The sequence below is a fragment of the Arvicanthis niloticus genome, chromosome 11 (assembly GCF_011762505.2).
Source record: "Arvicanthis niloticus isolate mArvNil1 chromosome 11, mArvNil1.pat.X, whole genome shotgun sequence".
NCBI lineage: Eukaryota > Metazoa > Chordata > Mammalia > Rodentia > Muridae > Arvicanthis > Arvicanthis niloticus.
In genome coordinates this window covers 54,909,200-55,377,839 of record NC_047668.1, presented here as the reverse complement: position 1 = coordinate 55,377,839, position 468,640 = coordinate 54,909,200, and the positions used below count along the sequence as shown (strand labels likewise).

The 468,640-nt window shown below is 46.8% G+C and overlaps 10 protein-coding genes and 4 long non-coding RNA genes across 27 annotated transcripts in view; 8 read left to right on the top strand and 6 right to left on the bottom strand.

The window, feature by feature from the left end:
* Garem2 (GRB2 associated regulator of MAPK1 subtype 2) overlaps positions 1-7,354 on the top strand; it is a 12,789-nt gene extending 5,435 nt beyond the window's left edge. The window contains exons 3-7 of one of the 2 annotated variants that reach the window (XM_076942193.1): positions 2,202-2,332; positions 2,852-3,913; positions 4,604-4,773; positions 5,298-6,174; positions 6,265-7,354. In XM_076942193.1, coding sequence (XP_076798308.1) covers positions 2,202-2,332; positions 2,852-3,913; positions 4,604-4,773; positions 5,298-6,174; positions 6,265-6,318 — 2,294 coding nt within the window. In that variant the 3' untranslated portion in view covers positions 6,319-7,354. Of the gene's footprint in view, positions 1-2,201; positions 2,333-2,851; positions 3,914-4,603; positions 4,774-5,297 lie in introns of both variants that reach the window. The other variant, XM_034514246.2, reaches the window with a different exon arrangement.
* Positions 7,355-8,624: 1,270 nt separating this feature from the next.
* Hadha (hydroxyacyl-CoA dehydrogenase trifunctional multienzyme complex subunit alpha) lies at positions 8,625-42,383 on the bottom strand. The gene is made up of 20 exons (XM_034514119.2): positions 42,163-42,383; positions 35,833-35,874; positions 34,751-34,821; positions 34,506-34,639; positions 33,450-33,588; positions 31,749-31,868; positions 29,764-29,866; positions 23,542-23,664; positions 22,609-22,727; positions 20,821-20,877; positions 18,716-18,825; positions 17,737-17,871; positions 15,574-15,745; positions 12,949-13,035; positions 11,898-12,038; positions 11,440-11,508; positions 10,528-10,723; positions 9,837-9,951; positions 9,239-9,384; positions 8,625-9,155 (listed from the first exon to the last, which is right to left on the bottom strand). The coding sequence occupies exons 1-20, from the start codon at positions 42,227-42,229 to the stop codon at positions 9,010-9,012; spliced, it is 2,292 nt and encodes a 763-aa protein (XP_034370010.1). The 5' UTR covers positions 42,230-42,383; the 3' UTR covers positions 8,625-9,009.
* Positions 42,032-80,703, top strand: Hadhb (hydroxyacyl-CoA dehydrogenase trifunctional multienzyme complex subunit beta). Of its 7 annotated transcripts, none has more exons than XM_076942194.1 (17): positions 42,468-42,625; positions 44,588-44,707; positions 51,085-51,159; positions 51,247-51,291; positions 55,582-55,681; positions 59,635-59,679; positions 62,210-62,309; positions 66,656-66,743; positions 68,693-68,880; positions 69,675-69,855; positions 72,437-72,558; positions 74,195-74,274; positions 74,353-74,400; positions 75,275-75,362; positions 75,877-75,951; positions 76,473-76,637; positions 80,186-80,703. In XM_076942194.1, exons 3-17 carry the CDS (start codon positions 51,093-51,095, stop codon positions 80,219-80,221), a joined length of 1,428 nt encoding a protein of 475 aa, XP_076798309.1. In that variant the 5' UTR covers positions 42,468-42,625; positions 44,588-44,707; positions 51,085-51,092; the 3' UTR covers positions 80,222-80,703. The 7 variants fall into 7 exon arrangements, with proteins under 7 accessions (XP_076798313.1, XP_076798309.1, XP_076798311.1 ...); XM_076942196.1 differs by having other exon boundaries at positions 44,588-44,736; XM_076942195.1 differs by having other exon boundaries at positions 42,534-42,672; positions 44,592-44,707.
* Positions 80,704-87,382: 6,679 nt separating this feature from the next.
* On the bottom strand, positions 87,383-115,422 carry Adgrf3 (adhesion G protein-coupled receptor F3). Its single transcript, XM_076941779.1, has 14 exons — positions 115,330-115,422; positions 115,093-115,223; positions 96,598-96,800; positions 96,099-96,239; positions 95,541-95,717; positions 94,844-95,062; positions 92,982-93,191; positions 91,963-92,106; positions 91,580-91,779; positions 90,776-90,955; positions 88,583-89,959; positions 88,011-88,052; positions 87,862-87,924; positions 87,383-87,442 (listed from the first exon to the last, which is right to left on the bottom strand). Exons 1-14 carry the CDS (start codon positions 115,420-115,422, stop codon positions 87,383-87,385), a joined length of 3,240 nt encoding a protein of 1,079 aa, XP_076797894.1.
* On the top strand, positions 115,261-150,207 carry Selenoi (selenoprotein I). The gene is made up of 10 exons (XM_034514118.2): positions 115,261-115,477; positions 130,409-130,477; positions 131,243-131,351; positions 135,549-135,623; positions 139,184-139,446; positions 140,775-140,883; positions 146,197-146,245; positions 147,253-147,433; positions 148,280-148,465; positions 149,862-150,207. Exons 1-10 carry the CDS (start codon positions 115,421-115,423, stop codon positions 149,958-149,960), a joined length of 1,197 nt encoding a protein of 398 aa, XP_034370009.1. The 5' UTR covers positions 115,261-115,420; the 3' UTR covers positions 149,961-150,207.
* A 16,032-nt stretch (positions 150,208-166,239) lies between these two features.
* Positions 166,240-203,646, top strand: Drc1 (dynein regulatory complex subunit 1). Of its 2 annotated transcripts, none has more exons than XM_034514369.2 (17): positions 166,240-166,452; positions 176,201-176,288; positions 177,155-177,267; positions 179,876-180,059; positions 181,436-181,573; positions 183,289-183,375; positions 184,635-184,757; positions 192,212-192,351; positions 192,591-192,725; positions 193,207-193,439; positions 195,488-195,600; positions 197,231-197,320; positions 197,675-197,761; positions 200,244-200,515; positions 201,177-201,320; positions 201,603-201,705; positions 203,449-203,646. In XM_034514369.2, the coding sequence occupies exons 1-17, from the start codon at positions 166,298-166,300 to the stop codon at positions 203,503-203,505; spliced, it is 2,262 nt and encodes a 753-aa protein (XP_034370260.1). In that variant the 5' UTR covers positions 166,240-166,297; the 3' UTR covers positions 203,506-203,646. The 2 variants fall into 2 exon arrangements, with proteins under 2 accessions (XP_034370260.1, XP_076798307.1); XM_076942192.1 differs by lacking the exon at positions 166,240-166,452 and adding an exon at positions 170,954-171,018.
* A 729-nt stretch (positions 203,647-204,375) lies between these two features.
* On the top strand, positions 204,376-211,585 carry LOC143443893 (uncharacterized). Of its 2 annotated transcripts, none has more exons than XR_013113280.1 (5): positions 204,376-206,553; positions 208,574-209,210; positions 210,202-210,270; positions 211,056-211,242; positions 211,357-211,585. It is a non-coding gene; the product is annotated as an uncharacterized LOC143443893 (long non-coding RNA). The 2 variants fall into 2 exon arrangements; XR_013113279.1 differs by lacking the exon at positions 211,357-211,585 and having other exon boundaries at positions 208,574-208,769; positions 208,859-209,210; positions 211,056-211,198.
* Positions 204,905-301,748, bottom strand: Otof (otoferlin). 5 transcript variants are annotated; one of them, XM_076942189.1, is made up of 47 exons: positions 301,570-301,748; positions 281,623-281,681; positions 265,211-265,299; positions 259,394-259,493; positions 257,679-257,860; positions 245,038-245,111; positions 243,551-243,677; positions 243,060-243,114; positions 237,204-237,335; positions 232,703-232,765; positions 232,184-232,268; positions 227,349-227,508; positions 226,202-226,388; positions 225,853-226,039; positions 223,906-224,129; positions 223,396-223,504; positions 222,772-222,952; positions 222,554-222,674; positions 222,002-222,102; positions 221,812-221,902; positions 221,574-221,690; positions 221,160-221,312; positions 220,687-220,876; positions 220,460-220,584; positions 220,051-220,185; positions 219,420-219,581; positions 219,143-219,262; positions 218,495-218,656; positions 218,215-218,377; positions 217,601-217,731; positions 216,529-216,558; positions 216,088-216,219; positions 215,636-215,702; positions 213,878-214,014; positions 213,648-213,782; positions 213,321-213,458; positions 212,930-213,057; positions 212,656-212,826; positions 211,898-212,058; positions 211,079-211,221; positions 210,689-210,777; positions 209,104-209,202; positions 208,723-208,964; positions 208,090-208,268; positions 207,889-207,989; positions 207,259-207,461; positions 204,967-205,085 (listed from the first exon to the last, which is right to left on the bottom strand). In XM_076942189.1, exons 1-46 carry the CDS (start codon positions 301,646-301,648, stop codon positions 207,281-207,283), a joined length of 5,997 nt encoding a protein of 1,998 aa, XP_076798304.1. In that variant the 5' UTR covers positions 301,649-301,748; the 3' UTR covers positions 204,967-205,085; positions 207,259-207,280. The 5 variants fall into 5 exon arrangements, 4 of the variants coding, with proteins under 4 accessions (XP_034369970.1, XP_034369973.1, XP_076798304.1 ...); XM_076942191.1 differs by having other exon boundaries at positions 217,601-217,671; XM_034514079.2 differs by lacking the exon at positions 207,259-207,461 and having other exon boundaries at positions 204,905-205,085.
* On the top strand, positions 240,279-242,676 carry LOC143443974 (uncharacterized). Its single transcript, XR_013113432.1, has 3 exons — positions 240,279-240,413; positions 241,350-241,411; positions 242,461-242,676. It is a non-coding gene; the product is annotated as an uncharacterized LOC143443974 (long non-coding RNA).
* A 3,710-nt stretch (positions 301,749-305,458) lies between the features above and the next one.
* On the top strand, positions 305,459-329,179 carry Cimip2c (ciliary microtubule inner protein 2C). The gene is made up of 4 exons (XM_034514624.2): positions 305,459-306,426; positions 325,599-325,869; positions 327,291-327,403; positions 328,959-329,179. Exons 1-4 carry the CDS (start codon positions 306,353-306,355, stop codon positions 329,101-329,103), a joined length of 603 nt encoding a protein of 200 aa, XP_034370515.1. The 5' UTR covers positions 305,459-306,352; the 3' UTR covers positions 329,104-329,179.
* Positions 308,354-309,951, bottom strand: LOC143443892 (uncharacterized). Its single transcript, XR_013113277.1, has 3 exons — positions 309,885-309,951; positions 309,350-309,695; positions 308,354-308,692 (listed from the first exon to the last, which is right to left on the bottom strand). It is a non-coding gene; the product is annotated as an uncharacterized LOC143443892 (long non-coding RNA).
* A 1,800-nt stretch (positions 329,180-330,979) lies between the features above and the next one.
* On the bottom strand, positions 330,980-388,364 carry Cib4 (calcium and integrin binding family member 4). The gene is made up of 8 exons (XM_076941778.1): positions 387,932-388,364; positions 387,430-387,464; positions 377,170-377,266; positions 343,026-343,167; positions 333,570-333,679; positions 332,731-332,819; positions 332,107-332,111; positions 330,980-331,086 (listed from the first exon to the last, which is right to left on the bottom strand). Exons 1-8 carry the CDS (start codon positions 387,983-387,985, stop codon positions 330,980-330,982), a joined length of 639 nt encoding a protein of 212 aa, XP_076797893.1. The 5' UTR covers positions 387,986-388,364.
* Positions 388,365-431,324: 42,960 nt separating this feature from the next.
* On the top strand, positions 431,325-467,531 carry Kcnk3 (potassium two pore domain channel subfamily K member 3). Its single transcript, XM_034514622.2, has 2 exons — positions 431,325-431,730; positions 464,175-467,531. Exons 1-2 carry the CDS (start codon positions 431,448-431,450, stop codon positions 465,119-465,121), a joined length of 1,230 nt encoding a protein of 409 aa, XP_034370513.1. The 5' UTR covers positions 431,325-431,447; the 3' UTR covers positions 465,122-467,531.
* On the bottom strand, positions 431,738-464,167 carry LOC143443891 (uncharacterized). Its single transcript, XR_013113276.1, has 3 exons — positions 457,293-464,167; positions 452,845-452,905; positions 431,738-432,461 (listed from the first exon to the last, which is right to left on the bottom strand). It is a non-coding gene; the product is annotated as an uncharacterized LOC143443891 (long non-coding RNA).
* Positions 467,532-468,640: the final 1,109 nt, after the last annotated feature.

Sequence of the window (468,640 nt, the reverse complement as noted above, 5' to 3'; positions counted from 1 at the left end):
ACACTATGAATGGAGGAGGGGATGCCTCCTTAGTGAGCCTGAGAGGTGGGGACAGGACAGTGGGGTGGCAGCTGGCCGGTAGAGCCTGCGGCCCCTGCTCCCTCTTCCGCTGGGGGCCTCAATTCGTGGGAGTGGAGAGGGGGGCTGGGCCTCCGAAGAGGCTCAGAGTGCAGGCTCCACGCTGAGCCCTCCCAATGAATTAATAATGGCACTGGCCCGGCCGGCTGTGGCCAGCGGGGGAGGGGTGGGACTGGGGGCGCTGCCACTGCTGCTGCCTGCGGTCTCTAGGCTGCGGGAGTCAGGGTGACTTGGTGTCTTGAGAAATCTGGGCCAGTGCTGCCTGAGGGTGCAAACACCTTCCCCAAACACTGGATATTTCCAGAGCCTTGGCCTTGGGCCCTGCAGAGTCCTAGTCAGGTGCGCCCCTCCGCTCAATTCCAATGTGAGCCACGTAGTATAGATCCATTTTACATACGGGAATTCACAAAGTCCAGATAGAAAAAGAGTTCACGTGCTGCTTGGTGGCAGAACTGAGATTCAGCCACATCCAAGTCTGAAGCCTATGATCCTTCCCACCTAACCGCTGCGATGCAGAACGGACGGACGGACAGGGCTTTGTGCAAACTAAACAGTAGCAGCTGAGTCGCTACCGCTGTTCTTTACTGAGAGCTCGCCCGCCCGAGAGAGGTCAAGTTCTGAGAGGCCGCTGCAGGGTAGGGTGCTTCGGGCTGGAAAGGATGATCAGCACAGTGCAAATGTGCGACAGTCCCCCAGATCCTGTAGTAGACCTTGCCACTAACACTGACGTTGGGGGACGCAGGAGAGGAAGCTGCAGGGCAGAGAAGGCTTCTAGAGGGCAACGCACGACTCCCGGGAGGTCTCCCTTCCTTCCTCCCCGAAGAAATGACCCGGCTGGGCGGCTGAGGGGGCGGTGCTGGATACCATGGTTACATCGATCTTCCCTGCCACATCCTCCCAGGATCCAACCCTGACTGGGCTCCAAATCTCGCCACAGGGGGCAGCAGGCATTTCTCCACGTCTGGCAGCTCGTGGTTAAGGGGGTAGGGGTTCACGTGTGGATGTGGGGAAGGAGGAGACTGAAGTGGGTTAGCGAGTCCTCGAGACTCCGCCTTGACCCTGGCCCCTCCTTTTCTTCCCGCTGCCTTGGGCTGTGGCGCTTCTTCCCTCTGGCGCCTGGGAGGTTTGGGCTGGACCAGGACCCTCACTCCGGTTTGCTCCAGGGCACCTCCGCTGTCCTCTCTTCTCTTTCTTAGTTCCATCTTCTCCTTGGTGCTGGATGTTGGTGGTTCAGGCCCTGCCTTTGGCCAGGGGCTCTTCAGGTCAGGCACCAGGGGTCTCTTAGTTTCCCTCTGCCTCTGGTTGGACATTGGGAGGGGCAGGAACCCTCTTCACTGTGTGTTTATACTATGAGCAGTGTGGGCTTTTTAGGGGGTCATAGGTCCCCAAAGGGTTAAGACTCTCTTTTCTACTTTCATAAAGTACCTGCCCCACAGTCTCAGTGGTGCTTCAGTCTGTTGTTCTTTCATTCCCACACATTGTGCCAGGCAGGTCTCTTCTTTTGGAGCTGTTTTCTCATAGGTGTGCCTCAGGGCTTGTCACTTGCTGCTCAGACACACCAGAAGAGGGCTTCAGATCCCATTACAGATGGTTGTGAGCCACCAAGTGATTGCGGGAATTGAACTCAGGACCTCCGGAAGAGCATCTTTGTGCTCTTAACTGCTCAGCCATCTCTCCAGCTGGCCTAAATTTATGGGAAGCAGACTGTTTACAGAACTGTCTGATCTGAAGGGAATTTGGTAGTGACTGACAGAACAGTGGGGTGGGAACGCCTTGAATGTGAGCGAACTATGGAAAGGGACTGCAGCAGAGCTATGGGAACTGCCTTCTCTCCATCACCCTCTGTTGGTCCTCACTAATTCCCGGCTTTCCCATCTGTGTGAAGGCAGAGTGGCTCTTAGCCTATCTTTAAATTCATCACAAAAGCGGATATGGTTGGCGAGGTGAGACAATTTATATGATGTTTACATTATAACTTAGTATACCTGCCTTGTGCCCACCTGAATTCCAGAGGGACTGTATAAGTTTGGGATAGCAATTAGTAAGGAACCTGATATGCCTAGAATTCAGACCTGGCCCCTAGCAGGCAGGCCTTCCTCCAGCAGCCTGTGTCCCCTGTGCAGGCAAATTCAAGCTCCTGGAGCAGGCTCGGGATGTGCGGGAGCCGGTGAGATACTTCAGCAGCGTGGAGGAGGTGGCCAGTGTCTTCCCTGACCGAATCTTTGTGATGGAAGCTATCACCTTCAGTGTCAAGGTTAGTCCTTCTGGCACGGGGTAGGACCTTCCCAAGCTTCCCTTTCTCTAGGTTAGAGTGTTGCTCATGGGATCCAGGATGGAGATGGCTTCTGAGCACCCTTTGGTATAGTCAGGCGATGCCAAAAAAGCCCACTTACGAACTCAGTGGAAGTGGACAGAAGCATTTCCTAGGAAATGTGGTGAAGCAGGAATAGTGTGTGGAGGAGTCACGACCTGATACAGTCTTGGGTGGGTGAGGTATTGTTATCACGCAAATGATCAAGACGGCTTGGCTTAATAAAATCTGCCGTGATTGAGCACTTTCAAAGTACATCTCTATACTCATAGTATCATATGAGGTAACTAAGGACCTAAGGAAAACGTTAAAGTCGAAGATACCCTCCAGTCTCAGTCCAGTGCTCTTGCTCTGATGTCAGCGACAGCTGAAGAGGAAGGAGAGCTCGAGGAGCTTGGAGCTGGTGTCTGACTTTCCTTGAGACCTTAGCTAGGGTCTCACCTTGTCTATGGGATTCCCCAGGTGGTGTCAGGCGAGTTCAGCGAGGACAGCGAGGTGTACAACTTCACACTGCACGCAGGCGACGAGCTCACTCTCATGGGCCAGGCAGAGATTCTGTGCGCCAAGACGACCAAGGAGCGCTCGCGCTTCACCACGCTCCTACGCAAGCTGGGCCGTGCAGGGGCCTTGGCCGGAATCGGCGGCCCGGGGAGCATGGGGGCCACAGGGGGTGGCGGCGGGGCCTCCAAGCCCGTCAAAGGCAAGATGCCCTGTCTCATCTGCATGAACCACCGCACCAACGAGAGCCTGAGCCTGCCCTTCCAGTGCCAGGGCCGCTTCAGCACGCGCAGCCCGCTGGAGCTGCAGATGCAGGAGGGCGAGCACACGGTGCGCGCCATCATCGAGCGCGTGCGGCTGCCGGTGAACGTGCTGGTGCCCAGCCGGCCGCCGCGCAACCCCTACGACCTCCACCCGGTGCGGGAGGGCCACTGCTACAAGCTGGTCAGCATCATCTCCAAGACCGTGGTGCTGGGGCTGGCGTTGCGCCGCGAGGGCCCCGCGCCGCTGCACTTCCTGCTGCTCACGGACACGCCGCGCTTCACTCTGCCGCAGGGTCTGCTGGCCGGGGACCCGCGCGTCGAGCGCCTGGTGCGCGACAGCGCCTCCTACTGCCGCGAACGCTTCGATCCGGACGAGTACTCCACTGCTGTGCGCGAGGCGCCAGCCGAGCTCGCCGAAGACTGCGCCAGCCCGCGCCGTGCGCGCCTCTGCCTGCCCGCGCCGCGCGCCCCGGGGCCGGTCCGCGCGCCTGGACCGCCGGGTCGCCTGGGTCCCGCCCTGCCTGCTGCCGGCGACGGCGACCAGGAGTACGTGAGCCCCGATTGGGCGGGTGCGCCCGAGCCCGCGGCCGCGTGCGCTGAGATCCCCTACGAGGAGCTGTGGGTGCACCAAGTCTCCGAGAGCCTCGCCGACGCCCGTGCACGGCCACTGGCGGGGCCGGACCTCATCTCCTTCGGGACTGTGGGGCCCCCACGGCATGAACCAGAGGCACCACCGCCTCCTGTACCCCCCAAATCCGAAGCGGTGAGTGAGCTCTGCCTAGTCCTTGAAGGAATTTTGGCTGCTTTTAGAGGGGCACGGAGGTTCCGTGCTCCTGGGGAGTGACAGGATGACCAGAGCCAAGGGGGAAGGAGAGGGGAAAAGACCAGGGCACACACACGCAAGGCATAGAGAATTGAGGGTGAGCTGGAAACAGAGCTACCCACAAGCTCCACAAAGTCCTCCATGATGGAAAAGTTCTGAGGTGCAATAAATGTAGGAAATGTGAGTGATCTCCATCAACTCCTGGACTCCTGAGTTAGAACCTCATTACAGGCTCGGACTTGCTCTGCGCTGATATTTAACAGTTCCCCACCTATTTGTCCACAGGATATTTCCCTTATCAATCACACCTTTTAACACACTCTTTGGGGAACTTAATTTGTAAGGACAGGTAGCAGGTCCCCTTTCTTTTCCCTGAAGAAGGAATATTCTCTATCGCCCTCACTCCCACCCCGGTTCCCGAACCTATCAACCTTCACAATAAATTTACGATGGAATAGGGGACTGTTGTGGACCGAGGGACAAAATAGGCTGGGAATAGACTAGGGGTGTCTAGACAGAGCAGCTTCCATTCTGCGTGGGACAAAGTCTTAGGCCCAAGCCCACCTGCTTGGGAGGTGAGGTAAGGAGGACCAGCTGCCCAGTGAGGCAGTCATGGTCTTCTGTCTGCAGGTGAAGGAAGAGTGCCGCCTGCTTCACGCCCCTCCTGTGCCCCCTAGGGGTGGCAGCAGCTGCAGCCGACTCACAGGTAGCCCTCCAGTGCCGCCCCGTTTTCCCAAGCTGCAGCCTGTCCACTCACCCAGCTCCAGTCTTTCCTACTATTCCTCTGGCCTGCAGGATGGGTGAGTTACTACCTTGGTCCCTGGCTTTGCTCCACTGCATGGGGTAGTGGTGGGTGGTCACTCCCTGCCCTGGTCACTCTGCTGCAGGGAGCACCTATCTTTCATTTTCTTTTTTAAGATTTACTGATTTTATTTAATGTGTATGAATGTTTTGTCTGCATGTAGGTATGGAGGTCAGAAGAGGTCTTCGAGATCTCCCGGAACTGGAGTTATGAGTGGTTATGAGCTACCATTTGGGTGTTGGGAACCTAACTAGGGTCCTCAGGAAAAGCAACTGTGCTGTTCACCACAAAGTCCTATCTTTAGCCTTGAGATTCTCGTTTTTTTTTTTTTTTTTCAATTTGTACTTTCTCAGTTTAATTTCTCCTGCGTGTTCTGACATGACTTGGGGACTTAGGGGATCCAAGAGGGTCTCAGGCTATACAGTAGAGGGATAGTTTCCTGCTGACAGCTCTGGGGTCCTGTGACTGTCACTTTCCACTCTGCCTTATGTGTGCATCCTGTGTGTCTGTCTCTGCTTATAGGGCAGGATCCCGCAGTGGCAGTGGTTCCCCATCACCGGATGCATACTCTCTCTATTGCTACCCTTGCACTTGGGGAGATTGTAAAGCCAGCGAGTCCTCTAGTCGCCCGCCACCAGGACCCCTACCTTCTACCACCACTCAGCCCAGCCAGGCCTCGAGAGCCCTAGCAGAGCCCCTGAGTGGTCGAACCACCTCCCTCTTGGGGGTTGACACCCCAGTGGTTAAGAACTACCATAGCTGCCCGCCTCTGTTCAAGCCCTCTCGTCCCCAGAAGTCCTTGGCTCCCTTTGGTGCACTCAACCCTTTCTCTGGGCCCGCCCACCCTTCAGGTGCTCCAGCGGCCTCTTCCTCTGGGTCCACATCCACCTCGGGTGCCCTGGCTACCTCCAGCCCCATACACTCCCCGGGCCCAGGCCCACAGGGCCAAGGTTACTCAGCTGCTCTCTCCTCCTCCTTGTCGTCCTCTGAGTGGCAGGAGCCAGCGCTGGAGCCCCTGGACCCATTTGAGCTGGGGCAGGCCAGTCCTCCTGAGCTGGAGCTGCTGCGCTGTCAGGAGCCCAGAGCTGCGGGGGCACCTGCGTCTGGACCTTGCCTTTCACCACTTGGTCCGCCCAAGGCCTTTGAGCCCGAAGGTTTGGTGCTGAGGCAAGTCCCTGCCTCATTGTCACCAGCTGCCTTGCAGGGGCCTGAGGCAGGAGGAACCCTACTCTTTCTCACCCAAGGTTGCCTGGAAGGGCCTCCTGGCAGCCCCCGGGAGGGAGCCACGAGCGCTGGAGTCCGGGATGCTTCCTCATGGCAGCCACCAGCAGACTTGTCTGCACTCTCCCTGGAAGAGGTCTCACGTAGTCTGCGCTTCATTGGGCTCTCAGAGGACGTGGTGAGCTTCTTTGCCCGAGAACGCATTGATGGAAGCATCTTTGTGCAGCTCAGTGAAGACATCTTGGCTGATGACTTTCATCTCACCAAGCTTCAGGTCAAGAAGATTATGCAGTTCATCAAAGGTTGGAGACCCAAGATCTGAACTGTTCAGTCAGCTGCCGCACAGCCTGAACTTTGGGAGCAGAGGTCCTGGGTATTAACTTGGTTCTGCCAGAAACAGCACTCCCAGAGGCAGGTTCTTCCTGCAGAGAAAATCTGGGCCAAGATGGAGGCTGCTCTGAAACACCCGAGTGTCCCAGGGGAGGTACATTGGGAACGGTGGCCCTTTGGGGCCAGACCCTGCAGGGGCATGCTACTGCTCTGTAGCTGCCTGGTGAGGGTTTTAGTGCCATCCCCACAGCAGGGTAAAGGTGGTGTGTATGTCATCGGGCAACTTTGTGCTGGTAGAATGCCTTTCTTAGCCCTGTATGTTCAGGTTAGAGACGAGGGAAGATGGCTCATCTTTTTAAGCACAGTGTCCCCAAAGTGCCCTCTCTTTCATACTCTGGGCTTTGGCTTGCAGCTCTTCCAGAGTTAGGGATGTGATTTCTGTCTGTGAGGTGCCCCTTGCCCTGGTGAATCAGTTACAGGCCTATGTCCAGCACCAGAGTCTCTGTTCTGATGTCATCACAAATAGCCTGTTGTTTTCCACAGGGCAGTCTGAGGACCTAGTACCTGAGGGAGAGGAGCCAGGTATAGGCCAGCTACCTCTACCCCACCAGTCTCCTGCCATCAGCTTTGGCTCTACTGGACTCTTGCTGTCCTCCTCGGTGTGTCACTGATAAGAGGACAGTGTAGCTGGTAAAGGGTGGCAAGTGGCTCAGGAAGGCAGCTTGCTCCTGAGCTCGGCCATGACCTTATTCTCATGGTTTGGATCTTTGTGCCCTTCAGTCTTATGTATGGTGATCTGTGACAGTAGAGGCCTGGCTAATATACACCCCTCGCTGTCATTCTCCAGCACCTCTAATAAGAACCACATGCGTGGCCTCTGGTGTCAGGGTCCCAGAGGTAGCAGTTTTCTTGTCTTCGTTCCCTGGCCTACCTAGATATTTATTTCCTGTGTTTTATGAATAGATAAGCCCCGTCCATCTGTGCCTTTCAGACGGAAACAAGGAACCTTGTGCTGTGCTGTTTGTCTTCTCACAGTTGTTTAATGAAACCTCAAGGAATGAAGAAATAAAAGGCTAGACCCCAGAGTAGTGAAAGAGTAGGACCTTGGGTGTTGGCTGATTCTTTTTGTGGAAGGCCATGAGGACCAAGGGCAGGGAAGGACTCTGGAAATGGTATGTGTAGCCTACTCTTATATACCCTGGATTCACATGGCAGCAGTCCCCACAGATTTCCACTGAAATCTGTGGCCTGTGAAACGCTATCGTCCTGCAACAATCTTTTTCTTTTTTGAGACAGTTTCTTGAACTCACAGAGATCCACCTGCCACCACTAGGCTACTCAAGTCATTTTTATCAGAGCCCACACCCTTGTGCTTGCAGGGAAGACCCAGAAGTCAAAGCTCAGTGACCAGGTCTGGTGTTACTGCCACTCTGCCAGCTCCAGAGACACCCTCAGTCACACAGCAGACACCTGGGCTTGGCCTTTGTGCAAGTGGTCAGTTCTTTGCCTTCTGGCTATCTGAAAATGCATTTAAGATGACCAACTTTAGGGTTGGTCTTCCTAGCAATGAACTGCAAGCCTCGGGTGGAGCCAGAGGTAAGCTCCCTGTCTGCCAGTCCCTGTGGGAATACATGAAGCACTTACAAGTGGGACAGCAGGAGTCAGCAGTGTTAGAAGGCAAAGTGATCCAGATGGGACCTGAATTAGGTTCCATACCCACTTAGTGACTCAGTGGGACCCAGTTAGGGGCCCAGTACTGTTTATACAGCTAGGCCCTGCTTCTCCCAGAGTGAGAACTCTGCCACTGAGGGACAGAGGTGGGACAAACTGAGGCCACAGAAAAGAGGTAGGTTGATCTGTGGGCATCCGTCTTCCTCAGTTTTGCAGGATTCCAAAACAGCAGGCCAGTGTTCCATCCTTTGCATAACTTTTCCCACAAGCATCCTCAGAAGCCAGGGATGAGGCATGCCAAGGACGTTACAATGGCACAGTGAGGAAATGGTTTGTGGAAAGGAGTATCTTTCGCATCCTGGTACACCATGCCCCCACTGTTCCCACTCTCGGCGACCAGGGCTGCAACTGTGCCATAGGCAGCCCAGCCAAGGCACTAGGTGGTCAAGCTTAAGGCATGGCACAGAGAGTCTGTTTTCTGACATTACAATCCCCGCCTAAAGCAGCTGCCTCAGCATCTTCCCAGCACATCTGTGATCCACAGCACAGGGCTTTTTTTTTTTTTTTTTTTTATGAAGGGGGTGCTCAAACACAAGGGCAGGCAGAAGAAAACAGACCAGGCTGGCAGAGGCTGACAGTCTGGATTTTATTGTTATCCTATGTTTGGCGTGGTGCAAAAATGCCCTCACCACTACCTGGCCTCACTGGCCCACTGGAAGGCACAGGCAGCAGGTGTTCTGGGTTATTCCTAGCTGCTGATTTGGGTCTCAGGCAGGGCTTGCAAAAGAAGCACAGTGGGGCTCACCCTCCAACATGAAGTGCAAACACTTAATTCACAGTCAGACTTCACCAGGAGGAAGAGCGGGCCAGGACTGAAGGCACTATGATGGAGGAACAATTCCAAGGCTAGCCTTGGTCTTTCTCCTGCTTCCTGATAATTTGGACAGCACAGCTGAGAAGCGGCACTGCCGGGTCTGGGTTAGTGCATGGAGGGGCAGGGCGGGAGGGCCTGTCACTGGTAGAACTTCTTGCTGGAGCTGTTAGCATGGTCGAGGAGCAGCTGGCACGGGGTAAACTGTGTTCCATAGGCAGACTCGTACTTCCGGAGCCGGTCCACTACCCTCTGAGCACCATACAGATCCACAAAGCGGAAGGGCCCTGAGCAGAAACAAGACTTTAGTGAAAGAGACAGTAACCTGCACAAGGATAAAGGAAGGCAACTTCTCAGTCTGCACACTGACCTCCGAGACAAGGGGGAAAGCCAAGCCCAAAGACGGCTCCGATGTCCCCCTCTGCAGGTGTGGCTAGGACCCCTTCCTGTAGGCACAGGACTGCCTCATTCACAAACCTTGTTATCACACGGTATTGGATGTCTTCATCAGAGGAGCTGAGGAAGAGAGGGGAGCAGGAAAGAGAATTTAGCTAGAGAAAGAAAGCTCTGAAGCGCAGTATATGAGGTGGGGGTTCTAGGGAGGCCAGTGGCCAGGGCAGACCACACCATCCTGAAAGATGAAAGTCCTTTCTCTTGGGTAAGGGGGTGCTATTACAGGGAGCACAGGAGAGATGATTGCCACGTCTGAAGGGTCAGGTAACACATCGAGGAGGGTGCAGGTGCCTCCACAACCACCTCCCACCTTGACAGGCCAGGCTGGAGCGGGCAGGGTGTGCGAGGCTTGGCCCACTCTCACCTGGATACTGCAACTGGGCTTATGTGCAAGGAGTTCAGCTGTGCAGTGTTTTGCCAACTTTGGGTCATAAATAGGATAGAAAAGGGACCCGAGGAGCTTTGAGCTACCAAGAGAAACGTTTTGGGGCAAATAGTCACTCAAATCAACTTACACCTCAGGCTTGGCAGGCAGCCTCAGGTTTGCCAAGATATTATCCATTTCAGAATTCAAACTCTTATTCTTTGAGCCCTCCTGATAGATGTAAAAGCCCTTCCCAGACTTGCGACCTGAGAGAAAGGAGACTGCGTTAGTCATTGCCCTTCACCTCAGCTGAAGACTCTGTTTCTGCCGATGCTGTGAGCTCCTAGCACTCTGCTGAACGCTAAGCTCCTGCAGGCAGCCAATCAAGCCAATCGAGCCATTTGACTCTTGTCAGATGGTTGGCAGAGGAGAGAAGCAGCTCTGCTGCATGGAACTGAGTCTGCATAAGAAAGGGCACCTCCACGGCCACCCCTGAATTTTAAATACAAACAGAAGGCCCAGGTCCTAAAGGTGATTTCACTGCAGCCCCAATTGTATGTTCTGAATGAAAGGTTGAACTTTTCTCCAAGGGCAGCCAGACCACAGGGTCTAGTGGATATAGGACTCGCTCCTGAAGTCTCAGACCTTGGCAGGAGGAATATGCTGGGCTATCTGGAAGACATGACAGTCTTATAAGCCTTGACTCTGCCTTTTCCCAGCCTATGAGATTCCATATGTCCAGGTATCTTTGTTTGGGGAACGTTCTCCTCTACCCTGTATCCCCAGACACCCACTTGGAGCTCTGTAAGTAGCAGCTAACTCCTGCATCCTGGGGTACTCACCCAGGAAGCCCTTGGCGACCATCTGTTTCAGCAGTTCTACGCTGCCACCTCCAAATCGCTCCCCAAAGGCTTTGCCTAGATCTTCTGCTACGTGCTGTGCTACATCCACACCTACTTCATCTGCCAGGGTGGCAGCACCCACAGGGAAGCCGAAGCCTGTGGTCAAGGCGTCCAGCTTCTTAGGGTCAACTCCTTCCTGAACAAGAGGTAAAATAAAGTAAGGGCCTCAGCACAGTCATCCCAGGTCCCCCACAGAAGGGCTGCCTGTCATAACCCACAGGACAGCCTTGTGCAGCCCACTTCTTTTCTTAGGCATCACCTGGCCAGGCCCAGAACCAGCCCTTCATCCGGTAAAGGACAAGTGGAAGCCCTGCAGCTAGCCCACAGGAATTCAGATCACTCAGCTCCTTGTCACTTGTGACTCTGAATGTCAGGATGCTACCAGGACACCAGGACTGAGAGCGCGGGCACTGTGAGTCTAGGGAAGGGCCCAGTGAGGAGGCTCCTCTTTGCCATGGAATGATCTGAGAGTGTGTGTGTGTGTGTGTGTGTGTGTGTGTGTGTGTGTGTGTGTGTGTGCGCGTGTGTGTAGCAGATACAATGGTAGTCAGGCCAAGTAGGCTCTGGTCTGGAAGGTCCTCACCCCAGAGATGCAGAAGCAGTGTGTCTGTCTGAGCATTCTGGGAGACTTTGGCTCCTGCAATGCTGGGGAGTGACCAGCAGAGTTAACACTGCCTATTGGGCATAGTCTCAGTCCCAGGACTTCCTGTTTCAGTGTGAGAGGGAGACACACTCTAGGGAAAAGCAGTAGTACATTCTGAGGGAGCTTGTCCTTCATCTGGACATCTTTAGCTTGGAGGACAGAGAAAAAGATCTGACAAGGCCTCAGACATTCCATAGAACAAAACCCACCTGGAGGATTCGCATGACTTCAGACATCATGGGAGCAAGACACCTGGTGGTGTAGAAGCCAGGTCCGTCCTGCCAAGGGAAAGGAAAAAAGCTCACAGCCTTGCTTTGCTGCCCACCACATCATCTAGTCTCCCTTTCCCAGAAATCATTCACAGCTTCAGCTGGCTTAAGCTCTCTCAGAATGCTCAATGTTATGATGGAGAGGAAGCCACCTTTAACAGTCTGGGTTTCATGTCATCTCTGAAGTCTGTAGTCACCAGAGAGGACCTGCCAGCGCCCAGACATCCTGCACCTACCCCACCTCAGCGAGACAGTCACTACTACTGTGCATTTTGGAGATAACCTAGTGGACAGTGTTTTAGAGGCTGCTATTTCCCCTACAGAAGAGTTATAACAAACCTGGAGGCTCAAGAAATCTTGTTAGAACTTCCATAACCTGCCACTAATTCTGGACTCACTTTGACCACAATGATGACCTTCCCCTGCTTGAGACCCACGGCTACGGCAGAGGCCGTTGTGTCCTTGGAGGTTTTGTCAGTTGTGATGATTTCTAGAAGCTGCATCTTGTCCACAGGAGAGAAGTAGTGCATGCCGATCACCTGGTGAGGGAGCCATAGCCAACAAATTACCAGTCCTGCGGAGAGCCTGACCACTCCCTGGTTCTCTAGGGAAACACTGGAGAGAAAGGTCTGTGGGCAGAACACTGCTGATCTAGGCCGAGGTTTGGGTCCGTGGTCTCCTGCCATCTCTTGGCTCGCTTCCCTCAGGCCCCACATCACATCCCTGGACCCAGTGTGTTAGGAAAGGTAGCCTGTTCTGCAGTCACACACTGTGTGAGGAGGAAGAATCAGGCTTGTATGGTTTGGAGACACAGACTTAGTATTAGCAACTTTAGCTGTTCAGAATTTTTTGTTTGTTATTTCCAGTCTCTCTGGCTGCTCAGTTGAAGCAACTGGTATCCTCTGGAGAAGTGAGGCTGTTTTTTTTTTTTTTTCCTCTTTGAATGACTGCATTCTTCCTGGATCTGCTTAAGCAAAGATAACCTTCTAGGCAGCATTTCAAATACTCAGTGAAGGTACTTCTAAATTTAGTACTTTCATATCATGGGTGGAAAGGTTCAGAGTGAGGCTGTAGGTCCCCCAGCCCCAATCCTCCAGGTCTGGAGCTGGAGTCTTACCCAGCTTAGGCAGCTACCACACTGTACGATAGCTGAACAGCACTTTGCTTCTTGGTTTAGGGCCTAGCCTTTAATACCTGATTCTAATGTAAGTAATTTTAATATTCTACACTTGAAAAATAGCTGCCATGGGATACACACCAAAGTGTTTTTAGCTATAATCTACCTATTCCTACACCTGCAGAGCATGGAGTTCAGTTTTCTGTTCCATTTTGGGGGAAGCACCGCATCCATTTCATAATCTACACTGGTCTCTTCTCGGTTCACATTCTAAAATTTCAGCTAGTGAGTCTGCAGCAGTCTGCCGTTTGAGGGTTTTCTGTCTGGTTTACCTTCTCAGGCCTTTTGCTGACAGCAGCAATTTGATTGATTGGGAGAGCAGATGTGTTGCTGGCAAAGATACAGTGTTCTGGAGTCACCTGCAGGGGAAACGCATGTAAGAATCTGTCAGGTGGGCCTAGAGATGACCGTCACAGCACAGCTGAGTGATGCTGGGGCCCAGCCTACTTTCTAATCCATACTGTTCACACTACAGACAGAACTTACCCAGGCATTGTGAGTCACCTAAAAGCTTTTATGTTGACCTTGTTCTCTTCAGCTCTTAACTGACCTGGCCTCTACTGATGGCCTGTCCTGCCCTGGAGACCACATCTCAGCACTTGGGTAAACATGCTGCCTTATATAAATGCCAGAAGGATGAGTTGAATTAGGTTTCAGTCAAGGTGGGGCATGGGTGTTGACCCCTCTTGGTATCTGGATGTGCTCAAGTCTGGACACTCACACCATTCCCTACCCATGCTCACCTTGTCTAAGCCACAAAGTGTATACTTCTTTCATCCTAACAGAGGCACTGAAGGGCAGTGTGCACTGTAAGTATGCGTGCAGCACACAAACACTACCAACTTTTAGCTTTGGTCGCCTGTTTCTGCACTGTCCCTAACACAGCCTTCTAGCTCTGATCTCAAAGTTTTCTGACACTTGGGTGAAAAATATGGAAGGTGTCTGTTAAAATTTGTCCAAATCTGGCATAAACAGAATGCAAACACTAGATCAGAATCAAGGTTGAAGACACATTTAACACGCTGAAGAGTACAAAATGTCAATGATGACAGACAAAAGTGAACCATTAAGATTAAAAAAGAAGAAGAAAGCAAAGAACTGTATAGGCATTTGAGGAAAAGGCCTGGCCTGTGACGAGGATGCTATAATTTAACCAACCCGGGCGGACTGTGAGCTGTTGGCGTGGCTATGAGAGTGAGCATGCTCTCTTAGCTGTTAGTATGCTATCAGGGGTGAGAGAAAGGTCCTCTTGGAGCTACAGATGTAGTTCAATAGGTGCAGTGCCTGCCTCACATGCATGAGGCCCTGTGCTGGATCTGGACACAGTGCTGTGTGTTAGTAATCCTAGCACTTGGGAAGAGGCAGCAGGATCTGAAATTCAAGGTCATCCTTGGCTACATAGTGAGTTCAAGGCCAGCCTGGGAGGTATATATATCTTCTACTCTAGGAAGAGCAAATCCTTATCTCCCAAGATGACTGTCAACATCCTAGCTACTCCTTGGTCATGCATGCCTTTCTTCCCATGTAGAAGGAGTCTATATTCCATGCTCTAAATCAGGGCTGGCCATGACTTGGTTTTACCAACAGAAGCGTGGCTGTTGGTCTCCGGCCTTGCTGCAGTTCTGACTTTTGCTCTTGGAGAACCTTGCTATGGAGGCGTTCTGGCCATGGGAGGAGGGAGGCCCTGAAAGCATTGGTGTTTAGGGTGCTGTCTGAAGAACTGTGAACAGGGAGCTGCTCAAGAGATACTTCTCGACAATGTGTACACTGAGACAGGACAGGGAAGCATCTAGAAACTGTCCTGTGAAGACTGTCAGAAGCCATTTGTTTTGTTCCAGAGCGGGTAAGAGATGACTAATTTACACTGAACCATTAGTAGATTCAGCTTGGAAATTTTCTTATAACCTAGCCAAAGGCCAGGTGAGAGGACAGGCATGATGCTGTACTAAAGGTCTTCCTCTTCGCGCTTTGGGCTTTCGCTCCTTCGCTCCTTCCTTTGCTCCTTTGCTCCTTCCCTCCTTCCTTCCTTCCTTCCTTCCTTCCTTCCTTCCTTCCTTCCTTCCTTCCTCCCTCCCTCCCTCCCTCCCTCCCTTATGATGTATTTTTTTGAGTGTTCAGTCTGCAGGTACACCTGCTCACCACAAGAGGGCATCAGACCCCACTGTGGATGGCTGTGAAACACCACTTAGATGGCCTCAGTAGTCCTGCCTGCTCCACAGCCACAGCCACCAGCGCTGCCAGCTCAGAACCATTTCACTAGTCTAGTCTAGCTGTGGTCTTTCTCACACTTGGATTATAGCCATTTCTCCTTTTCTACACCTTTCTATCTACCACCCACATTTGTTCATGTCATCTTAAGAATGGGCTTTTAGGACACTTGGGCAGGACCAAAGGAGCACCACCATAGATAAGCATCTGACAGAGCCTGGAGAAAATTCTCTTTGCTACCTAGACATGAAGACACCCGATTATGGCTCACAGCCAGCAACAACAACACATTCCCGAGACAGCTGGCTGTACTCCATGAGGCTATTTGGACGTCTGGTAACCTCCCCAATCGATTTCCACTTCAGTATGGCTACTGAGCTCTGTGCTTCGGAGCACAAGGTACTTAATTTCCTTTCCTTAGGATTCAGACTTGAGCTTTCTGATTTCCACAGCATGTGTGGACTCACATACAAACTTACATTTGAGATCACAAGATGGCTCAGTGGGTAAAAGGTGCCAAGCCTGACAACCTGAATTTGATCCTTGGGATTGACAGGGTGGGAGGAGAGAACTGAGTCCTGCAAGTTACCCTCTAACTGCCACATGTGCTCTATGGTGTATATCTACCCTCCAGTAAGACCCCGAGCTCAGTGTCCTCCGGGATTCAAGTGCAACAAGCCCGTACTCACGCCTTCCACTTCCTTTAACACTTTGTGCTTCACACTGAGGTCCTCAAAAACAGCCTCAATCACCATGTCCACCTTCTCAAAGCCCTTGTAATCGAGCTGCCCAATCAAGTTGCTGAAGATGGAATCCCTTTCAAACGACGTGAGAGCTTTCTTCTTCACTTTGTCATTCAGCCTGGAAAGAACACAGTCTTAGAGCAGAACGGCAGAAGACTAGAGGCCAGACAGTTGCTGTGTGGCTTCACCTACCCTCTGAGGGTGTGTTGTCACCCCCATTTTGAAGAGGTTGAGTTCAGAGGCACTTGGGGTTAAGCTGCTAGTGAGGGAGGTGATTAGTATTTGCAGTCAAGCTGGACCCCAGGCACGCAGGCTTTCTCCACATCTTTACTCATCAGACAGCTGGGAGTGTCAGCAAGAGGAGGGTGAATAAACAAGTCAAGGATGAGACTGGCAAAGAAGGGTGGCCCTTGCCACTGTGTCCCAGACCAGAGGGTGTTAACACTTACCTCTACCCTCTATGCCGCACTATAACACTGTCCCCTTCTCCCCACTGCCCCACATCCCCAGTGCAGGGGATCGAACCCAGGACCTTCGTGTGCACTCTCACACTGAGCTACATCTCCAGACCAGGGTTGTTTTCAGGCTGTCAATCCTCTTCCTCTCAGTACACAAGTACACTGAATTTTGTCTTTTCCCAAGGACACCCACAAAGGATTCTTGTTACGCAGTTACTGAATCTTTTTTATTGCCAAGGAATAAGAGACTTGTTTTAGGTTCATCTTAACCATACTTTTCAGAATAAATAAGAGAATTTTCCTCTGAATTGAAAACCCATTCACTAACTCCCTTAAGTAGAAGAAAAACTAAAGTCACAGCTAAGTTCATAGAAGTGTCCATTAAGGGGCTGGAGAGATGGCTGAGCAATTAAGAGACCTAGGTTCAAGTCCCAGCACCCACATGGCAGCTCACAACTGTCTGTAACTCCAGTTCTAGAGAATCCAACCCTCTCACACAGACAGACATACAGGAGAAATACCAATGCACACAAAAATTTATTTTTTTGTCCAATAAAGGCCTTAGAAGCATGGCTGCCTTCCTACATTTAGCCACAGCAGGCTGTCTCAGTGCCAACAGCAGGGACTGACTCAATGCAGAGTGAGACTGTTGCTGGGAATGGAAAGAAAACATGTCCCAAGTCAGCAGTATGGCAAGTGGCACTCCCCAGGCCTGAGAGGAGAAAGGAAGCATCTAGAAGAGGCTATCCTGTGGCAACAGCTCCTCACTCTAATGACTGTGGAGACAGTGTTGCTGTATCCACTGCTGCCCTTCCTTTTTTTTTTGTTTGTTTGTTTGTTTGTTTGTTTGTTTGTTTTTTTTACATTGTAATCTGGCAACATCAGCAACCTACCAGGTCCTGGCCAGCACTGTGGTCTCCTCCACAGTGTGCTGGAGCTACACAATCCACTTAGGAAACACATGCCCTCACTCAGCAAAAAATCCCAAGCAGGATGGTCTGATGCAGCCAGCTAATCCATCATGTCTGCAGAACACTGGGCTCAAACAGCCTCAGTGTGGCTGAGCTTCCTCTCAGCAAAACTGACAGCATCCGTGTGAGGCGGGACTGTGAGTCATCCTTTGTTTTCATTTTAAAACGTTTGTTTCACCTTTATTTATACTTCTTGTATATGGGTGTTTTGCTGCAGATATGGAGATAGTCTGCAGGCCTCAGCATCTGGCTCACTGGCAAGGGCCCTGCTGTGTCACTCCGGTCAGGAAAGCGGGCTCAGCACATGTTCACACACCCTCCCTCAGCCCTGCCTGAAAAGCTGTGCAGGTTCCATAATCCATTCCACTGGGGCAACTACATGCAAACCTTAGCCACACCCAACAATTACTAGTTTCATACCAAAGGATAAAATAAATGGCATTTAAAATATCTACTAATAAGGAAACATTCAAAGGTCAATGACCTGTGATGTTAACAAGAGTTGAAAGAATAATCAATATTTCTAAAAGAAAAAAATCAATGGAAACTTTGGCATAACTATAGACTATGTAGCTCATTATATTCAGGCAAAAGGACCCTGTGATGAAAACAAGACAAAACCAAACCCATCGTCCCTCCCCTAGAAACAGCCCACCTCCTGGCACAAACAGGCCACTTACCCTTTGAACACTTGCTGCTGTCCCCGACCCAGCCCAGTCACTGTAGTGTCTTTAAGAAGAGTTTTCAGTCCTTTATCCACAGAGACCTGGGCAATGCCAGCCCCCATCAGCCCTGCGCCAAGGATGGCTAGCTGCCTGGAGGGACAGGATCAAACAGTTCAGGTGAACATCTCAGGAATTTATTAGCTGGGATACACTTCCTAAGCTGTGAGCCAATAAACCAACCACACCAGCCACAAGTATAAGAGCTTCTTATCATTTCTATCTATAATAAATTTTTGATTTTTAAAATAAATGGAAAACTCACTGGGTCCAAAAACTTTCCATGAAGTCAGAACTAAACCAACTCTCAGTTGCCCAAAGCATGGAAAACCAAGTCTAATCTAAACCAAGGTATGTCTGAAGACTAGTATGTTTGATAACCCTCACAGTGATTTTAGCACTTTTCTGTCATTCTCTTTTCTCCCAAGATTTACTGTCCTGGCCAGGGTATTTCAGTCTCCTTACTAGTAGCTTCTGGGTTTTCTGTTTTTCTTTCAAGACAGGTCTTATGTAGCTGGCCTCGAACTCACCATGAAGAGGATGACTTTGAACTTCTCACCCTCATGAGTGCAGGGCTAAGAGTCTGGCATCGTCATACCTGGTTTGTGTGGTATTGGCAACTGAACTCAGAGCTCTTGTATGCCAGGCAGGTACATAGCAATGGAGCTGAGTTACAGCTGCAGCTGGCTGTGTCTTTGGTCTGAGATGTGACACCTAAACCAGACTGCCAGGGAATCATCCTGAGATGAGAAAGCTCTATAAAGCTGCTTGAAGGGTCTAGAGAAAACTCAGAGGATCTGAAAACAAGAATGTACTTGGAATAAAGGCTCAGCTGTCCAGGGCAGAAGAGGCTGAGGGCTAATCTGGTTCTGTGGGTCCTCACCACCTACACTCTTGCTGCAAAGCTTTCTCGGGCTTTCTCGGCTGGGCAGCTTACTGAACACTCTTCTGTGGCGCTCCAAATTTATTTTTCTTGCACAGGACCTGGCCATTATAGAGCCCCATCAAGGCCTTCGATTCTTTGGTCAATGCCAGCTCTCCAAATTTCTGAAAGGTAAAAAGAAAAAAAAAGGAAAGGTGGAACTCTGGGGTCCTGATGGGCGTCCTTCGCAACTTCCTCTGCATAGCAGAGGGAGCAACCAGGGCCTTAGTTCACAGGTGCTGCGGCTTGGGGTCCCACCTGCAGCTGGCGTCTTCTTCACTGGCCGCCTCTGAAGGATGGCTTGCCACTGCTTTGAGAGAGGTTTGGGTTTTTTGTTTTGTTTTAATTAATTTAAAAAAATTAATTAGGAATAAAAAACAGGGTTTCTCTGTGTAGCCCTGGCTGTCCTAGAACTCACTTTATGGACCAGGCTGGCCTTGAATTCAGAGATCTACCTGCCTTTGCTATCACACCTGGCCTTGAAGGAGGTTTTAATGTGATAGCTCTCAGACTCTTACAGCTGAGGGCTCTTACACATGCACACACACAATATCAAGTACGGTCACTCTTTGGAATCCATGCAAACACTGGTTTTAGGACCTTAGGAGAGACATAATGCACAAATTCTCAACCTTTGCAGTGGGTGAGAGTCTCAGGCCCAGATGGATTTTCACTATGTATATATAATATTTGCCTTGTATTAGGTGTTATTCCTATAATACCTATTCCTCCAATAACCCACTCCAGTGGAAGACTGTGAAGTGGCCCAGATGTTAGGCCCATACCGTCTAAGGCAGAACTTGAGCAGAGTCTTAGAGTTTTCTTTCCACTGTAGCAGGTGGTCCAGCACCACTACTTTAAAAAAAAAGCACTGCTACTTTAAAAGTGTCTCAGCATTAAGGACAAGTCCCAGCTTACTGGTTCCCAAAATAAAAGCTGGAATCTCAGTTTGACACAGTTGGGTTTGTACCCTACCTAGTATTGTCCTTCCCGACTGTCAAGATTTCCTCACTATTTAAATGGGAAAATAGATGCCTAGTTCATAGTGCTGTTACGAGGATTAATACGAACACTAGGCAAAAGACTGGGCTCTCCATGCTAGCTATTATTAACACTGCTGGCACACACTGGCATAATTATGGGACTACAAAGAGCATTACAAAGAAAGACTCTCTGATGACATTGCTTATACACACTAGCACATGAAATAATGGCCCACAGAGTTAATGCTATACTTAATCCGGAAACAGCATGTTCTGTTTGGATATCCTGTGGATTTCAATTATGGGTAAAGAATAATCAGATCATAAATTCAATGGGTTTTGATAGATGGCTTTATATAAAAGGTACATATATGCATATATGTAAAAAGTATAGATATATATGTATATACACACACACACACACACACACACACACACACACAATATCAAGTATGGCCACTCTTTGGAATCCATGCAAACACTGGTTTTAGGACTTTAGGAGAGACATAATGTAAAAATTCTCAAGTTCTTCACATAAAATAATACAGAAATACACATCCTCTGTATTTCAAGTTGACTCTAGATTAACTATAATACCTAATACAAGGCAAATATTATATATACACAGTTGATAACAAAAGTCTATATATTCAGGACAACACAATTTAAGACTTTATATGTATATAATACATCAATCGTATGTACCCCATTGCCCTCCCAATCTCTCTCGACCCCTTTCTATCCAACATATCTTCCTTCCCGAATGTGTTTGTTCAGTAGTTGGATACAGGACTGTAGGGAGGGCCAACTGCATGCAGTGAGGACATTCTGACCTATATCCCCAGCTCTCAATATATGCATTTTGTCACAACAAAATCAGCCCAGTGCAGACTAAAGGCATTCCCACGATTAGGTCAGAAAGGAGCGGCTGCTCCCCTGTTCTCATTACACCCTCATTACTGAGCGGTCTCAAGCACTGCACCCAGTCACAGACCATCCAAAGAATGACCACTGGAAGTAAAAACTGTACTAGGTTTCATATACAGTATGTTTTCATACAGTGTAAACATCTTCAGCTTTAAATGCAGCTTAGAGGCTTTAGTGTTCTACAATTAAATTGGATAAAAATCGTTTTACCTGTGATTCAGCGAGATAACCAGCGTCATTTCCTTGCTCAAGTCCAGCCTTCACAGCCTAAAAACCACAAAGGTGCTTGTTCAGTGTTGCAACAGAATGGCTAGAGTAACATAACCAGTCTTATTAGGCTGTGTGTCACTCTCCCCGTAGGTCACACAGCCAGCTTTGCAAGGGCAGCCCCTGAATCAACTGTGTCTCAGCTGCTGTTGAACCCAGCAGGAAAGGACACCTTAAGCTAGCTGTTCTTCCAGCTTCTCTCTAAGGCCAGCTTTTTCTGCTTGCTTTTCTGTGCTCCTGATGTGTGTGTGATCTTGTTAGTCACACTAACTAGGAACTCCATGCAACTCAACTTCACATCTGGGGTAGGCGCTATCCCACATATGGTGGCAAACAGAAAAGACAAAGGAATGACTCCAAGCCCGACCACCATAATTTAAACATATGACAGGAAACAAAACAAACCCCAAATTCATTCCTCACCCTGACTTCCTGTAATATCTACACTCATCCTCTCTGCTTGGCAGGCTTCTTATGGCAAACTTCTTATACAGTACTTCTTACATAAATGTATTTCAGAGTCTTATTCAAACTTCAATCCTCCATTATCAAGGCAGCTGGCTGATAGCTTTATTTTGTCTCTCCTAATCCTCTTTGACCCACTACCATGAAATAACTAAAGTACAGGACAAAGTGAAATTGGCTAGTTCATTACTGTTAACCTTTTAAAACTAATTTTAGCCTGTCTTGCTATAGACTGATACCTCACTGTTCACTTTTAGAAGCGTGTCTCAGCAAATGCTCCCAGAATACCCTCACGCCTCCAGTTTCCATGACCTCGCCCATCCTGAGGGTCTGAGTCCCCTTTCAGGTCAGATCCCATGAGCCCCCACCTCATCTCACTGATTGCCTCCTCTGAGTGCTGATAACCTGGAATTAGTTTTGTTGCTGTTTTATATCTTGTATGATAGCTGTCTTACTGTAATTATTTATTTTTTTCCAGCCCAGACTGTTAAGTATGAACGCAGATGTGTCATGTTTCATACATTTTTTTTTTTTTTTTACAATGCTTGGGACTGAATCTAGAGGTTTATACAAGCCAGACAAAGGTTCTACCAGAGCTACATCCCCAGCTGATGTTTCATATTAAGTAATCTCATGTCTTCTACTCAAAATGTACTTTGTAATGGATCCATTCCCCAGTCTTTTGGTTGCTTGAGACACAGTCTCTCTACATAGCTCTGGCTGTCCTATAATTCTCTATGTAGCGCAGGCTTGTCTAGAACTCAGAGATCTGCCTCCATCTGCCTCCCAGAGTATGAGGAGGACCACACCTGGCTTCTTTTTTTTTTTTTTTTAAAGACAGGGTCTCTATGAGCCCCTGCCTCCTCCAGTTTTGATTATATGTTCTTGAATCTCCCAGTCTGAAAAGTTCTATGTTTTAAAGTATTTTAAATTATCTCCCTTTGTCTTTTCATACTGCCTTTACATCATTAGGTCTTCTTAAGAATTATAGCAAGGGGAATGTCTTTTTAAAAAATTATTATCAACTGGCTCAGGTCTTTAATTTCAGCACCCAGGATGCAGAGGCAGGCAGAGCACTGTGAGTTCTAGGTCAGCCTGGTCTACAGAGCAGATTGAAGGCCAGGACTACACAGTGAGACTCTTTTTTTCAAAAGCAAGCAAGTGAGCGAAAACACAGAGCTGACACACTGTTCACATCACAAGAAAGAACACTGTTTCTAGTAAGGGGAAGAACTCGGGAAAAGGTGGGTGCCCAGGGCAACTCACATCAATTATTTTCAAAGGTGCAGGGTAAAGGCCTTTGGTCTGCTTCTTCACTTTTTCTTCCACTGTTTTGTAAACCTGTTGTCTGACAAATGGGATAGTCATAGCGTACGATGTCAGCTCTGTAAGGTAAAACGTGGTGAGATATTTACTGAGACAATCCAGGGCCCCCTGTCCATGCGTCCTGCAGACTTCACAGCACTACAGTAATTGTAGCCATCTGAAGGAACACAACGGAGCCGTCATCTCTGCGCCGCACTGCCTTAACATGCTCTAATGACCTCGTATGTGTTAAGGTTTAGTCTGGGGACTTGCAGCTTATTACACTATTATAGTTTACTCTTGTATTAATGTTTAAAAATTTCCAAAATAACAGGTCTTTAAACAATGGCTTTAGCTGGGGGCTGGAGAGATGGCTCAGTGGCTAAGAGCACTGACCGCTCTTCTAGAGGTCCTGAGTTCAATTCCCAGCAACCACACAGGGTGGCTCACAACCATCTGTAATGGAATCCAATGCCCAATTCTGGTGTGTCTGAAGATAGCTACAGTGTATTCATATACATAAAATAAATAAATATATCTTTAAAAAATGGCTTTAGCTGTTAGTATAAAGTTTAGTTGTCCTTGGGGGTCAGAATTATACCTTTTAAAGGTTACTCCTAAATATGCTTCCCTCCCTGTCAACCTCCCTGTCAACCAACCAACCTTCCTCCCTCCCTCCCTCCCTCCTGGTTTTCAGAGACAGAATTTGTCTGTGTAGTTTTGGCTGTTCTGGACCTTGCTTTATAAACCAGGCTGGCCTCAAATCTCCCAAGTGCTGGGATTAGAGGCTTGTGCCAACACACCCAGCACTTTTCTCTTTCTTTTGAGGCAGGGTCTCAGGCAGCTCAGGGGCAGGCAGAAGCCCCGCTGTGTGCTGTTAACACAGCCACTTACTTTCCATCAGACCTTTGCTCTGCTTTGCAGAGACCTTCCGGTCAGCCAGGCCTTTGGCAAAATTAACTGCAACTTCTTCTAGGTATTCAATTGTCCTTTCTTCTGGAGATTTTATTCCTGGTCCTGTAAAAACAAAATACAACACCAACAACAAAATGATTGCAAGGACTAGAATGTAAATCAAGCTTGGGCAGACAAAACCTGTGGCAGGAAGGCTCCCACCCTTCCTTCAGTGATGTGGAAGCATAAGCCTTTCCTCCCCAAGTTGCTTTGGTCACAGTGTTTCATCACAGTGATAGTAACCCTAACTAAAATAGCAACTCATTTCCCATTTTTGGCTTCTGCCAGCTTGTGAGCCTGCTGGAAGCAGGAATTAGATTATGTGTGTAGCTCAGTGGAGTGTATGATCAGCATGTATGAGACTTGGTTCTTCCTTAGTCTACATGAACTGCACTGGGAGAAGGCACTGGAGTACAGAAAGGAGTATACATACTTGAAGCACTTTAGAAACAAAGTTTCCAGAGGGAGGAGCTTACTACAAACATATAACTCCAGTAAGACATCTGCATTGTTTTGAACCAGAGTGGAGAAGAAGAATCAGAATTAAACCTTTAAACCAAAGCTCAGAGAGTTCATGAAAGTCAATCGCCTCATTATCCTGCCGGCAGCCGAGGCCACAGGACTCTGTAAGCAGAATGTGCTGAGCATGTGCTCCACAACAGGCTTACCCAGAGGGCTTTGGCTAGCTCTGCTCAGCACAGTCACGAAAGAGCACTACCTAAAGCCAGGGAAAACCACTAGAGAAGCAGGAAGAGAATACCAGCACAGGATGCGAGTGGCCTAGACCTTGTAGGATGAAGGTCATCCTACTAGGCAAAGAACCATGGTACTCCCCGAGGGCTACAGACATGACACTGGGAATACGGCATGGGAAATACTGCCTTCCTTATACCACACTTGGAGTGTGGCCAGTCCTCCCTCCACACCACAGTCCTCAGGGGAGGGACAGGCAAGGGCACAGGTCACAGGCTGTGTTCTCCCTCATATTGCCACTCTGAGCCCAGATACCTTCTCTCCAAGGCCCCTTTACCTCAGAGCACCAGCTGACACCTTCTTCCTGAGAAAATGAGAATCTTAAAGATACTTTGCCCTACTACCAAGCCACCTTTTCTGCCATGCTCCATAAAGCCTGTTTGTTCAAGGCTTCCTTAGCAGGGAGATGCCTCCCAACCCCTTGTAACTCTGGCTTCATGGGAGTCAAAGCCCTCTTCTGGCCTCCAAAGACATATGCACATACATATGAGTACACTCATACTAAGATACACATGTGAACATAAATAAAATCTTAAAAAAACAAAAATAAACTAAAATAAACCCTAAAACCATTTAAGCCAGAAAGAAAAACATAACAAAACTAAAGAAAAACGAGAACCCCCCAACTCTATATATAACTTTGTGGTTAATTCTGTTAAGTATTTAATAAGAAGAAATATCAATTCTACATAAAATTTTCCAAAGGACAAGAGAAAGGAAAACTTTACAACTCACTTTATGAGGTCAGCACTGCCTGACACTAAGACCATGCAAATACTGTAAGAAATCATAATTATCCACAAGACCATTCATTTTCTTTCTTTCTCTCGTTCTTTCTTTTCTTTTCTTTCTTTTTTTTTTTTTTTTTTTTTTTTTTTTTTTTTTTTTTTTGGTTTTTTTCGAGACAGGGTTTCTCTGTGTAGCCCGGGCTGTCCTGGAACTCACTCTGTAGACCAGGCTGGCCTCGAACTCAGAAATCCGCCTGCCTCTGCCTCCCAAGTGCTGGGATTAAAGGCATGTGCCACCACTGCCTGGCGCATATTGGCCTAAAACTATGCAATAACTAGGAATAAATTGAAATGTTCACTGATAAGTCGAGAAATATAAAACCCTGCTGAGAAATTAAGCTCTTCAATGGAGAGATATGACTCTGATGGCATAATATTGTGGTGGTTTGAATGAGCCTGGCCCATGGGAAATGGCACTGTTAGGTATGCACAGCCTTGTTGGAACAGGTGTGGACTTGGTGGTGAAAGGGTGTCACTGGGTAGCAGGCTTTGAGGTCCTATGCTCAGGCTCTTCCTAGCTGCCAGCAGGAGAGAGTCTCTTTCTACAGGCTCAAGATATAGTACTCTAGGCTCCTCTAACACCATGTCTGTGGGCATGTTGCCATGCTTTCCGACATGATGATAATAGACTGAACCTCTGAAACTGTAAGCCAGCTCCCAGTTAAATGTTTGCTCTTACAAGAGTTGCCTTGGTCCTGGTGTCTCTTCATAGCAATGGGAACCCTAAGTCAATATTCTAACCAAAATTCTAGCAAGTATTCTTATTGTCTATAATCTTTGTAGGTATGATGATCTTGATTACAGAATCTATAATCAAATGCAAAGCAACTATTATAGAAAAAATAATTTTGAATGAATAGATCATAGTTGGAGGAATATAATATCTGATAAATCAATAGTCAAGACCACATTGTGTTGATTCAACAAAAGGCTGGTTAACTGGAAATAGAATATATAGTTGACTTTTGACCAAGATGTCACTGTAGTTCACTGGAGAAAAAATAATTTTCCTTTTTTTTTCTTTAAAATTGAGCCAGGCTCTCTCAAAGTAATTCTGTCTGTCCTGGAATATGTTATGTAGAACAAAGTGGCCTTGAACGCACAGAGATCTACTTGCCTATGCTCTGATTAATGGACTATACCACTATGCCCAGCTAGAATAATTTTCTTAAAAAATGGTGCAGAACATTGGTATTTGTATGCAAAAGAATAAAGACACTCATGTAAAAGTTAACCTAGAATGGATCACAGACCAATGTTCAAGAGACAAAACAAGAATAGTTTCAGAAGAAAACACAGAAGAAAAATATTGGTGCTTCTTAAATCAGAAAGTTTTTAGACACCAAGTCAATAGCATGATCTACAAAAATCCCCCAAATACCAAAATGGGAAACAAACAAACAAACAAACAACAAAAAACCCCCCTCAAGGTAGAGAAAGAGATGGCCCAGATAGTAAAGACGTTTGCCACACAAGCCTGGTGACTTAAATTTGACCCCCCAGAAACCATGTAAAGGTTAAAGGAGAGAATGAAATGTATAAAATTGTCCTTTGACCTCCACATGTGTGTAATGTCATGTATGTACACGTGTGTACATGAGTACACACACACACACAAAGTAATGATGATGATAATAATAATAATGGACAACTTGATACATTGGATTTCACAAAATTAAAAATATTTAACCTTAGAAAGTGAAAAGAGAAGCTGCTGACTGGGAGAAAATATCCTCAAGTTACATTTGTATCCAGATATAGTAAGAACTCTGAAAACACAAATAAAATGATTTGAACATATATAGGAAGCTGTTGGGGTAATCTTTCTTCAAACTGTGTGAGGGCATGTCTCTGTTTTTCAGTTAATTCTGTACCAGCAGAGAGCTAAGTGTGGGCAGGATTTTGGTATTGTCATTTCTATTGTCCATCACCAGGTTTTGGTGAAGGACTTTTAGTGAAGGACTAATGTCCTTCCTCACCTGTTTAAAGACAACTGAGAAATGTATCAGATGTCTTACCGCTGATTAGTGGTAATAAAGAGCTGCTGGTCAATACCTCGGACAGAAAGAAGGTGGAATGTCCAGGCACAGGAGTGACACAGGGAGAAGAAAGAATCAAGAGTTAGAGGCTGGAGAGATGGCTCAGCAGTTAAGAGCATTGACTGCCCTTCCAGAGGTCCCAAGTTCAATTCCCAGCAACCACATGGTGGCTCACAACCATCTGTAATGGAATCCAATGTCCTCTTCTGGCATGTCTAAGAGAGGAGGAGTGTACTCATATACATAAAATAAATACATTAATTTAAAAAAAGAATCAAGAGTGGACATGGAACAGACACAGACTGCAGCACAGAGAAGGACAGAGAGCTAGCCATGATGAGTTGCAGGCTAGACAGTCAGATTAAGTTAGATGAGCTGGGGGGAGATTGCCCCGGCAAAAGGCCTAAGCTCTAAACTGTAATAGAAGTCTTGTGTTAGGCTGAAGAATGGCACTGCTCTTCCAGAGTTCTTGATTTTCAATTCCCAGCAACCACAAGGTAGCTCACAACTATCTATCCTGGAATCTGTTGCCCTTTTTTTGGCATGCAGGTATACATACAGATAGAGTACTCGCATAAAATAAATAAATAAATCTTAAAAGACAAAGAAATCTTGTGTCATTATATAAACTGCTGGCAGGTCTGTGGAGGCCAACTACAAGAAGCAAATTAATGCAAAGGATAACCAAGTCTGAGACTAAAACCATACAACATGGTTGGAAACCTGAAGTCTTATGCTGATAGATAAAAACCGGTAATTACTTTGGGTAATAGATGGACAGTTTTTTAGGAGATGAACACATACATAGCACATAGGCTATCCATCCCCTCTTCAGGGTTACTCAACAGACAGAACAACTAAGTCCACAGAAAGGCTTCTGGATCAGTGCTCACAGCAGCTTTCTTCAGAACAGTCTCAAGAACAGTCTCAAGTTAGAAACAGCACTTTTGGTGAATGGATAAACACTGTGGCATATATATACACACACATATATACATATATATATATATATAAATATATATATAAATATATATATATACACATATATATATATATAAAACAGCTCTCAACAGGAAGGATCAAACTGGGCAGGCGGGTGACTCAGCAGATCAATACACATTGCCACCGAGTCTGAGGCTTGAATTTAATCCCAGAACCCATAAGGTGCAGGAAGAGAACCAACTCCAACATGCTGTCCTCTGATATGTATGCTGTGTTATGCGTGTAGGTATATATATGTATACATATATACATATATACACATAACACATGTAATAAGTAAATGTAATAATTTTTAGAAGAAACAAATTATAGATACATGCAATGATAATGTATTTCAAAAGCATGCTAAATAAAAGAAGTAACAAAAAGCTACATATTAGACATGTTTTAACTGACTGTTGTAGTGCTTACATAACTACGTACATTTATTAAAACTCAAATTGTTCATTGAAAACTGGAAAATTACGTAAGTATCTTAAAAACAAACCCACCTTGAGATCAGATGTACAAACCTTTTTGTCTGCATGTGTGTGCATGCAAGCGTATACATGCATGCCATAGTGAGTGTGCAGAGGCCACAGGATAACTAGCAGGAGTCAGTTCTTTTCTTCCACTGTGTGGATCCTGGAGAACAAACTCAGGTCTCTGGGCTTGGTGGCAGGTGCCTTAACCCAGAGTCATCTCAATAGCTCCTGCTTGTTCTTCTGACGCGGGGTATCACTATGTAGCCCTGGAACTCTCTACACTATGTAGCTCAAGGTAGCTCAAATTCATAGTCCATTTGTCTCAGTGTTCCAAGTGATTACAGGCATAGGCGACCACACTGAGCCTTCAGTAATAGCTTAATGCTGATATTTAAGAAGCACCAGGAGGTGATGAGTGTACATTTTAGAGGTCCCTATTGCCACCAGAAACTGCATGAAAGTAGCACATAAGTAGATATCTTTTGCTAATATTCTGAGGTTGGCTGTTTCATGTGTTTATTGTATTACTAAAACACATAGGGAGGGATGCAACTCAGTGATAGAATACTGACCCAGTGTGCAGAAGATCCTGATTTAATCCCACACAATCCAAACAAAAACAACAAAACAAAGAACCTCCACCAGAGACTGAAGGAGGCTTACACATGGATAGGAACACAGGTGACTTACAACAGCAATAATGACTGAACTGATTCTTGTATTGTTGGTATCCAAATAATCAATAAATAGAAACCAGTGTAGGGGTGAAAATGAGTATTAGCTCTTAGAAAACATCACTTCTTGTTAGTTGGTGATAGCACACGCCTTTAACCCCAGCACTTGGGAGGCAGAGGCAGGTGGATCACTGAGTTCTGAGTTTGAGGCCAACCTGGTTTGCAGAGCAAATTCCAGGATGGCCAGGGATACACAGAGAAACCCTATCTAACCCTGTCCCCTCACCCCCACCCACAAAAGGAAAAAAGAAAATGTTACTCCTCAAAAATTGTTACTTCTTTCTTAAGAGTTTTGAGTTTCATCCTAATATTCAAGGGATCAAATCCTCCAGAAAATAATTAAGTCTATATGACAAAAATTTTGACTCATGTCAACACTTACCCAGCGGTTCCACCAACTGGTCAACCAGTCCCATTTTCTTTGCTCTGTCTGCACGAATGTTTCTACCAGTCAGCATCATGTCAAATGCAGCAGGTACACCCACCTAAAATGCAAGCAAGAGACAGAGCACAGATGGAATGAAGGTGGAAGTCAGTTACAAACCATCAAGTGAACAGACTTTAGAAGGAAAGTAGGGCTGGTGAGGCGCTCAGTGGGTAACGGTGCTTCCATCAGGCCTGACAGCCTGAGCTTAATAGCTAGGACTCTCATGGCAGAAGGTGACAACTGACTCCTGAAAGATGCCCTCTGCCCTTCACATGCACACCCAGGTACACTTGTGCATGTACACACAAAATAAACAAATAAATGTAATAATATTTTCTAAAAAAGAAGAAAAGTCAAACCAGTTTTATGCTTATTGGTAAATTAAAATTTGCATACTGATTAGATACCCAGCTGAAAAAGAAAATGTCTTTATGGTGTCTTTTAAATTCAGTAACATAAGGAATTAATAAGGTGGAAAATTCATTTTACATGAACTAAAACTGTAGATCATGCCATTCTCAATTTGTTTTCCATCACTTATACAGTATTCAGAACTCTAGTGCTGAGGATGTAGCTCGGTGCTGGAGTGTTTGCTTGACATGCATAAAACTATGGGTTTAATTCTCAGCATCCTTACTTCCCAAAATTCCAATATTGGAACTATAGTGCAGACTGAGATGAAAAACTTGTTATTTTTTACAAAGACTTCAGGAAGAAGCCTTTGAGTTTAACAAAAATGCAGCTCAATTGATATTCTAGAATTGATGCACTAGAAAACTTGACTTTTAGCCAGGTGTCTGATTTGTTTGATAATCCTAGATTTTGAAAGGCTGAGACAGGAGAATCATGGACTCAAGGCCTGTCTAAGTTGCAGAGAAGACCCTCATTCAAAACAAAATAACAACAACAACAAACCCAAAACAAACCCAACAAAACAGCTGGGTATGAAGGCTTATATCTTTAATCCCAGCACTCAGGAGGTAAAAGGCTCTCTTTTGAGTTTTAGCCCAACCTGGTCTACACAGTGAGCTCCAGGACAGTCAGAACCATATAGAAAGACCTTGGCTTAAAAACAAACAAAGAAAACCAAAAAAAAAAAAAAAAAAAAAAAAAAAAAAGAACTTCTAGCAAATAAAGAAATACAACAAAACTTTTTATGTCAAGACATCTTCTAGACATTTTTCATAAAGAGATGTGTAAGACTTTGATTACTAGTTTGGTATGTGTTAATCCAGCACTCTGGCGGTGAGGTGGGGGGATAGACACAAGAGAGTGAGGCCAGTCTAGGCTACAGAATGAGACTTGTAAAACCAAACCAAAACCAACCAAATGAAATAAAACCCTCCTTTCCTACTCTAACTTGTATGAACTTCTTGCACAGTCTCTCTTCTCAGTGAGCCCTTGTCACTGAGAAGTGACAAGTGTCTACAGTGTTAGAAGCTCTGAGACTCAGTGCCTTCTGGTTTGATATGAAATTTCTCTGTAGGTTCTAGGGATGACTCACATTAGAAATTCAAAAGCTTATTGTGTCTTTTTTGGGGCCTCTGAATACAGCAAGGAGATGGTCCAAATCAGAGAAAGGATGGGAAAGTTCTGTCTCTTACTTATCATGAACTATGACCCATGGCTTTGAAAATCTATTAAGAGATACTGTGTAGAAGAGGAACAAATTAATGTTCTAGAAAAGTTAGACAGTAACTTATCTTTACGCTTCATAAGGGAAAGAAGACTGACCAACAATTCTGTAGGACTGAAAAAAATAAGTATAGGGAGTAAAAAAAAAAAACTCTCAATGATCCTCTACATTCCTAACTTATGTGGTTTCTGAATCTACACTGAGTGTCTGTATCATGTATTTTGTACAAGATGGAACAGATCTAGTGGGGTATTTCTGTACAGCAGTCTCAAGCTCTCGTGGTATTGGGGGATATTAAACTCACCATTTTGGGCAGTCTCTGGGTGCCTCCGGCTCCTGGTAAGATCCCCAGCAACACTTCAGGGACACCTAACACTGTTTTTCTGTCTTTCGTTGCTATTCTGTATTGGCATGCTATTGCGAGCTTCAAACAAATCAAAGAAAATTATAATGTTAGAAAATTTAACTGGATCGTTTTGGCACCTAGGTTGGCATGTCTAAAGATTATTTACAAAGCAGAAATGTACCACAAAATAAACCATGATTTCTTAGACTGACGTTGGCACTCTACAATTTACTTTTTCTAACAGTTTTTGTAATTTATTAGCCCCTTTTTAGGTTGCTATTCTCCTTAAAAATATTCTGATGGCAATGGAATTTACCAATTAAAAAACTCACGCCAGAAGTGGATTTCCATATTCTGGCCACACAAGAGTCTGAGGCAGGAGGATTGTCTGAGCCTATGAGTTTGAGACCAGCCTTGGCAACATACAAGACCCTTGTCTTAAAATTAAAAGCAATAATAACTAACAATTCTTCTCAAGTCTTAGTAACAATGATCCATGCTGGTAGACCCAGCTGCCCGAGGCCAAGGCAAGAGTAATGGAGAGTCCTTCCAATCAATCAGGTATATTTGCAGTTTCCTGACAGGCCTTGTTTACTGTTGCTTTTGAGTACAACTACACTGTATATGGAATACTTCTGAAACCATTTTCTTGTTAATCAAATTCTTTTGGGTATCAGGCCCAGGTTTCTTTCATTACTGTAGGTAAAAACCCAGCATACAGCCCAGTATGTGACAAATGTTCAATAAATATTTTCTTTTTCTCTTTTTAAAACACAGCACAATCTAGTAAGAATCTCTTCTCTCAGCTGGTCATGGTGTACACCTTTAGCCTCAACACTTGGGAGGCAGAGGCAGGCAGGTCTCTGTGAGTTTGAGGCCAGGTTGGTCTACAGAGTGAGATCCTGTCTCAAAAACAAAACTCTAACTTTATTTTGAAGAGTTTTGCAGATTGAAAACTCTTCAATCTTATCATATTTACTACTCACAAGAAATTGTATGCGTCTGTCTCTCACATACACAGTATACCCTGTAAGTAAGACTCAGCCAACTTAACATGAATTTGGTTCACATGTCTGGATCTCTGCCCTGTGAACCTGAAGCAGGCACTCAGATATGAGAAAGCCTTCACAGGTGTGGTTTACATCCCAGCTGTAAACAGAAACAATATTCCTCGGCTCAACGTTTGCAGTCACTTGTCTTTTCTCACGAATTAAGAATTAAACCCCCTTAGGCTAGGACAGGGAAGTAGGCTCAGATATTTTGGTTATCCTGATAAGCCCTTAGAAACAGTGATCACAGGAGTGACCACGGGACTTTGTTTATTGCCTTTCTTGTTCTTTGACTATTTGTGTTTATTGTCTTGCTTGTTCCTTGACTATTTGCATCTATTGTATTACTAGTTCCTCAACCTAGAACTGACCTTAATACTTGCATATAATTAAGATAGTATAAAGCAGATTGAAAAAAAAGGTGTACTTTTGAGTGGTTGATTAAAAAAAAATTAAACCCATTCAGGCATTTGACAGCAGAAAATAAAATGGCTTCTACTCAGAAAACTGTTCTTTTACTTTTTTAGGTGAAACAGTAGCCTAAAGGGCTACGGTGGCACATCCCACCAGTGGGTCGGAGAGTCTGTACATCTCTGGAACACTTCTGTACCTCAAGTCCTCCTCCCAAGCAGGATCCACTGATGGCAGCCACAACAGGCTTTGGGGACTTTTCAAGTTTCTCAAACATTCTCTGTCCTTCCTGTGATATTCTTGTTGCTTCTTGGGGGGTTGTACAAGAGGCTAGCATACTGAAATATCGACAGAAAAGAGCAACACAAAAGAGGAGATGAAACTGTGACCTATTTTGCATAATGCTTTACCCATTATATACTTATCTCAGGGTATATCAATATTTGGCAGTGAGTCCTCAAACATAGAATGGAACAGGTTACACAATTTATTTTGCTCTATAACAAACTATTGACCACAAAGTTCTAACAGAAACATCAACTGGTGAATATTTTCACTATCAGATGAGACAGTTCTAAGGTTGTATTCTTTAAGCTGTTTTGTAGTCTTTACTTGCCAGCCATGCCTGTTTTCCTACTGATTTGTAGCTTGCTACATATGCTTCGTTATCTGCATGCACACAGGCCTGATTACTCTTCTAGACTGGTCCTTATGAATAGAGTAGGATTTCTTTAGTATATACATGTGGATGAGAGGGTGTGGCTGGAACATATGAACTGCTCCCACATCTTGTGTGTTTGTATCACACATGTGCTCACCGATGTAGGCACATGTGGAAGCCAATGTCACGTGGCTTCTTCATGCCTTTCTTTTTGAGACAAAGCAACCCACAGACTCACCATGCCCAGCTTTTCCCTTGGATTCTGGAATTCAAGTTCAGACCCTTGGCTGAACAGCAGGGTTTTACCCACTGAACCATCTCCCCAGCCCCCGTACTTTCAATTTTGCCAAGTACTGCCGAATTGCATTCTAAATGGTTGCTGATCTGATGAATGAAAACTAGGCATTCATTAGTTAACTTTAAAACAAGCTGTATTTAGTCATCTATGATTTAAGCAACAAATCCCTCTGTTTCATGAGCTTTTTTATGCCCTGGAAAATAACTTAAAAAACCAACCTTTTGGAGAATTTACTTTTATCTTATTTTAGAGAAGGTATTATTTAAAAAATGCATAATCAAGCAAGATAAACTTACTTGATGTCAGCACCTGCAACAAAGCAGCCGGGCTTTGACGAGATAAGGACAGCACTCCTGATTTGGTCGTTGGCCCAGATTTCGTTCATGACTTCTACAAACTCGGATTGTACTTCTTTATTCAATGTATTTACCTACACGAGAAAGAGCTACATCTAAGGGTTTCAACTGGAAATTTCACACCCAGACTACCACTGTCAAATCTCTTTAAGCAGCAGACATATAACTAAAGAAAGTTCAGGTACCTTTGAATTGGGTGAATTAATCCGAATAACTGCCACATCCCCTTTGACTCCATAATTAATATGGGTTCTGGCTAAAAAAGAGAAGACAGTTTTGTTTCTAAACATGCCTTTTATAAAATACATCTACAAAGTAATGTTAAAATCATATACATACAAGTATCATTATATGTACTGGACAATTATATTTAGGGCTGCACACATACATATTTAGGGATGAACACATACACACATATTTAGGGCTACACGCCACACACATATCTCCCATTTACTTTCCTCCAACCTCTCCCATACACTCCCCTTGTTCTCTGAAATTCATGACCTCTTTTTCTTTGTTGTTATATATACATATATTACATACACATGTAAAATATACATATATTTAGGGATACATACATATCAGAATGTACATATGCATACATATATACACATGTATACATTTAGGGATATACACACAAATATATACATATTTAAGGATATGTAAATATGTACACACACATATATACATATGCATATGTATAATGTTAGCATTCTGTCTAAACTCCACTCCCACAGTTACCTGGCAACATCCAGGTAGGTCTGGCCCACTATAAAAGGGGCTGCTTGTCCCCTCTTTCCTCTTTTGCCCTTTTCTCCTCTTTCCTCCCCATCTCCCCTTCCCCATTCCCTCTCTCCATGTGCTCATGGCCGGACTCTACTTCTCTACTCTCTCCCTCTCTCTGTTTTGTAATGCTGCTACTACCCTCTTAACTCCCCTTCCTGTGCCCCAAATAAACTCTATTCTATACTATACCATCGCATGGCTGGTCCCTCCAGGAAGGGATGCCTCTGCATGGGCCCACTGAGACATCCCCTTCCCGCATACCTCACCACTTCCCCGTAGAACATATTCTCTTTATCTTTTTATAAACACATCTTTTAACAACAAAGAAAAAGAGGCCATGAATTTGAGGAACTAGGGGAGTGTATGGGAAGGGTTTGGAGGGAAGAAAGAGAATGGGAAATATAATGGAATTATATTATTTAAAAGAACAAAAGGATTATAAAAAGCAACGTTAAGTACATAAACAAGAAAGTAAACTTACTCAGTAAAGCAGAAGAGGTTGTAAAGCTGCGGCAAATGCAGCCTGCAAGAAAAGTGTTTCAAAATTACTTCCTGAAATACAATTTCTTTAATATTTGTCAAATTAGAAAAACTGGAATTTATATTAATAAACCCCCAAATCAGAACAATGTATTCTAGGCCATTATTGTGGCTAATTCAATATCTTTCTCATTTTAATTATCAGGTCAAATGATTATCCACACAATAAGACAGGGAGAAGATGCCCTCCCCCAGAAAAAAAGGGAGGGTGCATCTCTACAATGTGAGTTGTCAAAGATGGGCTTGGACTGCATATGGAATTAAGACTGACCTTAATATGGGGACAGTATCATGGATTATCTAAATGGACTTAGTGTAATCACAAAAAAATCAGAGACATGTGACCGTGACCTGGCTCCAGGTTGCTAAAGGAATAAGAAGCACACAAGCAGGGACCACAGTTGTCTCCAGAACTAGATAATGCAAGGCGACGGGTTTCCCTCAGGGGCTTCAGAAAGAACAGAGCCCTGGCAACACTATGTGAGCCTACATTTTGATCATGCCCTTGTTAGCTCTCCGCTTCCCCTGGGGATTAAACCCAGACTACTGTATGCTGGGCACACACTGTACCACTGAACTATGTATCCTCAGCCCAAGTCTCACTAAGGACGTCTGTCCTCTATAACTGTACTGGGGAGGCAGAGGCAAGTGGATCAAAGCATGTTCCCAGCACCCACACTGGCAGAAAGGCTCATAATGGCCCAGCTACAGAGGATCTGATGCCCTCTTCTGGCCTCCATGGGCACCCACACATGTGGCATACAATGATATGCACACTGACACATAAATAGAAATAAACTTTACAAACAAACAAAAGAAGTTGCCAGGTATGGTAGTGCATACATTGAATCCCAGCACTACGGAGGCAGAAGCAGGAGGACGTCTGTGAGTCTGATGCCAGCCTATGTTACACAGTGAGTTCCAGGTCATCTACTGCTATGTAATGAGACCTTGTCTCAAACCAAACAGAACAGAACAAAACAAAACAAAACAAAACGTGAAATCAAGGGGCAAGCACTGGCTACAAAGGAAACACTCCATGTCACACTTTTCTGGTTTAAGCATACCTAACTGAAAAAATCTCGGTACTGTCTTCCACCAGTAACGTTCCCAATCTTTGGATAACAGACTCCACTCTGTCCTCTGTTGCTTACCAGTTGACGCTCATCAGCTAACTTGTTTAGGTTCTTCAGTGGGACCACAAAGAGATCCCATCCATCATGTGGCCTCAGCCATTTTGGTTCTAATTATCTCTGTTCACTGGATGCCTTTGGCAAGCAGCCACTGAGATAGTAGCCCACTCCCGTAGGCCACATGCTACCATTTCCTAGCATGGGAGGCAAGAAGACTTAGACCATGAGTTCACAGCCCAGGCAATCTGTTTTTTGTTACTGTTGTTTTCTTCTATTTTATTTGAGATGGGGTTTCACTGTGTAGCCCAAGCTAGGTTGGAACTTGCCATATATATCCCAGTATGACCTTGAATCCTTGAATTCATGATCTTCCTACCTTAACCTCCCAAGTGCTAAGAGTTTTGTTTTGTTCTGTTTGGTTTGGCCACTATAAAGTCTTAGCTGGCCTAGAAGAACTTGTTATGTAGATGAGACGGCCTTGAACCCACAGATATTCATCTATCTGCTGAGATGAAGGGTGTGCCTCAACATGCTTAGAGCTGAGGATTACTGAACCCAGAGATCCATGTTAGAGAAGTACTCTACCTCTGAGTTACAGCTAGTCCCCAAGACTCTCTCTTAACTGACACTAGAAATCTCAAAATAGTTTCGAGGAAGGCCAGCTGTATTCTGGCTGGCTGTGAGCAACTCTGTCTGGCTTAGTATACAATTCCCATCCTCCTGCTTTGGAGTATAGGAAGTCCACTTGTCTAGCTGCTAAAGATTATCCTGTCCAGAATTCTTATTAAATTGCACTTTGGGGAATCTTTGATCTGTCTTTCTCAGGTCAGTCACATCATCTCATGACCCCTCCCACCTGTAGCAGTCACTTTTCCTAATTCAGGACTAGGCTGTTCTCTAACAGTGATGATGACTGGATCTTCTGCGTGCAAGCACACAAGAGTGGCCCAGTAGAGGGTCTTTCAAGCTAGATTCTAGGTGGAAGATAGGGAATCTAGGGGAAATTTTGGACAAACATTACATTTGTTTGAGGGATTGTTCTATGGGCCCGCCATCATAAAGGCTTGCTTCTACCCTGCTCTAAGCAAGCTTTCCGTGGTAAGCAGGTTGTCCTGGAGTAGCAGAGACAACTTCCCCTAAATGCAGCTTTTACGGTCTTCAGAACAGCCTCCTTTTCTCTATCTTTACTCATGCTCACCTCAAGCCATCTCTTCTATGGTCCTCTCTAATTCTTCACTCCCTTCTCCTGACCAGAGTCCCAAACTTGCCTAACTTAGGAAAGTTCTCCCTTTCCTTAGTTCAAAAAAGTAAAGACAAACTGTCACTGTCTTGACTAGGTGTTAACACATGCAAACATCTGCACTCAGCAAATGGAAGAGGTCTTAAAGCATTGGTTCTCAACCTGTGGGTCTCAACTCTCTTTGGGGTCACATCAGATACGCTGTAAGCGTATGTCAGGTATTTACATGATGATTCCTAACACTATCAAAATTAGTTATGAAGTAGCAACAAAATAATTTTATGGTTGTGGTCACCACAACATGAAAAACTGTGTTAAAGGGTTGCAGCATCGGGAAGGTTGAGAACCACTGCCTTTAGAAATTATTATCCACTACTAGTTACTTATTTCTTGATATTAAAACTTCAGTTCTGATCATCAACAAAATGTACATGGCTCTAACTTTCCCCTAGAACTTCACTTTCAGATTTTAACTACAATGCTCCTCTTCCTTGCCTGCATTTTGGTCTTTACTTAATGTATTTTCTGTTTTGTGTTTATTCTTGCATTTACAAACAGAGTTATAATTAATCTCTTCCAATATAATTTTAGTCATTTCTCAACAAACTTTTTTTACAGCAACCTGATGGGTTGTGTGACCTTCTAGGACATTGGGGGAACAAGTAAAAGCAAAAAGTCTCTTTCTTGGTGGAGCTTGCACTCCAGGGCAGCTGAGGATATGGTACCGAATCAGTTCCGATTTGGGGGACACGGATGAAGATTTGAAAATAGCTCAGTGTTAAGACTGTCTGCCAAGCATGCAGATGGACCTAGGTTCAATACCCAGCTCTGAATAACTGGGTAAAGTACAAATTCTAGTGGGAAGGAGGCATGGGATAGGTAATCTTGCTAGAAAAGAGCAAAGCATCCTGGAATAGGAATGGACTGACTGGGAGTACAAGTAGGGAGAGATGAGATACAGACAGAAACCTAGAAAAGTAAGTATGTGATAGAATATAAATAAAAAACTAACAAACTTTCAAAAAACCAAAACCAACCAAACAAACAAACCCACCTAATCAAACAAAAAACCAACTCTCAAAGGCAGCATGGTTACAACTTGATTTCCAGGTGAGGTACTTCTAGGTAGCCCAGGCTAACTAGAACCAGTAATCCTTCTGTCTCAGTGGAATGCCAGGATCACAAGAGTTTGTACCACTCAGGGCAGAGTTACTACCTTAAAAATCAAATATTTGTTCTTTAAAGGTTGAAGATGCAAAGCAGCGGGGTGTGGGAGCACACCTCAGAGGGCAGAGGGAGGCAGACCAGATCTATTCCAGGCTAGCCAGCTCTATTTAGTGAGATCTTGTCTCTATAAGCAAGCAAACAAACAAATAATAATAATAAAAAGAGTTGGTGCTCGTTAGCCTATGGTTAAGCCATTTTAATTCCTGCCAACTAACCTCCTTGAGGTAAACACACTCCCATACACTTACAAAAAACCTCCACTAAACCAACAGAGACAAAAAAGCAAAGAGAAAGAGCAGTAAATGCACAAACATTTAAAAAAAAAAAAATCTTAACCACAGTCAATTTAATCAAGCCAAAGTACAAGGTAACTTTGCTTCTGGAATCCAGCCTTACCCTGCGCCTAACAGTGAAGCATACTATACAGACACTGTGTGAACTTTAGCCTACATTTTCAGTGCCAGCAAAAGCAAAACCTTTGCCCTACTTTTTAATCATCTTCATGTGTAACTCAAGAAAATATCTACAAGGTTATAAGACTATAGTCAGTGGGAAGAGCTGGATTGTGCTGCACAACTTTGAAAACTGAAAATGTTAGTTTATAGCAATTTACTGCCTTTTCAAAATCCAACCCTGGGACAAGAGATAGGATTAAAGAAGTTAGAGTCAGGTTTAAACACACCATGATACCTACTAACTGCTGTTCATTTCCTGTAACATTTTTTTTTTACACACTACACACTTAGGAATTAGGAAAAGTAGGAATTGAACAGATATTAAGGTCAATTTGTGATTTTTTATTTGATATTCATGTTAGAATGATGGCATTGTACAGGAGTTCTTTTCCTAGTGAATGCCACAGTTCATTAAGCATTTGCCTGCACACACTCTCAGGGTGAAGGACTGAGCTGTTGAGTCTAGACTCTAAATGGTAAACTAGGTGTGCAGCTAATTTTAAACAGACTTTCCTGTATATTTTTTCAAAGTGCATAAGCTGTTATTAAAATAAGCTGTAGCTAAACTACATTTTCTTAATGAAAACATAACATATATTTACATATGTTTCTATGTAGAAGTATAGGAAAATTTAGCTGTTAGCTTTTTTTTTATTATCTATGTAAAATAGATTACTTAAAAAGTTCTCAGCTATATAGAGTCATTGCTTCTAAGGTCTAAAAAGTTTTATACTTAATATAACTTCTTTAGACTTAACATATGATTGACTCAATTTTACCAATGAGAAAGATATTGAAATTAATTCCCAAGGTCACTAGAAGGTAACCGGCAGACTCAAGCCAGAAGGCATGGTTTGTATTTAATGCATTTAATTGCTCCACCATACCACTTCACTCTCATTCATTTCACAGATGAGAAAAGAAAGCCCATTTAGATTAAAGAGCTTGGGCAAAGTCAACAGCTAGTGATGAGAGAACATGTGACACGATTACTACCACTCCAGTGCATAGCCAGTGCTATACTTGCTGCCAGCCAATCTATAAAAGTACCTTACAGCAAACACAGGACCATATGTGATTTTTTTTCCCCTCTAAAACTGTTACTCAGAAAAGGAAAAAGATAAATTGCATGAAAACACAACCAAGTGCAAATAGAAGACATAAAGATGTTAAAGATATTTTTTTTTTTTGACAGGGTCTCACTGTGTAGCCCTGGTTGGCCTGGAACTCACTATGTAGAATAGACAGGCCATGAACACAAAGACCCACCTAATATTAAAGGAGAGCAATACCACACCCAGCCCATTTCACTTTTTTTTGCTAATACGGTGGTAATTTTGGCTGTTTACACATAATGGATCTGTGGAAATTCTACATGTGTATTTTTCTGTGAGGAAAATTAAGTGAATTCATATTACAAACTAAAGTCTCAAAGTAACTAGTATCAAGTATGATACACAATGAAGTTGCATTTGCCCGTAGAGATTTGGAATGTCTGGGAAAAGGCTCTTTTCTACCAACACCCCTTTAACCCTTTCACTGCTTTTCACTGTTTGAAGAAGAATGCAGCTCGTGAGGCCTGACAGAAATCGGCAGAAAGGAGATTAGAAATAGTTTTTAAATAATCAAACATTTTATTCCTCATCAAAATTTCTTTGCCTAAGTTGGAGAACCTCCGGTTTCAACCTTCTATACATTCACACCAAGATTATTGGAAGTGGGAGCTGAGTTCTCTGAAGAAAAAAAAAATGGTTTTGACCGTCAAGATCAAGGAGTGGCAGTGAGCTGTAAGGCTAGTAGTCAAAGTCTCCGAGAAGACTGATAGACATCTCTTATGGAGACTAACATGTGGTAGAGCCTTAAAAATGTGACAGGTCTTAGTCCTCCGGCCCTAGCAATGTCAGGGCCAAGACAAACATTCAGGGAGACAAGAGGGGCGTGAGCGCAGGGCTACAGCAGAGACCTGCGCAAACTGCCAGACTAAGTGGAAACGACTCCGGAAAGTTAGGGGAGAGCCTGACACCGCCAGAGCAGGGAGACAGGGAGTGACAGTTCCTTCGCAAGGACACAGGAAATAGGGTCTCGGAACAGTAACCCCGTTTCTACAGGTGCCGGGAAAGGGGTGGGCAGGAGACAGTGAGGGGCAAACGCTGCTCCTCGCCGCACCAGTTTCTGCAGGCACTCCGAGATTCTCCCGAGCCCTCATCCAGGCTCACCTCTGGAGCGTAGGATCCTGAAGGCAGAGAAGCGACTGAGACTGCCAATTGCCCGGGACGCCACCATCTTGAGCAGAAGAGGACGAAAGCAGAAAGCTCTTCTAGTTGGGGGGCAATGGAGCCGAGGGCTTTTCTTTTCTGAGCCTGTCCGGCAGGGTGCCCTATGTACCGCCTTACTAAAACGCAGACTCTGAATTGTCGCCGGTCCTTTCACCCTCCCTCTTGCTCTCAACTAAGCAAGCCGAAAGGATGATTTCTCTGAAGGGGGACTAAGGACCTCCGAGGAGGGGGCGGAGTGTCTGACTTTCTGGTCAGGCGCTCAGCGGGCAGCCCTCAAGTTCCGCGGTGGCCGCGGGCGGGGCGAGAAGGGTCCTTGCAGAGCCCGAGCCGCCCTCGGCGTGGGCGGGCGTTTGTCAGTCTGGGCTTGACCTTGTTGGCAGCGGCAGCTTTCGCGGACTCTGAGGTGCGGCAGCGCGCTTTTCGGTTTTCTTCTGCTTTCCCCGCAGGCAGGTGCCACTTTGCTCCCGACTCTTCTCGTCGGTGCCCGCGGCCGCTTCCCTTTCCTATGAGGGTCGAAGTCCCGAGAGCGGGACAGGCTGATGCAGGCCTCCAGTGCGACCCGCCTCAGGACGGGCGCTGGTCCCGTTCACGCGTAGCTCTCTCTGCAGCCGTGTCTTCTGTCTGCATTTATCACTTCAGGTTTACGAACGGTTTGAGTGTGTGTGAAACGCTGGGCTGTGTCAGAGCGATGTCGTTTTCCCTGGTTACCTCTCTAGGCAGTGCGGCGGCTATAGAGCTTGAGAACGCGTCATTAAGTGTGGGCCTCGGAGGTGGAGCAGCCAAGAGAGTCCTCCAACCTGCGTGGCTATCCAGGTTCACGGGCTTCTTCTAACCCGCAAGGTTCCCCCTTCCCCCCCCCCCCCCCCCCCCCGCAAGCATCTGGGCAAACCCATCACTCCTCACTCTTATCTGTGAAGTAGCCGTAGCTGGTGGATGGGAGGAATGGGAGTGCATTAACTGGTAGCCACAGGTGGGAGAACTAGTCTATCTACTTTTGAGAGCTCAGCTCTTCCCGGTACTAGGGTATGAGTTGTTTGTTTTGGTGCTGGAAAGATGAGTCCTGAAATAAACTGATGGTTTTCAAAAGAAAGTAAAGCCAGCTAATGGTGCATGCACCATTTTGTTTAATACCCACAAGCCCCACGTTTCGGTCATTTGCACTTTCGGTGACTGGACAGGCTCAGAAAGATTACATAAATTTCCTTCTTTGTGGCAAGGCCAGGATTCAAACAGAAGTGGCTCTTGCTAGTTAACAGATTATTCTTTCTGCCAGACAGGAAAGAAGAAATGGCTGAAATGATTCTTAGAAACCCAGGAGCGTTCTGTTTTAAAGCTCGAGTCAAACTAAGTCTTCCACCAAGAACACTTTAAGCTGAACCTAGACGACCACTTCGGAGTAAATTGAAAAAACAAACAAACCCTTTTCCCATACAACGCCCTCCACTGTCCCTATTTCATATACTTTTTTTTTTGTAAAGGGCCACACAAAGTATTTTGTTTTGTGAGCACACTTTGTGCTCTGATATTTGTTTTGTGTTGCTTGCAGCTCTTTATAATTTTTCCTAAACTAGAGGTGGGACCCACAAAAACTGAACTATTCACACACACACACACACACTTTTTGCAATTCTTTGAAGTGTAAAAACCGGAGCTGGTAGAGAGCTTGCTCAGTATAGGTCCGGGCTTCACTGTTAGCACTTCAAAAGGGAAAAGTAGAAGAAATCATGTAAAAGAAAAACCCTTTTATTGAGGGTTTGGGGTTATATTTTGCTAATACTTGATTTAAAGTGCCTTTTTTGGTTCTCTGTAGTCTCAGTGAAATTATAAGTTCTATCAAGTACAAAGTTTTTTACTCATTTTTTGATCATTAGTACTTTGGTGCAAAGGCTTAGAGGAGAACTAAGTATATTTATATCATCACCTACTAATAATAGCAAACACATAAATAAGCCTTACTAGATATCAGGCAACATGTACCTGTATCTAGGTGTGTATTTAATTATCTCAACAACTCTAAAATTGTGTACATTTTACTGAAGGACCAGAAACAGAAAAGTTAAGCAGCTTGCTACAGGTCCTACAGCTGGGGTGAAGCTAGGATTTGCACGTGGAGTCTGTTCTTTGATGTTGTAGTAACTGTTAAGTCACCCCATCTTGCTTTTATATTCTTTACCTACCTTTCTCTTTTGTCTTCCCAAGTGCCTCTCTGCTACCTAAGCCTAAACTACCTAAGGATTGACATGTTTTGAATACTTTTTTGTTAAAATTTCTGTATTTCTGAGGCTTTATAAATGACAACAAAGGCCAGCCTTCAATACAATAGTATAGTTCTTAGTTTGTTTTGTTTTTGTTTTGGCTTTTTTAGACAGGGTCTCTCTATTATGTTGCTCTGGTTGTCCTGGAACTGGCTAATTCAGGGTGGCCCCACACTTACAGAGACCTGCCTGCCTCTGCAGTGCTTAAAGACTTATACCGTCATGGTATGGTATGTATCACCTGGTGCATAGTCTTGTAGTAAGTATTTAGTTTTTGCGTTTTTATTTAATATGTATTATGGGTGTCAGTGTAAACATGTATATCTTGTTTCATTTTCTCCCAAGCTGCTGAATATTCAGGAAATATTTATGATACAGTTCAACTATTTGTATCGATCTGCATTTATATTAGTTTCAACTATAAATAGTTTTATAGTGAGCATTTCAAGTATTCCTAAAGAAACCAGAGGAATTATTAGACTCAGAATTCACAATCTGGAGCCAGGTCTGTAACCCTAGCACGCGGGATGATGGGCCATAGGTACAAGGCCATCCTGGGTTAAATAGTAAGTACCAGCCTAACTAAGGCTGTAACACTTAAGCCCCGTCTAAAAATAAGAAACAAAATTGACTGCTTGTTGTTTGATGGGTAGCACTGATTAATTCTGGAAGATTATGAGTTTTAGGCCAGCTTAGGATTCAGAATCAGACCTTGACTCAAAATAACATGTAAATGAAAGTATTTAAAGATTCTTTTGTTAGTGTGAATATTTTAGTTTGATTGAGCTGGGGATCAAACACAGACACAGGTACATGATAGGAAGATGCTCTGCCATTGAGCTGTACTTCTAAGCCCTGGCATATTAATTTCTTATGTAAACTGATTATTTGCTCATTTTTGCTTTTGATCTGCATATCAGGCAGGAACCTGTTCAGTTGCAAATAATAGAAAATTCAAGTAAATTTGGGATTCATTAACTTCTGGATCATCAGTGGGTGGGTTTCAAGTAGAATCTGACCAGGGCTGTTTTTATCTTTTCATAAAAATTTCAGTACTGTCTTCTTTTAGTGTCAGCTTTGTTCTTAAGTAATATTGTTAATGTTTGTGAAGCTACAGCCATAACAGAAGGAAAGATTCATGTTTTAGAACTACACAACTCTAAACCTTGCGTATTGGACTTGGCTACATCATCCCTACATCCGTACCTGTGGTCAAGGCAAGGTTGTTGTAGGCCTTGGTCACCTGAACCTTTAATCTCTGCAGCAATTAAGATTACTCTGATTGGTTAAATGCTGAAATTAGGCCTGGACTCAATTCATGTAAACCTCACTGACAATTGCCTAGTGGAGAAATGCATGCTAGAGCAAAATAAGAGATTCCATTACAGATTTCCCCTTTTAACTTGAAACAAGCTCTTTGTGGATTATATTAATTCCTTTTTGCTTTATATGTTACAGGTATTTTTCTCTAAGTGTATTTTTGTTTGTTTTTCTTTTTTAAAGATTTATTTATTTAATATATGCGAGTACATTGTCACTGTCTTCAGACGCACCAGAAAAAGGCATCAGATCCCATTACAGATGGCTGTGAGCCACCATGTGGTTGCTGGGACTTGAACTCAGGACCACTGGAAGAGTAGTTAGGGCTCTTAACTGCTGAACCATCTCTCCAGCCCTTGTTTGTTTTTCAAAACAGGGTTTCTCTGTGTATCCCTGGCTGTCCTAGAATTCACTCTGTAGACATAGGCTGGCCTTGAACTCACAGAGATCCACCTGCCTCTGCCTCCTGAGTGCTGGTGTGTGCCACCACTGCCAGGTACCTCTAAATGAATTCTTTGCTTTTGAACTCAATTTTAGTATTTTTTGTTGTCTATATGCTTAAAATATTTTAGTAATCAGTTTTGTTAACTCTTAATTTATGACTTCTAGATCTTCCTCATCTAACTAAGCTCATAAAGAGATAATCTCAGCCGGGCAGTGGTGGCTCACGCCTTTAATCCCAGCACTTGGGAGGCAGAGGCAGGCAGATTTCTGAGTTTGAGGCCAGCCTGGTCTACAGAGTGAGTTCCAGGACAGCCAGAGCTATACAGAGAAACCCTATCTCAGAGAGAGAGAGAGAGAGAGAGAGAGAGAGAGAGAGAGAGAGAGAGAGAGAGAGAGAGAGAGAGAGAGAATGAGAATATATCTCTGGGGTTGGGGTAGTGGTTCTGTAGGTAAAGTGTTCACTATGCAAGCGTGAAAACTGAGTCCCCAGAAGCTGGGTCTTAAAAAAACGTTGGATGTGTAGCTTTTTGGGATTGTATCCAAGCAGTAGAAGAGAAGAGAATCAAGTATCCGAGAGAGAAGAGAATCAAGGCATTTCTATTCAGCCAGACTAGCCAATTTATTGACAGATTTCAGGCTTAATAAGAGACCTTATATCAAAAAATAAGGTGAAGAAGTGATTGACCCTTAACCTCCACTTTCTTGTACACATATACACATACACAGAGACACACAAAGATGGTTTCTGATCTTTTTGTTTGTTTTGGGACAAAGTCTCATTCTAGCTCTGGCTGTCTTATTTAGAACTTACTGTGTAGATCAGGCTGACCTCAAAATCGTAGAAGTCTGTTTGGCTCTGCCTCCCAGTACTGGGATTAAAGGCATGTGCCATCTTGGTCCACTCTGTTATTTTTATATTTTTAACATTTTAAGATTTTTATTTAAACTTATGGTATGAACTATGAACCTTATTTTTCCAAGTGACTAGTCATTTCCCAGCAAATTTATTGATCAAGCCATCTTTCTTCCATTTACTTTCAATTCTATATTTACATATATTATAAATTCTAATATCTTTAGATGTGCTTGTCCTAAGATGTCATACACAGAAATTTCTGAGGGTCAAGAATCTGGAGCTACTTGGCTGGGTTGTTCTGACTGGAGTTTCTTAGGGAGTTGTCATCAGCATGTTGGGCAGGCTTTGATCATCTGAAGGGTTTCCTATGCCAGAGGATCAGTTTCCAAGCTCACTCACATGGCCATTGGCAGGAAGCATCAGTATACAGACCTATCCAGAAAGGCATCTCTGCTTGCCAGCTGCCTTTCTTTGCAGTGATCTGAGAGACTAAGATAGAAGCTGCAATATTATTTCTCATAGTTTGATTTCTGAAGCAGTGTTATCACTTCTGACATAGAGCAGTACAGTGTGGGAAGCAACCACACCAGAGTACAAAAACCAAGAGAGAGATACTGAGGTCAGCTTGGAGGCTGGCCGTTACAGCCATTATTCGTAAATCATAAGTTTTTCTTACTTTTTAAGTAAAAATTGGTTTTAAAAAATTAAGAAATTGGTTCAGTGAGGTGCCTGCATTGGTAAAAACGCCTACCACCAAGCCAGAGGACCTGACTTTGATCTTGGAAGCCCTTGGTAGAAGGAAAGCTCTAACTTCCAAAGATTGTCCAGTGACCTCCACGTGTGAGCATTGGTACATGCTCACTACCCCCTAGCTAACAATTTTATTAACATTTATTTGGGAGAAAGGCCCATGTCACTCATGTAGAGATAAGAATATTTCTTATAGGAGTTGGCTGTGGTCCTGGGACCTATTTTCAGCTTGTGACTTAGAACCCTGTCTAGGAGCAGTAAGGGAATGAAGAAGGGACAAATGACACTGAATAAATGACAGATGTGTACAGAAAAGCTAGCGTCAGGTTGTGGGTGCATACTCTGAAGTGACATCTGCTGCCACTAGAACTTGGAACCTCATTGTGTCTATTATGTAGAGCTCTGGGTGGGAGTGGTTAGCTTGTCTGAATGGGAGGTATCTATCTGTAGGTAAACAGTCTTAGGCTGCTAGTTTTGTATACACTGGTTACTCTGTTACACTTGGACTCCTTCCCCACCCCTGCTCCAAGAAAAACTTGGTCAATCTTCTGAGCTTTCCACTCTTAGGGGCTGAGGCATTGGAGTCCTTAGCATGGCTGTGTCCATGTCTAAAATATACATTCATTGTAGGACTTTACTCATTCAGAGCTTCCTCTGCTCCCTGTAGGAGTTGGTTCTCTCCTTCCACTACCAGTCCTGAGTCTCAAACTTAGGTCCTCATGCTTGATGGCAAGCACCTTGAAGCATTGAGCCATCTCATTAGCCCTTAATATTTTTTAAAAAACTTTATTTTTATTTGTGTTTTGCCTGCATATATGTAAGTGTTCCACATGTGTGCCTGATGCTCATGGAGGTCAGAAGAGGGAGAAAGATCTCCTAGAACTGGAGTTATGGATAGTTGTGAGCCACCATGTAGGTTTTGGTAAACAAAGGTTCTCTGCAAGAGCAACAAGTTCTCCCAACAGATGAGCCATCCTTCCAGCTCTACCCTAACAACCAACCAACCAACCAACCAACCAACCAGCCTTCCCTCCCTGCCTGCCTGCATGCCTTGCTTTACTTTACTTTACTTTTGCTTTGCTTTCTTGGTACAAGATTTGGCTTGGTACAAGACTGGCTGATTTGGAACTCGCTTTGTGGACCACAGTGCCCTTGAACTTATAAAACTCTCTCTGCCTCTTGAGTGTTAGGATTAAAGACATGTGCTACCATGCCCCTGCCTAACAGTTTTTAACATTGTACTCCTAGGGATATTTTATTATGATTCAAGGAAATATACACATTTTTCCTCCTTTAATGAACGATAGCATGCAATACACACACACACACACACAACACACACCCTTATTTTTATGCATATGGATGTTTTACCTGCATGTTTGTCTATGCAACACTGTGTGCCTGGTCCCTGCAGAAGACAGGGGAGAGTTAGGTGTCCTGGAACTGGAAGTACAGACTGTGGTAAGCTGCCATGTAAGTGTTGGGAATCAAATCTAAGTTCTCTGGAAAAGCAGCAAGTGTTCTTAACCTTTGAGCCATCTCTCCAGCTCCTATTTTCTTATCTTTTATGGCTATACAATACAGCATTTCACTGATTGTTATACAAGACTTAACCTACTTAACCAATTCCCTGCTTGCATTCTTCTAATCTTTTTCTGTTTCAGTGACAATAAAGATCATGTGCATAATGCTTGACATCTAGGTTCTTAGAAGTGGAATTGTTAGATCAGAAGTTAGGTGACACATAGTGCTGAAAGATAATTCCAAATTACCAAGCATAGAGTTTGCACCAATTCACACGCTTGTTGCAATGAGTATTTATATATGACTGCCCACTCAGTATAGATCAAACTTTTGGGCTTTTGCTAATTTAACAGATAATTACGTCTCTATGGTTTCAATCTGAATCCTCTTATGATTGGAGTTGAAGAAAGCCCCCTCACTCTGTGTGTGTGTTGGGGGTGCTCTGTGGTGTGGCATTGTATACATGTGTACATGCAGGATAACACCGGGGGTCTTTCCTCTATCTCTTTCCACTTTGACTTTTGGAGACAGGGTCTCTGACCATGAACTTTATCCATCAGGCCGTCAAACTTCAGGGAGCCTCTGGTCTCTGCCTTGCTTCAAGGGTTAGGGTTATAGGGGTTGGCCACTTTTTGTGGCTTTTGGGTTCTGGGGATCTGAACTAAATTCCTTAGTGTGGTGGGCACTTTACTGACTAAGCCATCCCCCCAGCCTCCTTTTCTTATATGTCTAAGAGCCCTTTGTATTTCCTTTCCTGTAAGCCATCTGTTCATACTTGTGCCCATTTATTTGCTGTTTTCCTCATACTCATTTGTAAGAACTCACTGTCAGGACTTTAATCTTTTTTCCCTAAGTTTCTGTTATTAATTTGAAATATTACAAATTTCTAATTTAAAAGGTAATTTTGATAGAATATTATGCTTAGAAAAAGTTGGAAGTATAGTACTATGGAAAGTTTTCTAGGGGACCAAGAGAAATGGCTGAGTGTTAAGAGCATTGCCTATTCTTCAAAAAGTTCCAGGTTCAATTCCCCACACCTTCATGGTGATTAACAACCTGCTATAAACACAGTTCCAGAGGACCTGACTCCTTCTTCTGGTCTCTGGGCAGTGTACACAGGTAGGGTACAGACAAACAGGGAAAACACTCATACATATAAAAAAACGAAAAATGTTTATAGAAGCAGTTGAAAATAAATAGCTGACTTGATTCTATTTCAGTGTCACTGAATATTTTAGTGTGTATCTCATTCAAATACCAGCATTCCATAAGGTCTTCTACATATTCAGGACACAACCTTCAAAATCAGAAGGATAACAATGGCGATTTCATGGGCATGCTATGTGGTATTTCTGTTGCTTTGTGTTGAATGAGAAGGGCACAACCCAGAGCTCTTCTGCCTGGGTTCAGGTTTGAGCTCTGCCACTTACTGGTTGTGGGTTTTTAGACAAGTCACTCAATTTCTCTGTCTTATTTTCCTGATCACTTGGAAAGGATATACTATTCATTGAGAGGAATAGATGGTTAAGGCTTAGAATAGTTCTTTGCATGATGGGAAAGCTATATCAATATAGTTATTATAATATTACTAGAAAAGAATAGTTGATAATGGTATTTTATAGTATCTGTGGATGAATTCACCAGAGGTCATACACTGTGTACACTACAGATTGCTGAAATAACACAAGACATACTTTGTTCTGCTCTTTATAGATTTCAGAATGACTTCCATCTTGACTTCCACTTTTAGAAACCTTTCAACTACATCAAAATGGGCCCTCAGATTTTGTAAGTTCAACTTTTTCTTTCTTTAAGATTAGATTTATAAGCATTGTGTATGGGTATTAAATGATATACTCTTTATTTGTTTTCTAGCTATCAGACCTCTGAGCTGTTCTTCCCAACTACAGTCTGCCCCAGGTATAGTAACTTTAAAATAAATATTTCTACATTAAATGTTCGAATTCTGTATTTGTAAATTCTCAGTAAGACCCAACCTAATTTGTTAATTCTTCCCCTTTTATGGTCAACATGAGTATCATCATTACCTTAAAATAAAAAATATGTGTAATCAATCAGTAATATTACTTTGAGCTTAAGATGTTAAGAGATAGCTTCTTCCTGGGTTTTAGGACTTACAGAGTCATAAAAGTCCCATAAACTTTGCTGAGTCAGTTTATGTAGCCCTGGCTGTCAGTCTTGCAAAAATTAGCTTATAGACTATCTTGAAACTATTGTGGAGCCCAAGTCAACTTTTACAATATGTAATTAGTGGTTCACTGTTAAATGTCTTATCATATCATATACATGAGGACCTGTTTCTGAAATAGAGGTGAATGGTGAACTAGTAAATAAAGGAAGATTTTAACCATCATGAAATAAAAGAATAGGGAAATTCATTTGATGGGGTTATGTGAGGCCTCAGTAATCCAATGAATTAGGCTTCTTCACTGTTAAAAACATGTTTTTTACATATGTATCTTCACTGGTGTAAAACTCCCTGACAGGTTGTCAGGTTTGGTTGGGGTTTGTTTGTTTGTTTGTTTGTTTCTTCCATCTTGCCTGGGCTTTATAGTGAGTGACCTGTTTCTGATTTGGGATTTAGTGTATATGTTCTTATGTGTAATATATAGATATTTAATTATATGATATATAACTTGTACAATGGCTTCATAGAAAAAGTGCCATTTAGATTCAGGACTTGCATTCTGTTTGAGCTCTGCCTGTTTTGGCTGTAGGGCCTTGAAATGACTTCTCTATGTTTTATTTTCCTTCTCTAAAAAGAATAAATATGATTGCCAGCCTTAATAGGTGTGACCATATCTCTAAGTTCTTTAAGCACTGGGAATATATAGTTTAGTGGTAGAGCTCCTATCTAGCATATTCAAGGCTCTGGGCCACACCCTGTACTAGGAAAAAGAAGAACAAAAATCACAACCAATTTGGGGCTGAAAATACAGGTCAGTCATACATAGAGTACTTGCCTGGCACAATATGTTCAACCTACCCTCACCACAGCAGCAACAACAGTAGCAACCAAAAAAGCTCTTAGTAAGCTAAAGTCAGTATGTTCATGGTGGTATTGTTTTCTTATAGTATTCTTAGAGATCTGTTGCCTAATCTCAACTAGAGAAATAGATTTCTAAATTCTAACCAGAATATAAATTTCTATTGATTCTAGAAAGAACTATTCTGTAAAGAATAATTCCTTTCTGACTTCCATCACCTTTCCCCTAATTTAAATGTTCACTCTGCCTTTTGCTTTGCACAGTCAGACACGTAGACCTGACCCTTGCCAAGTAGTAGAAGGTCATTATGATGGTAACAGAGAGACATTTTTAGGCATTTAGACTAATCTCTGTTGTCCATAGCCATTTTTTTTGGCTATTTTTCTCTCTAACTATGTTGTAAGCTCTGAAAGTCATGAGACTTAAGCCTTTTTTGTGTCCCCAATGTCAAACAGTATTATATAAGCAGTTTATGTTAATGTTGCTGATGATAATGGCACTAAAAGACACCTGATAAGCAGAGAATGTGACCAGCAGATTTAGGGTAGGGAAGGCACATGTGCCTGTGCTAAGCAGGTTTCAGGGTGTAATAGTGTTATAACTATGTAATTCCTCTTAACTCGTTTGAGTATTGCTGCTTGACATGGCAGTTTGAAGAAATGTGGGCAAATGATTATAGGATTTATTGGGGTTTTCTGTCTTCTCATGAACTGTGTCTAGTAGAAAATTTGATTTGATGATTGTATTTTTGTTTGTCCACATACCTCTCTTTGTCCCACACAAATAGCAGTTGTGTAAAGTATAGCATATCTTTTAATTTTAGAACTGTATATAGAGTATAGAGTACATATTGGTTAATATTTGAATTCTAGATTTTCAAGTTATATAGTCTAGCTTGCACATTTGCAAATAAATTTTTACAGTTCAGGAATGTTAACTATAATATTTTATTTTTAGTTGAGATTCTGAGACTTTTTTTTTTTTTGCCATAGTTTACCCTTAACCCTCGTATATATTTGGAATATGAATATGAGCTGTATTATTTGTATTTGAGAAGTCTTTGATGTGGCTAGGAGCCAGTGTGCACATGAGACAATGGGAGTCCTTTCAGTGACTGTTACACAATGCAGCAACAGTGCTGTTTTCAAAATGGGATTTATACAATTAATTTAATTGCTTTTGCTTTTTTTGCTAAATTGTTTGGAATGACTGAATTTTACCCTAGAAGTTACTATAGAAGTTCAAAGGTGGCACTGGAGGTAACTGTAATTATTAGAGAAAGCTTTGTTAGGATAGAATGTGAGGTAAGCCCCAGACACATGGAAGAACAGAATGAAATGGGACTGTGCAAATGAGAGAAAACCTGAATTAAGACAAGATGGTTGAAGTGAGTAAGGGACTGGGGCCTTGTTCAACAGTAGTAGATAATCCTTTCAGATAACTGAAGGGTAACCAAGAGAGCAGAACAGCAGTTCTCAACCTGTGGGTCGTGACCCCTTAGGGCTTGAATGACTCTTTCACAGGGGTTACCTAAGACCATTGGAAAGTACAGATATTTACCTTACAGCTTATAACGGTAGCAGAATTACTGTAGCAGCAACAATAACTTTATGGTTGGGAGTCACCACAACATGAGGCACTGTATTAAAGGGTTGCAGCATTAGGAAGGTTGAGAACCACAGAAGGAGAGCAAGAAATTAGAGAAATAAGAATTTTAACATTTTTGGAGATACATAAAAGAAACATGCTCGTTAAAAAAATCACCATAACATAGTAATGTGTTATCCAACTTTTCCTCAAAATACGTTTTTCTTTCTAAGGTCAGTCACAAGTAATCCACAGATTTGGTAGGCTGTTTTTATTTCTCATTTTTCTTGAAGATGGAACATCTTCCTATAATCACTCTGGCCTGTCTCCTACCCTCCTGCCCCATCATATTCTTTGTTTCTTCTACTGACTCATAAGCTTAGTTTTTGTACCAGCCTTCTTTGCTCTCCCTATGTAGGAAGTTAAAAGACTGTCTGGTTATTGTGGGTAATGAATCCTCAGGTCTGAGAGGGTTTGTGTATACTAAAGATAAGAAGGTGCTAGGAAGCACACACGCAGCTCATGGCTAGGTGCTCCTCTCTCACAAACTCTGTAATGTGCCCCCTCCCTGGTCTTTCATCTCGTTTCTATTTGTCTTTTTTTGCCCCTTTGTTCTTTTCTGTGCTCTCAGGATTTATGCTATCCTGTAACTAGCAGTGGGTGACTTCAGTTTACTGTTGCCCTGGTTCTTTTTATGGCATCTTTTCAGCCTCTGCTAATGGGTAGCTTTTACCATGTTTCTTTTCTTGGATTCCTACCAAAAGGATCTGGCCTGACACAGTTTATCACTTGTTTGAGATAGCATAAATAACTGATCACTATGGTTTGTGGAGTCTGAGTGTATACCCCAAAGGTTATGAGCTGGGAATTTGTTTCTTGTGGTAATACTGCGAGGTGGAAGAGCCTTTAACAGATGGTACCTAAGCTAGATGTGGTGGCACATACCTGTAACCTCAGCTCTGGGGAGGATTGAGTAGTAGTAATATTGAGAGTTTGAAGCCAACCTGAGACACATTGTGAATTTGATATATAGTAGTACCCTCTTCTTAAAAAGAAGGAAGAAGAGGAGGAGGAGGAGGAAGAGAAAGAGGAGAAAGAAGAGGAAGAGGAGGAGAAGTAATTAGGTCGTTGATGTGGGGCAACAACTCTTGAGAGTGGTTGTTTTAAAATGAGACTACCTTATATACTTATCCTCTTCTGCACTTAGCTATTTTTTCTGCTTTTTTGTTGTTGTTTAGCTTTGTTATAACATAGCCAGGTGGACCTTTACTAGGACCTCAGTTTGTACCATGTAGTTAGTTTAGATTCCTTAGAGTGTTCAGCTTCCTGTATTTTGTTGTAGGAAAAAACAGTACTAATATACACAGGTCAACTACTTTGTTGATTTGTTGGTGGGCCTAGCACACCCCCTCTGAATCTGATCAATTTGTGCCTTGGATTTAGACCATATTTGACTGCCTCATTGGCAGGGACTATAAACAGGGCAACTCTTTAGAGGAGACATGAGAGCAAGTATAGAAAAATGTATTTATGCAACTGCACCATTCTTTGAGCTGCCTCCCTATCCCTGATTTTATATATTTTAATTAATAGTTCTTTGAACTTTATCTTAAAGCTATCCAGACCAAGTCAAAGAAGACTTTAGCAAAACCCAATATAAAGAATATTGTGGTGGTGGAAGGTGTCCGAATTCCATTTCTGCTGTCTGGCACTTCGTAAGTATCAAATGATCATGTTAGTTGTTTGTTTGTCTTCTGGTACTGTTTGAAGTAGTCTTTGTAGGAAATAATACAATTGGTGGGAGATCATATGGAGAGCACCTGTATAAAACCAGTATAGAATTGAGTCAAATCAGTGGTGGTATATTATGACAAGATGTTCTGTTCCTTTTATAAACTAGCTTGCCATGGCATTAGCCTCAAGTAGCCCTAGTTGAGAGTCCAGTATAGATCCAGATACCATCTTCCCAATAGGTCTTGTCCTTTCCTTTCCTTTCCTTTCCTTTCCTTTCCTTTCCTTTTCTTTTCTTGATCATGGTTTCTGTAGGCACAGTTTGAATGCTGAGGATGGGCTTATTCTGAAGTGCTGAAAATGATGAGACTTGGAGTTGACACAGATGGTCCAAATGCCTGTTATAGCTCAACCCCAAGTATTTTGGACTACCCTGAAAATTCCTCAGAATCAAACAGCTGTTTTTTTTAGGCTTTTCTATCCTCTAAGTGAGATTCAGTCTGCACAAAAACTGGTAATGCTCTGTTAAGGAAGTGATTAGTTCTGTTCTGTTGATATTGTTAGTTTTTAAATATTTGTATTTTGGACAGGCAGCCACTAATATTAAAAACTTACTGGGGAACATTAGGCTTCAGTTTGAAAAAAAAATGAGGGCTGGGCGGTGGTGGCACATGCCTTTAATCCCAGCACTTGGGAGGCAGAGGCAGGCGGATTTCTGAGTTTGAGGCCAGCCTGGTCTACAGAGTGAGTTCCAGGACAGCCAGGACTACACAGAGAAACCCTGTCTTGAAAAACCAAAAAAAGAAAAAAGAAAAAAGAAAAAAGAAAAAAGAAAAGAAAAAAATGAGGCCTTTATGTCTTCCTATGGAAGACTTGAGATCTTGAAGCTATATTACCTTTAAAAGGCAAGGCATAGGGACAGGAGAGATGATGGTTCAGCAGTACTCAGCAGCACTGCATGCTCTTTCAGGGGAGCCTGGGTTCAGTTCCGAACACCGCATGACAGCTCACAGCTGTCTGTAACAGCAGTTCCAGGGAATCTAACACCCTCATGTAGATATCCATGCAGGCAAAACATCAATGCACATAAGATAAAAATAAATGAATTTTAAAAATGCAAGGCATGAAAGAGGTAGTGAGACAGCTCAGTGGGTAAAGGTGCTTGCTTCCAGACTTCTTGACATAAGTACAGTCCCTGGAAAGCAGGACTTGTACAGGTTGTCCTATGACTTTCCCAAGTATACAAGTACACACAACACTAAATGATTTAAAAAAAAAAAAGACTTAAAAGCAAGGTGTAGAACATTGTATATAATATGGAGGAGGAGGGAGGGAAGAGCAGGAAGGCTGGACTTAGTGACTCTTCTCTAACAGACTCTGTAGGAAGGGAAAGCAGTAGCTTTAGAGTGGAGGAAACTGACAGGCACCATGTGAATCACCAGTGATGTCATTTAAACGCCATGCACCCTAATAGGAAGCAGTGAGAATGGTTAGCCTGTGAGTTAAGGGCCTATAGCAAATTCATGGCTCTAAGTTTATTATTAGGGTGTTTTCTATATTTTATTTAGCTGAGAGGAGTTAACAAACAATAGTCCAGATTGCCTTACATGGATAGTTGGTTTTCAAAACGTCAGAAGTCCACAGAATTGATGTTACAAACATTTCTGTATTAATGTCCATTTTGATTAGAGACCTGTCTGCTCCTGACAGCTTCCTGTCTTGGATTCTAAGAAGAAATTGAGCATCTTTGGAGTTACTCCAGTTGTGGTGAGACAGCCACTAGGCAAGAATTGCCTCTTTTCATCTACAGACAAATCACTGTCCAGAAAAGGATATACTTGCAGAATAGTCGACTGATTATATCTGCCAAGACAGAGTAATCAGCCCTTAATAATTCTGCATCAGTAGGTCTGTCAGATGATTCTGGGCCAGAAGGCTGAAGATTGAATGCTCCAACGTTTTGTAGTATAGGGACTGTCCAGGTACATAGCGGTCTCTATAATTTGGCTAAGTTTTAGAAGCTATGCTTTGTGCTTCTCATAATTTCAGTTAACTCAGTCATTCTGGATTTGTGACAGGTTGAAGACTTATAGTTTCATAGCCAATTCCGGCCATTTACTTTGAGAGAAAAGGTTTGAGAGGATGGTTTCCAGCTGACATTCATTCTAAAGCCAAGAAAAAAAGCCAGGTTCAGAATTAAGTCTTTTAGTTTGGAGGGACGATAGAGGTTCTGTTTAGTCAACAAAATACAAGTCTATCTTGTATCTTACTGGCACAAATTGGTATACTTATGCTCTAATTGTATTCTAAGAGAAAAGTTTTATTTTAACAGGAAGGGTGATATGTAGGAGGAGCTAAGGTGGGAGGAGTAAGGAGAGGAGGAGCTAGGTGACAAGGTGGGGGGCATGGAGGTGGATGTTTGCATGTCCCCGCCAGTCAAAGATAGTTAATATATCTAGGTTGGGTATTGGGTTACACTTCTGATTGATATTGAGCATTACCAAATTTATAAAGCCTTTGATTAACATTAAAAAATAGTATAAAAGCAAAAAGGAGAAGTGGGGATGGGATAGGGGTTTTCTAGAGAGAGGAAATGGGGAAAGGGGATGGCATCTGAAATGTAAATAAAATATCCAATAAAGATTTTCACAAAAAAAAATTTAAAAAAGAAGACAACTAATAAATAAATAAATAAATAAAAGGAAGCAGTGAGAAGAGTGCCTTGTATCCAGTCTCAGGTGTCAAGTGTCAGAAGTCATCCCATCAAGGAGAGATTGGGAAACTGCAGTTTAGAGAGGCTAAGCCAGCATAACTAGATGCCAGGAAGTACTATGGGTTAGGCTCTGGAGCAGCAAAAGGATGTTCATAGAAAACTGGTGAAAGCCATAAAGTTGGTGACTTAATGAGTAGTACCTTGAAGAAGCTGGAATAGAGGACAGAGGATGTCAGGATCTCCACTCTGTTTTCTGCTCTTTGGTAAATCTCTGATTAGTTCAAAGGTAAAACTTTCTGAAATTAGACATGCCCCTTTGGGGCATTACAAAACATGTACTTTAAAAATGTATTATGCAACAGGCCTTTGATCCCAGCATTCAGAAGGCAGAGGCAGGTGGATCTTTGTGAGTTCAAAGCCAGCCTGGTGCACAGAGGGAGTTCACGGACAGCTGGAGCTACATAGAGGAAACCATGTCTTGAAAAAACTTTGAAAAAAAAAAAGTACCCCATCCCCTTAAAAGCTACCAAGAGGAGGTTAGCTTTCTCTTTTCTTTTCTTTCTTTTTTCTTTTCTTTTCTGTTCTTTTTGTTTTGTTTTTGTTTTTTGTTTTTTGTTTCAAGACAGGGTTTCCCTTTGTAGCCCCAGTTGTCCTTGAGCTAGCTTTATAAACCAGGCTGATCTGTCCTGGCCTCTGTAGACCAGGCTGGCCTCAGACTCACAGATATCCACCTGTCCGCCTCCTGAGAGCTGCACCACCACTGCTCTGTAAGAGAAGGTTGGTTTAAAAGAATATTTGACATATGCATGGCAAGTAGTAACCTATAGCTGGTATTATTTATGTTTTGGGATCAGTGTTTGTTTGTTTGTTTGGTGTTTTTGAGACAGGGTCTCCTGCTGTAGCTGGACTGTCCTAGAATTCAGGGGCATTCCTCCAGCCTCGGCCTCCCCAGGTGACAGGATTATAGGCCTGAGCACCATGTTCAGCTGGAACATCTATTTTGTCAGACAATCAGCAAGTTCTGTAGGGGTTTAGGACTTGTCAGATTTTTTAAGGTAACAGATAGCAAAGTCACTGTTTCTTCATATGAACTGATGGACTGACTTGGGTAGTAAGATTAGCTGCATTGTCAGCCTATGTTAGACAATCTGTATGCATTAAAAATTTCAAAAATTCTATTGAAACTCTAGGCTTTTGGTTAAATTATTTGTTTTCTTTTCCCAGATATAAAGACCTAATGCCACATGACTTGGCTAGAGCTGCACTTACGTAAGTAAATGAAGTTTCCTGTTCTTTCACTTAAAATACTTTTTATAGTTTTTGCACTTGAAGTAGTATGTTGTATAGAGTTTTCATATCTAGGATGTTAAACTTTATATGGAAAGAAGCAATATTAACTAGCTCTTAGCAAGGTTGTTTGAGACAGGGTTTCACCATATAATTCTGATTGACCTGAAACTGACTATAGATCAGGCTAGCCTTGAACTTGAATTCACCTATCTCTGCCTCCCAATTGCTAGGATTAAAGGTATATGTCATGGTAAGATTAAATTTTATTTTAACTGTACATGTTAAATTTTAACAGCTTTGAATTAAAAGCATCTTTGTTTTGCAAGCTTAGCACATAGCATCTTGACATGATTATATTTTTTGATAGTGGTGTAGATGCTGTTTATTATGGTATTCTCAGGCTGGCCTGGAACTCACTATATAGGCCAAAATGGCTTCTGATTCACTGCAATCTGCCTGCTTCGTCTATACGTACATAGTGGCAAATACTCATACAAATAAGATAAAAATTAAGAAAACAAACCTTGAAGGTTCCTATGCAAACCAAATAAATTTAAATGAGATGAGATGTGGCTGAGATGGATGAATGATTGGTGTGGTCGTGACCGCACAGCGGTGTTTGTGGAGGACATTCTCTCTGCGTTTTCAAAGCTGTCTTGCTTTAGTGTCTTCAAGCAGCCAAAGTCTCTTCCTAGTTGGAAAACACTTTTATTTTCCTTTCTGCTCACAGTTAGTCACTCATTTTTTTGTCTTCCTGGCAGACTTTAAGAGCAAATGACAGTAGCATTGTTTCTCTGTATTTAACGTTTACCCTCCCTAATTACATAATAATCATTTCCATTCCCAAATCTCTATGTAGTTATATTTTGGAAATGTCTCTTTAGGGACTTTGTGATCATAAATACAACATTGTTTCCTCGGGCCTCTCTTTGTGCTCTACGTTTGACACTGCAAACTGTGCTTGGACCTGTCTTCCTTTGAGTTATTGCATAGCAGCTTTCTGATTTTCTTCCATCTTTGCTTCTTTATTCTGCTTCCTTCTCCCTTTCTCTTCTTTCCTTTCCTCCTCCTCATTCTCTTTATTTCAGTGTTGTGGGTGTTAACCCAAGGCCTTGAGTATAGGATGCAAATGTTCCACCCGTGAACTACATCTTTAACTCCATACAGATATGTATAATTTACTTTTGAGTTTTCACAAATGTGTACTCTTATCCTATTTTTGATGTGACTTTTATAGAGATAGAGATAAGAAACTCTTATCTCTATAATGGGAAATGGTAGTTATTTTATTGTTTGTATGTTTTGGGATGGAGTTTTGCTATACATTACCACCTATCCTCATACTTATGGCAGTTCTTTTTGCCTCAGCATCATGAGTGCTGGGATCATGGGCATGTGTCAGTATTACCTATTCCAAGGCACAGACAAATACCAAGTTAGCACCTATGATATGCTCATTCCTACTTGAGAGTTTACTGCTCTTTACTTATATAGTGGTCTGAACTAAAATATATGTGTATTATTTAAATTATGCTTTTATATTAATATTTAAAATTTAGCATTTCCACAATTATACTTGTTTTTTTGGGAAGGGGGTACGGCTTTGAGACAGGGTTTCTCTGTGTAGCCTTGGCTGTCCTGGAACTCACTCTGTAGACCAGGCTGGTCTTGAACTCAGAAATCCACCTGCCTCTGCCTCTGCCTCTCAAGTGCTGGGATTAAAGGTGTGCGCCACCACTGCCTGGCTGATTTTTTTTTTTTAATCTATCTTTGTACTGATTTCTGGTGATATTAGCTAATATTATTGTATTAAATATATTTTTAATTTTTAGTTTACTATTTGTGAATGTTTTTGCTTGCTCAGGCAGGCATATGCCACAGTGTGCATGTAGAAGTCAGGACAGGATCTGTTTTACCCACTGAGCCTTCTGAGTGGCCCCAAGTTTTTATTTGTTTATTTGTTTATTAAGACTAGACCTTGATACATATCTGACCTGGATAGAATGGCCTTGGACTCACGGAGATCTGCCTTCTTCTGCTTCCCAAGTTCTGGGATTGAAGACATTCACTACCATGCCTGGCTTCCTAAATTATCCCACCACTACTCCCAACCCCAGCCATAGCTGAGGACAGAACCCAGGGTTTTTGCTTCCTATGCAAGTGTTCTATCACTGAGCTAACTCCACCTGCCCAAGTTACTTTCAGTTATTTCTTTCTAATGTCTCATTACCAAGTGACCATCAAATATTGACTCTTTATTCTCTTCACTCATTTCCTTGTTGATAAGCTGTTAAATGTTTGTGTCTGGCCTTTTAAAAGACTTGTCTTTGTGTTTTTGAGGAGCTTAGAATTGAACCAAGGGCCTTATATGTACTAAGTGAACACTCTCCCTCTGACCTACACCTCCAGTGCATTGTTCCCTGTTGAAAACATGCAGTGTTTAATGTGATGTTTTCTGGCATACCTTCATGTATGAAATGTTTCTTTTTTTTTGGATTTCTGCTTTTAGGGGTTTGTTGTATCGGACCAATATTCCAAAGGATGTTGTTGATTATATCATCTTTGGTACAGTTATTCAGGAAGTAAAAACAAGCAATGTTGCTAGAGAGGTAAGTAAAGCAAAAATTTATATTGTTTAGAGAGATTGATAAAGCTGGATATAGTGGCTGTTGCTTGTAACGTCTTCTTGGGCCGGGCGGTGGTGGCGCACGCCTTTAACACTCCCAGCACTTGGGAGGCAAAGGCAGGCGGATTTCTGAGTTCGAGGCCAGCCTGGTCTACAGAGTGAGTTCCAGGACAGCCAGGACTATACAGAGAAACCCTGTCTCGAAAAACCAAAAAAAAAAAAAATGTCTTCTTGGGAGGCTGAGGCAGGAGGATTGTCATGGGGTCCAAGCCCTATCTGGGCTATGTTTAATACTAGCAGTCAGAAGGCAGAGGCAAGCAGATCAGTAAGGTCCAGATCATCCAGGGCTACATAGTGAGGCCTGTCTCCCCCTAATGTCTCACCCTTCCCCCAAATTAGCAAAAAGTTTATTTGAATTTGAATTAATATTTAATTATTTCTTTTGTATGTGCATGTGTTGCTAGAGATGAGACCCAAGACCTTGCATATGTCAGACAAGGCAAGTGTTCTACCACTAAGATACATGCCCAGCCTAGAATCTACCATTTTAAAGTCAACTCTTAAGGTCCATTAGATAAACATGTATGTCACTTAAAATCAGATGATGTATATTATTATCACGTATTCACGTTTTGCTATAAGTCAGGTAAACTGTTTAATTGGGTTTAAGAAATGCTAGTGTATTTGTCTCGTGTATCAGAGAAACAGTGAAGCAATGTGGCTGAGGCTGCTCCTTTAATGTTAGCTATCATGGCTTCTAATTAACCTTGAACAGTGCAGCCAGTTCATAACGTGGCTTTTGTGGTAGGAGGAAGCCTTGCCATTGACTTGTTACCTTTGACTAGATGACACGTAGACAGGGTTGGTTTTTTTTTTAAATGAAGCTATTTCCTAGGAGTTTACCTTTAGCCTAGTTGGCACACATCTAGTGTTTATTGGGCAATGGAGATAATGGCAGCCTTGGAACTAGTATGAATATCACACAGGCATTTGACAGTGACTAATTCAAACCTGTCTTCTGGGCTTTGTTTCAATTATTTGGATAAAGTAGGCTTTCATATATTTATCGTATTTCTCGTCTGCGCTTCTGTGTTCATATTTGTGAGGATAATTACTTCCATTGTCAGCCAAGATAGAAGGGCACATGTGCAGATGGAAGCCATTTGTTCTCTCACACTGTTCCCACACAGTGAATGTTAAAGCAGCTAAAGTTCCAGCACTGCCCAAGGTCACAGTGAGCAGCCAGTGCTGTTGAGGGCAGGGGAGGGCAGAGAGAGGAGAGAGGAGAGCAGGGGGAGAGCAGGGAGAGGTCTGCCTCTGCTCTCCTGGAGCATTGGCTTTCCCTCTGCTTCTTCACATTTTGAACACACCTAATAAGAGTTCTAGTGGCTTATAAAAAAACAAGACAAAAAGTTTGTAGGATAAAAATAGACACGTGAATCTCAGAAGAACGACTTACCTTGTTCAACTATAGACTGGTTGGATAAATTATAATTCAACAGAATAGTAGAATATTATTAGTCCATTAAAAACCATGTTATGAAATTTATGTTATGAAGTTTCATGGGCCATCAAGTTTCTTACAGTGTTTGCAACTTCTGGATCATGGATATGAAGTGACTTTCATAAACTGAAAAAGTAGATGTTAAATCTGTTTCAGTTTTCTCTACATTCTTCTTTTTTCTCAAACCCAAACCATGATGTTTTTTTTTCTGTGAATTTTTTTCTGAAAAGTTTTACATCTCTATGCACATTCCTGTTGATTGGCATAAGTTTCTTCCCTGAACCTCATACTAATAGCAGCCATGCTGTACGCCACATAATTTCTTGTTTTTGAGACAGGGTCTCACTTATGAAGTGAGATAGCCTGGAACTTACTGTGTAGATGAGCTTACAGAGATGCCCCTGCCTCTGCCTCCAAAGTACTGAGATTAAAGACATAAGTCACCACACCTAACTCTTCAGGTCATTTTAGTAGCTAAGGAGAAAGGTAGAGGTGATGGGACAGTTAGGAAAATAAGTAGTAGAACTTACAATCTAACTAAACCCAGCTGAAGAATTTTATTAGGATCTGTGCTAATATATTATTTTTAAAGATCTATTTATTTATCATATATACAATAGTCTGCCTGCATGTATGGGTGCATGCCAGAAGAGGGCACCAGATCCCATTATAGAATGTTATGAGCCACCATGCTTACTGGGAATTGAACTCAGGACCTCTGGAAGTACAACCAGTACTCTTTCTTTCCTCTTCTTCCTCCTTTTCTTCCTCTTCTTTTTCCTCCTCCTCCTTCTCCTCCTCTTTCTTCTTAATTAGTTTATTCGCTTTACATCCCAATATCAGCCCCCCGCCCCCAGCTCTTCCAGCAGCCAGTGCTCTTCACCTCTGAGCCATCTCTCCAGCCCACAAGGACCTGTCCTAGTATTAATATGAAATCCTAAAAAGTTTTGTGCCCTGTCAAGCCTCACTTTGCTGAAAGAGCTCAACATATTTGTCCTTCAATTCAATTTCTTCCTTTCTGCTTGGTGTCTTGAAGGTGATTCAATCTTTAAATAGAAGAATGTGGACAAGGGTCACCAGCTACCAGTTCTATTTAAAGCTTTGTTAGTCCTGTGTGTCAGCTGAGTCCAGGGTAACATGCTGCAGTGGCCTCGTGAGGATCAAGCTGTTATGACCTGAGTGCCCTTACCCTTGTCCCACTGTGGAGTCTTTTCTTTTGCCCCCAACACCTGCTTCTGATTTCCTTTCCAACTGGTTCAGGTTGAGAAGTTGACGTGCAGATGCCAGGAAGTAGTTTTTAGCACAGTTAGGCACTTAGTATAGTAAAAGTATAGTGGCAAAGATCAGCCAAAAGACATGGACCTTTTAAATCTGGAATTTGCTACGTTCATTTCACTAGACTGTAGGACAGTTCTGATGCTGATTAAGTAGTTTCAAAAAGGACTATTAAAAGTGGTTCCTTGAAAAGGGTTTCCATGTTTCATAGCAAGGGTGGGAGGCATCAGGAACTTTTTTCCCCACTAAAGTAAAGCTTTGTATTAAACAGATTTTCTCCTAAGTGTACCTAAATTCTTTACATTAGCAAAAATGGAATGTTTTGCAACATATATTTTCCCAACAAATCATATAAAATAAATGTAGATGTTTTAGTTTCATGTTTGACTTTGACTGTGTGTCGTGAAATTAGAGGCCACTTTCATTAGATTAATTAGGAGGTACTTAAGTTTTCTCAGAGCTCCTATAGCCACATTGATTTCTCTGTCATTGTTCTGGACAGTTTCTCTGATAGTCATAAACTGGCCTGACCCTTACTTATCAGAGGTTCTCTTGTGAGTCAGCCAGTTCTCCAAAGTTTCTTTTATTGAGTTGAATGTCTCTGTAAATTTTCAAATTTTACTTTGCCTTTAGGTCAATAGTGGGGTTGTTTTAGAGAGCTGAGTGTAAAGCAGGCTAAATGGATAGGGCTTTCTTGTGGTTTTAATGGTCATTGTGGAAACATTTCATGGTTTTGCTCTGCTGCTATGCTTTATAGCTTAATGAATCCATAAAAACCCCACCCCATGATGCAGTTTCATCACTCTTTCAATTGCATATTCGTTTTAAAGTAAGATAAATTGTATGATATCTTTGAAGGCTTGAAGTAAAGCATTGTTAATAATTGGATGAGGTTAAAAAATACTGTGGCCTTTATATCACACTTGAGACCGGCTACCAAGCCGTTACTAAGTCCAGTGACTTAGTAATCCCCAGACTGCATACCTGAGTACTGGGGAGACCGAGGCAGGAGGAATGCAAGTTCATGGCCTGCCTGGGCTACAGAATGAATTCAAAGCCACTCTGAAATCCTGTTTCAAAATAAAAAGTAAAAAGTGGTAATCTCAGTGGTAAGAGGGCTTGTTGAGCATGTGAGGCTTAAGGTTTAATCCCCAGCACTACAGAAAGATAAAAAGAAAAAGAAAACAGAGTGAGCTGATAAGATGACTTAGCTGTAAGGGTGTGCTGATAAGTCTAATGGCAGGAGTCTAAGCCCTTAACCCAATTCCATGGTGACCTCTGACTTCCACACGGGTGTCCTGATATGCATGTGCCTTACATGTACACACAAAGAACAATTTTAAAAGGAAAAAGAAACTTGTTACCAGGAATTTGACAGTACCTTTCAGTGTCTAGAAGAAAAGCTAAAAAGCCATTTTATGATGGACTTAATCTTCTTGTAAGCATTGCTTTGTAAGATATTGAAATAAACCCTTTCCTAATTCACCAGACAGATTAGTGCTCAGACCTGACTCACATGTGTGCTTTCTCTCCCTCACTATTCCTTGAAGGCTGCCCTGGGAGCTGGCTTCTCTGACAGGACTCCGGCTCACACTGTCACCATGGCTTGTATCTCTTCAAACCAAGCCATGACCACAGGTATGTGTAAATGGAGTCCAAAGGTGCTTGTGATGTTACTCCTTTTAATCAGTCTTAAGGGAAGTAAGTGTTCAGCACAGCACAGAGCTCCTAATTTGTGTTTTCATAAAGATCCAATTACATAAAAGTTAGAATTTTCCAGAGTAGTTTTTATGCCCTGTGGGGACAGTTGATTTGTCTTTAGTCCTAGGCTGGCTGCTACTGGGACTGTCAGTGGAAGGAGTTGCATAGTTTATCGTGCTTAGATAACTCTGATAGGACATTTTCCCATGAGGATAGAGACCTGCAGCCTCAAGCATCACCATAGTTGTCAAGCCTAGATAGTCTTAAGTCTTGGGGTGGGAAGATAATTAGTTGCAAATCATTTGTTGAGTAAACATGAGGACCAGAGTATAGATGGATCCCTAGCACCTCCTACTAAATGTCAGGTAGGTGTGACAGCTTGTTTGTAATCCCAGAATTCAGAAGTCAGAGACAGGATCCCCAAAGCAAGCTGGCTGACTGGCTGGCTAGATGATACAAATGGGTGAGATGTGTTCAAGTGAGAGAACTTGTCTCAATGTACAAGATTGGGCACAATTAAAGACAGATATCAAATTCTGGCCTGTGCATGAACGCACGTGCACACACACTTTTGCCCATGTGTTCCCCTAATACATGACAGCACACATTCATACTTGCAAAAATGCTTTTATCTTTAATTCACTGTCTACCCATATCTTTGGCAATCTATATGGCATTTTACCTAAAATTGTGGGACATTAAATAGTCATTGCTATTTAATGAAAAGACAGGAAGCTTGACAGGCTTTGTGCTTAATGTATTATAATAATATCAAGGCCAGATTGGACATTTGAGTTCATGAGTGGCAGGATTGTAGCCAGAGGCAGTAGTTGGGGACTTCTCTACTGAGCAGCATGTGACTGACTCCCAGTTAAAGCAATAGAATTGCATGCCAGTTGCCATAAAGGGAAACTCACATCCGAGAAGACATGTAGCAGAAATTAGTATTCTCAATGTGAGGGGTAAAGAGGAAACCTTTCTGAAAACTTAATATTAGAGCATATAAAATATGGAAGATGTTTAGGTTTTGAGTATTATTTGAGTTGGGCTGGAGAAATGGCTCAGCACTGGCTGATCTTCCAAAGGACCTGGGTGTGATTTCCAGCACCCACATGATAATTCATAATTACTGACTCCATTTCCAGGAGATCTGATGCCCTCTTGGCCTCTGTATGCACTAGGCACAGATGTGTTGTACATACATATATGCAGGCGAAACACTAATATACAGAAAATAAAATAAATAAGTTTAAAAGATATCACTTGAGTTGATTTAGAAGTTGATGTCCTTGTGTCTTGGATGAAACTTTTCTCAGGTGTGTTGAATGTGGTTTTTAGACATTTAAAATATTTCCTTGTACTTGCCTATTTATGTGCCAAACCTTGGGTTCAGTGTCCAGAAGTGCAAAAATTATAAGGTAATAGTCCCATTGAAAAGTTAAAAACTAGCTGGGTGTAGCACATTTTTAATCCCAGCACTCAGGAGGAAGAGGCAGGTGGATCTCTGTGAGTTTGATGCCAGCCTGCTCTACACAGCTAGTTCTAGGACAGCCAGAGCTATACAGTGAGACCCTGTAGTTAGAAACTGATTGCTGTTATACAAAACTGATAACTGTTTCAAGGATTTTTTTTCATGTACTTATTTTATATGAAGCATGTTACAATGCATGTGTGTAGGTTGAAGGATAACTTGTGGAAATTGGTTTGCTCTTTCTACCATATATGCTCTAGGGATGGAGCTGAGGACTCTGGCTTGACTTCAAGTACCTTCACCTGTTGAGCCATCTCGCTGGCCCTTTTTTATATAGCTTTTAAACCAAGTTTACATTTCAGTGGTTTATTATTCCTACAAAGTTGTTCATGCACACATACTTTGTACCCTGTAGCTGTTGGTCTGATAGCTTCTGGCCAGTGTGATATCGTCGTTGCTGGTGGTGTTGAGTTAATGTCGGACGTTCCTATTCGTCATTCAAGAAATATGAGGAAAATGATGCTTGATCTCAACAAAGCCAAGACTCTGGGCCAGCGCCTGTCCTTGCTCACTAAATTCAGATTGAATTTCCTGTCCCCTGAGGTAAGACTTGTGAATTTAATATAAATAAAGATCCAGAGCATCCTGAGGCTAGATTACAGTTATATATAACATGTATTCTAGTAATTATATATTCTCTTGATTATAGGGTAGGGTATTTGGTCAAGATTGGGAGTAGGAGTAGTTATAACAATTGAATTTGTAATCTGGACATGGTAGCACATGCCTTTAATCCCAGCACTCTAGAGGCAGAAACAAGTGAATCTGTGAGTCCAAGGCCAAGATGATTTACATAATGAGACCCTGTCTCTAAAAATGTATTTTTTAGCCCTCTTTAGAAATATGTTTTCTCCAGCTGGGCAGTGGTGGTGCACACCTTTAATCTTAGAACTCAAGAAGCAGAGGCAGAGGCAGGTGGATCTCTGAGTTTAGAGCCAGCCTGGTCTACAGAGAAAGTTCCAGGACAACCAGGGCTACACAGAGAAACCTTGTCTCAAAAACAAAGGGAGGGAGGGAGGGATAGAGGGAGGGGGAAAGAGAGAGAAAAAGAGAGAGAGAGAAAGAGAGAGAGAGAGAGAACGAGAGAGAACACAAATGTTTGCTTACAAAGAGCTTCTGTGTTTTCTTTATCCCTTCTTTAGTGTTTTGTTTTTTTGAGCCAAGTTCTTGTTAGGCTGTCTTCAAATTTAAAATCCCCCTGCCTCAACCTCCTGAGTGCTAGGGTTATAGGCTTGTGTCTATATACAGCCAATAAATAGATTTCTAGCACTGAGCAATCCTGTGCATCATCTCACACCTCTGAAGAATAGAGCTGTTCTTTGTGTTTCCTTTGCTAGCTCCCTGCAGTGGCTGAGTTCTCCACTAATGAGACCATGGGCCACTCTGCAGACCGACTGGCTGCTGCCTTTGCTGTTTCTCGAATGGAACAGGATGAATATGCACTGCGTTCTCATAGTCTGGCCAAGAAAGCACAGGATGAAGGACATCTTTCTGATATTGTACCTTTCAAAGTACCAGGTAAGTGGTGGTACTTACTGGGGTGTTCTGAATTACTTCAGTTGCTCCAAAAACTTAAAAATTTGTTTTTAAAAAGGATTCATTTATTGTTGTTATGTTTTTTTGTGTGTGCCTTAGTGTACATATGTGCACTGTGTGCATGCAGGTGGACAGGACTTTGGAGTCCCTGGAACAGAGGTTACAAGTGGTTGTGAGTCAGCTGATATAGGTGCTGAGAACCAAATCTGGATCCTCTGAAAGAGCAGCAAGTGCTCTTAATGATTAAGCCACCTCTTCAACCCTAAAATTAAAAACATTAAGTGATAATTTTTTAAGAATGGGGTTCTACCCTTTGATTCTGGCTGGCCCTGAGCTGACAAAGAGAACTGCCTTTGCCTCTCTATTGCTATGATTGTTTCCAAAGTAATCAGCTTTTATTCTTTTGTTTTCCTTGGTTTTTGTTTGTTTGTTTGGTTTTGGTTTGGTTTTTGGTTTTTCTAGCCAGGATTTCTCTGTGTAGCCCTGGCTGTCCTGGAACTCTCTCTGTAGATCCACCTGCTTCTGCCTCCTTAATGCTGGGATTAAAGGTATTTACCAACACCACTTCATTCAGCTTTTATTCTTAAACATGGATTCAAGTTTAGATTTATGTTTTAACACTGGTAAACTTTAAAAAAGGGTTTTGTTGTTTTTCAAAACAAGGTCTCATGTAGACCTGGTTGGCCTCACACTATGCAGCTGAGGCTGGCCTGGCACTCCTAACCCTCTACCGCTGCCTCCCAAGTAGGGTTTCATGTGTGTGCTACCATGCCAACTTTCTGAAGGTTTTCTTTTTTTTTTATTATTTATTTATTTATTTATTTATTTATTTATTTATTTGGTTTTTCGAGACAGAGTTTCTCTGTGTAGTCCTGGCTGTCCTGGAACTCACTCTATAGACCAGGCTGGCCTCGAACTCAGAAATCTGTCTGCCTCTGCCTCCCAAGTGCTGGGAGTGTTAAAGGCGTGCGCCACCACCGCCCGGCTTTTTAAAATTTTTTTATTGGATATTTTATTTACATTTCAGATGTAATCCCCTTTCCCCATTCCCGCCCCCCAAGGTTTTCTTTCATTAATTATTTATTTACTTTACATCCCAATTACAGCCCTCCCCCCTTCCCTCCTCCCAGTCTCCCCCTCACCTTTACCCTCCTGAGCCCCGAGTGTGTTTATAGTTCGTCAGTGGAGGTTAGAGTATAATTTAATAGGAATCTGTTTTCTCCTTCATGTGGGTCTTGGAGATCAAACTCAGGTCACCAGTTTCCATGGAAAGTTCCTTCACATGCTGAGGCACCTCACTGGCCCTGTTTGGTTTTGTAGGATGTTGGTTTGTAGCTTTAACTGGCCTCTTACTTGTAGCTGTCCTTTTGCCTTAACCTCCCAAGTGCTTGGATTACAGGTATGAGTCACAATGCCTGGGTCCAGCGATTTAAAATTCCTGATTCGCCTGGCGGTGGCGCAGGCCTTTAATCCCAGCATTTGGGAGGCAGAGGCAGGCGGATTTCTGAGTTCGAAGCCAGCCTGGTCTACCGAGTGAGTTCCAGGACAGCCAAAGGCTATACAGAGAAACCCAGTCTCAAAAAAAAAAAAAAAAAAAAAAATCCTGATTCATGTGACTTGTATATAAAATAGCTAAATTTGAGTGAGTGTTTTAAGAAAATAAGATGTTGGGGTGTTGTTTCTTGTTTTGTTTTTTGGGAGGGGGTTCCTTTTTTTTTTTTTTTTTTTTCTTTCTTTCTTTCTTTTCTTTTATTTTTTGGAGACAGGATTTTACTATATAATCCTGGCTGGCCTCATACATGGTCTGTAGGGTACCTTCAAACTCACAACGGTCTACCTGCCTCAGTCTCCAAAGTACTAGATATGCCTGGCGTGATGTCTTTTCGCACTTGTGTATACATCTATAAATAAATAAATGAATAAAATTTGATTGTCTTAACTGTAAAAGGCTCTCTTTTAGAGATGAGGTTATGTACAGCTCAGTGGTTGAGTGCTTGCTCAGGATAGCCAAGGACCTTCAGCAGTGGCAGCAGTGCGGGTGGGATGTTGATCACCAGCCCTGGAAAGAATAAAAAGGCTTTCTTTATAGTTGACAGCTTAAGTGTCTGTGTCTGTGTATGGATGTATGTACATGAACGTAGGTTCTTTAGAGACCAGAAGAGGGCATTGGTTCTCCTGGAGCTGGAGTTACAAGCAGCTGTGAGTTGTCCAGTGTGGGTGCTGGGCACTGAACTTGGGTCCCCAGAAAAAACAGCAGTTGTTAAACTCTGAGCCATCTTTCCAGCCCTTGTTATTAGAATTTTTAAAGCATATTGCTATAGAGAAGATATATAATGTTTACAGTTTTTTAGAGTTAAAAATTCATGTTCTGGGCTGGAGAGATGACTCAGTGGTTAAAAGCACTGGCTCTTCTTCCAGAGGTCCTGAGTTCAGTTCCCAGCAACCACGAGGCGTCTCACAACCATCTGTAATGGGATCCAATGCTCTCCTCTGGTGGAGGAGGACCACAATATACTGACATACATAAAATAAATAAATCTTTAAAAAATGCATGTTCTTACAGGAAAGGACACAGTTACCAAAGATAATGGGATCCGTCCTTCCTCACTGGAGCAAATGGCCAAACTAAAACCTGCATTCATCAAACCCTATGGCACAGTGACAGCTGCAAATTCTTCTTTCCTGGTAATTGTTATTGCTATTTGTGTTTGAATAGTGACTTTCCTATAGACTCAATAGAAGAGCCTGCAGCAAATTTGCTTGTGTGTGGTTAGAGGCTTAAAACAAAACTTTCACTTTAGAGAAAATGTTAAAGGAAAATAATTTAAAAAACAAACACAAACTGGGTGTGATAATACATCCCTGTAAGCCCAGCATTCAGGATGTAGAGGTTGGGGAATCAAGAGTTTGCAGGCAGCCTACCTGTCTCAGAAATCCAATACATAAGTTTTATTCTAAGTTAGATTACCCTCTGAAGCCTAGGCTGGCTTCAAAGTTATAATCCTTCTGCCTCAGCCTTTCTAGTGCTGGAATCACAGGCATGTACCATGTTTAAACACCAAGTTTGAGATAATAGTTTTAGGGTCTTAGATGCCTCACCATACTAATACAAAAGCTGTTCTTTTTATGAACTTGGCCATTCATCAAACTTGTAGTGCTTATGGTAAGTAAGCACTGGAAGTGGGAAGGACAATTGTGATACACTATGGTGGCTGTAGATTAGCTGCTGACAGTATCAGAGAGACTTCTCAAAAGAAGTAGCAAGTGAATATTTTATTTGTGTTTTTAAATTTTCATTTGATGTGTATGAGTCTTTTGTCTTAATGTGTTTCTATGTATCCTGTATGTGGAGTGCCCATAGAGGCCAGAAGAGACATTGGCTCTTCTGGATCTAGAGTTACAGATTCTTCTTAGCTACCATGTGGGTGCTGGGAACTGAACCTGGGTCTCTGGAAGAACAAGTGCTCTAAACCACTGAGCCATCTCTCCTGCTTTCAATGTTTCTTTACAGTATAACTGATCAGTTTCTATCACTATACCTAGCAGTGCACATACTATTAATGTAGTATCCAAAAACCATTTTTATGTTTAGTCACCTGTGTTCCCAGACTTTCTGGCCACATTATTCATGGCTACATGCTTTTTTTTTTATATTGCTGAGTTTTAAAAAGAAGATGTGTAATAAAATGTGACAGAATTTGTTTCAATTTTTGCATACTGTATGGAGTGGTTTAATTTTCTTTGGATTGTAGAGGACATTCTTTCATTTTTGAAGTAATGGTAAAGGGCCTTTTAAAAACAAACAAAACACCAGAGTTACCTCTTTGTCCTGAAATTTCTTGATTATATATGAGATAAAAACATATGAGATGTGTTTAAAGTGTTCTAAAACCATGATTTTGATAGTCTCATTTGCCCACCTGTGTCTTCTCTCAATGTATTGCCTTTAGAATAAAATCTTAAAGCTATGGATAGGAGGCTACTAAGAAATAACACAGAAAGTGTAAAAATAAATAACTTAAGTAAATATTGTTTTAATTCACGAAAAAAATTTTCATTTTCTACGCCAGAAACAAAAACCTGTGGGTCTTTATTTCTGAAGCTGCATCTCCCAGTGTATTTTGATAAATTATAATACCTTATGAACAGTCCCTGATAACTTTGTCCTCCCAAAGTGGCTCAGTGTGTATGCTTGATTGTGATTTAATAGTGGATACAGTACATTCGTTACATAGACTCTATATAGATAGTGGACTCACCAACAGGCTTTGGAGGCAGATGCTGGGAGACCTTCAGATGACATCATATTGTGCCATTTCAGACTGATGGCGCCTCTGCGATGCTAATCATGTCAGAGGACAGAGCTCTGGCCATGGGTTACAAGCCAAAGGCATATTTGAGGTAAAGTAAATATTCTGGTGAATTGCTTATGACTTCTTTATTTTATTACTAGAGGTAACCTTTCTGTTTTTTGCCTAGGGATTTTATATATGTGTCTCAAGATCCAAAAGATCAGCTTTTACTTGGGTGAGTAGCAGTATATATTTCTAAATTTCAATGAAAAATATTTGAATTTTTTATTATAGTTATTTACAGCATTTACAGCATTTGATTTTCTCTTTCCATCATGTGGGTCCCAGGATCAATTGTTCACATTTTTACACAGGTTTGAGAGTATGTTAAGCCCCAAGTTAGCTGGGCAGTGGTGGCTCTCGCCTTTAATCCCAGCACTTGGGAGGCAGGGGCAGGCGGATTTCTGAGTTCGAGGCCAGCCTGGTCTACAGAGTGAGTTCCAGGACAGCCAGGGCTACATAGAGAAACCCTGTCTCGAAAAAACAAAAACAAATAAACAAACAAAAAGCTCTAAGTTGGCATTTTATTTTATTTTCATATTGCTACCAATTGTATATAATCAATCAGTCAATCACCCACACATACACACTCCCCTGCACTCCTGTGTGTGTGTGTGTGTGTGTGTGTGTGTGTGTGTGTGTTATGGGGTTTTGAACCCAGAGCCTCTTTTATGCTAGACAAGCACTCTCAACACTGAGCTTCACCCCAACCCACAGGACCTTTCATAAAGCCGCATTGTCTGTCCTTCCTGCACTGGCTTTCATCATAACCTTGAGACTAGCCAAGCCCTTCTCCTGCCTTGCCTTTTTAAATTCTGTTTCTTTTTAGTTTCAACTTACCCTTTACTGCTTGCCTGTTTATTATCTGTTTTTCCAGTTCTATAATATAGTGAGAATGAAGGGTATGTTTTTTTTTGTATCCCCAACACTAAGTATTTATTTAGTAGAACCAATGAATAAGTATAAAACTCAATTTGGAGTATACTAAGAAATGCTTAAGTTAAAATGGGAAGTTTTAGACTACTATTTTTGTTTGTTTTCTTTTTCAGACCAACATATGCTACTCCAAAAGTTCTAGAAAAAGCAGGATTAACCATGAATGATATTGATGCTTTTGAATTTCATGAAGCCTTCTCAGTAAGTTGTTTATAAGACACATCTGGAATGAGTATGGGCCATTAAAAGTGAAGTGAATGCTTGTAGGGAGTGGGGTTTTGTATTTCAAACTGAATTTCTTTGTAGGGAAGGCTAGGTCAGAGAATTGGGGTCGTACTTGTGCTGTTGAAAACATACCCTTGGAAGCTGTAAAAAAATATTTATTTATAATTATTTATATGAGTACACTAGCTGTCTTCAGACAAACCAGAAGAGGGCATCAGACCCCATTACAGATGGTTGTGAGCTACCATGTGGTTGCTGGGAATTGAACTCAGGACCTCTGGAAGAGCCGTCAGTGCTCTTAACCTCTGAGCCATCTCTCCAGCCCTGGAGGCTGTTTTTTAAAGGCCTGTTAAGAAGTGTTAAATTATTTCCTTATGACATTTTCACTGAGAACTGATGTAAAAGTTTGCTTAAAGTTACACAGTCTGTGTCTTACATAAAACCCAGAAGAGCAAGTAGTAACAAAGTCTTGAATTATTTTCCCTCCTAGGGTCAGATTTTGGCTAACTTTAAAGCCATGGATTCTGATTGGTTTGCACAAAACTACATGGGTAGGAAAACCAAGGTAAGTTTCTGGTAAATATGCTTGAATTTCCCAGCATATTAATATTTTGAGTTTAGTTACTAGCTAATAATATCAAGGGAAGATGGCCATGGTGGTGCATGCCTTTAATCCCAGTACTTGGGAGGCAGAAGCAGGCAGATCTCTGTGCCTTGAGTCCAGCCTGGTCTACAAGGGCAGTTCTAGAATAACCAGGGCTCCACAGAGAAACCCTGTTTCTGAATGAATAAGTAAACAAGAGAGGGAAAAGCTTATTCTCTCTTTTGTCAGTACTGGGGGTTGAACATGCATGCAGGCCAAGTCCTCTTCCACTGAGCTGTAGTCCCAGCTAATTTCCTAATTTAAAAACAAGTCATGGAAATTGATCAGTAAAAACAGTAAGCCTTCATGTTGTCTTCTCGTATTGTTAGGTAGTCAGCATTAGTTACTCCCCTCTGTGTGCTTGCTTCCTCTTAGGAAGAGCCTGATTTGATTGGTCTTAAGTAAAATCACCTTCAAACTGGTCTTTGTTTTTGTGGGGCCAGGTTGGATCACCTCCTCTGGAGAAGTTTAATATCTGGGGTGGATCACTGTCTCTGGGACACCCCTTTGGAGCCACTGGCTGTCGGTTGGTCATGGCAGCCGCCAACAGACTGAGGAAGGATGGAGGCCAGTATGCTCTGGTGGCTGCCTGTGCAGCTGGAGGACAGGTATGTCACAGCGGTACCATCAGGACTCCCATGTCCTCAGAATGTTTGTTTGAAGCATTCATGAAGTGCTGTTTCTGATGACAGACAACAGAAAACAGCAGTTTTCTTTTGCGGCATGAGAAGACTATTAATTTTAATTTAGATATTTCATTGAAAGGAAGATGCTCTTTAAATCTAAGCTGTTTTTCTTTTTTAAATATTTATACTTCTTGTTTACAATATGTTTAATATATGGTCATTATGTTTATAGTATGTTTAGTATAAGCTCATTATGGAAGCTATATAAAATGTAAAAATACATATTGAAAAATTATTTTTTTAAAGATCTATTTATTTTACATATGTGAGTACCCTGTTGCTATCTTCAGACACACCAGAAGAGGGCATCAGACCCCATTACAGATGGTTGTGAGCTACCATGTGGTTGCTGGGAATTGAACTCAGGACCTCTGGAAGAGCAGTCAGTGCTCTTAACGGATGAGCCATCTCTCCAGCCCGAAAAAATCATTTATAACTTTGTGAGGCACTAGCATTAGAAGTATCTAAATATTTTCTTCCTTAATGATAAACTTTGATTCATTTACCTAGTAATCATGACACCTTATCTATAAAGTCTAAGGTAAACAGTCTTTGTGGCTCTTAACTCAGTGATCAAGTAAGTACCTGTCTTGCATGTTTGAAGTCCTGGTCCCTTAGCACTGCCACTAAAGTGTCTCCCAAGAGCTGACTTACTCTGTAGGCAAGTTAACCTCTCTGTGATATGTGTCTGCTTTTCGGCCAGGAATTCATTAATCTGATAGCCATTTTCCTGTCTACCTCACTTACATTATAGACTCAGCATGCTCCGTACTGTAAACGTCACTGAGAGTAAAATCCTAAAAGATTAGCTGTAGGCTTTTATGGTTTTTGTTTGTTTGTTTGTTTTTGTTTTTTTAAGACAGAGTTTTTCTGTGTAGCCCTGGCTGTCTTAGAACTTGCTTTGTTGACCATGTTGGCCTTTAGAGATCTCCGTTCTTCTGCTTCCTGAGTGCTGGAAGTAAAGGCTCCCATATCCACCTACACAGTCTTTTTTTTTTTTTTTTACTTCTGATCTAGACAGATTTCTTTGTTTTCCTGCATATTATAGACACTGTTGCTAAGCAAGACAACTAAGCTATGTAAAGGCATAAAATCCTCTGTATAACCATACCACCCTGAATCTAACTGATGGTTTGAAGTATAGACCCATGTAAAAGATGATGTAGACAGCTTTTCTTTAGAAAGTTTAAAGAAAGATAATTTATAAGTTGAAACATTGTTGCTTCATGGTCTGAAACTGTGATTATACTAGAATTAAACGCAGGGCTCCACCCAGCCCCAAGGATACAGTCCCCTAACTCAGAATTGTCGTATCCTTTGTGTGACTCCCCTGTTGAAATCTTGCATATTTAGGTGAGAGCCTACTTGTTATCTCTGCCTGCTCCCTCGAGGGAGATGACTGGGTGTAGCATGTAGTCTACACAGATTCCTTTCCCTTCAGGTGCAATTGTTATCTCTGTTGTACAGAGTGTACATAACATTTGATGATGTTGTGGATGAATGGAGAATATTCAGTCTTTCTTCTAGAAGGTTTTTTTTTTTGTTTTGTTTTGTTTTTTTTTGTTTTTCGAGACAGGGTTTCTCTGTATAGCCCTGGCTGTCCTGGAACTCACTCTGTAGACCAGGCTGGCCTCGAACTCTGAAATCCGCCTGCCTCTGCCTCCCAAGTGCTGGGCTTAAAGGCGTGCACCACCACCGCCCGGCCTTCTAGAAGTTTTAAGCTTGTCACTTGTCTGTTTAATTAAGCCATTTGAGTGATACTACCAACATGATAAGAAAATTAGAGCACAAATTCATTATGGTAGATCTAGAGCAGTGGTTTTTTTTATAGTTTATTTTTATTTTATGTGCATTGATGTTTTGCCTGTATATATGTCTATATGAGGGTGTCAGAAACCCTGGGACTGAAGTTACAGACAAATAAGAGCTGCCGTGTGGGGCCTGGAAATTGAATCCTTGTCCTCTGGAAAAGCATCCAGTGCTCTTAGCTGCTGAGCCATTTCTCTAGCCCAAGAGAAGTGTATTTCATCTTTGGCATTGTTAATATTTTGGACCAATTAGTTCTTTGAGATGTGTACTGTACGATGTTCTAGCACAGACTCCACCCATGCAATTCCAATAGCAACAAATTCTTTCCCAGCCCTGCCCTTGCCCATATATATATGCACATAGTTGAAACTAGCAGAAATACCTGCCAAATGTCTTCTGAAGAGAGTCGGAAACACGTCCCCAAGTTGAGAACCAGCTGATCCTGTTGAAACATGAAAATAGTGCATTATAAGTAAAGTTGGAGGTGTGTTCTGCCTCCTGTGGATCAGCCATACCTTCTCATCCCTGCTTTGTCTGTCTGTCTGTCTGTTTGCATTATCAAAGTAAATGATTATTTCGAGCTAATATATGTGCTAAATTCCAGATGAAAATCTTGTATATGAACGTTAAACTTACATAGTATTGAACTTGGTACTTTATAAATAATAGTTTCTTAATACATATTTGTTGTAATTGAATTGAGCCTAGAAGCTGAGTATTTTATTAGGTTGTCTACAGGTTTGATAGCAGTCCAGCAGTTAGAATGACTGTGTTTATCAGATAGGATTTAGACCCAGAAAATCCTAAATGTTAATGTAAGGCTTAAACTTGTGTCATAACAAGTACCCAGATCTGTGTTGAGTGTTGCAGAAAGGACATTGTTCATTCTTCTACTGTTAGGTATGCTCAGGTCACCTTTTTTTTTTTTTTTTTTCAATTGTAGCTTTAGATTTTTCTTTTGTTCTTCTCATATATTACATCTGGACTGCAGTTTCCCTTCCCTTCCTCCATCTCTCCCCGGCCCTACCTGGTCTTCCCTAGATCCACCCTCCTTCCCCCTCCCCTCAGAAAAGCACAGTATTTCCAGGGACATCAACCAAACATAGCATAACAAGCTACAACAAGAACGGGCACATGCCATCATGTTCAGTTCATCTTAAACAGAGAATAGTGAAGCCAAGCTTGGGCTTTAGAGTCAGAATCCTTATATCTATTTCCAAATTTTTACACAATAGCTTTGTGATTTGACTGAGTTACTTAATCTTTCAAATCCTGTTTGGGTGGCCCAGTGGTAGAGTGCTTGCCTTGCATGCCTGCAGCCCTGAGTTCATTCCCCAGCATCACAGGAACTAAAACAAAAGCAACCATTTACTGCGTTTACTAGGACTCTCACTCTACATTAGACTGAGTCTGGTGTATGCGTGTGTGGGGGTGTGTGCATAGCCAGTTGTATGTATATAAGTACATGTATGTCTATATAATGTGTTCTGATTTAATTTTTATAAAATCTTTCTAAACTAGGCACCATGAACCCCATTTTATAGAGGAAGTTGGGGCTCCAAGTGATCATGTTCCTATGATCACACAGTAGTGGTTTTGCTGTTGGCCTGCCCACGCACTTTCATTGCTTCCTTGGTCTGACTGAACTCTCTTCTTCACAGGGTCATGCTATGATTGTGGAAGCGTACCCCAAATGACTGCTCTAGAAGGAGGCGACTGATCTCTGCATCACTCACACTGGGCAATGCCATTTCAATGCACTACCAAGTGATACCTGCGGTTCCTAGCTCTTCTTAGGAAACAACATTTGTGGCCTTGTCTTAAATATTTTGCGAACAAGCCTTGCCAGTGTTCGAGCTTTCGAAAATCACAGCTTCTGCTCTCTAAGTTCCAGACTATCACAGATGTGTACGCAGTTCTTGTTATCTCTTGTCACAAAGACTAATGGCTGCTAGCCTATTGGAGAGAGGTTAGCTGAGGTTTAGAATCATCTTTGTAACATTTGCATTCTCCTTGTTCCTGTCTGTGTCATAGAGATAATTATTTTTTTCTAAAATACAAACCGATGTGCCTAAATTAACTTACTGTGGAAAAAAATAATCTAAACAGCTCTTAAAACTGAAATGCTTAGAGACATAGATACCATGTTGGTTGACCTTAATAAAATATTAGACATGTATTAGAGGACTGTTCGTAGTCTTGTTATTAGTGGGAAAGGGCAGCTTTTATAATTATTACGGTCAGTTGTGAATCTGTCAGGAACGTAAGTAATGTCCCACTTATAATAGTGTGTTTCCCCCATTTCTTTATTGAAGCAAATTTATTTTATTGGAGATGCTCCTGTTTTTCAGGGTTGATGTAATATATGAGAGCATATTTTATTTTGGCTATTATAAACCCTCTCAAATTCTTGACAACTCTGCTACATAATCACATCTATGCTATTCTGAAAAAGTTGTAGCTTTAGTTACAGACATTTGTTTGAATGTTGCTCAGATATATGGAAGTTGCTGTCAGAATCACCCTGGGTGGTTCGAGCACTTTTAAGCACAGTGTTGACCTCTAAAGAAGACTTGAGAGTCCCACTGTTGTTTCCCCATAGTTTTTCTGGTAAATTAAGACATAGTATGTATGTATGTGATATTTGCGTGGTGCTGGGAATTAAAATCAGGGCCTAATGAATACTAGGCAAGTGTTCTAATATAAAGATGAACTTTGTCTCCAGCCCATAATGTGAGGGATGTGTTTGTTTTTTAAGGTTCTTCTGAGTCTAAACTTACCTTTAGATGTCTGATCTAAATTTTCTCACATTTTGTGTTTTAATATTTAGTGAACTTTTCCCCAAAAGGCAATGTTGTAAATTCATTTGCAAAAATGACAGAATCATTTAGCCCCTGGTCGGTAAGGAACAAAGAAATCTAGCTGAGTGATGGTGGTGCACGACTTAAATCCCAGGACTCACTTGGGAGGAAGAGGTAGACGGATCTGTGAGTTCTCTGCCAGCTTGGCCTACAGAGAAAGTCCAGGACAACCAGGACTGCACAGAGCAATTCTGTCTTGAAACCTTGCTGGAAATAACAGTAAGTAATTTTCACAAGAGGCTAGCTGATGTGATACTGCTCTCATCTATTTTGTTTGTATTTATCACACATTATACGGTAGAAACAGGCTTTGAGGATAATGAGCCTGTCAGAGGGAAAAGGTGCCAACACTACCCAGTAGTGCTTTGGAATCCAGGAATACTTTGGGGAATCCTGGAATCAAGGAAGCAATGGCAGTTCCACTAACCAAAATTCAGAAACACTTTAAGTTTCTCAGAGTTGGGGAAAATGGCATTAATCAAAAGCACTCCCTTGGGCTGTCCACTGGCTCAGCAGGTAAAGGTGCTTGCCACCAAACCTGACAACCTGAGCTTGATCTCTGGGATCCACAAAATATAACGAGAACAAGAAAATATGTTGTCCTTTGACCTCTACACATGAGTCATGAAAGTATGCATATATGTGCACACCCTCACACAGAACAAATAAGTAAATTAATAAGTCAGCCGTCTTAATCAAAAACCTGTCAATAGAAATAAAACAAGGCATTTTTACAGGTGTGCCATGTATAAAAAGGCTAATTACATAATACATTTCCTAATAGCTAGGCTAATAAATGAGCTAAGTTTTACAGTAATTAAATATATAAGCACTAGTCTTATGCTTCCACTTTTTCTGTTTTAAAATACAAGGTATTTGTTTTAGTTACTGTTGTACTACTGTGAGGAAACACCATGATTAGGGCAGGGTATAGAAAGAGCAGTTCATATGCTTGTTTAGTTCCAGAGGGTTAGTCCATGATCACCAAGGCAAGGCATGTGTCAGCAGGCAAGCATGGGGCTACAGCAGTAGCCTAGAGCTTACATAGGCAGGAGGCAGAAAAAGAGACTGAGTGGGACTTGGGCTTTTGAAACCTCAGAGCCCACCCCCCTATGACACATCTCCAACAAGGCCACACCTCCTAACCCTTCCCAAACAGTGCCACTAAGGGGTACCAGGTATTCACACATGTGAGCCTGTGGGGTCCATTCTTATAAAAACCACCACAGCAATGCATACATCTAAAAGCTATACACTTTGTTGAGTTTTTGAGACCAGGTCTTACAATATAGCATGAGCTGGGCTCAAACTCAGATCCTTTTCCCTCAGACTCCCCAGCACTGGGATTAAAGGCATTTTCTTGGCACATGTGTACCGCTCAACCTGTTATATACACACAACACCAAAAAAAAAAAAAAAAAATTAGCTCCAAATTAAGTTAAATATATGGGGTAATTTTTTTCCTGAAAATTTAGGAAAATGTCACTGTGATCTTAGGTTGAAGGGAGAGGGGAATTTATTGGAGAAGACATTTAAAATACCATTATAGTTCTATAAATTTGCCAACTTTGGGCTGGCAAGATAGCTCACTGGGTAAAGGTACCTACCTACCAATGAGCTGGCTGACCTGGAATTCTATCCTTAGAACCCACATGGTAGACAGAGACCCAACCCTCACAATACTGTCCTCTATAACCTCCATGTGTGCACCATAACACATGCACCCATCCACCCACACAGAATCTAATTAAGAATTAAATTTTGCCTATGCTGAAGTAAGAATTTTGTTTCCCATGTGCTTAAAATGTTTAAAGAAATATAGTAGACACATTTTTCAAAGATTCTAAGCCAAATTTATAATTGCTGCAGAGCCAGAAGATGGAAAATAGTTTTAAAAAATGACAAAAGAGTCATAGACTTTTTTTCAAATGATATACAGATAGTAAATAAATATGAAACTAGGATTCAGAAAAAAACAAACAAACAAAAACCCCAAGATCATGAGATTTTACTTTATACCTACCAGGTTGGCAAAAATCAACCAGACTGAGAATACCAAATATTTGTAAAGATGTAAAACAACTTTGTTATTGTTTGGTTGTTTGTTTTGTTTTTTGTTTGTTTGTTTGTTTGTTTGAGGCGGTGTCTCACTATGTAGGTCTGGCTGTCCTGGAAGTCACCACATAGATCAGGCTGGCCTTGAACTCAAAGAGATCCAACTGCCTCCACCTTCTGAACTCTGAGATTAAAGGTGTATGATACCAAACCCAGCAAGTGCTTTTTTTTTTTAAAGATTAATTTTTAATTGTATGTATATGTGTGTTTTGACCTATGGGTATGTGCATGTGTGAAGAGGCAAGGGGAATCTCGGAGAATTCAAGAATTCGAGGCTAGCCTGGTCTATAAAATGGATTCTAGATCACTCAAGGCTACATTGACCCAGGAAAAGAAGATGAGGAGGAGGGGGGAGAAGAAAGAGGAGAAGACCACCTAAATATCACTGGAAGTACAAATCAAAACCACAGTAACACACACACACACACACACACACACACACACACACACACACGAGGCAGAGACAGGCACATCTCTGAGTTCAAGGACAGCCAGAGCTCCACAGAGAAACCTTGTCTTGAAAAATCCCCAAAAATGTAAAGAAAGGGAAAAAAAATGTCTCAAATAAATAAATAAACTAGTGACAGATTACAATATGAGTTCCAGGTCAGCCAAAGCTACATAATGAGTTACTGTTTCAAAACAACAACAATAAAAACCTTGGAGCCATCGTTAACACTTTAATCCCTCTCCTTTTTAGAACATATTTGTACAATCCAAAATCACACAGTGGGATGTAGCCTGCAAGCTCTGTTGGCTTAGCTCTGTAGCTCAACGGAAGTTCCCCTTGTTACTGGTCATATGGCAGCCCCACATATGATGTATTCTAACTGCTCTTTCCATATGCTTGAGTTTTGTGTACTGGACACTGGGTTGTGCAAGGCCTTTGGACATTTACCTACTCACCCACTTACCTTTTAAGCCAACTTTGAAATGTTTTATTTATCTCTGAGGACTTCTTTTATCTTCTGAGGGTTTTTTTTTTAATGGTGAGAGCCAAGTGAAGGCTTAATGTTGTTTCATGCACTGGTTCTAATGTGTGGTTGTTACCAGCACAGTATGCATTGGTTATGTGTTATTGCTTGGGAAGGAAAAGGAAATCCCCCGTCTGCCAAAGCACACTCAAGAAGGGAAGAAGGAAGCCTCCTCAGCATCTGTAGAGAACATATATTAATTTATGTCTATTTTTTGTTAAGTTTATGTATTTGTGTGGGAGTGGGCATGTGCATACCATGACACTCAGGCAGAGGTCAGAGGGCAACTCTGGGGAGTCAGTTTTCTCCTACCATTTGTGGGTTCTGATGTTCAAACTCGGTATGACAGGCTCACAAGCTGCTGAGCCATCTCACTGGCTCTCCAGTTGTTTCTTAACAGCAAATGTTTCCATACCATTTTATAAAAATACCTATAGATCTTGTAAATTAGAAATACTGACTTACCAGAAACTTTTCACTGATTTTATGTAACATTTTCTCAAAAGCCTGCCACTCCCTGTGAGTTTTATTACTTGTCTGATTGTCCTGTCTTCTTACTCTTCTGTCTGTCTTGCCTTAGCTTAATCCTATCACTTTCAAGTGTCAGTCAAATGTGCCTCTTTGTTTCCATACACATTTCTCTGATATGTATATTCTATATTGATTTTTTTAAGTTAGAAGAAAAAGGACTTCACCTTTTCCCAAACCTTAAAACGATGCAAACAAGGGGCTGAAGTAGATGCTCAGTGATCTAGAGCTCTGGCTGCTCCTCCAGGGAGCTGGGTTTGATTCCCAGCCCTTTGATGGTGGCTCAAACTATTGATAACTCCAGTTCAGGTGATCTGACTCCCTCTTCTGGCCTCTTAGGTACTGCACATATGTGATACACAGACGTGCATGCAGAAAAACATCTATAAACACAGAAAATGGAAAAAAAAAAAAAAAAAAAAAAAGAACAAGGCTGGCCTCAGGTCTGTTTCTGGGATTAAAAACTCGCACCATCATGCCTGGCTATTATAGAACACTGTATATGTTGTAAAAGCATCATATAAAGATTGGTATAAACTTATAGCTGCTTCAGAGACATTTTGGCCACTCGCAAATCTTGGATAAGATCACAGACCGTTGGATAAGAAAACAGACCATTCATATTCTCTAAGTGGAAGTTCTAAAGTCGCGATTGATTTTACTGTTCTGCTATGAAACACACAGGCTCATGTGTGATCAACTTTTTATTGTAGCTATATAAGTAAATATAAACTTGGAAGTATATTGTAAAGTACATCCCAAAGTCTGACATTACTTTTTTACAATTGTACTTTTTATAGTCAGTAATACAAAATGACTGGGTTCCTCCCTTGTTAGCCTGAGCAAATGTATTTTTATTTCCTACCTGTTTAAGAGTATTGTCAGAAGTTTCACTGTTGTTGAATTTCCAGTCATCTTTTGAATAGTTGAATTCACTGTGGATTTTTTTCTATGCTGTATATGTACCTCTTCATAGATGAGTAAATGACCTCTTTTACTATATTTTAGAGGCAGTTTATACTACTAAGAGCTTTGTAACTAAATTCTGTCCCCTAAAGAAACAGAGTTGTCTTTCATCTTCATTGTCTGGGAGATCACAGGTTCCTGTCAATCAGCCATCCTTTCTTCATAACTATCAAAAATAAACAGCAAAGAAATCACTCAGGAGTGACGTTAAAAACATTTTCCTTGCATCTGTCACATGCACTGTTGGGTACAAAATACATTGCTGATTACAGCTGGTTTTCTTGTAGTTCTTTGGAACATTGCGCCCCCCCCCCCTTTTTCCCTTTTGTTTTGTTGTTTTGTTTTTTCCAGTCAAGGTAGACTTTTTCATCAGGTTACTAAGTAGCTGTAGCTACCTTTTCCCTGCATCTCACTTAGATACTTCCAGGGTGGTGGACTGCTGGGCTGCAGGGAAATGAAAACCTGCCTTTCTTGAGCAGGAGCCCTAGGAGGGAAGAGTGTCTTATTGCCTAGAATGCATCTGCTGGATTCCTGCACACACACTCTTACCAGGAGCATGAATTCATGTGTGGTCCTTCTCAGAGTGTCTGTCTTTCCTCTTAGACAAGGTCACCCTGAAGCTTGGAGCTAGGGGACAGGGTACTTTGCCTCACCTGCATAAACAGCTCTCCTTTCGGGATTTCAGACCCCAAAGGGCAAGTCATTTAAGGCAGGATTGGTTGGTTGATTTAACACACACACACACACACACACACACACACACACACACACTATGATATATAATGTTGTTTGGTCGGTCTCTCACTTTGTAGCCTCCTAGATTGGGCTTGAACTTTTGATCCTCCTGCCTGGGATTCCCAAGACCTGGGCTTATGACCATATACACCACACCTGAGGTGAGGGTCTTTCTAGATAATTTAAAAGTTGGTATTGTGGGAAGGAAATCTGGAGTGAACTGGATCTGGTCTGTTGATGCTTTGGCTCTGCACCGCTGCTCACCTAGGGATAGACACACCCGGGGGAAGGCTTGACTGGGGAGCTGCTTGGCAAAGAGTCGGCCAGAGCTAGGTATGATGTTGCATGCCTGTAATCCAAGCACTTGGGAAGCAGAGGTAAGGAGATCACAAGTTCATGGCATGTTAATTAGGGTGAGTTCAAAGCCAGCCCTGGTAATTTAGCAAGAGACCCTCTCTCAAAATGACAACTAAGATCTTGGTAACTTAGCAAGAGATTCTTTCTCAAAAGGGAAACTTAGCATCAGGATGCTAAGACCTTGAGCATCAGGATGTAACTTAGGTGTGCAGGTGTGGATTTAACCCACAGCGTTGCTAGCCAGGGGAAGACTTGGTTTGGAGGCCCTTGCTCCAGCCTCTTCTGCCTCCATTACTCACTCTGCTTCTGAGAAAGCTCCTTCTTACCTGGCATGCTCACTTCCTTCTTTGCTGTGTTCTGAGGGGTAGGTTTCATTTGTGACCTAGGGAGGAGTGGAAAGGCCCAGTTGGGGTGATCATTACTATAGCCCGCCCACCTGTGAAGAGGGTGTGTTCATTTTGACATTCTCATTTGCCTTTCCAGGAACTCTGGTATCAGCTAAATAGGTCTCACAGGACCCCCACTCTCTCTTTTCCCACCAAATGTTAACATAGATGCAGAAGACCATAGAGAAGAGTGTCACCAGCATCCAGGTGGTCATCAGGAACCCCAAATCCCATTCTGAATATGCAGGCTGGTACCCCTACCCACTCACCCCACCTTGGCTGGAGAAACTGAGCCTGCAAGCTGCTTGCTGTAAAAAGAACCTCTAGTTCTCTCCTAGCCAGGTCCATCTCTCCCAGGGAGGCTGGAGAACATCTGGCCAAATCTCTCAGACAGTGGAGGTGTGGAGCGACTCACCATGGAGATAGCAGAGTTGGAGAACTGACTGCCTTGCAGTCGTTTGCGCAAGGCCTCCAGGACCTGAAGGAAAGGTAAATATCTGCTCCTGTTGATTGCATTTAGGCCTCTAGGTCAGGTGTGAGGGGAGGAGCTAGCTGGACACTCACCTTCTTGTCTGTGAGGCAGCCGAACACTAAGATGAAGACACCCTGAGGAGAGGGGGTGGGGAGTAGGTTAGGGGATGGGGGGCTCTTTTCTTGCTCCCTCTCCTCATCTTCTATTCTCAGACCTTTTCTTTACTCCACATCCTAGGTTACCTCCTCAGTTTCTACGCACATTGGCACCATTTGGCATTGTGTGTGCACATGCCTATGTACATGTTACACTGTATATGTGGAGGTCAGAGGGCAGTATGAGGGGAGCCGGTTCTTTCCTTCCACCATATGGGGTCCCTGGATCAGACTTGGCAGCAGGCACCTTTACCTGCTGAACCATCTTGTTGACTCTCAAGGGCCTTTCTTAGATTGGGTTAAGACTGGATACTGATTTCTAGATTCAAGGTAAACCTAAGAAAACCAAGCTCAGAGGGGTTATGGAATTTGCCCAAAGTTATCCAGTGAGGCAGTGAAGGAACTGGGATCTATATTTAATCCTTCTAAGATTTGTGAGCCTGGTGATTGGCAGTGACTTGGACATGTAAAAGACCAACCAGCATAGCCACCCCACCGTTGCCACCTACCTGGAGGCTGTTGAGAATGGTAAAGAAGTAGTGAGAGACTATGGAGCCATTAAACAGAGTGGCCACGCCCAGTCCCCAAGTGAGACCAAAGATGGGCGTGAGAATAAGCAGGGCTTTAAGCACCCCCACAAGGGCTTGGCGTTTCTCCACTGTGGGCCCCTCTGACAGCGAAGGTCTCAGCAGCTTCAGCACAGCAATGACAAGGACCAGCCCGTTGACACCAATGATGGCCAGCACTGGCTCGCTGAAGGTGTACAGCACGACTCCATCTCTGTTCAGCCAGCATTTCTCCTCCCACAGGTATTTCCTTTGAGGCAAGTAGATGCCTAGAGTGACACCTGCAAACCCCAGTGGGCACAGGTAGCCCAGTATCACCATCAGTGAGAGAACTAAGTGCTTGGACAGATGGTGGAAGACAAAAAGCAGCTGGTGGGCCAGCACCAGGGCCTGTGCCAGCATCCAGAAAAAGGTGGCCAGGTAGAAAAAGTGACTCAGGAAAGTGGTGACCACGCAGATCAGGCTGTGGTACCCTGAAGGAAGGAATGGGTTTCCCAGGAAGCATGTGTCTGCAACCAGCAAGCAGATCACCATGTTAAATAGGGCAGTGTGGCGGAAGAAGGCGACTTTGTTCCGGACCACCATTCTCCACACTAGCCTGTAAATAACCAGGCAGACAAGCAGAGCCAGGATGGAAGCTCCAACACCCACCTGGCTCAGCAGGTCCAGGATGGGACATTCTGGGACAGTGTGTTGGGACATGAGGATGGAAAAGGCTGTGAGATGCTGGCAAATACACTGAGTGATGCTGGAGTTGGCTGCATGTACCTCACACCCTTCATCTGACCAACCTCCCTGACCCTGGAAGACATTGTGGTCCCAGAAGACACAGTGCAGGGTTCCATTCATGTCTTCAAAGTTCATGATAACCTCTGCCTGCGTGAAGGCCTGGCCATCTGCCGTGATGGAGACCACAAGGATCAGCCCAGGAGTGGTATATGGGGTGTTCCACAGCCCTTGTGTATAGTTTGAGGGTAGCCGGTAGTCCAGCTTTTGCAGTACTAGGCTAGTAATGCTGACATTAGTTCCATTATGGACCAATGGGGCCAGTGAATGCCATGAAATCTGTGCCTGCAGGAGGGGCCAGGTGGAGAAGGACATTTGGTAGCCAGGAGGAGAGGAGTGTCTGAGGAGCTGGCTCTGCAGTAACACGTTAGGTGAGCTGAAGGAGAAAGGATGCCGTTGTGGGTTCAAGCTGTGGACCAGGGTCTCCACAGCCTTCAGGAAATCTGACCCCATCGAGGGCTCCTGGGCCTGGGCCAGAGTCCACAGAGAGCTGATGTTCACATCTAGAATCTTGTCTGTGGTTGTCAGGAGGTCCTGCAGTGACCAACAGTAGGAGGGGTGTGACTTGCCAGAGTCTACAGGGGCATATTAGGACCACAGAGCCTACCCTTCCTTCCATGGCAAGACCCAGAGAGGCAAAAAGAAGTGACAGGACAGGTCTGTGGGGACCTTCTAGATTGAGGAATAAGCCCTGCTCAGCAGCTATGGAGGCCTCTTGGGTTGATGGTCTCCCAATCTACACCCAGACCCTCTGCCTGACACCTCTTCTCCCACTTGTATCCCTCGGGACCTCCCAGGTTCTACAGAGGTCCTTCAATTCTGTAACTTGTCCAGTTCTACAAAGCTAGAAGTGGTGGCTAGTGGCAGGAAGCACACTGCACTCAAGTTGAGAGCCACATGAGGTCTGAGTGGCCATCTTTGCAGTTTAGAGGCTGACAGGAAAGATGTGTGGTATTGCTGCCTCTTGTTTTTTTTGATTTGTGTGGGTACAGCAGCATCAAGTGTGGCTGAGTGTCTCTGGGTACTGGGTTACCGTGTGTGTGTGTGTGTGTGTGTGTGTGTGTGTGTGTGTGTGTGTGTGTGTGTGTGTGTGTGATGTTTCCATGTGTACCCATGTGTGTCTCTGAACCCCGTGCCTCCCCACCCCTTCAGGCCTCTCGACATCAGGCTTTCTTTATTCTCCATGGCTTTGGAGACTAATGTTTATAAGAACAGAGAAAACAGGAACCCAGGCTCTAAAATGGTTCCTGTTGGACTGCCCACATGATTCTAGAGGGTGGAAGTGTTCATAATGAAAGATCTTTCACTGTGACCACCTGGTGGGCGCCCACTATGGCTCCATGACCTTACCTTCAGAGCACTGTCTGTAAGCTCTGTGCTTCTCTCTGCTACCACCTTGGCCAGTAAGGTCACAGTGTGCAGCATTTCCCATAAGTCAGAGGGGGTGCTGGCCACCCCCACCTGCCCTTGCAGCTCTTTCAAGATCTTTGGCACCTCCTCATCAGGCTTTCCCTGGCCTTCCAGCAGCAGCTGACAGAAAGGGCAGTGGGAAAAGGATGACATGAAAATCCTCTCCTGGAAGGGGCCATGTCTTCCCCTGATGCAGCTCCTTGTCCCTCTGCTCTGCACCCTTCAGAGGAGCAGGAAGAAGAGAGAGAGAGTATGTGGGCAGGCAGAAGGAATGGATACTGAAGCTAAGAGGGCAGATATTACTCGGTGGGACTGTGGTTTGAGACAAATGCCCCATTTGTCCATTGAGACAATGGACTCTCATTGTCCCTGGAGGACTCACTCTTCCTTTCTAGGTCTGCAAGGGGTCCAGGTGAGAGAGGCTGAATAACATGTAAGCTGGCATCAGAATCTGAATTCTGAGGGAAGGAGACAGAGAGGCATGGAGTGAGGGAGGAGATGCAGGCAGGAAGGCAGACAGGCAGAAAGGCAGGTATAAATATATACATACATATATACATACATACAGACAGACAGACATACAGACAGACAGACAAGTAGGCAGGCAGGAAGGCAGACAGGCAGAAAGGCAGGTAGGCATACATACATACATACATACATACATACATACATACATACATGCAGACAGATGGGCAGACAGGCAGGTGTAACTTGCGGGGAGAGTCATGGAGTTAGCAGCTTTACCTTGGCTTTAAGACACAAGTTTAGGATCTTTGCTTCTGTGCAGCTGTTCTGGACTGGTCCCCAGATGCCATCAGTCCCACAGAGCCTCTTTACCACCCCTGTCTTATTCACAGGACATGGGGCCTGTGCCACGAAGCCAGCCTTGGTGACATTCCAGGTAACCATGGAGGAGTTACCTTCAGGGCAGGTAGTGTCTCCGTCTGAGGAAGGGTCAGTGAAGGAGGCTCAGCAGCACGATAGCCAGAGCACGTGCTTTAGCCAGAACCCATGCAAGCCTTGATACCTGACTTAGTGGCTCAAGGCAGAGAGACAATAAAGAGGACCCCCATGTTTCAAGGACAAGCCACTTAGAGGTCAGCCTACTGGGCCCAAGGCCCACCTACCCTGGATGACTGTGACAGAGACAGGAGCCACGAGAGGAGCCAGGTTCTGACTCTGCAGGGTACAGGTATATGTGGTATTGGCTGCTGGGCAGCGCTGGACAGCTAGCACAAAGCACTGGGAATCCAACTGTTTTTGCAAGGAGGCTGAGAGCAGGAGAGAGGAGAAAAGTAAGCCATCCCTGGCTGAAGCAGGTGAGAGCTAAACAGGTCCTAAAACACCACTTCAGAGTGGTCTTCAAGGGTGAAGCGATGAGGGTATGTCAGCACCCAACTGCTGGCTCAGCATCTGAATTTTGCTGAAGTGCATCCTATTGGGCCTCTAGCCCTTGGACTCAGTTTCAACATATTTTAAAATTTTGTTCTTGCTATTCATATGGCATTTAAAAAAGATTCACTCTCATTTTTAATTATGTACATGTTTATGTATCCCTGGGTAGGTATGTACATGTGAGTACAGGTGAACTCAGAAGTGAGCTTCAGATCCCCTGGGCTGGGGTTCCCAGTGGTGAGCCACAGGTGCTGGGGATTGATCTCAGGTCTTCTGGAAGAGCAGCAAGTGCTTTCAACTGCTAAGCCATAGCTCTAGCCCCAATTTCCTCTCCCCAACCTTAAAAAAAAGATTTGTTTATTTGTGCATTTTATGTATATGAGTGCTCTGTCTTCACATACACCAGAAGAGTGAATCAGATCACATTACAGGTGGTTGTGAGCCACCAAGTGACTGCTGAGAATTGAACTCAGAACCTCTAGAAGAGCAGCCAGTGCGCTTGCCCACTAAGCCACCTCTCCAGAGCCTCACCCCTCACCCTATCCTGGTCTCCTCCTTTTTAAAAACAGGATATTATTAAATTAACCTCATGGAGTTTACTGCAGGAGTCAAGTGGAGTGTGTGATGGAAAGGTTCTATCAACAGAGAAGGGATTGCTCTGACGGACATGACTTCCCATCGCCCATCCAGAACTGTGGCCAGTGCTGCCTGGAGGGACCAGCCTCATCACTCATCTCTGATAGTCTCCTACCTTGGCCGTCCTCCCCAGGACTCCAGGTAGCAGTGTAGGTTAAGTTGGTAAGCGGGATGCAGCAGCTCAGCTGGAAGCCAGTGGAGGCAGCGCAGGAGATGGACAGCGCATCTGGAAGTCGAACCACTTCTTCCTCCTCCAAGGGCACCCTCACCACCTTCCGAAGCCTCCACCTGAATCCCTGGGCCTCGAAGATGCTCTCGTACTCACCTGCAGAGATATGCCCACTGCACCTGGCAGCTCACCCACGTCTGCCTATAGGCCAGCTCTCCACCACTTTCTGTCACACCCCAGGCCTACCAGTTTCCCATCCCGTTCCCTGTGCCAGGACTTTACTCCCAGCCGGAAGGTACCAGGGCAGCCCTTTCGGAAAACACTCCCCTACCCCAAGGAGAAAGAGATCTATAGAAGAGGCTCCTGCCTGTCCATCTTAGCCAGTGCTGATGATATCTAAAGTGAGCCCCTTCTCTGACAATGCTACCCAGCCACTCAGTATCTGGACCAATGTTTCTCAGCCTGTGAGTTGTGACCTTTCTGTGGTCAAACAACCCTTTTACAGGGGTGGTGAACCATTGGAAAACACAGATATTTGCATTATGGTTCATAACAGTAGCAACATTACAGTTATGAAGTAACAATGAAAATAATTTGGGGGGGGGCGTCACCACAACAGGAACTGAATTAAAGTGTCGCAGCGTCGGGAAGGTTGAGATCACTGCTCTAGACAAGCACCAGTCTCTTCTCAGTAGGAACTAAGTAGTCTCAGTTTTTAACATCCTCCATATGATGAACCTTTTTAGCAGGAATATTTTGTTCTAAAGAGTAGTAGCAATCAGAAGATTGACATTTTTGTGGTTGTGTTTGCATGTCTGTGTGTATGTATGTGCACACACATGCACAGGCGTGTGGGCATGTCCACAGCATGTGTGGGGGTCAATCTCAGGTATGGATGTTCATCTTGCACCTCGTCTGAGGCAAGATCTCTGTTTGATGCTGTATCTTCTAGCTCTTTTTCTTTCATTTTCTGGTTGGTGGGAGGGTTCACGTGGCTGCTCCTCGGGAGCATGACCGGCAGCGCCTCATCCTTCTGCCTTCACCTCCCAAACGCTGAGATTATAGGTGTGCACCACCTACCTGATGTATGAGGTGTTGGGAATTGAACCCATTGCCTCGTTCCTGCTGGGCAAGCACTTTACCAACCAGAGTTTTAGAGCTGCCAACCAGTGTAGCCTAGAACACGGTCATTTTAACATAAGAAAGTCAGCTGTTCTGCATATGCTCCCTGTAGTGTTGAAGGCAGCACTAGACACCCATTCCTAAGAGAGAGAGAAAGTGCTAAGTGACATTACCCTCCTCTCTCTCTCTCTCTCTCTCTCTCTCTCTCTCTCTCTCTCTCTGTGTGTGTGTGTGTGTGTGTGTGTGTGTGTGTGTGTGTGTGTGATTTTATATTGTCACATATCAGGACAACATTGAGTTTTTGTGAAGCTCTGAAAGGGTTTTAGGAACCCAGATTACAATGCAAACAGTTGTCTGTTGTACAGGACTTTCCATACTATAACGAGTCTCTTTGCCTTTGCTGACCCAGCAAATGGAAAGATGGAAAAGTCTAGAAAGGGGTGAATGGAGGAAAAAAGGAAGAAAGGGGAAGGGAAATGAGAGGGAGAGGTGATGAGAAGCAGAGAAACAGGTGGGTAGTTCATACTTGTAACCTCAGCACTTAGCAGGCCGAGGCAGGAGGATTGCTGTGAGGTTGAGGCCAGCCTGAGATAAAGACCGAGGTCAGCCTGGGCTACACAGAGAGATGAGGCTTTCTCAGGAAACCCATGGGAGAGGAGGAGAGAGAAGGAACAGTGGAGGGTTACCTGCCCAGTGACGGGACATGCGGGCAACACGAAGGCCAGCCTGGCTCTCATTGGACATCTGCAACACATTGGTCCCCGGCAATAGGAAGATGGGTCTGGAGTTCTTATCACGTCTCAAGAACCACCTCAGGTTTGTAGCCTCCTCTTTCTTGAGGAGAATGAAGTTCAGGGTGTCCCCATGTGTTTGTAGCTGGGAATCCAGTGTCAGGTTCGCAGGAACTACAGAAGGGGAAAGGCCTTAGCTAGTAATCTCTCTTCCCCACCCTCTGAGGCCTAGCTCTCCACATGCCTTCTGAAACAACTTCCTTCTTGGCCATACTCGGGTATCTGACTGTGGCTACTGTACCCCAGCCTGGTAGACCCTCCCACTGAGAACTGAAGGGCAAGCCCTCTGGCTTATGACTTCCACTTTCTAGGGACTTGGGGTGGCTGAAGCGGCTTCAGGGAAGATCCCCTTGCCCAGGTGTCTCTAGAGCTGCTTTCATTAGTCTCATTTTTCGAGTCCCAAGCTCAGGTCCAGGGTCTTGCTGAATAGTTGGTTTTTTTCCCCCCAGCCAGAAGAGCAGCTGGGTTTGGGCCAGTTGTCAGAAACAAGGGTCCAAAGTAAAGGCAAAAACTTAACAAACACCTCCAACAATCCAGAAAGTATTTCTTTTCACTTGGGGACACTAGTGTTCAAGTTCCTAACCCTTCTTACCAGGTGGCAGCAACTGGCAGTAACCAGGAACAGGCCCGTGGAAGCTGCGACATATACAGGGATCTCTTTCTGACCTGTGGCTCCGGCAGGTTGGGTAAAGGGAGCAAAGCGTGGCGTTCCATTGGTAGCCAGGGTGGCAAATGCAGAAGCTAGTCCCATTGTGGTTAGCATGACATTCTGTGACGGAGAGAGGCAAGCAGGTTGAGAAAATGAGGTCTCAGGGCTGGATGACACTAATCTTGAAGTCCCAGGAGATCGGGCCCACCCACCCAAGGGGACTTCCTTTGCAACCTGGACTGAGTAAAGCAGGCCATGCCTAGCAAGGACACCCTAGTGAAGTTTCTCACACTCTGCCTGCCCCCTGTATTCTCTGTTCAAATTAGAACATGGGGACATGAACAGGAAGGGAGGGGTTGGTCGGGTAAGGAGATAAGGAAGGTCATGGGCCAGAGATGATGAAGTAGGGAAATGGAGAGCCCACGGCATCTTGGGCAAGCTGTCTAGCTAGAGAGTTGGGAAGCTGTGTGCCATTTGCAAGGAACCCCATGCAACCGCTACTTGTTGTAAGGCCGAGGCCAGTAAGCATTCCTGGGGGAAGGAATGCCAAGGCAGTAGAAAGAGTAAATTTCTCAAAGAGCTTCTGTGGCCAGGCTCTGCTTGAAAATTCCAGATGTACATAGCTGGAGACCAGCACTGATTCTGTAGAAGCAAAGGGGACATCAGAAGAGAGGCAGTGAGTCCCCAAGCTAGTCCCCTTTGGCCTTAACGTACTCAGGAAGCCATTTACTGGGACACAAGCAGATGTCATCTCCCATAACCTGCCTAGGTACACAGAGGATGCAGGATGGTAACAACTCCCACCCTAGTTGGGGAAGCACTCTGGTTTATGGTTCTAAAGTTGTCATTGTAAAGTGCATGTCTCTTTCTAGGCCTCACAGCTAAAGAGCTGGAGAGGCCCTCCCAGAGCCTGTCTTCTCTCTGCCCCCTCACTGTGCCCCTGCCTGTTTCTTCCTTTCCCCTTCCCTGATATCCTTGCCCCACCAGTCCCTCTGCTCACCCCCTACTCCATTGTACTGGTTCAGTTGCTGCCCAGATTTCCCTCCAGATGGACTGAGCTCCTGGAAAGAGACAGAGAAGAGACTCTGAGGAGAGAGGCTGGTCCCAAGTTCCTTCCAGGATACCTCAGGGGCAGCCTGGCTACTCTGGTGTGACTTGGTCTCTTGGAAATTCTTCTTTAGGCCAGAGGTCAAGTGTAAGTATCTGGAGGGGGACAGGGGCACAGCTCCAGGGACCCTGCCAGGGCCAGCAGCCTCACCCAAAACCAGGAACCAGGCACACCCTGGGAGTCAACATGCTTTGCTTAGCTCCTTCCTGAATTTACCTGTCCCTGGGCCTCTAGGCTAATTGAAATGGTTGGGTCAGAGCTCCAACGAGGAAGCAAGGATCCTGCAAATTAACCCACTCTTTCCTTTCAAAATCCCATGTGTGTGTGCATCTAAAACCAGGTGGCAACCCACACTTGCAATCCCAGCACCCAGGAGACCGAAGCAGGTAGACTGCAGCAAGTTCAAGGTCAGCTTGGGCTACAGAGTGAACCTTTATTAAAAAAACAAAAACTAACAACAATCACCCCAAAATATAAATAATAAAGCCAGAAGGCAGCCAGGCACGGTGGTTCAAGCCTGTAACCCCAGTGCTTAAGATAATGGGGCAGGAGAATCACTTACTTAAGAGCAAGAGTTCAAGAGCGGCCTGGGCAACACAGCAGATACACACAGAATATATAAACAAGAAAGTACATAAGAACTAGGAGGGCCCCTAGATATGGATGTCACATAAACAGGTGTAGACAAGAATAGGCTATAGATAAGACACAGAGAAAGCTACAGATATGGATTTAAATCTGGGGATTACAATAGATTTGAAGATGTAGATAAATAAATAATGATATTGCTACTTCCTGGAAGAAAACAGATTATAACATGCAAGCCTAGGCTCGACTGTTTCTCCTCGGACTCTTTCCCATCCTCTATGCCAATAAGCTTCCACTGCAAAGGTTTTCTTTTCATTTCATTTTAAGTTGCTAGCATGACCAGAAGAGCCCTTATCCAAAGAACAGCAGGTGCCATAGGGTGTTGGGGACTCAGGTAAAGCCATAAAAGTGTCCTCTCACCCTGGGCAGGAAGACTGCCTTCTTGGGGGTCTTACAAGCTGGTCCCTTCCTTCCACCTATCCTTTAATCCCACACCTTATGGTCCCTCACAACCTGAGGCTCTGACTATGGTCTCTGCAGGTCTTCCCAGGGTCCTCACCCAGTACTTACTGACTGGGCTGTTGACTCCAACTCCAGCAGGGGAAGAGTCATGGCCAGGAGCAGCTGGGAGAGAGCTAGAGAGGACATGGCTTGATACAACAGTCCCTAAAAGCCCTCCAGCTGTTCCATGATGCAAATCTCTTCCCCCAGAGCTGGCAGGGCTAGCACTGAAGGAAGAGAGAAAAGCCTACAGGGAGCCAGGCTGAATTTATACAGCAAGTGCCACAGCCCATGACTCAGCCAGATATGCTTCCAGGTCACGGGGCCACCTATACCCTCCATGATTCTGTGAGAGAAGTGTGCTTTGGTTTCCCAGGGCTCTAGATCAAGGAGGAGAGGACATGGGTGCCAAGTCACAGAGCCAGGTTCAGGCATGGTCTTCAGGGTCTAGAAACTTGGATCATTTTGGAATGCCTTCAGAAAGCTAAACCTTCTAAACTAAAGCCAAGGTTAGAAAAATGGCTCAGAGGATAAAGGAGCTCTGTAGACCAGGCTGGCCTCAAACTCAGAGATCCACCTGCCTCTGCCTCCCCAGTGCTGGAATCAAAGGTGTGTGCCACCACAGCTGGCAGGCTGGTTTTGTAACCAATAGAAATTTATTTGGCTCACTGTTTTGGATGGGGGGGGGGGGGCGTTGTATCTTTTGAGGGTCTTCACACACGGCAGGAGCATGGTATGATCACTATATGATTATACCCAGGCTGGCCTTGAACTTACAGACCATGCTGGCTTTTGACTCACAGAGATCTGCCTGCCTCTGTCTCCAGTTGCTGCGATTAAAAGCTGTTGACAAAAACCATTTTGACTCTGTGGTCAGAGGCTCCAGGGACCCACATGGCAGCTCACAGCATCTGTAATTCCAGTCCCAGAGGATCTGATGCCCTCTTCTGGCTTCTTCGAGAACTACATGCATGTGGTGCATAGACAAATACATGCAGGCAACACTCAAATACACACACACACACACACACACACACACACACACACACACACACAAATAAAGGAAAAAAAAACTTAGAAAACGAAAACATTTGAGAAACTTGTAATTTATAAACGGAAGGTTCCTGCTAGTTAGAGTATGCACCAAAGTCTGTCCTCAGTTACTTACTGAAGCAGTGTGCTCAGACACCTAAAAACTATGAAATGCCTACCCATCGACTCATTAGTAACTTCACAATGGAGATCACCTCTGGGGGTAAAAGAGGGAGAGATGGCGAGGAGCTGTGATGAACAAGCTAAAAGCTCTAAACTACGTATGTCAGACCTCAGACACCATTAACTCCTGGCGCTGGATATATGGAGACTAAGTATCTCTGACTGCATGTTACAGTTAACATGGAGGATGATAAATGGAGGGGGGGGAGGAGCCTTTCTAGTAATAGTTTGGATTCACAGAGAAATCTGAAAATTGTATTGATTTTCTCCCGAGAGGTAAGTTTGGTTTTATGTGTGTGTGTGTGTGTGTGTGTGTGTGTGTGTGTGTGTATGTGCCCGCGCACATATGTGTGATAGATATGGGCACAGAGACATGGGTTTTATCATGGTATTTTCATACATATTTATTCTGATATTTTGTTTCTATTCCTCCTTATCCTCCACTGCCACACCCCTCAGGTTCTTGCTGCTCACCTTCTTCCTCACAAATAGCCCTCTTCTGATTTCATGTCTTATCTATTGATTTTTTTTTTTTTTTGAGACAGGGTCTCACTGGCTAGCCTAGAACTCCCTATATAGATCAGGGTAGCCTTGACCTCATGGAGATTGTCTGCCTCTGGTGCCTGAGTAAAGAAAGGAATACACCACACCCAGCATGATGCATGCCGCTCCGCCATCCTCTCCTCCTGCCCTTCCTCTCGAAGTCTCATCTTCCTCTTTCATAGCCTCTTTTTAACACCCCCCCCCCCCCACACACACTCATGGTGCAAGAGAGAAAACATTCAGCCTTTGTCACTGCAAGTCGAATCTGGTTTATTTTGCCATGAGCTCTGATTCTACCTACTTTTCTGTAAATGTCATGACTTCATTCTGTCAGTGCACCATAGTTTACTTATCCTAGATGGTCAGGTAAGCTGCTTCCACTTTTCTATCTAAAGTGAATACTGCAACAGTAGACAAGGGCATGCAGTTTCCCTGTGGTATATTGACACAGAATCCTTCAGGTATATGTATCCAAGAGTGTGACAGCCAGGTCTATGGTAGCTCCATTTTTTGCTTTTTTGGACATCTCCATACTGATATCCATAGTAGCTGTACCAATGACAGACAGTGTCATGGCTGTCAACATGCTAATGCTGTGGCCCTTTAATACAGTTCCTCATGGTGTGGTGACGCTTCACCATAAAATAATTTCATTGCTTCTTTATAATTGTAATGTTGCTATTGTTATGAATCAAACTGTAAATTTTTCGATGGTCTTAGGAGACTCCTATGAAAGGGTCATTTGACTCCCAAAGGGTTTGAGACACACAAGTTGCAAACCTTGAAAGCTTCTGCACTGAAAAACAACCAGAGTGAAGAGACAGCCCAGAGGGTGGAAGGAAATGTTTGCCAGTTGCATACTAGACTTGGGGGCTAGAGAGATGGCTCAGCAGTTAAGATCACTAGCTGCTCTTCCAGAGGACCTGAGTTCAATTCCCAGCAACCACATAGTGGCTCACTAGACTGGAGACTGATATTTAGAATCTGTAAAGAATCCTTGCTGGGCTCAGTGGTGTGTGCTTATAATCCTAGCACCGGGGAAGCAGAGACTAGAGGATGGCCATGCGGTTGAGACCAGCTTGGTTTACCAGTGAGTTCCGTCTAGCCCAGGCTACCCAGCAAGATCGAAAAAAGAACTCTAAAAATTGAGCACCAAAGGAAGCCACCTGATCCATTAATGGGCTAATGAAGTCAACAGTTCTCAATATGTGTGTATTTCTTCTCATGTGTGTGCATGTGTATGTGCACGTTTACACATGTGTGGGCACATGTGGGGAAGCATGTTTGTATGGATGCATGTGGAAGCCCAAAATTGACATTGGAAATCTTCCCTGATCATTCTTCCATTTCCTTCTTTTGAGGCAGGGTTTCTAATCAGAACCAGAATTTGCTGATAAGGCCAGCCTAACTAGTCAGCTTGCTCTGAGGATCCTATCTCTTTGTCTTTCAGGGCTGGAATTACAGACAAGTTACCATGCTGACCCGGCATTTACAAGGGTCCTAGGAATCGGAACCCTAGTCTCCGTTTCCCCTCAGCCCGTGATGTACATAGATCCTTAAAGATGTAGCTGTGGGATCCTTTTGTTTCAATTGGTAAAATATTTCTTTAAAAATTTAAAGAATATTTAGCATTATTCTGGGCATGTGTGTAGATCAGGGGAGAGCTTTGTAGAGTCAGTTCTTTACTTCCTTCTCATGTGGGTTCTGGAGATGGAATTCAGGCCGTCACTCATACTGACAAGCAACAAGCACCTTTACCCACTGGGCCATATTGCTGTCTCATGTTACTAGTTTAAAACAACATGTTAGGGTGGGAGAGATGGCCCCATGGATAAAGCAGTTGCTGCAGAACATGAGGACCTTAGTTCAAGTCCTCAGCATCCTTGTAAAGAGCCAGGCAAGGCAGCACGCATCTGTGATTCTGATATGGGCAGACAGAGATAGGAGGATCCTGGGGGCTCACTGGCCAGTTAGTCTAGCCAGGCAGTGGAGGGGTTTATTTATGCGTTTCTATTGCTGTGATAAACACCATGACCAGAAACAAATTGGGGAGGAAAGGGTTTATTAGCTAACTCCCAATCACAGTCCATCACTGAGGGAAACCAAGGACAGGAACCTGGAGTCAGGAACTGAAGCAGAGGCCACAGAGGAATGCTGCTCACCTACCGTCCTGACCCTCATGGCTTGTTCAGCTTCCTTTAATACAGCCTGTAGCCGCCTGCGGCCACAAGTCAAGTGGGTTCACCTGAAAGGGGGGCTGGGAATGAAAGGGGACGGAGGGCGAGAAGAGACGAAGCCAAGACAAAGTTCTCTGATCAAGGCTTGAAATTTAATAATTGGCTTTCACATATAAAGGGAAAGCCCCACCCCCAGATTCTCTTCTCGGTTCAGCCCAGGGGCTGGGCAAGGAGATAGCAGTCCAGAAGGTGTCAAGGCTAGCTCAGCAGGCAGTCCATTCTTCTTAGATCAGGTAGCAGGCTCCAAGGCGCCAAGGCTGGTAATGCAATGCCTCTCCTAGGTCTTACAATTGCTTGATCTATTGTGGTAAAAGACTTGCAGGCCTTCTCAGGCCTGGGGGAAGGGCACTACAACCTACCTATGGGTGGCACCACCACACTAGGCTAGGCCTCCATGTTAAAAAAAAAAAAAGTCCCAGGCTGGAGAGATAGGTCAGAGGTAAAGATCGATTGCTGCTCTTCCAGAGGTCCTGAGTTCAATTCTCACATGGTGGCTCATAACTATCTACAATGAGATCTGGTGCCCTCTTCTGGCCTGCAGTTATACATGCAGGCAGAATGCTGTATACATAATAAATAAATACATCTTAAAAAAAAAAAAAGTCCCATAAACTTGTCTTCAGGCCAGTGTGATAAGGGCATTTTCTCAACTGAGGGTTTTTTTTTTCCAGATGAGTGTAGCTTATGTCAAGTAGACAAAAAACTATGTAGTTGTGATGACCAAAACCATACAGATCTTGTCTCAAAAAATGAGACTAAAGGAACATGCCCCTGTGCCAACTTCTGGCCTCCACAAGTGTGTGTGCAGGCATGTGTACTGGCACACACAAACGCATACACCACAAACATACACACGCCACACTGAATTTAATCCCCATCTGCTTTACACCATCGCTAATGTGTGCATGCCGTTCCCATGTATCTGATCCTAGGAGACCTGGCCTGGTTTCCACTGGTTGGAGAAGAGTCCCTCACATGGCTTCACTGCCTACCCTTCAGTGGGATGTTAATGGAGATGTTGGGAGAGGGACGTTGAGGGAAGGGCAGAGTGGCCAGAGCTGGAGCAACCCTTCGTATTGTTTACTCTGGCATGAGGATGAGGTAGAAAGCCAGGCCTGGTGGATCACATCTGACATCCCAGAGGACTGGGGATGACAGAGGGATCAGAAGTTCAAGGCCAGCCTTGACTGTGGAAGGCCCAGACAGACAGACAAAACACAGAGCAAGAGATCGGAAGGACAGAAGGTGGAAGACTTGAGACAGCATGGATGGCCTAGCTTTAGTTGAGAGACAAATAAAAGGGAGAATTTGCCTCATAAAATTTAGCTAAATCAAACATAAAACAAACAAAACTCCTTGTGGTAGTTTGAATATGCTTGGCCCAGGGAGTGGCACTATTTGGAGATATGGCCTTGTTGGAGGAATCCTGTGGGTATGGGCTTCCCTTGTTTTAGCTATCTGAAAGCCAGTCTTCTGTTTGCCTTGGAACAAGCAGCTCTTCTTGTGTTATGCCTGCCTGGGTGCTGCCATGTTCCTGCCTTGATGATAATGGACTGAACCTGTGAACCTGTACTAGCCCCAATTAAATGTTTTCATTTTAAAAATGTTTTCATTTTGCCTTGGTCATGGTGTCTGTTCACAGCAGTAAAACCCTAAGACACACCCCCATAGTCCACACAATCAGCAGTTCAAACAATCCTGAATTCTCTCCAACATAGCATTAATAAGCTACTTTTCCCATCATTCCCAAGAACCCTGTCAGGTTCTAGAAGCATTTGCTGTTGTTCCATTTATAAACTTTCAGTCTCAGAACTGGGTCCACAAAAGAAGCTGACTTTAAGGCTGCTTTTCTACCCTCTACCACTAGTTGTCTACCCAGCCTGAGCCCCAGGAGGAAAGCTAAAAAGTGCTTTTGACAGATGCAACAGCATACACCTATGTCAGCCACTTGAAAAGTCTGAGGCAGGAGACTCCCAAGTTTGAGATGAGCTTGGGTTATAAAGCAAGATTGTATCTCAAAACAAACTACAAAAATGAGGTCTTTCCATGGGTGACACCCACCCTGGGAGTATTCTTGAGGAACACCACAGGCAGGTGGAAGACAGGCACAGCACAAGGCATGTGAAAATGGGCTTGTTTAATGCCTTCTTTGGACATGCACTCTAACACAGAAGCATTCTGGATTTCTTAGCTTTGGGATGGAGACTTCACATCTGCATGATTGACTATTATTTTCTGAATCCCCAGCTCTTCTCTGTTCTGGTTGTTGTTGTTGGTGGCAGTGGGGAGCAGGGTTGACATTTCCAAGCTTCTAATTGCAGAGCTGGTTTCCTTGGTAACCAGCTGGTCACACTGAGGCTACCCAGGAGCTAGCTCTACCTGTCCTCTCAACAGCATAGAAAAGGACATGCACCACTATGGGGATTCCTAGGGTTTTAGGAGCTATGTGCCAGGAAGCTAGGTAGATACTTACAAAACAAAGTGTGTGTGTGTGTGTGTGTGTGTGTGTGTGTGTACTCAAGGTATGTATTGAGTAACTGCAATTGCCTCACTACAGGAGGCCTCGGTTCGAATGTCCCATGTCCCCCTCCTCCACCAAACCTGAATATTATTCCTAACACATTTCCAGGCCTGACTTTCTAAAGGAAAAGTCTTTACTGCCAGGCCACAAAATTTAAAGGCAGTGCCTGTATAGGGAAGATGGTATACAGATAGTGCCTATTTGGACTTGATTTTTCCTGTGGCTTTTTGTTGTTGTTTATTCCTCTGCTTTCTGTTTTCTTTGTTTATGGGACAGGAGCTCACTCTGTATCCCAGGCTGACCTTGTGACCAATCTTCTGTTTCAGCTTCCCAAATACTGGGATTACAGGAATGCACCACCATGTCTTCCTTCCCTCTAACTTTTGAAGGCTCCCCCGGATAAACTGACAAAGATTATACAGGAGACAAGGCATTAAGATTTATAATCCACCTGGGGCATGGCAGCACACACCTTTTATCCAAGACTCTGGAAGCTGAATCCAATCTAGATTACAGTCAATCAATCGAGTCATAGCTTCCATGGTTAAGGAGTATTTGTTGCGACCAGTAGAAACCTTGGTAAAAGAGGTTTGGCCAGCAAAATGGCTCAGAAAAAAAAGGTGCTTGTATACCAAGCCTGAAGATCTGAATTCAATCCCTTGGCCCTCATGTTGGAAGGAAAGAAGTCTCACAAGTTGCTCTCTAACAATCACGTGTGTATGTTGTTCCAGGCATGTGAACACACACAAGCATACACACACAAGCTCGCGCGCACGTGCACACACACACACACACACACTAAATAAGTGTGATAACAATAATAACAAAGGAACAAGAGCAGAGTGGACACAAACATACATTTCTTAGTTTGTTCTAAGTCTGAGCTTGCAGACACATTGGCTGCTCTAACACTAGGTGGCGCTCAAAGCCCAGGTTTAACAAATTTTGCTCTTGGCTTAGAAACTCAAAAAATAGAAATTCAGTGGGCGGGAGGTGTGGACTCCCAGTGAACCGGTAGTCGTCTGCCACTCTGTAGGCAACCCTTAATAATCTCACTCTTCTCATCACACTGGACTTACATATGTATTCTTTGGGTTGTGGGCATTATCCCAATTTGGAGGCAGACATTTCCCCAGGAAGTACACAGGACTGTTCATTACCTGTCCCTGCCCCTAATTTATTTACCCTTTTTAAAGGGAACGGTGTACTTTATTACATCAGTTCACTATAGTTTAGGTTTTCATTTAACTGGGCATTTGATTGCTTCTGTCTTCTGCATTTGTAAAAAATGACTCACTGTCATGCTATGGAGACAACAGAATCACTTTTCCTACACTCTTAATAATCCACACTTCTGACATCAGATGGGCAAATGCCCACTCCTCATGCCAATCTCAGGCCCTAGGGTGTTTGCTCGTGCTTTTGACCAACTGGCTATGCAAGACTGCTATGACATCTTCCTTGGACTCAATTAACTTGCCAGAGATATTCGTACAACTCGGAGACTCGCTTGTGTTCCTTTTATCCGTTTATTAGTGGTTTGTATCATGAAGAGACACAGGAGGCAAGTACTGTGGTAAGACAGGTGCTCCTCTCTTCTGTTTGGGTAAACCAACTTTAAGCCTTTGGAAGCTTCCCAAAGCCAGCCCTTCTGGAATTTAAAGGAAGCTTCATTATGTTGACATGACTGACTGAGGCACTGGCTATCAGGGGTGAACCTGTGCTTCCTCCCCTCCATGGAGGTTGAGAGCTGGAGCTGAAAGCCTCACCTCTCTACCATGTCTTCATCCTTCAGGTGACCAGCTCATCTCCTGATTCTATCTGGGGCTCTTCGGTTACTTGTCTTCCCAACAGTGTATCAGGATACATTTCACGCTGTCACAGGTTCCCTTTCATTTTTGTAATGAGGTTCCCCCCCCCCCCCCGCCACCCGCCCCTGCTTGGGTTATTTCATAATGTTATATCATTCCAAAGTGACTATGAGTATGAATCCTGCTTTAGCACTTGCTGATGTCAGCAACATGTCTTTCTTTATTCCCTTGTGATTCATCTTACCTCAGCGAAAGCTTACTAAGGGCCTCTTAACTACTAGGCACTGTGCAGAGTACAGGTGTGTTTGATGTGGCTTTTCCCACATATGAGAAAGGCAAAACGGCATTCAAGAGATACCAAGGAGGAAAAATGGACAAGTCTAGGTGATATGGGGTGAGAAATGAGACACACCCAGTTTTCTTGGAGTTCTTGAGGGTGGCTGTGAGTTTGAGGTTAGCCAGGGCTATACAGTGAAACCATGCCTGTTTGGTTAAGTTTGGGCCTAGTGCGGTGGAGCACATCATTAATCCCCAGCACTCAGCTGATGGAGGCAGGTGGTTCTCCAAAATTTGAGGGCAACTTGATTTACAGAGAGAGTACAAAGTTCCAGGACAGTCAGAGCTACACAGAGAAACCCTGTCTTGAGAAACAGCAACAATAGTTTTGTGGAAGAAAATGGACAAGATGAATCTTGAAGGCTTAGACACAGCTAATCAGCCATAAATGAATGAATCCATTGTACACAGAATCTGAGTTGCTGGGGACTAGTGAATAATCCAGTATTCCAGGGAGGTTGGGAGCATGTGCCTGTGTGTGCATATGTTTGCGTGTGTGCAGTGTGAGTGTGCAGTGAGTGCACAGTGTATATATGTCCAGTATGTGGTATGTGTGTGTGTTGGAAGGGAAGGCTCGTAAGAACAAGAGCTATGACTGGCAGATAAAAATGTGTATGTTTGAGATGTAGAACATGATGCATCCTTGTGTAATGACTATGCTTTATCAAACCGTACCAGAAGTTACCAGAACTGCTCCACTAAGTTCATCTCAAATGGCTGACCCATGGGCTTATGTTAGGTTATTAAGTTTTGAGTAATTTGTTCGTTTGTTTTTGAGTGTCATACTGTAGCCTTGGTCTTTACTTAGGGTGATCCTCCTGCCTTAGCCTTCTTAGTGCAGGAATGAGCCACCATGCTCTGCTGTCATTTGTCTATTTTTTAAAGTGAGGGTCTTGTTGTTTTTGTGTTTTTGAGACAAGGTCACTCTATGAAGCCCCAACTGACCCTAAACTTGTAACCTTTCTGCCTCAGTTCACTGACTGTTAGAATTAGTTATGTACCACTGCAGCAGGCTTATAGTGTGTTTTCTTGTAGTTTGTATCTATTGATATGACAATATGAAGGGGTAAGGATCATTAATAAATTTATTAAAAATTTCAAGATTTTATTTGTAATTGAATATGTGTGTGTGTGTGTGTGTGTGTGTGAGAGAGAGAGAGAGAGAGAGAGAGAGAGAGAGAGAGAGAGAGAGAGAGAGTGAATATGTGTGTGGGCCCCTGCAGGGGCTAAAAGAATCAGAGCCCCTGGAACTGGGGTTACAGGAGGTTGTGAGTCATCTGAAGTGGATTCTGATCACTGAACTGAGGCTCTCTGGGAGAGAAGTATATGTTCTTGACCGCCGAGCCATCTCTCCAGCACTCATTTATAATTTAAAGTTATCTCTGTATCTCAGATTCTAGATTCATAAAAATATTAAAGTTAACACCTGGAGGATCTCAGTTGATTCAAAATCTTTTCAAATTATAGTCCCAATTCCTATCTTTAAGGTAAGTCTCTGTCCAACAATGTGTATCTCACACTTTCTCAGGAGTGTGGGGGGGGAAAGAGGATGGAGAAGAGAATCTGCGATGCAAGATGCTATTGGCTCTTCACAGGATACAGCAGTAACTCATTGCTGGGAACCATGTATCACTTTAGTTTGTATCTCTTTACATTTGTAGCTAGCACATGGTTACTCTTCAAGGAAGATACATGAAGGAATCATGAAGTCCTTACTTTTACACATTGTTTTGTATTCCTACATCTTATTTCCTTATAAGCCAGTCTGTGTTGGTTTGAACTGCTTGGCCTAGAGAGTGGCACTATTAGGAGGTGAGGCCTTGTTGGAGGTAGTGTGTCACTGTGGGGGTGGGTTTGGAGACCTTCGTCCTAGCTGTCTGGGAACTGTCAGTCTGCTCCTGGCTTCCTTTGGATGAAGATGTAGAACTCTCAGCTCCTTAGCACCATGCCTGCCTGGATGCTGCCATGCTTCCCACTATGATGATAATGAACTGAATCTCAGAAGCTATAAGCCAGCCCCAATTCAATGCAGTCCTCTGTAAGAGTTGCCTTGGTCATGGTGCCTCTTCACAGCAGTAGAAACCCTAACTAAGACAAGAGTCCAAACTTGCCTTCTGGTTAAACAAGCTCCACAGCCTTGGGCCCCAACAGAGCTATTTCAGAGCTTTACTTAGTAGCTATTTGTGTTGGCAATCTTCTGGCTTCAGTTATTGCCCTGGCCTTTTCAGGAATCCTAGAGTAAAGTAGTCCATGGCAAAACTCCCTTAAACCCCCCTGCTCTCCTGCTACACTTAAGTTCTGTCTTTTCTTGTGCCCTTAACTTCCCCTAAACCAAAGGACTGCTGAGCCAATTGTCCCAAGGCTCAGGAGGATAAAAATGAACACAGAAAAGTAACTGAATGATAGTGGTGACACTTGACTCCATCTGCAGGGCTGCTATTAGATGGGAGGAAGGTCTGGGATCAGAAACAAAGGGAAGGCACCCAGGGCTGATGGCACGCATGCACGGCTCCTCATCTGGAACGTCTGCATTTTGACTCCATTTGGGTGCAGCTAAAATGGGGAGGGAGGTGTGGGAGCAGGGGGCACACAGGTATCAGTTACTTCTTTGTTCATAACACGCAGCTGCTTGGTTACCTGAGCATTTCTAAAAAGCTGGAAACCGAACTGTCCTGTATACAACTTCCTCTGAGATCGATTGTTAAAATTCCATTTGTTGTTATTGTGTATATGTATGATATGTGTTTGAACATAGGAGTGTGTGTGTATGGTGACAGGATAACTTTTGAGAGTCAATTCTCTCCTTCTACCATGTGTTCAGGTCAATTTGCATGGCAAATGCTTTTACGAGCTGAGCCATTTCCCTGACAGAGATCATGGCCGTCCTCATGAGTAATGACTGCAAGAAACAACTGTTCATCTTTCTAACAAGAATTGGTAAGTATAAATAAATATCTATGGCTTTCATAGATATTTCATTTTCATTTCATAGATATTTCATTTTCATTTCAATATCAGTGGTGATAGCTGAGACTAATTTGGGGGACCTCCCCTCCTGGGGCCCTGGGAAAGTTAAGCACTGTTGGAAACTATAAAGAATCACCATTGATGTTAAGGCACCCTTATTATTACAAATGTCCCTGGTGTTTAATTTTCCTGTAAAGAAGCAAGAATTTTAGAGATAGGCAGTTGGACCTCCTAACCGAGCTATAGGCCTTGTACCCTAGCTGCTTCAGGGAAGGGTGGCCAGCCAAGCAGTCAACTGACTGCCCTCAGACTAGCACTTGAGGAAGCCAAACGGCAACCTAGCTGCTTGCTGTAAAGTAAAGCTTTGCCTCCTGCAGGTGGAATCCCAGGCACAACTGTTTAAAACAGCTTGTGTTATATTTTTCTGTCCTCACAAGTCTTGGTGAAATCTAGATGATTTTGCAACTACCATCCAGGTCAAAGGAGAGCATCTCCCCTTGGGGCAGAACAGAGGAACTTCTGTGACTGGTGCCAGGACAATGACATGGTTCACATGCACACAGGTGTCCAGGCAAGCTGATTGATTTGCCCTGGGAGCTGGCTGGGTGCTGTCTTCCTGTGCTACAGCTCTGTTGTCACAACAGGAGGCCCGGTAACAGGTGTTTCCCAAGCTGCCTTTTCTGGCCTACTTCTGATCTTTGTCTTCAGTAGAGTGGCTGGACATGGAGACAGCAGTGGTGATAGCTGAGGTAGTGGTGATGGAGACAGTGGCAATGCCAGTGCAGAGATGGTGGTAGAAGTGACAGGCAGTGACAATGGCTATGAGAGGGCGTTGAACAGCTCCTGAGAACAGTCAGGTTAGAAACATCGGGCAACAACTGAAGTAAAAAAGCTTGAGAGCTGAGGGGATGGGAAGCATAGCGGGGCAGAGCGGGGCACACTTACAGTCCCAGCACCCTGGAGTCTGCACAGGATTGTGACTTTGAGGCCACATAACAAGACCTAGGCTAGCCTGAACTATACAGTAGTCTCTCTTCCCCTAGACTAGCCTGAGCTACATGGTGAGGCCCCCCACCCCAGGCTACCCGCTAGCTAGTGAGACCATGACTCAATGCCTTAAAGCTATTAAAAAGGTCACCATTAATAGCTAGGAGTCCCCGAAAACTTTTTAGACCTGCACCAAAACTTAACATTGGCCATTGTAGGCTAAAGGTCACAGTACCTAAGGTTCTCTGCACAAAAGCCAGGAACAAGAACGATTACCTGCTGCTGCTTGTGGCTATCTCCTGCAGCTCACTGCTGCTTCAAGTTAGGAAAGGTGCTAAGAAGGAACTGTACAGGCGTCTGTCTCCATCTGCTTCTATGTGGGCAAAGGACCATCAGCTAGTTGACAGCTGACAAATATCAACCTGGGCCTCTGCCTTCCTTTGAACTGTCACATTGCCTGTCTTTGATTTGAATGGTTACTCACAATACTGCTTGAGTGTTCAATGTCTGGGGAAACAAAGCTGGCCCTGATATCACTGGGAAACTGGTGGGTATGGTGGGTCACAGAACAGCAGTTATGGCCCTCCACTACCAACCTGCAAAGTAGCAGGTGCCGACTGTCAGTACAGTTCCCACACCATGGGGTTACAAATGACCCTCCCTCGGGATTTCCTGTACATTCTTATGTAGGAAGATTATTGAAAACTAAAGTAAAGGAGGAAAAAAAAAAAAAAACCAAGCAGGCAAAATCCTACTTGAGAAGGTTTATTACAGCTGAAACAACAAAGAAAATGTCTGTTCAACCCTTTCCTGGTCCCCTCCCTGGCACGCCTTGGCCTTGATGAGAAGCTGGTTTCCAGGTTTGCTAATGGTACAGAGTGCTTGCCTGATGTGTGTGAGGCCTGGGTCTGACAACCAGCACTGCGAGATGCATCGTGTGTCTAACACCTTAGCAAGGCAACTTGTGTGATCCAGTGGAAATGTTTTCCAACTTAAAGCACAAGTTTTAGTACAGACAAATTGAGAGTGACTTAGAGACAAACTAAATACATGACTTCTCGATTGTTCTGGTTTGTATGACTGGGACAGCTGTCTGCCCCATGGTTCAGCATTGTTGTGTGGTCTAGTGATCTCCCAATTGCTCTGAGAATTGGTGAATGCTGCTCGTGTGTGTTAGGGTACTGGGGATTGAACACAGAGCCCCTTGCATTTGGGGCTAAATGCTGTACTTCAGGCAAGGACTGTTAAACTTATGAGACATTATTTTTATTATTATATTGTTATTTTGTCACTGGATTAATATTAAAACCAGAGTTTCATGCCTATGAAACACTTACACTGTACCACCACTGACTTATACCTCAGGCTTATATCACTTCATTTATTTAATTCTTTAAAAAAAAACAAGGTCTCACATTGTAACTCAAACTTATAACAATTCTGTATTTAGTTTCCCAGATGCTGGGGTTGCAGGCATGAGCCACCATATCTGGCCTTATTTTTATTGAAAAATGGGAATAAAGCCATTATATATTTTACAAACTTCATGGAAAGATTGTATTTACTTTTATGACTTCAATAACTTTTATTGGTGTTGTTAACTATACTAGTTCTTTAACTTAGTAGCTATTCTCACATACCTGACACAATCTTCCTCTTGACTAAACAGAAACTACAAGAATTAAGTTCTTTTCAAGTTACATTACAAAGATAACATTTTTTAGCATGAATTGATATTCTCTATGACGATCATTCTTGAGGGTAATCTGTTTGATTTTCAAGGGTATGAGCTGCACATGTTTGCCCCTTAGGTTCAGTCTCCATGCTAGTAGAAGGAATGGGAAAAAAGAGGGAGACACAGATAGGCAGGCAGAAGGGGCCAAGCTCAGCGGATGAGGAAACAAGACAAGAAACCACACTCACAGCTACAGTTCACTGGGGAGAGATGCAGGGAGTGGAACACTCAGGCCAACATGGTTGCTCTGGGCTGCTTTGAGCATAAAAGCCCCTTGAATGGGATTCAGAAGAGGAGACAGGATAATTGTTCAATTCCAAAGGCAATTGTGTTACACCCTCTTCTCTTTCTAGGCATTTTCTAAGTATATGGGAAGCTGACCCAATCCTATGATTCACAGGATTCTGGAAAGTCATTTCTTAAGCTTGCCTGGTTTTAATTTAACCTCGTAAGGCCACCTCAATCCACACCATCTGTGTAGTAACTGAAGGTTAGGAAGTGATATAGTTTCATTGGATTTCAGAGGTGAATTAAGATTTTTAGTGGAAGTTTAACACCTTTTTTTTTTTTTTTAAACAGAGACCCTAAGGTCCAGCAAGATGGCTCAAAGGGTTAAGGCAGTTGGTGCCAAGCCTGATGACCTAAGTTAGATCCCCAGGATTCACAAGTTGGGAAGAGAAAATCAACTGTGGAAAGTTGTCTTCTGACCTACCCATGCTCACCCCTTCCCCAAATACATGTTATTAATAAAGTGAAATAAAATAGAAAACTGGGGCAAAGTAAAATCAAATTGTTGAAGATCCCTCAGATAACAAGTATAAGATGACAACGTGCAGACCATGTTCTATATTATTTCTGTTTAATATCTTCTCAGGATTTATAATTGATTCTACGTTGTAACAACCATCCACAAAGGAGAGGCAGCAAGCCAGTTGCAACTACTTGCCTTCATGAGATTCCAGCTGCGGGGCTGGAGAGATGGCTTTGGAGTTAAGAGCGCTTACGGCTATGTAGAGAAGACCAGGGCTTCTTCTCAGCACTAATGTCCTGAAGCTCACAACCGCCTGTAACTCCGCTCCAGGGACTGGATGGCGCCGGTCTCCTCAGGCACCTATCTATACTCGAGTGCACATACCCACACACATAATTAAAGGTAGCAAGAATCCTTAAAAAAATATTTCCTAATTGCCTTTGAGGCAGGAGGATCCCGAGTTTAAGGTCAACATTGGCTATAGTGATTCTCATGCCTCAGCTTTCCAGAGAGCTGGGATTGTTGGGGTGCACCACCACACTCAGCTCTTGAGGGGAAGGGAGTCACAATGAGTTTGCTTCCTTATGAAGTGATTAACAGTTCAGTTTCCTGGGACTAGATGCTCCAGGGTAGGGTGACAATGGGAAAGGGATTTGTAAGGGTGTGACTGAGAAGAGAGGAGAGAGGGGAGGCTATGATCCGGATGTAAAGTGAATACAAAATTAAAATTAAAAAAAATCACAGCTCATGTACTATTATTAGTTTGCACTCATGTAAATGTTTTAAAAATTAATTTTAATTTTACATGTATAGGTGGGTGTTTGCCTGCATGTCCGCGCATCAGGTGCATGCAGTGCCCTTGAAGGCCAGAAGAGGGCATCAGATCCGCTGGAACTGGAGTTACAGATGGTTATGAACCACCATGCCAGTGCTGGGAACTGAACTCAGGATCTCCAGAAGAGCAGTCATTGCTCTTAATGGCTAAACCATCTCTCCAGCCCTATCATGTCACTTTTAATGGTTTTCCACAAGTAGTTAAAATATGTTAAGTATGGTTTGTATTTCAAGGTTTATATTTTTAAAAAATTTGATGACAAGATCCTTTTCTTTTTGTCATATTTATATTGACTAGAATATATAACAAAGATTTTATCTTGGTCTAACAGATACTTTATATGCATCAACTCATTAAGACTTGTACATTTTAGAGATGGGTCTTAGCACACTTAACAGTCTTAGCACTTGATATTGATAATATTGTCATGAATCTGAGGTTAGTCTGGACTGTATACTAGTGTATTAGTTCCAGCTGGGAACTAGTATGAGATCCTGTTTCAAAAATGACAACCCTGCCCACACACCCCATACAGCCAGAAACAGTGCTTGGCATATCTTAGGTCCTGATAACTTAAGTGGAGATTTCAAATTAATTGCTCTTATTCCAGGGAACTAGGGAGACTGGTGGAATCACGGATGCAGTGATTTTAATAGGACTACATTTCTAATTGGGTTAACCATTTCCAATCAAATACGTGCTTCTGGAGAGGTAATGTAATCTGAATTTCTTCTTGCGGGTACTAGAGAATACACAACTCCGGGCATTGTGCTAAGGAAAGTGAGGCAAATACCTCTCATCTCAATAATGTTAATGGGTTAGCGATGATGTATGCAAAGTACCCTCACGTAAGGTACTCAATAAAAAGTAGCAACTATTATTAAACTATTATTAGATACATATTAACCACTGGTGACGTGTTCTTTCTACAACGCACTGGGCCCTGGTTGTAAAATCACTCCTTGTAAACACAGGGCCCCGTCGAGATTGAGAGATCAATGGTTTTATGGGGGAATCGAGGAGACTTAAGCAATTGGAATTCGCACCGATTGAACCAGCGGAATGTGACGAGGCAGTCCAAGGTTCACAAGCATCATGGATCAGAAGGAACATATTTTCAAGTCCCTTTATTGGACCACTCCCAGTCTCCCGTTCGGCATCATCATTTCAGGATCCCGAAGCTCCAGGCGCTCACAGCCCGCTGTGGCACGCACCTGGCTCCGCCCTTCCTCCCGAATTCCACTGTACTCACTCACCCGGGCCACAAGATTGAGAGCATCCCACACAGTCACTCAGGACTCCTGTAACAGAGACAAGAGCAAAGGCTGCTGGGAAGTTGACCTTTCACCTCTCCTCTTACTTCAGTTCACCTATTTTGACTCTGGCAAATGAAGCGACGAAGACAGTGGGGGGGCGGTACTTGGCGATGGCCAGCTCGTGCCGATTGGGTGGAGGTGGTGCCGGGGGCGGGCCGAGTGAGGGGCGGTGTCCCTACCCGCGGGAGCCGCGGGGGCTGCGCTTGCGCACTGGGCTGGCTACGCGTGCGCGGTGGGTGGAGCGCTCCTCTACCTTCTTTACCAGCCCAGGCTTTCCTAACCCTGCACAGCGCTGTGTGCTGCTCCTGTTTCATTGCCCTGTCGCGCAGTGTCGCTGCCGCTGCGGAGTGGGCGTTCAGTTTTCGGTTCGTCATGGCTGGCTACGAATACGTGAGCCCAGAGCAGCTGGCGGGCTTTGACAAGTATAAGGTAGGAGAAGGCGAGCTGGCGGTCGCCCCTCTCCCCCGCGCCCCGGCCGCGCCCTGGCGACTGAGGGGCCGGCGCGGTCCGTGTCACCTTGTGTCTGCCGCGTGGCGCGCCGGCGGGCGTTGTTGAAGGGGATCCTGGGGGGGGGGGCACGCGGTCGGGGAGCATGGGAGCATCCTAGGCCCGCCTCTCGGACTCGGCACCCCGCGGGAGACTGCCTTTTCCTTAGAGAGTGGGGTGAAGAAATTCCTTTCTTTCCTTTTCCTTATTACTTGTCACTGCGGCGCGTTTTTAGCCTTTCCCAGAGAGGGTGTCGTTCCCTTCTTTTGGTCTTCGTTTGAATGAACTTCCCACATGCTTCTCGGTGCTTACAACTTCAGAGATCTAGATGGTCTTTTAGCGGATGCTAAGGGAAGGAAGTGACTCCTAGCCTTAGTGCAGATGCACCCCACCCTACCCCTGGAAAAAGGCTTTCACTGAGGCTCCTATCTCTGGCGCTGCAGGTTAAGACGTTGTGCACTAGAAGGAACTGTATAGTGCAAAGAGCGCGCGGGCTTTCGAGAACATAGAAACCCGATGCCAAAGTCAAGTTTCTCTTTTTGGCTTTGGATGAGTCGTTGAAACCCCACTCAGCCTCTCTTTTAGGCTCTTTAGCCTAAGTGTGAGTTTCTGTCGTGCTTAGTATATTAAAAGGGGTTGAAAGGCGTCCGACACGGTGTGAGCTCCCAGGAAATGCTGGTGATTTTCATCCAGATTTAGTAGTCCTACCAGGGGACTACTGGCCACCCAGGCATCTTAACGTGAAATAATGAGATTTAGTGTCTCATCTTTGCTAAGCCTTTCCTGAGGGCAACCTATTCCTTTATGAAAGTAGTGTGCGTGTCGAATAGAATATCCAAATGACGAGACTGGTCCTATGGGTAGTAGTCATCCAGCAAACATTTGTGCAATGAATTAATATCTGGGGGAAAAAGTCTTCATTTTGTTTAACTGGAATAAAAAAAAAGCCCCAGGGGTTTTAGAAGGCCCTAGGATATACTTCTTTGAAGCAGTGTTGGACCATACCATTCTGAATTAAGGTGGTGACTTGTCTTAAAACTATAACTGGGAAGAAATTGCAGCGCTCTCCTAGTAACTTGGGTCAGAAGGCTGTTAACCCAGATACCTCCTGTGTGTGTCCGCCCTCTTGGTTATCTGTGCTGCACTGCAATAACCTCTTGGTTATTTGGCTGCAAAGATTGGCAGCCAAAATATTTTCTTCGAACTCGAGTCTTGAATTTTAGAGTAAACTTTTATAAAATAGCAGTTTTATTTAGTGAACCTTGTTTTCCTTACAGTCTTCTCTGGGTTTATAGTTTCAGCTAGATAGGAGTCCTATTTTATCAGACATCTCAGTGTTGTTTTCTGTGACTATCCCTTATCTGACTCAGCTGTGTTTGACATCGGGTTTCCTATCATCCTGGAAAACAAAGGTCAACTTAGCAATCGCCCCAGTGTTCACCAAAGTAGTTTGTTGATGTTATTCTAGTTACAGTGAGGTTTTTTTTTGGGAGGAGGAATCCAAAATCAAATACAAATGTATAGTGTTAACATTCTAGTAGAAGGCTCTCTGCTGGATGCCATATCACATCTATATTAAAAGAGTGAATCAGGCATCCAAAGGGAAAAATCTGTATGGTCAGTTTTGTTGGCATGCGAATTGCACACAGAGATCTTTTCTTTCTCATTGTTTTCTCATTGTGTGGTCTTCAGAGAGTACGCTTTATGACGAATTAAGACACCACCCCTAAGCATGCAATCAAAATACTTAAAGAGGCTTTTATTCTCGGATGTGACCTTTTATAACAGAGGAAAAAAATGACGCTCCTATAACAGCTGGTGGAAAAAATTACTTTTGAACCAGTTTAATTTCTCTGTCTTCCCTAGAGGTACATTTGAGAGCTACATGTGGGAACCTGGTGCTTTTATAGAGTAGCTGCTGAGAGGGGTACACACAGAGAGGTAATGAGGTTTCTGTAGTAAAAAAAGGGGTGATTTCCAGTATAGAAGATAGCCTGGGGTGGATTCAGTTTTATAAACTCTCTTAATACTTATGTCTTCTGGTGAAGTGCCTAACACAGTCCTGTTCAGTAGTTAGTTTAATAATTACTTGTGTGATAGGACAGCAGCACTAAGAGGGCAGGGCTGACAGCCATCTCGTTCAACACGATTAGTGTCTCCACAGCATCCTGAGCTGAAGAGATGCCCAGTAAATACTGAAGGAATGAAAATGGAAAGGAATAGAAGGCATTTTAATTAAGTCTGGTAAAAGGAGCTCTCCTCAGGGTGCTGGAACGCTTCTTTTGAATTTTTCACTTCGAATATGGCGAGCTAATTTAGAAGTACAGTTGTTCTGCTCCATTGCCTAATAAGCAGCTCAGACAGTTGTGTTGACATATTCCACCTTCACGAGGTTCATCGATTCTCCTTGCTGCTTTTCCATTTTCCTCCTGTTCATAATGGACAGATACTTACTGCTGAAGGACTCCATGTTTTAATGGGTTAAACTGTTGTGGTTTGCTTAGTCAGACTGAGGGAAGGCACAGTTTTAATTTACAGTGTTGCAGCTAGTGTCACATTGTATCCTTTTGCTTTAGAGGGGAGTTAAGTACTTTGTTGAGTTTCAAGAGTTGCATTTCAGGAACTGGTTTCTGCTGTTGGGTAGTTAGTGAATGTAGTTGATGACAGCCTGACACAGGAATTGTAGCTATTGTGAATTTATTACTGCTAGAGTTGAGCTTTAAAGAAAGATTGTATTTGCATCTTGTTAGCAATGCCAGAGAACCAGAATCCAAACTGGCCTTCTGTCTCACTGGGTCATACTGTGTAATTTTATTTATTTATTTAGCAAGCATTTATGGAAGATCTGCTTATCAGGCACAGCACTGGGGTTGCAAAATTAAGCTAAGGTGAAATTTCTGACTTCAAAGAGCCTAGTTTGTTGGCAGATAGGGATGAGTAAATAAATTTTTATAATTAGTGAGTATGAATTGAAGTTCTAGGTGCTGTGGAAAAGGCCAGGAGGCAGCATCTGATGGGGTGAGAGTGCATGTTATACCTGAGAAAGACTTCCAAGGTGATAGAAGTAAAGGCAAGGCCAGGCTGGAAAGATGAAGACTGAGTAGAGAGAATGAAGAAGGGAAAAGGATCCTGTCATAAGATGCAGAGACAGGCCTGAGAGGGTTTCTAAGACTCATAAAATAAGGTGTTTGAGTATACTGGTGGCATGGCAGGTGAGACTGGAAAGGAAGACAGGCTCCTAGCAGAGTGGGAATAATCTTGTTCTGTAGGTTAATGTCTGTGGCCCACATTTATTGACATCAGAATCATTTGAGGGGTTTGTTGGGGGTGGTTACTCCCTACCAAGTGATTCTGACGCCAGTCAATCAATCTATCAATTAATCAATCTCTGCCTAGGAAATGTTGAAGACCTGAATATTATGGCAGTGGGGACAGAAAAGAGAGAATAGAGATTCTGTGTCTGTGTTTCTGTGTTTGTCTCACTGTGCCTGAAGTTCACAGATCTCTTGCTTTTGTATCCAGAGTGTTGAGGTGACAGGCCTGGCACCACCATGTCCCCCAAGGGAGCAGAGATCCTCTTTCCTTCCCTCCCTCTTGTTTTCTCTTTGACAGTCTTGATCTGTAGCCCAGCTAACCTCCAACTTCTGATCTTCCTGCCTCAGTCTGCCTTGTTCTAGGATTATAGACATGAGCTGTAACACCTAACAAGGGAGAGGAGATTCTGAAAATGGAGGTCATAACTGGAAAACTCATACGGAATGAATGTATCCAGCAAATACATTTGAATTTGACTCTTTGTTTAGAAATTAATCTTTCCCATAAAAGTCCATATTTCTGGATACTCTTTCAGAAAGTTGTGCAACACTGCCCTTGAGCTTCCTCTTACAGTTCAGAGTGAGTGGTGCTTAACTTCTTTTAAAAAGGTATATGGTTGCACACATCTGTAATTCGGGCACTAGAGAGGCCAGCCTGATCTACAGAGTGAGTTCCAGGATAATCAAGAATACATAGTTTAACTCTTTTTTTTTTTTTTTTTTTTTTTTTTTTTTTTTAATTCATGGGTACAGAGGAGGCAGATGCTTCTGTGACTCTGACATTTTTGCGGTGATGACGAGAAGATCAAGGGCAGCAAGTTTCAGACCATCCTCGGCACTGTGAGACTTAAGTCTCAAACAACAAGAACACAATGGAAAAACCTCCAAATATCATAAATAAATAAATAAATACAGTACTTTCCAGTTTGTCATTTTCCTCCTGTCCATGTATCTCATATTCATCTTCTTTGTTCATTTGATCTTCTCCATTCCCTCATTTAAGACTGACAGAATTTGGTGACTGGTGGTATTGGGGGCAGGGTAGAGCACAAAAGGTGTGGAGAAGCCCAGGGATGATTTGGTTTTTCGAGACAGGGTTTCTCTGTATAGCCCTGGCTGTCCTGGAACTCACTCTGTAAACCAGGCTGGCCTCGAACTCAGAAATCCGCCTGCCTCTGCCTCCCAAGTGCTGGGATTAAAGGTGTGCACCACCACCGCCCGGCGCCCAGGGATGATTTGAGATCCGGTAAGTAGGTAGACTAGGTAGAGGGAGCTAGCTGTCATGTGAGGCAGGGTTTGTGAAGTACCATACTGTAATGCTTTAAAGTTCTTTTTAAAATTTCCCCTTTTTATGTCTCTGTGTGTTCTTTCTCTCTCTCTTTCCCTCTCTCTCTTTCCCTCTCTCTCTTTCCCTTTCTCTCTCTCTCTCTCTCTCTCTCTCTCTCTCTCTCTCTCTCTCTCTCTGTGTGTGTGTGTGGTGTAATTGGGTCTCTTGGAGACCAATCTAGTTTCACAGTCTTAGGTAGCTGACAGGCCATATAACTTTATAGTAACTTTTGGGTAGGGCATTTCTTGTTGGATGAGGACATGTGAAAGTATATTTCGTGGTTTAGGATTAAAACAAAACTTCTTGTTCTAAAGACCTCTCAAGCTGGCATTGTAATACATACCTAAAATCTCAGCACTTCAAAGGCAAAGGCAGGATCAGCAAGAATTTAAGGCCAGTGTAGGCTACATAGCAAGACTTTGTCTTAAAAAAAAAACAAAAACAAACATAAAAACAAAAAACAAAACCAAGGAAACAAAACACCAACTCTGGTTTGTGAATGCGTTGTCCTCTGATAGAGGCAGTTTCTGTAATTTCAAAGACTGGGATGCTTCCTGAGCCTCAGTAGAAATATTATGAGAAGTTACTGACTTTGAGTTCCGTTTATTGGGACTGCGGACTGGCTGCAGTGTAATTGTATGTGTAAATACAGCGAGACCTAGCTCTCAGCTGTTACTCCAGAATAACCCATCATCAGTGCCTTGATGAAATTACTCCTGGTGAGTACATTCGTAAGCCTTGGGAATGCTCTGGGGATTTTAGGTAAAGATAGGCAGTTGCCAAGTGTGACGAGGCGTCCGTGTGACTGCAACACTGGGGAGGCTGAGGCTGGAATTTAAAGCCACCAGGGCAACATAGCAAGACCATGTCTCAAGTTCACTCATTGCTTTTTTCCTTCCTTCTTCTTTCCCTCCTTCCTCCTTTCCCTTTCAAATATCTCTTGAATTATATCCTGAAGTTAGAAGAGAAAGGAGTCCTTCTGAAGAGACAAAAGGAGGGTGGACGGGGAAGTTTTGTCTGGTGCAGGGGAGAGAAACTCAGTAGGAGAGGGAGAAAAGTTGCTTGTATTTGGGTGCTGTGTGGAGGAAACACCCAAGGCTATACCACAGTGCAATGGGCTGAGGTTTGACACCAGACACTTGGATTTGGGGTTTGTGTTCTTCATGCTATGCCATCTCTTAAACCTAGGAACGAAGTGTAAGCTGTTCTGCGTTGGTACTGGCTGTTATGCACAAGATCTGTAAGACTGGAGTAATAACCTTTAATCATGTGCTTAACTGGATATGTATGTAATGGTTTGCAGATGAGAAAATGGACAGTGGGAACCAGAGCTGGCACGGGTGGGCTTATATTGCTAGTGTATTCAGTTGAGTCTTGTAGTCCCTTATCTGCAGGGGATATATTCCAGAACACTTAGTGGATACCTGAACCTTGAGGTAACACAGAATTTTATATGTCATGTAATTTTGCTACAGATACAAGCAAGCCTATGATAAAGTTTAATTTGTAACTTAGGCACAGCAAGAGATTAATAACAGTAACAGTATATTCTAATAAAGTTCTATTAACATGGTCTCTCTTGATCTTTGTCAAAATACTCACCATAGTCTTCTCGTGACCACATGACCACAGTGGCTAGTGGTGAGCTGAGTGAGGCGAATGACATAGGCTTTGGGGAATGAGATTTGAACGGAAACAGTGTAATTCCTTGGCTCCTATTGAATGTCTAATGGGTGGTGGTCTGTATGGTGTGGGTGTACGGGATAATGGGACACATCTCTGCCTCTCTGGGCAGGGACAGGATTTCATTGATACTCTGAATAGCATTAAATTTTAAAACTTATGAACTGTTTATTTCTTGGGTTTTTCATTTAATATTTCCTACAGTTGACTGAAGACACAGAAAGTGAAGCTGGATAAAAGGGACAGTTTGGGGGTTATATTTAAGTAAAAAGTGCATACATCCTGTTGTGTGTGGCCATTATCAGGCAGTCTGATCTCTAGCTTTTCTCACCTGTGAGTTTGATAGGTCTTACTTCACAGGATCATTTTCAAAGTTGAATGAGTTAATATTTGCCAGTGTATAGTGCTTAGTGTTAGGTAAATGAAAAAAAAAAAAAAAAACCTGCTGTTCATGTGTCCTGTATGTAACATGGATGTAACACACAAAGACACCCTCTCATCCCACCCTGAGGTTACACCAAATAACATTTGTGTTTTCTTATGCATAGCTTTCTTTCTTATATGGGTGTTGGGAGTCTAAGTCAAGTCTTTGTGCACTTTATAAACTGAAGTATGTTTCCAATTCCAGGACAAATATATTGAAGCATGGTAGCACATTCCTTTAATTTCAGCACTTGGTAGGTAGGCAGAGGCAGGAGGATTTCAGGAGCCCAGCTTCGGGTACATGATATCTGTTTAAAAAAACCAGAGTCTCAGGGTCCCAAGCTACACACAAACCTCTTTGTGCTGGTTAGTTTTTGTCAGCTTGACACAAAACTAGAGTCATTAAGGAAGAGGTAGCCTCAATTGGGGAAATGTTTCATCCGATTGGCCTGTAAGCAAAGATCTCTAGGGCATTTCTGTGATTAATTATGGATGTGGAAGGGTCAGTCCATTTCCCAAGTGCTGAGACTATCAGCATGTGTCAAAGCATTCCTTGGTTTAACAGTCTTTCTCAAGCTTCCTCCTGGTTTTATACGCATAATACAACAGGCAGTAGTATTAAGTATTTTTTTCCTCAAATATGACTCTCCAATGTAAGAATCTTCATGGGGCTTTATGTATTTATCAAGTGCTTCATATCCAGATTCTTCAACAAGTAGTTCTGTTCCCTTACTGAGGTGGACCCACTTGTCATCATGGCTGTGATTCTCCAGTCTGCTCAGGCTTGTTAGCAGATATAAAATGGCTGTACTCGCTGAAATGAAGTCTTTGAGTCATATCTGTGGGTGTGGTTCTTAAAGCCTCATAGTCATAAAGAGAATATAAGAAACTTTGTTTCTGTTTGGGGTTAATAACCTTCCCTTTCTCTTAAAAGGAGTTTGAAGTCTAGAGTCGGTGGTTTTGGATCTTAGTTGTGGCACAGTGCTTTGTTTCTTGCACTAATGGATACTTAATGATTTATTTCTAGAAACCTTATTATACTTTGCCTTTTGCTTAAAATGTAATGTTTGGAGTTACCCCTAGGAAGTGTCTGTGTGGCCACTGAATTCCTGATGGTGGCTTATTCACCTCAGGAAACCCTGCAGAAGGGTTTGCTGACAGGCAGGTTCCGGCCTGTTTGGATCTGATTGGCACTAGTAATTTAAGTCCAGTTTGAGACCCGCATTTTGAGAACTGCCCTGTATCAAAGAAATACAAATTATATTACAAGAAATGGATGTGAAAGAGAAGTTATCTTACTCTAATATACATAGCTTTCAGATATCAAATAGCTGTATTTTTTCTTTTTCCTTTGTGGTGCTGAAGGTCAGATCCAGAGACTGGTCGACATAGCCAAGTGTTCGGCTGCTGAGATACATCCCTAGCGCTGGTTTTGTTTGTTTGGTTGTTTTTGGTTTTGGTTTTGTTTTTTTAAGGTTGCCAGGCTAGCCTCTTATTAGAAATCTTTCTGCTTCTGCCTCCCAGGTACTGAGAATATGCCATCAGGTTTCAGCATATCTGTTCTCAAGCTGGGAAGATAGTTAAGGAAATTCATGAAGACGTAAGTTTAGATTCCCAGAATTCAATTAAGAAAGCTGGGCATGGCCGTCCATGATTGTAACCCTGGTATTGAGGAGGCAGAGATAGATGGGTTCCTGGGACTCACTAGCCATCCTTCTTAGCCTCCTCAGTGAGCCAGCCAGGTTGCTGTAGAGACTATCTCAAAACAACAAAGGAGGATGGCTCTGGAGGCATAGCACCAGAGGTTGACCTCTGGCCTCCATACTTGTGCTCTATGATACATCTTAGAAAAAACAGTGAGATCCATCATCTTTGCTGTGTTCTGTTGGTTTTACCCTCGGGGAAGCAGAATGAACCATCAAGGACATAGAAGTGGGTAACTCACTTGGAGTCACTCTGGGATGCATGTTCCCCATATTGGGAAAGAAAAATCTATCCCAGGAGAGCTTGCAGTTTTAGTGCACTGAGTCTAGAACAGTGGTTCTCAGCTTCCTAATGCTGTAACCCTTTAATATAGTTTGTCACGTCGTGCTGACTCCAACCATAACATTAAATTATTTTCATTGCTACTTCATAACTATAATTTTGTTACTGTTATGAATTGTAATATAAATGTCTGGTATGCAGGATATCTGTCAAGGAGTCATTCACTCCCAAAGGAGTTGCAGCTCTCGGAGTTAGTGGTTCTATCATGACAGGATAGTCTGGCTTAAAGCAAAGTGATGAGTGTCACTGGAGTGTTCGAAGATGGCGTAGTCTTACTGGACTCGTGATTTATATAACTTAGACCTTCCCCTTTGTTAGCTTTGCTGATTGAATTTATAGCCTCCTTATCTCTAAGATTGGGACAGATAATCCTTACTTTTCCTGTTGCTAGGATAAAATACTCTTGACAAAGCAACTTAAAGGAGAAAGAATTTGTTTTTCCTCACAGTCCATGGCGGGGCAGTCAAGGCAGCAGGGGTGGGAAGCAGTTGCTCACTTCAGATCCGTACCCAGGAAAAGGAGAGACGAGTGCTCTCAAGGCTATCTTCCTCCACTCTGCGTAGAGTCCAGGATTCCCTGCCCAGGAAAGGCCCACAGTTAGATGGCTTTCCCACCTTACATAATGTAATCCCCACATGTTCAGAGAGAGGCCCAGGTGATTCTATTTCTGTCAAATGGCAATTCCACTATTGTATCTACTTTGTAATATTTGCTGACAGGCTAATGTGTTGATCTTCCAGTGACTACACAGAGTACTTGATGCATTTACTTGTTCATATGTACAGACTTCATATGTGTTTATTGAATGCATACTGTGTGCTGGAAGTATAAAGGATCAAAATTTACATGCTGTCTACCTCTTTCTTTCTGTTCAGGCCCTGAGTTCCAAATTTGTATATGGAAGGCAGCTGTTTGAATTTTTTTTAGACTAGTTTTTAACAATTGGGACTTTTGTATTATATGCTGTGCTTAAGTGATGGAATAATTTTAATTTATACTGAAATCTCATTATGAACTATCTTGCTTTTTACCCCTTGGGCATGATGGGGAACATCTTTAATTTCAGCACTCAGGAGGCAGAGGCAGACGGATCTTCAAACAAACAAACAGCAGCCACTGGCAATTGAAAGTGATTTTGAGTTTGCTTATATTTGAAATGGTAGCAGCAGTAAATGCAGTTCATGAACCACCACTAATTTATATGTAAGTCACATTTTATGGATTCCCACAATTAGCTAGTACGTATTTTGTTTTGTTTTTAAGGAAGGGTCTCTCACTGTGTAGCCCAGACTGGTCTGGGCTTGTGATCCCAGGCCTTGGCCTCCCAAGCATTGGGATTACAGGTGTTAGTCACTATACCCGGTTTTAAATGTGCTTTACAATATGACATTTATATATCAGCTAGGTAAGTCTGGGCCTTTTGTTAAATGTGATTCGTAGTAAGATAATGTACAAGAAAAGGTCAGAGGGCATCTTGGAGATGTTGGACATCTGTGTTCTCTCTTTTCCCTCCTCTCTCTCTCTCTTTCTCTGTCTCTGTCTCTTCTGTCTCTCTCTGTCTCTCTCTTTCTCTCTTTCTCTGTCTCTCTCTGTCTCTCTCTCTCTCTCTCTCTCTCTCTCTCTCTCTCACACACACACACACACACACACACACACACTCAACCACCATGGGGGTTCCAGGGATCAAGCCTGTAGTCAGGCTTGGTGGCAGGTTCGTAACCCTGCTGAGCCATCTCCCAGGACCTCTTTTTCCCTCCTAGGGTGTGAATAGTGTGTAAGTTCATGAGTCTTAAACAGGGAATTATCCAGAATAATCTCCAGAACTTCAGTTCCTTTCACCAAACTAGTATTATGACTTCTTTAAAAAGTATTTATTTTTAATTATTTGTGTATGCCTGTGCCTATGTGTGAATGAGCACAAGAGCCCACAGAGACCACAGGCACTGGAGGCCCTGGAGCTTGAGTTGCAGGTGGTCATGGGACCCAAACTCATGTCCTCTGTAAGAACAGTATATGATTTTAACCATGGAGCTAGCTCTCTAGCCCGTGACTTCTTTTTTTGAGCTTCTTCTACATGGTGGACCCTGTAGAAACATACTGTCTTTCAGGCCTGGCTTCTTTTCCTTGATCCTGTGTCCCATACACTGACTACCTTCTAGGGCACAGTTAGGCTGACCGCTCTGACTAGGTAGTGGGATATAGTCACATAGACATTGGTTTCCTAGAGGTGTTTTAAGAATTGTGGTGTAGTAGGTGACCTTAAACAACAGAAATTTATTTTCTCAGTTAGAAAGTATTGAATACCAAGGTCCTAGCAGGGCAACACTGTCTAAAAAACGCTAGGGGGATGTCCCTGTGCCTCAGTGTCTGGTGACTCCTGGTATTTCTTACAGGCAGCATTTCCAGGCTTGGCTTTTCTCCCCATAGTGCTCCATTTCTTTCTGCTCGGCCTGCCCTCTTCTCCCACGACATGATTTTTGTTGTTCATGGTTTCTCTTATGTTACCTCATGATGTGTACTTATGTTTTTCCTTGTGGCCTGTCTCATGTTAGACCGTATACCGGGTGAGCTCAGGAAACTGAGTTTTACTTCTCTCCTGCCAGTGGTATAGCACAGCCTCTGTCAGAAAGCACGGGTATCATAAATATTGTAGCCTATGGATGAGGGGAGGGTGAATTCTACTTTGTTTCCTGACTTGGATTGAAATTTTAAAAAGGCATTTGATTTAGCTATTTGGCAAAACATTCCTTCAAGTAATTGTGGATTTCACTGGGACTATGAAAGTCTCTTACTGTGAGATAGGTTTAGTAATTTTAGATGACAGTACAGAAATGATGAGCTGTAGCAATTGATGACGCATAGCTGTCCTGAGGGAGTGGCCTGCATGTTCTACCTCAGCTGTCATTCTAATGAGACCTAAGGAATGGTGTTATTAGCAAGGCTAGATGTACATGCTGAGGGTTTGGGAGGCACATGTACTTTCTTGGGCAGTTTAATGTAGATTAAAAGAAAATCCTATCTGGGAAGTATGGAAAATGAATTGGCTTTAGCAAGAAAAAAAAAGGGGGGGCCAGTGTAGTCCCCTGCTTAGCTTTTAACAGCTAGCTTCATATTACAGAGCAGTGTGGCCCAGTGGCCCATATGGGGCAGTCCTGAAGGGCCAGGTGACTGTGAAGGTATCTGAAGCCTGTGGTGTGAGTTTGTTAGCAGATGACCCAAACTGTCTTGAGGAGCCTACCATGTTAAGAACTGGAGGTTTCGGGTCATGTTTCCCTCCCACTCGGCACTGCTTCAATTTCCTTTTGTCCTCGGTGAAGCTCTGTGTTGGAGTAACAGCAGATTGGGTTGTCTGTTGTGGCCTTCCTGAGTCTCTTAGCCCCTCGATTGTGAGTGAAGTTTTATTAGAACAAGGCCATGCTTATTTGTTCATGTTTTTGAGTGACTGCTTCTCTTTAAATGGCAATGTGGCATATTTGTTGCAGACCTAAATAAGGGTTGATTATCTGACCGTTAACTGGAGCCCTCCAACCCTTGGTTTAGTGAGCACACTGAAAGTGTTTGGGGAGGAGTCACAATAGGTGTGTGACTTGCTTGCTGTGACAGGGTGCACTATTGCCAGTTATTTAAAAGCCTGTGTTTTAGGCCCTTCTCTGCTTAATTTTGTAGAGTAAAATGAAACACAGGATTGAGAGGCTGGGGTTGAAGAGGATTATTTGTGTATGGAAAGCTGGTTAGCCTCAGACCATTTTCTTTCTGGAAGTGGTAAGTTTGTTTTGCTTTTGATAGCAGGAAGTACTAAAGAGCTGTATAACCAAGACTGCAGTAGCTGTGGTCGGACGTGCTGTGAGTGTGTTGGGTTGGGCCACCTCTGGACAGTGTGCTGGAAAGTGACTCTCACCCTGAGGCTGTGCTCTTGAGCACTTTTTCAGCCTTATCAACTGTGGAGTCAAAGTAAGCCTTGCTAGCTATTCCCCAGGTTAGTTGCCAGGTTCACATTCTCTGGAGTGTACCAAAGCATCCCAGTGCAAAGTCAAAGTGTACTTAACAAACATGAGCAAACACCTATGTCTAGTTTAGCTCCTTTAATAGTTTATATTGATTTTCCCCTCATGGTGAGTGAGGTTTTGCCATTCTTCCTCCTTTTGACTCAGAGGAGTCACTGTAAGAATGTTTAAATGATATGTGGCCTTAAGAAGCACTGTGTAAGTTGAGAACACTGAGTATTGTGTAGGGTTACTGTTTGCTGCCTTGGAATCTCACACGGATCTTCTTGCTATAATTTACTTGAACTCATTGGTCACTATTGAATGTCAAATTAGAATTCTGTAGAGTAAAATGCCCCTTTCTGTGTTTATATTCTGGGCTTCTAGAGTAGAGGTTTAAAGTAGCAGATAATAAAAAGAGCTTTTTTACACTGAAATATCATCAACTAAAGACTTTGTTTTGGATCTAATGAAAAATGATGAAGAGTCAGTGCATGAGGCTGTTTGCACAGACAGTTTTGGACGTTGTGCCCATTGGATGCTCATGCCGCACCTCACGCTGTTCCCTTCTCAGTTGGAGTTCTTCCAGAGATTGGGCTTCCCTGCAGGGGTCGGCTGCAAATGGGTGCTCTTCCAGTTTTTCAGGTCGCCTGCCTCTACCACATGGTATGGGTACAGGACTGTAAAGTGGAGGCCAGGACACTCCCTTTGAGTTATCTGTGTAGAGTTCCAGGGGTGCTTAGTTAGGTCTGGAGGCCCAGGGGAGCTATCAGGGCAGGTGCCTTCTTCCTGTGACACTTTCTGTGTGGTGATGTCTGTTGTGCACTATGCAAATGTAAGAGAAAGCCTGTCACAGTGCAGCTTACTGAAAGTTCCAGTAAGACAATTTAAGTAGGCCTGCTGAGAGTCTGGTGATAGCCCTGAAGTATAGTTCTGGCCAGTACAAGCAAACCACATCTCCATCATCATCTTCTTGCCCATGCCAGGTCTTTTGTCCCAGAGAGTTACTCCATTTTAATTGTAATTGTTAGAGAAGTGAAAGAAAACCATACAGAATCTATTGAGTAGACATTTGAGTTACTGATAGGTGCATGTATGGTCAGCTTGTCAAATCCTTGTGGTAGCCTCTGAGATCAGGGTTGTCACATGCCATCCACAGGTGAATAAGGCAGAAAGGTCACTCAGAGTTGTCCAGAACAACTAGACCACTGTAGGTTAAGGGGGCTGTAGGAAAGCCATGAGATAGTGGCACATGCCTTTAATCCCAGCACTTGGGAGGCAGAGGCAGGTAGATTTTTGAGTTCAAGGCCAGCCTGGTCTACAGATTGAGTTGTAGGACACCCAGGGCTACACAGAGAAACCCTGTCTCAAAAAGCGAAAAATAACAAATCATGGATGTAGGAGACTGAAAAAGTGTCCTGTTTTTATTTGACAGTATGCATATTACCTCTCCAGTATAATAACTGAAATATGACACGTTTCTTTTTCTTTTCTCTTAAAAGTTTCTCCCTGTGCCAATCCCTAAACTCAGTGCTCTACCAGGCAACTGTATCCCCGGTCCATGGTGTAATGCCTTTACTGAAACACTGCAACATTATAAAGTTGATTGAGAGGGCAGGGGCAAGGATGAGCCAGTGATGAACCTGGCAGGTTTTTTGTTTTGTTTTGTTTTTTTGGTTTTTCGAGGCAGGGTTTCTCTGTGTAGCCCTGGCTGTCCTGGAACTCACTCTGTAGACCAGGCTGGCCTCGAACTCAGAAATCCGCCTGCCTCTGCCTCCCAAGTGCTGGGATTAAAGGCGTGTGCCACCACCGCTGAACCTGGCAGTTTGCACTCTGAGTGTATTACTGAAGCAGTCATGTTCAGATCAACTCCATGCTTCTGTGTGATCTGACTACTTGCCCTGTGGCTCTTTCCTCTTGCCATAAAATAATGGCTGACTGCTCAGCAGTCTTGCTACTCTAGTCTTGTTATCCAGAAGGGCATAGCATATAAATAGATGTGCTCTCCAGGGTTATTTTACACTTGTTTTTCTTAAGAAATACTATTATATTTATTAGTAATTATGGTTAATTCTAGAATGTTTTTGTTTCTTAACAGTACAGCGCTTTGGATACCAACCCACTCTCTCTGTATATCATGCATCCATTTTGGAACACTATAGTGAAGGTAAGATTATTAACGGTGTGCGTTTTTGTTTAAACAAATTTTTAGTTATTTTAACCCATCTTACAGAGTCTTACTGCTGCCACTAAGTTTAATTTTTTACTGTGCTAGTTACTGAACCTGGGGCCTCATGCATGCCGCCAGGTCATCCACAAGGAACTGTGTCCTCAGCCTTCCTTTTACCTTTTGGAAAATGTGGTTGTAGACTTATTATTTTATGTGTATGAGTGTTTAGCCTGTGTGCACATCTGTACCATGTCTGTGCTTAATGCCCTTGCAGGTCAGCAGAGGACATCAGATGCACTGGAACTGGAGTTAGAGATGGTTGTGAGCCACACTATGTGGTGCTGAGAATTGGACTTGGGTCCTTTGGAAGAACAAATGTGCTTTTCATAAGCTATGTTAGAGGTGCCAGCTTTCTCACCCCGCCTCAGTCAACTCTCTTTTTTTTGGTGTATCTGCCTGTTGAAATCTAAATGTATATATTATAATGAATCATTGTTATAAAAAAGCTTTCGTAACCTTCCAAAATTAACTCAATGCTATCACTACAAAGGTTTGTGTATTAAAAGAATCATTTAAAGACAGGAGACAGGAAGAAGAAAGATACTCATCTAACAACTGGAGTTACTGTTTACATTTTAATACATATAACTCCTGCCTATAATCTTTCAAACTGATAGCTTCTTATGACCTAAATTTCTATGTTGTAATGTTTATTGAACAGAGCTTTCTTTAATTTACAACTATTTTGGGAAAAAAAAACAGGTGTTTCCTACTTGGCTGGCTCCCAATCTTATAACCTTCTCTGGCTTTCTGCTGGTTGTGTTCAATTTCCTCCTCCTGACATACTTCGACCCTGACTTTTATGCTTCAGGTAAGAGTCTTATTATCTTATATCTTAATACAGAATTTAAAACATTTTGAGTAACAAAAGTAAGGTGTGCTTAGTTAATTTCTGACTCTAATATGCTTATGTTTCCTGAAAGCTTTGGGTGGTAAAATGTTATATAGGATGTTGGAATTGTATATAAAACTAAGTTGTGTTTTTATAATGTTACATATGTTTCTATTACGTTTTAGAAATACAGTAGCAGCTTACCTATTAAATTCAGATATGCTTTCTAAAAAGCTGTGAGGCTTTGGCAAATAACGAATAATTAGAAGCTAGGTATGGTGATGCATGTTTGTAATCCCTGCACTTTGCATGTGCAAGGCAGGAGAGTCAGGATTTCAGGGCCATCCTTAGCATATAGCGGAAGTTCACAAGAATAGCAAAAAAGAAAAAAAAAAAGTTTTACGTGTAGATAGAAATTTAGGATTTGAAACTATGTAAAAATTAGTACTAAGTAGGGCCCACTATGCAAATAAATGCCAGGAGTGAGCCTTTCCCATCTCCAGTCATAGAAAAGAAAAGCTGCCTCTATTCTAAAGGGAATGCAGTATCTTCTTCCTTCTGTTCATTTCTTCCCTTTAGATGACTCCTGGCTTTCTCTCAAATGGTTCTTAGTTGGGCTTTGTTTGTTTGTTTTATAGTGAGTCTAGTGATTAAACTCAGGATTTTACACGTTAGGCATGCACTGTACCACTGAGCTAGAAACTCAGCCCATTCTTTATTTACATTTTACTTGGGTTGGGGTTTTACTAAGTTTCCCAGGTTGGCCTCAAATGTAGAGCCCTTCTGAGTAGCTGAAACTACAGGCCTGAGTGCTAAGTCTTACACCTGGCCTTTTCTAAAATATTTTTGATATCTGTCTAGAACATGTCTTATTAAAACTGAGTTGGGACCCCATATGGGGTCACATTCCTGAGTGTAAGGGAGTCACAGAAAATTTGTCATCAGTAAAACATTTGTGAGCACTCAACCACTAAAAACAAATTCAAAATCAGACAAGTAATGAGTCTGAGCTGTTTGGCTGCAGTCACTGGTGGTGTGCCATGACTTCACTATAGCCTTGCTTAAGAACACTGCCCCAAACTCAGCTCTGCTTCCAGACTGCTTTATGTTATGAAATGTAATCATTTTACTGAATGTAAAATGAAATGTTCTGCTCTTAAATGTAGTGGCTTTTTAAATGGAAAACAGAGATGTAACATTTTCCTATGTATCCTCATCATGTAAGTATTAAATTGGTATGTCTTTGGATTGAATTATGTTAGCATTTTTTATTTAAAATTGATGTTTAGGACTGGACATGGTGGTATGGGCCTTTCATCCTAATGCTTGGGAGGCAGAGGCAGGTGGACCTCTGAGTTCAAGACCAGTTAGAACACATGAGACCCTCCTTTTCTTAAAAGCTGTTAGGATCTGGGGATATAGCTATTTAGAGGCATGCCTGGCATGCACAAAGCCCTAGTTCCATCCCCAGCACAGTACAGCATAAAGTGGTTGTGGTGGTGTATGCCCGTAACCCCAGTTCTCACAAGGTGAAAACAGGAGGGTCAGAAGTCCACAGTCTGCCCTTGCAACATACTGAGTTCAAGGCCAGTACGGGCCACACAAGACCCTTCATCAAGAAAAAAACTGACACGTTCTAAGCTGGGGAGATGGCTTTGTGGCTAAGAGTGTATGGTTCCCGCTGAGTACTTGGGTTCGGTTTTAGCACCCAAGTTAGGCAATCTCAGTGATCTGTATGTCCAGCTCTAGGGAAATCAGACCCCTCTGTTCTTCATGTGCATACATACACACACACACACACACAGAGAGAGAGAGAGAGAGAGAGAGAGAGAGAGAGAGAGAGAGAGAGAGACAGAGAGACAGAGAGAGAGAGACAGAGAGAGAGAGACAGAGAGACAGAGAGAGACAGAGAGAGAGAGACAGAGAAAGAGAGACAGAGAGAGAGACAGAGAGAGAGAGAGAGAGATACTTAAAATAAATCGTTAAAAGCTGCTGTTTGAATTGCTAGCTTGAGTCTTATTTAAAAAAAAAATGAATTTTGCCTTGGGATTAGGACAGAATTCCAGCAATTTCTGAAATGGTTGTACCAGATTTCTGGTATTCTGTGTTATGCATTTATGTAAAATAATGTTCTCAGCATTGACACTTATAAAATTAGAATTCAGATCAACCATGAAAAATGTTGAAGGTGCTCTGTACCCTATATAATGTCAAATATTTGGCCATTATCAATTCTTTATATAAAAATAAACAAACACCCATCTCATTAGTATGAAATTTTACTTTAGTCTTTAATATTATTTATTTTTTTATTTTATATGCATTGATGTTTTGCATGCATGTATGTCTGTAAGGGTGTTGGATACCCTGAAATGAGAGTTATATTTTTGAGCTGCCATGTGGGTGCTATTCTTGAACCCAGGTCCTTTGGAAGAACAGCCAAATGCTCTTAACCACAGGCATTTCTCCAACTCTACTTTAGTCTTTAATAAAAGGTAAAATCCTTTCTATACTAAATTTATTTTAAAATAAATTTCTTTATGATTTGTCAGTAAATCTTTGGCTTGTATACCTATTTTATATGCACCTATATGTCCAAGTTTATAAATATGTTTTTTGCATTTTGTATTTTAATGCTAAGGATACCCCAAATATGTATTTTTATTTTTTAATTTTATGAGTTTTAAAAACAACTTCCAAATAAATAAAAACATCACACGCCTAAATTAAACAGACCCAAAGTCTATATAACTCAAAGAATAGGCATTAGAGCAAAAGCTGTGGAGTATTGCATTCAGTTTTGCACTTTCAGTGTCAGATATATTTATGTACCCATCTACCACCCAAACCAAAACAATCCATAACAGAACTAGAACAACAATTAGATTTATATCCTCTTTCATAACTCATGTCTCATTGCCCAATAGTTAGCCTTTCCCCTTTATGAATATTGTACTCACATGTACATTTGTTTACATATATACATGTATATTACTGGTTAGAGTCTGTATGTGAGAGAGAACATTTGGTTTTTTTTTTCTTTTTGAGAATGTGTGACTTCACTTAAATATTATACATTCTAAATCTATTCATTGCCTGCAAATTTGTGAACATTCATTTTTACAGCTGAGTAATACTATATATAAATTGCATATTTATAATATACATACCTCAAATTTTCATTATATATTAATTATTTTGTAACTAAGAATATTTCTTCTCTGATTATTCTTAAGATCATTTAAGATGAGATCTTGCTATGTAGCCCAGGCTGGCCTGGAACTCTGTAGTCTATCCTCTAACTCACCACCTTCTTCATCAGCCTCCCAACAGATCACAGGTGCGTACCACCACATCTGTGAATTCAGTTTTTAAGTCTCTTATATATTATTTTTTATTTTGATTCCATAAGTAAATTTTTGTTTTGTTTGAGACAGGATCTTTCTAGCTTTGGCTGTCCTGAACTTGATATATAGGCCAAGCTGGCCTTGAACTCAGAGAGAACAACCTGCCCCTGCTTCTGGAGTGTTGGGATTAAAGGCATGCACACCCAGCTTTTAAATAATTTTGCAGTGAAGGTGAACAGTCAGTCTTGCACCTATATAATGAAAATACAATATGGATGCTGTCTTACTCAGGGTGACCAAGGCAACTCTTATAAAGGCAAACATTTAGTTGGGGCTGGCTTACATTTTCAGAGATTGGGTCCCTTGTCCTCATGGCGAGAAGCATGGCATCATGCAGGCAGACTTGGTGCTGAAGGAGCAGGAAGAGACTGTCTTCCACAGGTAGCCAGGAAGAGGGTCTGGATCACACTGGCCAGACTTAAGGATATGTATGAGACCTCTAAGCCCCATCTTCACAGTGATAACTTCCCCAAATAAGGCTACACCTCTTCCAATAAGGCCACACCTGATAATAGTGCCACTTTCCATGGGCCAAGCATATTCAAACCACCACAGATACTTACTGTTAGTGAGTTGCCAGAGAGTTACTTTGGTTTGGGTGGAGTTTACTGCTAAATTTTAAAATTTTAGTTCTGCAGTCAGAATACATCTTCAAGTAACTTAACCTCAAGTAAATTAAAAGGCAGCAACATTTCTTGCTGGTAGCAGGTAGGGTGGTAAGGCTATTGTAGTTAGACTGTATTAAAGTCTTGGTTACTTTTCTTTGCAGCACCAGGTCATAAGCATGTACCTGATTGGGTCTGGATTGTCGTGGGCATCCTCAACTTTGTTGCCTACACTCTAGGTAAGAAACTAGCAAATACCCATTTAATCAGTGACTGGCATATCAGCAAGACTAAACACGAATTAAATTAACATTTTCTCCTATGCTTAATTCATTTTTAACTAGAGTCTATTAATGTTGGGTTCCAGTTGGTAGATTTATATTTCTGAATCTGGAAAGTGATGACACTCGCTGCTAGGGCTCCAGGATAAAGCACGGGTTGGCAGGTGACTGCTTGTAACCAAATTTAGGTAACTGTCTGTTGTTGGAAGTAAGGTTTTCATTGATGGTTTTTGGGGCGTGTGTGAAATTTCATACACATATATTATATGTTTAAATTGTACCCCCCCACACACACACACACATACACTCCTCAACTTTTTTGGTCCCCCTTCCATGTCCTCTTCCCCACTTGAGGCCTCTTTTCTTTTTCTTCTTAACCCACTGAGCCCAGTCAGCACTGCCGCATGTGCATGGGTGTAAATAGGGCCTCCATCGCCATGGAAAGCCAGTAGGAAGGCCATGCCTGAAGACTGCTGACCCTCCAGAAGCACAGCTTCACTGGAGCACAGTGATGCTCATTTCTCTGTGTGCTGTCTGTGGCTGCCTTCCTGCAGTAAACATCCAGTAGAGAAGGGAACAGAGTCTCGTAAAGGACATGCCCCCAGAGAGCCTAAAGCATCTATTGTTTGGCCCTTACTGCAGTATTTACCAGCTCTTGGAGTAAGACATTATTTTTGCTTTAAGTTGGACAAGGAATCCTGACATAGAAAATGATTGAGTGCTGAGAAGTTAGTGATGGAGGACAGTGGGGAACAGATAAGGAGGGGCTGTTCTCACTCGGGAACGGGTCAGGGCCATCCGAGTGAGGCCCACACTGCCTGCAAGAACATCTTCTGCAGCAGGAGCATCTGTGTGTCTCATCCTGTCTACTTCGTCCTTCTTTCCCCTCTGCTGGGCTAACTTAAATATTAAATCTTTAAGAGTGAGTATTCTTGTCTACTGTTGCACCCTAAGTTTCTAGAACATGGCCTGGCAGATAGTAGCAGTTCAGTATTTGGTTTTCAAATATATGTAAAATAGCAAACCTGAATTTCAAGTTGTTTAAGTATTTTCATATAAAAATGATTTGTTCTTACAGAGCCAGTGGTTCACTAGTGCATAAGCAGTTCGTTGCAGAGCTTGTCATGAAGTAACATGAAACAGTTTATATTAATTAGGTGTGACTATGCTAGCATTACAAAATATTAACTTACTTGGCACTATAGTAACTTCTGTAGGGTTGAGAGTGTGTTTCATAATAATGGAATATCCTATAAGTCACCATTCTGAGAAAAAAAATACATTCTGAAATATACTCAGACCCAACATAGGGAACTGGAATAAAGTCACTGAAAGAATGCACAAAATCTAATTAATATGTATTTTGTGAATTTGATGGTTTAACCATATAAGAATTGCACAGAAAATAGAACATTGTTAAGCCAGTGAATAGGAGAAAGGTTTTACTTGTTTTTGGTTTTTGTTTTTTACTTTTTCTTCTGTTTTGTTTTTTGTTTCTTGTTTTTGGAAATATTTCAGCTACATAGAAGCAGGAAAAATCTGAGCACTGTATACCTACCACTCCTGCTGGTCAGCTGACTTCCCTCTTTGTAGGAACAGTCTGCTTCCTGTTCCCAGGTTGGAAACTTGGGCAGTTGTCTTCTTGGGTCTTGCTTTTTTACATATTCTCTCATTTTTCCGTGTTTGGTTTTCTTTGCGACTTTCACTTGTGGCTCAGTGTGGCCACCAGCTTGAGCTCCTCCTGCCTCTATCTCCTGCGTGGAAGTCTGGACTACCACACCGGCTTTTGGTCCTTCTTTGTTAGTGTTCCACTTGCCACCAGTGTTTCATTCCCGTTATCCTCTGTTTGTCTAGGCTGACTGACTGGGGTTCCTGTCTCCAGCCTGCTGTTCACACTGCTGTAGCAAACCTGAAACCATGCATGCATCTTGTCGTAGCCCCCTCCAGTCACCAAACTTTTGAGGTGGCTTGAATCTCTAATTTTAGAGGTTTTTTTTGTTTTTAATAGAGAGCCAACTGTGGTGTTTCACTTTCCTTTTAAATGTATGAGTGTTTTACTTGCATGTATATATGTGCACTGTGTGCATGTCAAATGTCCCAGGAGGCCAGATAAAGGTGTCATGAACTGCCATGTGGATACTACAAACTGAACCTGGGTCCTCTGCAAGAGCAGTGAATGCTAAACCATCTTCCCAGCCCCTCTTTTTGATATTGTCTTCACATACTGGCTTGTAATCAACCCCTAACTTGCATTTTATGAGCATGACTTGCTGCTCTTTGATATCTCGAGGCTTCTAATGTGCACTGTGGTTTTCCATCTCAGTGAATGCTGCTAATAGCACATCTCTCCTTGAAATGCCACACTCCTGTATCTCTTACCTGCTGAAATCCAACTCAGTCCTTAAGTTCCCACTCACGTTTCACTTTGTTCTAAAGGCCAGTTCACCCTTGCCTTTTAGACTCTTTCATGGTTTGTGACACAACCATGCTTTTAATGATTGTCATATGTCCCTTTCTCACTTGTAAACACTCCAAGGGCACAAACTCAGTTAATTATAAGATTCTCTTAATTTTTATTTATTTATTTTAATTTTACATATTTGGGATATTTTGTCTACATATGTATCTGTATACCATGTGTGTGCTCGATGACTGCAGAGCTGGTCAGATCCCCTGGAACTAGAGTTACAGATGGTTCAAAGTCACCACACGAGTGTTGGAAATCAAACTGGAGTCCTCTGGAAGAGCAGCCAATGTTCTTAACTGCTAAGCTGTCTCTCCTGACCTTGCCATTTTTATAGCACCTGGAATAGCAAGTGCAACTGTAAAAGCTCAGCAGATTTATCATGATATTGTCTGACTACTAGACTGTGTGCTTATTCTGAGTGCATTTAAAACAAGGGGAAGACCAGACATGTGAAGAAGGGGGCCCTGCCTGTGTCACAGAGGAGGAAATGAGTGTGGTCACTAAAGTCCTTTGGCTCTTAGTTGGTTACATAATTGTAATGAGCAGCTCTGAGAGCGTGAGAGTTCGTGCCCAGCTTGGAGGAGTTTGGAGTCAGCTAGACTGCTTCTTTCTTAGATCTAAAATGAGACTATCAATGTAGTATGTCAGGGGTTTTTAGATTCAACTTGAAGAACTTGTAGGGCTGGAGGAGAGAAGGCTCGGTGGTGAAGAAGCTGTCAGTCTTCCAACACCATAGCAGGTGGCTCCCGGCTGCTTGTTATCCCAGCTCCGAGGAATTCAGTGCCTTCTTCTGGCCTTCATGGCCTTCTGCACATAGATGGCAGATATACTCACACACACACACAGTATCAATGAATCAATGTAAAATACATATTTAAAACAAGACATTACATATTTTATTTCTGAAGTGTTTGAATTAGAAGATTATAGAGTCCTGACTGGTAGTAACAGGATATTGCTGTTACTGGTTTTGCTTTTTCCACCGGTTTCCTGAAGTTGATTTTCTCCATGCTGGTCAGATGGTGACTCTTTGGTGTATGTTTTGTTGCAGATGGAGTAGATGGAAAACAAGCACGGAGAACCAATTCCAGCACCCCATTAGGGGAGCTGTTTGACCATGGCCTGGACAGTTGGTCGTGTGTTTATTTTGTTGTGACTGTGTACTCCATCTTTGGACGAGGACCCACTGGCGTCAGTGTTTTTGTCCTTTATTTCCTGCTATGGGTAGTTTTGTTTTCTTTTATCCTGTCTCACTGGGAGAAGTATAACACAGGCGTTCTTTTCCTTCCATGGGGATACGACATTAGCCAAGTGGTAAGTATATATTTGCCCTACCTTGTCCACATGTCTTAAAGTTTATATTAACCCTTTTCACTGCTGCTAGGCATTTTTAGTTAGAACTGATGTGTGGGCCTGGAGAGGTGGCTCAGTAGTTAAGCACGGCTTCTTTTGTTTTCAGAGTTGTGAGCTTCAATTCTGAGCAACTACCTGGCAGCTTACAACTGTCTATAACTTCAGTTCTAGGGAATCCAATACCTTCTTCTGGCCTCCTGGGCACCAAGCTCTTAGTGGTGCACATACATCTGAGTTGCAATGGCACATGCCTTTAATCCCAATGCTCAGGAGGCAGAGGCAGGTGGATCTCTTGAGTTTGAGGCCACCCTGGTCTAAAGAGCGAGTTCTAGGACAGTCAGGGTTACACAGAGAAACCCTGTCTCTAAAAACCAAACCAACCAAACAAAAGAACTACAAACATTAAAAAAAAAAAATTAATAAAAATTAAAAAAAGGAGAATTGCTGTGTGCTTTACTGTTTTCTTTTCCTGGGAGGAGGGCAGGGTTGGAGATGTAATGCAGTGCTGAGCACCTGCCTAACATGTACAGGTCCATAGGTTCTGCTCCCAGCATCACTGACTCCAAAATACACAAAACTAAAACATGACAACAAACCCGCGGTGTACCTAGCACTTGGCTTTACCAATTCCCAGCACATGGCCTCTAGCTTCATATGTGTTGTCTGTGTTTTCATAAGTCTTTTACAGGAAATGTGGTTAAGTGCTTTGTCATGTATCTCTAAGTGATAAAAGCTTTAAAAAAAAACATAATTACAATGTCATTATTGCATTAAAATTTAATAACTTGGTGCTATTAAATATGGTTTACTTGGAAGAAGGTGCACACATTTGATGAACTGTTGGCTTTCATCTCCCTTGCCAACCTCAGTGAGGAGAGAGAACTGTCTCTCTGTCCAGCTCGGGGTTACTCTCCCTGCCTTTGAGTCTCAGCTTCTGGTGTAGTCATCTCACCATTTGCCATGAGATTCCATTGAAGAACTCAGAGGCTGAAGTATGTTTGCTAATGGAGTTTGGTTAGGTGAGCAAATCAAGTCATCCTCTGACTTACTCGGTTTGTGGAGCCTTTGAAAGGCTCCAGGTGTTGACTAGTTGCCTGCATTGCCTATGTAGTTGCTACTTGATGGCAATCTTGGAGGGGAAAAGTCTCTTATAGGCAGGAAGATTTGCCATATAGCAAATGTCAGCTTATTTTTAGCACTCACTTTGATGAGTCTTAGTGGTGCATAGATCATCACTGGCTCCCTGGATCTCAGCTGTTAATGCCTCTGTTCTGTCTGTTTCCTTCCAGACTATTTCTTTTGTCTACATAGTGACTGCGGTTGTGGGAGTTGAGGCCTGGTATGAACCTTTCCTGTTTAATTTCTTATATAGAGACCTATTCACTGCAATGATTATTGGTAAGAAGCTCCATGTCGAAGCCTGTTTTAACATCACTTTGTTATAAAAGCCAGTGTCTGACAGTAGCGAGTGGTAACACTCTTCCTTGTTCTCCAGCAGGCAGAGTAACCCCACCACCCTGTACGGTGTCTGCCAGAATGTCAACAAAAACAGGGGGCTTTTGTTGTTGAGCACCACGCCTTTTCTAACCAGAGAGGAGTCCCAGAGTCGCTCACACATGAGCTTTGTAGAACTGTTACCCGGTAGTCACGCCTGTATTAGAGAATTTACATTTAGTGGACAATTCATACCTACTTCAAGTTGAAAACAATTGATTTGAAAGAGTATGATTGATGAAATATGGAGAGTTTATGACCTGTCTGCCTAAAAGATTAAGCCTCTTTTTTTCTTGGATTCCCTCCTTCTTATGTCACTGAGCACTGGTTGTGGTAACCATCTTTTTGCCTTGTCTGTTGCTCTCTCAGAAGTGACCTGTCTCCAGCGTTGTGTCAGCCCTCCTGTCACAGCGCCCCTTCCCACCAGTCACCTAGGCCCCTGGATTTGTTTTCCTTTTTTTTTTTTTTTTTGAGGCAGGATTTTATGTAATCAAGGCTGGCCTTCAATTCCTGATCCTCCTGCCCCCACTCCCAAGTGTTAGGATTAGAGATGTGTTGTCTCCATGACTAGCTTAAATATCATTAAAGCACATGATTTACATTTTTTAAAAATTCCCATACAGTAGATGTTTATATATTGCTTCTGTAAACTCCGTAGGACAAGCTGCCTGGTTGAGAGACTCACTAGTGGTAGGAGAGAAAAGGTAACTTTTCCAAGGTTTAAAAAAAAGAACATTAAGCAAAACCACTCCATACTAAAACAGAGTGATTCCTAAGTGTGTGGCCCAGAACCACAGAAAGGTCTGCACTGACTACAGTAGCCATCAGTTTCTAAGCCTTTTTCTAGTCTACTCTTTAACAAGGTGCACCAGCAGGAGGAGGGAGAGTTGCACTTAGATGAAGGAACAGATCAATAGCCTGCAAGTACGTCTTTTATTCTACACAAATCTTTAGTACTTTTTCTAGGACCCTAAAATAATAACCTAGAATCTTTTGCATTTTACTGCTTTCCAGACTACTGGTGCTTTCCTGTACTGGTCAGCTGTCCTACAGACACCTTCTTTGGCTAAATCAAAAATTAGCATGGCTGCAATAGGAAGCACACACCGTCTAGCTGTCTCGATATAAATAGATGAGAGGGTTCACTCGTTGTATGTTAATTCCAACTTAGTATGTGTTCTTCACCTGGTAGGACTGTAATCGTTGATGGTCTTTGTTTAGCTCTTCATTTGGCAGACAGGTAGGGGACTAAAGTTAGTCTCATGATAAAAATAACACATAAATTCAAAATGATGGTTCCAAATGGAATCTGATAATAAAGGTACCACTTTGTGTTGTGAGATCATTTTCAGATATATACATATGTATTTTACTTCAACTTACAAGCATTGGCTTTTCTTTTAAAATTTTTTCTTATAGAAAGTATTCATGATTACAAACTGAAATCTATAAAGCAATATATTCAAAGATGTATAGTTAGCCATTTTTTGCTTGTTATTTATTTATTTGTGTGTGTGTGTGTGTGTGTGTGTGTGTGTGTGTGTTTAGGTCAGTGGCCTACTCTTCATGGGATCAGGATGGGGCTCTGAGGCTTGGCTGATGATAAAGTAACTTTATTCACTAAGCTGTCTCTCCTCTCTCCAACCCTATTTTTAGCTTATAATTTATGGCTTAGGTTTTCATTATTTCCTTATTGTAAGTAAATGCATGCTTTATTTTCAAACCTTCTTTGTAGTTCCTCCCTCCCCCCCCCCCCCGGCCCCCCAACATACACTTGATGGTGTATCCATGATAGTATATAAGGTTTTCCATGTCTCTTCTTCCACCATCCCAATACTTTCCTGTGTGGATGTGCCATAGTGATTCAGCCAATGTTTTGATTGTCTCCATGCTTTTGCTGTTGGCACATGCTGTTGTAGTGTAGTCTGTGTATGTCTTTTTATATTGGGGGGGGGGGGGGCGCACTAGTGTGGAAGAGATTCCTAGAAGTCGAATAGTTAGTGAAGGACAGATCATGTGGTGGTGTGTTGTGTTGAACACTTCCATACTGTGATTGTGACTGTAAAAGTGCTTGTTTATTTACAGTTTTTCCATCATGGTATATTGTCACATTAGTTACCCTGATGGGGAAGAAATGATAGACTTGTAAAGTTTCAGTCTGCCTTCTCATGAATGACCTCACCCTGGCTTAACAGCCGTTGTGTTTGTTTTTCTGTGTGGCTTATATTCTCTGGCCGGTTTTCCCCAGTAGAATTATGATCACCTTTATTCTTAGAGGCACTTGTGTTTGGGGTGCATTAATCCTTTGGATTGACTAATTTTCTCACTTGTCTTTTAAACTTCTAGATACTTTTTAATTTGGTGGGGCTTTTTATTTTTTGTTTATTTGTTTTTATTGGTGTTTTGTTTCATATGTCTGTGTACCATGTATGTGCCTGCCATTGGAGGACAAAAGAGGTCATTGGATCCCTGGATCTGAGGTTCTAGGTAGTTGTGAGCCACCATGTGGGTGCTGGGAACTGACCTGGGTTCCCTGCAAGAGTAGCTAGTTCTCTTAACTTGAGTCATCTTTCAGCCACGTGTTGATAGCTTATTTTGTGTCTTTTAATTCTATGCATATAAATATTTTGCTTGCACATATATCTGTGTACCACAGAGGCCAAAAGATGATGTCAGGTCCCCTGGAACTGGAGTTACAGATGGTTATTAGCCACCATATAGGTGCTGGGAACTGAACCCAGGAAGAGCAGACAGTGCTCCCAAGAGCCAAGCCATCTCTCCAGCCCCCCATCTTGGTGATTTTCATTACTTTAAATGTTCCTGTATGATAAATTAGAAATATGAGAAATCAGGGTTTTGGTTTTTTGTTTTTTGGTTTTTTTGGGTGTTTTTTGTAGCCATATTATTCTTAGGTTATATTTCATTTCACTTAATTTTTTTTAAAAATAAGTTCTTTGATTTTTCTTTAGCTATTTTACTCTCTGTATTTTAAAGTCTGGCCTTAAGTTATAGCTGTGAAAAGCAGGTCTGCATATGTGGGTTCCATCACTACTGTATACTTGACAGAGTTATATAGGTAAATCTTTAACAGTTAAGTGTTCTTTCCAGAACATAGGATATATTCCACCTGGAGAAGAAATAGACAGTTCTTCCTTTGATAACTTAAACAGAACACAGAGTGCCTACGTGCTTACTGTGCTTAGAACTGTTTTTCTCTCTCCACCAAGATAATGTCTCATTGTGCTTGATAGCAGATTTGTTTCAGCTTTATTCTGGTGACTTGGAGCTACAGTGAGTTAGTTTAGCATTTGCTCTCCTGTGAGCCCCAGCTTAGTGTGGAATGACTGAACACTAAGAGCTCTGAGAAATACAGCCCACCCTCCTCCTCCTGACAGCTCCCTGCCCTCTCAAATAGTCTCATTTAGAAAACTTGATTTTAGTTGGGTTTGGAAGTAGAATAATTAATGTAAAATTATTTATGTATTTATTTTTGAGACAATTTGCTTTTTAGCCCAGCCTGATCTGGAACTTTCTATGTAGTGTAGGCTGGCCAAAAACTCATATTCTCCTTTGTCTCAGCCTAAGTTTTATAGTTTTGTGTACACTCATGCCTAACACATTTCTTTTGACATATACTGGCCAGGTTTATCTTTTAGTATTATTATTATTATTATTATTAATTGTATTTTTTTATTTTTCTCCTTCCCTTGTCCCTCTTGCTCTGGCCCCACTTGCTGTGGCCTTTTTTATTTATTTTATTATTATATGTAAGTACACTGTAGCTGTCTTCAGACACCCCATAAGAGAGTATCAGATCTCATTACGGATGGTTGTGAGCCACCATGTGGTTGCTGGGATTTGAACTCATGACCTCTGGAAGAACAGTCAGTACTCTTAACCACTGAGTCGTCTCACCGGTCCCTTTTAGTGTCTTTTTAGCCAACATTTTAGAACCAGGTTTTTGTTTGTTTATTCATCCATTCATTTATCTGGAGTTATTTCACAAGGATGTTTAATAATTTTGATCCCTTATAAGATCGTAAGTCTATGTAGGATACCAGAAAACTGCAAGGTATTTGGCTTAGAGATTGAAAGAGAGGATCCGGGATTTATACCTCTGGGGGTCGTAAAGCATTCTGGAGGGCCAAAGTGGGGGAACAGATGGAGGAGCACTTGCTAGTATGGGTGCTGGGTTTTCCCTCCCCCAAGGACTGCAATATAAGAAGATAAAGACACTAGGAAAATCATCCAAGCCGTCCCCATTCAGCTGGGCTCTGCAGCTTGGAACTGCTGATTTGTTCAGGAGCATGTGTCTGCTTGCCTTCCAGAAGCTGTGGTTGGTGTTGAGAGAAAGCTCCTTAGCTGGGTGTGGTAGAGCACCTTGTAATTCTAGTAGATCCCAGCCACCACCACCATGGCTAGCAGAGCAAGTTATGAGACTGAGATGCGCAGCAGGAGTCACAGTCACACAGGAGTGAACCAAGTCACCTTCAAAGTCAGAAATGACACAGAACTTACCAGTGGGAATCTCATTGGGTTTCACGAGTATAGTTTGGGGATAGGATAAGTGGATGAATGTTAAGAACTGAAAGCACTGGAACATAGTAAATGCTGGAATGTGATGGGGTAAGCTGGGCCTCAGTGCCCTGCAACAGGGGTAGGGGTTCTTAGAATGGCCACGCATCACTTAGGCCTGTGGGAAAATAAACATGGCATGGATAGGGAGGGGAGGAGAGAAACTGGAGATTCTAGGAAGATTAAAGACAAATAGGAAACAACAGATCCCCAGTGGTCTGCCCTGCATGCTCTGGAGTTCCCATAGATTCCCCAGTTACTCTGCCGGGTGCTGTTGCAGCATCTTCACATGCAATGATCCATGCAGTTCTCAGACCCTGTACTGCTATTTTACTATTGTTCCGCTACAAAAATGAGGAGAATGAGGCACGGAAAGGTTGGGTTTTCTGGGGTTGTGGTTCTTTGACTGGTTGATGATGAACCAAGGTCAATGTCCAGGCAGGTTCTGGTCTGTGCGGATTCACGCAGCCATGGATCGCTCTTTACTTACAAATGCTGTGTACAAAAGTAGTTTTGCTATAGAGATAAGCTTGAATCTAAAGACCACTGGCTCTAAAACACCTGGGCATTTTGCATGGATGCACTAACTTAAAATAGGCACTCTAGAATAATTCATAACAATTTAAATATTTTTTCTTTTAGGATGTGCAGTATGTGCGACTCTTCCAATGAGTTTATTAAACTTTTTTAGGTAAGTTTTTTGTTTTTTTTTTTTTGTTTTTTTGTTTTTTTGTTTTTTTTTTTTTGAGTTGTGGAGAAACAAAAAAAGAGAAAATCTTTAACAGTTGTATAGTTAGCAAAATTTAAAGAACTGTTTACTTTTTGTAATATGGACATTTTGAAGTGGTTTAAAAACCTATATTTCAGATCTAGAGTGATAATTGATATAATTGATAATGATATATATTTATATATATCATATTATATTTATATATCATATATATATAATAAATTAAATAAATTAAATTGACATTATATGCCTTTGTGGGGATGGTTTCTACAGTAGGGTAGAGGTGGAGTTCCTGTTCTGACTTGCAAATCCCATCTTTGCTGGCTACCCTCACTTGCTTTGTTTTGTCAAAATATATTTTGTTCTTTTTCACGTCTCAATCATGTGAACTCAGGATTGATCAGGGTCTGAACTTCAGTTTTAATCCTGGCCCTGGTAGCAATTATAAATTTAGAGCATTTCATCGTAACTTAACCATCCTTTAAAGTGGGGTTAATGGTACTGGTTCTCTGTGCAGTAGACAGGATTGTAAATATGAATAAGAATACATGTGGACCTAGCCTGGAGACGATAAGTGTTAGGAATATGTTGACCAAGCCAGCTCAGTCAGTCAGCAGGTTCTTCAAGGGGGGAGGGAGGATTAAAAAGAAAAAAGACAATTAGACAACACTGTAGCATGACCCCAGCCAGTTCTGAGGCTGAAGCAGGTTTATTTTTTCCCAGTCTGCTTTTATACTGTTTTAAGTACATGCAAATAATATAGTCAGTTCTAGGTTAAGGAACAAACAAGGCAATAAACAAAGTCCCCTTAATGATCACTGTTTCTAGGGGCTTATCAGGATGACCAAGATATCTGAGACTACTTCCGTGTGCTGGCCCAATATCACGTTACTGTCAAGTTTATAGAAGTGGCCCCAAAAGCTTTCCACAATATGTCTTATATGTAATGTTCTGTATTGACTTTTCAGAAGCTATAAAAGCAACACTCTGAAGCACAATTCCATCTACGAAGCCATGGTCCCCTTCTTCTCTCCATGTTTGCTCTTCACTTTGTCTACAGTGTGGATCCTCTGGTCACCTTCAAATATTTTAGAAATACACCCTAGAATATTCTACTTCATGGTTGGAACAGCTTTTGCCAACATCACAGTAAGACCTTATTTTTTTAAAAGTCATATAAGCCAGATATAATAGCTTCATCTATAATTCAGGACTAGCTTGGGCTACATGAGCCCCTCTCTCAGAAAACCAAAATAGCAAAACAAAAAAGAATCAAACCAGCTTTGGAAGGTGTTTGTTGCTGGCTGGAGGTCAGAGGTTGGAGGTTGTGATTCTTCTTCATTAACATGAAGAAACCTAGTTATGCCGAGACTTAGGAGGCTGTTTTGAAATTGTTCTTGACATAGCATAGAATTTTAAAGATAGGAGATGCTTTTTTCTCAGCTGTTTCTGTACAGTGAAGAAACAGCTCCTATAGCATCTGTATTAATACTTTTCTCATCTTAATGGCAAAGTACCTACAGAAGCAGATTAAGGAAGAGTTCATTTTTGGCTTCTGCTTTAAGAAAGGAGACAGTAGCGCACAGCAGGTGGCACCAGGTCACATGGCATCTCCAGTGAGGAAGCAGCGAGGGAGGGAACTGCTTCGCTCACTTCTTTCTCTTGTTCAGTCCAGGACTCCAGCGCGTGGTAGTGCGGCCCTCCTATAGAGTGGGTCTTCCCTCCTCATTTAAAACTCTGGAAGCTTCTCCACAGATACGCCCAGAGTGTGTTCCCAAGATGATTCTAAGTCTAATCAAGTGGAGATTAACCAGCAAACATCCTCACTACATTGTCTTGCTTTAAGGGTGGGGCTGAGGCCCAGTTAGGGCCCTGAGTAGTTGAGAACTATTGAAAATCGATACATTCTTGAAAGCTCTTTAAATGTGGAGGTGGCTAGCTTTAAATGTGTTTGTTAATTAATACCCCCTCTTCTCCTCTTCTTGCTTCCCCAAGTGTCAGCTAATTGTTTGCCAAATGAGCAGCACAAGGTGCCCGACTTTGAACTGGTTGCTGCTTCCTCTCTTCTTGGTCGTGGCAACAGTGATTGTAGGTGCAGCAACCTCCCGCCTTGAAAGTGTTCTCCTTTGCACACTTACGGCTGCCTTCACTCTGGCTCACATCCATTATGGAGTACAAGTGGTGAGTGATGGAGAGCAGAGAGAACTGCCTCTGGGGAATACAGCAGGATGCAGGTGGTGATGGGGAACTGCAAGAGGGTTGCTTAGTGCAACCCTGGAAACTCGGAGGGTATGCTCAAGTTATAGGTGGTGGTGGTTATTATAGCAACCACAAATGGTTTTTGAGTGAGTGATTATGGGGAGTTAGTTCTTATTCTAATCATTATATAAGTGATTTTTTTTTTAATTGAGAAAACACTGTTCTGTTTTTTTCTTTCTGTGGAACCAGATAATCCCATTTGTTTTTGTTTCTCTGCTTCTTTGATCCTAGGACATTTTTATTGCTTACTAAGTTAATTTGGGGAAAACAAATAACATTGGTTTATAGTACTCCTCTGGCTATTCCTAATCTGTAAGAAATTGATCCCTGAAACCACGTGGAGAGAACTAACCTCACAGACTTGTCCTCTGATCTCCACATGTCCACATGTCTGACATAACATACACATGCACAACAATAATACATAAAAATAAAGTTCTCACGGAGCCAGTGATGTAGCTACTTGCTCCCATTTGTGACTACCCAAGTTCAATCTCAGCACCTCCCAATGGAAGGAAAGAACCAGTTCCTGCACTTTGCCCTCTGGCCTCCACATCCCTGTCATGGCAAACATGTGCCCCTCCCCCAAATAAATAAATGTAAAAAGAAAATGGGGAGCAGGGGAGATGGCCCAGTGGTTAAGAGCACTGGCCGCTCTTCATTGGGTTTGGTTTGGTTGCGAGAAGGCTCACAACCATCTGTAGCTCCAGTTCCAGGGGATCGGGTGCCCTCTTGTGGCCTCCACGGCCACTGCACACATGTGAACAGGCATATATGCAGGTAATGCCCATAGACATAGTTAACCTTAAAAAATAAACTGGAAAATAAACGTGCTAACAGAAAGAACATCTTTTTTGTCTGTCTTTGTACCATTTGCTACTTCTAACCAGAAACCACACAAAACTTTGACTTGAACTACTAACATATAAGTGAAAAGTACCAAACAGTTGTCTCCTGCAGGGGATATAGTAGCCAGTGTGGCCCTCAGATCCACAGGTTTCATCCAGGCTAGGAAGCATTGCCCAGCAGAGTTTTATAAGAGGCTAAATAGGACTCTTAAGTTACCAAGGTAATCACTTTCTATATCAGCTGGTGTAGGTCAGGCAGTCCTGTAGTTTTCAGTAGTTTTGAGTGTAGTGTTTATTTGTCTGCTCTAGAAGACTCACAGAAAGACTAGAATTTGGTCCCGAAAAACCGTTCTTGTTTGTGGCAGTTTTTACTGTGTCAGTAAGTTACTGTCTGCAGAGGTGAGTTCTGGGCATGTTCCCAGAAGAATTGGTCCATGTGTGTCACTGTCTTGTGTTCTGGTTTTCCGTAGGTGAAGCAGCTGAGCCAACATTTTCAGATTTATCCTTTCTCATTGAGGAAACCAAACTCAGATTGACTAGGAATGGAAGAAAAGAATATCGGCCTATAATCTTGAGAAAATACTGTAAATAGATGCCTGTAAATACTTCATCCACCACCAGTGAACTAAATGGATCTGCTTGACAGACATGGGCTCTCAGTGTGTGCTATATGGACAGCAAGAACAAAACACGATCTCGGCCTGTGGAATTGTGGACTTTCTAACTCCCAGCTTACTTTATTTTATTTTGTTTTTTTATAGAACCATGAGATATTTGTTTAAACACAGTGTACATTAAACCAGCTAAATGTTCCTAGCTTTATGAGTCCATGACGTTTTGACTCATACAGAGTTGAAGATGATTTACTTTTATGTTTAAGGTCCCCAGATTGATTCCGGAACACTAACAACATTCAGATAGCCACAGCATGTCTTAGTATTTGATACTTTATGGTAGGTCTTTAGCTGTGGGAATGATAGACATAGAAAAGCGTCAAAAAAGTCTCTTCAGCCAGAGATGCCAGTGACTCCAGAACAGTGTACAGGTTGCCAAATCCTGGTTGCTCTCCAGTGAACTGCCTTTCCCACCTGCTGTGGAGGTTGTCTAGTATCCTGGCTCTTACTATAGCTAAATCCCCATAAATGGGTTAATTTTCTTTTAGAGTGAAATGTTCTGCTGTTACTTAGTAGGGAAGGGGTTGCAATTACAGCTGTCCATTGTGGCATAGTTCATTGTCTAATTGTGGCTGTTCCTCTCAGCAGTGCATTGCTAGGATTGGGTGCCTGTGAGCTGTGATTTTTAAGAATACATGTGACAGTCCCAATCTTGTGGTACTTACTTGTGAGGATATAGATAAGGTACCTTGTGAGAGGACATTTAAAATGGAGTTAGGGGTCTCAGAGCTCCACACTGGCCACAGTTAGCACCCTGGCACCGCCTGTCCAGTCTTTCCTTGCTTTTCTACTTTCCTGGGGGTGAGCTGCTGTGGTTTTTATTCTCACACAGGATAAAGCAGAGAGGTAGTATCTCTCCCCTGACTTGCCCACCTCCCTATTTGAAGAAAGTGTTTGATATATATGCCTTACTGAGTATTAACTTCCCTTAATATGACTCAAAATAATTTTTGAGGTTTACTGACAACATGAAAAAAATCCCTTTTACTAGATTGTGGTTATTTTATAAATCATACCTTTTTATGAATGTGGAGATTTTTTTCTTTGGACTTTGTCTTTATTTTGTTTGTTGGTGGTGAAATTTACTTGCTGATTTTATTTCCCACTGAGTAAGGTTTGTGCTTAAATGAAGAGTGTGTCTTAAACCCTTTTGTTGGACAGGTTGCACTTGGATATGATAGGCACCACTGTGTTGATGTGTAATTAAATTCATAACTTATTTATCTATGAATGTGACCATCCTCAAGTATTGTAGCTCATTCCCTTGTTGAATATCTGTCTGCTGCTTTGTTAAAAACAAAACAAAACAAAACAAAAACAAAACCATTGATACTTAACAAAAACATTTTAAAATTCTAATCACTGTCATCCAGGCTGTTGAGTGAGTCCAGGAGCTAATTTACAGTTCTGTGCTCAGGTTTAATTTTTGTAAAGCTTACATGTATTTGGGGACATTTTCTGAGACAAAAAAAAAAAAAAAAAAAAAAAAAATAAAGCAAAAATTGGTGAGAAGTTGATGTGAAAATGGATAGTGATTCTGTGTTCATTAATAAATTGCCATCATGGAGGCCAGAAGGTAGCCGGTCTGCGCCCCATGCTCTGCCTGACTTTGTTAGAAGGAGTCTGGCTAATCATTCTACTGTTTTCTTGACCTTGTACACAAGAATATTCATTTGTATAAAGGAAAATGACTGATAAATATTTATAAAGTAATGAGTTTGGACTCCAGGCTTTCTTCACCTTGTACAGTAGACTGAAGAATCATGTCCTATAATTTTGGGGCTCTTTTTTTTTTTCTTTTTTCTTTTTTAAAATGTATGTTCTCTTTATTGCATCAAGTGGATTTGAAAAAAAAATGTTCTGTGCCTTTTGTTTTTTTAAACATGCCTCTGTGATAGTAAAGAATTCTGTTTCTGGTTAGTTTTGTTGACACTATTGAATGGAAGAGGACACTGCTGGCAAGACAGTGTTTTGGAGTCCTGTGCACTCATGAATCCCTCCTAGCCTACTCACATCCTCCGTCCTTGGCGATGCATCTTGAGATGTCCATATGTTGTAGCAGTACAGCAGCGGATGTGGGGTTTGATTGTCAGGAGCTCTGTGTGTCTCTGTCACACCCCTTCCTGTACACTTTCCCAAATGTAAAAGGTACTGTTAGCTCATGCGCACTATTTGGGTGAGTTTATCCCAGAGCTTTTCCCAGGCGACACAGAGCTACCCTTTGGGGAGCAGCATCGTGGTTGGGAGCATACACGCATGGTTTCTGTACTTGAGGAATAGAGGGCCTCACCTGGCTAGCCATTTGCATTGCTATGCTGTTGGACCTAGCCACATTACAGACACCATCAGAAGTTTCTTTTCAGGTTGTGAAAAAGCCCAGTCAAGCTTGTCAGAAAATAATCTCCCTATATTTGAGAGAGTAATGGATACAAAACATTAACAGTACTTGGATAGAGGCTGCCATCAGATTGCTGATCTTTCAATGATATTTATGATTTTATTGCAGTTCACTGTTTGAAATTGCCATAATCACCGTCTTTCCTTCAAAAATACTAATAGTGTTTATAGGTTTTAGAGCAATAGAGTAACTTTGAAGTAAAAATAGAACCATTCTTCTTTGGCATTTCAATTATTATGATTGAAATACTTCTAATTCCAGTTTTGAAAAGAAAACGTTGAGCATGGTTTAGGGTGTTGCAGTAGCACTGCTGATATGCCATCTGCTCGCTCCTGAGGCCTTGGAAGAGAGGTGTACATCTGGGGTTAGCATACGCCAAATTACATTAAGGGAATATGTTGTTGTCAGAAGGGTATAGAAAGCACCTTGCTTCCTGAAGCCAACTTCAACTCCAAGACTGCTAGAGAATAAACAGGTCATTTGGAGGTGTTTAAGTCCAGGACCACTTTCTCCCTTTAAAATGTCACTTGCAGCCTACTTGTAACTCTTCCTGTCAACGAACCAGCACCTAGGACAGAAACAGCTCGCTGCATCCTGGCTTGGTTGCAGCCAGATGTTGCCACATTCGTATGGTGAATGCCTTTAAATCTCTTGGCTGGTGAAGGAACTGGGACAATGCTAGAGAAAGTTAAACCTGAGGTCTGCAGCTTTGATTCTGGGTCTCCAAACTAGGCAGAAGCAGACGCAGCAATTGAATTGGTTGTGGAGATGCCTGTGTGGGGGAGGGATGCTCTCATCATGACTTACTTCTGGATTTGATCAAGTCCTCTTTAGGAACTCTGTGACGTCAGACCAGAATTTTCTATGTCCAATGAAATGTCATTTTAAGGCAACATGCCCTATCTTGACCACTCATTGTGGGTGAGTGATCTTATTATAGTTCGCTGCCCCGTGCCAGCCTTCCAGAAAGATTGTTAACCTAGCATCTGCATTGAAGCACTTTGCATTTAAAGCAGCAGCCCTAACAGTAATGTGGTGTTAATTAGTCACTGCGAAACGTGAATGTGTGATGCTCTAGGAATTTTAAAAAGCTAGCATAAATTTCTGCTTTTCCTTTATTAATTATGTAACCCAGCAGCTTGTTCATATTAGATGGTTTGTTTTTGTTTCTAAATCGTCTTTGACAGTGGGACAAATGGCTGACATCACAGCAGGCAGTGACCTCAGGGTTTGTGGCGAGTCATGGTGGTCTAACTTTTTAGAGAGAGGGATATGTCTGTGATGAGCCGTGGGAATTGGACTTGCTCAAGCTGACGTATTTCCAGTGTTTTACAAACCAAGTGTAACTTACTTTCTAACCTGCATGTTAGTGTGCTTTGCTCGAGAGATGGTACGCCAGCAGGGTACCGTTTGACTCTTAAGCAGGGATGTGTTCTTTTTATAGATATCTGTTGAGCTCACGTTTAGGGTAGCACAAGGAATTTTGACATTTGCAGCTCTCCCACAGACAGCCCAAGCAAGGAGGTTTGTTCATTCAGTGAGGAAGGCTGGGTTCCCAGCATGGGAAGCACTACCCGGAAGGGTTTTAGAGTATTTGACAGGGGCTTGTCTCTAGGAAAATACCTTTGGGTGGAACAGAAAGGTTGTTCTGGGCTTTTAGAGTATTGTCTTCCCTTTCAGAAAATCATTCTTTCTTAGAGAGCTGGTTAGAGTCAGAGTCCAGCTGCTTTTATGGCAGTTGGACCATGGCCATTGAGAGTCTAAAATAGGACAAGAAACTAGTGTCCTTTCAGCAGCACTAAAACGGAAATCGGAAATCAGAGATAGTGGTAAGGCCAGAGAATGACCAAGTACTGTGGGTGCTTTCTGTCACATTGGCTAAGATCTTTTAAGCAGTTTCTTTGGGTAACAAAGTAATACTTGGATTTTTTTTTTTCTTTTGTAAACAGAAGTAGTCCTCCATGAATTCTTGATTGTGATATTGCTGGTGAGCACGCAGGTTATAGAAGTGGCCTGTTTACTCTTGGCTACATCACTAACCTGTTGAGATTACCGTTGCTCAACATCAGTGAGCCTCAGAGCTGCCAAGTCTGCTGTCTGTGTTATCATTTGAATATCCTCATCAGAGCAGCCATTTCAAAGATACTCCGTTGTGTATAATGGTTAGCTCGTTTTAAAATGTCCCAAGAAAGCAGAATTCAGCATCGAACTCCGAATTTCAGTTAAAAAAACAAAATCCACCCCCCCTTCCCCCCGCCTTTTTGGGCAGAATGGAAGACAATAAGGACCAAGGGATGCAGGAAGCCATGTGCTCTTTCCCTTCCTGCCTAACAACTTTGGATGGCAACTGAAGAAAAGTAAAAGTACTTGCTTTTGTGAGTCAGGTTTCATGTTCTACGCTAAGAACAGGCAGCAGGGCCTGTGTAGCCGGGGTTTAATTTGGTGCCTTTATGGATAGACTTTCTGTAGTCTTCTGAAGCAAGAGAATAATTTCTTCCTGGAGAAACCACCACTAGAGTGGGTGGGGTGTGTTTGCCGCAAAGGATGAAAAAGTATACCAGAGATGAAGAAAAAGATAAAATGTCTCCCCTTTGAAGTACTTTTAGTTGTAGCTGGCCTGAGTAGGACTTACAGTGTTGTGTGGCATTTACTCTGGTTCCGTGCGCTCCGTATATTTACACGTTTACTATGTACACCGTTCTCTATGTATATATGATATGTGGTATCTAATGGAGTTTACTCTTGATTACCGGCCAGGTGGCAACCCTCCTTAGCTGTTGCTTTGTGTGGATAGTGTGCCCATGGCCCACATGTAAAGCCACTTCCCCACCTGGAGTCAGCCTTTCCCCTCCAGGTCATCTCAGCCCTGAGAAAGCCCTGAAAGTATATCACGTTCCACTTCCCTTTCACCGGGGAACTTGTGAGCCAGAAAGACTGGTTTCAAGAATGCTGGCTGCTCTCTTCGGGGTTGAGGTTTCTGGGTCAGCCAGGCCCTCTTTTGGCCAGGAGGCAGCTTTGGGAGCAGTGTGCCTGTGGACACCATCTAGGAGACAAGCTGATCTGGCTGAAGCAGAGCTTCGCGCTTGCTTCACTTTACTGGAATGTTCCAAGTCTTGTGACTCAGTGTACAGTAGAACACTCTGGGATATTTGAATGTGGGCTTTGCATTATCTGTGTTACTGTTCCCCCTCATCCCCCCCTCTTAGTCTGTATAATCAAGACATGACTGTTTCTTGTCACCGGATTCTGGAAACCTCGACCTTTGAACTGGATTTATGTTTGTGTTTGCTGCTTTGGACTCCAACAGTTAAAGCAGTAGGTTTTAGTTTTCAGTTGTTTAATTCTTTATTGATAAATATTTATTGTAATAAAAAATAATTTTTAAATCCTTTTAATTGTTTTCAAGCTGTCTTCCCCCCCCACCCCCCCACCCCCGGTCATGCAAAGGAGGAGGTGCTGGAGCCGGGAGCAGAAGCTGCCAGAAGGGCAGTCATGCTTTATAAACCACAGTAACACAGGTTTGGTTTGGTTTGGTTTTGTGATTTGTTTTTTTTTTTTTTTTTTTAGATAAGAGTGTTACTTAAATCTTTGGATCTGGAGATGACCTTTGATTTCTGGTCTCCTTGTTCCTCCTGGCATTCCATCGGCCTGGTTTAGGATGTGCAGGGGGATACAGCTGAACTACATTGCCAGCCCTAAAAAGGGGGTCGTTGCTGTGGTTACTGCTTGCTTTCAGAGACCATCCTGGGTGTGACTTTCTCTGGACCAGACAGTTGATGGCAACACTTGATTCCTCAGGGAAAGTGGAAATAATCACCACAAACTTGCTTTTTTCTAATCATTTTGCAATCTTTGTTAACTTTTTAAAGACAGGGTCACATGTAGCCCAGGCTGGCCTCAAATACTTTGTAGCTGAAGATGACTGAACTTTGGTCCTCTTGCTTTGCCTTCTGGGTGCTGAGATCATAGGCATGTGCCACATAGCCAGTTTACCTCTGTGCTGGGTCTTGAACCTAGGATTTCGTGTATGCTAGGTGAGCTCTCTACCAGCTCATCCAACTGCTTAGTGCAAGCTTTAAAAACAAACCTTTCAGCTCTTGTCCAAGCTCTGAGAGGGCCCCAGCTCCTCAGTTCCTCTCCTCACACTTAATTTTATTTTTTTAGGACATACAAAGGCTTTAAAAAAAAAAATTTTGTTTATTTACATGAGTACACTGTTGCTGTCTTCAGACACACCAGAAGAGGGCATCAGATCCCACTACAGATGGTTGTGAGCCACCATGTGGTTGCTGGGAGTTGAACTCAAGACCTCTGGAAGAGCAGTCAGTGCTCCTAACCACTGAGCCATCTCTTCAGCCCCTCACACTTAATTTTTAAAGGTCCGTTTGTTGGCAGCAGGGTTGTGACACTGCCCACAGGTTGGTGGCAGGACAACCTGTGGGCTTTGTTTCTTTTCTGCTATGGGAGTCCCATGGATAGAACTCAAGTAACCAGGCTTGGTGGCAAGCAAGCACCTTTCCCTCTGAGCTGTCTGCTGGCTCCTCCCTTCATACTTTAAAGATGATACTAAAGAAGTTTTTAAAATTGTGTTAAAATTGGATAAAGATTCCCTTCTGGAAATCTAATTGGTAAAATTTATACAAATTGCACATCTGCTACGTATAAGCAGGGAGGCCTAGGTCCAGCCTCAGTGGGAGAGGAAGCACCTAGCTTTGCAGAAACTGGAAGTCTCTTGGATACCAAGGGTCCTCCCACTACTCAGAGGAGGAGATGGATGGGGGAAAAATTATGGGGGGGGGGTGTGACCAGAAAAAGGGCAGTGAGCAGAAGTAAGTAAAAATTTAAAAAACAAAACAGATTTTAAAGAATTACACAAATTGGGATATACAAATAAACCAAGATGTTTATAAGGGTGTGGTGCGTTTTCTGACATCCCTAAACTCCAGGTAAGGTAATTTGGTATGCTCATATAGATGCAGAATTGTGATTTGTAAAATATGGCCAATGTATAGTCCCCATGCCCCACCCCTGAAAATAAGCAGCTGGGTGTGGTGCTGCATACCTATAATCCTAGAGCTGGGGGACAGAGACAGGAGACTTGCCTGGAGTTCAAGGCCCACCTTTACCTACAGTATGAGTGAGCGCCAGGCTAGCCAGACCCTGAAAGACCTGCTGGTCTTTCAGGCTGGTCAGTTGGCAGGGCAAAGACCTCTTTATCCCTATATCAACAAACAAAACTATTCTCCGTGTGGTTGGGTCTGCAGCTGGGGATGTAGGGGTTCCGATACTTGTTTTAATCCGGTGCCCACTGCATGGCCAACTGCCCATCCAGGTTAAGACATGGCCCATGTGCAGGTGTCCTTACAGGCAGGTCCCTACACCACACAGGTTTTCAGGATATCCACTGATGTGTTGTCCTTGAGAGTGTGGTGGAAGCCTAGGCAGGCACAGTGCCCTTCATGGAGACTATGTCCTGAGCTGAGATCTAAGAGCCCAAGTATTGGACCGTACCCTTGCCAGTGAGTGTGTGGGGCTGGCAAGGGTGCCAACATCATGGTTCCTACTGTTTCACATGTAGCCTGTGACAACTGGGGAGCAAAACCTTTCTCCTGGCTGTTAACAGATTTAATTGATATAAGGGATGATCATTTGGACATCTAGGTCTTTCTTGAATTAATCTCTGAATGTCAATCTGTTGTAGCAAGTTGCCCCCATGGTGGGACACTAGTCTTAGTTAAAGGGCTCCCAGTTATCCAGTCATCTTTATGGCTGACTAACAGATGAGCTGTCCTGAACCATGTGTGGACTGCCCTGTGTGATGGCCACAGATTCTTGTTAAACTTTAAAGTTTCCTGAGTATTTCCTCCTGTGAATTTATTGTTCAAAGGCATTTCTCAGAACAGGCCTGCCTTTGGAGCAGATACTGGAGGCTGGTCAGTTGGCAGGGCAAAGACCTCTTTATCCCTTTTCTAAAGCCCCTTGTGGGTAGAGCTGTACTCTTGCCTGGCACAATCTCTGTAGGCCCTTCTGTCATCTGCAAATAAAACCCAAAACCATAAGGAGTGAGTTCATACTTAGTCTTACTACAGAGCCCAAGCTGGCCCTGAAATCACCCCTACCTTAGCCTCCTCAGTGTAGAAGGTACAGGCATATATGACCTCCAGCTTTTATTCTGTATTAAACAAAGGTGATTTACGTAAGAGGTGTGTGTACCCTGATAATTAGGGTCAAAGTCTAGCATCATCTGGATAGCCTTCTGGGGCTCAGCACAGTATGGAGGACTCCCTTCATTGGCTGGGCTTCCCCTTTGACCTTGTTTGGGGAGTTCAACACTCCTCCCCAGCCTACCCCACATTTCTACCTGCAGAATGTCATTCAGCCTTAGATTACAGGTTCACCTTCCTTTCTCTGATATGAAACTGTTCAGCTAGCACCTAAGATTCCTGAAATGCCTCCTCATGCTGTAAGCCTTCAGCCAATGACCTTTGTCCACCTCCACCATCCACCAAAACTATATAAGCCTTGAATCATCCCGAGTAAAGTTGATCTGCCTCCCTGCAGCTGGTCTTGCTGTCTTCATTCACCACAGGTACTTACGGGCCTTCCAAACACCCCCGTTTATCCTTGGGGACCAATATGGCCAACGATACCTGAGGGCAGGGACTGTCACAACACAGAATCTACAAGGAAGACCTGTGGATCTGGGATTACATGCAGTTGTGAGCCACTCAGTGTGGATACTGGGAACTGAACCCAGGTCCTCGGGAAGAGTTCTTCATAGCTGAGCCATCTCTCCTGCTGCATCCTGTTGGTTTTTGCTTGTTTGTTTGGAATTCTGAGGGTTGAATCCAGAGCCTCGCACATACTAGGCAAGTGCAATATTACTAAACTGTACCTCCAACCTCCTTTTTAAACAGCTGTCCCAGATACGGAGAAGAATGAGATCTAAAAGTTGTCAGTGGACAAACAGCAAAAACTAGGAGTTAGTCAGGGTTCTCTAGAGCCACAGGACTCAGGGAGTGAATCAGTCTCTCTCTCTCTCTCTCTCTCTCTCTCTCTCTCTCGCTCTCTCTCTCTCGCTCTCCCTCTCTTTCTCTCTCTCTCCATATATATGTATATATGCACATGTACACACTATGGAATGAATCATGAATCTATTTTCTCTATATACACTGTATATAGAGATATAGATATTTTTCTCTCTGTATATAAATATATATAAACATGCACATATATAGAATTTATTGGAATGACTTACAGGCTGCAGTCCAACTAATCCAACAATAGCTGACTGTGACTGGAAAATCCAAGAACCTCGCTGTTGCTCAGCCCACAAGGCTGGGTGTCTTAGCTGCTCTGCTGTGTAAGCTGGAATCCTGAAGGAGCAGGCTCCAGTGCCAGTGAAGAGATGGATGTGCTAGCAAGGCAAGGGCAAGCAGGCAAAGAACAAAAGCTTCCTTCTTCATGTCCTTATATAGGCTTCCAGCAGAAAGTATGGTGCAGATTAAAGGTGTGTCTTAAGATCTGGATCAAAAGCTTGAGTCTTCCAGCCTCAAGATTTGGGTCACAGGCGTGCCCTCCATTTCTTGATCAAAAAGTTTATTCAATCCACTCCTTGTCAACATGACACAAATTATATCTCATATACAAATGAAAGCAACCAGGTCATAATAATGCCTAATATAACTATCTATTCCTCAAATAAACACACACACATTGTAAATTTAGAGTAGGTGACAATGTCCCTTGGGGACATCATTTTAGTGTCTCAAACTTAAATATGATAACCATTGACATTCTCTTAATTGATGTTAAAGAAATTGAAAAAATCTGTTTAAATGCATTTTTTGACAAAATCCAAACAGAAGCACACATGTCAATTATAATCTTTGTAATAATCTGTAACTGGTCACGTGGCCTTAGATGGTATTTATAACTTCCCTTCTCTACTACCCACTCTGTATTTCCTCCACCCTGTGCAAGCACTTCAGAGGGTCTTGGCTGTATTCTTGGAGAAGTGACCAGTATCTTCATTCCTAATGGGCCTGTACCCTTTGTCATCCTGCCTGGATTAAGCTGTTGTACTTTCTCATGGACTTTAATCACAGGACAGTGTAGTACCAAGAGACACCCTAAAGGGTCTCTTACACTTCAGACATAATCCTTCTAACCTCAATTGTGGACCGGCAATGCAGTTTCCCAATGGCAATTTGGATCTATCACCTCCCCAAACACTGTTATTTCTTTCTTAGCTTGTTGGTTTAAGAGCATAAAAAACCCAAAGTGAGCAGGGGGAAGTCCCAGCTTCCAGTTCAATAGAATGTTTGTTGTGACTCCTGGCAGGAACTCTACCTTCTGAGACCAAAACTTCTAGGCCAGCAGAACTTAGGGGTATGGGGGGAAAAGCAAAAAATTTCCTAGTGTGTCACTAAGGGTGATTGTGGAAGTATTCTCTTTTCTACCCTTTGATTCCTGAACCTGTGGGTCCTGGCTATGGGAGAATCCGTACCATACATCAGACACTGAGTCAGAGCATATACTGCCTTCTGAAGAACCCTGCCTCAGCCCTCCATGGGCTGCCACCTAATTGGAGTTATAACTGTGTCTTCAAAAGGCCATTCCATCTTTCTATCAGACCAGTTGCTTCAGGATGATGGGAAACAAGGTAAGACCAGTGGATTCCATGACTGTGGACCCACTGTCAAGCTTCTCTGGCTGTGGAATGAGTTTCTTGGTCAGAAGCAATACTGTGTGGAATACCATGGGGATGGATAAGGCATTCTGTGAGTCCATTTGTGGTGGATTTAGCAGGAAAGGCAAATCCATAACCAGAATAAGGATCTACTCCAGTAAGGACAAAGTATCCTTACCACAGGGGAAGTGCTCAAGTGTTGTCAACCTGCCACTAGTTTGCTGTCTGGCCATCCTGGGGACTGGTGCTGTTGATCTCTGCTGTTGGCAGATGTGGCACCCAGCAGCAGCGGTAACCAGGTCAGCCTTGGTGAGTGGAAGTCCATGTTGCTGAGTTCATGCGTATTGCCCATCTTTGTCACTATGGTCCCTTTGTGCACCCACTGGACAGTGACGGGAATGGCTGGGAAGAGGCTGACCAATGTCTTGACTGAAGTCACCTTTTGATGAGCATTTACATGGGGCACAAATATCTTCATTTTCCTTGCCCATTTGGAGAGCTCTGTCCACATACTTCTTCCCCAGAGTCGTTCTCACCAATTTTCCAATTGTGATTTTTTTCAAGACCCTGACCATCCAGCCAATCTATTGGCTACAGCCCACGAGTCAGTGAACAGTTGTACATCTGGCCATTTCTTCTTCCAAACAAATTGTAATCCATGTGCACTGCCTTAGGTTCTGCCCGCCATGAAGATCCCCCTTTACCAGTATCTTTCAGGATTGTCCCAGAAAGGGGTTATGTTGTGAGAAGTATTTAAAAACAAACAAACAAACAAAAAAAAAAAAAAAAAAAAACAAGTACCTCAGGCTTCCTGTACTGCTGTCAGCCACTCTCATGCCTCCACGGCTAGCCCCAAAGCAGGGACCAATCACTGTGTTCCCAGCTCCGGTTCGCTTGTCCCTGGAGTGGCTAGTTCTCTCAGCCATAAACCCCTGTCGTCGGCAGTCCCACATTCCAGTAACCAAATAGAACTGCCAAGTTCCCACGCTACAACCAGCAACCAGCAGGCCACCTGGCTCCAGTGGGGTATTCTCATCTTGGCAGACCCTCTGACCCACCCCTGCCCCATGTTGGTGTGGTCACTGCCTCCACCGGTCAACTCCACTGCCTCCGCTCCTCTAGGCCTACGCGGTTAGATATCACAATACCCAGTAACCCAGTAAAATCAAAACTCTTAGAGCTTATAGTTAACCAGTCAGATTTACATATCAATAAATTCTCAATACATCTTGTGTATTGAGAATTTAGACACAATTTAGACAAGTTATTTCAACTATTCTGTCCTTTATGATATCATATTTATCTACTTGTGGCTATTTAAAGCCACGCTGGTTCAGGATCTCTCTCTCTCTCTCTCTCTCTCTCTCTCTCTCTCTCTCTCTCTCTCTCTCTATACAATTCTTAGCTCCACTTCCCTTTTCCCTGTCCAATCAGAAGCCTCCTGCTACACTAACATTTAAATAGATTGGACAGGGAAATTCCTGCCACAGGGTTATAATGTTGCAGTTGTCCAGCTCTGGCTGGTGCCTGCATAATGTACCAAACCAGCAGTAAACCAGGTCCTAGTCTTTTCCTCAATCAACCAATCATAGGAAACACTCTGTGAGGCTATAGGTGCATGCTTGGCAGCAGATGGCATTGGAACAAGAGTGGAACCATAGGCATTTGGGCAACTTCTTCGTGTAACTTGCTTGTGCCTTCAGGACCTGCTCGGGTCCAAGTGAGTATATACCGCTTCCATGTGACAATAGGCTGCTGCTGTGCATGTCCTACTTTATGACTTGGAGGGTCTGATAACACCCAGCTCGTGATGGGCAGTTCAGGTCTCATGGTAACTTGGTGTCCTATTGTCACATGTTCAGTTCTCACTAAGTCCCAATAGCACAGCAAGAGCTGTCTTTCAAAGGGAGACTAGTTCTCTGCAGAGGGTGGTAGAGCCTTGCTGCAAAATCCCAAAGGTCTCTTCTGTGATTCATCTATAGAGGCCTGCCAGAGGCTCCAAATGGCATCTCCATCTGCCACCGACACCTCAAGTACCATCGGGTCTGCTGCATCATATGGTCCAAGTGGTAGAGCAGCCTGCACAGCAGCCTGGACATGTCGAAGGGACTTCTCCTGTTCCAGGCCCCACACAAAGCTAGCAGCTTTCTTAGTTACTTGGTACATGGGTCAAAGTAACACACCCAAGTGTGAATGTGCTGTCTCCAGAATTCAAATAGGCCCACGAAACGTGCTTCTTATCTCTCCATGCCCCCATGCCATTGGACTCCTAAGAATTTCACTGGGGTAAAAGGTCTTTGAAAATTTGGGTTGGATTTATTTACCATCTTCTGATATGCTTATGGAACCAGCATAATGTCATCAGTGTAGTGCACCAGTGTGATAATCAAGATCCCTTCTAACTAAGTTATGACACAGGGCTGGAGAGTTAAAGTATCCCTGAGACAAAACTGTAAATGTATACTGCTGGCCTTGCCAACCAGAACCAAATTGGCGGTCTTTATGGACGGGTACTGAGAAAAAGGAATTTGCTAGATCAATAGCTGCATACCATATACTATCAGATATGTTAATTTGCTCAAGTAAGGACACTATATCTGGTACGAAGCTGCAATCAGAGTGACTACCTGAGTTTTTGATATTCAGCTGTCATTCTCCATGATCCATCTGTCTTCTGCACTGGCTGGAGAGAGTTGAAGGGAGATGCTCTGGGAACCACCACCCCTGCATCTTTCAAGTCCTTGATGGTGGCAGTAATTTCTGCAGTTCCTCCAGGGATACAATACTGTTTTTGATTCACTATTTTCCTTGTCAGAGGCAACTCTAAGGGCCTCCATTTAGCCTTCCAACCATAATAATAGCCTCACTCCACAGGTCGGGGAAACAATGTGAGCATTCTGCCAACTTCTAAGTATATCTAACCCAGTTATACATCCTGGAACTGGGGCAATGACCACAGGATGTGTCCAGCGGCATGAGGGACCTACTATGAGTCAGACGTCAGCCCAGACTCCATCCATCACCTGACCTCCACAAGTCCCTATTTTAACTGGCAGGCCACAATGTTTCTCAAGAAAAAGCACCAATTAAGAACCAGTATTTAATAGCCCCTGGAAAGTCTGATTATTTTCTTTCCCCCAGTGTACAGTTACCCTTGTAAAAGGCTGTAAGTACCTCTGGGGGAAGAACTGGAGAAAGACTAACAGCAAAATTTCTAGGGGTCTTATCAAGGTCCTTTCTCAGGGGAACCTGGCCACCCCTTCATTCAAGGGGTTCTGGGTCTGCAAACTGGCTCAAGTCTGGAAATAGATTCACTGGCTGAGACTGCTTTTTGCCAGAATCCAGTATAGCCTTTCCTTCATTTGTTTTGAGATTTTTTTTCTGATACAGCTCAAACAAATGCAGTAGGCTTCTTATCTATTTCATGCCTGGAAACCCTATGATCAGCCAGTTCCAAAGGTCTGTATGAGTCATGCTCTTATAAAATTCATCTTGCCTGTGCTCACCATTACGAGTTACGTCATTATGTACATTGTTTGGTCTACGCTGCCCATATAACTGCAGTCACCTTGCTTCTGGTGACTCAGTGCTACTACTGGCTCCTACCACCTCAGTGCCCATTTAAACCCATTGCCTTTAATTCATTCAGTTGAGCAGTAGCATCTCCAACCCTAAGATGTGGCATAAGACACCAAAGTTCTTCAAATGTGCTGGTGTCCCCTCACCATTTTGCATCTTACAGGGTTAGTGAAGGGCGTGTCTTCTGGGCCGTCCCATTGTGGAGGATCAGGTTTTACACAGCAAACCCATTCTTGCATTGCAACTTCCCTGAGCCATAAAACCACTTCATCAACACAAAGCCAAGGAATATCTAGCATGTGTGAATTCCTAGGTTCAGTCTCCAATGTTACAAAATAAAAGTCTTGAGTGGTTTGCATTTGGGATAGTGTCTTGAAATGTAGCCCAGGCTGACCTAGAACTTTATAGCCTCCCAGAGGGCTGACTGTGAACGACCATGTCTGCATGTCTGGGTAAAAGGGTTTTTATTATTATTATTATTATTATTATTATTATTATTATTATTATTATTATTTAGGACTTTACATTTCTTATTTTAATTAAGTTTAGAGACAGAGTCTCATTCTGTAGCCCAGGATGACCTGTGACACATTCCTGAGTGCTGGGATTACAGGCGTGGTGCTTTCGTTTTGTTTTGTGTGTCCTGTCCATGGTGCTCCCATAAATCGACCTCCTTGCTGGTGAAGGCAAACCCTTTACCATTGAGCCGTACCACAAGCCCACAGACATGGTTTTAATTCTTAATGAGAACATTAAAAAAAACAACAACTTTTTACACCTATGTTTTTGTGTGTTCGTGTGCCACTGCAGCATGTGAAGGTCAGATGACAACTTGTCAGAACTGGTTCTTTTTCTATAGTGTGGGCCTAAAGGACTGAACTCAGGTGGTCACTCTTTTTTGGCCAGAAACAGTAACTGCTGAGCCATCTCTCTGGCCCAACATTATTTTTGTTGGCAAAGGGACACAGGGATAAGGAATAATGTCCTTTTTTCTTCTTCTGCAGACTGATGCTTTGAGAGAGCGGTGGTGTCCAGGGTTCCTCCTCCTCCCCCCCAAACCATTCTCCTGCACCCTCCTCTTTTTCATTAAGTAGCAGCTACAGACGATGAGCGTACTTGGGTTCACACTTCAAAAACCGCATGGGCTTTGGTGGTCTCCCACTCTGCTTGAGGAAAGGACGCCACTGTCTCTAGCTATAGTACAATGCTTTTCAGATAGCAGGTACTCAGTTATTTTGGATGAAAGTGCCTTTTAGGAATATTCATTTGGTAAGTGGATGATGAACTGGGCTTTCCAGTCAGAAAGAGGTGCGCTTTGTTCCAGCTGCCTTCGTGGGGTCAGGTCAACCCTTCCAAACCAACTTCAGGCAAGGGGAATAAAGTCCACATCTGGGGTACAAATATACAAACAACTCATAGCGCCGACAGAGAAGCTGAGCTGGAGCGTCCCGCGACAGCTAGCCCGCGATGAGTCAGGTGACTGCTTTCCCTTGGCAACGGTTTGTTCCTAGCAACCGGGCTGCTGGTCCAGGCGGAGCTGCCAGTGGATGGGAGATCGCCGCCATGAATCCGTCAGGAACCATTGGGGTCTTAGAGCAGAATGGGGAAGAACACTTAGCCACGCCGATTCTCGGGCCCTCGGTGCACTCGGATAACCCGCAGGAGCGGATCCAGGCCCGGCGCCTGCGCATCGCTGCCCGCCAGGAAGCCCGTAGGCGGTGAGCTGGGTGGCAGGGTGGTGCGATGGGGAGCCCAGAGTGCTGTGCAGGGAGTTGGGACCAGGCTGGGTGGGAGCCCTGCGGTGAGGGTGAGGTGTGTGTGTGCCTGTGCGCGTGCGAAAAAGTTTTTCTGGTTTAAGCAGGAAAACTTTTCTTCTAGAACATTCAAGCAGTGTGAGTTTTGGGACAGCTAGGGCTACATAGCGGGACCTTGTCCCAATATTTAAAAATAAAAATAAAAGGTTCTAGGTCAGATTTAATCCAGAGGCTATAATTTGTTGACCTGATGTAATGGACTGTGATCTGTGAAAGAGTCAGTTATCTCCAAGCTACTAAGAATACCTTATAGCAAAGACCAGGACAAATTACCACAGCCAGTGAGCATGTGTGATTGTGTGTTCCACGCAGAGGTAAACACCTTGATCCATTTTTTAAATTAAAAAATAAAATAAAGCCAGGGTTAGTAGCTTATGCCTTTAATCTCAGTACTGGAGAGGCAGAGGCAGGCAGCTCTCTTTGAGATCAAGGCTTGCCGCGTCTGTAGAGGAAAAGCTTGACACCTCAAAATGAAATAAAATAGTAAAAGCTTTCATTCCTCTTAGTGGCCACACTCACTGGGCCCAAGACCATGTCCATCGATCTGCTGAAGCAAAGATGGGGCAGCTGCTTGTTTGTGCAGAAAGTGATGCCCATTGTCTAGAATCCATCCAGGTATTGCAAGTGCCAGAGTTAAGTGACTTAAGTGAGTTAAGAGGGGTGTGATGGGGGCCACCACTCTTGCATCCCACCATGCTCCCTAGGTTTTTGTGTCTTTGTGGCTTAGGTACAGTTTAAGGGACATCCATTTGGCTTCCGCACGATGAGAGCTCTTGTTCGCTGGTCATCGGACTTCATGTGACAGTTCTTCAACTTCTAAGTCGTTCACCCCATTTTTACTTTTGGTGGTCTACAGACCCAGCAGAAGCATAAGACAGATAGTCTGTGTGTCTCCATCCTAGTAGGGTATGGTTAGCATTTCTAGGTACTGTGGTAACTCAGATCTGCTTTTAATTGTCCTAACTCTGTCTGGGTGTCTCCTTCCCTAACAGTTCCCTGATGACCACCAGTCCCCTTGGGGAAGGGCTGGGAGCATCATCACACTGTGCATTTGCATTTGCCATTGTGTTCCATGTTCTTCCTCCTAGGGTCCCTGCCACCTCTTTAGTTAGGAGGTTCTGGGATAAGAACTGGGGTTGTTTCGGGAACCGAGCAAGGCAGAAGCATCCTTGGTATGTCAGTCTGTTGCTGCTATCTTTGGCTAACAGATAACTGGCCTCTGTCTGTCCTTCTACTTGGCTCCAAATGATGCCACATTTATCCATCTCCAGTTGTCTATGGATCATGGTCGTGGTTGTCGCTGTGGCCTTTAACAAGGAGACTGGGAATTCAGTGATGTTCAGGAAGTTTATATTCTAATGAGGAAGAGAGGACACATTAAAGTGAACAAAGTGTCACTATAACTATGAGCTATGACAAGGACATCAAGGGGAGAGGAGACTAGTGGATGTGGGCCCTAAAGCCAGGCAGCTAGAAAGGATGGCCTGAAGATTGAGAAAGAACCAGCTTCATAAGGAGGCTCTGAGCTAGGTTATATTAAGACATTTATTGTCAGGTGTGATGGCACACACCTTTAATCCCAGCACTTGGGAGGCAGAGGCAGGTGGATTTCTGAGTTCGAAGCCAGACTGGTCTACAGAGAGAGTTCCAAGACAGCCAGGGCTACACAGAGAAACCCAGTCTTGTAGGGGTTGGGGTGGGGGGACATTTATTGATTGTGATAACAGTATATGATAATGTCTAAACAAAATTAAGGCTACTCTCCTGATGGGCAGGGTGTCACTTTCACCTTCAAATTACTCAGCTCAATGTTTGGGGAACGGTGTGAAGGGGCTGACCTGGGCAGAAGGAGACAGTTACTCTGGTTCTGATGAGGCACAGGATTGGCCTGGACTCTGTGGCAATTATTTAGAGAGAAGCAGATAGACTCAGGACAAATTTTGAAGTTGAATTTGATGGATGCTTCTGATCAGCTGTTTGAGCAGCAGACAGTATGACCTCTATGTGTATGCCATGGTTTGAGCGCACACACACACACACACACACACACACACACACACACACACCCAAATGAATAGATAAATAATATTTTTTAAAAAGATAGGTGTCATCAGGTATGGTGGCATATTCCTATAACCCTGCTCTTGGGAGGCAGAGGAAGGCAGGCATCTCTGAATTTGAGGCTAGCTGGGCAAAATAGGGAGTTTCAAGCCAGCCAGGGCAGCAGCATAATGAAACCCTGTATCAAAAATAAGACAAAACAAAACATGAAAGAGGCGTGGAGAAATGGCTTAGCAGTTAAGAGCAGTGACTGTTCTTTTAGAGAAACTAGGTTTGATTTTTAATGCCCCATACCAGTTTACAACTGTCTCTAACTCCAGTTCCAGGGGATCCAATGCCCTCTTCTAGCTTCTGTGGGCACTAGGCAGGCACATGGTACTCAGACTTACATGCAGGCAAAACACCTGTTCACACAAAATACAACAACAACAACAACAACAAACTGTTCAGCACAATGGAGGGAGTGGCCCTACTCCAGGCGTTGGGGAGGTGTGTGTTTCAGTAATCTTTCATTTCATTTTATGCCAATTCCCAGCACAAGAGGAAAGAGGGGAGTGGAGGGGAAAGCAGAGGGGGGGGGGGAAGAAAAAGGAGGAAGAAAGAAAGGAAGGAAGGAAAAAAAGGAAGAGTGGGTGAAGTGTAGAGCAATTTTAATCCTGCAACATGACTGTTCTGGCAAGGGATCACACCCAAAGACCTAGGTCTGTGTGATCCAGCTGGAATGCAGACAGGCCACACATCTTTAATCCCTTTGGCTGGAATACAGACACAACCTTAGTACACATCTTTAAGGTAAAATTAGTTTTGTAGAAGGAAACAGCCATGTTTGAAAGTGATGTCTAAAGTGGTGAATCAGAGAAAGATTTGACAGAATGAATCAGAGGTAGGATACGCCCAACTCAGCACAGGAAAGAGAAACTACTAAAAAGCAGTGCGGGGGGGGGGGGGGCAGCTGGGAGTCAGTGCAGTGAGTGCAGTGCAGTGGAGTTGGGTTTGTTGTGAGTTCATGCCATTCAGTGCAGGTCAGCAGAGGCAGCTGAAGCCAGAAAATAAGAAGTCAGAAGATTAGAACGAATTGCCAGAGTTAATTTGAGGCCAAGCAGAGTAATTCAGTGAGAAGCTGAGAGAAGCCAGATGGAATCAGTCAGCCTGGAGAGGAGTCTGAGACAGAAGAGCCAAGTTGAACCAGCCATCCAGAGTTCAGAAAGAGCTAAAAGGGGTGAGTTTATTCTGCAGCAAGCCTCCACGTGGTGACAGTTACATCAAGTGAATAAAAGTTACCTTTACAGGGAAGAAGGGAGGGTCCATCTCAAAGTACATCACTGCAAAAGTTCAGAATACCAAGAGCAAAGAGATTTGCCTACAAACTGAGTGAAGAAAACGAGTCAGGTGCTGTGGTCCAGGACAGTACCACTGATGCTTAGGGAGCTGAAGCAGATGGGTCAAGAGTTCCAGACCACCCTGTCACAAGGAAACCAAGAAGAGTAAAACAGGGTAACCGAGTGCCACCCTGTCCGGGTGTGGGTGCTGGAGGCTGGGGTTCAAACACAAGTCCTTACATTTCTGTTTGCCCAGCCCCTAGTGGGTGCTTTTTGTTTCGTTTTTAGATTTATTTTATCTTACATGTAGGCTGACTTTGCCTGAATGAATGCATGTGCACCACACACATGCCTTGTGCCTGAGGTGATCAGAAGAGGGCATCAGATCCCTGGAACTAGAGTCCTGAATGGTTGGAAGGCATGTGGGCAGGGAGACCTGAACCCAGGTCCTCTACAAGAACAAGTGTTCTCAGCTACTGAGCCATCTCTCCAGCCCTGAGTGTGTGCTTTAAACTCATAGCTCATGTTAGTCTGGTCATACCTCATTTCAAGGGCCTATTAGATATGTGTGGTCTAAGGCCACCATATTGGCTAGCACAGTACCCAGGTGGGGGTGGGGTGGGGAGAAGATGAATGAAAGCAGCAAAAGAATTGAAATAGAATTTGTAGCAGATCTGGACCAAAGTCACTTTCCTTCTGGAACCCCTATCTCTGTTCCACGGAATAGCCTGGAGTATTTGGACAGACTTGGTTATTAATTAACTGTCTGACAGCCAAGGCAGGAAGTCTGAGGTGGGGGTGAGAATACAGCTACCTTAGCCTGGCAGTGTCTTAGTAGAAGGGGGCAACAGTGTTCTTTCCAGAGGAGCGAAGGGTAAGTTCAGATCAAGAAATTGAGTGAGAAGACACAACAGAGGGTGTTTAGGTGAGGGTGGCAGTCCAGAGAGGCTGTCTGCTCTCTTATCTCCGAAACTGGGCTGCTGTGGACTTTGAGCACAGTGGGTGGGGCCGAGGCCAGTGAAGGGTCTCCTTGTTTCCTGATGAATGCTGGAATCCTGGCAGCTTCTTTCCTAAAGCTGCTTAGGAGCCGGTATGACCACTTAGGCCTTGGGAGGAAGGCGGGCCTCTTAGAAGTTAGCAGTGTGGGGGTGGTAAGCTCATTGCCTGCTGCTTCCTTAGAGAATTCCAGAACTTTCTCTCTCCTCTCCTCTCCTCTCCTCTCCTCTCCTCTCCTCTCCTCTCCTCTCCTCTCCTCTCCTCTCCTCTCCTCTCCTCTCCTCTCCTCTCCTCTCCTTTACTTTCTTCTCCTCCTTCCCTTCCTCCCTCCCTTTACCATGAAGCCTAGGAGGCAGGTGGCCTGGCACTTTCTGTTAACCCACACTGCCTCTGAACCAATGCCTCTCTGTCTTACTTTCTCATCAAAATATGGATTATCGTTACTGCAGCTTTGGGGCACAGACCTGTCGCTAGGAGCCCCAGCATGCTAGATTCTGGCCACCAGGCTCAGTATACCAGTTAAAGAGAGAGCAATTAATGGTAAGAGACAGAGAAAAGAGGTTTAACCAGTATGACCACATTGGGAAGTCCTTTGACCCCAAGTTTAGTATCAGTTTTGGTTCTGAAGGCTGAAACCCCATCAGAGGCTGCCACGTGTGCCACTGTTCTCGAAGATAAAAATAAGAGTGAGAACAAATGCTTGCTTAGGCAAAAGTAGTTGGTCTGTTAGTTTCCATCGTTGTTGACACAGTGTCACACGCTGTAGCCCAGGCTGGCCTGGAACTCACAGTAATCCTTCTGGTTCAGCCTCCCAAGTGCTGGGATAACAAAGCTTGGCTGAAGCAGTTTTACTCAGAAAGAAAAGTCATGGAGGAGTCAGGCCCAGCACTGACTTGGGTGGAAAGGTTCAGGTTGCTGCCAGTAGGAAGAGTAGGGTGGCAGAAGGGTCTGACATGTTAGTGATGAGGATAGCTTAAAGAAACCTCTTTTTCCTGGTTTAAGGGAATTTCCCCATGTGACACATGACTCAATGGCCAGTTTGTCCTTGGAGACATTATCTGGCATTATCTGGGACTGTTGGGTGCTTCTCTGATGATGATCGGATAAGGGGTGGAGCTTCCACAGGTTGCTAATAAATAAGCAGAGATGCCAAGTAGCTAACAGCTCCAGTGGACTAAGGGTATGGTGGCTTACGCCTCCTGTCCCCAGCAGGGTCCTATTGTCATTTAGTTGGAAAAGTCGTATCTTCCTAGCAGATAACCCCTTCTCTGAGGCCAGGCCTGCCATTGATGATGGTCCTCCTCACTGCTGCCTGGCTTGGTTTTAGTTCCTTGTCTTAAGGATGTTTATCTACGAGTCTTCCCCAAAGCCAGGGTCACAGCAGGTTTGGGTGGCCTTTGAAGGTCTGGAACAGGACACTGTCAAAATGGACAATAACTGCAGAACTCAGGACTTGCCTGTTTAATGCCATTTAAAATACTATGCAGCAACAAAGTAAAGCAAACAAAGAAGTCCTCGGAAATGGAATCACTTTTCTTAGGCCACCTCTTCCGTGTGTCTGTTACACTGACAGCTTCGGCAGGCACGCAGGCACAGCCCCACTCTGGCTCAGAGGCAGCCGAGAACAGAGTCTCTCTTTTTTCTTTCAGAGACCGGCACTCAGGTAAAACCAGAGGCAGGAGGGAATTACCAGTATGAGTTGGAACTGACATTTCAAAAGATCTTAGGGTTGGTGAGACGGCTCACTGGGTAAAGGTACTTTTGATCATGCCTGCCCACCTGAGCTTAGTCCCCCGGATGAGGTAGGAGAAGAGGCCTGACTCTTCCAGACTGTGACTTCACATGCACACTGAAGCATGCCTTCCTGTCAATGGAGAAACAAAAAGTAATTTAATTACTTTATGAGTGTTTTGGCTTCTTATGTGTATATACACCACGCGTATATCTGGTGCTCTTGGGCTCATCGAATCCTCTGGAACTGGAATGGATGAGGTGGTTGTGAGCTGCCATGGACGCTGGGACTCTAACCCAGGTCCTCTGGAAGACCAACGAGGACTCTTGACTTCAATTCTCAGCACCTATGGGTGGCTCACGACGAGCTATGACTGTACTTGGGAGATTTGACACCTCTTCCCTTCCTGAGTTCATATGTACACACCCATGCCCACACAGAGGCACATACACTGAAAACAATAGATCTTTTAAAAGATTTTAAGATTACATTTTAATCACAAGGGTTGAGAGGAATCGAGATCTTTGCGAAGAAGGTAAGACCGTCCAGGTGAGAGCTGATTGTGGGTGTCTCAAGGAGCGCTTCCCTCAAGCGGTGGCATATTTGCCACTTTGGTGCCTCTCAGATTAAGCCTCGGGCAGCTAGGGTCCCTCCCCCCTCTCTTTTTGACAAGTGAGACAACAAAGTACCTCATGAGACGCCTTGGGTGGGTTGTAACCTGAAGTAAAACCAGGGGTCACTAGGGTTGCACCAGACTTCAGGATGGGTCTTGGCACTGTAAGTGGGGTTCAGATGCAGTTCTCAGGAAACTGTAGGTTCGTATCTGGTAAAGGAGAAAGGCCTTAAACAAATGCTGTTCATTATTGGGGGCTGTTCTTCGTTCTCAGCAGGCGAGAGTTTCAACCAGACTCCTGGGTGAGGCATTCCTTTTCCCTTTCAGGGTTGTAAATTCTCCTGTCTTTTGGCCTGTCTCAATATGGCCTTCCAGAATTTGTTGTTTTGCTGTGTGTGTGTGTGTTTTTTTTTTTTTTCGTTGTTGTTGTTTTGTTTTGAGATACAGTCTCAACAGCCCAGGCTGGCCCCAAACATACTATATAGCTCAGGTTGGCCTTAAACTACTGATCCTTCTGCCCCTACCTTCCAAATACTGGGATTACAGCTGTGCACTAACCTGCATCCCAGCACATTTTACTGAGACTAAGACCTGCAAAGGGGACTCTCTCTGCCTCTGCTGACAGCACACCCCAAAGCCCTTCCCTTCCCTCTTCCTTTGTCCACACCCTCCCTCCCTCTGTCTCTTCCCAAGTAGCAGGGAATATAGGTGCAGGTTAGGGTACCTATCTCAACTGGCCTCAGTATGCAGCTCAGGCTGACTGGCCTTAAACTGGAGGTCCTCCTGCCGTGGTCTGCAGAGTGCCAGAATTACAGGCCCGAGCCTCCATGCTCGGCTCTCCACATTGCTTGAGGTTACATCCTTCCTTTTCTGAGCAACTAAGCAGCACATTCTATTGATGTTGTATAAGTCACTTAAGTCAGCTGCTAGGGCTGGAGAGACAGCTCAGTGGCTAAGAATGCATGCATACTGTGCTTGCAAAGGACCACAGTTTGGCTGCTAGCATCCACACAGGGCATCTCTGTCTAATGATTACCTGTAACTCCAGCTCCAGGGGATTCATAACCTCTTCTGGACTTCATTGGCACTTACACTTACACCTGTTCTTATAGATGCACATACCCCCCCCCCCCCCAATACACACATATACACACATATGCGCGTTAAAAATAAAAATTAATCCTAAAAAAATTAAGTTGCTGTGGCCCTGAGTTCAATTCCCAGCAACCCCATGGTGGCTCACAACCATCTGTAATGGGATCTCTTCTGGAGTGTCTGAAAACAGCAAATATATATGTATGTATCTTTCAAAAAAAATCAGTTGCTGCTATGCCCAGGAATATTTCATATTCCTGTTGGTACAGGAACTGCAGGCATTTGTGCTTCTGGATTTGTGCGCTCAAGAGAACTTTAGAAAACTCATGAAGGTGAAAGCTGACAAGAGAGTAAACGAGTTTCAAGTTTTTATCAGTTTTACCAAACTGTCCTTTATTCGGATTGTTACACGCTGTGTAAACAGTGCCTGATAATTCCTACATTAAAATCTTTTCTAGTCTGATGGAAAATAGTGGTGTGTGCTGGAGGATTTTATGTCAACTTGACACAAGCTAAAGTCATCTGAGAGGAGGGACAACCTCAATTAAGAAAATGCCTCCTTAACATTGGGCTGCAGGGCATTTTCTTAATTAATGACTGATGGGAGAGAGCCCAGCCCATTGTGGGTGGTTTCACCCCTGGGCTGGTGGTCCTGGGCTCTATAAGAAAGCAGGCTGAGCAGGCTGTGAGGAGCAAGCCAGTAAGCAGCACCCCCCACCCCCGGCTTCTGTATCAGCTCCTGCCTCCAGGTTCCTGCACTTGTTTGAGTCTCTGTCCTGACTTCCTTTGAAGATGAAGACTTAGAATCTTAAACCAATTAAACCATTTTCTCCTCCTAGTTTGCTTTATGGCCATAGTGCTTCCTCACAGCAATAGAAACCCTAAGACTGGTTGCACCCAGATTCCCAGGGGTCTATGCTGAGGGGTCATGAAGGCTCCGGCCCAGCCACGCATTGGGAAAGTCAGTTGACTGACAGACAGTGATGGTAAAGCAGGACATCCGTTCTGAGCCCCAGAGTTTTGAGCTTGCGTAGCTGGCAGCTCTCAGACTGCAACTGTTGATTGTTATCTCAGAGCCAGTCAGTAAGGCAGGACCTGCCAACGATAAGGAAGGCCGAGCTGCCCTGGGCTGACTTTAGTGTCTGCCCATTTACCAGCACACCTGTTCCCTTCTGGAACCCAACATGAGGCCTGAGGGCAGGATTCGAGAAAAGTAAGGCCATAGAGGTGGCATCAGCTGGTGTCCACACTCGCTGGTCTTGGTGTAGACAAATACCACACAGAGGAGGTGCCAGCTACCAGGTGTCATCTTGGTTATGTTTCCTGCTCTTGCAACAAAGGCAACTTGAGAGAGAATTCATTTCAGCTCACAGCTCATAGCAGGGGGTCAAGGCACTTGGACCGCAGCCAGGGAAGGTGTTTTCGACCTCGGACACTGGGTCTTCACATCTCAGCCACACCCTCAAGATAAACCCCATATACAGCCCAGATACCTGTCCCATGGGATTCTAGATTCTGTCAAATTGGTGGCTCCAACTTCCAAGGGGACTTGGTAGCGTCCAGTCCTCTGCACCTGACTAGATTTATTCAGAGATGGGTTTTGTATGCTAAGGTTCTTTATCCTCCTTCATTTGCTTCTAGTGTGAGGTCTTGTTGTTTGGTTCTAGATGTAGCCCTGGCTGTCCTAGAACTGGCTTTGGAGACCAGGCTAGCCTGGAACTCACAGAGATCCACTTTCCTCTGCCTCCGGAGTGCTAGGCTTAAAGTTCTGGGTTTAAATACAGAGCACAAACGCTCATAACCGCACTGTCCTGCTTTGGTTTCTTTCTGCTGCAGGGAAGCCCTGGGAGAGTATTTGGATGGGAAGAAGGAGAGTGAGGAGGAGCAAAGCAGGAGCTACAAACAGAAAGAAGAGAGCCGACTGGTAGGAGCCAGTGGCTGCCGAGTCTCTTAGCCTGGTCTTCATAGGCAGGACGTATACCTTCTGCAATGCTGACTCTAGACGGGGCGCGTTCCCTAGGAGTGAGCTTTCAGATTGTAGGCTCCTGTCAGAAAAGGTGGAACATAAGTGCCCAAGAGATGGGGGCCGGAGTGCTCTGCCTGAAGACGGGCCTAGGATACAGTATGAGCTGGTCTCAAAAACAAACAAATGAGAAATTGGGGCTGGCTGGGGGTGACTCAGGGATGAAAGTGCTTGTGTCAAAAGCACAAGTACTAGAGTTTGGATCCCAAGCCCATGTAAATGCAGAGTGGGCAGGGTGGCAGAGACGTGGAGCCCAGAGCAAGGTGGCTTAGAATTCACTGTGTAAGGCTGGCACACACCTTTAATTAATCCAGTACTTGGGAGGCAGAGACAGGCAATCTCTGTGAATTTGAGGCCAGCCTGGTCTACAAAGGGAGTTTAGGACAGCCAAGGCTACACAGAGAAACCCTGTCTGAAAACAAAACAAAACAAAACAAAACAAAACAAAACAAAACACTGTGTAGACCAGGCTGGCCTTAAAACCAGAGATCCACTTGCCTCTACCTCCTGAGGTGTCATATTAAAGGCGTAAACCACCATGCCCAGCCTTTTTTTTTTTTTTTCCTTACATTTAACTACTTTATGTGCCCCAGGTTGTATGTGCCATGCTGCATGTGGCAGTCAGAGGACAGACAATTAGTGGGAGTTGATTCCTACAGTGTGGGTTCCGGGGCTTGAACTGAAGTCTTCAGGCAGCAAGGACACTTACCCAGTGAGCCATCCCAGAATGTTCTGGCTTCACAGCTTGCCACCTGTCTGTTTTCCAGAAACTGACTAAACTACTGCTCTGCGGGACGGAGTTGGTGACAAATATTCAGGTGGCTACAGACATCAGAGAGATCCACAGGAGAGTTGAAGAGGAGGAGACCAAACGGCAGAGGTAAGGGATAGGCCGCATTTGTGTGACCGCCGATGTGACCGTCCTCCAGCCCTCCAAGTCCTTGGAGTGAAAATTTATCTCAACTTTGTCTCATGGAATCCCTTCCTGCTCTTAATGAACCCATCGCCCTCCCTTCCCCACCTCCTCCCTCCTCCCTCCCTTCTTCAAGTGTGTGGGTATTAATGGAGGGCCAGTCCCTTGCCTCTGACAACACGAAACACTCAACCGTGGTCTGTTCTAAAGATGAGATTACTGTCAAGGATTGTAGGAAGTCACAGGAGGAGGCTGTTGGCATGTCTGCAGAGGTTGGAGAAAACTCAGCAGGAATTCTGGGTTGTGCTGGGAAGGCCAAGTAGGGCTTAGGCTGTTGTGTAGGCATTTTAGGCCAAGGTGTGCAATCATGGAACATGCCTGGGAGTGACAGGTGCGGCTCAGATGGTGCCAACAGCCCTGGGAATGACTCTTGCAGGTGAAACCTGTTGAGTAGGAGTTGGTGGCCGAGCGTGTGATGACTAGGGGTGGTAGTGGGCTGTGCACATGCGCCTGAAGTCAAAGCTTGCCTCTGCCAGCAAACTTTTCTGTGGCTCTAAAGCTGCAGCAAAATTGATGGAAACCTGGGTTTGGCGCGCCCTCTAGTGTTTAATCTGCAGAGGTCACTCCAACCTCAGATAAGGCAAAGATAAAACCCGAATTTAGTGACAAAGTGACTCTTTGTGAGGAAAACACTGGGTTTTCTTCCTCTTATCTGGAATCATGGAATCTCTGGTCTTGGTAAACACACTGGGAAACACTGGGGCTTGTTTTCTTCTGTTTGGCATACAGGTCTGTTACCTGAAGTCATGCTGTAAGACGATGTTACTGTGGCTGAGATTTAGAGGTGTTGTTTAAAGGCCACATGATAGTGAAGATTTGGAGGTGAATGGGGAGGCCAAAAAAAATCAACCAAGAAGCTCTATATTTGAGTCAATTAAATGACCAGACCCACAGATAGCTCAGGGCTAGGCACATATGTAGCAGCATAGCTTAGAAAAGAGACACTGTAAGAGGTCCTGTGCTCTCGACTGGACAGCCGAGGGACAGGGTGTGATCCTATTCATAGTGTGCCTCCTGCATTAAAGAAGTTTGTAGCCAGGCGGTGGTGGAGCATCTCTTTACTCCCAGCACTTGGGTGGCAGAGGCAGGAGGAGTCCAGCCTGGTCTGCAGAGTTCGTTCCAAGACAGCCAGGGATACACAGTGAAACCCTGTCTCGAAAGAATAAAACAAAAGAAGTTGTGGTCTTGTTTGGTGACAGTTGTATAGAGTTGGTAGCATTTGGTTGCTGGTGTGGTCCTCGCCACCATTTTCAGAAGAGCTCCTGTCTCAGCTCTGATGCCTTCTTCTCTGACGCATCCTCAGGGGCACAGGGCCTCTTTGGAATTTCTAAAAGGCATTCCTGATTTCCTTCTCATTAGTCTCGATGGGGAAGAACAATCAGACACCCAAGCCTACGCTGTTAATAAAAAACATTCATAAGAATTTAAGAGTAGCTTATACTCAGTACTTGGAAAGTTGAGATAGGATAGTAGCCTCAATATTGAAGCCACTCAGGGTTGCCTGTGGACTCTCAACAGAATGAATGTAGGTGCCACTTATGATGGGACTGCCAGGTCCTGAAACACCCCCCCCCCCAACTCCCTGCAACAGTTCATCATTTTATTAACCCTAGCAACAGGTGTACAAAGGTCGCCAAGGTAGATGCTTCATCCTCTCCACTGTACAGAAGAGGAAAGTAAGACTTGCAGGGGTCAAGTGTTGAGTCCACCCACAGTAAGGCCAGCATTGAATCTAAGCTGTTTATAATAACTGCTGTGTGTCACCATCCCACTCAGCCCAGCTGGCTTGATGTGGACGCATGGATGTGTTTTTAATGCTGACATGTTCTTAAATTGAGGTTGGAGTTTATGAAGAGGAGGCTTTGTGTGAGTCACTTGTCTTGATGCTTTGACAAAACACCCTACAAGATCAGCTTAGGGAAGGAAGACTTTATTTTGGCTCACAGTTTGGGGTTATAGTCCATGGTGGCATGGAAATCATGTCTTAATCTTGACACATAGCTTAATCTTGACACAACCTCACAGCCTGCCCAAAGGCTCGCTTCTGTTGTGATCGAACTGTTGAACAATGTTGACCATTGCAGATTTCAATGTAGATTTGAGCAGGGCATGAAGAGCTGGGGGGTGGGGGTGGGAGGATGGCAATCTGTGCTTTAGTGTGTCTGTTTGTCAGGGGACAAACTTGCTGTTGGTCTTCCTTGGCAGGTGTTTCACTTGGTGTGAAGCACTGGGACCCAAATGTAGAAGCAGAGAACTGACTGCAAGTTGTCCTCTACACATGTGTGCCTGCACATGTGTGTGCATGCACACGTACATGGCCAGACACACCAAATAAATAAATAAATAACAGGCAATACAAAGTTAAGCTAAAAAACAGTTTCCCGCCAGAGTTTGGCTTTGCTCTGGGTAAGTGTCTGAGGGAAGAGCCTGGACCATGGAACCTGGACCGTGCTGCTGGGAGAAGCTGCCTCTGGAAGGCAGGACCCCCAAGAATGCAGCATGTTTCTGCCTGCAGACTGGAGAAGCTGGAGAATGAAGTTAAGACCAGCCAGGACAAATTTGATGAAATCACGGCGAAGTGGGAGGAGGGCAGACGAAAGCGAATTCCCCAGGAATTGTGGGAGATGCTCAACAGCCAGCAGGTGCACTGTGCTGGGCTCATAGAAGACAAGAACAAGCTCATCAGCGAGCTGCAGCAGGCAAGGGGCGACGGCGGGCGCGGGGCGACGGCGGGCAAGGGGCCACGGAGGGCGAGGGACCATGGCGGGCGCGGGGCCAGCCTCCATCCAGGCTGAAAGGGGGGTGGTGTGGCAGTCCTTGGCTCTTCCTGCCTTACTCTATCACCTAGCCTGTGACATAATTCGAGCCAGGAATGGAGATACACACCTGTAATCCCAGCACTCGGAGGCTGATGCAGGAGGATAGCAAGTTCAAGGCTAGGTGGGCGATAGTAGTGAGGTGGCGTTGGAAAAGAACGAGAAATCCACTGGACTTTTTTTTAATGCTGAGTTGAAGCTCCTTGTGGACCATGCATGCCAATCTCTCAGGTGGATGGTTCCCAGTTCTGCTGACTCATTCCGAGAGCTCCCCTTACTCCGCTGGCTGTTTCTCTAACCTCTCAGAAGGGTTTGAGTTTGGCACAGTCCCACTCGTCTGTTTTTGACGTTGTTCCCATTGCAAGTCTACTGTCTCAAGGCTCTTCCTGTTTTCTTCCGGGAACTTGCTATTTTAGGCTTTGCGTTTAAGTTTTCATTCCATCTGAGTTAATTTTTTATTTTTATGACATAAGGAGCGAGCGCTATTTCATATTTTATGTGTGAACTGTCTGGCTAGTTCAATAATTCTTATTCTCCTCCTCCTCCTCCTCCTCCTCCTCCTCCTCCTCCTCCTCCTCCTCCTCCTCCTCCTCCTCCTTCTCCTCTTCCTCCTCCTTTTTGTCTTTTAGGTTTTCAGTTTCTGGCCACAGACTCATAAAGTCCAGGTTAGCCTTGAACTGTACTTGTAATTGAGGATGGTCTTGAATTTCTAATCCTCCTGCCTCTGCCTCCTAAATACCGAGATCACAAGCACATTGCACTGTACTGGGTTTCTGTGGTGCTACAGATCAACCCTAGGGTCATCTGCATTCGAAGTGAGCACTCTACCAACTGAGCTGCGTTAACATCAAAAAGACTTTCCCCACAGTGCAGACTTGTTGAAGACTATTGGGCTGAGACTAGGGATGGAACCCAGTGGTAGGGTGCTTGTCTAGCATGCCAAGACTCTACTATGCACAGCCTACCTCTGTCTCTCAGGTGTTGGGATTTAAAGGTGTACACCACCACACTTGGATTTTTCTTTTTAACCAAGTCTTGCTATATAGGCTAGGCTGGCCTTGCGCTCACTATGAACCCTAGAGAGGCCTCAAACTCAGTAACCAAGGCTGACACTCACATTCACAAGCCCCTCATATCTAGAGCCGCATCATTGTGCCTGGCTTAATTCCTAGTGTTTACGGCTTCAGACAGAGATGATTGTGTGTGCTTGGGATCTCTGGCTTCTGTTTCTGACCGACTCTGCCTGTTCTCTTCTCAAGGAGTTAAAAATAAAAGATGACCAGTATGTGAAAGACTTGAAAAAACAATCGGAAGACATCACCCTGCTTCTGGAGAGGATGGAGGAGCAGGTGAAGAATGTGATGAAGAACTTCCGCCAGGAGCTCATTCGCATCGAGGTGAGGGTTCCCGGGGACACCGGTCCTGAGAGTCCAGGTGGGGCCCGATAGCGCCATCCTCTGATTTCTGTCTCTGATTTTAGGGTTTGTTTGCTCATTCATTCATCTATTCAACAGTAGCCCAGTGTGTACTGTATGCAGGGCACTGTTCCAGGGGCAGCAGAGACAGCCATAAACAAAATAGAGCCTGCATTCTCAAGGGAGGCAACTAGAACAAAACATGTAAGCCCCTAGGTATCGGGTTTGGCTTGTACAAATAAGTATTGTGTAAGTGTAGTCAGTTCCCTGTCACTGGGAGAAAACAGCTTAAGGGGAAAGCCTCACTGTGGCTGATGGGTTCAGAGGACTCAGCCCATCATGATGGAGAGGGCATGGGGCTGAGCAGTTCCCGCTGTGAAGGCAGGAAGCAGGGAGGAGTATGCCTAGCTAACGGGTGTCCCTCTCCCCCTTATCTCCCCAGACCCCCAGCCTGTTCTAGTCAGGCTCCTAATCTAACGTACCGCCCACACTCAGGACAGCTCTTTTCCTTAGTCTCGGACTGTCCAGGAGGTGTGCCCAAAGCAATTTCTCTGGAGCCTCTCAGTTCAACCAGGTTGCCAGTATAGGCGAACCACGGGGGAGAAGTGAGGGGCATTAGCATTCCAGAACCATAGTCAAATGCAGTGGGTTGTTGCTGGTACATGGCCGGTGACATGAAGGGGCAGGGGACAGGAAATGACAGCTGGGAATCAAGGATCAGTGCCTTGAACGTGAATGACACGTTCAAGATTAAGATTGGGTTACTGGTCTTCCAAAAATGGAAGAGACACAGGACAGCTGGGCCCTCTTCTGATTGTCACTTCATCCCTGCAGTGGGAGGCCTTTTCTCTTCCTCTTCTTCTTCTTCTTCTTCTTCTTCTTCTTCTTCTTCTTCTTCTTCTTCTTCTTCTTCTTCTTCTTCTTCTTCTCTCTCTCTCTCTCTCTCTCTCTCTCTCTCTCTCTCTCTCTCTCATTTTTCAAGACAGAGTTTCTCTGTATAACCCTGGCTGTCCTGGAGCTTACTCCGCAGACCAGGCTGGCCTCGAACTCAGAAATCCGCCTGCCTCTGCCTCCCAAGTGCTGGGATTAAAGACGTGTGCCACCACTGCCCGGCAACAGGAGGCCTTCTCAATCTTCATGTTGTCTTTGTTTCATGGGGGCCCAGCCATGGGCATGCTATTCAAGGTTGAAGTACTTGCCAAGCTTGTCCTGTGGCTGCCAGCTAAGACTCTGTCACTGGTACCAGGCCTCTGATAGACAGAGCCAGTGGTTCTCAACCTGTAGGTCTCGACACCCTTTCACAAGGGTCACATATCAGACATCCTGCATATCAGATATTTACATTACGATTCATAACAGTAGCAAAACTGCAGTTATGAAGTAGCAAAGAAATAATGTTATTGTTGGAGGTCACCGTATGAAAGGGTCGCAGCATTAGGAAGGCTGAGAAGCACTGCACTAAGCTATGGGACTCTGGGAAAGCTTCCTCTCAGAGTTTATGGGAAGTACACATCTGTCCGTGCAATTCTTCCATCAGCCATTTGGCCACATGGAATTTGGGGCGTTCCTGTTTGTGTGTGACTTCACTCATCTGTGTGACTAGGCTCTTGTGTTGTTACCTAAAAGTTCTTGGTACTGGTGGGGCCCCCTCCCCACAACGGGTGCAGACACGAGGGTTGTTTCCTGTTTGGTTGTAGAAAGCCTTTGAGACAGAACGACAAGAACTGCTATCCACTAATAAGAAGAAATGGGAACGAGCCCTGCAGGCTCACAATGCCAAGGAGGTAAGAGGGGGGCGAGCGGGAGGGGGCCGTCCGGGGGGACCCGTGAACCTGTGGGTAGTGATGGATACCGCTAAGCCTTGAGCTTCAAGTGCCCCGAGTAGGACCTGTGTGCCTCATGCCCCTTTCTGAGCTTCATTGTTATCGGTGTGGTTTTGGAGGATGCACCTGTCTGATGGGTAGGTAACAATTTTGCAGCCTGTTGAGACTGTCCCCTCAGTATCCACCAAAGTCATAGTATTTGTGGTCCAATAAAGTGTCTTGATTTTTCCTTCTTTCTCTGAGAGAGGGTCTCATGTAGCTTCGCATGGCCACATGTAGCTCAGGATGGCCACATGTAGCTCAGGATGGCCACATGTAGCTCAGGATGGCCACATGTAGCTCAGGATGGCCTCAAAATTTCTATATGTTCAAGATGACTTCGATCATTTTGCCCTTCTGCCTGCATTCCCCCGAAGGCTAGAGCTCTGCAACATTAAGTCCAGTGTGTGAAGGACAAGGGCCCGACCCAGGGTTCCCTTTGTGCTAAGTGAGTGCTCTTCCAGACGAGCTGCCTCACCAGCTCAGGACACTTTTAAAACAGACCTTACTTACTTGTTGTTGTTGTTGAGATGGTCTCACTGTGTAGTTGTATCTTGCCTGAAACTCCCTGTATAGAAAAGCCTGGTCTCGAATTTGTGAACATGCTTCTGCCTCTCGATTGTTGGAGTTGCAGGTGTGTACAAACCAATTTTAAGACATATTTAAAAAATAGCATGGGGATATTGCATTCCTTTATTTCATATGTACAAAGAACAAAGAAATGACATAAGATACACCATCACCACCACCACCACCATCGTTGTTTTGCAGGGTAAAGGCTAGGTGATAAAGTGTGTTTGATTTCTTTTAAGATCTGTTTTGTGTGTGTGTGTGTGTGTGTTTTAATGTGTAGGTATGTGAGCATATGTGAATGTGTGTAGGAGCCCACACAAACAGAAGAGGGCATTAGATTTCTTGGAGTTGCAGTCATGTGGATGCTGGGAACCAAACTTGGGGTCTACTAGAGCATCACTCTCTTGACAGCTGAGCCGTCATGCCAGCCCCAGTTTAACTTTTCGACAGAGCATCTCTCCGCAGTTTCTGCAGTAAGAACCTAGCTAAGGCTCCCAGAATTCAAAGCCTTGGAGTGTGGTCCTTTGACTGCTGTCCAGGAGAGCACGGGGCTCTAGGGGACTGAGCTGGTCTGGAGGCCCGCTCATCCTGTTGTCTGCCATCCTTAGCTGGAGTACCTCATCAACCGCATGAAGAAGGTGGAAGACTACGAGAAGCAGCTCAACAAGCAGCGGGTCTGGGACTGCGAGGAGTACAACACAATCAAGATCAAGCTCGAGCAGGACGTGCAGGTGACGGGCTGCTCCCCTCACCTGGGATCAGAGGGCAGACGTCTGTGGGTCTCAACCTAGCTACTACCCCCAGTGTCTCAGAGGCAGCCATTCACTGCCAAGTGTTTATCTGCTTTCTTTTACTTATTCATTTTTATTTTTTTCTGGGCAGGGGTAGTGTCTAATGTAGCCTAGGTTGGTCTTGACCCTGAACTCCTGAACTTTCTGCTTCTTGCCTTCAAGTGCTGGGAGTTGTAGATGGTTGTGAGCCACCAAGGGAGTGTTAGGAACAGGACACACACACACAAGTTCTCTGCAAGAACAGACAGTGCTCTAACCACTGGACCATCTCTCTCCAACTCATAGTTTAACTCTTTTAAAAAATTATTTGTTTATTTATAAACCTTGAATAGACTTTTGTTTTGTGTTTTGGAGATAAGTGTTTCTCAGTGTAGCCCTGGCTGTCTTTGAACTTGCTCTGTAGACCAGGCTGGCCTCAAACTTATAGAAATTTGCCTGCTTCTGCCTCCCTAGTGCTGAGACTAACGGTGTGTGCCACCATGCCTGGCTTAGTTTAACTCTTAATGAATGAAAAAAATGCTTTTATTTTAGGCACTCATGCTCTATCTATCTATCTATCTATCTATCTATCTATCTATCTATCTATCATCTATCTTTCACCTATCTATCTAGTCTACTGTTTTGGGGAATTATGGCCTCATGCACATTAAGTGAATACTGTACCACTGAGCTATGTCCACAGCCTTCTTTTTACTTTTCATGATAGTCTCAAGTTACCTATGCTGGCCATGAAGTCACCTGTAGCCCAGGCTGGTTTTGTGACACACCTGCCTTAGCCTCTGAAGTGGCTGAGGTTGTAGCCTGTGTCATTAGGCCCAGCTGGTCTGTGTTCACTTAAAATTGTAAGTCCAGTTCTCACTAAGAGCAGCTGCTGTTAATACTAGGATGCTAACCACACAGCACTGAGTATGTGCCAGGCACAGTGGCTGGGGAATGGAATCAAGGATGGGTGCATGCCTGTATCCCAGACTTTACAGTCAAGGATGGGTGCATGCCTGTATCCCAGACTTTACAGTCAAGGATGGGTGCATGCCTGTATCCCAGACTTTACAGTCAAGGATGGATGCATGCCTGTATCCCAGACTTTACAGTCAAGGATGGATGCATGCCTGTATCCCAGACTTTACAGTCAAGGATGGATGCATGCCTGTATCCCAGACTTTACAGTCAAGGATGGATGCATGCCTGTATCCCAGACTTTACAGTCAAGGATGGGTGCATGCCTATATCCCAGACTTTACAGTCAAGGATGGATGCATGCCTATATCCCAGACTTTACAGTCAAGGATGGATGCATGCCTGTATCCCAGACTTTACAGTCAAGGATGGGTGCATGCCTATATCCCAGACTTTACAGTCAAGGATGGATGCATGCCTGTATCCCAGACTTTACAGCCAAGGATGGGTGCATGCCTGTATCCCAGACTTTACAGTCAAGGATGGATACATGCCTGTATCCCAGACTTTACAGTCAAGGATGGGTGCATGCCTGTATCCCAGACTTTACAGTCAAGGATGGATGCATGCCTGTATCCCAGACTTTACAGTCAAGGATGGGTGCATGCCTGTATCCCAGACTTTACAGTCAAGGATGGATGCATGCCTGTATCCCAGACTTTACAGTCAAGGATGGGTGCATGCCTGTATCCCAGACTTTACAGTCAAGGATGGGTGCATGCCTGTATCCCAGACTTTACAGTCAAGGATGGGTGCATGCCTGTATCCCAGACTTTACAGTCAAGGATGGGTGCATGCCTGTATCCCAGACTTTACAGTCAAGGATGGATGCATGCCTGTATCCCAGACTTTACAGTCAAGGATGGGTGCATGCCTGTATCCCAGACTTTACAGTCAAGGGTGTGATACATGCCTGTATCCCAGACTTTATAGTCAAGGATGGATGCATGCCTGTATCCCAGACTTTACAGTCAAGGATGGATGCATGCCTGTATCCCAGACTTTACAGTCAAGGATGGATGCATGCCTGTATCCCAGACTTTACAGTCAAGGATGGGTGCATGCCTGTATCCCAGACTTTACAGTCAAGGATGGATGCATGCCTGTATCCCAGACTTTACAAGGTGGAAGCAAAAGGAGTAACAGTTCTAGGCCATCTTTGGTTACATAGGGAGTTGAAGGCCAGCCTAGGCTACATGGTTCCTCCTCAGAAAACAAGCAGATAAACAACAATAATCTATGCTTGATACATATCAGTCAAGGATGGTTGTGTTGAGACTAAAACCTGAGCTGACTGACAGTCGTACACTGGTGTTAAAAGTTTGTTAAACATAAAGAGAAAACTAACAACCAGCTGTGTAACCCACGTCACTGTGCTCTGCAGATGTGGACTGTGGGAGACAGAGGCTTCTGTAAGTTGTGTAGGGTCTTGGGCTACACTGCCAACAACCCCCATATGCAGTTGCCCCGGGACCCCAGTGGGAGCTGCCTTGCATCTAAGATCTGGTGAAGCCCAAAGGGCTCAGGGCTGGTGTTGCACACTCAGGACACTGGCTTGGCCAAGGCATCTGTCACTGACGTTGCCAACAGTAGTCAAACATGTGCGGAAGCAGAGATGCAAATCAAAATAATCAGACAACAGGCTGCTGAATATCTGGTTGCTTGGGGGCTTTGCTTATAGAATCAGCATTGAATTCTTTCAGATTTCAAAGGAAAAACCTGACCCAAGGCCTTCAGCTCCAAGGTTTCTACACTGTATTCAGTGAAGTGAAAGACTGCAAATGGTTCACGATGCTAGCAGTGTGGTACCAGGGGCTGTAGAGATGGCTCAGGGGTTGAGAGCACTCACTGCTTGGTTCCCAGCATCCCATGTGGTGGCTCACAGTTTCCTGGAACTCAGGTTCTGGCCTTCACCTGCACGTGGTACACATACATACATGCAGCCACTCACACATACACATCGAAAAGGTGGTGCTGTAAATGTTCCTCTATGTGTGTGTACACACACACACACACACACACACATGCCAGTGCATCATGGTATAGGCATAGATACCAGAGGACATGTAGGACCAGAAATGACTTCCAGAAGTTATTTCTCTCTTTCTTTCCATTACCCTTTAAATATAGCTTAAAGGATGCCCTAGTATGTACAAGATCCTGGATTTTTTAAAAAGGAAGGTGACTTAGGATTTTAGACAGCATGACAGGACAACTCTTATAAGGACAACATTTAATTGGGGCTGGCTTACAGGTCCAGAGGTTCAGTCCATTATCATCAAGGCAGGAACATGGTAGCATCCAGGCAGGCATGGTGCTGGAGGAGCTGATAGTTTAATATCTTGTTCGGAAGGCAAACAGGAGAAGACTGGCTTCCAGGCACTTGGGGAGAGGGTCTTAAGTCCACCCCAACAGTGACACACTTTTTCTAACGAGGCCACACCTACTCCAACAAGGCCACCTCCTAATAGTGCCACTCCCTGGGCCAACCATATTCAAACCATCACAGAAGGCAAAATATATTTTTAAATGTACATAGTAAAATACATTTTTTGATACAGTCTTCCTTTAAGAGTGTTATTTGCATTGAGCTCATGTGATGATTTGAATGTGAAGACCACATGCTCATTGTAGCATGGATATCAATACACACTGTGACTGGAGGGGTCTGGAGAGTGCTGTCCTGTTGATCGGGGCTCACTGCAGAGTTGTGGGGAACATGGTGGCCTCTGGACATCACCACTCAGACAGTCTGCACTTGTCCCAGAGAGGACCAGAAGAGCCATGGCTGTCACCTCTAGTTCCAAGTGGCTCTAGAGGCCTTCCGCCCTGTGTGGTCATGCCTTTCCACATCCCATGTGAAACTTTTCTTTTGGACTTCTGTGGTGAGCTAGTCTCACTAGTCCCTGGCCAGCCCCTGAGCACATATGGCTTGGATTCTGATCCAGACTCCTGGACTATGCCCCCAAAGTCATGTTTGGAACATGGCTGGTTTCCATCAGAGAAAAAAGGATTGTTCACTGGAACCACACTGGATTACCCTTAGGAACAGACTCAAGGTCATCACACCTGAACTGATCCTGCCCTGAGCATCTTCCACGGGCCCTTTGGGTTCTTGTTCATATTAGAAATCTCAACATCAAATGTTAGATGTGGTTGGAAGAGGAGATGTAGCCCCTGGCAGCTCCCGGCCTGTCACTCCAGTCTTCTCTGAGGCTGTTCCGAAAGGTGCTAAGTGCTGACAGGGCGAGGTGGGTGGGGACAGGACACCCCGCCTGTGGAGCACCGACCACACATTGCTCTTGGCAAAGCCATTTTCTGAGAATAATCATTTCACTTCTAAGAAACAAAGAGGTGCTGGGCGGTGGTGGCGCACACCTTTAATCCTAGCACTCGGGAGGCAGAGGCAGGTGAAACTCTGAGTTTAAAGCCAGCCTGATCTACAGAGCAAGTTCCAGGACAACCAGAACTACACAGAGAGACCCTGTCTCAAAAAAGGAAAGGAAAGGAAGGCAAGCGAAGCAGGGTGTTGGGATGTTTGGCAAGTGAGTGCTTGCCTAGCATGTAGTAGGTCTGTGGTTCAATTTTTGAGGTGTATTTGTAGAGATTATGTTTGACATGGTGACTCGTGCCCATAATCACAGCACTTGGGAGGCTGAGGCAGGTGAATTCCTGTGAATTTGAGGCCAGCCTGGTCTATGCAGTTAATTTTAGGTTGTCATAGGCTGCAGAACAAGGCCCTGCTCAAAAAGTAAATATAAACGACCCCATGTTGTATGTATAATTTATACTAGCATTATTTTATTGAGAATGATCAGACAGCATACACAGCTATAGGGAAGTGGTAAGCACTGTTATATGGTGAACAGCTATTTACTATGTGATAAAAGAATATGTAAGATGATTATTATTATTATTATTATTATTATTATTATTATTATTTTGGTTTTTCAAGACAGGGTTTCTCTGTGTAGTCCTGGCTGTCCTGGAACTCACTCTGTAGACCAGGCTGGCCTCGAACTCAGAAATCCTCCTGCGTCTGCCTCCCAAGTGCTGGGATTAAAGGCATGCGCCACCACTGCCCTGCATGTAAGATTATTTTATAATGTTAATAATAATGTTTTTGGGGAAAATTTTTTTTATCAATATGGAAATTCCTCATATTACTTAAAATATTTGTATTGTATTTTCAGTTGTGCATGTGTGTGTATGCCTGTGTGTGTGCGCGCGCGTGCGTGAAGGCCAGAGGCATTAGACTGCTGTAGAGCCGGAGCCACAGGCTGTTGCAGGCCACTGGACTTAGATGCTGGGAACTGAGCTCTGGCCCTCTGTTCTCTCCCACAAGCCTCACTGAGCAGAAGAGACTGGTTGCAAACATGCCGTATCCTCTTGGCTTTCCCTCCCTGTTACCCCCTCCCAGTTAGCTCTCCTTGAGGATGACTGGAGGGAGGCTTTGTAATGACCACCAGGCATCATGTCCTCCAAGTTCCTTGAAAGGAATTGCAGTCTGGTGGAGAGAGACAGGAAGGAGGCTGAGGAGATCACATGGTAAATCGCCCCTTCTACTCAGAAGTGCGCTAGCATGTGCATTTGCCATTTCTTCAGCCCCTCCCCCCTCCTTAAAAAATAATTAGCTGGGCCAGGGAAATGGCTCAGTCAGTATAAGTGCTTGCTACTAGCATAAGGCCCCAAGTTTGGATCCCTGACACCTAAATAAAAAGCTGGACATGATAACCCGTCCCTATAATTCCAGTGTCAGGGTAGTGGAGGCAGGGGGATCCCTGTAGCTCACTGGCCAGCCAGCCTCACTTAGTCAGTGAGCTCCAAGTTCAGTGTTTCAAAAACTAAGACAGTGACTGAGGAAAAAAAAAAAACAACTCATGTCACCCTCCACACATGGAACCCACATGCATGCAGTCCTGCTCACGCGTGTGAGCACATAATACACACCACATGCTTGCAAGCAAATTAACAAATTCGTTGAGGATTTCACCAGGTAGACCAGGCTGGCCTGGAACTCACAGCCCCTCTCCCTGAGCCTCTGGAAGGCTCTGATTGGAGGTGTACCCAGCCTCTCTGATGATTTCCCCACAAATTTGCAGAGTGACCTTTCTGCAGGGTCGGGACTCCTCTGCTGAGCAACAGTAGGGGCACTCCCTTGACTTCTGAATGATGTTTTAAGTCCTCTGCTTGGTGAGGCTTAGCTGCTCGGGCCGCCTCATCCCTAGCCATCCTTGCATGATATCCTGCATTGCCAACCACCTGTGGCTCCTCTCCACGCCTCCCTCCTCATCTCTGCTTCTCGGGTATCACTTCCTCTTCCCGGAGCTCGGAGCTCGGAGCTCGGAGCTCTGTGTCAGCTAAGTCCTGCTCATCCAGGTTTCAGCTGAGATGAGGGTGCCACCTCCTCTGTCGCGGGGCTGTTTCCTGGGTGAAGGGCTTCTGATTGAAGGAGAGTGTTCCTCTCCATGTCCTCCCCGTCCCCATGCTCACCGTGAACTTAACATGGGTGTGTACTCGTCTGTTAGGCCTAGACGGGGTCTACACTTTTCAATAGTGGTTTCCCAGAAACATCTAGAAAGATGTCTGACATCGGTCATTTGGTATATATGGACCCATAAGATGCCTGTCCCTTCTCCATTTCCTGCTCATGGGCGCAATGTGAACAGGCTGGCCTATATTACCACCGATTTGGAGCTACCCATCAACATACCTTCCACCACAAAGGACTGAATCCTTTCTCTCAAACAAACAACAATGATGTCCGTCCTTTTAAATGAACATGGGCTGGTTGCTTCCCGATAATAATATTGCTACTCTGGAGAGCAAAATTGAGGACATTTTAAGCTTTTGCAGTACTATTATTTTATGGCATTTTTTAAAGACAGTTTTTCATTCCCATTAATGGGTTTGGAGCCAGGGTTCATTGTACTCGACCGTTCTGGATGTACTCCTGCTCTTTGAATATGCAGGGGTAGCTGCCACAGGACTGGTCTGTAGTTTATTCATTATTTTGCCTTTACTGACAGTTTCCTCTTCTAAGATTCATTATGTTTTCATTTGTGTGTGTGTTTGTGTCTGTGTGTATGCACATGTGTGTGCAGGTTTCTGCAGAGACCAGAAGAACACATTGGATCCCCTTTCCAACATATGTGCTGGAAACCTAGTGATGGCCACGAGCGCCCTTAACCACTGAGCCACATTGCTCCAGTCCTATGGTGATAGAATTGATAATTCAGGTTGAGGTACCTGTCCCCGAGATCCCTTTGGAACATGATTTGAACAAACCATTAAGGTTCTCAGGGACAGTATGTTATACTAGGGTCAAGTAGCTATGCAAGCATAGATGTGTGTATTCATGCATGTATACATACATGTACATATGTGTGTAGGCATGCATGCATGTACTGTGTATTTACTTTTAAAACTTACACCAGATTCTTGAGCAACAGCTTCAGCAGATGAAAGCAACTTACCAGCTAAACCAAGAGAAGCTCGAGTACAACTTCCAGGTACTGAAGAAGCGAGATGAAGAGAGCACCGTGATCAAGTCCCAGCAGAAGAGGAAACTCAACCGGTGAGTGGGCGGGCGGACGGCGAGTGGGCGAGTGGGCGAGTGGGCGGGTGGGCAGCAAGTGGGCGGGCAGGTAGAGCATCTTGCTTTACGGACCTTTTGTGGTGGCCCCCAGGCAAGGGTAAATGCTTTTTTCTTCTGAAGGGGGAGAAAAAGTCAGGCGGTGGGAGGGGACAAGGGAGAGGGACCACCTTCGTCCAGTGCGCTTAGCTGCCCCACTTTGCTTTCCTCCTCTCAATCAGCCTGCACGATGTCCTCAACAACCTGAGAACAAAATACGCCAAGCAGATAAGGCAGTTTCAGGACGACAACCAGTCCATGACCTCAGACTACAAACGGCTCGTGACGCAGTTCAAAGACCTACAGAAAGCCTTGAGGTGTCAGGTGTCCTTAGGACCTGTCTTGGAATGCGGGGGACGGTTGCGAGGGCGACTTGGCAAGAGGTTCAGTAGCAGTGATTTCATTAGATTTGACCTCTGCAGGTCTTTTGGAACCAGCCCAGGGGGCTGGGGTATCACTCAACCATCTTTATTCCTTGTTGGAACAGCTGCATTTTATCCCAGGCAGGGTGTTGGGGATTTGAGATTCTTCCTCATGTTCTCGTCCTATGGACAATCGGGGGCACTGGGGCTAAGACACCACTGTTTGAGTCTCCAGCATGTGACAAAGTGACACTCATAAGGGATGACATCAAAACTAAAGTCATAGGAAGGTCCCTCTGCTAGAGAGCTAGCCAGAACAGGGTGGGAAAGTTGGCAGGAAACAATCCAGCAGGACACCTACAGCTCACCGGATGTGGTCTGAGAAGGCAGGGAATTGTTGAGGTCAGCGGCTGTGCTCGGTGCCTTTCCTTCACAGACATTTCATCATCATTGATGAGGAGAAGTTTCGGGAGATCTGGCTGATGAATGAAGCCGAGGCAAAGGTGCTGGCGCAAAGAGCCTTTGATGTGGACAAGATCATCCATTCCCAGCACCTGGGCTTGCCCTGGAAGATGCCTAACCTCGGCTTCCTGAACAATGTGGGGCCGATTTCCCTGCAGCAGCAGAAGTCAGTCACACAAATACTGGAAGAACTGCTGCTGCAGACAGGTGACTAGAAACGGTGTCATCGAGACGTAGCATGGAGGGGCCTCTGAGAGCATAAGTCACTGCACCCATGCTACATGGGAACAGGGGAGGTGCTCAGTACTCAGCTAGCGAGAGGGTTCAACCAGTAAAGGAGCTTGCTGCCAAGCTTGACTCTCTTGTGTTCAAAGCTGAGAACCTACATGATGGAAGGAGAGAACTGACTCATGCAAGATGACCTCTGACCTCCACACTTGTGTGCTCCCCACATACCATAAATACAAACATACTCTATCCCCACCTCCAATTTTTTTGTTTGTGGGACCCAGCACCTCACACAAGTTAGGCACGCACGGAAGTCACTGTGGTACAGCTGAGCCCTCACTGGATTTCCAGTCCACTGACCACTTATCTTACTGTAGTAAAAACTGGCTTCCTTTTCCCACGGGGCTGGGTTGACTCTACCTGAGCTCACTCAGGCAACCCTCCCTGATCACCCCTGGACTGTTTGCAGTTGTGTGTTTACTTTGGTGATTATGTGTGTTGCTTGAATGAATAGACTTGCTCTATTTACCTTTTCATTTTCTTTGTTGGAAAATTGTTGGGACAGATCGCCCCGAGTAGGTTTGTTGCATTAAAGACCTTTGTTGGAAATTACTACACAGAGAGAGACGTGGTCGTTTCCATATTCTCAGCAGTGTGTGCTATCTTAGACACTCAGAGTCTCTCATGTGGCCCAAGCTGGCCTCTCAAACTCCGAGTAGCCAAGTCTGGCCTTGAACTCCTGATGCTCCAAGTTCTAGGATTATAGGCATATGACAGTTCATAGATATCATCATGTTCTTTGAATCACTGTCTCCACACGGTAGGCTTTCTTCAACACTCAGACATGGGTGGCCGTAGAGAGGCAGCAAGAGGCCCGTTTGTTCAGTCTTGGGTAATACATGACTTTTAAAGGATTTATTTATTTGTGTGTGTGTGTGTGTGTGTATGTGTGTGTGTGTGTGTGTGTACGCACACACACTCGCCAACGTCACAGCACATATATGGATCAGAGGACAATTTGCAGGAATTGGTTCTTGCCATCTACCACGTGGGGCTCAGGGATCTAGGTTAGGTTGTCAGGCTTGGTGGCAAGCATCTTTAGTTACTGAGATATCTTACCAGCCATTACAGGATGATTTGGACTTCCATTTTCTGATTAAGAATTAAAGGAGTAAAACATTTTTAATTTTTAAAATTTTAGTTTCTCTCTATTTTTTTGGTATGTTTTTTCTTTTTGTATTTTTTCCTTCCTTTAATTACAAAAAAATTATGTGTGAGTATACGCTGCACACGTGAGCCTGAGGAGGCCAGAGGGTGGTGTTGGGTCTCCTAGAGCTGGAGATACAGGTGGTTATGGGCTGACAGATGTAGGTGCTGAGAACTGAACTCAAGTCCTGTGCAAGAGCAGTAAGTGCTCTTAACTTCAGAGCCATCTCTCCATCCCTTTTAATTTTAAAAGATGTTGTGGTTCATTTGCTGTCAGTGTTCCCCTCGGAGGCAGCCTTTTTGTCCTTTTATTTGGCTGCTTCTAAACCCTGTGGGTTTCAAAATCTTGTAACCTTCCTCCAAAACTATCTCCAAAATGCAAATAAATACATTCCCTTCTCACTTCATGGCTCATGGTAGGATGCTAAGCATGGAGCCTCCAGGTAGATGAAGTCTGGGGAATCCATCATCCGGGCTGAAAAGGACTCTCCAGTCAGTCTTTGATCCATCCCTGCAGTCTGGTCCCCACACAGCAGGTTTTGTTCATCACTCGGACATGGGTGGCCACAGGGAGGCAGCAAGAAGCCTGTCTGCTCAGAAAAAGCCAATGGCTGTTTCTCAGAGTCCACAAGGACAGGAAGTCATCCTGTTAACACCTACCTACCTACCTACCTTCCTTCCTTCCTTCCTTCCTTCCTTCCTTCCTTCCTTCCTTCCTTCCTCCCTTCCTCCCTTCCTCCCTTCCTCCCTTCCTCCCTTCCTCCCTCCCTCCCTCCCTCCCTCCCTCCCTCCTTCCCTTTCTTTCCTTGACCCACTTGTAGAAGATGAAACGACAGAGGCAGCCATGTCAGAAGATGAGTCTTACATGGACCTGCCCAATCAAGTTTCAGCAAAAACCACCAAAAAGATCCTGATGCTCCTGTGTGATGAGTCGGTAAGGCCTCTGAGGCCGTGTGGCCTGGAGCCAGGCCTGCCCAGAGAGGGGGCTGGGGAGTGAGCTTGCAAGGCAGTGCTTGCAGAGGCCCGGTCAGCAATGGACTGATGAGGTTCATTCTGGAAAAATCTCCAGCTGGTTGACAGTAGTGCCTTGCCTGCCACTAATTCATCTGCTGGATTTGCCACTTGTGTGGCCTTTCTCCAGCTGCATCAGGTCTAGGATACTTCCATGGTCTTGGCAACTAGAATCGGGCTTCAAGCAAGGGTGTGTTGGAGCTGGCTCAGCTGGAGCTGGGTTACTGCAACATCTTGTATGTCTGTCTGTCTTTCTTTCTTTCCTATTGGATATTTTATTTACATTCCAGATGTTATCCCCTTACCCTATTCCCCCCCCCAACCAGGAACTCCCTATCCCATTCCCCCTTCTCCTGCTTCTATGAGGATGTGCCCCCACCTATCCCCTATTCCCATTTCCCTATCCTCAAATTCCCCCCCCCCACTCGGCATCCAGCCTTCATGGGACCAAGGATCTCCTCTCCCACCTATGCCCAACAAGGCCATCCTCCCCTACATGTACAGCTGGAGTCATGGGTCCCTCCCTATGTGCTCCCAGGCTGGTGGTTTAGACCCTGAGGAGCTCTGGTTGGTTGGTATTGTTGCTCTCCTCATGGGCCACAAACCCTTTCAGCTCCTTCAGTCTTCTCTCTAACTCCTCCATTGGGAAACCCTTGATCAGGTCAGTGGTTAGCTGTGAGCATCTGCATCTGCATCTGAATATGTCAGACTCTGGCAGACCTCTAAGGAGACAGCTATATCAGGCTCCTGTCAGCATGCACCTCCTGCCATCTACATCAGTGTCTACCTTTAGTGACTGCACATGGGATGGATACCCAGGTGGAATGGTCTCCAGACAGCCCCTTCAGTTTCTGTCCCACACTTTGTCTCCATATTTGCTCCTTGTGGGTGTTTCTAAGACGCCAGCATTCCGAGGTGGTAGAAGGAGCTAAAACAGCTCATCCCCAATGGTCCCGGGACAGTCAAGGCAGTTTTCTTTGTTATTTCTGGAGCCAGTCCTGCTGAAGGAATCAGCTGGCAGGTCCTCTGTGTCATATGCAGCCAGACAGCATGACCAACGGTCCTTGGAGCCCTTCCTGAATTCCTCAGCTCAATGTGGGGCTTGGCTTTTCCTTACCCCACCCCCATCTGTGTCACACACATGCATTCTGATGTGGCTCAGGTCTCCATCACTTTCTCTCCCCTCTTCAGTGCTTGCTCCTGGGCTCTGTAACTATTCGGGGGGTGGAATATGGGTGCATCGGGCACTGAGGCCCAGTCTGGTTTAAAGTAATGTGAAGACTCAGTTGTTTGCCCAGTGGCTTGTGAGTGATGTAGAGGGCAGTCTAAACCCAAAATGGGATCTAACTCTGTCTTTGGTCTTGTTTCCTGAGACTGGCTTAGGTATCTCAAGATGGCCTTCACTGAGGACCCCACCACCCAAAGGTTCACTGTTAGAGATTGTGTTCTGTGGCAGTGTCCCTGGAGAGTCATATTATGGATGGTTGCAGACCCCATACCTTGTTCCTGAAACCTGGCTCTTACTGGGGACACCATCTTTCTTTTCTCCTCAGGGTTTCCTCATAGAGAGCAAACTTCTGAGTCTGCTCCTCCCCCTGGAGAAGAGCGAATGCTATCTGCTGAGGTTGGACGCTATCTTCTCTGTGAGTCCCACTGGGCAGAGAAGCCATGGGGTAGGGGTGGGGCAGAACCTGTTTTCTCAACATTACCTTAACCCTAAGACTATAGCAGTCTCCCAGGCCTCCCTGGGCTCACTATCGATGCCTGCCTTCAACTTCAGATTGGCTCTGGTGTCATGCTCTGTGTGGGGCGCTCCTGACTCTGGGCGTTGTTCATGTTCTGATGGTTCCAGTTCACTGCAGCTTCCTAGACTCTTTATTCAGCAACCAGGGATGCTAAGGGGGAGCATCTGAATGTCTGGTTCAGAGGAGCCCGAGTTCAGGGCCTGTTTGATGGTTTGATGAGGCGTCTGAGTGGCCATCTTGTTTTCTCCTCAGGCCCTGGCAATTGAAAGCGAGGATGACTTGTACAAGCTGGTGAACTTCTTCCTTCGATACCGAGCCCACCGTTTATCCTCTGCCCAGGTGAGACAGGCAGCTGGGGAGAGCATTAGATGGGCAGGGCAGCTGGGGAGAGCATTTCCTTTCGTTTTATTTCTCTACAAGTTTTGCTTCCCCATGGGATCTTGTCTCTCTTTCCCCTCTGTCTATGACACAGGCCCTGTGTTCTGATGTGGCTGGCACCTCGCTCTACCATATCTTCTTCTCTTGTAGCTGTTTGAGCGATGTGCTGGAGTTAAGCACTGACCCTGGACCTGGGGGGGGGGGGTTGATGGTGTCTATGCCAGGAATGGCTAATAGCATCAGCTTAGTTATTATTTTTTTTTCTATTTGCAAAGGGCAGAATGACTGTACAAGGGATGGAATGCTTCTATATTGAGGTCCAAGGGCTCTTTTCCTGGGCTTTCCTCAAAACCAGGCTTTAACCATCATGAAACATAAATGCACTGCATTCTGCATATTCCAATCCATCACACTTTCCTATGAAGCAGGACTCATTTGCAACACCGTGAATATTATGTTGTAAATGACTTCAGAAGGAGATACAAAGAGCAACTTTGTGGAGAGTCACAAAGTCTTAAGTTTTTAATTTAAAAATCAAGAATAAAAATGGTTTTAGTACTGTTAGCCCAGGGTGAGTTTCCTGAAAGCCTTCTTGGGGGTGGGGGAGGGGGAGTAGGACGAGCGCTGGGATATAGCTTATCTGGAAGGTACTTGTTTAGCATGTGTGAGGTCCTGGGTTTGAGTCACAGCACTACATAAACAGTGTGTGGTGATATAGGCCTAGATTCACAGCACCTGGGAGGAGGTGGCAAGAAGATCTTAAAGCATACATGATGTCTGAGGGAGAGTATTTTCAATTCATATCAGTTTAAGAATATATTAGTTTCCTTAGTATATAAAGAGCCCACATAAGCCAATAAGAAAACAAGACTGTTAGTGCAAAGGAAAGAGTGGGGTAGTCCTCAAACTCTTACAGTCTTTCTCCCTCACCATCCTAAGTCAGGGGATTACAAGTGTGCATCACCATACTTGGACTAGGACAGGCAGCCTCTCCCTCCCCCACATCCCCTGAGACAGGGTTACTCTGTGCAGTTCTAGCTGTTCTGGAACTCCATCTGTAGACCAGAATGGCCTCCAGCCCAGAGATCTGCCTGCCACTGCTTCTGAGTGCTGGGATTAAAGGTGTGCATCACCACCCACTGGCTATGCGTGTCAGCCTTCCCTGTAGAGAGCGGAGCACAAGTGAGGCCTGCACTGCAGCTGTCTGTCTGTCCGGTTGGCAGTAGAGGATGTCCACTCAGTGTCCACTCACACAGAACTGATGCTCACACACTCCAGGGCATACTCATACCCTGGTGGGAGTGTGACGGCCGTCCCTTCAGTGAGGACAGTTTGACAGCATCACTTTACGACGCTCCTAGGATTTTGTTCTATAGATAGAACACAGTTGACTTCCTTCGTTTCTCTTCCTTTTTTCCTCTCCCTCTCCCTCTGTCACTCTGTCTCTGTCTCTTTATCTCTCTTGGATTCTTGAGATAGGCTCTTATGTAGCTCAGGCTAGTCTCAAACTCTATGTAGCTCAAGGATGGCCTTGAGCTTCTAAATCTCCTACCTTCCCAAGTGGTGGGATTAAGGCATACCCCTGAATACTCTGCTTAATGCATTTGAAACTATATGTTTATTATAGTTTGTTTTTAAAATTGTAGCATTATTTGAAATAGAAGACTGGAAACTGCAGATTTCCAGGAATGTATTTAATAATTCATGATGTCCTCTCATAATGGGACAGGAGGAAGATGATTTAAATTTGAAAATGTTACCAGGATTGATTCTCTATTTTGTATGAGCCAAACGGGTATTTACAGCTTTGGAGCATGTGACTAGCAGAACAGTGAACACCTGTGAACTGGATTTAGAGACGGAACACAAGTCTCATTTCAGAGCCCTCCCCGTCCTTACTCACCTGCCTTCTGTCATTATGTAAATGTGTCTGACTTAGTTAGGGTTTCTAGTGCTATGATGAAACACCATGACCAAAAGGCAAGTTGGAGAGAAAAAGAGTTGATTCATCTTACATTTCCCCACTGTAGTCTATCAGTGAAGGAAGTCAGGACAGGAACTCAAAGAGGGCAGGAACCTGGAGGCAGGAGCCGATGCAGAGACCATGGAGGGTGCTGCTTATTGGCTTGTTCCTCATGGCTTGTTCAGTCTGCTTTCTTATAGAACCCAGGACCACCAGCCCAGGGATGGCACCACCCACAGTAGGCAGGCCCCTCCCTCATTGATCACTGAGAAATTGTCCTATAACTGGATCTCATGAAAGCAATTCCTCACCTTAGGCTCCTTCATCTCTGATGACTCTAGTTTTCGTCAAGTTGACACACAACCAGTGAGCACAGCGTCCACCTACAGGATTTTTAGGAACTTTGCTGGTTCCTTCTCTTGTTTCTCACTGTGTGTTTGGGCATATCTAGACCACAGTCAACCCTGTACCTCTCTCCAGGCCAGTACCTCCATTCAGAGCAACGTGGAGCGTACAAGCCTGATGTCGGCGCTGGAGCGTTTGAGCATGATGTCCCAGGTGGACAGGAGAAGCACTGTGTCCAAATCAGAGCAGGAGTCCACAGAGCAGGAGGACCTGCAGGGAGGGGACTACGAAAACCTCGAGGGCAGGGAGTTGGGAGAGCAGGAGGACCTGTCTTCACCCAAGTTCATCCACCCCAATGATGTCCTCAAGATACTGGAGGCCTTTGTCATGGGGCTAAAGAAGCCTAAGTATGCAGTGGTACAAGGGTGATGGAGGACTTGCTGGGGACGTGGGTGCTGGGAGGCTGGGACACAATGTTGAGGTAGAGGAGAAATGGCTGTACACATACACACACATACATACACACATACACACATGCATATACATATACACATGTGCACACACATGTACATACACACATACATACACATACACACATACATAAACACATACATGCACATACACACATATATACACATACACACATACACATGCACATACACATACATACACGCATACATTTGCACACATGCATATGAACACATATGGACACATACATACATACACATGCACACATGCACACACATATGTACACATGCACACATGCATACACATACATATATACACACATACATACACACATGCACACATACATGCATACATACATAAACACATACATATACATGTACATGTGCATATACACATGCATACACATATACATAACACACATATCTATACACATACACGCAAATACACATAGACACATAGATTCATACATACATACATATACATACCACACACACACACAGACACAGACACATACACAGATACACACATACATACACACAAATGTGACTGGCATTGCCTGGGTGGCACGTAGAAACAGGCACCACTGCTTTTAACTTCCAGGGATGCTCGGCCAGTACAGAAATTGAAGAAAGAGACTCGAGATAACTCGAAGGACACAGAGTACTGGGAATCCCTGGCTACGGTTATCCCTTTCTCCAAGCAGAACCTCTGGGATGCGCTGTACAAGGCCTTGGAGAAATACTAGTCAGCATCAGGGCTTGGAAGGACGGAGCTGGGTGGTCTGTAGGGGCAATCCTGTCCAGGGGCGTAGTTGTGTCTCCTGTGCTCACACAGTCTGAGGGGGTGGGTGGTGGCAGATGGTGTTCCCACTCTCCTTGTCTGTCCCTGTTAGCCTGGGAGGAAGGGAGGTGTCTCAGGTCTTCCCTTGAAGCCAGAGCAGAAACACCAAGCGTCTGGCTTCTATCAGTAGAGGATGGAAGACCAAGCCAGTCTTTACCTAACCTGCTTCCTGTGTCCCACCCCTAGCCTTGTGCTGACCGAGAGGGCCAAGCTGCTCATGGAGAATGACTCTCTGGAGCAGCAGAATGCAGAGATGCAGTCCCTGCTACAGCAGTATCTCCAGGCCAAGGTGGGTGCTGGGGCATGGGCCCAACTAAGATCAGAAACCACACCTCAGGAGGCGGCACCTGCTGGCAAGGCCGTGGTACTGCTGGCAGTCCTGCCAAGGCCCACAGGACTGTGACTGTCCCACTGGGGTCATGGCCTTGGGGTCACTCTGCTCTGACCGCTCTGTTGTTTTTTAACTTTAATTCTTTGAGCTAATGTGTCAGGTAGCCTAGGCTGGCCTCAAACTCTATACGTAGCCAAGGATGACCCTGCACTTCTGATATTCTGCCTTCCCCTGGGACAGTTGGGATTACAGGCATGAGCCACCACGACCTGTGTGTGTGCTGCTGGGGAGCAAACCTTGGGCTTTGGTACATGTTGGGCAGGAGCTCTACACACTGAGTCACATCTGTGTCTCCCTCTTCCCCTCTCATGAGAGCCTGGCACGTTGCAGTGCAAGCTGGCCTCGAACTCATGGACATTCTTTTTAGTCTCCCAAGTACTGGAGTGACAAGCATGCGCATCGGTGCCCAGCTGTGGACTCATTCTTAATTTTTCTTAAGCATGCATGCACAAGTGTGTGTGTGTGTGTGTGTGTGTGTGTGTGTGTGTGTGTTCTCCCATGCCATAGCACACATAAAGACAGCTTTTGGGAGATAATCTTCTCCTTCCACCATGTGGATACCAGAGACAGAACCAGATGTCAAGCTTTTTGGCAAACACATTTCCTGCAGAGCAACCTCACTGGCTCACAACCAACTTTTTTTTGCTGGTTTGTTTCTCTCTCTTCTTTTTTCTTTTCTTTCTTCCTTTTTTCTTTTCTTTTTCTTAAAAAAATGAGACAGTATGTCTTTACATAGCCCTGGCTATCCCGGAACTCGCCTTGTAGACCAGGCTAGCCTCAAACTCATAAGAGATTCATCTACCTGTGCCTCCTGAGTGCTGGGATCTTCTTCTGTGGTGAACATATTCTTCACCACACTTGGCCAGAATTATTCTTTTAAAAAACAATACCAAGTCCAGAAGTAGCATCTAGGCCCCAGGCCCCTCCCCACCTCTGACAACCTGCTAGGGGGCTGGGCAGAAACTCTCCCCGCTGGTTCACAGAGAGAAGCAGGCTCGGAGACTTGGTGAGGCTCCTATAGCATCGAGCTCCCCCGTCCTGCCAGACCAGCTTCCCAGAATATGACTGAAGGTCCCCGTCAGTGGGGAGCAGATCCTGTGCTGTCCGAGGTGTCCCCTCCAGTGATGACTGTAACTGTTCCCACGGAGTGGCCAGAGGAGGAAGGAAAAGTCCCTGTGCCCTGGTTGCACACTGGTGGGATGCTTCAGGGTCAGGCTGAGGTGAAGATGGTCGTGACAGTCTCTAGTCCCTTGTCCAGCCACAGAGGACATAGGGCTCCAGGCTGGTCTCACGTCCCAGGCCACACCTGGAAGGTGGACGGGTTCTTGGCCTGTGACAGGACTCAGACGTTTGGGGACATATGGCCCCTGTCTGTGCACAAGAGGATGGAGATGAGGGCTGGAGGCAAGACTAGACTGAGAAAGCAAGGGGGGAGGGGATTTAAGGGGAATGAGTGGGGAGCCTAAAGAACGCTCCTGGGAGCAGTAGCTGGAGCCAGACAGGAAGCCCTGGCATCCTCCAGGGACCCTGACGCCCCTCTGCTATGGAGAAGCAGTGCTTGCAGGGAGTGGGACTCTAGGAAAGTCAGCATGTGAGCCCTCACAGAGGGCAAGAAAATGACCGTCACCCTTTAATTTCCAGGTAAATTCGGAACTGCAGATCCCTCCGACTCAGGGCTTCCGGATGCCCTCAAAATAGAGACGGATCTGCAAAACCTAGTGTCATTGAGTCTGTACCTGTCGCCTGAGAGACAGGCCCACCCTGGGTTTTTCTGAGCTGTATCTCCCAAAATGGGGCAGTGATGCTCCCCAAAGTTCTAATAAAGTCTTTGAAAGCTTAGGCTGAATGCTGTGAAAGAGGCCAACTACACGGGCAGGGGTCCCCCTGCTCTAAGTGGTATTACATAGCTTTGTCCCTGGGCTCAGACGTGGTGAGACCAGCACCAGGGTCTCTTCCTGTCCTTGAGAAAATGCTAGTCATTACGGGTGGAGGCTGGGGCTTTGGAGTTGTATAACTTCCCATCATCCCCAAACTGAAGGAAGTTCTCCATGCTTTGGGGCCTTTGGGTCCACCATGGTGTGCCCTCTGGGCTGTGGAGGTAGGCGGTTCGGTTTGCCGCTGAGGCCGGCAGCCCTGTGCCTGAGGCCCACCTTAAATGTTGCTTCATAAGAGGTTATCCACAAGAGTTTTACCATTTCCCCCCCCCCCCCCGCTCCACACACGCAAACCTATCCTTCCCTGCTCCACTTGTGTCTCTGAGTTTGATTTATTTTATTGAGAGAGAGACAAAAAAAAAAAATCACACCCAAGAAAGGAAAAGCAGCCAGCAGACTCGCAGAGGCAGAAGGGCAGCACTCTTAAGTGTACACTCGGGTGTGGCTGCCGGCAGGCAGGACGGAGCAGTCTTCAAGGCAGCTAGTACACCCCATTTACTCTTGGAGCTTGCTTATTAGCTGGCACACACTGGCCTAGGCAGAGGCAGCCCTGGGAAGTGATGGGAAGCCCAGGGATAAGCAGCCAAGAGGCGGGGGTGGTGGGGTGGGTGGGGTGGTGGTGGTGGTGGGGTGGTGGGTAGGGTGGGGGAGGGGCGGAGCCAAGAGGAGAGCATGCGCAGGAGCAGCTGGCCACTGCTGAGCCGCCTCTGTCAGGATGCTCTGCACAGAAGTGTGTCGCCTCAGCTGGCATTTCTGGTGCTTTCCACGTGTTCCTACTCATCAGAGCCTTGGACACTGCCCCGTGTTCCTAGGTTCACTTTTCTGGAGCCGTAACATAAGATTTAGAAAGCACAAGGGAGGGTCGGGCCACTACCACTCTCAGGGCTGGGCAGAGGAACCTGGTACCTTAGAAGGTGGGACAAGAGGGTATCTGGTTTTGGAGGCCAACTGTGCCCCAAACCCCAGGCAGGCCTGAGACAAGATCAGGCAAGCAGCAGTTTGGGTGTGGGGTGGGGATGCAAGCCCAGCAAGCAGGTGTCTTGCTCAAGGCTGGCAGGCCTGGTAGGGCTCCTCAGGGAGTTGGGAGAAAGTCCGGGTGAGGGAAGGCAAAAAGGCAGCAGCCCCTGGAGGGGATGCTGGGGCGGGCTGGGCGGGGGCACGCTTCATGCCCCTAGGAGCTTCTTGACCATGTAGCCTGGGAGGCTGTAGAGGAAGAGGGCCAGCATGAGCAGCCCGAGCAGCGCCAGCACAATCTTGATGATAAGCCACTTGTACCGGGTGCAAATGAGGTACTTGATAGATTTGAGTGGGTTCAGGAACCAGACGAACGCCGTGTCAGGCCGGCTAGAGTGGGGAGAAGATGGGAGGGGCTGGTTAGATAGCCAGCATGAGCCACCCACACAGGGCTCCCAACTTTCTGTCCTTTCATAGTGAGCACTAGAGCCGAGGTGGAGTCCTTAACTAGTATCAGATGGACAGCTTCTAGACCCTGTCTTCTCTGGGAGACCACTGCTGCCCCAGCTCCACCCTGTGCCTAGGTGGCAGTTTTGTCAGGTACTCAGCCGGATCGCTTGCAGTGATAAACTGAGGCAGACTTTGGTATTACAGACCACACACGTCCTTCCTGAGATCCCGTACGTAGTACATCATGCAGGCTCTGTCTCCCCGTATTCTCAGGAAATCAGAATTGCTCAACTTACTCACTCACTCTCTTCCTTCCTTTCTTCCTTCCTTCCCTCCTTTTTTGAGACATGGTCTCAATTAGCCTAGGCTGGCCTTTTATTCACCATGTAGCCAAGGATGACTTTTGATTTATCTGCCTGCTTCTACCTTCTGATGGCTGGGATTCCAGACATGCATCACTACCCCTGGTTTATGTAGCCCTGGCCACTGAACCTAAGGCTTCATGAATGCTGGGGAGGCATTCCACCCATTGAGCTACGTTCCTGACCCTCAGACCCTCCCTTTATGATAAACCCACAGATAATGTCTACAGCATCCAAACAGCCTGAGTGCCGTGCCTCACTCTCCACGACTTGCCGGCCATCAGGGTGCTAACCTGCCCTGCCTTTTGCAGAATTCCTTGGTAAGGTCTCCTTGTCAGCCTCTACTGTCTGCAGTTCTGTGTCACAAGATCATCAGGTTCCATAACATGTCACAATATAAAATTAAAAGTGTTGGATATACTCTGGTGTGTGTGCATGCCAGTGGGCACGCCTGTGTACACACATGGAGACCAGAGGACGTCAGAGGAGGTACTGCTGTGGAATTCTACTTAAGCTAGGGTCTCTCACTGACCCGGTGCTAATCTGGCAGCCAGGAAGCCCCAGAAATCCTCCCATATTTACCTCCAACGGTGCTGGGGTCCCAGGATGAGATACAGCCATGCCCTACCTTTTTTGTGAGTGCTAGGGACTTGAACTCGGGTCCTCATGCTTGCTTTGCAAGCATTTTTGACTGAGCCATATTCCCAGCCTCTGGATATTTTCCAACAACTGGCCCATCATCTTTCAGAGGATGGGGGCCATACCCCCATTGTAAGAGGGGTATCAGGGCAGGGATGTGGGTCTAGATTGCCTGAATTTCTATCCCCAGATATTGTGGGCAGGTTAGACTCCCTTGAATCTCAGTTTCTTCATTTGTTAAGATGCTTTAACAGGAATTCCTACTTCCTGGACCTAGGGAACCGGTGAACTGAGAACATGCTGGCCAATCTCAAAGCCTGCAGGGACATGGTCCTCAGCTGATGTCAGCTTGACTGTCTTCCCTGGTGGAACGACTTGTCCTCGGGGTAGGAACCAGCTGTGCCCAGGTAGGTCTCTTACTCAAGGAGGAACTGTTTCAGAAGAATCTGCTCACCCTAGACAAACCCGCCCTCTGCCCCGCCCCGCCCCCTGTACCGCCCCACTCCTGTACCGCCCCACTCCTGTACCGCCCCACTCCTGTACTGCCCCGCCCCTGTACCGCTCCGCCCCTGCACCGCCCCGCCCTGCACCGCGCCCCGCCCCCTGTACCGCCCCACTCCTGTACTGCCCCGCCCCTGTACCGCTCCGCCCTATACCGCCCCGCCCCTGCACCGCGCCCCGCCCCTCTGTACCACTCTAACCATGTCTCAGCTTCCTCCTGCCTGTGGAACTGGAGTGGAGTCTGAGAATAACGTTGCTGTAGCTGTTGGATACTAGAGTGGCACTTTGGCACCTAGGCTGGAGACCCAGTGCCACCTAGCTAGGTGACCTTGAATAAGCTATGTCACCTTTCTGGCCTAATAATATAAAAATATAAAATAGCCATTTCTGGCTCTGATGAGAGTATGATTACATTTAAAGTTTAAAAGTTTGCAATGCATGTTTATGTGGATGCACGTATGTGTTGGGTTTGTCTGTGTATGCTTATGTGCATGTGTGTGCTTCTGTGTGTGTATGCACTGTGCGTACACATATGAACTTGTACATGTGTCTCTGTTGAGTATGCCCCATGTGCTGGCCAGCCCTTGTCCAGAGGCAGAAGGAAGAAGTACCAGGCCCAGGAGGCTGCAGGGTTCAGGCCCCGAGGATCTTCTTGGCCAGGTAGCCAGGCAGAGAGTAGAGAAACAGGGCGAGCAGCAGCAGCAGGAGGAGGAGCAGGAGGAGTTTGAAGAGCAGCCAGCGGTAGGTATGCCACAGGAAGTAGCGGGCAGACTTGAGAGGGTTCAAGAACCAGATGAAGCTTGTATCGGGCCGACTGGAGCATTGGGAAGAGCAGACAAGCACAGGGAAACGACAGGAGGGTAGGAAGGGGTTTGGTGAGAGACCTTCACTCAAAGGAAAGCCCACCTGCACCAAGCAGTCTCTGGCACCAGATCTGGCCACCTTTGGAGTGCTTGCATTGCCCTTGTCAAAAACTAGGGCAAACCCATATCACTATTGGACTTGGGGGCTGAGCTTCCTGGGAAAGGAACAGCTTTCTTTGCAGATGGGCTTTCTTTGGTTCAGAGGAAAGAGGTAGCTTCAGAGTTGAAGGAAGGGGCTCCCCCATGGGGCTGTGTGCCAGGAGGGAACAAAGTAGTTGCCTGTGGAGTAAGGGCAAGACCAGAAGGGTCTGGGCCCTCTTCTTTTTTCTGCTCCCATGGTGTGGTGTGATTGGGGGGTCTAGGCAGGCGGGAACTCACTTGGGTTTTTCTAGAGGGTCAGGTTCATTGCGAGCTAGGCCCACCGGATTCTTCTCCGCTTCCTCTGCTGTGAGTAGATGTAGCTCCGCCTCCACTTTGCCCTGAAGGAAAGAAAGGAGAGTTCCAGTGTCTGAACCAGTGGGCTAGGTATCCCAGCCCTGGCCCATGTAGGTCATACCCCAAGTAGGAAGTGGTACCCACCGTGAGTTCAAACTCATCATTCTCATTTCGGGCCAGGAGGGGCCACCAGCCTTTGACACGCTTCTGTTTAAAGATGGAAACCAGGGGTACATCCACCTCCCCAGTGGCCATCTCCATGGTGCACTGCTTGGCTGTTTTAGCGCCCCTTGGGAACCGGTTCAGGTCCAGCTCGATGGCCCCTGTGGTAACATTGGAGTTAGTTTTGAGTAGACATGGCAGGGGGGTGGGGATTGCCCTGTTTCCTTCTTTTCCTTTCCCACTCTTGGTTTTGCTAAGGCCTTTCTTAGCTTAGAGTGTCTCTTGGCATCTTTATTCTGGATATAGTGCATCTGCTGATGTCTCATTAAACCCAGGCTTGCAGACGCAGATAGAGTTTGGTGCGATCTGAGACTCAGGGAAGTCTGCATCCCTAGAGAGTCTTGCTGGTTTCCCACCAGCATTTACCTCGACTACCTGATGTGCCCACTACACCTTGTTGTTCCAGTTATGACCCTGACAAGCAACTGGGAAGATTCTTGGAGCGGCAAGATCCCCATTTGCTATCTCTGGCTCTGAGAACTATGTGTACCCTTCCCATGGACTCAGCCTGCCCACCCCGCCCCTCAGCTCTGGGCCCTAGGCCTTTCTCTGCACCCAGGAAGTCGTCAGCAGAGAAGTGGTCAGCGTCCCAGATCTGCAGGGTGAGCCGTGCAGGGATCTTGTACTCCGTCTCATCCCAGGAGAACATAGACTCCTTCTTGGACATAACGATCTTTTCTTCGGCCGCCAGGTAGTCGAAGGGGAACAGGTATCTCCAGTTGAAGTTGCCCTCACCCGTGAGGGAGTGATAATGTACGTCTGTGTCCTGTTTGTCCTCCTGCTGGCCCTTCAACCACCTGTTGAGAGGAGTCACCTGCTCCGGCTCTATGGTCACGCCGCAAGGGCCTCTTCCCAATCCAGGACCCCCTTATCCATTCTCCCAGGAAAGCAGGCATGCTCAGCTCAGCCTCTCCCAGGGCAGTGACTGTCACCCACCCCCTCACAAAAATATCACTGGACTTCTCTCCCGTGAAGAAATCGTCGTCTTCCAGGACCACCTCATCTGTGTTCCACACGATGACCCGCAGCTCGTACCTGGACAGGTGTGGGGAGGCTCATCAGAAGCCTGGGGTAGGGCCTGACCCAGGTTCTGGGGACAGGTCAGGGCTGGGTCTCTAGTGTACTAACAAGAGAAGCCCTGGGAGACTTGAGTAGGTTGGGAGAGTTGGGGAGGAGACTAGAGGGAGTTCTGTCTAGTCAAAAACGAGGTGCCTCAGTTAGGGGAAAACCAGCCAGTCTGGAGCAGACACCCACGAACACTCATGGGCTGTCAGGCTAAGATGGGGAGGAAGGAGAGAGGAGCGTGGCCATGCCCAGCCATCCCCATGCAGGGGGCGGCTACCATGAGGCAGGGAGCATTGTTCTATTTCTAAGAAATTCCGAGTTAAGCCCAGTGGCCTGAAGTGGAAGCCCACGAACTCTGGATTCCTTTATGTCCTTGTCCTCAAAAAGGATGTCCCCTTTGAGTTTTAGTTGAGATTACAAATGAGGGGGTTACATTTCAACCATTATGTATGAGGTTCATGGGTGGGAATTCGGGTCTCTGGAACAGAGTTGGGTTACTCCTTCGTGGTCAAGCCTGGACCAGAAGGCTGATAATAGCCTCAGGCTGGCGGCTGTTACAGCCAGAGCTGGCGGCACCATTTGCTTGTGGCCAGAGTAAAATGGATACACTGGCCCCAATCCCTGGTTAAAAATCCTCAAGAAACAAGGGGTAGGGCCATAGCTCAGGGGTAGAGTATTTGCCTACTGTGCATGAGGCTCTAGGTTCAATCCCCAGTATTGTCAGAAAAGAAAACCATTAAGAAATTGAGGATGGCAACATCAGGGCTGGAAAACAAGAACACAGGCAGCTTTGTACGTCCAGAGGGTTAGCCCGAACCCAGGGACTGATGATATGCAATGGGCAGTGACTATCCTGACCCCTTATTCAGGGTGACACTCAGCTTCAGGAGCCAAGACCCCCTAGGTGAGACAGATGGCTTAGCTCCAGACTGGAGCTCCCTCCTCCCCACCCCCTCTGCTCTTTTTCAGGCATTTGGTCTCCTATGATGTGGCAGCCACCCGGAAGAAAGGCTGGTAGAATGTGACACTGTGACACTGGTACAGAACAGGCTCCGATGGGTTCTTCTGTGTGCCTCTAGGATTTTGTGTGTGTGTGTGTGTGTGTGTGTGTGTGTGTGTGTGTGTGTGAGAGAGAGAGAGAGAGAGAGAGAGAGAGAGAGAGAGAGCTATGTGAATGCAGGTGGTTGTGAGGGGTGGCTATGTCTTTGTGAGGGGTGATACCATGTGTAAGAGGGTGCTGGGATGTGGGTCATCTCATTCAGGGCAGAGCAGGTGGTGCCCCACTTAGAGCAGGCCCTAGAGCTCATGGGTTGGTCTGTTTCTCCCCTAGAAGGGCCCGGCCACACCTGAGGCCCCGGGAATAGTGACTAATCCAGGCTGCCTTCTACTGGAAGGAAGATCTGGGCTGTGGTGGGAAGTGGAGTGAGGGGACAGTGCTGGTGGCCAGGCAGCTCACTTCTTGGGTTTCCTGGGGGAGATATCCAGAGGTGTCCCAGGGGCTGGCATGTCCATGGGGAACATATCCACCCACAGCTCCAGGCGGCCCTGAGGAAGAGAGGGGTATGGCAGATGTCTGAGTGACCCTTTCCCCTCTGTTCAAGCAGCTCCATTCTCCTGGCCTATCTAAAGCTGCACATTTCTAGCTCTGGATGCTAGGATGTCTTATGATGTCACCAATAGCTGGTAACAGCTTCTGGGGCGGGGAGCCAACAGTCTGATGTGGCTCTCAGAACCACGGCATTGAAGCTGGCCTCAGGGGGGCGGTATGTGGGAATACGGGGGGGGGACACAGGAAATATTGTGAACCCCATTTCTACCCTTAGGATCGCAGCCAAGTGCACATCACCTGCTCAATGCCTGGCTTGTCAGGGTTGAGCAGCGGCCTGGTCTCCACGTGTTCCGGTACAAGGCGGCAGCCCACCCGGGGGATGTCCTCCCAGTGTCTCAGAGCAGACAGTGCCACGTGCTCATCTGTGGGCTTCCTCTGACCTGTGAAGGCCAGCACATCAGGTGCATACACCTGGTCTCTTCAGAACCAGGGGGCCTCTATGGGGCCATGGGCTTAGGAGCACAAAGCCCCGCTGACCTGCCTACCTTACCTTTGTTTTATTGCTGGGGAGACAGATACGGAGGAAGGTCAAGTCTCAGCTATACTTCAGACTCCAGAGAGACCCATGACCCTGGCTTACCAGGCTTAGAGAAGTTGAATAGAGAACCCTAATGGGTTGTGAAAGGGACAAAGGAGGCGAGACCACTTCTGTGGAGGTGTAAGTTCTCCAGCACAGACCCTTCTCTAGCCTCTGGGAAGTGCCTCATGGACAGAGAGGAACAGGGTGGGTGTGTAGGGTGGGTGGGGCTTGGGGCCAGAGACCTGGGCCCACACCATTGCTTTGTCTCTGTAGAGATACATGAACTCGGGCAAATCAACAAGCTGGAACTTGTTGGGTCTCAGTTTGCTCTTCTGTAAAATGGGGTTATTTTCCTGGCCCATGGGGATGAATGAGATAGAAAGAGGGGAGAGACAGTGTGTGAGATACAGGAGAAGGTGTCAGGAATGTGGCTGGGCAGACTGGAGGGGGCTCTGGGGTATGGAGCACAGGCTCACTAAAGGACATCTAGAAGTCCCCCAGAGTGGGGCCAGTCAGATTCTTTCAATGTCCCTTACCATTCTCATCCTCTATCTCTGAAGGCCCCGTGAAGACACGGTTAGCGACCTTCACTCTCCCATGCGGGCCAAAGTGGGGGCCGTCCACTTTGCCCTCTTTGCAGAGGCGGGTCAGGATCTGGCTGGGCTTCATGGGGTCCCTCCAGATATTGTAGCCATGACTGTGGGTGGGAGGAGACACACAGGCATGAAGCGGTTCAGGTCATCCCAGGTGGCAGATCCTTCTGGCCAGTTCTCCACAACTGGCCGTTGCCTACATCAGCAATGGGCCTCCTAGGGCTGCTGGGGTCTGGTCCTTCTACTTTGTCTTTGTCTCTGACATCCAGTACTTCCCAACCAACCATCACCCCATCATCCTACAGCAGCTCTTATGAGGCATCAGGTAACCAGAGAAGATGGGGACCTGACCAGGGTCACTCAGCCTGTAAGAGGCAGAGAGACCTTTCCAGATCCTCTCAGAGCTTTATCTACTGCCTGGCACCATTTCTTTCTTCTTTATCCATTCTGCCTCCTTTGTGTTGGAATCCATTCCCTACCCTATCTTGGAGTCTTCAGGCCTGACCCCTGCAGTTGCACTCAGAGTGTGTAGGATGGAGGCACACCCCAGGTCCGAAATCCTAGCATGTTTACTTTTCCAAATTACCACTGGAGCCTTGTCTAAGATATGCAGCCATGCAACAGCCATCCAGTGCCTTCCCAATCCCTGCCCCAGCCTGTCCCCAGCCCCTCCCCCCATTGGTCCCTCCCTGTCCTCGCACATGGAATAGGTCTGCGCGATGCCGCAGGTGGCGCGGTGCTTGCTGTAGAAGCGGTTTTCCAGGTCGATCTTGGTTTCTCCGATGAGGTCATCAGTGCCCACCAGATCCCAGTCGTACACTGCCACTGTCAGCATGGACTCCATGGGGAAGGAGGCCTCGACGTCAAAGGACCTGTTGGAGTGGGTATTAGCAAGGGGATACAGGTTGAGATGGGCAAGAGGTGAGGACTGGACTGAGAGCCAAGGTGGGCAGAGAGGGCAGCTCGAGGTCTTACTTTCCAAAGACAGGGTTGAGCTGCTTGGAGATATAGTTCTCCTTGTCTCGGATGTCAGTCTTGCCTAACTTGATGGCGATGTAGGGGTCGGCTTTGCCATTGATGTCGGCCGGGTGCAGGTCTGTGGCCTAGGCAGGGTAAATGGTGCCTAAGCAGACTCTTAGGTGCTCTCACCCTGTTCCTGAGGGCCCCACAATGTTGAGAGGCATTAGGTTAGAGACAGAAGTCTCTCTGTGTGGCACTAGGGAAGTTGCTGCCTCTTGTCACCAGGGCTAGACTTGTTCTCTAGAAATATGGGGACTAGACCAGTGGATCCTTCTAATGTCTTGAAGCAGTCCCTCCAGCAGGAGGCCCGGGGGACTGCAGGGAGGGGATGCAAACGGAGTCTTACCCGGACCACATAGATTCGGACCAGCACATTAATGGGGTCATTGCTTGGGATGCCCTGGAACATTCCATAGGTGGCGTCATAGCCAGCTTCTCGAGATACATCCTCCGGGAGTGGCACTTTGTACACACAGAGGGAACCCTGGAGCAAGGCATGAGGTGGGGTTGTAAGCCTGAAGGTTCACTTGGACATGGCCAACTAGTGGAAGTACATGCTGTGACAAGGCCTTAACACTTCAGTTGCTGGACCATGGAAGGTACAAGGAGTGGTGAGGGACGTAGGGAGTGAGACTGTGGGAGATCAACGGCTGGGCCATGCTCCTTGCCTGACCTTGAATCGCCCTACTATGCGTTCCTCCTCTGTGGAGCCGTCCTCATCATCCCCCGTCTTGCCCCGCAACAGGTTGAAGGTGTGCAGCCAGTCCTCAAAGTTGTCAAACTCCGACTCTAGCTCCTTGGGGTACACCTGGACAGGACAGGCTGTCAGGCCTCATGCCAGCATCCTGCCCATCCGCCGCCTCCCACCCTACATCTGGACAAGGTCTACTCCCAGACCCTCACCTTAAGCTCATCAATCTTGGCTTTCTTCTTCTCAGGAGTCTCTGATCCCTGGCCAGGGCCAAGGCTCTGGTTTTTCTTCTTTTTCTCCTCCTTTGCAGCTCTGGTCTTCTCCTTGCTCTTCATTGGCCCCTTCAGGCCTGGACCAAAGTAGAAAAGGAGGCCCTAGTCAGTCTAAGGCACCGTGGGGACAGAAAGCCAGAGCAGGAAGGCCTGAGACCCAGACCCAGCTCCACCACTTTTTCCCCATTTAACTTTGGAATCTCAATGCATTCCATGAGATTCCTGCAGACAGCAGGTCATGTCTGAGACCTCTCTCTGCCAAGAGCAGACTATTGTCTGCTCTTGGCAGAGAGAGTAGGGGAGGAGTTGGGTCTGGAGTCAGGAGCTTGTCACCGAATGGTCCTTTGGTTCTTTTTCTTTTTCTTTTTTTCTTTTTTTCTTTTTTTCTTTTTTTCTTTTTTTTGGTTTTTCGAGGCAGGGTTTCTCTGTGTAGTCCTGGCTGTCCTGGAACTCACTCTGTAGACCAGGCTGGCCTCGAACTCAGAAATCCGCCTGCCTCTGCCTCCCAAGTGCTGGGATTAAAGGCGTGCGCCACCACCGCCCAGCATGGTCCTTTGGTTCTCTAGGTATATGTTAACAAGGTCATTTCCTATTGCATTTCCCAAGCTGAAGCCTGTGGGATCCTAGGGCTGAGTGCCACTGGCATGCTTGGACCAAAGGAGGAATCATTTATATAGTATCTTTCTTTGAAAAATTGATAACACCAGTGCTCGGGGGGTGAAAAAGCTAGCTATGTAAGTGTGAGGACTTAAGTTTGAACCCCCGGAATTCATATAAGAGTTGAATGGTAGCATCAGTGTGTATAATCCTAGAGCTCCTATGGGGAGATGGGAGGGAGAGACGAGAATCCTTGGAAGCTCCCAGGCCAGCTAGCCTGGTGCACACAGAGGCACCAAGAGTCTGTTTTAAACACGGTGGAGGATGAGTAACATGTGAAGTTATCTTCTGAGCTCTGTGTGCATGGTGTGGTACATAGGTACTCACGTTCACACACAATATGCACACATACACACATACAGACTCACACACACACATACACACACAGATACGTAGATACACAGTCAACACACTCAGACATACACACAGACACACACACACACAGATATTCACTCATATGTACACTGACACACACCCAGATACACATGGATACAGAGGCACAGAGACATACACATTCATATACACACACAGAGACACACAAACCATACACACACACACACACACACACACACACATAGATACAGAGGCACAGAGACACACATACTCATACACACAGACAGATACACATGCACACACATACACATGAACACACCCAGAGACACACAGAGATACACACAGAGACACACAATCACAGTGCAATACTTATATAAAGGCTCTGAGAAGTTGTGCACTGAAGGAACCTGCTTAAACCAGCATTTCCTAGATGGATCTGTTGTCCCCAGAATCCTCTGTCCCTTCCAGAATAGTATTAATGTAGTTCCATGGAAAAGGTTGTGGAAAATGTGGAACAAGCTAGGAGGTCCCCTCCAGCTCAGATGTTCTATTGTTCTCCATGTCTACGATTGCTGAATGGATCAGAGTGGAATCTACTGTAGCGGTCCTTAGCTTGATCCTTGGAGCCCAGACCAGGGCTGAAGAAGCAGTTATTGTTATGAGTGCAGGGATCTAGGGATCCGGATGCTGGGGGGGTCCAGGGCTCACCCTCAGTGCTATCCACTTCTTCCTTCTCTTCCAAGTCAATTCCAGAGGTCTCATGTTGTCGAAGTTGCTGCCAAAACATGAAGGGGTTTTCCTGACTTCCCAGGTATTGATGTCTCCATAGCCCGTGGTGTCTTCAGCTTCTAGTCACAAGACTGGAGCTGCTCAGGGCCTTTGTGGCACCTATCTTTGGACTCACACTGCATCTAGTATGGCACCTGCCTCATCATGAAAATGTCAGAGATCTTTGTGGAACACACAGCTGACAAGAGAGGGACTAAGCCAGGAGGTGAACTACCCATCATCCCGAGGAGGAGGGCTCTGAAGGGAGAGCTCAGGGAACTGACGCTGAGGATTAGGGTAGGAGCTGGAGAGGAAGGTGTAACGTATAGCTGGTTCAGCAACAGCCCACCCTCTCCATTCCTCTTTATCCCCAGACCCTGCCCAGGCCTCACCTCCTTCATTGTGTCAATGGAGGCGAAGTACTTGGACCACCAATCCAGCATGCTCTCATCAGGCTCCTCTTCCTCTGGCTCCTCTGAAGGGCCTTTCTTTTTCTTCTTCTTCCTTTCCTTCTCATCTTCAGCCTGGGGGTTGGCCAGGTTGACCATCCCATCGTCTCTCCTAGTCTCCATCCCTTCCCAGGACCCCAAATGATTCCTACCTACTACAGCCATCTGATCCCAGAAAGCACCGCCCCCCACCCCAGTACTGTGAGTCCATCAATGGCAAGTCCTTGTGGGAGGAGCTACAGCCTGCCACTGTGAGCCACAGTCCAAGGCAGGACTGGCACTCAGGGAAGGATGGCTGGGTCCATGAAAGGTCCTTCTGGCCTGGCACTGGTGTCACTGAATGGTTCTCTTACCCCAAGGCCCTTGCACTGTTCCCACACTTACCACATCCACCTTGACCACAGCGTCAGAAGTCTGCAGAGGGAAAGAGCCGAGGAGAAAGGGCAGGATTAGCCACTGAGAACTAACTTGGAAGGGGCAGGCAGTGGGCCAGACCAAAGGACAGGAGCCACGAAGGTGCACACAGCTGTGAGCCCCTTGCTTCTGACGACAAAGCAGCTTCAGAAGAGCAGGCTACCTGCTAATGTGACTAAGGGCCTACTCGAGGCTCCTTCTGCTGTTCCCACTGGCTTACTAGATCCATGGCTGCTGGACCTTAGAGTCACTTTTATGGACAGCCAATGAATCTGTACTGGGGAGGTGATGGGGAGCTGGGTAGCAGAATATTCAAAGCCAAGCATCTGGGCAGTGAGCCTTCTAGGCAGCGCCACCAGGAGCTGCAGGACCCAGTGTCTCATGCTGTCCTTTGTAGAGACCACTGGCAGCCCCAGGTCTACTCATGGGCCAGGTCAAGGGAAGATCATTTTAGCCCAGGCCTCAGAAGCTAGGAAATGCCCCAGGCTGTGTGAAGCAAGTGAGGTAGTGAACAGGAGGCTGGACATGTGGGAGGGAGGAAACCCCTTCAGGGCTCTGGGCAAAGACTAGACCTCAGAAAGGCCAGCTTGAGGCTGATCTATCCTGCCCTCTCCTACAGGGCTTTTTCTATGAGGCCTTTCCTACAGGCCTTCTTCTTGATCCTGAAGCCAGAGGAATAAATCCTTCCCCATGGAAATCCCCAGCCCAGGCTCACGGGACAGCACTTGGCATCAAAAATGGCCCTGTACAAAAGACACCTGTCCCATAAGCGGTCCATCACCTAGGAGGTCATTTCTGAAGTGAAATGCCACAGGTTATCGCCTCTAACCATTACTATTCCATGTCTTACCTATACACACCATTTGCTCCCCAACCCTCTAATAACCTGTTCCAGACAGTGCTATGTGATCAAGGTTGGCTTTTGACAACTACACAGAGTGGCAAGTCAGGGCTGCACTCTCAGGACAGGTCTACCTGGCTCTCCAGGGTGCTATGTGTGCTGTGTGTGCCCGGCCAGCATTGAGCTGGCCCCTCGCCTTACCGCATCCAACTTCACCATGGTCTCCAGCTTCTTAACTGGTACCTCAGGCTCCATGCTCACTACCACCTCCCCTGTGGGGCGAGAAGAGGGGCCCCCATTGCGCAGCCTGTGGCAGCCCCGGAGAAACCTGACTGGACAGAGAGACAGACAGAGAGAAAGAGAGAGGAGGAACAGAGTCACAGTGAGAGGCATGAAGTAAGGCGAGAAGAACATGATCTGCAGTGGATTCTGGGACTTTCTCAGGGCGGAAGAGGGACAGGACATATATAAATAAGAACAAGACGGTCATGAGGAAGGAATGAGCTAGAGAGAAGGGTGGGCCATTGTGCATCCAGACAGCAGAACTGAGGCTAGACCTGGAGGTGAGGTCTGGAGGCCATGCCCAGGGGAGGGACCAGGTCTCCTCCAGCACCTGATAGAAGAGGTCATCTTCCTTCAGCCTACTGAGAGCCTGTCCCTCAGTACTGAGAGTACTGGCTCTGGGCTGTAGTCCCATGCAGCCTTCTCTGTTCCCAAGGAAGTTCACCCTCCTTCCCCCCTCCAACAGTGTCATGCTGCCCGGTAGACAGATGCTCTAGACAAAAGAGCCAGGCCTTGGCTTTAGGTGGCCATACCTGTGGTGTTCCAGTTGGAGGCTGAGCGGTCTGGGGGTCGGTAGATGAAGCGCCTCAGCGAGCTGACAGCATGGGAACCCACCAGGGTGTATCGTCCAAAGGCCCGGCAGTCTACCACTCGGATGTTCAAGGGTGGGTGTAGGAGCTCATTCTCTGGGAGGTCCTGATGGTGACATTTTACAGTCTACATCTCAGAGAAAGGAGCTGAGGAGGCTCCGGCTAAGGCAATCCGCACTGGTCACACCTAGCCCTGCCCGGATCTGTTAGCTCCTACACTCACCACTTCAAACCACTTGACCAGGGTGTTGAAGTTGGGGTTCTTCTTATAATTGTGGATCAGGGATGATTGTACCCCCTTTCCGGCACACTCGATGTCCACCCGTGGTCGGTCCACCTGGGCCAGGTTCACCCTCTTTAAGTCCCTCAGGCCCCAGAACAGCACCTGGTAGCAGGGGAAGGGTGGTTCTGTAAAGGGAGCCAGTGGTGGCTGGGGAGGGTCACCTGGGAGAATCTGGGTGGGAGTAGAAGTGACACTGTAGTGGGCAGGCACAGTGTGACAGTGCCAGGAGACTGCATGAGACAAGTGTCCTCAGAAGACTGAGGTAGGGTCTTTGGGGGTAATGATCACTATGGAAGGCAGAGGGCTTAGAATGGTTCTGGGCACAGTGATGTGACTCTGTCAGAGAGGTCAGCACTAGCCTGGGCTGGGGCCTGTGTCAGTGCTGCTGACCTAAGGAGTGATCTTGGACAAGCCCCCTCAACTCCGGGCCCTCCCTATCTTTTTCTGAAAGTAAGAAGTGTCATGAAACTAGGAGTTTGGTGGCTCACTCAGAATGTGCACTCATGGTGCTTCATGGAGCAAAAGGGAGAGGAACAGGTGACTTGGGTGAAGGTCACAGGCAGGGAGGTGCACAGAGCCCTCACACACCTCCACACGATACTTGCTGAGCACTGGCCGGATTCCCACAGGCACAGGCATGATGGGCCCTCTGTCCATGTCCACTGGGCCATTGATGGGTGGCAGGTCAGCCTTCCCTGATGGCCCAATCTAAGGAATGAGGTCATAAATCTCAGTGGCCAGCCCGAGGAGTGGAGCCCTTTCCCCAGTGAGTTGGTGTCAGAACAGAAGGGACAGGCAGGCCACAGAGCCTAAGGCCCCCTGAGATCTGACTCTTAGCCCTGCTCCCTTTGCCTGCCCCCCAAACCTGCAGCAGCTCGAAAGCAGCCAGTAGGTCTCCGGCTGTGGCGTTGCCTCGGTAGATCTGGTAGTACTCAAGCTGGGGCGGGAAGCGAGGTAGGCAGTAGGCCTCATCTGTCATCTTCACCACGGGCTTGGCGAAGGTCCGGCCCATGAAGTCAGCTTTGCCCTACCACAACAAAACTCTAGGGTTCCCTTGGGCATCCCAACAGTTGGGTTGGCTTCTAGGCAGCCTTGGCCCCTCCTGATCTTTCCTCCCTACTCCAGAACGTCCATGGAAAGCAGCGAGATTGCTACCGATTGTGATCGTACATAGGGAGGGATCAGAGCCCTGGGGTGTGGGTGGGGCTGTGACAACTGGGCTTCCTGGTACATCTCTGGAAGACTTGGCCTCAGTGTGTTTATCCAGGAGATGGGAAACACTATGGTTTGCACCTGGCCCCCAAGAGGCTCATGGTACTGGAAAAGGATCAGGCTGTGATGGCTGGGCAGGAGGCACCTGGAAAGCATGGTGAGCAGCCCATTTCTCAACAAACCCAGTAGCTACAGAGGCAGCCAACATAAAGCTTTAGGGGGAGCGTGGGGAACCTGCAAGGGGAGGGTCTGCTAGAGGTCGCTGGTGCCAGTGCCCACCATACCATGCTGTCCTGGTCGTAGATTTCAATGACAATGATGGGGGGGTCATCTCGTAACTCATGAGCTTCACCATACAGCTCCAGGTTGTCAAATACCAGCATCTGGTCCCAAGTGGGACACAGTGTCTCGTTCAGGACCTGATCACAGAGTGAGGGACAGGGAAGAAGTGTCAGATATTACTGTTCAAGGGAACCCTGCAGGCAGGAATGGTTGACCCCCCTGCTATTCCAGAAATCCCCAAATCAAAGCTTCTATGAAGTCTATTCTCAGGGCCCTTGCCTTGTGGGTGTAGTCCAAGCTGGTGGCCTCTACTAGCCTAGCCAGTTACCTGAAGGGCTTCCCTCTGAAGATCTGGGAACTAGCAGGCCTCCCAGTGCTCCCAAAGCCAGAGCCCTCTCCTCAGGTCCTTACCTCCGTGCACTGGCTCTGATTGATGAAGAAGACACGGGCGAAGGGATCAGAGAGCCCACTGCTGTCAGCGGCAAAGAGGCTTCGGGCCTGATACATGTGGGCTCGGAGCTGGAAGGCTTGCTTCTCTGTGGGGAAGAGTGGGCTAAGCCATGCCATGTAGCCCCTGTGGCCCTCTTGGGGTACAAGCTGGGAGAGTAACCCACCCAGGATAAGGAGGCTTCACTCACTGGTGTAGACCAGGCTGATGGGTGGAAAGGAATGTAGGCCCAGGCCTTGGGCTGCCTTGACCTCCTCAAAGCCACAGGGCAGGCCACACAGGAAGTCCTTTCGCTGCTTGCTGAGGCCCAGCCACAGGTAGAGCTCCAGCTTGGCCTGTACTGTCCAGCCTGCCGAGCCGAAGCCCCTTTTCCCTGGGAGCTACGGGCAGGCTCAAGGTCACCAAGAGCCTGAGAACCTCCAGGACCCACAGGGTAAGGAAGGCTCAGGGTGGTGCTGACGCTTTAGGCAGAGTTAAGAGTTTTGCCTACCCCCTCACTGGACAGAGCTGGGTGTGAAAGACTAAACGGGGAAGGCCGGTGAGGACAGGTGGGCTTCAGACCTGCTCGTTAAGGGCTCCACCTCCTCCTCTTGGGCTTGTCAGCCTCAGTGGAGTCTCTAAGGGAACCCGCCCCACCCAACCTTGGCTCATCCCCTGCAGCACCTTCAGGAAGAGGGTCTTGACCTTGGCACAGTCCTTGCCCAATTCCTCCTCCACAATGGAGAACAGTAGGTCTTTGGAAGGCACGCGGGCATAGGCAATACGCTTGTTGTTGCTCACCATCCAAATGAACACATCAGGAATGCTGTGCTGGGGCTGCAGCGGAGGGTCGAGGGCATCAGTCATGTGACCTCACTAGAGTGGTACCCTGAGCCTGCTGAACCCCACTCCTGGGAGCTGGGCCTGGGTAAGAAAAAGCTGGGGGCGTGAAAGGGAAGGGCCCTCATCTTGGGTCTTCCTTTCTCTCCCACTGGGCTTGCTCAACCTTATCAACAATGGCTATCGGCGTGCTAGAGGCTGCCCAGGGGACCTGGACAGCCTTTCTGTGCTGCCCTGCCCTCTTATCAGGCCACATACCTCATCTGCCAGGAAGCGTAGCTTCTGCAGAAAGTTCTGGCATAACCTCAGCTTGTCCCGTACAGTGTGTCGCTTCACCTGAGCCCTCAGGCTCTTGGCCTGCTGACCCATGCTCTCCTGTTGGGAAAAGTGTGGGAGGAGCATTCAGCTTTTGGGTGTCAGCTTGAACCATGACCTTGAGGACAGGTGTCCCCTGTTCATTGGCTTCCTTGATCCCAGGGTCCAGCTGCGGCCTCACCAGCTCCCTCATACAGGACTTGAGGCGTTCCCGATCCAGCCTGGTGCGGGATGAGTGGCCCTGGTCCTTGTCCGAGAGGGAGAGGAAGCGGCTGCAGAGAGGTAGGGGTAGGAAAGCCAGGTCTTAGCTGCCTCTGACCTGACCTGGCTAGAGTGTCCCTGTCCCACCCTGCCCTCTCCATCGGTCTCACTGGCAGCCACAGCTGAGCTCCTCCAGCACACCCCGCAGACGGCGCTCGGGGTAGGACTTCTCCGTTTTGATCATCTCCTGAACATCATTCAGACCTTCTTCCTGGGAAGCAGGTTTCAAGCATTCTGGGCCTCAGTCCCCTCCTACCAGCTATTTCTCATTCACCCCAGGAAAGAAGAATCTAGTAACGTAGCCCATTCTATAGAGATTATGAAGGAGCCACCAGTTCCCCAGGGCCTGTTGTAGTCACTGGGGACTCTTGGTTATGCATGAGTCCTCAGCTCCTTCAGGAAGAAGCACTCTGAGCTATGACCATGGTGGACAGAGCAGCACCCAGGACTGGAGAGAGGTCTAGTGTAGACCTGAAATAGCTGGCTTGCCCAGCTGTCTCTGAGAGCCCAGACCTAGAGGGGTAGACCCTTAGGCTCTGTTCCAGAGCTCTGGGACCCCGTGAGTATCCCCATTCTGCATTTCAAGACAAGCCTCCGGAGAAACAGCCTGTGTTTTACATGCGCCCTCTCCCCCAGATCCCATCACCCGTAGCCTGGCTGACCAGCTTGTCAGCAATATGATCCATGATGTTCGCATTGTAGAGGCGGCGCCGCTGGTCAGGCCACCAGCTCTTGATATAGATGCAGGGCTTGCGCTCCAGGTAGGGCAGGTGGAAATAGTTCCTAGGGTGGGAGGCAGAAGGAGGTTGAGGGGTATTGAGGGCAAGAGCCCTGGGAGGTAAAGCTCAAGACCACTCGATGGGCACGTGGCAGGGCTCACCTGTCTGTGATCTGGGGCCGCATAGGTGGGGTGGAGGACACCGAAGCCAGGTCCCCGGCTTCGTCACCTTCATCATCACTGGAGTTCTGAATCAGGTCTACCTCTTCTTCATCCCCCGGCTCCTTCTGGGGCCGAGGCCGAGGGGGCCGGGACACACCATCGACTTCATTGCCATAATTTCCTGGACAAAGAGCGGCTTGTAAGAGGCCTGCAGTCTTTTCCTCACTCACAACACCCTCCATGTATTTCTCTTGGAGAGGCAAAGTCAGAGAACAGGGCTGAGATAACACCACCCAGGGAAGGGTCCCATGTCACCCTTAAGGGAGAGCTCTGACGATGGCTGTGCCCAACCCAGAGCATAGCCTGGATGTCTCCTCTCTCTTCTCCACCACAGGGTATTGGGGGAGGTCCCCCTACTTTCTCTGATGTTCTAGTCCTAGTCTACCCCTTTGGTAGAGTGATGGTTGACCTCTCTTAAAGTCAAGTATACTCTCAAGGACGGGGGCTGCTTTGTGGGTATTTGAGGACAGTCATGGGAAACACATCAATGTTGCCCGCTCTTTGTAGCCTGGGGCATGGTGACAACCAGAAGCCTGAAACCTTCCCCATGGTCTCTGCACTCACCTATGGTCACCTCAAAGGTTATTGGCTTGTCCCCATTTTTCCGGTCAATCATTGAGGCTTCCAGGAAGGCTCCAAACAGAAAAAATTCTTCCATTCTCCCTGTGCAGCTCTGAGGGGGAGGCAGTTAAACCCAGTGCTGAGCTTTTGTGGGGCAACAGGCCTGGGTCAGGTTCCTAATGTCATAGCTAGGCTCTTGGCTGACAGTTGGGGTATGGTCTATCCAGCTTTGAGGCTAGGCAGTCTGAACTCCAGCCATAGTTGTTCCTGAGAGAATGGCTAGGACAGTCACGGCTGAGAGGAGGGGCAGAGGTGGGTACCACTGGTCGCTGGTGGCTATAATGGGATCTCTAGGTAGGGCATAGGTCAGCAGTAGATGAGGACTGAGGTCTTGAAAAGGTCAAATGAGGGCCTCCGAGTAGCAGGGCAGCAATGGGGAAAGACCAGAACTCAGTTGCATGCTGAGGAGAGAATCGTGCAAGGGATCTGGACATAGCACAGCCTTGCTCTCACCTCCGACACAGGTGTGGCCTGCTCCACTTGCACCTCCGTGGAGCTGGTGAGCTCTGGGTTAGAGGTGTCCAGGATCTCCACAGCCAGTCCCAACATGAGGCGGGCACGGAAGGACACACCCTCCCCCAGGCCCTCATTCAGGTCCTGGTGCTCGTCCAGCAGTGTGTAGTTGCGTGTGGAGCCGTACATGTTTACCCAGGCTGGACCGAGGGTAGGCAGGAAGCCTGCAGCAGTGAGGAGAGGCAGAAAGGCTGTCATAAGCAAGGCTCACTCAGGATGCAGGGATCTTTGTGACCTCTGGGTGCTGAGGTCAAGGCTGTTTGTCTGCTGGGTGCCAGGCAGGTGTGGATAGCTTTCTCACCCATGTCTACACAGAGTGCCTTCTGGCTTCTCCTTAGTCCCTGTGGGAGCCTTGGCAGGGTGTGTAGGAGGGAGAGCCAGGCTCCTGCTTCCCCTGCTGTAGGCCCCTCCTTGGACAGGTGCCAGTTCTTCCTGAACCCCACAGCATGGATCTACTCTTTTTGTTCTGTTTTGGGATGTAGGATGTCCCTCTACCACTCCTCTCCTGCTTAGGGGACCTTCCCTCCTCTCTATGTTTCCTTGGTTATTTGTGGGTCTTCAGCTCCTTGAGGCAGAAGCACCCTGGGCTGTGACTATGGTGGGCTGAGACTGGAGAGGAGCCTTGTTCCCTTTCTCTGACGAGTCTCTTCTTTCATGCTTAGGCTTCATGGGGCCTCAGTCAACAAATCTTGCCTTACGTGAATCTAATTCTTCTTTATGTATTTTCTTTTAAACAATTATTTTTGTCAGAATCTGGATATGGGCACACACCTTTAATTCTAGTAGGAAGATCTCTGTGAGTTCAAGGCCAGCCTGGTCTATATGGTAAGACATGAACAAACAAACAAAACTATTTATTATATGTGTGTGCATATTTACAATGTGAGTGTATGGGTGCCCTGTATGCATAGGGAGGCCAATCTCAGATGTCTTTTTTGTTTTGTTTTGTGTTGTGTTGTTTTGTTTTTGTTTTTGAGTCAGAATTTCTCAATGGCCTAGAATTTGGCAAGCTGGCTAATCTGGCTGGGCTTCAAGGAGCTCCAGAGATCCTGTTTCTGCCTCTCTAGTGCTAGGCTTACAAGTGCCATCATTCCCTGCTTTTTTGGGGGAGGGGAAGGGGAAACATAGGTTCTGGCATTTAAACTCAGATCCTCATGAACCATCTCCCCAGCTCCTATATTTAAAATTTTTTGTTAGTTTTGTAAACACAGCATTAGAACAGTTCACATATAGAATTTGGGTGGCTATACTATGTATGTTCAGTATGTTGCACACCCATCATACCCCATCATACTTCTGGCCACCCTAAAGAAGCCCCACTCCCCGAGCAGGTGCTTCCGACCACCCTCTGTCTGTTCCTGGAAGCACAAGCTTATTTTCTGTCTGGATTCACTTCTGGGTATCTCCTATATCTCCCAGGAACTGGGCTTTTGTTTCTTCTGCCTGCTGTTCTGGTCACTTGGTATCATGTCTGTCCGGGAGTATCAGGAGGTATGGGAGTGGCGTTTGTCTCACTGAGTTCCTGGATCCTGGGTTACAGTCAGTCCCCACAGGCCTGTAGACAGGTGTTACTGTTCTCATCAGTTACTAGTGAAGACATGGAGATTACATATACAGAGCATGAGCATTGTACTGTGTGACAGCTCTTATTTGCAGTCAGTCAATGGGAAAACAGGTGCAAAGGCAACAGAGCTAATCACTAAATCCAGTCAGCTCCCAGGGATCTCGAATTATTACATCCCCTGTTTCCTTGAGGCAGGGGTTACAATGAGACCCTGAAGAGCCCTGTCTGGCTGAGGTCAGAGGTGGTGTAAAGGAAAGGGGCCTCATTCATTCTTCCCATCATGCCCCACTCTCCCCTTGATATGTCTGTGCTGTGCTGCTGACCTTTGTCTCCATCGTTGGAAATCTTGCGCAGGTCAATGAAGTGGGTGCCGATGGCCACGTCATTGACCTTGTCGGAGTCTCGGATCTGCACCTTCATACGTTTGCAGAGTGGGGGGAACAGGTCTGTGAAGACAACCTGCTCGTTCCATAGCGGCTCGTAGCTGCTCTTCTGCACTGACGTTTTGCCCTGGTGGGATGAAGTCACAGCATGTGTGTCAGTGCGTGCGTGCGTGCGTTCGTGAGTGTTCCCTGCTGGAGTTTACAGACTCCTCCTGGTCTGCCCTCCCCCCATCCATCACCTTTACTCCAAGCCTGCCATCCCAGCCTTCAGCACCTCCATCCCCAGTACCTTCTGTCCAGCAAAGAAGACTTGCACATAGGGGTCGACCAGGTCCTTGTTCTCTCCGATGAACGCCTTCTTCACGTTGGCCATGAGGCTTGTGTTCATCCGGGGCAGTCCCTCTGCTCGGTAAATTTTCACATAGAACCGGGCCCACTGACGTTCCGGAGGCACACCCTCGGGGAGCAGCAAGTTCCTGTGAGCACAGGCAGCATGTCATCTCCACTATGGACAGGCTTAGACCGAGAGTCATGCAAGGATTATGATGGGAGGAGAGGCAGAGAGGATGGTGGTCAGGGAGGAGATGAGACAAAGCAAGTGCATGCTTGCATATGTGTTCTCTCTGTGTCTGTCTGTCTGTCTGTCTGTCTGTCTCTGTCTCTCTGCCTCTCTCTCATATACACACACACCATCTTAGCAGCTGCATCCCTCTGGGGCCTGGCATAATCTGTGAGGGACAGCTTGAGAGGGCCCAGACTTTGATTAAAGATACTGCTTCATGACGCTTATCCATTTTTAGAATCTGGGAAAGGCTTCCATCTCACCAAGCTCCAGTTTCTTCCTCGTTAAGGTGGCAGTAATATTAGCAGCCACATCTCAGGAAAGCAGTACATAGGCTCCAGTGCTTTGTAGACTGTAGTGCCAGATGCTAGTCATGGCATCAACTTTCACAGTTCTGTGCCACCTTCTTCCCTGAGACAAGAACTTCTCAGGAGCTGGTCTCCTCTCCCAGCCCATCGGGGACCAGGCCCACTGGATCCAGGCACATTCTGAGAGTCCAGACAGTGTCCTGGAGTGTTTCTTAGCAGTCATTATCTGTGGCCCAAGACTGGCGCCCTGAGTGACATCTCTTTGCTGTCCTGAGTGCCTGGCACTGGAGCCTGTGATCCCTGGCAGTGAGAGGACTCCCAGTTGCCAGCATCTCTTCTGCCCACCAGCTTTCTCAGTTGGAAGTCTGGATGTCAAAGTACTACCTTCTATTAACTCTAGTGACTACAGTGCCCTGGGCCCCAGAGGAGAGACTGGCAGGGTGAAATGTGGAAGTAAGGAGTCTGGTGGTTCAATTCTGAACAATTCTGGGTTCAGACCACTCAAGGAGCTTCCTTTGGGGGAAGAAAGGGTTGTGTTCAGGTCTCTGGGGGAGATGGAGACTCACCCTTCAATGTCATCCTCATCTGTCTCATTGGCCTTGTGGGGTGTCTTGATGTTGTCTCCCTTGCCCACCACAGCGACATCACACTTTACATAACCCTTCAGCCCAGCAGAGATGTCATCAGGGTCTGACAGGATGGCCCATTTGTGATGGAACTGGTGTTCTGCAGTGGTGAGGAGGGGCACTGCATTTATCATCTCTATCCCAGGACTCCACAGGGCATCCAAGCTGAGTACTTGCTAAGCCTTGCAAGCTCAAGGTTGCATGCCCTGAGACTCAAGGCCACAGCTCTGGATGCCCCACCCAGTGAAGACAGAGGACCTCTGCAGGCAGAGGGCTGGTCGAGACCCTGCCCAGGAGCATGTGTCAGGACTCTGAATTGCTTCCAAGTGAGTTTCTCAGCTTGCAGTCTCTCCTACCTGCTACAGCTGGTCCCACATAGCTGCTAGATAGGACCTGCTACAATAGAGGCTTCTTCTCTTACCATGTTCTCCCTTTCAGTCCTGAGTCTCCCTGTGTCTTGAGGTGAAGCCCAAACATCTGGCAAGGGGATCCTGCTACTCTCTTCCCTGCTTGGTTCCTAAGCTTGCACAGAGCCAAACTCGAGGCCACTGTGTCTGCTCCAAATGTCCTCACCTTCTTTCTCCTCCTTGGTTAGCTGGAAAACTGATCACTTTATCTAAGAGTCTCCTCTTCCATGCAGCTTCCCTTGACCCCTTCAGAAGAATAGGCCCTGACCACTTGGTGCTCACAGGGCCCCGTGTACACACCTCCCATATCAGAAATCATCTATGTAATGCCTGTCCCCATGTTTAGACTGAAGCAGAGATTAGCAGTGTGCCTCCCAGTGTCCCCAGGACATGGGACAGTGTGGAGAAAGGTACAAGTGTCAGCAAAGGAGGTGTTTTGGGAAGATCAGCTCCCCACTAGGCTGATTTTAAAGTTAATGGTAAGGTACGGGGTGAGAAGACCTTCCTTAGTTGCCTACAGGTATTGAAGTCTCCAGGGCTCAGAACTCACCCAGCTTCCCCACCTTCCCACCTGTGTCTTCCAAGGTTCTGAGCCCAGTGGCCCCCTTGAGTTGAGGTTGGGGCAGGGAGCAGAATACAGCCTGTGTGTGGGGTCCAGCTGGCCCAGGTGTCAAGACAGTCAAGGCCACAGCTGTGTCAATGAGAGCCAAGAGTGACGAGGGGCCAGGAGACCTTAGTGTTTGGAGTCACTGGAGCCCCTCTGCTAAGCTGGTGGCCTTAGGAGGAGGGTGCCACAGATGCCCAGGACCTCACGGCTCTAAGCAGATACAGGTAAGAAGGAGCTGGTGAGATGGACAAGGGCTGAATGTGGCTGCCCGCTGGCCTTGGGGACGTATGGGTAGATAGCAGGGTCTCTTATGCTGCAGACAAAGGAGTGGGTATTTGTGTGAGTGTGTAGATTGACAGGCATATACAAGGTGAGTTTGGCAAGGAAAGATCAAGATTAGGGCAACACAAAATTTACCTTTAAACACAAAAGCGATTGAAAGATAAACCTGAAAATGTGGCTGAAGATTATAAGTGACAAAAACTACAGGCAGCAGATTTGGGTCTGACATAAATATGGGAGCTGTCTAAAATATGGGTGTGGGTGTCCCACTTCTGGCTGGGTGTCAGGGATGCAGCTGAGGGGCACTTGTATGGGGTGCACACCAGGTTTATGGCCTCTGAGGTCTCAAGTCTGGATGCTGTGATCTCCAGCTGGAGAAGCAAAAAACAACTGGAGAGCCAGCTCCACAGCAGTCACCTCTGCAGGCTCTGACACCTGTGACAGAGGAGGGCTAGCCAAGGAAAGGTTAGCTGCTCTGGCCTCTGCAACTACAACTCATTTCCAGCAGAGGGCAACAGTGAGCAATTTCCTGCACCTGCAGTCAGGCTAAACTTGGCCATGCCTCTGTGAGGTTACCAGGGTCAGAGGCAGACTTAAGAAGAACAGTAAGTCTGGGAGTGGGTTACTCTAGTGGGGAGACTGTATCTGAGGACCGCAAAGGCCTGAGCTCAAGGTCTATCTGCCCATGACTCCACTGTAGTGTTGGACCCGGAGAGTCTCGGTTTCCTTTCTGCCAGATGGGAACAAGCATGCCTACATGGATTGGGAAGTTTGACCCCCTGGGATGTGTCCAGTGTCTGACCTCCTCCATAACAGCAGCGTTTTCTCTGTAGACCAGGCTGGCCATGAACTCAGAGATCGCCTATCTCTGCTTCCCGAGTGCTGGGATTTAGGAGGTACTCCACCACTGCCCTCAGCATCGTTTTCTCAACCAGAACTCAATCACCCTGGGTACTTACTAAGCTCTCCACTGGCTTCAACCCCTACACTATCTTGGATGAAGGTCTGCTGACGCTCAGCCTAGGGAGGAGGCCATCGCCAGAGACCCTGGCAGCATTCAAACCTATGGAGCATGGCTGGGCATGTCTCCTGGGAAGCAAAGTAGCAGATGTCCAGCTCAGTTCTTCCCTTGAAGCATCCATCCTGTGCAGGGCAGTAGGAAGGTCTGGGTACCAGAACAGGCTCTCCTTCTTACTTTAGGTAAGTCTCCTTATCACCCCAGACCTGGCCATCTTTCTTTTCATGAATCACAGTTACAGAACTTCTGATTCTCCAGCATCTACCTCCCAAGTGTTAGGATTATCATTGTGTGCCACCACACCTGGATTACAGAGTGTTGAGGATCTAACTCAGCACTTTGGGTATGCCAGGAAAGTACCTCACTAACTGGGATACACCCCCGGCCCAGCTGTCTATATCAACAGATACCTGACAGATGTTTTGAGGCCTCACACATCTGGAATATCTTGACCTGTGCATAGACCTAGACTCCTATTTCCTATACAAGCCATGGTTACCGTGGGCACCAGCTGAGTGCTATTACAGCCATGAGAAAGTGCCAACTGTTTCATCTACTTCTTAGTGGCTCCTCCAAGCCCCTCCCCATACCTCTCTGTTTACTGGCTCCCCTGTAAATCAGGAAGGGATGCTACTGTGTCTTTAGTTACTTTATGAGGATTAAATATGACAATTTGGGATGAAATTGCATTGTCATCAACAAAGAGCCTTGTAGGGTAATTACTGACTTCTGAGCAGTTTTACTTCAAATTCATGGATATCCCCAAGTTGGCCATGTAGTGACAAGCCCTCTAGACCAGTGGTTCTCAACCTTCCTAATGCTGTGGCCTTTTAACATGGCACCTCATGCTGTGGTGACCCCCAACTATAAAATTATTTTCATTGCTACTTTATAACTGTAATTTTGCTACTGTTGCAAATCATAATGTTTGTGTTTTCTGATGGTCTCAGGTGATCCCTTCGAAAGGGTCATTCAACTCCAAAGGGGTCACAACCAACAGGTTGATAACTGCTGCTCTAAACCGTTACTTGGGGCACTAATGCCATCTCTATACAGTGTTGGCCATAGGTACCTGTGGAATTATAATCAGACACAGCCTCTCTTGCCATGGCTGCTCCTAGGAGGACTGAGGACTCTTGTGAAAAATGATATTAGAGACCAGAGTCCCCCAAAGTTTCACACTACACTTGCCATTGGCTGTCACCATACTTAGATTGGGTGGTGTCACTTGATGGGTATCCCTGGTATCCCCCTGACTAGCTGATTGGCTGGGCTAAACTCTGGCACATCTGTGAGTCTCAGGCCTCTTAACTGCCAGAGGGGGTGACAGGAGTATTGTAAGGACAGCAGGGTCTTTTCTGCTCAGCAGGTGCCAGCCAGAGGCAGTGGGTAGGCATAGCCCCTCTCAGGCCTCTCCTTGCTCTCCATATAACTGTTCTCCTATGACGCAGGAGAGGTGATGTTCTCCTGTGCTACGAGCACTTAAGCTACCTCTCTGTGCTGTTATTCCCAGATTCCGTCCCCCATAATGAGCAAACACCTATCAGACATGGCACACATGGCTCCTACATACATCTGTGTGTGGTGTGTACACTACTTCACTGCCTACTCATGGCCAGTGGGTTGTGCCTTGGTTGGGGATTGGGCCTGGTGCTGTTTGTATTATAATGCTAATTCTGCTCTCTCATGGGATGGGCTGTCTGGAACAAGGAATGAGTCAGTACTCAGGACTTCTTGTGAGCCATCCCCTAATGAATAAAGGAGCCAATCACCGGGCAAGTAGGAGGTGAGACTTCTGGGTTGGACAGAGGAAGAGAAGGAGCAGGAGAGAGGTAGGAGGAGGTTCAGACAGGATAGCAGTAGGGCAAGATGTAGCTACAAGTGTCTCCTGGTTTATGGTGAATCCACTAGGATTTGCCATCAGAGGATTTAGATTTAATATGGTTCACAAGATTAGCATTCTAGTTGTTGCATCCAGAGATTGAGTTACCATTGTCTTTGAACTAAGTTTGTGTGGTGTTTTTCTTCTCGAGGTGACCCGACTGAGTTCAAGAGAGAAAGGTATAGTGGTAAAGTGTGGGTTTGCCTGATGTGCCCCACAAAGGACAAGGGGGTTTTGAAGCATGGAGCTGGCGTGGTAGTGACCCAACAGAGGGAACTTAGTGAGCTGGGTGGAGAGATTTTGGAGCTCTGGTGCCATGTGGCCCACTGGTACCATGTGGCCTGCCTGTACTGGGCATAGCATGACCAGCCTCTGTGGGGGCTAGCAAGGGACAAAGTCAGGGGACCACTCCGGGCCAGAGTTGGAGGCAATGAGGCAGGAACTGCCGTTCATTTTTAATACTTCCTGCAACATGTCTACGCTTCTTGATGGATGAACCAGGAACCAATATAGCAGGAATGACCTGATATGTTGCTTCTGGAGCTGCATGCACCAGCCCATTCTTAAGGGGTTACTCACCAGGCTGGGAATACACGGTCCCCACATCCATTTTGAAGGATCCCACCAGGGTGCCGCTTCGAAGCAGGTTCTTAGAATGGATAACCTTCCAGAGCAGAATCACAAACAGCCAGTTAGGCTGGGCAGGGAGAAGCCTTTGGGGATGGGAGTGGGAGTGGCAAAGGCAGGGCAGGGCCCATTGATGATACTGCTACCTCCATCTTTCTTAGTAAAGTGGAAAGGTATTTGGCAGGCAACAGGGCTGGTTTTCAGAGGTTCAGCGTCAGCCCCTCCTGCCCAACACCATGTCCCCTCCCTCCACTGTTGTTATATGGGTGAGTAGGTTTTATGTTCTACAGAGGATTCCAGCTGAAGGGGCAAAGTGGGGGGGGGGAATATCTATTTTCTGCTACCCTTTGGCCAGCCAAGGATCCAGGCACAGGGCTGCTGTGTTATGAGCAGCATATTGCAGGGCTGTGCCGAGGTCCTGCATAGGTCAGTGTGGGCCCTGTCTGCCAGCTGCAGCTGCTCTCCACTCACCGAGATCTTGATGATCTTGTCAAACATGACATCAGGAGAGACGTGGAAGTCGAAGACGAAATACTGGAGGGGAGAAAGACCAGAGTGCTGTCGCTGGCGGCCCCTCCTTCAGAGCAGTGCCTGCTTTGTGTCTCTCATTTCCCCATGAGTCTCAAAGCTCACATGGGCACTACTGGTGACCCACTGGGTACTGAGAGTCAGAATGGGTAAGGAGTAGGGCCCCATCTCCTACCAGGGGAGGGAACAGTCTACTTACTACCTATGTTTATGCTGCAGGAGACTCACCATGTTTGTAGATGATGTCATGCTACAATGTCAAGAGCTGAGTAGTCCTTGTTTATAGTCTGTGTCTAGAAGAGCCCTGACCAAGAAGCCAGCAAATCTGGGCTCTCAGCCAGTTCTGTCCTTTTTGTAGTATAGACTCAGACATGTGTACTTTGACACAACCCCCCAGAGAACTGTAAAATAGGGGTGTGGACATCAACTACCACATTACAGAATCAAGCAAGCTATTGACTGTGAGGTACACCATGGGGTGAAATGGCATACCGATAACCACCAAACCACACTTACCTGGGAAATACACCCTAATCCAAGAAGTGTTAAAAGAGAAAACACAAGGGGTCTCAGAAAGATGCACTCAGGGCGAGACCGCACTTCCTTAGCCACAAAGAGAAACTCGGCTCTGTGGACTGTTCTCATCTGCTGTGAGCCCCCATGCTCACTCAGAGTCCCCATCCTTGTCCTGGGTACACCAGGATGGGGAAAGATGTGGGCAGTGAGCACAGTTACTGCTGTTTTGATGAACTTGTGGGCAGGGGAAAGAATCTAATGTTACCGCAGGGCTTTGGTTAGAGTAAATATCCCAAGAGCAGGTATTTCTGGCTATAGTCAATAGTCATTGTCAATAGCCTGCTTAAATCTATGACATAGTAATCTGTCTATCTATCTATCTATCTATCTATCTATCTATCTATCTATCTATCTATCTATCTATCTATCTAATGTATACCATCTTCTGTCTGCATACCAGAAGAGGGCATCGGATCCCATTATAGATGGCTGTGAAACACCATGTGGTTGCTGGGAATTGAACTCTGGACCTCTAGAAGAGCAGCCAGTGCTCTTAACAGCTGAGCCATCTCTCCATTCCCCATATCCCTATTTTACAGCTAACACTCAAGCCCTGTGAAATGATGTGCTGTCTATAGAGCCGGTGACATCTAGTTGTTAGCTGCTGGATCATCACTTCCTTTCCCGAGTCTCAGTTTACCCTTTTGTTATGGGGATAGTGACATTAGGCTGCCACGCTGTCCTACTCCAGGGCCATGACCACACAAAAGCAGGGAGGCATGGGTGTAAAATGACAGGACTCAGTTGTGCACTTGGTAGGACACAGTAAACGTTCACTGTACATGGCTGATAAGTCCCAGGGGTGCTGGCTGGGCCAAAGGTCTGCAGCTCTGGGGTCTGGATCTGGGAGTGAACCACCAGCATGAGGATGGTGGCAGAAACTCTGAGATGGAGGAGACACCGAGAAGAGTACCAGAGGAGAAGCCTGCTCCAGACAGGGCTCTAGGAAGCAGCAGACTTTCTTGATGGATCGAGGAAGCCATGGCAAGTTAGGAAGCTTGGGGAAAGGTTCTGGAGAGACCATGAGGCAGGAGAGTGTCATGGGAGCTCCTGGGAAGGAGGGGCAACAAGATGAAGGATGTGACAGGGATGTGACAGAGACTGAGAGGATGGGGACAGCTCATGTGTCTACTGTGAATGGAGGAGCTAAGGGAGCTCTCTGGAGACCCGGCTGGAAGTGAAGGAAAGCCATGCTTGGGTGATGGGTGACAGACTCTGGTCCTGTCCTTGGGTGTCCATAGGGTGTGTCCTGGTTGCGCTTAGGATATTCTGCAGTAAAGTGCCACATGGACAATGAAGAAGGAAAGAGTCAGAAAAAAGGGCAAAGGCAGAAAGAGTGTCATAGGTCATAGCACAAGGCTGGATCCTTTAGGATGAAGAAACAGAAGAGTCCATGGCAAAGGTGATAGGTGGACATTGGTTGGGAGGAGAAGCATGGTCACCGGCTGGCCAGGTAGACCACATGTGCGCATAGAGAAGGAAGCTTGTGTTGGTCCTCATGGGGCCAGGTTATTATGGACAGACAGACAGACATCAAAGGCCTCTTATTCCCAGGCAGGCTTAAAGTCATGCTGATGAGCCACCAGGCTAGGCGCTTGGGAACTGGACCAGCCCATGGAAGAAACTGGCTAATTGGGGCCAGAACCCTGTGTGCTCTGAGCTGGCTGGAGTCAAAATCCTCGTATTTCCTGAGCATGATTCATTCTTAGGATTTCTTATCGATTTGCTAAGTCAGTTGATGGTTCCCACCAGCCTTTGCTGTTCTGGTGGAGCCAAAGGAAGAGTCCTACTTCCTAGAGAACTTTCCAAGAGCAATACATATTCATATTCATGGAGGCGTGTTTGTGGTGGTTTGAATGAAAACGCCCCCCCCCCCACAGGCTCATAGGGAGTGGCTTTATTTGAAAGAATCAGGACATGTAACCTTGGAGTAGGTGTGACCTTGTTGGAGTAGGCATGGTCTTGGAGGAAGTGTGTCACTGGGGGCAGGCTTTAAGGTTTCAAATGCTCAAGCCAGGCCCAATGTCACTCTTTCTTCCGGCTGGCTAGGAGGTGACATGTGAGGCTGGGGGCGTGCTTTGGTCAGCTCTGCAGCTCCCACGCTGCCCCATGCACCATGGCCTCGCACCCCGCAAATGCTCCCTCGTTTTAGTAAGAGTCCACTCAAGTGTTTTTGAGCTTTCCATGTATCTGCAGGCTCTGAGCTGGGAGACTGGTGGGGGAGACCTGCAGCCCCTCATCCTCCAGGGAACAGAAACATGAAAGACCAAGCACAGTTGAACACCCCAGCTGGAAACCATTCCCTCCCCTCTCTGACTGTCTTCCGGCTCATCCTGGTAACGGGTATGCTCTTTTGCACAAAGCCAAGTAGCCCTGATTCTGTTTCTGTCTCTTTCCTCTAAACTAGGGTTTCTTAACCTTTGCCCACAGAGGATGCTGACCTCTAACTTGGGGTGGGCTACTCAGCGGCAAGGTCATTTGAGCTGGGTTCCTGCAGAGAGAATAGGAGTTTGCTAGGTGCCCTCAGAGCTGGGAAGTTACATTGAAAGGCGTAAGAAAGTTGACTGAAACATGAGGTACACAGATCTGATGCAAGCTGAACCCCCAAGTCAGCCAAGTGTGGCTTCACCATTATCAAATAACCACAGAGAGCCACTGGGATTTGTCACCATAGTCATCAGAGGAAGGCAGACCCTTATTTAGAACAGAGGCTTTTCAGTCAGGAATGTGCCTGATATAAAATCAGAGATGTCTAGGTTGAATAATCTGATTGCATCTAGGGTCAGAGGGCCCTTGGGCAGTTATGTTCTGTCCCGGGGGCTAGTGGGACACATGGTAAGCTGTGGCTATACAGAAGTTTGTTCAGCTTAGGCAGAACTGTTCTGGGTCCTGCAGGTGCACAGTAGGAGTCTGCACAGCTGCCCAAGGATACCCTCAGCTCTCCCTACACTGAAAGGCCCAGGAAATGGATGCAGCATTTAGGCTAGCCTGGTCCTCATTGCTAACTGAAGTCGTTGGGGTAGATAGACTGGGTACTCCCTCTAGGACAGGAAGCTCAGGACATGCAAGTTTTTAGACAGTTGAAATGTGCTCAGGCATCAGGGAAGGCCTAGCTACCTTCTTCAGAGCCAATCATGATGGGGTTCCATCTGGAGCCCAGTAGTCAATATGGGCCTTATCCCATCAACAGCTCCCTGGGGGCAGTGTGAAGGTTCTTTCTGACCTGAAGCCTCAGTTATCTCCTCTGTAAGATGGGGAGGTCAAACTATTTAGTCTCTGAGGTCCCTCACCCCTCATCCCTCACCCCTCACTCCTCACCCCTCACCCCTGTGCAGTCATTTTATTTCTCACAGCTGAAGTCAAGGTTGTGTTCTGGAGAGAAGCCTTTTGGGGCTCAAGAGACCAAGAAAGGAGCATAGTAGAGGGGAAGATACCCCCTGACATGACCAGCAAGGTCCTGGAGTCTCAGTGTACCTGCAAGTGCAGTGGGCGACCATATCCACCTATGATGGGTATTGATGTATCTACAGGTGTAGGAGCGATTTGGTGTCTGGAAGGACTCATATACCAGTGGCACCTGGGCTGGGCTGGGGTGAGCTGCACTACCCTCAGGTTCAGACCTGGACAGCAGCAGTGACTGCTACCAGGGATTCACAGGCATTGCTGGCAGTTCATGGTTGCCTTGTAGCCATAATAGATCCAGACAGGGGTCCATACTGGGGATGCAGAGGTTGTGATATGCAGTGTGCTGGGTTGTAGGAGGTTGGGTCAAGACCTTGGGGCTGGTGGCTCTGTCCTCCCAACTGCCAGTTGCTCCTGTTCCATGTCAGGAGGCCCCTTTCCTACCTTAAGTCATGGGGGCACTGACCTCATTGTAGTATGGGCAGTTTGTAGACTCCTTCATAGACGTGTACTTCTTGTCATCGCCCACCTCCACACACACCACAGGGTCCATGTTCAAACCCACCAGCTGCCGAGCCTCAATCACTGTGATGCTGACCTGCAGGAGGAGAAGGGATACATGGGGCACTGCAGCCATCCTAGAGTCTAGTCTTACTGGAACATGGCGACAGGCAGCAGGGCTAGGAACTGCAGGACCCAGTCCAGCTTGGAGTGAGACCCCAGGCTCCATGTTGACTATAGCCCCGGATATCCCGGGTGGTCTTGGGATATCTGCACTGAGAGAGGTGTGGGGGCTGGTGACCCCTAGGCCAGTGTTGCTGAATCACCCAAGGGAGAAGCATTACCAGATCCTGGTGCTCAGGCCATGTCCCTGATCTCAGCCATGTGGAAGACAGGTCCGGCAGCAGTTTTCCTAAACTGGCTGGTCAGGCAGGCCCAGCCTACCATAGGCAGCCTGGGACAGCCATGGATGAGGCATACTGCCATAGAAAACTAATACTAAAACATTATAATTTTTTTTTGTAACCTGATTGAGTGATTCTTTATGAACTTAAAAGATGACAACATACCCCTAAAAACTCCGGTTGATTCTTGGGTTTCAAGTTCTCCTCAGTGCCATGGCTCTGCTAGGGGGGGGGGGGGGCACCACGCCTGCCTCACCCATTCCCCACCCCCTGAAACAGGCCAAGCTGCTCCAGTCTCCCTGAACTTGCTCTGGGTCCTGTCCAGGGTTTCTTGTTTATGTTGCTAATGTCTAAGATGTCCTTGACTTTCTGGAAGCTGGGCGCTTTCCCATGTTTCAGTCCCCTCTCCCTCTGTAGAAATTCTTTGAGTTGCCAGAGCCTAACCTTTTGGTCTGCGTAGGGAATGTTGTGTGAGTTCTACTGTGGCATTTTTCAGCCTTTAGCTGGGATCTTCTACCCTGGGAAGCCCTGTTTCAGCTGTTTATTCTGTCAATAAATATTTAGGGACACCTGCTGTGGACAGGCACAGAGGAGGTCAGAATAAACCTCCTGCTCCTCAGGCATCTTACTATAAATGATTACTGGCTTATAGATTTTAAACTAGTATATACATATTTTAGCTTATAATATGCATAAGCAATACATTATATGTTTATATGCACATCCATAGCTAAAGGATGTATAAAGACACATATATGTAAAAATGTATTTGTTTATATGTACATATATAAAACTGAAAATACAAGACTATATATAGAGAAAGTGAGAATGGGGGGAGGACAGGAAAGGGAGGGGAGGAGGGGAAAGGAAAAAGAGGGGGAAAGGAAAGAAGGAGTGTGAGTTTTGAGGCAACTGTTATACTTCCTGAGTCTTCATTTCAAGTCATTAGTTCTTGCCTTGGATTTGGGGGGGGATCAGTCCCCATTAGAGTGGCCACAGCAAAACACAGGCAAGTACAGATTTGGGTTGCTGGTCTTGGAACTGAGCCTCAGCTTGACATATGGGCAGGAATGGACATGGAGGATCCTGTGGGTTCACTGAGCTGCACATCCTCAGCTCCAAGCTGTATCTAGTGAGGGCTAAACAAGACGATGCATGTCTAAAAGCACAGCTCGGGAGAAAACGCCAGGAAATGAGAGCATATGTGGCCTCTTAGAAGCGGCTGGTGGGATGTCTCAGGGAGCTTGTCCACAGGATGCTTGAGCCTGCATTTCCCACCCAGTGCCTCTTGCGGCTATCAGCACTTCCAGCTAGCGAACCAGGCTGTAAGAGCAGCTGTCGGTGCTCAGCTGGGTCTCTGGCACTTCAGTTGTTACGCTTCAATGCAACTTCCAAATATGATTTTACTCAGGAGAATTATATTCCCCTTTTAGATAGAAATAATCCTTACTAAAATTACCATCTACTGTGTTCCTCAAGGTCTTATAAATAGCTTGAAGACCAAGAAAAATCCACGCATCAGAAATGATGCTAGGAAAATAGAAACCCTAACACCAATAAGACCACTGCCAAGAAAGCACAGAGACGCAGAAGCGATTGCGCTGAAGGGACACGTGAACTCAGTGCGCAGCCACTTCTATTCTGGGGTGTGAGAGGCCAAAGGGGCCGATGAATGCTTAGAGTCCACGCTTGAAAGAGTCTCAATAGTCACCACTTCTTCAGGGAGCCAACAAGGAAACAGGGCTAATTAATTTAGCACTGAGAGGTTTGCTGTGAAGAGACACTAGGAGTCCTTCTGGAATACTCTTTGCACAGTAGTGCACAGGGTTTTAACTTCCAGAAACATTTTAAAAAACATTTATTATTTTTATTGTATATGCATTGGTGTTTTGCCTGCATTGTGTCTTGTGAGGGTATCAGATCACTTGGAAATGGGTTACAGAGAGTTGTGAGCTGCCATGTGGTTACTGGGAATTGAACTTGGGTCCTCTGGAAGAGCAGCCAGTGCTCTTATCAGTGAGTGACCTCTCTAGCCCCATAAACCTTTTTATGCAAATGGTTTAAAAGTTCATTTACTGTTTTCCTACAACCAGCATCTCTATCCCACCCACCCTCAAAAAGAAGAGATTTGCTGTAACTCAGGCCTGGGAAACAGACAAGCGTGGTTTTGGCCAGATGTGCCAGCTGAGAGTAAATTCCCCAGCCAAGGTGGCTGGTTTTCACGTGTGCACATTCCATATTCCACAGTCTGTCTTCTGTCCCCTCCTCTGTTCAGGATTCACTCTCCCATCTTCTGCAGCGCTAGCAGCAATGACCCAGTCAGGAGCTGACAGTAGACATGGGAGGTGAACTGAGGAGGAGAGGGAGGGTGGGAAGGAAAGAAGAGATGGGAGAGCAACTATCAGAGGGGGATGTGCTTTGCTGGATGATGATGGTCCCAGGGCAAGCCTGGGAGTGTGAGGTAGAGGTGAGGAGCATGGTACTGGGGCCGAAGGGAAGCCCACTCCCATGGCATTCCCAGCTACTGCTTCGTGTGTGTGTGTGTGTGTGTGTGTGTGTGTGTGTGTGTGTGTGTGTCTGTCTGTCTGTCTAACACTTGAAATTAAAACAATGTGGTCATCTTCTATACTTGGCAGGAGGCCATCCAGTCATCAGAATGTTGAGAAAACAGAAGCTACAAAGCCAACGAAAAATTTCAGGAAAGCAAAGAAACTTCCATCTCGTGCACAGCGTTTCCAGGATGAAAACTCAGAGAGCAAAGGGAGCTACAGGTAGGACCCTGGGACCAGCTGGCGCCTCCGGCTAACCCACCATCTCTCCTGTTGAGGCAAGGACTAGTATTCCCAAAAGCTTTCTCCAGAACAAGGAATGATGCTGAGGGGTGGAGGGAAAAACTACTCAAACATCCTGAACGACTTCACAAATAATGGTGCCCTGTGACCTGCTTTGGGGGCCTCTGTTCATGTGTGCATCAGAATGCCAGGGGAAGGTAGAGGGGAGAGGAACGGGGATGCTTGCTCACACTCATGGAACTGCTGTTCTACAGCGTTCTTCATCGTCCTTTGCCTCCAGCGCCAGACGTATGACATGACCAGATCACTCTGGTGGTGACATGCAGGGTAGAGTGGGGGGGTGAATATGAAGACATGGAGGCCAAGGGGAGGGAATGCAGGAACACAGCAGAGGTGAGGGTGGGGCTTGGGTCTGGCCTGGGAGACCCAATGATGCTGGAACCTGGAGATCTGATTGCAGGTGACATGTTAAGACTTAGTATCAGGAAGAGAGATCAGGGGACAGATTCTAGACTCATGAGTATTCCCCAAGGACAGCTGCCCACTCTGCTGGGTAAAGCACATAGTCCCAGGCAGGTAACAGTGGTTTGTCCCCTTGAAAACGCCAATAATCAGGAAAGAAGCATGTAATGTTCCATCTGTTATAAATTGACCCCAGTATGCTGCACACTGGGGTCTCTCTCACAGGCCTCCTTCCACTGGTATGTGCTTCACAATCAGCCTGGCTCTCAGGCTCTCATCAGGACCTGGGTTCTGCTAGGTTGTCTACTCCCCTCTTCAGTGCCATGAGGTCTTTCTGATTAATTAAAGCCAAGTTCCTCAAAGGAGAAAAGCTGCCGTTGGCTTTATTGGTTTGTACTTCTTATTTATCAGAAGTGAAATATTTTGCATTTCTATCCCCTTTGCTCCCTCTAGCACTGTGGATAAATGGGCACACGCGAGCTGTGGATGGCCCTGTCAGGAGACAGTGCTGCCAGGTGAGCTGGGTTAACTAGCTGGTGCAAGTCAGAAGGTTTAAATGACTTTGGAGAGAGAAATATCTGACCTGGCACACAACAGTCCCTGGCAGGAAGCGGTTTGGGAGGAAGATGTAAATACTGAGCTAAGTAACCAAGGGGTCAGGAGGGAGTGACTGCTACAGAGAACAAGCAGCTCTGACTGCTGTGGCTTTGAACCCCGCCCTCCGGCCTTGATTTAACCTTGATCGCTGGCCCTGTAACTCTTGGTTCATGTCTTACTGTAAAAGTGGAGTAACCATTATGTTTGGATGGTCGTAAGGATGACAAAATCTCAAAGGAAACACATATAAAGCTCCTAGCACAGTGCCTGCTTTATAATCAGCCTTTAAAAAAAATAAATTACATGAACAACAGTTTTGTGTGCTTCTGCACAGCAGGCCAGTGGAATGGGATCAGAGTGGGGTCTCTGGGATTTCCCTGGTCTCAGCACATAGGAACACCCCACACCCAGGTTTCAGTCTCCTGGAAACATCTCCTAATGCCTCAGGACGTTGTGTTTGGGTTGTGATAGGGTAGAGGGCAACACTCCCAAACCTTCATGGGGCTCCAAGGCTTGAGGTTATCCTAAAGTTCCAGGGTAGCACATGTGACATGGCTTGGGGCTACTTTTTAAATACCACAGAAAATAGTTACTAGAGGGAAACAAGTCAAAGCAAGCATTAAGGGAGGCAAGGTGGATCTGTGGGAAACATGACCAAGAGTATTTTTCAGTGGGGGTCATCTAGACTTTATATTATCTCCTGAGGGAGGTGAGGTGCGGTTGTTCATGCATAAGGGTAGTTAGTGTGCATGGGGCCTGGGAAATGGACATCGAAAATAAAGCTGTACTCACAACAGTTTCTGACCTATAACTGGGTCCTGTTAACTGTTAGGGGAGAGTCTGGAGACATGGTGGCTCACTGGGCCTGTCTTGAGAGATGCCTTTTCTCAGTTTTCTTCTCACTTTGTACATAAGGACTAGGTATTTTCTGTTTGGACACCTGTTTACTGTGAGCCCTTCTCCACAGCTCTGATCTCAGGCTGGGATAAAAGCCAAGACCAAGGATCCGGACCTGCAAAGTGGAAGCCAACCACAGCCTGTGTCAGCAGCCACCGGGGGCACCAAGCCCCTGTTCTGTCTGTACTATGGCTACATCCACAACCCTCCTGGTCAGAGCCTTTTTAAATTTAGTTTCAGAAACAAAGAACTACTAATCTAAGAAGATATAGAGATGAAAAGAAGAAAAACGGGACTGATGTTACTTCCAGTTTAAAATAAGCTGGAACAATTTAAAAACACACCCAACATTCTTCAAAACTTGTGTGTGTGTGTGTGTGTGTGTGTGTTATTGTTTTTCTGGGTTCCCTTTCCTTAGGATTTTCAACAATGGACACAGAATCTTTAAGGAGCTTTAGCTGTGCAAACAGAGATCTCACATTCTTTTGGTTTGCATTGCCTTAATGCTTCTAGGAATGCATCTCAGACAGAAGCCTTCTTTGAGACTCTATACTCAGATGTGACTCTATGATGCCCTGGCTCTTGTCTCTGAGTCTCTCACACACATCTGGCTGGGACACCACACTCCAGCAGAATCTGTAAGTCCCAGACATCCAGGTGCCCACCTACCTGGTAATCCATGGGCCTCCCAGCACTTGGCTCCATCTTAATGTCTGGCTTAGACCTGAGGAGAAGAATGTACTGTCAGGTTGATGTGAGAGATGGAAAGGCCAGAGGGACAAAATTGTGGCCTTCGAATACTCAATTCTGCCAACAGAACTGGGGGTGTATGGGATGAGGGGTAGGATGTCTTCAGTGGCACCAACAGAGAAGACTAAGCAAAGACAAAAGTAACAGAGAGATGGCCATTGGGTGAACAGAGTCAAGTGTAGACTGGTCAGCTCTGTGATGTCCCTTCACCCACAGAAGCTCAAGGGCCTGATCCACTCTTGCCTCTACAGGGAGACAGCTCAGAGGACATCCAAGAACAGTAAGAAAGGGCGAAGCTGGGGAGAAGCTACTCATAGCCCTGATTTCTCTGCCCCCAGTTTCAAGCCTGGCAAGCAGGTCCTGCTCAGGAGGGCGGTGGCAGATGGGATGTAGGCCTCTGGCCCACTCACCGTTTGTTGGAGACATTGCTGGTGAGCGCGGTGATCGAGGCTAGAGACACTGAGTCAGGATCCAGCCCATCCCCCAGCCGGATGGCTAGGTGGTCCAGGTCCTCCATTTCTAGCACTGCTGGCTCATCTGGGGAAGAAGGGAAGGGTGGGTGGATGGATGAAGGGCTAGGGACTGTCTCCTAGGAAGGAGAGTTAAATTTCTTGTTTATTTGATGGCACTTGCTTAGAATACTGCCACCCATATGTCTCATGTCCTCTTAATTACAACAGGGTCCCAGGCTAGCTTGGATCTCTCTATGTAGACCAGGCTAGCTTCAAACTCAGCTGCCTCTGCCTCTCCAGTCTTGGAATTAAAGATGCACACGGTCATGCCAGGGTCTAATCTTAGTCCTTAAAACGTTTTAATTGCCATTATGTCTAGTCTTATTTTCTTCTGTAATCTTAGCCGATTTTTTTTTCCTTAACTCTATTCTCTAAAGCCCTGAATAGCCTTTGTGAAAGAAAGAAAACATCCTGAGCTTACTACATGCAGCTCAGCACAATGGCTACTTTTAAATGGAGTGGCTACTGGATGCAGGTCACAACACACACACACACACACACACACACACACACACACAGGCACACACACACGCGCACACACACGCGCGCGCGCATGCACAGACACACACACAGACACACACACAGACACACACACACACAGGTCCTATAGCTAAGACCCGTCAACGTGGGCATTATCGCACACAGATACTTCTTACCCCGAGGTGTAAGAAGTAGCTTATCACTGTGAGAGCCACAGTGGAACGCAGAGCTCAGGCCTGCACCCCTGAGTATGAATCCAGTGGGATGAAATCGTGATTTGGAAAAGTCATCCAGAGATGGTAGGTTTGGGTTTCAGCAGGAAGCTGTTCCCTCCATCTAAGAGGAGTGCAGCCAAAACTGGCTGGGGAAGAGAAAGTTCTAGGGCCAATGGGCCACGAAGGAGAGCCCCGATGGTGGGTGAACATACCTCCTCACTCCACCCCATGAACTCCTTTATTTTTCATCTGTCCTTCTTGCCTCCTTCAAACGGCTGTCAGATGCCCTTCTAGCCTCCTCTCTTAGGGGAGACTCCGGAGTGTCGCCAGGCCCAGTGACCTTTTCCTGAGGTGGGTGTGCTGCAGCCGTCAGGCACAGCATGGCATGCTTTCTTGCTACTATCTTTTTTTTTTTTTTAATTAAATTAAATCTTTGGGCTCATGTGAAATTAAATACTCAATGTAGGGAGAAGAAGCCCATCCACCTGGCAGAGGCTCAATGTCCTATGCCTCCCGCCCCTAACCTTCAGACTAGCCAATGGGAGTCCAAGCCTTGCCCGAGTGGCTGTGGGAATGTCCAATGGGGAAGGAGGGTTATTTGCGCCTAGTCCGGGGCAGGCTTAAATGATGGTGATAGTTCAAAGTGGGTGCTGCAGCTGTGTGGATGGTGGAGAGGACCACGTTCCCTACCTTGTCTTTGGGGCTCCTCTTTGTGGGACCGAGTCTTGCCGAGTTTCATGGCCGAGAATACACTTCTTCCCGCTCTGTAAAAGGGAGACCCTGAGTGAGGTGGGGGCGGGGACAGATACACGCAGGAAATGCACAAACACACAAGAGGCAGTCCCTGAGGGACTCAGAGAAAAAGGAGATGGGGCCCTCTTCCCTCGTTTACTTTTCCCAAGATACAATACAAATTAGGGACCATGAGCCCCAAAGGACATAGGCTACTTCCTCCCAGGTTAATGAAGAGCAGGTGGGAGTCCCAGCTCAACAGGGAAGTGGCCTGTGGTGGGGCTGGGCCTTGAGCGTCTCACCTAAGCCCTGTCTTCTCAGAGTTCTGAGATATGCAAGGTCCCTCAGCTTCCTTCTTGTCCATGCACCCCCATTAGAGCTAACAGGAAAAGAGGCCAGATGCCCAGAGACAACATCAGAACAGATACAAAGGTCCGGGGGACTCAGAAGGACAGACTGAGGCTGAGGCTGAGGTAGGAGCCATAGATGCCAGCTATTCAGATCTCAGGTGGCTTTGGTACACAGAGCCTGGCCTGTCTTACTCTAATCTCTGTGCCAGGAGAGTTTCCCGAGTCCCCAGTGAAAAGGGTCTTTCTCTTATCCTGGTTGCCCCTCTGCCTACGTCTTCCTATGGCAGACCACCATCTCTTACCTAGCCCCTACCTCTTCCTCTGGTGTGGTGTGGCCGTGTGCTCAGGCAAAGGGTCTTGCAGTCAGTGGGGATGAGGGAAGGGGCAGGGGTCCCCACAGCCCTTCAGAGATGTTCCTGCAGCCGAGCCTGAGGTCCCCAGAGCCAGGAAAGACCAGGAGTAGGATCCGTGGGGGGAAGTACAGTATTCCATTACCCCATTCATATTGTATAAGAGGGACATCTGACTCCCTGGCTTCCCATTCTCCTCCTCCTGGGTGTGGCTGCCACACCACAGGCTCCTGTGGGGGTGGGTACAGGCCCATTCCTCACCTGCTTCTAGACGTGGGTCAGCCTCTTTGCAGAGGCTTGGGCATGGCATCAAAGACACCCAGATCCTTGCTCTGCAAGCTGTTCAGTGTGAGGTTGGAGAGAACCTTTCTGTCCTTGTGATAGCCAGGAAACCTCAAGCCCTTCTACTTGGGATTGGGGGATCAGTGTCATTCCCCAAACCTGGTTCTATCTTAAACCCAGATATGGAATGAGCCATGTCTGTATCCTGTGCTGGATGGGTGGACAGGGACCACTTCTGCCATGTCGTGTCAACTCACGGATATGTTCACTGATCCTCGACACAGGTCAAAGAGGCCAATGGCCCTGATTTGTCTGCTTCCCTTGTATTATGGGTTTAGAATGAAGAGAGGGAGGGAAGGGACTCTGTAAGGGAAAGCTGGTGTCCTTGGAGTTATTATTATTTGGCTCAAGTGTCTTCTCTGTTGTTCTCTAGTCTCTCAATGGGTAACCTTGCTTTATTTTTTGGATTGTGTGGTGTGTATGTGTGTATGCATGTCCACATTCATGTCGATACTCAGGTGTGCACCCACATGTGGAGGCCAAAGGCTGACAATGGATGTTCTTCTCAATTGCTCTCCACTTTGTTTACTGAGACAGTGTCTCCCGTTGAACCTAGAGCTCAATGACCAGACTAATCTAGTTAGCCAGCGTGCTCAGTAGATCCCCTCTCCTCTTCTGGAGTCCTGGGATTACAGGTGGGTTGCCATACATGACAAGCATATTATCCAGTGGGCTGTAGTCCTAAGCCCTCAACTGCAAATCCCATTTCTGTGGTTCTAACTATTAACTCAAAGCACAAAATGGCTCTGAGCTGTCTCAGCCTCCCAATGCTGGAATTAAAGGTATATGCCACCAAATTACACTGGCAGGCATTAAACCTGGGTGCACGCAAATGAATACACACACACACACACACACACACACACACCCCTTTATTCAGCCAGGGAAGAATTAAAGCTCAGAGAGATAGATGACAATCATTTTAGTATCCTATAGGAAGTGGAAGAACGGAGGCTGAAGGCTGAAGTTCATGTCTGTAGGCCTGCAGGAGTTCCGCTGTCCTGGCCACATTGCCTCCAAGGTGTCAGGCCCTCTCTGAGCATGAATTCATTGTGACCAAAAGGAAGACTCAGGAAAAGGGAACAGGGAAATTGCGGCTATGGCAGTGGCTCCGGTGTCATTTACAGACTGGGATGCCACTTACACAGAGTCCCTCATGCATTAGAATGGGCTGTGTGGAGGCAGGAAAGGGGTCATTCTGCCTGGCTTTGCCTGAAGTATCTTGGGGGGCTTTCTCGCCAACAAGTGGCTTAAAGGGCAGGGTGCCAGCTGTACTCAGACTCCTGCTGTAGTCCCAGCCTCAGGCTCACGTGAGCGCTCACACTGGCTCCAAACTGTGCCACCACCGAGTCACAGCCTCGGGATTTTTTTCTGCCCAGGCTCACTGTTCTGTGGCTTCTGTTATGGATGACAAAAGACTCTCAATGTTTGCCTTTGTACAAGCTGCTCTTGGCTATTTCTAGATCCTAGTCATGTGTATGTGTGACTTATACAATGGTATAGCCATGGCTGCCTGCTGCAGCCAGAACCTCCTCAACCCTGGTGGAAGGGTTCTGAGGCAGCAGATCTGAGTGCTATGTGGATCAGAAGAAGTCCTGCCTGGAGAAGTCAGCTGTTTCTGAGGCTGGAATCTGGGCTGTTTCCAGAAGCCCAGAAGGACTGTGTGGCTTTCTAAAGCTGGTTCAACACCTGGGGTGCTCTTGGACAGTTATGGGCTTTTAATTAAAATACCACTTTATTCTTTGGTACGAACATTTTATAGAGTGAATATTGGAACTTTTAATGACCATACTTAAACCCAACTACTTCTACAGTACCTTGAAAAAAAATTCCAAGAAGAAAACCTTTCTCCTAAGACTGGGTCATGTGACCACTATAGTCAACAGACTTGCAGGCAGCACCACATGCCTGGGGATGTCTCAAAATGGTGTTTGTTTGGTGAATAGTGCAGATGTGTGTAGTGATGGACACCGTCTGTCTCCATGGTCCTTATAGTCCAGGCTCCACACCTGTGGTACCTTCTACACTGGGGGTGGCAGAGCAGGATGCCAATGCTACCGCTGCCCTTCGTGATCTCTCAGTCAACACATGGGGGACTCACTATTGAAAAGGCCCTTTCGCCGGCGATGGTGGCGCATGCCTTTAATCCCAGCACTTGGGAGGCAGAGGCAGGAGGATTTCTGAGTTCGAGGCCAGCCTGGTCTTCAGAGTGAGTTCCAGGACAGCCAGGGATACACAGAGAAACCCTGTCTTGAAAAATAAACAAACAAACAAATAAACAAACAAAAGAAAAGGCCCTTTCTACTGTGCTTGTCCCTGGAAAGCAGTGCACTGTAGGCAAAGGGCAAAGGGCAAAGGGCAAAGGGCAAAGGACAATTTTAAAAATAACGTTAGTTTAATCAGGGCACTTTAAAGATTGTCAACTTATATTGGAGACTTTTTTTTAAATTAGCTTGTGATTTCAGTTTTTATTCTAAGATTTTTAATTCTGCATTTCTTCTAATGGGGTTTTATAACCACAGAAGGTAGGATGGAGTGAGAAGCAGGCACAGAAACAAGGCAGTAGTCAACTCTGTGAAGAGAAACCTTCAGTCAAGTGTGTCTGTACTCATAGGCACAGAATGCTTGAGAGATAAGAGATTGAGCATTTTCTCCAAGGGATTCTTTCTAAGTGACACTCGATTCTACAGTTGACCCTGGCGCTTGGGCCATAGCTACGCCCGAAATTGCTGGAGTTGACTGACACATACTCTATAGAAAACAACAGCAACAAAGGGCTGCTGAGCTGGCACAGTGGGTAAAGGGGCTTGCAGCCAAGCCTGATGACCCGAGTTTAACCCTTGGGATCCACACAGTGGAAGGGGAGAACTGAGGACCATAAATTGCCCCCTGATTTCCATAAGAATGCTACACACACACACACACACACACACACACACACACACTCACACCTCCCCAAACGAACAAAATTAATGAAACAAAAACCAAAATAATCAACAACAAAAACCATGCACACATAAAAACACAAACAAACAAACAAACCTGACAGTTAGGCGTGTAGGGGCAGTAAAGATAGAAACTCACATTTACTTCCAGTGGCTGGATTACGATGGCCAGAATAATAGATCTAGACTGACAGTTCTCTAGACAAAAGACTTTTAAATCAGTGTGTTCACTGTAATGTCTTCCTTTATGTACCTAACAGTTCCCTCACTCATTCCGAGGCTCACTTTAGAAGCTCTGTCTCGGTAGCACACAGGGCTCGAGGGTGGAGCTGCATATTCCTTATGACCTAGGGCATGCACTGAGGGAAATCCAGCAGCCTGACGGCTTCACTGGTTTGCTCTATGAATTTTTCTGGAAGCGGTGGCTTAGAATGCATGGTTGCAAATGAACTGTAGACAGAGCCACTCACTGTCCAGCCAGGGCTTCTCCTCCACAAGCACTTTAGACCGGAAATGTCCAGGCTCACCGCTCAGGCCTCAGGTAATCAGGATACATGAACTCTGCACGAGAGGCAGGGTCTACATTGCTTCTTTGTATTGTTTACACTGCCAGGTTTTCCAATCTGAGGGTGTAGTTTTCAGCTGCCTCAGATGGGCTCATCTCTTTTGTTTTCCATGCCCCAGCTACGTTATTTTTTTTCCTTCCTTCCCCTTTCTCTGTCCTTCCCTTTTTTTTGTGTGCACTCACGGGAGTCAGAGGACAACATTGAGGAGTTGGCTTTCTCTCTCTACTATGTGGGGTCCAGGGATCGAGCTCAGGTCATCAGTCTTGACTCCAACTTGCTTGTTGTGCTGTCTCACAGGCCTTTTTTTATTGAACTTTTAAAACAGGTTCTCAACTCAACCAGGTTGGCCTCTAACTCAATATGAAGCTGAGGCTTGCCTTGAACTCCTGACCTTTCTGCTTCTATCTTCTGACTGCTTGGGTATGTATAGATGCTACCTGTCCCTGTGGTTACAGGCAATTGTGTAATTTTAAATGTATTTGAAACTGTGTTCAATTTTAGTTTGTTTTGAATAGCTTTCTGCATGGGTGAAGGGCAGGCATGTGTGTGTGTATGTGTGTGTGTGTGTGCATTTATTAATTTATTCTTTATTATTTAAAAAATTAATTTTATATGGATTTGTGTTTTGCCTGTGTGCATGTCTGTATGGGGATGCTGGATCTCCTGGAACTGGAGTTGCAACAGTTTCAAGTTGCATGTGGTTGCTGGGAATTGAACCTGGGTACTCAAGAAGAGCAGGAAGAGCAGCACGTGCTCTTGACCCCTGAGCCATGTCCCTAGCTCCTGATTTTTAGAGCTGAAGAATTAATCCTGGGGCCTCGCACATGGTAGGTTCTACTTCTAAGTTACATCCCTGGACCAGACTGTCCCTTTATAGAGGGACTACACCATCTCCATCTGGCCTGTTTGTATATGTGTCCCTCTTGTACCAGAGAGACTGTGAGACCCTCAAATGTTCCTCCAGACCTATGCGTGCCTGGGAATCTGGCCCCTCCTTTCTTCCTGGTTGCCAATTCTTTTGCAAAGCTTCATCAAACACTAACTTGAGAATCGATTTCCCATCTCCCCATGGGGGAACACTTGTTATTTCTTAGGTTAAACCTATTTCTTCTGATCTCCCTGCAGCCCAAGTATAAACCAACCATCTTGGCCACATGGTTGTCATGATCTGCAAACTCTTCTCACAGTGTTCTTTTCTCAGGCTGAAGAGGTTTCAATCTGCTTAATCACATCTTAGAGATTCCATCCCCAGTTTCTGGACACATTAAAATAATATTAAATCCTAGCTGACTTAATCTCATTTGGTAATGGGACAGCAAGAAACAAGATGAAGTAGGGCCAGGGAGGTCACACATCTTGGGGACCTGCCATGGGCCTGCATTGTGTGGCCAGTCTATACCAGCTTCAGTCACAGAGGTCAGGCCAGTCTGACAGACTGGGTGCTGGATGGGCCTTGAGGCCTGGTAATCTCAGAAAGAACCTGGGGGAGAGAAGACATGTAGCTGTGCCTCGCAGGTAAGCCTTTGACATCTCAGTGGCCATAGAGAAACCTAGGGCCGTGAGCCTTCTCACTAAGAAAGGTCCCCAGATCAATGTCCCTACCACCTCTTACCCACACTGGGACTCAGATCCCCAGATCAATGTCCCTACCACCTCTTACCCACACTGGGACTCAGATTCCAGATCTCTCTCTCTCTCTCTCTCTCTCTCTCTCTCTCTCTCTCTCTCTCTCTCTCTCTGCCCTACCACACACTCTACTCTTCTCAGGAGCTGGCAAATTGTTCTATCTCTCCATGTGACACTCTCCACAAGCAGTGCGTTGCTTCTGTTGACCTGTGGTCATGGTTATAACTGGTGCAATTATTACAAGCATGAGCAGAACTCAGTATGATTTGGGCAACACAAGTTCCCCAGGATCTTATGCAGACACACTCATCAGGATCAGCTCAGACTACTACAGACACAACTGTAAATTGTTTTTTAAGGTATTGGGACCACAGTGTTAAGCAAGTCTTTTGATATTTCTGGAGTTCAATTTCTAAAGATAGAACATAGACTACATCTCTGGGTTTTCAGCATTTGGATATTAATTGTCTTTGAGTCCAGTTACGTAGTTTTAACTTCCTGGGTCCATCCTGAACTTTGAGTAGGAAGTTAGAGTTCTTGTTTTCACCCAGCTAGTCCCTGCTCTCTGGAGCTGACAAAGGTCAGAGTTCCTTTGAACTGTGATCAGCCCTGGAGACCTAACTACTGTAATTTCTGTGACACTTGAGACTCCAGATGACAGTGTGGCTTTGGGGAGCCTACAAGGCCATCACCTCAGACCTATCTGTCTGGGTCCTTATGACCAGTTCACCAGATAGCCCTGTGCCTCCCTACCCTAGAGTGTACTTTGGGGAATGGAGCTTGTAAGAGTCCCAGAGAGTGGTAATCTCTACTCAGCTCTTTGTACTTCAGATTTTGGCTACACCATGCAACCACATGCCCAAAGACTGTCTTCTTTGGACCTCCAAGTCTGTATGTTCAGCTGCACAGTGCTGCCTAGACTGAAGGGTGGCCACTGGCTTATTTTGTTCCCCACTCCTTAGCTATATCCACCCTCATGGGAAGCTTAAGGGCCTGACCTATAGGTACAGAGGTCAGTGAAGTAAAGAAGGAACAAGAGTAAAAGAAGGGAGCATCACCCCCAAGAACCCACAGGGGAAAGAAGAGGTCCGGCCACTTCCCCGGCCTGGGGCACCTACTTGTGCTCGTCATCTCTGCCTCCCTTGGTCTTCTCTCTGCCTTTGCTGAGGAGCGGGAGAAATGAGGAGACAAGGGGTGCAAGTGAGAGTGGGGCCAGAGACCCTCACGACCTCAGCCCCTGGCCCTGCTGACCCCCATTGTCCTCCCCAGGGGCTTCCCTATCCCACAGATTCCTCATGTCTCAAGACTAAACCTTTGGCGTAGGATTATTGTGACCCCAGCCCCCCCCCATCTCCTCTTATCCCAGGAGAAGGCCCAGTGATTCCAGAGTTGTAGGGACCCCAAATTTCTTCCTCTCTCGGTCCCCTCCAAGGAATGTGTCCTGCCCATGCCATGAGGTCCTGCAGGGACACAGTGGGTTGAGCCTATTTGAGAGATGGGGACCAGACTGCTAAAAGATGGGGCAGCAGGCGGTGGTGGCGCACGCCTTTAATCCCAGCACTTGGGAGGCAGAGGCAGGCAGGTTTCTGAGTTCAAGGGCAGCCTGGTCTACAGAGTGAGTTCCAGGACAGCCAGGGCTACACAGAGAAACCCTGTCTCGAAGAACAAACAAACAAACAAACAAAGAAGATGGGGCAGCATTCAGGCACTAGAAGAAAGATGGCGAAGGGGTGGAGGTGTGCTGTACCCAAGCCACCATTAAAGGGCTCAGAGGTACAGGAGAGGTACAGGAGAGCTGTACTCCCATCTTCCCTTAGAGAGGCTTCCAGAAACTGGAATGTTCTTCCAAAGCCTCGGCAGGGCTGAGTCAATGGGCATGAAGAAAAGAAAACAAATAACCTTCATAACTTCTCCTCTGCTCACACACTCCCCTGGCTCAGACCTGGCCCAGGGGAGGCCGTGGAGAGCTCAGGCCTGGAAGCCTCTGTACAGTTACAGTGCATGTCTAGATTTGGTTGGCTAGCCTTTGTGTTAGGCAAGTGAGTTAGTCTGTAATTCAAAGAGCCCCACAATTGCCCCATTTCTGGCTACCCATATCAGCCAAGACCATTGAGCAGAGAGGGAAGAGGAAACTTAGTTATTCTGTTCCAGCCCAGCCCAGCCCAATTAACCTTAGGGCCACTGTTAGGGACCCCCAGGGCTGTTGGGGTTTGTATGAATAGAGCTGGGGTTCCTGGGAGCTATCAGAGAACTAAAACTGCTCTCAAGATTTCTGGTCTCCACCCTCACATTTGTCAACTTAGGAGAGTTCCCTTTCTTTCTCACTAGAGTATCCAGCTCTGAGGGGTTGTTTCTGCTTTTGTTTTTTTTTTTTTTTTTTAAAGACTTTTGTGACCCTGGAAACTATGTCAGCCTCTGCAATGGACTACAAAAGAGACGTGTGTGGCCTGGGGTTGGCAAGGGTCAGCAGGCACCTCTCTCTCTCTCTCTCTCTCTCTCTCTCTCTCTCTCTCCCTCTCCCTCTCCCTTCCCTTCCCCCTCCCTCTCCTTTTCTCTCTCTAAGCTTTGCTCTGAACTCAGGTGTCACGTCTATCGATGTGTGTGTTCTCTCTCCTGTCTCCATACTCCAGGCCTCAAGGCATGAAAGGTTGAAATGGAACAGGGCAAGCGCTGTAATTTTACCACATCCACTCTTGCTGCTGCCACCCTCCTTAAAGAGGAGAGACGCAAAGCTGGGGCTCAGACCTTCAGCAGGCACCACCATGGTCCAGCTATCATCCCATGAATCGGCCATCTTTATCATCACCTGCTTCTTAAAGACGGTTGTGGAGGCTCGGCTGCCCTCTATCACTGGGCTGGCAAGCAGTGACCTCACCTTCTGCCTGCATTGCCACAGAACATCCTGGGAAGCCCCAGATAGGCCTGGGTTTCTTCCTAGTGCTCACATTGCTCTTCTGGCGCCTCCTGCCTGTTGGGTAACTCCTGCTCCTCAGCCGCATCCTCTTCTGAGAAGCACTTTCAGCCTCATCGAACAATTCCTCTTCCTTAGCTTCATCCCCATCACTTCCTGAACTGATAAAAGCATCCACAGACAGGAGGAAAAGTGGACTGCTTTCCTGGGAACACTAAGGCCCACCGAGACCCAGGCATGTCTCAGCACTTGGCCTCACTTGGGTTACTCAGCCTTGGGCTGAGGGTGGGAGCCCCAACCTCAGATAGGAGAGAGGTATCCTGAGAACTGTTTTACTCCTAAACTCCCACATGGCTCTGACTCTGTTTCCCCTGGTTCCTTGGCAGCCATTGCAGCACTGGATCCCATCCTGGTGAAGGGAGGCAGGTACATATACTGCAGCAGGTACACACACACATATGCAGACCTTTTAATGCATACATGCACCTCTCCCAGAGCCACTGCTATGCATACATGGCCAGCTGCTCTCTGCTTGAGACACCAGAAGGGACTTCCTGATTCTTCCAGGTTTCCACTGGAGTAGAAGGATACCCAGGGAAGGACAAGAAGAAAGGCCCTGGTCACAAACTACCCCTAAGAAAATGATATAGTAATTACCTAGACATCCCCAGGGACACCAGAGGGGCCAGGGAAGCTGAAGGTGTTGGGGGCTGTGGAAGCTTGTAAGGCTAGGGAGGCAGAGAAGATGAGATGGAAAGAAAGCCTCAGAGGACAAAGGGTCTTGGGGAAAACAAAAGGCTGTGTTGATTAGCTGCACAATTGAAGCTGAGCTCCATTGTACGATGTGACTCCTGCTGCAAAGGCTGACATCCAGGGACAGGGAACTCCCTAGCATCAAACAGAGGATGGGTGTGTAGGCAAATGTACACAAACATACAAGTGCATGTGTCTGTTTTCAGAATCTCCCTGTGTCCTGAGACCAAGACACAGTTCCTGAGAGTGGAAATGCTCATGAGATTAATAATTCATTTCTTTCTTACAGCAAGGACATTGGTGTGTGTGTGTGTGTGTGTGTGTGTGTGTGTGTGTGTGTATGTGTGTGTGTGAGAGAGAGAGAGAGACAGAGACAGAGACAGACAGAGAGGGACAGAGAGACAGAGAGACAGACAGAGAGAGAGACAGAGAGACAGGAAATCCTGTTCTTGCCCAGGACAGCTGAACCTCTGGTGCGCATCACTGGAAAAGCCCTTAACATAGGTTGGGATGAGAATCAGATTGGTAATATGCCTAGACCAGAAGGTCAGGTAGTGCTCAGAGCAGAACCAGGTGGGGCCAAGGTAACATGGAGTCCGCCGAGACAACGCTGGATGAGAGCCTATGTTCCATGTACAACGGGTATCACGTATAGTAAGTATCTCATGTCTTCACTAATTCTCTCTTATGAACACGGGTGAGCCATCTTACAGTTGGGGAGATGTGTCTCCAAACATCAGAGCAGACACTTGGGTGCTACTCTCTCCACTCAGCCGTGCTGTCTCTTGACGGCACTTCCCCTACTCGGGGTTATCTTATAAAGAGTGGGCAGAGACAAGGGGCTCGTGGATCAGCGCGGAGACTTGAGAAGTGGGCAGAGGAAGTCACACGGCACGTGATGGACTAGGGGAGATTAAACCACATGAACAAAGGGAGTCCTGCTGGCTACAAGGCTAGGTCCAGAGGAAAGAAGGAGGAGGTAACATCCATCTGCAAGATGGCGTCAGCCTAGACTGGCAGCTCCAAGAGGCAGCTGTGGAATAGTGTGTCCTCATACGCTGCTTTACCCGGATGGTGGCAACTGCTGAAATCTAGGTGCTCTGGCTCTTACTCAACCCCCAGCCCCTATGATGAAACCTTTCTCCTACTCTTTCTTCTGGCCTGGGAGAGGTCCAGGGAGGTGGAGAGAGGAGAGAACACCAGGATACTGTGAATAAGTATCTCTTAGCTCTACCTTCCTGGACCAGAACTCTCTGGGGGGTCTAAGAAGTAACCTTTGTATCTTGTTTTATCTGAACTACACCATGCTATCCAGCCTCCACTGCCTCTTTGCTGAGGGCAGCCTCCGGGGGAAGCTGTTTTCATGGCTGTCTCTAGTATCCTGCACTCTGCTGGGGTCACAGTGGAGGAGAGCCAGCATGTCTACTTTCTAAATTCACTTATTCCTGTTATTGACCCACGAGGGTTGGTGATATGCCGGAGTCACTCAGCTGATGAGGGCAGAGTTGGGGTGGACCAGATGGAGCTAGCTTTCCTGATTCCTTTCTCTACAGTGGAGGGGGTGCTGCTTCTCAGAACTTACTTTGAATCAGCCCCACACAACTCTTCCTCGCCTGTGCGGGCAGACGGTGACAGGTGGCGACCATTGTGTTACATATTACCTAGCTGCTGTCCTTCCTCCGGATTCCCCATCCGGGAGGAAGAATGTTTTCATCAACCCTTTCGTGTGCAACACTTGGCTCTCCCTTTATAACCTCCAATAGCCCCTTGGGTCATCAACAGGTTGGTGGTTGGAGCAGGGCTTGAGGTGATAGCTCCCATTTAGGTAGGCCGAGAGGAGTTATGCAACCTTCTGGCACTCGGGCTTGGGTCTACACTAAGGGACCTGGTATTTGTGTGGCAGGGTACACGGTTGGCCTGAAGCGCATATTCCTGGCTGTTAAACTTGTGTTTGGGAGGTAGGTTGGTGATGCAGAGGTGTCTATTTGACAGAATCATTGCGATTCCAGTTCACTAACTGGGAGCCTGTGTGAACATCGCAGGGGCTGAGTAAACACCAGACTTTCAGGCGTGGGTTTAAATAAAGCGTCTTTCGTGGTGTTCTCAGCATCCTAGGTATCTAGGGAGATTTCTCTGGCTTCAGTTCTGCCCCCTGAGCTTCAAGTAAAGCAACTGCATTTTCTCTTTGGTAAAAGTACTGTGTGTGGGGAGGTGAGGCCTAAGCTCTCTGTCATCGGTAAGGGGCAGAGCTCTTATAAGATGTGAATCTTAGACACAGGAGAGCCTGGACAAATTTTCCACAACAGAGCAGTGGCCAGGTCTTGCCCAGGACTGAGCTTCACTAGCCACAGCAGGCTTCTGGCTTAGTGATCTTCTCGCTGGGCCAAGGCTGAAGGCAGGCTGCCTGGGCCTGGCTGACACTGTTGGGTCTTAGACAGAGAAACCAAGGCCTCCCCTGTTTCCTTTTCCCATGTCTCTGATGAGGGCAGGAAATCCAGTTTCCCCTTATATTAGAACTCTCTCTTTCAGACCTGTGCTTCCCTCAGGCCTGGCCTTTCATTCTGACTAGAACCGCAGGGTTGGGAGCCAGGTGAGAGATGGTGTGAACATATTTCAACTCTTAAATATTTCTACCACAGCTCAGCCCTGCACTCTGAGCACAGCCGGGCCTGGAGGGCTTCCCATGGCATGGGCTCCAGGTACGAACTTCCCAGGCCTTTTGAGGGTAGTGGGCAGGAAGAGGGGGCCAGTCTTACCTGCGAAAGCTCTTCTCTCCAGGTGTTCTGGTGCTGGGTCGGGAGCCAGGTAGCAGCCCATCTGTCTCCTGGCTGTCCTTTTCCTCCTCCTGAAAGGATTCATCTCCCAGGAAGTCTCCATCATCCCAGGGACCCATGCTTCCATCTGTGGCCTGATACCGGACCTCCATGCTTAGGCTGGTCTGAAGAGAGAGGAACAGTGAGCAGCTGGCAACAGTTCTCCCCTGGTGTCTGTGGCATCTGGGAGACACTTTTGCTCCCTATGAAGAGTAGGTGAGGACTTCCCACCTCAGTTTGCAGATGAGAAAAAAAGGCTGAGTAAGATGGATGACAAGGGGTCAGCCAGTTCAGTAAGACCCAGATTCTGTTGTACCTGACTCTCCTCTCCCCAGGTACCCAAAGTCAAGGGGCTACCCCTGATCTCTAGACTCAAGCCTAGCTGTGAGGTCTCTGGATCCTCAGTATATATAATTAATAGAGTCATTTGGTGTCCCCAAAGATTAGGTCGTCTCCCCATCCTTAGACTCTGGGCTGTGTACAGGCACATGGGGGCTTCTCTGACAAAGTGACACAGTTAGCTGAGCATGTCTCCTCAGAGAAGACCCAGCCCTGGGCTTCCTACAACCTTGTATAGTTACCACGTCTCCAACTCTTCTGACGATTTAGCTGATAGCCTAGAGGGGGTAGTTTTAGGGAGTTGCCTTGGCTCCCTATGGAGAAAGTAGAATGCCACATCTGGGTGCAGATATTAAAAGAACCCAGGTAGAGGGACCATGTCTAGAAGGTATAGCCATAATTTGCATGTGGTAAAACTAAGGTAGGAGATAAAAGCTCTTTGTACATCATCCAACATCCTAAGCACTTTCTTTGTATGTCCTTTGACCCCTGAGAACAAGCCTGAGGACAGGCCGATATACTTTTGCTCACTTTGCAGATGCTATACAGATTTAACCAAGAATCATATCCATGGGTCAGGCTCCTCACCACCATGCCAGCTGCCTGTGAGTGGCCACAGATGACCTGGAGGGCAACTACGAGACATGTATGCCCATGCTGATTTGAGCAGAAATGGACAAATGGAGCAAAAACATTTTCTGATCCTGATTCTGAATAGAGGTCCCTGCCCTAGAAGGGCTGGCAAGGGTGAGTCTAGCCACTGGATGATAAGCGGCACCTCTAACCCACTCCAGAGCTGGATCCAAATGGAGACACACATCAGTGGAGGGGAGACAGCACCCTCCTAACCTCACCTGGCACTATCACTGTGGGAAAAGCTGAGTATGCACTTGAGACAGATCTCACACTGCAGGGTCAAAACACCAGCCTTCATACTGAACAGCTCTGGCAGAGCCTCCCTGGTGCCCTCCTGCTGCCTCCCTTGTTAGTCATGGAGCAATCTCTAGACCAGTGGTTCTCAACCTGTGGAGGATGAACCCTGGGGATGTCAAAGACCCTTTTACAGGAGTTGCCTAAGACCATAGGAAAACACAGATACTTACATTACAGTTCATAAAAGTAGCAAAATTACAGTTATGAAGTAGCCATGGAGATAATTTTATGACTGGAGATCACCACCACATGAGGAGGAACTGTACTGAAGAGTGACAGCATTAAGAAGGCTGAGAACCGCTGCTCTAGACCCTTCTCTGTGGAGGATGCAGCAGGCTTCTGTGTGACTGGGTGATGAGGTGTCCGGGACTATCTGACACACTTACCTTGATGATAGCATTGTTGTCGTCGATCAGCGTGTCGGTCACCTCTACCCGATTTTCTTCCACCACTTTTTGCAGCACCATGCGGAAGGTCCCGATCAGCCTGTGAGTGGCAGAGGGGACGTTGCCAGAGTGAGAGAAAGGCTGGTACCAGTGTCTGGCTGGCATGGAGGTAAACGTGAAAAACCCCAGCCTGGTACTGGAGACAGTAGCCCAGGAACCTGAGGTTATGAGAGTACCTGACCCCTTGCAAGTGTGGATGGTCTGTTTCCCTGGGAAACTCTGAAGAAGAAAGAATTCTAAATGGTGTTCACAGACAGAGACAGGGAACTTAGCACTGTGACTGCAGCTGGTCCCCTGCAGTATGGAAACTTCCAGATGCCATGATGGAAGGTGGTGAGAAGGCAGTGAGACTTATGATGATGATGGTGGTGGTGGTGGCAGCAGTGACAGTGTGTGTGTGTGTGTGTGTGTGTGTGTGTGTGTGTGTGTGTGTGTGTGTTGGAAACTGAATTCTGGATCATTCTGGGCTTTGCCATTGAGCTAGAGCCCAGCCTAGACCTCTGGCTACATAAGCACTCCTTTCTTCTACTTCCTCTACCATCACCACCACCAACACCACACCTCCACATTTGCTGTGTATAAGCTCCTGTGACCACAGAATCCCCCTAATTCACTTGCATAGCCGGGACAAGCACAAAGAATTGCACCTGAGGCAGTCTCCACACCAGAAACCAAGCTCTGACCTTTCATGGGTGGTATCTGCCCAAGGAAACTCACATAAGCTTTCCTCTGTCTTAGTTTTCTTCTAAGCTAAGCTAATGGTTTCATTTTTATTTCATGGATGACACACTTGTCCCCAGCACACATGCCCTCCGCCTGATACTCCCATTGTTACTTGTGGCCCTTCACAGAGCAGCCTGTGTATTCCATCAGTGAGCCTCTGGTTCAGTGAGAAAACCGGTCTCAAGAAATCAGTAGACAGAAATAGAGGAAGATACCCAATGTTGACGTCTTGCCTACACACATGCAACATGTGCACACATGAGGGGTGGGGAGAAAGAGGAGACACACCTTCACATACACATGTGCACATATACACATGAACATGTATGTCCCCACCTCCACAGTCCCCCTCTTGACAGCTGTGTCAAGAGCACTTGGTGGGAGTAGCTGTAAGAGATGACTATGAAGTGCCTGCCCCTCAAGCTCACGGCCTCATTGGGTCATACCTCCCTGAGGGCTATCCGTCCACTGTGCTAAATCTTAATTGGGACTTTTAGATTCTTCCCAGAGAAGCTCTGTAGAAGCTCCCAGTCCCATCTTGGCTTCTCTTCACCTTGCAGATGCAAATGGTGGGTGGGGGACATTGAGTACTGCGCTGGGATCTAGTAGATCCCAGGCTACTGCTGGGGAGTTTCTGTTCTATCTTTATAAAGAGAAGGAGTGGGACACTGAGTTGGTGACATCACAACAGTCAGCAGTGGGCATGAGGGAACGCACTGGTGTTGTAAAGGCCTCGAGTGCTTGGTTCATCAGTGGCATCAGTGGACTCTTGGTGACACCCCAACTCCTCATCGACCTGCTGTCACTGCTGATTTGCAGCATTTACCAGTTCCACAATACAAACACTCATAGCACACCACATTTCAATATTCTAATAGTGTATTCCCTAGAGGAATCTGCCCAGTCTGCAGGCTGCACCTTCAGGCTAGAGGTGGTAGTGAGTAGGCCCTGGGTTGTGTACTTCCTAGCACCAGTGGCTGGCGCTGCTACTGCCACATGGGGCACACATGGAGAATCGGTCCTACCCTGAGCCTTTACTGACAGGCTCTTCCAGCTACTGTCACCCCAGTAAGCCCCACCAGGCGACTGCTGAGTGCTGGAACTCAAGCACATTTGTTCTCAATCTGAGATGCCCAACAATAGCAGAAGGAGATGCTTAGGATCTAACAAGGTGCTGCAATGTTACAGAACACCCCCCAGGGGGCAGGAGGGAGCCATTCCCCTGCAGTTGCTCAGAGAGCCTCTGGTATCTTCTACATTTCTTTCCTCTTACAATCTGAGATCCTAGACTAGGGAGGAGCTTGGGAGGAGAGCTTGGCGTGTGTGAATCCCTGAAATGACCCCTCTACCAGGCTGTCAAGCCTCTTCCAGACATGAGGGGGATGGCAACACCAATATTAATACTGCAATCTGTTTCTGCTGCTAGTCTACACGCCACTGCCTGCAACACGCAGCAAACCGCCCTCCTGGCCAATCCCCCATTCCTTACTCCCTGGGCCAAGTTCTGTGGATATGTGATCTGTCATTCCTTAAGGGAGGAGGCATAGAGAGTGGAAGAGTTCTGCTCTGGAGTCAGATGTGGCTTCACCTAGTAGTCCCTCAGGGGTCCTTTACCCCCTGGTAGCTATGTGATGGTAGCTAGTTCTGCAACCTCTGCAAGTCTTGTGTTTTTTTCTTCTCTCAAAGATTGTGATGCCGCCCCCCAACCCCGCTCCCAAATGCTGGTGCGAAGATCCAGCTTAGTATTGCTGCAGGCTCTCTGCCCCACTGTCTCTTCTCCTTGCTATTATGTGTGGCCTGCCTTTAGAGGCCTCAGCCAGGGCTGGTCCTCTCTGTAGGCTGGGTGCTAGCAACAGATCCAGGCTGTCCCTGACCCTTAAAGCTCTTAAAGTGGCAGTGGCCTTGTGTGCCTAACAGCTCCCCTATCATCAAGTAATACAAACAAACAAACAAATATGTAAATAAATAAACAATAGTAACTCATAAAACAATAACTTTTGAAATGGACAACTGATATCTCAGTAAAGAATGTTATGAATCTACTATCTAGCTGGGCTTTGGTTTCCCAGGCTGACCACACATCCCTTATGTGGCCCTAGAAGCACACCCATTAGAATTGGGTACCCCTCATGGAGGCCCCACAGAGGAGCCTGGGAGAAGCCAGAATTATCAGGTAGGTGGGGAGTGGGGAGGAGGCCTCAGGTGCAGATGGGCTCACAGACTGGCCACAGCAGAGAGGCCACTGGGCACCAGAATCCTGTCAATAATTTATCATCTTCCCCTGGGAGCTGGTGTCAAGTGCCCCAAGCCCAGTCCGGCTGCCACTGTGCTCCTGGCTTCTGAATTATTCAGGGCATCTGGCATTCTTGGTGGAAGGAGCCATTGCTCCTTAAAGTCTTAGTGAGGTTACATGAGATACATAAAACCTCATTCTAATATACTTTCATAGAAATTCCAGGTTCCTTGGAGAAAGCCCTGGTTCTAGGTGGCCAAGCACACTTGGGGACCTTATGGTCCCTGGCCAGGAGCTTTCCTCCCTTGTACCATGTCTCTACCTCCTGGTAGCCCCTAACCCCACTGGACAGAACCAGGTAGGCCTCTTCTTTAACTCCAAGGTAGGAAGCCCTGAGTCAAAGCACCTTACTCCAAGGTTGACCTGTGTCTCTTCTTTACATCCTAGATCTTGGTCAATAGTGGCTTGAATGATCATCCTTCACCAGGCCTGGTCCCATGTGACTTTCCTGCTTTCCCTTGGGCAGGGGAAGGGAGGGCACAGTTAGGAGACAGGTTATATACACTTCCTCTATCTTCCCTCTGTTTTGCATGTAGGAAAACCTAAAATGAACTTTAATGCTTGGACCACTGTGTGGTCATCCATTGCCCCTGAAAATGTCTAAATCTTTCGGTTTATCTGTAGCAGGGACCCTAATGGGTCCAGGCTCTCTGCACTTCAGCGTCTGCTCTGGCAGCCTCCACTGTGGCAAATCAGCAACTTCTTCTTCTGTTTCTTCTGGAGCATTCATGTGCTCTGGGTACTGGGAGTTATGGAAGATTAGAAGAGGAGGCAGAGGACATGTGTCCTATCCCAGCTCTCCTGGGGTCTTCTCACATGACCTCTATGTGCCTCTGAGCCTCAGTTTCCCTTTCTTCACAGTAAGGGTTTTACTGATGAGCTTCTGGGAGCTCTGGCATCTGTAGACAGGTAGAGTTCTTTGGTACCCTCTCTGGCTTCTGATTCTGCTGTCCTCCAAATCTACTCAGCCTGCACTGGGCCCTTCTCTTCTCCCTGTTTCTCCTGCCTTATTAACCACAGGGTGACTCACACAAGATAAGAAAGCCATGTTTTATCTTGGGGTTGGTTTTCCCTTTTTTTTTTTTTTTTTTTTTTTTTTTTGTAACACCAGAGGAAGCTGACTGAGTGCTGCAATCCTTTGGGGACAAAGAGAAAGCTTCTGTGTCTTAACCATACTTTCTGTGGTCCTGCCCCAGGCCTGCTCTATAAGGTTTACCTATTTGGCTCACCTCCCCCAGTGGTAGGCAGTCAGCACTTCCTGAGATAACACAGATGTTTGAGAGTTCTGGCTCTTCCAGATGTCTGCTCAGCAAGTAACACAGCCTGGTCCTCATGTGCCTCTCCTCTTCCCATGACAAACAACTTCTGAAGGACAGAGACTCGCCTTCATCCTCTTTATAGCAACAGTCATGACTAACACAGAGGGGTAGGTGAATACATGAATGAGTAGAAGAGTGAATGGATGGAATTGATGGATGGGTTGAATGGATGAATGGATGAATGGATGGGTAGGATCCATGAATAGGCAGAATTTATGAATAGGTAGGATGCATGAATGGGATGGGACAGATAGATGAGTGAAGAATAATGGATGAACAGATGAATGGACAGGAGGGTAAGTAGCTAAATGACCCTAGGATTTCCTCTGGAGGCTTACATTTACTTGTCATAGGAAAGCATTAGAGTGTCCACTCCAGACAGCCACAGCTACAGGAGTTCTTTATGACTGATCCCAGAAGAGGAGACCCTTTGCCTCCCCTGTTGAGATTGCACTACCTCTAACGTGACCCAGGGTTAGGTCAGCTTTCCAGGTCTACACTCCCTTCCCACTGCTGAGTCCCACGGAGCCTTCAGTGAACTAACACAGTCACATCCTTTGGCAGCCTTCATTGAATAGGGCTGTCACATTTTGGGGGACATCTTGCTGTTCAGCCATGATCTTCATGTTACATAAGAGCAATGAATGTTTGACTCCAAGGCAGCATATCTCATTTCACTTAATGCTTAGCACCTTCTAACGTATGTGTGTCACCCACAGAGAACGGGGCTACTTTGATCGATCAGCTTGTAGGAGAACACTCATGTGGCAGGTGACTTCATTTACAGAAGAGAAGCTCCATGAGGGTAGGTAGGCATCTCTCTCTTTAGTACCTAGTTCAGTTCATGACATACAGTTTGCATACCATAACTGTTTGTTGAGTGAATGAATGAACAGATCTATCTCATTTAAATCCCAAAGCTGTTTTGAGACAAATTCTTATCTTTTCCACATAGAATACAGTGAACTCAGAGAGTTATGTAAGCTGTTCAGGCTCACACCTTAAATCAGCAGACCAAATGTGTAATTAAGACCATGTCTGCCTCCTAAACCACAGCACCGAACAGCCTCCGCAAGACAACTTCATCCTCGGGGCCACAGATATAACAGACATTTGGCTTTTAATGTCTCTGGTGGGCTACCATCTTCCACTATGGATAAGGGAGAGCCAAAAGGAGGGGCATGGGGTTTTAATGGGGAGAATTGAGGGGTGCACAGGAGGGTGAGGTGCTCTTGGTTGACAATGATTGGAAGGGCTAGGGTAGTTTGAGGACCCCACAAAGGAGCAAAATGGGTAGTCAAGACCAGCCTAAGACCTCTTAGGCCTTTAAAGATGGCTTCAGAGTACAGGGTTTCTGTTTAAAGCCTAAAAAGAGGAGGCATCCAAGAATCAGGCCAGGCTCCCAGTAGAGCCCGCACTTACTTGTTGCTGAAGACTTTGCTGTAGTTGAAAATCTGAATCTCCAACACTTCATTCCTGTCAATGCTGCTGGCCACTGGCCACCGGAACGTCTGGGGAGAGAAGGACAGCTGTGGCCTCGGGGGCAAATAGCAGGGAGTTGGTATCTCCTAACAGATCCCTCCCATGGGATCCCCAGGGACAAAGCATCCGCATCCTTACTCAGTTGCCATAGCTGTGTATTCTTACCCACTTGTCTTCCAAAGATGGTGCTAGAGAGGTTTGTCAGGCTGCCAAGGCCACAGGGTAAGTGGAGGACCCTAGGCCTAAGAAGGGCTTCTGACTCCCAACTGTGTGCTCCTTCCCCTGTCTCCCAGATCTGTGAGAGCTGAGGAAAGTGGTGTGGCCAGGGGTTGGTTGGGCTGCAGTAAACACAGACCACCCGTGGGATGGGAGCCATTCAGGATAAGCTGACTGGAGTCCTGGTTTGCAGCGCTCATAAGTCATTTGGATCATCAGTGCAGGCTCTCCCTAGCCATCCTCCATCTTGGCGGTGTGAACAATGGAGACACCTTCTGCAGCTCTCTCGTGTTATAAGGGTCAGACCTACAGGCTGTGCCCAACTAACTGTTTTTTCGTTCACTCCCCCAGAGACGTCTCTAAGTCAATAGTAAAAATGGATTAGAAATTTAGAAATTCAGTGAATCTTTTCCTAACGCCTGAAGAGTGACAGCTAGAAGCCAATGCAGACCATAAAAGAAGTCATTCTCTAGGGAAAGCCAGTGATGGGCAGAGCCAGGCACCTTCCTAGGGATTCCTCAAGGCCCCGTCGTTCCAGTCCTTGCCTAGCCTCTCTCCCTTTCGGAACAACAAAAACAACTGGGGAAGAAGAAAAGAAGATAGAAAGAATTTCATCTTGTGTGTAACATTTGTTGTTCTCCCTATGACAACTAGTGGTCAACTTCAAGAACATGCAAGTTCCTAAGGGATCTCTGCCTGCCAGTAAGTGAATGGCCTGCTTTGCTCCCCGGTCCTCACTCCTGACCCCAGAGACCCTGCCTTCTGAGCAGGGAGAGGCCTGACATGGCTCTGTTGGTAAATATGGAATTTATTCTCGGTGAGCCAAGCTGGGCAAAGCCACCAAAAGGAAGCTCACTCGAAAGGCTGCCGGCCAGGGCAGCTGTAGAGCTGACCCTCCAGTAACAGGAGACAGTGAGATTAGAGCCAGGGCTCCAGGTTGGGATGCATACCATGACATAGGCCACTCAGGTCCCTCGCAGATCTCACTACACAGCATAATCAAGGAAGCCCGCGTTTGTAGACTCCCCACGCCCACCCCCTGCATGCTGATGGCACAGCAGGTCAGAACTTTAAGAAAAGCCATGTCACCACAAGGATGAGCCACATCCATTGTAGAGACCTCACCCCTATGTCCCGTTAAAGCTGGAGGAAGATAAGAGGACCTGAATGGGACCCACGTTCATTTCAGGCCTGGAGCATCAAGCATGAGGATACACGGGGCAGGGAGCAGGCCTGGAGTAAGAGTAGGGTTGAGGCGTGTACAACCCTGGAAATCGCTACCAAAGATCATCAGGAGTCTGTGTCCACATCTCCCCTCCTCTCCCGCTTCCCTGCATGTCCTGGCTTACACAGACCGTGTGCCTCCACCTTGGCCTCACCAGAGGAGGTCACAGGTAGCCAGGTTAAATTTTCTTTCCCCTTACAAGGTCTTGTCCAGCAGCTCCCAGAATTCCTCCTTATGCAAATGAGGCGTCCCAGAACCCTGGCCCAGCCCAATGATGTGCACTCACCCCGAAAGCCTCTACCCACTCTCCAAAGGTTTAAATAGCCTTTGTTCTTCCCAATTAAATGAGATGCTCAGTGAAGCCTGCCTCCCTAGACGTCTGTTTCTCTTTGTGCTAACCCCTTTGTGCCCTGCGGTCTCCATCACCTCCTTCGGCCACGCCCCACATTCCCTCTCAAGGCCATCTGTCTGATCACGGGTGATCCGGCTGCTAAAGGAGAGGGAACAGAGTGGGAAGAACCAGGATAGAGGAATAGGGCAGAAAAAAACTGATGTGGGCTGAAATCTATATCCTTCTGGGCTTTGCTTTGTTTGCTTTGTATCCCAGGCTGACCTAGAACTTGAACATCCCCCACTGTCCCATCTGCTGGGGATTGAACTCACTCGTGCATACTAGGTGAGCACCCTACCCACTGAGCCACACCTCCAGTGCGGCTGGACTTTGGGTTAGCAGAGTGACCAGCATCAAGAGCTGCTAGGAGCTATTGAGCGATGGTACCGGGGGTTTTGACAGACTAGATAGAGCACAGTGACTTCAGTTTTAAATGTTTCCTATGTTCTCTACCCAGTTCAGACCAGTCAACAGTTCAGGGATAATGGCGATAATAATGACTGTTGTGTACAGAAAACTTTACATTTCGCAGGAGGCTGAAGTCTTTATGCACATTAATTTATTTAGCTTTTTCAACAGCCCAGGAAGCTGGTTTCATGGCTAGAGGAGCCACGGCTCTGAGAAGTAGGGATGAGGCAGAGTTCTGCTGATGACTGAGTGGGCACTGCTGAACAGAAGCTTCTGAGAGCTGGCCCTGTAAGCCTGCCATTCCACAGCTGGACTTCCTTCTCCCAGACTGGGGACTTTAAGGGATGGGGCTTACAGGGCCATCCTGGCTGCTCAGTGTTACCTCCTTTCATGTCATCTCTCAGGATGGGCCAGGTCCCAGGGAAACTGTGAGGGCGAGTTAGCTTTAGGTCAACTTGATCCAAGCTAGAGTCTCAAAGAGGAGGGAACCTCGATTAAGAAAATGCCTCTAGGGGCTGGAGAGATGGCTCAGTGGTTAAGAGCACTGACTGCTCTTCCAGAGGTCCTGAGTTCAATTCCCAGCAACCACATGGTGGCTCACAACCATCTGCAATTAGATCTGACGCCCTCTTCTGGCTTGCCTGAAGACAACTACAGTGTACTCATATATGTAAAATAAATAAATAAAATCTTAAAAAAAAAATGCCTCTATAAGATGGGGCTGTAGGTAGGCCTGTGGGGCATTTTCTTAATTTGTGATCAATGGTGGGGGGGGGTTGCAGCCCATTGTGGGTGGTTCCTGGGTTCTATAAGAAAGCAGGCTGAGCAAGCCATGAGAAACAAGCCAGTAACCAGCACCCCTCCATGGCCTCTGCATCAACTTCTACCTCCATATTCCTGCCCTGCTTGCCTTCCTGTTCTGACTTCCTTCAATGATGAACAGTGATGTAGAAGCATAAGCCGAGTAAACCCTTTCCTCCCCAAGTTGCATTGGCCACAGTGTTTCATCACAGCAACAGTAACCTGATGTGAGCATGAGTCGGAGAGAGGCTGGGGGTGGGGTGGGGGGCTCCTGGAAGCCTTAGGACCTGTTTCAGCACAGCTCTGGCTCCTGCTGTCTGAGGCCTGCAGTGCTCAGTTCAACTCGGCTCCATAGAGCATGTTATTTTCTTAATGAAGTTGCTTAGACAAGACTATAAGGAGGTAAAGGCCTGACTCACTAGCCGTGGGCTCAGGGAGGGTCTGGAGGGCCCGCTGAGGCTGTGGTTAGGGGGTGAGGCAGGCAGGGCATTTCTTCCACTTGGGGACAATGGGTGGCTCCTGGCACTGGTAAGAAAGAAGGAGTGGGGGAAACTGGTGGTGACCCTAAAAATGGCACCTCAGAGAAGGGTGTTTTAGACACATTGGCAACAGTGGGGTTGATGGAGGAAGTGATGACCTGATACAGGAGACTCACAGAGAGACACTGCGGGCTTCTGCTTGTCCCCCACTGGGGTGTAGTTCAGTGGGTCACAGAGTGATAGGACATAACAGCTTGCCTCTCTGCCTGTGTCTCTGCCTCTGCCTCTGTCTGTCTCTGTCTCTCCTCTGTCTCTCCTCTGTCCCTGCCTCTGTCTGTCTCTGTCTCTCCTCTGTCTCTCCTCTGTCCCTGCTTCTGTCTCTGCCTCTGTATTTTATTGGTTCTCTTATATTTTTTGTTGTGAGCCATCTCTCCAGCCCCTCTCATTAGTCCTCACTCCTGGTTGCTCATTAGCCTGATTTCTGATTAATGATTTTTTGAGGCTCCTGGTCCACAGCTTTGATCCTGATGGACCTAGAATCTGTATGTGGGATCCAGGCCCTATGTGGTGCGTGCGCTCCACCTCACTGTGTGATGTCAGACGACATAGTATGATGCATTAAGGAGACCCTCACCAGATGCTGAACAGATGTTGGTGCCACGCTCTTGGACTTCCAACCTTGAGAACAGCAAGCCAAATAAACTTCTATGCTTTAGAAATGACCCTGTCTCAGCTATTCTGTTATAGACACAGACGACAGACTAAGACAAATATACATCTCACAGAGCTGCTGCAAAAACCAAATGAAGTCGCACCAGCAACAGGATTTATATGGAAAGAGAACATTGCACGGCAGAAATGAAAGGCACTATTCTGTCAGGCTTGTCCCCCTCCCCCACCTCCTGACCCCCACGGGGCTCTGTGCACTTTGTAGCTAATATGTCTCCCTGTCCCTCCTCTGCCCTGCTCTACCTGCCTCACACTCTATCTGCCTTGGCCTTTCCATGTCTTCCTCCTTTCTTTGGCTTGTTCTCATCCTGATTTCACTTCTCGATGTCTCCCTTTGGCTGACATTTCCTTCCTTGTACCCATTACAGAGATGCACACATATGTTGAGGACACAGTCAGATACGATGGGAGAGTTTAGGGGTTTGGGGGCTCCCAGGAGCCATCGCTCACCATATCCCCCATGACCAGACAATGCTACTCAACTCCTGAAGTGTCTGGCTGAAGGGAAGGGGTTCTGAGGAGAGGTTTCTGTCTCGCTAATAAACCTCTGGCCACTATTCTCTAGCAACATGGCAAAGATGCCCTTCTGCTGAGAGGACTTGAGAGAGAAGCATCCAAGGGCACACAGCTGATTGGTGACAGAGGCAGCACTAAACTCCAGTCTCCAAGCTTAGCTCAGGTCTTCCTCCCTGACACTGGACTGTCCCCTGAGCCAGGTAGATTAGAGAAGGGCTGATTGCCCTTCTAGATTGCCAGCTGCGAAATCATTCGTTTATTGAGTGCTGACCACCTACCGGGCACCTGCTGACCACTTGACACATAGTGTACTAACAATTTAACCCCACTTCACAGATAAGGACATTGAGATTCAGGATTTGCCCAGTAATGTAGCTTATTAATTGATTTTTATTAATTAGATCAATCAAGTGTTATTAATTAAGAGGCAGAATGTGCAGATTCAAATCCTGGTGCTGGTATTTAGCAACTATGAGAAATTGGACGAGTTAGCACACTTCCCAGTACCCTTATTTGTAGTATGGATGGTACACCACCTTACCTTAGCTCAAGCACAAGGTAAACACTGGGGAAGCATGGCCCTGCTGTTATCTGGGGGTGCCTGCTCCCAGTGGAAGTGGGGTTAAATTGTTAGCACACTATGTGTCAAGTGGTAGCAGGTGCCCGGTAGGTGGTCAGCACTCAAACAAATGATTTTGCAGCTGGCAATCTAGAAGGGCAATCAGAGCCTCTGTCCTTTTTCTCTGTGACATTTCTTCTCACAAGATGGGGTCTCTGCTGCTGCTCCTTGGGTCTAGGCTGGCCTTATGGCTACCTTTCACGAGCAGAAGGTGGCAAACATGAGGCTGTGTGGCACCTAGAACTGGAAGCTTCTGTTCTTCATTGTCTTAGAAGTCAGTGGTACATGAAGAAGTCCAGGACATCCTGCTGGAAGAGAGGCTGTGGAGAAGGATGTCCTGAAGGAAACAGAAAGGACCCAGATGGATGTCGGGACACTATCACTACCACCCAGCAAACAGCCAGTGCCAGCCTCAGAATCAGAAGCTACAGTGAAGTGCAGAGGTTGTCAGTCACTGAGGGCTTGTTACCCAGCAGTAGATAGCTGTGACATTATTCCATTCTGCCTGTGACTCGCTTTGTCAGGTCTGGGTCAAGATCACTTCTCACCAGCAGCAGAGCTGGGCTCCATGCTCCTGCCTTGGTCTCCTGCTCTCCCTCCTTCCCATTGGCTCCCAGAATGTCATGATGGTCACTGTGAGGGTCGTCAGAGCAGGAGCAGAGGTGAAGCACAGGTGACTGCCTGGTTCACCTGGGCTTCCCCACACTCTTTTACAGGGTCTGGTACACAGTCAGCAAACAAGTCTCAAGTAATAGAAGGGACTTTAGCATAGATACCATCAGGTGATAGCAGGAGTGTGCTCTTTTGGGGCTAACCATGAGGCTGGCTGGGCTTTTGACAGACAGCCAGAACACAGGAAGTGTTCAGTTAATGGGGCCATTTATTATAATTGTTATTACTGTGCTGTTTGTTCCAGGATTTGGGCAAGACTTGGCTTCTTGATGACAGACACTTGAGGGCTGCAGAGACTTCTGGGGACATAGGGCACCTCTCCAGCTTGGCAGCATTAGCATAAGTCTCTTTCTGTAGCTATTGCAGGTGAGGGTAGTGGATTTTATTTCTAGAAGTGCCCAGAAAAGTGGTTGCCAATGAAAGCCAACTCACTGTCTAATATCCTGCTTCATTCAACCCCTAAGTCTGGGACCCTGGCCCTGCTAAGCCAAACATTCCTGTCCCAGATGTCATGGGCCACCACATCCCATTCAGGGGTACATGTTTGCTCAGCATTCTTTGTGTATCAGACCTGTGAGTGGCTTGGTGTGGGATATAGTGTTGTAGGGATGCAGGGATGCAGGGATGTAGGGATGAGGGGATGAAGAAATGCAGGAATGCAAGAATGCAGGAGTGAGGGGTTGCAGGGATGAAGGGATGCAGGGATGAGGGGATGCAAGGATGCAGCGATGCAGAGATGACAGGATGCAGGGATGTAGGGGTGCAGGGATGCAGGGATTCAGGGATGAAGGAATGCAGGGATGCAGGGATGAAGGGATGAAGGGATGAAGGGAAGTAGGGATGCAGAGATGAAGCAGGGATGCAGGGATGCAGGGATGCAGGGATGCAGGGATGCAGGGATGCAGGGATGCAGAGATATGAGGATGCAGGATGTTTTCAGTTATGGAGAAGTACCTAGATGGCTCTGAAGACAAACTGAACTGAAGCAGCATGCAATGGGTCTGTTTATAGGAGCTGGGGGATGGGTACGAGTGGTGGAGGAAGAAAAGGTTATCTCTGTTTAGAACAGTCTTAGGAGCACTTGAGTGTCCAGTTGTGACCCAGTTCACCAGCTGCAGACTTGGGCTAACCTGGCTGGTAGTGACAAGAGCACAGTGTTCTGTATCCTATCAGCCTCAGGGATCTGGGACTCCACAGTGTTCCCTGATATCTGTGGGAGGATGAACTGAATTATCCCTGGCTTGCTCACTGACTAGGTGTGGAATGTCCTGTCAGAAGGCTAGCATCTTCAAAAGGCACAGACCCTCCCTCATGCTTTGTGTGTGTGTTAGGGGGGACTGGAGAGTTGAGATTGGTCTGTAAAGATTTGGGGTATAATAGGAACAGTCCTGGGTGCTGAAATACCTGGTTTCTAGTTTTATGTTTGTGTTCATCTGGAAGTCTCAGGAAGCCCCTTCCCACCTCCCCATAGACCCACTTCTACTGTTGTAAAATAGTGAAGTTACACTAAGTGACCTCTCAGGTGCCTTTAAGTAATCTGTGCCTTGCCTACTGCTTATCCTAAAGGCCTGTGCACAGCACTTGCTCCGTTGAGCACTTCAGATCTGGATACAGGCCTGCCTGCCATTACAGGTGCCAGACTAGCAGGCATCTGTTTTCCTCCATGTTGTCAGCGCTTTGTGTTAAACCAACGATAAGGAGACAGACACATTCCTGTCTCCTCAGAACTTAGCCTATGACTTCCAGGTGTAGGCAGATGTGGGAAGACAGGCTCAGGTCCCTTGGTAAACCATCCCCAGGCTGAATATGGTTCCTTATTAGAACTCAGGAGGCATAGTCTACTTTGGCAGGTACTGAGCACAGGAGTGAATCACTATTCACCTTACAAGTCACCCTTGGCCCTGGAATCAGATAGACTAGCATGCAAATTCTGACATGGCTCCTTGTGACCTGGGGACATTGTTCTTCAAGCCAGTTGCTCAGGCAAAGCTCTCTCCCCTTACACTAAGCGCCCAAGTCTTAGCATTGAGCAGTTGGGAAACCTGGTTCACTTGAACAAGCCAGCCAGAATCTTGAAGGCCTTGGGCCTACTCAGGGATGGGGGATGGGTGGGAGGTGGGGGTGAAGGAATGGAGGTGGGGTTGGAGGTGTGAGATAGGACAGGGATTAGAGTAGGGGGTGGGGATCCAAACAGTGCCTGTGTTAAAGCCAAACCAGGCTGGGCTTAGACAGATTTGGCATGCTCCCTCAGTGCCCCCAGCATTGCCTCCTGCCTCAGCTTCTCCAGAGCTACCAGCTCAATGAGGGATCTCAGGTTCCAGCCTCTAGGAAAGGGGACACCTCCTGGCTCTGTTTCCATTACTGTAGGAGGGGCATTGGTTTTCTTCCCAGCTACCTCCTGCCCACTCAGGTTGCTCAATCCAAAGTGGCTCTCCTACCCATGTCTGAATCAAGCAGGCGCCCCTCCCTTGATTAGAAGAAGCGCATTTACCTTCCTGGCTTTACTTCATTTGCGAGGAGAACGCCCCTCCTCATTTCATAGAAGAGGCCAAGACCCTGAACATTGTCTCCTGAGAGAATGAGAGCCCACGTCTCCTGACTTCCAGGCTCCACCCCCCCCCACCCCCCCATCTATCTCTGCCAGTTCTCAAAGGCCCTAAGCAGAATACAGGGACAGAGAGACCCTTGGAGGGTTCATAAAAGATTTCTTTCCCAGACTTGTTCTGGAACGTCTGATGGGTAGGTCTTATTAGGGATAGCCAAAGGGATGTGGGGCTTGTCTACCTGAGGCAGGGTTATATCTCCATGATCTCTTTAGGGGTTGAGGAGTTGTCCTGCCTGCCTTATAGGATATGGCTAGTGGTAGCCAGGCTACCAGACCCTTTATAGAGGAAGGAGGAAAGCCTGGTTCCCTTGAACAAGCCGGCCTGAATCATGAAGGCCTGGGGCAGGTTTTACTGGTGTACCCAGAGAGGTCCTTAGATCTAGTCTTAGTGTTCACTCAGAATTCTGGCTTGGCTACTTCTATTCTGTCACTTTGTAAGAGATACTTACTCTCTGGGACTAAGTGTCATCATCTATCGGTTATCATAGGGAATAGATGGAAGAGGACATCTCAAATATTATATCACCACTGGCCCCATCTCCACACACACCAGTGGGTCTCCATTACATAATAACCAGGAACTTCCTGGTCACCACCCTCACTCCTAAAGGCCAGGTAGCAATGTGAGCAAGCTTCTCCCCATCTGGTGGTGGCTCTTGATCCTGTCAGTGTCTGCCATAGCTCCCTGGCTTCTGTCTCTTCTCTGTGGTCACTGAGCACTGTCCCAGAGGCAGCCCTATGTAAAGTTCCTATATGGACCATCCCTGTTGACCCACTAGCTCATGGGCCCTTCCTTCTGACACTCAGAATATGCCCCATGCAGATGTCTGATGGCATCAAGGACATCCTCTACCTGATCCGTGTTGGGCTTCTCTGGAAAGAGGAAAGACACGGTGATTAACTTTGAATGTCGTGTATTATCTGTGGCTCAAATGTCCTGGGTGCAGGGCATGGAAAGGGGTGGCATTGTCCTTCAAAGGGGCATCAGGTTGCTCACAGCCTGGGACTTGGGCTGATAGGGCCCCTAGGAATCTTGAAAGGGGGTGGTTAGGTGCTTGCTCTATAGGAAGGCAAGCCTGTGAGAAACTGATCCAGCACCCCTGACTGAGACAAGGAGGTAAGGATAGAGGCCAACAGGTGTGCAGTGGGGCTGTGGCCTCATGATAGCTTTCTATGCAGCGGGGAATCTTTATCTCAGCTGCCCTCAGAGAGAATGTGTATCTGTCCCCAGTATGATTTGACAAATGTGGCAACCAAAGGTAAGCTGAAGTTGAAAGCTACACAGAAAGGAGACAGCGAAAACAAGGACAGACCACCCACAGTATTGGTGAGGAGTCCAGCTGTTCCAGGATGGAGGGACACGCTTAGTGGGGAGGCAGTGGCCTTGTGGCTGTGGTGAGGTAGCACAAGACAAGACCTTGCTTTTCCTCTCTGCAGCCCTGGGTCTGAACTCCCAGTTCTCCCACGTGGTATTGGCCCAGGAGGAGGAAAAATAACTGGGTTGGGTGACCCCTCAGCCCAATGGAGCAATTGGACCTCAAATCTACCATGAGGTCCTTCTCAGCACAAACAAAACTAGGCACGAGAGGCAAATACCAAGAAGGGCAGGCTGCTCTGGGGGCCACACCAAGCTTTTGGCTTAGGCCAGGATGGTGACTTAGGACTGTTCTCATTCCCAAAGTCAACCATGGAGAAACTACAGTAGCAGGAGGGACAGACAGATTCCAAGCAGACAGAAGAAAGGACAGAGACACCTGAAGTGTCCTAGACTGTTTGAGCTGATGGCTATTGGAGCTCGGGGGCTCCCAATGTGAGGTGAGAGGTAAGGGAGGAACCGGGCAAGGATGAGACCGAAGGCTGTGGAAAAGTTTGCTATGTTGCCATCTTATTTTTGATAAAACTGTGGCAAGAGCCTTCTGGGATGGGAAATCTTACAAGTAGGTGTTGCTAGATAGGCCAGCAGCTCATGTCTCTTGAATCCCAGAGTAATGGCCAATGGTGTTTCTCTTCAAAGGTTCCAAGAGGAAACCCTGACTCTGATGAGGGGTTGAAACCCTCTGTGGTGACTTGGTGTAATGACTATTCCTGGTTGTCAACTTGACTATATCTGGAATAAACTATAATCCAGAATCAGAGGGCTCACCTGTGATCTAGATCTTGAGGCTGGAAGACACAAGTTTCTGACCTGAATCTTGGCATGGAGATCTTGAGGCATAGTGACTATAAAAAGCTTAGGCCCAGGCAAGGTAGTATACACTTTTAATCCCAGGAGACTGAGGCAAGGAGATCTCTGAGTTCAAGGTCAGCCTGGGACAAAACAAGTCCCAGATCCAGGCGTGGCGGTACACACCTTTAATCTGGGCCACACCAGAAGTGTTGAAGACCTACATAAGGCCATCGCTCTTCTTCACTGCTTGCACTTACTTGCCAGCACATCTGTTGGAATCCACTTCTACAGAAGACCACCTGAAACAGCTAGTCTTGTGGGATTGAGCAACTACTAGATTCTTGGACTTCCCATTCACAGCTGCCCATCGTTTGGGAGTTGGACTAGACTGTAAGTCATCACAATAAATTCCCTTACTATACAGAAACTATCCATAAGTTCTGTGACTCTAGAGAACCCTGACTAATACGCTTGGGTCCACTCCTTTCAAACCAAAGTGTCTCTGTCTCAACTGGCCTGTCACCAGACACTGTGGCCCATACAGGGACCCTGCAGAGAGGGAAGCAAAGCACTTGAACAGTACATCTTTTGTGAGAAAAAGAGCACACTGAGAGCTGTTGCCACCACAGCAAAGTTAGCACAATACACGGACCATCCAGCGGTGTATCAGCAGTAAAGAACATGGACAAGGAAGCATTGCAGAGAACAAATCGTGCTCTGAAGGACCAACTGCAAGCATCTCCTCAGGAGACAGCACGAAGGGATCAAGACAGACAATGGGAAAGCCCACAATTCAAGTCTCAGGAGAGAGAACAAAGGCTAAAACCCCATAGATTTGCAAAGACCCACAAAATCCCGCAAAACAGAAGCAAAAGAGAAAATCCACAACTAGCTCCAGCATAATAGAACATCCAGGGGATGGGGCTTGTGAGACACTCAGTGGATAAAGGCACTTTATCCAAGAATAAAGGAAAGTCCAAGAATCTAGTGGTGAAAGACTGGTGACTTGAGTTTAAATCCCCAAACACACCCACCTGGTAGAGGAAAAGAACTGTCTCTTACAAGTCTTTCTTAGACTTCCATATATGTTGGTGTGAGAACTCCCAACTAACTAACTAACTAACTAACTAACTAACTGTAAAAAATAAACAAAGAATATCTAGGACAGGCTGAGATGTAGCTTAGTGACAGGAAACTTGACTAATGTGTGCAGGGCTCTAGGTTCAATTCTAAGGAGACACCCACACACGCACACCCACACATGTGTATTTATAAATTAAATATATATTTATATATCAAATATACTTGATATATATATATATATACCTCAAATGCAAAAGAACATGACATATATATGAGATATGAGATTCATGGTTTTTTTTTTTTTTTCTTGTTTTCAAGAGGGAAAAGAAGATTGTCCACAGAGCTTTAAGAATCTGACCGCCACTGGGGTTTTTAACCATAGCATAGAATTCTACTTTTTCAGTTATGAAAAAAAAATCTTAAAGTTAGAATTCTTGATCTAGTAGAACTCCCAAATTTGAGTAAGTAAGAAAGATATTCTCAGATGTACAGAGCTTGGAAAGGTGTACTGCAAAAAGACCAAAGGACTCCTTTGGATGAAACACCCAAAGAAGAAGAGGACAAAAAAGAAAATCCAAGGGATTCTTCAAGATATCCAAGAAATAAAGATATCAGATATTTATATTTTAATTTTATGAATATGGGTATTTTGCCTGCTTGGATGTCTATGCACCACCTACATACAATGCCCACAGAGGCCTGAAGAGGGTGTTAGGTCCTCTAGAACTGGAGCTACAGATAGTTGTGAGCTGCCATGTTGGTACTGTTAATTTAACGTGGGTCGTTTGAATAAGCAGCCAGTTCTCTTTACCATTGATCCATCTCTCCAGCCCAATCAGAGACTTTTCTTTTTTTTTTTGTTTTATAAGGACGAATCATCTTTTAAAATTAAAAGAAGGCCCAGGCAAAGAAAGGTCAAAGAAACTGTGCATCCTCAAGTCTAGACTCCAGAATCTAACCAAACTGGCAAAGCTGAGGTTGGGCCCCTACATGGGAGTCACACAGCTTATGCTGGGAATGGACAACATTGTCAACAGTCAAGGTTTCTGAACATGCTGTGACCAAAGCCAGTTCAAAACCAAACATGTAGCAGATGTGAGGTGTATCTGGAATCGCTCATCTGTATTGCAAGCTACGACTTCCCTGAAGCTTTGGTGCTGAACACACAACACATGTGCTCATGAACACTGTCCGAAACACTGCTTTAGACTGAGACCCTCTACAGTATAGATTACAATGTTTCTACTGTATATACAAAGTTTTCTGCTCTCAGAGAAACAATGCTTTAATCATGGAAGCAAAGACTTAGTATTTTTCCTCATGGTATTCCTCAGAACGTACCAAATCAGCATATTTTTGGATAGTGTTGTGTTAGACCAACAAACACATCCATCTCATTAACATGTTAATTAGCTTTTTCTGTAATAAATAGTAAAATTATATGGATAAAAGAGACTTATCTTAATAATTTTTATTTTATGTGCATTGTGTTTTGTCTGCATATATGTCTCTGTGAGGGTGTCAGATACCCTGTATCTGGAGTTAATGACAGGAGTGAGCTGTCCTGTGGGTGCTGGGAATTGAACCCCGGGTCCTCTGGAAGAGCAGCTAGTGCTCTTAACCACTGAACCATCTCTCCAGCCCCCCACAAAGTCTTACTTCAAAATAAAGGTTTTGTTTTCATTAATTATCATCAGTGAGTGTTTTATTGTACAACTACCCTATTTAATATAAATATGTGCGTGAGGCAGCATAAAAATTTCTTGGGTAAAAAGAGATCTGGAATGGACAAGATTAAAGGATGCCTGATGGAGACAATACTGCCAGCTCAAAGGGTGGGGTGAAGCAGAGGAGCCAGAGAGGCGCCAGGAACCCCTAAAAATCTGATACGAATGAGAAACTAATGATTTCTGCAAATTATTGATGGGGACATTTGATTTTATAAGGGAACTGCATACAAGGCTATAACCTTTCAACTAAACCTCATCAGGCCGTGGTGAGCTGATAAGGAGTGGACAAAAAGGATGGAAATGGGAATATAAAGCAAGATGCTGTTGGATGCAAACCTGGTGGATGGTGGGTGTAGCCATGAAAATAAATGGCAGTGGGAAACATTGTCACTCATGACACAGAAAACCACCAGGGCCGGAGAGATGGCTCAGAGATGAAAAACATTTGATGCACTTGCAGAGAACCCAGGTTCGATTCCCAGCAACCACATGGTGGCTCTCAACATCTGTAACTACATTTCCAGGAGATCCAACGCCCTCTTCTGGCCTCTGTGGGCACTGCATGATGTGGTACACATCAGGTGTGGTACACATCATGTCAACACTCATACACGTTAAAAAAGAAAAAATCCAGAAACACTCAGATGGGTAAAGAGATCTAAAAATCTTAAGAAGATCCATCTGAACTTAAACAAATTGACATAATGAAAATAAAAATTAAAAAGATAGTTTAGAAAAATAAGCTGAAATTTGCTGTGTGTGTGTGTGTAAAAAGGAAGTTCACATTGGTTTCATGTTTGTAGTCCTCCTGCCTCAGTCTCTCAAATACTTGGTTACAGCCATGTGCCACAAATACCTAGGTATCAATCTTAGTATCTAATAAGATAGAAATTAATGCAAAAATATCATGGGGACAAGAAGGGAAATCTTATGTTACCCAGTGCGAAAAGGAACCAGCAGAGAAAGCCGTTATGAAATATAGCAACTAATACCACAGTTTCACAAATAGTACCCACAGCTCAGAGCACCAGGGAGAAATCCACAAAGCAACAGTTGGACCTTGGACCTAGTTCATAGACAGTTGATAGACTTGAAAAAGGTCTCTCTCTCTCTCTCTCTCTCTCTCTCTCTCTCTCTCTCTCTCTCTCTCTCATTCTACACAGGATCTTATCTAGCTGAGACTGACCTTGAACTTGATATGTAGTTAAGGATGATCTGAACTTCTCGATCCTCCTGCCTTCACTTTATAGTGCTGGGGGTGGACTCCAGGGCTTTGTGCATACCGGGCAAGCACTCCTACCAACTAAGCTATATCTGAGGCAGACATTTTTAGCATCTAAAATCAACAGAGATTGTTACCCAGAATATACTAACAAGATCTGTAAGTCAGAAAAAAAAACCAAACAAGCAAACTGGTAAAATGGCTAGGAAGGTGACAGTTTGCAAAAGAGGAAAGAGACCAAAGACATCCTCAAGAGATGCTCACACCCCCTAGCAGTCAGAAGAGATCTCTGTTGGACTGGTGAAAACCAGTGGCCTGGGAGGGAAACCCCAACTGTAGGCGAGGATGTGGGTGGAGGAAGTGTCACTCTGCTGACAGAAGCGCAGGCCGTGGCTGCACTGGGTCACCTTAGGTGTACGCCACCCTGTGAGTCAGATTCCTGATTCTATCGCTCACCTTGGGGGGGACAAGCACACAGGTTCAGGTGAGGCCTGGAGATCATTTTCTGTATTTCTAGTGGCATGAGCTAGGAACCTACCCTGGTAGAGGGCACATGACCAACTAACTCATCCTGGCTTGCTCAGGACCTGTCTGTTTTAGTCCTGAAAGTCTGTTTTTCTAGACTCTTCTCCATCTTGGGCAGACCAGAATGGTTGGTCACCCACTGTTGGCTGTGTCCCAAGCAGCACTTTCCAACACAGATGGAACTTAGAAAGAGTATATAGTGGAAAATAGAACAGAGAATGTTTAACACATTGTCATTTAAGTAAACAAACATACATAAGCTTACAGCAGTCCAAATCTTGCCAGAATGTATAGAACACCAAGAGGCGTTTGTTGACTACATTAGAGGTGTGGTAGAGGGGAAAGAATGAGAATCAGGGAGAAAACACACATATATAGGTTCATACTGAAAGACGGGGCGGGGCCTTCTGGGGGCCAATGAGATGACGCACCATAAACAGAAGTAAGCAGTTTGTATACTCAGTGGTCTATAGTTCAAAACAAAAACCTCAGGACGACCACTGTGCCTGTTGTTCCCACCCAGGAAGTGTCTGAGAACGTGGGCAGGAAAGGTACCTTGATGCTCTTAGAAAGAGAGAATCTTGTGTGAGATGGGCACCCTTGAAGCTCTGGTGGCCTGGTTACTCCAACGATACCATGAGACCCTGGGGAAGGGCCCTAATGGCAACCCCGCTGACCCCCTAGACAGACTCACCCCAAGGTTTAGAAATCTGGTGGGTATTTTCTTTACAGGGGTCAGAGGGGCTCAGACCTGGCGGTAAGCCATTGCTCAGCTCTGTTACACACGTCATGGGTTTCTGCCGAACGGAAGCTCCTCCACAACCACCCACTACCTCCTCCCAGGAAGCCACTCAGAGATGAGGCATGCTGCACACGAGACACGCGGGGTTTAGGACCAGCACGCTGGGGGGCAGAGAGGGGTGTTTGCTGGAGAGGCGTGAGGACAGGGACTCAGACATCCTACCTCATCAAAGTCGGCCACATCCTCACAGTTCTCCAGGACACGGGAGTAGAAGGACTGCCCTGTGGAAGAGGAGATCCTAGGGTCAGACTTATCTAGATAATGAGCTGGGGACACTCTCATCTTGAGAGTGTCAGAACAGCACTTGATCCTATGGCTATGCAGCTCTTTCCAGACTGAGTGGAGTCCCCACATACAACCTCTTATCTGACCTTCTAGCAGTGAAAGGTCATTAACTCAATTTTATAAACGGGACACTAAAATTTAGGAAATCCCGGGCTAGTCAGGGCACAAGGGTGGACCTGGGCTCTGTTCTCACCTTGCCACTTACCTGAAGGCTCCCTTGGTCTCCTTCTACAGCCCTCAGCCCCGCTGCCCCAGTGGAAACCTGGTCCATAGGGTAATGAGGCTCTGTGTACTGGCTAGGCTTTGGGGAGTCTAGCCCACTTCTGTGACCACATCCACAGCCACCCCAGGATCTGCTGGGGCAAGAATAGGTCCCAATTTCCCCTAAGTCTGAGGGCCTAAGAGATGACTGAGGACTGCTCTGGGAGAATTTGCTAAAGTGCCTTGTGTGGTTCCAAGTGACTCATGGCACAGCCTCTCGGGTAACCAGCTCCTTTAATATCCTCATTTGGGTTCTCAGGCAGCCCAGCTTCTACTCCTGACAGCCCAGCCAGAACAGGCAGACCCATTATGTCTGGGCAGACTGGCATGACTCTGTAGATGTCTGCAGTTACAGCAGAATGCTGAGCATGCGTCTGTGAGCCCTTCCTTTTTGTGTAAGCAGCACTGACTGCCTCTGCCTCCTGACTAAAACTGCATGCCACCATACTTGGCCTAATGGCTTCTCTCTCTGTCTGTTTTACTTTGTGTGTTGGTGATTTCTGCTAACACATTGAGCCTGCTCATTGCACCATTGGCTGGTTACACCAAAGATGGCTGGTACTGAAAGTGGCCAGGAACCAGGGCTGGTAACTCTGAGAGCAGCTGGAAGTCGGAACCAAAGCATGGTGTTGAGCCATGGAGAGCTTCTAGGAGTTGCAAGCTTTGCAAACTGAAGAGACTCTCCAAACCAGCTGGTAGTTGTAGGGGGAGGGGTAGACCAGTTGGAGCTTCAGACACTAGGGGAGCTGTTGCTTTGTCTACTCAAGATTACTGTCTGAACTGAGCAGAACCTTCTGCCAACTGGTAACACAACCACAAGTCCTAGGTTGTAGTTCTCTGCTGGACCCATGGCCATGGTCTTTCCTTCTCCCGATTGGTCTCCATTCCCATTTCTGTGTCCCCGTCCCCTCGCAGAGAAGACAGACTCAGGTAGCTTCTTGCTTGTGCCCTGCACATGGACCCTACCTTCCTGCTGGCTCATGTAATAGATGACTTGAAATGGACATGGGTGTCTCAGACTACCCTCCCTACCCCACGCTGCCTCCTTGGATGGGGATTGTTGAGTGGAAAGGCTGAAATCACCTTCTTTTCAGACCTATCCAGTCTGGGCCAAGCTGCTGGAAGAATCAAATTAAGAGAGCAGGGGCAGGCGGAGGGGCATGGGCTGGCAATGACTGAAGACACTACTAGTCCAAACCACACTGAGAAAGTGTCACTGGAATTGTTGATGTGCAGAACTATAGAGACTCAAGGTAAGAGGATGGACAACATCCACAGGACCCCACCCTCAGGGGACTGTAAAGGGGAAGCCACAGGCTTGGAGCAGACCTCAGTCAATATATAAAACATGTCCAAGATAGAGCGCATATGACATATAAAAATGATACAGACAAAGGGTGGTGCTTTCTGTTCTGGAATGGGATGGGATCCTATGAAAAGGGTTGTAACTCTATCAGGAAGACACCAAGCAGAAGACGTTAAAGTTATTACAATTAACTTACTATTCAAAAATGGTAGCATTATGATAGAATACTGTTTCTTAAGCATAAGCAACTCTACAGTATATATACACATATTTTATACAACCATATGGAAAAACCATATCGCTAAACGACCATCTCTGTGGAGCAAGGGGTAGATACTGCAAAATGTATACATGCTTCAGGCTTTTACTGTAATATATATACATATGTATATATATAATACGTATATATATACATACATATGTATATATATATAATTTTTTTATTGTTTAGTTTTCTGCTTGTTTGCTTGTTTTGCTGTTTCTTGGAGATAGACTCTATCTGTGGCTCAGGCTAACCTTTACCTCTCAAGACTTGACATAGTCTTCTAAACACTGGGATGTCAGGCTTGTGCCATCTCGTCTGGCTGTGTGTGTGTGTCTAACAATCAAACAAGGCCCTTGTATATACCAGACAAACACTGTCTCTGATTTGTATCCCTGGCTATATGTATGACTTTTTTCTTAAAGATTATACTTTACTTTTGTAATCAAAAGGGAAATACATTTAAATCCTCACCAACTTCAACCAGCAGTCTATCTTATGGAAGCCTTTTCCTAACTTGAACATAATTCTGTCTTGGAGTTAGCATCGGCTGTCATTGGTGGCCATAGCTGGGTGGCCAAGTGACTTGGTATTAGGGAAACATTCTGTGCCCTCCTCTCCCAGAAGATTTGAAGACCCTTCTTGACAAGCACTGGGCCAAGGAAAGGTGGGATAAGCCCCTGGCCCTCGCCATGACACAGATGAGGGAGATGAGCAAAGAGGCTTGGCCAGGCTTGTTCCCTTTAGGAACGAACTCTGATTCTCTGGCCTCAGTGGCCTTATCCTGTAGGTTTTGAACAGTGTGGCACTATAGCCTTGCTTTGAACACTCAACTGTCCTCTAGGTGTGAGCCACCATGCTCAGGACAGAATGGCTCAGCCATTATATTCTGTTTAATAAGAGACTTCCAAGAGCTGAATAGCTTTTATGACACAGGAGGGAGGGCTGGCCCCTGACCAGGAAGCCAGGGGTTTTGAGGTTGGGTTCACATAAACATCTCTCTCTCTCTCTCTCTCTCTCTCTCTCTCTCTCTCTCTCTGTGTGTGTGTGTGTGTGTGTGTGTGTGTGTGTGTAAGACATGTACTAAGTGAGTGTGTATTGTGATGTGTGTGTTTATGTGTATGTGTGATGTGGAGGGGGCCGGGACATGTAGAAATGGTTGCCTGGTTGCATCTGAGATAAAGACAACACGCTGAAACTCAGAGAAGTTGTATACACAGAAAATAGATAAATAGACAAGACAGGAAAGAGTCTTTAGCACTATCCAGGGACAAAACAGAAGGGAAAAAAAATCGAAAAGAAGAAGCTCCACCAAGCCTTTGAAGGCAGGCAACGGAGGGGAGGGACACGTGAGTGATCACACCTGAGCTTTGCGCCTGTGTTAATTTCTCCCTCAGGCCACACACTCACAATACAACTGCAGAATCAGGTGAGTACTGGTGTGCATTGGGCTTCCCCAAGGACCCACTGCTCTGAATAATCAAAGACCTTTTCATCCAATAAGGCCTTACGAGCCTCAGATATGGCTGTTCTCTGGGGTCTCCAGGAATGAAGAGCTGGGGAACTCGGCCATGGGAGGGCCGTGAGGTCTGAGAGGTGCTTTTGGGTTTGAATGTGCATGAAGCATTCCTCTGTTGTTTCTTGTGGCCCTGTGGAGGGGACGTGAAACACAGTGAAATTAGTCACTGTGGAGTGTACGCATCATAGCTCAGTTCCACCTGGAGATGCACTAAAAACCTCATTGTCTTGGGCTCTGGGGATGCAACTGTGAGGAATAGTCTCCGGCAGGAGAGCTGAACTCTCTCTCCCTCCATATACCTGTAATACGTTCATGGGAAGATAAATAAATATTTGCTTAAACAAATCGTGCGGAAACAGTGCAGAGAGAGATGCACCGAGAAAACAAAACACACTTTGGAAGAGCTATGTTTCGGAAGGATTAGCAAGCAGTCTTGTCTTCGCTGGGGGAAGCCAGGGGCCCTCCGAGGTATCACAGGAGACTGTGAACCTCATCACTCTCAAGTTCATTCCCACTCACCACCCACTTCATCACCGCCAGTCTTAGAAACTGACATTTCAGCTTCATTTTAAATGGTCTCAGACAAAACCATTAAAAATTCCTAATGCCTGATCCCCGTTCTTGCCACAGAAAAGATGGAAAATAAATCTTGAAAGAAAATGGCCTTTTCCTTGAGTGGAGAGGGGTCAGGTGAGAAGGAGGTTAGATGGAAAATTGAACAGCACCCCCACTTCCTCCTATTTGGTTTGAAACAGTCTCTCCCCAGCCACTCAGCGTAGAGCTGAGCTCAGAATGTCATTAAGGACCATACCATCGGATATTCCCATCACGACTTGAGGGTTCAGGATCTTGATACAATAAAACTTTATTTCATTTGCTATTTAAAAATCCCCACCCCCAAGCTACCCTCCTATATGCAGATGAGCTGAGTGTTCAGGGTGGCTGATGTCCTAGCTTCTCATGGGATGTGATTTTACCGCCCAGAATATGCCACCTGCACAGACTGAGTTCTCTGTTTCAGTTGGCCCTGCTAGAGGCAGACCTTTGAGACAAGACAGGCACGAAGGGCTGCTCCTTCTTTCCCACAGGTGACAAGAGGTCTTCCCCTCCCGGTCTGTGTCAGCCCTGCCATTCAGCCCTCACCGAATGAAGGTGAACTGAGATAATTAGAATCATTAGAAGCTTATTGCAAGCCACAGGGAGAGACACGCCAGCCTCAGAGAAGCTTTTATGTAAGGTAGAATTAGGCTGCTGGCATGAACTGTGAGCACAGAAGCGGGGGAGATGAAGTCTGTCTAGCAGGTCAGGACGGCAGTTACCCAGGCTTGAATACAAATAACAGAAGAATAACAGGTTCTAGATCTCCGAGCGCTTGGCCAGTGAGCTGGGAATTCCAGGAAAGAATGTATATACATTTTCAAAGAATGTAGAACTAAGGAAGGGGTCCTGATGTAGCTGGGAGTCCCGATGGTGACGGGAGAAATATAGTCCCGAGGACGTAACCATTGAAGGAAGAACTAAGTAGGGTCCAGAGGAGTAGGGGTTCAAAGCCACCCTTGAGCCACTGTATTAGTTTGGTTCTTCATTTCTGTGACTAAAACACTGGACAAAAGAAGCCTGTGGAGGAAAGATTTTGTCTGGTGTACAGACTGCAGTCTGTCACTGAGGGAAGCCAAGGCAGGACCTCGCTTGAGGCAAGAATCTGGAGGCCATGGAGGAACACTGCTTACTGGTTTGCTCTACATGGCTTGCAGAGCCTGCCTTCTAATACATCCCAGGACTACCTGCCCAGGGCGGCAGCATCCACAGTGGGCTGGACCCTCGCACATCAATCACCAGTCAAGAGAACACCTACAGACATGTCCACAGGCCAATCTAGTGGAAGCAGTTGCTCAACTGAGGGTCCCCTTTTCAAGGGACTCTAGTTTGTGTCACGTTTACAAGAACTAGCTGGCACAGATACATAGAGAGTTCAAGGCTAGCCTGGGCTACATAAGACCTTGCATTAAGAAAGACAAAGAAAAAGGAGGAGAAGGAAGAGGAAGAGGAGGAGGAGGAAGAGGAGAAAGAGAAGAGGAGGAGGAAGAGAAGAGGAGGAAGAAGAGGAGAGGAGGAGGAGGAGAGGAGGAGGAAGAAGGGGAGGAGGAGGAAGGGGAGGAGGAGGAAGGGGAGGAGGAAGGGGAGGAGGAGGAAGGGGAGGAGGAGGAGGAGGAAGAGGAGGAAGAAGAAGAAGAATAGGAGGAGGAAGAAGAAGAGGAGGAGGAGGAAGAAGAAGAATAGGAGGAGGAAGAAGAAGAAGAGGAGGAGGAGGGGGAAGAAGAGGAGGAAGAGGAGGAGGAAGTCTAGTGCTGAGAGTCCAGGTTGGGTTGGTCACCATCTACAGTGCAAGATAGTCTCAAGACAAATTCCAGCTTCAACCTGATCTTGCTAGGAGCTAGCCCTCGGGTCACTTCCTCCATATGGCCCAAGAGACTGAACAGAATACTCTTTCTCACACAGTCCCTTCTTAATTCTTTTCTTGCATGCTTTAAAAGCAACACCGCTTCACTGTGCATTTCCTGAAATGGGCCCAGTGGGGTTCTCCAACCCCCTCTCCCCTCCGCTGATGCTGTGTGCTTCCTGTTACTCCACAGCAGCCCTCTGAGCAGTCTCTGCTGCATCCTCAGTCTCTCCACACCATGTCAGCTTGCATCCTTGGAGGGATAGCTGCCTTCACAAGCTGCGGGAAGCAGGGCATGACAGCTCTGAACGCAATGGAGAGGACAAGACTTTGGCAGGGGTGGGTGGGCCTGGCTAGAGCCCTGGAGCAGGGGTCCCATTCACAGGGTCTCAGGCCATGGAGGAACACTTCCTCCACCATCGTCTGTAACCTGGGAATAACCATGCTGAACCAGTCCAACGCCTTGGAACCTTGGGGCAGTCAGGAAGAAGATTCTCTGAAGCATGTCTAAGCATAAAGCCAAGTCTCCATGAGTACAGGGCCGTTATGCAGATATTGAAAAGGTTTTATTTAGTATTACTGCGTACGAATGCATGATGGTTGTGGGGGTGCAGCCCATGAGTATATGTGGAGGTCAGAAGACATCTGGAGTTTGTTCTCTCCTTCCACCTCAAGAAGGATTCGAGGACCTGAATTCATATCCCCAGGCTGGCGACAGAAGTACCTTCACGGGCTGAGCCATCTTTCTGTCCTGAGTGGTGTAGACAGATGTTATGGCTCTGGCAACAGCCTTGCCACTCGATAGACACATGCCTCCACACACAGTTACTTCTCTTTGGCTTAGTCTTTTCATTCACGAAACGGGGAGAGGGCAGCGTTCAGAGCAACGTTTGTGTATCTTTTATTACTAGGCGCAAAACTGCCACCTTTCTACGGAACAATTCTGGCGTTGCTTTAGGCCTTTAAGTCACGTGCTAAATATAAACGTTGTCTCCTCTACTATGAATCACATTTATGGTGTAATTTTAGCAGCATATAATTAGAAACAATTTTTCACTCACCTGTAATATTATTCAAGTTTTAGGTATTTTAAGTGTGATTATGATTTTTTTTTTTAACTAGGTAAAATTTACATCCACAGATCTTAAGGGTATATTTTAATGAGTCTTAATAAATGCTCATACATGTTTTAATTACCACACAGCCAAGATACAGAACATTTTCAGTTCTCCAAAAATATTCCCAGCCCTCTTCCCAGTTAATGTCTACCTGGCACTGTCAGCTTTAACCTGACAACACTGGAGCTGCTCCGATTTCTATCATCAAAGGTTGTTTTTATTTCATCTTAATTTTTAAAAATTTACTTTTATTTCACATATAAGGGTTTGATCTGCATGCCCAATGCCCCTGGAGGTCAGGGAATGACATCACATCGCCTGGAATTGGAGTTATAAATAGGTGTGAGCCACCATGTGGGTGCTGGGAACGAACTCTAGACCTCTGCAAGAGCAACAAGTGCTTTTAACCACAGAGCCATCTCTCCTGCCCCGGTGTTTTTCCCATCTTAAACATCATTTATATAGTCTCCTATAGAAGGTGCTTTTGTGTATGTGTGTGTGTGCCTGTGTGCATGTTCATGTGTGTGCATGTTCATGTGTGTGCATGTTCATGTGTGTGCATGTTCATGTGTGTGCATGTTCATGTGTGTGCATGTTCATGTGTGTGCATGTTCATGTGTGTGCATGTTCATGTGTGTGCATGTTCATGTGTGTGCAAGTACTTGTGTACACGTAGTCAGGAGAAACAGCCTTGGCAGTTGTTCCTCCAGTGTTGTTCACCGTGTCCTTTGAGACAGGGTCTCTCATCATCCTGGGACGTGACAAGTGGGCTCCAGTGGCTGACCTAGGAGCCTCCTCAGCACTGGAACTTTAAGTACTTGCCACTGTGTGGTGGGTTCTAGGCATTAAACCCAGGCCCTTGTGCTTACCGAGCAAGCACTTTACCAACTGAGCTCTTCCTCCAGCCCCTAGGTGTGCTTTCTGTGTGTCTGGCTTCTTGGTCAATGTTTTTCTGACTCATTCATGTTGATGCATACATCGGTATAGCTGTTCTCAGGGTCTGAGGGCTCTGGGAACCAGTGCCCTATGGATATTAAAATCTATGGATGCTGGAGTCCATACACAGGGACTTGTAACATTTGGATTTAATTCACACATATCTCTCCATGTACTTCCCTTTGCTAGACCACATATAACACATATAATGTAAATGCTTATAAATGTAAGTAGAGTATATTACATAGGAAGTTCTGACCGGAGGCAAGGACATGTTCAATATAGATGCATTTTCCCTTTAGTCCTCTCAACCCTCTCGTATAGATCTCATCCATAGGGTGGGGCAATCTATTTTCACTGTTGGGCAATATTCTGTTGTATTGATAAACCTCTGTTTGCTGGGCTGTTCTGCTGATAGATGGGTCACTTCTGTGTTCTGTTCATTTGTTTTGTCAACGTAAGTCGTCACACTAGAGTTTCCTGGGAAAAGAGGACCTCAGTTGAAGAATTACCTCCATCAGCTTGGCCTGTGGTAATGCCCGTGGGCAGTATTTTCTTGGTGAACAATAGTTACAGGAGAGTCCTGCCCACTGTGGACGGTGCCACCTCGGCAAAGGTGGTCTTGGTATGTATAAGAAAGCAGACTGGGCAAGCCACGAAGAGCAAGCCAATGAGCCGCATGCCTGTCTTGGCTTCTCTCAGTGATGGACTGTAACCTGTAAGCCAAGCAAGCCCTTTCTCTCACATGCTGTCTTCGTTCCATGTCTCATCACAGCAATGGAGAGCAAACTGGAGCAGCTGATATCAGTAAATCTGCTGTGAATAAAACAACAACAAACAACTCTTCTTGTAGATATGTAATTTCACCTTTCTTGGGGGAAAGCCCAGGAGCAGAATTGTAGGTGCAATAGATAGCTATCTGTTTAAGTTTATCAGAAACTGCTAAGGAGTTTTCCAAAGTGATGGCTGTATTTCACAAACTTATCAGTAATATAGTTAAAAAAAAAAATCCAGCTATGTCACAGTCCATAACCATTTGGTCAGTGTGAGACTTTTGCTTTTCTGGTTGTTTGTAGTGCCTGTGAGACAAGCAGCTTCTGTAACTTTGATGCTTGGTCTTTAGTGATGTTTATTACCATTTTGGGGTTTGGGGCTTAGTCTATGAGAATCTGCTCAAGTCTTTGGCACACTTTAAAAAGTTTGCCCATTTGACTTTTGATTGATTTGCATTTGGTGTGTCTTGTTTTCATCCAGTGTGTGCCTTGACTTCTTGTATTCTTAACTGCATTTTGTGTTGAATAGGAGTTTTTAATTATTAGAAAATCTCATTTATTGGGTTTGTATTTTACAATGTGTGGCTTTTGTATTTTCTTTAGGAAAATTTTGTGTAATCTAAGAATATAACAAATGCATTTTAAAATTTCTTCTAGAAGCTTATAGTCTTTTTGTTGTTTAGCTTTATTTTAAATTTTATTTTAATTTGTATGTGTATGTGTGTGGTGTGTGCACATGCCTGTGTTCATGTTGCATGCCTGCGTGCATGTGCAGAGGCCAGAGAAGAGCACACTGTGCCCCCTCCAACACCTCCCACGTTACTCCTTTGAAGCAGGATCTCTCAATGAACTTAGAGTTCATGGCTTTGTCTTTGTTTTTTTTTAAATTTGTTTTCACTAGATCGACAGCCAGCAAACTCCACCCATCTTCCTGTCTGCTCCTCTCTGTCTTGGCTTTCCTTGCAGGTGCCTGTGAGACCACATCCATCCTTGTCACACAGGTGGGGGGATCTGAGCTCTGCTCCTCATGTTTACCCAGCAAACATTCTACGTCTGAGCCATCTCCCCAGTTACCCTGCCCCGATTTTTACAAGGAACTCTCCACGTAGCCTTAGCTGTCCCAGTGCTCACTACAAAGATCAGGCTGACCTCAAACTCACAAAGATTCAGCTGCCTCTGCCTCCCGAGTGCCGGGATGAAGGTGTGCACCACTCTGCCCAGCTCTGTAGCCCCCTTTAATGTTTAGCTTTAGCGATCGATCCGTCTTAGATTCATACGTGTGGGTGGATGATGTAGGAGCATAAATTTATTTTTCCCATGTAGGTCTCTAGCCCTTTGAAAAACCTATTACCTTACTTCGAATCATTCACATGCTCATGAGACCCACCTCTGGGTACCGTGTTCTGCCCCATTGACTGCAATCTAGTCTTGGGCCAACGCTACACTGACTTAGTTCCTGTGACGTCATAGACTTTTAATCAAATAGTGAGACTCCCAGCCGTGTCTGTTTTCAGGGTTGTTTGTGCTATCCTAGATCATCTGAATCCCCACAGGAGTTTAAAATAGTTTCCGGTGTCTACAAACCAGCCCGCTGTAGATTTTGTTGGGACTGAGCTCATTCTAGAGATCAGTTAATGGCGATCTGGTGCCTTTACCATAAGAACTTTCCTCTCACTGACTAATACGTCTGCTCTGTGTTTGATGTCCTTTCGTTTCTCTCAGTGTTTTGTTTATTTTTTTTTTTTATGCCAATGTCCTTGGCAAACTGATTTCCAAATATTTTATACTTCATGCAATTGTAAATGCAATTACTTTTTTATTTCTTTTTTTGTTTTGTTTTGTTTTGTTTTTCGAGACAGGGTTTCTCTGTGTAGCCCTGGCTGTCCTGGAACTAACTCTGTAGACCAGGCTGGCCTCAAACTCAGAAATCTGCCTGCCTCTGCCTCCCAAGTGCTGGGATTAAAGGCGTGTGCCACCACCGCCCGGCTACTTTTTTATTTCTTCACCACAGCTGGTTCTTTCTATAGAAATATTTGTACGTCTCCATCCCATGTCCTAAAAAGTTGCTAAATTCCGCTCATTGAGACCGTCTTCACACAGGTTTCTTGGGCTTTTCCACCCAAGCCAGTAAGGTTTTCATGAAAAAAGGCAATTTCCTTTCTTCCTTCCCAAGCTGTGTGAGTTTTGTTTTTCCTGTCTTGTTGCACTGGCTAGAGCGCCGCTTAGTAATGGACAGATAGATAAGCGGAAGACAACTTTGTTTCACCTGTGATCTTAAGGTTCGGGGTTTGTGGAGTAAGCATGATGTTTACTGGATATAGTTTTGGGGTAGTCCCTTATCTGATTAAGAAGTTTCTCCATTTCTACTTTGCTGAGTGGGTATTGAATTTTGTCTAATGATTTTTATGTATCTGTGGGTAGAACCATGTAGTGTTTCTTATTTATTTTGTTTACATGGTAAAATGCTTTGATTTTATAATTTTAAATACAACTTTGCTTTTCTGGGATAAAACTTGTGTGTCATGATACACTGTCTTTATTACTTGTCTGTTGGCTGATATTTTGTTAAGTGATTTTTATATTTGTGCTTATGAGAGCCATTGGACACACAAGTGTGTGTGTGTGTGTGTATGCATGTGAGTGTGTATAAGCATGTGAGTGTGATTATGTGTGTGTATTTATGCGTGAGTGTCTGTGTGTGTACATGTGAGTGTGTATGTGAGTGTATCTAAGTCTATGTGTGCGTGTATGTGTGTGTGTACATGTGAATATGTATGTGTGAGTGTGTGCATGTATGTGTATGTGTGTAAGTGTGTATGTGTGTGTATATGTGAGTGTGTGTATGTGTGACTGTGTATATGTGTGTATAACTGTATGTCTGAGTGTGTGTGTGTATGTGTGACTGTGTGTGTGACTGTGTATGTGAGTGTATATGTGTGTGTGTATGTGTGAGTGTATGTGTGAGTGTGTATGTGTGTGTGAGTGTGTGTGTATGTGTAACTGTGTGTGTGTGTGTGTATGACTGTGTATGTGTGCGTGTGTGTGTGTATGTATGACTGTGTGTGTGTATGTGTATGTGTGACTGTGTGTGTATGTGTGACTGTGTATGTGAGTGTATATGTGTGTGTGTATGTGTGAGTGTATGTGTGAGTGTGTATGTGTGTGTGAGTGTGTGTGTATGTGTAACTGTGTGTGTGTGTGTGTATGACTGTGTATGTGTGCGTGTGTGTGTGTATGTATGACTGTGTGTGTGTATGTGTATGTGTGACTGTGTGTGTATGTGTGACTGTGTATGTGAGTGTATATGTGTGTGTGTATGTGTGAGTGTATGTGTGAGTGTGTATGTGTGACTGTGTGTGTGAGGGTTTGTGTGTGTGTGTATGTGTGACTGTGTGTGTGTGAGGGTTTGTGTGTGTAGGCCGGAGGTTGGTCCTTCCTCAGTTGCTCTCCCTTTTATGTGAGGATTCAGGGTCTATCCTGGAACCTGAGCTTGCTGATCCCATTCAGCTGCTCTGCTCGACAGCTTTCCCAGGGATTGTGTCTCCACTTCCCGAGCGCTGAGATTAGAGGTGGCCTCCATGGCCGCCCGGCTTTTGTGTGGGTGTGGGGTGTGGGTCCTCATGCTTGTGTAGCACACACTTTTCCAGCACTTCTCTCTGCTTTTGCAAAATTAGAGCTTGTGAGGAGGAGGCAAGGGTCAAAGCCAGAGCTGCACGCCATGCGCCAGGCACGCCCGGTGTTACTGCCCCAGCCACGGATGGTTCCTAATGTCTCATTGGTGCTATTTGTCCACAAGTTAGGAGACGATTATTTAATTCTCAAATATTCTGAGCTTTAAAAGATATCATAATGCTACTGATTTTATCATGAATTTCATTATAGCCAAAGACCATACCGTGTGCAGAATGTGCCCAACCTGAGACCCGTGGGCCGTCTGTGCTCCACAGTAGCTATGAATACACCACACATTTGTAGATGACAATATCCCATTTTTAAAAGGTTGGACCTCCCTGTGAGTGTACAGGATGTCAGTCTATTTTTTCTTAATTATCTATGTGTATGATATGCATATGTGGTTGCACATGCCACGCACACATGTGGAGGTCAGAAGACAACATTATGGAGTTGGTTTTCTCCTTCAACCTCTGTGTGGGTTCTGTGGCTCAAACTCTGGTTACCAAGCTTGTTGAACCATCTCCCAGGCCTGGGTGTCAGTCTTTTGAAATGTAGTGGCACTTGAGTCCTGCCACATACTGCCTGTCACAATGACAATAACTTAGATATTTAAGACAAGTGTTCATTCTTCAGTTCAGAAGTGTAATACCTCAAAAAACCCTGTTAGAGTGATGTTGGAGGAGGGATGTGTCAGGTCACCCATCTCCCTAATGACTCTCTTGTCTGCTTGTTGGCAATTTCCTTTGGAAATAACCCATCATTTGCTGATACAGAGTGCTCTTCTCTTTCTTTTTGACAGGTGATGGCACAGTACAACAAAGAAATTCAACTCAAAATAAGTTGCCCCGCCTCCAAAAAAAAAAAAAAAAAAAAAAAAAAGCGTAGTCCTCAAACTCCTTAAACCATATCCTAAAATCCAGCTGCTCACAGAGCTGGGCTTGGGAGACTGGAGACTTCCTGGGGCTCCAACTCCCGGCTAAGCGAAGGCCCCTCAGCCACTATTCTTTATTTCCTGTTAGTCAAGGGTCATTTCCCTTTCCCCTTCCTCACCCTGCTGACACCCAGAAAGTCAGACTCAGACAGAGCTCATCTGAGTGGTGGGATAGGGCAAGGATCTTAGGCCATATTTGAACTTACTGAACTGCATTTTTCTGATGCAGCTCTAACCTTCTTTCATGCGTTGATGTCACTGGGTCCCATTTTTTAGACAGGATCATGGAGGCAGACAAGGAAGAAGGACCACAAGCTGTGCAGAGAGCTCTCTGTGCCAGGTACTTAAGGCACGAAGGGAGAATGACTGTGTTCACATTTTCGAACGGAGCAAAAGCATCATTACAAGCAAAATGCTGATTTCATCCTAAACTTTCGAATTAAAAAAATATGCAGGGGCTGGAGAGACAGCTCAGTGGTTAAGATTACCAGCTGCTCTTCCAGAGGACCTGGGTTCAATTCCCAGCAACCACATGGTGGTTCACAACCCTCTGTGCTGTAACTCCAGTTCTACTGCATCTGAAACCCTCTTCTGGCCTCAGTAGGTATGAAGTATGCAGATGGTACCTAGAGTTACGCCCAAACAAAACATCCATACACACAAAAATAATAAAAAATAATAATAACTAAGATGGAACCATTAATGGGTGAGAGTATCACAGGATATTCTATTGAAGGGGATTTTGCTAGAACTGTCAATCATGGATCTGTGTGAGATCTGCATGCCTGTGCAGCAATATGACTACCTCTGCCTGTGTGGTATGGGGTGGTCTACCTTCTTGCTATAGTGTTGTTTGCTGCTCCCTGAGGTGGGTGACTAAACATTCAACTAAGGCTGCGCCATCTCATGGAGCAGTTTTGGAGGATGTGCTGGCTGGTCTGTGTCAACACGACACAAACTAGAGTTATTTGAATGAAGGGAAACCTTAATTGAGATAATGCCTCTGTAAGATCTGGGCGTAAGTCATTTTCTTAATTGTGGGTGGTGTTACCCCTTGGCTGATAGTCCTGGGTTCTATAAGAAAGCAAGCCAGGGGAAGCAAGCCAGTAAGCAGCACCTTCCATAGCCTCTGCATCAGCTCCTGCCTCCAGGTTCCTGCCCTGTGTGAGTTCTTATCCTGACTTCCTTTGGTGATGAACAGCAATATGGAAGTGCAAGCCAGATAAACCCTTTCCTCCCCAACGCTATGCTTTTTGGTCATGGTGCTTCATTATAGTAATAGAAACCCTAAGACAGGGGGAATCCAGGGCATCTATCTTTCTCTGTGGTAGGGAGTGGTTTACCTTCCTGAAGAGTGGTGCATAGGGATACCTTGTTAACACTTAAAGAGCTAGGAAGGCATGAGGGTCTCTCAGGGTGGGATCATCACCACCCTCAGGCTGCACAGAGACCACCCCCAAGATCTAGAGCAGTGTTTGGCACATGGATGGTTCTCAAATACTATTTGTGGATGAATGAAAGACTGGGTGAGTGGATGATTAACTACTTGATTCACAAGACACAGTAAAAGAAGCTTTCCCTGAGCTGGAAAACAATTTAGATCATGGAGGAGACAAAAGAAACTGACATGGACTGAGTGCTTGGAAATTGCTCATTTTTAAGGAACAGTAAAATATATGTTTTTTAAAAATATCTATAACTTGAATATTTCTAGATAAAATAATAGATGGTTTTTTTTTTTCAGGATAATTGGCATGAGGGAATTAGAAGGGGGATCTTGAACAGAATGGGCCATGAGCTGAGGGTGTCAAAACTGCAAGGGATTATGTTCCCTCCTCTTGCATATATTTGAAGCTTTTTGTTATAATTTTTTGTCTGACCAAGGAGTGGGTGTAGGTAGGAGAAGGTAGCTTTTTTGTTGCCAGTAGAGATGGACGTGATAAGTGAGCCTTCACGCTCTGGGGAATCATTTGCAGGTCGGCTCTCTCTCTGTACATTTCCAGCAGCGTTCACTGCATGCCTTTATAGCAGAAGATGATTTTACAGTCATTTTCATAGCATGAAAATACCTTCTTCTATCAAAGCAGGAGGGCCTAGGGAATGTTCTGGGTGGAATATCTGCTCCCTACCAGGTCTGCATCTGCTTGGGCTTACTCAGGGGAAGGGGGGAAGGGGGGGGAGGAGGAGGAAGAAGAGGAGGAAGAGGAAGAGGATGAGGAAGGGAGGAGAGAGGAAGAGGGGAGGAGGAGGATAAGGAAGAAGAGAAGGAAGAAGAGGAGGAAGAGGAGGAGGGGAGGGGGAAGAAGAAGAAGAGGAAGAGGAGGAAGCAGAAGGAGGAGAAGAGGAAGGGGAGGAGGATGGAAGGAGGAGGAAGAAAAGGAGGCGCTCTTGACACCCTGGGGTTTAACCCCGTGTGTTAGAGGAGTGAGAGGATGCTGGAAATATTTTCCTTGTAGCTATGTCAAAAGCCCAGCACTGTGCCCACACTGCAATAGTTGCAGCTGCTGTTCCTGGGGAGCCCCTCTGTCTTCTGCCTTCAGAAAGAGAAACACCTGCCCATTCTTCAAAAGCCGAGGTGCTAGGATGGCATAGGCATTCGGGGAAATACAGAGGATGGGGGCCTTGGATAGTCTGACTCCCTTGCTGGGGATGGCAAAGACGGTTCCAGAAAGAAGTCATATTCACAAAACATACAAACCCTCAAGGGTAAATCTTGTCCACAGTGCACACTTACGCCCGTCTCCCTGCCTCTGACCACGGGGCTGGCTTCCCAGCTGTTCTTCTGGCTGGGAGTCCACTTTGCTCCCCCATCTAGAGAAGTTTTGTCTCCAACAGCCCATCCTCATGTCTCCTGTATCTACTTATGCAGAGATGCCATTCAAGACCCAGCTAGAAGCTGCTTTTCCAGGCCATTTTCTCCTCCCTTACAGGCAGCACTCCCTGACTGCTGGGGCTCTGAGTGGCATGGTTACTGGGTTGGACCACCCCAACATTTCATGAAGGATAAAGTCAGCCTTCCTCCTGGACCCTGAAGCTTCTCTGAGCTAGAGGCTGATAGAAAGAAAGTGAGCCAGTGTTCTTGGCTCTTGGCCCCTGAGACCTCTTTTCATCTGGGTATATCCTATAGCATATAGATCTGCTGACATTTACAGCTGAGCTAAGCCAGGGGGTGACAGGGCCACAGTGGAAGAAAAGTATGAAAAGTGTGGTACATGGTACTGTGTGTTTGTAATCCTGTCATCCTCAACTACAGAGAGTTCAAGGTCAGCCTGGGCTACATGAGATCCTGTCTCAAAACACCAACAAATAAACAAAAATCTAGAGATCTCAGAGAAGGAGGTCATTTCTGCTATTATGCTGGCTGCTAGCGGCTCAGCTGAGTTCTGCTCTCTGCCTTGAGGGTCCTCAGGAGGTAGCATAGCTCACAGAGTGTGACCTGTGCCCACTATGGCAGAGCTTCAGGAGGATGTACAAATATGGAAGGGAGAGGGAAGGCTTCCTGGGGGAGGTGGACCTTGAAGTGTGCACAAGATGGAGATTTGTAAGGCGGAGGATGGGGGTCATTCTACAACAAAGAAGTACACAGTCTCAGGCAAGAAACCCTTGGTATCTCGGGAATCAGCATTCAGTGTAGTGGGGGCAGAAGCTGGGGTGTGGGTGTAAAGATGAACCCCCACATCTGATGAACCTCTGCCTCACTACAGAGGACCTCCGTACCAGCAGGCAGTCCAGGTGAACAAGTGGACGACTGGAAGGTTCTCAACCTTGTGTTTTGGCAAGAAGGCTCAGGAGAGGAGTGTAGAGAAGACAAGCTACCAGTGGGATCTGGCGGGGGGGGGGGTGAGGGGGAGGCGGGATCACAGGGGCTGAGCACAAGGCAGAAAAGCAGACAGACAGGCAGACAGGCAGGCAGACAGCTCCCGCCCTGCATTCTGTGGCTCTGGTGAGTTCTAGAACAGAGAAACTGGAAGCCAACAAGCGTCCTGCACCCGACCTGTGCCTGAGCGGGCTCCTGCAGGCTGGAGGCCCCTCCATGCAACGGGGGCTACTGGATCCCAGCTACACTGCTGCTGGGAAGCCCAGGGTGGCCATGCCTGGTGAGGCAGGGTGGAGCCCATGCCTCTTTGTTTCCTTGCAACTTTTCAGGGCAGGACCTTCCTTTCCTTCACCCCTAGGTCCCACACTGGCCCCTCACCCCATCTGTTGCCGACTTTATTTGAGTTTTGAAGCAATGAGGGTGGCACAGTAAGTTCTATTTCCTATTTTTTCCCCAGTACAGTGTGGTTTGAACATGGGTGGTAGATGTCAGAAAAGCATGTGATACTGGTCAGTTCCCTCAGAAATGGCAGTGTTAGCTGGTGCTTTGGGGGTGCCCGTAGTTACCACCTGCTGTGTATCTGGTGAATGTCTGAGCGTGCTCCTTTTGGAAGTCTGACTGCAGTCTTTCTTGTTCCTGCTGCCCATTCCTCACCTCTTGCTCCAGGAGTTCCGCCTCTGACTATGAGGAGAGCGTGTGTTACAGACAGCCTGATTCCTGGGGGTTTGGCTTGGCAGCTCAAAGGAAGAGGTGAAAAGCTGGCCCTGATGGGCAGGCCTGTAGTCTCAGCTATCCGAGAGGCTGAGGCAGGAGGAGTGTAGCTCAAGGCCTGCCTGGGCTATAGAGTGAACTGAAGGCTAGAAAGGGGAGGTACACGTATGGTTCAGCAGTGGAGAGCTTATCTAGTGTGCGGGAGACCCTGGATTCAGCTTCCTAACACTGCCCCCTGCAAAGAGAAAAAGAAAAAAAAAAAAAAACCCACAAGTCTCTGATGGACAGGATGCCCACTCCTTGTGGGCTCTGGAAGAGACAGACAAGAGTATAGGACTGGGGAGCCAGGATGAAGACATGACAGTTGGGCCGCTGTACCTATCCCTCACTAACTCACTGGCCGTCTCTCTGGACACTGGTTTCTCTTTCTGGGAAGGAGACAGGCCCTGCTCAGCCCGGTCTGTGGTATTACAACTGTAACCCCCGAGTATCCTAGGCCAAGAATCAGGCCCAGGGCTATGTGTGGAGCATAGGATGTACTTGTTCTTCTAAAGCCAGCACAAGCCAGCACAAGCCAGCACAAGCCAGCACAAGCCAGCACAAGCCAGCACAAGCCAGCACAAGCCAGCACAAGCCAGCACAAGCCAGCACAAGCCAGCACAAGCCAGCACAAGCCAGCACAAGCCAGTAGGTGGCTCACGGAGAGCTAGGCTTCTGCAGAGAAAGCAACCACTGGGGTGGCCAGCAATGCAGTAGGTGGTCCAGTCCACTCTCTGGTCCCTTCTGCTGGCCTTGCTCTCACCAGTAGACATAGTTGGAATTTCCTCCTGCTCTGCAAACAGCAGGCTGCAGGTGGAGAGCCCAGGGTCTGAGTGGGTAACACAGGATCCCTGAAGACACCTATTGGAATGTCTAGTGACTTGCCCTTCTCATATCTCCCTCCTGGCCGACCTGTAGGGACAGTGTACATCCTGGGCCATAGTTCCTTTCCTGTGACCCCTGTTGGGGAGATGACGCCCCACTGGAGAAGGGCACATTGACCCTGGTCAAAGAGGCTAGGCAGGCTGAATTTTTACAGAGGTGGGTGGGCACAGAGATAAGCTCGATCTTGTATTTCCCAGGGACTGCCAGATGCCCTGGATAAAGCCCAGCTTCAGCTACTCACCTCTTTGGAACCAAACTGCTACACCCTCTCTGAGCTCCGGCTCACATAGCCTCTGCCTTTCCTTTCTCCAACTCTGCTCCCAGCCGTGGGGGACACTGTTCCCAATGCCTCACATGCCATCCTTCCCTTTGCTTGCTCCCTCTGCTGATCTCTCTCAGCCAGCAATGGAACATTGCTTCCTCCTGGAAGCCTTCTCTGACTGCTAGCTCCCAGTCTTGGTTAGCGTAATCAGGTCCCCTTGTGCTCTGCATCATGCTCTTGTGCCTGCTTGCTAACTGCTTCCCCTACCTCATCAGATGTGACTCTTTAGGATAGGGCCTGTCTCACACTCATCTTCACATTTCTGGCCCCCAGATTGAGTACACAATAGGTCATAATACACGAGCTGAAGGAGGAGGCTAGGAGGAGTCCACGGAGGAGCAGCCGGAGTAATGTCTCTGTCTAGAAATGTAGAAGGTCTAGAAAAGCCAACAATATCCTAATCACACTGGAAGGCAAAGTACCACTGGCTGCCATGGCTTCTACCAGCCACTCTGGTCTTTTCAGGCACAGACTCCTATTTAGCAGACAGAAGCCAGTCTGTGGGTAGTGGTAGAAAAGGGGTCCCAAGAAGGTGCTGGGCTGGGACTGTTAGTCCTGGGTCTGTGTGACCACAGGGATGGAGCCCTCACTGAGCCAAGAATCTGCACTCTGCCAGGACCCTGGCATGCTGGCCCAGGGGGATCATATGGAACCTAAAGGCTGGCCAGGCCATGGGCAGGTGGCCACTCTTAAGAAGCCGTGTAGCCACGGTTCCTGCTAGAACTTTGCCATCCCTCCTCCCAGTCCTCTCTCATCCCTAACAGCTCACAGAATATGGGCTGAGCCAGCTTGCAGAACTGGTATCCTCCTGAGACAGGGGCTTCCTTACCTCGGAAAGTGACTTTGGCGATCCGGTCACCTCTGCCTCGAAGCTCTGAGACAGTCTTGAGGTGGACGATCAGGGCCATGCTGCTGGGGAGAGCCTGGGCAGTGCCAGAGTAGCGGAAAGAAGCTCTCGCTGGTGGAGTATGGCTCACACGCCTCTCTCTTCTCTGGCTGCTGCCGCCTCCTCCTGCTGCTGCCCACAGAGACCAAGGCAACCAAAGCAAGCTGCTCCTTCAGCTCATCAGAGCCGCGCAGCCCTGCCAGCCCCGCCCCTTTGAGTTGTCAGCCCAGCGTGTGTGTAGTGTGCATGTGTGTGTGTGTTGTTGTTGTTGTTGTTCACCCAGCTAGTAGCCCAGGAGTGCACAATAAATTCATTAATCAGCAGCACCAGCCCCTAGATAAAGCCCTGTCCAGCTTCAGGTGTCTTCTCCCAGGTCCTTGAATGGAAGCCCCTGCCACTTGGCAGGGCTGAGAAAGCTATGCCACTCAGAGCCAAGAGACTGCAGAGGGCATGAAGATGAGGAGCGGGGTCAGGGCACTGCTCATGGGGATCTGGACATTCATGATCTGAGCGTGGATGGGGCATTGGTCTCTTGGGCAGTATCCATGGCATCTCCTGTTCTGTCTAGCTAACCACAGGGCTGCGGATGCACAGAAGGCACCCCGGTGTTGGAGAACATGGACAGGCCAGGCCAGACTTCTCTGGATAAATCATGCTGTGTCTCAACCAGGGGCAAGGGAGATGCCTCAGTCGGTAAAGTGTCTGCCACACATGAGGATCTGAGTTCGGATTCCAGAGCCTATGTTAAAGGTGGGTGCAGGGGCAAGGGCTTCTAATCTAGCTCTGGCGTGACAGAAGGGTGAAGACAGGAGAATCCCTGGAGTTTAATGGCCAGCCAAGCTATCTGAATCGATAAGCTCCAGGTTCAGCAAAGAGACCTGCCTTTAAATAAATAAGTTGAATCAGTAAATAAATAAATAAATAAGGAAGACAGCTGAGGTTGACCTCAGGTTTCCACACATAAACACAAACACATCCGTATGCCTACTCACTACACACACACAGAGAGAGAGAGAGAGAGAGAGAGAGAGAGAGAGAGAGAGAGAGAGAGAGAGAGAGAGAGAGACAGAGACAGAGAGACAGAGAAAGAGACACACACACACAGACAGAGACAGACAGAGAGACAGAGGGAGACAGAGAGAGGCAGACAGACAAAGACAGAGACAGTGAGAATCACTTAGAGTCTGGACACACACACACACACACATGGGGTGGGGGGGGAATCATCTAGAGCCTGGATACACACATCCTCTCTCTCTCTCTCTCTCTCTCTCTCTCTCTCTCTCTCTCTCTGTCTCTCTCTCTCCCCTAGAGTCTGGGAGTCTGAAAGGCAGCTTGTATTAGGCAGCGTAGAGGAGGTTCCCAAGGGCTGGCCCCTGTTAAGTCCAAGCATTAGAAATAACAATGCACTGGCGGCCTGGCCCTGCACCCCTGCACTGTTTGTGGCCCTGGGATGCTAGATGCTAGGTTCTGGTGCTCTGTCCTGGGGCCATAGTTTTGCATTTCAGGCAGCTGGTCCTGAAATGAGGGATCATGACTAGAGATGCTCTAATGAGGGGTCACGGGGGCTTCTTCTGTGCTAGCTAGGAAGTGTATAAGAGTCAGGACACTAGCCTACCCATCCCAGTCTGGGGACAAAGAACTGGAGGAGGTGACAGTTGATGGGTGGTTTCCAGTGGGAGGAGAGCCATCTTGTTTCCTGCTCTAATCAGCTTCTAGAGGTTGCAGAGGGATATCTGTAGAGGAATATCCAAGGGACAACAGAAGACTGCCTATCTGCTCTTTCAGGAAGGGCTTGTAGGAAAAGGGGCACTTGGGGCTGGGTTCCCTGACCCTGGGGACTACATACCTTTGCTCTTGTGGCTCACTCTTGGTAAGGTGTCCCCTGTCTTGCCCCTGCCTCCTGGCTGGCTCATTGGGGGTTCATTCCCAGGGGTGACTCTGCATCTGCACTCCGGAGTGTCTCCTGATCCAGGTATCACTGGCCTGGGGGTGCTGCACATGGATCTCCCCTGATGACTCCTTTCACCCAAGATCTTCACAGGGCATCTTGTGTTCAAGACGTGGCAAGATGTCCAACTAATACCGACAGGGCTTGGAAGCTCAGAGGCCTGTCTAAAAGTCTACAGGCTTTGGGCTGATAGGATGGCCCAGCAGGTTCCTGCTGCTAGCCTGATGACTAGAGTTTGATCCTGGGGACACACTTGGTAGGAAAAGATAAACTGCTCTTCTGTGAGCTATAGTACACACACACACACACACACACACACACACACACACAGACAGAGAGAGAGAGAGACAGAGAGAGACAGAGACACAAAGAGATACACAGAGAGAGAGAGAACATGTGCCCTCTCCGCACAAATGATAAGTAGGTAGGTAGGTAGGTAGGTAGGTAGATAGATAGGTAGATAGATAGATAGATAGATAGATAGGATGGATAGATAACTATAATGAATGGGTTTGAAAGTTTTAAGAGAGAAGGTGCTAAACTTTCACACCATGGCGTCACTCCTCAGAATCCCTCAGTGGAGTAACTCTCAGACATTCAAGATCCTTCCCTGTCTCCTAATTGTTCCATGTTTTTAGCCTTAGTTTTTTTCCTGTACTTATTTTCTTTCTCCTCTCTCTCCTCAGTTTCTGCTCACCTTTCTGACATATACTTATAACTATATTGAGTTAGAAAATTCTTCAAAAATGCATATATTGAATGCAAGAAGTATCTTAAAAAATTTAAAACTAAGGTTAATGTTCCTTTAAAATGACACAAATTCCTCTTCATCTGTAAGGCTCGTTGGTACTTAGCAGACCCCCTTCCTGGGGGGTCCCCTGGTTGTTCTCTGCTGTAAAAGGTGAATTTTATGGCGCCTCTTACAGCCGCAGGGAAATCCTACAAGGCAGCCCTAAAAGCTTTGCCAAACCTCAGTTTCCCCATCTCAAAGTTGACGGCAATTCCAATTAGCATAGCACAAGTCCACCAGCTGACCTTTCCTCAAAACCACACCAGACACCAGAGTCCATGCAGAAAAGGCAGAGGGCGTGTGGTTCAGAGCAGTACAGGAGGCCAATGTGTCCACAAACTGGGCCAACTGGGAGGCTGTGAATGGAGAGGAAGCTTCATCTTGTAGAGTGGGGTCATTCAAAGTCTTCCTGGAGTCTGCCACATTAGAGCCATGGTCACCCTTTAAAAACAACATTGCCATTTTCTTAGTAAAGCAAACGAGGCCCCCAGGTGACTTGGGAAATGGTCTGCATATTTCCTTCATTGATTTATAACCACTACCACACCTGTGGCTTCTTGGCCCCGCTAAGCTTCAGTCGTTCTGATTGTGTGTGTGTGTGTGTGTGTGTGTGTGTGTGTGTGTGTGTGTGCACCAGCCTGTTGCAAGCATGTGCTCCCCACAGCCCAGAATGGCTGGCATCTGTTAGAGGACATCCCTGGAGAGCTCTGATTCAGCGGCATTCTGTGAGTTCATTAGCGACTGTGGTCTCCATCGGCTGCCATTTACAGGGTCCAGCTGTGAGGGTGGTGCTTCTCCCTGCAGGATGGCTGAGGAGAGATCTGCCACATGATGGTTAATATCGACTGGCTGCTTGACAGGACCTAGATTTGCCTAGGAGTGGAAAAGCTTTGTGGAGGGAGGCAGTTTATGTAAAGCAAACCTTAAGCGGACTTTGGGGCTTTGGTGACTGAAGGGAAACCCTACACTACAGATCCTTGGGCAGAATGAACTGCAGTACCTGAGGCAAATGTAAACCACACACTGTTTACATTAGTTACTTCTAAGCCACTTTGGCAAAATAGTGCACTCAACAACTTATGGGAGACAATCTTTATTTAAGATAAAGGTTTCAATCCATCCTCCTGGGGGGTGGGGCATGGAAAAACAACTTCGTCCATATTTCAATGATCAGAAAACATTGAAGCCAGAGCCAAGACATAACTTTCCAAGGGTGGCCCCTAGTAACCTGCTGGCACCAGCCAGGGCTATCTCCTATAAGACTCTTTGTCTTAAAGGTGACACCCACCAGGGAACAAGGCTCATAATAGGAGTATATGAGGGATATTCTAGACTCGAAGTGCAACAGGCACACCTCCCTTCTCCTTCTGTCCCCCCTCTGCCCCAGAAAGTGTCTCACCAAGTTGCCCAGGCTATCCTCAAACTAGCAATCCCCCTGCCTCAGTCCCTGAAGATGGGATTACAGGCAAGAGTCATCCAACACAGCTCCCCACCCCCACCCCCATTTGAGGAACGTGGGAAAAGGAAGTTCAAGGGGAGAAAGGAGAGACTAATGGGAAAATTCGTGAACATTGAAATGACAGGGGCAGGAACCCCACACATGAAGTGAGGTCCACCATACAGCCACTTCCCGGAGCTCCGTGGGTGGAGCGAGCCTTAGTGATCCAAAAGAGATCACCGTGAGCCTCTTCAGGATCGAGCCAGCCTTTCCATCTCTGCACCATATCTGAGCACGGAGGATATGGACATCTAAGCTGGATGCCAGGGACACTTAGGGGAGCCACACAGTAACCTTGTGAGGATGGGGCAGCATCCTTTCCGGGCTGCGAGACAGAGAAGGTCTAGGGAACACACAGCAAAGAGGAGTCACTGTCCCAGAACGAACTCGGGTTGCCAGGCATGTGGTTGCCGGGTGACCAGCTGGCTGTTTACCGCAGGGCTGAGCCGAGCCACCGCGCCGGGGCTCGGGGCTCGCATCACCAACCATGGCTTTCCGTAGCGCGGGCACACTAATGACCGAATTCAATGCCGCCTTCGTGCCCCCAGCCCTCATGCCCGGGTAAGCCACCAGGCCCCCTGACACACCTGAGCTTGTGGTCAGAGCCCTCCTCCTCTCTTCTGCACACACCTGCCAGAACGCCGAGGCTCCGCCCTCCAGATCTGGGGACTTCAAGGAACCTCACCTGCCCAATGTTTCTTTCTTGGCTTTCAAGGCCTTTCTGCTGTAACAACAGTCTGGCAGGTGGTGGGGCTGGAGAAGTGGAAGGCTGAGAATTAGCCCACCTGCTATGGGTGAGGCCAGACTGAGGGAGAAAGAGACTATGAAAATGTGTGTGTTTGGAGCAAGCAGCTTGGTTAAAAGCTGCTTGGAAGAAGTAATCTGAGGGGGAGCTGGGAGTGCTTGGCTTTCCAGGAAGGAGGAATTGACGCTGGGTGGGCGTGCCTAGCAGAATCTGGCAGGGCAGTATGTGACAGTTGGTAGTGTACACTATCCACCTGATTTTTATATATACTTCTGCAAACTCAGCAGGCTGCAAGATGAAAGCCACCAGCATCGACAGAACACAGTTTATCTTACATAAAATTCTAGTTGTTTTCCTGCAGAAGAAGCAGGGCATGGAGGGGCTCTCGTGTTACCATCGTTTTCAGGAACAGTGAATGTGGAAGTAGCTGCCCCCAGAGTCTGGGGCTCTAGTTTCCATCTGGCCTGTCTGCAGATGGGACCCATCAGACAAAGCTGGTTTACAAAGCATAGTAGTTTCCCAAAGGCAAGCCAGGCATTGTTGGATTAGCTGGCCATGGGGCTTGGCTATTCACTCCTTCACTTGGAAAAGATGTTGAATGCTCACGGGCATGTGCCAAGTGTTATAGGAACCCCGGGAAAGAAAGACAAAATTGGGGGGTTACCCTAGAGGGATCCCAGCCTTGCATTTAGATTTTCCTTACATTTGGGAGACAGTCTCATGGAGTTACCTGGGCTGACCTTGAGCTCAGGCTAGAGGCTAGGCTGTCCTTGAACTTTTGATGCTCCTGCCTCGGCCTCCCATCAGGCCTGGCTCCAGTTTAGTTCTAAGATTTAGGTCAAATTCATCTTTGGGGACAAGGCCAGCAGTGGTTTTTCCACTTTCTAGCTGTCTGTCATGAGGTATGGTTTTATACATTGATCTTTTTTTTTCTTACCCCTCCACAGCAGTGGGTCTCAACTTGTAGGTCTCAATCCCTTTGGGAGGTGTCAAATGACTCTTTCATAGGGGTCATATGTCAGACACTGCAAATCAGATATTTACATTATGATTTGTGACAGTAGCAAAATTATAGTTAGAAAATAGCAACAAAATATTTTTATGGTGTGGGGGGTCACCACAACATGAGGGGCTGCATTGAAGGGTTGCAGAGTTAGGAAGTTGAGAACCAGAACTCCACAGGCTTTCATTGGAAGAGCTTCTTCTGCCAAACCCGTTGATTCTTTGCTGTCTCCCAGCCAAGCCCTGGTGTGCCAGCAGCTCTATCCCACCATTCTTTCACACTAGAAGCTTTGGAGGCTGTAATTTCAGGGTAACCCTCATGGTGCTCTCTAAACACACTGATTGTCTATGGTTCCCATGATGCCTTTAGAAATAGTAAAGACAATGAATGGGCCATAAAGGAGGCTTCAAGCCTGGCCTCGGCTAGGCAGTGCCGCTGAGCCATGTCTGCTGCTTGCTGTCAAGACCTTGCTGGTAGAGATATGCTTTCCTTAAAGGTCTCCTCAGCCAGGAATGAATCAGGACATCTGGTGTTTCTACTTCCTCAGTGGCAATCCCGTGAACATAATGAAAGACTCCAGGATCCCCTACCTGACTTAGATAATTATTATTTTTTTTCTGTTCTTTCTCAAACATTAATCACAGATTTGAAAGAACAGCCAGTCTCTTCTGACACTTAAATCATCCCCATTGTGGATTTATCTCCAGGCAGAGAGTATTTGGGTTGCTTGGGACCACCCAGAACTGACAGCCCACCTCCCTGCTGTTTCAGATGTGGGCACGGAGGTCATGGGGGTCTATGCATGATGTCCTGCTGGTGACTGCAGAGAGCTGGGCTGCAGTCAGGTCTCTGTGCCCAGCAGTAACACCAGGACCCTCCGGCCAAGCGTGTGCTGAGCCCTCCCTGCCCTTTATGAGCTCCTCTGTAGAAAGGTTTCTGTAGGCTCACTGGAGAAAGGAACTTGATGATCTGAGTTCAATCCCTGGGACCCACGTGGTGGAAGGAGAAGAGAACCCACTCCTCTGGAAAGTTGTCCTCTGACCTCCACACACAGGTCACAGCCCATACAGCAATGTCCCCTAAAAAAATAATAAATAAAAAGCTCTTCATAGCAACCAAGAGGAGGATCGAGTATCTTGCCCAGAGCCACTCAACAAGACCTCTTGGCTTTAATATTCTGCTTTATCCCAGTCTCTACGCTGAGCCCTCGTGAAGCACAGCGCGGTTCCCCCTACTCAGCAGGGCGGGGGCAGAGAGACAGCCACCAGAGTCAGCCTGCCTGGGTTTGAGTTCCAGTCTTGTCATTGCTTTACCTTTGACAAGCTCTTTCTCCCCGCCCTGCTCTACTTAGCTGTTTAGTACACGAAAACAATGGTGTGCAGCTTAAAGAAAGGAAATCATCCAGTGTGTGCAAAGCCCTATGCTTAGTAACTGTTATCTGTTATTGTTAGTTAGGCCACTACTGTGTTTCAAGCCTGAAGCTCTGGGGGCTTGGGAGGCAGCACTAGATGAAAATGATGGTGGTGGTGATGATGATGATGGTGGTGATGATGATGGTGGTGGTGGTGATGGTGGTGGTGGTGGTGGTGGTGGTGATGACCACTGTGTTCAGGTAGCCATCAAGATGGCCTGTTTTGTTTCTTGCTGTTCCTAAGTAACACATTGTCTAGAAACCTTTTGTAGATAATATCTGTATATACATAGCCCACTATCTGTATATACCCTGTCACACTTACCAGGCAAAAAACTCTTGAGTCCAAGGCCCTGGAACCATAAGCCTTTTGAAGGTACAAGACCGGTCCCTGTGAGAGTCTGCCCCCTGCCTGGAGGTCAGCCCGGGTGACACCTTTCCTGGGTCTCTACCTCCATCCACACTTTGTGCATATTCACGCATGCCCAGCCTGCTTCTTGAAGCTCACACAGGAGGATTTGTACTGTTTATCTGGATCTGTGGCAGAAACTCTCCCTGGTTGTTCGTTTCCAGATGTCAGTGTAGCAGCTGTGAAGCTAGGTATGTGATGGCACACCACGACACAGGACGTGGACATCCAGCAAGTTCAGTTAACAAAGTCCAACCACAGTCTGAAATTAAGAATGGAAAATTCCAGAGCTAAATAATTCATAAGCTTTAAATAACTTTAATTATAGTGTGTTGTTGTAATTGTCCCATTATCCCATTAGTTATGGTTAATCTTTTGAACACAGTTCGAAGTTAAACTTCATCATGAGTTCGTAGGTGCAGAAAGAAAGTGAAGAGCAGGAGATAAATACCTGGAGGTCTCTTGGCAAATAAATCCTCCTTGAAGAGGGAGCCGTCTGGGTCCTCCCTGTAAAATCTAACAGAAGCAAAAGAGCATAGACAATATGGTCAGAGAGTGATGGTTTTCGCACACTTACTTAGTTCATTTTTCATATGATTTATTTAATTGCAACCTTAAGTAACTCAATTATTTATACTAGCTATTTATTCATTTATCTTTGAATACTAGCTTTAAAATAACAGACATTTTGGAAATTTTAGCAACCGTTCTTCTGAGGCCAGCCTGAGCAGCAACCCATTCCCTGCACCTGCCAGCTCTCTGGGGCCTGTGGCTTCATGGGCGAGGTTCAGGAGGTGGGAAAGAGCAGACAATAGGGTTGGGCAGAGCTTGGGGGATGCTGCCTCCGAGGTGGGTCACTCCTTCTGGAGTATAAAGCAAGGGCCATCTCAGCTGCATGTGCGCGCGTCACTGCTAGATTCTCTGAGAGCTTTGGTTTGTGTTTTTCTGTGGGCCACGCATAGAGGTTCCAATGACATTGGTCAGGCTAAATACAAGGATGAAGTTTTTCAACCTTCCCAGGTGATTCCAGTGTGGAGGACCTCTGCAAAGGGGCAAGAGGTAGCCTAATCATTTTGAAAGAGGCATCTCCTGGTGTGGGACCTTCCTTTTGGTGTTTGGTGCCCTTCCTGTGTGTTTGACTTCTGATAGCTCCTGCCTTGGGCTGCAGGTTCTGACTGAGGCTCACAGGCAGCCATCTTCTGTCAATCTCAGCCCAGCTGCATGAGCAGGTGGCACCACAGCTGCACGAGCAGGTGGCACCACAGCTGCACGAGCAGGTGGCACAAGGCATTCAAACACCAGACTGTAAGGTCCCACTCTCCTCCTGCTCTAGATTCTGCCCCTTAAGGAAGTCCCACCTCAGCATTCGCTTCCATGATGGAAATCTGTTCTATTGCAAGGACCTTCTTCCAGGGTGGTCCTTCACTTCGCTCAGCACCTCTGCTCCAAAGCTATTTCCTCATCCTCCCTGGCTGCTCAGAGAGCTGGGGTAATTCTTAAGTGGCCAATAACTCTCGCACAAGGCTGAGCATTAAGGAACTCCTGAGAACAGTGTGTCAGGAGCCTGGAAACCTGGGCTTCCTATCAGGTTCTCCTCCCTTCCTGGAGAAAGATGGGCTCTTCAAAATTTGACCCCCCAAAATATTTACAGATCACCTACTGGGCGGGAATGGCAGGACCACAAACAGAAGTAGAAAGACTATTCCAAGGGTTCAGACCCTTTCAAATACAATAGAATGTGCACAGGTCAGTCACCCTAAGCATGAGACTAGGTGAGCACGGCCTAGAGATAAATCACCAGAGGCTTCTTGGAAGTGAAGGTTGGGAATACAGCTAACGACAGAGCACTTCCTAGCATGCATGGAGCCCTGTGTTCATTCATAGCATTGTTTAAGAAAAAGAGTATACTTGACACAGCCGAGAAAGGCATTCCATACACAGGCTCACACCTTGGGAACTTGCCCCCCCTCCCCGCCCCCCAGAAGCTGGCCTGCTTTGTTCTTAATTCCACAGGCAGTGGGGAGCCTCACAGGTCTGCCAGGGCGTGGGATGGGGTGGGAGGACGCCATCAATATTGTCCTCAGTGGAAGGTATAGAACAAGAGGCTGCATGTCGAATGGGAACACGCCAAATGTAGCAAGTTAATTAGTTAATAAGGCTGCTCGAGGGATCCCTGATGCTCATGGTAATTAATTTTAATGTCAGCTATGGGGCCAGCCAGTGCTCTTAAGAGGCAGGAATAGGATTGCTCCCTGCACACAGTGATCCGCAATGGGCCTTAGAATCCATCTGTGGTCCTGGCCCAAAAGCTCTGCTCAGCATTTCCTAGCTAGTGTGTCAGGTAGATGGAGAAACACAGGTCTAGATGAGAGACCGGGACAGAAGAAGGGGGGTCAGTAGGAGATGAGCATGTGCCATAGTTCGATGCCCTGTATAAAACCTCTTATTCCCCTCAGTCACAGGGCAACAGAAGGCTCTATTGTGGCATCCTGTGGGGTCTGCTGAAAGCCCACACATCCAGGTGCAGCCAAGGGACACAAGCCTAGCTTCTTGATGTGTCCATTGGGCACTAAATAATGAGACTGTGTGCACAGGCATACACCTGGCAGAGCTGAGAACTCAGAAGGGAAGCCAGGCAGAGCTTGGGAGAGTTGCGGAGGAGGGGCTTCTATTCTATTGAGATGCAAATATCTTGGCATTCAGAGAGGGTGGGAAGGCAGGGAGCAGAAGAGGAGGAGCATGCAGGGAGCTTGGGGGTGTCAAGAGAAGTCATAAGAACAAGTCTCATTTCCACTGTTCTTTTCTTCTGAAGAGCCCGGTGTCCTGTGGGTGGGATGCTTCATGTGCTCCAAAAATCTGAACTTCTTTTAAAACAGGCTGGGGACATTGTGCCCCCAGTGATCTGGACTTCTGGTCCTCCCGTGTGCATGTATTGATGCTGGGGCTGGGGCTTGGGAAGAACACGGAGGTAGACATTTGCTGTCTTAGTTTGCTTTCTCTTGCTGTGATAAAACACTGACCAGAACCGGCTTGGGAAGGAAAAGGTTTGTTTGCCTTACAGGTCCAGTCACAGTCCATCACTGAGGGAAGCCAAGACAGGAACTCAAGCAGGGGCAGGAGCCTGGAGGCAGGAAGTGAAGCAAAGACCATGGAGAAACTCCGCTTATTGGCTTTCTCCCTATAGCTTGCTCAGTCTGCTTTCCTTTATGACCCAGGATGGCCTGTCCTGGGCGGCATATCCCTCATCAATCACTCATTAAAAAAATACTCCCACAGGCAAGCTGATGGAGGCATTCTCTCAGTTGGAGTTCCCTCTTCCCAGATGACTAGCTGTGTCAACCAGGATGTGTGTGGACTTGAGTCTGAGTGTAAGGATGATAAGGCCAATGGCAAACATTCACACCCGGTACAGGGTGAGGTCAGGGGCCTCTTCCCAATGGAGTACAAGTGCTGGCTCTTCCCAATGGAGTACAAGGCAAATGCCCTGGTGGGCGGAAGATCAGCCCTGCAGAGGGAGGAGCTACTGATAGCCTCAGAAGCTGTGTGCACCTCTGCTAGGCCTGGGTGTCTAGAGGGCAGTGAGTAATGGTGGAGAAGATTGCTCTGACCTGGACACGGGCTACAGCAAGGCTGTGGGGGGAGGATGGGTGGGGAGGGGAGGGAAGTTGGGGCAGGACTTGATTGAAGAGAGACTCTAGGAGAATTGATATTGTCCTGGTGTGAGCATAGCTGTGCTAGAGAGGAAGGCAGAGTGAAAGATTTGGGGAGTATATGAACAGGATTGAGGGAGATCTGTGTGCAAGTGATAGAGAAGAAACAGCAACCGCTGTTTTCTGTGTGGGGTGGTGTTAACAAGGGCAGGATTCTCTAACACCGGGCAGAAGGGGTGGAGTAGTTGGGGCTGGAGATGGATCCAGGCATCATCAGTAAATGAGAGATGGAAGTCTTTCATGGTGAGGTTTCCCCAAAGGAGTCAGCCTTTGAAAATAGAACCATGGGTGATACCAAGATAAGTCGTGACCAGAGCTGATCCAACCCCCTGCTTTGTGGTTCTCCTAAAGCCAAGCCCTTCTCCCAACTCCCACAGGAAACTCCTCCACAGAGATCTGCCACTGCCCACCCACTGGAGTGGGCCTTCCTTCCCGGCCTTTCATAAGAATCCTGACCATAATCCAACTTGAGTTGGAGCTGGTCTTTGTTAATTACCAACACGGCACAGCAGGCAGGACGCAACCTCATGATGCCATGACTTCTGCCTGAGAGTTGGAGCTTATGGTCCCCATCCATGGCCTAGCATTGTGTCACCACACAGTGGGTACACAGATAAATGACTTTTAACTCTCTCTGTCTCTCCTGCTCTGCCTCTCTCTTAGATGCATCTACAAAGAAGAAATCAGGGAATCTTCTCAAATCCAACACCCAAGTTACCATTTGGTGAACTCTACCTTAGGTCCGAAAAAAGAGACAGAAAAAGGAGACAGATGTGAAGTCATATAAAATCAATTTTATAAAAAAATACAATCAGACCCTATTTGCTATTTCAAAATGAAAGTGTGAAATTTAATCTCACTAGAATGTAAGGGAAGGAAACTGAAATAAAAGGCAGGAACTTTAGACTAGGCAGACTTTAGATAAATGTCATCTCATCAGAAAAAGATATTAATCCCTCAGAGATCCTTGGGTGTGGGGGCAGGTCAGGGAGAAAGCACCCAGCAAAGGCTGAGAGAGTCATGGTGCCATGTGCTTTCAATGGCATTTCCATCTTCAGTGTCACGAGTTGACTGCTAAGAGACATTCTTAGTGCGCCCCCACCTCCCCTCCACCCACCTTTCGATTTTTTGGTTGCTCAAGTTATTTTTACCTTGACAGGTTTTATAACATTAGCTTCTTCTCCGCACGCAGCGCTCACCTGGCTGCTATTCCTAGCTGTGCTCTTAAGTAGGTTGGAGAGCAGCCGCCCTCGATCTCACAGAAGCTCTCCTCAACTGAGTTCTGTTTTCCCTTTGAACCACCTTTTGGTTGGCAGAGTTTTGTCACTGAACACTTCTTTTAGGGAGAGCCTGTGAGTATTTTCTACATTTTTCAGGCAGGGAAGGAATGGCTGGCCACTTGGCTGGGGTGACAGTCTCAGGTCATGCTCCCTATAGAGTGTGCCCTACAATCCACGCTTCCTCCACTTGTTCCTTTAGTGGTGTGGTGTGGTGTCTTAGGGTTTCTATAGCTACGAAGAGACACCATGGCTACAACAACTCTTATTTTAAAAAAATTCAGTTGGTTCTGGTTTATTGTTCAGAGGTTCAGTCCATTGTCATCACGTTAGGAAGCATGGCGGGGGTGTGCAGGCAGACATGGTGCTGGAGAATAGATGAGACTTCTACATCTGGACCAGAGGCAGCAGGAAGATAGGATAAAGCAGTGGGGGTACCTTTGGCAGGTCTGGCAGATGTGCTGGTAAGATATCATGCCAGGTCTGATGCAGAAGGTTTATTGGAGGTGGGGGTGGGGGCAAAAGGCTGTCTTGGAATGGTGACAAGAGGGAGGGAGCAGGAGACAGAGAGAAAGAAGAAGACAGCAGAACTATCTGCGGTGGCTAGGACCTTTTAAGGGTGGCGCACATTTCTACGAAACTGGTAGGACAGTGGAAATGTGCTGCACCTGGGAAGGGCAATGACACACGAGCTGAGTTGCTGGAAGGCAGCTTGGTTTAGCTCACCTGATTTACAACACAGAGAATGAGCCACTGGGCCTGGCTTGAGCTTCTGAAACCTCAAAGCCCACTCCCAGTGACACACTTCTTCCAACAAGGCCACTCCCCATGAGCCTATGGAGACCATTTTCATTCAAACTACCACATGTGATGTGTGTGTGTGGAGGGCTTTAAACATTTTTATTACATGTATTTATTTAATGTATCCGCATGTCCATGCACACATATGTAAGTGCTGCTGCATATATGTGGGGGACCAGTGGAAGTTTGTCCTCTCCCTCAGTTGTGTGGGTTCTGAGCGTTAAACTCAGGTTGTCAGGCTTGGTGGCATGTGCCTTTGCTGAGCCATCTCACTGGCTCTCCACAGTATTTTTTGGGGCGGAGTCTCATTGAACCTGGAGCTCTCCAGTTGTCTGGACTCTCATACCCAGTGTCTAACTTTGCAGCTTATTGAATCTGTACTTTAGGAGGTTTCCTGTACAGCATGAAACTCTGCTTCTGCTTCTCAGAGTTGCTTCTTCCCAAACACGGATCATCATTGGTCCAAATGTAGCAGAGGGGCCATGTGAGTCAAAGACACCGGGTCGCCCTGGATGGCCTTGATCAAAGCAGTAGCGATTTAGGATTCAGAGGTGGGATAGAGGGGGCACTGAGAGAGGTCAGGGAAAGCAAGAGTTGGAAAAATAAAGACAGAAGCTCTGAGACATTTCTCAGAGACAGAAATGAAAGAAGAGAAAGGGTAGGATGCAAGAGGCAACAAAGTCTCCTGTCGACCAGGGCACATCTCTCCACACAGAGAAGAAGTGAGGAGAGGAGGAGACACTGAAGATGGCATGGAGGAAGGTCAACTGTGCACATCATCCCTGTTGAAGACACAGAAGACACTGCTGAGAGAAACAGATGAGACAAGAAAGGTGGACTCCAGCTCAAGGAGGGGCAAGCCATGGTACAGAGGACTCTGTCTTCTGAAAATGACAAAGTGGGCCACCCATGCTCCCATGAGAGGGCAACAAAGACTCCTGAGCTCTCAGTCTCTATATCAGAGGGGACATGGTGGTCAGCAGGATGTCCAGGAGGATCCAGAAGAAAGGGCTCTGAAGGGAAGAGAAAAGTATCAGGAGCCCATGAAGTTAAGGAACAGAGCAAAGGGGCTGGAGAGAGACCTGTGAATCCAGTGATGGGGTCCCTACCTCAGCCTCCTCTGTGGCTACTTTACTTCCTCTGACCCAGGCAGCATTCTTGCTACCAGATCCCAAGCTCACTGGTGGGAGGGACAACACGAGGAGCCAGAGGGGCTTGAGATATTTCACGACAACAGAAATCAACCAACAGCTCTGTCACCCAACATGATTTTCTTGCCTTTTCTTTCCCTGAAGCCATGGGGATGGAAATAATTTGTTACTACCTAATTCTAGGCCTGCACCTGTTGGTAAGCAGGCAGAGGTTCAAGGGAGCCTCTGGAGACACAGGACCCTTGGGGCAAGATGAGTGTCCAAAACGTAGGAACAGACAAACTATAATTCCTTGTGCTGTCAGGGCTTCTCTGGGATTGTCCTGGTGTGTGGGAGGACACCAACTCTCATGGAGGGTAGCTGTCTTAAGGCATATATACGAGTCCCTGAAACACGGACACTGACATTCTGGTGCTTGTTAATGTACGGCCAACTGTGCCCATCACCACCGCTGCTGTACACTCTCTGCTCATCTTTTTTATCTGTTTAATAAACAGTTTATTTTCTCCTCGTGCATGCTGTGCCAGGCTGCTTATTGAAGAACCAATAACTCAGATAGGTAAAAACCCAACCCCATTCTGCATCTGAGAAGCTTGCCATCTGGTGGAGGGTGCAGAGAGTTGCAGTGATCTGAACAGCACAGAGAGAGATGCAGGTGATGGGGAGAATGTCAGGGTGCAAAGGCAACAGACAGCAATTCAGAGCTAGGAGAGGGAGAAGCGCTTAGGTGTAGGATTTGACAAGTCTCAAGGGACCATTTAACATTGTGAGGCAGAGCGTGGTAACAGGCATTTGGCAGTCAGGAGGTAGAAGAAGGAAGAGCTCTGAGTTTGAGGCCAGTTTGATCTATATAGTAAGTTCCAATCCAGCAGAGTTTACACAGTGAGACCCTTCCGCAAAATGAAATGGGGGAGGGACAGAGGGAGTGAAATGGACAGATTGACATCCTGATTGCAGGAGATACAGGATAAGAACCCAGGAAAAGGAGGAAGCAAAGGAGAGAGAACCCAGAGTGGGAGGGGACATGGCACTTATAGAACCACAGTGGCTCCATAGGCCTGGGACATCAGGTGGCCTTGAGGATGCAGGTGGACAGGGCTTTAACTGCCTTGCTAAGGATCTGATGCTGGGCAGTGCCATGCCTGGCCTGTGGGAGTGAATTCAAGGAAGAGAAGTTGGAGCACAGTGAGGAGAACAAGAAAGATGTTGTGACCTTAAGTCTCAGTGAAGAAGACAGAACCAAGCCTAATGGAGCAGATGGAGTGATGGGACCTAAGGGCTGGCTGGATATGAGGGATGGAGATGTCTGGTTTTTACCTGGGCAGGAAGAGAGAACTCTTTCAGCAGCTAAGGCAAGACTGTTGGGACAAGTAGGAGTGACAGGTCATACTCTGGAGAGACCCAAGGGAGATGTGTAGTGTGCAGCTTCATGCAGCACTCTGTGTTTGAAGAGAACTCCTAGGCTAGATTATGGTGAAGGCCATGGCCTGTGTGTCAGAACAGACCCCAAAAGAGCCCCAGCCTTTAAAAGATTGTGAAAGGGAATTGAAAGAAAGCTTAAGCAGTAAAGAAAACCATTAACAACAGAAAGCTTAAGCAGTAAAGGAATCCATCAACAACAGAAAGCTGATGTACACGTGATTAGACAAAGGGCAGCAAGCTCCAGCCATTGCAAGCTGAAGAACTCGTCAGCTTCGGCTACACGGTTCTGGCTTTATCAAAGGATAGATATACAGGAAAAGGGTTGTGGCATTTCCTTCTGCAGCTAAGGAAAGTCACTGAGGCCAGGTGTGTGTCATGGGTATCCCTGCACGGAAGTCCAGAGAGCCCATTGTGTGAAGCTATGAAAGTATAGCCTGGATTTTGTTGGAGACCCCGAGAAGTTAGAGATGCCAGAGCTTGGGATACCTACCAAGGAGAGCTGCTAACAGGGAGCAGAACCAGCCCAAGAGAAAAAAGTGTGAGCCATCAACAAAGCCAACATGGAGATACAGAATTTGGAGTTTGCCCTGCTGGTTTTAGGTCTTGCTTTGATCCAATATTTCCTCACTGTGCTCCTTTCCTTGATTTTGGAATGGTGATGTGTATTCTGTACCATTGTATGTTGAAAGTATGTGACTTTCTTTTTGCTTCTGATTTTACAGGGGGTTATTGTTAAGAGATTGCTTTAGTCTCAGTCTCAGGGACTTGAACTTTGTGCTTTTAAACACTGTTGAGACCGTGAAAGATTATGGGGACTTTTGAAGTTGGACTAAATGCATTTTGCATTGTGATATGGCTATGGTGAACAGAGTGGAATGTGGGAGCTTGAGTAAGAATGGCTCCCAAAGGCTCATAGATTTGAATTCTTAGTCATCCAGAGTGGAACTGTTTGAAAGGATTAGAAGAATTATTCCTTCTGGCCTGGGCCTAAGCACTGAGCAGATCCCAGGCAGCAGCTCTGTACCTAATCTCACAAAACCCAGAGGAAGCAGGTCTCCCAGGAGCTCTGACCCAGGAAGTATCTTAGGTAAGGAGACAGCAACACCCACCCCAAACAGGAAGTAACTGGGACCCACAGGGCAAGTAGCACTAAGGAGATACAGATGGCGAAAGGCAAGTGTATCAGCAGCCCAGGGTATTTGGCATCATTAGAACCTAGTTCTCCCACACTAGAAAGTCCTGAATTCCCCATATCACCAGGAAAGCAAGATTCATATTTAAAATCACTTCTAATGATGATGATAGAGGACTTTAAGAAGGACATAAATAACAGTCTCAAAGAAATTGAGGAGAACACAGGTAAACAGGTAGAAACCCTTAAAGAGGAAACACAGAAATCCCTTAAAGAATTACAAGAGAACACAACCAAACAGATGAAAGAATTGAACAAAACCATCCAGGACATAAAAATGGAAGTAGAAACAATCAAGAAATCACAAAGGGAGACTACCCTGGAGATTGAAAACCTAGGAAAGAAATCAGGAGTCATAGATGCAAGCATCACCAACAGAATACAAGAGATAGAAGAGAGAATCTCAGGCACAAAAGATACCATAGAAAATATTGACATAGCTGTCAAAGAAAACGCAAAATGCAAAAAGTTCTTAACACAAAACATCCAGGAAATCCAGGACACAATGAAAAGACCAAACCTAAGGATAATAGGTATAGAAGAGAGTGAAGATTCCCAATTTAAAGGGCCAGTAAATATCTTCAACAAAATTATAGAATGATTAACCTAAAGAATGAGATACCCATAAATGAGATGCCTACAGAAAACCAAATAGACTAGACCAGAAAAGAAATACCTCCCGTCACATAATAATCAAAACACCAAATGCACAAAACAAAGAATATTAAATGCAGTAAGGGAAAAAGGCCAAGTAACATATAAAGGCAGACCTATCAGAATGACACCATACTTCTCACCAGATACTATAAAAGTGAGAAGATCCTGGACAGATGTTATACAGATCCTAAGAGAACACAAATGCCAACCCAGGCTACTATACCTAGCAAAACTCTCAATTACCATAGATGGAGAAACCAAGATATTCCACAACAAAACCAAATTTACACAATATCTTTCCACAAAGCCAGCACTACAAAGGATAATAGCTGGAAAACTCCAATACAAGAAGGAAAATTATACCCTAGAAAGAGCAAGAAATCCTCTTCCAACAAATCCAAAAGAAGATAGCCACACAAACAATACCACCGCTTATAACAAAAATAACAGGAAGCAAAAATCTCCTCTCCTTAATATCTCTTAACATCAATGGACTCAATTCCCCAATAAAAAGACATAGGCTAATGGACTGGATACATAAACAGGACCCAGCATTTTGCTGCATACAGGAAACCCACCTCAGTGACAAAGACAGACTCTACCTTAGAAAAAAAGGCTGGAAAACAATTTTTCAAGCAAATGGTCCTAAGAAACAAGCTGGAGTAGCCATTCTAAAACCGCCAGCCTAAGAACACAAAGGGAGGGACTCATGGCTCCACCAGTATAGGTAGTTGAGGGTGGCCTTGTCAGGCATCAGTGGAAGTGGAGGGCCTTGGTGCCTGAAGGTTTGGATTCCCTAGAGTTGGGGAATTTGAGAGCTGGGAGGCGGGAATGGGAGGATGGTGGGAGCACACCCTAATAAAAATAGGAGGAGGAGGGATGGGATAAGGGGTTTTGGGGGGAATGGAAGGGGAGATAACATTGAAAGGTAAATAAATAAATTATCCAATTTAAAAAAAAACAGATAATGGGTCTGGCAATTGTAGTTGAGCAGTTGAGACTTTTTGCCAACAATTTATTATGGGGATTTCACATAATCCTCAAGGACAAGGTATTGTGGAAAAGGCCTATGGAACTTTAAAAAGATTGGTGAGACATACTGTTGCTGAGACAAAGAATGATGCCGACCTGTGAGCTTGCTGAGTGCCCTGACAAGGGTGACTGGGGAGCTGTATTGGACATATGTTCCTGACCCACCTTTGCTTGACTATATCCCAGATGGGACAAGCTACCTTGCCTCAAGTTTTTAGACCTTGTGGGATAGAGAATAGAAAAGAGAAATTATGTCTCTTGTATTCTTCTTAAAGGTGCCCAGCTTTTAGGACTCAATCAGGTACTGGTCTAGAAATCAATCCAATATTGGAAATAACAGTCTACTTTTGGAAGACTGTTTTGGGCTTTGTCAGAAACATTTAGAGGCTAGCTGTAGCTTGCTATGATGTTAGGATAGCAAGAGCTAATGTTGAGACAGGATCTGGATTTCAAACAAGGGTTATTGCATGTTTTAAGGCTCTTTTAAAGAGCTAAAATTGGTTTTGTCTCTTCTACAGCACTTATTGTAAGTTGCATTGACTGTATAATTTACAATTATGTTAGTGTGCTGAAACCTGGCATGTCTGTTATGGGGGTCTATCAACCAGCTTTTGTCTCACTGCCTTGAGTATTAGAAAACCTGGATTCAATGAAAAAAAGCTTGAAAGTGCTGGAAGAAGAGAGTTAGGCTTTATGTAGAAGCAAGAAGGTAGCAGGCTTGATTATTGCTGGTATAACAGCTTTAATTCCATTAATTGCTAGCACCACTGCTTCTGCAATAGCATTGACACAAGGGGTTAAAACAACTATTTTTGTTAACCATCTAGCAAAAAAATGTTACTAATGTATTGAGTATACACAAGGATTTATATAGGTATCTAGAACAATGAATGATGCTCTATAACCCATTCAAATTATCTGAAGGAGGTTCAGGGTTCAAGAGTTAGGAGCCATCCCCAGTGTCATGACAAATATCATTGGAGTAGTATTACTTTTGAAATTTACAATGATTGTCATTATAATTAGAAAAAAGTTTAAAGATACCTGTAGGATATTTGGCATAATCCTAACACCTCTCTGGGTGTATTGACTTTATATAGTGAGATTATGAATTTATTTATTTTTTTCCTTTTTTATTTTATATTTTATTTACATTTAAGATGCCATCCCCTTTCCACATTTCCCCTCCCTAGAACACCCCTGTCCCATGCCCCCCTTTCCTTTTTGCTTTTATACTATTTTTTAAAAATGTTAATCAAAGGATTTATAAGTTTGGTAATGCTCAATCAGAAGCGTAACCCAATACCCAACCTAGATATAAAAACTATCTTTGACTGGTGGAGACATGTGAACATCTGCCTCCATGCCCCCTCTCTCTTTCTCTCTCTCATCACCTAGCTTCTCCTCTTCTTCATCTTCTCTCCTTGTTCCATCTCTTCCTCTCAGTACTCCTTCCCACTTAGCTCCTCCTACATATCACTCTTCCTGTTAAAGTAGAACTTTTCTCTCAAAATACAATTAGAGCATACTTATTCCTAATTGTACCAGTGAGGTACAAGATAGTCCTAATACCCAGTCCATCATTCTGTTGACTAACCAGAACCTCTGTCATCTCTTCTAACTAAAACACTTACTTTTGATCCTGGCTTTTTGGCTTTAGAATGAATGTCAGCTGAAAACCATGAGATTATGAATTTAAAGAATGCTGCTCTGTTGACCTTTGATGCTGCAGATAATGCTGATAAAATTATCCATTGCCTAAGCTCAGTATTTCCATTATGGGCAAACCTCAGGAATGGCATATATAGCTTGATCAGGCTAGCCCTTCTTGTCTTGGAAATACTTTTATTCCTGCACATTGTGTTAAATCTTATCTTTAACAACATCAACATTTTGGCAGCCAAAGTACATGGCTTAAACCTGAAAATGGACCCCCAGACAGAGTTATTAAATTAACAGGCTGGCAAGCCAAGGATGAGTAATATTCTGCACAGAGCTTTGACAACCTAAGACAGAAATGCATTGCCTTTGATAATGCATATTCCATGATGGATAAGGAAGGCATTCTTGTCAGAACAACCTAAGACAGGCTCAGTCTTGTTAATGAAACAAAAAAGGGGGTGGGGTGGAGAGCCTTTGGGGCTGCTTAGCAAGAATCTGACATGGGCCAAGGACAAGGAAAAGGGCTGCTTGGCAGGAATATGACATTGGCCAAGGATAAGGAAGTAGGCTTCAAGCAGGAATCTAACATTAGACTAGAACAAAGAAGTAATTTCAGGTAGGAGTCTAAATCGTAGGCTACAACAAGGAAGTAATCTCAGGCAGGAATCTAAATATTAGGCCAGAACAAAGAAGTAATTTCAGGCAGGAGTCTAAATTTTAGACTAGAACAAGGAAGTAGGCTTCAGACATGAAAATGACCTTGGGCTAGGATAGGGAAGTAGGCTCAGATACTTTGGTCATGCTGATAAGCCTTTAGAAACAGTGATTATTGGAGTGTTCACGTAACTGGGTTTACTGCTTTTTCTTTGACTATTTGTGTTTATTGTATTTCTTGTTCCTTGACTATTTGCATTTATTGTATTGCTAGACCCTCAACCTAGAACTGACCTTAATAATGCATGTAATAAAAATGGTATAAAAGCATAAAGAAGAGGGAGTATAGGATAGGGGGTTCTAGGGAGGGAAAATGAGGAAAGGGCATGGTATCTGTATTGTAAATAAATAAAATATCCAATAAAAAAGGATTAGAAAGATTAGAAGGTGTGGCCTTGTTGGAGTAAGTGTGTCACTGGGTGTGGGCATTGGGTTTTAAAAGCCCACAGAGGAAGAGTGTTTCTTCCTTTGTCTATATATATAGACAAAGATATATATATATATATATATATATATATATATATATATATATATATATCTACATGCCATGCCACGATCCCTGCCATGAAGATAATGGGCTAACCTTCTGAAACTCTAAACAAGCCCCTAATTAAATGCTTCCTTTAATAAGAGGTGCCTTGGTCGTGGTGTCTCTTCACAGCCTTAGAACAGTGAGTGACTTAGACAGAGGTGGGCTGAGGGTCTGAGTTCAGTTGCCTAGCACCCACATAAAGTTTCCAATCCAAGTGTGGCAGGACACACCAGCAATGTGAGTACCTGGAGTCTGGATGGTACACAGTGCTCACTAGACAGCAAGTTTAACCATGTAAGCTCCAGATTCACTGAGAGACCCTGTCTCAAAAAGTCAAGTGGAGAGCAGTGGAAGAGCCCAAGAGCCACCTCTAGCCTCCACACATGTCTGCCTTCTATCTGTCTGTCATCTCTCTCCCTCTCTCCCCCACCCCCCTTGAATCGAGAAGGATGAAGAGACTCAAATGAATGGTCAGGGAAGTGGGTACAATCACAGAATAATCAAAAGTGCCATTTCCAGGATGGAGGGGAGAGATCCTCGGCGCTAACAGCAGGGAGGAGAATCAGACGCTGGAAGGCAAGGACTGGAGAGGAATAGTTTCTGTGCTGGCTGGAAAGCTTTGGTCTGTGTCTGACACTGCTGGGCATCCTTCCTCTGTTAGCTTCATGTAGCCAAGGCTCTCCCAACTCAGAAGGGGCTCAGAGTCTTCACTTTCACATCTTCTGTCCCTCTTACTGGGCCTCCTTGGCATCTAAAGAGTTGTTCAAGGGTGTTAGCATCACAGGGTCAAGGCCCCTGAGGCATGCGAATTAGCACCCTGTGAGGCCACGGTAATGTCAACCAGGAAACTAAAAGGAGTGAGAGGGCTCTGGGAGGAGTTGGAAGGTGGAGGGATAAAACTGACATAAATTCAGTACTCCTGCATGAAATTTCAAAAAGAATTTTTCATTAAAAAGCAAAACCAAAAATCCACCAACAACACAATTTTCACCTCAAAGGAGAGAAGAGAATTTATTGTAGAGCCAAATATGTGTGTCTATGGGCCTGGAATGCAGAGTTAAATTACCCCAAATTCTGTGTTCCAACGTGGTAACTGTTGGACGAAGCTTTTATAGTAACAGAACAAAGTCATAAATCAAGACACTTTAAAAATACTTTGGGGGAACATTGAGTAGGTGCTGGAAGCAAAGTTTCCTCTGTTATAGGCCCCACATACTATCTGACGACATTCTTACTTAGCCTTTTGGTTAGTAGAAAATAGGGTTTTAAGTTAATGCATTCAAAAGGGTTTTACCTATTAGTTACTGAATATTAGGTTAGACACAGAGTCGGACAAGATATAGCTGTTTAGGGGGATAGAGACAGTCTAAGACCGAATGCAATTAGGCTCAGGACTTGCAACATTCCAACTTTTCAGTCCTTGAGGTTTAATCAATGACTCGGCCTTGAAAACAGTTTAGTCGAAAGTGCAGTTTCTTTAGGGAACTTTTGTTCACAGGAACAAGACCTAGGCCCGTACTGCAGAAAACCGAGCTTTTTCACGGTGTTCACTAGTAAGCTCCATCAACTAACTCTCTCTCTCTCTCTCTCTCTCTCTCTCTCTCTCTCTCTCTCTCTCACACACACACACACACACACACACACACACACACACACACACACACACACACATCCACACACACGCACACACACATAATGAGATGACCACAGAAGACCATGGTCAGACAGAGCACCAGAATCTTCTGGCTGGACCCCGAAGAGCTCGAGGAGACACATACCTCTGATTTTCCTGTATCTGCTCACTGAGAGATGCATGGGTATTCTGATGTTTATAGGGGCCCAGAGGCCTGTTCGCGTGACCTTCCCCCAAGATGTAAGCATTCTGGTGCTCTTTAGGACTCCTTTCTCAGCCAGAGAGACATAGAGACCCTCAGTCGTCAAAGGCCTACCTGGGAACTAGCCATGGATGTCATGAGGTTGTATCTTCCTGCACACCCTCCCCGCTGTCCCTGCAGGTATAAAGGCCATGTCCCCGGTGTGGCTACCTCCTTTGGCTCCTCTTATGGCAACACCACCTACAAGTACTTCCAGGACCTCCGCCATGCAGGCTTGGAGAAGAGCTACGCACTCCTCAGTGGAGGCCGCTTTCCCACCATCTTCTCCCCTAACTCCTCCCTGGTGCTGTCTGATAACTCACAGAACTGGGATCGCTGGCTGCACCTGCCCACCTACAGCCGATTCAACCTAGACAACGGGCGCACCACTGAGCTCACTAACTTTTACAAGGTGAGCTGCCTGCGTAGTCCCTGCCTGGGAAGGCCTGTGTGGCTGGAGATGGGGTTTCCTTCTCAGAGTCTCAGGGGCAGAGGAGACTTTCCGTATTCCAGGATTTCTGCAGCTCTGTCTTGCTCACTCACAGCCAGCATAGCTGGGGGAACCTTCAGGGATGTCCCCTACCCCTTCCTTCTGCTCCCCGAAGTCTTTTGACTATATAGCTCCGTGGTAGAGTTTTTATTTCTCCGATAAAACACCACAACCAAAAGCAACTTGGGGCAGAAAGGATTTCTTCGGCTTACACTTCCACATCAAGGTCCACCACAGAAGGAAGTCAGGACAGGAGCGTAAGACAGGAACCTGGAGCCAGGAATCGGATCAGAAGCTGTGGGGAGATACTGCTTACTATCCTGTTCCCCATGGCAGCTCAGTCTCCTTTCTTACAACATCCAGGACCACCTACCAAAGGCAGTAACACCCACAATGGCCTAGGCTCTCAAATCAATCAGCAACCAAGAAAATGCCCCACAAGGGGACACTCTCTCAATGGAGGTTCCCCTTTCCCAAATGACTCTAGCATGTGTCAAGCTGACATAAAGCTAGCCAGCACGGGATACTTGCTTACATCTTACATGAAGAAAAGGCCAAAAACAAACCCCAGGAGAAATCATACACAAAGGGCTCCCTGAAGTTCCCCGGTACCCACTAACCCTCCACAGCCCCCATCCCTCTAAAAGCATGCCCCACTATATCAGACTGTCCACGATGGAGAGATGAAGATGGGGGAACCCAGGCATACACTCCCAGTGCTTTTGCTTCTCTGATTTAGCATGGTCATGCCCATCTGCTGTCCCCCTGAGGGAATGAGGGATTGTGCTCCCCCACCCCCACCCCCATGCTCCAGGAGCCCTAGTATCTTCTCAGCATCGTGTCTCACAAATACCCTTTCATTTAGGTAGGAAGGCCATAGACACTGCCTGGTGTCAGTGCAGGGGACTTGTCCTGAGTGAGGGAAGTTCCCCCAGGGCAGGAAGGGTAGATGGTCTCAGGCTCTGAGAAGCCATGGGGCTATGTCAGTGTGTCAGTGGCAGGCTTTCCTTCCATGTTGACTCACTGACACACCTGCTCCAGGAGTAAAGGAGAAGCAGAGCTTAGAGCATGCCTGTGTGGACATGGGTGTGCTTAGAGCATGCTTGTGTGAACAGTGTTTAGGCGTGCAGATGTTAAGCTGGGATTTCAGATTTCTTAGCAGCTTGGTCTCATTTACTCTCTGCATCAAAACTGCTGTGTGATCTCAATATCCCCGGTAGATGGGAGGAATGGACTCTACCAGGAACACTGGGGTCGGGGTGGGGCTGCTCCACCCTGGCCAGCTGTATCTGGGAACAGGTGGTACAGCGACAACCTGCTATGTGTTCTTTGTCGAGCTGTAGACAGTCCAACAGCAGCGGAAGTATTACCAAGACAAGACTGGAACGGTGTCCCGTGTTCCTTACTTTGTACTGCCTGTGAAGGAGCCGGACCGGTACCCTCTACCCACAGACCTGTGAGTGTCTCTCTCTTTCTCTCTGCTGTCAACAAACATACAGCCACAGGGCACCTATTTCTCCTCCAGCCCTGGAGCCATGACCCTGAGAAACAGTTAACCTAGCCAGTGGTGTCTGCCATTGCAGAGGATCCCAGGTCCAGCAGCGTTGGGGGTGGCGGGGAGGACACCCGAAACCTGAAAAACCTGCCCACTGCTTCCTCTCTGCCAAGGCCTTTCTCAAAGCTGCACCAGTCCTAACCTGGAGCCGCTGCTGCCCTCTGGTGGATGAATAGGACACTACAAGGACTAGGGATGGGTCACTGGCTTGCCGCTCATACCTCTCCTCCTCCTAGGGAACCCGGTCTGGGATGTGCAGGGAACCTATTCCCGCACCAGGGACTTAGAACTATCTTAAAAGTCTAACTAGCCAGGTTTCAGAAAGTAAGAAGAAGCCTTACAGCCCAGATCTGGCGTCTGCTTTGGGAGAGTCCTTCTGCCCACCCTCAGGAAAGATCTTTGCTCCCTCCAGCCACCAAAGCACAGGTTTCACATGTTTGTTCCCAGGGGCCTTATGGCTAGGGTAGGGAGGTGACCTGTGCCTGGGGTAGAGCCCAAAACTCGAAGCTTGTTTCTCACTGTCTCTTGAAACCCACCTGTCTCTGTCTGGGAGGGGCATGGACAGGTTTGGGTTTCTAACTTTGAACCCCTGCTTGCCTCAAAAGCCCCAGCCTCAGCATCCAGATGTAGATACAGCAGCTGTTCCCACACAGTGTGATACACTTTGCCGACATTGTCTCAGTGCCTCTAGAAGCACATCTCTGTAAGACAGATGGGTCTGGTGCGTAAGAAAGTAAACCAAGTTCAGTGCGGACCTCAGGAGCTTCTGCTAGGTTGCCTGGTGTTTGGAGACCCCGTCTGGGAAGAGACCTATGATTGCTGTGGTCAGCTCAGCCTTTGGGTTGACTGTCTCTCTCTCTCTTGAGGCAGTTCCAAGTCAGTGAGTCCCTTGAAACTGAGCTTTTCCTGGGGACAGGTCTCCTGACATCTTGTTATATGTGTCCCCTCTTGAATCTTCAGGTCCTTGTATCTCTTTATTCTCCAAATTACCCAGAAGTCTGCACTGCTGGCCGTGCCATGACTGATACGGATAGTTAATTTTAAGTGGCTGGGGAAGGTCAGTGGTTAGCTCTCTAGCCTTTCAGAGTTACAGCACCACCATCACAACCAACCACCACATGCACCATCCACCACCACCACCATCTCTACTACATCAGCAGCCAGCATCTCCTGTAATGGCTGAGTTACTCCTCGACTTGCACTAAGTGCCTTACACGCACAGCTTCATTTACTTCTCAGAACAAAGCAGCACTTCACTGTCCCGTGGGTTTGTTTCCAGCAGGAGACAGGACCAGAATCCAAGTCGCTTTTCTCCGAAGCCCTTGTTCACTCAGCAGACATCACTCTGCTGATGGCTGCAGGACCAAAAAGCTATAGTGGGCACATGGGGTTATGGGAAACATTCCTCCCCCTCCCCTGGGCACACTGCCTGACGACAGCTCATCCTTACCCTCAGGCCTCCTCTGAGCGAGAAGAGTAAGTGGAACCTTTTAAGAGTATCCCCTGACTACGTGAGGACCTACCAGACCTTCCCATCAGGGAAGAGAGTGTCCTCTCAAGAGCGGCAAAGGCGGGACTTTTACTTTGAGTTCAGAGCCTGAAACCAGGTGGCTGACACTAGGGAGCCTTGGCCTGACCAGGCTGGCTTGCTTGTAATAAAATCTTTAGCCACAGCCATGCAATGTGCCTCTCGGTTGGATCCTGTCACCATTTGTGAAGATGTCCTGAGTGTCTGGGGAGAGCTAAGCCCAAGGGATTCGAACCAAGAAGCAGCGACCAACTACTGTGGGCCACCCAGCTGTGCCCACGTTGAGGCAGGTGGGGCTGGTGGGGCTGACAACGGCCAGGCTCATAAGGCTATCCAGGCAGTGGGCTGCTCGGGGACAGAGACTTCCTGTCTGCTTTCACGAGTATAATCGAGAACATGCAGCTGTGTCTGGGGTGGGTGGCATGACCCCAGTTTCCCTCTGTATTGCTGTTCAGCTGACTTTTCCTGTTTCTCTTTACCAAGTCTGGGACCTCAGCTGCAAAGGTGTATGTTACCAATTCCCAAGGTGTTTCTTAGTCCAATCTGATTGATAATCAAAACAACCCAGGATTCTCCCTGGGGCCTTGGCATCATTTAATTGATCCTTAGGATAACTTGTGAGGAAAACATCATCTGCCCTCATCACTGATAAAGTTGGGGGACTTCCGGGATGCTGAGAACATTGCCCAAGCACACACACACACAATAAGGAAATAGCATGGACAAGATCTGAACTATGTCTTTTTGAGCTCCCCAGTCCTGGTTTCTCAAATATCACACCCTCATCTGAAGACAGAGGGAGTGTTTGTGATCTCAAGGGGCCTGGCAGCAAGATGAGGGTGGGTGGGTGGTTCTTGAGAGAGGAAGTCATTTGAAGCAGGCAAGTCTTGAACTCAGCACCGACTGGGCAGAGCTGGCTGGTTAGGTTTCTACACATTTCTTGAGCTTATTTCTTGAAGAGTTAGAGGCGTGAGCTGGGACTAAACTACTCTTAGCAACATGGCCTCAGGGAGTAGCTGCCAGAGTCGCAACAAGATTAGACAACTTTTGAGGGTCAAAGTTTGCTCTCCCAACATGGCTGCTTCAGACATCCTGGGAAACTTTTGATAGGGCAGAGGGTAGAGCACAAAGTCCAGTAGATCATTCTGGGAGGAGATCTCAGCTCAGGAGTGTACTACACCATTGGGCTCCCCCAACATTTCACCCATCCTGGATTAGATCAAGGGGACTCTGTCAAGCATTGGGTTCCTATTGCCATTGAACAGGGGAATCAAGACCTAAAGACAGGATTCAAGTACACACTGTGGCAAAATAACTTTTCCTGTGTAATTGGTGCTACCCACCTCCCTCAGGCCCACATAGATAAGAAAAGCCATATGTCCAGCAGATAGCCATCTGGCAGCTCCCACAAGTTCCCATGATGAACTTTTTCTGTGTTCCAGAGTCTCTAGACAGCTGGACCCTAAAGTGTCCCCGGAGTGGCCAAACTCATTACAGGGCTTGGCTGAATGGCAAAGCAAATAAGCCCTAAATGCTGGTCACACATGGTCTCATCCCCAGGGTCCAAGGGTGGCAAGCAGGGCCAAGATGTCTTCTCCCTGGGAGGAAGCCAGGGAAGCTAGGCGCCAACTGGAATGACAGCTATGTGCACATCCTGATCACGGGTGGGTTCCCGAGGAGGGAAAGACGAATGTCTCCCTTCTGAACTTTGTTCCATTTGGCTTAGTCTTCTCCTCTGACATAGGTCGAGGTTTGAACTCTGTCCTCAAAAAGGTTGCCATCCCAGCTCGCCAGGAGTTGTTGTCAAACCTGAGCCCTAGAAGAAGCACCAGTTCCCGATGTAGGACCCTGCTTTCAGAAAGCATTGGGTATAGATGAGAAAACATGTATTTGTTTAGCAAACAATATTCTAGAGGTGAAGGAGGGACAGAGTTGAGTCAGACTTCAGATCAAATGCCACAGTGCCTGGATGCAGGGGTCCAGTAGTCTTCCTTGAAGCTGCTGAACCAGGTGGCAGCTTCCATATCAGCATCCCCAGAAGTGAATTCGAAAGGAGCTGAAAGAGAGACCCAGAATCATCTGAGGTCCCCATTTGTCCTATTATGCTCCTTTCTGTAGGCAATGGTCCCAGCCCATTTAAACCACCACCCGTGTGTGTGTGTGTGTGTGTGTGTGTGTGTGTGTACATGTGTGTGTGAGTGTTACTGAGGGTGCATGTACACATATGTACACGTGTGGAGACCAGATTGCAGCCCAGGTATGGTTCCTTAGGACATCTACCTTGTTTTTGTCTGTTTTCAGACAAAGTCTCTTGCTGGGACCAGGGACCCCAGGGACCCTCCTGTCTCAGCCTCCCTAGCCTTGGTATTGCAAGTATACACCATCACACTCAGCTTCTAATATGGACACTAGGGATCAAACTCGGGTCTTCATGACTGCGTAGCAAGGAGTTTGAGTTATTTCCCCCAATTCCTAAACTTTCTTTAAGCTTCTTCTAACATCACCAGGACACAAAGGGTTTCTGAATTTTATGGTGGCCAACGGAAAGAAACAGGAGTGATTCAGGCACAGTTGCAGGGCAGATATGTGGGGCCGTTGTGGAGGGAGAGGGATCTCTTTGATGGGGGTGATTCAAGCATGGCATCTCTAGGTTCTGCCCTAGCCACAGCCCTGCAACCTAGAGATGTCATGTCCATCCAGGCAGTTGGAAGAAGCATGACACCTGACCCAGCTGGGCCAATCAGAATTCCTCTGTTTGGGAATTCAGAATTGAGCTAAGACACTACTTAAAAGTCACTGAAGTTAAATCAGAAGCAAACAGACACCAACTGTTGGGAGCCCATGACACCAGACAGGCCATGTCTGACAAACCAGAGGTTGCTGGTGTGCAGTGGAAGGTAAGTGTGGAGGAAAAGAGGGAGCAGAGGGAGAGATGGGTCAGGAAGAGGGAGAGAGGAGATGGATGTATAGCTATCTTGGTTCCTGCCACGGTTCCTGATAGACCCAGCTCTGTTTGCTTTTGAGTTGGTTTGTTAAATTTTCAAAAGCCATCATCCTTCTTCACCATCAAACTCACCTTGCCTGTGAGGCAAGGGGCAGCTTTAGGGGCAAGCATGAAAGGCACGTGTCACCAGATGCCAACTTAGCATACGTAAAAAAGGCCACTCTTATAGGATTCTTCAGTCATGGCATGGACCATCTCTAGAGAGGATACATTTTCCCTGAATTAGAAGGAACTGGAAGACTGGTAAATGTGACATTGGAAGTGCAGAGACAGAGTCATCTGAGGGAATCTGGAGCACAGATTGCTGAGGGCCCTTCTGTTCTCCAGTGGGACGATTTGCTTCTCTTGTCATCTCCCAGTATATCTGGGTACTAGTGGGCTATGCTCAGGTCAGATCTGAATGCTGGCATGGGAGATATACATAGATGTCTGCAATCAGGGGCAATGGCTCTCAGGTTACACCAACCTCACACATGGTTTGCAAGCCCTGAGATCCTGTCAGCCCCTGTCTCAGTTCTCCAAGGTTAGCTGATTTCTCAGAAGCTTCAGTTTTACTATTTCAGAAAGAATCATCGAAGTACTAGAAACCCATGACTTCCACGGGAAGACAGAGATAGCCTGTAGTTCAAGGGAGACTAGAGGGCCTTTGCTGCCTCCAACCTTACTAGAAAACCCCAGCCCTCAAGAATGACTTACTTCATAAAATCTGGAGATTTGGCCATTGCATGTTCGAACTCGGAGAAGGAAAGCATGTTGTCATTGTCCAGATCTGACTCGCTTAGGACCTGGTGGAAGGAAGGAGTCTGGGTGGAGCCTTGGGGCTGACAGGAGATAGGTCTCAAGAGGAGGGAGACAATGATCTGTCAGAGGAACTGCCTACCACATGCCAGGGTGTCTCAGGGAATCTGTCCCACAGAAAGGTGAAGGTGTATGAGCTGAGGTAGGGGTGGAGGAGGATTCATGAGCTTTCTCCTGGAAGAGCTCTCCTCATGCCCCCCACCCCAGCACCAATGTGGAAGTGAGGACAGCAGACCCCATTCACCCTATCAGCCAGACATTAACATGGGCCCTGCATTGTAAGAAGCCTGAGTCAGGCAGGAGGTGGTACCATCCAGATCTAAGATACTCAGGGGGTTCTCACAGCCTAAGAGCACATGGGTCTGTGCCTCGTGTTAGGTTTTCAGGGCTCTCTCTATGCCTCGTCACTAGGACATCTGGGCATTCTGCTCCTAATGAATGACAAGGGAGAGGACATTGTGATCCTTGGTGCCCCGTGTGGATGGGGAGCTCTCAGGATGGAAGGCAGGATACACTGTTCTGGGGAAGATAGATGATTCTCATTGGAAGGATAGACAGTTAAGGTAGAGTTCTCTCCACTGTGTGCCTGCTTCTCAGGGCACCATGTGCCGCTCATCCCCATGGCAACTGCAGTGGACTTTGGACCAATTCCTTCCAAAGAAGATGGTCTGATATCCTGGGGCTTTGGGTGACCACCCTGAGCCCCAGGTCCCACCCTTCAGCCTCTGGATACACACATGGTGCGTGATGTCCATCAGCAGGTCCTCGGACACGTCATCACTTTTCAATAGCCTCAACACTATCTTCTGGAGGTCTTCCTCATCAATGAAGCCATTCTCATTAAAATCTGCAGAGGAGATGGAGGCTGAGTCCTTGGTCCATGGACCGACTCCCATAAGTCTCTGAACGCTCAAGTAGGGCCCATTTGCCCCCCAAGTGAGTCTAGAATCTAGAACATGAGGGCCTAGCTGGCTTGTAGGGGTGGGACATGCTGCAGGATAGCTGTAGACAATACCAAGTAAGGCAACAACGATTGCAATAATTATAAGCATTGACTGCATGCCTCCTGTGTGTTCAGATGCATCCTACTGTTATTGAATCCTCACCATCTACTTCTTTATTATTTTGCCAAGAGGAGATCGAGGTTCAGGTTTGATATAGCTTGTCCATGTTGGGGAGAGGGGACGGAAGAGAAAAGTTCAAACCCACCTAGGCTGACCTGGCCCCATGTCAAAGTCCATGCTATAGAGATCTCCATTTCAGAACCCAGGTTGTGGTTTGGTGGCCAGGAGCCAGGCAGAATAGAGGAGCAGAAGGTGGCCTGGGTTTGGAACCCAAATCCTTGGGCATCTTCCCACGCTTCTGTCCCTGAGTCGTAGCTGCCTGGGTGACCTGGACATGTGTTCCAGCTTCTCAGGGAAGTGGGACGGTAGTTCTGTGCCTTGTACCACTAATGGGTTGATTTCAAGAACTCCGACTGTACCGTCAAAGGGCCAGGGGCTGGAGTAATACTCCATATAGCTTGACATCCTAATTCTGAGGACAGTGACCAGCACAGAGCAGAGTCTCAAGAATAAATGGATTAACCAGTGCCCACTTACCCATGGTAGTTGATGGGGTCATGACTAAATCCTCCCATTCAGACTCTACAAGAAACCTGTGCTCTTTACCACACACAAGTGCCTTCATTACAGAAAGCCCCCTATCCAAACTGAACACTGTGTTTCCCAGCCTCTCTTGCTGCAAGAGGTGGCCAAATGGCTACGATCTGAAGAATGACATATAAGCATGAGGGCAAATAACTTCTGGGAAGATTTTTTGAGACCATAAGGTAACCATGGGTATGGAAAACAAAGGAACAAGTAGGAGCAGCCTGAATCCCTAGTGAAACAGAGCCTTAGAACCACTGTGAACAGGCACTTTCGGCTTTTCCACATCGTGTGTGTGTGTGTGTGTGTGTGTGGATGTGGGTGTGTGTGTGTGTAACATCTCAGGTCATTACTTGGACATCAGTTTCCCTGTCTATAACACGAGAAGAATAGTTGTATCTCTACAATGTAAAGGTTAATTAGGGAATCCTTAGTCATCCCTTGTCATGAGTCTGGAACAAAGAAGATTCCTGTTAGCTGGAGCCAGGGCTTAATTCTCCATCACTTGCTTATTGATAAGGAGTCAAAATGAACACCCAAGAGACTCTAATATCAAACTTTGAAGAATGGCAGCTAGAGTTAGTAGGCTATTAGGGAAACTGAGGCCGAGAGTCTGCTAGTACCAGAGTCTGTCTGTGGCAGAGTCAAGAAATGTCTGTTCCTAAAGGCAAGGCATGAATATGGAAGGTACACTACTTCCCTGATTGGATTCTTGGCCCAATGGCTGGAGCCCTAGTCCAAGCTGCTTCTGGGTGCTCTCCCTACTCAGCTCTCCCTTATAACTCCCACACACCATAGAAAGTGAGTCAGAGGGGCAGGTGATGGGGGTGGGGGCACAGGAAGCATTGAGCAGCCACAGTGACACCACACTGCCAGTAAGAAACTCTGCAGCCTCTCCGCAAGCCCCTGCAGTGTCCCCAGGCATCCTGCTGGCTTGGCTCCCACATGCGGAGACAACAGAAAATGACATGGCTTTGGTCCCAAGCCATCTGAAAACAGAATAATTTGCTAGAGTAAATGTAGTCCTGGATGGTTCCTGTCCTTTGGGGGTGCAAGGGCAGAGCAGTCTGGGAGAGGGCTAGGGCCAGGAGTCTGTCAGTTGGCTGGATCTCTGTCTATGCTGACCCAGCAGTCTTGGGACTCACAGCTTGTGATTGGCCACTACGGTGGGTGTGGGGGCTCTCTCCCACTTGTTTCTCGACACCATACGAGCTTACAAAATTGGCTCAGCCCACCAATTCATTCCGAAACATGCTCCCTCAAAGAACTGCTATAAGCAAAACCCACTCATTGCTTGCAGATCAGGGGCAAGATTTCAATATATTTCCTCTAGGCTCCTTCCACTGCCGCAGCTAGCCACCGGCATCTCTGTGGTTGGGTCAGGTCTCAGGAAGGTGGGGTCCAGATTTTGGTCTCTGACAGGTGGTAAATCTCCCTGGAGATATGAAGAGATGTGGCATTGGTCACCTGGAGGCCAGAATGTCCCTCAAAGCAGAACTGGTCCCCGGGAGGTAAGTTCCAGGCCTCAAGGTGCTCTAGTCCCTCTGCAGCCTCAACCAGTAGCCATTCTCCAGACAGCTCTTGTTCAAGATGACACCGGCTTCAGATGAAAATTTATGGCTTTCCTGCCTCTGCCGCAGCCATGGGTGGCCATATGACATCATCTGGCCCATGAAATATAAACTGAAGGGTCTTGGTGGAGTTCCAAGAAAGCTTGTGAGGAGAGGAGTTGACTTATTTGTGTCTTTGGATGTAAATTCCATCTTTCTTCCTTCTCCCACCCCTCCCCACCCCCACACACCGCTTTCCCTGCCTAGAATAAAGATGAGAAGTCTGTGGGCACAAACGCCATTTTGTGCTCATGAGGACAACAGGAAAACAGTGTCATACCAAGACTTTACAGACAAGGAAACCTAAAAGACTCTGGGTCCTCGCTTATTTTCTGGAGCCACCATTCCGGCTCTGGACTGCCTGACTGCAGACCTTCGTTTTTAACCAGGGACACTTCTACATGAGATGGATGCAATCCTGACTGCTGCGGTGAGCTGCAGCAGGAGCTTCCAGATCTGTTGCACATTAGAAATACGCAGGGGGCTTTGTAAAAGCCCAATGACCAGGATCTACCATTACATCAAGTTGTTTCATGTTTTGTTTTTACTCCCAGGTGATTCTAGTATGCAGTCAGGTTTGGGAGTCAGGAGGCTAAAGCATGGCTTTCTAGACATTTTAGGGGCAAAGACTGGTGTGTGTGTGTGTGGGGGGGGTCTTGCTAAGATGTAGATTTGATTCAGAGGTGTAAGGGGAAGGCAGAGAGTACACATGTTTGGTATGCTCTCTAGAAGCCCTGGTGGGCCTGGTCCCTGAATCTCCCTCAGAGTTATCAGGTCAGGAGCATTGAGAAGTTTTTGAATTCTTTCGAGGATTGCTGCCATGACCATTACCAACACATTCTTCTCCTCTGTGTCTCTCTTTGTCCTTTTTCATTCGTCTTCTTCCTTCCTCATGGGCCTTCATTTTGGACTTGGTGAGCAGCCTCTATGTACCAGGCTTTAAACACAAGGCTGCTGGAGTTCTGGCTCACACTGAGCAGCCAGCCATGTGTACTTACAAATCTTCAGACAAAGAGAACTTTGACTTGTCTGGGTGTACTGGATGCGGCCCGGGCCATGAGTCCCAGACCCCTATTCACACCAATGTTTTCCATGGAGAAGTTGAGCTTTTGGTCTCTGCTTGGGGATCCTTGGGGAAGGGGAGTGACTGTGTGCTTTGGGGCCTTGGCGAGGAATGGAGGAAGATTCAAGGACACTGGTGGTGGTAGGGTGTGTATTTGGTCTCCAGCTTGGCCTCAAGCACTCAGTCTGAACTCTGAGGACTGAACATTCTCATTTCTAAAGCCAAACAAAGTTGGCCCTGTGTCTAGAAGATGCTTGTGAGCATCTACTCCCTGACAGGTTTGGGGATTTTGTTTATTAGGCTCTGGAAACCATAGATGGAAGCAGCAGCTTTCCTTCCTTCCTTCCTTCCTTCCTTCCTTCCTTCCTTCCTTCCTTCCTTCTTCCTTCCATTTTCCTTCTTTCTGTTCCCCCTTCTTTTTGTCAAGACAAAGTCTCACAAATCTCAGGCTGGCCTTGAACTCACTATGCATAGGAGGATGACCTTGAACTCCTGTTTCACGAAGTGTTCCTGCTTTAGTGCTGAGATTACATCCTACTAAAGCAGGATGTTGCTTGAGCCACAACATCCGATTTCTCCGGTCCCTGAGAAGTGTCTTCATCTCTGCTTATTCATGTGACTCTGCTTTTCCTTTGGCTGTAGGTAACTGGGCAAGGCTGATACCAACCCAAAGTATCAGATCGTTGGCTTGGCTGAGTCATTCAACACTTCTGAAAGAAGGGAGAAGCAGTGTCTGTGGCTAGTTACTCAGAGTGTGGACAACAGCCCTTGTAGGCATGAGGGTAGTCATCTCTAGTTCATGAGCACAGATGAAGCAGCTCAGGTCTGAGAAAACAAAGGTTTACTTAGCAACCATGCAGAGAAACTACCTAGCTTTCTGACAGCTTCCTAGCTGTATCCCAGATCTTCATTTCTCTCCTGGGGTCCACAGTGGACATACTCCATACTTGTGAGTAAAGAAACCTTTCAGAGACAGATATCTGGAGCTGGGCTTGGTGGTACTTGCCTATAATACCAGAACTCTGGAGGTAGAGGCAGGAAGATCAGGAGTTCAAGTGAATTTGAGGCTAGCCCAGGATACATAAGCACTTGTTGCATGCCCTGCCCCTCCACGCCCTATAAGTCACTCTTCTTGGTGCTGTTTGGTTTGGATGGAGACTGTAACCTTCTTCCAACCAATAGAGTTTGGCAGGTGTGATGGGATGAATGGCACTTTCATGGTCAGATTGTACCACGGAAGACTTCTAACTGTAGATGAGTTAAGGGCCATTCTCTCATTATCTTTGAAGATAAGTTGTCACATTGGCAAGGCCGTGTGGCAAGGGTCCAAGGGTAGCCTGCAGAAGGTGAGGGCAGACTCTAGTTTCTAGGCAGCAAGAAGCCAAGGCCAAAGGTCCATGAATGCACGAACTATGCTGTGCCAGAGGCTGGAAGGGGCTTCCCCAGCCAGCGTTTCCAGATGAGAAGCAGCTTACCTAGAACTTTGACTGAAGTTTTGTTTTAAGAGACTTTAAGAGAGGGGATCCTGCTGGAAGTGGTAGTGTACACTTTCATTCCTGCACTGGGGAGACAGAGGCAGGTAGATCTCTGTGAATTCCCAACCAGTGAGGACTATATAATGAGACCCTATCACAAAGAGAATAAAAATAAGAGGAGGAGGAGGAGGGAGGAAAGGAGAAAAGAAAGAGGAGGAGGGAGCAAAAGGAGGGAAGAGGAGGGAGAGGGAGGAGGAGGGAGGAAAGGGGAAGGGGAAGAAGAGGAGGGAGGAGGAGGGGGAGGGATGAGGAGGGAGGAAAGGGGAGGAGGGAAGAGGCAAGAAGGACCCAACTAAACCAAGCCTGGACTCTTAACTGGCAGGCTCCCTGAAACCATGCAGCATCGCACCTGAAGCCATGAGCTTTGGGTGGTTTTTTTTAACCCACACCCGACAGACTAAGATCCACTGTCTGTTCTTTATCTGTTGCTTCACAAGCTAAGTTTCTGTGGCTTGCAATCCATGAACTCTTGGCTGAGGTAAGAAGGTTGAGCTGGGTCACTGTTCTGCTACAGGAGCTGTCTTGTCCTAGAGAGTGTGACCAGGACTTCAGTCAGTACAGCTGCCACATCTGACAGAACCGTGGTGGTGACTAGCAAGCTAGGACTCCTGGGACCCAGGGAATACTCCCTAGGGGTGCTTGGAATTGTTCAGGATGAGGAAGGGGGAGGCTGTAGAGGAACACACACACAGAGAGATGTAGACACACTCAGATACACACATACACACAAACAGATGTAGACACACACAGATACAGACACACACAGACAGACACAGACACACATAGACAAATGCAGACACACACAGACAGATGCAGACACACACAGACAGACATACACAGAGACACATAGACACACAAAGACACAGACATACTCTGAGACATAGACCCAGACACACAAGAGACACAGACACAGAGACATACACACAGACACACACAGACAGACACACATAGAGATAAACAGACATACACAAAGGCATAGATGCAGACACAAACACAGACACATACAGACACAGACAGACACATAGACACAACACATACACGATGAGACTGCTGAGCTAATATATAGGTGTGTGATTTCATTTGGCTCATTCACTATGAATTTGTGTCTTGTACCAAATTTAAGACATCTGGGGTGACTAGGTCTTCAAATATCTTTCCTTTGCATTTGAGACTCCAATTGGATCAACTGTATGTACGTTTCAACCTTTCTAACTCAGCATGTCCCAGAGGCCCGTTCTTTAATTCTCTAGTGTTTGCTCTTTCTGTTATTCAGATTTTTTCTTTGTGTGTTTTCAGATTTACCCTTTCCTCTGTTACCTGAATTCTCCTGTTGGCCCTGCCCACTGACTTTTTATTTCATGTGTGGTTTTGTGTTTGCTGGGCTTTATTTGGCAGTGGGATATGAACCTAAAGGCTATTGCAGGCCAGGCGGGTGCTCTGCCACTGAGCTACATCCCAGCACTTTACTTTTTAAAATTTTGTAATATAGACTTGCTAAGTTCCCCAGGCGAGCCTTGAACTCCCTCCGTAGCCCACCTTGAACATGTGATCCTCCTGCCTCAGTTTTCCTATGCTGAAGCTACCAGGTTCCACCCATTTAATTCCTTTTCATAGCTGCAATTTTTTTCTGCTGAGATTTCATATCTTTTCTTTTTTCTTTTTCTTTCTTTCTTTTTTTGTGAGTAGATTCTCTTTTACTCTATTGGAAATGGTTATTGTGACAGTCAATCTCATGTGTCAATTTGACTTGGCTAAGGAATGCCCGGATAAAGGCAGACAAAAATTTATTTCCTGGTGTGTCTGTGAGAGAATTTCTGGAACAGATTAGCATTTAAAACAGTCAACTGAATAAAGAAGGTCACATTCAGATCTGCAGGAGACAGTCCCTTTGTGGTTGGGGGAGGGCGGTCTCCCAAGGCCTCGCCCCTGAGTCAGGAGCTGTTGATAGTTAAAAGTTGTGGGGGACAGGGAGTAGTTTTCTTCAGTGGTGTAGACGCTGGTAAATTGCCATGCTTCAGTAAATAATCATTCAGCACGATCATGTAAGTAACCCCACTTAACCACAGTGGATCTCTCTCTGTCTCTGTCTCTCTCTGTCTCTCTCTGTCTCTCTGTCTCTCTGTCTCTCTGTCTCTCTCTCTCTCTCTCTCATGCACGTGTGGGAGGGACTTCTTTTTGGTTAGGAAGGGTACAGCTTTCTTAGAAGAATGAAAGTACTAGGAGTTGAAAATAAATAAATAAATACATTACATACTTGTATGAGGTCATCAAAGATTTTTTTTTTTTTAAAAAGGGTCTGGAGAGGCAGCTCATCTGTTTAGTGCATTCTGTTTGCAGAGGACCTGAGTTTGCTTCCCGGCAACCATGTTGGGATGCTCACAACTGGCAACTCCAGATAATCCAATACCCCAATACCTTTTTCTGGCCTACTTGGGTACTGCACACACACACACACACACACACACACACACACAAATATAAATTTAAAAAAAAAAAAAAAAACAAGATCACATTTGTCAGTGTGGGTAGGTGTCATCCAGAGGAGGGAGGGGCTTCTCTCTTTCTGCTCTGTCCTTGGTCAGCAGCACTCTGAGGTTTTGTGCCTTTGGACTGAATTAAATCACATCCTTCCTGGGTGTCTCACTCACAGCAGATTGTGGAGTGCCAGCCACCCTAATTATCTAAGTCAATCCTTAGAGTTCATCCTCCTCCTTCTCCCTCTCTCCCTCTCTCTATTCCTGCATCCTTTCCTTCTCTTTCTCCAAAGAACCAAAAACTATTGTGATGGCTCTTTTAAAACTTTTTATCAGTGAATTTCAGTATCTGGGTCATGTCAGAGTCACTCTCCATTCTGGAGGCTGCAGCAAGATTTAGAAGAATGTTCTTGCATTTCAGGTCATTTTTAGGTTTCATTTGGAGTGTTGTGTTTGTTGTAGGGACTCTGAGTTCTGCTATGTTTCTCCAAAACAGGCTGACATTTTTGGTTTGATTTAGACTGCAAGCCTGTCATTCGGGTTCTTTGGATTATAGAGAATTTGGGGCTGTTTGTTTAGCTTGAGAATTAAATCCAGAGGCTTGTCTATCCTGGGCAAGTATTCTACCACTGAGCTGTAGCACTAACCCATGGCTTCAAGACAAGGACTCACTATGTAGCCCAGTTTGTGTTCAGAGTTGTTATCCTTCTGTCCCAGCCTCTTGGGTGTTAGGATTATAGAGATGTGCCACCGGTAATCCTAGCAAGGTTAGGTTTTCCTCAGCCTGCCTGAGTCTGCTCGCTGATCTCTGAGGACAGGAGAAGCTGGATGGCCTACTTAAACAGAAAAGGCAATCTGCCTCTGCAAGCATAGGCATTACCACGATATACTTAAAGACAGATGTGGCGGGCGTTTCAAGGTTCCCTTGATTCTTGTTTTGGTTGCTTTATAGAGGTCCGAGTGTCTTACTGTGCTAAGGGGACATTACAAGACGAAGGGCAGATCCCAAAGACTTCAGAGATGATCGCTCTCAAGTTCCTTCCCCTTCAAGATAAGAAAAGTGATTCTCAGCCATGGAAATGACTTGGTCGAGTCTACGAAGTCATTGTGTGCAGTGATACTTCTAGTGCTCGAGTCTCGCAGGTCCCATCCAACCTTCCTGTCAGACAAGCCCAAGCCCTTCGCACCCACGTGGGACTTCTTCTCTCTGGCCTGCTCAGAGAGAAATCATTAAATAGCCACACCGGCAACCCCAAGTACCCTTGGATGGACTTATGGTTTGAATCTGGAATAACCCTTCCAGGTTCATGTGTTTGAACAATTGGTCCCCAGCTGCTTGTGCTGTTTTGGGAGACTGTGGAACTTTTGGGAGGAGGAACCCGAGCCAGGAGGAAATAGATTTCTTAAGTGGTAGGACTTATGTTGGGTGGGAGGCTTATGGTCCCACCCAACATCCTGTGTCATCTCTGATTCCCTTTCTACCAACACGTAAGGAGTGAGGCATCCCAGCTGCACATTCCTGTGGGCTGCTTGTCAGCCACCATGGTATCCCTGCCACAATGGACTATATGCCTTCAAACTGAAGCCAAATACATTCTTCCTCCCCTCAGCTGCTTCTTGTCAGCTGTGTTGGACACAACAGTAATAAAGGCCACTTACACCAATGAAATGGAGGGAAGGGCCTCTGCCGATAGATTCTCAATCGGTTTTGTTATTTCATAGCACTCAAGACACATGACATATACTCATAAAGAGCCAATAAATCCCAGTCACACAACCCTATCAGTGGTTAGATTTCAGACATGGCAGGTCCTCTTTGGCCCCTTTCTCCTCAGCACCACCACTCCAACCCAGATACCCACCATAGATGCGAAAGGCGTACTCAATCTTCAGGCTGGGGCAGGCCTGCTCACTGAATACAGATGCCATGCCCAGCACATCTTCAAAGGAGAACACATTGTTGTGGGAGAATACCCTGCAGATGCGGTCTCTGAAAGGGTTGACCTGTGATGGGGGTGGGGGAGACAAGGTCTATCAGGGTTGGTTTGTCACCTCCTTGAGCCTCTCCCACCTGTCTCCAGCTCCATGTCCTGGGCGTGAGATAAAAAGAGCAAACTGAAGAATGAAGTAAGAACCTGGGTGTGAGGGAGGCACCCAGGACCCAGGGCCCTGCTTGATCTCTCTCTCTGCTCACATATACCTCCTTCTGCACACACATCCCAATGGCCTATGCTTTGGTTGTGTAACTGAGTTCTTTTTATGGTGATTAAATTTCCCTCCATCTTACATTTAAAACTTTGAAAATTTTAAAAATGAATAAAAAAATATAAAATCTATAATCGACTCCTTGGAGTTAACCACTATCGGCATACTGATGTAACAGTCGGTAGGTCTAAGATCAACGCTGTGTCATTAGTTAGGGATCAACTGTCATATAGATACATTCATTACCTGTCCCTCAGAGTTAAAGGTTTCTATGCAGTAGAAGGATTATAATTATGTTTACCTTGTAGGATTGCCTTGAGGAACATGAAGAAAAATTACCCAGTGTCTGATAAATAATAACTCAACCGATGAGAGCTGTTAGCTGCTACTTAACTACCACAGACTCAGCAGAGACATTTTCAAATTAGGTTCTCAGGCTGGAAATGAAGCGCAGCAGGAGAGTATTTGCCTAGCATCTGTGATACCCTGGGCTAGACCTCCACCCCACTCCCCCACCACTTCCCAAACACACACACACACACACACACACACACACACAGAGAGAGAGAGAGAGAGAGAGAGAGAGACAGAGAGACAGAGAGACAGAGAGACAGAGAGACAGAGAGACAGAGAGACAGAGAGACAGAGAGACAGAGAGAGAACACAGTACACACACACATGCACGAACACATGCACAACAAATTAGATTCCCAAATTACCAAGGGCCACACAATTTTAGCATCTCTGGTTTTCTCAAACTGGCTCTGGCCTTGGCACACAAGCTTCCTCCAATGCTGACTGTCCTCCACATAGGTTTGTGATGTCCCAGCAGCCATTTGCCAGCTCAGACACACGTAGCTATTTCAGCTTGCAACTCTTCCTCCAGGCCCTGGGAATGGGCAGGTGCTGAGGGCTTTGGAGTGAGGGGGCAGGTCTTGGAATTTGCTATCACTTGGATATAATTGTCTCCCCAAAGCCTCTGTGTTAAAGGTCTGATTTCCAGGAGGTAGTAGAAGCTTTAAAAGGTGGGGCATAGTGAGAGGTGGTAGGATATTGGGAAGATGTCTGTTGCCTCACCATAGGCCCCAGAGCAATGGGACCAGTAGACCAAAGACTGAAACTATAAAGGTGCAATCAGTTTCTAACATGGCCTCTGCAGGTATTGTACTACAGTAACAGCCAATTACTACAGATTTCAGTGGGGAACCACATGGAGACGTGCTTGGCAGTCTTCAAAAGTAGCAAGTTCTGCTTTGACCACGGCCTCTGCTTACTCTCTAGACTCCCAATCCATTCCCAGCTCCCAGGATACCTTTCTCCAGTTGCTCAGTGCCCCCACCCTTGCCTGTTCTCAAGTTGCCTGACAACAAACCTTATCAAACTCCCAACTCTCTCTTGTACTTCAAAACAAACCCTAATACCTAATACCTCCCTCAAATCTCTGTTCTTAAATGTACCCTGACTAAGCCGCCTGACCCTGTAAACCTGCAGAACAGATCTGAGTGTCCAGTAGAACCCCAGCCTTCAAAATTTTAATCAGATGAAGTGGTTCTCTGGTTTGTTTCTAGTTCTCTTTTCTATGATAAGGTAGCTCTTCAGAGCTCCATGTTTTATGCAAAGGGGTTTAGCCCCGCGTCTCTGCTTCAGCTGTGCAATGGACTATCATCTATATTGGGCACCAGTGAAGAATCAGCAGAGAAATTTTCAAATTAGGTTCCCAGGCTGGAAATGAAACACAGCAATTGAGCATTTGCCTCAAATGTGTGACATCTTGGGTTAGGTCCCCACCCCATCTTTACCCCTTCTCAAACACACACACACACACACACACACACACACAGCTGCTAAGGGTTTATACCAGTGGTTATCAACCTGTAGGTCACCGAGACCATTGGAAAACACAGATATTTATAGTGATTCATAACAGAAGCAAAATTACAGTTATGAAGTAGCAATAAAAATAATTTTATAGTTGGGGGTCACCACAACATAAGGAGGGTCACAGCACTAGGAAGGTTGAAAGCCTCTTGCTCTGTATGGTCTCACGCTCTCTAACACTGCTCTGGGTTAGCCAAGGCTTAGCTCTATGGCTTCATTTTTTCCAGTTTTGACATTTGAGATTATTTTTTCTTTTATTCTTCCTAGAACTCAGCCATATATTTAAATGTATGGTTCTCTTTTGTTCATCAATGTATCTGAGATGAGACATTGTGTGTCACTTCGGGTGGCTCTGTGGTTCTCAAATTTTACTAAGCCAAATTTTACTAAGTATGTCACCTGGGGTCATTCTTTAAAATCATTCTATTCATGTTTGAAAAATGTAGTGTTTCATGCATGCAAGATGGAGAATCAGCTATGTAACACCGTGCTCACAGGTCCAAGCTCAGTACCATGTGCTGTACATCTCTGTTAAGTGTTCTAAAAATTGGAGCCCAACATGGTGGCACACATCTGTAATCTGAGCACTCAGGAGGCAGAAGGAGAATTTGGGAGTCAGGCTACATAGAGAATACCAGGCGAGACAGGGCCATATAACAAGACCTTGTCTCAAAAACAAAACAAAATTCAGTGTTCTGAGAATTGGGACGAGTGACTGTCACATTCATGGTACACGCTCCATGAATATCACACAAGCACACAAGCTCTTGCCCTCCAAAGTCCTGTGTCAGGAGGTTTGAATGGAGGCCAACATTATAGAAGAATTGTGTCCCCACCCCCAGTATTCCTGTGTCAAGGTAGTAAATCACTGTACCTCAATCATGACGTCACTTGGAGGCAGAGTTGTAGGCATGACTCTCTAATTTAAAGTGACTTCATGAGTTGGGACTCTCATGACATACAATGTTGTCCTCACACAAAGGGAAACTGGACCCAGAAACATTCTCAGAGAACACCATGTGGGGATGGAGACAAACATCAGGGTGAAGCTTCTATAATTCACGGAGCACCAGAGATCGCCAGCAACCCCGAAGAAGGTAGGGAGAGGCTGGGACTGACCTTCCTCCCAGTCTTCAGAAGGAACCAACCCTGTGTACACCCTAATCTTGGACTTTAGATTATGGGGGGGTTCCATTGTATATACATACACACATACATATGCATATGAATACAATACACACATATACAAGTGCACATACATATACACACATATATAATGTATTATAAAGATATGTATTTATATATCATATACATGTTCCAGAAATGGCCATGATGCAAGGGAATCCAGGCTGACCTACTCGAAAAGTTAAGCTCACTTCAGGCTGGCACATCCAATTCTTTAGCATACCCAGAAATACCTGGTTTCCCTCTCTCTAATTGATGCTGATAGCTTGAACTCCTATGATATGTTCCAAGTGCCTAGCTAAGTGGCTTTATCAATTATGTGACCAAATTTTAACTGCATTAACTCCTCTCACAAATGGATATACGGCTTAACAAGATTCCTGCAAGGAAACTACAATTGAAGATAATGTTTGTAACGCAGATAAAAGGGAACGGCAAGAAAATGCCAGCACTGAGGCTCTTTCCTACTTGAAATTCAGTTTTATGCCACATGGAGAAGGCTTGAGAATCCGGGCAGACAAGCCGAGATGTCCTTGCTTCAATTCTCTGTGCCTGTGCTCAGTCAGACACAAGGCAGGTCAGTGAGCTCTCCACCACCACATATTCCCAGCTAGGGAGGGAGATGAAGTAAGTCTTTCTTCCTCTGGGGCTTCCTCCATTGCCACCTTGGCTGGAACTGAGGGGTTTGATGGTGGGGATGGTGTTAGGGCTTGAGGAGGCTGTTACTGGAAGATCAGTTCACTCTCCCTTTGATCCATCTCACTTGCCTCTACACACACACACACACACACACACACACACACACACACAAGGTTGAGGGTTGTAGTGTGCTATCCTCCAAGCAAAACAGTTACTATCTTCCTTAGACCATCGGTGCCTGGTTTCAAGCAGCCATCATGATAGGGCCTGCTGGCTACAGATGGTTCCTCAGAGAAGGAGCGATTGGGTAGGTCATGAACCCTCCCCCTGAGACTCCAGCCACTCTTCCCAGCCTTTGCATGCAATTCTGTCCTAACTGCAAATAACCTAGGGGTCTTGAGATATGCTAGGGTGTAAAGGCCGGAGGACGTTAATGGAAGTCTATCTGGTAATGGGAAGCCATCATCCAGGGTGGGTCAAGGCTTAAGGCTTTCTAGTATGGAAGGGGTCACTCATGGTCCTATAAGTGACCCCTCACCTGTTCCCGGTCAGGCCTCTAAGCTCATTGGTTCCTTAGGCTGGACTTTGGAGGGAAGGTACTTTGCTTTGTCAGTGGGACCTTCTAAGGAGAGCACATATGTTTGTATCTTCTCCCAGGGAAGGAATCCTTGTAATTAATACACACACACACACACACACACACACACACACACACACACACACACACCCTTAGACTGGAAACCCAGAAGTTGACAGTCGATGACAGCAAGAATAACAGCACATACAGCACAACTTTGGAAAAAGCAAAGAAAGTATTTCCGATGATGAAGAGGAGGGCCAGGCCTCATGCTGCCAAGGCTTTGCTACGTACTTACAAGTACAGATGGTTCTAATTTGGATTTCCTAGATTTCCCTTTAATAATGAACTACATGAACAGCCACGTGTCTCTGATCCACTGAACAAGGAAGATGCTACAGAATGAATAGTAAAGTATGTTTTTAATAAAAATATAATTTCTACTCGTATTTTGTGGTACAGGCCTGTAAACCCAGCACTTAGGAGGCTGAGGCACGAGAACTGTGAGTCTAAGGCTGACCTTATGTAGCAAAAACAATCTTTAAAAAAAAAAAGAAACAGCATGGTCTAACTCCCACTGGCTAACCCCTTAAAGTAAACTGAGTCCTCCCCTCCCAGAAGCCATCAGCCGTGAAGAGCTCCGTTTCCCGCTCAGCGTCTTTAGCACACTTTTAAAGGACTCGCCCCAATGCTTCCTATCTGGACTGTTTCTTTTTTGAGTGTAGGATGTTTGTCACAGAAGTTTCCAATGTCTCTCGCTTTTCTCAGTAATGGGTAACACAAATTGGCCTTGGTGGGTGGTTGTTGTTGTTTTGGTTTGGTTTGGTTTGGTTTGGTTTTGGTTGTTGCTGTTTTTGTTTGGATGGGGAGGGAGCAAGGGTGGACCTGGAAAGAATAAGAAGTGAATGTGATCAGGATACACTGTGTGAAATCCCCAAATAATTAATAAAAACATTATGGGCTCAGCCATTAAAGGCTAGGCTCACAGCCAAGAATAAAAATATTATGTTGAGGGGGGAAATGCAAAACAAGACAAGACAAACTCCCAAAAGCAGTATGGAGGTGGCTCAGTTAGCAACCTGAGTTTGGGTGTCACACAAGGATTCAGGTGTAGCAGAGCACACTTGTAATCCTAGCACTGGAGAGCTGAGGACAGGAGGGTCCCTCTAGGGGGCTCACTAGCCAAATTGATGGGCTCCGAGTTCAATGAGAAACCCTGTCTCAAAAACAAAAACGAACAAACAAAAACGGAGTAATTGAGGAAAACTCCTGACATTGACCTCTGACCTACCCACACTCACATATGCAAACATGTACATGAACATGCACACACATATACCCCACACACAGACACACACACACACACACACACACACACACACCGCACCGCTACTTATGGTGAATTGAATGTGATTGTTGATGCAAGTCTGTCTATGACCAGTGGGGGGAAAAAACAACAAGCTGACTTGGTGTTAATCTCCTTGGAGATTTTTCTCCAGGCTACTGTGACCAGGACAGTCAGTCCAGACGCCCGGAAACGGCAGCAGGAGTCATTGACATGCTCAGGATTATTTTTCTCTCTAGTTTTCTAGCAACTCATATATGAGGATCTGTGATCAGAGAGGAGTGACTGAGCATCTTCCTAACCACAGAAAGGCCTGCTCGGCTGTCTTGAGATGGTGCTCTCGAATGAGCCAGTCACCTGTAGATGGGTTACATATTTTTCCTGCACAAACAAGTGTTTCGCATCCGCTGACCTATTATGATGTCAAGCGGTGGCTGACATTTTCCACCTATGATTTTGCCAGTGATATGTTATACTGTTTGTGACATATACGCAGCTGTTGCTCACCAAGTGGAACTGCAACTTCATTTGCCTACTCAAGAGAAATTAGGTGACTCATGGTAACATGGATGCTTTTCCATTGTAAGACTGTATCTCAGGGAGACTTTTGAAGTGGAATTTTTTTTTCACTGTTGTTGCCAAGACTGTGGTATCACCCTATAAAAAAGTGTTTACATGAACATACCTAGAAATATTAGAAACAGATTTTTTTCTAACCTGTTTGAAATTTGCCCAAATAATGTAGGCGGATGTTGAGCCTGTTTGTTTAAAAATATAAAAAGGTAAAGCTTTCCAATTAGCTTGTAAAAATCAGTGGCTGACATAAGGGAAGACGCATGATTCCTAGCTCAGTTCAATAAAAAGCCTTTAATTGGTAGATGGGGATGAAAACAGAGAGCCGTGATTTAATACATGCACCCCATGATACACCTCTCCTGTGTGAATCAGTTATGACAGCTATTAAAAATAAAACAAACTAGCTGTACCCCATAAATATGCACAATATGTGTCAATTAGGAAAAAAAAGCAACAATCAAGCTAGACCCAGCAACCTACATAGCTCTGTTTCCAAGCATTACAGTAAGATTTTAAAGAACAAGCTGGCAGGGGTGAGGGGTGGTGGGGTGGTGTAATATGGCTCAGTGGATAAGAGTGCTCACTGCTAAGCCTCATGACCTGAATTTGATTCCCAGGACCCACATGTGGAGGGAGAGAACTACAAATTGCCTTTTGATCTCCACATGTATACTATAGCACACACACATGGGATATCCACATGCATACTATAGCATGCACACACATAAACACAAACAAGATATCCACATACATACTATAGCATGCACACACACACAGAATAATGTTTTTTAATTACATTTTATGTGTGAAAGTCTTGCCTGTATGTATGTGTGCCACACATGTGCATGCATTGCCCTCAGAAGAGGGCCGTGGATCACCCTCTTGTGGACTATTGTTAGCTGCCATGTAGGGAATGGGAACCGAACCCACGTCCTCTGCAAGAGCTGCAAGAGTTCTTAACCACTGAGCCACATTTCCAGCCCCCAAACTTCTTACCTTCAATAAAATCATTTTCTCAACAAGGTGTAAAAACTGGAAGCCAGACTGGAATGGAGTGAACCCTTGGGGGCTAGCCCAGTAACTCTTGAAGTAACTCGGTGAAGGTGAGAGCTAGGGGAGGGTGGAGAAGCTAGGAGAGAGGGGCGGGGCCACCAGACTGGTGTGGGAGGAACCAGAGCACAGAGCAAGGGACAGCTGCTCTCTAGAGATAGCAAGGCCAAGGTGTCACCAGAGCAGCCTCTAAGAGTCAGGGCCTGTCAACCCAGTCATCGCTGAGGCCTGATATTCTAAAGAGACACGTGTGCCCTTCCTTTAGACTATCGGATTGATAGCAATGGCCCCAAGATACTGGAATTTTCTCAAGAATCCCATGGCAAGAGAAGTGAAGGTGGGGTCAGCAGAGGAGGAGGCTGTCTCCCAGGTTAGGATTTCCGGTTCTGACAACTTGTCAACCCATATTTAAGGAGAGCCTGGAGCCAAGATAAATGGTCAGTAGTAGACAGGAACACACACTGGCCAGGACTGCTTAGTTTCACATACACACCTCTTGCTATTCAAACCTGAACCCTATGTTCAGGAGCCAGAAGATAGATTAGCTGGGGCTGAGGAGGTGCTGGACATCTTTATTGCTCTTCTCAACGTGACCACATTGAATAAATAAATATCCTTTTTCTCCTGTTCACTGTTACATGTCTCTTTAACTGGCCTCCTGGGCACAGGTGGTGGAGCCTAGCTCATTGGGGCTGCCAGGACCCATGCTCTCCAGTAGCGCAAGCAGAGTGTCCCATGCCTGCTGCTAATCCAAATAAAGGCAGCTTCCTTCTCTCCCAGGTTCCCTGCCTTTGTGTTTACCAGAGGGATGGTCAGACACTGAGATCCTGTGATGAGGTATCACTTAGAATCTGCACAGTTCCAGGTGGAGTCTGATGCAGATGCCTTGCAGAGAGATTTCTAAGTGCTTGGGGGATGCAGATGGCTCTCTACCTTGAGCTAATAACAGAAGGTTAGGGACCCTTCTGTCCAACCCCTCTGGCAGATAGAAGATCAACCAGGAAGGCCTTACAGAGGGGTGCTTAAGCGGCCCAGGCCCCACCCTTAACCAGCCCAGGTCCTCTGTAGTTTACCATGTTCCAGATTTTTTTTAATGCTATTAACATTAACAATCTGAAACCCAAACCCATAAATTTTAGGATGCACCCAGAGAGTTATCATCTGCATTAAATTTCACACTCGTTTAAAAGTCCTCAATCCTCCAAGGGAGGAAGGAAGTGACAATTGACAAAGTAATACTTCCATTCCAAGAATAACGTGTACCGGAGCTCCTTGATGTTCCGAACACCGGGAATGTAAACACGTCAGCACAGACATTTACACAGGTAACTCACAGTGCAATCTCCCTTTTTGCATGGGGAGACCAAGGAAGATGAAAATAAACCCCAGACGATGGCAGATTTTTTTGAAACAGACTACAGTTTGTTGATAAAAACACTGCAGTTCCTTCCCACTCCCCTCAGCCCCCCAAAATTAACCTTTTTTTTAAGTCCCCTTAAAGTTATTGAACAAGAGATTTGATTTGAAGATGAAAGCCAGAGGGAAATATTTGGACTTAGAAATATTCCCTTGCCATTTCTCTAGCTAATGCTTAGTCAAAAAGAGCTTTTTACAGTTACTGGAAAAAAATACTCATAAAAATATGTCTCTGACTCAATGATGACTTCACAGAGGCACTGGGAGTTTTAAGACCTTGTGGGTTTTTTTTTTTTTTTTTTTTTAAACTCAATGTTATTTCACTTAAAGTTTCTCATTGCTATTTAAATCTTAATTGCTGATGGCTACTTTTAAACATCCTTTGTTTCATTTTTGCTTTGGCCTAATTTTGTGTGGTGCACGCACATAGTCATGTGGGTGTATGCACATGTGTGCACACGCATGTGAAGGTCAGAGGTCAACAGTGCATATTTTCTCTTTAAAAGAACGGAAGCTATAGGCAGTTGTGATGTACCGTGTGAGTGCTGGGAACCAAACCTGGGTCCTCCGCAAGAGCACTCCCTGAACCTGGAGCTCACTCCCTGAGTAGGCTGAGTCACCACTGAGCTCCAGGCATCTGCCTCACCCTGCACCAACTGGAGTTACAGATGAGTCCCTGATGAGGAGCTGATTACATCTCCTTGGGATCCAAATCCAGGTCCACATGCTTTCATAGTAAGCATGTTACTTACGGAGTCACCTCCCTACTCCTACTTTTGAATATTATTTTATTTTTGCTCATGGTACATGTTGTCAACTCTTATTAAAATGATTTGGCTGTGTGACAGTTCATCAGGTAAAGGAACATCTAGGCCCGACTACATGAGATCACTCCTGAGACCCGGATGGTACAAGGAAAAGAACCCTCAAAAGTTGTCCTCTAAGCTCTATTGATGATCTGTGGTGTGCGCGCACACACACACACACCCAATAAATGTTAAAAAACAAAACAAAACAAAAGTATTATTAATATATAAGCATTTTTTCATAGTTGTAAAGGTTAAGTCTAGGGTTTGATGAAAGTACCCAACCCCTGAGGGTATATCCCAAGCCTTTTTTTTTTAAATATTAAAATCTTTTATTTTGAGACATGGCCTCAATAAATGGCTCAGGTTGGCCTTGAACTCACTGTAGCCCAGGCATCCTCCTGTTTCAGTCTTCAGGTAGCTGTGATCATGGGCCTATACTCCCAGGTCCAGATAACATATTTTTAAACGTTTGAAACATGTAAAAGCACCTGTTGAGGACTGGATAGAGTAATTGTCAGGAGGGGCAGGGAGCAGTACCCCTCAGTTTTGAATAGAGGCCTCAGTTTGGCTGGAACAGACTGTCCCTGGAGGAAGCTCCCACTTGGCCCAACACATTTGGGTGGACAGATCCTCGGGTCTTGAAAGAAGGGTGTACCTGAACCTCTTGTTTCGGTGTCTTTAACATTTTCCCTCATATATATCATAGTCATGAATTGAAAAGCTCAATAATAAGACACTTACTCTCCCCATGTTGATCCATAATGTTACTGCAATCCTAGTTAAAGTCTTCCAGCTGCTGTTTCTGTGAAAACCAACAAGCTGATTCTCTCTGTGGAAATACAGAGTTTAGATCAGCAAAGGCGAGCCTACAAGCCTTGAAGACCAGAACTAGAGCACTGGAAACTGAGACGGTGTGAGATTAATGTAAGGACAGATGAACCAGGCTGGAACAGAGACCCAGTACCAGATGTGCCCCCATCTATGGTGGAAAGACATTATTATGCATCCAAGAGAAAAGGGGTATCAACCCCTGGAGCTGGGTTGGTGGACAGTGACATTGGGGAATGATGGATCTTGGTCCCTACCTCACACAAAACACAAAAGCAATCCCAGGTTGAGCCATAATCTAATATAGGGCTAGCAGTCTAACTTCAGAAACATTTTATTTAAAAAAAAAAAAAAAAAAAAAAAAAAAAAACAGAATATCTTGTTAACCTTGAGGCAAAGATTGTTTAACAATATACAAAAGCACTAACCATAGGGGGACCGCCATACATTTGAGTATCCCAAAATTGAAAAATTACATTGTTCAAAAGGCATCATTACGAGAATAAAAAGGCAAGCTACAACAATCAATATGCACTTCAAGAGATGAATGGATAAACAAGCCTAGACGCAGCTAGGAGATGGAATGCGACTGGGAGAAAGGAGAAGCCATTGATGAACGCCACACTGCCAGAGATCCTTCAATGGATTCTGCTGAGCGAGGGAAATCGGGCTAAAAGGGCTACATATTGAGCCTGGCACAGCGCCTGTAACTCCAGCTCTCAGGAGGCAGAAGCTGGAAGATTAAGAGTTCAACCGGGCCAGTCTGAGCTACTGAGACCCAGTCTCCAAAAAAATAACCATTAAAGAAAGGAAGAGATGAAAGTGGGTGAGCAAGGTAGAAGGAAGAGGGAAGAGAGCGGCTACACATTGTAGGAATCTGTTCTGGAAAATGCAGAATTATAGGCATGGAAAACAGATGAGCGTGCGGTAGCCATCGCTTGGGGAAGGAGAAGCTAACGTGAAGGGGGGCTCACAAGGAATGGTTTACAGTGAAGGGACCGGAAGGGGCAGATCTAGCCTTTTTGCATTTTTTAATGTGTGTGTGTGTGTGTGTGTGTGTGTGTGTGTGTGTGTGTGTTTTGTTTTTAATTGTGCTTGTTTGTCAGTGTCTGTCTGTCTGTCTGTGGGTACGTGTACATGCCACAGGCTGGAAGTGTTGGATCAGTTACAAGTAGCTGTTAGCTGCCTAAGATCGGCTTTGGGTCCTCTGTAAGAGCAGTGCCCCGCTCCCAACCGCTGAGCCTTTTCTCCATCCCAGTCTTTGCATTTTTCCAGAGCCTCGGCGCCATACACCACAGGAGTGAGCTCTTGCTGGGTGCAAATTAAAAGCAGTTAGCAACAGGATGGCAGTGAGCTCCAGAGAGGAGAGATGCCAGGCCCACAACAGATGAAAACATTGCAAACATGTGGCCAACAACTCGTAGAAAGAGAGGACTAACAGAACACTGATCGAGTTGGGTTCTAGAGAGGCAAAGAGAGTAAAAATCCTCACTGTACTCTGAGATCCTGGGGAGTTTGCTTCTCACAGGGATTCTGAGACCACGCTGGAGTTCATAACATAAACCACAGGTGGATGAGTTACCGTACAGAGTAAGGAAGGGGGCGAGGTGTACTAGCCAGGCATCAGCATGAACTCCGTGGCATCTACCATTTGTAAGTAGAGAGCTACAAAAGCTAACTACTGATGGGTGACATCAGAGTGTGTGTGTGTGTGTGTGTGTGTGTGTGTGTGTGTGTGTGTGTGTACGCTCATGTGTTTGCGAGTGCCTATCCGTGAAGGGCAGAGGGCAGCCTCAGCTGTTGCTCCTGTGTACTACCAACCTCATCTACCTGAGATAGGGTCCCTCACTGGCCTATCAGCCTTGTCTGTCTGAGACAAGGGTCTCTCATTGGCCCATCCACCTTGTCTGTCTGAGACAGGTTCCCTCATTGGCTTATGAGCCTTGTCTGTTTGAGAGAGGGTCTCTCACTAGCCTGATCTATGCCAAGACAAGCAGTGTGACTTTAGGTTAGACTCCAGGAATCTGCCTGTCTCTGCCTCTTCAGCCCTGGGATTACAAGGTAATAGGTCCCGTTTCGCATATCTCTGTGTTTCTGTTTGCCTAGGGGCCATATGCTGATTTCTGTATCATTCCAATTTTAGTATATGCGTTGCCCAGGTGAGAGCCTGGCTCTGTGTGTGTGTGCGTGTGCGTGTGCGTGTGTGTGTGTGTGTGTGTGTGTGTGTGTGTGTGTGCGCGCGCGCGCGCGCGCGCGTGCGCACATGCTCTGGGCATTGAACTCAGGTTCCAGCAGCAAACACTGCTGACTAAACTATCTCTCAAGCTCCAAATTTCTGTTTTTGATAGGAATACCATGATTGTGTAAGATACTGACATCAGGGAAGGTTGAGCCAAAGGAGAACAGAGCCTGCCTTCTAAATCCCATGAGCGACTGTTGCAGTAACAAACCACACTTGGAAATCAAACTCAAGAATGTATGAACAGCTTCAGCGTTAGGTGCTCACCACACTTAGATTTTTAATAAAACCATGTAAAAATTGCCATTAGATGGGAGCCACACTAGCAGAAAAATAATGTAACAGAAACAGGGGTCACAATGACTCAAATGACAGGGCAGGCACAGATAGTAAAATAACAGCTGTAGTCACACTACCTATGTTCTAGAAGGTAGAGGAAGCTGGGCTCAGAGGTACATACTATAAACCCATCTACTCGGGAGGTTAAAGCAGGAGATTGATTGCTTGAACCCAGGAGTTTCACACCAGCCTGGCAACAAAGTGAGTCCCTATCTCAAAGCAAGCAAACAAACGTTAGAAAAGAAATGATTTGTAAACTGTAATCACACATATCAAAACAAACCAAAACCAAAATCAAACAAAACAAAAGAACCTTTTTCCAGAGATAAAAGGAGGACCTAGACAGGAACAAAAATAAAACGACACCAGATTTCCTGTCTAAGCAGATCAGATTACAAGAAAACCATTGTTTAATTCTCTGGTGGAAAAAAATTAAAGTTCTTATCCTGCTATATTCTATACCTAGCAAAGATGTCCTCCAGACACAAAGGCACAAGAGTTGTTTTTTTTCCCAACAAACAAAGCTGAGAGAACGAGGTAGCCACAGACCAGAGCTAGAAAAAGCATCCCAGGAAGTAACCTAGAATAAGCACAAGGAAAATACCAGAAAAGAACTTAGATTTACACAAAGGAGTAAAAGAGACCAGAAATGTGTGAACAGAAAACTCCTTTGAAAAGAGACAATCCATAATTACAGTTGGAATGTCAACATTTCTCTGCCAATAGCAGAACAGGTGGGCCATCCCCAAAGTCATGCAGAATGTAAGACTATCAACCAACAGGATGTAATTGCTATTTTCTAGAGAGTTCTACATATCACAGCAAATATACATTTTTTTCCCAGTACACTTGGAACATTGAGCAAAATAGACCAGATTCTGGTCAAAAAGCAAGTCACCAAATTTAAGAGGACATAAATCATACAAACTATGTTCTTTTATCATAACTAAATAATTAGAATTCAACAGTGAAGAAAACAACTCGGAAACCCACAACAAATGAGGACATATTTTGAGCTAAATGAAAATAAAAGCATATCAAAAGTTGCGGGTTTTTTTTTTTTTTGGGGGGGGGGAACAGTACATACGTGGAAGTTAGCACTCCTAGAAAAAAGAAAAATGATAACCAAAATAAGTCTTTACAAGATCCTCCACCTGTTGAGGAGAGAGGGCTACTGGGGGGAGGGGTGCAAGTCTGTCAGCCAATGAATGCTGGAACCCATCCCCATGCAGCTTCTGAGCTATCTGCTTTCTGGGAAGTAGCTGTCCCAGGGGAATGGAAGAGCTTGATAGCATGTGTAGTGGTGAGGGGGCCACAGGCCAATCGAGCTCTGTGCTCCCTGAAAGCAGAAGAGCTGCGTGGACCCTTCTGTGTGAGGTTCCTCTACTGTCAACCTCTGCCCAGGAGGAATCCCTGCTTCCTGATCCGAACCCTGAACAGCCCTTCGGCACCAGAGCAGTTCCACCAGAAGGTGGCAGTGTTAGGTCAGAACCACATCGTCAGTTCCCAAACCCAACACAAGTGAGCGCCTGCTGTATGCACACAGTGCCAGGGCAGACATTAGCACTCTGCATGATGGTAAGAAAGCAGGGCTCGCAGGAAGAACTGGCCCCTGGCTGTCTGTCGAGGCCTTCTTGCGGGTGTTTTTTGTATGGAGTTTCTAAGCCCTTTGGATTTTAAGTACACCCATGAAAATTTCTCAAAAATCATGGTCATAAACATAAAACTGGGGTTTGGGGCGCCAAGGCATTACCCAGAATCCCATGCTAGGACTGTCAGCTGTCAGGGGCTCAGATTTATCTGTGGAAATGAAGTTGCAAAGCTCATAATCTGAATTTATCTCCTTGTAGCAAGTGGGTGTGAGTCCCTGAACTAGATCCTGGGGGTCCCATCATGACAGGAAAGCTACATCTGCCTTTTTCATGAGGCCCCCTGCACTTGAAAAATAAATAAATAAACAAACAAACAAACAGGAACTATTTCTTTCCAGATCACAGAAATACCACCCTTGGTAGGGCACAGTCGGATGTGGGTAACTGAAACTGCAAAGGGCAATGGCGGATGAACCAGGACTACTGCACACAGTAAAGCATAATGTTTCAAGCCAGGACAGCGTAGTGTGTGCTGAGAGGGAGGACAAGTAGCCTGAATGGGAGGACCAGGAAGAAACAGATCAGAAAAGGACTGAGGCCAGTAAAGGGAGGAGGGGAAGCAGTCAGATCCCTGGAGAGAAGACGACAAAGTGAGGCCGAGGGCTTTCTCCTGCTTCAGGCTTCTCCCAGTCCCCCGGCCATCACAGGACAAGCAAAGCTACAGAGAAGAGAACAGTAACAGGGCTGAACGTGAACCCTGAAGCCCCTCAGAGGCCCTGACTATTCTGCATGACCCTGTATGCCCATTTCAGGGGATGGGAGTGGGAACATGAGGGTGAAGAGGGGTGGAGGGTGGGAACGGAGGATGGAGGAGGGTAGGGTGAGAACTCCTAGGTTGAAGCTTAGGCAGGTGGACACTCTTCTTCTATGGCCAGGCCCTGGGGGTGATCCCCACTAGTCCCTGACTCAAAAGTTCACCCTTCCTAAAGGTACTGTGGAAGCTGTCTTCTGGTGACAGATGGGCTGGCAGGGACATGCTGGGGATGTGTCCTGCCGGCAGCTGGAGGCAGATCACTGATGGAACAAACAGGCTAGGCAGTAAAAACATTAAATATTATTAAACAACTGTGGGCTCACCAGGCCTGTGCCTGGCTCAGTTCCAGCAGTCTCTGCCTAGATTTCAGGCTTATAGCTATCTAATGCTTCCCTTTGGAACCTTCCAGAAGATCTTCCTGCCCTAGTCCTTCCCTGAAGGAGAGCTCAAGGGATGTAAGTCTTCAGAGGCCATCCAGGACTTGGGCCTTATGCTGTAGAAGGCTTGGGACACAGTAAACCAAGCAGAGGTTCTGTAAGCAGACTGTCTCTAAAGTGTTCACATTTTTTAAAGAAAAGGTCTTATGTGGTTAGAGAGATGAGCCAGTGGTTAAGAGCACTGACTGCTCTTCCAGAGGACCAGGGTTCAGTCCTCAGCACCTACATGGCACCTCACAACTGTCTGTAACTCCAGTTTCAGGGGGATCTAATGCCCTTACTCAGACATGCAGGCAGGCAATACAAATGCACATAAAATTAAAAATAAATAAGCCATTTTTTAAAAGACAGTATCTCATGTAGCACAGGCTGGCCTTGAACTTGCTGTGTAGCCAAGGCTGACTTCAAATTTATGATCCTCTTTCCTCTATCTCCCAAGTGTTCCTATGGTATACGACCATGACCAGCATAGTATAACTTTTATTATATTCATTTTATACACACATGCATGTGCGCAGACACACACACACACACACACACACATACACACACACACACACGTAGCATGTGAAGAACAAAGAACAATTCCTCTCCTTCTAATATGTGAGTCCCAGAAATCAGACTCAAGTCATCAGGCTTGGAAGCAAGCAGCCCACTCCCCACTGGGCCATCTCACCAGCTTCATAATAACTTTTAATTTGATTTCTATGAGATTTTGTTATGTTGCAGCTTTTGACCAGCTTATGCAGTTTCAGTGTTCTGTTTGTACAACCTGAACAGGCTGATGATGATGATAATGATGATGATGATGATGATGATAATAATAATAATAGTCAGCTAGCCAGTGTCCCCTTGCCTAATTATTAACAAGCCGTCCACATACTGTAGCTAGTGTCTGGTTGCATACTACCTTGCTTTGAGACCAGATCTCCCTGTGTAGTCCAGGCTAACCTGGAACTTGCAACTTTCCGGCCTTGGCCTCCTGAGGCTTCCATTAGCCTTTTTAGTGAGTCAACCCCACAGTGTCACACAACATATTAAACAATATTCAAGAGTCTGTATAATAAAAACAGCAAAAACAAGCTATGTGACTTTGGGTAAACCACCTCTCCATTTCCTGGTCTACAAAAGGGGCAGGCTGAGAACTTTGCTCATGGGTTTTTATGCCGTTTGAGTAACACCATATTTGTTTCTGGTACCGGCATGCTGCTGATAAATGAGCTATAGTATTATCAGCCCAGCCCACTTGGCCAGCTTCCCATCGGTATCATGTTCGCCCTGCCAGTCAGAACTATGCTAACTAAGCCTGTTACCCGAGCCAGCATACCAGGATGCAGCTCCTGGGTTTCAAACCTGCCTGTGCATTGCTTCATTCTGCAGTGGGAGCTGAGGTATGCACTTGTGGCAGGCAGGTCTGAGCCTAACGGGAACTTTAATGGGAATCCCAGTTCCTTAACCACAGTGGTCCTTCTGAGTCAGTCTTCATCAGGTAGTCTTCACATGGCCAACGATCGGACAACACAGAAGGCCCCAGTAACCATTGCAACACCAGGAAATGACAGGCAAGATTTAGGATGTCCTTGGGTTGTCGCCACTGGTGGCTCCTGCCTCACCAGGGCAAAGCCTTTCATCCAGAAAAGAGGGACAGAGCTACAGGCAGGGGATAGTCACCCTGCACAGAACAGACATCCATCTGAAAACCCGGCTTCAGCCCAGACTCCACCAAACCCCCCTTTCTCCCCTCTATGGGGCTACAGTCAGTCCTTACAAAGGCAGTGTCTATCACACAGGTACCCCGCCTCCATGGCTTCTTCCACCTCTGACAAACTGTCTGTCCTCCAAACAGACCCTATAACTGCCATTCCTCTTCCTCCTCTTCTTCCTCCTCCTCCTCCTCCTCCTCTTCCTCCTCCTTTCTTTCCAATGTTTGCCACATCTAGTAAATAAATAGATTTCTGTTGGCTGCCTCCTGACAAAGACACTCTTGCCTGGAACCCCAGTGAAGTGCTGGGTTTGTGGGAATGACTGTCAAGTTCAATGCTGTAGCTTTGCCATTTCATCTCATTATGGGGACAGCGGGGGAAACAATTACCACCGACATCCTGAAGATGCTGGTCCTAGGAGGTCAGCTCTGTGGGTGAGGTAACCTGCTCGGAGGAGGACTTGCCTGGGGACTTGCCTAAGAGGAGGGTGTGAGGCCTAAAGGTTCTGTAGGAGACAAAGCTGGGGAGGCCAGATGGAGGCGAGAGGGGATGGGAGGGTCGGATAGATACAAGCCTGCTCTGAGGCCACTCAATCTCTTCCCAGCTTTCTGGGTTAGTGGTTACTACAGGGCTTGGCCAAAGCAATGTTTGTGAATCTCTGCTAAGAGGCCAAGGGTTTGTTTGGAATAATGTGAAGTGGGGGCAGAAAGAACAGAAGGAGAAGCAAGAGCCCCTGATCCCTGTTCCTTATGCCCCCTCTCCCAGGAAGACTCAGGAAAGGTGGGCCACGTACCGCACAAGGCACAAGGCGAGGAATTGGTGGGAGAGTGGTGCATAGCCCCTGCAACTCCATGCCTCTACCATTCTTGTTTGGAGCAGGCTGTGACTCTGGGTGCAGGGATGGCTTCTCTGTGTTAGCACTGCTGCATGGTGAGGTGAACGAGGACAGTTCCTATGGCACGGACTGAGAGCTTAATGACAGTTCCTACGGATTTCTGGAGAAAATACAAACAAAGCCCAGGGTGGCCAATATAAAAGCCATTTACGATGCACTCTGCACCTGCAGTTTGTAAGCAGTGTGTTCAAAGCTGGAGACTAAATACTAGGAGGAAGCCAGCTGCCTGAGGCAGGCTAGACATAGGACACTTAGGGAGTTTCCAGAACAAGCCTTTTGCTGCCTGGGGAGTTGTTGGTCTGCTACCAGTGGCAGAGCTAGTCTAGGCACCCTCTCAGAGCATCTGGATGGAGGCAGCATTGCTTTGCAGCTGTTTGGGGTCACCTGACCCAGGGCATCGTGGGAAACTTGTCATGGCCAACTCTGTAAGATGTAGGTGTCTGTATCACAATATCGATTTTGTCCTCACTGTGAATCGACAGATAAAAATGGAAGTGTGCTAGCCCAGGTGGTGCATGCCGATAATTCCCAACCCTGGAAAGATGGACGCAGGAGAATTTTCACAAGTTGGAGGTTAGCCTGGCCTGCAGAGTGAGCCTTGCCCTAAAATAAACAAAACTCAAATTGCTCCCTAGTCCTCAATGGAAAATAGCCCTGCAGATGCTTGTATTTATTTGTGTTTGATTTTGATTGTGTGTGTGTGTGTGTGTGTGTGTGTGTGTGTGTGTGTGTGTATTTTGGAAACAAAGTCTCATGAACCCTGCAGGTCTTGAGCCTAGGAATGTAGCTGCCGATGTTCCTGAGATCCTCATGAACTTGCCTGCACCTCCCAAGTGCTAGGGTCACAGGTGTTTGGTACCACACAGTCCTCTCTCCACCTTGCCTCATGTTCCCTGGTTCTCTCTCTCTCTCTCTCTCTCTCTCTCTCTCTCTATATATATATATATATATATATATATATATATATATAGTGTGTGTGTGTGTGTGTGTGTGTGTGTGTGTGTGTGTGTGTGTATTTTGGAAACAAAGTCTCATGAACCCTGCAGGTCTTGAGCCTATACTTAGGTATAAGTATACTATACTATACTATATATAAACTATACTATAAGGTATGAACCTAAGAGAGGATTTTTGGTACAACGTTTGAAGTCCCAATGTTTTTATCCTTTTTCTCCATAGCCTGGGGACCCTACCCCTCTCCCACCAAGCTGTTCTTGATCACTGGTGTCTTAGTTTTCTACTGCTGTGATTAAAATACCATGACCAAAAGCAACTTGGGGGGCGAGGAGAGTTTATCTTCATTATACAGCATCAGTCATCCAGGGAAGTCAGAAACCTGGATGAAGGAGCTGATGCAGAGGCCATGGAGGAGTGCTGCTTACCAGCTTGCTCCTCATGGCTTGCTCTGTTTGGTTTTTCATACACTCTAGGGCCACCTGCCCAGGGGGTGGTCCTACCACGTCAACCACTGATTAATAAAATGTTCCACAAGCTTGTATACAGGCCAAGCTTTCAGAGGCATTTTTCTCAAGTGAGAGCCCTCCTTCTCAGATAACTCTAGCTTATGTTGAGTTAACAGAAAACTGGTCTGCCCACTTAGGGCCCAGCCAGCCATGAGGCATCGCTATCCAGGTATTTAACAGCACCTGCTGTTGACTCATACCTTTGGGCATCTTGCCATCTCCATTTTCCCATTGACTCAAGAAAGACAACAAAGAAAAGAAGAAAGTCTACCTCTTTACAGGTTTATGTCCCAGGCCCTGCAATCCCACCATGACTTCACTGCAACCCTGACAGTACTTATGGGAAAGTAGGTTGAACATGAAAATCTCTGACCCGTGCTTTCCCAACATGGTCTCGAAGGTGTGTGGAGGTGTCAAGCTGAGCCTCAAAACAAGTCCTGGCACCATCTCAGGGAGAAACAGGTAGGAAGTGGCAAGAGTCCCCTGGGTGCCAGTGTTGGGTACAGTGGGCAGTTGAGCTAATCTGTCATATACAGATTCCTGAATCTTTTCCTCTAGGTCAGGACTAGCTAGACAGTGGTGTAGCATGCTTCAGCAGGGACCACTACACTGTAAGAGATGTTGAAGTTGCGGCTCCAGCCCGGCGCTGGGGTCCTGCTAGCACAGCACATCTGAGGATGTTCATGTTCATTGTGTCCTCACAAAAACATGGAGAAAATGGATCAGAGACAGCAGATACAGAGCTAGGGACTGACAGCCCACGTGCAGAGTGACCTGCAGTGATGGCCGCTTGAAAGAGAAGTCTATGGTCGTGCACTGCAGGGTTCTATCTTTTCATGTTGATTTGAGTTGAGACTATTTAAACACCCCAGTTTTTCATCTCGTGCTATCCCCTGCAAGGCACAAATGTTTTCCCATGTCGCTACACGGTCCATGCAATTTTCATTTTAATGGCTACTTTGTTCTAATCTCTGGAGTGGACTGCCCTGGCTATTCACTGCCTCCAAGGAGAAACGGGATGTCTAGACTCAGAAAATAATTCCCCCCCCCCACAAAATGAAGAAAATAATACATAAGGATGTTTACTGTGGTGTTATTTATAGTAGCAGTAAAATAACTAACCCCTGGAAAGAGTGTTACTGTTCGGCCATGAAAGGGAGGTTTGTTCGGTCAATTAGAACCCAATGCAATTACGCAGCCATCAGACCACAATCACGTCGGCTATTCAACAACATGAAAAAAGCATTTATGCCTAATGGGGAGGAAAAAAAACACAAAATAAAATTGCATCTAGGTACATCTACCATGTTGTAAAATAAAGCTTGGCCGGGGAAGAGACGGCAAGAGAAAATAAAAAATGAAATCTTAGGTTGTGGGAATGGATACCAAGAAATGACTTAAAAAAAAAAAAAAAAAAAAAAAAAAAAAAAAAAAAAAAAAAAAAAACCCTGTTTTTTATTGACACTCAACAATAAATAAAAAGCAAACCAGAAAACAAGTGTGCTGGGAAGGAGGTGAGCTGGATGTTTATGTGGTTGTTTATGTGGTTGTTAGCTCATAAGCTCAGGCAAGGTTGGACTCTAGACCCAGGAAGAGGTTGATGGCCCCTTCTGTTGAAACCATCCTGGCAGGAACAAAGATACTTTGAAGAGATAGTTGGCCTCTTCCCTTTGGTTATCAGACTATTGAAAGAATAGAACCTAAGAAATTAGAATTGCCCCCAGAGTCCTCATGCTAGGGTGGGGATCCAAGTCCTGGTGCCAGATAGAGGGTAGCTTGTTATTTAGAAGGAGATGTTACAGTTTTGACAACTTATCTGATCATCTTGAGAAGAGAAGGAGCTGAACCAAGCATGGTCAGGACCATGCTTTGACCAGCCTGCCTAGTCATTCGTGCCTCTTGCTCTGTTTAAGCTTGAGTCTTAAGAGTCTGTTCCACTTCCTAATGTGGCTGTGTTAACTAAGTCTCCTTTCTCTGTTTTTCACTATTATTTGTGTCTTTAATCTGTATATCGGAGCAGGGTATACAAGCCTGGCTTGTTAAGAGAGGCTAGGGCCAAAGTCTTTGACCCTAAACATTCTGGTAGCTTTGTAAGGGTGGCAGCCAGAACTGGAGTCCTGCTGAGAAGGGAGTTTGGTGACAAGGGAAGGTCATCGGAACATGAACCATTTCTGTCATTTGCATCTCGGGGCATCTGGGTGTTACCTTTCCAGGGACATTCCAAAATAAAAGGCAGAGAGGACCAGTTAGCAGTTCTGATATGGTTTTCCACAGTGTTCTGGAAGCCTTACTGGGGCCTTTGCTGATCACAATGCCCACCCAGGGAAACACAGTCTTCCCTCGTTTTCCCATGGCTCCCTGGTACTCAGGGAGGGGCCTTTGGAAAGACAGGCAACTCAAGAGAGGAGGATGGACTATATCATCTGCTGGCCTGAACCTGGGCTGTTTTTTCTGTCCCGTTTGCCTGGGAAGAGGCAAGGGCAGCTTGTAGGGCTGGGCTCTGCTTTCTAGAGAGGAAGCCAGTCCGTACCCCAAAGCTGCTTGCCAGCTGTTTCTCTGGCTTCTCCCTGTAGGTATTGGTTCATGGGAGGTTTGGGACAGGACAAATACGGGCTCTGGGTAGACAGCAGTTGGGGACAGTGTGAAACAGAACCCTTTAGCCACCTCCAGAGAGAAGTCATTTCTGATGGGGAAGTTTTCTGCCACCTGAGGATTTGTGTCATAATCACAGGTACTTTATTCGATCCTCGACTCTAGATGAGCCACCACCTACCTCTGGCACTTGCCCTCAGGCGGAGTGAGGAAAAGGTTGGCTTCCCTCCCAGAACCTAGCTGAACTCAGGGTGCGGGACTATCAGAGATCATCTTTTCTCCATGTCTCAGCTCTAACTGCCAAGGCAAGTTTAAGGCCTGGAGCCTGGTGCTCTGCAGGATATCCGACAGGTCATGTGGTTATGGTCCCAAGTCTTTCTTCCGGCAGAATACTGTAATTTTGTGTCCTTCCTTGTGACTTTTGGGGGACAGCTACTTCTTTCCCGTTGTTTGAGATGTGAGATGGGCCCCTCCCCTGTGGTCATACCTTCCCTCTCTGGCTATTCCTCTAAGACCACTGACTCCCCAAGTCTCATTCATTTCCCTGGAACACCCATCATCCAGTCAGGGAAAATCCCTCTGAGGTGAGATGCGATGTTACCATTTGGTCCGTTTCTCAGACCGAGCAAACTGAGGTGTGACACGGGCTGCCAGTTAAAGGGTTGGGATGCAAAATGGCAAGCCTGAGTTCTTGGCAAATCTAGCCAGCACCAGTATTTAACAGAGGGCTATGGGCCTTCTGAAAGGGGCTAAGGCCAGAGCCAAAAATGGGAGAAATCTCCAGAAGGTCCCTTCATAGCTGAGCTCATCCCCCACACCTGGGAGATGTCCCCACCTCCGTCTGTGTAGGGCCGATGTGACCGATGTGACTGAGAACAAGGCAGGTGGTATGGTCCCTTCCTCTTTACATCATGCTCAGACCACCAGGAAGCCCTTCCACGATGCAGGGTGTCTAGTCCCCATGGAGGTGGCAGCAGGCAGAGGGTCAAAAACCCTGGGAACAGGGCCCTGGCAGGCCCAGCCAGCACCTCGTTAGGAAGCCTGAAGGGAAAGGGGGATGCATGAGGAACAATGTTGTTTATTTTTTCTATTTTTAAACCAGTCTGAGGTCTCTGGGGGCACAAATGAAGTTATCAGCAAAGACATGAGGGGAATAGCCTCCAGCCAGCAGTTTGAGAAGGCCCTGGGGACCAGCACTCTTGAAAAGCTGAGGGGGCTTATTTATCTTGTGGTCTGAGGGCAGGACAAGGCCTGGAGTGCTGGACAAACCCATGGGCTCCCTCCTTAGGCCCTTAGCTGCTTTTTTCCCTCAGTACTGCTGGGAAGTCTTACAGTGGGCCCAAGTCTTACAGTAAAGAGAGTTTCAACTATATGTCATCTTCACACAAGAAGGAGGGTTTGCATACACAGTATATAAACTCAGGCAACACATACATACACACACACATATACACACATAAACACACATACACGCACACATACATACACACATGCACATACACACACAAATATATATACATACATACACATACACACACATACACACATAAACACACACACATGCACACACATACACACATACATACACACACAAATACACATACACACACATACACATATACACACACAGATGCAGTACACATATACAGGCAACACACACACACATACACACACACACACACACACACACACACACACACACGAACAATACCTGTCTTAGCCTGGTCACAGGATGCCCCAGTCACCTCAGATACCTGGGATGACCCTTCCTCCACATAGCCTCCTGTTCCTTCAGCCTTCCCAGTAGTGTTTATCCCAACCTAACTCCAGAACCTCTCAGGGGGCAGCAAGCACAGCGATACATGCAGTGTGACAGGGTTTTTCACGAACCTAGAGAGGATGCATCGCTCCCATCGTAAAGGCAAGAAGCTCCCATCATAAAGGCAAGAACACTGGGAAGTTCAGTGTTTGCCCGGGAGCTTTTTTTCTGTAACACCGATTGCCTCTTAGGCGACAGCACGGGAGAATCTGTTCTGCCCTTGGGAACTGAGGAATCATGAATCATGATGGAATTAGTTAAGGGCCTGACTGGGAAAAACCTTCAGGAAGTGCTAGGCTGGGGGGTGGCGGGGGAAGGCAAGGATGGTTAGACCCTGACCACACATTCTGATTTGAATTCCGGTCTTTGCTGGATTCTAGCTGGGTAACTTTGGACAGATTCCTTAGTGACTCCATGCCCCAAATTAACCCTCTCTGGAGACAGCAGCAGCGGCGGCGGCGGCTAATTCCCCGGGTGAATGAGAGTAAAATGTAACATTCAAGACCAGGAAATGGCCCAGCCGGTGCAATTGAAGACATTTGCCTCTCCACTCCAGTCCCAAGATGGGGGAAAGACTGAACAACTGCACCAGATGGTTTGTGGGAACTTCTATTACTCTCTTCTTGGGGCCACTTGCTGGCTATAGGACACAAAACTCCCCCGGGGGAATGAGGGAAAAGTGTCCTTTGGTACCTCTGTGAGATCCCCATCACCAATGGAGGAAAATCTCTGAGAAAAGCTGACATAGAACCCAGCCCTTTCTTTCACCTTCCCCACGCTTTCTTAGCTGTCTGGTAGGAGGTGAGAGTGGATCCATTTGAAAGATAAAGAAACTGGAGCCTGGGGACCCGTGATGTACCCAAGACTGCAGAATGCCCATGACAAAGCCAAGCCGGGCGTCAGACCCAATTCCTCTGCGGCTGCTCAGCCCAGAACAGAGATGGCCTCCCACAGCACTGAGCTTTTTCTGAAACAAACCCCTTAATTCTTTGGCTGAATGTCTAAATAAGGATTTTTGCCAATTCCAAGCCCTGCTAACTGATGAAGTTGTCAGAAAAAAGATCTAATGATGCTTGAAAATTCAGGGAGTGAGCCAGCTGCCAAATTGCCCTCCCAGCTCCGACTCGACATCAGGGAGCCGGGACCCTCCCACTGGGGCCGGGGCGGGGCCTTAGGGAGCGAGACTCGGAGGCTGGGACTGCTGACTCCAGTCTCCTTCCGACTGATGAGCTGCTCAAACCCTTTGATCTTCCCAGCTGCAAATGGGGGGTACTTCCATCTCAAAGTTACCTTGTAGATGAAATGAGGTGATGTATGTGCTAGACCCTGCTGGGCACAGCTCAGGGTTCTGAACTGTTGAGGGCCAGGCTAGAGCAGCCAGCTGACCTGAGCACTGCCTAGTGGACCAGTGCCTTGCAGCCCTTGAGGGAACAGAGAACTGAGCTTGCAGGTTCCATCTGGAGAGGCAATGGGTCTCTGGGCAACCTCTAGTATTTATTTATTTCTACGATCCAGCTGCTTGTCTTGGATGCGTGAAAAGCTCCAAGTGACCTCAGGCCCCTGGAGGTGGGGCTTTAGGGGGAGCCTGGGAGCCAGCGGGCTTTGTTCTCTCTTTTTTTCTCAGTGGAACATTTGTCCCACTCAGGAGTCTGGGTACCAGGGGTGGAGCTCAGTCTGGGGATTTGAGAATCAGACAATTCCCAGGCCTGACCCAGGAACCAGAGAGACTAGATTCTAAGACAAGGAGGGGCCCTGCCATCATACAGAGCTCTACATAGAAGCCCCGCTAACACAGAGACACACCAGTGTGACCTTCCGCACAAGACTGCATCCTACAGAGTCTATCATCTACTGCCCGGGTTAATAACTTTCCCATCCTGCTCTCTGCTCTTGACATACATAGGTACACACTCATTGTGGTGCCGGCTTCTGAAGGAGATGGAGAAAAGCAAATGGGATTCTTGTGTTTAAGTGTATTGGTGGATGGGCGGAGTTTGAGAGGGCTTTTGACAGTTCAGTTTCCTTGTCTATAGCATAGGGAGACACCCAAGTGCTGTGAGATTCAAACAAGGCAGACTGTGAAATCACCTCAAGCCATGTGACTCAGGGCAGTGGGCAGGGCTCTATGGCTGGGCATTAGGATTGCTGCACCCAGAAAATCCTTTGCTGTTTTAAATTTATTTTTTTATAGCATGCCAGGAAAAATAGCTGAGGATGACGGGGGCTCAGGACCGTGGCCTAAATACAGTCTGAGGATTATTCCAGGACCCAGCTGTCCCCTCCTGCTGCCGCTGAGTTCACTCAATGGCACTCAGTGGGCTGTCCTGGGTGTTAGGGAGTTCAGTCAGCTCTTCACTTAAGGACCCTCTAATAATGTGTTTCCTTGGGCTGTGGGGGAGTTCTGAGGCCACAGCCTCAGCTTGGGAAGGGAGAGGGGAGCTGTCATCCTGTGTGTCCCTTCTCATCTGCCAACCTCTTCATTTGTGCAAACGCAGGGGCAGCCAGAAGATGGTTGTGAGCAAGTCAGTTGCTAAATGGTCAGCGAGGTCCTTGGTGTCTATCCAGGCACAAGCTCCCTCTCACCCAAGTATCCCCAGAGGAAAGCACTGAAGAAGCCACTCATACCTGTGCCATCACGCATGGAAAAGGAACCCACGGACCCAAAGGCCCCTTCTGGCTTGGGACTCAGCAGGATGGAGTGAGGCTTCCACTTAGAGTCTTTTCCCTAGGCTGGGGATCCTAGCTTGTCTCGGGGTAGACATCCAGCTGAGCAGGGTGCACTAGGAAAGTCTATGTGCAGGTTCCCTGGGTACCTAGCTAATGCCCCAGCCTAGTCCTAGGACATATTAAGACACTCCCTTGGCCTTCTGGTGGGCAGGGTATGTTGCCCTGAGACATGTCCAGCCCCCAGAAAAATCTTTCCCTTAGCCTCCCAAGGAGTATGAAAGAACACTGTTGGAGAATGTCTATCTGAGGTGTGTCTAGCTAGAGTTATCTATGAGGAGCCACGCCCACAAGAGTTATAAGACAACTGGGGCACCAGGTTTGGGCACTAAGATCTAGAGTCTGAGCTTTGCAAAGATGGGGATGGCTTATGACCCCCTGTTCTCTGCCCAGAGCTCTCTAACAAAAGGCTCTGTAAAGCTGGAGATTTCACATGGTGCACAACCAGCCACTGGTGGTGATATCCGGCTTTTAGAGGGTGAGAAGGGTACATGCGTATCCCTCTGTACCAGGCATTCTATGCGCGCGCGCACACACACACACACACACACACACACACACACACACATCCATGGTTCCCCTTCTCTGATAATGAAAGCAGATGAGAGGACAGCAACATTCTGTAGGCACCTTGGGTAGCGCCCTCCTGGGGATGAGGGAGGATCCCAGTAGCCTGCAGGGTATCTGGTGTGAGCATGGGAATGAGAACCATACAGGCACCAGGCTCTGAGGACACCAAAGTGGGGCATTCAGCAGGTTCGGAAAGGGGAGGAGAAGACAGAAGTCGGTGAGACAGCTGCCATGTGTGGGAGATGCTGGGGTGACAGTAGGGTTGGTGTTTGTGATGTTTTATTTTACCCAGAAGCAATGAACACTTGCACCTAGCCTCATGCCCTGTGGCACTCACTGCTGTGGAAATAAAGGGATTTCTTGGAGATACAAGTAAACACAGCACACCAGCAGGGAACAGCAGTCAACAGGCACACCTGCAGGGAAGAGGATGGATGAGTTGTGAGTGAACGAACGCTAGAGAGACAAGAAATCAGGACTGAGGCCACAATCAGAAAGGTAACAACGGGCCACTCTCTATGGGCTCTGGGCGTGCACACCCTGGTAGTGCTGGGAACAGGGGCAACTTACATGGTGGGCTCCTGGCAAGAGTTTCAGAGTGTCTAGAATTCCGAAGCCTTTTACACTGCATGCCCTGGGACTGCCTTGTTTGTCTTCAGCCTTACCAAAGACAGGGAAGCTTTTCTCTTGTGAGAGCCAATTAGCGCCTTTCTGGGGGACACCAAACACCACTAAGGACTGAGAATTGAGCAAATAAGTGGTTGTTAAACTCAGACTCATGCAGCCTGTTTCTCAACTTGGCTCTGGCTCACAGAACACTCTAGTGTTTCTAGGGAATTCTCCAAAAAAAAAAAAAAAAAAAAAAAAAAATGGCCCCTTCAGCTCACTCACCATTGGCACTCCAGTTGACAGACACCACCCACAGGCTCAAACTTTGAAACAGGGTTTTTGGGGTTTTTTTTTTGTTTTTGTTTTTTATTTTTTTTGTTTTTTGGCAACCATTCACACTCATCATTATGAGCAAAGGATTACCAGATATCCAAAGAAGGCCTCTGGCATGAAAAGCAAGGACTCCAGGCAGCAAACTGCAAAAAGTTCTTCAAAGGAAGATCAGAGAAGATACCACATGAGCACGCAGGAGAAGGGGGGGGGTTGACTCAAGAAAGAGAGAAGTAGAAATCCTGGAAGTCAAATGCTTAAGAGAAAGAGTGGCAAGCTCATTGTAGTAGAAAGACAAAAGTCGAAGAAGCCCAGAAAGAAGAGAGATAAGGGCTAGAGAGACAGCAGAGTCGGCAAGTGTCTGCAGAGAAAGCATGAAGACTTGAGTTTGTGTCTCAGAAGCCATGTCAAAAAGCCAGACATGGTGGTCTGTGTGTGTAATCTCAGCTCTGGGGAGATGGAAACAGACAGACCCCTGGAGCTTGCTGGACAGTCAGCCCAGACCTATGGATAAGCCCCAGATCAATGAAAGACTATCACAGACCAGGTAAGGGCTCAGAGATGGTTTACTGGATAAGGGTTCTTTGTTCTGCAAGCTTGTCTGCCTAAAATTGAAGCCCCCAGCTCCTGTGTTCAAAGCCAGGCATGGTTGTGTGTTCCTGTAACCCCAACACCAGGATGCCAATGAATGAGAGAGGCACGTTTTCTTTAGAAAGAAAGTGGGCGTGATCAAAGAAACAACAGCAAAAGGACACACACACACACCACAATGAGGAAACAGAAAGGTTTTAGATTTCTCATTAACAACAGTACAAGCTAAAAATGCAGTCAAGGGATACTTTTCAAATCCTGAAGATAAATGGCTTCCAATCTATAATCCAATCTCATCTAAATGCTCAATCGAGTGTGAAGGGAAGAGGAGGATGTTTTCAGACTCGTGAGGGGTCGAAACACTTACCTCCCAGTATTCTTTATCAGAAAGCCACTGCAGGATATGCCCCTACTAAAGCAAGGGGAATCAAGGGAGAAGTACACAATCCTAGTGAGATGTGGGAAGACTCTGGAAGGATCGGGACGCAATGTTACCTGGGATACTGACACGTTCTGGGTTCAAAGTGCAACCTTGTCCTGACTACAGCAACTGTAAGGGCCAAGAAGAGCGTGCCTAAGAAAATGAAGTCTACAGAAAACTCGCCCTTCTAAACACTCGCCGAGACTTAGACGATTGGTGGAGCCCTGGCGGTGAGTTAATGATATGTACAAAGAAAACTAAATGAAAGCAATTATTATATCCAGAAAAGCAGTAACAAGGAAACTGCAGAGAGGAAAACTCCACATCTTATTTCACAGCTCAGCTTGGAGTAGGACATACAACCACCCTGCAGAAACTCTTCCTAATGGTCTGGGTACAGTTGTCCCTCATCTCTGCTCACTGAAGGAGTGTTTAATCCCCCCCCCCCAAAGCCTTATGTTAATGGGTTAGAAACCCCATTTTACTGCACTGCCCAGAAGTGAGGCTGTGGGGAAGTGAATGGGTCAGATACTAGCTGGGTATCTGGTGGGGCTCTTATGAGTGAATTCTAGTGGCTTTAAAAGAGGAGAGAGAAAAAAGAGAGAGAGGGAAAGAATTATCCTTGTGACCCTGCTATGATGTGCACAGCCCTGGGGAGGCCCCTCATTGAAGCCTACAGCTTCCAAGATTGAACTAAATACAGTTCATTTCTCAGTAAAGTTGCCCGCTGCAAGTATCTTTATTAAAAAATAACCAAAACCTGACTATATAAGACTACATTTTCCTTTACCCAAAACTATTCCATCATTACACTGGGAAGTCATGAGAAGAGGGACGGAAGGGGGATGTCATGGGGGAGGGCAGAGAGCTAAACACCTCTGAGAGGAAGTCTAGGGCTGAGATTTCAGCAGAGCAATCTAAGTGTCTCTTTGTAGTTGAGGGTGGGGGTGGGGCCGAAAGAGGGTGGAGATGGCCTGACTTTAAGGGGCAAGCCTTTGTCCTACCCTTTTCCTTAAGACCATTCTATTTTCTCTCAGGCTTTGCCAGCGTCATCCCAGGTGGACACAAAGACATGGGGCCAGGAAGCCAGAAACCCGAGTCACCCCATGCCACACTCATAGTGTTTACAGAAAGCGGGATGGTTATTTACAGGAAGGGAAACATTGAGCTAATTGACTTTTAAAGACATCAAATACAGCAGACAAACAGAGCACCAAACCCCACATGGAAAAGGGGCACAGTGTCCCAACCAGTAGGCGCCTTTGTCCACAGGCTTTTCCGGTTATCCCTGCTACCCGGAACCTTCTCTTGCCCTGCTCTCTAAAGCACAAGCCTGCTTTTTCCATGATGAAAGTAAGAAAACAAAACTTCATTCATCTCAGACCATCCAAGTCCTAACCAAGCCATCCCTATCCCTAAAGTTCTCTGGGGCCCCCTCTCCAAGCCTGTCTCAGAAAGGTCTGGGTAGTGAGTCACAGGCTCCCATTCCTGGGCTGCAAGGTTCTGCTTGACTAAGATTAGGTAGAAGCTAGAAAGGACACGAGTGTAGCCTGAGGCCAGGAACAGGACTGCTGACAACTGATAATAAGGAGAGAGGAGAAAAAGAAAAAGTGTGTGTGTGTGTGTGTGTGTGTGTGTGTGTGTGACAAAGTGTGTGTGTTTCTGTGTGTCTGTGTGTGTGTATGTGTGCGTGTGTGTCTGTCTCTGTGTGTATGTGAATGTGAAAGTATGTGTGTCTCTCTATGTCTGTGTGTATGTGTGTGTCTGTCTGTATGTGTGTGTGTTTCTGTGTATGTGTTTGTGTGTGCCTCTGTGTCTGTGTATGAGTCTCTGTATGTGTGTGTCTCTGTCTGTATCTGTGTGTGTGTGTATGTGTGTATGTATGAGTGTATGTATGTGTGTGTTTTAATTAATTATTTTTGGTGTATTGTTGTTTTGAGACAGGATTTCATGTAAGCCCAGCCTGGCCTTGAACCCCTGCATCCCCCTGCTTCCAGCTTCCAAATGCTGGGATCAGAGTATGCATTATCAGGACTGGCTAAAATTAACAATGTTTAAAGTGAATTGATGGTGATTATGGATGACATATTTTTTTTAAATGTCCTTACTTGGAAAAATTGAAGGTCGGTATCTCTAGTCCCTGCTCAAAATAAACTTCAGTTTTGGAGTAAAGAGTCTGGGACACACTGTGGCGTGTGATCCCAAAGAGAACAAGACCCACCCCAGGGCCAGAATTACAGATTCAAGGGAGCATCGAGTCCAGTCTCCCTTTGGTACCAAGTATATGCCAGTATGTCCCAGCCAAGGGCCTCCTGGCATGCCCTGCTTGGCCCTTTTCAGTGGAGAGGAGCTTATTCCCTGTGCAGAAAGTATCTTTGTGTACTGTTGAAAATCTACACAGTCCTTGGATAGCTCTACATCTGCCCACGTTTTCTCATTCTTTGACCTTCTCCTTTCTTATATTTCAACATGCACCCCCCACCACCACCACCATTGGTTTCCCACCCCGCTCTCTACCTGAGGGCCCGGACTGCCACTTAGGATAGACCATGTAGCATTGGCTGAATGATTTAAAAAAAAAAAAAACAAAACTTCACTCAGTAGCCAGTTTCTCCTGACAGTCCCTGGGCCTCATCTCCAGCCTGACCCTCACCCTCAGAGCCCATCCTGTCCCAGACAGAAGGGAAGGTGTGCCCTCGCTGTATAATGACAACTCAGATCACTATTCCACCAAGATCCAAATGACGCATAAGGAAGTCAGGGCTGTGATTGACCGCCCAACACTGCCTCTCACAAACCATGAACAAGTTTTAATTAAAACCTCAGAGTACAGGAGAGTACTTTTCTTGTGTACCTCTGGGCCTCGCCAGCCTGCCCTGGGGTAGAGCAGGGTCTTTTCATAACTAAGATAGCCTCAAGCCACTGTTCCAAAGGGACAGAGAGGCATGGGATAGTGATGAGAGTTGCTGGCTGCTGGAATTCAGGAGCCTCCAAGTCACCCCACTGCTCTCCCATTTTACATAGGAAGAAACTGAGGTCTTACCACAAGAGCAGAGTGTGTGTATGTACATGCACACACCTGCCTGTCTGTCTGTCCTGGGAACATGGAGTGTACGGTAAAGTAGAGAAAGTCAAAGGGAAATGTGCATGTTACTCCTGCAATTGTGTCTGGCCTTTGATATTGTGAAATGACACTGTCATCTACAAACCTCATTCTCAAGAGCCACACGTGTCCCAAAACATCAAAGCCAAAATTAAAACAAAAAGGAAAACTCATACTGGTTCAGGAAAAGGTTTTTGTGACCCTTTAGGGTTTTGTGAGGAATTTCACTCAAAGCTATAGATGGCCACTCATGGCCCATCAGGCTTCAGGTTGGATATGTCGGAGAGAACCCCTGGCTTGGGGAGATGGGCAACACTGATGGAAGGATGGGTGGACAGATGAACAGATGGATGGATGGATGGATGGATGGATGGATGGATGGATAGATGGATGGATGGATGAGTGGACAGATGAATGGACAGACAGATGATGGATGGATGGATGAATGGATAAATGGATGGATGAATGGATAGATGAGTGGACAGATCAATGGACAGACAGATGATGGATGGATGGATGGATGGATGGATGGATGAGGAATTACTGGAAGAGCTGAAATCAGGATGCTTTTCTTCCTTTTAAACACTTGGAAACACAGGCCTACAGGAATGGACAAAGGCAGGCTAGGGGATAGTCTTCAGGATCCACACCTTTCTTCTCCTAGAAGAACCCGAGAAAACTCTCAGTTCCTCCATAAGAGCCCTAGTCTCCTGAAGTGGCATGAGCAAAAGACAGGGTGGGCCAAAGGCTGAGCAGATGGCCTGAAAGATGGCTCCTGGTGGCCCTTTGTGGGTCTCCACACATTTCTACTCACCCCAGTTGGGATACAAAGAGCAGCAGAAGGAATGAGATGGGGCAAGGGTCTCTGGAGTCAGGTGAAAAGTGGAGTATGGTGAGCCCCAAAGGTCGGATCATGAAATGAGGCTCAGAAGTTACTGGCAGGTGTGGGATCTGGAGGCCCATGAACAGGGCCAGTGAGAGATTCCAGCTGGGGTGACTCTCATAGCCCTGGCTGGGTTGTCCTCACCTGAGAGAGGGCAATGGTCAGTATACCTGTCTTCACAGTTCTCATAGGAGGCAGATAGACATGTGTGAGAAGTATTTGAGGTCCATGTCCTGATGAGCCAGCCCTCTGCCTGTAAACACCAGAGCCCCTGGGATTAAGGGCATCAGCTGGTATTCTTTAACACTCAACAGGGAGGGGCCACTTTGCTCTGCCACTGCTACAACTTCAGCCTCTCCTCATCCTGGACTCACCCTCAGAGCAGGAAGGGAGCTGACCTGGTCCATGGTCAGTGTGGCCTCCTTATAGTGCTTGCCCGAGGGGCAGAGCTTCAGGAAGGTGTCATGGATGCTGAAGAAAAAGAGAGAGATGGTTGTCACATGGGAATGAAAGGGGGCTATGAAGCCCCATGCTCGTGTGCGGGGGTGGGGTGGGGGTGTCATTAAGAGAACCGACTAAAGATGGACTGACATGGAACAGGAAACATCCCTCCATCTTCCCATGGTCAATGTGGGATTCTAGAACTGGTCTGGGAATGGGAAAGGTGAGTGACTATATTACGGTATGTCACGTGGCCCACACTCCACAGTGTTTATCCTGGAATGTTAGAGCTGCCAGGAACTGTCATGGCTCCTTCCAGCCCCTTGGGTACAGATGGAGACATCTACAGATACTCCCATCCTCAGCATGGAGAAAAGAGGTCACTTGGTGAACACAGGAGCCAGGTTCCAAATCCTTGTGCTGACAGCTGGTAAACCTGACAGCCAAGCCAGACAGCTGGCAGCAAATGGTCCCTGCATACTGAAGCCCTGAACGATCTACCTCTTGCCCTTACCATGCCCCCTCTCCATCTGTAGGCAGCCTGGGAACTTTGTAAATGACAGACACGGGGCTGCATGGCTGTGTGATCACCGAGCAAACAATAGGAAGGAACCCTGCCCCAGGCCAACAGAAGCTCGCCCTGTAGCCTCTATTCTCACATTATCCTGGACAGCAGGCTCTGTTCACCTGCTGCTCTTAGGACTCCAAGGCTAGTGTCTGTGTCAGCCAGTGGAGGTGAGGGCAGACAGCAGACCCAGCAAGGCTGTGTGGACTTGGGCAACTTGGTTAATGCTTTTGAGCCTGACTTCATCATTTGGATAAAGAGCCATCAATGCCTCTCTTGTGATGCAGGCTCAATAAAAAGTGAAATGAAGTGTATAGATGTGTGTGTGCATGCATGCTTGTGTGTGTGTGTGTGTGTGTGTTATTGTATAACTATAATATGTTTAAAAACACACTCTTTATATCTAGATAGACCTAAGTCCCTGTGTCCTCTCTGGACTCTTCTCCTGTGCATTGGGCACATGGCACTTTCTGCTGCTGCACGACTTCAAGCTAGATGATACTGGAGGGGACCCACTCACCTCACCCAGGCCTTCTTTCCAGCCTTCTTATTATTATCATTGCATTTTTATTTAGTGTGTGTGTGCATGTGCATATGTGTGTGTGCACTCTGTATGTGTGTGTGTGAATGTGAGGATGCATGTGCACGTACACCCTGCCCCAACACAAGCACATGCTTTTGCGTGTTCGTGGAGGTCAAAGACAACTTTCAGGAGCTTATTCTTCCTACCACATGAGTCCGATTTTCTAACTCAGGCTTCCAGGCTTGGTAGCAGATGCCTTGCTTGCTAAGTCATCTCATCGCCCTCCAGCCTCTTTTATCATCCTCTTTATGCTTCACATTTATCCTTCTTTCCTCCACTCCCTCTCTGTTTTGCCTTCTCCAGCATCAAACCTCTAATCTCAGCCGAGTGCCAGGAGCAAGCAATTTCATTCACGTTCTGGAGTGAATAACTCACAACCCTCCATTGACATCCCCAGATAAACTCAGATGGATTTTAGAAGTCAGTGGGATTCTAGGGTCGTGTGACCAAGAGAAGAATTCAGGAGTGATTCTCTGACTAGAGTCCGGAGAGGGAGGAGGAGCCCATGCCAAGTATCCAATGACAGACAATGCAGAGCCATCTTCTGCTCCCTGTTCAGACAGTCATCTTGTCACAGCTCACTGATGAGGACAGCTTCCTGTGAGTCTCAGCCGTGGACAAGTGGAGGAAAACCAAGCTAAGGCTCTGCTTGCCCGCAGTGTCCCAGCTTTGTACTCTGGGAGGCTGAACTCCAGCAACTGCCACCAGCTTGTTTGCTTCCAACCTTCCAAATGGGCTTGAGCCCAGAAGAAGCCCCAGCAGAATTTGGAGGCCATGAGAGAACAGTCAGGGTTCGTCTCCCCTATGCTCACAACCTCAGCACAGCTCTTAGCTGAGTTTGTCCTTCCAGGGGGCCAGCAGCAGCAGCTCCAACCTGCACCTGGACACCTCGGGCCGTGGGTGGGGATGGTTGGTGTTTAGACACTTCCACAGCCTCTGAGGTGTCTTTCCATCCTCCATCTCTCAGTACTGCAGCTGAGGATGCTGCCTTTGTCCTCCTGGGATGCTGATAAATGAGGCAGACAAACCTATGTGAATCCTTTTCCTCCCCTACGAAAAGTGTGAGCAGAAACCATAGACATAGGTTCCACTCCTGGCTGTCTCTTTCTGATCGCTCTGTGCAGACTCGGGAGGGCCTGGAAAAAGGGAGGGGGACCAGGGCTTGGAGATGCATGGGGAGAGCCATGACCCTGTCAATCTAGTAAGAGACCCTAACTGTCCCCAGAGGCTCCATGTAAATATTAAGAGGAAACCAAAAAGCAGGTGTGGGGAGGTTAAGAGAGAATTCTAGAAGATGTTGGGATGGGAAGAGTCATCTCAGACCAACAGGAAGAAAGGCCATTTCTGTTAGGGGTTCCATCCCTACTGACCACTAAGGGGCAAGGGCAGGCAGTCACAGGCAACAGGAGCATTTTGACATTATCATTGTTAGAATTGCTGCAGTCTCTCTCTCTCTCTCTCTCTCTCTCTCTCTCTCTCTCTCTCTCTCTCTCTCTCTCTCTTTCTATTTTTCAGACAGTGTCTCACTGTGTAGCCCTGGTTATCCTGAAACTATGTAGACCAAGCTTGCTTTGAACTCACAGAGATCTGCCTGCTTCTGCCCCCAAAGTGCTAGAATTAAGAATCCTGCCCAGCCAAAAAGCAATCTAACTTTGGCTATGTGTGGGGAGCAGGGTAAGAACACATGTACATGTGCCTGTGGGGTCCCCTATCTTACTCTACCACTTTCCATCTTATTGAGGGAGTGGGGGCAGGATCCCTCGCTGAACCCAGATCTCACCAATTCAGCTAGACTGTTCGGCCAGGGAGCTATAAGGATTCTGTCTTCCTACCTCTGAGTCAGAGGTGGCGCTCACCATTTTCACACAGGTTCTAAGGACTGGACTCCTGTCTCCTGCTTGTTCCGAAAGCACTTTATCAACAGAGCCATCTCTTCAGCTCTCTGTTAGGTTTAAGCGTCCCCTGGCCATACATGCTTGCGATGTGTACCTAGGATGACCACTCCTCTGCACATACCGTAACAAGGACCAACCAAGGCAGGGGCTGTTCCTTTACAAAAGAGAAAACAGGAGGTAGATGACCTGCCCAAAATCACATGGGTGTGGACATTAAAGTGTGAGCCACAGACACCAGCACTCTCTCCCAGAAGCCCAGAGAAGGGAGGCTGAGAAGACCTGCAGTTCTCACCAGGCCTGACCACACATTGTGTGCTGGGCATATTCAGACACGTTCATCCTAGCATCTTCCCAATAGCTCCTGTGGGAAAGGTACCAAGTAGATGGGTAAACTGAGGCTTGGCAAGTTTACCTAGTGTGCCCAAGGTCATACAACTGGGAAGACACAAGAAAAGATGACTGAACCCTAAAATGGGTAATTTGAGTTGTGCTATCTCCCCTTGAAGGGTCCACTATATCCCCCAGGAGAGAGCCCCTGTGTACCCATCCCCAGGCTGGGCAAGAGTGCTGGACGGGGCCCTGCCCAGACTCCATGCTTTCCCAGACAGCCACAGGGACCAGCTGTCCACAGATGAATCATGGCTGCATCTCGGCTGCCACAGAATGTTCTCCTCCTCCAAATATGGATCAGCTCGAAATGGAGCTCTGAATTAATCACTAATGGACTCAAAAGTCAAAGCCATTTGAGAAACTCACACGTTGGGCTTGCCAACAGCCAGGCAGCCTGGGTGTGGCTTGCTTCTACATTTGACTCCGAAATGAAAGACCAGCTCCCATCCACCTCGATGATTGCTACCTCTCCATGTGACCTTGGACCTGCCATGACACACCCCACAGACTCAGTTTCCCTTATGAAATGAGAGTCTTGGTGACTCCCCTGCCTGGATCCAGTCAGAGACCTGTGACTCTGAAAGCCTGTACCTTTCTCTGCCATCCTATTGCCCACTGCTGCTGAAACCTTTTAGTTTAGTGGATCTCAAATGGACTCTTTATTAAAACCCTGCAGGGAATTTGTAAATGGGTCTGTACCCCCACTAGGCCTCGGGGTTCTTATTCAAGCCCAAGAAAACGGCACAGATTCTACAAGCTTCCAGATGATTCTCCTGCAAGAATAAGATCAGAGATTTAGTATAAGCCCCTGGTCCCTGCCTGGGCTCAGCTATCTGGGCTGGGCTTCTCCAGCACATAAGTCAAAAGCTTGTTGTTTTATGGTATAGCCTACAGGTATTTATAAATAGCTCTTCTTTAGCCCAAACATGCAGATTTTTACTTCCAAGCTGTGTGACTCTGGGAAAATCACTGTCTTTCTCTGAGCCAGTTTCCTCATTTGCAGACAGGAAATAATAGCCCGGTGGAAATGAGCTGTGCTCATCCCTGAGCTGGGTACATATTGCTCACACAATGACATGTCATCTCCTTGGCCTAATGACGGGTTTGTGAGAGTGGGTGCTGAATCCTCTCACACTGTTTTAATAGCGTAGAAACCGAGGCCCAGTCACACAACCAGAAAGCAGCAGAGCTGAGCCTGAAACCCAGGCTCTTGGCTCCCAGGAAGAAAACTTGTCATACTGTGCGTGCTGGAGAACAGGGATGGAGACTACATAGTCTGGGGAGTCTCCAGAATGCTAAGAAGAAAAAGAAGCCTCATAAGGGGCTTGGTAGAGCATTTGCCTACCTGTGTGATACCCTATGGTCAGACCCCATACACACACAACATGAAGGAAGGAAGGAAGGAAGGAAGGAAGGGAGGGAGGGAGGGAGGGAGGGAGGGAGGGAGGGAGGAAGGGAAGAACAGAGGAATGGAGGAATGGAGGAAGGGAGGGAGGGAGGGAGGGAGGAAGGGAGGACCAACCTGAGCAGGGTCTGGGAACAGCATGTCAACAGACACATCCTTAACCCAGAGATTCCAGAGTATCATGGAATACTGTGACTGACCCAGGCTCCAGTCACAGTATAGGAGGATTTGGTGACCTGGCCTCTATGTGCTTATTCGTGTGGAGAAGAGGGTGAGACACCTTACACGGACTCATTGTCTCCTTCCCCCAACCCTGCTATTGACTTCTTCATGGTTTTTATTAGTGGACAACCACCATTCAACTGGGCCATCATTGAGGCCCCTAAGAAAAACTGTTCAAAAATGATGGGGGCTTGGTCTGGTCCAGCTTGACATTAGCAGTTCACGAAGGCCCCGCCTCCCCTAAACATTGTGAGCTAGGTACTTTCCGAGCCCACACCATGAATCAATGTCTAAGCAGTTTTCTTCCTTGACCCATGATGCATCCCTAAAATAGGCATGTCCAAGACTCTGGTTGCCCCTGAGGAGCTGGTCTCTTGGCAGCGTGCGTTGTACCTTTGCAGGCATTGTACTTGTGTATCAGTGTGTATAACTATCCTTACTTCAGAAACCAGTAGCATCTTCTACTCTCAGTCTAGTTTTCAAAAGCAATACACTGCAACAGGCTAAAAACATAAGCACTCTAAAGCCTACAGTCAGGATGACTTATATCCTGCACTCCACACTTATCCACTCTGTTCTCCAGAGGCATTTTACAAACAGCTTATTGTTTCTCTTGGTTTTTTTCCTTAATATTTATATAACACTTCTAAGTACTGTGCTAATGCTACCAACTTGTCAGTGCCGTTTCATTATAGACATTATCTTGTGACATGCCCCTATTAAGAGGAGGATTTATTTCTCTCTATATGTCTCCTTTCCCAATGTCCCAATTTAAAACAATTTGCCCGAATCGATATTCTGTATTTACCGTATTACTGTTATATTTTATTTATTATTCAAGCATTGCTCACAGCTGGTTTCCCTTGTGTAACTTGATTACATTCTTTCTTGTAAGCCTTTTGTTTTTCCCAGAGTTAACCATTGCCTTGTTTTCTTTTTCTTGGATTACAGTATGTCTGTCATTAGTTCAGCCACCAAACTTTCTACAGCGCGGTCAAGAGCCGATTGTTCTCCAGGCCTGTTTCCATTGTCTTGCTTGAGCTTTTCCTCATTATCATCCTTGTAGTTAACTTTTCTATCCATTTGGTAGGATCCTTTTCTCTCTGGATCCTGGGTCTTTGAGTTTGATTACTAATTTTAGCTAAGCAAATCCTCAAAAAGCTGTCTCAGATATGGTTATACCCTTTATTTAATCACATGTAAAAATATTGTTATCCCACCTCCATTCATGATTGATAAACTAGCTAGAAACTTTGTTCCAGATTGGAAATGTCTTTCCTAAGAATTTTGAAAGGATTATGTCTTCTCATGCAAGCCCAAAGCTGTTCTGATTCCATACCCACTCTGTATCATGTGTCCTTTCCTCCCTCCTTGGAAGATCTTCCTATTGTCTCGGCATTCTGAAATGTCATGATGGTGCAGGATCTTTGTTCCCTGTTGACATATAGAGAGGTCCTCCTGGTCAGACTTACAGAAAGGCTTTGAAGGTTCAATGTAAGATCCCTTTGCTCTTCATTGTGCTTGGCTATGACTCTTATCCAGACTGTAAGCTTCTCTCACACTGGAGCAGGTGAGAGGCCAAGAGGTAGACTCTTCTGAGACCCTCAGTTTCCCTTTGTGTTCTCCTGATTCTGTGCCGTGGCATTCTAAGCTCCCTGGGCCTTTCTGGGTTTCGAGTCTATCACTCTGAGCCCTGCAGATTGGATTCTTTCAGCTTTCTACTCAGCTGAGTCCATTTTAGGATCCTATCGACTTGGTCCTTCTCATGTATCTGTGAGCTTTCCCATTCTATGGCTTTCTTTTTGTGCTTACAGGTTTCTTTCTTCTTAAAAACAAAACAAAACAGAAAACATGCCTTTGCCCTCCCTTTGGTAGTGGGGACAGACATGAGTGAAATTCTTGTTCCTCGTGTTGACTGAATGTTCCATGCACTTTACTTTCCTGATTTAATCTTGTAATCTTGAACATCATACTTCTAAGGTCCCCCATGGAGTCCCCAGCCACTGAAGACAGCATCCTGCTGGTGGGTGAATCAGCACCCATGTTTCCTGAGCCATCATGATGCAAGTAGAATGACCAAGTGACTTCTTCCTTTTGAACCCCAGCCGTTGAGCACCTTGGTTATCTGAAGTCCTCATCCATATCTTCAGCTGCTCCTCAGGCTATGATCTCCACCAGCAGGGGTGTCACCTTTACTGAAGAAGTAAGACCTTCTCCTGTATCACCCTTCCATGTCAGAGTTTCTGTGCCCCCCTCCACTCCTGTCCATCTTATCTGAGGGTGTCTAGAGACAGATGTAGAGTGGAAGCTGAGCCACCCCATCCTCCACTGTCTTCATTAGACAGGGTACCCAACACTCACTACCTAATCTATTCCTCTTCTCCATGGCCCCAAAGGTAGAAGAAGCCTTTTGGCAGGAGCTACCCAAAGTGAGGCATGGCTCCTTGCACTCAGGAATGGAGCCATCAGTCCCGGTAGGTCAGAAAGAGCTTCAAGAGAAGCTTGTGAGACAGGTTTGATCTGATGCACGGCTTTCCCCTAGCAACATTTGGACAATTGTAGTTGCACCTTTACCATGGAGAAGCGTTATCAAACTTAGGGGTCATGCACTGTGCTCCAAAAGCTGGATTTGGCCACCCACCACCCTTTGTAAGCCAATTAAAGGAATCAAATTAATAGTGGAAAGCAGAAAAAGATTTATTCAACATGACCACACAGGGAAGAGGGACAATGGGATCCAGCAACTCTCCATTTTCAGCAAGGCTAAATAAAGTCCAGATAGAGAGCTGAGGATGTGCACATATGTATGCCTAAGCCATTCTGGTCAGGATGGGGTCCCACCTATCTCTGACCTATCATTATCTGGGGTTCAGTCTCATCCTATAAGGTGGTTTGACAAGCAGTTAGAACTGTGTGAAACCTCTTTCAGGGAGACAAGTTCCCCTAATGGTACCTTTTCCTTCTCTAAGCATGAGACTCCTGGAGAAATTCCCATTCTTTGGGATCCATTGTTTGAACAGTCTGATAGATTGAGACATGCGGTGTCTCATTAGAATATCTTCATTTCTGCCTGGCCAGTTACATAAAGACATTGTATTAGTTGCTCCGACAGAATGCCGAACAGAAATAACTTATGAGAGGAAGGGTTTGTTTGGGTCATGTTTCAAAGGGGTAAGGCCTTCGTGGTGAAGAGAAGCTGGGGCAGCTGGGATGCTGGGTCTGTAGTCCTGGGTACTTATGGGATGGCCTATTAAATCCTAGTGGATCAGGAAGCAAAGAAGTCTGGAAACAGAAGTTTCCATAACCCTACAGCCCTCTATTTGCCAGTGAGGCCCCACCCCCTAAAGGTTCCACAACCTCCTGAAATAGCATCAGTGTCAGCAGCGGGAGAGCGAGTGTTCAAACACACGATCCTGCTGCTGGCACATTTACATTCAAACCATAATGCACACCTCTAATGGGGATGGAAGCAGGCTGGGAAGAGGATGTGAACAGTGGCCACCCTAAGACCTAGTGGTTAGTTCTTGTAGGAGGGGAGTCCTAAGGATAGCTTGCTTCCAAGAACCTTGTTCTCCGGAGGCTAACCCAGAGAAAAGGAAAATAGGGGGAAGAACACTCAAGGGGGAAACATGTGCCATCCATATTCTCTCTCCCTGAGTTCTCACCACCACCATCACAACCACTCAACAGGCTAAGTATCCACAACAGGGTCTAGTATTAAATTCATTAGTTCATGAAAGCAAGGGAAAGATCCAGAGTGGATAGGTGGCTTTCTATATGCTTCATATAAAACTGGCAAAGAGGACAACTTTTTAAAAAGACAAAAGGTACAGAACAAAATGAACAGGATACAGGCTCAGGAAGCAACGAGTGATGTAAGTGGGTGAGCGATTGATGAAGGTAATGTGTGGACCATGCTCTCGGGAGTCTGGATGATGAACTGACAGTGAGCAGGAGCTGAGTCAGGAGGAGGGGCCCCTGGAGAGAATGGGGGCATTTGCTTTGCATTTAGAACTTGCATCCTGTTTGAATTTTCTAGTCATATTTCAATGTTGCTTCTTTTCCTCTTGTTTTATGTTTTATGAATACATTACTTCTTAGGAAATATCAGTAGGGATTAGGTAAGTCGTAGCATACAGCTCACTGGGAATTTTGTCATTTTTTTCCCTCTATGTAAAAAAGTGAGTTTAGAGTGTGACTCAGTGCTAGAGTCCTTGACTAGCACGTATGAAACCCTAGCTTTGATTCACAGTATAGAAAAAGAAAAAAAAGTAAATAAGTAGTACTTTTAAAAAGAAAGGTAGCAAAGCCTCAAGATTGTTCCTGGTCTCCATGGCTCTTTGTCATGTAGCTACCCCTATTGTGCCTGGAGAGTCTAATGCTTGTGATGTCTGGGGATGGTCAGTTCAAGAAGAGCCAATGAGGACAAGGGGTGGTTGGTGTGTGTGTGTGTGTGTGTGTGTGTGTGTGTGTGTCCAGGATAGTGTCTAAATGGTCTGCTCATTCCCATCTTCACTCTCTTCCTCCAGAATTTTCCTGGAACACTCATTTATACACCACACAACTTTGTTGAGCACCTGGCTACAAGAACATCTACCCTGGTCATCCCATTCCATGCCCTACAAAGCCATTTGTCACAGCTCCATTCTGGATGAATAGGACTTTGGCCAAGAGGTTTCCCACAAGGCAAAGTCCTACTTGAGAACACACTCTCTGCTCTCATTGTGTCTGGCAGAGAATGAGCCCTGGAAGGAGGCTTTGGGGGTGGGGGCAGGAAGGAAAGGAGACAGGTAGCCAAATGAGTGTACATGATGCTTCCAGCTTCACTGGACCAGTGAATGGTCCTGATAGGCTCACCCTACACTTTCTAAGCCTTTCCTCATTTTCTTCACTGCCCTAAGGCGTCCCAACAGCTACAAAGAACCTCTGCCTCAGGTGGTAGTAACAGCACTGCAGCCTGAGTCTGATGTCTCCTTCTGCTCCAGTGGACTCTCACGCCTTCCTGTCCATCCCAGATGCTTCTTTGGGGCTGTGTGGTTCTAAGAGGGATCACACCCCAGGGGCAGAGTAAAACCATAGCAGGAAAGAACCCAGCTCGGGGAAAGAGAAGGGAGGGCCAGGGTCTTTACTCACCACAGAATCTCATTTCTCGTCAGGAAGGTCAGAGCCTGCAACAAATCAGAGAGGAGACCAACACTCAATCCAGTCCCGCTCCCACCCCCAATCCCAGCCCCTAGAAGAACATGAAGCTTCAAAGAAGGGAGGGGTGTGGTCTCCCATTATACTGTTGAAGAAGTGATGACACCAAAGCCCACAGGACCAGGTCCATGGGAGGGAGGAAAGGGCAGGATGATGCCGTTACTCTACTGGCCACGTTATGGGGAAAAGGCAAAGTGGCCCAGACTGGCAGAGTTGTTCTGAGCCAAAGCCAAAACCATGGGCTCTGGGGCAGGAGATATGGGGTGAGGAGGTTTAAGCGTTGGTCTGAATCATGTGGATACAAGTATAGCAAAGGCAAGAGACATCACTGCCAGCCTGGCAGACTCCAAACTTTAGGCAAGAGTTCTCCCCTCTGTCCCTCCTGCTCTGGGAAACTCCTAGTTCTGTCCTGAGAATCTGTGACCTGACTACCCACCTGGTACTCTTCCAGGTCCTCCCACTGCATCTGATACCTCAAACACTGCCCCATGCCAACCCAGCCTCCTCCTGCCAGCAGTAGAACTGCCCCCAAGGGCTCAGCAGCTGGTGCAGTCCGTTGATTCTGTTACTATGGTGACCAGCATTCCACCTTCTGCCCCTGAGTTGGCAAACAGGTTCTTTTGATGCTCTGGCTAAGAAACATCACCTCCAAAACAACAAACAGAAAAGCAAGCCAAAAGCACCCTTGAGACGTTGACTCAGGGAGTCACGATGCCTGGGACGGAATCCCAGATCTGCCACGTGCTTGTTGTGTGACCTGGAGCAAGCTACACAACCTCTGTGATGTTTTTTGCTCTTACCTCTTCAAGGGGATAAAGAGTCTCAGGATCATTGTGGGGATTCATGGAGATGATGCAGGTGATAATTATTGACACAGAAAGTACTCACTAAGTGTTAGGGCCAGATCCGGAGTACTGCGCGGGTGTGGTCTACAGAGATGGAGTGTTAAACATAGACCTTGACTTCAGTAGATGGCCTACAGGGTACAGAAGGATACTTTATACCATCAGTCTGAGTCCCTGTAGGAATAGAGGGTGCATTCAAATTTGGATGATAAGAAGGGACTCTGCACAAAGATGAGCTCAAAGGTAGAAAACTACCAAGAGGCAGAAGTCAGAGCTCCTAACCACAGAGCTGCTCTGATTCTGGCTAAGGGCACATGGACCAAGTACCCCTGCATCACACTCTTAACTTTCTGGGGCACAGAAAACAAGGTAAAATGGGAGAGACTTTGGATCAGGAAACAGACACCAGCAGCACTGCCATTGGCACTGACGTTCTGAGGATCCTCCTAAAGTCCTCTCTCTGCTCCTCTCCAGGGTGTTCTTCATACCAGCCCTCATGGTACACATGAGTGTCTTCTCAGCCTATAGCATATCTGGTCACAGACTGTCCTGGGAGGATGCTGGAACTCCGAGGTGGTAAATTCTCTAGGAATGTAGCTGCCCTGTTTCCTGTCTTTCTTGCACAGAAATTGAGGCAGGCAGAAAAAAAGATGGACTTTCATCTCTTCAATTACTGAACCAGGCATCAGTGCTAGGCATTTCACCTGACCCTGGTGAGACACAACTCTTAAGAGTCAGAACATGTACACACACCATGCACACACATCCCTGGGGTTGGAAGCTGATGTTACCAGAGGTAACAGTGTGGAGATATGCAAATGTTTCTGCTAAGCAAGAAGACAGGCACATCAACCCCTAGATACTTTAACACCTATGAAGTTTAGGCTTGAAAACTGAAATCAGGTTTTGGGGGGTGGACCCTTAATGTTTTAAGTAATTCCACATTCATATTTACCTTAGAATACATGTAGCCTTTGAACTGTAGGCCACATTTGCCTGATTATATACAGTGACACTTAATAGCCACTACATGTGGTGGTCAGGCACCTAGACTTTGATGTTAAACGTTGGATTTCATCACTTTAAGCAAATCATAAAATTACTGTAAGCCTCCGTTCCCATCTCTAAAATGGTACTGAGAATTCCCTACTTTGCAAAATTGCAAGGAGAAAAAAGAACGACAAGGGTGTAGCTTTTGTTGTTGTTATTTTTTTTTAATTAAGATGCCTGGTATAAAACTAGTTCTTGAGAGAGAGAGGGGACAACACTGGTTTAAAAGTTGAGCCTGCAAGTGAAGGCCTTCAACAAATAGGCAGTCACTGAATCCCATCCAATCATGACCCCTTCTCTGCATCTGTCATAAGCCGGGTTGGTTCTTGCTCATAGCAGCCCATGAGATTCTTTCTCCCTTACTCTGGGGACGGCAGAAGGGTGAGTTTAAAGGATGCTCTGGGACCAGGCAAGTTGTAGGTCTAGAACGCCCAGGGGAGCCAGGGACTTCTGAGATTGTACCCTGGCAGGGTATATCCTTCTACAGCCGTTTTTTTTGTTTTGTTTTGTTTTGTTTTGTTTTGTTTTGTTTTGTTTTGTTTTGTTTTCAGACATCCTGATTATACAAGGTAAGGAGATTTGGCACCAGCCTGTTGTGTCTTTACACTCCGCTGACCCTTGCTAAAAGAGAGCAACAAAAGAGAGAACTGCCCAGCTGCCCAAAGCTCTCAGCTCCTCATGCAGCACTTACAGAGCTAGGCAGGGAGAAGACCAGACATGACTCCTTGCCCTTGACCCCCTACCCAGACACATGCCAGGAATGGGAACCTACAGCCCTCGGGAAGCTACAGTGCAAAAGAGTCAGATAACAAGGACCAGGCTGGAGGCCAACACTGGAGCTGCTGGACACCATAAGGCCTCCAAAGAAGGGCCATTGGAACAGACGCCCCAGTGACAGTGCTGAGCCAGGCTGAGAAGATGGGACAGCACTCCAGGCCCAGGAGGCAATGGAACCTAGCCAGGACTGTAGAATGCTGCACGCGTTTTCATGGTCGCATTTTATAGGGTACCTTCCCTTCTGAAAATGATGCATGTTTGTCATTTATGACTGGGATATAAAGATGACTTTATAAACATAGCTCTTTAATGAAAAGAAATAGGAGCCCTTTTAAAGAAAAATATTAAGTGAATAATTTTACAGGTGGTAGAGGAATGCAACAGAAATTACAAGGTGCTTTGTGTGCTCATGTTCTCTCTCTCTCTCTCTCTCTCTCTCTCTCTCTCTCTCTCTCTCTCACACACACACACACACACACACACACACACACACACACACGCCAGGGTATGCCAGCCCCGCTACCCTCCTGTCTCCTTCAGCTTTCACCCTCTTCCCCATCTGTCCCTAGCCCACACCCCTCCCTGTCCCCAAGCCCTGTGACTCCTTCCTAGACAGACCTTTTATTGGTTCTCACCAATAACAATAGTAGCAATAAGAATGTCACCTTGCATTTGCATATCCCTTTACAGTTCCAAATGCTTTTATATGTACCATCTCATTTGCCTGAGGAATAAAAGACCATGCTTTAAAAAAAAAAAAAAAAGGCAAAGAAAAGAATGAAGAACGAAAAAGAAAAACTCCCCACATGAGGTTCTGCTCCAGTGTATTGGGCGATCTCTGCACCTCCCCCAGCCCCCTGTGCTGCTGGGTGCCTGTGGTGCCACAGTGATTTCAAAGAGGTGTAGCTGAGCAGTGAGGAGACTCCAGGAAGGACAGTCCCACATCCTGCCTCTCTGAGGTCTGCATGACATAGGTTTCTGTCACCTTTCAGGGAACTGAACAGATTCTTCCAGCCCCTGCGTCAACTTGATTTACTTTTACATGTCTTGTCAAATTCAGAGTCTCTGAAAAATGACTGGTATCCAGGCTGTGTAAAGGAATCTCACAACATAACAATACAAAGAAATAAGCCAACTAAAGGGGGGGAGGGGCAAGGGTTAAACAGGGTTGAGAGATGGCTCGGTGATTACGAGCACTTGAGTAAGTACTGCGCTCAAAAAGAAACTTAGTTCAATTCCCAGCACCCACATTAGGTGGTTCACAACTCTATATAACCTAGCTTTAAGGATTTGATGCCCTCTTCTAGATTCCATGGGCACCTGCATTTATGCACGCACACACACACACTTTAAAATAAAATAAACCTTTAAAACATAAATCAAACTGAAAATGGGCCAAAGATATTTTGATGGTTTGAATATGCTCGGCCCAGGGAGTGGCACTCCTGGGTCAAGTGTGGTCCTGTTGCAGTAGGTGTGACCTTGTTGGAGTAGGTGTGTCACTGTGGGTGTGGGCTTTAAGACCCTCATCCTAGCTGCCTGGAAGTCAGTATTCTGCTAGTGGCCTTCAGATGAAGATGTAGAACTCTCAGCTCTGCCTGCACCATGCCTTCCTGGATGTTGCCATGTTCCTGCCTTGATGATAATGGACTGAACTCTGAATCTGTAAGCCAGCCCCAATTAAATGTTGTCCTTTATAAGACATGCCTTGGTCATGGTGTCTGCTCACAGCAGTAAAACCCTGAGACAGATATGAATAGGCATTTCTCCAAGAAGATAAGGGAGTGGCCTAAGAGTCCATGAAAAGCATCTCAACATCATTAGCCATCAGGGAGCTACATGCAAATCAAACCCACACTAAGATGCCTCTTCACACCCACCAGGATGGCTGCTTTGAACAGAAAAATAAGTGAGCTCACAGCGGCATCATCCATAATCGCCGGAAGTGGAAACACTCCCAAAGCCCATTAACTGGTGCATACCTATAAAGCAGAATAGTACTTGGCACTACGATGGGTGAAGTTTGGTCTCAGGAAACAGCATGACTTAAAAACAGTCACAAAGGCCATGCAGTGTATGACTCCCCCTGTTTAAGATGTCTGGAGTGGACAAAGCCATGTAGATAAAAAGTAGGTTGGTAGTTTTCAGAGGCTAAGGGGCAGGAAACTGAGTGAATGACTGCAAATGAGAACCAAGCCTCTTTATGGGTAGATGAGTGTGTTCTAAAATTAAATGGTGGTACAACTCTGAATAGCTTAGAAACCGTGAAGTTACATACTTTGCAGGAGTGAATTGTATGGTGTGTCAATTATACCTTAAAGCTGTTATTTTAAAAATGACAAGATATGTTTAAGTGCTAACTCAATGCTTGTAAAGCACCATAAATATTATTAAAGAATGTGTAAATGAGTGAATTCAGGTCTATGCCCCCCAGCTCAGTCTAACCCAAGCAAGTGACTCCACCCACAGCCACCCCTCCCTCCTGGGCCAGCTGGCTCCCTGAGTGCCTCTAGCAGTCAGTCAGGCTACACTTGGTCAGCTTTGTCCACAGGCAAGAGTTAGTGATTTTCTTGTGGCAAGTAGCAGGCTTTCGGGAACCCACCCTGGTTTCTCTAAGGCTATGCAGAGTAAGAATGAGGGTGGCAGAGCTGCCTTGGAGGAGGTCCAGTCTTGGGACAAATGTACCCAAAGATGGAGATCGGGGAAGATGGAGATCAGAGTGCTTGGAAACATCCCCAGAGCCCTGGAAATCTGGAAGCTGGAGCCCCTGCTTTCCCACAACAGAGATATCTAGATTCTCATCCTAACATTGGCTTAATCACTGGTCCAGCACAGTGCGGAGCAAGTGTGCTCAACTCACGCACTAGTGTGCAAGGCAGGACTCTCGACTTCTACGGTTTGATGGCATGGTTCAGGAATCTAGAAGTTTCCTGAAGCCCCCAAGACAGGGTGTAGAGGTACGGGGGATCATTACCCTAGCCCCTAGTGCAGAGTGCACCACAGTGCTTTCCCAGCGCTAGAGGGAAGCTGGGGCCTCAGCAAACTGCACATATTACCCAGAAGGCTAAGCGTAGACGATGTAGACAGAGGATACCCTGATTTAGACTTTAGCAGGTTTTTTTTTCCCCTCACCTTCCTCTAGGACACTATGTTTCCTTTAGTCTTTCCTGGTCACATTGCGTGGGAGGAAGATAGAATTGTTGGAGGGTGGGGAACTGAGATGCGTGGTCCGTAATCATCCTCCTTTTTTAAAAAGTAAATCAGACATTTGACAAATCAGAAGGGAAGACTAAAGGAGGCAGAGACTCGAGATCATGAAAAGGCAAGCAAAGAGCTGGTGAGATGGCCGAGCAGTGCGGCGTTTGCTGTGTAAGCCAATCCTCAGAACCAGCTTCACAAAGTTGTCTTCTGACCTCCACACTCCCACAGTAGCCTACGTCTTCCAACACATCATACATGCGCGTGTACACACACACACACACACACACACACACACACATGCACACACAGAGAAACACAAACAAGTAGACTTAAATTTTTTGAGGCAAACGAAGAAGACCTGAGGAGATGGCTCAGTCAGCAGAGTGTCAGCCGAGAAAGCACAAGGGCCAGAGTTCTAACCCCAGTATCTACAGTTTAAAAAAAAAAATGAAGACATAGTTTTTTTCTGAGCTGCTGGTTAGATAGTCTAGTTAATCCGATCAGTGACTAGTGGGCTCAGTGGGGATATCTCTGACTAGTGGGCTCAGTGGGGGTATCTCTGACTAGTGGGCTCAGTGGGGGTATCTCTGACTAGTGGGCTCAGTGGGGGGTATCTCTGACTCTAAAGGAAAAAATACTAGCAATAGAGAAGAGACCTCGCAACCTCTAGCCCCTCCTCATGGGATGCGAAGACAGAGGAGTTCGACATGCCACCAAAGGGCTGACAAGGGGCCCACACAGAGGCTTCCCCTGCTTTGCCTGGTGCGGTGCACTCCATTCTAGTGTCCAGCCGTCTGTCACTCAGGGACTGCACAAAGAACCACAGCTGTTTGCTTCCTGTGCTTTTCTTACCCTGGATAACAGACACCCCTGTTTTCAATGGCCCTGGATGCTGAAAAACCTCAGAAAAAAAGTAAGTATCCTTGGCATTCAAAGAACATAAAAGGCTGGGGACAGAGGACAGAGGAAATGTGCTTGGGCCCTGGACAAGGGTGACCTTGCCCTTTTCCAACTTTCATCAGATGCCCCAGTGCCCCACGTCACACCCTGGATTCAGGCACTGTCACATGAATCAGTCCACGTGAGATTAAGCCATCTCCCAGGGACTTGGCATTTCCTCACAAACTCTTCAGCCTTCAATTTCTGCCCTGGAATCTTCTATTAAAAAAGAAATCTTGAGGAACCAGAGGGAAGGCTCAGCTGTTAACAGCACCAGCTGTTCTTGCAAAGGACCCAGGTCCACTCCTGGAACCCACATGGCGGTCCACAACTGTCTGTAATTCCAGGGGATCAGACAGCACTGCACACACATGGAGCACAGATTTACATGCAGGCGAACCACTCATATAATTATTTAGTTAACTAATCTTATTGATCTATATGTAGACAACAGCTAGTTCAGTGTGATGATCCTGGGTGACCTTCAACCAAGTGGAGGTGGGAGCTTGAAGTCCTTCAGGAGACGGATCTATGGTTTCAGTGTGTCTAGATGGGGGTTCAAGCTCTTGGGGGCATGGTGGGGGGCACCAGACATACCTGGATAGTCATACAGTGGTGTCCTCTCTCCTGCCTGTTTCTTAGCCCTGGGATCAGCTCTCAAAAGACCTACAAAAAAAAAGGCCTATATCAGGGTTTGCTTTTGTTGACAGCATGCTACAAGGTCCTGAGAAAGTGGAGAGCAGCTTCTTAACCAGAAAGGGGACTCCAGAAACTTGCTCTCTCAGTGGAACAGTTTTTTAATTTGGAAATGTCATAGACAGACCTTAGCAGTCAGCCTTTGAGAACTGATGCTTTATAAAGCATCAGGCTGAGGTCCAAGGTTCAACTTGCCTAAGACACAGGGGGAAACAGGGCAACTGGTCCTAGAAGTCACTATCTCCTTTTCCATAGACCTGGAAAAGCAGCTTGCTGAACATCACAGAATCAGTCTCACAAGCAGGATCCTATCTGTGGTAATACCTCTCGAACCACTCAGCATAATGCAGCTTGTGTGATATGTAACCAAGCCTGGGGCTGGAACTCAGTTGAGGGCTCCTGTCCTGTGCTTCACACTCAACAGTAAGACTGGCTTAACTAGAGAGTTCCCTGCCTCTCTCCCTCCTCCACTCTGCACCCCATCCCTGTGTGTGTGGATCTGTGTAAGCCAGAGGACAACCTCAGAAATCTTTCCTCAGGTACCACAGGTAAGCGTTTCTCACTGGCCTGAAGCTCTCGGAGGAGGCTAAGCTGGCTGACCAGCACTGGAGAGCTGCGAGTCTCTGTCTTCCCTGCATGAAAACCGTAGCCCTGCTGCCATGCCTGGCTTCTTCTACATTCTAGGGTCTCAGGTCTCTACCATTATAAGGCAAGTATTTTACCAATTGTCTTAGTTAAGGTTTTACTGCTGTGAGCAGACACCATGACCAAGGCATCTCTTATAAGAACAACATTTAATTGGGGCTGGTTTGCAGGTTCAAAGGTTCAGTCCATTATCATCAAGGTGGGAACATGGCAGCATCCAGGCAGGCATGGCACAGGAGGAGCTGAGAGTTCTACATTTTCATCTGAAGGCTGCTAGCAGAATATTGACTTCCAGGCAGCTAGGATGAGGGTTTTAAAGCTCACACCCACAGTGACACACCTACTCCAACAGGGCCACACCTTCTAATAGTGACACTCCCTAAGCTGAGCATATACAAACCATCACACCAATCGAGCTAGCTCCCTGGTGTCCTCACACTCTCTGACACTCCTTAGCTTAAATCCTCTCCATGTGACCCTTTCTGTTGACTGCTGGTCACCCTGCTTCTGCTAGGTGGTCAGGCCTTGGGCGTAGTAGCTACTTGTCTTTGCCTAACATTGATTTACTTATAAGGCTATTGTTGACCCTTTGAAGGTGTTCCAGGCATTTTACTGGTGTTAGAGATGGAGTGGTGACCAACACAGACTCAGTTGTTGGCCCTGAGATATTCGACTCTGGTAAGGAAACACTGCGCCAGTGGTCATTCAGTTGCCTACAGAGCCACACCAGTGCTATGGCCAAAGAGCAGGAAGAATGTCAGTGATAGGACAGTTGTCTCATCCAAGGCTCAGGGAGGCTTCTCTGAGGAGGGGACACTGAGCTAGACCTGAGAGAATAGTAACAGAGGCAGCCATGAGGGAAAGTGATTTCTGGTAATGAAGATAATGCAGGAGTGCGCGGAGAGGCTCCCGCAAAAGAAACTCGGGGTGTTGGAAGAACAGAGAGGGCTACAGAGTCGATGGGTCAAGGGCAAGACCCCAGAAACAGGGGCAGAAGATGGCTTGGGGCACATCTTGGGGCAGATCTGTACTCTCTGTGAAAAGCAATGGGAAGTCATTGTAGGGCATCATGCTGAGAAATGACATAATCTGATGTCTGTTTTCAAGGGGTCACTTCCTTGTAGGATGGCTGGCGACTGTGCTGGAAGAAGGCCACGAGGCTGGGGACACGTGTGAGGAGACTACGGAGTAAGCCACAGGATGGCTGGGACAAGGTTGTGGATGTCTGAGAGAACTTAATGACATCATATGGCGTCTCTCGACTATGAGAGGGGAGAGAGTGTGAACTACGAGTGACCCTTGGGACTCCGACCGTGACAGCGGCAAGGAGGAAGTGCTGGAGAGTTGGGTGGAAAGGGAAGATTTTAAATGTGTAGTTTTAGATGTCTATGTGGCAGACAAGTAGCAATGACAAGAGATTGGGATTTAGGTCACCACAGAGCTCCAGGCTATAGACAGACATTAGGGAATGTCTGGGCATAGGTATAGCATTGAAAGCTGTAGGTGAGATCAGTGAGGAATCCCAGGGAGGAAAAGACAAGCACCCCACTTTCCAGAATGGCAGAACAGCCCATTAGAGGCCAGCCTTCTCACTGGAAGCCATATCCAAAGCCATCTACTCAAAGGTGACCTAGAGGGGTCAATCCCCAAAGGGGAAGCATTCTGATGTGACACTCAGTCTTGATCATTCTTGAGCAGCTACAGACCAAGGAGTTAGAAAGCTACAGAGCAAGCAGAAAGTGGAGGGTGAGTGAGAGGGTTCTTCCATTCCCCCAAGGTATGGAAGAAAATAAGCAAGATTAACATACTAGTTACGGAGGTCTGAGGGCCAGGGTCTCTGGGGGAAAGCAAAGCACAGAGTCAGTGCTCAGAGTAGCCTCCTAGTGCATGTAGTGGCGTGGGACTGAGAGCCAGCCAGGGAGCCCAGAATTGTTAGCAGCTTCGTGAGGCTTGGAAGATAATCTTGAACTTGATAGCCCACCAAAGAGGAAGAGCCTTAACAAACAGGCAGGCTTGCACCTACAACCCCAGAGAAGTTAGGCAGCAGGAGGAAGGGTGAGCCAGAAATAGAACAGCCCCCACAGTCTGACCGCCAGCATCATAGCGGCCCAATCCCAGGCTGGATTAGGGTGACCTTCCGCTTTCCTGACTGCCTTCAGGAAGGCAAAAATAAATCCTCTGAGATGAGAGACATCAGTCAGAGCCCAGAGCATCTCCATAATAGAAACGCCCCACAGGGGAGCCAGACCTTGGGCTTTTCTGATCCAGACTTTAAAATAGCTGTGATTAATACAGTTAAGAAAAATAGATGACGAGGTGCAGAATTTCACAGGGAACCGGGATCAAAAGAAGCAGGTGGAAATGCTGATATAACACACAGTTTGGAAATGGGTATCTTTTAAAAATGGCTAACAAGGGCTGAGGATGTAGCTCCATGACAGAGGATTTGCCTAGCATGCATGAGGTCCTGGGTTCGATACCAAGCACCCAATCTCCTTCCACAAAAGCTAACAGTTTTTCTCTGTAGTTAGAAGAAAGGGCTCCAGAGGCAAAGTAAGTAGCTGTGAGGCCCTATGGGTCCACCTTACCAACAGGACAGATGACAGATAGGGAGGCAGGGCCAGCTACAGGATCCTGTATCCTGTATGGAAAACTTCAGGCAGATCCTCTCCCATTCTGGAACTTAGATGTTAGGTGAAGAAATCAGAATTTTATTTCTCAGACTAAGAGTAGACGGTAGAGACATTTGTCTGTTTGGTTTTAGTTTGTTTCAAGGTCAACTTAAACAAGTTTTTAAAATGATAGTTTTTGTTTTAAAAAAAAAAATCAAAATTGTTTTAAAATAATAGGAGGTGTGGTAGCCACTCAAGAGAATCAGTCACTTTCCTTTTTTAGAAAGAGTTTTAGGATTTATTTTTTTTCTTCTTTAAGTGTGTATATGTATACGCACGTGTGAGTGTGCCAACACGTATGCATATGCATACATACATGCACATGGACATGAATGAAGGTGTCCATGGAGATCTGAAGAGAGCACTGGGTCCCCTGAAGCTGGAACTAACAGGTGGTTTTTGTTGTTGTTGTTGTTTTGGTTTGGTTTGGGTTTTTTTTTTTGTTGTTGTTGTTGTTGTTGTTGTTGTTTTGGTTTGTTTTGTTTTTTTTCTGGTACCCAAACTTGATTCCTCTGCAAGAGCAGCAAGCCCTCTTAACCACTGTGCCATCTCTTTGGCCCTCATGCCTGTCACCTCCAACGGTGCCTCCATCCTTCACAAAGGCTTGTCTTTTGGGGGTCTTGTGCTGTTGTTGTAAACCAAACTACACAAAGAGCCCATGTTACAGTTTGAGACCATAACATTGAACTTTTAAACAGATTTTTTTTCTTCTTGAGCAAGACCTTTCAGCTGGTTTATTTTCCCCTTCCTTGTCTGACCTTGTAAACTACTTTAATTGTGAAATGTGGTTTGTCTCAGAGTGCCTCTTAACACTGTATTCTTTAAAATAGGAGATTTTTCCATTACATGGGAGACCCACAGTAACGTCTTCAACTGAGCACGCTCCTTGTCACTTACTCGGGACATATGGTTTTCATCAGCTACCTCTCTCATCTTGGCAGCCACCAGAACAAGGGTTTACATTTCATTTAGCAAATGTCCCCCAAGCCCCTTGCACTGAGTTCTTATTTGTTACTCTCTGTCTCTCATGACCCCATCTCTGCCTCAGTTTCCAAAGAATGTCAGTCATTAGCCAGGCAAACCTAACTAAAGGAGGTGCCTATCTGCTAGACTTGGCCAGGAGAGCCTGGAAGTAGGCAGTTGGCCCAAAGGCCTCTGGGAGTTTGAGCATCAAGAGTGAGTGGGAAACATTTCTAGAAGGATCTTGAAACTATTGGTGGATGAATAAGAAGCTTTTCTCGGCCATGAAAGCCTCCCCATGATTTCCAAAGCACTTAAAATAAATATTGACCCTTTGACATGGTCTTTGAGGGGTCTCCCCACATCTCTTCAGCCTCAGCCTGAGTGATTCGTTTCCACTTACTGCACCTTGTCTTTAATAGTCTCTCCAGCTCCTCACACTCCTCCATCTGAAGCTCCTGAGACAACAGCAGATCCTTACATGATACAAAGATGGGGAGGAAGGAGGCTCAGAATAGCCTGTCTTCATAGGATACCTGGCTCTGGGCACCTTGTAAATTCCTGTTAAAGATCAGATCATCTCCTCCTGTGACTAGAATTAGTTCTGGGCCTCATTTAGTTCAATATTTTGTTTTACAGGTAAGAAACAGAGACCTACATTGGGAAAGGGTTGTTCACCACTTAAAATGGACTCCTGGTCCCTTGGGCATTGGTCAGGAACCTTTCTAAGAAGCAGGGGAACCAAGTCTTCCATCTCTACACCACCAATCCAAACTGCAGTCTGACTCCTTCTCTGGACATAACAGAGCTCTGGGTAAACCAAGTGAGTATTTCTCCAGACTGGCCCAATAGTTTGGTGTTCTATCAGATGCTGGAGACCTGCTAAGGTTAATGACCATGCATCTGAACTGCTAAGTGTGAGACCCTTGGCCACACAGAGTAGTCTGAGATACTGACTCAGGTGAGCCGAGGGCTCTGAGATCTGGAGGAGGCAGGAAAGCAGCTGCCCTTTGGCTCAAGGACATGGCTGCTCCTTCAGCTTGGGAGACAGCAAGAACTGAGAGATGAGGGTAAAGCTGTTCCAGGGGACTCTTGAACTGGAGAGGCAGAGTGGGACTAGGAATGTTCTCACAAGCAACAGAATGGTCCAGGTGGGGGGTGTGACACATGGCCAGGGGATGGGGGGTAGTGTGACACCTGGGGGCAGGGGGTATGACACATGGGGGAGGGGTGTGGCATATGGAGAAGGGGGTGTGACACTTGGTGGGAGAAGAGGGGAGGGTGGAACACATGGCCAGGGATGGGGTGGAGGTGAGGAGGAAGTATCTCCAGGCTAAGGTCAACCTTGAGCAGCAAGAAAGAAAACAGGTACTATTTAAGCAACCAGCAGCACTGTTCTAGCTAATTCTGCACTCCAAGGAGCCCGGACTGACTGCACTCCAAGTTCATTTTAAATGATGGGCAGGCCTTCCCTAACCTGGGCCTCGTGTGAAAATAGTTTATACCAAAGAAACAACAGACCTCTCTACATTCCTACTGAGAGTGGTATGGGAGGAGTTGGGTCTAATAATCATGACGATTGCATTAAAGGAAAAGTCATTTCAAAGCTGCTCCTATGTGGATTTCTGAACATGGCCTAGAGGTAGGCTGGGGCTGAAGTACTCCATAGGGAACTCAGAGAGAGTTGAAGGAGTGGGGTAGACAGAAGTGAGGAGACAGGCATGGGGCTCAAAGAAATGAGACAGCTAAGGAGGAGATGGAGATATGTTGTGCATGTGAGAGATCTCTAGTGTTTAGTGGTTTTCTGCTAAGATGCAACACAATTTTCCCAGTTATGTGTGGAGAAAATCAGTTCCATATGCCTTCTACTACTACGTTGAAGGAAATCAATGAGACAGATCTAGACTTTACATTTGTCTTGATTCAAAAAGGAGGAGAAGAAGATGGAGACAAAGATGAAGAAGGAGGAGAAGGAAAATGGGAAGGGGAAGAGGAAGAAGAAAAGAAGAGGAAGAGGAGGAAGAGGATGAGGAAGAAAGAAAGAAAGAGAGAGAGGGAGAAAGAAAGAAAGAAAGAAAGAAAGAAAGAAAGAGAGAAAGAGAGAAAGAAAGAAAGAAAGAAAGAAAGAAAGAAAGAAAGAAGTAAGGAGAAATAGTTCTAGGAAGGAGGGAGCAAAGGGAAGAAAGAGAAAGGAAAGGAGATAGGGAAGAAGGCAAGGAGGGATGGAGGGACGGAGAGAGGGGAGAAGATAGAGTGAAACATCACATCAGAGAAGATGAGATTGGAATCAAATCCCAGAGGTACTGCAGGCAGTTCTAGATTTTCTGTGGGTTGAGGCTTAATCTACTTTCTCTCAGACACAGAAAGGCATGGTGGCCCCCACTATGCATTTAGGCTTTAATTTGTGTGTAACTCACTGACTGACTAAGAAGAAGACAGACAAAGCAGGGCTCTCAAAGTCCACTGCAGGCATCATGGGGCCTTGAGGAGGTTCATCCCCTAGGGGTCTAAATCTAGGTCTGCTGGGAGGTAACATGCTTCAGTCATGTTACCCAAGATAGAGAGGGAAGTGGAATTGCCATTCTTTGTTAGACACACACACACATACACACACACACACACACTCACAGACACACATGAACACACATGCATCTTCCTTTATGATATAAATAGGCCTGGCTCCATGTTTTCCCACTTCCCCTCCTCTTTCTTAAAACTTTTCTTAAATTATTAATTGGCTCATTAACTGCCAGTTAAGATGACAGAGTGGCTTCATCTGTAGTTCAGGGAAGTCCTAAGATCTTTTTGCCTATAAAGGAGAACACATTTCTTTCTTTCCCACCTAGAAACTGAGATTGGCCCAAGTGCTGACCTTAGTACTCCCTGGAGCCATATCAAAGTGCTTTATTCTGTATGGAATTGTGAATACTTTAACCCATACAGAAACCATGATGGCAGTCCTTCAACAGATAAGCCAGTGTTAGATGGACTGCCCCGACATCAATCTTCTGCACCGTGTGCTTCATTGCACAGCATGCTGGGGAATGTTTCCCCAGGAAGCTGGTATGGGCATCTCCAGCCAGAGAAGGATGTCCTGGGTGGAGAAGCTCCAGAAATCATTTACATGTAAGAAGAATCAGAATATCGAGTCTGGAGAGGGGAAGAGGATGCTGAGTCCACAACTGTTAGTGAGGACTTTCGTTTACACAGGAGAAAAACGGAACAATATAGATTAGGCAAGAAGAATGTTATTGGCTTGTGTTACAGGGAGGCTTGAAACAGCCTCAAGAATGGCTGGATCCAGTATTTTACCAACATCTTTGGAGTTCTTTTCTCCAGTGGCCTGTCTCTACTTATGTGATCCATAGCTGTACCCCAAACTACACCCTCAGGGCTCTGACTCATACCATCTCTCAAATATTTTCTCCTCACGTGGCAGGAAGCCTTCTTAGTCATATTCTATTTTAGAGACCCCATCAGAAAAAGATGGTCTCACCTAACGAGTCTGTTGGAAGAGTTTTAGGTTCAATCAGTTGACTCGAACTTGAAACCCAGTCCTGTCCCTGAAGCAGCTCACATGGCCAGGTCAGGTGCCCCTACTATCCTGGGCTGGACATGAGCACACTTCCTAGTTTGCAGAATATTGTAGTCAGATCCACCTAAAGCACATTAAATAGATGTCTTCTGGAACGTTCTATCAATGCAGGGAGGGCAGAAGAAGTGCCAGGCAGACAAAACCCACAGAAGCCCCCCACAGTCAACAGATCTTGAGAGAACCTGTTCTTTCTCGACAGTGCAAGTTTAAGCATACTGCTTTCCTGCTAGCCTTCCATATCTGGCCAAGGCCCAAGAGATGAGAGCTCATGCCATATATGAACTCTGTGCTCCGGCCTGCTCCAAGCTCAGCTTCACCCACTATTCCTGCTCATTCGTTCTCTCCTGGGACCTTTCCACCAGAACTGGCCAGTCCTCACTTCCTCCTTCCAAAGCAGGGCCAGGTGTTTCTCTAATCCTCAATAATGTGGCCAGAAACAACACAGCTCCCTGAAAGCCCACGGAAACAGAGGAAATATCCACCCCAGCACAGCTAATCGCTGCTCCCAGAGGTGGCCACTGTGGCCCTGGCTTTCAAGTCCTTCCCAAGCCCTATCCTGCCTCCTACCACTGGGCCTCCTATCCCTAGACAGAGTTCAGGGGCTAAGTAATTCCACTCTCATGACAGCCTCAGGAACTGTTGTTCCCTCTCAGACTCAAGACCTGCCCCAGAATTAGCCCCTTCCCTGCATTACAGATAATGGAAGTATCAAAAAAAAAAAAAAAAGATGCCCACGGGGAATTCCCCTGAAGCTCAGGAGTCATCTAACAGTGTCAGCTTAGGTGAGAGCCCCACTCCTGGGTCTAGGATGTGTGACCCTGGGCAGCATCCACTTCATCTGAAAATGTGAACATTTCTTCCCACACTCTTCTCCACCCCAGCCCCCAATCTTGTGCAAACAACTGGTCCCGGAATATTATCTGTAACTTTGCAGGAACACACCAACCTCAGGCATAGGATAGTGTGACTCCAAATTAGGACATGGTGGTGCTCTAAGTAAACAGTCCCTGGAGGCATAATTTAAGTAATTCCAAATGTCTTTTGCTAAAGGGTATTCACATCTCAGAGTCAGAAATCTCTTTAGGGTTTCCTTGGTGCTTTCCCATACTCACCAAGACTGGCACCAGGGTGGGGCTGGGGGTTGTTTCCTATTGATAGAATGCAAGGGTCAAGCAGTGAATTCCGAGACAAAAGAGTATCTTCTGCAAGGAAATTTTAGTTTCTACCAGGAGGGCAGTGCCATTTCTTCTCCCAGTTAAAAAAAGAACAACTTATTATAATGCTATAATTCCGGGATAACAGGCAGGGAGAAAGGGTGAAGGGTGACGTCAAGGTTTTGTTGTGGGAGACCTATTAAGATGTCTAATCAAAACCCAAATCAAACCAGACATGGGAATTTCTCAGACTGTTCCAAAGAGGAAAATGTTATATAATGCAAGCTCAAAAACAAGAAATAGAAAATTTCCAGGTAGCAAAAATGAAGCAAAAGTAGTAACCGTAGAAGGTCAGAAAGCCAGTTCCTCCAGAGTCAAAGCAGGCAGCAGTGAAGTTACCTAAAGAGGCCTTGATAACTTACTGGCTCCCAAGGAAAAATGTCTTGTGCTGTTGATGAGCTCATGGAAAACAGGGAAATCCAATGTCAAGACAGACATCCTACAGCTCACATCAGAGAAACTGGAGACTAAAAACTAGTCTTAAAGAAACTTTGGTTCATTAAGCACTTAGAGAAGCTAATGAACAATCTCACATAATAAGAACAGAACAGGACAAGATGATTTGAAGTCTTAACTCTTACTACCAGTTTGTCTAGTTCTTTTTGTATTTCATGTGACTGGAAGCCTCCTTAGACAAATATGCCTTGGGTGCCACTCTGTCCTCTTGATGAACTAATTCTGGGAAATGAACTTCTTTATTTTTAAAAATACTACTTGCTTGAAATCTTCTTTACACGATGTTAATAGAGCCACTCACAATAATATAATTAAAATTAAATGTGAATGATTTAAACACCCCCAATAAAAGACATGGATGGTCAGGATGGATTTTTTTTTTATTTAAACCATGGTCTAACTAAACACTTCCTACAAGAAATCCATTTTAAGTGTAGTTATGATTCGTCTAAAACCACACCTTGTTTCTCCAAACAGCTTTGTTCTTCTGGATTATCTCTCTCCTACTGGTTTGCAGGTATGATTTCTCACTAACAGCTTTTGGTCTACAGTGGCTGTGTAAGTCCTTATCTATTACACTTTTGAGAGTGACAGGTGCTAGTGGCCGGAACACTGGGAAAATAACCGCTATCTGGAAGTATTCGGAGAAAGCTAGAAAGTCACACCACTCCTGACTGATATTTGCTTCCAAATTTTCTTCAAATATATTAATTACTTTAAATGTCCTTAGATACCCAGGCATGACAGCACACACCTTCAATCCCAACACTTTGGAGACAAAAACAAGCAGATCACTGTGAGTTTGATCCTGGTCTACAGGGTGAGTTCTGATACAGCCAGTGATACACAGAGAAACCTTGTCTAAAAGCAAACAAACACACAACAAACAAAATCTTTGATCTTAAATAAAAGATTAGAATAGATGGCGTGTGAAAAGTTGCAGAAGAAAGTGCAGTTTCCCTGTATTCTCTGAGCCCCTAGCCCTGCACACCTAGTTTCTCTCCTACATGAATATCTTGTTTATTATGATACACTTATTACAAGTGGTCAATCAGTATTGAAACATCATTATTAAGTGAAATCCATATTGTACATGAGGGTTTTGTCTCTGGATTGTACAATTCCATGGCTGCCAAGAAACATAGTGCTATTTATCCACCACTTGTAATGCCAGGCAGAATCATTTTGTCACCTTAAAAATGCCCTTATGTGTTTACTCCCCTCCCCCATTCTACCCTGAAGCACTATCCATAAATTATTTTACCATATCTGTAATTTTGTCCTTTCCACAACATCATATGCTCAGAATGTAGACACTCAGACTGGCTTCCTTCTCTGAACAATCTCCAGGTGAATTCCCACCATGGCTTCTTGAAGTTCACTAGCTCTTTCCTTTCACTGACGAGCAGTATCCCGTTAGAGCAGTTTGCTGTTCACCTACTGAAGAATGTCTTGGCTGCTTCTAGTTGCTAGCAATTATGAACAAAGCTGCTATAAACATTTGCATCCAGGTTTTTGTGTGGACAAAGTTTTCAGCTCATTTTGGCAAATACCTAAGAGCGTAATTGTTGGAGCATATGGTGGGATTGTGTTTAGGTTTGTAAGAAAGTACCAAACTGCCTTAGAAAGAGGCTGTACCGTTTATGTTCCCTCAGCTACAGATGAGAGCTCTTGTTCCACTTCTCGCCAGCACTGGATGATGTCAGTGCTTAGGGTTTCAGCCATGTCAGAGTGTGTGGCATCCCATACACGCACTTACCACCGGGGTAGTTCCTTTACTCACATGTTTGCTCAGACGGCTCAGGTGTGTATTTTGGATAGAAGGGTTTCATTTCTAAAATCGGGCATGAACTCCACCTTTCTCCTCCCCAAGCCTTGTGTTTTCATTTTTACAACAATGTCTTTCACAAGGTAGAAGACATTTTTGATTTTGGTGAAGTCCATTATAGCAACTTTCCCTTTTCTGGATCATGCTTTTTAAAGTTTTAAAGTGTTTAAAGAATGTCATTGTCAAACTCAGGATCACCTGGATTCTCTTTTAGATATGACTAAGCTTTGGAATGACTTGAGACCAGTGACTGAGCATGCAGAGGGGCCTAAAGCTTGGCCACTCTTTCCCGCTGTGAAGATCTCTTGAGCAGCCTTTGCAATGACCTAGACTCTCTTCACAACAGAACCAGCCTGGCGTTTTATACTGGCAGCTTCTCCTCCTTTCCTTTCTGCAGGGTCAGAACTTGATCAACCCAGAAAGCGTCCCCCCACTGTTTCCACTACCTCCCTTGTGTCTTTATTTTTTTACAAGCTCTCTCTCTCTCTCTCTCTCTCTCTCTCTCTCTCTCTGTGTGTGTGTGTCTCTTTCTCTCTGTCTGTCTCTGTCTCTCTCTCTGTCTGTCTCTGTCTCTCTCTCTTTTTCTCTGTCTCTCTCTGTCTCTCTCTCTGTGTGTCTCTCTCTCTGTCTCTTCTCTTCTCTCTCTCTGCTTCCTTCAGTGCTCAGCAGATGCATCACATGAGGTTTTGAGTTATGTACAGATGGAAGCAACAACACACTCGTTTGCCTAGCTCTGATGCTCACAGAAGTAGCCATGACAAAAGCTTGCTACTTTGTAGCAGTTTGCAGAGCATGGCAGAGACGTCTTCTGCAGAGGCTTGGTTCTCTCCTGTGGCTATGGAACTTGTTCTGTACACTCAACCTAAATGCTTTCTAGTCAATGCTCTCTGCAATCCTTGGGTATATCTTCATTTCCTGTTGCTATAACAGAATACTTGCACTGGCCGTTTATACTAAATGATTTCTTTAGCTTGTGGTTCTGGAGACTGGGAAGCCCTAGATCATGGTGCCAGCACCCACAGGGGACCTCCACCCACCCACTTATCACAGGGGAGCAGGTATGTGTGGAGGAGGGAGATCCCACAGGGCAGCCTCTCTTTGTAACAGCCCTCACTCTTGGTAGCTGAAACAGACCCTGGAGAGTGAGAACTCACTCCCCTGAGGAAGACATTAATCTCTCCTAAAGACCTCATTGTCTTTCAAACACTTCACCTCCAACCTCTGCCACAATGGCAGTTATATTTCAATACGACTTTCAAAAGGGACAAACGATATTCAAACCACAGCACATACCTCCCCCAGACCGTTTGCTGGTTGAAATAGCTAGAGTAAATTTTCTTTTTAGAAGGTAAAGACACCACCAATATCATAACCTGATTTTTCCCTGAGTTGGAACTCTATTGTCCCCACATGTTTCTTGAACAGTATTTTCATACTGATCTAGGCCAGATGTGGTGGTGCACATGGATAATCACAATGTTCCAGAGGCTGAGGCAGGAGGATCCTCAACTAGATCAACGTTATTTTGGTCTACATAGAAAGACTCTGCCTCAAAAACAACAAGTTAAATTTTTTAAAAAAATGTCTTTTTGGCATACACTAGATTTCCATGGATCTGTCTCTTACTCAGTCCCATTGATTAGATCAGCTGTTCATAAACAAAGATCAATCTGTATTAATCACTCTATAATCAATGTTTTAAAACAGCCATTTCATCCTTATTGTTCTGTGTCCAATCTTGCTCGGATATTCTTGCCCATTTTTTTCTCCTCTAGATGACTTTTAGTATTAGCTTATAAAATTACATTTTTAGAACTCTTGTTAAGTTTTTTATTGCGATTTTTATTGAATTTATAGATAAATTTTGGAAAAATTTATGTCTCTAAAGTATTGGATCTTTACCAGGGCCCATTTTTGTTGGGAGCAAGCTAAGTGACTTGGGAGCAAGCCTGAAGCTTGGAGGAATGCAGGCCCACATGTAGGCAACGCCAGCAGTGTGTCACCCCCCATAACCAGTCCAGGGGCTTTGGAAGAGAGGATGTCCTGGGAGGAGCCCAGACCCCAGAGATGATGCTCCAGCACTGAGAAGAGATTTGAATGATTAGAAGGTTTTCAGAGAAAACAGTGAAAAGGATCTTTTTAAAAGGGGTGGTGTGGACAAGGGTCCCCAAGCAGGAGAGGACATGAGTGCCAGGGGGTGGGGGAGAGTGGTGCAGAAATGGTAATAGATTTGGCTAGAAAGGAATTCATTTGACACAATTCAGTGTGTGGGTCCTGGGACTAGTCTAAGGAAGGACTCTACTAACTTATTCAATCTTTACAACATCCTAATCAAAAAAAAAAAAATCACATAAATACACTCACCTACCAAGACCTGGCAAGGTACCTGGTTGGCTGCTAGGTGCCAAGGCATGTCTTGCTCTTGACCAAGAACATGGTTAAAGGGGCAGCCACCTAATAAAAGCTCCCCAGTACCAGCATGTGACAACAAGACCACCCCTGCTGCCTTCAGCAACATCCCTCCCCTCCCATGCTCTATCCGCACATAAGGGCTCACCCTCTCTGTCGCCCAGTACAGAATGTCTTCTCTCTTCTCTTCCTTTACTTCCCTTCTCCACCCTCCTCTCCTCCCTATCTTTAGTCAACCAACATTTTTCAATGTTTGGCTTCTTCCAAGCCCAACCTAGGTGCTAGGGAAACTAAGTTACCAAGAACATTCCATCTCTGAAGGATGTTAAAGAAACAAAACAAAACAAACAAACAATGACAACAACAACAAAATGTTGAAAAAGACCCACCAGGAAACTGTCTAGAACTAAAGGGTGCTGCTGTGCTCAGCTCCAGGTGGCAGGATGGCAGTTTTCCATCACAAAAGAAGCCACCAAGGGGACTGGGGGGTTGAGGGTGGAATGTTCTGAGAATTGCAAACATGGCATAAGGTTGTAAAGCCTGGTTTGCAGACACAGGGATGCTGGTAAATGCAGTATGTGTCACCCTGGACATGTCGTTAAACTCCTTTGAAAATGTTTCTGTCGTAAATACTTTCCTGTGACTGAAACTAACTCCTCTGACCAAAGCAACGTAAGGAACGAGGGGTTTATTTTGGCTCAGAGTGGAAGGTACAGTCTACCATGGTGGTGAAGTCAAGTCAGCAAGAGTTCAAGGTAGCTGGACACATTGCATCTGCAGTCAGGAGGAAGTAAACCACAAATGCCTGTCCTCAGCCTACACACACACAGGAGGATGGCATGCACAGCGGATGGGTCTTCCCACCTCAGTCATGATAGCCCTCCACAGGCAACCCAGAAGCCTGCTCCAGCTAATTCTAAATCTCACCAAGTTGACAATTGAGATTAACCATCCTTGTATATGAAATAGGGGTGACCATTTTCCCTTGCAGCATCATTGTGAGAGAGAATTGAGGAAGTCCCTTCAACCAAATACCTTTAGAGTATCTACTAGGGGTCAGACACCTGACAGGGGACATGGGAGAACAGGGTCAAGTCAAACAGATAAAGGTCCTGCTTTGTGAGCTTGTATCCTAGTGGAGGCACACAGAAAATAGAGACATTGCTACCATTTTGGTGATGGTAACAGGCTGAAAAATAGCTCCCTAGGAGCAGCCCCAGAAATGAGGACCTGTAAAGGAAGTGCTCCCCAGAAGTCATGGAGGGGGCCCCAAAAGTAGGACAGGTTGAGCATGCGGCTTAAGTAAGGCCTCTTTCATAAACCCATAGATGAAAGCTCCAGCTCAGTCCTGGAGATGGTCCAGCTTTCCATATGTCCCCATGTGTCCAAAGCCCCTGTTGCTGGCTAAGGAACAGCCACAGGTGGAAATGCCCAGGTGTTTCAAGGGGAAGCCTGGAAAAGTACAGAGAGGGAAAAGGAAAGAAAGGAGAAAAAGAAGGATCAGGACCATAGGAACCTGGGTCCAGCCCTGGTCCATTAACTCACTACTCTATTACACACAGAGGCCCAAGGATCTGCCTAGGAGGCTGGGGTCCTCAGTGTCTACTACCTGACATGATGCCAGCGTCTTGAGTGTGTAAAGGCTTCAGTGTAGACAAAGATAGTTTCATGTAACTTGGTGATGTAGGCATGTGGGTCACATTATCTCATATACTTTCTTCTGGGAAAAAAAAAAAAAACACGTGGTGGTCTCTCTTATAGACATCCCCTCCCCTACACCCCGGGGAGGAAGCAGTGTCAGGATTGGACAGCTTACCCCAGTCTGAGAGCTAAAAGGCAGTCTAGACCATTGGAGACAGATGCTCATGTGGAACACAGAGATCAGGAATCTGAGTCTAGCTTGGCCACTACTGGCTGAGTGACCTTGAGTCACAAATGTCCCTTACCCTTGTCACAGTCTCCTCACTGAGATGGAAAAACTCAAATGGCTGCCAGGTGGTCTCTAAGGTTCTCCATGGTTCCGCAGATTCGTGAGACTCTAAGGCAGTAGACAGAGTACGAAGGGAGCAAGGATTCTGACTCCTACTGACCATCTCCGTGTTCAGTCCCACAGCCCCTCAGGACCTGGACATTTACAGCCGTGGGATGGAAGAAAGCAAGTCTAGCCCCAGTAACTTTCCTGAGTGAATAAAGAGGTGGTACATGATAGGGCTTCATGATAATCACGTATGGGCTTCTGCTACAGTCTAGCCATGTGGTAAGACCTTTATTTATTTTGCCTTAGTACTCAGTACTGGGGAGTGAAAACCGTGCCTAGGACCATGCTGGTAAACACTTAGCGACTGGCCCGATGGGAAGGAAAGTCTTGTTTGTAGGGTTTGCCCATTTTTCCAAGATCTGTCATTCTGCCACAGCTCTTTTGGAGCTAGCCACCTCCTGTGACCGAAGAGTTGGATTTTAGAAGTCAGAACAGCCAGCCCCAGAATGTCACTGACTGTGTCCATTCTATTTATGAGAATACTGAGATTCACCCAGTTAATATCAGCAGTGGCAGGACCTGGAACAAAGCCTGTTTGCGTCCGGGCTCTGTGCCCTCCTCCCTTGAAACACACAGTGCTGCCTGTGTCCTGGGGAGACAAAAGTTTGGCCAGAAGAAATGGGTCTTAAACCTGATTCCACCACTTTCCAGCTCTAAGACCCGTGGGTGTAGACCTTGGTGTGTACCATTTGTCTGTTCAGTGAGAGAGTATGAGTGACCAGCACATGTACGTGTGTGTGTGTGTGTGTGTGTGTGTGTGTGTGTGTGTGTGTGTGTATGTGTCTGATTCTGACAAACATGGCTGAACTTTGTGACAAAAACCAGGACTCCCATCCCACCCACCAAGGATCTGTAGCCAAAGATAGATGGAAGCATCCTCTGTCTCTCTCTCTCTCTCTCTCTCTCTCTCTCTCTCTCTCTCTCTCTCCCCCCCCCCCCACTGACTCCCAACATTCCAGTACAGTCCCTTGCTTCTGCCTTTTCCCATAAGTTCCAGTGCTGAAAAAAAAAAAAAAAAAACAGAACCCTTCTCAAAGCTGCTGGATTCTTGGGCCCTATAAATCAGGGTATGTCCTGAGCCGTGAGACCAAAGGAACACCCTGGAAAAGTCAATAATTAGATGGTTGTTTTTAAATGTCATTCCACCAAGTCCAGACCTATCTGTGAGATTAAGCTCCCTTCCAACTCTGCCTTCAGAAAAGACACTCAGGGCTCAGTCCCCTTTTTTTTCTCTATCCTTGGAGACAGTGGTTCTCGACCTTCCTAATGCTGTAGCCCTTTAATACAGTTCCTCATGTTGTAGTGACCCCACCACCAACAACAACAACCATACATCTGGTTGCTACTTCATAGCTCTAATTTTGCTGCTGCTATGAATCATAATGTAAATATCCAATATGCAGGATATCTGATATGTGAGCCCTCTGAAAGGGTCATTCAACCCCCAGAGGGATTATGAACCACAGATTGGGAACTGCTGCTTTAGTGCTTTTTAGAGACCTGGTTTCATGTAGCCCAGGCTGCCCTTAAACTTGCTATGTAGCCAAGGCTGGGCTTGAGTGTCTGATTCTTCTGCCTCTACCACCCAAGTGCTATGATTATCAACACCTCTTTCTTAATATTCTAGCAGTCAGGGGGAGAAGGGCCATGCCACACAGTCCAGGGTTCAGGGAAGCTATTTCCTAAGTGCTGATATGACTCGGGACCCTCACCCACTCAGTCTGGGTAGCTTTGCCAGATAACAGGGGATCTTTAAGGACTTCTGCAAAAATACCACATTAGTCACTTCTTGCTGTAAGGAAGAGAGATTTTCTTTTGGCTTACAGTCTGAGTGTACAGTATATCACCTAGGGGAGGTGCTGTTGGAAGAGCAAGTGACTCTAGCTGGGGCAGCAGGGTTGGGAAGCTGATGGTCACATGGCATTCACAGTCAGGAAGCAGAAAGAAATAAATTCTGGTGCTTGACTGGCTCCTTACTTGTTTCCTTCTTCATTCAGCTTAAACCCAGCCAATGGAATGATGCCATCATCCTTAGGGTGAGTTATCCTGCCTTTGCTAACACTCCATGGAAATATTCTTACAGATAAAACCAGAAGATTTTATCTGTAAAATTTTAAGATTTTATCCCAGGTGACTCCAGATCCTGTCAAGTGGATGATGAAGATGAAGCATCACAGAGACACAGGGCTTTCTTAGGAGGATGTGCCTGTACCTAAAATCACAGATCTATCTATCTATCTATCTATCTATCTATCTATCTATCTATCTATCTACCTACCTATCATCTATCATCTATCTTTCTATCTATTATCTATCTACCTACCTATCATCTATCTATCTATCTATCTATCTATCTATCTATCTATCTACCTATCTATCTATCTCACACACACACACACACACACACACACACACACACACACACACAAAATCTCACAATTGTGTTTCCACTTCTGCCTTTTTCATTCTGGGGTACCCTGAGATCTCAAAGATACATGGTATGATATGGACTGCTTTTGCAGGAGAGGTAAGAAAGTTGTCAAGGTGTCCCGACTCCCGGAGGATCCTGTAGGCATGGGGAACTGAGAAAAGCACAGGTGCAAAGAAGGTAAAGAGAAGAGATGGATTGTGTTGGCCTCAGGAGGAAAGTTTACCTGGAGTTCATTCACTGGACATCTGTGGCTCTCCAGAGTGTGTTTGACCTGGAGCTAGGAAGTACAGACTGGGATTTGACAGGGGACCATTCCTTCAGAATAACTGGAAGAATGTGAGAAAGATCTCTGACCATAGAAGGAGGAAGGCTTGGGAGGCCAAGAGGGGGTCTGGAAATTCCTATGAAATGGGCTCGTACCAGGTCCAACAAGAGTGAGCCTTGAGGCCAGGGTTTGTCCTTACCCTGGCTTGTATGTGATAAAGTCCAGAACTTTTCTTAAATATATTCCTGAGAAGTGATCTAAACAATCTAAAGACAAAAAGAACTAGACCCAGAGGGAGTTGAGTTTAGAAACTGGTGACCTGGGGGATTTGTCTTCTTGGTGTTACATTGGATGCTAATTATCTCTGATAGACACCCTGTGGACTCAGGTGATCAGTAGGCTATGGTGGGAGTTTAGTCAGATATCCAGGTTAGTCAAGAGACTTCTCAAGTGTATAACCGTGGGGGATTGATTATTATCCAAACTGGGCCTTGTCAGAATCTCTGATCAGTCAAAGTTACAAGAGACAAATGTTTACCGGTCCATCTTGACCTGTGTTTAACCCCAATACAGATTGGGGGGGGGAGGGTGTGAATGTGTGAACATGTGCACATGGAGGCCAGAAGATATCTTTCTCTATCAACCTTTATGTTATTTTTTGGAGACAGGATCTCTCCATGAATCTATAGCTTGATTTACCAAGGCTGCTAATAATGCCTCCTAATTCCATACCTACTCCTAGGCTACCTCTGTTTAGCTCTGGACCCCAGACAGAAAAGGCCAAGAGTATCAGATCTGTGCAAAATCTAAGGTCCTCCACCCTGGCCACTGTCAGGCTCAATGATTTGCTCAGTCTACATCACAGAACACAGTGTAGCTCCTGGAGCACTCATAGACCCAAAGATATTGAGTTTAGGGGTGGACTTAGTACTGCACTTTGATAGTCAAGGGTCCTGCAGGACCCAGAGAATCTTAACTGGAAACTGCCCTCAATACCTGCCACTTCTAAGACCCTGGCCTCTCCCAACACCCCTGAGGAATCCCCTAGAGATTGTAGCTTCACTCCAGCAGGACACTGGGTTAGTAAGGACTCTGTATATGGCCTTTTCTGGATCACAGAAAGTGCTCAATGCAGACCTGCAAATGACCTGAGCCTTCTCTTTTTTTAATCAAAGTTCTCTAGAACCTGAGCCATAGGTCCCTTCCCTGAGCCCAGGCAAGCACTCCAACCTAGCCCAGCCTATTTTTTCCAAGAGAAGCATGGGTGAGGATCAGAAGAGCTCTGGCTGGGGCAGGAAAGTGCTATCTAAACATGTCGTGAGGCCTGTGTGTCTGGCTGGCTGTCACCCGGGCCAGGTGGGCCTCTGACACACAGCAGGAATTTTCCATTGGCGCATCCTCTAGCTGGTAGGGATCCAAGGAGTTTTCAGACTACCCCTCACCCCCTCTTCCTTTTCACTCCAGTTGTCTCTCCGGCCTTATGGGTAGACACCCCAGGCCCAGAACACAAGGACCTTCAATCCTCAGGGAGACCTCAAGCCCCCCAGCCCCCGATTTCTACCAACCAGGAGCCACCAATCAGAAACTTAAATACAGAATCCTGGGTGGAGACGAGAAAAAACAGTTTTTTAAAAAAAAAATCTTCAAGGACAATGAAAGTGAAGTTTAGAGAGAAAGGTGACAATATCCAAAATAGATCAAATGCTGCTTTGGCTAACCCTGTGGAATTCGGTTCGCACTGAACCCATTTCCTAAGGGTAAGAACCAAGGTCCCTGGGAGACAACCATAAGCCATGCAAAAGAAAGACATCCGAAGATGAAGTTGCAAGCAAGGGCTGAGCCACCCATGTAAGGAAACTCCCAGGTCACAGAAATCTCCAGAATGGCCAGATGAACATTCAGAGACACATACTTCATGCCATGTTGTGCTTAGAGGTGTCAACTCTAATAGGTCTACTTCCAAGGCAAGGCCTATGGGAAGTGTCCCACCCTCTGAGACCTGTATCTCACAGTGGAAGGGGTGCTTTTGTTGCACCTAAAGATCCAAAAACAGGGGACGAGCTCCCCAGAAACACTCACGGTCGAGATTTGCTGCAATAACATGAGGTTTATTGATAAGATGATAAGATGACAACCAGTATACTGGGGTTCTCCTACATGCAGGCAAGAAGAACCCCGAATTAAAGCTAAGGGCAGCTTATATACCATTTTTACAGAGTTCACAAGGACAGTTAACTATTTCTTAGACAGTAACCATAAAGGATTTCAAACAGCTGTTCCTAGGCCCCGTTTCTGTTCCCAGGCCCAGTTTCTAAGTAACTCAAATTTGCACCTTATCTTTTACAACAAAGAGGGCCAGCTTAAGTAGCTTCTGTTTACCCAGGTTTACTGTGTTAAGGGCCCATCTCTCTAATAAACTCCTATCTTGGATCTTCCTGGAATGTTTGTTTGAGTCTTTGAAATGTGCTTTTCCCGGGGTGTGTCCCTGGGGGAAGTTAATATTTGAGTTTAAAACTGAAATCAGAGCTTCTTTTTAATCTTAAGTTTCTACACTTTCTGTGCTGGGGCATGTGTGCTTGCCCCATGTAACTAGAGTATTCCTTGGGTAATAATAAGAGCCTTGGCCCAGTATAAAATACAGACAAGGAGCCCAGGCCTTCGTATTGGAGACCAGCTACTGGAGTGTGAACCTTGTGGGATTTTTGTCAAACCATAGGGGTAGGCCCACAGGGGACAGCCATGGGCAGGCAACTTGTTTCCAAGGTCATATTCTTCATAGTCAGGGCAAAATGTGTGCCTACAGGGTAAGTTCACAACCAAAGGGAAAATAATAGCCCACAGGCTGAATGGTATTCTATAGTCTCCTCCTGCAGACCCTGGATATGCTTTCCAGTCATAACCAACTCCCTGGGGCTTTGGTGTTCACAAAACTGGACTTCCCAGGAGACTCCAAGCTATGCAGGGAGAGGGCGGGGGGGGGGGGAGGTGGTGACAAGAAGACATGGGGTGCCATTTGATGTGTGCAACCTCCTACTCCCATGAAAACTAGAACCAGGGCCCCAGCTGCCAGCCAGCTTTCCCTAAAGTATGAAACAAAGTCAGAGTGTCAGAGAAAAAAAGATTCAGAAAAATCAGGGAAAACAAATTCTGAGTCTGCAAATATATTGCAAGTGCCCTGAAGATATCATAAATGGCAGTCCTCGGCTGGGAGGGATCTGTCCCCTATAAGATATTTTTTGATGTGCTTGGACATTTTTAGCTGTCACAACTGGCAGGATGCTATGATACTGGTACCTAGCTAGTAGAGGCCTGGAAGCTGGAAGCTGTTAACCTCACAATATGTAGGATAGCCTATAACCAAGAAACACCCAGCCTGGAACACCAACAGTGTTGAGGGCAGGAAGTCCTGTTTCACACCATGTGAGTTCCTAAAGAAGTCCAGGGTCCAGGTGGAGTGAATATTTGTTCTTTGTGTATGCATGAGTGTGTGTGTGGAGGCCAGGAAACAACCTCAGATCTCATTCTTAGGTGCTGTCATTTTATTAATACACAGGGTCTCTCTCTTATTGGCCTGAAGTTTGATAAATAGGTTGTCTCATGAGCCTCAAGGATCCCCCTACCTCCATCTCCCCAGGAGTGGGGTTACAAATGTGTACTATCATGCTTCATATGGAACTGGGGATTGAACTCAGGGCCTTGGGCTTACAAGGCAAGTACTTTACCCACTGAGTCATCTCCCCCAGTCCTGTTCGTCAACCTTGTAGGCCAGCCAGCAACTGCTCAGCTTGCCCATTGTCTCTGTTACTTTTCTATTGCTATGGTAGAGCACCATGACCAAGGAGGCTTATAGAAGGAGGGGTTTATTTTGGGCTTACAGTTCCAGAGGGTTACGGTCCTCGATAGCAGAATGGAGGCACCTGGAGCAACCGCTGAGAGATCATCTCAGTCCACAGGCAGGAAACAGAGAGCTCAGCTGGAACAGCACATGACCTGCCTACGAATCCCACCCCCAGTGACACATCTCTTCTAACAAGGTCACACCTCCTGATCCTTCCCAAACAGTTCAACCAATTGAGGCCCAAGTATTCAAACTGAGGAGCCTATGTGGGCCATTCTCATTCAAACCACCACGCCCATGTGTGAAGAGGCAGAGGTTGTCTTCAGCTACAGGAGCTGAATAGATCAACTGGTCATCGGTCCAGCTTCTCTTTACCTAGGATAAGCAAGTCAGTGATTCCACTCCACCAATGAGATGCATTCTCCCGGAAGGATCAAGTGTAGAAACGGAAGGACTCTGCAGAACGTGTTGCATGGATGTGTGAGTGGCAGCTGTGCTGGCAGAGCTGTGGCCCAGGTTCTGTGTCTGTCCAGCAGGGGGGCCTTCCTGGGATCAGTCCTAACACGTGGCATTGAGTGTTGCCACTGGCTGCTTCCCTTCTGACCTTGACTTTCCGCTCCTACAGGAGGTTCTCTGAACTCGCCAAGGTCTTTGGGGATAAATCCTTTCTGAGCTTAAATTAGACAAGTTGACTTCTGCCGCTTGCAATCAAAGGCTGAGTGCAGCTGAGTTCCTCCAAATGTATCTGAACCAGGCTTCCACAGAACACCTCAAGAGACCTTGGTCTCTGAGCATACTTTGAGAAGTGCTGACCAAAATGAAAGCCAAGCGGGATTCCCCTGAGCCTTTGATCCAACCAGAGCCAGACCACCACAAGAGTTCCACCTTTACCCCAGCCTCAAAACCATGGAGGAACCCAGCACCTGTCTCCTGGTCTCCTGAGGCAAGGCTCCCCCATAATGACCCTCCTCTCCATTGCCACCCAGAGTTGAGAATCACTGCAGCTGGCTGCAGCCTCAAACCAAAACATAATCAAGGGATGGAGATGATCCATCTTGTCAGCCGAAGGTGGGAGGAAGAACGGAGAACGTGAGTCGGAAATCTGTTGCTTGATTGGGCTGCTGCTGCTGGCAAGTTGGAGGAAGGCTTCAAAAGAAACGAGCCTTTGAGACTCACTCAGGAGTCAGGAGGGAAACAGAAAGAACTTTCCAGAAAGGTCAGGTGTTCCTCACCCCGAGAGGAGAGTGACGCTGTTTCAAGATTTGGGTCCAGATTTCATGCAAGATGCTGAGCCCCATGCCAGGTGACTTAAAAAGCAAATTCCAGATTTATCCACTCATTTACTCACAAAGACCTGTAAAGCACCTGTCATTAAGCAGGTGCAGGGGACGGTAGCACCTTGTCCCTGCCCTGCTGGAACCTGTAATATAGAAAGGAGAGTGGCATCCAGTGCTGGGGATGAAGAGAACCCTCTACTTGGTGTGTTGTGTCACCATGGGTGTGGGTGGGAGCTGGCTCTCTGGCCTCATAGAGGGCACTGATGGGTGGGACCATCAGACAGGACCACAGTCCAAGTCCACAGAGGGAGAAGGGCTAACTACTCCCTTTACAGGTGAGGAAAGTGAACTCCAGCAATAAATCCTGGCCTTCAGCATCTCATTCACTGTTCTTTCCCCCTGCTCCAGGTGCGTGTGTGTGTGTGTGTGTGTGTGTGTGTGTGTGTGTGACACTAGTTCATTCACCTCTACATCCATCTGTAATCCAAGCTGGCTGTGATGTTGCCATGAATTAAGATGTTTATAGAAATGAAAACTGGAAAGAAAAAAAAAAAAAAAAGGCCTAGGGGGAGGAAGTTAATCTCTATGTGGGAGTGAGGGGGGTCTGGCTTCAGGGGGAGGAAGTTAATCTCTATGTGGGAGTGAGAGGGGTCTGGCTTCACAAGGTTAATGTCTTGATTTTTTTAATCCCTTTTCTGTTTTATTCAAAGAGGGTTTGGTGTTCCTAGTCCCAGCTGGGAGCTTAAGAAGACAGCGCAGCGAGTCAGCCTGCTGCCTACCCCTGCAGCCCTAGAGCTCAGTGTTAGACCTGAGGACGGAGATGCCCAGAACCTGACCCAGGCTCAGGCCAGCTCCATGCTTCAGTTCCCTGCTCTGTCTCAGCCTCTGTCCAGTAGTGTCCTTTTCTGTCTTTCCCTCTGCTGTTGGAAAGATAGCTGGCCTGAAGCAAGAGACAAAGGGCTCAGACACCAGAGGCAAGACAGGATTGCTAATGGGAGCCGTTAGGGGACCTGTCTGGCAGCCGAGGGACAACCACAACATTTATGAGGACTCTAGTGTGTACAGAGAGGAGAGAGACCACAGTGTGTTGTGGGGATTGTGTGTGTATTGCCACACCCATCTGCTGTCTGAGGAAGCCCTGAAGCTCTCTGTGGAGGAGTGGGGAGGGCCGCATAACCACATATGGACAGATATGATACAGAAAACCCCCGAGTTTGGGATGCACATGTCTGCACATTTCTGTCAATCCCATAGGCAATTGGATGGAGGCCTTGAGGTGGCCATTTGTCTGCTCTAACCAAGCCACTGGGAACCAGCTACCCTTTACAGCCACTCCCTCAGTCCTACAAGCTCCTTTACCCCCAAATACCAGGTGAAACCCCCCCCCCCAGGAAGATGTTGCATTCTCACAAAGTAGCAGAAGACTGGTTAGGGCCACCATCCACAGTAAACACGGTCCCTAAAATTTTGACCCCAACAAACAACATTTTTCTCAGTAGGAAACAACATGGGGGAGTGAGCTCGACGAAACAGCGCTGGGGTCATGTTAGCTTAGCCCTGGCCCTCTCTAGGCCTGTGCTGCTTCATCAACTGTTAGAGACTGTGGATCAGCTCAGCCCTCACCACACAGCTTCCCTTCATCAGTCCTGACAGATCCTAGACTTCTCAGTGCTGCTGGATTCCCTGCTCAGCCTTTGCACAGCCCACCATTCCAGGAGAGACCCAAGAAGTCCCTCTCCCAGCCAGGACTCCTCAGCCTCAGGGTAGCTTCCTTCTGGAGCTACAGGGTTAAATTGGTTATTTTGTCCAGCTCTTACCAAAGGAGGAAAGAGAAGCCCGAGTCAGTGTCTTCCTTGTCCCATTTTCTTGGGGAAGAGAAGTCAGGACTCCCCTCTTGGAATCTGGGATAGGAGAGAGAGTCAGGCCACCTTGCATGACCAAAAACTCAGTCTTCAACCTCCTGTCACCTCCTTGGACCTTCTCTGGAGAATCATGGCAGTACAGTCTGGACAGGAGGTCTTTCAGGAATCCATCTATCATTCATTGATTAACAGACCAAAAGGTGGAGGGCGTAGTGTTAAAGGCAGAGAAGGACCATGAGGCCTGTTGGGTAACTTTCTTCTAAGCCTCGGGGCTGAGGTTCAGCCCCTTCCCTAGGGTAGTGGCAGGCCATCATCAGACACCCATGGGCGTCTGGCAGCCGTTTTCTCACTTGTCCTTTCAGGTCCAGCCAGTTCCAGCTCATTCCTTTGGCTCACATTGTTCCTTAACGACATCACTTTTTCCATGTCCCTGATGGTGCTGTGCCCTTCTGCCTGAGCGCTGCCTCCCAGCTGACCTCCATCTCCCCGACATGCCATGGTTTCTATGGTTCACTGGACCACACACACCATCTCCAGATGAGCAGAGATCTATGCAGCTCATGGCCTGGATATCCCACCCCCACCTTGGGCCTTCCTCCCCGTGGCAACCTTGGTCCATATGGGTAGGATGGCCCCATCCCCCTTCGGGTCGATGAAGGCCCCAGATATGCCGTTCTTCTTCAGGAACCAGCTCAAAGCCCCAACAATATCCTTTGGCTCTGCACAGACACGGAGACCTTCTGAGTCCCTGCCTGGGCTGGGTGCCCGAGTTCTGTGCCAAGAAAGCTCTGCCGCTCTTCCTCATCTCTACCTTCAATGGGTCCAGAGCTGTTCCCTGATGGTTTTCTCTCTGAGCCCCTGTGTGACCTAGAATCTCCAGGCCTTGCTCACATCTAGGACCTGCTTCCCACCTGAAGCTGAGCATCTGTCCAGCCATGGTAAACCCTGATGCTGATTCTTGGACCTGCCTGGCGCCTTCCGTTCAGAGCTCCTCATTCATTCATGTGACTGCATTTTTCTGAGCTCTAGCTGTGTGCCAGCCCAGCGTTAACAGCACCTTCTGTTCTGATTCCCCTGTTGTTGCCTGGCTCTGCCCTCAGTCATTTTCTAGTGAGGGAGCGTGGCCGAGAGGGAAAAGCACAGGCTGGAGCCAGACTGATCGTGGATTGAATCCTGCTTCACTGAGAACTATGGCAGTTGCTTCAGTAGTTGTCTGTGGACTCCTCTACAGGGCAGGATGGCCCCATCCCTCACTGCACCAGCATATGCCTATGTGTACCTAGTACCATGTGTTTCTCGTTTAAAGACAAAAACGAGACCCGTACATTTGGCAGAATGGCAGAGGATATGAATGGCAGAGAGAACAGTCTTAAAGGAGCTTGGGGTAAAGTGAATGGGGTAGGACATGAGATCACTCTGGGGACTAGGCAGAGCCAAGAAGGCCATGATCTCATTGTGTGACACCACAAGCCAGGCACTTTGCACACTCCTCTCTCTCTCTCTGTCCCCCAGCCTCCAGGTAGCAGCCAAGGTTTCTCTAGCTGTGCCTGAGGTTCTATCTGCCTTCCAGGCTGGCCTTCTTGTCTGTCACCAGTAGAAGCAGATGGGAACAAAGTAGGATCTCTTCACAGCCACTCTCTTGGAAAGTGGTGAGCAGCTGCTGAGGAGCAGGAAGCCCAAACCTGAATCAGCCTGCCACTGGCTCCCTCTTCTCCCCTCGGTCCCATCCAGGAGAACCATCTTTCCTCTGAACCCCACCCCTGTCAAGGTTGCTTTTCTCCACTGTCCCCACTGTGGCCTCACAGGGACTGGCTGCTGATAAGCCACAGAGTCCTTCTCAGAGGACAGACCAAGAGCCTTCTCTAACTGCATGGCCACTAGTCATCTGAGATCACCAAGGCCAGAAGAAGCAGGTGGCCCCTTAGCATGCAAGGATACCTTGCTCCAAAAACCATGACTACGACAATCAGCACAGAGGAGATGGCTGTGCAAAAGGGCAGCCCCAGTCCCCACTGCTAACAGCACCTTCACCATAGAATCACCAGAGAGATGGCTGTGTTCCATCCCCAGCCTCTGCCGGTCAGCCTGTTGAGTTTAGGTCACACCAATGACTTGGTACCAGCCCAGAGTCCCAAGGCTTCAGTGACAGAAGGGAGAAGTGTTTCAAAAGCTCCCCTGTCATCATCCTGATAACATTTAAATTCTCTCAGAAGGGATTCTTCCCTAGAGAAAGGGAACTGTGTGAACCAGTGTACAGCTAGCCACTGGATGGCTAGCATCTCTCCTGCCCGCATCTTGCTCACCCGTATTTTCCAGAACCCTTTCCCCTCTCTTCTTCATACTTAAACTTGGTCCCACTTCCTTGATGAATCTGGGACCCAGATACCACCAAACTGTGGCTTTTTGAAAAGTCATGAATGCTTTGGGGAAAACTAATTTTATAAAGTTCCTAGATAAAAATACAAATGCAAGTAATATATATTCTAAATATATAATTACTCTAGATTTTTTTCAAAAGCATGGTCTGATGGACTGCTGGGGCTGAAGAAACGTCTCATTGGTTAAAAGCAGGTGCTGCTCTTGCAGAATACCCAGGTTTGGTTCCCAGCACCTATCTGGAAGCTCATCAGTATTTAAATTCCAGTCTAGGGGATCCAATGCTTTCTTCTACATTAGGGACAAACACATGTGGTGCACATACTTACTGCAGACAGATGCTCATACACATAAAATAAAAATCAATAAATCTTTTTTTAAAAATAGTTAAAAGAACTTGATCCTGGATGTGTTCTCATGTTTGGATATTTTAAACATGTGAGGGAAAACACATGCACGTGAGTGTGTGTGTGTGTGTGTGTGTATGTGGTGTATGTATATGTATGTGTATGTGTGTGTAGTGTATATGTATGTGTGTATGTGTTTGTGTGTGTTATGTATGTGTGTGTTTGTGTATGTGGTATGTGAGTGTGTGTGTATGTATGTGTATGTGTTTGTATCTGGTGTATGTGTGTAGTGTATATATATGTGTGTATGTGTTTGTGTGCTATGTATGTGTGTGTTTGTGTATATGTGTATACATGTGTGTGTTTGTGTGTGGTGTATATGTATGTGTGTATGTGTTTGTGTGTGTTATGTATGTGTGTGTGTGTGTATGTGCTTGTATGCAAATGCATGTGGAGGTCACAGGACAACCTCTATTGTCATTCATTTCCATGCTACTGTCCACCTTGTTTTTATTGGTTTTGTTTTAAGACAGGGTCTCCCACTGGCTTGGGACTCACAGAGTAGGCTAAGCTGGCTGGCCAGTGGAATCCAAGACTCTGTTTATCTCTACCTCCTCGGCACCAGGATTGTAAACATGCACTATCTGTCCTGCTTGTTGTTAGATTGCGGGTCTAGAACTCAGCTCTCTCTGCCTGCAAAGCGAGAGATTTACTGACTGAGCTGTCTCTCTAGCCTATCAGACAGGTTTCTTTTGAATACTTTCACCGAGATGAGACTCTAAAGTGACTAGAGTTTCAAGCTTGGAATGGATCCTCTCTGACATGTTTGTTTGAAGACTTGGAAGCTAAGGCACAAGTTCGAGAAGTATTCTCTTCAGTAAAGTTTAGCTCCTCTGTGGCAGAGCTCAGTCTTGGCTCAGGGTTTTGAGTCTCCCACCCTCAGTTGCCACATTGCTGGGGTCCCCGAGGCAGACTGAGACCACTTTGGAAGCATCCTTGGCCTTAGAAGAGCCCACTGGGCCTGCTCCCAGGCTGCTTTGATGTCCCTGCTCACACGTGTGTCTGGCTCACACGACTGTCCCATTGGGCTGCTGCAAGGGGCTGATTAGGTGTAATTGCTTTGCTGGGAGCGAGCTATCTACTTAATAGAATCAGCTCCCAGTAATTAGCCTGCCACAGGCCCATTTCCTTTGCTGAAGCCCCAGGGCTACTGGGCATGTTGCATGTTGGACCTCTGCAGGTGGCGGCGTGTAGGGTGGATGTGGGTGGGCTTTGGGATTGGTTTGAGGATAGTCAAGAGAAAACAGCATTGAGGAGATTCAGCAGCAAGAACTCCAGAGCAGCCCTTTTGGAGGAAGAGCCAGGGAGTTACAGCATCCCATAGACAGACTACTCCAGAAATGGTAAGAGTGAACCCACTTGAATCACAAAAGGCATCTATCTCGTCTAACCCCTGCACGCAAAATGCTCATTTCTTATAGACATACTATGTGCCAGGCCTGGTACTAGCTCCAAGAATCTTTCTAAAACAGAGCAATTAGACTATGCTTGCATGCTCTCCTAACCATGAGGTCATTACCACCCCGGCAGTTTGTGCCTCCCTGGGAGACATGGAGGACACTCCATCTTATGCTGTGCTGATTGTTGGTGCATCATCCCAAAGGTCACTGGTCCCTTCTTGGCCCCACAGGACGAAGCTAATCTGTCCTGTGTGACAGCTCACATGGCCCCATGTTCTCCAGGCTGAACATCTCAAGTCCTTTTGCCCCTGCCATGAACATCATCCTGGCAAGGCCCCTCATTAATCTGGTTGACAGGCCTGGAACCTGCTCATGTTTGTCAATTCAGTGCTTCCAATGCAGTCTGGAGCTCAGTGGCTAGGCCTGGAAAACTCAGGATCCTTCCTGCCTGAGCCAGAACAACTGCAGTCTTGGACAGCCCCAGGTTCCCCTTAAACATGCCGATTCCAAGAAGGGCTACAGTGGCATTTTGCCCCCTTCCATTAACATATTCATAGCCTGCTTGTGGGAGCAGAGTCACCACTTTTGCCTGTTCCCCTGCCCCAACACACACACACACACACACACACACACACACACACACACACACACTCCATGCTCACCCTGCCGTGCCTGCCTGCCCAGCACCACTCAATACTCACTGGCTGATTAATCATTGCGAGTGCTATTATAATTATTGTGTTTGGTGCTGAGAACAGGCTGCCTCTGCTTCTCAGAAGCCATAAACCTGCAAAGAAGGATTTCAAGATTTGTGAGCTGTTGACGACATCTCCGGCCTCTCTTTTCTTCAGCAATTCCGTGTTTATCCGGAAAGATGGGCCATGGCCACTCTAGAATCTCTCCAGAAGACAATCCGAGGCTTTACTATGGAAGTGGCGAGTACAGGGGACTTATCTTGTGGCTATAGATAGGTCAGCCAGGGGAGCTGGGCATGAGTCCCGGCTCTGGCCCTGTGTGCTTCAAGGCCTGGAGATATCCGTACCCCTTGTCAGGCCTCAGTTTCTTCAGAGTACTAGAGGTCTAAGGATCTCTCTGCCTTTAATTGTGTAATTTAATGAAAGAAATTCAATGAATGGGCAGAGTGGAAAATGTGAAGGCTTAGAAATTCAAGGATGGGAGGATACCAGGACAGAAGCTGAAACAGTACAGCTCACAACCTCCTGCACACACGGCCACACGTGAACACGTGCTCACGCCCACATACGGCAGGCCGAAGAGGAGTCTTACCTATTGGCCTGCCTGCGATCTCAGTTATGGCTGAGTCTGTCCTGTGTCCCTGCTTTGAGGGTGAGACTGCAGAAGTTCTAAAGAAGAAAGGGAAAGAGAGAGAAGAAGGAGTCTGCAGAGAAAAATAGAGAGGCCTGGAAACTACATCGAAATCAGAAAGTGAGTAACCACAGTGCCGAGGAGGAAGTGGGCAAGCTCCCACACTGCCGGAGAGAATAAAAACCAAGATACCCGGCTGAGGACAAGCAGCAGGATTTAGTAACACACAGGGGGCGGATACACTGTGGCCACTTCTGGGTATGGGTCCTAGTCGCACCTCCCAGCACATCCTCAAGCACCCATGGATAAGGGTGTTTACTGCAGGTAGCCTTTACAGCCAGAGAAAGGAGGGTTGTCTAGTGGGGGAGGAGGGGAGTGGGCAGCATAATCTTAGGACTTAATCTTTATGCAAATGCTGATCAGGAGCAAACCTGAGGCCCCACCCCCCACCCCCAGCAGTGTTTCTGAGAATGATTGGTCCTCAGTCTTATTAGGGGCCCCTTTGAGCTCTGGTTTGCCTCAGATTGAGACAGTCTATTCCCTCGGCCAGCTAAAGCAAGGCTAAGAGGGCCAGGTGTTCATTTCCCAGCCCAGTTCTCTCCCAACAGCCCACAGAGTCCGGCTTTGCTAACAGTTGCCTTTTGTGTTTGACTTGGGCTTGAGATGTTAAACAAACAGTGGCTCTTGACAAACGCAAGCCGTTGCTGTGGGACCAGTTATGCTCTGGAAAGCAAAGCTAATCCCCAACTTCACTACCTCCGGAGATATACCAAGAAACCTCTCAGTCACACCCAGAAACTACTGTCCCAGGCTATGACTGATGCGGCATCCCGGGGCAGCCAGCCTGTGTTTCTCCGCCTTTGCTCCTGAGTCCTGGTTCTCTTACTACTCCAGCCTTCTCTGGCTGATATTGAGATGGCTCTGGAGCCCTTCCCCTTCTCCTGCCTCCGCTTGCTTCTCTGAAGCCCCAGCCAGCAGGAAGGGCTCAAGAAAAGTTTGCAAGGTACCTTCTCTGCGCTGCTGGTGTGCTAAAGTTCACTCCCGTGAGTGAAATAGGAAAGGCTATGGTCTGCTCTAGACAGGATAGACCAGAACTGCCCCCAAGGCTCTGGGCTAGCTCATAACTGATGGGTCAGGCCTTGAGCCAGGTTTGTCTGATTCCAGGTCAGCTTTTCCACCCCATCCCTCAGTGGTCCTGCCCCCGTCTCCAACCAAACTGTCAATGATGGATGGCAATGATGACACAGGAGGGATCAGAAATAATGGGATAGAGTGTCTCTTTGACTCCATCCCTCAAGCCCACACTCTCCATCACTGTAAAATGGATGAGGGCATCGTCAGGACTTGTCTACTGCTTTTATTTCTCAGAAATAGGAACTGAGGCAAAGAGAACCCACTCTGCTTCCCCAATTTACCCAGCAGCACTAGCTCCCTAGCCCAAGCCTCAGGGCAGTCAGCTCACTTCCCCTTGTGCCACAGAACCTGCTTCCTTAGTCCGCATACACTTGGCTCTGTCTTTGCCCTCTTCCTCCCTGGCAGGACATGCCCCAGCTTGAGAAGAATCTTGTCTGTAGGCATGGAAGCAGGATTGCTAAAGTTTTTCTGTCTGAGTCCCTTTAACGCCCAAGCTGGTTGCGAATTCAGCAGAGGCAGGACTGTTCCAGGCTTGGCTTGTGTCAAAATGTGTAGTGCAGCTTTGATGTACAAAGCATTATGGGAAGAATAGTACAGTAAAAGAATAGCATTGCCTCCACCCAGGAAAAGATAGTAAGCCAGTGGGGAAGTCATAAGAGCAACTAATCTACTCGGCAAGAGAAATGGAAGCTCAAAAGTCCATAAAGGTACAAAGGAACAGGTAGCTCAGATCTGGGGGGAGCGGGCACACGTGGGAAGTGCTTCATGGAGACTTACAGCTGAGTCTTGAAGCCTCAGTGAATAGAAGGTTGGCAGAAGAAGGTGGGAGTACCAGTATCTCAACTGATAGGAACCCTGAAGATCTGGGAGTCTCAGGGAACATGAGAGAACACAGATGTGTTCAGAGCTTACAGATGGACAGAGTTAAGCTGGAAGCAACTGCGTGTAATGTTTTGCACACAGTGGAGCATGGTAGCCAATGATAAATTCCAAACAATTCACTCTAACCTTGTGGCAGTTTCTTTTCTCACAAACTAGTCTTCAAAGAAGTGGCTGTTTATTCCCCCTTTTGCCTAATTCTCAAGAGGACGGAGCAAACAGATGTGATCAGGCCAGGAGGAATGTTATAAGTGAAAGGCAGGTTGATGTTTTCTGGTCCAAACCTACCACTTAGGGATGTGGCAAGAGAGCCACTGACCTCCAGGGCTGCTGTAAACACAGGCAGAAAAAGGTGACTTTGAGCAGGCGTGGGCAGGTCCAAGGGTCCTGTGGAGAAGGAACCAAGGTATGTTGTTAGGACTTTGATGCAGTCCAACCTAGCTCACCAGAAAGAGGATGTCTGAAATGGTGCCTGCTGTCCCAAGGACTGATCAGAAACCTTGATTGTGACAGCACGCTCCTCCATCCCAACCCTCCCTCCACAAGAGACAGGATGGACAGGGAAACCCAAGCTTCCTCCCAGACTCAGGACATGCAATACAGGTGTTCTGGTCCCATACATAATGGAGATTATTCAAGCTCTGCTCCCCTCTGTAAGGCCTTCACTGCCCTTCTCACTACTGTTCAGGCCTCAATTTCCTAATCTGTAACACGAGAAAGTTGAGCGAGATGATCTCTGAGAATTCCTCTAGTTCTCAAGAGCTACAAGAACAACTGCCATTAAAATTAATAATAAATGTTCTGCCCCGAAGACAGCTTTCCCATTTTCCAAAGCTCTTTCACTTAATAATACTGCCTTTCATTTGTATAGCAGTCTGGGGTTGGTGGGTGGAAGTGGGAAAAACCTGACAACATTCCCCCTAAACCCTAGCCCTAAGGAAGTCACTTGCATGGTCAGATAGATCTTGGGAGAAACTGGCTCCTGGAGGAATCCTGACCAGGAACCAGCTCATCAGAAGCACATGGGATTCTGGGAATGGAATGGTTCTTCTTCCAGAAGCCAAAGTATGCCAGGGACAGAAATCTCCAACAGGCCTACAAGGCCAAGGGAAGACCTTCCTTTGTGGGGAGAAGAGGCACAGGACCCTCAAGGTGTGGTCTAGACATCTGAGTCTTAAGAGAGTAACGGTCACCAGAGAGCCTCACCTTTTCTCCTTACAAACATATGACTTCTTTTGGTTCCTTAAAGCCAACTGCTCGGGAGACTAATACATAGTGAACAAACCCATTTTACAGGGGAAGAAAGAAAGGTTCAAGGACTCAAGAAGATTGTCAAGGTGAAGAATGTGGGCTTGAGAAATAAACAGACAAGAAGTCTCTTCCTAGGTCATTGAGAAACTGAGGCTCATTGCCGTCAGCCTCAGTTTCTTCATCTATAAAACAGTCCTAATTAAAAGCAGCCCTACCTGTGAGGACCAAGGAAAAGGTTAAGGTCACAGGTGTGGCATACTCCAAAAGTGATAAAGATACATCCTTGTGGAGTGAATGGGCTGATCGCTCTTCTGAGGTGCTTTTGGATAAAATGTGGTATCTGGCAATGCCATCCCAGCCCAGAATGTGGCAGATGGTGCCCTCCCTTGCTGGCTACCTCCTGAGCCATGGGTTTTGGGCCTATTCCACATCTCTCTGCCTGGCCTATGCCAGGGTCCTGTGAAGGGCTGTTTGACCCTTCTTGGCACTGAGATTTGCATTCCGATCATTCTGCTCTCTCGGCCCATCCATGTCCAGGACTGTTTGGAGCTGAGTAAGGCCCCAGGGATCATCTGCCATGACAACTCGTGGAAGAGATAAGGACATGAGGTTCCAAGAGGGGCAGTAACACTTTGCCTGAGTTCCCACTGCCTGGCCAGTTTCCTCTTCAGTGCCACAGACACCCATGTTGACAAATGGAGAAACTGAGGCAGAGGGGACCTCTGTCCCAGTTCCTTCAGTCTGCCAGTGAGTGAGTTGTAGATCTGGACACCCTCACCCCACCCCATCCCCAGTTTTAGCTAGATCCCCAATGTGGATCTGTGCTTCAAGGTGGCATCCTGTGTTTTCTATGTTGTAACTCTTAAGTCAAGCCTGTTGTGCTGGTGTAGGGCAAGGGCCATCAACATCAAGATGGGGTAAGTGGCCTCAGCCAGCAGCCTGGGCTTGCTCTGCCAGGCCTGGTGCCTGGTGCTAACCTGGGAGGAACTCAGTGTCAGGAAAGAAAGCTCTCCCTTGACTATTGGCTTCTGTGTGTCCTGGGCCACAGCAGATCCCTGCACGTTTCTCAGATAAGCCAAAAGCTAGAGCACAGGGAAGGACCTGAGTAACCTGAGCAGGGAGGACTGAGCCCCTTCCTGTCCCCAACTCTCTGAGTGTGTCCTATGTGTCGCTTCACCTCCTATGGCTCAGTTTCATTATCCGTGGCTAAGGAGCGAGTCGGTGGGGTCCAAAGGTCCCCCCAGCCTCAGCACTATGACTGGGGCAAGGGGTAGAGAAAGGGGATTGTTTTGGGGGGGCTGGGGCTCTTGCCCCTTTCTCTCCTCTTTCCACCCCTTTTCAGGACATTTGTATCTCCAGCACTGACAAGTTTCCCTGTTTCAGACTGTCCCTCTCTTTGCATCGTTTGCACCGCATTTTCCTGACAGATCTCTCTTTTCCTGCGTCTGGGTGGTTAGTCTCCTCCATCACACACACACACACACACACACACACACACACACACACACACACACACACACACACACACACACAGAGGCCCCTACCCTGGGTTCTCTCCCTTCCCTGTAGTTATCTGTTTCCCTGCCTAGTTTTCTCTGGGGCTGGCGGGCTGGATTCTCTCTCTCTCTCTCTCTCTCTCTCTCTCTCTCTCTCTCTCTCTCTCTCTCTCTCTCTCTCCCTCCCTCCCTCCCTCCCTCCCTCCCTCCCTCCCTCCCTTCCTTCTTACCTCCCTCCCTCCCTCCCTCTCTCATCTTGCTCCCCCCCTCCTCAGCTCTCGCTCTCCCTCTCTCTCGCTCTCCCTCTCCCGCCTCTGTCCTGCCCGGGTTCTCCCGCTTGCCCCCCCTTCCCCCGCCCTCGGCACGGCTCCCCAGTCCTTATTTGGCTGGGCGGGAGGGCAAGCGGGAGGTGGCGGCCGGCGGCCTGGGGGCGGGTGCGGGGGCGGGCGGAGGAGGGCGGTGGGTGGTGCTGAAGGGACAGCTCCGCGGCGGCCGGCAGCGGCGGCGGCGGTGGCGGCGGCGGCGGCGGCGGCGGTGGCCCCGGGGTGCGGAGCTGGTGCCCGGCGTGGAGATCCGCGAGCGCAGCCATGCCCCAGGCCGCCTCCGGGGCAGCAGCGGCGGCGGCGGCCGGGGCCGGGGCGCGGGCCGGAGACGCCGGAGGGCCGGCGAGGACCCGGGAGGGACGATGAAGCGGCAGAATGTGCGCACGTTGGCTCTCATCGTGTGCACCTTCACCTACCTGCTGGTGGGCGCCGCGGTGTTCGACGCGCTGGAGTCGGAGCCGGAGATGATCGAGCGGCAGCGGCTGGAGCTGCGGCAGCTGGAGCTGCGGGCGCGCTACAACCTCAGCGAGGGCGGCTACGAGGAGCTGGAGCGCGTCGTGCTGCGCCTCAAGCCGCACAAGGCCGGCGTGCAGTGGCGCTTCGCCGGCTCCTTCTACTTCGCCATCACCGTCATCACCACCATCGGTAACTACACTCGCCGCGCCGGCGGGGACGGGGGCGGGGACCTGGGATGCTGGGGAGTCGCCCGCGGCTGAGGGGTCCCTGCGGAGCGGGGCGGGTCGCCGACCCCGGTGTGTCTGCTCAGCCCGGTGTGTCTGCTCTGCGGGGACCCCTGACTCCAACCCGTCTCCAGTCCGGCCAGCCCTAAGTTGGCCTCGCTGGGCTGTGCCAGGACCCCAGGGGACTTAAGTGTGTGAGAGGGACAGGAACAGCCGGACGAAGCTCGGGAGGAGGGGTGTGGCCGGGCTAGGCCCTGGGGCTGGGCACCCAGAGTGAGCGGCCCGAGAGAGCGCCACTCCTCCGTGTCCCTGACGCTGGGCTTGGGCACCCGGGTGTCCACACCTGCTGGGCGTTGGGGAGGCACGTAGATGCAGGAAAGCTGCACTCCGCGACACACGGGGCCACTCTCTAACTGCAACTGAGTGCTGCTGGGGAGGGGGTGGGGTGCGTGTGTCCGTGTGGGTGTGGGTGTGTGAGTGTGTGTCCACCTCCACGAGTTTGGGCTGCACCAGACAGGGCCTGTAATTCTCTGAGGGCAGCAGATCAGGGGCTGGAAGCCAGATTCGGTCCTGTTAGGCTTCTTCCCCAGTGTCCCAGTAAAACAGTCACCTCACTGGAACGACTCCACTTCTTTTCCAAAGCCAGGGCAGATAATGTTGTAGGAGGCCACACGAACGCCCAGCTCCTCTGAGAACCTGGCACACAGGTACACAAACACACACACACAGAGAGAGAGAGAGAGGAGAGAGAGAGAGAGAGAGAGAGAGAGAGAGAGAGAGAGAGAGAGAGAGAGGCACAAATAGATGTCTGTCAGGAAAGGCACCTCAAATCAGGCCCTTCACCATGTTGCTGAAATGTCCAGCCAGGATTGTACAGCTTAACCATTCCCAGGACCCTGTGATTGCAGCCCAGCTCCATCACTAACCCTCTACATGACCGACCTTGGTCAAGTTCCTTCTCCTGCCTGGATCTTGGGCTCATGTCCCAACATGTAGAGGTTGGCCAAAATGATGTCAAGGGCTCTTCCCAGCCCTGACGTGCTTGGACTCTGAGATTGGGAACCCACCTTCCCCCAAAGCCATTGGGATGCCTCCGGGAGCTGATTCCTCCCTCTTCCCCACCCCTTCTCATCCTGACCCCCACCCTCTTTGCCTTGGCCCAACTCCCAGGGACTCATTGCCATTTGGCAAAACCCATAACAAGATGGCAGTGTTTTCCTGGGAGTCAACAGGAGAGGAAGTGGGTAAAAGACAGAGCTGGACACTGTCTATCCACTGTAGAATTCTGGTCTGACACTCTGTTGCTCTCCAGCAGCGGGGAGAAGACTCCCAGAAACCACTTAAAGGACAGATTTGGTCCGGGCCCCTTCCTTCACATCTCATTGCCACTTGCCTGGGTTTAACAGCAAGTTAGCTCTCTGTGAATCAGAGTGGGGGCCTCTGTACGCCTCTCTCCCTCTTCCCACACCCATCCCCAGTTAGTATGACTTTCCTCTACGTCCCCAGGTCCTCAGCTTTACAGTGACCTCCTGGCCGACCTCCTTGCTCCAGCCTTATCGCCACAGCAAGTAGCATCCCCCGGACAGTGCTTCCAGAAAACAAAACAAAACCAAAACTCCCAAAGCAGAGTTGTCCCAGCCCCCTTCACCGAAGCCCACACAGCTCCCCACTGCCCCACTCGCCCTGACTCCACCTCCACACCTGACTTTATTTACTTCTTACTTGGATGATCACCTTCTACAAATCACCTCCCAGAGAACACTTTACATGCTTAAATCCAACACATCTTTCCTTCTGACTCCCCTTGGCTATCCAAGCTAGCCCCCTGGGTCCAGTTTAAGCCCATCCTCCACTCTAAGCTTCCCAGGGCCACTGCCCTTGAAGACTGCAGCAGGATTTACTGGCAGGATGATCTAGGTGAGCCGACGTGGGCTCCTTTATTTAAGTCCTAAGGGGTGTGCTCTCTTTTGCCTTTTTCACCATGCTGTCATGTTAATGTCCATGTAGGCAAAGCCCACCTCTGCACTTCTGAGAGCCAGCATGGTGTCCATCATCCATGAGCAGTGGATGCTCAATGCTATTGATGGTTTAATGTGTGCAGAAATGGCAGGCATTACCCTTCTCCTCCAACCCTGCTGTCGCTTTCCAAGTTGCCCGTGGTTCTTACTTAGATGCTAGAAGCTGGTGCTAGCAGTGGAACACCCTTCTGCTGGTATTCACTTAGACCGTGCTGGTCAAGAAGAAGATGCCACCTCGATTGCCTGCTCCCTACCCATCTGACTGTCCATGGCTTTGTGTCACCTCTCAGTTTGACTCTGCCACCTATCCAGAAGCTGTCCTTGGGGTAGTGGTTAGGATGCCTGGAAGGGGCTCTATGTGAGAATGTTGCCAGCTCTTCTTGACCCATCTGCCTCCTCAGGACCATCTTGTGGCCAATCCCTCCGGATAAGACTGGGTAAGGGAGACAGCCTCTCACTCTGTCAGCCTCTAGTGGCCACAGCGGTATTAGCCTGGTTGGATCTCAGCCTTCACAACTCAGCGTGGTTACCAGATCAGGGCAGGGATTGTTAGCTCTGTTAGTCAGAGCAGTGGGTACAGGTCAGGGAAGGGAAAGGATCTCCTGCCCAGAGCCACCAGGCTGATGGCAAGCTGGGACTTCTGACTCCACACCCAGGGCTGTGTCCCTGCTGAGCTATTGGCTGCTTCCTTTGCCTCCATATGTTATAGAGCTCAGGCCCAGCCAGGTCTGGCAGAACCACCAAGTGCCTAGTGATGCCAACTTGCAGGATACTCACGAGCAGTCCTGATTGGTTGAAGGTCAGCAGGGTCCGGTCTTAGTCACTCACCTGGTTAGTCACATCCTCCACTCCCACCCCCTCATTCCTGGTCTCACAGCTAAGGGAACCCTTCCTTCACTGCTCCCCAAGTGCACCAGACACAAATGGAAACTCTTTCCTTGGGAAACCTCGCCCTCCCTGAATGTTGAGTCATCAGACTCCTCCAGGCCCCAGCCCCCTCTATTCATAGCCCAAAGCTGTCAGAGCAGGAAGGGGCATGGGGATCAGCTGGTACCATTGTTTCCTCCTACAGAGAAGGCATGGGGAGGGGGAGGGTAAGAGTCACACAGAAGGGGTTCAAAATCTGACTTCCAAGCCCCCCTGGTGCCTCTTTACCTGTTATTATTTGTTTAGTTCTATTTACTTATTTTGTTATGCCAGGGATGGCAACTTGGGACCTCCTGCGTGCTAGGCAAGTGCTCTACCACAGAGCTCCTTGGTGCTATTTTTATCACCACGGTAGCCACCATAGTAATGGCAGCCTTCCTTTATTATCTACGCTCTGGCAGGCTCTATCCGGGCACTTCATTTGTATTCCCTTGTTAAGTTCTGCCAGTCCTTCAAGACTGACCTTATTACCCCCACTTTCAGCTAAGCAATGGGAGACTCTAAGTCAGCCACTCACTGTGGCCTCAGAGCTTGAGAGTAAAGCACCTGTGCAGACTCAGCGGGCCTATTTGACTCTCTCTCTCTCTCTCTCTCTCTCTCTCTCTCTCTCTCTCTCTCTGTGTGTGTGTGTGTGTGTCTGTGTGTCTGTGTGTCTGTGTGTCTGTGTGTCTGTGTGTGTGTCTGTGTGTGTGACAGTTTCTTTATCCATCTGAAACCCAATCCAGACCCTTGGGTCAGGAGGCACCAAGACATTCAAGCTCGTGCATCCCTAGCCAGGCATCCCAGAAGAAGGGGGCCTCTTGTTGCAGCCTGCTGCTCTCCCACAGCCTAATGACCCCAGAGACAGATCTGTCCCTGACACCTGGATGTCCCCAAGGCTATGTTGGGCTCACAGGTGCTGGCTCTCCCACAGCAGGCCTGGGAATCTTTCTGGCTCTAAGGCAACAGAGAGAGACCAGGTGATTGATCTGCTGATAGAGCCCAGGCAGGAAGCCTGTGTGTTGATTTCTGGATCCTAGCCCGACCCCAGCTGAGCACAGCCTGCTGTGGCTCACCATGCAGCATAGTGGCCCTAGGACTGAATTCAAGCAGGTGGCCCAAGAGGAGAACAGTGCCTTTTATATCAGAAGTAACCAGCCACTTCCCAAATCACAGAGTCCTATAATAAAAGAGTGGGAGAAGCATTAGGGACATCCAGCCACTCAGAGAGCTCAGTAACTTGCCCAAGGTTACAAAGCAAGTTGAGCACTTGATGAAACCCACAACCAGCCTGCTTTCCTCACACCAGGCATCTCTCAGCATTGCCTGGCTTGCTGCCCACAGGCTAACCCCTCCATCTTAACTCCACAAACCCCACCTTGGCAACCAGGGCTTGTGGCTTCATCTCAACCCACCTTCTATCTCATACCCTAGCCAGAGCTATTAAATCTTTCAGATTTCATCTTGTCAGTTATAAAATGAGAATGAAATTATCAGCAGGAAGTAATACTTTCATGCAAAGGACATGCCTGGTGGAGTCGCTATTTAATAGTATCTGTAATGTTTACTATCATTAATGTTACTGCTCATGGAGTTTGTCTTCCTCGATGGAGTCCCCCATGGAGGGAACGGCTCTTTCTCTTCAAGGGTTACCATGGCAAAGCTACCTTCTTAACAAATAGGGTCAGTGAGGCAGGGGTGGGCTGGTCGGAAGTGGCTATCTATCCTTTTGTCTTATTCTCCCAAGATCCTATTGCAGGATCCTTTTTTATCCCCATGCCTGGAGCCTGCCTGGCATGCAGGTTCAAAGGCCACCTCTTCTAAGCAGGTAGACCGTCCGAAAATTAGGGAGAAAGAGTGAAAGTCTCTATGCTATGAGAACCTGTTATGGATTGGAGCAAGACAGAAAAAAAAAAATCTAGTTCTACTCAGTTCAGTTACTGATCTCTGTGACCCTCAGCTTCCTCATCTAAAAGTGGGTACATTTTGACAGAGGTCCTCTTGCTTGCCCGCCCATCCGGTTCCCACGTATTCTGGTGGGGAGCTGGAGGTGTTGGAGGGAGCGGAGGCGAGAATTGGACAGAAATAGCAGGCACAAGACTGGCCACAGTGGGGACAGGACAAACACAATAAGTATTTTCAAAGGAAAACATAAACAAGCACAGACGAGTGTGATGTGGACCGCCACTCTAAACAGCTTTCAGCTGGCAGCACAAACGAACCACGGGCCTGCGCGTCGATTTTATAATAATTTTTAAAAACTGAAAATGATTTCCCTGTGGCTAGCCAGCAACCAGGGGAGAGAGAGAGAGCAATCTCTTAAAAGAGGCCACGATCCTGCCAGTCTAGGCAAACCTCCACAGAGGACCCAGGGTGGATAGCTCCCCTCCCATCCTGCATCCTGGCCTTGGGCTCAGGAAATTGACATATGTCTGCAACGTCTGCAACGGGCCTGCTGTTCACCACCAGCGTTCCCACACTGCCCTTGCTCAGAGAGCTTTGGAAATTTGCCTAAGACACTACAGAAATAAATGTCAGCCCCAGAATTTACCCCACCCCACCCTGACCCCAGCCAGGCCTGTAAGTATTTGGGTATCTTTTCCGAGAGCCTTTCTTCTCATGGAGTCTCTGTGATTTCTTCTATGTGAACCTCTGTAAGAGAGAGATTGGGTGCCAGGGTAAACGCAGGGCAGTTTGCCCAAAGAGGAATTAGCTCAAACTTCTTTTGTGCTCACGGGACTTGAGAAGGGTCTTGCTAAAGGTCGAACGGTTAGCATCAGAGCTGGGCTTGGAGCCCTGTTTTCTGACCCCTCTGATAGCCTCTGGTTCTCAGAGAGCCACATGACAAATGCCTGACAGAGAGCAGTCGAGCACCCAGCTGCCGCTGCCACCGCCTCCCAGGCCACGCATGCTCTCTTGCTGTTCAGAAACTGCCGGTGCTTGGACAGCTGCCAGGGGTCTCCAGGGACCTGCCCCTCACCTGGAGTTGACCACGCTGTGGCAACTGCCACGAGCCAATTCTTCACTTCCTCGTTTGCTGGTGTATCTTAGTCATGGGTGAGAGCAGGCAAGGCCTCCTGGCCTGGTGGTCTCTCTATAGCAGGGCCAGGCCAAAGCAGGTTTTCTACCCTCAGTCTTCACAAAAGGTGTGCCCGTCTGTCTGTCTGTCTGTCTGTCTGTCTGTCCAGACAGGGTCTCACTATATAGCTCTGTCTGGAACTCACTATGTAGACCAGAGTACAGGCCTTGAACTCAGAGAGATCCACTAAGTTCTGAGATTAAAGGCATGTTCCTCTACTTCACAAAAAGGGTGTCTTACCACCCCTGTACCCACTTCTGTGTCATCCAGTGACACAGTAAAGTCCCCTTAAAAGGGACTGAAAAGTAGGAACATGGCCTTGGTGCCTAGAACTAGAGCTCTCTGACTCTGTCTCTCGGTCTCTGCATGTGTCTCTGTGTCTTTTTCCCCACCCCCCTCCTGCCCACAGAGACAGACCTCTCCCTGGGGAGTTAGTGAGTGTCTGGCTTCCCACCTCCATGGAGTCAGGCTTCACCCAGGGCTTCTCCTGGGATGGGCCTGCCCTGGGCACCCTGATTTAAGTGTAGGTTCTGAATGGGCAGTTCTCTTCTGAAGCATAGCCTGAGAGTCTGCATTGATAACAAGCCTCACGGGACACGCACGCTAGAGATGTACGAGCCACACTGCTTAAAGTTCAGTTAATTGTAAGTAATACAAAGATTCCAGAAATAGACACAGGCGTGGAGAGGCACCCTTCAGCCTCATGGTTTGGAATACAACGCATTTCTGAAATCATGACAAAGGTCATCAGAGTCCTACATCAGGGTCAGATCTCCTCCTTTCCAAATGGCATTTTGTCTTGGAGAAAGAGCCACAAGAGGGAATGAAACTTGTAAAGGGACAGGGTGGGGGTGCGGGGGGGGGGGAGGTCACAACTGAATCAGCTCATGAGCCCAAACAGGAAGGTCTGTTCCAGGGACAGCCCCCACACTGCAGGAAAGGGACAGCCAGCCAGCCCTCTGCCCTCCTCTCCCAAAGCCAAATGTGCACGCCAGCTGGCATTTTCGTAAAGAAAAGGCCAGAGGTGTAGCTCAGTGGTAAAGCACTTGCCTTGCGTGCCCAAGGCCCTGGGCTTGATCCCCCAGCACCAAATTATAAAAAAAAGATAACACCAAAAATTATCCCCAACCTTTTCTATAGGAAAGCTGGCAGAGAGACAGCAGTGGCTGGACACTAGCTGGGGACCTAAGGATCTGCAGGCTTACGGTTCTCCTGCTGCTGACAGCACCCACACCTCTGTAGGCATGTGCACGCATGTACACACTCACGCACACTGTACACCACACACACACACACACACACACACACTACATCACACACACATACACACACGCACACACACCACAGGTGCACAAACTCCTGAGATCTCTGGAAAACTAAATGCCAGTGAGAAGCAGGCTCCTCCCACTAGCCTCTGCCTGTCTTGATCTGTGCCAGAGTTGTCAGACAAAAATGGTGCAGACCTAGTGTGGCTGCCCAGCACTCAGTTATTTCTCACAGTCTTGGTGTCTGAGAAATCCCAAACCAAGAAACCCAAAGACTGGACATTTGGTAAGAAACAGCCTGCTTCGTGCTTCCTGGTTTTTAGTTGACCTCCCGATGCCTGCTCAACCCAGGAATTGCATGTAGGAACTCATGCAAGGCAAGTGTTCTGCAGAGGCACTACGTCCCGGGCCCTATATTTGCTTTTGAAACAGGGTGACCAAATTACCCAGAATAGCCTTGAATTTGCTCTGCAGCCCAGGGAGACCTCAAGCCTATAATCCTACTTTGTCAGAGTAACTGAGATCACAGGCCTGGCTCCACCTTCTCTTTTGCAGAGAGTGGGGGGGAGAAGAGAGAGGTTTCTTTTTACACTAAGGACTCCACCCACATTTCCTGAGGCCCCTCCTCCAAACAACACAGTGGGAATTGAGTTTGAACTTGTAGATTTGGGAGCCTGTAGCACTGCCCAATGTCTCCAAGGACAGTATAACACCATCTCTTCTCAGGAGCAACAGCCAGGGAATCATCTCCTCAGTCAAGAAGGAGCCCTGCTGGGCCCAGAAGGGCTGGGCCCAGGCAGAAGTCCGCTCCCATAGCTCAAGACACTCAACCTCCTTGCTCCAATGTGGTGTGGAGTACAGGTGGCACTGTGAAGCTTCTTTTCCCTCAGCCCAGCAGGTCACCTGCGTTTGCAGACTTTAGAGGGACATTGATAACCTGGGAAGTCAGTCAGAGGAAAAAGCAGTCTGTTAAATGAAGGCACTTCCGTGCCTGTGGTGCACTGCACGATCCAAAGCCACTTGATGAGGAAAGGGTTTGTTTGGCTTACAGGTTACAGTCTATTGCTAAGCCAAGCCAAAGACAGGAACCCAAGGCAAGGACCAGGAAGCAGGAGCTGAAGGCCATGGAGGAGTGCTGCTTGCTGGTTGAGTCTCCTGGCTTGCACAGTTTGCTTTTTTATGCACCCCAGGACCACCTGCAGAGGAGTGACATCACCCCTTGTGTGCTAGGCCTGCCCACATCAATCATTAATCAAGAAAATGCCCTACAGACATGATTATGGGCAATCTGACAGATACATTTTCACCAAGGTTCCTGTTCCAAGATAACACTAGCTTGTGTCAAGTTGGCCAAATAAAACCCCTCCAGGACAGGCAGTTGTGGAGAAAAGAAATCTCCCTTCATACCCCTGCCAGGCTACAGGACCAGACTTGTTCTGAGTAGATTCATGGGGTTGAACACACACTCCAGCAGGAAGAGACCATAAAAAAACCCAATTCTGTCCAGAGTAAGTCAGGTCTTGTTAAAGTTGGCCAAAGATAGCTTGTGCTGCCTCGAGAGGTAATGAGCTTCCCATCCCAGGAAGCATATAAGCTGCCTGTGGTAAAATGCTCCCCATTCACTCCCCCCAATCCCCCCACAACCCCTGCTGCCACCACTACCACTACCATGCATCTGTCAGCCAGGGAAACAGCACCAATAGAAGATGCATATGAAGAATGAAAAGCCAGGCAGACTGCTCACAGTGTGGAAGGGTGGATTAGCCTAATCTACAGGGAAGTCTTTCCAGAAAGGCAAGCTGGAATGGTCCCCAGTTTGTGTGATTGCCCCTGTCCATAGGTAGAATTTCGTCTTCAGGGGCAAACTCCTTCTTCAGCTAACCCATAAGGTCTTCCAGGTGATCATGTCAAACCCGAGCAGTCTATCTGGAAGAATAGATAGTTCTACATCATAACCTAGGGCTAGCCTGTTCTCCTTTACTCAGTCAACTGATTATGGACTGTAATCACATTTACAAAATGCATTCCTAGCATTTCCTAGATTGGCATTTGAAGAACTAGGGGCTTTGGCTATAGAACCTTGTGTTGTGGTGACACTCCACCATAAAATTATCTTTGTTGCTACTTTGTAACTGTAATTCTGCTACTGTTATGAATCATAATGTAAATATCTGTGTTTTTCAATGGTCTTAGATGACTCCTAAGAAAGGGTCACTTGACCCTGCCCCCGCGGGGGTCTCGATCCACAGGTTGAGAACCACTACTCTAGAGGCCGGTGGGTGAGTTTGATTTGACAAATAGTGCAGGTAAGGGATGACTAACTTGTGTCTCTTGCCGGGTCCTGACTGGTGGGTGCCTATTGACCTCAGCTAACCCTGTGGGTGAGAATTCAAACCCTTCAGCCTGGTTACCCAGCAGCCCTCAGCCAGTCTCTGGAAACTATTTGTGCCCCATCGTCCTTCACAACCAAAAGTCCACTCTGGGGGTCAGGCCAGACTCAGGCTCACTGAGGCGTGCTGGAGCCCATGGGAATGCACTTGAGCCACAAGACCTGACATCATCCAACATGGTCCCAGGTCCCTACTATGAGACCGCACCCCTTCCTCTCCTCTTATGTGTTCTTCCCTCAGCCACACTTCTGGACCCCATGCATTCCCTGCTGGACTTCAGCTGTGGGCTCTGAAGTTTGGCATGGACTCAGTGACTATTTTCATGAATATTCGGGTTCTCTCCTGGCCATGACTCCAATTTTGAAATGGCCATCTCAGACCCATCTGTAAAGTCACATTTCAGCCTGTGGGTCACAGGATCACCTGGGGCATTTTCTTCAGGGTTCTGAACTGTCAGGCCCCATGAGACAGCCTGGAGAGAGACATCAGGTTCCCAGATAGGGATAGCCTCCTCCTTCAGGACAAAGCCTAGTCCCCTTACCCCTTCAGAGAAGCTCTCTTGGCCATGGGTAGTGACAGGGGCAGAGTTTCAGGCAGGAGCCAACCCCCTATCAGTGCAACATATATTTCTGCTATTGGATGTTCAATAGATATCATAGAACCGACAGTCATCAACCTCTCTCCCAGAGCCTGTCTTGGTCTCCAGTTATACACAGGGCTGCTCCTTGGGTAGTCACCATGAGTTGGGTTCTTCGTATGCCACCTCATCCAGACCTCACAGTTGCCCCAGGAGGAGGTGCTATCTACACTTTATTTTACAGATGAGGCTTCTGAGGTCTATGGAGGAAAGGTGCAGGAAACACACCCAACACACCCCAAGTGTCCTTGGTTGGCAAGTGGCAGGCAGAGCCATGTTCTACATGGACAGGACTAGGTCATTCTGTATCTCTCTCAAGCCTCCCATCATTTCAAGGTGTGGGCATCATTACTCCTACTGCACCAGCAGAGAGGCCAGTCTTGACTCCATAGTGATTGATGGTGTGGCCAGCACCAAGACCAGGCCTTTAATCTGACTCCTTCCCCAAGAATTAAAGTGTGCTCTGCTCCAAATCATAGCTGGAGGAGGGTCATTCTCACAGTATAGATGTGTGGACCTCACATAGACATATGTTGGCTTATGGAGGACAACGGGGCATGTCATAGGAAGCTGTCTTAGACATGCACTTGCCAATGCCATCCCTTAATTGATGTTTCTTAAAAGGGGCCCCTGAAGAAGAGGGCTTTGTGGAGCGTGACTTGGGCAACTGAGAACACAGTTACAATGGCTCTGTTGTGCTGTGTAGAAAGGCTACCCCAGTTCTTGGAGCCATGGCCATGGTGTTAGCCCCTAACCTGGGACTTGACTCACGTTTTGTTCATGAGGTTTTATCATGACTCATGTTGTGGGTCGTGAGCTAGGCAAACCGTCCACTGAAGCCAATCCTCAGCCCTGCTTTTGCTTACCCTAAACCCGTGTTTTGCTTTTGATTTTCAGACAGGGTCTTACTAGATTGCCCAGGCTAACCTTGAACTTACTGTGTTGCTCAGTCAGGCTTTGAAGTCAAGATCCTCCTGCCTCTCTCCCCTAAGTACCTGGGATCACAGGCCTGCACATCCCGGCTGAGTGAGGCTCATGCTTTAAGACTCCCAGGTAATGGGAAGATTAGAGAGCTTGTTAGGACCAGCATTCTTTCTCTGAGCAGCTGGGCGGGCCCCCGCCAGCCACAGGACTTACTTTGCTTTCTTGGTTTCTTTGGCATCTCAGAAACTCTGAAGGAGCTGAGGAGGAACCCCCTTGAGCTCGAAGGCAATGCTTCTGGGGTGAGCTGGGAGGTAGAAGTTGATGGATGGAGAAAGTCATGTTCAACGTCCCCCAGAGGATAAAGGGCAGTAAGCGGGCCTCAGAGGACCCCTGGGGGGCAGCCTGTGTTTATCCCTGCAGTCATCATTCTTAGCCTGGCCTAAAACAAGCCCAGGGAAGGGGGTTAGCACAGCAGAGGCCTCAGCAGAGAACAAATGACTGGCCCTCTGAGTCAATGGACATTCCAACTGTAAGGGTCAGCAGATGCCCTGGGTCTGGAGCAGGAGCCCTCTTATGGTCCTCCTTCAGGCCAGGCCAGGGAGAAGGTGTCTAGAACTTGAGGGCAAGCCTTCTTCCCTCAGCTCAGTGCCCTCAGAGTCTCAAGCAATCCGGTCCCTGCTGTCTTCTTGTCCCTGCGGGGTTACTCAGTGGGCATGCAGGCAGGCGTGTCTCCTCTGTGAACTGTGGGGAAGAATTTAGCTTAGGGCAGCTGAGCAAAAAAAAAAAAAAAAAAAAAAAAAAAAGAAGAAGAAGAAGAAGAAGGGACTCATGGGATGATAAGGTCATCTCAAATGACAGAGGGGACTTGGAGAGTGAAAGTGGTTCCCTCCACTGTGTCTTTGCTTCTTGCTGGCTGTAATACTTGGAGCAAGTCCCACGTGACCCTAGCTTTGCCTGTGAAGTCCAGGGCTGTGAGACGTTCAAGAGTCTTAAGAGTTTAGTCAGTCTTTCCTGGATCTACCTGGCCTCCCTTCCCAGCATCCTCCAGGGAAGAACACAACCCAGGATTAAGATCTTGTCCTTACTTCACCTCATGGTGCCCAGGCCCTGGGAGGACTTCCTCTGTAGCCAGTCCCAAGAGTTCTACAAGGGACCTCCAAGTCACCCCTTTCTGGAAAGAAACTGATTCTAGCTGTGGCCAATGTCCAGCTTATCAACACAGAGAGGCCACTGCCTCAGCCCATGGGACCACTGGAATGCAGGAGCCTCCCGCTGGAAAAGGAAGTAGAGGCCCTCTAGGCTGTCAGCTCCTACAGGAGCCTCGACACTGAGCTCAGGAGACAGTAGAGTGCCAGGTACCTGCTGACCCCAGTCAGTGCCTTCTGACCAGGTGGCCAGGAGGAAAGGTGCAGACAGAGTCTCCTCAGCCACAGACAATCCAGGGTGTGCACCAATAGCCAGTTCTGCCATTTAGACCCTGGGATGACGCCGAGGTTTCCAAGGCCCTGGGAACTGACATGGTGCTGACGGGCCATCCTTCACAACTCACCCAGAGAGCCCAGCCTCTTGATTCCTTCCTGTGGTTTACAATATCAAAATGCTTGTGAGGCACAGTGGGGACCCGGAGAGCCAGTTCTAATGCTCACTCCATCTTGAGCTAAGAGAGAGATGGGAGTGGCTGACGCGGGCTTTATTAAGGAATAAAGACTCAGATGGACATGAGATGCAACATTCTAGAACTCTCCCGGGTTCTTCAAACTCCTTGAGATGTGGTAATACACACAACCTTTGCCTCTTGCAGATAAGGTGAGGCAGAGCTGAGAAACGGGAGGGGATGGGATGCACAAAGCCTGGGCACCCCAACTCAGCCCACACTCCACACACTCGTTTCTCCGTCCACCTGGTTTTTGCAAGCATCTTCTATGCGTCAGGAACTGTCCTGGACCCCAGAGACCTATCCCATGGGAAAGCAGCCCCCCCACCCCGCTCTCCTGGTATCTACTTTTTTGGGGGAGTGGAGCCTGGAAACTAAATGATGTGGTAAAGAAGTATGAGCTTGCCCTGGAGAGATGGCTCAGCAGGGAAGGATGCTTGCCACAGAGCCCGGTGACCCATCTGCAGGCTTGAAGGATAGAGTCAACTCCCACAAGCTGTCCTTCGACCTCCACACTAGAATCATGATATACACGTCTGTGAACCTGTGGTCACATATGCACACACATGCATGTATTACACATATGTGTGTGAAGAATAAATGAATTTTAAACTATATAAAAACTCTACAAAACCATTCTGTCCAAGAGGGGAAGCAGGTTGCACCAGCTACAGTCCATTAACTCACAAGGAGAGCTGTGCTTGGACCAGGTGATGCCATGGGAGGCAGTGACCACAGTCTGATCATTGGAAAGCAGAGGAGATGGGACCCGGTGGGGAAAATGTCTGTGTTGGGGAAAGGGAGCAACCTCTGGGAGTCAAGGGAAATAGAGGAAACAAGTCTGGTCCTGGGCCTTTGACTTGAGTGACAAATGGAGGCTAATCACTTAACTGCATGCAAAGTGAAGCTGGAGAGTAGCAGGTTTTGTGAGAAAGCTTCAAGGCTGCTGTTGGGGACATCCTGACTAATCGTGAGACAAGCCTGTGAAGGCGAGCCTGCCACTAGAGGAGAAATCAAAGCTAAGACAGAAACTTGGGAAACATATTACTAATGACATAGTACTGAGAGCCAGGTGCCATGAGAGAGCAGCTGGGAACAGTAGAGTGCCCCAGACTTCCTGTGACCAGGGGAGATCCAGCCCAAAAGGCCAGAGGGCAGAAGGTGGGCTAGTGTACATGCTTGGAATCTTCCAGCAGTGGGAGGTGAAGGCAGAAGGATTGAAACTTGCACTATGTAGAGAATCACTGTGTTGGAGCCCCACAGGCTGGGTTATGGCTCAGTGATAAAGAGCTTGCCCAGGGTGGACAAGGCCCTGCCGGTGAGACAGAGGAAGGAAGGGGAGATGAACTTCAGAACAGTGGTTTCCCAAGGGCGGGAGGAGCCTAGAGAGAGCACAGTCAATCTCGCCCACAGCTGCTGGGAGATCAAATCAGGAGACCACGAAGGGACAGCTAGTGGACAGGTCACCATGGTGGTCAAAGGGACATGTGAAGTGTCATGTTTCACAGCTCCTTCCAGGCACAAAGGAAAGGAAGGGCTTGGGGGTAGGTGCTATTCTGTACTTTTAGATCCTGAATTAGAACAGGGGGTCATATTTGAAGAGAGGCAGGAGTGGGGTGGGGGAGAGCAGCATGGCAGTCACTCCTGTTTGCAGGCCCACGCTTTGCCAGCCTCTTGCAGAGCCCCAGGGGTAGTGATCATCAGGTTCATTATGGCCCATTATGCAAATGATACCAAAGTCCAACGAGTGTATGGCTGGGACCCCCAGCCATGGTGGGAAGCTCAGCTCTTCCTGCATAGCTCCCTCCTTTACAACCTGACAGCCGCCCACCCTCTCACCTCCTCAGCATCCCCATCCTAACCCTTCCTGTCAACTCCCAGCAGTCTAGACTCTGTCTCCCTCTCTGAGATCCCTGCATGCCTGTCATCTTTGGTCAGATGTGTCTTCAACTGGGCCACATATCTTTCCCCCGCAGTTACTGTAGGATAGTCTTCTACCCTATGCCACAAGTTGTCAGGGATGGGAGCAGAGCTGGAGGAATACCCAAGAGCCCACAGGGCAGGAGTGTGGTCTTGCCTTGCTTGCCTACTGAGACAGAGCCTGGGATTTAGTCTAACCCCAGTCCGGCACTGGGTATCCAAGGTGGGTATCTTGGGGGTGGGGTGGGGGAGATCAGGAATGTAGAGCTGGAAGGACCCTCTACCCTTCCCTGAGTGGGGAAAATGAAACAGCAGTAAAGTGGTTATCAGAAATTCTGACTAGGGAGTCACTAGTAAGGCCAGCTGCCTGTCTGTCACTACCATGTGCACCTCAGAGAAAGGAACAGATCAGCACACCAGAGCTCCTTCCAGCTGAGTTATGGGTGTTGCCCAAAAACAGTGTGGAATCAAGGGTGAGATCCTGGCCACAGGACTGTGTGCCCTTCATTGGCCTAACCCCGAGTGCCAAGTTTGGGCACGTTTTCACTGCTGAACTGACCTCTGAAATAAGGGACATCATCCACAATCTCCTAAAAGGGACCATGCCTGACCCCTACAGGAGAACAGGAGTGTGTGTGTGTGTGTGTGTGTGTGTGTGTTCTACCCCAGGCTACTTTGGCAAGGCCTCTCCCTGGTTCATAAACCAGAAGATATGAGCAGAGAGGACCCAGCACCCAGACACCACAGAGGCCCAGCTCACTCCCTGCAGCCCTGACAGGGGGCTGCAGTAGTAATTAGCTGCTCACACATCCCCAGGGTTATTTTTAAGCCTCGTTCTTCCCGGGTTTATTTTTAAAGTAACATTGGCACGTGGCTGGCCGGCTGCCCTTCCCAGGTGCCTGTGCCAATTTGGGCCAGGAATGGAGCTGGGCAAAATGAGACCCTTCCCCTAGAGTGTCCCTCTGAGAGCTAGGGTTGCCTGACCCCTCATTGGATGGTTTCTGTTATACTAAAATCTAGCCTCTAGCCTAGGGCAGAAGCAGGCAGGCAAGCACCAGACCCTGGGAAGTTTCCATGCCAAGCATAGTGTGACCTTGACCAAACTGCATCACCATCCGAGCCCAGCCTCCTCAGCTCTCAGTAGAATGAGCGATAGTGACACATGCCTTGCTTACTGTCAAAACACTCAAGGGTGAGCCACAAACAGGGGATGCAGTGACTAACTCCCATGTCAGCAGGATGCCCCCCACTCTCCCACTAGAGCCCTCTCAGGAGAAGTGTGCTCCTGGTCACCCCTCACCCACCTCCCACCTGCTCAGAGACCTTTCTCATTTCCCATTGCCAGACATTGGAGACAGTGTAAGAGAGGACAGCACCACCATCTACTTGCTGTGTGACCTTGAGCGGGTACTTGACCTCTCTGTGGCTTAGTCGTTACATCTTTAAATGGGGATAATAATAGTCCATACTGAATAGGATTGCTGGAAGATTAAATGAGGTACATAGATCAGCTTTCTCAGAGCAGTGCCTGGCACGTAGTAAGCGCTGTATAAATGTTAGCTCGTATTGTTTTGAACTGGGGAGGAGGAACGATGACAGAAGCATTTAATCATTTGAATAAAGTCAAGTGCAGAGAAACTCAGCTTGCCTGGATTCTGCCCTGGGACTTGGGAGAGGGAAAGAAGGAGCCAGAGAGCAGTATAAGCAGCAGCTGAAGAGGACTTGGTCCTAGGGAGGCTGCCTGGTCCTAGGGAGGCTGCCTGTGTTGGAGTTCTTGGCACCATAAAAAGCAAGCTCGGGACACACGGGTATAACTAGACTGTATGAATAGTCTGTGGGAGCCAGGAAGTCACGCCTGTTAGATGCTGGCTAGGCCCAACTCATCTGTTCTGGGCTGTGAACAGGTGTAGATGGACAGCCAGGAAGACGGGTAGCTAGTGGAGGTCATTGGGAAGGCCAGGAGAGCAGGGGTCAGAGAGTGGTGAGGCTGAGTGAGTTGGACTGAGGATGACTGCCTGCCTCTGGGATCTTTGTGAAAGGCACTGTCTCCAAACAGGGACTGAGAGGGAGAAGCCAGAGCCCTGCCACCCCCTTCTGCATAGGAGCATTTGCAACGGGGCATAGGGGTGAATGGAGTGTGGTTCCATAGAGTAGAGCCTCTCAGAAGAGCCTGGGTCCCCTTGGACTGAAAGAGGGGACTTAGGGGAGGAAGAAGCCCCAACCCCTCATGGCCTTCAAGTAGAGGTACTGAGGGAGGGAACAGCAGCAGTTCCAAAAAGGACTCCTCTCCCGTTTTGTTGCCCGTTTTCTGCTTGTAGCTCATCTGGTTCTTGCACTCTGCCCTGAATGGTGGACAGAGTCACCCTAAGAGGTCACATGGAGGCAGGCAATGTGCTGCGGTGTGTTTGTGTGTGTGTGTGTGTGTGTGTGTGTGTGTGTGTGTGTGTGTGTACATGCATGAGTGAATGTTGAGGGTGAGGCTCCCACATCTGCAGACTGGCTCAGGGGGAAAGAAGGTTCCAGCAGCTGCTGCAGGCCAAAGTCCCTGTTGCCTGGAGTCCCTCTCCTCCCAGGCGCAACGCCAGCCTCCACCATCTGAGCTCCTGAGCCCTGGGGAGGGTGCTGAGCCTAAGAAAAGCCTCCTTTCACAGCTCCTGGCATCTGCTCCCGAATTCCCTGCCAGCCCAGTGCTGTCTGGGCCACTAGCCATGACCAGGAAGGAAAGTAGAGAGCAGGTGATAGAGAAAGGATGCCCCAAGGCCTCTCCCCGTCCCCAGGCCATCCATCAAGACTGGCCTCCATGCATCTGCTGGGATTCTGCCATAGACACTGGGTGCAGTGGACCAGCATGAGAAGGACCTGCGTCCACCCACATCTCACTGGCTGGCAGAGAGCGGGGAAGACAGAAGGCGCCCTTCTATCAGCTAGGGGACAAGGAAAGGTGTGCCAGAAGAAGCAGCTCCATATCTAATCTGGGAGGACAGAGGCGATCCAGGAGGGACTCCAGGCTGGAACCACGCTGTGAACAAGTGCTCAGGGAAGAGCTGTGCTCCAAGACAAAGCTGGCAGGAACCCCGGGGTGCGGACTAGCTTGGGGTTTTATGGCATTCAGGAAGTGGAAGGTCCAGAGAGGAGAGTGCTGGATCTGAGATTTACAGCCTGTGTACTGGACCTGTACCTTTTCACTGTATTGTGTAAATTCAAGGGATGAGGAAGATTTGAGTGGGGAGTGGCAACTAGGAGCTGTGCTGGGGAAAAAAAAGATAGCAGATATACTAATAACATCTCCTGTGTCTTAAGATTCTCCACCACTGCATGCCGGACCTTGATCCTTCCCACAGAGCCTTTCCAACCCTAGGGTCATTCAGTTGCCTAGTAAGATTGGACCAAAGATGCAGTGTTGTGTGTCAGGAGGACATGCCCCCATTAGGGAGAAACTGACCTTTCCAGGGCTCCTTCCCCCCCTCCTCCCAGCCGTAGGATGGACACTGCCCCAGCCCAGGGGCTTCACAGGGCTACAGAGCAGTGGGACTGGAATGTTCCCGCTGTACAGTGCTATATACAGCCTTTGTGGGTCTCCAGAAATCTGTCCAGGCCTTCTCTGATGTGCTCAACATGCAGGGCACCCAGGATGTAGAGTGTAGGGCTAGGCCTTCCATCTGTAGGGCCTGGAACTTAGCCAGTGCCTTGTTGGAGCAAGGCAAGCAAGAGAACTTCCACAAAGAAGTGCTAGCTTTTATCTAGGATCAAAGGCCAGCAGCCAGAGCCAGGCCTCCCTCCACTGTCCAGCCTGAGCTACCCCTGTCTCTAATGTGTTCAGCCACCTCTGGTTCCTCTACCCACAATTCTGACTTGCTTCTGCTTTTGCCTCACTGTGGCCTCAGCTGGACCACAAATCTTCATTACCTTGCAGCTCAGCTAACTCAAAACTTACCCAGCCCCTCAATCCAGTTCTTGAGAGCCTACACCTTAATATATAGATAGTATATGTCTTCTCGGATTTGGTGACCCACCCTTCTCCAATTCACTGTGTCCTGGGCCAGATAACATTAAAAGGAGAGCTAGCCTAGATTCTCCCTAAACAGGGCTTGTTGTAGGAAGGACCATTCCAAAGAGGTAGGAAAGGGCAGAGGCCCCACCGAGTCCTCCACAGATGGCCTCTTCTGGCCCTCCTGGTACCTGCCCTCCACCACCACCCCAGACCCTCACCTCCAGCTCTGTCTGCCTCAGGGCCACACTGAAACCTCTTGGGGTTTCCATAGAAAAATTCCAGGGGCTGCTCTCTGGAAGGAAGGCCCTAGTGGCCTCCGAGTTGTGGGTTCCTCAGAGGCAGAGAGCAGGGACCAAGCACAGGAGAGAACAGTACTGTCTCTTCCAGCATCATGTGATTTGAGCACCGACCATACACAGGGTGCTAGGGCTCTCAGATCAAGTATTTCAGTTATTGAGCTCTGCTGTGAGGGGCTTAACATAGGTCTGCTGGGCTGGAGAGATGGCTCAGAGGTTAAGAACACTGACTGCTCTTCCAGAGGTCCTGAGTTTAATTCCCAGCAACCACATGGTGGCTCATAACCATCTGTGATGGGATTTGGTGCCTTCTTCTGGTGTGTCTGAAGATGGTTACAGTGTACCCATAAAGACAATAAACAAATGTGTGTGTGTGTGTGTGTGTGTGTGTGTGTGTGTGTGTGTGTGTGTACCAAAGACACCAAAGGCTAAGGCTGAATCCTAATCTTGTCCCCCTTTACACAAAAACTTCTTTGAGTATTTTACGTCTCTGAGCCTTTTGCAATTTACTCATCAGGACAGAACAGGTACTGGCCAGAGAGTCATGGGGAGAAGCAGAGGAGCTGACAGAGAGTACCTGCTTCCCTGGCGCTGAGGGCAGAAAACCCTGGAGTCTTAGTTTCATTTCTGTTCCCCTGAAAAAGCACAAAGGGACAAAGTATTTATTTTAGTGCACTGTTTCAGGTTATAGTCCATCGCTTCAGGGACTTGGAGCAGCTGGCCACATCACACCCACAGTCATGAGCAGAGAGAAATGAATGTATGTGTGTTTGCTTGCACTCAACCCATTTACATTTATACAGTCTGGGCCCCAAGCCCAGGGAATGGTGTCACCCACAATGGGTGAGTCTTCCTACCTCAGTCAAAGGAATCAAGACAACCCCCCACACACACACACACACACAAACATACCCAAACAACAACCTGATCTAAACAAACTCTTCAGGTAGACTCTCTTCTCAAATGATTCTAGATTGAGTCATGTTGACAGTTAAAATAAGCCATCACACCCAGGCCATGTTCTGGTCAATGGGCTTCCTTCATCTCCTTCTTACATCCCACCCTCTGCATCCCCAGCTGTAATCCCAAAATCGGCTGCTCAGAAGGGAAGGCAGGAAGTAGAATCCAGGCCATGCCTGGACCCTAACCACCTCTCCAAGGCTTGAGTGTTCAGGGCCACACTGTGCTAAGGGCCCAATGCCTCCCATAAGACAGGCAGTGTGAAGTAAGAGCAGCTTTAATCCTAGGGGAAGGGTGGGGTAAGGGGCGGTCCGGGGAGGGGGCTGAGAGCAGGAGGGGGCTTCTTAAAGAAGGCAATGTGAGACCTGTGGGATGTGCCACAACCAGCTCCCCACAACACCAGAGAGTTGCTGAAAGAAGTCAGAGCCGGCAAGTGGTCATCACAGACATTCTGTCCACCCAAAACTGTTCTACAGTTAAATTATTTTTTAATGGTAAGTAGCAAAATAAACCAAAATAACAAGAAAGGAAGCAGAGGCAGAGAGTGGCCTCAAACACTGACCAGCCACTAGAAGTTGGCAAAGGTGCTTTGACATCTAACTCCCTGCCTTGTCTTCCTGGTCCCACCTTCAGGGGATGGGTCCCCATCCCTGGCACCCACCCGGAGCTTCCCAAGGCAGCTCTCCGCTTTGGTTTCTTCCTGCCTCTGGCACTCTGGCCAGTCTGTTCTCAGAAAGCACAACTTGGCTGTCCCATCTCTGCATCCCTCCTCAGCACTTAGTCAAGTGCCTGGTACAAAGTCATAGGTGCTAAAGGAATGTCGGTCAGCTCAACTAATCAATTACAGCAGGCTAAGGGGACAAAGCCATGCTTGTCATCCCAATTTTCCACCTGACATTCTTGAGATTGGCAAAGCATCACGGCCTTCTGGGGTGCCTGCTTCTTGCCCAGCCTCCCCAGGTGCCCAGGCTTCCTCTGCCAGAGGTCAGTGTCTTCTTCCAGAACTGACACTGAGATTCCCCCAACAATATCAACCTACCTCCTCTTGCTCGCTGGTTCAGGCTGGTGGAGCAGCCCAGGCCCACTGCAGGTGGGCAGAGCTGGAGAGGAAGAAGGAAGAGTTGTTGTAGACATAATTATTAGCACTTGCTAATTGTGCTTGCTGCTACTTCCCCCAGAAACTATAGAGGAGAGTTCATGAAGGTCCCATTTAGATGTCTCATGAACTCTGATCCTTGACCCCAGAAGAGCAGGAGGTCACTGATACAAGAAACAGAAAGGTATGTGGCCCAGGAAGACCTGCTCTGCCACTGATCTGAATGGCCTTGACAAATTATCCAGCCCTTCAGCTTAGTTGGTTCCCTGGAAATCCTGGTCAACTGCCTTCCAGAACTCACAATCCATGACCATCAGCTAGACTGCCCATGGTGCCAGGCCCGACCGTGTCCCTTGACTGCCATTCACTAGCTGTGTGTGTGTTATGGAAATTTCCCATGCCTCTGTCTTCTCATCTATGAAGTGGAGATAATTCATAGCTCGCAAGATTCCGGAAATGAATATGTGTGCATGGGAGTGTGTGTGTGTGTGTGTGTGTGTGTGTGTGTGTGTCTGTCTGTCTGTCTGTCTGTCTGTCTGTCTGTGTCTGTCTGTGTCTGTGTGTCTGTGTGTCTGTGTGTCTGTGTGTGTGTGAAGCCCTGAAACACGAATGCTCAATAAATGTAGGCTGGGTCCAGTGCTATCCCCAGGTCTGAGTCACTGAGAATGTGCAAGTTACCACCTGACCCTCCAAAGCCCCAGAAACCAGAGAGACCAAAGTGAGATATGACTAGAAAGTATCTGGAGCAATTGGGCAGGAGAAGAAGAGACTTGGGGGCCCTGAAGACAAGTCTGTAAGACTAGAAGGAGTGGGAATAGAAATCTGGGTGCCTTGGGGTTCGGCAAGCAGTAAGAGACCTGGGACTGGACATAACTTCTCAAATGTTCTAGCCTGTCTTGGCAACTGCCTCCCCCTGACTCTGCTGTGAGGGGAAGCTATCTAGGGATGGCACAGAAAGCCGGAATTTGGGATTTGGGCCTCTGGCTGCCCCCCTCCACTAATACCACCCCACCCCACTCCCAACTCCTTCATCTTCCCCCCACCCTCCCTACCACAATTCAGGGTCTGTTACTACTCAAAGCTGAGCCAGGCAGGCTCATTCAGACTCTCATCTCTCCTGTGCACTGAGCTATGCTGACTGTGGCCTGATGTGCAGCCAGAGGCCCGGTCATTGCTTTGGGCACCCTTAGCTGACTGTTGCTGAGACCACCTCTCTCTCTCTCTCTCTCTCTCTCTCTCTCTCTCTCTCTCTCTCTCTCTCTCTCTCTCTCTCTCTGGTTTAAGGCTAGAAGTTGTGGCTCCTCCAAAAGTCCAGAACCTTAGATGCTAAGGGGCCCAAGACCATCTCCTCTTCATAGCCCATAAAAGGCACTCGCAGAGCCCAGGGAGGACCAGGGTCTTTTGCCTGTGACCATCCAGTACAGCTGTCCATCTGGCCATAAAGACACAGATCAGAGGCCTGCGTGGCTCCTGGTACAGTGGCTGCCCTAAGATGGATCCCCAGGGTATCTGTCCTTCCATACAGCAGTGATTCCCAGAGCCTCACACTACATCCAGCCTCCGTCTCCAACCTGATCCAACCTCAGAGATCCATTCAGAGGGAGCTCTGTCCCAAGCTGCCTCCCAAGGGTGAGGGGGGCATAAGGACAAACGTTTCAAAGGCCCCTGCCAGGGACCTTACAGTTTAGCCCTGAATGCAAGGACACCCCACACCCCAATCCATCCCATCTCCTCCCTCCCCCCTCCTTTCCCTTTTGCCATCCTTCCTGCGCCCATGAGCTTTCCCTTACCCTCTAACACTTGTCAACCAGGCTACACTAAGGACCCCTAATGAAGCCTGCTGCTCTCAGTCTCCCACTGCCATGCCCACACCATCTCCACCCAAGGATGTGAGGAAACTCCTAATGCTGACTCCTTAGGCATTTGTGCCTTTCCTAAGCAGGAGCAGCCTGCTAAGCAGGAGGGCTCCCCACTGCCTTCCAGGTAGGATTCTTGCTCCTGAGCGCTGCACAGGTTAACCCTTGCCCACCAAAACAACTCTCACTTCTCATTCCAACTTCCTGCTGCAAAAACACCAGGAAGATTTCGTTATTGTTAGTTACTATTTATTTATTTATTTATTTATTTTTATTTATTTATTTATTGTTACTATTTCTATCATTTTGACTAAGCCCACACAGTGGTGTGTGCTGCTAGGCCCAGCACTCAGGAGGCTGGGACAGAAGGATCCCTTGAACCTGGGTGACCCAGGCCAGTCTGAACAATGTGCTAAGACCCTACCTAATAATAATATAAATTACTATTGTTGTTATTATTAATGTGTTTCTACCTCTAAAAGTAAGAGAGGGTTGAGGATAGAACTCAGTGGTAGAGCAAGTGCACAACCCTTAGATCAATCCTTAGTACTATAAATAATAATAACAGTAATAATATTAATGGATTGTTTCTGTAGAACATGTAAAACTGTATGAAAAGAAAATTAAAATCAATAATAAGCTCATTATTCATGGGTAAACTCTGCGAGCTTTAAGCTGCCCCACTTGCTCTTTCCCGGTGTTTATGCAGATGCACTTTTTGTCTTCATAGATTTAGGATATGATCCCACCATACAGAAAGCATTGTGCTTACTGGTTTTGACATAATACAGTGGTTTTCTATGTAATTAAGAGACTCCTCAGGAGTAGCACTTTAATGGCTGCACAATATTCCACCCCATAAATATACCTTAATATGTTTAACTAAAGCCTATTGGCGACCATTTGGAGTGTTTACAATTTTTCACAATGAAAATGCTGCTATAAACATCCGTGTTCATAAATCTTTGCTCCAACCTCTGGTTATTTTCCCAGCAGAGATTCCTAGAAGTGGTACCACAGGGTCCCGGGTTGAGGCATTTCTAAGGAGCTTGCTGTTGTATGTGCAAATGCTTTTCTGGGAGCATCTGCTGGTCCCCGCTCATTGATGACAGCATCACCGGGGCCATTTTCTCTGCCTCTAGTGTTTCTTCCTGTATATCTTCGCTTCAACAGCCACCTGTGGGAACCCTGTCTCTTCCTTCTTCCCTTCAGAAGTTAGGACAAATACCACCTCCTTAAAGTCCTCCTGATACCCCAGCTAGGGCTCTTTACCTCCATCCCTCATTCTGCCCCCACCTCAGTCACTCCCCAAGCTGGCCAACTCTGTCATTGCTCTCAGTAGTGAGTGTTATAATTATCTCTACTTTGGGGAAAACACTGAACCTTTAAAGGGTTCCACTTAAAGGTTTCATCTGATTTACTTTCATGTGGAAGTGTCTTGAGATCAAGGACTTCAGTTTGGTTATCTGGTCTACCTCTCCTGTCCATATTCCCCAACCTTGATGTAGCCCAACTGCAAGTTACCCTTGAGTTGAAGGGCACTGTTAAGTTTTGCATTTACTGTTCCTTGTCCTGGTGGAATGAACAAAGCTGCTCCCTCTGCAGCATTGGGGGAGGCCAAGAGGATAGGGTAGGATATTCTAGTCCTCACTCTGTCAGAGACTTGTGTAGCTCTGGTCCTCTGCTTCCCTCTAGGACTTAGTTTACTCCTCTGTAAAATGGGCATGTTGAGCCACCCAATGGCCCACACTGCAGCACAGACCCCTCCTAAGACCCCTGCTTGAAAGACCTCTGCTCTAGACCTATGAGGCCCTTGCACAAAGCTAGCCTGGGGCTGGGGGTGGCCCAAAGGAGCTGAGCCCTCAAGCAGGCCTGGCTGCAGGCCAGACTGTGTCTGCAAACACTGACCTTGGCTGCTGCAGGGATTTTCCATGACACCAGCACCCTCCCTCTCAACTCCCCCATTCTGCATGAGCCTGGGAGGCTGGGGGTGGGGCACCAGAGCTCTTCTGCATAAGAGGTCCCCAGGCACTAGACACCTGTGGGGTGCAAGACAGCTCAAGAAAGAGGGGAAAGCCAGGAAGTCAGGAATGGGCAGTGTGAGAGCTGGTGCTGTAGGGTGGAGGGCAGGGGCAGAAAATGGAGACAAGATGGAACAAAGAGGCCCTGGGAAGGGGCAAGGGAGAGAGAAGAGATGGGTGCCTTGTTACAGAACTGTCCTTCCAGGAGTTCTGGCCCAGAGGGTGACAAACCCCAGACCCAGTTCTCCATGTTTATCCCCACCCCCACCCAACTCCCTAGAGTCCTGGTGCCTTCGCAGACCTAGCTGTGGGCTGAGCCAGGCCTACAGCAGTGGGATTATTTTAGGGCCTAGAGTTGGCCTCATTTCGAAGAGGGAAGGGGTATACAAGAAAGAGCCAGAGCTACGAGTCAGCAAAAAATCCTGAGATGGCCACCTTTCCTTGCAATTAGGAATTTGGGGAGGGGAGGAAGAATTTGGGGGTCACCATCACTGCACAGACTCCAGAGCCTTACCTTCTAGAACTCTGGCCTTCCATGTAGAACAGCAAGTGATGATGGCCAGCCCCAACCAGGTCCTGTGCGTGACACCAAGGGGACTCACCACGGTCTGAGCCCTGCAGACTCCTCTGTGGAAAGAGTGGACAGAAAGGAGGCTGTGAGCAAGGTAGAGGGAGGCCCTTCCTGTGCTTAGAGGAAGCCCTAGGAGCTTCTTAGACAGGATGCTGCCTGACTGGGTCTTCCAGAGATTGGAAGGTCATCTGCACTCTCTGCAATGTCTGCTGGACCAGCCACCCTTCCCTTCCCCTCAGAGCAGGGCCTGGGTACCAGTGCCAGATGTCCTTCCACCTCAGATGCTCTCATGCACCCATTCTGGTCCTGTTTCCACATTGCTATGGTCCCCAGACTTCTAGCTCTGAGGGGCACAGTCCCCAGGGATTTTTTTTCCAGGCACCTATGGCTCAAGCCTGACTGCTCCTGTCTACTTTCCTTCTGATATCCCTTCTCCAACCTGCTGGAGTGGACCTTCCCCAGAGCCCACACTGCCTTCCTTCTGCTCAACAAGCCAAGGCGGCACCCTCAGGCCATCCCCTCCCCCTATTTCCAACATCAACCCAGTGTGCAAAGCCTTCGGGTGTCTCAGACCACAGGTCACCTCATTCATCTTCCCCCTGGGACAAACATTAGCCCTGGCCAGAGCCATATTTACTCTAGATAAGCGGGTCTGCTGGGAGACAGGGTACAGGCAGAAACTGCCAACGTTCTTCTAATCTGCCCAGAGATGGGGCTCAGAGACCCAGAGTCAGAGAAAGACCTGGAAGAAGGGCCTCAGAAGTTCTTGATGTGACAGAGGAGGGCTTCCCAAACCATGCTCAGAGGAATCCTCACTTCGCAATAAGCACTGTGAGAAAAATGTTCTACATGAGAAACATAACACATTCTCCCAGCTATTCATGAGAATATGGGCGGGTACAGCCCTATGACACTTAAATCACATGATGAAAAATTCTTTGTAGTCCCTATTTTCCCCCAATTTAATTGAGTCAAACAATCTTTTTCTCATCCAACCCTTAACATACCACTGATCTGGTATCTGAGGAAATTAAAGTCACTAAACACTGATTATAGGATGTTAGTGGGGCGGTGGACTTTAATGATCATGCAATCTTGGGGACCCAAATATATTCACATTCACATTTCAAATCTAGTAGTTCACCAAATCTCCCATGAGGTCGATACTTCACTGTACCCATTTCACAGATGAGAAACTCGAGGCTCAAAGGGTTACCAAGCCTGGCCAAGTTTAAGAGCTGTTTGGCTATGGAGCCTGTGTGCTGTCTGCTTCACTGAACTGCAGATTCCCTACCTATCTGCAGCATTTCCAACATATAAGGATAGTTGATTCGGTCTCACAGAATCAAGTATCCCATGCTAATTTCAAGTTTCTGATTGACAGGTGTGCTCTTAATTGATTTTGATGGGGGAAATAAACTAATTAGAGTCTTAACAGTCATCACCTTGGCGCCTGATCCATGTAGTAAAATACTGTGTTTGATCAACACTTCACAAATGGGAGCTTTGATCCTGTGAGTGGGTGGGTGAACAGAGAAACTACTAAAAGGTGTTCAGGACAGTGAAAAATGGCAGGGTAGGAACCAGGGATGGGAAGGGATAACCCAAGACACAAAGCTAGTAACAGCCAAGCTCAGGGCAGACCCCAGCCTCCTGCCTGCCGGACTCCAGCTCCACACACTTGGCTCCACTCGAGGACATGGCCAGGGGCCCACCTTGGGGCCAGCTAGGCCAAGGGTAGGAGGCAGGCAGGCTAACACGCTCCCAAGGCCAGTGGGGAGCAGGTGGCCAAGACCAGGCTATTACCAAGTGCTTAGAATTCTGCTTCAAGTAGAAAGAGCCAGGCCACTGGGAGAAGAGACCAGGAAGAGGGAGGGCCAAACACAACCCCTTGGGGCCCCCCAGGTCTCTGGAAGCCAGAGCTACAACCAGTGGCTGAGTTCCTGACACCAGGAAGATAAGAGAATGGAGGCCTGAGGCTTTTAATGCTGTTGTTTAGTTTCTTGCTACCCTAAAATATTTATACTAATAATTAACATTTATGTCCAGCCACAGCTTCCTCTGTTGAATTTTTAAAAGAGATTTTTTATTCCATTTATTTATTTAGAGAGTGTATGTATGTGTCTATGTGTGTGACTGTGTGTGTCTGTATATGTGACTCTGTGTATGTCTGTGTGTGTGTGACTGTGTCTGTGTATGTCTGTATGTTTGTATGTCTGTCTCTGTGTGTGACTGTGTATCTGGGTGACTGTGCACATATTCTATGGTATATTGTGGAGGTCAGAGGAAATTGTGGAATCTCCTAGGAATCAATTCAGGCCATAGGCTTGGCAGCAAATGCCTTTACCCACTGAGCTGCCTTGCTGTTCCTAGTGGCTTCTGTGCCCAGCCCCATCTCCGATGATCTAAGTCACTTCCTATGAGGAATCACTAGCTCTGACTGAATGAGTGGTTAGAGCTTCGGCCATACCTGAACAGGTACAACAGCAGCCTGGATGCTGGCTTCATTATCTAGAATCCTTGGCTATATCGTCATGTTGTTACCACCCCTAGGCCTTGAGCAAGCCACTCTGCTCCTCTGTGACTTATCTGTAAAACCCCAAGACTGGACCAAATGATTAGTAAGAACCTCTGTCTCCATCTGCGATAGATTCCGGACGGGAGACAGAGAGAAGACAGGGACGGCCCTAGTGAGGGCTCAGAGAGGCAGCCGCCAGAGTCTGTGCTCAGGATATGAGTTCTGGCTGTTTGGCCCAACAGGTGCTGGGAGAGGGTACCCAAAAAGAATCAGCCTCAGAGAACAGCCCCTGTGTGTGCTGGTGCCCAGAGGGACTAGCGGAGCCCTGCCCCCAAGCAGAGACTTAAGGAGGCAGCAATGGGTAATTCTTTTTACCTTCTCCCTTGCAAAGCCAAACTAGGCAGGCTGCCGCCCTGCTGCAGGGGTACAGTGTTGGCCAAACTCCCGGTGACTTCCCAGAAGTCCAGGGTCCCTGGGGACTGGCTCCACCCTAGCTGGCAGTCCTCCAAGCTAGGCACCCACGTCAGCAGGTCCTCGTGGCTTCTTTGCCCTTTCATCCAGTGACAGTAAGACAGACAAAGGGAATGCTCACCCTCAGCCCCAAGATGAAAAGCGTCTGTCTCCAGGGCATCTTCCTCTTCCCACTGATGCCTCAGCTGGCTCAAGATAGTGCCTGCCGCTGAGGCTTCACATGGAATGTGCTTCTCTCTAAGCCTCAGTTTCCCCTCCTGACGTGGCACTGGCATGAATAGAGTGAGAAATGCCTGGGGGCCATAGCCAACTCAAAAGGACCCTCCAAGGCTTCTCCACTCCAGCCACAAAACAGTCAGTCACAAGTCACAAGAGTGACCTTGGGGGTTGTTCGTGAGGGCAAAGTTAAAAGTTTATTCTAAGGGTAAGTGTTCTGATTAGTGAGCCTGGCTTGTGGTAGGGAGTGAGGGCCAGCCTGGCCATCTGCCCTGCAGAGGTCAAGCATTGGCTCTGCCCCTGGTAGGAGCCTCTGGTCAGGCCTGGATGAGTCACTCAATTTGTGAGTTATCAAGTTGGGGGTGTACTTATGACTAAAGGTAGACTCTGAGTACTGCTCCCCCCTCGGAGGTGGAGAGCTGAACAGAAGCAGAAGGGTGAAGGGGGAAAGTGCTGTGGGGGAGGTAGGGGCACTTCTGGGTGCCAGGTGAGGATCCAGGGCAGCGCCTGAGGGCTATAGCCAGCAGGGCAGAGCAAGAGAGCTGTTTTGAAGGAAGCTAGGCAGGTGGGCCCTGGGTTTTCCTAAAGAGCAGTAGTCTTTAATGGAACCCAGAGCAAGCTGGTGAGGGCTAGACAGGTGCTTTGGAAGGGTTCCTTCCTATGGGGGTGGCTACGGATGGCTACACACACACACACACACACACACACACACACACACACACAGAGGAGTCTGTGTTTTCAGATGATTCTCCAAAGGCCTCTCACAGTTGAATACTCCACAGACTCCAGAAAGCTTCCCCATTTGTCTCCTTCACTTCCAGAGGCAGATCTGGACAAGTGCTTAGGGCATGGGCCTGGACCCCAAGTACAGACAAAGCAAATGAGACCAGAGACAGAAAGAGATTTGCCCAGGGTCACACAGCTGGGGCCATAACCATGCTGTATGCTCTGTGTAGAGCTCTGACCCCAGTGTCATATCTAGAGAGGAGTGGGGGATCCATACACCGTGTGGTGCTGGTCTGGGGGACAGGAAAGGACAGGATGAGATGTTGCACTAGCTGGTGGCATGCCCAGCTGTCGAGGTGAGTTGTGGTATGACTGTGGGGCCGAGCTGGCATGCACAATCTGTTCTCACTCCACAGGGGTGCAGGCAGCCTAGGTACCACGGCTCAACTGCACAGCCCTGGCAGAAGAGACACGACCACTGGCTAGATGCTACAGTGGGGGCAGGGAAGCCATTCTAAGGACAGTCTTGAAGCCTTCACCCCACAAACATCTGTTCCCAGACCTCTCCGAGCTTTAGAATCCTAAGGGCCGGCCCTAGGCTGGCAGAGGTGCCTCCACTGGAATGCAGCTGCTCCCAAGTCGTCAATCTCTTGGAAACGTGAGAGTACTCTGCCACCTCCTTCATTATTAATCAGAGTGTTATTGTTGGGCATTTGAGATGTACCAGGCTCTAGGCTAAGTGCATCAATACATTATCTCACTTATTCTTCCAACACCCTTGCTGCAAATAATATATTAGCCCCATTTTACAGGTGTAAAAATTAAGGCTCAGAAATGTCTTATATAGATGGGAAAATTTGAACTCTGAACAGGCAATGCTCACAATATCCTGGTCCGCAATGTAGTTGTGATGTGTATATTGGGACTCCCTTGGAAGGTAGAAGTTTGAGGGGACCATTATAGGCTCGCTGGGGCTCCCCTCAAGTTAATGTTTAGCTTTATGTATACGGGAGACCTGGAGTTCATAAATAAGCCTCTCAGAACTACCCAAATAAAGCACTAATCGCTTTCAGCTAGGAGGAACCCAGGAAGCCTGCCTGGAAGAAGTGGTGTTTGGTTGAGATTTCCTAAGACTCAGAAAAGAAAAAAACTTGGAAATCCTGCTAACATTCTTTCGTTCTCATAATTCTCTTAATAAAAACTGAAGTGTTTATGCTTACTGGTCTGGTGGGAGAAGCACGTGACCAGAACAGATTTCATTTTCAAATAACAAGACAAGATCAAAGAGAGTCATTTGTTCAAGGTCACAAAACCACTAGTGATAAAGCCAGAACTTGTGCCCAAGGCTTCTGGTTCTCATCCAAGGTCCTTCCCGACTCCTCACCTCCCCCCCACCCCCGCCCCGCCCCTGCCTCAGATTTCCAGGAAGATGTTGCTGTTGTTACTGCTTTGAGAAGGGTTCGTAGCTCAGACTGCCTCTCCAACTCTCATTCTCCTGCCTCAGTCTTCCTGGTTACAGGCATGCGACACTATACCCAGCTCAGGGCAGAAGCTTTGATAGTCATTTGATGCTCAGAGGGGCGGGTCTGACTCTGCTTGGCTCCCAGATGGGAGGAATACAAGCACAAACGTGGAGGACAAACGCGGAAGAGGAGAGGACCATAGAGACGGTCTAGCTGATGATAGGAGCACACCTGAAGGACACTCGAGACCCCGGCCTTGCCAAGGGCGATGTCACATACGTGCATGCGCGTGTGCACACACACATGCACCCTCATGTACACATGTGTGCACACACAGGCATGTGTGCTCACACACATGCACACACATGTACACACTTGCATGCAAGTGCACACGGGCACAAGCATGCACACAGACACACGAGTAGGCTCACACATGCACACACATATGCACACACATGCACACACGGGAGTGCACACACACACACACACACACACACACGGACATTCTCACACACACAGACAGAGCCTACTTTTGGACCAAATCCATAAGAAGACCCCAGTCTCAGACAGGGTGGAAACCCCGGAGAACTTATTAATTCAGCTGTGGGGATAGGGTTGGGGCATTGCTAGGTCAGCTGCCCAGGGAAATTGCAAGTTGCCAGTGGCCACCACACCACCACCAATAAGCCTTGGCTGCAGCAGGGAAACCATCATGAAGCTATGTGTGCCTCAGTTTTCCTCCCTCCACACTGAATCGCCATGTCAGAAGCCATTCATTCCATCCAAACACCTGCTCTCATAGTCACGGGCACGGAGGCCGGCAGAGGACAGGGAGAATGGCAGAGCCCACAGATATTAGACAGAAAGCCAGCTCTCAACTGACTATCTGCCGTTCACACACATACATTATCTCCTGCTTGCCAGCAGAACCAGGAGCCAGCTCCTGCCAAGAGGCACAAGACACTCATGTTTTCAAGAAAGCAGATTCAAGTTCAAACTCGGATTGCTAAACTTCCGGGCAATTTGACCTGGAAAGTCTCAGCCTTCTGGAATCATCATCTGAGTGCTTCCAGTGTTACAAACTAAAGGTTAGCCCAAAGTGCTGGACACCGGTGTGCCCACATGTGGAAAAGTAAATTCAATAGCCAGGTGCCACCGGTGGCGTCAGACATGGTGGTGCAAGCCTGTTACCCTAGCACTTAAAAGGTGGAGGCAGGAAGATGAATGTGGTGAGTTCAAAGCCAGTCTGGTCTACAGATTCAGAGATCCATGCTAGCCATGGCTACATATCTAAACCCTAGTAAAGAAAGAATTGGGGGGATGGGGGAAAGGTAAATCCAAAGCCTGCAAGGTGGGGAGAGAAGGAGGAGGGACCCCTGCCAGGCCAGCCCCACATCCTGTGCTTTCTCTCCTCTCCCCGGATCTCTCCAGGCTATGGTCATGCGGCGCCCAGCACGGACGGAGGCAAGGTGTTCTGCATGTTCTACGCGCTGCTGGGCATCCCGCTCACACTGGTCATGTTCCAGAGCCTGGGTGAACGCATCAACACCTTCGTGAGGTACCTGCTGCACCGTGCAAAGAGGGGGCTGGGCATGCGGCACGCCGAAGTGTCCATGGCCAACATGGTGCTCATCGGTTTTGTGTCGTGCATCAGCACGTTGTGCATCGGCGCCGCTGCCTTCTCCTACTACGAGCGCTGGACCTTCTTCCAGGCCTATTACTACTGCTTCATCACCCTCACCACCATCGGCTTCGGCGACTACGTGGCGCTGCAGAAGGACCAGGCGCTGCAAACGCAGCCGCAGTACGTGGCCTTCAGCTTCGTGTACATCCTCACGGGCCTCACGGTCATCGGCGCCTTCCTCAACCTCGTGGTGCTGCGATTCATGACCATGAACGCCGAGGACGAGAAGCGTGACGCGGAGCACCGCGCGCTGCTCACGCACAACGGCCAGGCTGTGGGTCTGGGTGGCCTGAGCTGCCTAAGCGGTAGCCTGGGCGACGGCGTGCGTCCCCGCGACCCAGTCACATGCGCGGCGGCCGCGGGCGGCGTGGGCGTGGGCGTCGGTGGCAGCGGCTTCCGCAACGTCTATGCCGAGGTGCTGCACTTCCAGTCCATGTGCTCCTGCCTCTGGTACAAGAGCCGCGAGAAGCTGCAGTACTCCATCCCCATGATCATCCCGCGGGACCTCTCCACGTCCGACACGTGCGTGGAGCACAGCCACTCGTCGCCGGGAGGCGGCGGCCGCTACAGCGACACGCCCTCGCACCCCTGCCTGTGCAGCGGGACGCAGCGCTCAGCCATCAGCTCGGTGTCCACGGGCCTGCACAGCCTGGCTACCTTCCGCGGCCTCATGAAGCGCAGGAGCTCGGTGTGAACCACAGCCAGGCCTGGAGCACCTGTGAGCCAGCGGGGTGGGGGATCTGCCTGCAGAAGCCGCAGGAGTTGGCCAGGAGGCCCCCCCAAAGACGCCTTCGGGCCCCATGGGAAGTCCCCAGCCCATCACCACCACCACCTCTACTCTTCCCCCGCCCCTAAATCTCCAACTGTGCAGGCTTTCACCAGCCAGCAGGAGGCTGGGCTCTGAGGACCCCTGGAGCCCCCATCGGAGCCCGGAGAATTCCGAGAAATGTGAAACTTAGGGGGTGGGGAGACGGGGAAAGCAGCCACGGGGGAGCTGCTGAGAAGCTCCCCAGTCCTCAGAGGCTCTGCTGGGCCCCAGACCCCTCACCTTCCGAGGGAACTAATGTTCTCGGTTTTTGTTTTCTGTTTTGGTTTAGTGTTTCTTTCTCTCTCTCTCTCTCTCTCTCTCTCTCTCTCTCTCTCTCTCTCTCTCTCTCTCTCTCTCTCTCTCTCTCTCTTTTCTACTTATACCTCCCCTGGGCTCTCCAAAGCCCAAGGTGTCTTTGTCCAGGTCACCCCCAACTCAGTCCCACCTGGCTCTCTCATCCCCAGCCGTGTCTCCCAGCCTTCCACTACCTTATGTGTCCACTCCCTTCTGTTTTTTTGCATGGCTATGCAGTTATGGAAGAGAAAAAAAAAAAAAAAGAAAAAAGAAAAAAAAGGAAACCCCAGCAGTCCCTAAAGCTAGTCCCCAGAGGGCAAGATAGAAAAAAAAATGAAAAGGACAGGCCACAGATGTTAGAGCAGAGTGTGTGCAGAAACTGTGGCTTCCACCTCTGCAGGGTAGTGACTTTAAGAGGTGAGCTACCTGGAGTCTGGGAACATTCTCAGGGGCTCCTGGGAGACCCCAGCCTTCAGGATTGCTCTTGGAATCTGAAACACAGACTCCCCTTTGCTGTCCCTGGCTGCTGCTGTTCATCTATCCTTCCATAGATTTTTTTTTTTTTTAGCTCCAGTAACCCTGTCCCACCTCCTTATTCATTGGAGTGTAATAACACTCTGGTTAAGTCACCTGGGCAGTTCTTATGGCCATTTTTCAGAAGAGGAAAACAGGTAAAAAAAAAAAAAAAAATTTACTTGCCCGGGGTGTCTTGAAGGGGAACAGGCCTGCAGGCTCGTTCCCAGCCCAAGTGCTCTTTCTTCAGGCTCAGCCTGCCCTCAGAAGCAAAGCCCCTGCAGGCAGCACCCCAACATTGTGTAGGCAGCTGGGGTTTAATCCAGAATCAAAAGCCCCAGCCTGAGCCACTGCCAGGGCTCTGCCTCTGGTACTCTTTAGCCCAGAGACTGCGCCTCTAAATGGAGCCTGGTCTCTGTTCACAAGCAGGGAAGTCCTTGGGACCAAGGTAAGCAGGACTGAGTCTCATGGACTAAAAGCCAGGAGTTGAACTCTTGAGAGTTCAGGGACTGGGCAGAGCAGCCCAGACAGCTGACAGGTATCCTGGGATGTTAACCCTGGCCTAGAAGCCAGGGTACATGCATCCCAAGTTGCTAGAGTAACTTACACTGCAGCCAGGAACGCCCCTCTGGAGGGAAGAAGGTATTGGGCCTGCGATACCATCCACCTCCTCTACCTACAACCCAGGTGGAGGGTGGCTTGCTACTGGGGACAAGCTGGAGGTGGGACAATGCCCAGGACAACAGAAGGGTATGTGTGGGGCTCTGGGTATAGCCCTGAGTTTCGTCCCCAGTGCCATGGAAAGGGGGAAGGGAAACCTCTCCCCATAGAGCTGCCTTCCACTCACTGTTCCCAGGCCTAGCTCCATACTGCTGAGTAAGGCCAACCTGACCATTTGGGGAGCTAGAGAGAGAGCCCCACCATGTCCTCCAGGTCCTGGGAAATCCTTAGGTGGAAGGAATCTGGCCTGTGTGTATCCCATGTCTGTGTGGAGTAGCTGGCCCATGGGCCAAGGGGAATGGGAGCCAGGAACCGGAGAGGTGCTGTCTGTGTTTATGTCGGGCTGAAGGCAGTGCTGGCTGCCTCTGTCCTGTGTGTGACCCTGCCCTCGAGGGGTCAAGTCCCGTCAGATCCGAGGGAGCCACAACCAAAGTTACAGAGAGGGTGGGGAAGGCAGCAGAGTGGCCCTAGGGGTCTAAGCATGGGGGACTGCTGGTCTCCTGTAGGGTCTTGCCTAGGGAACTAGAAGGCCACTGTCACTTCCTGTCTCACCCCCTCCCACTGCAGGCAGCCTTTCTGCTTCCCCAATGCCTTATGCCTGGGCACACTGCCACAGAATATGCAATATGTGTGGGTGACATCCCCACACCCACCCGGGCAGCCCCTAAGTCCCCAGGCTGTGGCTGCCCTGGCCCCTTTCAGCAGCTCCTGCCCATTTGTCTTCACACTGAGAATGGCGCCTAATAAATGCTGTCCATGGAGACCAGGATCTGGTTCCCGCTGCTCTGTCATTGCTCACCTTGATTGATGCCCAGCCATTCATTCACCCTGTCTCACCAATGTCTGCAAACCTGGCTAGTGGATTCCCCTCAGGGTTATCGGACAGGCTTATCAGACCTTTGGGTATAGGTTTCTTACATAGAAACCTGGGAGTCAACCCTGGCTTCCCTTGGGATTTTCTCAAAAGATCCAGAACTCTTCAACATCTTCCTGGAGAAGGAGACCTTAGAAATGACTGGGCCCTTTCCTCCCTCTGTACATAAGTGAACGAGGTCAATGGGAGCAGGTCACTTGCCCTGAGTCACACAGCCATGAATGGCAACCTAGGATAAGAAGAAAAGCTGGCAATTCCCCACTTTCTCTCCTCAGCTGGCCTGCAGAGTCAAACAGGACGTACCCCAGCTTCTAGAAGTGACATGTGCTCCTCCCCTTAGCAAAGGCCCTGGCCCTAAGGCCTGACAGACACAGACACACACAGGAAATAATATCACTTTCAAAGATGGGCACATCACAAATACTTTTCCTTGAAGTGTGTTTTTAATGGTCTAGAGGGACACCTCAGGCTTGGAAATGGACCCCAGAGTCCAAGACAGATATATAGAAAGAAGATACACTGTGCCCAGTTGGTGCCAACACCTGAATCAACTAGCCAACGGTATCCAGGCTTCCCTAAGCATGAGCCATAGTAATATCTTTGTCACCAAAATCTCTGCACGTCATGACTCACAACCACCCTACCACATTCAGGGCGTGCATATCCATTCTGTTCCTTGTTATAAATGCCATCTGGGACCTACTCCATTGATTCTCTTTGCCCACAGATAGTTTGCTATCTCCAGATTGACACGCACTAGAGAAAGAAGGACCTGGGGTCAGAGACATGCTTCCCTAATCATCCTTTCCACCTACTTAGACCAACTAGAGAGACGGGACACATTGGTGGGGAGGTTCTGGATTCAAAGAAAGCCTGTGCCCTCTCCAGGATGTGCCAGCCTCTCTGGGATGAATCTCTGGCCATCCCTTGAAGTAACAGCAAACAGGTCCTATGGCGTGTTTACTGGTAATCTGCTGGCCTCCGTGTGGGCACAGTAAGAGCCT

Bases quoted from the DNA above. Each gene is read 5' to 3' on its own strand.
- Hadha (XM_034514119.2), bottom strand. From the start codon at position 42,229: ATGGTGGCGTCCCGGGCAATTGGCAGTCTCAGTCGCTTCTCTGCCTTC. The intron at 31,869-33,449 runs GTACAGAAGTGT...ATTTGTTTGAAG, and splicing joins GCTTGGGAGGAGGACTTGAG to CTCGCAATAGCATGCCAATA. The intron at 18,826-20,820 runs GTAAAACGATTT...TTTACCTTTCAG, and splicing joins GTTATCTCGCTGAATCACAG to AAATTTGGAGAGCTGGCATT.
- Hadhb (XM_076942198.1), top strand. From the start codon at position 51,093: ATGACTTCCATCTTGACTTCCACTTTTAGAAACCTTTCAACTACATCA. The intron at 59,680-62,209 runs GTAAGTAAATGA...TTCTGCTTTTAG, and splicing joins TTGGCTAGAGCTGCACTTAC to GGGTTTGTTGTATCGGACCA. The intron at 72,559-74,194 runs GTAATTGTTATT...GTGCCATTTCAG, and splicing joins CTGCAAATTCTTCTTTCCTG to ACTGATGGCGCCTCTGCGAT.
- Adgrf3 (XM_076941779.1), bottom strand. From the start codon at position 115,422: ATGACGAACCGAAAACTGAACGCCCACTCCGCAGCGGCAGCGACACTG. The intron at 95,063-95,540 runs GTAAGAAGGGTT...CCCCTTCTGTAG, and splicing joins CTGCCAGTTGCTGCCACCTG to TTCCTGCGAACCTGACACTG. The intron at 89,960-90,775 runs GTAAGGTCATGG...TGGTCACTGCAG, and splicing joins TTACAGACAGTGCTCTGAAG to GACCTCCTGACAACCACAGA.
- Drc1 (XM_034514369.2), top strand. From the start codon at position 166,298: ATGAATCCGTCAGGAACCATTGGGGTCTTAGAGCAGAATGGGGAAGAA. The intron at 166,453-176,200 runs GTGAGCTGGGTG...TTTCTGCTGCAG, and splicing joins CGCCAGGAAGCCCGTAGGCG to GGAAGCCCTGGGAGAGTATT. The intron at 192,726-193,206 runs GTGTCAGGTGTC...TTTCCTTCACAG, and splicing joins GACCTACAGAAAGCCTTGAG to ACATTTCATCATCATTGATG.
- Otof (XM_034514079.2), bottom strand. From the start codon at position 301,648: ATGGCCCTGATCGTCCACCTCAAGACTGTCTCAGAGCTTCGAGGCAGA. The intron at 226,040-226,201 runs GTACTGGGGATG...TCATCCCACCAG, and splicing joins TCTTCTTTGCTGGACAGAAG to GGCAAAACGTCAGTGCAGAA. The intron at 222,103-222,553 runs GTCAGCCAGGCT...CCTGCTTCCCAG, and splicing joins ATCATATTGCTGACAAGCTG to GAAGAAGGTCTGAATGATGT.
- Cimip2c (XM_034514624.2), top strand. From the start codon at position 306,353: ATGGCTTTCCGTAGCGCGGGCACACTAATGACCGAATTCAATGCCGCC. The intron at 306,427-325,598 runs GTAAGCCACCAG...CTGTCCCTGCAG, and splicing joins CCCCCAGCCCTCATGCCCGG to GTATAAAGGCCATGTCCCCG. The intron at 325,870-327,290 runs GTGAGCTGCCTG...GTCGAGCTGTAG, and splicing joins AGCTCACTAACTTTTACAAG to ACAGTCCAACAGCAGCGGAA.
- Cib4 (XM_076941778.1), bottom strand. From the start codon at position 387,985: ATGGGGCAGTGTTTGAGGTATCAGATGCAGTGGGAGGACCTGGAAGAG. The intron at 377,267-387,429 runs GTGAGTAAAGAC...CTTTTTCTTCAG, and splicing joins ACGAGAAATGAGATTCTGTG to CATCCATGACACCTTCCTGA. The intron at 343,168-377,169 runs GTGAGTCCAGGA...CCCCCATCACAG, and splicing joins GCTCCCTTCCTGCTCTGAGG to GTCAACCCTTTCAGAGACCG.
- Kcnk3 (XM_034514622.2), top strand. From the start codon at position 431,448: ATGAAGCGGCAGAATGTGCGCACGTTGGCTCTCATCGTGTGCACCTTC. The intron at 431,731-464,174 runs GTAACTACACTC...GGATCTCTCCAG, and splicing joins CACCGTCATCACCACCATCG to GCTATGGTCATGCGGCGCCC.